The sequence below is a fragment of the Bombus vosnesenskii genome, unplaced genomic scaffold, assembly GCF_011952255.1.
Source record: "Bombus vosnesenskii isolate JDL3184/JDL3185 unplaced genomic scaffold, Bvos_JDL3184-5_v1.1 scf7180000013991, whole genome shotgun sequence".
Classification (NCBI taxonomy): domain Eukaryota; kingdom Metazoa; phylum Arthropoda; class Insecta; order Hymenoptera; family Apidae; genus Bombus; species Bombus vosnesenskii.
The window spans coordinates 1-570,449 of NW_022883317.1; the positions used below are offsets into that span (position 1 = coordinate 1).

Here is a 570,449-nt window from a genome sequence, read left to right on the forward strand (position 1 = left end):
AGAAAAAGCTAAGGAAACCGAAGCTAAGTGAAGCTAAGTCACTGAACTACTCGATACAACGGACCAGATTCGCAGGCTGAAGAGGCACTACCCGCTAGACCTAAACGCTAGATTCATTTAGTTATCCAAATTAAGCATATGCACTTACTTATAATACTTACAAATTATACCTATCTATAATAAGTATTAACTTATTGTAAATAAACAGCCATGGCACTGCGCCACGCCAGAAAAATTACTGAAAATTCTCAACACGAGAATTGATTGTAATTTCAACAAATAAATAAAAAAAAAAGTGAAGCTAAGTAAGAACGTTGAGGTTTTGTAATTATTTTTCAATCGATTCAGATATTCTTCTTATTTCAGTCTCAATTTACCATAATATTTGATGACCTACGGCAAGAAGCAAAAAGTTAACAGTAACCAGACCTTCTACTATTACAATATTGAAAATGTAATATTGGGTTGGTAACTAACTGATTGCGGATTTTATCGATATCACCAAATGACAAAATCCGCAATCACTTAGTTGCCAACTGGATATTTCCATTGAGTTGTACGGGCGTCCTCCTCAGACAGACGAAGATAAAATTCGGCATCTTGTTGAAAAATCACCAAGTGATACCATTAATTCAGACAAATATTGCACTCAGTTAGAAAAATTAAGGGAAGCGCTAGCTAAAAAACGACCAGGTTTAGCGAATAGGAACGACGTTATCTTCCATCATGACAACGCTAGACCGCATGTCGCGAAAAGCGTTAGAAAAAAATTCTCTGAATTTAATTGGGAAATTTTACCACATCCCCCATATTCTCCAGACATTGCACCATCCGATTACCACCTGTTCAGAGCATTACAACACTTTTTAGTAGGTAAAAAATTTGAAAATATCGACATTCTGAAAAATAGCTTAGAAAATTACTTTAAAGAAAAACAAGAGAACTTTTATCGAGACGGAATAATGGCCCTACCAGAAAAATGGCAAGAAGTTGTACAACGAGAGGGGGGTTACATTTTTTCATGAAACTGAAAGGTATGTAAACGATCTTAACATATATAACCGCTCGAAAAACGGCACGAACTTATGGGATGATCTAATACTTGCACCTTTCAATTTCTACCCTTAAACGCTTAAAAATCCACTGTCTAATAATTGCAAATCGAAATACCAAGAGCTGCAAGCTTGGCGTTTTTTTTTTTTTTGTTTCTTTCTTCGAAAACGCTTGCCGTCAGTGTCGATAATGTTTCGCATATGTTGCACAAGCAGTCGTTTACCTTGCGGCTAAATCGCGACACGGTTTCCCCGACTTGTTCGCTCTCGGCAAATTGTATTCGGCCAGGCCGAGTGCTTCGACGAGACAAAAGTCGGCGAACGGAATCGGCTCGGAACGAGGTAGACCGTTTTGGACAGAAGATCGTCCGGATCGTAGGGATTCAGCGCGATCGACACAACTGCAAACGACCGTATATCGGTGTCGAGGTCGGCACAGCCGATTCCTTTTATTCGCGAAAGCTGATTAAGTCGAGAGAGAATTCGAGACGATGGTAACGGAGAAGGAGAACGTTCGGGGAAAGCAACCAGGGCCTCGTTATTCTTTGCTCGCTTGCTATCAAGGGCGTTGCTTATCGTAGTTCGTAGTACGTATCGATAGTGTTCAGAGTAGTTGGCAGGTCCGTGGAGACTGGAGAGTCGTGAGATGATGTGAGAATGATCCTAGATGGACTGTAATTATATCGGTTTATGGAATTTAGCATTTTTATTAACACTGGAACTACCGATAGTTAATACGAAGCTATTTCTACCAAAACCAGTGAAAATGACTGGTCTTTAAAAAATACCTAATAATAGAATATTTTTATATTTATTGATTTATTACTTTCTTACAATAGAAATTCCATGTTATTTAGTACATTTTTGGTATTATTAATCTATCTGGGGCCATGATTCCTAAACAGTTGTTTGACTGGTGTGGTATTTCTAGTGTTAGCATCGATCTGGAATTTTCCTGATAACTGATATCGTCATATCGAATGATATACAGTAAAAATTGTTAAAACGCGTGGCAAGTTGTAGAAAACGAGGGAACTGGTTAATTGGGGTTCGACAAACAGATTGCAGGATCCTTTTACACTTTGACAAGTATCAGTCATTTTGACTGGTATTGGTATAAGTAGTCTTGATACAAAATTATTTTCAGTTTGAATACATAGAGAACAAAATAAAATTCATTATATTATTCTTTTAGTTACCGTTGCGAAAGTCATTACATCATTGCGGAAAAAAATACAACATGAAGTAGAAATTCTAAAATAAAATTATAAAACCAGTCAATTTGACTGGTGTGGTAGTTCTAGCGTTAATACGTAACACGTGTACACGGTGTAAAGAAACGTTTACCCGAAATCCACAAATATGTCTCGATAGCGTCTGAGTATTCATGGGCGGGATCGTGCATGCAAGATGTTCCGAACTTAAACGGTCACACTGCGAGACTTTGATCTACAGAAGCAGAAGGAAGGAAAAGAAGAAAAGGATGTTGGTAATATCTGGAAAATTAAGGCGGTAATATGTATGAGAGAAAGGTGGTCAGAGTGTTGACCTAGGCAACATATTTGAAGCTCGTGAAAATCAGCGACGAGGAAATTAATGTACAGGCAGAAAGAAGAAAAAATGCTATGCGAAGTTCTTGAAATTCAGGAAAATTCTCGTCGTAGCGTAATTAATTCCATTGTTCGTTAATGCGAAGCATGTGTCCGTCCGCAAGGACGATATTCCGAAACGAAGAATTAAAAGTAATCATCTTTTCTTATATTGTTGCATTTCATGATTACTCACGTCACGGTATTACAATGCCGTATAACAGATATTTTTTTCTTTTTATCTGTGGAATAAACACTCGCGGTTTGGCCGTTTAAGTTCGGGACACCCTGTATATATGCAACATAAAATTAACGAAAGTGTAACATTTTTTTCTAAGAGAACGGTCGAGTTGCGACCTGATTTCTTTGAGATCTTCGATCCCCGCGGTGCAACACGAAAATCTCCACCGACACGTGTACAAAGTGTACGATACGTTTGTGACAGCCAAGAGATTTCTTCGTGTCCTTCGTACTGTACGGTGGCTGCGAAATGTATTAGCGCGTAGCCTTATTTTTAAACGAGACGTTTTTCAAACGATTTTCATAACACCTGTCGTACTTTCGTACGAACGTTATTCAATTAATGACGGAACCTTGCAAAAATCGTGCAAAAGCTCGTAGAAACGTTTCAACAAATGCCATTGACAACAGATTATCTTGTACGGCTGCACATCCACATATTACGACTGAACATATTTCTCGACGAGGCGAAGGTCTTTGCATTCGTTGCGAGATATTTCAGTAGATAAAATCACAAAGATTCCCACGAAAATAGAGCTAATACCCAAACAAGTGTCGCCAGCACTTTTTAAGCTATCTCGACGAACTTGTGGCGTGACTCTATAGACGACATCAGAATCTGCGCGATTCGTATCGTTGGTCGGTAACTAAATACATAAACAAACAAATATATGCGGAGTATAACCTCGGAGAACAGAACGCTGCAAAAAATGCTTGAAACGATTCACGCGTGAATGCTACCGCTTAGCACTGATACATTTAACACGTGGCTCGTTTAACGCCGCTCGAGGTTTGCGGCATGAAGTCGTGTCCAGAAGGAAAAAAATCTCAACCTTTTCGCCAAGATCGCAGTTGGCAATATTCAAGCGAAATAACCTTAAACTGTATCTGTAGTAAGTGAAATAACGCGAACAACTATGCAGGCGATCCAGGCGTGTAGTGAAAGCCTGAAAACTGTCCGAGTTGGTCATGTTGAGAGTCACTGAGTAGCTGATCGCTGATACGGCGATGCGTCATAAGTAAATACGCGCCTACCTGTAACTCGTTATCGGTGTTAACTGTGGTCCCCTGTGTCGAATAGAAGTGGCGTCGGTTGGCGATCAGTTGGTCGGACCACGAAACGAAGCGTGTCGGTCGTCGCGAGAGTTCTCCTCGCGTTCGCGGTTACTTCCAATCCATTCTCTTCTGTTCGTCATTCTCGACGAGCCGTTTCTTGCTCTTTCTCTCGCCTTCCACCCCCCACCTTCTCTGTTTCACTTGCTCTACGTGCATTACGCGAACGAGAGTCGCAGTCGGTCGCCAGTGTCGGCACAGAGGCATCGTTGACGCCGTGTCCCTTCTCTCTCTCTCTCTCTCCCTCTCTCTGTCTATTCATCTCTTTCTCTCCTTCTTCTCTTCCTTCTTTTACGTTCTTTCCCTTCCTTTTCGCTCTCTTCTCTCGATTAATTCTTCCCTCTCTCCGTTTCTGTTCTCCTTCTTCCTAGCGATGCGCCGTGCATCTGACGGTACTCGCTCGCTTTCCATCCACATTCGCCGCATCTTACGCCTTTTTTCCATCCTGTTCGTTGGATCGTCGCGTTTCCCGTCACGGGCTATCTTCCCACCGAATTGTAATAAGTCGAACGATCCTGCGTAAGGTGGATTCGGTGATCGGTCGGTCGCACCGTGTTCCAACAGTGAGTGTGATCTTTCTCGTTGGCGAAGATTTGTTCGAATCGTGGTGTCGAGGACTGCGATTATACGCGTAGCAGTGGAAATACCATAGAGCGGTGGGAGTCGATGCTGCGAAAGAGATAAGCGTCGCAGGTTTCAGGAAGGCTGAAAGTTTGGTAATTAACCTTTGACAGATTTATACAGTGCCGCGGATCGTAGAATGGCTTTGCAAACCGATAGATGGCGCTTCAGTGATCTTCGTTTCACGACAGCTTTTTACAATTAACGAACCCAGTCTGTTTCTATAATTATGAGGTCGCAGATTCATAGAAATAATAATCGGGCTTTTCAAATGATACGTTCGTGCAAAAAGTTGTCGAAGGACGAATAAAGTAGCAAGCAACGAGGTCGCGATCGCCGATAGCCTGGCGTTCAACCAACGATATCTGCTTTTGTAGGAAACTTGAAACTACAGAATTGCACAAGATGCACGTAATATGAAAAAAACGCATAAAATTTGGAAAATAATGGCGCTTTCTATAATACGTAACAAGTAAATCAAGTTTCTAACGTTCGTGGTTAGAAATTCTCAGAAATATAAATTTGCATGAAAATCCGTGCGCCGATGAAGAGGACGCGCGTTTATCGCTACGATCACCGATGACTCGCTCCTGGTGCTCTCTCTTTAAAATGAATCTTTTCATGTATCATACTTACACGTGTCTTTCTCCTTGATCTTCGCGCGCAACAACTTCGTAGCAAATGTAAAACATTTATAAAAGATTTTCCCAGTGCGTATTTCGCTAATTATATTCTTGAAAAATATCCAAACAGTCAAAATTGACATTTTTCGAATTTCGCGATAGAACAGCCTGTCGAAGGTTTTTCTAATGGGAATGTTGAAGAAGCGAGGTGTTCCACCGTGCGTGTAACCGTCGTTCAGAAACTTTCAATCTCTTCTCGTCGATGCTAGGCACGGCCGAGAGTACTCGATATTTATCGCGAGTGCTCCTCCTAACTGCCAACCGATAATTCCACGAATGGTTACGTGCGTACCCCGAACGTGAACGCCCAACAGCATTTGCACGTTAATCCCTTCAACGTTCGTATGAACTTGTTTTCTTAATGCCAGCAGTAACGGATTTCCTTTATCCTTTAAGACGCTGTACTAAACCTGATGCGTTTCGGAATATGTATTGGCTTGGCAACAAGTGATTGGGGATTTTATTTTATTATTAGGTGGTAATGACAAAATCCCCAATCACTTAGTTTCCAACCCAATAGAATTTGACAATTTTTCTTCCTACAAGTAATTACGATAATAATAATAAGTTTTGGCTTTGAAACTGTACAATTTTTGAAATAATAGACAAAATAGTATGCGGAATATGTTTTGGTGATACGTGGCTCGGAATATTTCGCGGGTTAGAGAAATATATTTTCGAGAAAAACGTAAGAGAAGCTTCCGCATAATATTTTTCCATAATGAATGTTCCGCGTTTTCGTCGCTGTAGCTTCGTCAGGAGTTTTAAGTTTGATCATCGTTTGAAACGCGATACTCTGCAACACCTGAAATTTTAAGAAAATGAAAAGAAACTGAAATTTGAACAATTTTGAGAAAAAAGCATTTCTTAGTTTTCCATATGTATTATTTGATTTACGCCCAAATTTGTGGAAATAGCCAGCGCAATGTCCCGTAACAATTTATCGATAAGATTGGCGATTTAAAAAAAGAACTGTGTCGCGACTAAAATCGTCTCTCAACGTCGCCTGCAATTCGTTTCGTAACGAGTATGCGCGGAATGTGCTCATCGGCGTTCCTCATTTATGTAAGCGTCGTAAGCGACGATTATTCGGCCAGGATGCGTCTTACAGGGACGTTTTGAAATACAACAAACGTAGATAAATAATCGAATCTTCTGCTCTGTGTAACGAAAACTAGTCCGTTGTTATTCCGTATTTTTCTCGTAATTTCGTAACGAGGCATTTTTGCGCCTACGTTTACGTGACATTTTTCTCTTATTCTGAATATAACGTGTCTTACGTTGATCCCACACTACCAACGGCAGTTGACAAAGCAAACTGGTCGCTTGGATTTATTTTTAAATTTCCTGAGAATTTTAAAAACCTGTTACTCTCGCAACCCCTTACAACCTTATAGTTTTATTCATCTCATGCGGGATATGCTAATGTCCAGTGTCGTACGATCCGCCTATTGATCCTCAAATGTTGGTTTGGCAACTAAGATTTTTTTTTTTTAATTTATTTACATTTTACAATTTGTCCAGTAGGACATTTGGTAAAATATTATAGCTTAGTGGTATAATAATATAACATGTGGATGGCTACCCCCAGTGGGATAACATTTTCGAACGGCAACTAAGTGATTGCGGATTTTATCGTTACCACCTAATGACAAAATCCGCAATCACTTAGTTGCCAACCCAATATAACAGAGTCGTGGAAAGTACACGGCATAAATTTTTGCGTTTCCACGCAATGCCATGTTTCATAAATGGGAATGGTTTCGCGCTAAAGAACAGGAGAAAGATGGCTGATATTCTTTTTTTATTTTTTATAAATAATCTGCTTGATCACTTTCCACTTGTTCGTGTTACAAGTTTGAACGCACGTTCGCGTTACCTGCGTAATTATCTTCTGATTTTCCGGGTTGAATTCCTCGCGAGCGACGTTAGAAACAGCGAGCCGATTTATCAGGATACGTGCGCGCATACTAATGCCATATCTGATCCAGTTGATCTCTTTTCTCTATCCCTTCGCAACTTTGAACATTCCGTGTTTACGGTGTTTAACGCTTAAACAATCGTAGTGTAATATCTTCTTATACTTATTTATGTATTAGGTTGTCCGAAATGTTTCTATCGTTTTATAAGGAAGTAATACACGCGCAATGTTTTTTCTGTTTTATATTAGTTTATTGAATTGTGCAGGTAATAGCGGAGATAGAACGAAAAGGATCATAGCTAGTTCAATAAAATAATATAAAACAGAAATTGTTGTTCGTCTATTGTCATCTTATGAAACGAAAGAAACTTTTCGGACAACCTAATATTTGTCTGCATATCGCGTAACACGTAAATGTAACATATAGCGAGCACCTGATGTCGTTTCATTCTCACAATTATGGTTTTCGATCCTCACAATACCCTTGACAATGTAAATCTTCCGATACTGCACAGGAGGAGCATAATATGTTCTGTAATCTTCGCTGTTAAAATAGCTGAAGGTATAGTTGTACCATCGAGAACCTCAAGAATTCGCATGTTGTTTCATATACAACAACGTGTACGTAACATATGCGTGGTTACTCTGTAATTCCATAAATCGCATTAATCACGTAAATTCTCTTCTAAAAAATTCTTTCGAGTCTCTTCTCTGACAATGTTATCTTATAATTTTTACATTGCCTAAATAAATGAACGTTCTAGTATGATATAATATAATATAATATAATATAATATAATATAATATAATATAATATAATATAATATAATATAATATAATATAATATAATATAATATAATATAATATAATATAATATAATATAATATAATATAATATAATATAATATAATAAATAAAACTTAACTGTGCTATCTTTATCCTTTTCTAGCATATTATAGGGCTGGTGCTAAAAAGTAATGTTAATAAGTGAAGAAATAAATAAACTATCGGCGCTGTTTTGCGGAAGAAAATAGGTGGTTGCTTGTATTAGGTTGGTAACTAAGTGATTGCAGATTTTGTCAATAGTTGGTAATGATCGCTTAGTTACCAACCCAATACGTGGTACGATGCGATAGAAAGATCGAAAATCGCTGCGATATTCCATCAACAATGGAACAGGGTTCCTAGTGAGCGCGCCACGGTCGTTGAAACGCGTGCATCCTGCAAACCGACGGTCGGCAATCGACAAAGAAGCTCGCTTCACCCTTCCGATACTATCTAACGACGATAATGGGATAACGAGAGTCAGGATAATTAACCGAGAACGGTGGTACTCGTTGAACCAATCGAGTCTGTCAATTATTAGCCCGACGACAGACGTTCATTTCAGACTTTCAGTCTATCTCATTCTCTGCCTCTCTTCTCTTTCGATTTTTCCCCAATTCCATGTAACTTTTCTCTGCTTTCGTTTCTCGTGTGCGTTCTACCTTGGATGGAGATTACAGTCGAATTTAGTTACGGTCAGCAAACTGTCCGTGTTAGGAAATTTATGGCCCGTAGAAAATTACTCTGTGTTTCTTCGGCAAGAGTTATGGTTGCTCTGTTAACGTTTCGTGGAACACACCGCTACTTCTCCATCGCGGCTCTTAATTCCTTCCCCTTTTTCCCCCTGGCAACCGAATTAACGTAGTTCTACCGAAACTCTTATCGATATTTAACAGCGCGTAATTTATCTACGAAAATTCTATTTTCGTTGTTTCACGTTCGTTACGAAAGCCTTTGACAAATGTAATTTCGATCACTCCAATTGTTTCGTCAATTAAAAGCTAATAAATCTTAGAAGCTTCGGTTCAACTTTCGATTCAACAAGCGTTTAGAGCTTTTACGGTGTTTGAGTCGAAAGCGACTGGAATATCCGAAATTCGTAAAGAAGTAAATGCTTAAGGAAATGTTGAGGTACGTCGTGTTATAAATATCTTTTACGATATTTCTCGTCGCAAAAGTCCAATACGTTCAATGGCCGATTAATATAATTGCCGATTATATAATAATTATTCTTAATGACATAATGTAAATTTATCCTTGATATTTATCGATGATACATCATACTCGTAAACAATAACACGTATTGGTACAACAGTGTTATGTCAACATAAATTTGTACTGTTGCAACTACAACTTCATCCGGACTTAATTCCATTATTCTTCCACCTATAATGGTTTACACATCAAAATACAAATACTAGAAAACGTATAATAATGTCCCTTTAAGTTTGAAATATTCTTCTCTTACAGTATGATATATTATGTTTAAATTAAAAAATATTTTCAATGTATATATATTAATTTTATATTAACCATTGGTAATAAAATCATGCCTATAACTGAGATTATTATATTTAATACTCTTATATATATGTAAATAGCAGAACTATCATTATCAGAAAAATTGAAACAATAGAAGCTAGTCCAAAGATCATCAACAGTCCTGTTCTCATAGTTAAATCAAACTGTAACATTATCTACGTTATTTGTAATTATTATTTATAATATTTTCTGTTATTTTATATGTCATAAAATTCTATAGCTAAGTACCTTAGAAAATGTTGTAATACTCTTATACATGTAAATAGCAGAACTATCATTATCAGAAAAATTGAAATAATAGAAGCCAGTCCAAAGATCATCAACAGTCCTGTTCTCATAGTTAAATCAAACTGTAACATTATTTACGTTATTTGTAATTATTATTTATAATATTTTTTGCTATTTTATATGTCATAAAATTCTATAGCTAAGTACCTTAGAAAATGTTGTAATACTCTTATACATATAAATAGTAGAACTATCATTATCAGAAAAATTGAAACAATAGAAGCCAGTCCAAAGATCATCAACAGTCCTGTTCTCATAGTTAAATCACACTGTAACATTACTTATATTATTTATAATATTTTCTGTTATTTTATATGTCATACAAATTCTATAGCCAAGTACCTTAGAAAATGTTGTAATACTCTTATACATGTAAATAGCAGAACTATCATTATCAGAAAAATTGAAACAATAGAAGCTAGTCCAAAGATCATCAACAGTCCTGTTCTCATAGTTAAATCACACTGTAACATTACTTATATTATTTATAATATTTTCTGTTATTTTATATGTCATACAAATTCTATAGCCAAGTAGCTTAGAAAATGTTACAATAAGACCTATTCCTAATGTAGTTAAAGTTATCATACTTAATGTCATCAATATCATTTTAACCTCTAAAAAGACTGATACAAAAGCAGCTAAATATGACGTAGAAGGTGTCTGTAAATAATAATTTTTTAGTAGTTAAATTGCATGAAAGACATCCAATTAATAAGGTTTCAGTATGTCTAAGAACCTTACCAATGTAGTTAGCCATATTATAATTGGTGGAGTGCGTCTAGCTCTTTCAGATATAAATATAGCGCAAAAAGAAATGGTGATGAAGCATATGCTAATGAAATTATGGATTATTTACTAGATAATACATGTAAAATAGTTGCTAACCTCAATAGTTGCAATATTTACGTACATAGCCATAATCCACATATACCAATGAAATTGTCATAAATTTTCTGGCCCTAGCAGGCAATTTCAAAAAAGATTATGTAACTTTGTTCGACTCGTAGGGGCATCATAGGACTTGAAAATCCGGTTATTTTCCGATTTTACGTTATAACTGGCTGTAAAATCGACAAACAATTTTACCAAATGATAACCCCAATTGAAAGAAGTAACTTTCGTCCGATAGCGTGTTTCCTATCTCTTACAATTAGTATCGGAAAATAACTGGATTTTCAGGGGCCAATCCTATCCCTTGGTAGCAGTTATATATCCTCCGTATATCCCCAAAGTCTCATAATTCTTCGAATTCGTGCGTCTTCCCTTGACAGCCTTATTTTATATTATTTACCTTCCCATTCGACTTTATTATTTCTCACGATTTCGAAATATTAGGTTGGCAACTAAGTGATTGCAGATATTGCCAACTCAACAACACTTAATGACAAAATCCGCAATCACTTAATTGCCAACCCCATAGTATCTCACTTTGACCATTGATTCCCATCGCTAAATTATGTTCTAATTACTTGGGCAGAAAAAAGACGTTATATTTTTATTGCATTTCACCAGAGACAATAGCATTTCAATGTAACAGCCAAGGGAACAGAAACAGGCGTATTACAGGAACAGAAACAGCAATACAGGCACAAAGATGTTCTTTAGGAATGATAAACCTGTGGAGGAAGAATGAACTCATTGACGACGAGAAAGAGCGGAATTTCGCAGCAGCGTTAGACATAGGGACCTCTCTACCCAAGCGAACACTTTCAAATTTACATCGATGTTCGATGATGGTTTTCTTCGTTTGTTTATTGGAACAGCACGGAACCGACCCGATTACGTCAACCTTCGATACAAAACGTTTATGTAATCGGTGGCGACAGAATGTATTTTTGTAATCGACTGCTGCGTAATGCAACACCGACGTATTAATTTCAATAAAGATCACATATTGCGTTTCCTTGAAGCGTACTGTTCCTCCAGGCTGTCGCCACTATCTTTCTCTTTAATTATCTTTCGTTGTTCCAGTTTCGGCAACGATCGTGGAAAAAGCGGAAGCGAGGTCTAAAACCACCCAATTTCCATCCTCCTGCTCTCAAGAAGTTTCGTCTAACGCGCACGGTATATTCGCGTACAAAAATTTTCTAAGTGTCCGAATATGTACGTACTGTACGTACAGTGGCCGGCATTAATGTTCCAGCACTCTACTCGGCTAAACTTTACTTTACGGATTATCGTTCTTTTCTTCGCGATCTCGTAGTTCTTCACGTGTTTCGACCGAGAGAGACAACGAGTTTGAATTGTCAGAGGTCATCGAATTCGTTTTTTCTTTGGCGGCTACAATACACGGTGACTGTTAAGAAACTGAAGATCAGCTTGATATCTCAGAGAATGCGAGGCATCGAAAAGTCAAAATGTATTCGTTCGATCAAGCTCCTTAGACGCGATGAATTTTACCTGGTAAATGATAAGCTCAGTCGGTTAACGAATTACGTGAGATGGTGATTTTTACCGACTCACCTTGTACATGTACGTAAACATGGCGCATGACCCAGCTGTTCTTAGATTCGTAAAAGCGTTTGCCGGGACTGGAAAGAGAGAAAAAGGGAAAAAGAGAGAGAGAGAGAGAGAGAGAGAGAGAGATGGCGGACGAAAGGAAAGGTAACGGGACCGCGAAAAACGCGCTAAAAAATGACTAAGGAGTCTCGCTTCGGGCTCTTTACGGGTTGCCGAGGGAATCGGTTACGGTCGTTGCTCTTCGCTACTGTACGACGTTGCTTCTTCCGTTGCGGCCGCCAATCCGATCACCGCTCTGTCGCTTGACTCACCAGTTAAAACTGTTTATCGCGATTATCCGAAGAAACGTCGCGGCCCTCGGTTGCACCCGAACAAATCTTCGCTTCTGAGAACTTGGCTCGCTATAGCCCTATAGTTCTCGTATAGTCCGAATCGAGCGAACACGTATACAGCGTAATCGCTGCAAATCTTCAGATAAACGCGTGGCTGGTCTCACACGTATCTAGTTTCACTAAACTACGAAAGTTTCGTAATTTTTGCAACAACCCTGGCCGGCAGGTGGCAGTAACGTCGTCGTTGAGATATTCGCTGGCTATCGCGGCAGTAACCACGTAAGTGGCAGTTGTGTGGGAGAAAAGTAACTGGTAAATGGAAACAATGTTGTTTATCCCGAAGTTATAAAACATATCCGCCGTTATTAATTCCAAGTTTTACCAAGCGAAATTGGCTTGCCTCGTCTGCTGGAAAATCACTTTCTATACGAAGAGTATAGAGGCAATTACAAACGTCGGAAGAGTCGTTCGGAGACCGCAGGGAAAGAACAAGTTCGTTTTTACTTATTTCTTGACTTTTACGAGAAATTATCTGCCAGAGTCAAGAGACTAGTATCACGCTTATTATTGTCAATTGCAGAAAACATTCCAGTAATCTGAGATATCGTAAATTCTAATGAAACTTCGATCATTTTTGTCGTGTGATTAAAGAAATCTGTAATTCGATATATCTATTGGCTTGGCAACTAAGTGATTGCGGATTTTGTCAATAAGTGGTATTGATAACATCAGCGATCATTTAGTTACCAACTCAATACTAACGAATTTTTACGAGGCATCCGTGACGTTGATTTTTCCTTTATTATTGTCATTAACCCTTTGCACTCCTGTGTCGAGCGTGACTCGACATCACTTCTTATCTCAGGGGCTCCTTTGTCGAGCGCCATCTTTTTTTATGAAACATGCGATAGAAGAGCAGCATTGGATCCTGGAAATTGTTTCAAGATATGTTATACACTTAAAATGTGCAAAATACAACAATAGTGTGAATAAAATTGGTATTTAAGTGAATTTCTTTTTTCCTTTGTTTATTTCAACTGTCTTATTTTTTAGTTCAAGTAAACTTCAAATAAAACACCTAAAAGCGTTGGGAGCTTCTGGTATCGAAATTGAGGTAAAATTCCGAGTGCAAAGGGTTAACGATGCAATGTCCAGCGATATTTCTGCATATTATTTATCGCATTTTGCACTCGCTGCATCTACAATAGCATAAACAAGGTTTTCGTAATATTCCTGAAAACGTGAAGACACCAAGGGGCGACAGAATTTATTACGCAAGAAAATAATAATTTACAGATGGAAAAATGCATAGGATCCATGCAACACGGTGAAATATTTACCCTGTTCACGATACTCGTAGAATACTCGTTGTAATATTCGTAGAGCGAAAAAATCCGTATTTTCGTTTCGCCGCAAAATAATTTCGGTATTTCCGTAATCTATTGGCTTGGCAACTAAGTGATTGCGGATTTTGTCAATACCAGTTAATGACAAAATTCGCAATCACTTAGTTGCCAACCCAATAACGTAACGTAAATAAATGGGGCGGCTAATTATCAACAGGTACGCGATCGGCAGAAATTCCGAGTATTCTCGTGGCGGCTGCACATGCTCCTGGAAATAATGAATTTTTCTAAACAAAGAAAAACCAATTGTTTTCGTTTAGTTCGTATTTAATCAAATTACCAACATTATTTTATTTCGATTATTACGAAATTAGGCAGTCGTATATCTGCAAAGTCGGTTGTGCCGACAGTGTGAAGCTGACACTCTCGAGACACGTCGACTACGAATTCCAATTAATTCTACGATGTATGTTGGCCCAAAGAACATAATACGCATGTAATTAGTTAGCGAACGGAGAGATCGAATTTGCCACGAGACGCAATGAAATTCTTTCGTGTCAGAGACGAAGCACGAGTCACGTAATATGGTAGTCGAGATAAATGTATGGCTGAGTTAGATCGGTTTCTCGTAATCAAGGTAACGCGATACCATGTGCCAACCGCGACCGATATTATCCTGGCGCCTGCATAGCGTCTCGCTAAACTCGCCACCAGCCGCTATCCTTTCGCTTCGGCCTCGAAACCGTTTGCTCTACGGTTCGTTAGCGCGAACGCGGAAACTCTGTACAGTACATACCGTTCCCGTTGCCAAAGAAACATTAACACGTTGACTGTCGCGTCACCCATATTCGGGTGACAGCAAAGTTTCTGATAGGGCCGTGTCATCCGTATTCGGGTGACGCTTATTTGACTACTTGCGAGGGATCGTAAGTGCAATACGATTGTCCACGATTTGTCCAATCGAAATCTTTTCGTCGGTCTTCCGGAAAGCGGACAAACGAAAATTATTCGTTGGACAAATCGTGGTCAATCGTATTCCACTTGCGAGTCGATGAAAAATATTCGCGGCTATGTCGATGAAGAATTCTTTTGTTTGATCGTAATTTTATTTTAACACGTTCACTGTCGCGTCACCCATATTCGGGTGACAGCAAAGTTTCTGATAGGGCCGCGTCATCCGTATTCGGGTGACGCTTGTTTGACTACTTGCGAAGGATCGTCGTAGGTATTTGAAAAGATATTCCACAGGAAGCAATAAAACTATTGAATTGTTATAAAAGTAATACGAAAATGGTTTATTAAGAAAATTATTTAGAATGTAAAAATTCGAAGCATTCTATACAAAGTAGAGTTTGGTCGGACAATTTGGACAATAAGTTGTTGTTTTCTTTAAATTCTCCCGTGTCTTTGATCGGTCCGTTCGACGTCTTTTATCCGCATAACATAGTTTGCACGCGCGACTAGTGCTTCTTGCGAAATCATTTTTTCGAACGGCGATATTATGCCGATTTCGCCGAAGACAAGGATTTCTGTATTTCCAGACAACCCTAATATTTTCCAGCTAATAATTCTCTAAATCTTCTAATATTTACATCCTTCCTTGTTGCAATTTTCTGATACAAGTAAATATATTATTTCGTCATCAACGAACAGCTCGAACACGTCATATGGATTAACATCGCCAGGTAATTGCCTAATGAGACCGTCTGTCTCTGGAAAAAAATGATTTCTGCCAACCACTAAATTCATTTCATTCATCAAACTGAATTGTACTTTTCTCGGTATCATCAGTTCTTCTTTCTCCCTCAATCACCAATTCTTGTAAAATCTCGTCAACAATATCTTCGTTACATTCAGTATCATTACGATTACACTTATCAATATCCGAATCAGAATCAGACGATGTAATTCTATTTATATTTCTATTTCTAGGAAATCTGATTTCTTCCTCATCGCTGCTATCCGAATTTCCGTAAGCCTCTTAACAGCTTTCTTTTTCACTGCTGTTTGACTCACTAAGAAATAAGTTTTCCATTTTTCTTTTCGACATTGTAACGAATTAGGCCAGAGATTTTAAGTTATCTTAAATATCGGTGGCAGTCTAGCAGAGTACGCTTGGTACAGCGGCATTCGTGGCATGAAGGAGATTTCGTTGAAAACACGCGCGGCAGTCAACGTGTTAACGCGACGTCGCGTCGTGTCGATGTACGGTACTCTTTTCTTCTTGCGAAATTTTACAATTCGCTAATAAGTAGCATGCACGTGACAACAATTACCCTGTCTCGGATTTCAGCAATTCCACGCTTTTCAGTGTCTCTATCTGTTATAAACATAACGTTAGCTCTGCTTATTGTTGAGGTTGAGGTTGACTGATTGAACAACGAGTAGATGAATTTGTAATAGAAAAGTATATTGAAATAATTAAAGATATAAATATAATGTATAAGTTTATGCTGATTCACATGCTTACTCTCTTAGTGTTACTAGACAATGCAATGATAGGGAACACGTTCATATATTTGTCGGATTAAGGTTGGAATTTTGGGCGTTCGATAAACCTTCACTCAAATTTACCATCGCGGATATAGCTGATATTTATTGGTATAAATGTGGGCACTATAAGTAATAGCGGCGATCGGATGGTCGAGATGTTGATGACGACGAATTCAGGTTCGATAACGAATCTACGGTCCACGGAATGACGAATGCGATGTAATACACGTATAACTCCACGTACAGGTAAAACTTATCTGCATGAACTCCAAAAAGTCTAAGTGGAACTGCCCTTATATATTCGTCTCCCCACCTCTCGGGTCAATCTTTGTTTTTAAGGGGGGCTAAGGTTAATTCGTACAAAAATAAGGCACGTTTTTGTGAATTACTTGTGACGACACAGTTAAAATCTCTTTATTAAAACCAATAGTACATTAAAGTATGACATTCGAAGAATATTGTATAAAATTTTCACGGAGAAATATTAAAAAATACGGCAATGGCAGCAATTATTCGGACGTGTCTCGGAAAAAAGTAGAATTGCTCATAACTTGGTGCTGGATCATCTGAAATGAAAAAATCAAAGTTCATTCGTTAGGTAACAGCTTTTCCCAGGTAACTCTGGGAGGGTTTCTCGAAATTTCAATTTTTCACTTTTTTGGAACACTTTGAAGGGAAAATTAGCCGCAAATTTTCGCAAAATCGGCTAATTTATCCCTTCAAAGCGCTCCAAAAAAGTAAAAAATTGAAATTTCGGGAAACCTTCCCAGCGTTACCTGGGGAAAACTGTTACCTAACGAATGAACTTTGATTTTTTGATTTCAGATGATCCAGCACCAAGTTATGAGGGGCACCGCAATTCTACTTTTTTCCGAAACACGTCCGAATAATTGCTGCCATTGCCGTATTTTTTGATATTTCTCCGTGAAAATTTTATACAATATTCTTCGAATGTCATACTTTAATGTACTATTGGTTTTAATAAAGAGATTTTAACTGTGTCGTCACAAATAATTCACAAAAACATGCTTTATTTTGTACGAATTAACTTTAGCCCCCCCCCCCAGGAAAGCCATATAATCATTCCATACCTCTGTCAGGTACACGTCCCCCCGTGACCGTGGCTACGTTCAGTGACCCACTATGTCACTTCGAGTCCAAGCCCATTGTCATAAAATCGGATTAGAACATTAAAAATATTTCTTATCTTTATTACTTAAGTGTAGCTATAGTAAAAGTCTGGACTATTGGAGTTTTTTCCAACATTCCAAAAGAGAAGTCCCGATGTCCTTTCATCTCCGACATATTTATAGCAACAGGACATTACCAAAAAAGTTACGCTTATAGCTTTGGCTAGAGGCTACAGGGAACATAAATAGAAATCTGTTGAGATAAATAGAAAACATAATGTATACTCAAGGTTACAATAATATGCACCTTCCCCTATTTAGAATATTTCTGCGTGATAGCAGTCTCCGGATCACGGATATACATGAATAAAGATGTAGAGTTTTTCTTGAAGTAGTTACTTCAACACTTATGAAGTAGCAGGACTCGTTAAGCGTGTCGTTGTTCGTTTGTCAGACCGCTACGTTGTCGAAGTATGACGAACAATTTGGTCAGCAAATCAAGTCAAATGCGTACAGTATATAACATCTGCATATATTTTATAATAATATTAATTGTAATTATTATATTGGTAATTTCCATTAAAAAATACTATTAATTTTATTTACTCTATTATTAATTTATTAGTTTATAAATTTTATAAATAATTTTTTAATATAGTTTAAAATATTATATGGTGATGCTTGTGCGACTTATTCCTCTTTGTTCGATAAATATAAACAACTAGTAAGAAACTATGGTGCATTATAACTATTCCTGTTGTAATCTGAACGTTTCAGCGAAATTTAGCTAATGCACAGAAAGATTCGACGAACGCTTGATTTCAATTCTAGGCGGTGGCAAGCTGCGCTTCCTGGGTACAGGAGGATGGAGGCGGCGGAGGAAATCGTCGATGAGAATCCCTGGAACACGGACGCGCGAACCGATCGCGATTCCACGCACCAAACTGACAAGAGCGAAGATCAAGGGGAGCAAGAGAAAGTTCTGTCGATAGATAAAGTTACAGTAGAAAAGATCGTCTTAGAATCTGCTGGTTCTCGCGAGGTTCTTTTAACGAAGAATGAAACTTCGTTGAAAAGGAAACTTTCGATAAAATCCGAGCCTGGTAAGTCAGCGTTTTCGCGATCAAAAACCAACGAATCGGCGGATTCGAGAAAATTTCGTGTTTCTCTTCCCGGAGATATTCTTGCACCTAATAGTACCGATATCTGTAACGATGCTCCGTCAAAAGAAAACACGGAATCAACGACTACAGAAAAGAGAATTAAGCCTGTTAAATTAAGCAAGAGTCCATCTATAGGCAGCATAGCGATTTCACTGAAAAATCTTACCCCGACGAAGATTTCGAGAAAAGATTGGCGGAAAGACGAACTTGTTGCCGACAGATCGGAAAATAAAAGGAAGAACGAGCCTAGCGGGAAAATCAAAGAGAAAGAAGAACGGGATAAAGATACGAAGGAAGATAAGGACAACGAGATAGAAGAGATCGACGCGAAAAATCGATTAGAGAAGAGCCAAACAAACATCGAAGTATTGCAACAGAACCTGAACACGAAAATCGACGCAAACACTGCTCAGAAATATAAAAAGAAACTACTAGAATCGCGAGAAAACCGGGCTCTCAAGTTATCCGACGCGGAGCCTGGCCAGGAGAAGTTGGCCAGTAGAATCACGTTCGACGAGGAATTTCTGCAGAAGCATAATCTCGACAAGAGGTTGAAGATCGAGGAGTACGGTTTGCTGGACGTGAATCGCGAATCTGTTTCCACTGTAGAAGAAGAGTCAGACTCGAGGAAGAGGCCTATCTACAGCGAGAAGGTGCTGGAAGTGGAGAAGAGGTGGTCCGGGGAGTTCCTGAAGAACCAATTGGATCGTCACTCCTCGGAATCGTCCAAGTCCTCTTACGTGGAGGAGTTGGGCAGTGTTTCCTCCAGGGAGAGCGAGGACTACGATCCTCAGACGCCGCTCTTCGACCAGAGAAAACGCAGGCCCGAGTTTGAACGATCGATCGATCTTCCTGGCAACAGAACTTGCGAGGAAATTCTCGCTGACAGCACGCTCAGTACGGTCGACTCGGATTCCTGTCTCGAGGACAGGATCAAGTCTTTGGACGAGGACATCAGAGAAAAGGAGAACGAGAGAATCGAGAATGACTCTGACAATGTGGAGGTTGATCGGCGAAAAGAGATAGAATTGGGAGCTTCTAATCTGTGGAACGAGTCCGTGTATTTATTGTCGAAGGAATTCTGGAATCCTAGGAACGAGACAGCCAAGAGTTTCACAGAACAACCGAGGATCGAAAGCGAGAAAATTTCGAGTTCCACGAACACAGACAGCGTTGATTTTGCGTTAGTTAGAGAGAGTTGTAAAACAGACGGCTACGCGAATCTGATAAGAGAGTTCACCATGGAGGCGGGCACTTCCTCTCGCACGAAGAAAGAGGAGAAACAAAAGAAGAAACTGGGCCTTCGTCGTCTGCTGCCTGGTTTCTTCTCTCCGAAGGATTCTCGAAAAGACTACAAGAAGAAGGAGTCTAAAGAGAGAAAGAGGCCCGACGACAGACACTTTGCTCGTTACCAGCAAAACGGGAACTACACCAGGTCTCCTGACACGATGAATCTGAACGAAGATATAAAGAGGAACGTGAAGTTGGACAACAGCCTGAACGGGTCGATAATCGAAGAGAGGCTGGACGAAATTAAGCGCGAGCTCTTTCCGGATCAAGGACCCATAACGAGCACCCCGGATCACCTAGCCAGAGACGAGGATCACGAAGGTCTGTTACGCGATCGAAGCGGAGCTCCGAGATCTTACACGACTGATTCCAGTCTAAGCTCTATCGCTCCGGACGAAAGGTGGAACGAGCGGAACGCGCAGCTGGGAATCTCGCCCGACATCAGGAAATTCGAGCAGAGGCAGAAGCGCGAGGAATTTAGCCAGAGATGCGGCCAGCGATACGGCCAGCTGGAACGAAAACACAGTCTGCAGGAGCCGAATCACGCGAGTAGACCGCCTTACTTCTTTCAGAGGAATCACGCACCTTCTGGAAGGATCTCTGCTCCACCTAGCGAGAGGTACCTAGTTAGGCCCAGGGCCATTCATCCGATGGATCGACCGTTGCCCGCGATACCTCACTCAAGGACCGAATTGGCCAACTACGAGAACTATTTGGAGGAGCAAGAGGAAAGGCAAGAGCAAATTGCCAGATATGGAAAGAACGCGTACGATAAGCCGCCGGAATACCTGAACGAACCTGGATTGTACGAAAATGACAATCCTCCTGGCCTGATTTTGAAGTCCGTGTCTGCACAGGTGAAGATTACTAGGCAGCCGATAGTAAATCAGAATCACAGAGCCCCTTTGGTAGGTAGATCCCCCAAGTATCTTTCCTCGGGGTCCAGTCAGAAATCTGGAGATTACGGGGATTCTAGTTGCACACCCAATTCTAGCCAGAAAAGCGAATTCTCGCCATCCAGTTCGAAGAGCGGCGAATATTATTTACATTCGCCTCGAAATAGCGGGTCTCCCAATGGACGCGAGTTCGACGAGGAAGATTCTAGGCAAGAAGGGATCTACGAAAATGAGAAATCGCCCTCCAGATCGTCGACTAGATGCATGGATGAGAGGATTTATGACGAGACTCCTGCCTCGCCTTCTCCTTGCCAAGAGAATTTGGCCAATGCTAAGCAACTCGACCGTTCGATCGAAGACTCTTTGGACAAGAGAGTTTCCCCGTCTCAGAGAACTCGTTCGAGAGGAGAAAGACCTGTTTCGCCGAGAGAAAATCTGGCGAATGAAAAACGCGAGGATGAAAGGCAAGCTGGAGAAGCGAATAATCGCGAGGAATCGAATCGTGGTCCGACTTCCCCTAGCGGAAGCCAAGGCAAACCGATTTCTCCCTTTGGATCGCGACAACGTCTACCAGCTTCCAGGAGAGCTCAGCCCAACGAGCAGATTCTGATAGCTTCTCCGAAAAGAGAAACCACCTGCGAGACGAGAATACCACGTCCTTCGAACGACTCCAGACGCTGCGCTATAGAATCACCTGTTCACATGACGAACACACCCCGTAAACTTGTTAACGTTAATTCCGTGGATCAACGTAACCAAGATTCCAGTCCAAATAAGGATGCTACTATGACTAAAGGCACTGCAGCGGCCAATGGAGACTTTAATACAGAAATACCGAGACCAGAGCCCATTTACGGATACAAAAGTCAAAGAAACGCGGTTGTTAGCTCTCCAAGAATTCATTCGCCGGAAAACATAAACCATAGATCGGATAATGTAAATAGGAACGACGGCGATGACAGAGTGGCTTGGGTTCAAGCACACACGTCTTCTCCACAAGCGAGTCCACAGCAGCCAAGCGAAGCTCGTACGAGTCCGCTGAAAGAAGTGCAACCAAACACGCAGAAGTCTGTCCATTTGACCGAGTCAGGGTCCAAAGAAAATCATCATCATCGAGAGCAGACTCATCATTCGCAAAATGCTGTTGCTTCTCGTCAGGTGGAAATTCAATTAGCACGAAACGCTAATAGGGTTGGCGTAGAAGAGCAAAGTGTTTCACAGCAGCAAGAGTCTCGGCCAGAAACGATGTACGTTCAGAAAATCTGCGAACCAATGTATGGACAACGGGGAACATCGAGCATTAATAGCGGACCTTTGTCACCTTCGAAACAAAAGACCAGACAACATTTAGAAGCGTTCTACTGGCAGCAGAAGGCGTTGGAAGCCCATAGGAAGTCACTGGCGTCTCCTGTGAGCGCCAGCTCCAGACAGATGGCTCGAAAAATTGATTTACCCGAGGTCAGGGAAGCGGTGTACTGGCAGCAGCTCAAGAAGCTGGATGAGGAACAACAACGACGTATTTACGAGCAGAATCTGATGGAGGAATCCTCCTATTGCAAGAAGAATCCCGTCAGAACGTCGACACCTAGACAAACTGCGATTCGAAGTCCGACGAGTGTTGCCATGCCTGTTGCTCATGGTAACCCAGCTTCGTGGTCCGCTGGCAATCTTCGATGCTCTAAATCGAATCCTATAGGAAAACCGCCTCTAATGCAGAGTCAGAAGGGCCAGAATCAGCCTGTTTTGATCGTCAGACCTCAACAGGCCATTCGCGATCGTCGCGATTTGGTTCCATCGACACCTCTGGACCCCGCTAGACAAGAAGCTCAAAGAAGCAAAAGTGCCTCTCCACATTTTCACAGAGGAGAGGGGCAAGTGGTTCCGAGGAAACTCGAAGTTTCCTCGATCTACGAGCAGGAGGCGAATGACGTCGATGGAAAGACAGTCGCTCCTCCGCCGATTTTTAAGAGGGGAAGCTTGATCGGCGGAGAGTGTGTGGAGTACGGAACCGCCGGTGGCGCGAAAAGGGTCAGTTTCTCCAACCAGTCGGCCGTTGGTCAGGATTTGGCTAGTGGAAGCTGGCCAACGAAACATGGCACTGCCCCGGAACCACCGACTAGGAGACACAGGAGCGAAGACAGTGTTTCCGATTCCGATTCCGTGTTCTTGCATCAGGAACGTAGGGATGTGAATTGCCTGGATGGTACGGAGTATGACGCTGACAGACCTCTGCCGCCTTTGCCCAAAGACGTTGCAAGTGGCGCGAGAAGCGTATCTATAGCTGGACCAGGACCCGCACGGAGTGTCGCCTATAACGAAGTTCGTTGGAACAATGGGAACGACCCTAGGAGAGCTGTTAGTCCGCAACGAGTACTTCAGCAAAAGGGTGAGTGCCATTTTAGTCGATTTTTTTTTCTCGCTAAATCAATTTCACCAACCAGTGGATTACGGTTACGTTCTTTGTCTTATTAACACTTTACCGACCGACAGCTCAGGCGCAGATTCTCCCTGGCGCCGGCTGTGTTTCGGTTTAGACTCTCCAATACCATTTTTTTCGTTTATCGCGAACGGTAAGTTTTTCAAATTGGTATAAAACTGTGGAAGTTTAGAAAGCAACGCAACTGACGCAACCGAGCAAGGTACCTTAGTACTAAATAACAAAATACTGCTCAAATAATGAAAAAGATTGTCGACGACAAAAAGCCGATTAATAGGCCATCGGTCAGTAAGCGTCGGCGGAAAAAACCGATTAATAGACTATCGGTCGGTAAGCGCTGGCGACAAAAACCGATTAGTCGGCTATCGGTCGGTAAAGTGTTAACATTGGCCAGGAAAAAAGAAAAAGAATTTCGAAAGGCGGATGTGACGGATTATTCTACTGATCGTCAATATCCTAGCGTTCTTTTCTTTTCTCTTTTTTTACGACGTTTTCGTGTCAAAGCAACCGCGTTTCGGCCGCATTGTGCTTTTATCCGGACAAGGTGCAAACCGCGTGGCACGGCGTATGACCGTGCATTTCAATGAGCCTCTTAAGGCAAACCGGGAGAAGCATCGCGTAGAAGCACGTTCTCGTTCGCGGCAGACAAATCTCGCTCTTACGCTTTAAGCCTCTTGCGAGTCCGTGGTGTTACCGTTTCGCGTATACGTATTCTCACCTATATGTATTCACACATCCGTTTCTTCAAATACGATTTCCAGATACATCAAAGGCTTTGTAATTGTTCATAGAGCTGTTCAGCTTTTATTCTCGTCTCTTGCGCCATAATTCCTTCGCTACAGTCAAAGCTCTATAATCTGTGAAATCTTCCTGCTGTTACCTTTACTCCTAATAAAAATGTTTTTTTAAAAAAGTTACATTGATTAATTATATGTCGGGTTATCATTAGGATTCAAGGCGCGTAACGATTCTTCGTTTGAATTAGCCATTGTTTTACGAAACAGAGAATATATTTACGCGAATAAACAAGATTTTACAAAACATTATGAATAATGAGTTTAATAAATGATAAGATTAACAAACGATAAGTTTAACTAATAATTAGATTAAAGAATAGTAAGTTTAACGAACAGTAAGAGGAACGAATAATATGTCTTACGAATAATAAATTTAACGAATAATGAGATTAACGATTGATAGGTTTTACGAATAACGAATTTAATTAACGCTATTAACAATGTTCCGGGGTTCAAACGAATCCACGGACAACGGGATAACTCTTTACTATGCGTAGAATAATTTTAAACACAAAAATACGATTGCTGAGACACTCGGTAAATTGCTCGATGTATCACTTTCCAAGGCGATCACACGAACGAATATCCGATGAAAATCTTTTTCGCTGTACGACTGCATTTTCTTTGTTATATGCTCGCTGGAGGCATCGAGAAGGTTCCAATCGTCGTTGTTAGGCAGTTTCTGTCAAAAGTTTGTTGTATACTCTTTGGAAGCATCGAGAAAGATCCAAACGCCGTTGCTAGGCAGTTTCTGTCTGGAGTTTGATTCCTAATACAACGTGTGTCCCATTATATCGACATCTCCAAAGTACAATTCTATGTGATTTCTAGGGAGAACGATACAACCGATCCACACCTTCGTCAGGCAAAACGTTTATCCCGTGACCGTGGCTACGTTCGGCGACCAGTTGTCACTTTGAACCCACTTTCGCTTTCACAAATATCAAACAATTACAAATGACAATTGCTTAATTACAGTTATGATAAAATCTAGGCTAAAGCATTAGAAGGCTTCCTCAAAATTGCAAAGGGAAGGCTCCGGTTTTCCTTTCATCTCCGTCATATATATACAGTGTGGTTGGTAACTGTCGGTACAAGCGGAAAGGGGGTGATTCTACGCGAAAAAAGAAGTCGAAAATATGGAATAAAAATTTTTCGTTCGGGGCTTTGTTTTCGAGAAAATCGACTTTGAATTTTCGCTCGGTACGCGTGCACTTCATCACGTCTCGTTATAATGGATCTCACTGCAGATCGTTTCTTGATGGAAAAATAAAAAAAAAAATTAAAAAAGAAATTTTTATTCTATATTTTCGACTTCTTTTTTCGCGTGGAATCACCCTCTTTTTGCTTGTACCACCAGTTACCAACCACCCTGTATAATATAATAATTATGAGACATAATATTGAGAGTATGCAGTTACTAACCTACTACCTAACCCCAACCTAACCCCAACCACCCTGCATATAGTATGTACGTAGAGTTTTGATAAAAAATTCCAAGTGTTAGAACGTTGAAATTTGTATAGCTTGAAATATTTGAAACGGGAGGTAGTTCGTAATATTCTGCAAAAATGAATTGGTTTTTCGAAACACGTGCTATTGGCAGGCCATCTGAGTGGTTCGTTTGATTTTTGTACATCCAGTTTTCATACTGCGATACCTCCGAACGTAATGCCCGGGCCTGTTATCGTAGCGGTGTTTTACACTGTCATTTACAATTTTTGCTTTCACGAAACATTTCCATTGCGAAAATATAGCACATCGACCGATACGTTTTTCCTTTTATTCTAGTTTCATTCTATATATATCGTAATCGTTTTACATAAACATTTTACGTACAGTTAGTTTTCTAGGTCTATAGCTTTATTTGAATAGCAAATAGTGACGCAAACAAGCAAACCTGAATACGATAAAAAGAAAACCGAACAAACAGCGAATCGAGCGACACCGTGGCTTTCGTGCGAACGAAACAATTCGTTGTTACGTTTCGTCGTCTCTCGTCTCAAATGAAGTCGCCAGCGGCGCACAACCTGGGATACACAAAATGTATCACAGCGCTGTATATCGTTAGAATCGGCGAATAAACTCTTCTATAAGCAATGTATCGACGATCGGTATCGATCGACCGTGCGAAAGAGATGCAAAAACCGAAAATGTTTCCATTACGCACATTTCCGACAAATATCATAGCTATTGGGTTGGCGACTAAACGATTACGGATTTTGTCAATAGATGGTAATGACAAAATTCGCAACCGCTTAGTTGCCAACTCAATACATTACCCGGATTTTTATACGCGCATAATAAACTTGAAAGCGTAGAATTCAACAATTTTCCAGCAAATTTCTACCCTTTTAATTATATTTCAAAAGATATGAAGTCGTATTATGTATATTACGTTTTCTACGTCTATCGATGTGTGCAGAATACTGGGAGCTTGTAGAGTCGTGTCTGCCGGTTGCTAACTATTCCATAACAGCGGCATCTCCGGAGCTGTTGCAGAGATTTAACGGTACAGAGGCGAAACCGCGACAACTTTGCAGCCGTGCGTTCGCAACTACAACCACATGACCACGCGATTCCAGACTAACAACTTTGTCGCGCGAAGAATGGAAATCTTTTAATTGCCTATACACTCGGTCGTATCGCGAATTCATTACGGAGCTTAAATCGAAGCTTGCAATTAACGACGAGTAATTTAACCGACGCGTCGATTCGTTCGGGAAACGAGGTGTACCGCGTTTGTTCGCGCAATTCCAATGTCTCTCGCCGATTATCTATTGTTTGTACGTCCTCGTCTTTCCCTCCTTTTAGTCTCCTTCTTGCTCGCCAATCTTTCGTCGTAATTCCAATAAGAGGAAATGCGGCGCGTGAAAGCGGACTCGCAGCTTCGAAACGTCCCGGTAAAGTAGAATTTATTCATCAGTTGATCGAAGAATCATGGGTTGTCGTTAACAATGGCATCGCGTTCAAAACGAAACGTTGTTTATTAGATCGAGGCTAAATCAGGCAAACAAAGCCATTATTTAATTTAAACGTGATTCTTCCATTAACTTATGCTTAACACTTTACTGACCGCTAGCGGTTCAACGGCATACGCACGTCCGACCGGCATCTCAGGCGCGGATTCTCCCTGGCGCCGGCTCTGTTTCGGTTTAGTCTCTCCGATACCATTCTTTTCGTTCATCGCGAACGCTAACTTTTTCAAATTGGTATAAAAATGTGGAAGCTTAGAAAGCAACGCAACTGACGCAATCGAGCAAGGTACCTTGGTACTAAATAACAGATTACTGCTCAAATAATGAAAAAGATTGTCGACGACAAAAAGCCGATTAATAGGCTATCGGTCGATAAACGTCGATGACAAAAAGCCGATTAATAGGTTATCGGTCGGTAAGCGTCGGCGACAAAAAGCCGATTAATCGGCTATCGGTTGGTAAATTGTTAACAGGAGCAAAGGAAGTTCCATATTTCGAGATTTTGACGCGTGTTTCTCGTCTCATCGTTTCGACAAAGATTCGCTCGGCCGTCGATCGCAAAACGCTTCGGCCACGACGAGCCCACGTGAAAACAAAGCTTCCGGTTGTGATCTATATTTATAGACGCAGCGCTGGGCCTCTGAACTCTACCGCAATTCGCTTACACGTTTGACCGTTTTAGTGGCAGGGGTTTTCAAGAAACCGTGCAGCGCGATTGCGCTACTCTTTTTTTTCGTTTATGCAGGGGATTTACGGTTATTTGAAAAAACGAGTAATTGCGAGAGGAATCTCCGATACGACTCGCGACGAGCTACATTCGGAACCGAACGCGTTGCGAATTGACGATCGTGACGAAGCATCGCGATACAGTTGACCACAGTCCGAGAACAGCGCGACGGCGCTGCGTGGCGCTAAAACGGTTAACAAAAATGTGGCGCCGTGCACGCACCGGTTTAACGTTGGAAACGAGAGCGGAGTGGGCGCGTTTTCTCGTTGACGAGGGAATAGAACTGATCGAGCGACGCCCGATCTGGTCGATCGCATTCGAGATCAGAGTCTGGAAGGAAAAGTAAGGACAACGAAATTTGTTTGTCGAGTTTTCGATTAGTCGATACGCCGTTCAATATGTATGCAAATTAGGCAGCTCGGATGCAAATTCGAATAGTCGATATCCGGATGTTAGAGTGACGCTGACGCCTTTCTGAATCGTGTCGCGAGTGGAAAATATAGCAGAATCTGGTGATAACAGTCACACGTTCGTTCTCGATCCGTGGATATCTGTTTAACATTAGAACTACCGATAGTTAACGCGAAGATATTTCTATCAAAACCAGCGAAAACGACTGGTCTTTAAAAAATACCTAATAATACAATATTTTTATATTTATTGATTTATTACTCTCTTACGGAAGGAGTTCCATGTTATGTAGTACATTTTTGGCATTATTAATCCATATGGGGCCATAATCCCTAAACGAGGGTTGACACGTTTATAAAATTCTAGAACCAGTCATTTTGACTGGTATGGTGTTTCTAGTGTTAGCGTCTAGCGATTTAGCGATCGATCCGGAATTTTTCTGATAACCGATATCGTCATATCGAGTGATACGCAGTAAAAATTTGAAAAACGCGTGGCAAGTTGTAAAAAACGAGGAAACTGGCTAATTGGGGTTCGATAAACAGATTGCAGCACCCTTTTACACTTCGACAAGTACCAGTCATTTTCACTGGTATTGGTACAAGTAGCCTTGATGCAAAATTATTTTCAGTTTGAATACATAAAAAATAAAATGTTATTATTTCTATACTCAGAGGTGGGATCGCAACAGGTTATGGGCCCAGGTGCAATAATTAGTTATTATTTTTATTGAAAATATTATTAACAGTAATAATATCGAGGAGCGCAGAATATAACCAAAAAACAAAAAAAAAGGGGGTACGTGATCGATGATTCAGTGTTGAATATCATAAGGACGCTTTATCGAGTATACAATAATTGTTTACGTGATAATACAGTTATCAAAAAAAAAAAAAAAAAAATGTCGAGGGGAGGAGTTTAAGTATAGAAATAACAAGACAAAATAAAATTCATTATATTATTCTTTTAGTTATCGTCGCGAAGGTCATTACATCATTGCGGGAAAAAATATAACATGAAGTAGGAATTTGAAAATAAAATTGTAGAACCAGTCAATTTCACTGGTGTGGTATTTCTAGTGTTAAAGCACTCGTTAAGTACTTGGAAGATGACTAGTTAGATAACACAGAGACAAGAAATGTTCCGCGTTCGCTCCTCCTCCTATCCATAGATCAGCTGAATTGGCTATGGGAAGACGAACATGTTCTTGACTATGGCTCAGTAGTAAATTGAACGAATGAAATAATCCGCGTATATTTCATAATAATATTATTCACAATAATTTGGACAATCAATTTTAACGCGGTATTCGCGTAGCGCAGGCTGCCTGTTTATGACACAGTGTCGTATTAAATTGTAACATAATAGTAACTAGCTACAGAAGACATAAAAATTAATCTCGATCACGTTACGTGTCAGTAAATACATGGGACACGCTTTCGCCATTCTCATACTAATTCTAATACGTAAACTGCGTCGTCATATGTCTTCTAAACCTACGCAGTTTACCTACTTTTCCCACCTTCCACCACCTAATTCCACCTCCCTTTTTCCCCCAAAACACACGTTGCCAGCCGTCTGCGATCTGCTCGTCTGCGAGAATCTTCGACAACACCCTAATCGAAGCGAAATGAAACAGCCAGCGTAGCAAAGTGCAAACCGAATGCAAACTCTAGCGAACTCTGTTCGCCTCTGCATCGTCGAAAAGAACGAGAAGAAGGTTAGTCGATTGCATCGGTCGCTGAATCCTGCGATGCGTCGGGAAACCAACAATCGTCCTATCGTCTGGTCCTCGTGAGGTGACGAAGGAAGAGAGCGGCAGGAAGAGAAGGTCGTCAGAGGTCGCGGTATCGGTCGAATGTTTTCCATCCGGTGAGTAGAGCAGCTGCGTTCGGGAGGATGCGGTGTCGAGGTGGGCGTTCGGGATCGATCCCCGACTCCATTCCCGTGACGTCACTGTGCGGCAAGATAGGATGGGGAGAGATGGCAGGAGAGACAAAGCGGGAGGTTTAGGGCGGAGCGGGGCAAACGTGGACACGCGAGCGGTGCCGAGGGGTGTGTAGGTGGTGGGTGCAGTGCCGGGACTCGGGCAGATCCCGGCGACGACGTTGGCCGCGTTTTCGACGGTGGTGCCGCTGCTGCCGGCGTTGACGCACCTTGTGGAACGGCGCGTAGCCCGTCACGATTGTGGTGGTGGTCCTCGTGGTGGTGGTGGTGGTGGTGGTGGTGGGTGTGCGACGTCGCCGGTATCGATGCCGGTGGCTGTGTCTTATTCGCCGGTTTCCGAGCTGCAAATCTCATAGACAGAGGTACGATCGATCGCGACCTTCGAAGACGCGTGTAAAGCGAAGGAGGAGCGCGCAGCGATGCTGGCCGCGATCGTTGGAGGAATCAGCAACCTCGAGGGTGGCGGTGGCGTGCCGGTGACACGACGGTTTAGTCGCTGCTAGTTGACGCGAGGTTCTCCCTTCTGTCGACCGGTGCTATCGTTCTTTCTCTCAATTGCCTCGAAATTCGTTTCGCGACCATCGTTCCTCCGACAATTCCACGATCCTTAGGTTTAGTGACTTCTTCTTCGACATCGTCGAGTTAGTCGTTTCTCGGTAGATGGTCACTGGCGAGTGTGCAACACCGAGCGAATCTCTCGCTTTGGCTGTCTCACGTCCGCGATACGCAGTCACATCGCGTTACTCGATGATAGGAAGCTGCTCGTAGTAGCAGTCGGTGAACGCGTGTGCATATGCTTGTATACATATACATGTATATATAGCTGTTGGTTCTTCCTCGGTCACGACCTTCACCGTGTAATCAAGTTGGTGTCTGAGGTTGCTGGTTGCGCTACATGTGTCAAGGCAATTGTACCACGCGTATCCTGCCAGTTAACTGCCTGGTGTATAGGCGTTGGTAGTTGCGTACGTGTGCAGGGAAGAATCGTAACAACGCGTGGTGACGGTGCATCGACTGTGCTGGTTTCTTCGTTCGCAAGAAACGGTCGATAGCACTGGAAGTGCAGCTCCATATTGCTTAAAATACGAGGTGGACCTATCGATTTGGAAGACCGACGGGATCATGAGCAGGATACACTTGATCATTTTCCTCGTCTTTTTCCTGCTCATCGTCTTCTTCTCGCTGCTTCTCTTCTCCTTCTTCTTTCAAGTAATTCTATAATCTCCGAATGGCTATTTTTCGCTTCAGAATTCGCCACGTCCTCGCTTATCAAGATAATCCGTGAAAAGTGGAATATTCATTGGTTTTGCGATAACGCGCGTGTGATTCGAGTGTTGGCTCACACAGCCTCCATCCAGTGTCGTTTCGCGCTCGAGATAAACGTACCTCGGCTGAGAATTCTCCCTGCGATGTAACACGGACGTAGGCAATTTGCATTCGATCTGTCGCGATTAATTTCATTCATCGAATATCTCGAACGGGACTGGCAGCGTTGGCAGGGCCGGCCGGTTCCTTTGACCCAGTGATCCGGTTCGGTACGTAGCGTGCTCCGAGTACGCCACCCACCCACGGCGAGCGAAATGGAATTCGCGTGCGAAAAATGGCGACGTGAGAGGCGGCCGAATCTTCATCGGCACTGCCAGTTCTCGTAATTCTCCAACGATCTAACCTTCCACGCGAAAGCTCGTTCGCGATTCTTTTTCCCAACCGTTCGCTAAATTCGGGAATGAAGATCGAGCGATAAGAGAAACGCACGCAACCTTTTCGACCGGCGAACGCCTAGAGGCGATCGGTTCGAAGTAAACGAACGACGATAATACGCGTTGGCGTTTGTGATGCACGGGACAAGGAAACGAGAAGATGGCGTGGAAACGCGGAAATCGGCGCAGGATCGCGCCAGTCGATCGACGATAGCGCGATCCAACTGCAGCCGAGTATCGTGAACGCGCGCGCATGCGCGCGCGCGGTATTTTCGAATGACGCGCAACGATCTATCTTCGGGACGCTGAAGCGTTTGCGAAACATGTTGATGCGCTGGAAGAGCAAGGACAAGAGCTCCGGCAAGAGCTCCTCAGCCGGCACCAGTCTTGGAAAAAAGAAGCGTAAATTCGGCAGAGAAGGTAAGAAGCAACTCTTCTTCTCGTCGTCGCTCTTTTACATTACGTTTCTCTCTCTCTCTCTCTCTGGCTTTTAGTTTTTCATGTTCGTGGAACGCCCGGTTTCTTTTCTATTCTTCCTCTCTTTGTCTCTGTATTCTCGAACAATTTCCCTGGTGATTATGTTATTTGTCCACGGAACGCTGGAATTGGCCGCGACAAAGCTCTGCCGCGAGAACAGCATCGATTTTCGATAACCGATTCGGAGGACCTGATGCAACAAGGTCGGAGCATTCTCTCGGTTTACAGTGACGAGATAACGGACGCAAAATGCCTCGTCCCTTGGATGACGATTCTCGTCATTACGCGAAAGCTCGCGAGTATCCGCACACTTCGATCGATCCCAGTAGAAACAGAGTATGTGAACGCTATCGAAGTGTAAGTGAGAACGAATGGCAAACTAACAATTGGAAACGGTGGTTGTTAGGTTTTTCTATCGGGTCCAGTTTTATCTACTATTTGCTATGGGCGAAATCGACGATAAATTAAATTCCTTTTTTTCTGCTTTATACGAAAGTAATTGTTTTGGAAATTATTGCGTTGGCAATTAAGTGATTGCGGATTTTGTCGTTAGGTGGTAATTTTGCAAAAGGTTCAGTAAAATATCTTGGTCGCATGATGGAAGAAAACGGTGTGCGACTAGGAAGAGATAACCTGAGAGCAATACGCGAATTTGAACGCCCAAAGGACAAAAAAATGTAAGACAATTACTGGGGAAAATGAATTTTTATTCTAAATTTATAGAAGATGCTTGCGAACTTCTGGAACCACTTCGTAACTTATTAAGGAAAAATGTGGAATTATGAGAAAGAAGAAGCAAACTTCGGCTTAAAGCAATTTGATGGAACGCAAAAAGCCAGAGATTGGATATCAGAGTATGAAACGGAGTGGGAAAAATTAAAAATCCAAAATGAGCAGAAGAAAATCAAGCGCTTGAAGATGTATTTGAAGTTATAGGCGTATCGTGCTGCAGACCAACCCTTGTTGCTAAAAACTTTTAGAAATGAAGTTTTTCAATTTTCCCAGCTGTACCATTAGACGATAATGAGAAAATCCGCAATCACTTAGTTGTCAACCCAATAACTCACAAAGTTCGTTCAATTTCCACTGAATAAATATCGACTTTCCTTTAAAAGAAAACGCGCGAATTTTTGCAATTTGTACATTCGTTTCGACGTCTTATGATCGCTCGAAACGAGAAAGTTGTCTTCGCCGGGTTCATCTATGTTTTTCATGATCGTGTTTCTACGATACTTTACGTCTAATAGAACGACACCTCGTTAGAATATTAGTTGTCTCGAGCTGCATTTCGACTATTCCCCTTTCTCATAAACGCGTAGATATCCGTGCAATATACTTATTAAGCGTGCAAACTATACTTTTTAAGTTTAGCGTGTTACAGTCCATATTATATTGGCAACTAAGTGATTGCGGATTTTGTCATTACATGGTATTGACAAAATCAGCAAAACCTAACCCAATAGTATGCTTCGAAGCAATTTCATATTACCAAGCCACGATTTCCTTTTTTATATTTGTTTTACGATTACGCGTATGCATATTATCCTATTCTCGTAAATATAGAAGCAGTCGTGTCGTTTGTTTTCTGCAGTTGTTGAAACTTCATCGCTGTGTACAACGTTTAAGTGTATTATACTTTCACGGGTTGCCCTATTTTCAATCATGCCGTATCACTATACTCGATTTTCATCGCTGAGTTGATACCAAAGTCAAAGACCCAACAGAAATGGAATTATTCGATTTTTCCTTTGCATTCTTGTTCTGTCGTTACGTACACGTCCTTCTCGATCATTCGAGAGCAAAAAGATACATTTGAACGACAGGTGGATTAAAATGAAATGTTTCTGTGAACTGGAACACGCCAGTGTTTACCGTAGTCGAATATCGCGGCGTAAAGGTTAATCCTGTGACGGTGAAGGCTGCGTCATCTCGTGACGTATGCACACGTTTCACGTGTATTGTTTTCTAAGCTACGTTTATTGTTGTCGTATCAAAGTGCACGAACGACGTTCATTTTTCGAATTTCCAAGCGAAATTTATTATCACGTAACATCGATGAATTTTTGAAAATTAACGCATTTCAATTCGATTAGAGATATTTCTACATTTTCGAAGAGCGGGCAAATCTACAGAATGCGCGTAATATGTAGAAATATACCAACAGCAAGAATAACAGTGACTTAACAAAAGTGTTTCAATGTTAAGAAAGGAAATAATTTGATAGATTGCCATTAACATTTCTTAAGCAGAGCGAAATTTAAACAAAGATATGGAAAAAATGCGAGATTACTTAAAATTACTAGTCGGAAACCACCAAATATACCGATGGAGGGTTCAAAAGTACGGCCACGTCCTCTTTGGTTCTACGCTTTGTTCCAACGTGAGCATATTCAAATTGTTAACACTTTACCGACCGCTAGCGGTTCACGCACGTCCGACCGGCAGCTCAGGCGCAGATTCTGCCTGGCGCTGGCTCTGTTTCGGTTTAAACTCTCCAATGCCATTCTTTTCGTTCATCGCGAACGGTAAGTTTTTCAAATTGGTATAAAACTGTAGGAGCTTACAAAACAACGCAACTGACGCAACTGAGCAAGGTATCTTGGTACTAAATAACAAATTACTGCTCAAATAATGAGAAAGATTGTCGGCGACAAAATACCGATTAATATGCTATCGATCGGTAAGCGTCGGCGACAAAAAACCGATTAACCGACTATCGGTCGGTAAATGTTGCAAAAGATGAGAAAAATTTAATTCTGCTCCTGAAAACCAAAAACATAAAGATAGCTTTGATGTGCAATTGATTAACAGCGTGGCGAGCTTTAAAATTGGTTTTGTTTAAAAGACGAGAAATATGTCTTTCCGTTTCCGGCGCGTTCTTCTCGAACGAGAGATAGTCGATGACGAGTTAGACGCGACGTTGATCGTTCGAACGAACCTGCAGGTGTCGTCTGATGCTATTTACAAACGCCTGCTGAAATTTCACAACCGGATAAAGCACGCGACGAAGCGTGCTATTTGAAAGATGTGCGATAAATTTTCTCTGCTATACTATACAGAGTGTCTAATTTTAATCGACCCAAGGCAATATTTTCTAAACTATATATCGACCGATGATCTCTGTTTCTTCGAACGGGACTATGTGGCTTTGTTATATTGGATTGGCAACTAAGTGATTGCGGACTTTGTCGTTACGTGGTATTGACAAAACCCGCAATCACTTAGTTGCCAACCCGATATACCGTTCGATGTAGTTTTTATAATAATTCTCAACGAAAAAAGAATCGCGCTGCTTGTATCTGAAAATGCTTAAAACGTTTAAAAGGATGTTGCAATGTTAATTTCATGGAAAATGTACGGTTCCATTTGGAAGAAAAAGGTCGCTTTGGAACCTCGGAAGGAGCACGACGCGCCTCTCAAGAAACCAAGCGAGTTTTATGTTCGAATAATGTTTAGCTCGGAGACGTTTGCGTGGATCGATTAAAATGAGACACTCTGTATATATAGATATACGTGGGTTCTTTCACTCTTGGCTGCACAGTCTGTAGCATTTTTCTTTTACGCGTTCAAGCGCCTGTTCGCGTTATATTTCCGCAGAGACCATTTCGAAGTAAATAATAGGAAGAAAATAGGTCGTATGTCTGTTCGTCGACCAAAGTTCAGCCAACTGACGCGATCTTTCATCCAACGCAAAACAACGTTAGTTAGCCCTTACCTTGATCTTTCGTATCCGTTAGTTCGGACATGACGATATATCTCATGTTTTGTGATATATTACGTAAACAAATTATTTATCGAAAAGTTGATGATAATCTTAATTTGGAACGTTGATTTCTAAGATGCAAACTTGTATTAGGTCGTCCGAAAAGTTTCTTTCGTTTTATAAGAAAATAATGGATGCACTACATTTTCCGTTTTACATTATTTTATATTATTATTATTTTATATTATTTTATATTATTATATATTATTTTATATTATTATTATTTTATATCATTATTCTTTTATATTATTATTATTTTATATCATTATTATTTTATATTATTATTATTTTATGTCATTATTATTTTATATTATTATTATTTTGTGTTATTTTATATTATTATTATTTTATACTATTTTATATTATTATTATTTTATATTTATCGAATTACGTATGATCCATCTTGTTCTATCGAAACAAAGATCACCACGTTCGACACATTAAGTTTCATATAAAGATGCATCGTTGTAAAAGAGGTGTCTGTAAAAGAAAGACACTTTTCGGACAACCTAATACGTTGTCGATCCGATGCAAGTTCCAGTCGAGGAAAAGATCGAACATTTTAAGATCTTCGGCGTACAATTTGAACGTCAGACGTTGCTGCATCTTCTGGCATCTTGAGCCATTTATCTTTAAATATTAATAGAAACTTAATGTTAGTACACATCTATCAATCAGATTGTCAACATCGTCTTTGCCAAAGACGAAGCGTCGATCGCAGAAACTTTGTTCCACATCTTCCGAGGAATCATCTCATCTTTCGTCGAGGAATCGTACGTCGGTTGGTTGCCACTTAGGTAGCAGGTACGCGTTAGCCCTATAGGAGGAAATGCTAAGGGAAATGTTGGGTGGGACGACGATAAGGGACGCGTTATTGAAAGGCCGATTACCGACCAAACGACAAAGTATCTGAGTCTCTCAGCTGTGGCGAACGTGCATCTCAGGCAGGCAGGTTGACAGGCAGAGAGCGGCTACACCCTGTGGCTGTTCCTCCACGCTTGCGCGCAGGTTGCACACCCCCGATCCTCCTTCTTTGCACCTCAATTCCCCGCAACCCGTTCTCCTTTCCTCCAATTTCCTCTCCCTCTTCGTTGCTTCTCTCTCTCTCTCTCTCTCTCGCCTGCTTTCTTTCTCTTTTCCGCTCTTCTCTTCCTCGACAGTATTCTATCGAGTCCTCCTCTCGGTCGTGTCCCGGGTGTGTACACACCCCGCGCGTGCTTCCGCTGTCGGCAGTGGTTACGATACCACCACTGCTACTATCAGTAGCACCTCCGCTAGTAGCAGCAGCAGCAGCAGCAGCGTCGGCGGCGGCAGCCTCCAATCTGTCTGTCCCTCCCTGTGGCAGCGCTGCTCCTGCCGAGAACAGTTACGTCGCATCTTTGCCTCGCGTAAGATCGTTATCGTGCATTGTTCGGCTTCCATCGCTCATCGATCGTCGGTCAAATCGATCGTCAGACCAACGTTGACCGTGGTCAGGCGTCAGTGCCAAGGGGAAACAAATCGAAGAAAACTCGGACGATGCTGGCCAAGCGAGTCAGACATTTGGATATTCGAGGAGTACGTTGCCGCGAGGCGTGTTTCCGCCACGATCTCGCAGAGCCTGTCCCTTGAGATCGAAGAGGAACAAGTGTGACGCGGATCCACCGCTCGATTGGTGCGCTCGAACTGCAGCCCTCGCCGAATCATTCGGCGAATGCTTGATCGTCGGCCGCGAAATCTCACGTTCTCAAGTCGGCATGCGTATTTTCGTCTGGAGGCATTGCGTATCGTTGGACGGTAAGGAAGCGACGATCTAATTCATACGACTAGTTTTGACCCAATAATGGCGATCGACACGGTCTCGGTCGATAACGCGTTCCACGTAGCCGTAGTTGATCGGTAAAAGTATGCCACCTCTGGAGCAATCGCGTTTGAAAAAAAGAGTTCGATCGAGCCATTATTGCGCAAAACTGTTTCATCTCTGCGCCTTTCTCTGTCCACCTGCGCCCTCGGTTCACCAACCAGGCGTTTCCCGCTTCGTTTCGTTAATTTTCCTGACTCGCAGGGAACGCGACAATGCTCGGTTTGTATTAAAATCGTCGCTTGGAAATTTGCTGCGACAGTTTAAGCCGCGTAAACGTTGGAACGCGCGAGGGGAGCGCTTTAAACGAGCGCATTCGAGCGTTTGTTTACGTTCGCCGAATTACCCCATCGCGAACAAGCGAATTCCCTTTTCCATTCCAACTTTCCATTCTCGCTCGATCGCTTATTCGCTTGTTCCGAGAAAATGGAGGTAGAACGCCGAGAGAGTAGGTCTCCTGAACCTCATTTCGCGAGATAATCGTCGGAAAGATGGTCGGTTCGCTTCGCGGCAAACCGCCTACCAACCAGATGATTTGGTTTTTTAATCGCCTCCGCCTACGCATCGGGTGAATCGTTACTTTCGCCACGACCCTTTTCTTTCGTCGTTACTTTATTTTACGTGGGATAGAACGTGCACGCGCCACCCATTCCCTCGTCGAAAATATACAGCGATGGTAGTTACTTTACGACAACGAGCGGAACGAAGGGATGCACTTTGCGTTTACTAGGTAAACGGCCATTCGTAGTATACGTTGCGCCTGCATCCTGCTGACCCACTTAACGCGCGCGAACTTGGACCGTGACGTGGCAGGAGCCAACGATCGAAACGCAACCCTCTTCGACCAACGGGAACCTGCCTTGCATCGTATTTTGGTGCAATTTTTATTTTTGAAAGAAGTAGGAAAAATTTTTTTCCCTAAAAGAGAAATTGTTTGTCCAACAGCATACGCACGTCCGACCGGCAGCTCAGGCGCAGGTTCTGTTTCGGTTTAGACTCTCCAATACCATTCTTTTCATTCATCGCAAACGGTATGTTTTTCAAATTGGTATAAAACCGTGGGAGCTTACAAAGAAACGTAACTGACGCAAATGAGCAAGATACCTTAGTACTAAATAACAAATTACTGCTCAAATAATGAGAAAGATCGTCGGCGACAGAACGCTGATTAATAGGCTATCGGTCGATAAGCGTCGACGACATAGAACCGATTAATCAGCCATCGGTCGGTAAAGTGTTAAGAAGAGTGGAATAAAAATAAGGAATTACCGATTCTTCGATCTATGACTGGTTGAAAATTCAACACGAATTAAGGCTGTACAGGTGTTGGCCGTTACGCGTGTTCCAGTTCCACGTAGTCTATAACGAGACGAAGAGAAAGAAAGGATTTTATCTCTTCCGCTCTTGTTTTTCAGTTTAAGGCTATTCTCTTTCTTTTTCTATTCCGTCTACGCTATTCCTAGAATTAATTCGCTATGTAGATAGCGAGTCCTTGGTATAATCTACTTTACTGCGTGTGCTTCCAATCATTTGCGACTCGATGTCATGCTCTTTCCATGGGCAAGAAAGTTTCTCACAGTCGAGGATGGTTTGTACTGTGTTGGCAACTAAGCGATTGCGGATTTTGTCAATAGGTGGTATTGTAGGAAATTTTCTCAAAATGGCAAAGCTTGTCTATCGATCGAAACTTATTTAGTTACTATAACGATCGTACAAAATAAAATTTCGAATTTTATTCCACAATGGTAGAAAGTTTGCAAGTAAAAACGAGTACGAAATATGATCGACAGACGGATTACGGTTTATGGTAGATCCCTGACGTAATAACATAGAACAATTATTTAGCAACGCGAAGAAACAATATGAGATAATTGGTGATCGGAAAAAAATAATCGAATCGAACGAAACTGCGCTACAGCGCCATATGGGTCACCGGTGACCTCAGTGAGATAAATTCATCAATGATGACTGTATACCGTAAAATATCTCTTGTAGGTAATATTTCAACGTTATATGCATCGCATAATAAAAAGTTGATCGTGGCGCCACGGTCAAATCTCGTGAAACTGGCGTGGCATTCAACGTGTTAAACCACAGAAGAATACGATTGGGTGAGAAACAACCGAGAGCCAGGGTTATAGCGTTAAATACACGCGAAACCTGACACTCACAGTCCATTCCAATTTCTCCAACGACGAACGTATCACTCTCTTCTTTGTTCTTTCACAGCAATTACCATCGCAGGCGTACAAAACGACGAATCAAAGTAGATACGCGACTCCGCCGTGGCCCAGTTTCTCTGCACGCTTTTCGATCAGAATCTCGGGATTGCGGAGGTCGCGAGAGGTTATGTTTTACGATCGTCTGGAATCGGCCGAATGCTGCCGATTTACGTGACCTAATTACCAGGACGAATCCTTTGTCGTTTCCGGCGTGTATGGCGCGTTCGAGGTTCCTCTCGATGCGCTATCGATTAATCGTTTCGACCACCGCCTCCGCGGGACCGCGTTAAAACGACAAATTTCCACGGACGTCGTTTCTTCGACTTTCCTCCTGTTTCTTCGCGTTTTCCACGTTCGAGCAACAGTTTCGCTTAGTCTAAACGAAATACAAAGCTGTCGACGTTGTTTTCGATGGAAATAACGAGACGTCTTAAAATTAACTCGACCTGTGCCGAACGAATCGGTGACCCAATTGCGGCGGCACAAGCGAATTTCGATCTCGCCGCGTAAATTGCGTTTGCCCTGCCCCACGCACGGGCTTCTGCAACCTGCCTGCGAGCGCCTTCCAGTCCAATTATTGATTTTATATCGATTAGCGCGAAAAACACTTTTCGTTGCTCTGCAGTTCACCTCGGCTCTTCGATGCTTCGATGAAATTTAGAAAAGGATTTTTCAACTACAGATTTGCAAGATAATCCGCGATATCGTGAAATATCATTCTCAAAATGTTTCGTTTCGATGGTTTCGCAGCTGCGATTTATAACGCTACGTCGAACGCCTTGCTCGAGTTTTTTTTATTCTACTGCGTAGACGCGGGCAGATCAATCGCCGTAGTTGTGTTTCTATTTTCCAAATGTTCTTTCGATCAACGTATTTCAAGAACGAGTCCGATCCGCGCTGTCGTATTCGACATTTTGCTCGCGTTTCTCTCACTTTGCGTGACAAAGAGTTTAATCGAGAGGACCAAGAGGAACATTGTAATCGTAACGTTCTATTCCCAGCGACGGAGTTGGCGAGAAGAAGCAGAAACTAGAAAAGTAAACGAGCAGGTCGTAGCCCAAAGGAATAAGCGCGTTCGGGGAGGGGCGAGGGGATCGATGCCGCGAAAACGCTTAGATTCGGCTTAGGTTTTTCTTTCCTCCTGTGTTTCCTTCTTTCACCTCGTTTCCTGGCTGTATCCGGGCGTCGAGCTACGTGTTTAGAAGTCTGCAACTTTCGTTTGCTCGGATGCCGAGTGTGTAAGAGAGGATTTCCCTCTCTTAGCCAAGCTTTCTTCTTCCGCTGTCGGCGATAAAGGAGCGGCGGCTGGTTCAAACCCACGTACCTCTGTGGCGTACCATTTATGATCGTCCCTTGCCAAACGGAAGAGAAACAACGTTGAATTTTAATCGAGCGATCGTATCCTTTGCAAACGAATTACGTTCCTTTTTCTTTCTTTTTATACAGTTAACACTTTGATTGCCACGCCGAAATCACGTGTTTCGCATACGACACCACGGGAGTATTTTTATTATTCAAAGCATATAATGGCAAAATAATAATAAATTGATGATGTAAAACAACATTCCTCCCCAACGGACCGTTCATCTTCTTGGTGCTCACGGGTGACTACCGTCGCGCCTTGGTAACAATTGATAGCGACATATTATAACAAAGCTTCGTTTATTTCAACAAACCATTCGCATTCGTTATTTCGTCGTAGGCAAAACGTGCAGAATATATTGTTATTCCTCTGAACTTCTCGATGCATTCGGTTTGAATTCTCAAATGACACTGACTGCCCTCCGATTTTTTCCTTTGTTTTCTCTGGGAGACAACCCCCACCACGCTCGGGTCTCGCAACCGTTCGCGCCTATGATCACGTATGCCATCTTCTTTGTGTAGGTAAAATAACGGACCGAAGGCGAATCGATGTTTTTCGGAACTAGCTGCTTCACACAACTATGCGCTTATCGCTACATTGTGTATATTTCGCCGGCCATGTAAGACGATCTGTCTGCGACACTGTAGTACCAAGAGAGACGGTCAGGAGCACGGCCTATAGTAGGCCTCGGGGCGTAACTGTTATTGTTAAATACATAAATTTCAAACGCGATGATATTTTATAAGCAAGTAACAGAAACAAAAACCAATCAGATTTTAGAATGGTGCTCGCAATGCACCTCACACAGTGCCATTCACCAGAGCCGTCAAATATACTTATTCGACAAAGATTGCGACACGAAATGCAGATGAAAGAAGGGCAAACGTACCTGGCACGAAAATTTTGCAGAGAGTGGTCTAAAAAAAATGTTAAACAGTTAGGGTTAAAAATTGCTATGAATCGGACGAAAAAGGTGATCACCTATTGTCCAGATTTATGTTTAAAGTGTTTTAACACATTGCACCGTTAGATGCAAGATTTCTTCTCATTTTTTTTATTGATGTTCTAGTAAAAATGTTTAATCGTTCAATGGGCCACTTTTAATTTCAAAGTATCTTCTATTTATCGGTTATATTCAAAATTCCCTAACTGTCAATTTTCATACAATTTTTACAATTGTAAGAAGTTGAAGCGCTCCGGTCACCGATGACCACCCTGGCGTCACAGGAGAAACCGTGACCAACGTGGCAGTCAAAGTGTTAAAACGGATTTTTTACACAGTTAAGACACACAGAAATACAGTCACAATTTGCATACACGTTAAAATAAATTGAAACGAGTCTCGCGTTTGTTTCGTAAGGCGATCAGGAGGTGTAAGGCAACAAGAAGAATCGCGCAGTGGTTAAATCCGTTTGCGGACCATACGTCGCGTTAAAGAAGACAATCTCATAGAATACTGTCGCCCATAAGTAGGGGAACATTTTTGTCGATTTTTGTCAGCAACTTTGTTATTTAAACCATACGAATTACTGGCGCACTGGAAGATTTTTTTCTATTTTGTCTATATGCAGACGCGTTGAATACAAAGCACATGTTGAGCAAAAAAGAAAAAAAAGGAAGAAAGAAAGGAAAAGATTGCGCTCGTCAACTTTCAAAAGAAGGAAGTTTCGTCGCGTCGCGAAGCATCTCGTCCACGAGAATCAAAGTTCAGATTATTTGACATTTTTTATGGTTGATTCTAGGAAAATGTACAAAGACACAGAGTTACTTTTCCCTACTCGTTACTCGACATCTTTGTTTCTTTTTCATGGAAACGCTAGTATCTACCCTGCGGTACCATAAAGCTTAGTTATTCGAGCGAAATAGGTCGACCTCCCTGTGAACTTGCGACCCGCTGTTAACTTTGTTCGAAAGTAAATCATTCTCGCTCGCGCTTTTCCGGTCAACCTCTTTCGATTTTTCGGAAAACCTTTCGCGACAGTCGTCGCCGGTCATACACTTTACGTCGTAAGACTCTAATCGCATACTGCCGCTCAAAAATACGTGGACATCTGCACTTATTCTTAACAGACTATAAATTAGACAGTTAGACAGATAGAAAGAGGCAGGACGATTTTTCCAACGTCTATACGATAGTGTATATCGTAGTTGTTGGATCGATACAAATACAAATTTTCGACGTGTTAATACTAGAAACAGTTTATAGAAATTTTATGGACATGTGACGGCACTCGACAACAAATACCGCCACTCGACACTAACTTCCACCGGACGACGGTAGCGCAGTAGTTAGCGCCTTAGGTTACGAACGTTCGAGACACGAGTTCGAATCCCGGCGCCCGTAGTCCGATTTTTCTTCCATGGAACATAAATGAGAAGAAAGCAGCAGTAGTTTATAGCGACGTCTACATCAGCAGCAGCAGCAGCACTATCGCGACGACTACTACTATTACACCTCAGACAGTTTATATTGTGTTGGCATTAGGTAGTAATGACAAAACTCGCAATCACTTAGTTGCCAAGAGAAATAGAAATGGCGAGGCGCGTGATAGGAAGCGCGATCCGTCCGGTCTACGTTACGAACAGAGAAGAATTCTATCGCGCGATTTAAACGTTATTGTTAGGGAGAAATTGTTCACGTGTATTCGAGCTACGACAAATGCTTCGTATTCTGATTCGATAAGCAACAGGATATTTAAATCTGCTTTTCTTATGCAAAGCAAACAATACAGGAATAGCTCAGTGTTCAATAGCGAAGAGTACAGAAGCGAGGGACAAAAGCGAAGAGAAGCGTGTTTATTGTGAGATAAAAAATACAAGCAATGGATAGGTAATAAATGACAGAATGAATAAAGCAAAATGAAGTGTAATAGGGAGCTTATTTATACAGGATGGTGCTTTCTAACTGGTCGTATACGAAGGAACAAATTTTCCATGTGACGCGTTGTATCTGTATCCGATAAAGTGGAGTTTGAAAGTTTTATCAAATATACTTTAGAGGCTGGGCGCAGGCTGGCTATGAATAAACAATCGGCAGGAGGTTCTTATTACGCGAGAATAAAATTGTAAAATAATATTCTCCATGGTTTTCACGCAAATAGACTTCGAATATGTTTAGTTAAGAACCGAACATGGCACACGCGCACGACGCGTTCGAAAATTTATCTTCCCCGGAAGGGAGAAGCAGCTTACGAAACCAATCTCCTTCTACGTTTTTCACTTATTTTTACACGTAGTTTAACCTTCTGTCGATTATTCGTTGCTGTCCAATCGACGATCGATCAAGTTCCAGCGTATTTGTCAAATTTTCAAAGCCGATTTGCTCGGAAACGACAACATTCCTACTCTATATTCTCTCTCGTAGAATCACGCCGACCAATGACGAGCAGAGAAATAACCAAAGAGTCGAGACGTTTTTACGTTACCCTAGTTACTCGCAAGTTTGAATTTCACGTTTTCCTTTTCACAGTTTGCATATTGTTGGGTTGGCAACTAAGTGACTGCGGGTTTTGTCATTACGTGGTATTGGCAAAATCCGCAGTCACTTAGTTGCCAACCTAGAAAGTGCAATTTCTGCACCGTCCACCTGAAACTAACAAACAGATAGATGTGCCGTGTCCAATTGCTAAGGCGACTGTAGGTGTACGAGCGATATGAGCGGTGGGTGCGTGCACGCATTCTTCAGTGGGTTATCGTGTGTCGGTGAAAGGTGGAAGAGAAGAGTTGGGTCGACGACTGTGGTGGGGTGAGGGGGTCAGACCGAGGTCGGGGTCGGAGCTGTGGGGCAGGAGAGATGAGGAAGGACCGCACCCACCCCGGTTTATCGACCGGGTTACACCCTTAGCCAGCGCTCTCACAAATTCTCCACCTTATTACTTACGTTTTCCTCTTTTCTCTTCTCTTCTCTATATTCTTATTTTCTCGCCAGCTTGGCGGGCGCATTTTCCGAGAGGAAAAGCTCGACGAATTATTACGTTCGCGAAGAAGAACTGGGTTACGAGAATCGATCGCGTTTCTCGCGGTCACTGAAGAGAATCCGGCGAAAATATTTCCGGTGGAATGGAAACGTTCGGATGAAAATTACGATCAACGTTCACGGCTAATCTGTTGAGGATTTTTCAAGGTTGTTTTGCGCACCGCGCGTATCGTTTCTTCCTTTTCAACGTTACGATCGACGCGCTAGAAACCAGTTTACGAACGGACGACTATCTTTGTCCGCCTCGTGTTTTCGACTGTCTCGCGGATTACGGAGATAAGCTTGCGTAATAAAAAAGATTTCGCGATAATCCGTTGGGAAATCTGTCGCAAAGACGTTTCACGATTCTCTGCTACAGTCGCCTGAAATTTTGAACTCGCTAGCTATCGAGTCGTAGTTTGGGTGGAAGCCAACGTCTCCGCTCGCGAGGACGTTGCTTTCCAGTCCTTTGACCTCGTTTCCCCAACAGATTCCTCGCAGGATATCATCGCGTAGGTAAACGAAGGGATGAGACAGCGATAAAAGTTAAGAATCTCGTGAATCGTTCGTCAACCGTTTAGTTTCTTTCGCGACCGTTTCGCGTAGCTGAAAGAGCGTCGATCTTCCATGACGCGTCTCTTTATTTTGCTTCTAAGTAGATTGGCCATTAAACATCGGCACACCCGCTGATACAGTGTAGAACCTAATGAACAAAATAAATCCACAAAATAATCTATCGATCGTATCGACTGTTCGTCTGTCTTATGAAATACCAAACAACGTAGAATTTGTTCTGATAAAACTGACTCGTTAGAGAAAGCGTAGCGTAGCCGACGTGATTATGGCGTAAGTTCGTAGCGAGGAGCCGAGAGGAGAAAAACGTGGAACGAGCAGGCAATATGTGAAATAGGAGCGCAGGAAACAAATCCTTGGGGCCGCTTCCGCTCCGTTTCGTATTTCGCGGCGCGGTGGGTCGAAACAATGGGGCGTGAGGATACGTAAATCGACGCGGGAATCGAATAAAAAGACGAGCAACCGATCACCGCCCCTACGAACGACGTAAACCAACTTCCGTTCGAAAGTAGACGACGAAGATGATTCAATTGCGCGGTTAGCGTCGATCGAACAGTTTGCAGCGATAAGCAGCTGCGATGGTGCAATTACGTTTGATATTATTACGTAGCTAAATTCTGTTTGAAACAGTAGGAAACTTTTGATAAATTTTATATAAATTTCTATGTAAATTCTCTATAGAATTCAAACTTCCCGCCAACCGACATATTTTACTTTTACTTTGTTTTACCGGCAGCCATTTTACTGAACGGAGTAAATCACTAGAGATGATCGGTAATTTAACGCTTGGAAAATCGATTTTCCAAGTAAAATTTGTAATAGATTTGCTATTAATTGTTATTGGATAAAATTTAATTTATTCTCAAAATAAACTCGATTTTCCATAATCGATCTTCTTATTTACTCCAAGGATTTACGTTATTTCATGTAGCATACAATGTTAGTGCGTTTAAGGCCATTTGAAAAATTGTTGGAAACTTATGTCTCTATTGCAAGCAAATTTTACACGTACCTCGATTAATGCTATATAATAGTATAATAAATAATATAATATTAATAATAATAGATAAAACTCGGCCAAATCCACTTGGTCCCTTAACAGACAGACGATCGACATCTTTCATTCCACTGGTCTGTGGCAGTTGAAAAAATCTAACGCATAAGGCCACAAACCCTTTTTATTTGAATATCTAACATCTATATATTTTTCTATCATGTACAATATATTAGGTTGTCCGGAAAGTATGTTTCTTTCGCAAACGTGTTTTTTACAACAGTGCACCAAGTCTGTGGAATGTCACGGTGTTTATCTCAACAAAACAAAATGCATTATACGTAATTCAAGAAAGTAATATAAAAGAAAAAACGTTGTGCGTCTATTATTTCCTGATAAAAACGAAAGAAACTTTTCGGACAACCTAATACCTTTACTACCAGCCTTTCCCTTAATTATTTACGCAAAAATTCCTTTCAAATTAAATTTACATGTTCTCAGTGCGTACAAAATTAATGTAGGTTATACAGTTTTTTAACACGCAGATTTAAAATAATAAGTATATAGTTAAATATAATTATAAACAAATGAAGCTTATTTGCTGTCTTGTTAATATTTGTTATGATACTTTTCCACATAATAATGCGAGTCGTCAGCTATTTGTTAGAATATGCACGCATTACCGTTGCTTTGTTTTCGCAAACATAACAATTCTCATCTCTACAAATGAACATGTTGATTCTTATTCATTTTACATAAATAGAAAACTAAAATCTGTTACAGCTCCGAATAAAGATGAAAGATGACATTAATTGTACTGAAAATTCATCAAAACTTATATGTCAGAAATCTTGAAATCCTGAATGTTTGCATGGGTTTAAAATAAGAGTATTTCAAAGGATATTTTGTTTATCGCATAGCAATTTTTATGTGTTAAACATAAAACAAGTAATATGACAAGACACAGTGATGATTTAAAACATTTCGTTCTAAAAACATCGACAGATTTTCTTCGTCTTTTCCGACAACCTAATATGTCCATCCGAAAATGTGAAGTTTCGTCGTTGATAGACTGCGACGACCAAATTGCCGTAACGTTGTATCGTTGGGAAGCCGAGTTCGTTGGTACAGCAGTTGCTCGTACGAATGCTACGCGAGGTCCTCGTGAAGGAAGATCGACGTCAAAGGGAGAGACGACGTGATTGGCAGCGAACCAGCAAGGGCTAATCGATGCGCGAGAAACCGGAAGCTAGAGACGGCAGCGGAAGAAGAGAAGAGGAGAGGAGAAAAAAGAGAAAAGGGAAGCAATGGAACGGAGAACGGAACGAAAGACGTTGAAGATGAAGAGAGAAGATCAGAGGTGAATGACGCAGAAAGACAGATGGAAGGGTGACAGAGTCGGCAAGGAGAGGATGGAGAGCGCGCGGACTGCAAAAGCAACGAAGAACGTCGAGTGCGAGGGAGTTGGAGGAAACGCAGAACGCCATGGAGCAGCGTGAGGAGAGAAGAGGAGCGAAGAGGAGAGGAGAGGAGAGGAAAGGAGAGGAGAGGAGAGGAGAGAAGAGGAGAAGCGAGGAGAAGAGGGTAACGCGGTGCAAGCTTGTAGGGAGCGTCAGTGTCAGTGTGCATGCGGACGGCGAGTCGGCTGGCGGTGTGGGAGTTGGCGTTGCGTCGCATCGGCAGCCAACCTGCAATTGCAACTGTGAACGCCAACTCGTAGAGCGCGAGTTTCGAACCGATCCATCGGCAGATCGAACGTGTCGACTCGAGTTCCGTCCGTTGGAGCCGACAGTGCGCGACGTTGCGGACGATGCGAGACAAGTTCGTTGCTTCGCGATCGCGGAGTGGCTGGTTCATCGAGCGAGATATTTCTGCGTACGATTGCTCCTCCGATCGATCATCCATAGGAAGCTCGTGTATGTTTTGATAGAGACAGAAGTAGAAAGAAGCGTATCGTTAAAAGAGGAAAATGTAGAGATAGGAGAGGGAGAAGAACGGGTTCTGCCATCGCGGCTCCGCCTTTCCTCTTCCGCCGCCGTCTCTGCCAACTTTTATCCGCCCCACGGTATTCTATTAAAACGCTCCTGTATCTCGTCCCATCTTCTTCTCTCGTTTCGTGCGCTCTAAACGCTCCATGTCCTTCGGTGTCGACCAGATTCAGCTAAGTGGCGAGTTTCCTCGATGGAACAGCAAGAATTGGGAATTGGCGCGCTCGACATTTCGCGCCTGTCGATTATTCATCCTCCTCTTGCTCGGCGACCGGATAGCGTAACGGACGCGAGGGTTAAATAGCGGACGAGAGACGATTCATCGCATGTGTCCTTGACCCAACTCGAAGGCGTATCCGACAGCGCTTCGGTGAACGCTCGTTATTCTTCCCTTTCCTAGTTATTTATTTATCGCTCGCGAGAGAGGCCTGCAATGTGTACGAAGAATAGAGAAATTACATGGACGTGACGATAAAATATGTACATTGTACATACGGTTATTCTCAAAAGCATTGAGAGCAGCAGTTAAGTTGTGCTACAGTGGCAATACTCTTGGGAGACAGCGTAGATGGGACGGCTGGAAAAAATAACGCTCACAGAGACGCGTTATATTTTATGAAATTACCGTTCAATCCCCCAGTGGAGCTCGGTTTTCAACCAACTTGCCATTACGTGCAAACGTATCGACTCTGTCAGCCTTCTAAGTATTCACCAGAGTGCATGATCTACAAAATGGATCAACTATATCGGATCCAGATAAATAGAACGATAGCCTATAACACGTGAAAGTGTGCTCGTGTATCTTGTTATAGTGCACGCACCGTTGCCACCCACGTCAGATACGTAGAAGCCAGATCCGTGAACTTTGCATCTGCAAATTTTTCTAAAAGCGTTCGTTCGTCCATCCTTTCAAATAAAATTACCATCGGATCAATGAATTCGTCATCGACGCTCTCGCGAACATTTTTCATCGATTCGTAAGTGCAATACGATTGTCCACGATTTGCCCAATCGAAATCTTTTCGTCGGTCTTCCGGAAAACGGACAAACGAAAATTATTCGTTGGACAAATCGTGGTCAATCGTATTCCACTTGCGAGTCGATGAAAAATATTCGCGGCTATGTCGATGAAGAATTCTTTTGTTTGATCGTAATTTTATTTTAACACGTTCACTGTCGCGTCACCCATATTCGGGTGACAGCAAAGTTTCTGATAGGGCCGCGTCATCCGTATTCGGGTGACGCTTGTTTGACTACTTGCGAAGGATCGTCGTAGGTATTTGAAAAGATATTCCACAGGGAGTAATAAAACTATTGAATTGTTATAAAAGTAATACGAAAATGGTTTATTAAGAAAATTATTCAGAATGTAAAAATTCGAAGCATTCTATACAAAGTAGAGTTTGGTCGGACAATTTGGACAATAAGTTGTTGTTTTCTTTAAATTCTCCCGTGTCTTTGATCGGTCCGTTCGACGTCTTTTATCCGCATAACATAGTTTGCACGCGCGACTAATGCTTCTTGCGAAATCATTTTTTCGAACGATGATATTAAGCTGACTCCGTCGAAGACAAGGATTTTTTGTATTTTCAGACAACCCTAATATTTATCAGCTAATAATTCTCTAAATCTTCTAATATTTACATCCTTCCTTGTTGCAATTTTCTGATACAAGTAAATATATTATTTCGTCATCAACGAACAGCTCGAACACGTCATATGGATTAACATCGCCAGGTAATTGCCTAATGAGACCGTTTGTCTCTGGAAAAAAATGATTTCTGCCAACCACAAAATTCATTTCATTCATCAAATTGAATTGTACTTTCCTCGGTATCATCAGTTCTTCTTTCTTCCTCAATCACCAATTCTTGTAAAATCTCGTCAACAGTATCTTCGTTACATTCAGTATCACTACGATTGCACTTATCAATATCCGAATCAGAATCAGACGATGTAATTCTATTTGTATTTCTATTTCTAGGAAATCTGATTTCTTCCTCATCGCTGCTATCCGAATTTGTGTAAGCCTCTTAACAGCTTTCTTTTTCACTGCTGTTTGACTCACTAAGAAATAAGTTTTCCATTTTTCTTTTCGACATTGTAACGAATTAGGGCATTTTAAGTTATCTAAAATATCGGTGGCAGTCTAGCAAAGTGCGCTTGGTACAACGGCACTCGTGGCCTGAAAGAGATTTCGTTGAAAACACGCGTGGCAGTCAACGTGTTAAAGGGCGAACGAGCGAATGTCGTTTGCTCTTTTACAAAAGTTTGCGCTTTGTCGACGCCAACTTCTCGGACCCGTAAAAAAGTCAATTGTACGCCGTTTAAATCTGTGCGATATTTTTGAACGTCTCCACAAGTATAAATTCCTAATATAATTTCCTAACGTAAATGCATCCGCTGACTACGATAACCCGAAGGTTTTACAACATGAAAATCACACGAGAAAGACACGACATAAGCGCACTCGTGTTAACTTTTTAGCCGTCGATTCGCATACGTCGTGCTGCAGTTTGGATCAAGTTACTTCGTTTAAAAATCTAGTTTTCCTGCCTAGTCGTTGTCTATGTGACGATTAAACGACGGACAAATAAGCTCTCCGACAGGTTTCTCGGCTTCTCGGTTTCCCGGCCGCGACAGACACGAGAAGGCACGTTGTATTATATTTAGACGATCGATCGGCGATCCGGTAGTTTTTACTCTGCAAATTTGCATGGACGTGGTGGTGATTTTAAAAATAAACCATTTCCCTGCTGGCAGTGCTATACGGCACGTTACGATTGTCCTTGACCCGTAGAAAGCCCATTCGGGTGGACGCGAAGTAGACTCGCGCGTTCCTTCACGCTCCAAAAGTTGCGCGTACTCGGTCGATTCGCTTTAAAATGGAACACTGAAAACAAAAAAAAAAAAACAAAAAAGAAAAAAAGAAACGAGGACGAGATCCATGGGAGGATCGTTTCCTCGATCTACGAGAATTTTCTTCCATTTCGAAGATCATCTTTGTAGGAGAACGACGTAGGTGACGTTCGACTTTGACACGCATCGAGTATTGCACGAACAAGCGAGCAACCATAAAAGAGTTGAAAATTGTCGTTCTAACTTTTGCTACGGGCTACTCTATTTCACGTTACGTTCCTCTATGAAAATGTGGTTAAATCAAAAATCCAAAGAAGAGATCATGGTTTGAGTATAATCATCGGTCGTGAATCGAGGAAAATCGTGTGCATCGTATTTGCAGGACGAAAGCTTTCGTTTCCGCTCCCTTTGGCAAGCGTGTCGATTGCGTCGGTAGAGGCGCGACGCCCGGCGTCGTCGTCGCCGCGACTCTTTTTATATCCCAACTCTCTGTTCGTTCTGATGGCGTACACCTTCGAAAAGCGCGTCTCGTCGTTTCTTTTTTTCCTCCTCCCTTTTTCATTTTTTTTCTCTTTTTCTTTGTTCATAGCATGCTCAGGGCGCAATCCTCTTTCCGCCAAATGCCCCGCGGATTCGCCTCGACGATAAAACGACGTCTGGCATCGGCAGAGAAACGCGAGAAACGCGGCGACCGTAATTAACAGCCACTAGCTTTTTTCCAATCGTTCGAAGCTGCGAGACGTTATTTTCCAACGAATGATCGTATTAAGTTTAAAATAAGTGCTCTTTTCGATTTAATCCGGTCGTTCGATTTTACGATCGATAAAAAGAAATTCTAATCGCGAAAACTTCACCAAGAGGCTGCGTTTCGGTCGTTCGTCTCGGCCACGCGAACGCAACGTTAAGATACGTTTTCGATAAACCGGGGAACACGCTTTAAGCGCTAGAAGTTATTTTATTCCTCTGTAGATGTCGCATTGGTCGCGGACGACGATTCATCTAACGATATGTCGCAAGGAAAAGGAATTTCTTGTGAGCGAAGTCGAATCGCAGTTTCCAATTCATCGCGTTTACGCGATGCTCCTGGTTGTTGGTTTTCTCGTCGCGTCCCTCTTTTCGTCTTGTGCATTCAGCGGCGTTAACGATCTCTTCTAAACTACTCGTAGGCCGGTGAAGAGGTACGGCGCGTCGCCAAGACAAAAAGAATCGTAGCGTCGCGAACGAGAAAGAACGGCAGTCAGTAAGCGGAGTGGTCTCGTTTCATTTTGCTCTTACCGCCCCTTTTCTTCTCTTCTTCCTCCTGCTACGTTTCCTTCCTTTTACCCCACCCCTCGTTCGCTAGGTTTTGTTCGTCGAGTCGCGACCAACTCGTCCGAGTCGAAACCTGGTGTCCTCTCTTCGTGCACGTCGTCTTCGCAACGTCATATCGGTTGTCCGCGCATTCAGATTAGCCTCACGAATTGGTCTTTCCAACGTCTTTGATCAAACTACGATCACCATTTGTCGCGTTAATGTTATTTTATGATGTTTCGTGGTGAAGCGCATTCGTGTTCTTGTTACGCGTTTAATTTAGCGTCAAAGCGAGTCGTAAATTTTACGTGTCTCATCTTACATTTACCGGTCTTTTATCACGAAAATTCAATGACGTTGAAAATTGACAATGACGTTCGCGTTACGAATTTACAATTTTTCTAAGAACATGGATGGCTGACAGAACTAGAAGTACTTGCCTATCTCAGTCGGTGTCAGCTTCACGACCAACTAAATGTCATGGCGTTAAATTGCGTGAAATAAGCGAGAAAAAGTGCCACGGCCTCGTGCAATGTTGTCGCAAAGCCGTTACGTTTATCCTGGTTACGCGAAGACGTACGTCACGTTTACCATCGCGTTCTACGGCCAAAATTGTTGAAACTATCACGATTCGGCTACTGATATTTCATTAGTTGCTTGTTATAAGAAGAAACGATTTTAATACGCCGTTTGGTCGATATACTGTTTGAAATACGAACCATTCGTTCTCACTTCAAAACACCTAAACAATTTCTCTTGCTAATAATGCACAACACCATGCGTTTCGTAACTCTGAACTCGATTTGAAAATTACTACGAACAGATTAATTTGGTTTAACGACCGAACATGTTGAGAGTAGCGGACTGGTGCTAGGAAGCAACTAGGGAGGAGTAGAGTTTGTAGTTTCACGGTGAACGAATTAATTTCGCAATCTTCTCGTTACATTGGTGGAAAAGAAGAGACAACTTGTCGTTCGTTGAGACAAGGGAAAAAAGCAAGTGGTAGAAGTGGTGCGACGAGGAGACGCGAGAAGCACAAACGAAGTTAAGCTCGTGGAAAGACTCGTCTCCAATTATCCAGCGTGGCACGAGTGTCGACCGAGTTGCGACAGAAAACGCGACGCTGATTCCCTTCGTCCAATTACTTTCGAAACAGTCCTCTCCGTATCAATTTCGAATCTGCGTTCTACTTTGAAAGATCATTAGAGTTTCGTAGATTCCAGCTTGCCGGTTACGCGCTGATAAAACTCCTTTCGCAAGAATTTGTCGAATATAGCACGTCGTGAAACGCGATACACGCTGTCACTGTCGGGTAAATCTTTCTTCTCCGAAACTCTTTCTCTCGACGTTCTCGACGGTAGCAGGATTGCGCTTTGACTCAGAAACTTCTAACAATCACGATATATCAAAGCTGTGAAAATAAGTTGTCGTTATAAAAATCCGATACCGTTTACGGTCTCCGCGCACCACACGCGCGCTCTACACGGTAACGTGAAACACCCGGTATAACTCGATTTTCTGATGCTTTCGTCCAATATGAAGCATAACGTGCTTTCATTTGGCCGAATATGTCCAGTAGCAGCGGAAATTACCCGAATTTGAATATTGCAAGCATATTTTATGATATTGGGAATGCGTTGCGAACAGCGTTAGTCAGATCGGCTAACTACCAAACTGACGGAATAAAGTTATTTGCGGTTAATTAAGGCCGTTAGTCAACTGAGTCGCCTCTCGTTTGTTTCACTTGCTTTCTTCTCTCATGTGGCTGAATATTTAGCTGCTATACATCCACCTGAACTTTCTCGCTTTGTTTTCACCCTAAGACCAGCGCCAGTACACATGGTCACGATGTTCGATCGGCACGCGCCACTGCCAGAAGCAGAACGTAAAGAAGGAAGGCGCGCCATCACGCTTCTTTAGCTTCCAATGGATCCTGCCGGAAGTCAGAGACGTTTCTAGATTTACGCGTTGCGTCATCTATCGTATTTTAAGGCTTGCACGCATGCACGCACGCACGCATATTAGCACGAACAGATGGCAGCACGCAAGCCGCACCATAGCCACAAGGTGTAAGAACACCACGGATTGATCACATCCTGCCCGATCGGTTTATTCTTCACCGACCAGTAATCGGATATCGCGGCTCTTCTTTCGGCATCTCGCGTAACGCGCACCGTGCAAGAAAACGCGAAGCTTTCAACGATCGTTGGGTTTCTGCCAGCGTCAACCGCAAGAAGAGAAAGTTAAATACTCAAGGGTGCCATAAATTACGTTCTGTTCAAGTTTATAGACCTACTTAAGAAGCAGTCATTTTGTATCGCACAACACATTCTACTTTTCGGTTAATTGTTTACGAGTAGACTTCCATGATTTTTTGATACATTGTAGAAATCAACATTTTGCGCTACCATCTCCTATATTTATTCCACTATATTGCACTATATTTCCTATACGTATAACCGCCGCTCGGTCTTCATTTCCGAGATATTGGGAAAAACAGCAATGGTCGGTATCGTACAGCGAATTCTACCTGCAATTGTGCGCTAGTATTAATCGGCGGGTGCCTTACAGCGGCCGGATAAAATAACAATTTACCTGAACCTAAATTCTTATCTCTTGCTTATATAGATTTTGTATGGATTCATTTATATGGATTTATATGGATAGATTTATATGGATAATTGTACGTTGAATTCACTATAATGGTAGCGACAGATTTCTGCGATTCTCTCGGAAACCAAGAACGAGCGACGGTTAGATGTATAGGAAAAAGGTGTGCAAAATGTTGACTTCTCTAACGTATTTAAAAATCATCGAAGTCGGTACGCTAGATGTATCTCGTGTCAACACCACCTAATGACAAAATCCGTAATCACTTAGTTACCGACCCAATAATATAAAAATGCAAGTAATTACCGACATTTATTTCTTATAGAATTATTATCAATTTTGAAGAACATTATACGAATTACATTTTGAAGCTTTATTTGCGTGATAATCAGATAGTAGAATCAGCAAAGTTTTAGCAATAAAATGTTTCGATAAAAGATTAAGAACAAAAATGTACAATTTATCTTCATAATGTATATATTAAATATTAAAGTTTTTATCAAAAATGAAAGCTACGCTAAGACTTTTGGGCGTGAATGTACATCACCGGTAAATTTTAGTTTAATTCCAAGAAAACCTTTTTCAATTTACTGTGCGTAATTCAAACCACAAATAGTACTTGGGATAATTCCGATTGGTTAATTACGGCCTTTGCAGTTTGCCGAATACACCTGGCCGGGCTTGCAGAACAGCGATCGATTGTTCTCTCTCGTTCCGACGTTTTCGACGGACCCGTTATTAGTCCGTAATTAACGTTATTACGAGGAAACGCGCGTTTATGGTAATCGGCATGAAACCGTACGACACCAACACTACACTCGCGTTGCTTATTCTGGCGAGGAGATTATTCCTGCTCGACTTACACGCGATGTATAATCGGTGGCGGATCGTCGAGAATCTCGGCTAGTTTTTCCAACCACTTCGCCAACCTTTGCTCTATCCCGCGTTTCTCGTTCGGTAAGCCTCTTAACCGAGAGTCGAACGCGGAAAGAAAGTCGCTGACTCGAGAACAGACGTCGCTAGCTTCTCCCTGCGTCTGTTGCAAACTTCAGCTTAATCGCCACTTAAGAGTCACGTGATCGCGCTTCGTTCTGCGATTTCGCAAATTGCCACGAGGAAACGTTCGCTCGTCTCATCGTCCTACCGCGCCCTACATCCTTCACGAGAGATGTTGTCGAAAGTTATCGATTCTCGTCATATCGCTCGCAAACATCGTGCAACATCGTCTTTCCTTGAATAACGAACGGACCAGTGGATTCGGAGAAGATTTCGCTTGCAGTGGAGAACCATAATCGAACTCGAATTAACGGTACATCGAGCCGAGTAGAATATTTTTGAAACGCACAGTATAGAATGCAGTATACAGTTACGCTCTTTTATAATCTCCGCTTGTATCACGAAAGCTAAGTAACGGTTTTTATCTGGCTCTAACGTTCACCGCGATAAAAACTGACTGGCGTGAAAGGCTCAGTTGTTAGTTCAGTGGTGCGCTTGACTGTAGGATCAGCCAATTAACCAAATCGTCGGCTGCATGATAATGACGATTAAAGGGCAACGAATGGTTCGATGGACGATAGGCCGGCACAATGGACACGCCGCTTAACCCAGTTCCAAGACGAATTTCGGCCGGTCGTTTATGGAAATCCAGCGTTGGCGCGCAGTTGCGCGAATTCCAGCCACCGAATTACATCGAATTTGAGGTGGCGGAAGCGCGCGCGTCATCGCCACCCCCTGGCCACCGCCGCCGCCCCAACCCCATTAGTCTCCGGGTGTACGGGCTGGCCCGCAAAATGCCTCTCGCGTAATTGCGAATTGCCATCGTTGCGTTCGACGATCGATTTCCGTGAGAGCGCAACGAGGTGATTCGTCGTTGTTCCTCCACCGAACCGGGTTACTAGTTAATTTCATGTCGTTCGCAGCACAGCGGATCGTATTACGTTTCGTAACAACGTTCAATTTAAGCTCAGCCCGATATCTCTGAATTTCGTTTATCCCGATATACGATTAACCGCGATTCTCCTCTTCCTGCTTTGTTACTTTGATCTCTGCCGCGCCCTTCCACCCCGTGTCCACGTCCAACCGCTCTTTCTATTTCGCTTCAATTATTGCGTTTCCTTCCACCAGAGTAAATTGCCTCGACCCGATGGGAAAATTTCAACGTTTTAACGACGCTGGTAGCGGTCGGAAGACGCGTTTCTCCATACTGAAACTAATCTCTGCAGCCACTTTGCCTTTAGCCCTTTACTACCTGCACGTGTACGATAGATTCCGCGGCACAAATTCACCAGCGCACGGATCACAGATACGTTCAGTCGTATCTCTTTGGTTCACGAGGTTGCCTCGAGAACACGACTATAGAGCGACGTGGGCTTAAACTTGCGACGTAGAGACAATTAATTTTACGCGTCACTGGATTTGAGAGGTACTTGATCGTAATTACGAACGACGTATGTTTCTTTACGGTTCGATCGCTTCGCTTCGAGCGGATCTTCGACTGAGAAACTTTCTCCCTTTGAAACTGCCGAAGTTCTCGCTCGAGATATAAGATTGTATCGCACGGTGCAGGCTACCTTACTTTACGTCTTTTTGGACACCTACTCAGTTTCGACGTTTGAAATAAACTCCTCCTTTCTTACGATTAGACTTAAATCGATAAATGTGAGAAACGACGAAGTATTGAAAAATCTTTTGCCCTACATATTAAAAACTTCGTTAGGTAGCTCTCGATTATCAAGGTAAACGACACACTACTCATCCATAAACTGGACACAGATTGCTGATAAAGAAATATCGATTGACCGTTTAGTTATTAAATATTAATCAGAGGTTAGGAGATTTTTGTATTTTCGTTACTATTCTTCTATGATTCGTTACTTGATAGAATTTGAAATAATATATACGGAGAAATGAACGCGAGAATGAACATCGCTTGATAAATTTGTTCGTCGTCCCATCGTCATTGGCATCTGACGTTCGAAATGCCGCGCAAAATCGCGATTCTCGATTGTAGTTGGTCGAGCGGCCGATAGAGGGCAGGACCGCGAGGGCGAACCAATGCCGGGAGTAAAAAACCGTTTTCCATCAGATTGACCGGGTTTCAAGGGCCGCGTTAGTGTTTGTGGTGGTGATGGTGGTGGTGGTAGTGGTCGAGAAAATCGAGTGGTTACGGCGGTGTCGATCGATCGTCGGAATTCCCGGCTGCTATTCGGACAGGTTGTCTTTCACGGAACGATGAGACCATCCGCCTATCGATAACCGATCGTCTCGATACGCCGCCGCGTGGGTGCATCTAGTGCGAAAAAGTGAACAGGATCCTTGTCCGGGATATACCGCTCGTTCGAGTGTCGAGTCGCAAGACAGAATGTGCAGCAAGTGCAGCGAATGTTGCCAGGGATCTAGGCACAGCGTGGATGCTAGCCCCACGCCAGGATCAGATTCCGAATCTTCAGGTAACCATAGTGGCGCTTCCTAAGAATTTCGCGGTTAACCTCAAATCTATTTATTTTCACCTACTTTTACAACAAGAGGCGTAACCAAATTTTTAACGCAGCTTTCGTGTAAATGCTTTTACGATACTTTTTAAGATACACGAAAAAAGAAATATAACAGGAAGCATTGTGAATGGTTAAAGCTAACGTCAAACAATTTCTTAATATTACAAACGTTGTCCTTGATTGCCTGTGAGATATATTCGTCGAATCAGTTCTCCGATTCCGTAGTAACTTTTGGCACGTAATCAGGATGACTGGCATTCTATTATTCTTCGTCGTCACAAGCAGATAAAAAGAAAACATTCGTGACGATAAAAAATTGTTTAGATTCTGCGAAATATTTCTGTTACGTGTATTTTTTCTCTACCTTAACGCTGGCGACGATAAATAATAATTTACGCGAAATCTGCAGTTATCGGTTCGGTTTTTCTGTTCTCAAAAAGTCGGACGTATTTGAAAATTGCGCGCGTTATGGGATTACAGACGACCGATACGAAAGAAAACGACTCGTTTGTTTCTTCCGCTAGCTTTATCTAACGGAGAGTGAAAAAAAGTGTTCGGCGAGAAGTTTCACGAAACGCAAGAATTTCTCGCGCATCCGCCTAATCTCCGCTCGAGTCTTCTCGTCCCCATGCGGGGGTCTGATCGGTAGAAACACGGACGCGAATATTTCCTGCGAAGAGAACACTACGTATCTAGGGACTTTCTCTAGGATCTCAGTCAAACTTTTAATCTCTCGTTGTTGGAGTCTATGCAATGTACATACAGGGTGTCTCGTAACACGTGGGCAGTATTTCAGACTAGGGATGTTCGATTCCGATTCTCCAGATAATCAAATCTCTACAGTTTCCACCCGAGCCGATTCTTTGTTTTAAAAATTGAGAATTGAATATTTTTAGCGTTACTAAGGAAGGTTCCTCGCCGCAACTACTCGACTGAAGGCTAGCACGGACACGTGCAGTAATTTCGCTTGATAACTTTATCGTGGTTCAAGTGTGTACAGTCATGGTATTTCATGCTTACGTACATTTGCTCGAAAGATACACGAATATCTTTTTGCTTTCCTAATTATACGATTGAATCTATATGTAAGAACGCGGTTTACGCTTATTTACAGTTTAACATTTCCAGAGATTAACCTCTTAGGTACGGCGGAATTACGCGTAAGAGATACAGCACTGCAACGTGCGACGGATAATTTTCTTCTTTACGCAAGCACATTGCAATGATGATTTTAATAACTAAATTATCATTTTTCTTAGCGATATGATGCATAGACTTTAACTTTAATAATTTACTTTAATAATTAAGAATACAATTGTGTGCGATATATTTTAATGCACGGTACGACACATAGACCCACGTCACAATTTTCATACTCATAGTATGATAGTGTTTTTAAAATTGCTCTTCGTTTTCTATTTTGAAGCGACATTTTGAGATTGGAGATTCTACAAAATTATAAGAACACGGATCAGCATGTTAAAAACAGCATCTAACAATGGTATATTTAAATTAACGAAAAGCAACAATTGATACCTAGCACTGGCGTACCAAAAACAAAGTCTATACAGGGTGCTTGGTAACTGGTGGTACAAGTGGAAAGGGGGTGATTCTACGCGAAAAAAGAAGTCGAAAATATGGAATAACAATTTTTCGTTTGGGGCTTTGTTTTCGAGAAAATCGACTTTGAATTTTCGCTCGGTACGCGTGCACTTTATCGCGTCTCGTTATAACGGATCTCACTGTAGATCGTTGTCTTGATGGAAAAATTTAAAAAAAGAAGATTAAAAAAATGTTTATTCTATATTTTCGACTTCTTTTTTCGCGTAGAATCACCCCCTTTCCGCTTGTACCACCAGTTACCAACCACCCTTTATATTCTGTCTGTATATTGCTAACACTGTTATAAAACGTTGCTAGACAAATGACAAATTAAGAATTAAGACAAATGAAAAAGATCATTTAGTTCAGACGGTGAGCGTATCCGCCAGCAGAATGAGCCATTATAGTGGCGCGTAGTGCCTAAGAGGTTAAAAGATACTCATTTAGAAAGCTGTGGTCATCTTCGATTTCGATGATTCGTTAATACGTTGTTGAGAGGACATGATACTGAACAACTTTCTCCTACACGTATAACCGTCTTAGTTATCGAGATATTTGCAAAGAACTGTCGATACCACTAATTCTGTCTAGAATCGTACATCCGTGACACAGTACGCGTTTCTAGCGGCCTCTTCACGGCGGCTGGATAAAGTAACGCCCAACCGTAACCTAACACCTATCTTTTGTTTCTGTTTATATCAATTCCTTGATGTCGATTTTCTGGGACTTTTAAAAGAGTCTGTTCTTACGATTTCATTTGGAATTGATTTTTTAAAGCGAGTCGAACATCCTACAATATTCGAATACTGATTCACCATCCAAGAACGATGGAGGCAGGTTGCGATATAAACTGGTACGAGAAATACGTATTTATCGTACTTTGAAAATACGCAAACATTTTCTTCCAAACGATAAACTCGCGTTTATGCGCTCTTTCATCGTTCATGAATGATGAATCAGCCCTTGAAATATCGCCCACTTGTTACGGTGATTAAGAATAAAAATTGCGAAAATTTCATTCGACCATTCATGTTTCTCGCCGCGTACCAACTTTGATGCTATAAAGTAGGTGGTTTTAGAAACATTGCGCTTTCTGACGCATCAATGTACCTGTTTTCCTACAGGTTATGATACTGACGGTAACGAGACTCTCTTCCGGCGGTCGCGTATGAACGAAAAGAGGATCGCTTAGGCGACACGAAAACGGCGACGCGTCCGTATCGTAAACGAGGTTACGAGGAGCGCGAAACGACGAAAGGGTTGAAAGGAGGAGAGCAGAGAAAAAGCTAACGCGAGCGGCATAGCCTCGAGCCATCCTTTTCCTCCCCTCTTCTCGTCCCATTCCCTCTTTCATTCCGTAAATACACCGACCTTTTGACTTTTAGATTTTGCAGGACTTTCAGAGGGAAAGAGAGTTTATCGGAGGGCGTTTTCGCGCGAGATGTTTGTCATGGAAATCTTGCTATCTGGCAGAGCGCTTTTATTAAAACGTTGTCTCGATTTTATTAAATCCCAGATGCTTGTAAAAGGCCATCGTATCAGCGTCTCGCGTCTTGACCGCGTCGTGAAAAGTGCCTTTCCTATGCCAGCGTTTTCAATATACCGAGAAAAATCGAAATAAATCTTAATCCTATTTGGAACACAGGTCCGCGAGGATGAAAACGTAGCTGACTATTCAGCTGACCGAGAGAATAAAAACGATTAAAACAAACGGGTTTGCTCACCGCAGTGAAACGACCAGCAGCTGTACGCGCCCTCTACCCTAACCTAACTTGATAGTCAGCCGAATAGTGTTTTTTTTTCTTTTTTAATATTTATTAAAATTACAATCAATTCTCGCGTTGAGAATTTTCAGTAATTTTTCTGGCGTGGCGCGGTAACATGGCTAATTATTTATAATAAGTTAATACTTATTATAGATAAGTATAATTTGTACGTAAGTGGTCAGCCGAATAGTGAGCTACGTAACGTGACCTAAACCTGACTGGCTATGCTTTTACTCTGAGAATTTGCGCAGGTCCTGGCCACGGGGACAAGCGGTCCGCTTCGCGGATTAACCCTGCAACTCTGGGAAAATGGGTCGACAGGGTCGATAAATTTAAATTCATATCTCCCGCGTGGCTAAGAATGCGGAAGTAGCGAGAACGCTGGATCCTTATAAATTTACGCGATGCATAGACCGTCGTCCCTCTGCAGAAACGGCGTGTTCTGTTCCTGAAATATGCAGGATGCATATATATGTACCTAGCTCGTGCAACCAGCACACGTACTCGCCCTTACGTTCATGGGTGCAACTAAGCGCCGCGCTCCCCATTTCTATCTCGCTCTGCTCTCCTCCCTTCTCCTTGCTTCTCGAGTTGCGAGGTTTCAGCTGTGCTGGCAGCCGTTGCCGTCGAGCACCGAATAATTTTCAGGCAAACGACTCGCCTTCCAATTATCCCCGCGAGCGAGCTAGTCACGTTGGAAGGAAGCGTACGTAGGATGATCAGAAATTAAGGTTCCTTGACTAATATATGTAATAGAGCCTGCCACGTGTACATGAATTAATAGACGATGAGAATGGCTGAATAATAATGGAACTTTTAGGTAACGTGGTATTGGAAACTGTCAACGATGTACGTAATATACACGTATTATGATATATTGGGTTGGCAACTAAGTGATTGCGGATTTTGTCATTACCAGCGAATGACAAAATCCGCAATCACTTAGTTGCCAGCATGCCTAGCTGTTAATCCTTGCCAATTCTGACCCACGCTTTCAAGAGCGTCGAACATTTACAAACTATCCAGCAAATTGAAGTTGGACAATTATAGTTCCGTTTTTGTACAACTAGCGAATAATGGCGAAACTTGGCGAAACAGTGAACCTTAGTTTCTTATTATCCCTGGTGAATTATCGTTTGATCCTGCGATGGGATTAAGGGAGCTTTCGTCAGAACTCTCGGTTGCCAGATATCGTTGATCAGTCAAGATTCCAGGCTACCTTTCGGTGCTCGAAACTCGACAGCTCGATCGCATCTCGCAAGTTTTCAAAGCTCTCGCAAGAAGGTATATTCATCGACCAATTAGGAGAAGTTTGTCGCGCGCTCGCCAATTAAATTCGAATCCAATTAGCATCGTACACGGCGAGCTAACGAAACGCCGCAAGACCCAACTTTTCGAAACCGTTCTTTTGTCTATCGTTTTTTAGCGCGTTCGTCGACGATCTTCTCGTTTCGTAGCTTCCACGCTAATAGACTCGTATCTCCTTTTATTGTTGCAGAGGAAGAGTGGAATTCGGATGGCAAGGGTCGACAGTCCAACGACATCGGTGAGTCAGTCTTTTTCCTCGTCTTCGAGAATTCGGTCGAGCACTCGTCTCGTTCTTTTGTATAGGAAGCGATGGTTTAGCGAAGTCGTGGAAAAAAACATGTCAAGTAGGGTCATTAACTGATCGCGTAATTACCTTTGTTATCTCTGCGAAATATACCCGCAGTTGCGCTAAACGTTCTTATAGCTTCTACAGTGAGAGTAAAGAACGAGGTTCGTATATATATTTAATTACGTTTTTCATTGATTTACATTCCCACGTATTTCATAGCTTTTCAAACAACTTTCAACTTATGCAACACACGTGTAAGATACTCGCTTTCCACTGTCACTAACACACGCAGATTTGTTTGAAATTTGACCTGTGTAATTACCAGGCTCGAATGGAACTTCGAAATTATACGATAGTCGGCAGGCTAGAAATCTGCTGGAAACAATTTGCGTGTGTTGGACAGATTTTTTATACGGCCAACTTTGTACGAGTTGCAGGCTGTCGAAACTTGAGAAGGGCTAAACGAAATGAAATTAAGAAACACGACGATTCCGTGACCATTTACAATCCAGCTGCATGCGTTACAAAAAAACGTTGCGTGAGAACGTTGTAGATGTTGCTTAGTCTTTTCGCATACATAGATATATCGATGGATAGATGGCAGACTTACGAGTGGTGAACGTGTGGCTTAAATTTCAATCCTCCGATGATAAGATGGCGCGCTACTAAAAGCAGATCCTTCGTTCTTTTTCACAGAGATATAAAGATAGAGAATACGAGCCATATGTTACCCTACAAGTGGATGCTATATGGCAGTAGAAAGAGAACGCTGCACAGAAGCGTCTTTTGTTCTTGTCTGATCAAGAAGAATACGCACCGACGTTGCTCGTTGATCGATCTTACACTCGCGTATTTGCTGTGCGAATGTGCATGCATTGTTAAAGATCTCTATGCAGCATTTTCTTTTTATTCCTTTTTATTCCTGTCGCTTTTTGCGCTCGCGTGCTCTGTCTTTATATCTCTGCAGTATTTTCTCTCCGTTTGTTTAAATCAACTAATTTATTTACGTCCTAAATATTCGATAGCTTTTAACAGCGTTAAAATTTTTGTAATTGAAAAAAATGTTCTTCGAGAGCCACCCTATCCACGAGTGGTCTTTTCTCTCGTTAAGAGGCTTCAACGACTCTCGATGGTACTACGCTCTGTATTTTAATCGAAGAACCTTGTAGGTCGACCGATGGAATCGCTGTGTTCTTTAAACGACGCATGCGACTATATAGTAGAGAAAACTTACGCAAATTTCCCATACGATTTCCTAAAAATCATCAATTTTATGTCCAACTCTATTTACCATTACACAATACCGACTGATATACACTGTACACTGTATACTTGGTGAGATAAAATCTTTTGTACAGTGGTAGCTACGAGCACACCTTCATAGAAGATGATACACATAACACTCCTGTGCATTTTTAGAACTTCCACCCGTGCGTTGAAGCGGTCAATAATTTCCCCTTGATTTAATTTCCTTTTATTTCTTTTTAATTTTCCCGGGCAAAATGATAAAAGTGGCAGTGTCATTTTTACGTACCACCGTACACACAGCGATATATGGTACTTTACTTTTATCTTTTCTGGAAGAAAATTTCGTCGCGTGAATTTTTTTATACCGATCGATTTGAAAACATCGAAGGAAATTTCTGAATAATTGTTTTTCGCCTCGTGTCCGTTTGAACATCGGCGATCGTATGGATATTGGACCTATCGTCGGTTGGACGTATGAAAATTCTCAATTTTCTATTTATCGGCTAGATCGTTCCGTTTTCTTGACAAATTAGCGGTGATTTTGTCCTGCGCAAACTGAGATCTGTCGCACAAGTTTTACCAGCCGGTGTTTAACCAATTAACTGCGGAATTTACTTTTAGAAATTTCTCATGGAGTTAGGTTATGGAGTGCGTAAATAAATAGAAGCAACGACGAGTATATACGTCAAACGTAGCGGAATAGTTTTTGTTTGACGTGTATACTCGTCAAACGCAGTTAACTGGTTAAATAGGTAGGTAGGCGTTAGGAGCTTAACTTAACCCCTGGAATCGACGCGGCGTTTGTCGGGTTTCCTCAGGTTCGAATTTCAGCCCCGGCCACGGCATCGGCCACTTCTCCCTTCCGGCTGCTCTTCGGCGCGCGAAAGGGATACGTCAACCGCCCTTCCTTCCTTCTCGTTAACTTCACCCCGGGCCACGTTTTGCCTTTTTCCTCTTTTTCTTTCTTTTGCAGCTCTGTCTGCGCAACGTCGCCGCCTCTTTTCCAACCGTTTTTTCAGGCTGCAACCCGACGTCTCGACGTCGAAGCGTGCTCGTAATTCGCACCACTCAAACACCGCGTTAACGTAAACGCGATTTTAAACGGACTTTCGACGTATTTAGTGGCAGTGTATTCAGTACAAAGCGCGCTTCCCAGTTTCCAGGAGTTTCTCGGAATTTGGAATTAGACGTAGTCTGGTTCAAAATATAGCGAATCCGTGAACCAAAGCCTTAAGAATTCGGATTGATTGTTTCAAAGTTTCGTAGAACGAAATCAAAGGAAGGCTTTTTATGGTTATACAGGGTGGTTGGTAACTGGTGGTACAAGCGGAAAGGGGGCGATTCTACGCGAAAAAAGAAGTCGAAAATATAGAATAAACATTTTTCGTTTGAGGCTTTGTTTTCGAGAAAATCGACTTTGAATTTCCGCTCGGTACGCGTGCACTTTATCACGTCTCGTTATAACGGATCTCACTGTAGATCGTTGTCTCGATGGAAAAATTTAAAAATGTTAAGGTAAAGAAAGGATTCGGAAATACGAATAGTTTACTTTATTTCACACACAACAGCTATACATATATATTACACTCTGAAGACCTCGATAACCTCCTTGCACGCACGCTTGTTCTCGACCGACTCTTCCAGATTCTTCTAACATCTGGCAACAGTCTTTTGTCTCCACTAAGACCTGGACGCCCTCTAACGCTTACACACACATTCACATGTACAGTGTAAATGTATCATCTACCCAACAAAAAAAAAAAAGAAGTTTATTCTATATTTTCGACTTCTTTTTTCGCGTAGAATCATTTCCTTTCCGCTTGTACCACCAATTACCAACATTTCATTTCTTGTATTTTAATTACTGTTTCGAACAGTTTGAGTATTTTCCTGTGTGTAAGTAACGATTACCCTGTTCACTGTTTGACACGTACACACCAGCGCTGCTGTTTGTGTTTCTCTATTTTTGAAATTTTCTATTCGCTATTATTTAAATTTTCAACTATATGGCAATTTTCTCTAGTTGTTAAACTACATTTTTGATGGTACGCACCGTCTGATGGAAGATTCAAGTGTGAGTCACCGGTGGTGCACGCTGCCTGATGGCACACTCGAGCGTGAGCCACCGGTGGTGCACGCCGTCTGATAGGAAACTCGAGCGTAAGCCACCGGTGGTGCACGCTGTCTGATGGGAAACTCGAGCGTGAGCCACCGGTGGTGCACGCCGGCGTGAACGTGTTAATACGTCATACTTGTAATTTAATCGACTTTGATACGAAGCATCGTTTTTAATCATTAGCCTGTCGTTAATTCTATGTTCTTAGTAGACATCAACTGTTTGTTCATTCGTTAACAGTTACAATGGTCACTTAAAAAGTTATCGTGCAAGAAGTTGACTGTTCTGATTAAAAAAACTTTCATTACGAAGAGCCATTACCAACGATCCAAACTTTTTTCATTACTGGTAATCATTATCGATGACGGAATTTTGTTTTGCTTACGAATAACCATTATCGACGACGGAAATTGAATTTTCGTTGCCGGTAAAATGATCGAAATTTTGTTCCGTTACCGACAACCATTATCGACGAGCCGAATTTTATTGTTGGCGAAAAAAAATGTTAATCGTTCATGATGGTCATTCATAATTAGGAGAGTTGAAGGTCATATCGTTTAATCGTTTTGTATTTTGAGAAATTTCTTACTGAAGAATTCTTTGTAAAAAAAAAATGCTTAAAATAACGGTTATTTTGGATGTCTGATTCTCAGAAATAATTGGACGTTGTTAATAAAAATCGATTAAAATGTCCATATACCTATCCGTGATAGCGTGAGTTTTAAATTGACATCGCGATACGTCAGATGCGTGTTTAATTCGAGGAACACGACTAGCAATCGAATCGGACGTTCTTAACACCGAAAAGCGGATTTCGATGAGAACGAGGCTCGATGTGATCGAACTTAGCCCCGTTCCTCTCACTTTGTTTCTTTCGTACCATCCAGCTTTGAGCGTGCAACCGGAAGTAACACAGCAAAGCCACCAGCAGCGGGTATAACTAGCTACGCAGAGATGTCGCTTCAACCGGGTAAACGAATTAAAACGGGTATTTCCGTTGACGCTTATCTTTCCACGTTCCTTCGTTCCAAGTTCCAACAACTTTTACGAAAGTTCGTTGCACGTTACGAACGTTTTAACGATTTTACTAACTAAGTACGATATTCAAGTGCTGAATTCGAATTTCGTTGCTTTCAAATCGGACGAACGATTCTTCTGTTCTCTACGTAAAGATGGTTATAATTACTCATAATTCATAACGGTATAACGTTAAGGGAATTCACAGCGGAATTCTATCCACGTCTAACATTGGCCAACTTCGTGACCCATTTTCTCTCAAACCACTCCAGCAAATTCAACGAAACTTTGACCGAGTACTCTGCCAATGGCGGATAAATAAATTGAGTGCACGAGCCTTTTTATAAAAATGGACTTTTAAAAAAAACCAATGGCACGATTCTTAGGTTGGATCGGAAAAAATTTAATCAAATGTGTCTATAGATGGCGAGAAAATGGGAGCCGAGGATGGGTGGAAAAAACCAATTTTACAGTACAGTTAATTCCCCGATTCTCCAAGCGGTCATGATTTATTTCTTAATTGGTGTATCGATTAATTTGCATATTACAGTTATTATATTCTCGGACAAAATGAACATTTCCATATACTTCAAGATATATTTCTCATTTATAAAACTTGATTAGTATTGGCTTACTCCTCCGACGGTATTTGACTCTAGAAATAAAAATTTACGCGCTTCTCGCGTCTAATAAAAGCATGACACGGCATTGCCCTGGCTGACCGATACGTTTGTTCGATCGCTTTAACAACTGCCTCGGTACGGCAACTATTTATACGGCGTATCCAATGTTTTCCTGATTTCTGCCTTTTCATTCGTTCTTACATTCACGGGACAAAATCGCTTACCCATTTCAGTTTTCGCTATTTTCCAACGTTTTCTAAATCCTGATCTCTTTCTATTATAGCCAAATAATCTGTTTCCATCCGTTCTTCCATATAAAAAATAGAAAGTCCTTTCAACTTCCTGTTAATCGAAAAAAGCGAGTCAACGCGCCATTCGGATTTCCCTTCCGTCGGAAATAATGATTTCTTTGTTCGCGAATCCCCAATCGTCTCTGTGCATTTACAGCGACTGAAAAAGATCAACCTAACCTAGATTGACTCGCGTTTCTTAATTTTTTATTATGTAGAGGTTGACGACTACAAGTGCAAGTTTCTATAAAAAATAAACCGCATTCGTTCGTCGCTGTAAAAAAAAAAATTTTGCGACCAAAGAAATGATGGGTAGACAAATGTGGATAAACGAATATCGTTTGTAGTTTTATAAACATGCGCACCTGCAGCTGTAAATTTCAGAAACATCTGGAAGCGGTGGTTCGTGAGCCGCCGTGGATTCGCACAGTCTCCGCTGATAAAACTGCATATCCCTCGTCCGGCCGGTGATAAGGGCAAAGCAGCAAACAGTTCTCAACGATACCATGGCAGCTTGGCGCGACGATCGCCAGCGACGAGATGGCGTGATGCATCGCGCCGCGAGGCGAGCGTCGACGGCGTCGCGACGGTCGCGTCGTCTCGTGCGCCCTCGCCGCCGGTGGACGCCGGTCGAAGCGAATCGCGTGCCAATCTTTTAAAACGTTCTCTCGCCACACCCTGCCGCCAGTTTCTCCGCGAAAAACACGCGACACCATCCTTCCGTTTGCTCTCCTCTCTTCAAATCCTGTCAAACCACCTCGACATCCCCTAAATCGCGTGTCTCGTGCAACCAATAGCGTTTCGTTCGACCGAGGACGCCACTCTTCCGCTCTTGATTCGTCTTTTCGCGCGACCATGCACTTGGACGTCGAGTATCCTCGTTCGAAACGACCACGCGATTTCGGCGGATAGTTGACGGTGTCGTGAGTGCGAGACAAGGACAAGGTTGGGATGCAGATCGAAGGAGACTCGAATTCTGGAGGTGCGTCTGATCCCCCTAGCGAAAACTCCTGATAAAAGAAGTAAGTGACGCGGAAATGAAAACGATCTCTCAACGAAAGCTGCTTTGTCGCTTATCTGGCGCATCTTGCGAGCTTTAATTGCGAGGCAACGTGTGCATGCGAGAAATCGCCGGCTTTCCGTCTCTCTCAGCGTCGAACGGCGACACTCAGCGGATTCACCGTCAACTAATATTGATTATAAAAGCGGCGGCGGCACTGGCAGCAACGGCGAAGGTGGCGGCAGCAACGAGGATTCTAGCGATGCTTCCTTTCGACTCGGTTTTCCTTCTGGCGTTCTGGCAGCCGGTTGCCGGCGCTAGCCAGCGTTAGTGCATGCACCTCGGTTACGATATCTAGTAAAGTGTTCCGCGAGTTTTGTTTCCCTTTTCAATCTCTCTAGTTCATCGAACCGTTATCGTCTCTCGCGTGTGTCTCTGATCAACGTCGAAATGTAAGTAAGCGGGAATTTCAGTGGACTACGCCGCTCTCGCTTCTGGACGTGCTTAAGCTCGTTATTAAGCTTGTAATTAATCCATTTGATTTACACACGTTTAGTGAGAAAAACAGAGGGAAAGAGAGTGGTAAGTAACCTGTACTGTGATAAATGGCGATAAATCCTGATAAATAAGGCAGCCGTCTCGACGTTCTTTTCCATCACGCGTTTGGAATTCTCGGTTCAACCGGATCGATGATCTCGAATATACCGGGGTTAGACGAGGTTCCGTTTCGTGAAAAGCCGTCGATTTCGCGTACAAAGAATCGAAGACACGTGGACACGGCGGCGACGCTGCAGACTCGCCGCTAAATAACGCACGTACTTACGCACGTAATCGCGCACGCACGTGCACGTGCCGCGAATGTTTCCTCTCCCCGAAATACATTCTTCGGCGTTGAAAGGCGATATAGATTTTTTTTTCTCGCGGCACGCGCTCGATTCACAGCCAACCACACACGCGCGCACACGCACATACACACGGCTCCGCGAGACACGCAGGCGTACAAGCAGCACGCTGCTTTTCTACTCGCGTTCCCTACGAAACAGGGTGAAATTAAGAGAACGTTGAATGTAGCGCCCTATAACCCAGACCCCTTTTCGGCCCTCTTAACCTCTCCACTTTGGCCCTCGCTGTCCATCTGTCCCCAACTTCAATAACTTTCCTTTCTCTCTAAAAAAACACCGTTTAATTATCGATGATTTTTCATTGCCCGATCTGTCGACGTACAGTCACCGTGCACGATAAACTTTCGTTCTTCTCTCCGATTTGGTGCAAAACGAATATACAGTGAGAAAATATAACAGCTGGTTTTTTGGACCAATTGTTAATAACATTTTCCTAAATATTTTTTCACCTTTCTGCTATATGTATTTCTTCCATTTGCCTTAAAAAATTGTGGCAATTATTAACAACGTAAATTGAATGCTTCTCGATGGACTCGTTGCTTCTCGTTAAGCGTCGTATCGTTAAGCTTTAATCGTCGATTGTGATTAAGACAATGAATTATTCGATGGTGTTTGTTCGAATGGCTTTTGAAACGTTGGCGAAGCACGCGGTTTCGTTCGAAAGACTTTCCAACGGTCCCGTTCTGTAACAACCTCGAACAATTACGGTTAATTAACGCGCGTCGTGGCCAACCAGTCAGTTCGCTGAACTTTCGTCCGAACGAATCTTAACGTACTTCCTACGTACTTCGAGTCGTTCTCCACTCTTATTTTTTTATCGATCGAAGCGGAAACACGATTGAAACGAAAATTTCAAGAATCTGAAGATTCAGAGTCGATTTTGCGATTCTCGTGAATTTTATTTATGTACTTCGTGTGTGTACAGGCAGATACTTTATGGTAGTTCTGTTTGGAAGATTTTTTGCTTGTGGTTCGCTCGGTCTGTGAAATTTGATCGTGCAAACAGGAAAGAAAAGAAATGGCATAGGAGCAGCGCACTTTCGAGCGCGTCTTTCTCACCGAAGATAATCGATAAACGGCCTGTAGAGTTCGCCGAGAAATTATTGTCTGTTTAAATTTGACAGTTAATTCCCGGAATACGTATACAGCACTGTTCATAAGTAAGGGAAGTTGCGACAAGATTGGAACACTATGAAAAAATCTGTTCTAGAATATCGTGTTTATCGATGTTACCTTTACAGAAAATATTACGTACAGTATGGATATCTGCTGTGTTTGAAATACGTTAAAACAGACTTGCAAAACTTAATACAAAAGAAACAAGTTTAAAGACGGTAACAATGTTTTTGCCTCGGAGCATCTGTCTGCACGTGTCCGTTGCTGATAGACCAAATAATAGATCCTCCGTTTCTTTTAAATAAAATATAAATTCTGCCTCCTGTTGCAGCGAAAGCATAGTTTGGCAAGGTCATAAACTAGTCTTCGATAAAAAGCCAGCTTGCCCATCTACAGTGCAGTCGCGGGAATCTTAAAATCTGTAGCTTTCTTTCTTCTTGACTCTTCGGTCCAACTCTGTCGTTTTTTCTTCTGTACGCTCGTTGCATGTAAAGTTCCGTTTGTACAAATATCCCCATTCTGCTCAAATGTTGCATGGAAATTAATCAAACGATAATGTTTTTATTTCCTTACGAATAACGTTCGTGAACACTAAACACATATCACTAAACAATATGATAATATGCAAGACATAATATTGAGAAATACAGGGTGGTTGGTAACTGGTGGTACAAGCGGAAAGGGGGTGATTCTACGCGAAAAAAGAAGTCGAAAATATAGAATAAAAATTTTTCGTTTGAGGTTTTGTTTTCGAGAAAATCGACTTTGAATTTCCACTCGGTACGCGTCCACTTTATCACGTCTCGTTATAACGGATCTCATTGTAGATCGTTGTCTCGATGGAAAAATTAAAAAAAAAATTTTTATTCTATATTTTCGACTTCTTTTTTCGCGTAGAATCACCCCCTTTCCGCTTGTACCACCAGTTACCAACCACCCTGTATAATATAATAATTATGTGACATAACATTGAGAATATGCAGTTACTTATCATCTTGTGATATTGAAAAGAAGATAGAAAACAAGATTATAATCGTTAGGATCAGAAAAATTCTCGCTAAACTCATAAGCTGGCTTTAACTACCGGTGTTGTACAAAATTCAGCTGTTTATTTTCAGTAACATGGAAGCATAGCAATGCAAAATAAACATTAATCTCGTCTTACCCCATATTCCCGTATTAGAGCATCCTGGATATAGTTAAAGCGATTAATTACCGTAGGCAGTGCCACGCGAATTTTATATAAATATATATTTTGCTCTGCCAGCCGCAGTAGATTGCAATGTACTACAGCAACGATTCTTAACGCGATAGTCCCCGGAAAGCCAGCAAATCCTTGCGTTTTTAAGTTATTATCGCGTTATTCGAATAAAAATTATTTGCTACGTGTATTTGTTTATTTGTAACGAATCTCTTCCCTCCAAATTTGAAGGTTGTCGATGAGCTAACTAGTATTTCAAATATACATTTAAATATATTTTATACTTTAATATAAAATATATTATGTTAGATATTTTATATTATAAAATATGTTATATTAGATATTTTATATTACGAAGTATATTACAGTAGATATTTTATATTATAAAATATTATATTTATATTATATTATATAAAATTTATATTATAAAATAATTATATTAAATTATATTATTATAATTATATTATTTATAACTATATTAAAATATTTCGATATATCTTGAACATACATTTAATATATTTGGCTCGTTACGCGTTTAGATCTTGAGTTACGCCATCTTCCATCGAAGGGAATTCGCGACAACGAGAAATTATTTAGAGGTCCGTGGTAAGCGAAAGAAGTTGCTTAAGAACCGCTGTACTAAGGCATATTTCATTTTTGAAAAATATTATATCGTATTTGCGCGATATTTCCGGACGACGTTGTTTAAATCGTTCACATTATTGGAAATTTTTCACTCCATGGAATTTTAATCGTTTTAAAAAATTTAGCAACGTGGGTCACAGATACCCACCGTGGTAGTGAAGGCGCTGAGTATACCGGCTGTAGACTCAGCGCCTCTCTCACATCCCTTTCCTTTGGCCCTCGTCATAAAAATCACCTTTTTCCCTTATAGTCATCGGTTATAAAACATGCTGTATCGGAGCGGTTGTAGGATATAAAAGCCAGTCAAAACTTTTTTGCGCCTAATCAACGGTCATTCTCATCAATCAGATTCATACGTGACGTTTGTTCCCGTATGATCGTGTTTCGTGGTCTCGAGTTCGCCTCTTTCTCTTACTGTCGTTAGGGCTGCAGAGTCTGCAATGAAAATTCGTCACTCCTTTTATTTTTATTTTTTTTTGCTGTTAACATATTAATTATATGTATGTATGTATATAATTAGATTATTAATGTTTTGTAGACAGTATGTTTATATATACTATATACAGTGTTGTAAAAAGCTAAAAATATTATGCTCGCAGTAAAGGCAAACAAAGCAAAGAAACCGTAAGAATAAAGTTTCTATTGCCAGTAAAGAAAAAGACTTTAAATTCAATTGGTAAATTAAATTACAGTTTTTCGAATAAATGCTGTAACAATATAATGTGATATGATGATAATGTAATGATACAGTGCAGTTTGTCTAAAATAGAAGAACAAAAGAAAGTAGTACGAAATGAATATCAAGTAAAAATAAAAGGATTTTTATAAAAATAAGAAATTATATATCTTCAGTCAAATCCTCTTTCATAGATTCTCTTAAATCCGTTTTAATTGTCCCCAGTGTTGAAGATAATCTTTGCAGACTAGCTGCTGTCGGGGTTTCGACACAATTTGCGATCATTTTCTATATATTTTTGATTTTTGTAAAATTTATAAAAAAATTGAAAAAAGTTAGAAACTTCAATGGCAAGTAAAATTTTGTAAAATGTTCTTCCAACTCCGACTCCGGCGATCATAAATTTCTCCCAAATTCCGATTTCGACTGCGCAGCCTTGCCAGAAACACGTGCACATTTTGCTCGATTTTTATTAACAATGTCTTATTATTGATAATATATGTGTCGGAGATGAAAGGAAAACCGGAGCCTTCCCTTTGCAATTTTGAGGAAGCCTTCTAATGCTTTAGCCTAGATTTTATCATAACTGTAATTAAGCAATTGTCATTTGTAATTGTTCGATATTTGTGAAAGCGAAAGTGGGTTCAAGGTGACAACTGGTCGCCGAACGTAGCCACGGTCACGGGATAAACGTTTTGCCTGACGAAGGTGTGGATCGGTTGTATCGTTCTCCCTAGAAATCACATAGAATTGTACTTTCGAGATGTCGATATAATGGGACACACGTTGTATTAGGAATCAATCTCCAGACAGAAACTGCCTAGTAACGGCGTTTCGATCTTTCTCGATGTTTCCAAAGAGTATACAACAAACTTTTGACAGAAATTGCCTAGCAACGACGATTGGAACCTTCTCGATGTCTCCAGCGAGCATATAACAAATGCAGTCGTATAGCGAAAAAGATTTTCATCAGATATTCGTTCGTGTGATCGCCTTGGAAAGTGATACATCGAGCAATTTACCGAGTGTCTCAGCAATCGTATTTTTGTGTTTAAAATTATTTTACGCATAGTAAAGAGTTATCCCGTTGATCGTGGATTCGTTTGAACCCCGGAACATTGTTAATAGCGTTAATTAAGTTCATTATTCGTAAAACCTATCAATCGTTAATCTCATTATTCGTTAAATTTATTATTCGTAAGACATATTATTCGTACCTCTTATTGTTCGTTAAACTTATTATTCTTTAATTTAATTATTAGTTAAACTTATCGTCTGTTAATCTTATCATTCATTAAACTCAATATTCATAATATTTTGCAAAATCTTGTATATTCGCGTAAATATAATCTCTGTCTCGTAAAACGATGGCTAACTCAAACGAAGAATCGTTACGCGCCTTAAATCCTAATGATAATCCGACATATGAATATAAGAATTAGGCGGTAGTGTAGGTTTTGTGATCTGTTCGTGGTGACCACGGCGGAAACGCGCAACAGTTGTATCGGTCGAGGTCAAGAAACTAAAACGGCTCGCATTAGTTCGGGAACCGTGTCCGTGTCGGTAATGAAGTTCGATCGGGCCACGAGCATACGTGTAATGTAATTCTAATCGCGCAGGATCGCGAGATACGCGCGGTGCATGCGATCGCGTGCTATAGATTAAAGTCGATGAATTTCTCGAACGTGTGATCGATTACCTTTTCGTGGGGTATTTTGAAAAATCAAAAGTCGAATAACTAAGCAGACGGCAGATTTTTCCGTGAATTCATACTTCTGGAAATATAATTATAGAATTATAATTTAGAATTATAAAAAGGTGAAACTTGCATAGGAAACTCTTTATTTCATTTAAATCCCATTAATAGTACGATAAGAGAAATGATGCAAAAGTAAGTGAATGATCCAATTATAGATTAATAAATTATAATTATCAAGAGTTTAATAATTAAAACCGATTATGGCTAATACGTAATTATTGCATAATAACCAAGTACTTAAATAGAACTTAATTACCAAGAATTAAAAACAAAGACAATAACACAAACAAGATCTAAAGTTATATAAGAGCTCGTCCATTTGTTTAAATAAACGAGGAAAAGATCAGTGAATACATGTGTGCTATTGACATGTAATATCATACGATCGAAGCAGTTAAAGAAGATAATTATAAAATGTACGATGATGTTCGGGTCGTGATATTTCAGGATGACGTAAGTTTTTCGATGGAACATTAAGTTTCAATTTCTCTGTAGTATTTGGCCAAGCTATTAGACGATGCGATGTTTCACGTACAAATTACACATCAGATACCAACATTTTTATTTTCCTAAATATTACACAGAGTACCATAGCTCGGATATTTTCTATATTTCCGCATTTCTATAATTATGCGTTCTGTACGTTATTACACCTTTCGATTTCTTCGATGCATCGTTGTTCCGCGTTCTTCGTCGCATTTGGAAAGATATCGTGTGTACATATTACATACATTTACAATCTGAATTAATTTTGGTGCGAATAGATTTAATTTGAAATTTAGATTCAATTTACGCTCTCAGTATTTATATAACACGATGAATATTTTCCTCAAAAAAAAATGAGAACCTATGGGACAAATATTCAAAACGACATATAGTACCATTTACTCTTTTTGGAAAAAAAAGAAGAAAAGAAATTGGCAACGGTTGTTTTTCACGCAACATTCTCACCGTCGGCCTTCCCTCCTACCATTCTACGTTCGCTATAATTACTACAGTCACACTATTTTCGCGTGGGTGTAGTCTGTCTAGTCGAAAGGGAACGTTGAACTTGTGATTGCACGAGGGTGTCGGTTATTTTCGTTGCGCTTATCGGAACGAATTTATCCACCGTCCTCGTTACGTGGCGCTGAAAACGGAACGCGCTCCAATTTCCTACCTTCGATACGTTTATCAGAGAAAAAGAAAATCACTTTAAACCATAACCAAATGGATAATTACTCGGAATAATAATAGAAGATAAAGGATGCATGGACCGAGTGTCCGCGTCATCTCTAATCCCAGATGAACGATATTTCACGAAGCAACAGTAATTCCATTCACGACGGACAGATCTTTTGATACGAATTGAGAATAGTACACCACAAAACTCGTACAAGTACTATTTAAAACTCCTATCGATAATCCACGTAGCTCTGAGTCAGACTTGGAAAATTTGTTGAATTAACCATTTCACAGCGAGTCGATGTTAATTGAACAAATATTTGAAAAATTGCCATACTCCAGCTATGGCAACGTCGTATTTCTAATTAATAAAATGCGTCTTCTATACGAGAAGGGAAACGACATATTAAGACGAATTTGCGCTGTTTCGCACTTCGCAGAAACACGGTCGATGAAGGTCAATTTCAACCTTCGTTTCAGCCGCTGTGCTGCTGCACACCGAAACAGTCTAAATTCGGCTTTACGCGAGAAATACATCGTGTTCGATGTGAAGAACGAGTCGATGTTGTTCGTATCGGGTTACAGGTATTCGCAGCCCGACCGTACGGAATCTTATCTACGGTGACGAATTATCGAATACACACATATATCCGAACGTTGAGATTAGATTTCTCGACGGACAGCCGGCGGACAGCAGGCTTTCGTTGATTCGTCGGTTTCGTTTCCTCGCTCGCGTGCATGCTCGCCGGCTATTCTGAAAATAAACGCGTTCGAGAATCTCGCGGTGTCGTGGTAGTTACCAGTGTTGGTCGTATCGTCGGCCGCGGCGCTTCGAGTTTTATCGAACCGGTCAGTGCAGGGGAATATGTATCGCGTACTGTAGGTGTAGGTGGAAACGATATAGCGTCGTTGTAAAGCGAGGAAGTTGAAGTTTGCTTTGGTCGAAGCTTCGCGTGTCTCCGTGTTCTAGCTCGTTATCAAGTTTCTTTTTTTTTCTTTTTTTTTCTTATGTAGCAAGCACTTCTGTGATTTCGAGGGTGCACAAGGTTTAGTTAGAAAAATCAATTGCTGCAAGCTGAAGGTGACAGCCGGATCGACCGTTCGCGCGAGCTTAATTTCGCTCGTAGCGTTCGCTTGCGCGTACTTGCCATCGATAATCACGCGTGTCGATGCTTTTAACCGATTTCAATACGGTTAGAAAATTCTCGTGTTGCCGCTAATGGATTTCATCGAGCACATCTTTCCCCGAAGATAAGTCCACGACGAATGACGTTTTAATTGCGCGAGGCGGTCCTGCTCGTCGGTAGACTACGATCGATAGGCATCCGACGACAGAGAAGAAACTCTTGGGTTCGTATTATCGATCGTTTTAACCCTTTCACAGTATCGTGGAGCCCCGACACCGTCACTGGCTCATCTATCTCGATAGCGTATATTCGTAATGTTTGCCCAGTTCTTGTCATATTTGTTTTGTGCTATCGTAAGAGCGAGTACAGCGACCAGCTTAATTTAATCAATAGTTAGATAGATTTCCTATAAATCATTTTTCAAAGCTGTGAAAGTTGGAGTATGGAGAAAATATACGCAACCGAATCTATAAATATTGCTCGGTGATAATTCACCGTAAATATCCAAAATATTTGTAACATTTGACAACATCACCAACGTATCCACTGTATCTCGCATTTTTACTTTTCTCGCGTTAAAACAATTTCCCCGATCAATTAGCAGGAAATAGACGGGTTAAACTTTTTTTAATAGGGTTAATCATTGTCAATCAGCTTCAAAGATTGTCGATTATATTTTATTTCATCGATAAACGTCCTTCGTGTCGATAGCGTGTGTCCATTCGTCCAGATATGATGGCGAAGATAGAGGCAAACACGTTTGCCCCGGTGTGCCAGAATTCGCGAAGCTCGCCGTTAATTGGACGTCGACGTCGAACAGGCGGACCGACGAGCGAGCAACGGATGAACAACCGTTTGCGACCTACATTTGCCTCGCGAGCTTCCAACGCGCTGGCCCGATTCAACTCACAGACGTTTCGTCGTTCAGCTTCCTCGACAGACTCGCGTGCCATTCGGATTGCGATCGCATAGATTACGCGTTGATCGCTACTTGGCGAATAGTTTCCATTTAGCAGACTATTCCGCTGGAATATGTTGGAAATCTGGCGATCGATGTGGATCGCGCCACGAGCGATAGCCGTTGATCGAACTGCATTTTCTGCAATTACATTCTGACGATCATTTGGTCGGGAGCGGCCAAGTGTACGATCGAATAATGGCCAGAACCGTAAACGCGAAACAGGCATCTCCGATACGAAAGTAGAAGTTAGGAGGCATTCGTAGCGTAGATGGATTTTCGTACAATTCCTTCGAAATTTTCTATATCTACAGGGTGATTGGTAAGTGATGGTACAAGCGGAAAGGGGGTGATTCTACGCGAAAAAAGAAGTCGAAAATGTAGAATAAAAATTTTTCGTTTGAGGCTTTGCTTTCGAAAAAATCGACTTTGAATTTTCGTTCGGTACGCGTGCGGTACGTCATAAAGGATCTCACTAATAGATCGGTGTCTCGATGGAAAAATTAAAAAAAAATTTTTTTTATTCTATATTTTCGACTTCTTTTTTCGCGTAGAATCGCCCCCTTTCCGCTTGTATCACCAGTTACCAACCACCCTGTATATGCGATTCACCAAAATGGAGATATTCGTCTTGAAAGTTGAAAGTTTTAACACGTAGCACCTGTGACTTTTCGATTAATTACGGAGAAACCGTTTCTACTAGCTTGTTGAAAAACTAATACGTTGCGTAAAATGGGTAGAAGAGTGGTTTTTTAAAGAAAAATCCCCCCTCTAATCTCACCGTTTTCGAATAAAAGTATCGTGAAATATATGATATATATATTTAAAATCCCATATATTACAAGGCAAAGTTACAGCGTTCTCTTCATATCTGAATTGTTTGTTAGCGTGCGCGCATAAAGAGTACACACAGGCAAGAAATTTTGTTTACGCGAAGAATATGGCTTTCGAGTCTTGGCGCGTTTCACCGTTGAGGGATATCGTTCACGCTACAAATACCTTAAGCGAATTAAGCAGAAAACTTGTCGTTTTCTGTGTAACGTGGGGCCGACCTATTTGGCAGAAAATCGTAGGTAAACTCGGCCGAGAATAACGCGTTCGCGGAAGTGGCCGGAAATAGTTACGGGAGACACGTGCGAGCAGCAGGCGCCACAAGACACGCGCCACTTTATTCGCTCGTTTGTCGCTCCCTCGGTAGTGCATTCATGCGGGAGACCGAGCAAAATATACAAGGCGTTCTCCATGTTCTTCCGGTTAAACTTTGTTAGGATGTTCTACGGATACAAACAAGAGAAAGATCCAGTCGAATTTGTTAGAAGCTTTGCTATGAATTTAGAAGAAGAATGGGAAATAGGCAACGTGTCTATTTCGAGCGTTATAAGGGCTCTCTCGTATAACGTTGCCGTGTACATATATTTGAAAAGTATATCGCTCATTTGGCGCAACAATGACGCAAAAGATCGCGATTTTAGCGGATACGAGTTTGCGATAGCGACACAGCTGCCCTCGCGTGGTGAATCGTTCAAGTTCGCCTGTAGCACTCTGCCACTAGAATGTATACACGGGGAACGTTGCACGGAAATCTCGTTCCATTTTTACAGCCAAACCGAAGGATGCGTTCGTTTTCCTTTACGCGTTTTCGCCACCTTACTGCCAACTTTGTTATTCCATCGGCACAGAACTACTCGGTCTTCCGAGAGAAACAAACGTTTTCAATTCCTTTTTCCAATCTTCCGAAGAACAAGACAAGCTCTTTTATCGTTAACGTAGTTTTGCGACTAAGCGATAGTCTGTGCCAGGCCGGCGAGAAAACGACTAGCTAATTCCAAAAATGATCGTTTCATATCCTACATCGACGATATCAGATCAAATCGACTAAATTGATATTAAATTAATGGTCATCGTTCAAACTTGAATTTCGTAACGAAAAAAGAAACGAACCCGACAGATGATCGCAAGCAACATGTTGAGAATTGTGGATCTGAGTCGCCGAAATAAATGTACAGCAACACTCACATTACACGTAGAAACGATATTAAAATAGTTTCACATTTATTTAATATGTGATTTACAAGATATTCGTAGATACACATTGCATGCGCCGCAGCACTTTTTTTGCCTCACCATCCTCTTTACCACCATACGTACGAAACAGTTGCATTCTTCTGTTTTACGAGACGCTGCGCACGCACATACTTCCACACACAATCATAGTCATATATGTGTGTGACTTCTTCGCGGCTAATCCAGTGTAGCACACAAAATTACACATATCTCAATACAACATCTGTCCTTTCTGTATCGTGTGTGTGTGTGTGTGTGTGTGTGTATAATAACGTAAATCCTTAGGGTAAATTAGGCGAGGGATCCTGGAAAATCGAGTTTATTTTGGAAATAATTAAATTAAATACAATAACAGTTAAGCGTTTGAGTGTCAGGGGTCTTTGAAAAAACAGGGGTCTTAATCGATTGCGAAGAGAAACAAGCGGCGCAATAGCGCTTGTCATATTTCTTATTTTTATGAAATACGTCTATATTATTATACATGCGTGCTACTAGTTTCTAAATATTTCAAGTTTCGTTCAATAAACATTATTGAGAAGATAACAATGAAATACAAAATATCGTCAGTCTTCCGTAGCATTCAAATGTACTGCGACTTTTCAACACAAAATCTAAACAGTGCGATCGCGCTGCTTGCGATTCAAACGGTTAATGACAATCTACTAGAAATTTTACCTGGAAAATCTATAATTGATTTTCTAGGTCCTAAATTACCGTTTTTCTCTCGCGATCTTTCTATTCAGCAAATGACGACTGTCGGTAAAGCAAGAGAAAAGTAAAAATGTAGGTTGGCGGGTAGTTTGAATTCTATAGAATTTACATATATATATTTATTTTGTTTTGTGTATATATATATGTAAATTTTATAGAATCCAAACTACCCGGCAACCGGCATTTTTACTTTAGTTTTGTATATATATGTAAATTCTATAGAACGTACGGATAAACATTTTCGCTGTATCGCATAAAAGTGAGAATGCATATTGTATAAAGGAGAGCATCGACTAAAGGGTGATTTTGTATCGTGTTTCAGGTGGGTCCGGCAGGGGGGAGGGTGAGGCGGGCTCGAACGAGGTTGCAACTGGTCGGCGAGGCGGCAGTGGCGGCGGCGTGGGTAGTGGAGTCGGAGGGGGCGGGGGCGGAGGTGGAAGTGTGTTGGGGGTTGGAGGTGGCGGAAGCGTCGGCGGAGGCTCGGGGAGCAGAAGCGGTTCAGGGGGTGGTGGCCGATCGAGGGACGAGCCGAGGAGGCACACCCTCGGCGGCGATCACCAACCGTCCCTACATCATCAGCAGTTCAACGCGGCCCAGCAGCTACACCCCCTTCATCCCCATCATCTGCCGCCGCCACACGGCCAATACGGTACGCCGCCGACGCGTCATACCACCATGGATCTCGAGGTGAATCTTTGCTTCCGCAACATGTAAATACATATTGACTTTTATCGTTTGTGCTCTCGTTTACACTTTTTTCGAGTCTTTTCTTCCCCTTTACGTTCCCCTCGAACACACCCACCTTCCCGTGGATGCTTCCCTTTTGGGATCGCTGACGATTCATCCAGAGTCTTCTCCAATTTTTTTTCTATGTTTCTCTGATATTTTTCATCTCTCCGACTCGATCGACGCGCAGGGGCTACGAAGATTGCCGATGTTCCGAGAAATTTTCACGCAACGGAGTAGTTTGAATTTGGCCAAAGAAAGTTTACTTACATCGACGCTTCTTTGTTTTATTTCTACGCCATTTTGTTTATCACGATATTTGCGGGAGTAATTGTTTACACAAAATAGCCAGATTTTTTAGCAGCGAAGGTGTTACACGGGCGTTTGTGTATCTCCGCTTTACGCTTCTTTTCGATGCTCGATAGAAATTAGCGGTTCGCGTGCTACGATTACGTAAGCGACGATCGTGCCAGCAAAGTATCTGGCCAACAACTTTAGCGGATATATTCCGAGGTCAAGAGCCGAGCGTAACGAAGGGAAGAGGTTAATTAAGCTTCGTATCCACCTACGCCGTCCTCGTTTCTCGTCTCGCGTTGCCCCGATCGTGTTCGACGTTCAAACAGCATGTACATATACACACAGGCCGAGTTTCGTTTATTTTCGACCGTGCCCTTTTCGCGCTTTTGTTTGTCCTGGTTCGAGCCGGAGTCGGGCGAGGGAAAACGAGAAGAAAGAGGAAAAAAAAGAAGAAGAAAATAAAACGAGTTCGGGGAAACAGAACAGCCGGCAGTCGTTAGCCCCTTTGAGTCGTCTATGTCCTTAATCGTTTACACACCACCTTGGTCTTGGTGGCGTACACGTGGCACCTAATCGTTTCACGTTGTCGTGCACCGTCATGTCTTCCTGCTCGTATCTTTCCCACGATATTTTCGATTTTTACTCACCTTCGATCCCTTTTTATCCGTCCACTCGAACCGCGTCGCTCACTTCGTCTTTGAAAACGACGTGAAACGATCTGCAACTTTGTGAAACGTCTTCGAACGAAGATGGAAAGAGCGCATGGGAAATGTTGGCGATCGTGAGAGATTTTTACAGGACCAGTTGCGTGCAGCCTGGAAACTCGAGCAACGACCAACGACAGACGATCGATCGATCGCGATCGCGATCGCGATCGCATTGTTTCGCTCTTACCTTTTCACAGTACATTTCCAGCCAACCTCCTTTTCTGCTCCATGCATATATACGTCTAACTGGTTTACTTGTGTGTGTGTGTTTCCGTGTACCTGCCGCCGCCTAACAGATGGGGACCAAGTCTCGCCAGAGAAAGGTAATTCTTCTTTTTCCTCTCTTTTTTCATACACGTTTCTCCCTTTTCTCTTTGTATCGTTTCGAATCGCACGATAGCATGCGTCCGTTTTTACATCGTTTTTTCACTATCGTATCGTCGTTCACACACGACTTTTTCTTTCTTTTGCTTTTTTTTTTCTCTATTGATGCGCGTTGGATTCGAACGATCGTTTCATAAAAAAAAATAAAAAAAAAAAAAAAAAAAAAGAAAATACGCGGACGAAAGACAGGCAAAAGCAGAGAAAGGACAATGCTTTGGTGATCTGACAGATTTCGTTTGGTTGTTTCAGTCGCCTCTTCCGCGCGGGTACCCACCTCCCTCTTCGACGATGTTATTCGATGACGACCCGGGCATCATGTCCGAGGTGGAGACATCGAGCACTGGATTTCGACGGGGTGGTAAGCAAAGAAGCAGCCTCCCCGTCGTACGGACCCCCAGCAAAACTCTGGAGCGACCACTAGGTAACGATCGACCCGCGATAGAATTAGGAGCGTCTTGTTGCTGCCTCGCTGCTCGATGCCCTTGTCGGACATTCCTGACGAAACGATGCGTTTCTGTGGACGATTCCTTAGGTCTAGTGTTCCTGCAGTATAGAAACGAGACGAAGCGGGCGCTCCTACCCAACGAAATCACTAGCATAGACACCGTTAAGGCTCTCTTCGTCAGAAGTTTTCCCAAACAACTCACTATGGAATATCTAGACAGTCCTCACGTCAAGGTTTACATACACGATAGCAACAAGGACATGTTCTACGAACTCGAAGATCTCAGGTACTTGACTGTACATATCGGCCAGAGCGACTACAGAAGGATGGACTAGACGGTGATCGTCTGACGAGAAATTTCACCAGGTCGTTTCGAGTAAATGCAAATTTCGACCAGCAACGAGTCTATGTTTCTCGCGTATGAACACAAACGCTTGATCGTGTGGCTTAGTAATGTCTAGTAGCGTTCAGTTGACGACCACCGAATTCGACTTTTTATATTCTTTAACCGTCTGACGCTTCCTGTCAGTTTCAGACCGCTTTTAGTCGACCAACAAGCTAGTTCGTCAAATTTCCACCTGTACAAAGCGATTTACCAAAATCTACTCGCTAGTCGATCACTTAAACCTGGTCGATCCGTCTGTAGCTGCGCTTATTCGATACTGTCAAAGATATTTCAACAAGAACATTGAAATCTCTTGATTTTCATTTTCGCGATACGCATTTATATCTCTGGCGTAGACACACGAGGACGATTGAATTTGGAAAAGAAAAGATCAAAGGTAATTTTTGTAATGGGATATATATCAGCATTTGTAACGAGATTCAATGTCCAAATTGGTTTCGATGGTGTCAAAGAAGTTATAACAACCCATCAATGTTCTGTTGTTTCATTAGTCTGGGAAACGCAAACAATCTATATATTCTACATTAAACGCAACAAAAATCTTATCAATTACACATGATACGATTATTTTTGCATTACCTTTGCATATCTGATCTTTGCATCGCCGATGAATTTTCACATTTATCATGGAATTTATACTGCATACATTCTATGTACGATTTCACAGACCAAATTCAGATCTTCCACTAGTGTTGTAACCATGACGGAGAACTATAACAGAAGTGTTCACTTTTCTGCACGTCGATCGAGAATTTCCGTACCGGAATACCATAGCCGTATCGAAAGGTTCTCGTCTGGATTTCAGATCGCATCTGAGGGACATCCGAGACCGCAGCGTCTTGCGACTGTTCGAGAGCACTGACGGTGTGACAGGGATGCCAGGACCTTTGGGGATACCGGGAACAGGAACAGGACTACCTCCTCACTGGGAAGACCAGAGCTATTTCAGCGAGCCGGAATTCGACAGCGAATATCAGCATCAGCATATTCACAAAAGCAAGGTAATCAGCTTTCGAACGTCTGCAAAATGTATAGCTTCGCTTCGTCGTTCCTCTTCGGGAACACGCAAAAGCTTCTCGCACTGTCGATTTCCGTAATACGTAACACCGACGCTTAAATTTTATACGTATTCGCATTAGGCAACGATCCATCACGACGTCGATCGAGTTGAAAATTCACTTTTGAATTCCGTATATGGTATTCGATGACGTGATAGAAGAAAAAGCTCTAACGCGGCAAACGGCCAATGACAAACACAGGTTTTACAGTGAACGTTTTATTCATCTTAAACTCTAACAACTTCGCACGTTGATTTTAATTGTATCTCTCTTTAAATACTTCCGAGTATGTGGCCGATCGACGACATTCGGTTCACACCAGAAGTGTTTCTACGATCGACGATTTCCTCGATCAACGACGCGTTAAACGTCAGCCGCAACTTGCAACTCTGACTAACCTAGACACGAGCCCGCGTCAAGAATTAACCCAACGACGGAGCTGCTGTCGGAGATCCAGCGGAGCATAACTTAGGGTAAAAACATAGCGAGCAGATTTGGGTGGCGGTGTAGCCGACTATTCAGCCGACTGTTGAGTCAGACGGAGGATAGACAAAGCCGCTAAGCAACTCAGTCAGCCGAATAGTCTGCTGCGGCACCGCCACTTACACCTGCTCGCTACTTTTTTACGTTTAGCTTAGCATAGTTTTAGCTTCGCGATGGATTCCCTTAATAATAAATACGTCTCCGTATGCGATCGGAGTGACTCTGTGTAATCAATATCCGCCCGCGGCTATCGTTTCTATCCGCAACGCTTGTAATCGCGTAATCGAGCTAACGTGTTCGAGATCCGTTGGCCTCCGGTTCACGGCACGTAGAAGAGATCCTGTGTCAGCGATAGCGGTCGGCTACCGAGACGCGATAACCATAAATCTCTGGTCTAGTCGTGGTCGATGCCGCGAATGGACCCGAGCGGACCCGAGTTCGCCGAGTCTCGTCTCCTGTTTCCGTCGAAAACGCCTTGTTGACACTTTGATGGCGTGAAACGTTGGCGATTGCAACGGCGTACGAATAGCGGGAAAATGATGGCAAAATGAAACGCACGAAACACGCGTTCGCGGAACGCGGAGAAAAGATAGAGACGTGGCAAAATATTGGAAAAACGTATGTTCAAAGGGAATAAGAAACTATCGAACGAAATGCCAACGACGAAACGCTCCATCGTGAAAGTGTTTAAAATGCTTTGCACATTGACGCGGCTGGGATGTGCACCGCGCCGGAGTACAGTTTCTTGGGCACGGACCTCCAACCAAAGACGAGAGCTTTGGCGAAAGGTTCCTCGCTACAACCGTCGCAGACGTCCATGATGGTTCTGACTTCACCTTCTGCTGGTTCCCTTTCGTCGTCCTTGTTTTCGTATTTTGGTAGTTGCAGACCGAAGTTGGTCAGGCCTGCGAAATAATTGTTGTCTAGGCCTTGACTAATGTAACCGTCGTCGACGATCAGACCGTCGCCCAGTTGCACCAGGCCTCGTTTCTTCTTCGTCGAGTCACGTTTTTCCAACTTCCTGTCTTTCGCAGAGTCCGCGTCTTCTCTTGGCACGAACGTTACCTGAAAACAGAATTCAGCGTCATCGATGATCTTCCCAGTGCTTAGTCGACCCTGTATTCCCTTACAGCGTTCAAACTATGAATGTTTCTAATTTACAATCGTTTTCAATACGGAGGATCGAAAGTGGCAAACGTCACAGCCTGAGTTCCATGAAAATCGTAGCTCGTTGCCATGGGGAACACCCTGTACAAACGGCCTTAGTCGCGTCTCCTTGCGCGCGCAACGAAATTGCATAAATTTCGCGCGAATGACACGCACGATACGATAGCAAGTGCTCAGCCATTTTCGCCGACCACTTCATCCAAAATCTAATTATCGTAATAATTGTAATGTGCGTTCCAATGGACTCTTACCTTCCCGTCGGAAGGTTTTCCCTCTGAAACTGCCTCTTCGTCGATCTGCCTCTTCGCCACGCTGGACGCTTGCTCAGCGCTCGAGTCCGACTCGTTGCTCTTGGCTTCAACAGCCGACGAATCCTTCTCTCTCTTGAAGAGATTGTGGTACGAGCTGGCTCCCACGTCGGTTGTTTCGCTCGCCGGAGGCAAACTAACGCTAGAGCGTAGGTTGCCGAAGAACTGGCTGGATTGCAGAGGGAACGCTGCGGAGACGGAATTGGGATTCGCAGGAGGAAAGGGCTGAGGTGCTGGATCGCGGGGAATCACCGCAGGATGCCTCAGGGTGACGCCTCCTTGAACGATTTGCAGCGGCGACCCTGGATTGATTTTTACCTGAAATTCAACGAGGTCAGCGTGTTCTGCGATGCTCTTTGAAGCATAAATTTCCATAGATTGGATTTTAACGGTTTTAACGCGGCAGCAACGATAATTCGTGTGCATCGAGCAAGGAAATTGAACGAATCTAGCGACAGTCGCTTAAATTCAGGCGATGCAGCTGTATCGGAATTTCCCTGGCAAATAAAGCGAGCGCTACTGTATACCGTGACGTGGGTCAAACCTGATGATTGATTTGTCCAGCAGTGAGGTAGGGATGTTGCGGAAGGGGTCGGCCTGTTACGGGAGGACGCGTAGGTCTGGGCGTGTTGTTGGTGGTGTCGTGCTCGTAGTGATGGCCGTGATGGTGTTTGTGATCCTTGTGGGCTTTGCCGGCCGTCAGCGCGACCTCGTACAGCTGCACCATTGTTATTTCACCCACAAGACCGCCGGATCCTGAGCAAATGTGTTTCGTTAGAACAACCTTAGGAATGTAACGCGTATTACCGCCGTGTACGAGGAAAGTCGATGAAACGCTTTGGCACTGATGTTTCAACCTCTTCAAAACATGGTATAATGTACACTGTTGTAAGTGAAAGTATCTCTACGCTCTAAAATTATAGCAAATACGTGAAACACTCTTCTTCGTGAAGCTCTTTGATACAATTTTCGTGCCTGATTTTAGTTGCTAAATGCGATAGATGTTGTGCAGGCTAGCGTAAATGAATAAAAATTCATGGTCTGTACACGGAAAATGACATATCACTACAGCCATAGTTGCCTTGGTTTTACGACGATTTGCGAATTCTCACCTGGAGGAGCGCTATCGCCTTCCAAAAAGCCGCCGCCCAGCTGTCGTTGCTCCTGTCCAGTGATCGCAATTCCACCCCCTTTGATGACGTGGCCGACCAACTAACGAGTCGAGAAGAAAGACAAGCGAGCGAATTAAGGTCACGCTGAATTAGCTGCAGGGTCTGTTTGTTAATCGCGCGTTACGTCGGAGAGCACCGGTTTTAATTTGCATCTGACAAACGAGTCGCGAATTGCCATTATAAACTCTGCGTTTAAGCGCATCACGAGATGGACAGTTTTTTGTCACGTCCACTTTCTTGCTGCACTGAAAATATTTCCATTATTCAGCGCGCTTTAATCTACACTGACACAGTCAAAAGCGAGTACAGATACAGTTTCTATCAACTGCATTTGTACGAACGAAATCTTCCCAGCGTCCGATTAACTGATCTTTAGCTGAGCGCCGATCAACCTACGCGAACTCAGAAGGGACACGCGTCATGTAACGCACATTCTCGCGGTCGATACAGATTTGCAACGTTATCGTGCGTCCAAGAGCGAATATTCCACGTTTCGTGGAATTTTCTTGAACGAACTTGTCAGCTTTTATCGACTGAACAAAAGTCATAGACGAGAAGAATAGAGAAATAGGTGGATTCTTATGATATTGGCTTGACAACTAAGTGATTGCGGATTTTGTCAATAGGTGGTGCTGTACGCAAATTCGTACAGAGGCAGTTGTTTCAGAAGCTTCTACACGTACGTTGGATGAAATCGGTGGGGATGGAATAAATAACGCGAAAAACGTAAATCTGTAAAGCGTCTATTCACTGTATTTGATCGGTAGCGAATGCGCGCGGAAAATACGAAACGCAAAACCTTCTATATCTCGAGGCGAAGTAAAATTCCTTTCACCGCGCATTCTCTACTTCGATTATGCTTATCCGCTTATCGCTTCGAGCGAAGCCGCCGCCCGCTCCTTCCTCGATATTCACCGGAACGAATAACAGAGTTTCCTGCCGAATGGGTTCGGCTATCTGGGTAGACTCGTACGAAGAAAATCGAAGCCGTGTACGGTTATCGTAGAATCTGCAGAAATATATCCGCGTTGTATATTTTAGACGATTTATAATATAAGTAGGTGCACGTGAAAGTGTAGGAAATTTTGAAATATTTTCCGTACATTTCCTGCTAGTCAACCTGACTATCTGGGTACTTTTGAACGATAGCGTGAAACGACTTTCGCGTGAAATAGAATCGCGTTGACAAGACGAAGAGAGGGGAAGATAGCGAGCGCACGGAAACTCGCGGAAATTCGCACTCGTCTGCAAAAATTCTTCCCGCGATTTGCATCGCGTTGAACGAGACCAGCGAAGAGAGAAAAATTACGCAAGAGAATTCGCACGAATGCCAAGGAGAAATGGCAGCGTGGAATCGACCTAGAACCGGACGCGATTTCCTCCGGTGGAAGAGGAGTACCGCTGCCAAAGATCGCTTTCTACTCGAGTTCCGAGTCACGGTATACCGCCTGCATGATCCACTTTCGAGAATTCATGGCGAAAACTATATAAACACACAGCCAGACCCTGGCATTGCTCGTTTATAGAAATCGCGCGCGTGCCTTGCTTTCGTAACGTAAAAGTGCATTATACTATAGAAATTTCATGCACATGCAAGTCCATAAATATCCCGACACTTACGTGTTTGCGAATTCCGTACGAACATCTTGAGAATTTATTACCTTGTTCTACATTGTACCGACGTTATTTTTGGACTACATCGGGCGATATTATGTACAAATAATAAACGATAAAATTGTTGTAAAGATAGGTAAGCTGTGAAACGTGTACGTGTACGTATAGGATACGAAGATGTCGAGATGATAAAAATTTTGTTTCCATAGTACAATCTGTTACGACCGTTCGCGAAAAGTAAATTCTCGCTACGATTCTGATAGTCGACGCCGTGAACCAGCCGTTCCCCTGTTTCAATTAGGATAATAGAGATAGTTCAAATGATTGTAACACTGAATTAACAGGGTTAATATAAGCTACTATTTTAAACAATGTTTAAAATTATAATTAACACGTTGCAAATGATTCAACGATGATACAACTAGTTTATTATTATAATTCGACTCGACTTTATGATATTTCTCGACGTGTTCGTTTGACTAAGCGATCTTGATTTTATTTCTCTGAACCTCTCGATGCATTCGGTTTGAATCCCCATGTGGTACTGACTGCCCTTCGATTTTCTCCTTTGCCTTCTCTTAGAGACGACCCCCACCACGCTCGGGTCTCGTAACCGTTCGAGCCTATGATCACGTATGCCACCTTCTTTGTGTAGGTAAAATAACGGACCGAAGGCGAATCGATGTTTTTTAGAATTCGCTGCTTGACCACAACTATGCGCTTATCGCTACATTGTGTATATTTCGCCTGTCATGTAAGACGATCCGTCTACGATACTGTAGTACCAAGGGACACGGTTAGGAACACGGCCTATAGTAAACCGCGGGGCGTAGCACAATCCATTTATATGTTTCATAAAGGATATAACCTAACAAACACGAAGATGGTACCCCGCTGGGGGTAGCCACCCACGTGATAATCAAACAGCCAAAAAATTCTACCAAATGTCCAAATTGGACAAATTGTGAATGTGAAATATTAAATAAAAAAAAAATAATATGTTGATACGTGTTCACCTATGGAACTTCACAATAATTATATCGATATTATTTGTCTTTGATAACGTCAATATCATGGAACAACACGACAAATTCATGCAAGTATCCGGATATTTGCGTATGTGTCTTTTTCTGTCGTTAGAATCTGGTCTGGTTACGTACAAGCAATAGCACGTGCAAAGCTTCCTTGTAAAGATATCAAAAAATAAGAAATCGAGGAAACGTAGAATAGAATCGTCCCGGCCGAGGTTTCATCTTCGAGAAAATCGATCTTGAAAATTTGCCAAGTAAATATGCTCGAACCTGCCTAATTACCGACTAGATCTGACTGAACGATCAGCTGGAGGTTATTGGACGTGGGAAAATAAGTGACGCGTTTTACTCGCGTGCAACGCGCTTGAATTTTCCACGGCCGTTGGTAACGGTGCACTTTCACGGGCGCGAATTTTTTCGTCGATGGTTCGAGAGTTGGGTGAAAAGCACGGCAAGCTCGCTTACCCTGTTGTTGAAGCCGCGACCTACGCGCTCGTCGTTGACCCAGATCTGCCATTCTCCTGTACGACCGTTCCAGCTTTGGCAGCTGTGATACCACTTGTTCAGACGGAGCGGATAATTCAATCTGTACAAGTTGTGCCCGTCGATGTTCATCATGTAGTAGGAACTCCTGGCGGTGTTAGCGACCCAGGAGAGGATGCCACGCGGTTGATCTCCCACTTGAAAGTCGAGTGGATTCCGTTAGCGTACACTTCCTGCGCATTTCTGCGTCTTCGAAGCAGGTTTGGGAAAAAGTGGCAAACTTCTACATCGTTTCAAATTTTAATGAGAATTCTATACAGAGGCTTAGGGTATAAAATTAGGATTGTTTATGGAAAGTTTGATGGGGAAGTTGCAAGGACAATAATGCGTTTTACTGTTGTTATTGGGCTGGCAACTAAGTGATTGCGGATTTTGTCATTAGGTGGTAATATCAATTTTGCAAAGGTTCAGTAAAATATCTTAGTCGCGTCATGGAAACAGACGGTGTGCGACCAGGAAGAGATAACCTGAGAGCAATACGCGAATTTGAACGCCCAAAGGACAAAAAAAATGTAAGACAATTGCTGGAGGAAATGATTTTTTATTCTAAATTTATAGAAGATGCCTGCAAACTCCTGGAACCACTTCGTAACTTATTAAGGAAAAATGTGGAATTATGAGAAAGAAGAAGCAAACTTCGGCTTAAAACAATTTGATGGAACGCAAAAAGCCAGAGATTGGATACCAGAGTATGAAACGGAGTGGGAAAAATTAAAAATCCAAAATGAACAGAAGAAAATCAAGTGCTTGAAGATGTATTTGAAGTTATAGGCGTATCGTGCTGCAGACCAACCCTTGTTGCTAAAAACTTTTAGAAATGAAGTTTTTCAATTTTCCCAGCTGTACCATTAGATGGCAATGACAAAATCCGCAATCACTTAGTTGCCAACCCAATAACTCACAAAGTTCGTTCAATTTCCACTGAATAAATATCGACTTTCCTTTAGAAGAGAACGCGCGAATTTTTGCAATTTGTACATTCGTTTCGACGTCTTATGATCGTTCGAAACGAGAAAGTTGTCTTCGTCGGGTTCATCTATGTTTTTCATGATCGTGTTTCTACGATACTTTACGTCTAATAGAACGACGCCTCGTTGGAATTTTAGTTGTCTCGAGCTGCATTTCGACTATTCCCCTTTCTCATAAACGCGTAGACATCCGTGCAATCTACTTATTAAACGTGCAAATTATACGTTTCAAGTTTAGCGTGTTCCAGTCCATATTACATTGGTAACTAAGTGGTTGCGGATTTTGCCATTACCGCCTAATGACAAACTCCGCAACCACTTAGTTGCCAACCCAATATTTATATTTACGATTTAGAGAATAAAATTTACAATTTTGTATTTTGTACTCTCTAAGAAAAATTCTTTTAGGGATGGTTAAAGGAACGAAAAATGAATAATAGAACGGATAGTCTGACCTGATTGTTTTAACTGTGGCAAATTAAACTATGCCTCGGGAACGGACGTTCCATACGATCGCGTCGTGCTTATGTCGTATTTACGCGCGATTCGCCAGAACATTCGCCTCGAATCCGCTTGCGAAACACGTTGCGACAGTTTTTCCGGAATTCGAGGTCCAACCGTTGCGCGATTTTTATCGAATATTATTATTATTGTTGTTGTTATTATTATTGTTGTTGTTACTACTATACAAACAAAGATACGCGCGATGCGAGGAAGAATAAATTACGCGCGCGAATATGCAGCGTGTCCTGTTGAACAGGAAGCGTTCAAACGTCTGGAAAGATACGAAAAAATGTTTCAGAGAAAAGCCGTGTGATATCCAGGGGCAGGTGTGATATCCACTTGACCCAGCGATTAAACATTTTCGAACGGATACCTCCACTTCTCATTACATATTTTATTTTATTATATTTTGTTATCATATTTTAAGCGACGTTCTAAAAACAGCGGAAACTCGTGTCCTTTGCACTTTACGTTATCGAGATACGAACTTTCAAGTTTGATGTGACACCGATATTAAGACGTTTTTCACCGTGCTACGACCGGTATGGCGTTGACGAGGCACGAAATCCCAGTTTTCCGACGTTTCCAAAATAATCGGTGAGCCGCGAACAGTCGCTTCCATTTGGTTGGCAACTAAGTGATTGCGGATTTTGTCAATATCGCCAAATGATAAAATCCGCAATCACTTAGTTGCCAACCCAATAAGTCCTTGCGTCGGTCTCGCGCGAAACACGCGAGTCTACAGTGTCTCGAAGACGTCAGCTATAGGAACACGCAACGAGGAATGGAGGTGGCCCAAATTTTGAAATTTCCTCACGTTCTCTCGTATTTTATCGATCGTATTGTTCCAGACGTTCGATCGTTGCCAATTGAACAGGACGTATACCGTACACGAAAGAGAAGAGCAACAAAGAAAAGAGAAAGATACGTAGGATTGAAAGTGTCTTAAGGATGATAAGGATTAATTATTGTTACGCTTAATTAAAACAAAAAATCGACGTTGCGGTGATCAGAGGGTTAAAGTAGGTAGGCAATTGGATGAACGGAGCGAAGATAGCGATAGATGAGACGGTGCAGTAGCGTGTGGAATATTGCTAGCAAAAGGAAAGTGGTGATTCAGTTTCCACGAAAAGTGCGAGGCGGAACTTTCGCCTTTTCGCTCGTCCGGCCTCTTCGAAGCAAAAAAGAAAAAGGAAAAGGTGAAAGGGAAAGGAAACTGACGGCGTGTCTCTCACCTGCGTACGAAAACAAAGGATGGTCGTTGCTGTGATTGTAGAATTTGGTCCACATGCACAACGTGAACTCCTTCATGTCCGGCAGCTGCGTCTTGTAGTGAACGTACTGCGGAAGGAAGAAAGCGATCGTTAATCAATGGAAATCGGATCCGTTCGGAGATCTGTGGCGCGGTCGGAACGTCGTTTACAGATCGGAGAATTACACGACCGAGACGCGTTCTTACGCGATTTGACTTGTTCCGCGATCGTCGAGAAGTAAACTCGATTTGTAAGCAACCGGAGAACCTGTCGGCGCCACCGGTTCTTTTTACCATCGTCACCTTTCCCTCTGCGTTTCCGCGTGCAAACTGCGTTTCGCTTTCTATCGGCAAAATCGGTCGTGCAGATTGGTTGCATATGTTGTAACTGGCGATACGACTAGGAAAAAGGACGGTTGTAAGGTGAAAATTGGACGCGAAGCAACGTGAAATACAATTTTTACACGTTGAACTTTGTTTTTCGGAAAATTGATTTTGTATGTTTGTAAAGGTATATTCGTGGGTTTATGTGAAAATAATCGCGTATTTCGATGCAGTTATAGATATCGAGTAACATCGAAAACAAACGTTGTTGCAGTGTTTGTTAAAATAATAACTCGCGCTGTACATTCTCTGTACGGTATACAACCGTATAGAATATTTGTCAACATTTTTGTTCATACGATTTCTGTCTGTCAGAATAGAAAATATTTTCGAGAACGTGCAGAGTATACGATCAAATTTATCTAACGCTATGAGCATAAACAGAGAGAGACCAGTTGCTGCATTTTTCAGCCAGACGATATGTTCGGGTATGTCGGCGCTATGAAATTGTACACAGACAAACGAAGAGTCTATCTTCAGATAAATCATGTTTGTTTTATTATTTTGCTAGGATTAACACTTTGACTGCCACGTTGGTCATTGGTGACCGGAGCTCCTCAACTTCCTACAATTGTAAAACTTGAATGAAAATTGACAGTTTGGGCATTTCGAATATAACCGATAAATAGAAGATACTTTGAAATACAAAGTGCCCCATTGAACAATTAAACACTTTTATTAGAACATCAATAAAAAAAATGAGAAGAAATCTTGCATCTAACGGTGCACTGTGTTAAAACACTTTAAACATAAATGTGACTCGTCGATACAATCTGGACGATAGGTGATCACCTTTTTGGTCCGATTCATAGCAATTTTTCATCCCAACTGTTTAACATTTTTTTATACCACTCTCTGCAAAATTTTCGTGCCAGGTACGTTTGCCCTTCTTTCTTCTGCATTTCGTGTCGCAATCTTTGTCGAATAAGTATATTTGACGGCTCTGGCGAATGACACTGTGTGAGGTGCATTGCGAGTGCCATTCTAAAATCTGATAACTTGATTTTTAATTTTTGTTGCTTGTTTATAGAGTATCATCGCGTTTGAAATTGATGTATTTAACAATAACTCTAAAGCTAATTTTATATACCACTTGAGGGTTCTTCTGTGGTGTAGAATATGCTACATTCGATCTGATAAATCTACAGCGCATTTTCCTCTCTTGTAATCTACACTACCATTGGTTTATCGCAAACGTAATTTTTCTTGCGGACCTGTACCATTTCAGCCGAATGTTTCGTCGAAATCATAAAAATGATCCTAATACTGTTTACTAATATCTTCTACACGTTTCAACAATATATTTCGCACGTTTTGCCTACGACGAAATAACGGAAGCGAATGGTTTGTTGAAATAAACGAAGCCTTGTTATAATATGTCGCTATCAACTGTTACCAAGGCGTCACGGTGGTCACCCGTGACCACCAGTAAGATAAACGGTCCATCGGGGAAGAATGTTGTCTTACATCATCAATTTATCTTTATTTTGCCATTATATGCTTTGAATGGTATAAATACTCCCGTGACGTCCTGAGCTAAACATGTGATTTCAGCGTGGCAGTCAGTGTTAATATCTTTATTATTATTATTATTATTATTATTATTATCATCATCATCATTTATCGAAGTTCATGGTTTTCAGCTTACGTTATATTTACGTTAGAATTCTCATTAGCTGCGACAGACATTTAAAAGATACAAAGTAGATCGCTGCAGGTTCGTTTGCTGACAACGTGCTGTTAATTTCAATAAGAAAAAGTCTATTACTCGCACTGTGTAGCTAAAAAGAGGCGCGCGATTATCCAAGTAAAATGCGTTGGAAAAGAAACGAACCAGCTTAACCGATTGTATCTTACGCGGAACGATCTTTTGTAACGTAATCGTCGCGTTTCCCGATCGCACGGCTCTCCGCCGGCTTAACCATTTCACGAGAACAAGGTCTCCGCCATAATTTCCTACTTTGTGTTTACGCATTCGCGTTGCGCAACAAAATCGTTCGACACGCTTCGAAATCGATTGCCAAGTGCGGCTCAATTTTCGCTGCATCTGTAGGCAAATGATGCGCGTCGGTGAATTAAGTCGGGAAATGAACTCGAGAGGAATAATAGCGGCGCAAAGCGATCTCGCGACAGTTCGATGCACTTGAACGTGTTGCCGCGTTCCACACGATTTCCCGAACGCGAGATTTACAACGAACAGGATAATCGAATTGTCTTTTAATTTACATCGTCTCACTGTTTCGCTCTTCCCTAATTTGCTAATGAAACCAGCATGAAAGCCGTGTTCTTGCAAAGTGAAAGAGTGTGAATTCGACGTAGCCGATAGCTAGCGATGCGATCTGCGATATTTGGAATTTCTGTGCAACGTGTACGACGATAAAATCCAATCACTTGCAACCTGATTCGTATCTTGAAGCCTCTGCGAGCAGACACTCGAGATAACAGTCATTTTCGGCATTTTTTGGAAACGTGCCACGGAGTAAAAGCTAATTTCTCCAAAGATGAAGAGGAGGAAGATAGTAATTTTTAATTGTTCCCATCGCGAATAACAGTTGTGAACGATTAGCATTTTTTGTTTTTTTTGGGGGGGGGGGGCTATCGACGAACCGAATTTCATTTTGGTTACCGATAACCATAATCGATTGCCCGAAAACAATTCGTTTGCTTATCGTAAAATTTACTCTCGTTACGTTCGGCTATCGTCGATTGTTGTTAACGTTGCTGATAATCGGTATTAATATTCATATTTGTAATTAGTATTCATCGATACGAAACAATTTAATTATGAAGCTTGCGTATACATTTTATTAATCAAAGAAACGATATGAAAATATATGAGATACAGAATATCCTCTGTTTCATATATTTTCATGCCGGATTTTCTGCTTAATAAAATATACAACTTTCGTAACAAATCTTTCTTATATTGTCAAATTTCAATCGTTTGTATCGATCAAAGATATCAATTCTTATAGCTTAACTTTGAAAATTTGTCTTGCGCAATAATTATGATATCCGTTTGAAAATTTTGCTCAGTTCCTGAGCCTTTGAAGTTTCTTGAGTTTTGATAGTCTTGCGGGATATTCGAAATTCTTAGCTCGAGAGTTTCAGGATGGAAACAATGTATCTTATCGAAAAATCAGTAGGAAGCAAACGATCCAAAGAATTTGACACGATCGAAGATTTTTCAAGATTTGTAACACTCGTAAACTAGTCAAAACCTACCAAGATTCAAATTTGAATCTGAAAATGCCCAGTTTAGAAACTATTTCAAAGTTAATACTAGCACTACCGATAGTTAACACGAAGCTATTTCTATCAAAACCAGTGAAAACGACTGGTCTTTAAAAAATACCTAATAATAGAATATTTTTATACTCATTGATTTATTACTCTCTCACGGAAGGAATTCCATGTTATATAGTACATTTTTGATATTATTAATCCATCTGGGACCATGATCCCTAAACGAGGGTTGACACGTTTATAAAATTCTAGAACCAGTCATTTTGACTGGCGTGGTGTTTCTAATGTTAGCATCCAGCGATCTAGCGATCGATCCGGAATTTTCCTGATAACCGATATCGTCATATCGAGTGATACGCAGTAAAAATTTGAAAAACGCGTGGCAAGTTGTAGAAAACGAGGAAACTGGTTAATTGGGGTTCGATAAACAGATTGCAGCACCCTTTTACACTTCGACAAGTACCAGTCATTTTCACTGGTATTGGTACAAGTAGCCTTGATGCAAAATTATTTTCAGTTTGAATACATAAAAAATAAAATGTTATTATTTCTATACTCAGAGGTAGGATCGCAACAGGTTATGGGCCCAGGTGCAATAATTAGTTATTATTTTTATTGAAAATATTATTAACAGTAAAAATATCGAGGAGCGCAGAATATAACCAAAAAACAAAAAAAAAGGGGGTGCGTGATCGATGATTCAGTGTTGAATATCATAAGGACGCTGTATCGAGTATACAATAATTGTTTACGTGATAATACAGTTATCAAAAAAAAAAAAAAATGTCGAGGGGGGGAGTTTAAGTATAGAAATAACAAGACAAAATAAAATTCATCATATTATTCTTTTAGTTATCGTCGCGAAAGTCATTACATCATTGCGGAAAAGAATATAACACGAAGTAGGAATTCGAAAATAAAGTTGTAAAACCAGTCAATTTCACTGGTGTGGTCGTTCTAGTGTTAATAGCATAACGCATAAATGTCATCAAATCGTCGGAACGTTTTATAAACGTGTTATGTACAATCTGAAATTTCACTAGCAGTGTAACGATTATCGCGATTGTAACAGCAAAATATGAAGGCAATCTAAAAATGTATAGAGAAGTACAAGACATTTATTGCAAACATACGTTGTTAATACATACATTGTTAATGAAAAATAAATAAACAGCGTGAATAGCCTTAAACATACGTATACAGTTAGTGCTATACATTGGTATAGATGTTCTCGCATCGTGTATAGGTATTATAGTTTATAAAATAGCATGATCTTTGTTACCCAAAGGTATAGCTTCTGACAAATACCTTGTAACATGTATTAGATTGTCCGAAAAGTTTCTTTCGTTTCATGAGTGAAACAATAGATGCACAACATTTCTTATTTTATACTATTTTATGTATGATCCATTTTGTAGTAATAGAATAAAATAGATCAAACATAATTCAATAAAATAATATAAAAGAAACAATGTTGTGCATCTGCTACTTCCTTATAAGACGAAAGAAACTTCTTATTATATTAATATTAATACTAATATTATTCTTTTAGTTATCGTTGCCAAGGTCATTGCATCATTGTAATTGGAAAAAATATAACACGAAGTAGGAATTTGAAAATAAAGTTGTAAAACCAGTCAATTTCACTGGTGTTGTAGTTTCAGTGCTAATTTTGTCGAATGGAACGTATGAAAGACGCTACCTTCCTCGTCTTTCGTACAATTATTAAAACTAAAATATCCTGTTCAAGTACCTCGATACTCGTTTCGTAGAAATGAAAAAATTGCATCTGACGGTGCATAAAAAAGTGTGCAGTTCTATCGAAGAAAACAGGTGACGTTGAAATCACACGAATACACGTCCAACTGAATAAGATTCCTGACCATCTCAAGGTATCTGCCTCGAAGCAAAGTAACGTTACACGCAATAATTTAGCAAATGTTTGCGTGGGTCGATTAAAGTAGGTCAATCTCTACAGCAAATATTCGTCTAAGAAATTTTTCTCAAAAATAAAATATTCGGTTGGCAGCTAAGCGATTGCGAATTTTGTCGATAGCATCCAATGACAAAATCCGCAATCACTCAGTTGCCAAGCCAACAATAGACTCGCGTTGGCCAAGCGATCGAAATCGAGTTGTTATCGAATGTAAAACTAATCGGAACGTAGCTGTACACCTGGCTCGATCTATCGACGAACTCGGTATGTCCATTTGGTCAGAATTTGTTGCTTTTGCGTGTTTCATCAGCCTTGATCGGTGGCTCGGAAAACGAAACGGCGAGCAACAAAGTCGGTCGATTTCGAGAACTTCTGAAAAGAGTAGAGTCTCACTCGCGTGTCGCGTTTTCTCCTACTTTCGTTGCCACGATTCGTGTCGTTTTGCTCGCATCGAGGCTCTCTCAACCGCGGCCAAGCCTTCCAGTACGCAACCACGATATTTCGTTTTGCAGCAGGAAACGCGTCCCGTGTAAATAAAAAAGAAGACAATCGGCAGTCTATTGAAAGATCGAGTTAAAACAAATTTTCGTAGACAATCGACAGAGCCAACGCACTGGCCAATTGTCAGCCCTTCGTCCGCGTACTGCGTCCCTTTCCATGGCAAATGAAATCTTTAAAGAGAAGCTATCGGATGATATTCGGGAGAAATTTTGAAAGATCGTGCGAGAATTTTTGCCGCATTTCCTAAAGCGCAAAAATCGAAGGAAGATGTATCGACTGTTTGAAACTCGGTATAGTCGTTTAGACTCGGCCAACGCGCAGACGACGCGAGTAAAACTGAGCTTTGGTATCGTAGGTTTCGAGCAGACGCGTTAAATTAAATGATTTCACACCTCGCCCTATATCATCGTTCACGCTCTGCCGATTTTCATTACAATTTCGTTAATTCTCGGAATTTTTTAGCGAAACTTTCACGGGATATTCTAACGAGCCCATAACAGAAAAACGAAGTTTCCACATTAACGAACCAGCTACGTAGCTCACATCTAGAAATTGATTGCTAAGTCTGTTAGGTTTGTTCACTTAGGTGTATCCGAGGCGAGAGTGAGAAACGTGTTATGACTCGATGAAATCGAAAGGATCGCCGGCTCCTCCAGCTGATGATGTATCGCGTACATTCGCCTCTCTAATTCAAAATCGTTTAATCACAGTCTAGTTGTGTTTTAACTGGAGAAACCTTAGAAATCGGATTAACATTTCTATCGGAATTATTCGTCTGTAATTGTTAATAATTATTTGGACAAAGCTGCTGTTAAACACCAATGATAATAGAACGATTATAATATCAAATCACTATCGCTGCATTTCACGTACAATGTTAGAGAATAAAAGCGCAAGAATTAAAATAAACGGAAGTAATTGTCGTGTGAAAAGTACAAGACCCGTGCACAACCGCGTTAACTCGACCGTAGGAAAAGTGCTAAGATGGGAAATTACAAGACAAATATCCAATGTTTTGTTGCGAGATCATATTCCTTTTGCATTACATCATTGCGGAAAAAGATATAACATGAAGTAGGAATTTGAAAATAAAATTGTAGAATCAGTCATTGTGACTACATTTTGTGGTATTTCTAGTGTTAGCATCTAGCGATCCAGCGATCGATCCGGAATTTTCCTGATAACCGATATCGTCATATCGAATAATACGCAGTAAAAATTTGAAAAACGCGTGGCAAGTTGAAGAAAACGAGGAAACTGGTTAATTGGGGTTCGATAAACAGATTGTAGCACTCTTTTACACTTTGACAAGTACTAGTCATTTTCACTGGTATTGGTACGAGTAGCCTTGATACAAAATTATCTTCAGTTTGAATACATAAAAAACAAAATAAAATTCATTATACAGGGTGGTTGATAACTGGTGGTACAAGCGAAAAGGGGGTGATTCTACGCGAAAAAAGAAATCGAAAATATAGGATAAAAATTTTTCGTTTGAGGCTTTGTTTTCGAGAAAATCGACTTTGAATTTTCGCTCGGTACGCGTGCGGTACGTCATAACGGATCTCACTAATAGATCGGTGTCTCGATGGAAAAATTAAAAAAAAAAAAATTTTTTTTATTCTATATTTTCGACTTCTTTTTTCGCGTAGAATCACCCCCTTTCCGCTTGTACCACCAGTTACCAACCACCCTATATAATATTTATCATAATATATAACATAACTGTACTTTACCTTTGATGTAAATTGGCAAATTTTGAGAAAAAGATAATAAAAGAAATGTAAGAATGATATTTACAAAATTCAAAACGGAACATATTATGAAATAAAGGGAGAATAAATTAATGCTAATTGTATTTCAATATTTGTTGAAAATCGCACTAATAATACTTATTCAAAATCGTTAAGAAAAATGGAAAAATCAGTTCGCTTTTATAAACACAGTACTTACAAATAAGAAGAATCATGGTTTGGTCATAGTTTGATATGGAACACGTAGAGTATAAAGCATGAATACTGTATTCTCAATTATACAGGGTGGTTGATATCTGGTGGTACAAGCGGAAAGGGGGTGATTCTACGCAAAAAAAGAAGCCGAAAATATAGAATAAAAATTTTTCGTTTGAGGCTTTGTTTGCGAGAAAATGGACTTTGAATTTTCGCTCGGTACGCGTGCACTTTGTTGTCTCGATAGAAAAATAAAAAAAAGAAAAATTTTCATTCTATATTTTCGACTTCTTTTTTCGCGCACAATCACCCCCTTTCCGCTTGTACCATCAGTTACCAACCACCTTGTATTATTCTTTTAGTTATCGTTGCGAAAGTCATTACATCATTGCGGAAAAGAATATAACACGAAGTAGGAATTTGAAAATAAAATTATAAAACCAGTCAATTTGACTGGTGTGATAGTTCTAGTGTTAATTATCTTTTTGTTTTATATTTATTACATCAGAGCTTGATATTTTATGTTTTCAAGGTTTAGGAGAATGTAAGTAATAAGAGAATGAGGAATGTAAGAGGTGCTTACATTCTAAAATCAAGTTTAATTGCAGATTCGACCGCGTAAAATGTTAAGCTCTGTGATTGGAAGTAGAACGTAAACGTGAACCAAAGAACAAGGCAAACACTGTGATAAATAAATAAATAAATAAATAAATTTCCAGTAGAATTCAGCAGATAATTTCGAAAGGGAAACACGGTACAATGCACAAATATGCGTTACGATCTTCGCAAAGATACCAGTGTACTTAGTTTTGCATAAATTCGTGAATAAATCGGATAAAGGAAATCTGACAGGAAAGCGTGATTTTAAATAAGCGATTATGGTCGAATTTATTATTTGATTAAAATTAAAATTAAATTAAAAGCGTCAACGGAACGATCTACGAGACGCACCGTGTGCGTCAATAAAGGACGAATAGTGAATTTTCCTCACCTCGAAGTAGAGTTGCTGTTTCATAGCGATTTTATACAGTGTACATCTGTCTTCTTCGTGGTGTGCCAGCAACGACGAGCTTGCTGCGTCGTAAAGAGACTGTGCATTTTCGAAGATAGCGACGGTGCCTTGGTGCAGGGCGCTGGCAGTTGGCGTTGGGAACGACGGACTCCAGGAGGTAGAGATTGCCTGGGCCGTGGTTAGAAACCCGTAGAAAAACGCAAGGATCCACATGATTCTCCTCGAGGAATCTGAAAAAAATGTGCTAACGAAAGATTCGCTGACGCAGCAAGTTTGAAAGCGAAACGCATGCGACGTTCAATTTGCATGGAATTTGCATGGGATTTATTTTCTTTTGAAATTAGATTCGTTGAAGATAGTTGGGCGAACTAATTACAGCAAATTATAGATAGCACAGGTACGAGTTGGAATATTTCACGAGCTGCGAATTATTATCGAAAGATAATGATCGATGTAGGAAGTAGCCAGTCGAAGGATGGAACGCGTCTCGTTGAACGTTAGGTTGTTATGCGAGAGGCTTGCTGTTGCAACATTTCATTCACCTAAGCGGAACGATATCGCCTGCAAAACGAATGAAAATCAACGCTTTTATCGAGCGTTTCGTTGTAAAAGCGGCAAACTCTCGCGGATTTCACCCTACGTTGATTTGGCCGAATGCAACGCTCGCTCAAACACCAACGAAATTAGCGACAGCATAGGGCAAGGTTGTACGGTATCCAGCGCTTTAGCTCCCTTTCGCTGTAACTTGTTTCGCAGTTGGTAAAATTCGAATTGGGAAAAGTGCAGGGAAATTGAAACAAATTATAGGAAAGTGGAGACTCGATGAAAGAAGAGAAATTATTTCTTGTAATCTAACAATGAATTTTTACAAGAAGTAATTTAATGTACATAATATAATTAACAAAAAAGTATAGGACAAATGACAAATAAATCTCTGGAGCGCGTATTTAGTCCCTAAATCTGGGGGAAAATATGGTTCAATTAATAGCAGAATTTAGTAGACACTTAGTAGATGGTAGAACTTAATATATACTGAGTTGACAACTAAGTGATTGCGGATTTTGTCATTAGGTGGTATTGACAAAATCCGCGATCATTTAGTTGCCAATGCAACATGTATTATTAAGTTATCCGAAAAGTGTCTTTCTTCTATAGACACGTCTTTTACAACAACGCATCTTTATACAAACATGAAACCTAATCCGTCCAACATTGTGATCTTTATTTTGATAGAACAAAATGGATCATACGTAATTCGATAAAATAATATAAGAAAAAAATATTCCAAAACGAAAGAAACTTTTCTGACGACCTAATACATTCTACCATCTACTAACTATCGATAGTTCGAACAAAAAAATTCTTTTCCCTTAGAAAATAAGACGAGTCGCTAGCGTATGCTTTATCTATTACCACTTCAAGTTGCCTCTAATTTCTCATTAAAATTGTTCTAGCGGCAAACGAGTCTACTGCCGCGTTATGTAGCCCGGTTTTCCGAATATCCATCGTTCAAGATAACGATCTGGTTTAATCGAAGTTTCAAAAGTTATTTCGATATCCTGCCGGTGGTTTCCAGGCAGAATTAAAAGCTGACGCGTATATACAGGGTGTCCCGCGCAACTCTGCCAAATGGACACTATAACACTGAAGCAGCACAAGATGTAAAACGAATCTCATTAAATAACATCAAACGCTATCGAATGACGTTCATTCTCACATACAAATTTAGCCTACTAATTTAAGTATCCTAATTTACGTATACTTGGCGTACCAAACGCTATATACACTTTATACATCTGGCTACGAAATCTTGGAAATATCGTCACTTACAAAACCAACGTATACACCAGATAGCGTTTAATCTCGCTTAATGAAATTCGTTCTATCTTCGTCCCATGCACCGCTTCAAAGCTGCAGCTTGTTTTAGCTACGCTGGACACCTTGTATGTACGTAGCCTGATCCGATGGATATTGGTATCTCGGTGTGTAGCGGAGGGAAAGCCGATAGAAAATTTGGTGGCTGAAATCGGTCAATATAACTCACCGAGAAGCAATCACCGATTTATTCGCGGCGATAACGAGAGGTAGATGTTCGCGGTCTCGAAACGGAAAGGTAACTGTCCGTTCGTTCAGTTCGACGTAGGCCTCGTAAACTCGTAAGAGGTGTGCACACCTCCTACCCACTTTGAATCGCCTTTTTCTCTCTCCTCCAGTCTCGCACATCCTACGATTCACTACGAGCACGGAGAATGCTTGTACAATGTACAATCAACTCTCCTTTTCTCCGTATACTGTCGAGTCGACTGGTGTGTTTTTCTCCTTCGTATTTCTTTCCTACTTAATCTCGTAATACGCGATACAGCCACGTATCCTGACAGCAATTAATTGCATCTAGATCTTTGTTTATCGTAGCATCAGTTCGCTGTGGTATGCAGGCAAATATGTACACGATCGATCAAAGGCGTGTACAGTGGCAGCAAAAAGCACTTGTGCACTGTTGCGTTTATTATTTGCATTATTTATTTATATACGAATTAATTAGGTGTAATTATAGCGGTTTCTTACATTTGTAATTTATAATATTATGATTTTATTTGTACGAACTGTTTGTTACAGTGTTCGCTTGTTTTTATAGTTATCGTACGTTACAGTTAGGTGCGTGAGTCACGGGATACTAATCTACTAATTTTAAACATAACCTTTCATGAATCAGGTCTGCGGTAAAATATTCAACACGGTGTAATCTAGTTTTCTTATAATTAGGGTACGCATGTTTATGCAAATTTTTGTTTCTTTATAAATACAACTAAACAACCTACCCAGAGACTCGTTTCACCTGATAAATATTGTATATCAAATAACCATTGCCTTATTGAAACTTGTTATTTATTAAGAAGCATCGCGAGTGTCTCGATCAAATTATCGTTGCTTTGTACAACTTTGAAGCTATCTATTATCAGGCGAGTGATGAATTCCATCGTGGAAGAATTTCGCGTCATTAGACAGGTTCTAATCGTCGCGACATTGGCAAAGGAGAAGATTCTGTGAAATTGCCGCGCAACAACGCTAGAACAGACGCTGCTTCTGCGACGAAAGACGTGTCATAGTGAGAGTTGGATGGCACGTGCCTGTGCAACACACCTCCTTAGATTCAGCTCGCTTCCGAATGAGATAGAAAAATCACTGGACGATCAAATCTTGGTGAAAGACAGCATTTTTCCCTGTTGAAACTCCTCGCTTGCCTAATGTAAGACGGTTTAATCCTCTGCACTCGTATGTCGAGTGTCACTCGACATCAGTTTCATCTCAGCAGCTCCTTTGTCGAGTCCCACCTTTTTTTGTGAAACGTGCGAAAGAAAAGCAGGATTGCATCCTGGAAATTGTTTCAAGATATATCATACACTTAAAAATTAGAAAATACAACAATAGTGTGAATAAAACTGGTATTCTTTCTCCTTTTATGTTACGACTGTTCGCATCAGCAAGAGGCGTAAATTCTCGCTGCGATTCTGATAGTCGACGCCGTGAACCAGCCGTTCCTTTGTTTCGATTAGGATAACAGAGGTAGTTCAAATGGTTGTAACACTGAATTAACAGGGTTAATATAAGCTTCTATTTTTAACAATATTTAAAATTATAATTAACACGTTGCAAATGATTTAACGATGATACAACTAGTTTATTACTATAATTCGACTCGACTTTATGATATTTCTCGACGTATTCGTTTGACTAAGCGACCTTGATTTTATTTCTCTGAACCTGTCGATGCATTCGGTTTGAATCCTCATGTAATACTGATTGCCCTTCGATTTTTTCCTTTGTCTTCTCTTGGAGACGACCCCCACCTCGCTCGGGTCTCGCAACCGTTCGCGCCTATGATCACGTATGCCATCTTCTTTGTGTAGGTAAAATAACGGACCGAAGGCGAATCGATGTTTTTCGGAACTAGCTGCTTCACACAACTATGCGCTTATCGCTACATTGTGTATATTTCGCCGGCCATGTAAGACGATCTGCCTGCGACACTAGTACCAAGGGAGACGGTTAGGAACACGGCTTATAGTAAGCCTCGGGACGTAACACTTTATTTATTTAAATTGTCTTATTTTTTAGTTCAAGTAAGTTTCAAATAAAACACTTAAAAGCGTTGCGAGCTGCTGGTAACAAAATTGTAATAAAATTCCGAGTGCAAAGGGTTAAAATAGGAGTGGAAAGTGTTTGGGCAAACAGAGAGGACCTTCTTTCGTCTCGTAACAGTTACACGCCTGCATCTCTGCATTTAACGTAAGCTTCTCTGCGACTTGCAGGATCATTTTCTCCGCCTCGGTAGAATTTGTCAAAATAATAAAATACTTTGCAGAAAAGATTAGAAAATTGACCTGTAACATCTAATCAACCTGCCATTGCAAAAGATCGTTTCCCGACGTGCTAGCTTCTTCAGGACAATTAATCGGTGCATATGAAAGGCGTTTGCTCGTGGTCCATCGGCGATGGAAAAGTTTCTTTCGTTTCATAAGATGACAATAGATGAACGACAATTTCTGTTTTATATTATTTTATTGAATTAGGTGTGATCCATTTCTTTTTATTTCTATTATTATGATCGTGCACAATTCAATAAACTAATATAAAAGAAGAACCATTGTGCGTCTATTATTTGCTTATAAAACGAAAGAAACCATTTTCGGACAACCATATAAATTTCCCAACTTTTCGTCGCGATACTCGTTCGTATCGTTGGATATCGCGGGAAAAGCAGTGGCGAGTGACGCCGTAGCGAGCGGCCGGCCTTCGCGAGCGCAACTGGGCTTCAACAGTTAATTAAAGCGCGATCGATGGCCGATCGAGAATGTCGACGAGAAAACTCGTCTAATCGCGTAATCGGTCGATTGAGCAGGCTGCGCGATTAATTATTCGACAGGCAATTCGCGCGTTGCAGCCTCTTACCGACGAGATTATCTCGCGGAATATTTTCCGTCGAATTGGTCCGTGGAGAAAGTCAGCGGACATTTAAGCGGAGGATATTACGAAATTCCAGTATGAAACGTCCTGTTGGAGATCCTGTCTGCTCGTTTCGATGCCCCGAGGTTTTGACCAAATCGCACGAGGTCGGTTTCTCGAGAATTCCCTTTCGGTGCCGAGTCGAACTGGATCGAGTGACCAACGTCGATGTGGCAATCTTCCTTTTGCCCTCCTCCTCTGTGTACACTGTCATTCAAAACTATACGCTCGTTTACTAACTGATTTTTGGCAGGGATGGTGACAGAAATGGATTAATTAGAAAATTAGAACAGATCGGAAGATTCGAGGTGATTTTATTACAATTATCGCAGACTATCATAGTAAATATTTAAATTATTTTTGTAATATATTGTTTTATAATATTAATATAATTGTTTTTTTTAATTAGTATGCGATGAAAAGATTAGCAAAAGCGACAAACGCTATAGGGAACGTAGGAAGTGCATACTATTATATACAGAGTGGTTGGTAAGTGGTGGTACAAGCTGAAAGGGGGTGATTCTACATGAAAAAAGAAATCGAAAATATAGGATAAAAGTTTTTTTATTTTTTTTTTAATTTTTCCATCGAGACAACGATCTACAGTGAGATTCGTTATAACGTACCGCACGCGTACCGAGCGAAAATTCAAAGTCGATTTTCTCGAAAACAAAGCCTCGAACGAAAAATTTTTATTCTATATTTTCGACTTCTTTTTTCACGTAGAATCACCCCCTTTCCGCTTGTACCACTTGTTACCACCCTGTATATATTGTTTTTATATATATTTTTACATATATTGTTCGCATCATCCACGCGAGGACTCCCAATACACTTGTAAACATTTAAATACATTTACACATATTGCACACAACTAAGTAACAACATCTCGCAGATTACGACAAGATTGTATTACTCGAAATATCAGACAATACCATTGCATATGTACGTATATTTTATTGCTTAGTCTTAAAATTTTGTTTAGTAATGTTTACTAGATGAAGAAAATCTGTCGATGTTTTTAGAACGAAATGTTTTAAATCATCACTGTGTCTTGTCATATTATTTATTTTATGTTTATCACATAAAAATTGTTATGCGATAAAAAAAATATCCTTTGAAATACTCTTATTTTAAACCCATGCAAACATTCAGGACTTAAAGATTTCTGACATATAAGTTTTGATGAATTTTCAGTACAATTAATGTCATCTTTCATCTTTATTCGGAGCTATAACAGATTTTAGTTTTCTATTTATGTAAAATGAATAAGAATCAAAATGTTCATTTGTAGAGATAAGAATTGTCATGTTTGCGAAAACAAAGCAACGCGTGCATATTCTAACAGATAGGTGACGACTCGCATTATTATATGGAAAAGTATCATAACAAATATTAACAAGACAGCAAATGAGTTTCATTTGTTTATAATTATATTTAACTATATATTTATTATTTTAAATCTGCATGTTAAAAATCTGTATAACCTACATTAATTTTGCTCGCACTGAGAACATGTAAATTTAATTTGAAAGGAATTTTTGCATAAATAATTAATGGAAAGGCTGGTAGTAAAGGTCTTAGGTTGTCCGAAAAGTTTCTTTCGTTTTATCAGGAAATAATAGACGCATAACGTTTTTTCTTTTACATTACTTTCTTGAATTATGTATGATGCATTTTGTTCTGTTGAGATAAACACCGTGACATTTCACAGACTTGGTTTCACGTTTGTACGAAGGTGCACTGTTGTAAAAAACACGTTTGCGAAAGAAAGATACTTTCCGGACAACCTAATATATTGTACAAGATAGAAAATATGTAGATGTTAGATATTGAAATAAAAAGGGCTTGTGACCTTATGCGTTGGATTTTTCCACCTGCCACAGGCCAGTGGAATGAAAAATGTCGATCGTCTGTCTGTTAACGGACCAAGTGGATTTGGCCGAGTTTTATCTATTATTATTAATATTATTTTATTTATTATACTATTATATAATATTAATCGACGTACGTGTAAAATTTGCTTGCAATAGAGACGAAGTTTCCAACAATTTTTCAAATGGCCTTAAACGCACTGACATTGTATGCTACGTTTCTGTTGAAAAACGATTTGTCTTGCGAAGTGAAAGTGACGCGTTCGTCACAGACGATTGCAAAATCAAAATATCCAAGCTTTTCTCTCTGATAGATTTAATTCTTCATAGGAAAATGAACAAGTACTTTTATCTCATCGATATGCAAATTTAGCATCGCCGTAATAAGCGTATAAAATGAAACTTCTTTGATTTATTATCGATTAACGTTATATTTCTGGATTATCTCGCGTGCGCGTTTTCCATCCGATTTTGCGTACAATTTTCCCCGACAAAATGGGAAAAGTTCATTAGACGCTGCTCTGATAGACCAAAGTGTACAGTTTCCTTTTGGACGACAGTGTACTCGATCTATTGGCCCGTTCGTTCGCAGAATACTAATCGGCGTGGTCATTTGAGAACTTGTAACGAGCAGAAAATTAGAGCGAACGGCTGGCTGGCTGGTGCCGCCTCGAACTTCGACCTATCGATTCGAGGTCGGAACTTTCGCCGATGGGAAAACCGCAAGCTGCAGAGGCGTCGAAATAGATAGCGCGCGTCGTTGTTCTCATACCGGAAGTCTTTGGAAAACAGTGGACAGAAGAAAGTATCGGCGTGCAAATACCAAGATATTCCACGGTTATATCGGCTTGGCAACTAAGTGGTTGCGGATTTTGTCATTAGGTGGCAATGACAAAATCCGCAATCACTTAGTTGCCAGCTCCAATAGTGCGAAAGTATTTGACGTGGAAAACTCTTGCGAATATATTAGGCGTGCTAGAAAAATCGTTCTGAAATTTTTATATTATCGCAATCAGGCAACATTTTCGCACATATTTCCATAGGTAGAATCTACAAGATACACAGTGCACATTGTTTAATTGTGCTAACTGATTAACGTCACCGCCATTCTGCAACGGTGTATCATCTTTCGTTCTGCTTTAGCAATTGTCTGGCGGATTCATGGCAAAACAATCGTGGAGCGTGACATGGCTCAAAAACGAGCCAAAATTGTTGCGCAAGTTACGTTATGATTTCGATAACGTGACCGAGTATTCTTAAATACGCTAATCATATTCTATCTTGACATTCTTTATAAAAGATTATTGACTTGTAAGAAGCATTAACACTTTGACTGTCACGTAGATCACGGTTTCTCCTGTAACGCCAGGAAGGTCATTGATGATCGGAGCGCTTCAATTTCTTACAATTGTAAAAATTGAATGAAAATTGACAGTTTGGGCATTTCGAATATAACCGATAAATAGAAGATACTTTGAAATAAAAAGTGTCCCATTGAACAATCAAACATTTTTATTAGAACATTAATAAAAAAATGAGAAGAAATCTTGCATCTAACGGTGCACTGTGTTAAAACACTTTAAACATAAATGTGGCTCGTCGATACAATCTGGACGATAGGTGATCACCTTTTTGGTCCGATTTATAGCAATTTTTCATCCCAACTGTTTAACATTTTTTTATACCACTCACTGCAAAATTTTCGTGCCAGGTACGCTTGCCCTTCTTTCTTCTGCATTTCGTGTCGCAATCTTTGTCGAATAAGTATGTTTGACTGCTCTGGCGAATGGCACTGTGTGAGGTGCATTGCGAGGGCCATTCTAAAATCTGATAACTTGATTTTTAGTTTTGTTGCTTGTTTATAGAGTATCATCGGGTTTGAAATTGATGTATTTAACAATAAGTCGAAAGCTAATTTTATATACCACTCGAGGGTTCTTCTGTGTGGTGTAGAATATGCTATCATTCGATCTGATAAATCTACAACGCATTTTCCTCTCTTGTAATCTTCCACTACCATTGGTTTATCGCAAACATAATTTTTCTTGCGGACCTGTACCATTTCAGCCGAATGTTTCGCCGAGATCATAAAAATAATCCTAATACTGTTTACTAATATCTTCTACACGTTTCAACAATATATTCCGCACGTTTTGCCTACGACGAAATAACGAAAGCGAATGGTTTGTTGAAATAAACGAAGCCTTGTTATAATATGTCGCTATCAACTGTTACCAAGGTGCCACGGTGGTCACTCGTGGCCACCAATAAGATAAACGGTCCATTGGGGAAGAATGTTGTCTTACATCATCAATTTATCATTATTTTGCCATTATATGCTTTGAATAATGAAAATACTCCGGTGGTGTCCTGAGCGAAGCATGTGATTTCGGCGTGGCAGTCAAAGTGTTAACACCTTGGCATACGATGACGTCTTCAAGACGTCAGCAACTGCCTGCAGCGGACGCGGAAAGTCCTGCATCGATTCTGTTTTATCTAAAATGTTCTTTTATCTGCTTGACATAGCTGTTTATAACGCTTATGTCCTGTATTCTAAGTTGTCTAATTCCGCAAAGCAATCGGTTGTAAATTTTCGATCGAATATCGCAGAACATGTGCTACACAATTTGTCTGTTCTTAATTATCCGACACACGGTAGACGGTCGCAAAGTGAGTGCCCAACTCGGCTACAAGCAAAACATTGACCACATTTTCGACTAATAAAACGGAACATCCTGCAAAAAGATACCATGTGTGCGTAAAAAATAATATAAGAAGCGAAACAACTTGACAGTGTAGGAAATGTCTAGTTCTTGTAGACGTTGCAAAATGTTTTCAAATGTATCATACTTTATGGAATTATTCATTTATTATCTTATAATGTTACTTAATTACTGTCCATTAACAGTATATATCAACCTGATTAAACGTTATATTTATTTTGCAATGTGAATTAAGAAATAAAATGTTCTGTTTCTATGCTTGCATATAACTGTTCAGTTGACTCAGATGAAATATTATTCTTGGGAAACATCAAATTCGATCTTATTTGTACGTTAAGGGATTAATAAAATTAATTTAGCAGATATTTTAACAGTTACACTATGAAACTCGTACGAGGTACAGGAAAATTCGCAACGTACCACTTTTTTATTTTTATTTTTCTTCTTCTCTTTTATACGACAGATTTGAGCAAATCAAGGCTGAGATATCTACTAAACTAGTCACTTTCTCCACGTGTAAAAGCTAATAACGTTTTACAGAGAATGTGAAGATTGTTCGAGCGGTGCATTCTAAACGATATGATTCTATTATTGCGTTGGCAACTAACTGATTGCGGATTTTGTCATTAGGTGGTAATATCAGTTTTGCAAAAAGTTCAGTAAAATATCTTGATCGCATCATGGAAACAGACGATGTGCGACCAGGAAGAGATAACCTGAGAGCAATACGCGAATTTGAACGCCCAAAGGACAAAAAAAATGTAAGACAATTGCTGGAGGAAATGAATTTTTATTCTAAATTTATAGAAGATGCCTGCAAACTCCTGGAACCACTTCGTAACTTATTAAGGAAAAATGTGGAATTATGAGAAAGAAGAAGGAAACTTCAGCTTAAAACAATTTGATGGAACGCAAAAAGCCAGAGATTGGATATCAGAGTATGAGACGGAGTGGGAAAAATTAAAAATCCAAAATGAGCAGAAGAAAATCAAGCGCTTGAAGATGTATTTGAAGTTATAGGCGTATCGTGCTGCAGACCAACCCTTGTTGCTAAAAACTTTTAGAAATGAAGTTTTTCAATTTTCCCAGCTGTACCATTAGATGGCAATGACAATATCCGCAATCACTTAGTTGCCAACCCAATAACTTACAAAGTTCATTCAATTTCCACTGAATAAATATCGACTTTCCTTTAGAAGAGAACGCGCGAATTTTTGCAATTTGTACATTCGTTTCGACGTCTTATGATCGTTCGAAACGAGAAAGTTGTCTTCGTCGGGTTCATCTATGTTTTTCATGATCGTGTTTCTACGATACTTTACGTCTAATAGAACGACGCCTCGTTGGAATTTTAGGTATCTCGAGCTGCATTTCGACTATTCCCCTTTCTCATAAACGCGTAGACATCCGTGCAATCTACTTATTAAACGTGCAAATTATACGTTTCAAGTTTAGCGTGTTACAGTCCATATTACATTGGCAACTAAGTGATTGCGGAATTTGCCATTACCGCCTAACGACAAAATCCGCAATCACTTAGTTGCCAACCCAATGTCTAAGAGAAATATAGTATGTCACGCGTCCATCTACGGGAAAGTTATAACTTCTCCTCTAACCGGTAGTTTACTAGCAATGTCCACTCGTACATTAAGATCGGACACCCTGTATATTTCTTAGAAGAGGAATATCGAAACAATCGTTTCTCTCGAGCCACGAAATTCTTTCGCTTTTCTCCTTTCTCCGTGGCAGAGCGGAAGGAAGGTGCGGAGCACGGCGAAAGGACGACTCACCCTGCAAAATGAAAGTGGATTCCGCGTGCTACAACGACGATGCAGAAACGCGATTGCGTCTCTGTAAAGCGAGCCTGTTTGAAAAAAGCCGCATCGACGATTCGACAGGCGACAAAATAAAAGCCGCGAGCGAGTGTAGACGAATTATAGCGTGCAACGGCGTTAAAAAATCCGTGTAATTGTTCCGCTCCTAAAGCAGAAGCTAAGCGAACGCGGCATACGACCGACTCGATCGTCGACTATTCACGTTCACGACTCGGTAATGACCGTGAATCACACGGTTGCACAGCGGGCTGCTTGTGTGGAAAAACTTGTAAAATTGATTGTGCGTGCAAGTCACGTTAAACCGAGGTGATTTATTATCCTCAAGTGGAATGACCGGCGAATAAAAAGCTGAATCGAGGAAAGTGCAAATGACGCTAATTCCTCCGGTTGATGTTCGTGACTGGGTCCTTCGATTAGAAGGGAATCGAATCGAACAGGACAAATAGAATCCTTCGTTGAAACCAATCGATCGCCAGCAATCAGCCAGAGGACAGGCTCCGTTCATTTCTAACCCAGATACTCCGACCCATGCTGACGTGATCTGCGAGTAATTTTTTTTTTTAATAGTCCAACGTCGCGGTTCTCCATCGATTCTCTCGAGATTTCTGCCGAGCTCGCTTTAACGAGCCCTACGCCTAACTGTTTCGTAAGCTTCTCCCGTGGTTATGTAAATCCAGACACTGGACTTGATACCGGTTATCCATTGGCTCCGATTAGGCGATCTACGTCGCAATAGTCGTCTGATCGACTTTCGACTACGAATCGACACGGCGACAATCAGGTTAGCAGGAAGCAAACGAGGCAGGAGCGAGGCGATGAACAGGAAGCTGGACGTTTAATCGACCGATCGGTTGTCGAGACGAATGCGTGTATTTATTGCAACATAATAGAAACGATAAAAACGACATTCCGTAAGAGAGTTGTGAGAACCACGATCGCACTTTTTCTCGGATTCTGTCCACGTTGTGAAACGTTTCATCCGCAAACTTTTTTTAAAAGCTGACTACGCGATGACGTGACACGTGGTTTCCTGCGTGCAGTGAAACTGTTTTACAAACTTATTCGTTTGTATTTATGCAAATGTCTGTAGCTATTATTTCATGCGATGCAGTTTCGCGGATAAGGTGAATACAAACATCGAATATTTCCGAGTTCATAATGTCGTGCATTATAACGCCAAGTTGTCTGTCTTCCTGTCCATTTCTGAATTGTTGTTTGCGCGGACGCGTGGAAAATACAGACAGCCGGGAAATTTCTTTTCAGAGAGAAAATCTCAATCATGCGCGAGGAATGTGTCTCTCGTGTCCCGGCGTGTTTTACTTTCGCGTTACGAATTCCTTAAACGCATCTGTCCGATCGAGATCTTTGAACGATCGAAATACGTCGTCTCCAGTCACGTGCCAGGGGTTTAAAGGGGTTGCCAGACGGGTAAGGGGGTTTCTATGGATTTTATCAAGTGTCGACTATTTCTTATAGAGGCGAACGTGGAACTCGATCGATGCAGATACGCTCCTTCTTTCGGATTCGATTTATCGGATCATGTGATCCCAGTTTTGGATCATCGGTGACCGGAGCGTATCAACTTCTTGCAATTGTAAAAATTATATGAAAATTGACAGTTAGGGCATTTTATAGAAGATACTCTGAAATCAAAAGTGACCCATTGGACAATTAAACACTTTTATTAGAACATCAATAAAGAAAAATGAGAGCAAATTTTGCATCTAACGGTGCACTGTGTTTGCATTCATATCTTTGAGGGGTAATTTACGAATATTATTATAAACACATCTTAGAAAATAATTGTAAATGCTGCTTTATAATCATATAATTGAAGTTAGAAGTGTGCACATACCTTACTATTATACAGGGTGGTTGGTAATTGGCGGTACAAGCGGAAAGGGGGTGATTCTACGCGAAAAAAGGAGTCGAAAATATAGAATAAATTTTTAGAATAAAATTTTATAGAATATTTTTTTAGAATATTTTTATAGAATAAAATTTGTTTTTTAATTTTTCCATCGAGACAACGATCTATGAATTTATTATTATTTTGCCATTAAATGCTTTATTGCATTTTGTGCAATCAAAGTGTTAACATTAGGAAAGCAGTCGATAAAAACAGGGCCAGCGTGACCTTTTGCGAGGCCTAAATGTACATTCAAATTCGACACTTAAATTTTACAACGGGGGACTATTTATTTACAAATGCTGTTACATATTATATATTTTTATAAGCAGTTTTCTAAGCAAATCCAAATAATATTTTTTCGCATCCATAGTTCGCTTTGAAGTGTGAAGAAATTTAATGAAAGTAGAAAATTTGTAATCATGTATGACTTTTGCAAAAAACTATGGATGTAGTTTAATTTCTCTGAAAAATACATTTCTCTGAATGCGCCCGAATTTTTTTATCTAAAGTAGTTTCCAAGATATGAGGACTTCGTGGAGTTACACTGAACTTTCGTTATCTTTGTCACTCCTTTAAACTGGATCATCGCTACTAAAAAAAATGTCTTGCATCTGTTAATAGTATCGTCATTCTGTTAAAAGTTAATCAGAATCGGTGTTTTTTAATTGGGTAATTTTCGTAGACCGCGCCGGCTCTGGATAAAAATATCAATCTATTCAAATAACTTCACTAACTCCAGGGTAGTGAAAATCCGTTTTGTAAAATTACTTTTAACTTTCATTTATCCGCCATTGCAAATGCATCCTTAACACTTAGCCAACCGAATAGACAGATCTTCCTGTTAAGAACATCGCTGTGTGACCGAACGAAGGATCTGCCTTTTTTACTTCTGCAACGCGTTTTCTTTTTTGTTGTTGTTATTATCAATTATCGTTTACCTGGAATTATTCCAAATTAATTACTGTTCTGATTTTATAAAGTACAGTATACGATAAAATACACCAATTTAGTGGTGTTAAAATTAATTCAAAAGTTATACTATCAGTTGAGACTGAATAAAGTTATAATCGAACGATGCCGCATTGTAAACAAATACTAAAATGCATTATGAATTTTTCATTTCACGTTTAACTCGTGTTATTTATCTTTAGTCACCTACAATGTTTATCTGACAAATGCATAAAAAATCCACTTGTTACTAATACCGAGACACTGGTACGACTGCGAACAGACATTCGTCAAATTTTAACACGTCCATCGTAAGATGACGATCTCTCGACTCATCGATCCATCGAGGCTGTAGCCGTTTCGTGGCCAATACGCGTGAGCCGCAACGTCGAATGGATCACGTGAGCGAGTCTGTTGAAAAGGGTCAAAAGCGGCTCGTGGAACCTGACCACGCATTTTTCGGTGAAAGCGAAAGCAGTTCTGCGAACAGGATCGGAACCGGTGAAACGCCGCTTTACTTGCTGTACCGGTGAGACGCGGTCGATCGCGTGGCGTGGTCGTCACGCAACCCTCGCCAGCTCCGCGCCCTTCGATCGTAAGTGTAAAACACGGGCAAGGTTCCGGCGTTTCACGGTCGAAATAGACGTCGAGCGAACGAAACCAGAAACTAACGAGCAAAACGTCGTTCGATCTCGTAATCTCGCATTGAGAAATATTCTTAAGCGGTGAAAGTTTCGAAGATACGTTTCGGACAATTAATCGGACTCTGCGTCGAGGACGTTGTGTAACTGCTTGTCTGCTACTTGTTAGCGGCTACATGGGGTGTTTTACGTTGTTGGAACAGCAAGTCGTGGATATTTTATTTTTCAGTTAAACGACGCACCTGCGTAAAGGTTTTCTCTGATAAGATATCCACGATAATAATCGAAATTTTTCAACGAGATTCAGAGTTTACTTAGAAAATAGCGCTGCAAATTGTTCGATCGAAATATTCGCCGTTGCGTTCTACAACTTTAATTTTTCTATATAACAATAAAAATGAAAAATTCAAATTCTAAATCAAATTTTGATTAACGTTTCGACTGCCACGTTGGTCACTGGTGACCGGAGCGCTTCAACTTCTTACAATTGCAAAAATTGAATGAAAATTGACAGTTTGGGCATTTCGAATATAACCGATAAATAGAAGATACTTTGAAATACGAAGTACCCCATTGAACAATCAAACATTTTTATTAGAACATTAATAAAAAAATGAGAAGAAATCTTGCATCTAACGGTGCACTGTGTTAAAACACTTTAAACATAAATGTGGCTCGTCGATACAATCTGGACGATAGGTGATCACCTTTTTGGTCCGATTCATAGCAATTTTTCATCCCAATTGTTTAACATTTTTTTATACCACTCTCTGCAAAATTTTCGTGCCAGGTTCTTCTTTCTTCTGCATTTCGTGTCGCAATCTTTGTCGAATAAGTATATTTGACGGCTCTGGCGAATGGCACTGTGTGAGGTGCATTGCGAGTGCCATTCTAAAATCTGATAACTTGATTTTTAGTTTTGTTGCTTGTTTATAGAGTATCATCGCGTTTGAAATTGATGTATTTAACAATAACTCTAAAGCTAATTTTATATACCACTTGAGGGTCCTTCTATGTGGTGTAGAATATGCTGTCATTTGATCCGATAAATCTACAGCACATTTTCCTCTCTTGTAATCTACACTACCATTGGTTTATCGCAAACATAATTTTTCTTGCGGACCTGTACCATTTCAGCCGAATGTTTCGTCGAAATCATAATAATGATCCTAATACTGTTTACTAATATCTTGTACACGTTTCAACAATATATTCCGCACGTTTTGCCTACGACGAAATAACGAAAGCGAATGGTGTGTTGAAATAAACGAAGCCTTGTTATAATATGTCGCTATCAACTGTTACCAAGGTGCCACGGTGGTCACCCGTGACCACCAATAAGATAAACGGTCCATCGGGGAAGAATGTTGTCTTACATCATCAATTTATCATTATTTTGCCATTATATGCTTTGAATAATAAAAATACTCCCGTGGCGTCCTGAGCGAAACACGTGATTTCGGCGTGGCAGTCAAATTGTTAATAATATAAATATCACAGAAATAATAATATTATAAATAATATACTTTATAAGCTAGTTATAATACTTTTTTCCCCTTCGCAATCTTACGATAAAATAATTTTATCACACAGAATTTATCGCTCGCCTGATGGACGATATCTTAAAGTTACACGAAACAACGGCAAACATCTTGATCGAGCAACCTGTGTTTCTTTTCCAATCTTCTCCAATCGGAGATTACTTTCTAGATATGCGTCGTATTTCCATTGCCAACATACGGTTAAACGTATGTCAACAACATATGCAAATACATAGATAAACACGTGAAATAAGAACCGCGTTAAAGATCTATGGATCGGTGGATCCAAAGACCGTGTAACGGGACGTAACTCGTGAGAAAGATTACGAAACTCGTAGACGAATTACCGGGCTGTCTGGTCTGGTCTGGTCTGGTCTCGTTGTTATAACCGTGCGTGCATGACGTTGTACGTATCCGACTGTGGCGAAAGTGCTGGCGGACCGCTATGGAAAGAAAGCCAGGAAATAGGTCGAAAACGCGAACCGTTTTCTGCATATTTCCCATAACGATCGACACACCGGTATTCCTGGCTGAGTTTCAAGTTGCACGTAAATAGCTACTCGTGCGACCTTTTTTACCTCGCCTCGCCTCGATATCGATCTGTCCTCGGTTTTCTAACGTTGCACGCGTTTCTTCTACTCTCGGGTTTTTCCGAGATTGCGGCAGCAAGCTGTTGCACATAGATTTTATCTCGCAGCGAGCGAGATGCGAAACAATGACGCTGCCTCTCATCGCTAAATTGCCGGTGATATACTTGTTTAATCGTTACTTAAGCAGATGCTCCAGTTTGGAGTGGTTTTACGTGAATTTTCTCTTCTTTTATTTACAACTATTAGATTGTTCGGAAAGTTTCTTTCGTTTTATAAGGAAATAATACACGCGCAATGTTTTTGTTTTATATTAGTTTATTGAATTATGCACGAACATAATAATAGAAATAGAACGATATGGTTCATACTTAATTTAGTAAAATAATATGAAACAGAAATTGTTGCTCATCTATTATCAGCTTATGAAACGAAAGAAACTTAATTGTTAGTAGTAGGTAATTGTTAGTCTTCGCTGATAATTAGGAAGATTAGATCATTGCGCAAATATTGCGTTCCTTTTGAAGATCATACGTTAGGTGAAAATTGTATACAACTATTTATTGATAATCGATCGATAATTTGAATATACATAGGAAGAAACACAAACGGAAAATAAATAAGGTAAAAGGAAAGCTCGTGGTGTTCGTAGCTTTCCGTTTTCTATTCGATTTCTACGGGTGTCGCAATCACCCGTATTCTCGCGTTTCTTTCGCGAAATTCGATTGGGACGCGCTATGAAACGAGATTGTGGTTCGCCGATCGCAAACTACCGATAGTTAACACGAAGATATTTCTATCAAAACCAGTGAAAACGACTGATGTTTAAAAAATACCTAATAATACAATATTTTTATAATTATTGATTTATTACTCTCTTACGGAAGGAATTACATGTTATATAGTACATTTTTGGTATTATTAATCCATCTGGGGCCATGATCCCTAAACGAAGGTTGACACGTTTATAAAATTCTAGAACCAGTCATTTTGACTGGCGTGGTGTTTCCAGTGTTAGCATCTAGCGATCCAGCTATCGATCCGGAATTTTCCTGATAACTGATATCGTCATATCGAAAAATTGGAAAAACGTATGGCAAGTTGTAGAAAATGGGGAAACTGGTTAATTGGGGTTCGATAAACAGATTGCAGCACCCTTTTACACTTCGACAAGTACCAGTCATTTTCACTGGTATTGGTACAAGTAGCCTTGATGCAAAATTATTTTCAGTTTGAATACATAAAAAATAAAATGTTATTATTTCTATACTCAGAGGTGGGATCGTAACAGGTTATGGGCCCAGGTGCAATAATTAGTTATTATTTTTATTGAAAATATTATTAACAGTAAAAATATCGAGGAGCGCAGAATATAACCAAAAAACAAAAAAAAAAGGGGGTGCGTGATCGATGATTCAGTGTTGAATATCATAAGGACGCTGTATCGAGTATACAATAATTATTTACGTGATAATACAGTTATCAAAAAAAAAAAAAAAAACAAATGTCGAGGGGGGAGTTTAAGTATAGAAATAATAAGACAAAATAAAATTCATTATATTATTCTTTTATTTATCGTCGCGAAAGTCATTACATCATTGCGGAAAAGAATATAACACGAAGTAGAAATTTGAAAATAAAATTGTAAAACCAGTCAATTTCACTGGTGTGGTCGTTCTAGTGTTAACAGCATAACGCATAAATGTCATCAAATCGTCGGAACGTTTTATAAACGTGTTATGTACAATCTGAAATTTCACTAGCAGTGTAACGATTATCGCGATTGTAACAGCAAAATATGAGGCAATCTAAAAATGTATAGAGAAGTACAAGACATTTATTGCAAACATACGTTGTTAATACATACATTGTTAGTGAAAAATAAATAAACAGCGTGAATACTAGTCTTAAACATACGTATACAGTTAGTGCTATACATTGGTATAGATGTTCTCGCATCGTGTGTACGTATTATAGTTTATAAAATAGCATGATCTTTGTTACCCAAAGGTATAGCTTCTGACAAATACCTTGTAACATGTATTAGATTGTCCGAAAAGTTTCTTTCGTTTCATGAGTGAAACAATAGATGCACAACATTTCTTATTTTATACTATTTTATGTATGATCCATTTTGTAGTAATAGAATAAAATAGATCAAACATAATTCAATAAAATAATATAAAAGAAAAAATGTTGTGCATCTGCTACTTCCTTATAAAACGAAAGAAACTTTTGGCATAACCTGATACGTTCACAGATTCGTTTCAGCGACACGACACTTAAATCGTACACTTTCATACCATTCGATAAATATGGAAATGGCAAAGAAATACAGAAATAGTTGGCAACTAAGTGATTGCGGATTTTGTCATTAGGCGGTATTGACAAAATCCGCAATCACTTAATCGCCAAACCGATATAAATACAGAGACGTTGGAACTTCGATACGACGAGTAACTGTGACATTACATGTAAATACGTTTGCACCAATGTTCTATCTTTCACGCGCATATAATACATATGCGTATGGCCATATTGGCGACGACGACCTTACAACTCCAGTCGGATGCCCCACTCTTTAAATTTAAACGCTTTCTCTACGTTCGAAAACGTGGTTACTGGCTGTGTCTACAGCAATTTCGATTCTATCGTACAATGTGAGAGAGCTGCTGCTGCAAATTCTTAGAAATTGCCACAATCGCTGGCAACGTTCTTCAACAAAGCTCCACCAAAAATACGAACCGCTGTTCTGGTCCACGAGATCAACATCAGCTTACCACCGATGTAAGGGCTTCCTCTACCAATTTCACAGTGTGTGTACGACAATGTTATCAATTGCAGTCCTAGAGGTTGATCTTGCAACCTGGACAGTTCTATGCTCGTAGCATCGCGCCATGGGTCGGTCGTTCCAGAAGAGATGGATTTAGCTGTGCCGGTCAGCAGAGGCAGAGACACGGCGTTCTTGTCGTAGCCACGTCCTCGAAGTTTATTAGAATTAGTCGGCAGGAATGTGTAAGGCGTTCTCGTTCGCGTTCCATAATCGATGGCGCGTTGCATCAGTTTCGTTGGAATCCTCGCAAAAAGCGGAACCGTGGCGTAACTCGAGGTGGACACCCGAGTCGAATCGTAGGAGGCTTCGAGCTGGTAGTCTGTGTGCGGGTTATCGAAAGCCGAAGCTAGAAGAAGGTTGAAGCCCAATACAGAACCCTCGATACCGTCCTCCAGCCCTTTGTCAAAGTCCGTGTACTCCTGGCCCAGCACGATGTCTCCTCCACTAGGGATCCTCTGTCCTATCGTCTAAAATCGATCACGAGTTTCGTACAAATAATTTGCCTTTCAGCAGCGTAGTAAGTCAGATTTCTATGGGAAATTCCGCGTAGCGGAGAATAGTCAGAAAATGGGAAATTTCTATCCCTTCAGGCACATTATGTAAGCCGTAATAAAGTATCGTAAAAACACAATCATTTGTGGGAAATCTGATGGGAAAGTTGTAAGAAGCGTGGATGAAGTTGTCAGTGTCCTGAAAGGCGAGTCGAAAATTTTTCGCCTCCACACGAATACGTGAAATGCAAATATTCGAACGCTATTATATCATAAAGCATATATTATAAAGAAAAATCTATAATTTTGTGATGGGGCAGGTAAGAAGATATTGTTGAAGTTGTTAATTAATTACGACGGAACGCGACGAATTAACACTTTGACTGCCACGTTGGTCACGGTTTCTCCTGTGACGCCACGGTGGTCATTGAACCACTTCAACTTCTTACAATTGTAAAAATTGAATGAAAATTGACTGTTTGGGCATTTCGAATATAACCGATAAATAGAAGATACTTTGAAATTAAAAGTGGTCCATTGGACAATCAAACATTTTTATTAGAACATTAATAAAAAAATGAGAAGAAATCTTGCATCTAACGGTGTACTGTGTTAAAACACTTTAAACATAAATGTAGCTTATCGATACAATCTGGACAGGTGATCATCTTTTTGGTCCGATTCATAGCAATTTTTCATCCTAACTGTAACATTCTTTTTATACCACCCTCTGCAAAATTTTCGTGCCAGGTACGCTTGCCCTTCTTTCTTCTGCATTTCGTGATGCAATCTTTGTCGAATAAGTATATTTGACGGCTCTGGCGAATGGCACTGTGTAAGGTGCATTGCGAGTGCCATTCTAAAATCTGATAACTTGATTTTTAGTTTTGTTGCTTGTTTATAGAGCATCATCGCGTTTGAAATTGATGTATCTAACAATAACTCTAAAGCTAATTTTATATACCATTTGAGGGTCCTTCTATGTGGTGTAGAATATGCTATCATTTGATCCGATAAATCTACAGCACATTTTCCTCTCTTGTAATCTACACTACCATTGGTTTATTGCAAACATAATTTTTCTTGCGGACCTGTACCATTTCAGCCGAATGTTTCGTCGAAATCATAAAAATAATCCTAATACTGTTTACTAATATCTTGTACACGTTTCAACAATATATTCCGCGCGTTTTGCCTACGACGAAATAACGAAAGCGAATGGTTTGTTGAAATAAACGAAGCCTTGTTATAATATGTCGCTATCAACTGTTACCGAGGCGTCACGGTGGTCACCCGTGACCACCAGTAAGATAAACGGTCCATTGAGGAAGAATGTTGTTTTATATCGTCAATTTATCATTATTTTGCCATTATATGCTTTGAATAATAAAAATACTCCCGTGACGTCCTGAGATGAAACACGTGATTTTGGCGTGGCAGTCAAAGTGTTAAGGCAAACTATTACGCATTGGCACCACCAACTTCATTTACATTTTTAGAATTTTCCCATTGGGTCTGCCACGAATGATTGCACTTTTGATAACTTACGACCTACTTGGTATGACCTTGGTATGGTGTTGTTAGAATTTTAGACAACAAGTAGCATACGAAGTGATAGAAATTCCTCACTTTCTCATCGTCCTTCTTTGCAAAGTAGATGAAAATTCGACGAACCTGATCGGAATGACCTTGAGCCCAGAGCCGGCCGTTGATCCAGAGTCCATAGAGCCCGGCCTGGTTCTCCCAACTGAGACAGAAATGGTACCATCGATTCTCTAGAATATCGGTCGGCATCGCGAGCACCTGTTTTCCTCCGATCTCAAGGTGAATGCTCTTGCCATGTGGCGCTATCCACGATCGTACCAGTCGCTCTCGCTCGTCTTCTGTCGGAAGCAATCGCGTAAACAGTTATTAACACTTCATCTTTGCAACATTAAATACCACTTGGTCAAGACGAGCGAACGAAACGCGACTAGCCGGCACGAGCCAGCGACTCTCTGAGCGGTGAAAATGCTTTTCGTGGCTGTTTGCTTGGCTGCGTAAAGGCACGAAAGGGGCCAGAAGATAATCACGAAACGGAGAAACGTTCGCATCGACGTTCTTTGAGTCTACTTACTCGAGTAGGAGAATATGGGATGAGAGTGAGTGAGATCATTCGATTGCATCCACAGGCAGAAGGTGAACTCCGTCAACTCCGGCACTGGCAGCTCCCATCGTAGAAACTGCAAATCCACGTTTCCTCTGTTTATACAGATGCAAAAAATCGGCGAATATATGCACGTGGCAATCGAAGAATTGCGCAATTTTACAGCGAGTTCTTGCGTTTTTTAAGCAGTAGACAAATTTTTAAAAATTTATTTCTTCGACACGATGAAAATGTTCACGAATGATGTGGAAAAGTTACATAACGAGATTAGAAAAAAAAAAGAACAGATCGAATGGAAATAACGTGGTAGAAAAAAAGACAAGAACTTTCTATGACCAGGTTTGTTCGATACTGTAACCAAATCAGGCATTTTACTTTTAACGATCTCGGATTCCGTTAAACGTTTCCAGTGGCATACGTTCGATCAAAGCCTTAAATGTGCGTACAGGATTAGCCAATGAACGACTGTTACGATTACGTGTCTGGAATAAGATGATTATGCGTTTCTACATAATCGGTAACGGGGCAACGAACGTAACAAAATCTTGCATCCTATGGATGAACTTAATGAAATTAAATTGACTATGATTTAATCCATCACTCGCTATAACCCAATCAATCTTAATTTGTTAATTTGTCGTACATCTAATCGTACGCGTAATATCTTTTTGTTAATACTTAGAAAAGAATTTCTTTCCCTTCTGAAAAACAGACACTTCGCAAACTTTTGCAAACATCGTAGATCTCATTGTAAAGAAGAAAATGAAGCGATTTCTAAGCTTTCCAAACTTTCTCACCTGAATGTATCCCTTCTGAGTGAGCTCCACCTTGTGCATAGGAGTCTCGTGTTTCTGTTCTATCGGCATCGTTGACCCCCAACATGGAACTATTGCGTAACCCAATAAAATCAAACGAACGGTTTCAATGGCATAATTTCGACGATTGCCGAAAGTTTGAGAAAGTTTCGACGAGTTCTCCGTTCGTCCGCTCGATCCGTTCATCCCTTTAGCCTCTTCCAAGAAGCGATCGTCTGCTAATGGTCGTTCGATTAATCTCGAAACGAAGGATCGTCCTTCTGAGCGAAATCTGGATAATTGCGAGAGTTGGTCGGTTGCTTGTACGTTCGATCTCGAGCAGGAGAAACGAAGCCCGGTGTGGCGAACAGTCGACGCGAGTAAACAACACTAAGCAAGGCTAGTGGCAAGGTAAGGTGGGCGAGCACAGCCCGCGTGAACAGGTTGAATAGCGAAGAGGAAGGAGCACCTTGTCCATGATACCAGTCGACGAATCGTTTGACCGCTAAATTCGAAGTAATTTCACCGTTTCTTTTCACGTACTCGCGTCGTACAGTTACTTCGTACGATGATACTCGCGTTAACGTTCCGCTTGGTTGTTTGTTGTTTCTTGCTTCGTATAAATCGTGTATCATGGACCGTGTTGCGTATTTTCTGCAATTCTTGTTGCTGATCTTGTCTCAGGTTTAACCTAATCTTCCGTTAGTCTTTTGTTTCTCATGTTCACGAAAGAATGTTTCACAAAATTATATTTAGAGCGATTGGAGAAGAGAAAGTAAATCATTGAATTTTTGGAAAGTTTCTCATCGTTGCAATATTAATCGTCTGATGCTATGACGATCTGATCGATGTTTTTTAAAAGGTTTACAAAATTTGCTTTTAATAATCTTCTGTATTATGGTTTTATTATATCTAATTATTTATTATTAATTATATCAATAAACACATTGTACGTCGTATTTTCGTCCATTTTCGTAAATACATACAGTGGCTCATTAAAGTATTCGAACGCTTGCATATGCACGCTTGAATGACCGAAATAATGTACATTAAAGTAATTTGCTTAGAAAAGCAGATGTCAGTAGGAAGATGGAGGTCTTAAGATTATATCAGTAAAATTTGGAAAAGATTGTAAGTGACTGACAAAAGTATTTGAACGCTACATATATTATTCAATTATTTGATATTAATATTTTGTTGGGCCAACTTTAGCAGCAATAGTGTGCCTCAATCGACGTCCCATACTGTAAACCAATGATTTTGTAAAACTACACTCAACGGAGTTCCATATTTTTATAATTTTATCTTTCAATACTTGCTTTCAGATTATCTGAAATTTATTTCATCTTTTTCCCATTTCAGCCTATAAATTTTCAATAGGATTTATGTCTGGACTTTGCGGTGGAGTAATTAACACGTATGGTGTGTTATATACGATTCATTCTTTCACAATTCTAGCAGTATGCTTAGAATCATTATCTTGTTGGAAGTGGAAATCTTTCAGTAATCCTAATTTACGGGCACTTTCTTTAGGTTATTTTTTAAAATATTTGAATACTTATATTAATCAAGTATTCCATCAATAAATATCAAATTTCCGGTGCCACTGGCAGCCACGCACCCCCACACCATGACCGATCCACCTTCGTGTTTCACTGTTTGATGTAAATGTCGAATTTCCAATTCCGTATTTGGTTTTCTCCACACATAATTTTGACCACCCGAGCCAAAAGTGTTAAATCTTGACTCGTCCGAAAAGATGACCGTTCCAAAAAGAATTATCTTTATTAATATAGGTTTTTGCAGAAGTCAATCTTTTTTTATGATTTACCGCATTAATATATGGTTTCTTTCGCGGTACTCTCCATGAAAATCACTGTTTCGTAAGATTGGTCGACATAATTCCGGGTGAACTTCTTTATAAAACATATCAGCTACCATACTTGCGAGTTGAGGAGCGGATGTAGTAGGATTTTTTTTTAATTCGCCAATGATAACTTTCTCCTCTCTTCCAGTCAATTTCTTTGGTCGACGTATCGAGCTTTGTTTGCAAGTGTCCCCTCGTTCTTTGACTTTTTTATATTGTAATGTATCGTTCACTTACTTCTGTTCACAATTCCGGCAATCTCGTTATATGATTTGCCATCCACATGTAATCGGAATATTATTTCTCTTTCACACTTTTCTTTCAGACTTTTTGATATTCATTTTAAATACTATTGTGCACACTTTTACGTTACTGTTACTGGAACGATATCCTAACATCAAGCGAACGTACCAATATTTTCATTTAGCAATGATGTTTACATTCGGTGCAAAGGAAGATGAAAACCTATCAACAGTGTTACAGCTTTAGAATACTTTTGTGAGACACTTGTCATGAATGTTTCTAATAAACGTATCCTAACTCCTGTCTATATTATTCAATCGTTTTCAAATTTTACTCGTGTAATCTTGAGACTTTCCCATCATTATACATGCCAAATTGTTTGAACAAATTAGTTTAGTGCACCTCATTTTTTATTAATTGAAATTTGTAAGTGTAAGCGTTCGAATACTTTCGTCAGCCACTTTATGTACGTACGTGTACGAATCGTTGGTTGAACGAGAAATTTCGCTTGTCCCCAAACTTCAGTGAAGCAGGTGGTCCGCTTGGCAAACGAATCCGGCAACTACTGTGACAAAGTGACAAGCTACTGAATGAGCGAACTCCATTGAAGAAATGGATGGACGTAGCTGGTTAATAGCGAGTGGTGGGGCAAAGTTGTTTTCTTTACCTACTTGACCACAAAGCCTAAAAATTTCCATCAATTTCGTTAATTAATTACACTACTGGACGGTTGCTAGCAGCTTGCTTATTTGTCACTTGCCATTTATTTCACTGGCCGTCACTGTACGAGCCTCGAACGTACACTCTTCGCCAAAAAGATAGCCCAGGTGTGCTATCTTTAAATTTTCAATGACGCGTGTAAAATTTTTCGTCTGTAACTTATAATATGAAAATATTACGAGCTCAGATAATTAAAAATATTATGAGGTTTAGTGTGCAACAAAAAAGTTGTTTTATTTTAAGAACGAAATGATAACACACTCTGTTCAGTAGTTCATGATTTATCAACGAATAAAGATTACAGTACAATATTACATAAATTTGTAAGTATGGGATGCTAAAAAAAATTAAACGAGTCTGAAAAAAAGCAAATTCTTGAACTAAAACAGCAACAGTTATCAGTAGCAGAAATATCGAAAATAATAAGAAGAAATCGTAAAGTAATACGGAATTTCTTAAAAAATGTTGAAGATTATGGCAAAAAGAAAAGTACTGATCGGCCGTCATCGTTATCCCATCGTGATAAGCGAGCAATGTTGAGTGTAGCTTCCAACTGGCAATTAACGACGAAGCAAATAATGGAAAAATCTAGTGTTAGTGCCAGTGTTTCGAGTGTTCGTCGAGTTCTACTATCCTGCGAAGATATTAAGAGGCTAAAATTGAAAAAGGAATCCTTCGTTAACAACGATACACAAAGTAGAACGTTTAAGCTTTGCAAAAGAAACGGTGCATTGGAGAAAGAAACGGAGAAGGGTGCTATTTTCAGACGAAAAAAGATTCAACTTGGATGGTCCTGATGGATCGCAATATTATTTTCATGACATAAGAAAAGAGACAATGTCGGCAATTCGACGACAAATGGGAGGAGGTAGCGTGATGGTTTGGCCCGGCATCGGTTATTTCGCCAAGACAAGTATCAAGTTCATCAATGGCAGAATAAATAATGTCCTATACATAAATTTAATTAGAGTACAAAGGAGATATGCGAAATGGATATTAGGCTTAGATATGACAACACCAAATTATATACTGATAGAAGAATGCAAGATAATAGAAATAAAAGAAAAAGCATTAAAAAGAGCAGCAAGGTACGAAGAGAAAGCCCTAGAATCAAAAAAGGAATTAGTAGAAAGGAGTGTATAAAGGAAAGAGAGAGAGAGAGAGAATGGGGAAATGGCCAAGAAGGGAAAAGAGCAAGAAAGAGAAAGAAGGGACTGGAAGAGGTGAGAAAGGGAGAGACACAGATGGAAGCAAGAAAGGGTGACAGCAGACCAAATTATAGAAGAAAGAAGAAAGAGAGAAGCAGAAGAGAGGGGGAAAGGATAAGGGAATCCAAGTATAATATACACTACAGAAACATAGTCAAAGAAAAATGACCAAAGTACTTAGAAGGGAGGATGAAATGGAAGGACAGGAGAATATTGGCAAGATTCAAATGCGAAAACGAGACCAAAGCAAGGGAATACTGGAAAGAAGAGAGGAAAACAAGATGCAGACTATGTAGAAGGAAAGAAGAAAACCTGAGACATGTAATAGAAGAATGTGAAATAACGGGAGGACCAAAGGACATAGGAAAAACGCTACGCGAGACTGGAGAAGGTTTAACAGAACTGAAAGCAATAATAGAGAAGAGAAGGGCAAACGACAGGAAGGATGCACAGCAAGGAGGCTAAAGACCAATGTGGCAATAGTTTTTAGTCATTAGTTGCTAATTTATAGTTTCTAGTTTTAGTTTTCAGAGGTAGAATAAGCAAGGTAGTGTAATAGAATAGAGTGGAAAAGAGGGGAGGTAGACACACAGGGTGGTTGGTAACTGGTGGTACAAGCGGAAAGGGGGTGATTCTACGCGAAAAAAGAAGTCGAAAATATAGAATAAAAATTTTTCGTTCGAGGCTTTGCTTTCGAGAAAATCGACTTTGAATTTTCGCTCGGTACGCGTCCACTTTATCACGTCTCGTTATAACGGATCTCACTGTAGATCGTCGTCTCGATGGAAAAATTAAAAAAAAAAAGAAAAAAATTTTTATTCCATATTTTCGACCTCTTTTTTCGCGTAGAATCACCCCCTTTCCGCTTGTACCACCAGTTACCAACCATCCTGTATAAGAAGAGAAATAGACATAAGAGATGTAAAACCAAAAGTTCGTCCACAACCGAGAGGACTAAGCAATAATAATAGAATAATAAAAAAACATAAATTTAATCGAAGAACAAATAAATACTCATGCAGAACGCATTTCTGGACCTGATTACCTAACCTGAGCTCATAATGTTTTCGTATTATACGTTACAGACGCCATTTAGACAAACTTTACACGCGCCATTGAGAAATTAAAGATAGCACGCATGAACTACTTTTTTGGCGAGGAGTGTAGCTGAAGGAGTTCGAAAGAAATCGAAGAAGTCGTTAGGATTTAAAGCCGCGGCATTTACAATTGCTTTGTCGATTGGCCACTCTCCTCTCGCTGCTATTCAAACGATGACGCATAGGACGAAATGGTTTTCGTTCGAAATAACAGGCACGTAGTTAAGCGATAGATCGGTTTGAGGCTCGTATAACGATTGCGCAACTTTGAAAGCAGAGCTAGGATATTAGACAGTGAAAGAAGCCATTTCAAAATATCAGCATCCTATAAAAAACATAGTGTTGCCTGGCTAATATTTAGGCAGCTCCTTCGCCTGGTTAATAAACATAAACTTATGCAACTGTTTCAAGAGAGCAACAATCCGCGTTTTTGTTTATATGTTACTCAGCAAAATAAGAAAAATCAAATTTCTCCTATCCTTTTGATTTTGCGATCGTTCTATTATTATAAACAAATGTTAACTTCGTATTATTTTTACCGTATTGTGTCTTATTAAATGGCTATTGGACACGAGGTATATTTAGATAATTTTCGATCGAATATTTTCAACAGCTGTGTACGAGGAAATAACAAATCAAAGTAAAGGCAAAGAGAAAGCAACTAGACGTCAAATTTAAAATATTGAGTTAGATTGTATTACCTGGGCGTAAATTACCGCTCTCACTAAACGATAAACTTTTCCTATATTACGTCATTTTCGTATCAATTTCGAATATTACATATCGAATTTTATGAAAAACAAGGAAGAACACTGTGCAGAGACCGAACGAGTTTCGCATGGAACCGGCTTTTACTTAAAACACGGACCATGCAATTTCTTTGTAGCTTTAGATGGATGAAAAAAAGGTTCCGTTTAAAAATATCACCTCGAAAGCTCGTGACAAAATGACTTTGAGAAAGGGCTCCTTCCAGCGCTACGCGTGCCCTTGCGTGCAATGGTAGAACTTTGTCAACTGGAAGATCTTTCCATAAGATGGTAAAGAAGACCCAAATAAAAATTTACGTGATCTCGTGTATCTAAGACGTCAGCCTATTTATGTACGTAAATGCAAGTGTCACAAAGCTTTTACGGAATTTGTTCACGTTGCAACGTAGTTATCTGCATGTGTGATCTGTCTCGTTGGTCGAAGTAAACGCGAAAGTTTGCCGAGACTTGACGAATCGTAAAATCAGAGTGAAATCGACGACACGTCGGTTTACCGCGACCTTCGCGTAAAAACGAGACGAGAAGACACAGTCTGCCTTGATTTACACGAATATTATCTTCGTCATCGTTGGACGAAACGACACCGCGACTATGTCCGCGTCTCCTTCTTTTGTTTGTCTTGCGCGCGTTTCCTCTCAAACCGGAACGTTCGCATTTTCACAAAAATGAACACATAAGATTCTTGTCGTCCGAGGATCGAATGCACGCTCGAAATGCTTTGCGTATTACTTTCTACCGGTAGTTGCTTGCATACGTTTTTTCTCCGCCAGTGAACACACGCAAGAGTCGAAACTTGCCACAACTAAAAAATGAAGATATTCTTAATACTTTGCTGACCGATAGCTGATTAATCGACTTCTTGTCGCTGACGCTTACCGACCGATAGCCTATTAATCGGCTGTTTGTCGCCGACGCTTACCGATCGATAGCATATTAATCGGCATTTTGTCGCCGACAATCTTTCTCATTATTTGAGCAGTAATTTGTTATTTAGTACCAAGATACCTTGCTCAGTTGCGTCAGTTGCGTTGTTTTGTAAGCTTCCACAGTTTTATATCAATTTGAAAAACTTACCGTTCGCGATGAACGAAAAGAATGGTATCGAAGAGTCTAAACCGAAACAAAGCCAGCGTCAGGGAGAATCTGCGCCTGAGCTGCCGGTCGGACGTGCGTATGCTGTTGAACCGCTAGCGGTCGGTAAAGTGTTGACAATTTGAATATGCTCACGTTGGAACAAAGCGTAGAACCAAAGAGGACGTGGTCGTACTTTTGAACCCTCCATCGGTATATTTGGTGGTTTTCGACTAGTAATTTTAAGTAAACTCGCATTTTTTCCATATCTTTGTTTAAATTTTGCTCTGCTTAAGAAAAGCTAACACGGTGAAACTATAGGATGATGTTGTAGAAACTGGGCAGAGTATACAAGAATTTTTGGGGATTTTTTGGAACACAAAAGTCTAAGGAAAGCTGCATTAAACGACAGTATGTGCAGACGATAGAGTTAAAATGTTCGATCGGTTCGTTGATCGTTCAGAAATCTTGGAACTGTTTAAATTATATGTTTTTAATTATCTGTTAGAAGGAGGCAATTTCTTCGTATAGCTGCATATCGGAGGATAGCTTAGGTAACTTGGATCGTATCAGGAGATTTTGTTCAACTGCGTACGACGTTACCGAAATCGTTGATTTCTTTTTTGTTAATATAATAGAATTATATATAATAATAATAGAATATAATAGAATATAATAGAATTTCCTCTGAAGTATGCATATTAATTTATATAAAATTGTACAAATCGTGGCTTAAAAATTAGCGCTCGTTCTTTTATATTTCGCGTCATGTACTGGTGTAATTCGTTAAATAAATAAATAAATAAATAAATAACATGCAATACACGTAAACCATGTAACCAAGATTTAGTTCATGGAATCGACAAGTTACAAGTTTATCTTATTAGAAAAACCTTTTTCATTTCTACGAGATTTTTCTCATTCTAACAGGATACTCGAACTTTAGCATTTGAACAAATTTCATCGGTTTTATTATCAAACTTGTTACCATTATACAAGAGAGAATTTATCAATACTAATAATTTGTAGGTGTTATCGACGCTCCATTCACGTTGCATATCGTTGGAATTAAACCATGATCTGCTTGCCAATGTAAGGAATAATACATAAATGGAGATAATCTAATTTTAAGATCAACAGCACATCCAAAAGCAACAGTCGATAGCATGGTATTAATGTAACACAGCACCACTCCATAATATCTCAATATACTGCGAGGTTACCCTTTTTATATTATAATTCTATTTGTCTGTAAAATTATACCTATTCTATCCTTATTATTATGTATAGTATATATGTATATATATATACATTACTTTACACATTTACGCATGCAGATACACATACATACATGCTACATCGAATATACTTAGTACCTTATGCATACATGTATTGGGTTGGCAACTGAGTGATTGCAGATTTTGTCATTACCACCTAATGGCAACTAATGGCAGATTTTGTCATTAGGTGGTAATGACAAAATCCGCAAACACTTAGTTGCCAACCCAATATATCAGCCTCCTTGGTAATGCAAAATAGATTCTGTCTTACCATTGTAGTATATACTATGGCATTTTAGCCATGGGATTCTGACTGAAATGCGAAAATGCAAAGATCTATCATCTTTTGTGTACAGTGGAGTCTGCGGGACATGGGTTATCCGAGTCCCGTTTAACCGATGTTTGAACTTTGCCACAACTGCACTCTCCCTTTTTTTCGAAAATTTAACGTAAAGAGCACAAAACAGTAAATAAACGACTATTGTTAATGCTCAAATGATCAAATAAATAGTAGGATTTATTGAATCAATTAAATAGTTAATTCGTGTTAAATATTGGGTTGGCAACTAAGTGATTGCGGCTTTTGTCATTAGCTGATATTGACAAAATCCGCAATCACTTAGTTTCACCGATGTTCCGTATTATTCGAGATACTTTGAACTTTGTCAAAATTCCACTCTTCCCTTTTTTTTCGAAAATTTAACGTAAAGAGCACAAAAGAGTAAATAGGCGACTATCGTAAATGCGACTGATCAATTAAATAGTTGGATCGATTGAATCAATTAAATAGTTAATCAATGTTAAATATTGGACTTACAACTAAGTGATTGCGGTTTTTGTCATTAGCTGGTATTGACAAAATATTGCCATCCCAATATATCTGTAATATTACACAATCAAAATGTTTCTTATGATCTTATTATCCGAGTTTTCGATTATCCGATAGCCTTGGTACGCTTGATGGGCTCGGTGCACATCAGCTCGGATAATCGAGACTCTACTACTGTCATTGCTATGTACATGTGTATAATGTCCCGTTTAATATGTGTCCCTTTCGCCTCAACTACCACTTGTCGTATCAGTCGATTATGTCAGACGAGTAACGTTTCGACGCGCCATCTGTGTTTTAGACGGCAAAGAACTCGACTTCCGGAAACAGCGGATACTACGTCGGAGGAAGCAGCACCCTGCCACGCGGAGGCCAACTAATGAGAGCGTACAGTCCTGCGGCGTCGTCGGTAGTCGGAGGACCCAATGCAACGCCTACTCAACCGAAACCTCTCGCCACTCCAGGTACACGAAAATCCGCGATACTCGAGACTCAGCCTTAAAAAGCCGATCACGCTAGGTCCACTGTCCACGAAGCGTCCCGCGCCTGTCTAATAAGCGTATTAACACTAGAACTACCGATAATTAACAGGAAGATATTTCTATCAAAACCAGTGAAAACGACTGGTCTTTAAAAAATACCTAATAATAGAATATTTTTATATTTATTGATTCATTACTCTCTTACGGAAGGAATTACATGTTACGTAGTACATTTTTGGTATTATTGGTCTATCTGGGGCCATGATCCCTAAACGAGAGTTGACACGTTTATAAAATTGTAAAACCAGTCATTTTGACTGGTGTGGTATTTCTAATGTTAGCATCTAGCGATCTAACGATCGATCCAGAATTTTCCTGATAACCGATATCGTCATATCGAAAAATTGGAAAAACGTATGGCAAGTTGTAGAAAATAGGGAAACTGGTTAATTGAGGTTCGATAAACAGATTGCAGCACCCTTTTACACTGACAAGTACCAGTTATTTTGACTGGTATTGGTATAAGTGATACAAAATTAGCTTCAGTTTGAATACATAAAAGACAAAATAAAATTCATTATATTGTTCTTTTAGTTATCGTCGCGAAAGTTATTATATCATTGCGGAAAAAATATAACATGAAGTAGGAATTTTAAAATGAAATTGTAAAACCAACATTTTTCTTTGTTATTATCAATTAATGTTTACCTGGAATTATTGCCAATTAGTTGCACCACTTTTTCTGCCTTTATAAACTACAGTATATAATGAAATACACGAATTTAGTGGTATTGAAATTAATTAAAAAGTTACACTGTCAGTTATGGGTAATTAAAGTTATTGGATTGGCAACTAAGTGGTTGCGGATTTTGCCATTATCACCTAACGACAAAATCCGCAATCACTTAGTTGCCAATCCAATATAATCGAACGATAGCAAACTGTAAAAGAATATTGAAATGCATTATGAATTTTTAATTTCACCATCAAGTCCTGTTATTTATCTTTAATCATCGTTAATGTTTTCAATTTTACCTATATTTTTTTACACTTTTAAATACTTTCAATTTCACGTTTTCTATAAACAATACGTGCAATCATTAAAGAAAATCACCACCGCAAAATGTACTTCACCGCTTAAATCATTTTTAGACTCGTTTGTTTCTTAAGTAACGAACATTAGTGCTCGATACTTGGAAAAATTCGACGTGCACAGCGTTATAGATTGGCTTGGCGGTTGGCTAAGTGTTAAGACGATTGTCTGCAGATATCCGTCACAGCCAATCTTTTTGTGCTGCGGATTTTCCAACAAACACGGACTTGGCGTAAACTTACAATTACCTTTACTGTACGTTTTATGAACTAAACAGCAGCGTAGACGTATCGTCGTCTCCAATAGACGACGCTTACGCTTCTATGAAACGACGCTTCGTGATCAGTGGACCGGGCAAGTTCTCGAGGATGAGAATCGCGTGGTTTCGGGAATCGAGTCTCGAGCGTCAATTGGTCGCTTTTCCTCCTGCCTGTGCTTGTCATGTTTGCTCCATGCTTGCACCACGCTCTCCCTTCAGCTTCAGCCGACTTTCCACGAAGAATGCATCCGCCCGACGACATTGCAACGATTCTCGTCGTGTGTTCGGACCTGCAGGTGTCCGGAACGACATAGACGGCTGATTAATTCCTCTGCTCGCTGCATTCTCCGCACGCTGTCACTCGTTTCAATCGGATTTATTTTAACCGTCCGATGCTCCTAACGTTGCTGCATACTCGTTGTTACTCGTCCTTCACCTCGCTTGTTACTAAAAAAACGCTCGATCGTTCCTCTTCTCTGTGGCGGTCGAACGAGTCTCGCGTTGCCTCCGTTGCAACGATTCGGAGGAGGTGACGCGAAATATACAAGTACACAGGGTGTTCCTCGCAACTAGGCCAAACCATATGTAAGTTTCAGACGATGGAATATAGACGAACGTTTCGCTAAACACGTTTACAGCGATTAAAGAGATTATTTTCTCGTAGACATTTCTTTCAAACTGTTCCAATGTTTTGCTTAATGAAATCTTTTCCTATCTTCCACTATTTCTATGTTATGGTTTGATCTAATTACAGCAGTCGCCGTGTACGTTGGCTGAGGAAAGTATTTGAACGCTTTTAAAAAGCTTTTACGTCTATAAAACTCGAGTCTCGTAACAATGCTAAATGAAACTTCGAAATGTCTCGTACGATACACGCAATGTACAGAGCGTTTCAGGACACGTTGGGACTACGATTCTGCAGACTAAAATAAAAAGAAACTTCCGTACAAACATACGTATGCTCGGTACGACCTTGTTTTCCAGTTACAGCTCATTTCGTGTTCTAATAGTTGCTTATATATCGCCAGAGAAACTGCTTCAAGCCACAACTTCCAGTTTCAATACAAACGTGTATACGTCGTTTCATGGATTTTCAACTCGTTTGAACTGACCTGGTCTTGGACGAATTTGTCGGTGATTTTAGTCGACGTGTGACAAAGTGTTGAAACACTGTCAACGTTCACTGTGACGTTTTATTATAAAGTACGGACTTTAAAGCAGCGAATTCAAGCTTGGAGATGAAGCTAGCCAGGATGTGGGGCCAGCACGACCCATCCATTTGTCAGGAAACAGTCGGCCCAAGTAACGTTTTAGGAGCTGCATGGCACAACAACCACATACGTTTTATCATATCCATCACGTGACATTCAATCTCGTCGTATCTGCACGAAAGTCTGTTCCGTGGAAAAATAAAGTTGTGACTCGAAAACAAGGTCATACGGAGCATGTACGTTCGTACGATCTTTATTCCCCTCATTTTAGTTTACTAAATCAGCTCCTGCAGTACTTGTCACGTGCTGTAAAATGCGCCATATTCAGAGACCAGATTGGGCAACTAAGTTATTACGGGTTTTGTCATTAGGTGGTATTGACAAAATCCGCAATTACTTAGTTGCCAAGCCAATATTACCAAGCAAATTTCAAAAGCTTTTTACGAATATCTCGGAAATTAAAGCCGAGCAGCGGTAACATATATAGAAAAAAATTGTTCAGAATGACGAGTTTGACGAGGTATTTCAACGTCGTTGAAATTGGTGAGCAGGCCACGCTCTAAATATTTGTCATATTTATATTTTTATTCAAATGATTTTGATTACGAATGGCCGTTTTCTTTATCAATGGCGGACAATTTTTCAATGGTTATCGGTAACCAAACTAACGATTTAACCAAAAAGAACGTTAATGGTTTATCGATACCAGCATTCAAAAAAAAATTTTAATCTTTTATGATGGTTATTCGTAATCGAAACAGTTGAGGCTTAACCCATTTTCAATCGCTTTCATTAACACTTTGACTATCACGTTCCTACAATTGTAAAAATTGAATGAAAATTGTCAGTTAGGGCATTTTGAATATAACCGATAAATAGAAGATACTTTGAAATAAAAAGTGCCCCACTGAACAATCAAACATTTTTATTAGAACATCAATAAAAAAAAATGAGAAGAAATCTTGCATCTAACGGTGCACTGTGTTAAGGGGGTATTCTGGTCTAGAAATTTGAAAAAATCGAAAATTTTTTTCCATATTTCCAAAGTTTAGACATTCAAGAATATGCCCTTAAAAGGATTTTTCAAAATTTCAATTATTTTATGAGTTACAGCCATTTTTGAGACGCAGCATCTGCTTCGGTCCAACCGGAACAAATGAACAGTAGACGGTAGACATTGTCCGAGTAAACTTGTCTCAAAACTTTAAACGCGTTTTTCTCGAAACTACTTTTTTCGAGTTGGCGTGCATGATATCTCAAGTTCTAATGAACCGATTTATTTTAAATTTGGTCTGAATATTCCTTATATACTCCTCTATCGTCCGGACTACGCTTAGCTCAAAATCTTTAATATTACTATCTTTAAACGTTCGGAATTGTCAAAAAAACGTGCGAATTAAGAAATTTTTTTTCAAACGGCCGTCATTTTGTGAAAAAATGTTGTATTGACTTTTCCAAAATTCAAACGATAGCGGCATCCATACTAATTAAGAATCTGTTCGCTTTTTTTGGTTTCAAATGACCAGAAGGGTTGATATGCATGCCACGACACCCCATTTTTTTGGCAGCACCCACTTTGCCAGCTCATAACTTTTTAAATATTGAGTTCTTTTTTTCAGTGAATTTTTTACGTAATCTCGAAATATCAATAAACAAATGCTAAAAAGGAGGATAGCAAAAATATTTTTTGTTTCGCTCTACAGAGCTTCAAAAATCGCCCGAAATTCATGCCTCTAGACCAGAATACCCACTTAAAACACTTCAAACATAAATGTGACTCATCGATACAATCTGGACAATAGGTGATCACCTTTTTGGTCCGATTCATAGCAATTTTTCATCCCAACTGTTTAACATTTTCGTGCCAGGTACGCTTGCCCTTCTTTCTTCTGCATTTCGTGTCGCAATCTTTGTCGAATAAGTATATTTGACGGCTCTGGCGAATGGCACTGTGTAAGGTGCATTGCGAGTGCCATTCTAAAATCTGATAACTTGATTTTTAGTTTTGTTGCTTGTTTATAGAGTATCATCGCGTTTGAAATTGATGTATCTAACAATAACTCTAAAGCTAATTTTATATACCACTCGAGGGTTCTTCTTTGTGGTGTAGAATATGCTATCATTTGATCCGATAAATCTACAGCACATTTTCCTCTCTTGTAATCTACACTACCATTGGTTTATCGCAAACATAATTTTTCTGCGGACCTGTACCATTTCAGCCGAATGTTTCGTCGAAATCATAAAAATGATCCTAATACTGTTTACTAATATCTTCTACACGTTTCAACAATATATTCCGCGCGTTTTGCCTACGACGAAATAACGAAAGCGAATGGTTTGTTGAAATAAACGAAGCCTTGTTATAATATGTCGCTATCAACTGTTACCGAGGCGTCACCAATAAGATAAACGGTCCATCGGGGAAGAATGTTGTCTTACGTCATCAATTTATCATTATTTTGCCATTATATGCTTTGAATAATAAAAATACTCCCGTGGCGTCCTGAGCGAAACATGTGATTTCTGCGTGGCGGTCAAAGTGTTATTTAGCAACGACTCCCATCCATTTGAATAAAAACTCATTTCTGCTTGATGATTCTGTGGCATACAATTTTCAAAATAACCGTGTCGCTACAGGAAAAGCTCGTCACAAATGTTGGAATACTTTCCTCAGCTTGTATACTCGTTCGCATCGTTTGATGGAAAGTAACGCACCGATCCAACGCTTTTCGTCCCTTGCGGATGCAAGCACCGAATCCTTGTGCAATGTACACGCGCCGTCCGTGAGATCGGCGATCGCGTGAGGTCGTCTCGATTGCGCGAACACGTTCGTCGACTCGAGTCCCGACTGTCGTCTGACAAACTACGATCGACGACCATCCGCTTCGCGCCTTTGCTACGACGCCCTGGAAAAGTGCATAATACACAAGCAATCTTGGAGTAACGACGCTTTAAAGGGAAAAAACTGTTCGTTTGTGACATCTCATTAAGAACAGTGTAAAATAGTGATTTATTCGTTACAATACATAAGATGCATTTTGTCACGCGTATAGACGAAGCATGTGTTACGAAACGCCCCATTTTAAAATCGAAAGTTAAAAACAATTAATATTTCCTGTTGGTTTTTTCATAAATTCGGTTACGTAGTTGTGAAGTAATTAGGTTGATGCACGATATGCGCCTGTTTCTCGTTATGAAATTTGACATAAATCGATGCATTCGATGATTAATAAGGGAGATTTATGATGAAAAATATAAAACTTCTTTATCGCGACGTTAATATATAATCAGAAAGTTCGTACGGTTTCTTTACGTAAACTTCAATTTGGAAAGATGGTTTCTAGAAATTAGCATTTTGGAGCGGTTTAAGACGTTTCCTGCTCCATCTAAGCGATTCTTTAACGCGTAAATCACTTTAATTACTTTAAGGAGAATTATAAATGAACAAATGTCCGACTTGTTTTATTGGAAAATTCATATTTCGCAATAACGAAACGAAATAGTTTTTGAGAAAGTTTTGTCGAACGACGTAGGAATTATTTTGATTAAATATACGACGTTTTAGAAATTCGAGTCTTGTCGTACAGAACGACGTTTCATATTCGCCTATCTAATAATAACAAATTAGTGGTTAGAGTAGAGCCTGCGTTATACGAACATCCGCTGTGTGAACGTTTTATTATATGAAACGTACGAAAGTGACAGCAATAAAGAAGATGATAATGATGTGTCACCTAATTTACAGGCATTTACACGTCTGAAAACTGTGAGCTGTTTTCAAGCCCACGTAATTTATTCAAAAAAGTTTGCCATCTAGCAGTTCGATTTCTTTAATTTCGTTAAAAGAAGGATATTGCCTTTTTGATTTTATATTCTACGTATGCTGTTACCTACAAACAAATTGCATTAATTTTATTTCATTCCATCTCAAGTATTAAATCAGACCGACTGACAACTGCTGATCGTTTTGTCACGCAAAAATTCTCTTTCATCTGCCAATACCTTTGTCCTCCGATCAATTCGTATAACGTACGCTGTACAACGATCGCGTATAATACGAGAGAAAATTATATAGGCAAAACCTGTTTGCCCATGTAAAGGTACAATTTTTTTATAAAATGGGGCTATTTATTTATGCAGGAAACACAGCGTGTTATATAGAACATCGATTTTCTCACGTTCGTCGTCTAATTCGCCAATATTCTCCGATTATTGGCTTGGCAACTAAGTGATTGCGGGTTTTGTCATTACCACCTAATGAGAAAATCCGCAATCACTTAGTTGCCAACCCAATATTTCCGAGTCGCGATACCGTGCACTTTTACCAGTCGCGAATTAGCAAAGGAACGAACGTCGGGCAGAAACGCGACGTACACCGGACCAGCTGGGTACATTGGTTTTTGTTTGGTTTTCCGGATGGTTGGATAGGTGGTGGCGGGGTGCCGCCGGCCAAGCCGCTTCGCAGCTACCAGTGTGGTAAGAGTCCCCTTGGAAGCCTCGGGGGCTCGGCTCGCTTCTCTAGAGACAGCTCGGTCTCCCTCTATAGTATAGCAGGTCAGTAGTAGCCTTAAAACAACCCTCTGGAAACCTCGGACCAGAGTTGGGCAAAATTGATTCGAACGACGAATAACAAATAAAGATGAGGAAATTTGAATTGAATGTTATTCGCGAATTTTATTTTATTTATTATATATATATATATATATTATTTATTATTTGTTAATGTATATTAATATACAGGGTGGTTGGTAACTGGAGATACAAGCGGAAAGGGGGTGATTCTACGCGAAAAAAGAAGTCGAAAATATAGAATGCAAATTTTTTTTTTTAATTTTTTTAAAAATCTACAGCGAGATCCGTTATAACGAGACGTGATAAAGTGGACGCGTACCGAGCGAAAATTCAAAGTCGATTTTCTCGAAAACAAAGCCTCGAACGAAAAATTTGTATTCTATATTTTCGACTCCTTTTTTCGCGTAGAATCACCCCCTTTCCGCTTGTACCAATCAATTACCAACCATCCTGTATATTATTTATTATATATTATATTTTACTTTCTATTTATTTCGACTGGTTGTGCGCGTAGAGATAACCAGGCGAATATAATTACGCAAATTTTTAGTAATTTTGTTACTTACGGTTAGAAAATACGCTGACGAAATATAAATTGGTTAGAAAATTAGAAACTGAATTTTGGAATAATTTGTTTCTCGAGGTTAATGTGCGGTAAAAGGATTGGCATTTGTGAACGACTAGTCTTGATGCAAAATGACACATAACGAGGTATCGATGAATAAATTTCGAATAATTTATTTGTCTAGATAGAAGTCTACTCGAACTATGCCCAGCTCTGCCTCTCGGTCCTTTTCAGTCGATCGCGACCGGCTCTCTGCGTTAAGTTTGCCCGATTTTCGATCCGCGATCTTTCTCGATGCCAAACCCGATATTTCTCTCTCTCCGGTGGCGTGGCTCGTTCGAAGATCGAAACTGTGTGTGGAGAAAAGAAAACGAGGTCGAGGGTTTCCGTATTGGGTCGTTAGACAATACGCGATCTCGTGGTCGCTCGGATTCGTACGCCAGAGTTGACACGGATGGATCCGCTGGCAAGAAGATTCACAGCCGGTAGAAACTCGGCTACGAACCGAGGGGCGAGGAACTCACTGTTTTATCGAGCAAAAGTGAAAAATATATTTCCAGTTTGACGAAGTATATTTTCGAGAATGTTATCCATCTCGATATCCAGCTTGTTAACTGGGCCATATTACGCAGGAATCCTGCAACCCCCAAAGTAAGAACGAATTAGATAAAATTGTGATCTGTAATGTGAATAATTTTGCGATCTCTGGTTTTGCAAAACAACTCTTGCATTATAAAATTATTGAAACTGTCTCATTTTAGGCTCGTCGATTATTTTGCAGAAAACTTGCAAACTACTTGGCTGAGAGTGAAAGACACGCAGCATCGGTTCTTCGTCCTCTTGATACAATAAACGTAAAGAAACTCACTCGAGGCAATTAATTTTAACACTTTACTTTTATTTAACGCTTTAATTTTAACACTTTATTAATCGGCTTTTTGTCGCCGACGCTTACCGACCGATAGCCTATTAATCGGCTTTTTGTCGCCGACGCTTTCCGATCGATAGCATATTAATCGGCTTTTTGTCGCCGACGCTTACCGATCGATAGCATATTAATCGGCTTTTTGTCGCCGACAATCTTTTTCATTATTTGAGCAGTAATTTGTTACATAATACTAAGGTACCTCGCTCAGTTGCGTCAACTGCGTTGCTTTGTAAGCTGCCACAGTTTTATACCAATTTGAAAAACTTACTATTCGCGATGAAGGAAAAGAATGGTATTGGGGAGTCTAAACCGAAACAGAGCCGGCGCCAGGGAGAATCTGCGCCTGAGCTGCCGGTCGGACGTGCGTTTGCTGTTGAACCGCTAACGGTCGATAAAGTGTTAACATTATACTTTTACGCGTCTGCCAAAATGCTGATCATACCGAAACTGAAATTGCCGAGTAATACCAGCCAATAGACAATTTTAAATAATATTAATTATACTACTAGACGAGCCATTAAAAAACACGCAGAAACAACAAAAAGAAATAAAGTATATTAAATAGCTGCAACAGTGATAAAGCTACTTTTCTTTGAAATTAAAAACTTCACACTAAATTCACTCCATTTCAGATCGTTGAAGGTTGATAGGTTTTTGCATAACATTGCCCAATTGACTCTGAAGATTTTGACTATGGAGGCGGTTTGGTCGCAACGGAATGGCTTCGAAAGAGAGTGAAAGAGAAAGAAAGAAAGAGAGAGAGAGAGAGAGGCCCTGAGATTGGCATTTTTGAGATTCGGTCGAACGAGACGCGACCCCTTGGAACACTCTCAAAGTATCTTGCAATGTATACGTAACCTTCCCCATGTGTGGTATACAGTATCTAAAGTAGAGCATCGCCGTCAACCCCATGATATCGTGTCCGATCCTATTATCACCAATAAAAATTCGTAGAACTCTTTGACATCCCATAAGAAGCACGTTCGAAGTCTGCATAGTCTGGATCAAGGTATAGCGAAATCATCAGATTACTTCACGATGCTGCTATACCTTGTACCTGGATAGTCCATTTTCTCTCTTGACCCCATCGATACCGATAATAATCTTCGTTCTCGAATCGCGACACCCATAAATGCAATTTAAAATTTTCTCCACCCGCTAAACTACGAATTTATTAAAATAATTTTCGGTTGCATAGGCGGATCGTTTACCCTCTACGTGGTTGTACTAATCCTTGCGATTCTACAGATCGATTGCACGGGGAAAGCGGTTATATGAGCAGTCCAGAAAGAGGTGGAGGAGTTGGCTCTGGAACTGGCAGATATCCACCTGGTCCTTACAGCGCTGGCAGCAGCTACGAGGACCCGTACTATTCGCAGTATTCGGGAACAGTGACACCGGTCATCGACGAGGAAGCCAGGTAACCGGAGTTCCACGGACCACCGCTTCGGTCGTTTCATGTTGATTTTCTCATACTCTCTCGCTAATTTCTCAATATTTATACAGAATCTTCTCATATGTATACCTATAAAATAGACTGCGGTAGAAAGTATCCATTCGACTTTGCAATAGTATTTTACAAGAGTTACAAAGCTTACGGAGAGCGTAATATTATTTTACCCTTGTGACGAATAATATTAAAATTATCAATTGAAAACGGGAACGAAAAAGAGTAGTTGCAAGCTGAACTGAGCCTTTTCCAAAATTTTGTCAAGCTGCTCTACAGCAGCATACTACTTGAACAAGGTATAAAGGTAGTTACTTTGAACGTGTTCTATAAAAAAGAAAAAAGAAAACCTCTTCTATTTGTCTTCATAATAATTATTAAAAACTCGTTGATAATTCGTGAAAGTAAAAATTGAGAAACTATTAGACATCAGTTATTTTAGACCATCTTATGTTTCAATCGTAATCGTTCGTTTTTGCTACTTTCGTTCGTTTAACTTCCTCCGAAGCCCAGTCTATCCGACAAAAAAAAAAAAAAAAAGAAAAGAAAAAGAAAGAACCACAAAAAGCGCGTGCGACGAGATACATCGTATCAACGACGTAAAGCAAAAGTTGGTCGTGGCGATCTCGAATTCGACTTTCGTGGATGGCTGATAGCGCGGATACGTATATCTCTGTTGTGGGTGGTGCAGCGATACGGAGCTGTTGGAGGAATCGTACAGCCTTTACGGTGTGAAACCGCCAGGCCGTCCGCCATCCGGTCCTCCGCGATCCCCGTTTCCTCCAGGGGCACCGCCACCTTTGCCATCCGGTGGCCAGAGCTACGACGCTACTCGGTACTCAGCTACCTTCTCTAGTTTTCGATAGAACCGCGACCTCAGACCTCGAAATTCTCTGTAAATGGAGATGCTGAGTCTGACCGTGACCGGTTGTCTCTACTTAAGCTATATATCGTCTGGTCAGAATATACGAATGCGCTTGCGAACGCGTCGCACAGTGGCACAAATTTTACCGATACACAAAATAAAGATCGTCGTTTCGAGTCACTTCGACAGAAATTATCAGCTTGGTCCAATTGTATTCTGATAAATCGTAATCGTTATATTGGCTTGGCAACTAAGTGATTGCGGATTTTGTCATTAGGTGGTATTGACAAAGTCCGCAATCACTTAGTTGCCAATCCAATATTATTGTACGTGTCGTCACGTCGTAATAAATTGCAACGAGTAATGAGACGAACTGAACGTAGATCTCATAGATCATTTAGGCGTTGAATATTCACCATGTGTTAGAAAATTTCTGTATTTTCGTCGCTGTATTCGCTTTCTCGTCGTTCTATGTTTCGTTGATCATCCGGTAATTGTCCATCGTTCAATTTGGCCACTGTGCGTCGCTCTTGTCGTGATGGTCAGCCATAGATACGACGACTACCGTTCCCAGGGGAGAGGAAGCAATCGATATGGTAGGTGCCTTGACAAATTTATCACGGCAGAACGGAGGATCGCGAGAGAGTAACGACTAGGGAAAGTGAAAAGCGCGCTGGCTTCCCTCTAGGCTCCCTTAGCCGAGTTATTTATACTCGTTCGTCGTTGCTATTGGCGCCTGGTGGATAATATTCCACGATATATTAGCCGTTTCGAGTTCATCGATCGGTATTCCCGTCGATTCCATTGACCTGAGGAAACCTCGCCTCGAAATCCACGTATAATACCTCCGTTCACGGCTATTGAAAAACTCGCACTCTGCCCAGGAATGGTCGTCGTTCGTTCAATGCATGTGTTAGTATGCGTCGAGGCATGCATGGAGAACGATAAGTTATGTTCCATATAGAAACGCAAAATTCGATACGGTCCTGCGTTTCTCATAATGCTCGAGTTTATCAGGTACACGCATATGGCGGCGCATTTTCGCCCAAGTTTCTGGACTGATGTTATTTACACAAATATTAATATTTATTATTAATATTACTATTTATTATTAATATTAATATTTATTATTATTAGATTATCTGGCAAGTTCCTAGAAGTTAGAAGGAGGCAATAGATGCGAAACATTTTTATATTATATTTTATTGCACGTATTAATATACTGCACGTAATGCAAAATCGATCATACGATGTAAATTGTAGGATAAAAATAGTAATGGATCAAAATAATATAAAACAAAAAACGTTGTGCATCTATTGTTTCCTTATGAAACGAAAGAAACTTTTCGGACGACCTAATAATATTTAGCAAATATTTTCGATTCTAAACTGTTGCTCTTACGAGATGCTGACTTATATATCCTGTTGCTTATTTTACGAGGTTATAAACCGGACAATAGCGTTTAACAGGGTACTTCAAGTGTAAAACGCTAAGCTCTTTTAGGTTAGGCAATTTTTGTATAAAATTTGCTGTAACACTTTTTACAGTCAAACTTTCAGACTGTATTTATACATATTTTGCTAAAATCAACCTGGTTTTTTTGCCGCGAAAAAAAGTCAAAATCGATGGTATTACATGCCCACGTACACATTGCCATCGTGGTCCATAATTCCAGCCGTTTTACTATAGTTTGAACAAAAGAAAAGTCTCGATAATTAGAAAAATGGCTGCACTATGAAGTTCCATCGTTTGATTTTCGGAAGCTTAAGGAAACAGAAGAAAGAAAGGTATTGAATTCGTCCTAGTTCAGGCCACAACGACGCACACATGCATCGAAAGTGCACAGAAAATTTGAAGCCACGTTAAGAAACATAGATCGGAGAAAAACGTGTTTGAAATTTCTTGTTACCAATAACAATCGTTCGTATAAAAGCTTCTCGAACAGTATACGTATAACTTCGTTAGTTGTAGGAGTTCAGACACAGACTTTCCCATACATACATTTCTGAAATTATATTCTTTGAGAAAATGCAAAAAGAAAGCGATCCTTCTTAACTTCAATTAATTGCACATTTACTTACGAAAGGTTTATATTGCTGAATTATAAGTAACACGATATTTAAATCAGCTCCACTTGTAACGTAATAAGAATAATCGTGTCACATACTCGATAAAATTTCGAAAATTTGTCGATAACCGTGCGTCGAATAAGAAAATTATACTTAGCTGGGAAACTTTTCTGTTAGACACAAGTCAGCTATCGGTCCAGCAACTGTTCGAATGCGCCGTGTATTCCGCCGTGTCCGATCGAAAGGACGAGAATTTCGAGAAAATTGGCATCCCTTTCGTCCGGAAAACGGCTCTGCGCTGAAAATACGGATCGGTGGAATGTAGCATGCCGACTAGCGGTCGTAGAGAGAATGTGTATCTGAGCGCTTTTGTGTATAGCCTTCTGGTGACGTAGGCTTTAGAAAGATCGCGAGTTATGCGGAACGAACCTTGCACGCGATTCTCATTATCGTCAGTTGATATTTTATTATATCTAAGCGTACGTGCATCCTGTGGAACGCTTCTTTGGAAGATACTAAGCCCGATTAGATTTAGATTTTGTCTCATCCCATTCTCAGTTTCTGCAACATGCAGAAACCGGAACCACCCCACGGACAGCACACGATGTCTCAAAGACGTATGTACATTTCACGTCCGTTTCAAGCTCCACCATCCTACGACTTGATCGGAACGTTTTGATTTTTACAATGCGGCATTCGACTGTAATCAAACTACGCACAGCCTATGTATCTATGCGTTCTTTAAATTTCCCAATGCGTTACAAAAGACCAGGAATTATTTTATAATAATGTTGCTATTACCACTGAACTGCCCTGAATCTGCAACGCAGAACGTTCAAACTGCATCTTCGCTACACGTCTCCAGGACATTAATCGTACGTCTTTACGACATCCATAAACAGACTGTGTGCTGTCCGGGCCGTGGTAACAAACGCGCCGGTTAACCGAAATTTGCTCGTTCCTTGTCTAGGATAAGAGTAGAACACATGGAGAGACAGCTGGCGAACCTGACAGGTCTAGTGCAGAAGGCTCTGACCCACGCACCTCACACGAGTCCATCGCCTCGTGATTATCTACAAGTTCCAGCTGGACGCGATCCTTACGCGAGAGGACCAGGTACGTTATCTGTCCGCTTTCTCAAATTCTCTATTCACACTAACTGCAACATGTGCGTAATCTTTTGATCGTTAGACGCGCCACACCCGGTTTCTCTGTTGTCTGCGAAAGAAACTTTCGTCCCTTGGTTTCGCGTAGATTTTTCTTTTCATCGGTCCACCTCTTCCCATCATCATCTTCTGGCCAATTTATTTTCACAGTCTCTTGCGTTCACGCCATCCGACTCGCCTCGACGAGAATAATTCGTCTCGTCGAAACGAACGGATTCGCATTTCTTTTCCATTCGATCTTTCGTCGCACTTAGACACATTAGAAGCATTAGCTCGTTACGTTCAACGGATTTATTCTGCGACGCTTTACCGCCTATCCCGTTCTCTCTGCGTGAATGTTCGTCCGCCCCTTAGCTTTCTTCGTTTACGTCGTTCCTACGATCGTTCGCGTTTTCTCTCTCGATTTTCCTTCTTTAGATACCACAGAGTTTAAACGATACCGATTCCATTCGATTCGGAGGCAGCAGAACAGACGCCCGTGACTGTCTGCCAGGCTGCACCTTCATTAGATCTAACAATACGTTTTTGCGCCACGGTTTATGCAGTGACAGCGGTACGACGCGGTTCTTCCAAGTAATTCCACGACTGACTTCTCAGTCCTGTTATTTTTCCAAATTCCACGAATATAATTTCAATCTCATGTACATGCCAGGTGTGTTTTATTAACGTAAAATAATATTTTTCAAATATTCGTTGATGGACGTCCTCTCCTTCTAACGATAAAACCATGTAATTAAAAAATTGTGTTATAATAAAATAAAATTAATTCTAACGCGACGTTACCGCTGCCACGTGTTGTAACGCGGTGTTTAAGTTTCCTGAACCCTGCTGTACAACTGCTTTGTTATTCCGACTGACGCACACACCAGGCGCCGGGGACGAGTTCGACAAACACTCTAGTTCCAGCTCTGCCTCATTGCCAGGTGTGTCTTCTTCATCTTCTTCTATCTTCTATTTTTCCGTCGAATCACTGTAACCGCTGTAATACATAGTTTATATATATATATATGTACTTATTCATACATTATATCATTATTGTTACTCATATATACTTATATTATTATTCTTAACATTATTTTTCTTCTACTACTTCTTACTCTTATTATTATCATTACTATTGTTATTATTATTATCGTTATTATTATTGAAATTACTATTATATACTATATTACTCTATTACTACTTATATACATTTTATAATAGTGCCCTACGTTTAACCAATGTGATTAAAACGGTTCTCCTTTGTAAAATTCAAGTGTCTCAACCTGCCGTTACAGATGACTCGTACTTAAGGACTGACGTAAAACCACCAAAGTTAGGCAAAGGTGCGGTTCACAAAGTATACACGTTTCTCCTGTTTATCCATGCAACAAAAGCATCGTCGCCTTATTCTTTTTTTTGCCAGTAAATCGTAACACATAGCAGCGATTCGTGCACTGCACGCGCTTTCTCCATCTTTCTCTCTTTCTCTCTCTCTCTCTGTCTTTTTCGCGCGCGCGCCTACTTTCACCCTCAGCTTCTTTCTGACGTTTCTTTTGCATCGTTCTAGCATAATACGCGGCGCATCCTCCGAAGGCACTTGGCACCAACCTCCTTACTTTCGTCGTTATCGGTTTCTATAGAATCGACCGCGTCTAGAAAATCCTTAAACCGTTTCGATAAATACGTTTCGACATTTGTCCCGTTCGCTTGCAATCGGTTCTATTGGTTGACAATTAAGTGACTGTGGATTTTATCATTAGCTAGTATTGACAAAATCTGCAATCACTTCGTTGCCGACCCAAGAGCAACTATAAGCAAACTGCGGATTTTTATGCATTTATGGTACACTTATTTTCGATTTTACTCTGCTTTCTCCTTTCTTCGCGTTCTTTACCTTCCTTTCTTTGTATATACACTACCGTGTATTCGTATTTGAACTTTGCACACTTGAGCTACAATACGATCGGAATATTCACAGTTTTATTATATTTTCAATGCTATGGAACATAATGAAGATACGCAATGTAGAAGAATACTTCTATAATTTTTATTGTTTGCTTCTTAACCGTAAGTGGAATCGACAGTTTTATCCAAGTGAAATCGAAACAAGGAATACGCATCTATTAGATTGCGCATTCGCCTGTAATAAATAGTCGGTATTACAGAGACCTATATAACCATTTTTCGTTAAAATCTTGGCGTAGTAATCAAAATGTTTCCACTTGTACGTCTCAGACGATATGTCGTTGCCTGAGATAAGATCAGAGACGAAAATTGAGTAAAATTGTTGAGTAAAATATATTTATGTATACGTTTCCTTCACGTTCTATCTCTTGTACCAAAGGATTTATCTGTTAAATAAATAAATAAATATTTGAAAGTGCAAAGATACATAGAATCCATATAACGTGAAAAATGTACATCTATAAAATATCAAAAGTATAGTAACTGTTACAATGTTTGGTAGGTAATTCTTACTTAAATTCACTTAAATTCCATTTTCTTTTTTAATTTAATTTTAACGTGAAGAAATATTAATTCGCATAAATATCCGCAGTGTGCTATAACAAGTTTTGCCCAGGTAACCATTTTTCTTTTCTTTTTTTTTTAACTCTCCGTATATGTGTCTGGTGATATCTCAGTATATAGCGTCAGATATATTTTTTTCTCTTATTTTCGTCGGTGGGATTTATGTGTTTCACTTTATGCCAGATGAAGGCTACAGACTTTTAAATTACAAGATGTTTTTCAGAATTCTGCTTAGAAATTGGAAACACGCAAGTGCTTTTCACTGAAAATTAACGTTGACTTTGTTTCGGCTTACATCGAGACGTGGGTCGAGATAGACCCAGGCACGGTTGACTGCGTGGGGGTAGCCGCGTATACACAACGTCTCATTTTAATGGATCCGCTCAAATGTCTCCTAAATTGTACGCTATCCGAAAGAAGACGTTTCAAATAAAATTCGTTCTTTCAACAAATTCTGATCTCTAGGAAATCTCAAAGTGACGTTTGCTTCTTCAAACGGAACTATACATTTTTTTCATACACCGTTCGATATCTAGTTTTTAATTCTCCTGGAAAATGAAGGTATTAAAAGTGCTTAGTATAAAAGACATTTCAAAGTTAATTTCATCGAATCGAGTATAGGAAAAGTACGAAAAAAAGCATAAATATAAAAGCACGGTATTATCTTTGCTCGTCTTTCGTAGAAAGTTTCAGTTTTGTAAGATCAAAGCTAAAATATCACAAATACTTTAAATTCCACCTCGATGCTTTTTTCCCTAGAGATTTAAAATTGCATCGTACGTTGTACAAAAAGAATGTATATTTCCATCAAAAAAAAAAAAAAAAAAAAATACAAAGCCGAGCATTGCAAGATCCTCCCGAAAAAGTAGATTCGATTTGGAAAAACACCTTTTCGAACAACGTGTACAGTTTCGAAGAAATGTTCGTGGATCGATTAGAACGAAACGTTCTATGTCCGCGTATGTGAGTTTAAGCTTTACGTTTCCTGTCCCATTGATGCACGAAAACTCGTCGCACTTACTTTCGGTTTACGGCTCGACGTTTAGCACCATTTCCTTTAATTTCGAAAGTTTGTCGCGCGCACGCCCGTCCGCTATAACCAAAAAGCCCACTTTAGCACGAGTATCGCAAGAAACATGCTCTGATCATCCTCTATTCCAGACAAGTCGGTGTCGTTTGAAAAGTCAGTGTCCTTCAGTGACGAGCCACCAGACATGAATTCCCCCAAGCAGCATTCCCCGCAGCACGCAGGTAATGGTTACCGCACATTCTACGAAATTATTATACGATACTTTTTCACTAAGCACGCTCCTCTCGGAGAATCGAGTTATTCTTCAATTCTTCAATCGAAGAGAAAAAGAAAAAAGTGGAGCGGCAGATGGAAGCAGAGTTCCGTTCGAACGATTAAATCGAACGAAAGCCTGTTTCGACAATGCGGAATCATGCGGTATATAGGCATTGCAATTATCATGGGAATTATAGTAAAATCCAACTGGGTCAACGACGTCCTTAGCTTAATCGCCGGCAGATGTCCCTAGTCGGCGAAGAAAATCGCTGACGATCTGTTCTTTCTCGTTACGCGGTCTGCCCGTAATTACAAATCGATCGGTAACGGTTTTGCAAACCGAGCGGATATCGGGCTCGTTCGATCCGAGCAGATTAAGGAACCGCCGATGTCGATTATCTGCAGCTCCGCCGTCTTTCTTTCTCTCAAACACCAAAGGTTAAAGATGTACTCAGAGAGAGAGATAAAAAAATATCCTTGTCGGAGTAGTTCATACTAACGCAATAATCTCTAACGACTTCTCGTGCAATGCCTTCCATCACGACTAGCGGACACAAAACCAACAAAACCGGCGATCAAATCCTCCACGTTGCCGAGGATGTCTTCGCAAGGTAAACCTGTTTCGTGTTTTTTTACGCTTCCACCAACCCTTGTGTCTCGTTACTTCCACTTGTTCTTGTGATTAACCTTATTGATCGTTCTTTCTTCTTTTTACGCCTCTGCCCCCCTCATTCCTTCTCTATTTGTTTCGTTGGGTTTTTGGTCCGCAATTGTGTGTTTAAATATCCAGATACGGTGTATTATCCAATCGTTTCTGTTTTAATCGTTCGTGCACCTAGCCAATCACCGAAGAACACGGTTCTTCCGCTTGCGTGCGAAATTTCCGACAGTGCATTCGAGAACGAGATGGTCGAAAAGCAGCATCGACAGATCCATTTTTTAAAGCAACCAACAAGTTACACGTAGTAGGGTAAATGACGCTTTTCGACGCAACTCACGCCTCGATCGCACACTGTCTATAGATGGGTGATTGTCCTGGAACTCGAGAGGATAATTCAAAGGTAAAACGTCCTATAAGACGCATGATCGTTGATCGTCCACGATACCATCGTCCATACTCGTCCATTCGTTTCTTTCGTTCCTATCCCTTTGCTGCCCTCTGCACAGCTTTCATCGCCTAGTCGCCGATAAAATGGTGACGATAAAAATGACAGCGAAATTGTACAACTGGTCACTCGCCCCTCGTTCATATACTCGTGCACCAGTCCGCCCTTTGATCGTGCGAAAGGCGTCGCATTAACGAGTGACAGATGGCGCCAGCCGCTAAATCCGGCCGGCTGACAGCGCTCCCTACCTCATCCATAAATTGAAACGCGGTGACAGAAAAGAATGTTACAAACATCATTTTTTAAATTTACCGTTAAATCTATCGTCTGTCACAATTATTGCCACACTATCATAGTTATTTTTACGGATCATTCAATCTCATTGATCGATCGCCACTGCCCCATTTTCAATTACGTTTCTTGCTACTGGCAAACTCGATCCGATTTGACTGGATCGCAAGGTAACAAGGATCAAAGGACGATGATCAAGCTGGACGATTTTCGCACGGTTTAACGGGCGGAAATGCCAACGCTTGTGCCCGTACATGTGAGCACGATGTATCGTGCGAAATCGATGAGAAGGACGAGAAACATGATCGTTGACGCTTGACCGAATCATTTTCAGAGAGAGACAGGCACAAGCCGACACCGCCACCGAAACCGGCAGCGTTGGTAGCTGGCCAATATGTTTATCGTGACATGGCGCTGACACCGGAAATGTACAACCAGCTGCGAGGTTTGCAGAAGAAGGCGAAGGACCTCAGGCAAGAAGTTAGAAATCTGAGACGCATGTCTCAGGCCCAGGCGCACACCATACGAGAGACTATATTGGATACGTTCATCACCATCAGGTGCGCAAAATGAAACAAGTATGAGAAGAGCTATGGAACTTTCTTCAAACTTAATCCAAGTGATTTATATATAATTGCAAGAAACATTTTCATTTATTGTATATCAGTCTAGTCGTGCTTTATCTTCATCATAATTACACGTGTTTTTCATTCTCGTCGTGTTCTTTTTCTACACGGAGAGCGATCCTTCCATTGCTTTCTCGTGTGTAACATATATTTATTTATTTATTGCTCGATATCTCAGGCTTACATAGTTCCAAAGCCGACCACACACTGCGTGTGGCTGCGTTCTCGAGCGCTATACACGTGTAAATTCAGTGCACAAGTATGCTTAACGACCATATGGTCGGTTATATAGCCTGCGCACGGCACAAGTATACTTGAAATGAATTCTACTTATGTTTATGTGTTTCTATATAAATATGTACTACGGCCATATCTGATGCAGCCACACGTATTGTGGCATAGTCACCTCACTCCTTCTAAGTTTATATAAACTACACTACAAACGAAAAACTTACTAACCTTCACGTGTACGGTCGATTTCATTTAATTTCTCAAATATTGGTTGGCAACTAAGTGATTGCGGATTTTGTCATTAGGTAGTAATGACAAACCCGCAATCACTTAGTTGCCAACCTAATATTAACACGTTGAATGTCACGTCAGTTTTACAAGGTTTGGCCGTAACGTCACGATGAATTTTTTATTATGCGATACATATAATGTTGAAATATTACCTACAAGAGATATGTTACGGTATATAATCATCATTAATGAATTTATCTCACTGAGGTCACTGGTGACCCACGTGGCGTTGTAGTGCAGTTTCGCTCGATTCACTTATTTTTGCGATTATCAATTATGTCATATTGTTTCTTCACGTTGCTCAAATAATTGCTCCACGTTGTTACGTGCCGGGATCTACCATAAACCATAATCCATCCCTCGGTCATACTTATTCGGACCTGCAATAATTCTAAAGAACCGCCACAAGATTTAGCATTGTCTACTTTACTGTCAAGGCCCTTTTTTTTTATATGTTTTATACTGCATTAATTTCGTCACACCATTGTAGTAACGATGGTAATAATAAAACATTTATAACTATTCACATTTGTTCAAACTATGTATTTCCACTAATCTTGGTACGCCTGTCATCGGTGACCCGCACGGCGCCACGGCAAAGTTGAGTGCGGGTCACTGGTCACCCCATGGCATTCAACGTGTTAAGCTTAAAAATTGCTTACTGATGTTTGCTGACAAGAAACTTGGTTGAGCCCCGGTGGATCTCTGGCTTTAGGTTTCGGTCAAATGTTATTTCATCCGCAACCAATTCTAACGCAAACGCTGCCATAGACGTTCAATTAATAAGTAAAATTTAAAATACAGTAGAGTCTACTCCGTACTTGTGCAATGAATTTGGATCTATATGTTGTTCAAATATATAGTTACGTGCTTTACTTTGAGCAAATCCAAAGACTCATTGACATTCCTATTTCAAACACTCGTACCTCAGACGTATCTCTTCATCTTCTTGAACACGTATAATTATATTGTTAATAATATCGTTTAATATAATCATTGGCTATTTTTATTAATTTGTGTGGACATAGGACAATGTTGCTGTCGTGCGGCGACGCAGCTTGGGATGCGGAGAAGATTCGACTGAGCCGCGAGGAAGACCTCTACAGGCAGGAGATGTTGAGGCTGGTAAAAGATCTAACGTACGTGTTTCATTGTATTCTCTCGTTTCTTCTCGTATCTCTTAGATGTATTCTCGTATCTCTACAACCGCTGACACATGATCTGCCGCTTTCAGCGAGCTGGAGAACACAGTGGAGGAACTACGTGGCAACGTCATAAACAGAAAGACAAGGGTCAATATGTCGGATGTGGAGAACATGGCCTTGATAATGAGCAAATCCAGGTAAAGGGAGAGAGAGAGAAAGGCGAGTTACTAAATTGGTAAAAGCTAAACGGCAGTTGCAAAAGCTTTCAAGAACTAAACCTGTGTACTTTCAAGTTTGACTAATTTTATAACGTCACCATACACATCCATTCTCTTACTTTCAAAAGCAAATCCTATATTCCGATTGAAAACGATGTGACAGACCGCATTTTCTGTTTTAGCAAAACGGTGGCGGACCTGAAGGTGCGATTCCCGAGTCTTCAGGAAGGTATGAAGGGTTTATTGAGCTCTGAAATGGAGATGGTCGTACGAGCGGAGAAATTCCTGAAAGAAGAGCCAGAACGATTAGAGTCGGCGTTGAAGCGTTGCAAAAAGCTCACTAGTACCCTCGTGACGCTCAAACGGTAGGTAACATTGCTACGGTCCCTGAATACGGTCCACATGAATTAGGATCATGTAAGCGCGCAACGAAAGATGCACAAAATTAACTGGGAAACGAGTGAGAATTATAAAGGGATAGAAGAAATTTGATATTGTGTTCGCCAAAACTAACTGGTAATCTGTATATTCCGCAGTTTGGCGTCGGTGCAAGAGCAGCGATTACCAAACGCAGCAGCGAGCGTAGACGCCGAGGAGACGCCACCGATAACACCGACCTCTGCTCAACATTCCAAGGTAACGCTTCATTTGCCCCGCTCGCTCGCTCGCTCGCTGTCTTTTATTTCTTTTTCTCTTTTCTAATGTCTCTGTCTATCTAATCTGGATCCTCGTTCGACTTCTTTCTCAGCTATTTCCGTTCCAATAATACCCGTTGCATGGAATTCCTGAAGAAAAAACCTATCACGATCCTGTGATCCAGTTTGTCGCGCTTTGGAAACCTCTCTGCCCCCTTCCGAGAAGGATGAAAAAAAGAACGAAGCGTTTGATTTGCGAAAATCTCAATGAAAGATCGCGTACCGTTGTTGATAAAAGGCACTCGACATGGAGCACAAACGCAACTTCGCGTTCTACGTTTCTTCGTGGGACGTTCGCGTGGATTGTGCCGAGAAATCTTTGCAAAGTCGATGCACGTGGTTCCCCTTTCTTCGTCGTGTTTGTACGATTTGCTTGACAAAGAGAACTTTACACGCGGCTAGAAGCGACAGAAGCGTCGAAAACTTTCCGCGAGTGATTAAAACAGAGCAAATCCTGTGATGTCGCGAGCGAAAATGTGACGCGGTCTTTTGGCATAGTCTCGTTGTTTAAATGAGAGTAGCGTCAGAAACACCACTCCAGAGCTTTGTAGATCTATCTTTGCCTAATCGAGTAAAACAATGTGGTATCTTGCAGTGACGTACGTTAAGTCTGACCACCGCTTACCCCGTATCCTATTATGCTAAACAGCGCATGCAACGAGTGACATAGAATTTTGTCTACACATATATATTTATATAACTGTATACATAACTATATATGTATATATACATATCGTACTTTTGGTATTGGTACACATACTCTCTCGTATATTTTGTCTGCGTATCGTATGTACACCCTCGTTCATAAGTGTTAGAACACTCGTGAAAAGTTAGATTTGGATTAGGTTAAAAAGAATGTCAATGATCTTCAAATTCTGAAGAGATAACTTTACGTCAGTTTAAGCCAATTAGCTCTGCCCTCGCATCATTCTTTCTATTGATAAAAAAAGCAACGAAGATGTTTTGGGAGTTTGAGATGAACAATCTGCATAGTTCTATAATTTTATAATTCTATCATATCATAATACTTTCAGAAATATACATAGAATTATACAATTATACGATACTATAATAATACTATAATGTTACAACTCTATGATACTTTGCTAGACGCTATATGCTATACCAACGAGATTGTATAACTTTCTCATTCGAAAAATTCTTGCAAACAATTTCTTCGCCAAATTGTATCCATACGTTACTGGATATTGTTTTATACGAATTAAAAATTCTGATCGGTCTAAATCTTTTCCTGCCAATCTATACCAATGTATCGCATTCTGTACAATATACCACTAGGTGTCCTAATACTTAAAAACGGGAGTGTACATACATACGCGAGTCCATGCGTGCATTCGTGATCTTTCACGCAATCGGCACCAAAACACTGCGAAACGCGTGCCACCGAAATACACTTTGCTTGATTCGCCTGTATCCAAGAGTAAACTCGGTCTCGGGATTCGTCTCTGGAAACGATCTCGTGCGTACAGTGCCTTCTCTACGGCTTCAAGTTCGCGAAAGATACGGTCTTCGCGTGTTCGTTACTCCAAGAAGGATCCTCGTTGGATCCATGGATCTCTTCGTCGACCGTTGGATCTCTCGGTCTCTCGATCGAAGTCTAGTCGAAATCTAATGTAAACCTTTCCTCGATACGAAACGAGCCGCTCGTTTCTCGGACGAGCTTTGTCGCGAAAATTCAGCGGCCAGGACCAAGTCTCGTTACTCTATAGAGGTAAAGGATTGGGGCAGTACGCCAAACACGCGTTTCTATCGAACGTCCCAGTGACAAAACGAATCTTCCTTCAACTTGTGTCTCTTTGTGACATGGACCCTGACTTCCACCCTGATCAACCCCCCATCACCAATATTTTCAGTGTTTGCTGTGTCCCGATAGTATAGATATTTTTTATACATTTAGCAGCGTATGATGTGACAAAACGAGTTTCGGTCGTCGAGCCACGATACGAAAAGCTCTTTTTCCCAATTTTCTCTGTCTCCTTGTTTTCTTTGCTTCTGTATCGAATGACCGCGAGTGCCGACGACCGTGTTTTGTCAGATCATTCTCAGTGTTAGTTGTGACTTAAGGGGAAAAAAAAGGAAAAAAGAAAGGAAAAATCTGCGTCGCGACGGGATTAAAGAGCGTTTGTTCCCACTATATTTTATATTATATATATATATAAAAATCTTGTCTTTTTTTTCAATTAAATCTTGTTCGAAAGAGACGAATTTGGAGCGGCGGGCTGGACGCGAGACAACAACGACAAAAATTTGTTCGCCATCGTCGGTTGTTGCTCGCGTTTTGATCGTCCCTTCTCTTTCCGATAATACGAGCGAAACGAGAGGTTCGATCGGCTCTAACGATGATGATGATGATGATGATGCTTTGCCACATGTAACGTCGTCCTGATACGAGTATATGCCTGACAAGCGACGCGGGTTACGCAGACCTTACGCCGCTGTCTCGACACAGCGAGTTTTTAAATTAGACTGTTTATTAATTAAAGAAATAATATCTCTCTATATATTATATATATATTCCTCTCTGTCTCTACTTTTCCTTTTTAATAAGAACTATAAAACGCAGGTTGCAGGCAAGATAGTGAATATTATATTAATTTTTTAGTATGGCTGGAAGTGGAGTACTAACTTCAAGGAGGCCATACAGACCAGTCACGAGTAATTTTTTAATGATTCATATATTTATAAATTATTAATTATTATTATTAATATTTCTACTTTATTATTATTATTATCATTATTATTATTATTATTATTATTACCATTATTATTACCATTATTATTCTGTACTATTTTATATACTATATATATATATATAAATATCCATACATCCAAACGCACATATATATATGCAAACATATGTACACTTATACAATCACCAATTCTAAATATATATTCACACACGAAATATATATATATATACCCCCCATACACACCCCTAAGCGCAAACGCTCACATACATACATACATACATACATACATATATACATACATACATACATACATACATACATACATACATACACACACGCGTGTTTATATATATATTATATATATATATATTCCTTTTGTCGGTATGATGTCTGCCGCACAAATCGTCATATTGTTCATATAACTGTTTATCCTTCACGACGCTCGAAGCATTTTGCCAAATTCCTCCCGTCTTTCTTTTTTTCCGTGTACACGCGCGAAAAGAGACTGTCCTTTTTTTTTAAGCGGTAGCGAGAGAGAAAGTAAAGCCTTGCGTGGAAGTTTGGCGGAATTCTTCGAGGGATTCGCCGAGCGAATTCTTGTCGTCGTTGCTCCGGATCTATACATATATATAACTCGTATATACATATACATATATATCGTTTAGACGCGATAGAGCTCCGTTTTTTACTGTCGTGACGAAAGGTTGGGAATAATCGCGGTCGCGAATCAGTTTCTCTCTCTCTCTCTCTCTCTTTCACTCTCTCTCTCTCTCTTTCTCTCTCTCTCTGTCTCTCTCTTTCTCTCTCTCTCTCTCTATTTCTCTCTTCGCACCGAGGAGTTGTCTGACCCGCACCGGTTCGTACTACTGAATCGCGGACGTTTCATCTAGAGGTCAGGATTTACAATTAGAACGTGCATTAACCTTCAGTCGATGGAAGCTAGATCATCGTTGTCGAATATCTTGTTTTCCAAGACGATTGAAAATGTTTTTACCACTGCGTATTGGTAGTTTTCATTCGAATAAACAAAGATTTGAATTTGGATAAAACGTACTATCACAGATCACTGCCGGAGCAGAAATTTCGTGTACCATACATAGACATCTTTACATATCCTGGTAAAATCAAATAACAGATACCTATAATTCAAACAGAACGATAAATATTAACGTAATTTATTTTTTCAAGCACGCTACGATATTACCGAAGGAATGTTGTATAAGAAAAAGTAAAGCGAGTAGCAAATAAGAGGAAAAATTTTACTCGAATAAAAGTTTAATTCTAAATTTATAAAAAAAAAATAGTCCATAGTAATTTCTAAAGGAATAAACGTGAAATATTTGCAGGAACGAAACGTGACCCAGCTTTCACCGTCCAAGGATTATACGTATATCAGATATGTCGGAAGTTCGATTCGCGAATCTCTTTACCCGTATCCATTTTGTTAGGTCATTTAACAGATGAAAATGGCCGGATTGTTAATAAAACCATTCAAGGCCTCTAGTCGCGTTGCGTTGTTTGCATCTTACCGACACACCTAGAGCTTTGTTATCGTTGTCCCGCTATGTCCCAGCGCTTTTCAGACCCGACACGTACCGGCAAAGAGCATACCCGACACGCACGAAACATTTCCGGGATTAATAAAAGCGTGCAAAAATCCCTCGGCTGTGCTACGCGCTACGCGCCTTACGAGCTCTCACTTGGCCTTCTCGCAATACCTCCTTCTTATTACATTATCGCTGTATACTCTTATATTTAACGATTTATTCTCTTAGATGCATATACCAATTTTTACGACGACCTTTTACTCTTAATTTACGTCGGAGTATCGTCCGAGTAACGCTCGATGAGCCACGCGGCACCATTTCCAAGGAAACAAAGTAGTTGCGATCTCGACTCGTCAGACACACTCGTTCCAATCCATTTCTTATAGTAAGGTGTAACAATCCCCCAACCCCCGTCTCTGTTCTCGACACACAAGGTTTACATTGGATTTCCCGCGATTAAGTTCGCGGCGACGATCACAACAACGACGACAAATACGACGATCACGATGAACATTGGAAATGAAAGAATCCTGTAAATTGCACGTGATCGTCGTCGAATGCGCAACTGCTCGTTCCTCGCTCGGTCCTGCAGCCCCCTTTCTCACTATCCGCACTTTTCGCTAACCTATATTACGAATACATGCATCTACGGGGAGAGAAGAGAAAGAATTTCTCGCCGCTCGAATAGGCGTTTCGTACCCATGATTTCTATCTATCAGTACGTCTTAAGCTGAATCTCACACTGACGGACAATTGTCCGCAGACACGCGTCGCGTCCAATCAGCGTCTGTATTTCATGGGATACAGGCAGTAAAACAGACGCCGATTGACCGCAACACGTGTCCGCGGACAGTTGTGTGTCAATGTAGATTTAACTTTACAGGATGATTTCACAAGAAAAGAAAGAAATAACTCGACAACATGGATCATGCACTTTGTCAATTTGTTGTTTCATCAAACATTCGCCGAATTATTTATACCGCATATTTGCCAATTAGTTCGGTTAATTGCAGCGAACGAACAAACAGCAGTAGAGAAAATTCGAGAAATAACGCGAGATATAAGCGCGTCGATAACAGACATGTATAAAATTGAAAAAATCTCAAGAAACGTGAACGACTCTTATTTATCGATTTAAGAAAATGAACCTGTACAATTGGTAAATCAATTCTCCAGATAACTCGACGATCATAAATCGTATCTATTACGTTTCTCTTGTATTTGCTTTTGCAAACACGTTCGTCGAGTTATTTATTGGAAAATCAACCTGTAGATATTCGAGCGAATAAAAAGTTTCGTTGCTTGTTCCATTTATGATTTTGCAGTCGTTTGGGACGTTCGCTGATGCTTGGTACGCGCAAAACTCGATCATCGTCATCACGCCATTATCATCCTCACTTTTTCTTTGGTCATTCTGCTCTGACTGTCGCGTCTCACATAATTTTTCACCGTTGCTTTCGATTTCTTGCGAGATTGGTTCACAGCTCGCCGGCACCCTTGCTTCACCGTCCAAACTTTCGGTTCTTTCAAAACGGATCGATTCGACGTCGTCACTTTGTTCCATACACATGTTTCTGTACACACGCCCCTTTTCTCTTTTTCTTCCTTCCTCTCTTCTCTCTCTCTCTCTCTCTCTTTTTCTTTCTCTCTCTCTCTTTCTCTCTCTCTCTCTCTCTCTCTTTCTCTCTCTCTTACTATAAGGATTGGACCAAAGGTTTTGATTGTGTGTATCTTTGATCGGCCAACTTTTACATTACTTTATACCGTGTATATACCTGTGTTTCTTTCTTCGAACCAGACCCCACTCGTCTGCAACTTTTTTCAAGCATGTTCCTTCGTGTGTGCGTAAAGGAATGCGCGCGTATCGTACGCGCAGCATGCGACATGCACGTGATCTAAATATGTTGTGTAAACACGTACAGGAGTTGGCGATCTCCGTTTGCTCTGCACGTCGAGTTAGCGTGTAGCCATGCATGCTGTTTCAAGCTTCGTTTTTTGCCGAACAAAAAGGACGCAGTCGTGGCGCGTTTACCGGGTATCGAGTAACACTCTTTTTCTAGAGGCAGCAAACAGCTAACGTACGTTTTCGGGAACGAAATAGAGGATTTTTGGTGGATGCCCGGCGAACGTTACTCGACTAGCACGGCTTTCTTTTTCGTACACGGACTGACAAAGAGAACACGGATGATAAATGCGGGACGAGAAACGTTCTGGAAGCGTCGATCGCCGCGCCTCCGTGAGAACTATTCGCGAGCGAATTAGGACACAGAGCTACGCCGATTACAACGGCCGCAAATCTGATTTTGGATTTTTGATTTTTGGTTTCTCTGTTTTTTTTTTTAAGTTGACTAATACTGGACGACAACAATCGATGCCAAATGTAAAAGAGCCCCAAACGAGTACTGACTTGTAACACGCACAACGCACGCACAAAACGTATAACCCAGACCGCAGGTAACTATTTAACGGAATTAATAATTACGTATGTTTATTCCATTGATTTTGTTATAATATACTTTTTTTCTATTTTCGCTCACCGACTCATTGACTCGCATCGTTCGATCGATCTCGCGCCTTCCGATTTTCTCGGTCATCCTACTTTTTTCGCCTATTTCTCACGGTTTTTTTCTTTCTCTCTCTCTCTCTCTCTCTTTCTCTCTATCTATCTATCTATCTGTCTATCTATCTCACTATCACGCTCTAGCCCTCGATCGCTCACCATTTGTCTCACCCACAGCACCCTTGCATGCGAACATTATATTCGCGCACATTTCACTATTACTGGCATGACGTAGCCGATACACGAATGGTCGATTCGCGAGCCATCGTCGCTCGATAGCGGTGCGTCCTACTACCAATCTCTCTTCCGCTTCACACGGGGATACGTATAGTGGTTCATGAAATTGTTTGAGTCGTTAGAAGCATTTCACGAATGCATTTTATACCGTTAACATATTAGTAAGATTCGAAGATATTTTGAAATTTGATTGTGGCTACGACGCGAGTGGACTTTTATGCAAATTCATATCTTCAACGACATAATTCGTGTGTTACACGTTATATACATACGTTATACGATAAATAGTTGTGCAACTTCCGTGTACGTTTTCGGATTGCTTTCAAATACAATCGAGTCTCAATAGCGAGAAATCCTGCGTCATAGTTATTGCAAATAGTTTCGTAAGTCGCTATATATTCCTCATTTCCTGAAAATACATTCGATCCCGGATCACAATGGCGCACCGCCCTCTGCGACGGTTCTCGGCGTCATCGAAAGTTGATCACTCGAAGCCGCATATAACCATCAAAGATCTTCTTTCTTTCTACTATCTCCCATCTCACACACAACTTTCGACGATCGCTCGAGCCTCCATCCGCAAGTTGCAAGCCGCAAGACCGAGAGAGCTCGATTTATCGAGCTCGATCGGTCTCGCGTCCATGCGTACACCAGCCGTGTACAGTCGCGTTCGTAGAGCCGAAGAGGACAGTCTTTGATAACCGGTCGTCCACGTATCGAACGCAGGCAGCTGCCCCTGTGCCAGCGGAACGCACTGTCGTGGGGTCAGCGAGCGTCATCGGGGGAGGGCCCCACCCTCACGAGCCACCCGCCACCCATCAGCAGCGTCCGGAGAACGCACTCGACGCTCTGTTAGACGAACTACAGACGTTCTCGAGGCCAAGCTCGCAGCTAGGTCACGCGCAAGGCTCCTCGACGATGCTTTCCGAGCTGGGCAGGTCAGGAAGCAGAGGAGAGGCAGTCGGTGCATCCACGGTGGTAACAACGGGTCGGCCGCCGTGCATCTCGGACATAGGACGGAAGGGGAGCGTAGATTCTTCCAGTGGGACGTTGTTACCAAGCGGCGGAACACTTGCGCCAACGGCAGGGCCACCAAACGCCGGAGGAACGCTTCGCAGATTGCACTCTTATCCGTCTAGTTCAGACACAGACACGTCGCCCCCCATAGCGAGACTTCAGGTGTCCCTGCAGGAGCAGCCGAGTCTGCCCACGCTGCCGCAAGGATTCGTTCCCGGACAAAAGCCACCGGTGCCTGAGAGAAACGCGGAGCTACTTCAGCTGGCCAGCGCCAGAAGGGTGCCACCGCCTCCACCGCCGCGCACCAGCTCCAGGTCTCCCTTGGCTAGTCCCACCAGCCCTCAGCTACCACCTAGAAACCATTCTTATAATTTACAGAGCGCCAACGCCACGCTCCGAAGGCCACCGGCACGCGGTACCCTTCCTGTTAAAGAGGGCAAGCCTCCCATGGCTCTACCAACAGAACAGCCTGTGGCTACGCTCGAGAGCACAGCACCCAGTCCAGTGCTTCATAACAACTCAACGAGCTCTCAGTCGTCAGCCGTGCTATCCACCAGCAATTCTAGTTCCTGCGAGAGCGTCAACTCGCAGGAAGGTCTGCAGAGCAAGAAGGGTAGACAGGAGCAGCTGGAGCAACGGCATCAGGAGCTGTTGCGTAAACAGAAGGCTCTGCAGGAGCAATACGCAAGACTGCAACAGTTACAGAGGAACACGGCGGGTCTGACTACAATTCCGCCTGCGCCACCAGATCTTTTGAAGAAGACAGGATCCGAGAGTAATTTGTTGGCTAAGATGGGCTTGGGACTGAGCACTGCCAGCTCTGGATCCTTAACTAGTCTAACTGCTGCTAAACAGCCCTCTGTTACTCAGGAGGTAGTCTCTGTGGATGGCGTTCATGCGCGACAAGAAGAGTCGAACGATCAGCAGAGAATGGCCAACTGCAACGTCGCGTCCAACGTAATCGCAACGACCAGCTCCGGCGAATCTAACGGCAGTCAAACAGCGATCGTTGCTTGTAACACGTCGGCAGCGAGCGTTTCCGCCGTAGCGTCAACGACGTGCAGCACTGCGAGTACGACGGCTACCACTACTACTAGCAAGATCTACGAAACGGATATTCTGTGACCGAGAAGCCGTTCGTTGCTCGAGGCGAGCGTAAACGTGGCTGCCGCCGAAGTCGTGCTCGCGAGTTAACCGCGTTTTAAGCAAGCGAAGGATAAAAACTGGGGAACGAAAGGGCGATTTTTGTGGGAAGATTAGATCGCGACGAGGCGACCTCGCCGGCTGGAAAGTAGAGAAAACAGCGTAGAGAACTTAGCGAGTCACGCGTAATTTATAATATCGATTATCATAATTAATAACGATATATAGTATTACTAATCGTAAACGAAAAGCGCAATCTCTCTCTTTCGGAACGCATAATCCGGACGCATAATAATAGGGAGGCGAAAGAGGCTGGGAGTGATCCCCTCACGATCGTTTAGGAATAAAAAAAAGTTAGGCAATTGGAAGATCCAGTTCCTGGTTTAGGCAGGATACAATGATTGTATCGTCGAGCATACGTCAAGCTGTAGCGACGGTTGTGCCAAAATGGAGAGCGAAAGCCGATAAACAACCGATAAAACGACACGCCCCTTTACTCGCGTTTTCTCCTCGAGCCAAGCTCTGCTAACTTCGAGCGAATAAAACCGACTGTCGCTATGATCGTGGTCTATCGTGCATACCTATGAGTATATCTAACTATATCTACGAAAGAGAAACGATAAATTTATATACACAAAGCACAGGAGTAAGATGATAATTTCTATATAAACGAATATTTAAGCGAATAGAGTTAGATTGATAGAGAAGCAGCAGAACAGCGTCGTAATACACTGTCGTGTCACGTCAGATATCCTTGGCAGAGAACGTTTAATGGGAACGTTTATTCCTGTCTAAGAACCGGCTATGTACGAACTCGCACAAAGTGCTAACGACCGCGCTGAACGAAGCTATATCTCTCCTTATATTTACTTGTAAGTCACGGTGTGTGAAAGATTCTTCGTATGTTTCTAAGTAGCTTTGATCGGAAAAAGAAAAAAAGATGTAACCTCGATGGAAAACGCGAGGGTAGAGTGCGACCTTATCTCGTGTCGCGGTAAACGCGTTTCGGTTAATGCTTTATTTCCATTATATTGGCATAATAATTCCAATATATTGGAATCGATTCTCCAATAATGGAAATTCCGAAGAAGATCGATTTTTCGACGGACAATGGCAAGATCGAAAGGAACATTGCTCAATATTTACCGATCGAAAAATGCAGCGAGTGTTTACACGGCGTTGTCAAACTGCTTGTCGATTCGTTCCAAAGCATGGTTCGTTTCGTGAAAAATTTCTGCGAAATCTCGTGAGATCGGCATGTAAATTATCATTCGATGTATCATGTGATGACCGACTCGTTCGATCGTTTGCTGGCTTCACGAATTTGCCGTATCTTCGACCGATCGAACCTAACCCCAAACCTACATCTAATTAGCGCGTTCTTGGAACGATTCGCCGCGCTATTCCACGCCAAACGTTCATTCCTAATTCGATTAGCTGATTAAATTGATTCGCTTGAATCGCGTCAGAGTTCGTTGATAGAGCATATCGCAGTTGTCACGCGCCAATCCCAAATTTCTGTCAGCCTTTAAGAGGCCGCGTGATCTGTTAGTGAAATTCGCGGTATCCCTATTAAAAAGAACGCAGGAAGCGCGAGAGAAAGAAGAATGAGAATAGAGAACGATGATATGATGTAAGATTCGGTAGTAACGTTGACAGCGAAGAAGAATACCCGCTGCTTTTGTTATCGAGGTCGTAGAGAGATGTCGGACTAGCGATGAGCTAAACGGAATAAGGTAACCGTGCTTCCCAGTGCTCGACAGAAATCAGAGATACACATTTATATAATCGATATGCGCATACTTTGCTTCGAGAGGCCTAATAGCCGATAGGTTTGATTCCGTGCTTCTTCCTTTCCGTTCGTTTTCCTATTCAACTGGAATTATTGCTTGCCGCGGTTTTCCCTTTCTTTCGTCGCGTCGTCATTCTTCGATAGTCGATTAGTAAAGATTTCGTCTATTACGCCGATCGTAATCGTGGCTATTATTTATTTTCTACGTACACCATGAAACGCATCTATATGGAAGTAATAATTAATATACATATAACGATAAGAAGTAATATGAATAAGAATATGGATAATAACGATCGATCACAGTATTCAGTTGCGAGTGTTTATCAAATCATTAAACGATCAAGACGGTACACGATCCCAACGAACAAGCACTTCTCGTTCGATCTTCACAGTCGGACTTGTATATTGTTCCATTCACGACAAGTAGGTACTTACATGCAGCAGCCTCCAGTCGCATAATTTGCATTTGTACAAAGCTGCTTTCTCTCAACGCGCACTTCTTCGTTTTCTGCCGATTCGATCCCTTCCCTGTCCTACCATCCTTCCTTCGTTCCTCCGTTTATCTACTCACGAAAGTATGCGTTTCCTATTTTACGTAACCGAGTCACATCTCATCCTCCAGAACCACCCCATGGCTCATGGTCTATTATCCATGACCCAACCCATCCCCAGGCAATAATTTCTCCCTCGAGAGGTGTGAAATATCGGTGCCACACCTTTCGACCGCGAGACGCAAAAGCGGGACCCGAAATCGATTCAGTTATTTCCAGAATGTTAGCCAATAATCGATATGTAATGTTTTCCGACGATCCTGTACGCCAAATCGAATTGACTTGTTACATTTGTAAATGTTTGTAAGTAACTATCACGTAATAAAATAATCGATTAATAATCATCGAAATTCTGTTATTCTGATTGTATACCGGTTTTATTTAGTCGCAAATGCAAAGTATTTGTATATAAAATAAAAAGCAACAAAGCGGTTGGCTGACCTAACAGCGAACTCCAACGATCGTTCACGTTCTCGGTTACACGCCCTCGTCGTCGATCAGCCCGTGTGCTTTCATTATACCCTTCTCCATCTTCTTTTTCTCCTTTTGCATTTTATTGTACCTCTGTATAGCGTTTGATATCGCGTATCGCTCTGGAGAATCCAATTCGGCGTAAACTTTGATTAATTCCATGTCCTCCTGTATCGTTTCCTGAGCCGACTTAACATCAGGGTGAAGCGCGTGATACAACCGTACCAGCGCGCCTGCCTCTTCTATGTTTTCAGTGTCGATCAGTTCCAACAACAACTTATCGATATTATTCTCCCAGGCAAGTTGAAACACCAACGGACCAAAATGCCTCGTAGATCGCAGAGCATCGAGTTTATTTAATTTATACACATAGGAATACACTTCTTTCGTAACCCTGTGGTATTCTGGATCATCAGGTTCAAACTGCACACACGCCCTATCTAGGATGAATTCGAATTCTTCTCTGTCCAATAGATCCTATAAATATATTACGCATTAAATGAAAATATATATTTATGTACATGAGATACAAAGTAAATTATAAATAATAACAGTGAGACGGCGGCAGAACCAGATCTCAAGCAACGATTATATATGATTTAATGAATATTTAAGTCTCTGATAAAAGAGATCGTTAAAAAGTATTTTTTTTATAAGAGAAAGGAATATTGAAACATTTCTTACACTCAAGTATGGATGGAAGAACATTTGTGGAGTGTGTATCTCTCTACCATTTATAGGAAAGTATATTTGATTCATTCTGTGCCTCTCGTTGCAAGTTGCTTGTCTCAATGTACCGTTTGGCTCTCGTATCACAATTAATCTGCTTCTATTATTTTTTCCAAAAGATATATCTGTAAACACGAGATTATGTTGCTCGTAACCCTGTAATTCAGGTTCTTTGACCAGTACTTCAACCTCGTCTGATTTGGTTTTCACAACAGGTGGCATCTGAATGCGTCTTTTTGCTTTTGCTCCTATTTGAGCTCGTGCCTCTTGTAACTCTTCATCTGTCATAAAACTATACTGTGGAACCTCCAACGGCGTTCCATCTCTGCGTACTGCAAAAACCTTTTCATAATTGACACGAGTCAAGGTCGTCAATAATTCCTGTACGTGTCTATCAAAGAAAAACGGAGCAGGATCCCTTTCATCTGCTGTAAATTATATATTAATAATTTCATTCGATAGCTATAGAGATAAAGCAATAAAGCTAAAAATATAACTTGCACTTGACTTGACAAGAAGATAAATGAAAATTTCGATTTATCTACATACTTGTGTAATTGCCAAGCGTAAACGACAATTTTAGATCGATTGTTCGCAAGAATTTCTTACAGTGAAATTTATTCAACTATACATTATTATCAATATAACCTCTATTCGACTAAAGATTCTGATACAACGAGAAAATGAATAAAAATTCCGTGTTTGTACTTACTTGTTTGTGGAATTGTTGAGCACAAACGACAGTTCCAAGTCGGTCGTTTGTAAAAATGTTTCAAAACAAAGTTTATTCGGCTACACATCATTTTGACCAAATAACCGACTTAACCTCAATCCTAGCAGACAACAGAGTTGTCAGACATATTTACGTACCAAGCATGTACAGGAATGGTTTCAAGATATACCAATCACAATTTAGTCTCCATCGGACTTAAGACTTAAGAGCAATGTAACGTTTAATGAAAAACGGGTGTATATACATATTTCGTTTCCCGCCATTTCACAGAAGAGTTTCGCGATACTTTAAGTGTTTTGTTTCGACGATAAAGTCTGAAAGAGAAGAGAAAAAAATGGAATATACGTTGCAAGATGCTTTCGAAGCTCTAAAAGAAACTCAGGTGGAGCGACAAAAAGAAATAGAAGACACGATGACTGTAATTTCGAACAATTACGAACAAGTCGCTTTGAATAAAACTTGCAATCCAGAAGATGTAAGAAAAAAGCAACACAAATTGTGTAACAGTTTATTTAATAAAATTATTTTAGAAGAACCAAAAGATTATCCCATTCCTAAAACGTCCGATTTGCACGTTGAAGTCTTAACAGAACTCGAAAAGGAAGTTCAAAATGCTCACCAACTTTTTGAAAAAATGAAGACGCAACTTTCGGATATTAAAAACGATATATCTTAGTTCGTAAAATAATAGAGTATCACTTTGTAATTATTTTGGTTTGACATTCTATAAAATCGTATATATTTGTTTCAGCTTGCAAAACAAAAGAATGGGTTTGAAGAAGATGAAAGAAGCCTACTTAGGTGCAAACGAACTGACGGCCAATACAACCTATAATACGGAACATATTATAGCGAAACGTATATTTCGAACTGTAAAAAAAGACTTGGTATGACAAAAAAATATAAATATATAAATTTAGTATTTAACGTTTTATCTATAATGAATCTATTATAATTATATATGTGTAAATGCTTAGCATGCAGTAGTAGAAAAGTTGTTCCCAGAAAATCAGAATTTCAAAGAGTTCTTAGGGGTAAGTACAGAATATTTAAAGTCATACAAAAATTTTTATTATTCAAAAGGTAGAACAAATGGGCATGAATTTTCAGGAGTTGACAACGTCGTACACAAGAGGTGGTAATAATCTGTATGTAGATGTTACACCGGAAACTCTGGATTTTGTAAACTTCCTGCTCGAAGCTGACATTATTATGTATCATAGAAATGATAAAACTAAAGTTAGATTAATGGATATGTTATAGGTATATAATGTGTACTATAAATTCTATATTTTTAAAATAAGGTTTTATTTTTAATTACTTAAATTTAAGTGCTTAAAGATAGGGAGGTGATAATATTATATGGTAGATAATGATATATGTAATACATAATTGAAAAAAGTGGCCAAATCAAAATTTAAGTTTAATATTTTACATTAAAATTTTTTAATTTTAGAAAAATGTTTTATTCAAGCATTTTTACCACATAAATGGTGCTCTTTCTCTCAATACTCTGACACCTGCTCGTTCCCATTCTTGTCGACCAATCCATAATTCTTGAGCAGATTCTAAACAACTTAGAATTGCTGCTCCTTTCCATGCTGTCATACCAGGATCCATTTCCTTTGGTTGTGTTATGATATCCAATTGTTCTTTGCATTATATGCAAAATATAATATATAGTATCTTTTTTATTTAAAGACAAAACGGCATAGATATATATATATATATATATATACATACCAGCCCTATACATGTAGGGAATTTGAAGAGAAATCCGATTGTGTAGCCACATACCTATACCTTGAAATTTCATACCAGAACCAACAACAAGTACACAACTGTACATTTTTCTTTTCAGATCTTCCGTAGCTATCAAAAATGCAACAGTAATTAAAGTTTATTATATATAATATATATATTACACATTTGATGAGTCAACTGAATATACATACGACAGCGATCGATACTTTGAAGTACAGCATGATCTAATCCTAATAGTTGTTGGGGACCTACTACAAAGTCACGTGGAGCATCCAGATCGCGATTCGATAAGGTCGGTGCTGAATCTACAGCATCTACGACCACTTCTTCTTCCCCTGCTACAGTTGGTGCAGTTGCTTCTTCTTGCATTTCAGATGTTTGCTCAAGATTTTCTTTCATACCTCTTCTCTAAACAGTTAGTAACAAAACTAATGTTCATACTAGAAAAATAAGCACACTCACCTCTCTATGTAAATCTACATACACTCGTTTCTCGCAGGTAATTTTCGTCGTGCGGGTCTTCCGGATCTCCCATTGACCTCTTTTGTATATGTACGCTATGTGTTCCAGTAACTTTAAATAATTCAGGTTGAAATAAACTTAAAGGTGCGACCAAACACTCATCGCCTACTTGTAGAGTATATTTCTCGGTTTGTTGCTTCGGTTTTCGAACTACAAACGTCTTTTCCTGAGATCCGCATACATTCAAATCAACGTGACAGAAATCTTTCTTTAATTGACTCAAGAGTAACGCGTCTAGCTTATTAGATGGATCGCATGTTTTGTAAGGGAAAGCGCATTTCTGAAGTAGCCAGTAGAATGTCCGAGTGATATCTCCTCCGCCATAATCCATTCGTACTCTAGTATTTCTATGAGAGATTCCATCTTCTACGCAAGAAACTGATGTTTTTTGATCTCCAACATCAACTACACATGCATATCCCAGTCCTGCACCAAATGTAGCTGCCACATGATCCTTTGAAACATAGTGAAATATTAATTCACCAACAATAGAATACTCTAAGAATAAAAAAAAATATTAGTACCAACTTGTAATAAAAAACATGCTCCAAATCCAATATCACAGAGCATCAGCGTTGTTAATTCTTTTAAATATTGCCTGTTATAAATATCTGGAATTATAAGAACAGCACGATAATGTTTCAAATCTCTTAAAGGAATGTCCATTTTTTCTGTGAGAACATATTCCCAAATCGTTTTTAAATCAGCCATAACAGATCTTAAGCTACCACCAGGACGAGAATGAATGTTAAGTTCACCTCTCCTATAAGGAAAGTGAATATTGAAATTATCATCTGGATTCAACGATAATATATCATCTCCAACTACAATGTCTTTATCTGTTTTTATCCATTCGACACTACATGGAGATGATATTTCTGGATTGGATCTGCGATTAAAAGCAGCTATTTGTTGGGGTGGCGTAGCATATCTTCTTCTTCCATCGGATTGCAGACAAGATTGTAATGTATGAGATACTTGTAGACGAGATTCCTCCATTGCTTGTGTCAGCTCTTTTGTCTACTAAAAACAATAAAAAATGAAACATCTTTATAAAAGTGTTATTTGTAAAAAGAACTTACTCGTGGTACAGCTGGTGGTAGCAAACTGTCTTTATATTCTAACCCTCCAACTAAACGTTTTCTGGCAACAGCATTTAGCATTGTACAAGGATTTAAGTCAGATGCTCGTCCCATCCTAAGATACATGGATCCAGGATGAATTATAATGATCGTTTGAGCTTGAATTTGCTGAAACACATTTAAGATAATTGTACAAAAAGTTTCATATTTGAAATATTTATACTACTATGCTGTAAACACATTGCAAATTACCTCTGCACACGATTCTTGAAAAACCGGCATGATTATAACTTTCGTATCACTTTACGCTATGGTAGGTTATGTGTATGTTTTGCTATTCGAATTCTTAATTTCTGAGTAAGCCAGATATTAAATATAATTTTATTACTTTTAATTCCACTTATTCATCCCATATAACCACCATAGTAAGTTTGCCATGTTCAAAAATATTTATTTTTCCAATAATAAAATTCACTTCTAATTCATCGAAGATATTCTGTAAATGCTTAAAAATATAGCATATACATATACAACATGCATCATATAACTTGCATTCTCTTTCATACATACATATGTATGCGTACCTTACTATATACGTAAATCATACAAGTGTTGAAGGAAGGATAATTAAATATGAACGTCTCTTTTTTACTCTAATTTTTTTATTATTAATAGCGGTTTTCTATGATGAAAAAATAAAATTTCTTTGAATGACTATTTATAATTTTATAATTCACAACTAAACTAGTTAGGAAAATGTATGATAAAGAAGTTATGTGTTTGTTTTTATTAGTACTGATTTTTTTTATAGTATAGTGATATTACGTGCAGGTTAGTCCAGCTAAATGAGATCATGTAAATAATCTGTTTTAGTTATGTTGTATAAAAAGACTTCTCAAAACAAAGTTACATTATTTCAAAGGCCACATGCAACAGTAAAAATAATTCTTCTTCGTAGCCATTTCTTTTTTTTTACGAAATTTCAAGATCATTACCATTTTTTTTAAATAGAATTATACATGTATTTATTTTTCGATATCCTTGTAGAACGTAAAAGCGTGATATATTATATACTCAATTATAGCGTTAATTATATACTCAATTAAGCGTTAATTATATACTCAAACGACAGGTGAATGAAAAAATCCAAATTTTTCGACTACTAATTTTTTAACTTTTAAGGGCTCGAATGAAAGTTTAGGACGTAAGGAATTAATTAAGATTAGTTTTACCTAAATACTTTTCCTGGTTTTTAAGCTATAAGCAAATTTAAAGTCATCCGATTGATGGCCAATAAAGAAATTTCTTGATCTATAAGGCGAATTCTTCAATTATTCAGGAATTAAACTAAAGTTTTAACTCTCCGAAATCATCTCTATAGGATATTATTACAAATAAAATTATTGTAAAATTACACATCTACACAAATTATTACATAGAAAATCATAAACTCATTTTAAAATTATACAATTATTGTAAATTTGCAAATTGAATTGAATAAAACAATCTTGTTTTGCAAAACATGTAAACATTACTCTGAATTAAGGGCTGTTAGTATTAATTATAAGTACAGAATGAAAAATATACAAAAAGGATATTTTGTATGATTGAATTTATCAGTAGACCACTGATTTTTATACATTTATAGGAAATTTGAAAGCATATCACTTTACAGAATGATATATAAAAATATATGGAATACCCAAAATAAAGTACTTGTTATAATATTTAGTAAATTAAACTATTATTATCTACCTATGATCCCTTTTTTAATCCATATTTATAAAAATATGAATTTACATAAATATCTGTAATCTATTTATCAAAGTGTAGGAAATGATTAGAAGAACTGACATTGTCCTAGTGTAAGGATCAAGATACTCCCTATGGTAAGAAATAAACAAAGGTATCTACCCGTAATTGGTACCCTAAAGAGTCGTGCATACATTTCCAAGGATGACGTGTATAGAAGTATAGTATCAAGATCTTCGCCAGGTGTACTTTGATAAACAAATGGTCGAATGCGCACTTCGTGTCCGATACTTTGAATCATAGAACAAGCAGTTGTTAAACGTGCTGCCTGTTGAAAAATAATAGGGTATCAGTTAAAACTTTCTTTTCTATACTTTGAACTTTAAAATATTTGAAATGCATAATTATCAAATATCAAACTATTCATTCTGATTCTATTTCACATAAGAGTACATAGGAAAAATATAATGTGAAAAATAATTTTTATCAATTTTCTTACTTTTAGGCCATTCGATGGTGAGAAGAAGTATATTAATATCTGATAATTAAAAAAAGAGAATCTGACAAATTCAAAGACATAATATATGACAATAAGTCTTTTAAAGATAAGTGACAAATTTATAATGCTGTTTCGTAAGAAACAGTATGGAACTGATTGACAATGTATTGAATTTTAAAAGTACTCTTCTATAAATAACAAAAAAAAGGAACTTATTATCTTTTCTGCCTGTGATCCTTATATAGAAACAAACGTACCTGGATAAAAGGGACTACCGATATTAGAATCCAAAGAACTACGTTTGTTATTTCAACCCATGTGACAGAATTAGTTTGCATGTCGCTGTTATCATATCGGAGTAACCAAATTGTACCTGCGGCTGCCCATGATAAATTTACAATTGTGTAAATGCATACAGCTGGCCCTAAATCGTTATTGAAATATTTCAATAACTTTTTAAATTCGCTAATCTCCTGTAATATAAGAAATAACAAAAATAATACTGGTTTTTCCATCCTATTTCTTTTTTCTCTCTAATTGTTATTTTTTATTTTTTATCTACTAATTGATATGAATTAAAGGAAACAATTGTATAGAAATCAAGTTACAAACCCTCATCCAATCAATAGGAGCTAAAGTATGATGAAGTAGTTTTTCACGAAGAAAATACAGATGCGCCAGTAAAAGTTGCCCTTGCAAACAGTAACTGGTTATAATTGTTCCTTGAACCATATCATGCCATAATGTGCATACGATTAAAAGTACTTTCATTGTTATTTTTAATTGATATGGACTGTGCAAACAATAAACTTGGAAGAAGTACAGAATAAAACAATGCTAACAGTATGAATAGAATACTCAAGGATATATTGAATTAAATATGCTTCAATGGGAAAAAATGTATAACTTTAATCATCATTTAAATGATACTAATATTACATTAGGCAACTTACCTGTGTTCTAGCCATTGAAATATAATGCTTCCTCGAGCCATTAACACATTTACTGTAATTAATGCCATAATTATCCATACAAGACTCAATGCTATGAAAAACCACAATATCCGTACAAGTCTCCTTTGATTTCCACGATTTACAGAATTAGAAGATAGAAGAAATGCTCGTTCCATTAAATTTTGTAACTGTTCGTTTTCTTTAATTCGGAACAGATATACTGTATATATGTATGCAACTAAATGTAAAATACTGGGAACCAGATAACTAAATATAACATTTCCAAAGCAAGTAATTTCTTCTGAATCTTCCTTATTCAAATTGGATGCAAATTGAAATTTCAAAGGCATTGTTTTATAACAAAAACCCCTGTCTCTTCTAGAAAACCAATTACATTTAATAATAGTTATATTAAAAGTATTATATTAGGTGTTATTACCTAAAACATGCCATGTATTGTAGTATATATCCAATGCACATAAATATTGCAACTTGACAAGTATGAAGATTTGCAAAAATACAATAACAAGTGCATCGTTGTGAATCATCATTGCTTATTGGCTTTAAGCCCATTACTCCTAATAATCTCAAATATGGTCTTAATATTTTATGTTTGCAATAATGAAGGACCGCTGATGTATTCAGCATTTCAAAGTCTGGCATTTCTGTGATTTCACCAATCTATCGTAAAATAAAAAGAACATATAACTTACATGTACTAAAAGGGAAAATGCTAAATAGTCTTACTTCTGTACTTTGCATGTGCAAGTTTGACAATCCAGATGGTGTAGATTCCTGAATCGTTCCTGAATGATTTTGCTGTGGAGGATCTTTCCCATTCTTTGATTCGTTATTCGAGTTTACCTATTAACAATGATAATTAGAATGTAATTAAAATACACACTTTTATTATCAATTTATTATTAACAATGACACTTATTAATTCTATAATATAAGATGGAAAGAATCTGTAATTTGTTCTTTTTAACGATAATTACGTTATAGATAAAATGAATTTTGTAATCCATCAAAAATGGAAAGTAAGAAGTAAATGTGAAATATTATATTATAGATCTATAGATAGTGATTTGAATGTAAACATACTAGATCTTCAAAATCAAAATAAACAGTAATTAGCTCTATATAGAAAAATAATTACCTTATGTTTCTATCCAAACAAATATGTTAAGTGTTAATTTCTAAAATTCAAATTCGGCAATAGTCCACGATAAAATCGTGATATTATATATTATATGATAAATATATTTCATAATAAATAGTATATAACTAGTAAAACTAAAAAATTATGGAAAATATAATGTAAAACTTACTAATGTCATTTTTCTCGACAAACGGGCACAGTGCTTTTGAACTTGAAAAGAAAACATTTGTATCGATACTCCGCGTGATTCACCCTAGCGTATAAAATTTATTATATCACTATTTTGAGATGACACTTCACCTCTGTCAAGATATCCATATATACATCGCGTCGAAATAAATTATTTTATTCGTTGTATGGACAACTTCTAGTATGGACTGATAGAGCAAAGGAATCCGAAAAGATAAATGTTTTAGAACAAAATAATAGATTATGTAAAAATATTTTTTATTCTAGAAAAGAATTACCTAACATTTAACAAATTAAATACAATGATAGATATTAATATTTTCTTTTAGATAAATTTCCTGCTGGTCTTAGTAGATGTTTATATTCCTTTTCATGTCTCTTCACCAGTAATTTTCTTCGCTTTGTCTGTTTCTGTAAATAAATATATATATATATATATATGGATATAAGAATATACATGTTATATACATTGTATATGTCAGGTATAACGTTTATAACATATATGTACCTTCTCAATAGAAAAAGTCATTTCCCTGTTACCACGTGAACTAGAAATTTTAAGACCCTCATTTTCATTTCTTCTCAATCTCTCTCCTAAAGTAGCTCTAAAACAATTAATCAAAATGATGGTAACAATAAAAAAGATACCAAAATAAATTCGTGGAAGTAGATTTACGTGTTAATATTTCTCAAGTCTCTATATATATAACAATACGCACTTGCTTTGTTTCTTTGCCACTGGTTTTGCATCTTTAAATTCAACATCCTCTTTGATTTCATAGAATTGAGGTTCATTCTGAATACGTTCGTTATTATCTGTCACACTTTCATCATTCTCTTGCATTTGTCTTTCGTTCTTTTTTATCAACCGGTATTGATTTTTCATTTCTTTAACCCATTGTTTCTCATCTTCTGAACTACTATCATCATGAATAAAGCTTTCATCTGAACTATTATCTGAAAGTATAAGTCTCATTATCAAGTTAATTCAACATATATATATATACACAAATATTTGTACAACCATGATGTTCGTCTCCCATTGGATCAATTTCCGTCTCTTCTTCCATTTCTTTTTCAACCTTGGCTTTTAACTTCTTTGCTTTACTCTTACTAAGTTGTGAGATAACGGGATTTAACAACGTATACTCTGCCGAATTTTTATCCACTTGAAAATCTGGATTAGTAAACAGTTGTTTGAAACGTTCATCTGTTAGAAGATTGGAAGAAATATTTTTCTTTTTCTTTGCATTTGTTTCGTCATCCATTAACTTTAATGCAAGTTCTTTATTTACACTCGGCATTTTTTGAATCTACAAATATATATAAATATAGATGAAAAATGTATGATATTCCGTAGATAACGTTATAAAATAATAAAATATTTAATACCTGTACTCTACTACCGCGAGTTTCTTCCACTTTTTGTTGAATTTTCTTTTTCTTATATTGTTCAAATTCAAATGGTTTCATTACATCTCTTGCTTTCTTATACAATCGAATATCCATAAAGTAGCCATGCATATAAGCTCTAAGAAGATTAGTGCCTTTCAAGTGCGAAAGGCTTAATTCTTCTAACTCTTTTTCAGTTACAAATTTATAATCATCATAAATGATATCGTAATTTAATTCTTCTAGTTCTTCAGTCAGATTATCCAGAAAACTACACCAATGGGGAGCTGGGCCAAGGGAAGGAATGTAAAACGTTTGCATTTTCGTATTTTCATTGGCAATTAAAACCATTCCAGTGTTTGGTATAACACACATATCATTAAAATCGTGCTGGGCTTCTATGGATGTGTACAATTTACCCTGTAAAACAGTTTTCCAAAGTATTCAAAGATGTTTGCAATTATTATTCATCTTTCTCATCCACCGACTCATAAATTTTACTCACATTATTCTTTTCCCATATTTTCACAATAGAACTATCCATAGAATAAACCATATCCATTGTTTGATGGAATTCAATATTTTTAATAGGCAACCCATACATGTGATCTTTGACCAAAAATGGCTTACTGGAACGAATATCATATAATAATATTTGACCAGTCAATGTACCTACTCCAAGTGTTAAACCTCCTTGATATCTTAAACTAGTAACCGCAGGAACTTTTTCTAATCTACATAATAATAAAGTAAATGCCATAAGTGAAAATATCAAGAACTTGCCAGTAGATTGCATTACAGTATACTATCATACTTATTATCTTCTCCAACACAATGTAAAGCACAGTCCAAACTACCAACTTTATTTCTAACTCGAGGGTCCCACACTTCTACTTTTCCCTCTTCTGTTCCAACAGTAAGAAGATGATGAACAGGATTTATTTCACATTTATTTATGGATGGTGCCTCTGTCAAGAAAGACTGCAAAAATTGTCCTCTTTCAAGATTTATTCTGTAAATCTCGCTACTGTAACATAATGCAAGCTAATGAAAGTAAATTTTGACTATTTAAGATCTTAAATAAAGATTACAGTGTTGAGAAGAATGTGCACCAGACCTATCTCCCACGACAAAAAGATCACAAGATGGATAATGATATTTTATATCCCTTCCAAAACGAGGTACTCTAATTACATAATATTTTCCATAAGCAACATGGAACTCTATGCCTCTGTCATAGCGTAGAAATACCAGCTGAAAGGTAAAGAATGATAAATTCAATTACCGGATAATTAATACATGGATAATACATGATTAATATAAATACATTTACATACTTTGCTATAATCATCTGATAATATGTCAAAAGCAGCAACTTCAGAGTCAAAACATCTTTCAAATTTTAAAGATAAATTCTTTACATCAAAGCATTTTACACGTGGCTTATATATACCTGTCGCAAATATATATTGCCCATCATTTGATATTTTGATTGAAGTACTAACACCAGGCATATCAAAATCTTGTATAAGTTCGATTCGACGCCGAATATCTATCAAATATAATTGTGATTTACATATAATATTTATATTTTATCACTATATAACAGGTAATAGGTTTATGTAAAGTTCACTTACCAACATTTTTCTTCAATAAGCTACGTCTTTTACGTTCCGATAACCACTAACGTAAATTAAATTAGTACTATTAAAATGTATAGAACGATATTTGATATAACAAATAAATATTTACCTCTGGAAGAGACTTCCCAGCGCTTAGATTATATATCTTCACATCATTCGGGCAAGATACTTGCATTTTGGAAAGACAGATATATATGATGATATTAAAATATATCAAATTTGTAATTCATATTGTTCATAATTAATTAAAAATTAAAACCTCAGAACACGTGCCGAAACTCTCCTATAAATTCAAGAGATCATAAACTCATGTATGTATAACGTTTACATAAATACTTAGCACGTAAGTTAGTTATATGTATGTATATACTTTAAACAGAGAGGTCGCCACGATATCTTTGTTATGTATAAGTGTGAAAACTATTAAAGCGAATACCAATTAACGAACTTGCAATTAAAAAGCACTTCCATTGCTATTTTGTCGATAAAAAAAAATTATTTAAAAGTATGTAAGATCAGAGTTTGAAAAGTCGATAGGATACAATAATATGTATGAATATAGTATGGTGCATTCGAGTAAAAAACGAAAATTTTTCTTTTAAATGATGAAAGTACCAGAAATGATGAAACAAAAATGTATAATTTAATCCTCAAATGGTATTGTTGGATTATATATTACAATAATTTACGTCACATTACTGAAATTTAGGGTATTTCATGTTATTTTCTATTGGGCATTCTCCGCGACAAAGATTAATAATAAAATGAAATTAAATGAAAAGTTTTAAAATTAAATAACGATGAGCTAATGCACGAGGAAAATTAAAGCGATGAAAGAATATAATTTCGCGAATATCGAGGATTTGAATATATCGATTGGTGAATCTATGGGTTGGCAGAACTGTTCGGTTTCGGTAGTCAATTACCGGCCGGTTATCAAGAGTGGGGAGAACACGATCATCGGACGAGGAGAGTTTGGTGGGGTCGAGAGGGGTCGCTGCTAACCACGAAGAGAGGAGAGGAGGGGCGAGAGAGAAGTGTGGCCGGCGTTGAGCGCATATAGGTAGTCGTGAGAAGAGTCAGTCAGTGACGGGTTGTGTCTTTAGTGGCGTGGTGAACGATTGAGTCGAGCCGCTTGTGTTAAAAAATGAGCTGGCAGGATTACGTTGACAAGCAGCTGCTCGCGTCTAGGTGTGTTACCAAAGCTGCAATCGCGGGACACGATGGCAACCTTTGGGCAAAGTCTGAAGGCTTCGAAGTGAGTATGTCGTTCGACTAACGCCTCGGAAGCTTATTATTAGCTAGCCGACAAGAGGGAAAGTACGCACTGAATATACTTCAAAGAAATTTAAACGTATCATATCAGTAACTTGCACTTCGTATTTTTCATCTTTTCTCCCTTCTCCTTAGTTATCGTTCACCTCAGTTGATCCAGTATCGAATATTTTTCTCAGTTTCTTTATATCGGGCTAGAGTGCTATATATTAGTGATTAGCACGTAATGTATGTATTTACTGTTGATACAGTTTTATGCCTATTGATTAACTACATATTACTAATAAGTTTCTTGTTTAATACGTTCCAGTAGAATCTTAATGAATTTCGCGAAATAACATGATCAGTGTAGAGAGGGTTTTTGTCGTGAAAAAGATATTGCCACGTAATCATCGGCATATTTTGTTTTTCCAAAGCGAGGAAATAGGTATCCTTGGGTGTGTAATAAATGGGAAAAATCGTTGAAGTTCCGCGTGTTGACCCGGCATGGTTATCCCCTCGTGTTACCGACGCCGGTTAGATCGAGTAATATTCGAGATTAAGTTGTCGGATATAGTTGAAACTCGTTACCGTTCAATCAACAATAATTGAGATTTTCGTTTTTGTCGGAAATTTTCCCAAGGTATTTCGTCCACCGCCCAAATATGTCTGCAGCAGAGGACCGGTCGTCGTAGATACATCGCATAAATTCTCGAATCGATGGGAAAAACTAACCATTGTATAAGCAAATGGATTTATCTTCGGCTAGATTTCGAAAGAAAATTTGTTTCGTGCGGCTATAAAGGTGGTCTAACAGGGTAGGGTGTGGCAATTTTCACCAGAGAAAATTTTGTCTGGTCGAACTTGAATGGTTTTCGACTAAGTTTAACATGGCTGCCTGCCGGGCACGTTGCCGCTGCCACCCATGGAAATGGTGGCTCCTATTGTCGGTAGTGGCTTCTATTCCTTATCGAAGCTGTTCCATTTTCAACATTTCTCGTCACTTACGTTGGTATTCGCCCCGAAGCGAACGAAAATTTTAACGTTGATGGCATTCGTTACGAAGATGACTCATTTCTTCGGAAGCTATCCTCTGTTATCGAAAGACGTACGCAGTGACGCCTACGTGCATGTTCGATTTCGATGTATCTATCTCTTTTGTGCTTTTTCTGTCTCTTTCTGTTTTTTCAATACCCGGCCGAAATGACTGAAAAACGCAAAGAGTTTACATGAAATAAAGATTTTGTTTTGTATATGTGAGATTTGGATATTCGAGCAGTTCGAATTTTCGAGAATTGTTACTTGGAGATTTGTTATATTCGAGTAATAGAGTTTTTTTGTTATATACTTTCCTTTCTTTATTTTCACCAATGTACCAAGTAAAATTGTTACAAAAAACGATCGGAGACAGTTCTAGAAAAGTTGAGGTCGATCGACGCGCCATCCGCGTTGTATTTAAAAAGCTCTTGTGAATCGTGTCGGTAAATTCTAAGGTCCTCGAATTAGCGTGTGCGATAGTAAAATGAAACGATGGGGGTTAAAAATGTTAAGAAAGTTGGAACAAAGAGGTTGTCTCGCTTCGACAAGGGAGGAGGCCCCCCTCCCATGTAAATTTTACTAGATATTCCTTGCGTATACATATACAACCATAGAATCTTTTTTCTAAGGATACTAAGGTCTTCCTCTTGTCATTTTCGTCAATCAATTGACAAGACATTTAATTTTTTTTCATAAATTTACTTTTCACTTGCAAGCATAATCTCGAGTTCTAAGAAATATATCGAAGTATTTTTGGGATATGCATGATTTGGAAACAGTAAAATTACGTCTTAGTTTCTGAGAAAGAAAGGTAATGCAAAAGCGTAGCGTGTTTGGTTACAAGGTAAAGCAGTTCTTTCTTGGATTCGAAGAAAGGCTTTACGCGAAGAAAGACGGCGAAACGTATAGATAAAGGTCGCCAGCTGCACCGTGGCCTCGCGCGCGCACACACACTTTCCGGCTACGAATGCCAAAATGGCGATGCCGGCCGGGCAGCAACCTTCCACAGTATCGTACCTGGAGTCTCAAAATGGGCGTTTTGCCGCCTGACCAAAATTTTTCGTAGAATCTTGCTTTTCCATTCTGTCACTACGCTTCATCTTTTCATGCTTCGCAATCTACTTTACCCTCGGAGCACCTACCAGAATTTTGTTAAATTTTTCCACAAGTATATTTCGAGAGATTCGAAGTGGAGTAGATAATAGCTCGAATGCGAAAGTTAAAACAAAATAATTTAAATTATATCTATGTGGTAAAATGAGGTTAGATTACTATGAATAATGACATTTTATACAAATTAACAAATTATCATGGAGTTCTAGATAACAGTGATACTTTGAGTTTAAATCCAAAACTACCGTTTCGAGTTATTTTTAAACACGAAAATGTCACGAGGTCGTCGACGTGCGGCCACAGTTGCGCGCGAATCCTTTCTCGCGGTAATTATACTTTGTGGAAATTACGATAGGTTTTGGCGCAAGGTAGGATTACGAACGTTGCCCAATTTAATGTAAGATAATTTCAGACGACCTTGACGTTCGATAAACGTATCCGATTACGATTGTTAAATGTGTCTCCCCTTATTGTTCTGTTATCCGTTAGTAGTACTTTATTAAATATCCTATAATTATTCACACACAAACATATGCGCATACGTGCGCGCGCATAGCGCTCATGTGTTTGCCATATAAATACCAGAAAAATATTTTTAATTCTAAATCTTAACCGCGTTGAAAAAATGAAAAAATAGTTAAGAATTATGAAGTTAATGGTTTAACATTTGTATGATGATGATCGTGCATCAGAAAAGCGTATCACGCGGTGCAATTTTTCTGTAACAAGGTGAGTCGTTATCAAAAATGATTATAGATAGAGATATGTTTTCTATGTATCTATATCTGATACAAGTGGTATCGCAAGAACACCGATTAATCTATTTTGTCATGTTTGCTAAACTTCACTTTTATATCTGATATACACAAAAGCATTGATATGACTTTAGTGGATAACAGGAACGACAAAACAATGTAAAATCGAATTCTATCAATTTCTATTTATATAAGTCGTATTTACATTGCATTGTACAGGGGATTTATGTTATATTATGTATAGGGGAGACACAAAATAAAGAACTGTACTTATGCACTGTCTATCATTTAAATATGGATTTGAATTGACTTTTGTACGAAGATGAAAATAATTTCTGTGCATAGGTAAGTAAAGAAGAGTTGACAAAATTGGTCCAGGGATTCGACGAGCAGGATATTCTGACGTCGTCGGGTGTTACCTTGGCCGGCAACAGGTACATTTACCTGTCAGGTACGGATCGAGTGATAAGGGCAAAGCTTGGCAAAGTCGGCGTCCACTGCATGAAGACGACGCAAGCGGTAGTTGTTTCTCTTTACGAAGACCCTATACAGCCACAGCAGGCCGCATCGGTCGTTGAAAAACTCGGGGACTACCTTGTGTCCTGCGGCTATTAGGTTGGTATATACGTACGTATGTATCATTCGAGTATATGTATCCTTAGGCTTCGAATATAGTAGGGCAGCGAGGAGCGAGGATAACGGCGAGTAGCGATGGGCTCTGAAACAATTCGAATTGAAATTCAAGTCTGAATCAAAACTTTCAAAAGTTTTAACCTTCGAATCCTGTTTGAACTGGTTCGAATTTGTCGCCACGTATATATGTAATACAGATAGGAACTTTTCCAGATCACATCGCTAATCATCACTATCCTCGCTCCTCGCCACTTCACTATAATCTCATATTTAATACGTTAAACCTTTGTCACGTCTCTGTGCGGTAGTCACCATGATATAGGTTATGTCGAGGTGATAGATTAAAACATCGAGTAGCAGCACCGATTGTTGACACGCAGAATCATAAGCAGCATTTCCACACTTTTTGATAGGGAGAATTGAAACAAAGCCTTTTGTGCAACCCTGATTACTTTATGTTTCGGGACCTTATCTTGTTAGGTATAGGTTAGTTCGCTCGAACGCGTTGACGGTCGATTACTGACCAATTTCGTAATCTCTTTGTATCGTGATGGCTACTGTACGTGTATATTTTCAATGCATGAACCACACGCTACATAGTCTTGAAAAAATTTCCAGCCGAACGAGACGAACGGTGAAATTCAAAGATATTCGTTACGCGCGTACGAAATGACACATGCATAAGTGAGTCACTCTCGCATAATTTCAGTCGACCGCTTTGGCTCGATGTATCAGTTTGCCACGATGACTAATCACGGATTTGCGCGCGTCCCTCGTGCTTGGATCGCACACTGAGAAGCACTGACAAATACGTACTTCTTTTCTACCAGCGAAAGAACAGAGTACGCGTGTTCTTTGTTTGAGAGCTATGAACTAGATAGAGAACATAGAATAGAAATTAATCACATGTAAAACATTACATTTGCTATTGAATTTTTCTTTAAAAAAAGGGAAGGACGCTATACATAATTATATAGAGGATGGGGCATAAAATGTGACAAATAGGTTTTTTTTACAAAACTGACTTCATTTAAAAGAAAAATAGATTGGCATTAATATTTTATCGCTTGAAAAATGTATCTGGCATCGAAAAAACGAAATTAAGTAGATTTTATTTTCCACTTTCCTCCCCCACTCTTTCTCTTTTCCTTCACACTAACTAATTAATTGTGTTCGTACAACAAAATTAACAGCAGGATGTTTTCCACTCTTCTTTTTGTTTCAGTAACCTCTGGGACCCAACATAAATATCTAATATTAATATTAAACGATACGATCGATTATTTTAATGAACAGCGAATGGAATGCGTCATGCCGCACGAGTCGCGCCGGAACTGCCGCAAGCTTGCCGCGCGACATTCGATGAAGAGCAACAACTACATCAGCAACAACACCAGCAACACAGCTATCATATTCCAGTCGTCGTTCTCTCCTCTTCGATTCGGCCGATCGACGTTCGGGGAACAAACGCACGCGCTCACGTGTGCGTAATAACTTCCGAAAAAAGCTCCTAAGCATTTACTTGGAAAATGATCGCGCAAATTGTAATCGATGAAGGGCGGTCTTTTCATTGTTTTCGTTTCATCGTAGCACCCATGTTTCGAATTTTTATGTCCGTTTGTGTATTCACGACCGAGATAATGTCAGTACTATAACGACAGGAATTCCGAAAGCTTCGATGAAGACAAAGGAAAAAAACGCTTTTTTACAATTGAATAATAAAACGAAAAATTATGAACCGCAAGTACCATGCAGTTTTACATTTATACGCACCATAACAACAGATAAGTATTTACCTCAGAAGTGATAATGACATATACAGTGAGTCGGGATGAATTAAACGAGGGCAAAAGGAAGAAATATCTTTTATTTGCGAACGATCGTATTATGTCGATTCGTTGACGGAGAGACAAAAATACACGAGACGCATGCATTAAGTATAAGAAATAATGATAATAAATAATAGTAAACTATTGCGTGTTAGGTTTACAGTCTTTTTTGTAGAGAATGAAAGGATGTTAGAGACGGTGAAAGAGAGAGAGAGAGAAAGAGAGAGAGTGCGAGCGTTAGAGAAAGTTTGATGGAATAAAAGAAGAGGTGATGATGGAGAAATGGGCGTGAAAGAGGAAGCGAATGATCGAGAGGTAACTAACGAATTAGAAAGAGAGGGAGTGAGCGTGTGAGTGAGAATAATAAGGGAAAAGGGGGAGGTAGAATGTGAATGAAAAAATTAATTTCAAGAATTGAAGAATCGCGAAGAGGGAACAAGGGAAGCGGTGTCTGGAAATGTGTAAGAGAGCGCAATAGAGGTATTAACACCGATGATAGATACGGAACAAGATGATAAAAGAGGCAAAAGCGAAGTGAAGCTACAGTCGATGAGACAGTTGACAGCAATGGTGGCGGTGAGAGGACGGTGCGGACGATGCAGGCAAACGCGCAGTAGGGGGTGAAAAGGCGTGGATTGATTGTAATCCTGGTTGGCCTCTCCCTCCCCCATCCAGATCGATACAACCCTTTTAACTATTTACTCTCTTTAATATTGCTATGTGTAAGAAGAATAAAACAAATCGGGGGATGTGTCACTTATCGATAAGAGGAAGAAATACAGAGAAAGAGAGAGAGGGAGAGAGAGAGAGAGAGAGAAAGAGAAAGAAAGAAAGAGAGAGAGAGAGAGAGAGAAAGCGAGGGACGGGGGTGAGAACTGGAACGAGAAAAAGAGTCGCAAGATGTACACCAAGATAATATAAATATATAAATATGACATTTTCAAGCGCGCGTGGCATGCATACAAAACACAAACACGATTGCGAAAGTTGAAAGGTAGAACTATACACGGAACAAGAATACACATATAATTCGATTTTCTATAATTTTTATATCTTCATTTATTCATTTACATCTTAGTTTTAGTTTCTTCTTTTATATAATCAGTGTTCCCTATCTAACGAAACTGATTATAATCGAAGATAGTCTCTTACGTTTGATACGTGGATCTAATAAAAAATCAAATCTATGAAAATAAAAATTTGGACTTATATAAAAACATATTCGGAAGAGCAACGTAGTTCTCCTTGGCCGTGTAAACGTTTTTCATTCGACTAGCGCAGTCTTCTATAAGTTATACCAAGAAGAACACCCCCGCAGTCGTATACAGACGCGCATGTATACACACACACACATACACACACATCTAATACACGATACCGCTATCATTTATTATTACTGTAATATTACTGCTACTATTATTATTATAACTGGTTGCTTGTCGATTCGGCTGGTGTCAAGCAGCAACCCAAACTACTATGTAACGATTTTTATTGATAACAAAATAAGGAATAAACATTGAAGTAATAATTGTAATAAAAAGGTAACTCCCAGGCGTCGTTGAAATATTCGCATCCGCCTCATGCTTTTAGCTTTTACTTTTTTGTTTGGAAAAGGATATATATATATACACATATATATAATATATATTTTGAGATCCTTACGTTTTATGGGAAAAAATCGTTCTCGTTATATCGAGACCAACAATGCGACGATTATATACATACGTACTACATTTTTCGTGTCTTACCGAAACTGGATCGAACTCAACGGCCGATAAAACCACTTTCGACTTTTTGAAAAAATAATATGTACACCGGAAGATGGTCGATGTTTATGGTTCAAGAAAGGCAGAAATAGAAAGCAAAAGCGGGTGGGATAGGGGGATGAGTGAGGGTGTTGCGTGCGCGTCGAGCACGCGCGCGCTGGGACGCCTGTGCGCATGAGAGCGAGAGAGAGAGAGAGAGAGAAAAAGAAAGAGAGGGCTACATTTGGTTGGTTAAAATTAGGTATATAACTTTGTAAAGCCGATATACTTGCTCTTAAGATTTTTTTGCAAATGTCGACAAGAAGAATTTTCAGAATCGTGACACACGAATAATGTTTAAGGAAACAATAAATTTGTATAAAGCGGTGTAATGAAACACCTTTTGTTTTCATTCATTCGAATAACATTCAAAATAGAGAAATTATCGTAGAATTCTATGCCTCACGACTGCATATCTCGCGGTGATAAAATAAACGATAAAAACCGCGTCCTTCCGCAATCATGAATAAGATTAAATCACGCGTATGTAACTTCCGGTTCTCGGTTTCTGGACGCGTTTATTCTCGTTTCAAAATGATATTATTTAACATACATTATTGGGAAATTACACTTACCTGTACGTGGAATAGAGATTTTTCATGTAGTGCGTATATACAGCGTGTTTCATTGTTTCCCAATGTCTTAAAGGAGTTGGGTGAAGAGCTAAAGTGAAAGGGAAGAGGTTCCTGTAAATCAAGCGTGAAAAACAAATCGTTTATTCGAATAAACGGCATCAAAGCCACCAAGCATACAAGGGAGTAAATGTTATTTTTACTTTCGAAATATGGTACTCGATAGTACTAAAATTTTGTTTATTTTTTTTGTTTAATAAAATTAATTTCCTGCAAATACGTAGATCTTCGATCGTATTTTGTTGATTTTATTAAAAAAAAAAAAAAACAAAAGGAAAGGAAGGGCGAAACAAATGGCTGTGTACCGAAGAAGATATCTATTTTGGTGTTCTAACTCGTGAAGCCTTTGATGTTGTTTATCTTACTAAACGTTCTTATTTCAAAAAAATCGGAGAATGGGATAACCTGCATATCATCGTATACGTGTACATGCATATGTGTGTGTGTATATATATATATATAATATCGGTTCATCTTAATTTATAAACCGTTATTTAATTTATTGGTAGATTAGAAGATTAAATAAAACTTTTTACAAAATTATCAAGAAAATTTACATAAAAATCGCTCTCGCTTACTCGCATTGATTTTGTTTCATCTTAAAAAACATTACTTCTAATTACAGCGACCAGGATCGCCACACTTTTATATTTTCTATCAATCAACGCTTTATAGCCTACTATTTTTAGATCGTTCTCGCGAAATTTATTCGATTCGCATCTCAGAGTAAATAATTGGATGATTCTCCAAATCTCTTTCTGTCATAAATAACGACTAGAAAGATCAGAATGAGAGGCGCAAGCCTTTTGCGGTGGAGAGAACAATTATATAGATATATCTATATCTCTATATATATATATATATATATATCAATATATATATCAATATATATATAATATATATAATATATATATATAAGATACAAACGAACGGATGGTCTCGGATAAATGTTACGTATATACGGAATTCGAAGGAAAGACTTGGATCGTAATTCACGAAATGTGGTCGATATTAGTACCGAGGCGTCGAGCGCTTGATTTCGTCGAATGACTTTCCTAATCGTGCATTCGTAATCTTGCGTTCGTGCATTTGCGCTACTCATTTATTGCCATATCGTCTTTTTTATTCTTTTCTTTCTTTTTTAGTACCTTTAATCCTTGTTCTTCCAACGATGAAACGATAAAGCTATCGAATTTGTACTAAAATGTTCTCCTCGTTTGCGTTAGTCCTTTCACAGACTTTTTCCATCTACTCTGTGTAATCTACAAATCGTTAAAACTACGCGAAGCATACACATTTTATTTACCCGAGTTTGTTTCCGCTTTTGACCCGTTTCTTTTCCAACTTGTACACGCTCGTTTTCATTCAGGGAGACAAAGACTAGAAGAAACGATGCGCCCAACGAACCGGTCTTAACATCGTGGCTAGTTAAACAACAGTGGATTTGATAATGGCGTACACGAATATCGTATCGTATCGTATTACATGCCCGGCAACTTCGGTAACTTGGCTTTAGCGTGCACAGTGTGCGTCTCTTATTCTATCGGTGATGTATTGGAATTTCTCGAATACAATCATGTTCAGAACACATGTGAAAAAGGTTAATACGGGTGACAACGTTTCGATACTTAGCTTACGAAATGTCTCACCTGTTACCGGGATTAAAATGTTCAAGATCTGTGTTACACGAGTATCGTGCACATTTTTCCTTCGTATTTAACGCATATTTAACACGAGAAACACGAATGAGTCCCTCGACTCGTCTCGACTCGTTTCGAAACATTCGAAATTTTCTTCCGAAGAAATCCATCTTTCCCCTCGTTCTTCGTTCTATCTGTTCTTGGCTATTTGTCAAGAAAGTTTAGGCATTTCGGTGCTTCTCTCCTTTCCAAATGGGGTCTCCACGGCTAGCGGTGATTATTTCACGATACTACCCGTTCGAGGGAAACAACGGTTGTTTTGTTGAAATCGCAGATAAGAGGGAGAGAAAGGGAGAGAACAGGGGCAGGGGCAGAAGCAAACAAGAAGAAGAAGAAGACGAAAAAGAAGAAAATGATGGAAGATGACGAAGAGAACAGAAGACACCGTTGAAAAAAGTGATTGAACAAGTACACGCGTGTGCGTGAAATGAGATATAGCATACCGCGCAACGCTGGGACGAAGATTGCTTTACAAACGTTCGTTTAAATGGCATTAAGTTTAAGTAGCATTAACCTTTATTAGATTACCTTTTAAGTTATCTTATTAGATAGGTGTGCATGCATGTCAACGAATGTGCGACAAAGCGGCCAGCGTGCCCTCGGGTTTTTGTAACTGTAGTACTTAGTAACAGTAGCAACGGTAACAGCAATAGCAGCAACAGCAGCGGTAGCAACAACTAGCACGCGGCCGATGCGTATCTCGAATGCCCATCGTTCTCACAGTCCTAGCTAGATCTTTTCACGGCGAAAAGATCGCGGAACAGTTGCTCTCTTCTTGCGTTCCTTTGTCACGTATCCTTATGATTCGCGATCGTTATTTACAAGTGCCACTATACATAGAGTGTGTAATAAAACCGCGTTAAAATAAATAAATATATCACGCAGGGAGAAAAAAGCGGTATCATAACCTATGTTGCGGCCGAGCGACGATTGCCACATTTCTTTCTTTCTTTCGTTCTCTTCTGTCTTATTTCTTCTTTCCTCTTCCTTGAAATTCCAGCGTCCTTTTGAGTCACGTGCTCGTGTTATCGCCCTCGTAATCGTTCCAACGACTTCCGCTGTATTCGATATATCGAACAAGCCGCGAACGATACGATTATTTAAAATACGTTTTAAATAACCTACAAAGTGAAATGACGTGCAAACATGTTTCCACGATGAACACGATTCATAGGGAAATTCTGTTTCCGCGTATTTCGAAGGACGACGACGACAACGATCACGACCACGAACACGATGGAGAAATTCACGTTGTTGCGTTTGGTTGGCGCTTGAAACGAGGAAAGGAAAAGGAATTAGGAAATGAAAGAGAAAGGGAAACGATTGTTCGTTCGATCGATCGACTAAAATTTGCACTTAGGGGTTCGTACAAAATTGTATAAAGAATCGAAGTAAAATGAAATTCGAACAAATACCAAGAAATGTGATTTTCTATAGGTTTGTATGCGTTGGCCGAGTTGGCGATATATTGCGAAGGCAATCTTTGGCATTCAAGCAATTTTCCGATTGGAATCGACTTTGTCGATAATTCGAGAGGAGAATGTCGTCTGCTACATCCTATATCGAATTTTCCAATTCTCTACTAGATGTAATTTTCGCGAGAGTTATCGTTATTATCGTGACCATTTTGTTACATTACTGGCTATATAATCTTAATTCGCCTTCTATATATCATACAAATAGAGGATTATCGATAATAGTAATTGAGTAAGTAAGCAAGTAAGTAAGTAATTCAACCGCTAGTTCTAGATAACACTGATTACCGTTTCGTAACGATAACGCATTTATCGTCTCTTGCGTTTCACTTGCGTGTTTCAACGTTCTCTGCATAAGCATTATCATTTTGGTGATAGCGTTTCAGGATTAACAATGGTAATAACAATGATCGTAACAACAACCCTACGATAATAATTCAAATAAATAGCAATAATAATATTAATATTACAATAGTAAGTCCTTTTAGGTTCAGGAACTCGATAGGCCCAGATATGCAATCCCTGCGTGCCGTGAAAGGCGACTAAAAGGGAAAAATTATGATAATAAAGGAGGAAAAGATATAAATAAAACACAGTGGCAACAATTGTGGCGACGAAAGTGGTTATTGGTACTAATTATGTGTATTAAGTTGGAACGTATGAAATGTTTCTTCAAATTCAAATTTGGCGCTCTAATACCATCCATTCAATTTTGATCTATCGTCCATTATCAAACATATTATAAAATTTACCATAAATCATGTAAGTTTAACGTAATTTTTCATGTAAGGAAATTTATAATAAATATACCAAAATTTTATTATTATTTCTAGATAGCCAGAAAGTTTGTGTAATTTTTTATGGGCTTAAATTTTGAAAAAAAGTGGCACGAAAGTTGCTGAAAACCAACATTTAATATTTGATAAAGTTAAACACAACTTTTATCCCATCTTGCAATCTTCCAATGCGTAAATTACCGAAAAAGAAGCTATAACCGAAGAAATTGATCTGAATTTTTCAGCCGATAATTCTTATAAACCTGGAATAATGACGTTAATTAATCATTAAAACAGAGCATTGAATCGTATAAATATATCGATCGAAATCTTATTTGGCGGGACGGCATATTTCATACGTACCAACTTAACAACAGAAATGAGAAATAAATAACGACGAGGATGACAACAATGGTGGTGATGACGATGACGATGATGATGATGATGATACAGGTAATGAATTGCCGTAATAAAAATAGTTATTTATATGGTAACGTTGAAACTAGAGGGAACGTTTCGTTGGTATAATTACAAATTGCTCGAATAACAATAAATACGTATAGTAAATACAATGTGATTGCTTTTTACATGGTCATGATTCCGCACGTATTCGTCCCTCCGTGCGTTTTTCTACGCTCTCTTCTTTCTCTCTATTGCCTCTGCCATAATACGCGAGTAATAAACGCCGTCTAAAGTACACGTACGTAGATAACCGAGTACTCGAATACTTGATAACTTATAGTTTATTTGCTCGCTCTCTATAAACGTGCTGGCGTGTCGGATACACACAAGGAAGATGATGGGACAGAAACGCCTATGGTGTTCTGATGCACGCAATCGGTCGCAACTCGTCGACCGATCGTCGATAAATCGCAATGATCGTCGATTATCGATCGAGTCCGTCAATCAGAAAGCCGACTACCGTGTACTTTTTGGCATTTACTAATCAAGCAGTTGCCCATTCCAATCGACTCTGATCTAACCTTCCACCCCCGATGACATTAATAATAAGTCGTAGGACTTAATCGGTGCTGTTACCTCTGTAAAGTAAAAGTTTCGTTTAATCGAAATCCATCTAACAATTAGGTTAAGCCGTACAAAGCTTGCGATTTACCTCTCGAATGGAAAAACTATCGAACGTTTAACTGCTCGTGACGCGAAACTCAGCGCGTATACAAGTCTTGCGAGCAAATTCGAACCATCTTACCATTGAAAAATCTTGCTATATAGTGGTGTCGTGTCGGTTTTCTTCTTCTATGCGTTTCAGGAAATAGAAATAAATAGAGTAAACGAACGAGTCAACGGATCAACTGCTGCCGCTGTGTCGTTGCTCGAATTCTGTTTTATATCGCGTACTTCATGTTGTTTACACGATTTAAGTTCGATATAGATTCGATTTAGCAAAAGTCGATTTATGACTTGCTCGAATGATTCGAACAACGCCAGCTGGTGACGAAATCGACACGATTCGCGCAGCACTTTGCCTCGTTGCTTCTATTCCGCTTCGCGCTTTCGAGCAACGCGCTCGCACGAGCAAACGAGCTGTGCGAGAGGAACGAAACGATTTAGTATGGTAACGAAAACGTAACGTAGCGTAATCTCATTTGCAGGTTAGGTTGTAATTGATGGTACAACCTCGACCTCGAGACAAGCAAGACCAACAAGCAAGTGACGATTCTATGCGACAAAATAAGTTGAAAACGTAGAACACCGTTCTTTTGTTTTTTCACAAGCTCTATTTATTCGATCTTTGGAGAATTTGAGTTTAATTAATTAAAATATATTTATTACGCATGCGGCCTTAATTCTAACACACATTTTGGCTAATCCTCCATCCAATTAATTTCTTCTTGCTCGATTCTATCAAACTACAGATTGTCTTGGAACAGTTTAAAAGCGTTTCTTTGCTGTAGAAAATTAAAAACAGGCGCATTAAAAATACGAGCAACTCTGCAAGGTTGTCTATGTTTCGACTTGAAGGATCTCGCTGCATACTAATACTCCTACTTGGATTTATATTTATCGCATTGCGTCAAGCAGAATAGACAAACAAGGCTTTAAATCAAAATATATTATTCTACATTTTCGGCTTATTTTTCGTATAGAACCCGCCCTTTGCTGCTCGTGGCATAATTTACGAAACAGCCTAATTACCGCATACGGCCGGATGTAACGAGAAACGGAAGGAATGGAAAGAAAATCTTTTAGCCGAATAGTCGGAGAGTGTTTAAGAAAAAAGAAACAAGGAGGGACAGAGAAACGTAATTAATACGCAAAAAGATTTTACCCACGGGCTGACGTAGCTTGTTGGACTCGGAGACCACCGATCGGGCGGAATAAAAGCTCGATGAAATGGACGAAGGAACGCGAACCTTGTCGCTGCATCTACCACGAAGCAGCACCGAGGTTACTGGACGATGCAACAGCAAGCACTGTGTGTCAAAGCGCTCGTAGCGACGTGGTGCCGATAATGGTGCTGTTGCCGTGGCGCCTGTCTCTGTCGTTGCTGGCCCGTCACCCTACCGCCTAACCTGGGCTATTGGTTCTCCAGCGAATAATGACGCGACCTCTTCCAGAAACCTTTGAAGAATCCTTTCTTCTTCGGCGCGTCCCCGCATTCGGCAGCTGAAGCAAAAATATGACGCGGCTCTTTCCCTCCTAATATATCTGTGGGCTTACTGTCCACCAAGCGTCTCTTCATAGAAGCGTAATCGTAGTCTATTATAAAGCCAAGTCCACACTGACAGACGATTGTCCGAAGACACGCTGTGCGCCTGCGGCAACTGTCTTCCGTTCTTAGACAGAAGATCCGCAGACGATTCACATTTGTCGGCAGATATGCATCTTCTTTTTCCATTGGAACGTTCGCGGGCAATTGTGGGCAGAATGAGCTTTTCACCTCTTTTGGGAGGCAACGATCCCGCTGTGCGATCGTCACACGATACATTTGCTACTTTACGTTGAGCCAAGACTAGAAAAATTTACCGAATGTCCAGCTGGATGAATTGTAAAGTACAAATTAAATAATAAAAAAAAAAAAAAAGAAAAACGTCGGGCCAAGAAAGAAAGTAAAATCGAAATCACTGCAAGTCACGTACCGTCGTATCGTGGATGTGTCGTAACGAACAAAGGTCATCTCCCATTTTTCCAAATCGTGCTATACATTTTTTAATACGCTAACAAATACGTCAATCAATATGTCATGACACTTTCAAAATTTGTTCCTCGCCGTATTAATTAATTATTTATATTTACACGATATCTAATTCTACAAGTGGACATTCTACAAAGTAGGTGTTTATCATTATTATTGACTTATTAATGACTATTAATAGTCAGCATTTAAGAAGATTAAGGTAGTCTTTTCTTTGTATTTTAGGGTCGACGATGGTCACATTTCTCCAAAGATACATTTCAATAACCCGCTTGCTCCATCGCATCTTCGACTCATCGACGCCTGCTGGACAAACGACGTTGCCCTCAAACAGCGTAGAATGTCTAGATACATGTCTCGTCGACTGTCGGCGGACGATGAACGCAGACAATACCTGTCAGTGTAGACGAGTGCAGACGTGATACGTCTACGCCGGCGTTAGTAGTCTGCCAAATGTACAGCGAGATACGTTTTGTCCCGTCGTTAAAATATCGAGCAACGAGAAAAACGCTCTCGTCCTATATCGCTACGCTAGTTTATAACAGCTGGAGAACGCGCGCCTCGATTTCGACGATATTAACGTCAATCGTCATAATGAAAACGCGTAACAACGAAAACGGTTCGCTGCTGTTTCGTGACTAGGTGCGCGTTACTTTGCAACGATCGTTGCATGAAAGCGTATTTACCGCGAGCAATCTATGAAACGACGTTTCGTGGACAGCGAGCCAAACTCTTTCTTTCTTACATGCTACTTCCACACCCATCCAAATCATCCGCATTTCTTTACCGATAAAAATTGCTCGCTTTGTAATTGAATTTTCTGTCGTCACGTGTTATATAGTTATAGTACGTATACTTGTTTATCCGATTGGATTATTAAAATCTGAGTGTACAAGCAAAGCTGGTACTGGAGCGACGCACCAACTGCGTCGTGTATTTCAGCCACGTTTTTACTCTCGCTATATGTTAATAGGGGAAGCGTTGGCAATTGTCTGTCGCCTGCATAATAATCGACGGCCTTTCCGGCCTTTCCTTCGAATCGACGGACGTTAAAAACCAGCTACGACCGTCGCCACGGCGGATACTCTTCCTCCATCTCTCGATGTGCTCCAACTCGCTCGAGAATATATCATATTCGGAAAATACAAACTCCATTGTATCCGTACGAAACGATTCTATCCTTCTGTTATATCTCTCTGTAATGATTAAAGTTCTCCTGGTTACCATCATATCGGTCCAAGTTCTCAACTCTTGTCCCGGTATCCTGGTCTGGTTCACGAATACAGTTAGCCGCGTTAATATCCATACATGCCACTATCTCTGTATTCGTTGTTGATAAGAAATTGTGAGAAGAAGGCCATATCTCTGCGATGCCAGGAGCCGGAGAAAAGGGATAAAGCGAGCGAGAACGAGAGAACGGTGCGTATGGATCAATACCGATAGTGTGCAGCTACGTAGCGCACGTAGTACACGCAAATTGTTGGGTGTGTCTGATCTCTGTTACTTGACTAGCCAAACTATCCGAACTTGACAGCGATGTTGCTTGTTACTGGCGAGAAATCGTGTCGTGGCAATGAACATACTTCTCCGAGGTCTTTGTTTAGAGTGTTAAGATTAGACGAAACGACCATAGAACATAGAGAGAGCAGGAGCAGCACTCGCCTACACTCGTTTAGCGTAAACGTTGGTCGAGCAATTTGTTCGTTGATCGTTTTACAACGATCAGACGAATATTCTTCCGGTGTTTCTAGAGTCCAGCAATCGTCAAAGAATCGATAGAATTTACATGTCTCGTTTACGCTTGAATTTTATTCAGCTCGCTGTAGATCTGCACCTTTACAGGCAAATTGAAGGAAACGTTGTTTGGCTTGTGCATAAAGTTCTTCTCTATCCTTCGTTCTGTTTCTCTTGGTAAGAAGAGCTTTTTCAAAAATAACCAAAGAATATTAATAGAACTGCTGTTGGCTGTTCAGGCTAGAGGCGAACATTGGTAAACTGCTGGTGGAAAGGGAATGGATATTTTGGAATGCCATGTGTGTACCGGTCATGTTACGTGTGCAAAGATGTATGCGTGTGCACACACACACAGCCATGTTCCCCCTCTACCAGCGATAAAATAAAAAACTTACAAACAAGTACTTACAAGGATAAGTATCCGTGTGGCATAGAACATGACCGAATCGTATCGTATGGTACAGGAAGGGCACCAAACTTGGATCAACAATTCGTCTTCTTAATTATACGCAAAGAAAAACTATTGAAATTCGAACAATTACACAGATCGGAAAAGTACGAGTCAAATTATTAATCTCACTATTGCACAATAATATTCCGGCATAACAGCGTTTTTATCACGATGATTTAATAGTGATTTTATTATTTTATCGCCTCGTTTTCAATTAGTTATTCCACTCATTGTTAGTCTCTCCCTCTCTCTCTCTTTTTCTTCGTTTCTTCGTCTCTCCGTTTCATTTTATTATAAATCGTGGATCGACTTTGCTGCACTTTTCCAACTGTATTTACATACATACTTTACATATTTTATGACGATGAACTTTATTCGGTTCATTATCGTATTTTATTGTTGGACCAGCGGCTTGCATATTCTTTAATACGAAACATAATTTACACTGGAACATAATTTACCGCGCTATTCGTGCATCGCCTGTTTAAAAAGTAACGAAACTCTATTTATAAAAGGTTTTTTAGATTACAGCTTTAAGCCTTCCATGCAGATCCCTCGGGAAGCGATACACCGAGAGAAGGGGACTTTTTTTCATTACTTAAGTCAGCGCTACGGACGTTCATCCTAGAGAATTTTCACTGGATTTGGATTAGTCGTAGCTTTCCCAACATTTCCAACTGCACGAGAACTTTGAATTATTTGTTTGATTTTGAGGAACAGAGAAAAGTCACGCAAACCAAATAACGTTCCTTCTAATTCATTCGAATACTCAGAAGGTGCGAAAATAGCTTGTGAAAATGGAATACTCGTGGCAAGAACAACGAATAAATTATTACATGATACGCATGTCCTACTGGACAAATTGTAAAATTTAAATAAATAAATAAATAAAAAAACATGTTACGAGTATAGTACTCGAACCGTATGAAGTGAACTTTCAATTATTGGACTTGAACTCATCATTAAAAAAAAATCTTCGCAACTTGACAATTTTAGCTGTCCGAGCTTCGGATTCCAGTTACCGATATGTATTATTTCAATCGTAAAAGTATGGCAAAGGCAGACGGAGGATATAAAACGCGAACTTACCTGCGTATGGGCCACACGGTGATGCATTGTCCTTTCCACTTTTGCCATCCTTGCTGCCGCTTCCTGAAACAGCCGAAAACCAGTTCTGGTCTAAGAAAATGGAAAACATTGTTTTCTTTCGAATTATACGGCTGAACGCAATGGGAAACCACAGATCACTACGCAAAAGCTAGCGAAAAATAAATGCAGTTAAAAAGTGTAACGTGGAAGAGGAGAAACGCGCGTACGAAGGACACAAGCGAGTACCAGATCACTCGTATAGCAACGTTTGCAGATAATCTTCAAGTACAGCGCGTGTTCCCCTTGAAAATTCACCAAATAAAATCGAGCGGCTGCCGCATGCCAGGTAAGAATACGACACAGCGAGGACACGCTCTGATCCTAACGAGCAACATTTCTAGTTAAAGCCGCTTTCGAGCAGATTACACGTAGAATCTATCGATTCGTAAAGTAACGTGCAAATGGTTACGCAGATTCGCACAACTTCTTCTTAATTCTCTAAGATCGTCTTAGCGTTAAACCAAGCCATACCAGAGTCCTTTGCTCCCTTTCCATCCAGAGTTTATTCGGCCACCAGTAATAACCACCAGTATATACGTTCGCCACTCTATTTCTGGCAGGATAATAATAACCTCTCCATATCTTGTTTCAGCGGCTAGCTTTGGATGACAGGACGCGAGATCTTTGCCAACAGCTTTAACTTTGTAAACGACGCGACGATTGGAAATAAAATTGTTGGAGAGTCTGGCCGATCTGTGTCTTCGGTTTCTAGCGAAGGCGCCGTTTCAATTCAACGCTGCTGTCCTATTTGCTTCGTATCGTGGAATAACGTCACGGAAATTTCATCTTCACCGTGTAACTGTTGTAAATATTATCGTAAATTTTCTAGATATCGTACGAATTCTATTGTACGTTTTAGCTAAAGGAAATCACCTAAACATCTGACTTATAGGCGTATACGTATGAAGAATCTTCTCAAGACAGAGTTCAACCGCTTCGAGGGACGCATATAACGAACGGATTTTTCCTCAAGGTCGTCTCTTCGCGAAATTTCAAGACAGTTTTCAAGTATCTGTGCGTGAAAATGCCTGCTTGAAATTTTTATATTTTAACCCTAATTTTGTAACACTTTCGGGTCGTGTGAAAAACAAAGACGCTCTTACGTTTCCGTTTTCCCTTCTTGTCTCTGTTCTCCTCCTTTCGTACACTATATTTCAATTAAAATCGAATTATTCGAAGATGGTATCTCACTGGGGGTAGCCATCCACGTGTTATTTACCAATTAAGTTAGAAAAATTTACCAAATGTCCAACTGGACAAATTGTAAAGTACAAATTAAATAATAAAAAAAAAATTAAAATCGAAATATCTTTTAAACTCTTCATTTCATAAATACACATAAATATTTTGATACTTTTGCACGGAGAATAGAAAATTACATTCATAGTGCGAAAACGATATATAGAGTTCTATTTAGGAAATACCGATGACCTTGAAATCTCCTTTCTTAAAGAGAAGAAGAGAAAGAGAAGAAAACGGGCAAAAAACGAAGCTGAGAGAAGATTCTTTCCGCCGTTACACGAGTCCCTTCGTATGATTTAACTTCGCCTTGAGAAGCTTTTTCGTACGATCGTAGATAACGCAGGTATTCGTTTAGCTGAGACACCGGGTATATTAGATTATAGATTTTACAAACACGCCTACAAACATGTAATTCGATCTCTCCGTACAATATTTCGACTTTCCCATTTCCACGAATTTCTTTCTCTGATTAATAGTTCGTTATTACGATCATCCCATTAGATGACTTTAAAGAAGGTTGTACCAATAGCTGTTTAGGAATGACAAAGAGTAACAGAGAGACGACGAACAAACGAGCAAAAGGGTAAAAGAGGAAAAGAGCGCGAGAAACGAATGAGTTACCTTCGATCGAGGTCATGGTCGTGTCTAGGGTTCTTATTCAATGCCATGGTTAAGTGTCGTTACTATTATCTAGCACGTGACAATCTAGACGATAACACGCAACTTATGACTTAACCATGAAAATAAAGAAACCTGATCTATCGAAACGAAACAAAGAGCGTGGAGTCGGTCGATCGTGCCGATACGGTATTTTTAGTCGTTCCTCGAAGATGCAGACACTAGTTGCAATTTTATGTTCGTCGCGAGCCAAAGATAGCGAGAGTGAATGGGTTTGGCATTCGTGCTACAAGTGATTTTGTTCGCGATATTCGAATCTATTGATAATTTTCTGAACAACCGAAACGAGCTTCTCTCTCGCTTTTCTTTCTCTATCTTTCGTCTACTGTTACTTTCCTTGTCCAAGAGATCTCACAAAGAACATAACCTAACAAACAAACACTCACCTCACTAAAGAAATAAATCAATCAAATTCGAAGATGGTATCTCACTGGGGGTAGCCATCCGCATGTTACTTACCGATTAAGTTAGAAAAATTTACCAAATGTCCAGCTGGACAAATTGTAAAGTACAAATTAAATAATAAAAAAAAACTGTCCTTGCGATTGCACTGCGGATTTCTCTGTGCTTATGCAAAATTTACAGGATACACTGATGCACGGAATACATGTAACGTACAGAATGCAAAAAATATACAAAATATTGAAGTATGTGAATGTTTGAGAAGTTTAAATGTACAAAAGTATACAGAATACATACAGTACACAAATATATATATATATATTTAAAGTATAAAAGACACGAAATATATAAAATATCAAGGTATACGAATTTATAGGAAGTTTAAACGGAGGAAAATATAGAGAATGCACGTGACAGTACACCTTTTAATATTTAATAGATGAAACACATTTCATAAACATGATTTTGAATAAATATTTGCAGTCTACTCATCGCGTTAACACAGAACATACATAAATAACGTAGCATATAAAAATTTTTTCGGTAGTTTTATAGCTGTGAGACGTAACGTAGGCGTGTATATTTTTCTATTTAGGAATAAAAGGAAAGAAGTTGGTATTTACGTTTAAAAAAAAATGTCTTCAAGTAAATCTCCAGCCCCGGAGATAAGACGAAGGGAAGCAAGATTAAGTTTGTTCAAGGACAAGCGGAATCTCTCTTGGCAACATACTGAAACCAGCTGACATTCTAAATGTCCAAACGTTCACGACTCACAGTCTGGCGCAGTTTGCTCTGACCCATCCTTTTATGCCCCCACGCACACAGACGTACGCACGTGGGTACACTCCCTCTTTCTCTCCACACGTTCTCTCAAGTGATAACGACGAAAATTCTTCATTACCAAAACAGTTTCCTTCGACCTGTGTCAATGTTGAGAGTGAATTTTGAGACGGGTTATCAGCCGCTTCGGAGAATAACGAATGATACGGATAAGTAACGAACGACTTTTCAAATGCTTTTTTCTCAATTTGTCAACAGTGGTTGGAAATATGTACGTTGATTATTGAGAAACGAGAGAGAAGAAAAAAAGAAGAAAAGAAAAACAGCGGATTTATCATGTAACTGATTGTGAGAGGATACAGTGACAGGTATAGAGCTGAGAGCGAGCAAGCGAAATGCTATACCGGTTTTTGGTTGCTATCGTGCGACGCGACGTAGAATTTAATTTTATAGAGTAAGGTGTTTTGAGTTAATTTGAGTTAATTGCCGTATCTACGCAGCAGTTATTAACTGGTTCATTCTTCGCCTAGAAGCTTATATAATTAGGAAACTAAGAATTAATATAGCAAATTATTAATCCCAATTACATTTAGTCCTTGCAAATTTAAATACGAAATAATTTTCTAACGAAATATTTCACAGAAATAAAAGGACACGCAAAGGGGTAAATCATTAAATAAAAATATATAGATAGAATATTTAAATAAATGCATGGCAATGTTGAACCTCAGATATACAAAACATTTTAACTCGTAGCTGGAACGCTCTCTTCTATTTGCATCATTCACCGAGTATAGAAACTTTCGTCAGATGTTTCTGACCGCCCGGTAGATCGATCTCGAGGCATTGGCAAATGCCACATGTATCATCAGTGAGCCCCTGCATGCTGGCAGAGTGCAATGACGTAGGTATAATTAGAAATATCGATGATAACAGTTATAGCATAGTTTCCATGAAAAACGTGCAGTCATCGAGCTGGTGGCCCAGAGAGAGAGAGAGAGAGAGACTCATCGATTAAAGTATTTTTCGTAACTTTGAAATAGCAAAAGATGAAGAACAAAAGGGAGGAATCAAAGAAGGGAGGTAAATGAAGGGAAAATATCGCGTAAAATAAAGGGGGGAGGAAAGAGGAGAGGGTGAAAAAAAGTGATAGTCCGGCAATTTCTATCGGGTGGAAAGTCTCACTGAGAACGCAGCTCGACGACCATGATACAAATTCCCGCTTTGGTAGGGATGGCATTTGGTCGACTACGGAGGGTTGCTAGACAGACCAACAGCAGACGGGAGTAACGATTGCCACCACCCCTGGTTCGAGTCGAGCTAGTCACCCCTTCCGTGTCCTTCCGGCTTCCCACGCGTCCCTGCTCTGAACCCAACCCGTCCAGCGAGCCGGCCGCTTACTAACCAAACTGAAAACATCCCCTCGTTGGTCAATCGCCTTTGCTACCCCATGCTGTTTTTCTCCCAATCATTTTTTTCAACGGTTACACGCTACGTCGTTCTGTTCCAGCGATACTCAGCTTCTATATGGAGCGAAAAGGTCAAGACTGGAAAGACGCCTGACTGAGGGTCTACCGGAAAGTTAAGCGACGCCAAGCTATGCTATGTTTGCTATATTTGTTTCGGTGCATATTATGTACACCGAGCCGTTTTCACCGAAAGCTAAGCTTGTACTACGTTTTAGCTTCTGGTCGACACGCTTCGGTATATGCGTATGCGTATACGTATGGAAGGAAATATTTTGAAACTTACGATTAGCACAGTACAACGTAGCCTAGCTCAATTTCCCGACGGATCCCACGCTTTAAAGAGGGAAAGCTGAATAAAGGATAAGCGTTATCTGGTTCGCATGCGCGGAAGCTCTTTTTCAGAGCATCGATACCGCGACGTTCTATAAATAAATAACCGGCGGTGATAAGACTGGAGGCACAGGGTTGCGCACATCCATGTTATTTTCGCTTTCTCTCGTTGTGTTCAGTGTTGGCTCGATCCGATGTATACGAAAATAGAAGAAACGCTGTATATGTATAAATTCAGATAAATTCTGAATGATGCTGTCGTCAGCAGAATGACGTAGAATACTCTTTGATTCTATTTAGCGTAAAAAAAGACAGATTAAGACACGGGTCGTTGACTCGAGTTGGTAATGTTGGATGCGTTACATTCGAAGAAAGAGAAAATGCAGTTCGGTCGACGCTATCTCCGCATGGATGAGTATTGATCCGTGACGCGCCCGTTTTCTCTATCGGCAAAACCAAATTCATGTTGCTTACAGCGAATTTACTCGTACATAATTTAGACGTATCCATCGTAAGACCGACTATACAGCATCGACTCATACAATTCGTTCGTGTAAAACGTGTATGGTCGCTGATAAAGTGTCTCCTCTATAGAACCTCGTACGAACGTGGAGGCAATGAAATCGGAAACAGCATTGGAAGATGAAACGTCGCGCGCCGCGAGAAACAAGTGAACATTTTCTTCTATATGCGTAGTTGAATCAATAACGTGAACGACTGGTGGAAGGACGTGGGATGTATTGTTCGTACTAGGAGATATTTCGACGTGAAAATCGCGAGCTCCAGCAACGTCGCTAGTTTTCTAGTGAATCTTTAGCATTTACCATTCTTATTATACCGGTTCTTCGACTGCCCTAACCGGCCGGCGCAACGTTGCGCTATTCGAAAAGAGAAGAGCACACACCTTATCCACGTTACAAGACTCGAGAACAGGTCGACGACTGTGTATAGTCTAACCTGGACCGATATGATCGATTCTCGAGTCTCTTTACACTTCGAAACTGCATGACGATATAAGATAATGGGAAAGATTGATAAGTATTGAAATAGAGGGAGTGGAATGACATAAATGTATTTTGATGATAAAATGAAAATTGAGTGGCCTCGTGGAAATGTACAAGCTAGCCTTGCAGCGTGTAACGCGGAGGAGGGAGGCCTTGTTCCTCTATCCTTCTTGTCTTGTACATTCATATTTTCAAGGTCAGTTGATTCGTCCCACCTAGTTGCGGAGCTTTCGCCAGATGGAACCACTGTACAATCACGACGCGACGAAATACACGTGGCTTACCGGAAACTAAGCTCCCCATTGGGAAAGATATGACAGCGATCGAAAAAAGAAAAAAGAAAAAGATAGGGAAAAGATCGTTTTAATAATTGCGAGCAAAATTTGGAATCAATCAGTCAAACTGAACTGGAGAGGTCGTTTTTAATCGTTTAAGAAAAATGCAGTTTCAAGAAAATCCTTTTAAAACTTGTACGCTTTTAAATTCGCGTCCTATATATTGTATAACATCTTCAAATTCCTATAACTTCGTTCATTTTACAATTTTGAAAAAGTCCTGTCATAAACTTATGCTTTCAGAAAACCTATACTCTTTAGAAAATGAGAAAAAGAAATCGATTGTTTACAAGTTCTAGGTTAGAATACCCCCAGGAGAGTTTTATTTATGTGGCAGGAGTACATATATAGCTGTAGCGCTACACAAACCTGTCAAAGCATCTTCCAAGTAATATAGAAAAAATTAGATTAAACTAGTAAAGTGTACTAAAGTAATAATTCGATCATCTGCAGCGTGTTAATGACAGTATAAAAATGCGATAACTACATATAGATATATCAAAGTATTATCGCGAGAAAGAAACTGATTTCTCAAGATAATAAGATTCAAGTTTTCAGTTTCTTTCTTACAATAGGAAACATGAGGATTATTATGAAAAGCAAATTATTTAAACAAACCATGTACAGCAGTAAGATAGCAAGAATTAAATTGGTGACACTCAGTGCCACGAAAGGTCACGCAAGAAGTAAGTCAGAGAAACTATTGGCGTTGCTTTGAAGAGGTTATTACATGGATTCCGATAAATGTGTCAAACCGCTTGAAAACTCGATGCGAATGACTTTTGAAATAACGATGATTTACTTTATATACTCGTATATGTAAATTCGACCAATTTAATTTTGACGCTAGGTTAATTCGATCGACGTTGACTTCGACTTATCGATTATTGTAACGATGTCGTCGTCGTAAACGTTATACCTCTAAGAATAAAAATACAAATGTTTTCGTTTCTAGAAGCGATAACGATTTATCGAATAAGGGGGAAATCGATCGTTACTTCGAAAACCATGTTCGCAGCAATACTCGGTTTGTGAATCTATTTACATCACAAAACGTTATTTTGTGATCTACCTAACCTTAATTCAATCAGAGAATAAAACAAATTTCATTAGAATACAACGTAAATTCTTTGAACTCGATTTAATGCGAAGTTAGAGATCAGAAAACGACGATCTGTGAAGTAAACACGATTCACAGTGAATCGAGATGGCTTGGCGACTGACATCGTATTTTCTAGAGGCCCGGCCGCGGCGACGTTCACTGCTTCCACGATCGCGGGCTCTTGTAATAGCGCAAATTCCAGCGCTTACCTTTCTTGATGAGCAAGCTAGTGACCCTCCGTAGCGCCTCGCGAGTACTGGAGGCGGAGCTGTGCTTACTTTGGCCGAAGTATTTGTTCGGTGTGATGTTTGTCGGCAGAGTCAATGGTTTCCTTTGGTCTCCGGAGCCAGCCAAGCGTGGATCGTACGCGTTGTTTAGTCTTTCGAGATGCTCGATCGAGGCTGGCCGCGGTTGGTTCGCCTTCCTCGTCGGGTACCATCCACGATTCGGGCCACCGGCTAATCGCAACAACTCGGTTCCGATTATCGCCTGTTCCAAACCCGGGTTATTCCTGCGATACCTGTTCACATCGAATATCAATTTTTATACTTTTTATTTTATATATTTTTATCGTACTCTTGTTATCGCTATTGTTTTTGTTTCCTTCGTTGAATCGAGTTATCGATTTTAAGTTGTGTATACAGTATACACGTGCATACGCAATCGGTCAACGATAAACAGTAATTGCTTACGCGGGAATTCGTGGCTATGTTCGCGCAAGCGCGCTCATGGCACGCGTACGAAGCGCCATTTTTCAAGTTTTTAAACTGTTGTACAAGTTAGAAATACATACATTGTTTTTGACAATAACGCAGTTATATTTTAAGCTTTCTATGTTCTCCTTAGTAAATGATTCTGTTCCTTCAGATCAGAAAACAGAGAAACTGTTCTCAAGAAACAGAAAACGCATACATATATATACGTATATATATAGTGATACGTAAAAGTTTTTTATTTTATGTGTCAAAAGTGACATTTTAAGGAATATTAACTACTACTATATCAGTGAAAAAAAATGGTGAAATATTTAGAAGAACAAAAGCGGCGTAATGAGAAACGTGATAATACAGTGGAAGACAAGATGTGTAGTAATATTGAAATTTTGATAAAATCAATAACTTGATCGAAAAAGACGATTCTTACCCGGTGGTAGCCGTGGTTGGAGCGTACCAACCAGGTTGTCGACGCATCTGTGTCGAATTGCTGGCATGCTGGGGAGTTCTGGGAATGTCGCTCCCTCTAGCGAAAACAGGGGTTTCTGGAAGCGAACAAGAGGTTTGCATTCCGCTGGTACCAGTCGCTATGTTACCGGTGGTTCCACTGCTGCTGCTGCAAGCTCCGTTGTTTGCCCCGTTTGCGTTAGTACTGCTACTACAGCCCCCATTTCCAACTGAGGAGCACGGTTCCGCCGATGGCGAATGTCTCTTGGTGAAGGGACGTCGTCGTGAAGGTCCAGGTAGGTCCGTAGGCAAAGTCCTTCGTTCTACGGGTATTTGCTACGAGAAATAAATCACTAGTAATAACGCATGACAACGACAACAGCAACAATTAAAAATTGATAATAATTCTTTGTTACAGCGCGTATACAAAGGTGAACGACGAGAAGAAGCAGAAACAGAGTAACAGATATAGAGTTTTTCACAACTAAGTTAATCAAATTTATGAGTAAGTATTTCGCCATTTGTAAAGTTGTAATTACATAATCCTCAAATACTGTAATTTTTGTACTGAGAAGTCATTCATTAAATTAAAACAAGTAACGGAGACATCTACATATCTTGTTTCTCGTGACTCACCTTCTTATTGTTATTATTAGGTATCTTTTTACCTGAAACACGATAAAACACCTCGCTTAAATTTCGTAAAACGCACCTCTCGTCTGGAATTGGTGGCACTAGGTGTTGTTCTTTTACCCCGAGAAAATCCAGCATCCATGGATCTGGTATTGAGAGACGTTTGTTGATCTTTCGAATCCGAGAGGGAATGATTAGCAACAGGTCCACGATGAGGCGGTACCCTAGGTCTGTACTCCATCGTTCGATTGCTATGATTTTTTGGCTTAGAGACGATTGCGGCAGTCTGACCGATGTCTGAACTTTCTTCGTCCGCTTCCTCGACAGGCGATGGTGGTAACGGAGGAAACTCAAGAACTTCCACGCTCACCTAGAAGCAAACATATCATCAATACGATGTCATTAATTTTCTCTGCTATTAGATTTTTCTTTGCCGATGTGAACAAAATTGCAATTGAGTATTTTAAAAGTTAAAAGTTACATCATTAGTTTTATATATTGTATCTTTACATTTAATTCGAATTCCTTTCCTCTCCAAACGTATCATATTAGAATATTTCCATTTATCCATCAAGCTTATCGATATTATAATCAAATTTATCATATTTCTCCTCCGTGGTCTTTGTTCATGTATATACTTTTGCCATTGTAGTGTGTGAAAATCCTGAATTTTCTCCTTCGTTCAAGTTGTACAACTTTGCACATCAATGAGGAAAAAACTCACCTGAAAATCTGGATTCTTGGAATCTTCAAGAATAGCGTCGATCACATTTTCAATCTGCTTCTGATCATTCTTATGAGTCTCAACAACTCCATTCTGTCTCAATCTTTTTCCCGACGCATAGATATCCGACCCATTAGTTCTTTTCGCCTCTATATCCGTTGTTTCAGGACTGGTTTTAGACGCTGTATCCGAATCAAAATCCGAATCATGATGCTGTTTCCTCGCTCCACTTCGATCCACAACTCCACGATCATTCGATTCGCTATCAAGACTGCTTTTTCTTGCCAATGGTTGCTTCGCTTCTCCACTCCTTGCCCATCGTGTCTTGCTCTCCGAATAAGACTCGCTATTCTTCACATTCTCAATTTCCTTGATCGCATCACTGACCTTCTCCAATTGTCTACGATTTTCCTTCAAAGCTTTTTTCACAATCTGATCTTCAATCAGTAAGTTAACAGGGATCTTGGACGTTAATCGATGTTCGTTACTACAATTTGGAGATTTTCTTGGTTCCTCGTTAAACACATTCCCACTAGACGGTGTTAAGCCAGCGAACCCTTTCGAATAGCTGTTAGAGGCTGATAGCGAAACTCCGTTGCACGTGCTGTTCAACTCGGTAGTAGCGTTTCTCGATTCTTGATTCGACAAATCGACATCGATTCTGTCTTTGTCAGGATTGTCGGTGGACGATAACGAGGACGACAACTGGAGCAGCTCGAACATCTCCCGAGGTTTCTTATCCTTGTCTGAAAGGTCTGAACTTTCTTCCTCTTCGACAGTTACTTCCAATTCTCGCGGCCAATTGCCGGTTTCGTCGTTAATCGCTGGAAGAGAAACGACTCTGACCAGGTCGGGTGGAACCGACGGTGGAAATTCCATCGGTGGATCGTTCATAGGTTCGTCCAGTTTATTTTCTCTCAGGAGACTTCTAATATTATCGAAAGTACTCGAGTATCGTTTCACGTCGGACAACCGATTCTCCTCGTTATTCTCAAACGATAAGCTTTTGGTTTTGGTCGGGACTTTTGGTAAACTTTTTCGTTCTTTCTTTCGACCACGACGTATCACGTAAGTGCCGTTCTTGGTTAGTTCTTGGGGTCGTATCTGATCAAGCTCGTTCGTCGAGGAGTCCGAGTACGGAGAGACTAGATCATCGTCAGTGGTCGATAACCGGGGATCTTGCCAGTCGTCGAAGTCGCGTAGTTTCGATGCTGATCCGACACCTGAAATTAAAAATTTAGTTGACGAATATTTTCATTTCGAGGAGGATCGATTATATTAATATACCGTGAGTGATTATGCATCTTTATATTTTTACGATTAAGGAACGTGATTAAAGAAATGAGATATTGTATCAGATACTTTATTATATATTTTCTTATTTATTAAATATTCTAGGCATTCTATCGATTCTGACAGCCTTAAAATTCCCGAAAATGCATAAACATCCACAAACATCTATCAGATAATGATACTTACAATTGATACTTACTTATATCACTTGCTAAAAATGAGTAAATTTTTCGAAAATCAAATTAATCTAGGATATAGGGTAAAGTTGAGTGGTTTACGTTAAGGTAGAAGAATTTGCTTTGCAACTAGACAAATTCAAATATTTTTCAATGAATCTTAACGATCTGCATAATACAATAAAAGGAAAGAGAATATATCGATTTGCTACGAAGAGAAGCTATTTTAAAAATGTTTGTTTTCGTTACAGACGTAGCTGTAGTTGGTGTGCAGGAGATACGGATGAATTTTGATTGATAGCTGTTTCTCATACATGTTCGCAAATGGCTGAAAAATAGCGTAAAGTTTCGTTAGAATGAAAAATTGCTAGTCACGTTAGAAACGTCGATGTTGCTTTTGCCTTTCAGTGGTTTCCATAAACAAGAAAATATATTGTGTATATTGACAACTCGCCATAACGTTCATACAACTATTTTCACGTGGAGCTGGCTCTGTGCGTGCGAGAAAAATCCGCAGCCTACTAATAGCAAATCATTCTATAGACTCTACCCTATATATCGACTAACATGATATTGGAGTTACAAGAGTCGAATTTCGTCAGCAAGAGAATAACTTACTGGACACGTCGCTGCTTTTACGTCGTCTCCTACCAATCACCTTGGTACTTCCGGGAGCATAAAGTGGATCATCCTCCAGAGGTACTTCCCAAGCAATAGAATGTCTCTTACTGATGGGCGGGGGAGGAGGCAGAAGCTCCTCCAACGAGTCGTCAGAAAATCTCTCCTCCTCAGATTGAGTCCTAAAGTCTGTGGAATTCCTCGTGGAGAAGTCCGAATTCCTCGTGGAGAACATGTCCGAGTAGCGTTCCTCCGAACACCTGTCCGAAGTTGGTGCCGAGAATCTTTCATTGGAGTCTGTTCTGGTCGGCAAAGAGAAGGAAACGAAGTCGAGATTTCGAATGGAGAAAGGATCGGACGTTGGCACGGAGACTCGATCGTTGGAACTGGCACTGGCCACGGCTATCGAAAAATCTGAGTGGAATCTTTCGTTCGAGGTGGAGTTCGCCCTGGAGAAGTCGGATGATCCGCAAGTAGCTCGCATCGAATATCTTTCGACGCTGACCGAGCTCGACCGTGGGATAGAAGATCTCTCTGATTCGGAGTTTCTCGAGAATCTGCCTTCGCTCGAGTCAGAATCGTTTCTTCTTCGGCTGTTCTGCTCGGATTGCTCGTGATTCATCAGCAGACGATCCTCCACGCTGCTCGACTTGGTGATTTCGTTACTCTGACGTTGCTTTCGTAGATGAGGCGTTCGATCCTTGTCGAAGCTCTGTCGATGATTTTTGTTCGCCTCGAGGCCATCTTCTTCCGATGATCGACGTCTAACCTCGCGGTGCTTCTCAATGGTAGTTGGATTGGTTCGTGGCGGGATCCAACCGAAAGACACCTTACCATCGTATGGTAAGCTGGCGAATTTGCTCGGCGGGCTCGGAGGTTGAGCCAATTTCAATGCTTCGCTGTTCCCGTTTTCCCAGCCATACGGTCTCTGATGTCGAGTTTTGGGCTGTGCGAAAATACAATTTACCTACAGTGGAGAGCATTACTGAACCATAATAATCGTCATTTCTTATTGCTGCCATGTGAACTGCAGATAGGCTCGCTAAAATATCTCCCATATGTGATTGTGACTACGAAGAGTAGCTCGATTATATTATAGAAAGATAAAGAAAAAGGGAGGGAATAAGAACGATACCAAAGATTAGTTATAGTTGTTTAAATGTAAATATGCGACGAGTACGTATACCGTATTATACGTATAAAGCGAGTTTATTTCTTGGCCGTGTGTTTCAAATTGAACAAATCTATTGGTTCAGTTGCACGTTACACCGCCGTACGTTTACATTACGAATAAGAGCTGCTCTGCCAACCTTGACGATAAAGATGTAGTAAGAAAGGAACGATAGTCGTGAGAATACTAAAAAGCGAGCATTTTAGATTCGAAGAAGCTCGCAAGGATACTCACGAGAGTCGTTTGAGTGGTAACCGTGCTACCGTTTCCATGTCGTATGCTGTCCTCCATGGCTATCATCCACTGTTGGCGACCGCTTCGACGAGAAGAGGAGTGACCTTGGTTTCTCTTCGAAGAATTTCCAGGCGATACCCTACGATTATATGTAGCGGTTACATACTCTAACTTTTATTATCGTTATTTATTTGTTTAATTAAAATTGCTTTTCCAACGTACAATCGTCTTTGAGTCGATGAATTCAAGTTTTACAGGTTTTTCATCGTTTCGCGAAATTTCAGATTAGAAGGTTATCCGGCAACGAGATAACTATGCGACATAAGCACCAGATATACAATACATTCTTGCATATTTATGCTTCGATGCATAAATATGCAAAGCGTATGGATTATGCAGAAAATGCAAAATAGAGAAGATAACAAATTTCTATCTAAATTTCATTTCTCTACTTGCATTTTATTACATAAAAAATATGCACTCGCACGAACAACCGTCTTGGCTTGAATAGATTATCAATTATTATCGACAGACACCTATCAGCTACCTTTAATTTAATTTAAACAAAATCTACCAACTCAAAGATTTCGAAAAAATGTCGAAGGAAATCATTTTAACGAAATGCTTTTCGAAAATTCTTTACTGCCATAGTATATAGAGTATACATAGTTTTCGTAAATATTCGCAAGAATATGAAAATTTGCAACTCGTTCGAGGCGTGGTCTCATCCTTAATCGATAGTTTGTTAAAACAGAAAAATGATTTCGTTATCGCTTCAAGTATCGCTGCGACTGTACTTGCTCGCGATTCCACGTATTTCCACACTCGCCACAGAAAACTTTTACCTTCGTAGTTATTAGCTCGTCTGGGTGGTACGTATTACACGCGTATAAAACATTTCGAAATTTCATTAACGCTATGTACTTTCAAATACTTTCGTGAGTCAAAGTTTCCAGTTTTTCTCAATTCCCTTCCATTCTTTGCTCTCTTGTTACTCACATTATTATAGTTTGTCGTTAACACTTTACTGACCGCTAGCGGTTCAACAGCATACGCACGTCCGACCGGCAACTCAGACGCAAATTCTCCCTGGCGCCGCCTCTGTTTCGGTTTAGACTCTCCAAGACCATTCTTTTCGTTTATTGAGAACGGTCAGTTTTTCAAATTGGCATAAAACTGTGGGAGCTTACGAAGCAACGCAACTGACGCAACTGGGCAAGGTGTCTTGGTACTAAATAACAAATTACTGTTCAAGTAATAAGAAAGATTGTCGGCGATAAAAAGCCGATTAATCGGCTATCGGTCGGTACGCGTCGGCGACAAAAAGCCGATTAATCGGCTATCGGTCGGTAAAGTGTTAATATCGAACCATATGCGAAAAGTCCGTTTATATACAATAAGATTTAGATAAGGTTTATATACGACAAGACGAAGGGCTAAGCGTGTCGTTGAATCGATTCCTTTCAAGTGGCTCGAACGCGACGAAGCTGAGGTGAACTTACATGGGCAACAAAGTAGAAATGATTCGTTCGGCTTCTTCCGGCGGTGGCGGAAATTCTTGCGTAGATATTCCCGCGAGATCCTGTGGCTCTGGACAATCTGGAACTGGACGCAGCGCTATCAGGGCCATCTTCGCTTTTCGTCCATTCATACTCATGTAACCGTCGTCCTCGGATTGATGCCCTGTCGAAAAGAAACCAGCTATTCTTACCGTTCTTTAACCATATCTTTAACCATATCATTGTCAGAAGTGAAATTTCACATGAACCTTCTATTTTAATCCTTTTAACGTCTCGTCGATTTAATAATATCGTCGCTAGACTGCGCATTTTTAGCCATTTATGGGAGTTGTTGAGAGATTTAAGGTTCCATAAAACGTACATAATATGGGAAAATATAGAAAATATTTTAAACGAAGTATATCTGTTATAACGTTTAGTGGATGAAATAAATATTTATGTAGGTTCCATTCCTTTAGTTATGTCACTAGAGGTACGAAATTGCATAAAAATCCGCAGTCCTAGTCGTAACGATCGTCGCCAGACAATTACATCTTTCGAGACATTTCGCTAGATTATCGTCGTCGAGAGGAATTTTTAAACGAAGGGTTTTTCCTTCCGTTTCGAACGATCAGATATTCTTCCGGACCTACGGAATCCAACTATGGGGAACAGCAAGTAACTCCAACATTGAAATATTTCAACGCTTCCAATCGAAAGCGCTAAGATCCCTAATTGATGCACCTTGGTATGTTACCAACGAAACAATACATCGCGACCTCAAGATACCCACAGTCAAAGAGGAAATAGAAAATATAGCGACGGATATAGCGAAAGAGTCAAGAAACACCGAAACCCCCTAATCACTGGACTACTTGGTACGTCGGACCAGATTCACAGGCTGAAGAGACACTTACCCGCCAGACCTAAACGCTAGATTCAATTAGTTATTTAAATTAAGTAATATTTACTTATTTATAATACTTACTTACAAGTTATACTTATCTATAATAAGTATTAACTTATTATAAATAATTAGCCTTGCCACTGCGCCACGCCAGAAAAATTACTGAAAATTCTCAATGCGAGAATTGATTGTAAATTTTAATAAATATAAAAGATATTCTGCCGTTTTTATTACTCGTTAGAGAGGTAGAGTGACAGCACGAAAGGCATTATCCGTTAATGAATCAATTCGTGGCAAATAATACATAAGATACGAGACATAAACTTTCACAGCTTTAAACCGATTACAGCAATTAGATCGAGCATTAGCCAGTCTCGTTGAAATCCCGTTTATCATACAGCATTTATAGCAGGAAAGTTTTCTAAGCGTTATTAATATCATTTATTTCTGTCTAATTTGAAATCACGTGGTTTCTCCACCAGCAGCACCGACAAAATAACGTTTGGTTATGCAAGCCAACAAAAAAAAAAGAAAGAAAAAAAGGAAGAAAATGACGTGTGCGCTTAGAAAGCGAATCTGATTAATTGCGAAACTCACTGGTATTTTTATAGCAATTTTGGTTCTACGCACGAGTCGCGTATCAATGTTCCATCGAGTCGCGTGACTTCCTTCTCGTGCAGCTCGAAAGTAGAGCTATTTCAACGCAGCTGGCGTGTCGAGACACGAGACAGACACTTTGAACATGTTCTCTAATCACCCATAGCTCGAATACTACGGTACATAGGACGTACATGTATTCGTACGACGCTTTTTACTTATTTTAACGAAAACAAAAAAAGAACAAAAGGGGAAAAAAGAGAAAAACATTGCGACCTACGCTTTTCATTTAAAAATATACCGGAAATCATTTCTAACCGTTGCGATAATTAAAGAACGTAACTGACGAAACCCGTGGCGAACCACCGGAAATAATAAAAAGTGTCTCGAAACGTAATATGATAATATACGGGGCAGGGAAGGGAGCGGGAAAGACAAGAAGCTTTCGAAATTTGCTAAAAACGAAGATAAACGAGCATGTAATCGATACGATCGAGATAACGAAAATCGAAAGAACGAAAGAGGAGAAGGAAGGAGTAAAATAGGAAAGAAATGGGGGCGAAGGGGAGGGCAGGAGGGAGGGAGAAGAGAAAAGAGGATAAAAGATACCTAAGGACGGACTTTCGTCGTCGGGTGTGAGGCCAATACTCGGTTCGGTGCTGCTGCCACAATCCCCAACACCTCCGCCGCTGCCACCTCCACTACCGTCGCCGCCACCGCCACCGCCACCGCCGCCGCCACCGCCACTGCCGACGCCGACGCCTCCACCACCTTCGCCCTCTGCTTCGTGCTCGTCGTACTCTGAGAGCACTTTGTCCAGCAGCTCGATCGATCGTTGTACATCGTCACCTCTGGAACAAACGTATCGTTCGATTCTATAGAGATCACGCATATGATCCGATCGTTTTAGATTCGAAACTTTCACGACGATTAAACGACTATATATTTGTTTTTGGTTCTTGGGTTTTCTACTCGAGTTCGTTTCTTCGGGATAGACGTGGAGCAGTTTCGGTAACCGGAAATATCGACGAGACGTCAGGACACAGGTAAAAACACGATAGAAACCCGAAGAACTAGAAATTTATGTTTACACAGATCTTATTAGGAAACAAGTTTGTACAAAGAAGTTTGTCTGGTTTTAATCTATAAATAGGAATTACTGGTGTAACTGACGTAACTATCTGTTGTGCGAAGAAGATGTTTACACAGCAATTGAATTCGAGTTTCGACATACGTTTTTTTAAACGCAGTCGTAATTTCTGTCGCATTTCTCATATAAAATTATTAATCTACTCACATCGAGCAGCTAGTATTATTGTTAATTTGCTGGATACTTCAACTTTTATTTTTATTAGTCCGATAAAAATGATATAATCTCATTTAAGTAAACGCATGTTACCTTCGTACGACCTCCGTGTTCTGCATCCATCCGCACAAAAACTGATTACCCCAGATTACGTCTCCCTCGAAACCATTAAAGCGCTGCCTGAACATTTTTTTTTTTCATACAGCAATAAGTGTACCAGTAATTGGCATTTGTAAGTTGGAATCGGATAGCCGTTACAAAAAAACATGGAACGTGTCCAGCGATGCAAATATGTCCCCCGTTTCAGTTTTTTATCATATCAGAGTACTCGATCGCAGTTACAGAGAAACTTCTTCTATCATACCGTTGCCAAGTACAAATGTACTTGACAAATTTTCCAAATTTATCTTCTCGTAAGCGAACGAACAAATTCCACTGCATTTATTATTCTTATTTTCTTCTTATCTGTTCACGTAGAATCGGTCTATCCCAGCCGATTGTACCGCGATTGTTGTGGATACACGTTGCACGAAAATATGTAATCTGATACTTAACACTTTACTGACCGTTAGCGATTCAACAGCATACGCACGTCCGACCGGCAGTTCAGGCGCAGATTCTCCCTGGCGCCGACTCTGTTTCGGTTTAGACTCTCCGATACAATTCTTTTCGTTTATTGCGAACGGTAAGTTTTTCAAATTGGCATGAAACTGTGGGGGCTTACGAAGCAACGCAACTGACGCAACTGAGCGAGGTACCTTGGTACTAAATAACAAATTACTGTTCAAATAATAAGAAAGATTGTCGGCGATAAAAAGCCGATTAATAGACTATCGGTCGGTACGCGTCGGCGACAAAAAATCGATTAATAGGCTATCGGTCGGTAAAGTGTTAACACCGTTGCTACTACTGGCTCGGTTGTACGCCACGCTGCTGTCTATCAATTTTCATAACTAAACGTTTAATTAAATTGTGTCGAATTGCGACTCAAAGACACAAAAGAGGACACGAAGGGTTAGCGACGATGACGGAGACGTAGCCGGTAACGGCGACTGGTAATAGTGATAGTAATGGCAGAGAACGTAACGGCGACGTCAATGTCGACGACGAGGTTGAGGTTGAGGAGGTCGGGGCGCTGAGCTTCGAGAAGGGAAGGAAAAGAACGAAGCCGACTAAAAGGGAGCGAGACTTGCCGCCAGTAGTGATGGGATCAAGTTCAATATGTACTTATTCTTTTAAGCTTTTTATCCTACGTATCTATTATGCTATGCATTTTGAAGTGCATTTTCATTATTAACATTATTAGCTTATGCCAGTATTTGAAATATTTGAAATATATTTTTAAAGCGGATTTGGACAATGTATATAGATTTTAAAAACAAACTTTATCACATGGTGATATCGTACCACAGCTCCGTTGAAATCATGCACAATCTTTCTCTTTGTAATTTTCTAACTAATTCATTATTTCTATGAGAAGTAAGCGAATATGCATATATTTTTAAGCGGTAGTGTGTAACTATAACATAAATTCACAGTAACTGCATTGCTATATAGAAGACTTAATTGCAAAGAAGACAGTAATTTTATCTTATTTATATATGTGGCACTTTCAGCCATACGCGCGCTTAGCTTTATGAGTCGGCTTAGATAGCCAGTCTACACGAAATAATCGATCAGACTCGCGTTTCTTAGTCTTCTTTCTAGCGATGCACTGTACTTGAGCCCATCGCTAGTTGCCAGGAGCATGAAGGGCGGTAAGAGCGGCGGTAAGAGCGGCGGTAAGAGCGGCGGCAAGTGGGGTGGGAAGGGAAGAGCGCGTAGAGGTCAGGGGGAGTAAAGAGGAGTGGTAGGTGGTGGGTGGCGAGGGGAATGAGCAAGAGGAATGAGCGAGAGAAATAGCGAGAGTAGCGAGAGTAGCGAGGGATGGTTGGCGAGGAAAGTTACAAGGCGGTACCTTGCGATATACCTCGCCGCGCGTACTGACGCAATGCGGTGGTCTTTGATTGGTCGAGTGGTAATCGCGATTGTTAATTACCGCAGAAACCTGACCATCGACAAACTTTGTCGTCGAAATGAACGACGAAGAAGAAGAAAGACGCGTTTACTATTCCGACTAATCATCGATTCCCTGTTCTCTTTCGTACTCTTTAATGTGCGTACGTGGCAAGTAAGTTGGAAGATCGACCAAGTACATTCGAATGGTCTGCAAGCATTTCGCAAAACAGTCGGTACAATTTGAAAATATTAACACTTTACCGACCACTAGCGGTTCAACAGCATACGCACGTTCGACCGGCAGCTCAGGCGCAAATTCTCCCTGGCGCCGCCTCTGTTTCGGTTTAGGCTCTCCAAGACCATTCTTTTCGTTTATTGAGAACGTTAAGTTTTTCAAATTGGCATAAAACTGTGGGAGCTTACGAAGCAATGCAACTGACGCAACTGAGCAAGGTACCTTAGTACTAAATAACAGATTACTGCTCAAATAATGAGAAAGATTGTCGGCGACAAAAAGCCGATTAATAGGCTATCAGTCGATACGCGTCGGCGACAAAAAGCCGATTAATAGGCTATCGGTCGGTAAACGTCGGCGACAAAAAACCAATTAATCGGTCGGTAAAATGTTAAGTTTAAAAATGACGAAGCTTATTTTTAAACATATCGCGCGTTGTTGGATCAAGATATTTCTCTGTGACGCTGCTTTCTATAACGTTAAGCCATACATCGGGCATGCGATGAATTCCATCAGCGAAAGATATTGGCTGATTGTCCTCAAACAAGATGCAACTGTCAGGGCATTGACAAAGGAGAACGTTCTGCAAAATTACCGCGTGACAACGTTGAGACACATGGTGCTTCTGCGACAAAAGACATCACGAGTCTTGGCTTGGATGTCTCACAGCTTATTCGCTAGACGTTACTCCTTCGGATTGCTACCGGTTTCAGATCGATGCAACATGCCTTATCCGATGCTCACTTGCAATTAGTAAATGAGACAGAAACACGTCCTGACGACTGCATCTTGCCTGATAGATGGCTTAAAGTTATAGAACGCAACGAGAAATGCGGTTAAGCAATACGCTATATACAGGGTGGTTGGTAACTGGTGGTACAAGCGGAAATGGGGCGATTCTACGCGAAAAAAGAAGTCGAAAATATAGAACAAAAATTTTTTTTTTTTTTTTTAATTTTTCCATCGAGACCGATCTACAGTGAGATCCGTTATAACGAGACGTGATAAAGTGCACGCGTACCGAGCGAAAATTCAAAGTCGATTTTCTCGAAAACAAAGCCTCGAACGAAAAATTGTTATTCTATATTTTCGACTTCTTTTTTCGCGTAGAATCACCCCCTTTCCACTTGTACCACCAGTTACCAACCACCTTGCATATATCCTTTTTTTAAAATAAACTTCGAGTTTCACAGAAAATCAATGTCATGTTGATTTAATTTGTAAATTGTTCATTATTCGTCTTATTGATATTTTTGAAATGCTCGATACGACGATAGAAACATATATTTTGATATGGAATTGATATATAGCGTGTCTAACCTAAAAACCGCTGTTCTATAAACAAAAAGAAGGGAAATGTAATACATAGTAATTTATGTTTCTCATTCGTGACGGTCTACGTCCGTAATTTTGCAGAAGAAAGAAAAATTGAACAAAAATGTTTGGTAAAAACAAGTGCTTGGTAATGTGCAACAGTTATCGCAGATAGAAAAACCGTCTCGTAATTGCAACGTAACAACCACGCACGTCCCTCCATACCTTTTCTTCTCTGTCTCTATACTTTCCATTCTCTGTTCGTTCGCTCGTTATAAGCGCGCCAAGATCTATCCAACGATCGAATCGAAAGCCTGTGCCAGGGTTTGCGCGAATAAAGGAAGAGAAATTCCGTAGATACGACAGAAAAATAGCTGAATAAACAAGAGGGTGGGCGAATTCGAGAAAGACCGTTTTTCGAGAGTCTGTCCAAAGCAAAATCTTTTAATGGCGGAACAAAGACCAGAAATCCATTCCTCTTTTCTTTTTTCGTCTCGTTCCCCCTTCGCTCTCCTTTCTCGTTCTCCTTGTTCCGCTTTTCAACGTTACGGCACGGAATACAGCAGCTCGTCGTCGGACTCGTTAACGTTTGATTCATAATTCAAGATCGTAATTGTTCGAGAGCTGCCGGAATAAAAATCGCGAGTTATTCTCTCTCTCTTTTTTCTTTCTTTCCCCCTCCCTTTTCTCTCTTCGCAGGATCGTTTCGACGAACAGCGCCCCGACGTACAACTTTACAGACTCGAATCGTTCCCCCTTTTTTTTTTTGCCAACGAATTACAACTGTAACATGGAATTTCATGTAAGCGTCAGGTGACAATACACCACGGAAATACGATGGAGAAACACGCTCCTCTTTTCTCTCTTTTCCTATAAGCGATGTTCAAGTGTTCGATATACCGTGTGGCTCGTAAATAACGATGTGTTCTAGCTGAATATACAGGATGTCCCGCATAATGTGGTTAGTAGTGAAACGACTAGAGGATGATCATACGTTTAAAAATAAGTGGAAAATGGATGGTTTTTGAAAATGGTGCGAGTCCATTTTCCTTTGTTTCGAATTGGGCTATTTACGTTTCCATTGATTGACAAATTCTGGCAACGTCTACTTGGCTTATTCGCGTCTTTATGTGCTTAAATATACAGGGTGGTTGGTAACTGGTGGTACAAGCGGAAAGGGGGTGATTCTACGCGAAGAAAGAAGTCGAAAATATGGAATAAAAATTTTTTTTTAATTTTTCCATCGAGACAACGATCTATAGTGAGATCCGTTATAACGTACCGCACGCGTACCGAGCGAAAATTCAAAGTCTATTTTCTCGAAAACAAAGCCTCAAACGAAAAATTGTTATTCTATATTTTCGACTTCTTTTTTCGCGTAGAATCACCCCCTTTCCGCTTGTACCACCAGTTACCAACTACCCTGTATGTAAATTCATTATGCAAATTGTCTCTTTTTTTTGGAAATGATCTAGACATTGAAATAAGCGGTTCAAATATAGAACCCTATATCTCTATTTCTATTCTCAAAGCTCTATTTCCGGGAAAGATAAGTTTAAACGCTTATCATACGCTTGATGAAACACGTTGAAATTCTATATTCTCGAAGATCGAACCGTAAACCACTCACTGCCAACTACGAGATATCTCGTAGTTTTCGATGCCGTGACAGGAACTTTATTCAGTAAAGTCAGCTACGTAGTGGATTCTTTTTCATTTTAAAATTAGTGTAAATGCCATTTTAGTACTATATCTACAACTAATAAAATTTGCCTGGCAGTGAATAGGTTAAACGGTAAAGTTTTATTCCACATTTTGGATCTATTTTCGCATGTAGAATAACCTGTCTCTGATTACTTATTCATATTAACCCGATAATTAGCCAAGTTCGAATATTCTTCACACGTTTATCATATTTTCGATTTTTTTTAATTATACTTTTGCACATAGAACAATCCTCTAATCCGTTGACCAAATTATGCTGGACATGCTGCATATGTATTTGCAATCGGTCACGAAAGTCTGTACGTCTCCAATTTTGTGTAGCTGAATTAGCCAAAAAAGAATTCAACGATCTTTGCAACGGATTTGTTACGATTTTCCCGCTTACTTTACTTCGTTCTTTACACTGTGCATTGAAAGCTCGTTTATCCTGTCACTATCAGTTGTTCGACTGCCATCACGATAGGTTTATAGCTTGTGTTTCTGTGTTTTATTACCTTCCGCAACAGTAGATTTTCATCGATCGCTTTTACTTTTGCCGCAGAGAGTTTCGAATATCGTCGTAAAATAATCTCGTCGACTTTCTACGATATCGAAGAACGCCAAGCCGGTTTAGACACACGATATACGCTTCCTTTCTTTCTGCACAGCCATCACAGAACTACACTACCGTGTATAAGTATTTGGACACTCGAAATCATTACAAACATACAGGATATCGCAAATTTTTTCCCGCAGAACTTTACCAGTATATTCTATAAGTAAACATAAGAAAAACCACTTATATACCGCACAGGAATAGAACGTCGGTTCATATTCTAATTCCATTTCAAAATGTGGTCCGTTATTACGAACGTAGGACTAACATCTACGGGCAATAGAATCTATCGCACGACTAATTTGCTGTTCATTTTCCTTAATTGGAACGGGTGCGTCGCGAAACTCCTGACGTATATTAATTTGTGTTTAATAATATACCGATAATATGATAAACTTCTTTCACAAGTAAAAATCCTTTGGCTTAATATCTGGTGATGTCAGTGGCCAAGAAATTAATCCTCGTTGAAGATCGTTTAATCATTGCCTGATTGGTTAACCAAATCAACTGCCTCTTTGGGTAAACCTTAGAATTTATGTAAACATATGGTATAATAGAGCGAAACACCAGTGGTTATTACATCGTTTCGCATTTTTGTTACAATTTTTTAGAAAACCACTTAAGAGCCTGTGTTCATATAACATTTTTCATTAATTTCGCTTATAGCATAATTGGCAAAGTTTCGCAGGGAAAACTGGGACACTCTGTATAAAATATGCTTTGCGTAAAGATCTTCGATATAATTTCCGTCTCTGATCGTATTTCAAGTAACCGCGTATACAGTAAGTAGATAAGTAGATTGGGAAAAACAATGTTAGATATTAACACTTTGACTGCCACGCCTAAATCGCATGTTTCGCTGAGGACGCCACGGGAGTATTTTTATTATTCAAAGCATATAATGGAAAAATAATAATAAATTGATGATGTAAGACAACAATTCTTCCCCGATGGACCGTTCATCTTATTGGTGGTCACGGGTGACCACCGTGGCGCCGTGGTAACAGTTGATAGGGACATATAACAAGGATTTATTTATTTCAACAAACCATTCGCTTTCGTTATTTCGTCGTAGGCAAAACGCGCGGAATATATTGTTGAAACGTGTAGAAGATATTAGTAAACAGTATTATGATTATTCTTATGATTTCGACGAAACGTTCGGCTGAAATGGTACAGGTCTGCAAAGAAAATTATGTTTGCGATAAACCAATGGTAGTGTAAATTACAAGAGAGGAAAATGTGCTGTAGATTTATCAGATCGAATGATAGCATATTCTACACCACATAGAAGAACCCTCGAGTGGTATATAAAATTAGCTTTAGAGTTATTGTTAGATACATCAATTTCAAACGCGATGATACTCTATAAACAAGCAACAAAAACAAAAATCAAGTTATCAGATTTTAGAATGGCACTCGCAATGCACCTTGTACAGTGCCATTCGCCAGAGTCGTCAAATATACTTATTCGACAAAGATTGCGACACGAAATGCTGAAGAAAGATGGGCAAGCGTACCTAGCACGAAAATTTTGCAGAGAGTGGTATGCAAAAAATGTTAAACAGTTAGGATGAAAAATTGCTAAGAATCGAACCAAAAAGGTGACCACTTATTGTCCAGATTGTATCAATGAGCCATATTTATGTTTAAAGTGTTTTAACACAGTGCACCGTTAGATGCAAGATTTCTTCTCATTTTTTTATTAATGTTCTAATAAAAATGTTTGATTGTTCAATGGGACACTTTCTATTTCAAAGTATCTTCTATTTATCGGTTATATTCAAAATGCCCTAACTGTCAATTTTCATTCAATTTTTATACAATTTAAATACAATTTTTACCAAGTTAAACTGTTCAATGTGAAGATATGTTTAATGTTAGGACGACTTTTCTGTTGCTAAAGGAAAAAGAGAGACTAAACTTTGGATCGATGCGATCAAAAGCGACAAATTGTCTTGGAATACACATGTAATTAAAACATGTGTTTGCAGCCATAATATAAAAGTTTATATACAGGGTGGTTGGTAACTGATGGTACAAGCGGAAAGGAGGCGATTCTACGCGGAAAAAAAGTCGAAAATATACAATAAAAAATTTTTTTTTATTTTTTCTTAAATTTTTTTAAAAATCTACAGTGAGATCCGTTATAACGAGACGTGATAAAGTGCACACGTACCGAGCGAAAATTCAAAGTCGATTTTCTCGAAAACAAAGCCTCGAACGAAAAATTTCTATTCTATATTTTCGACTTCTTTTTTCGCGTAGAATCACCCCCTTTCCGCTTGTACCATCAGTTACCAACCACCCTGTAGATTTGATCGAGCGTCAACTATTTATTAGACACAATGATGGAATTTAATCGGTGCAAGTGTATTTTTTGTTTCAATTTAAATTCAACAGAACATTTCATCTCAGTTTGTGACAAAATGTAGAGAATTAGACATAAAAAAGTATCCTTCCATAAATAATATTGAAAATATAATATAAATATTTGATTTGTCATCGGATAACATCGAGCGTCCAAATAATTATCTACGATAATGTATAATACGTCTCTGCTTTACGTTTTACGCTATTCTTTGAAAATACACAGAAACTTTACTTACTTTTCGTAGAACATAAATTAGTTACGTAATTGCAAACAGAAAGGTTTCAGGAAGATTTTAACCTTTGTTAGACTTATCGTATTAGGTTGGCAACTAAGCGATTGCGGATTTTGTCATTAGGTGGTAATGACCATCTTCTAATGTCATTATCATCTAATGATAAAATTATCATTGCCATCTAATGACAAAATCCGCAATCACTTAGTTGCCAACCCAATAGAATATCACGACAGGAGAAAATTTGTTTTTAAAAATTAATATGCGATAAGAAGATTGGCATCTATAAGCGTCGAGTATTACAGAGCCGTTTTTCGTTTCAAGATTTCTTTGTAGCCGATTTGTCTGCGTAACGAGCTGTAGATAACATAGAGAAGGGCACGCTTCGTTGATTTCAATGACCTTCGAACATGTTATAAAGCAGAATATTTTGTTGAACAATATTTCCTCGAAACGTGTTACCGTCGCTCGGCTTTACTTTTCGAGGCATTCGTAAAACTGGTTTTCCTACTTTTTCGCTTCGTTCGGTTTACGTTGGATTTGAAATTATTTCCGTCGATGAAGTGAAACGAATCGAATGGAACAATTACAATTACCGAAGAGAATCTTGAAAATTTTAGATCGTAATATTATCGTGATTTATTTCAACTATAACATTTAAAACCATTTAATACTCGGATAAGTCACGCATTTAATTTTAATATGCCATTGATAAAATTGCAAATAAATAGTTAACATTTCACTGGATATGCAAAACATCTACTAATGCAAAAGAGAATATTACAAGTATCGTTTCTAATCATTTATCCAGTCATCGAGCCATTAATTCATATATTCTTAGTAGTAATCAGAGTGTTATTAATAAAAATCCACTGAAATGCTCATATACACGTACACGTTTGAAATTTGTATTTAACGTAATTCGTTTGAGATAAAAATAACATATAACCGTATGAGTTGATTCCAACTTTTTGCACATCAACTTCATACGTGCTCGTATTAGAGCGTATGTATACCACAGAAAAAGCTACGTCAAACTACCTAAACAACTTTCACGGACAACCGTTGCTCTGGTGGTAATTGCGACTATGATTAACCGCTCCGTAATCTCGTTCGAGATTAATATTTCACTCAAACGTACCTATTATTTGTATGAAAGATAAATTGTCTTCCGTATCACAGCTGTCCACGTTCTTATTAAATGAAAATACTGCGGATCCAGAATTAATACGTGACGTGTTCTAGTAGAAAAATTAAAGTTGCGAAAAAATCGATTTTCACCCTTTCACCTTCATGTTTTATAAACAAAGGTACGCTGTTTGCAACGATAGCAAACCCAATTTTCTACGATACTCGACACTTTACCGACCGATAGCGGTTCAACAGTATACGCGCGTCCGACCGGCAGTTCAGGCGCAGATTCTCCCTGGCGCTGGCTCTGTTTCGGTTTAGACTCTCCGATACCATTCTTTTCGTTCATCGCGAACGGTAAGTTTTTCAAATTGGCATAAAATTGTGGGGGCTTACGAAGCAACGCAACTGACGCAACTGAGCGAGGTACCTTAGTACTAAATAACAAATTACTGTTCAAATAATGAGAAAGATTGTCGGCGATAAAAAGCCGATTAATAGGCTATCGGTCGGTAAGCGTCGGCGACAAAAAGCCGATTAATCGGCTATCGATCGGTAAGCGTCGGCGACAAAAAACCGATTAATCGGCTATCGGTCAGTAAAGTGTTGAAACTTTCATGTACGATAATGAATATTCATAATGAAAATAGGCAACGACGTGTTACGTTAATGCAAATTACGATACACCTTTAATCGGTTGTATGCGCAAGCTTCGTTGCTGAAAAATGGAACATGAACCACACGTGTTGTGTAGATACTCTCATCAAGCTCAAATGAAATACGTAACACAGCTGAAAAGAAAACGGATAAACGCGTTATGGGGCGCGTAACTTTAAACGCGTTTATCTGGAAATGTCGTTTACGCGCGTCAATCTCTTTCCACCGGAGTACGTCGCATACGAAGATCACAGGAGGGAGAGATAACGAGTACATTTTTATTGATTTAAAACTCGCTCTACAATTCGTTCTAATCAACACTCTTTCACAAAAGGTGGAAACCAATTCAACGATTCGATTGGAACTCGTTCGCCAATTAGCAACGGTACTAGACGGTGCTAGAGCAAATTCTCTCTAATCAGCTTTCTAACGATGAAATTGTTTTCGCAAACAGAGAAATTAGCGAAAAGCCGAATGAGATATTCGGTAAACGAGTCGCTTCTCTTTATCCTAGCCCACTGCATCTCTTTCCCGAACGATTGTCAGGAATTTCATGGAAAAAGCAGCTCGATCTACGAATGGAACTCGTTGCTGGATTACCTTCCAATTAGAATTGTTTACGCAGCCAGTTAGGTGGCAATCGTCCCTGTTCCCATCGAAACGACATTCAACTTCGCCGATGTAAATTCAGCCTGGCGCGTGTCCCCGTGTCATTAACCTTTCTCACGAATCAATGTTCCTGCTGCATCGTTTAATCGTGCTTGCCTCCATTCCGTTTATTCGAGTGGATGCAACCGAAGGAAAATTATTTTACCTTTTCCGCTTGTTGCTACGCGTGCGGCTCGAATGGCTTGTGGAAATTGCACGAGGCAACGCGAACCGAGGGACTAAAACGAACAGAAGGAGTACACAGAGAAATCTGACTGTCACCGACCAGAGTTTCTGCTTGCAAAACGTCTTTCATCATCTTCCTCCTCTGCTTATCGCTCCGAGAAACGATAAAGGATATTGCTTTTATCGTGTACGGAGGTTGTTACATAGTATCGCGCACGCAGTTCTTCAGTAAAGTATCGAGACATTTGGAAGAGAATTTTTTTACGAATATATCAGGTGCATTATAAGAGACGCTTCTCTTTTATTTCCGCTCAGTGTAACTTTGTCTTGTGAAGTTGGTTCCCGTTTGAACTTCTGTATTTGCGTATGCGTATTTGGCATAGTTGCCACAACCGCTTAATCTGACCAAAGGACGCTAGTTCGCATGTGTTCGGATGCTTTCGCCAGACACTGTATATTTGCAATAATTTGAAAGCGTTCTAATGCTACGATTATGAACAGAAAGGAATGACGAAGTGGAAGGAGAAGCAAGCGGAGAGGAAACGGAGAGTCGGTTGTTCCGCCGCGTGTTGTTTCATTTAGGTAATTCAGCGAATCGATGAGTATCGAGTGGCGCGCAGCCGTTTTCGAATATGGGTCAGTGGTCGATACGCATGTCCTGTGTCGCGCACCTATCTACGCAGTATGGACGTCCATGGAGTACGTACGTATGTACTATATACATAGGGAACAGGAGCGTTCAAAAGTATTTGGACATTTTGGTTAATTTTTTAGCAACCATATCATAACGACGAATTAACGCGTTAACTTCACGGTTTATGAACATCGAGAAGGCATTTGACAAAATAAACCACGAAAGTCTACCTCAATCAGTCAGAAAACAATTCCCGGAGCAGATATACCATTTAATTAAATCTTATTTAAGCAGCAGAACCTTCGTGGTAAAAATTAAAGACACATACTCTGAAGTTAAAGACATCAAAGCAGGGGTTCCGCAAGAAAGCGTCTTAGGACCAATTCTATACACACTATACACGGCCAACATACCAACAACTACTAATAGCAAGATATTGACATTCGCGGACGACACAGCGGTACTAGTCAGGCACACTGACCCTGCAACAGCAGTCACATTACTACAAGAACATATCACAAATATAGAAAAGTGGCTTCAAGTTAAACAAATTAAGGCAAACCCCGATAAATGCAACCACATTACATTCACACTGCGAAAACAGATACCACCAAACATTGCATTGAACGGCACGCACATAATACAAACAAGGCAAGTCAAATACCTAGGACTCTACTTAGATACGCGATTCACATGGAAACAGCATATTAAATCTATAATAGACAAAATACAGATAGCAAGGAGACAAATGTATTGGTTAACAAGTCGAAGATCCAAACTAAGCATAGAAAACAAACTAAAAATATACAAAACGATCATAAAACCAATTTGGACGTACGGAATACCACTTTGGGGAACAGCAGCAATGAGCCATATAAGCAAAATAGAGACAATCCAAGCTAAAATTCTTAGCTCAATTGTAAACACCCCATGGTACGTTAGAAACGAGGACATACGAAAAGACCTTGGAATACCATCGGTCAAGGAAGAGATTAGCAGAAGGTACAGAGAAAAAATAGCAACGCACCCGAACCGGCTGGCAGCGGAAACGATCAACACAACCATAGAAAGAAGACTAAAAAGGAAACACCCAGCAGATCTCACAAAGGATATATCCTAACAAACACGAAGATGGTACCCCATTGGGGGTAGCCACCCACATGATAATCAAACAGCTAAAAAATTCTACCAAATGTCCAAATTAGACAAATTGTGAATGTGAAATATTAAATAAAAAAAAATTTTAAAAAAAACTTCACGGTTGATCGAAGGAGACGAAATCGCGAGACCCTTCAGTATGACTGGAATTTTCTTCTTTTGCTAACCCAATTTCGGTTTAATCATGCAGTTTAAGCAAAATTCCGTTGCAATAAATTCTACTGTACATTCTATCGCAAATAAGCAAGCGTCCGCGTATTTCTGAATCACACTGTATCTACGCACGTACGTATGTAGATACACGTGTACTTACGATACGGATGATTACTTGATAAGCACGTATCTTGTTACCTAACCGCCTTAACGACACGCGTGACAAAGCTAAACAATATATGTACGGATACATGTAATCAAAACACGTAGAATAAGCCTGATGTATCCCTTTATTCCTGCATCAAAGATTAACCTATATACAGTGGCTCACGAAAGTATTCGAACGCTTGCATATGCACACTTGAATGGCCGAAATAATGTACATTAAAGTAATTTGCTTAGACAAGCAGATGTCAGTAGGAAGATGGAAGTCTTAAGATTATATCAGTAAAATTTGAAAAGGATTGTAAGCGACTGACAAAAGTATTTGAACGCTACATATATTATTCAATTATTTGATATCGATATTTTGTTGGACCAACTTTAGCAGCAATAGTGTGTCTCAATCGACGTACCATACTGTAAACCAATGATTTTGCAAAAACTACACTCAACGGAGTTCCATATTTTTATAATTTTATCTTCAATACTTGCTTTCAGATTATCTGAAATTTATTTCATCTTCTTCCGATTTCAGCCCATAAATTTTCAATAGGATTTACGCCTGGACTTTGCGGTGAAGTAATTAACACGTGTGGTGTGTTATATACGATCCATTCTTTCACATTTCTAGCAGTATGTTTAGGATCATTATCTTGTTGGAAGTGGAAATCTTCCAATAATCCTAATTTACGGGCAATTTCTTCAAGGTTATTTTTTAAAATATTAAAATATTGATATTTATCAAGTGTTCCATCAATAAATATCAAATTTCCAGTGCCACCGGCAGCCATGCACCCCACACCATGACCGATCCACCTTCGTGTTTCACTGTTTGATGTAAATGACGAATTTCCAATTCCGTATTTGGTTTTCTCCACACATAATTTTGACCACCCGAGCCAAAAATGTTAAATTTTGACTCGTCCGAAAAGATGACCGTTCCAAAAAGAATTATCTTTATTAATATAGGTTTTTGCAGAAGTCAATCTTTTTTTATGATTTACCGCATTAACATATGGCTTCTTCCACGGTACTCTCCATGAAAATCATTGTTTCGTAAGATTCGTCGACATAATTCCGGGTGAACTTCTTTATAAAACATATCAGCTACCATACTTGCGAGTTGAGGAGCGGATGTAGTAGGATTTTTTTTTAATTCGCCAATGATAACTTTCTCCTCTCTTCCAGTCAATTTCTTTGATCGATCTATCGAGCTTTGTTTGCAAGTGTTCCCTCGTTCTTTGACTTTTTTATATTGTAATGTATCGTTCACTTACTTCTGTTCACAATTCCGGCAATCTCGTTATATGATTTGCCATCCACATGTAATCGGAATATTATTTCTCTTTCACACTTTTCTTCCAGACTTTTTGATATTCATTTTAAATACTACTGTGCACACTTTTACGTTACTGTTACTGGAACGATATCCTAAGATCAAGCGAACGTACCAATATTTTCATTTAGCAATGATGTTTACATTCGATGCAAAGGAAGATGAAAACCTATCAACAGTGTTACAGCGTTAGAATACTTTTGTGAGACACTTGTCATGAATGTTTCTAATAAACGTATCCTAACTCCTGTCTATATTATTCAATCGTTTTCAAATTTTACTCATGTAATCTCGAGACTTTCCCATCACTATAGATACCAAATTGTTTTAACAAATTAGTTTAGTGCACCTCATTTTATTAATTGAAATTTGTAAGTGCAAGCGTTCGAATACTTTCGTGAGCCACTGTACATGTAGTTAAAACACGTTAGCATCAGCCTGATGTATCCCTTTATTCCTGAATCAAAGATTAGCATATATATTAATATATAATATATAATAATAGGAATATACGTATATTGGCTGACGAAAGCATTTGGATATTTACCATAGAAGATTTTTATATTCCTGTGTATATATTAGGTAAATCGTACGATTTGGAAAATTCATTAGTTCCGTAACGAGACACGACGACCATGATCCTCTTATGTCTGAAACCCATCTGAAGATGTAGAAGAAACATACCAATCGTCAAAATGACAAAATGTTAGTTACACACATTTAATCATGGACCCTATAACAACTAACCCATAAAACAACTCTTACGTTATATAATTACCAAATTAGCAAACCATAATTCTATTTTAGGAGTTTACAATTATTTTGGAGAAACCACTTCCAAATCACTTTGACGTTGGTCGTGTTGGTTATCACTATCGAATAAGCTCGCTAAGTTAAATAAGTTAAAAAAGGAAACATTAGAAAACGAGAGAAATAAGAAACGAAATATACTCGACAGAAACGAAGCTTACTTTTTTAAATTAAAATCCTCGAACTAAAGCAAAGCTCAATTTCAGATAATCGAGGGTTGGTAATTTTCTGCATAACCTGGCCAAGTTATTTCAAGCGTATTATACGTTGTAAGTGTTAAATATGGACTCGCTGAAACTGAATATTCAAGTTTAATAACACAGGATACTATTGTAATCGCTGCGAAATATATACTTGTACTAAATATATTGTAACTTCTATACGTATACATATTCAGATGTGCTTCAAACTTTACCAATATAATCACGATAGTCGAGTGTCATAACAGTGCTCGTGAAATTTCAAAACGTTTCAAATTTCAAAACACAGATAATATAGTTACACAATGCGTCTGCACATACAGCTGTTCCAGTACTTTCGTCAGCCTGTGTACGACTACAAATGTTGCCACTACAGAAACATCGAATCTAGGGGAAACTGAACTTCTCATTTATCAAGGTGAACTCGATACACAGAGTTTTGTCACCAATACCGACGCGAGTTTAATCTACCCGACGGAAAACTAATAGAGTAGAACGATAGTGCGAATCGGGTTCATCGACCTAAATCGCCATATCGATCGATTAAAAGGATGCGCGATGGATGTGCGGTTCTTCGCGAGTATAGAAGCATGGGTGGGGTATGGGTGTGTCGGTCATACTTCGGTTTATTATTAATCGTTAGCCCGTTATGTGCGTCGGTTACTTACTATTACCAACACATTTGATTTACTGTATTGTCTCGGGGACTAGATAGTCATAGCTCGTAATCGCAATTGTATATAACGGGTATCCGAAAAGGATTATAGGGAAATATAGAATAACGTATCTTTTACTTTGAAGCCTTGCGTTCGAGTAAATTCAGTTTAAAGAAATAATTCTTGACTAAACATTCGTTCTATTTTCTTAACGAAAACCGGAAACGAAACCTTCAAGGGGAAATATTTATTTTACATTTTCCACTTATTTTTGCACCTAGGAAACTCCCTGTTTATTGTCTACTAGTATCCAATTTGCACTAGCACACTTGGCAAATTTTCAAACTGAACTTTTTCAGAAACCTGGCTTCGTTTGAAAAAATTGTAATCTGTATTTTCGATTCACTCTCCGCCTCTCTTAAAACGAAATCGCTCCATTGTCGAATTACCATTACTAGAACTAGATTACTAAAATTAGATTACTACAATTTTTCTTCCATACTTTCCATCTACTTTCTCACGTAGAATCAATTTCACAATTGTACCATGATTACTAGGACACCCGATATAAACGCGGTAGAGTGGAACAAAGCACCACATAAATCGTGTTGTACGATAGTTGCCCGTGGTTCGATGGTGAAACGTTTTTTGCGTAGTTTTTGATGAGGAACAAAGTATAATATCGACTCGACCGAAATCCTTGATCGAACCTCGATGCTTTAAGATAATTTTACATCGTAGTTGACCTGCTACATATTGGGTTGGCAACTAAGCGATTGCGGATTTGCCATTACCACTGTTGAAAATTGTGGATCTTTGAAGTCGAAATAATGTTATAGGAACACTAAATTTATACTGAGGATTAATATTAAAATAATGATATATTTATTTCATGAACGATTCCTTATATATTCATCGATACACACTTGCACGCGTCTCAGCACCTTCTTCCATACCCGACTGTTAACCGACTGAACAGTTTACATTCCTTTGTTTTCGAGACGCTGCGGACACATACTTCCACACACTGATATTCACATACAAGTATCTCTACTACACATTTAACCCAGTCCAGCACAGAAAATTATACATATTTCAAGAACCACCTAATGATAAAATCCGCAATCACTTAGTTGCCAACCCAATATATGTATGCAGGATCGAGATCGATATTTCTCGGGCGAAATAACTTTCAATTAATTCGTCGGATGTAATAAGATCGTAAGCAGCCCTTCCGGCAACCAAGCAAACGACGTTAACGCGTTGGCTAATGACTTAATCGCATTCAGACCTAACTGGTGAAACTCTCCATCGGATTATCCTGTGGTTCGTCTCGAAGATTACCTTTTCCTTACGCTTATACCTTTTTTGTCATGCAATATGTTAACCCGCCGAACACTCAATCATATTTCGTGCTATTTGTATAATCGAATAACATTGTATCTTATTCTGCTCTTTAGCCTAACGTCCATGCTTTTCCAAAATAATAAATACGCGATAAAGTTAAATTCTTTCCTAAAGATAAAGCTAAATAATCACGTGAAATCTCATGAAATGACCGAATATTAATTCGGCTTCCTGTATATAAGATTGTAAATTGCAGATTGATTATAGATTATAGAGATGTGACGTTGAAACGTATAGAACCGTTCTTATGTTGATGCTATTAATTTCAAAGACGAAACGTCGCGGGTTCGCTGGTCCTCGGAGAGCCGCCGTCTATGCCTATAATTACCGTATACGGTGGTGAGAAGGATATACGAGTTCCGAGGATGGACGTAACATTAACTGTGAAGCTTTCCAAGATAATGCAATTGCTGGTGTCTGACAGGATTTTCAGTGCTGTCAATTATCGAATAAAGTGACATCGGCTCTACCTAACGTAAGTACATATACACATACACTTGGAAAGGTCGTTGCACGCTCTGTACACGCTGCCTTCTATTTCCTACGGATTCAGTTAATAAAACCTGCGAGATAAGTGGTTTCGATTTAAAAATAACATTCAATACTCAATATAATGTGATGTATTAAGGAATTCGAGATCTTTCATTGATCCGAGATATTATATCTCGCTGTCTGTATTCTTAAACGATTCGATTCGAGAGTGCAATTATCCACCGTTACCTATTATAATATAAGAACAAAGCAAATGATATCAATACCGAAGCATCGTTCTTTTTTCTTCTTTCTTTTCTTTTTTTTTTTTTTTTTTTCTTTACGAGAATACATTCGTTCCAGTCGATAGATAGAATTTCCCCGTTCGGTTTCGAATCAAAGACTACTCTTTTTTTTTTTTTTTAACCTCTGGCATCTTCTTCGCTCGTTTTCTCATTGTATTATCATCTTCTCTTCTGCCTGCGCCCTTCCTTCCTCCTTGTTGTTTGTCTATTTATTCACCGAGCTGGAGAATACCTTTCGCGGATCGATAAATGGCAGAGCCGATTTGCAAGACCGACTTACAACGGTAACTGACCGGCTATGAAAGGAGCCTAACGAGCGGATACGTATCCATCTCGGTCATAGATGCTACGCAATATCAGTACGTAGAACGCGACTAGAAAAGTTATTCACCCCGAATCGATCCGGCCGATTGTCGAGTCGATGAAAGCTGCCCTATAAGTAGTTAATTGGTCTGCTGCCGATACAGCTACTCTCCTTCACTCTGTTCCTCGTACTCGCTTGCTATTCTCCATCCCGTTTCCATTCTCGTTTTCGCTTCTTCTCCGCAACCAGCGCCAGCAGCAATAACTGATAATTAATCCGCGCGGTGGCGCCGTCTATCAATAGAATTGCGAAAAGACAAACACACCCTCCACTCTTCCACCACGTTATTCTCCTTCCTCTCTTCTAGGTTAAAACCTTTTTCCCTCGAAATACGCTGTAATCTAACATTCCGTGAAACTAACGAGATTCTCCTCCCGTTTCTTCTCTCCACTTTCTTTTCTTACGTTAAATTTCTTTTCCCTGAAAAATGCATTACGATGTAATCTGTTCAGAGATTAACAAGCAGTTCTTTCCTACGTATGTATGATTTGCGTGAATGGGATCGCTTGTTACTATTATTTCCTGTTTCGCCTTTTATTCTCCTTATACGTGTCACTGGAAGTGAAATCTTGGCAGTTCCTTTTCTTTTAGTTTATTTCACGCAGAAGCATCGCGTTCCTCCATCATAATTATCGCGATCTCATAGATTCGAAAACGTAGATAAATAGAATCAAAGTAGGGATCTGTTTTGCCCATGGAGAAGTCAATTCTAGTGAATTATTTACTTTGCATATCTTCTGCGATATATTCCTGCATCTTTACATTTCCTGCGTCTGATTGCGTAAACATGCACGGTCTAGCGATAACAGAGGCCAGATAATCGATGCAGTAAGAATAAGCTGGATGAAAAACGAAATTTCGTTATTTTTTGTTTCTTAGAAAATCAATAACGTGACAAGTTGCCAATTAATTGCGAGGCAAAATAACGCTTACGACGTAAATTTCCCTAGGCGGGCTTCTCGATTATTCATAATTAGAATCACGACGGAGCATCCAATCGAGACTGTCTCTGACAAAAGATGCTCGAGCTCGAAGTCTGACAAGGCTGAAACCTTCTGCCTTGTTCATCGAGTCTGAAAGGTAGAGTGGCCGAGAGTACCGAGTATACATATCGATTTCGCAGTCGAAAGAACTCGCCTATTACTGCTCGTGCCGCTTTGCCATCCAGATTTCTTTCCGCGTTTCGAATCGATCGAAGGCCAATGTCGATGTCAAGCCGATACTTTGACTCCTTTCCTCTTTTTCTTCCACTCTTTTTCTTCGACTCGATTGACAACGTGAAACGACAGAGAGCAACTTCAGTAACTGGAATCTCACGGGAAAAGCTAAAATGTGACTGCTTCCTCGAACTTCTCGAGTAAGAAATTTAACGAACAAAAATCACTCAAAAAACTTTGTACGACGACTAATAGTTTGAAATTTGTCCTACACGTGCCTCGTTTAAAATCATTGATTTTTTTAAGGTATCTGCACCGTGACGATGATATCTGGCAAAAGTAAAACACTCTGAGATTCGAAAGTCATATTCCTCGCGCGTATCTGAGATTCTCTCTCCGGAAAGAAATTTCTTGGCTGTCTGTACTTTCTACGGGCGCACGCCAGCGCGCGAACAATTCGAAAATACAAAGAACGACAACTTCGCATTAGGCTGTACTGCATTTTGGACATTACTTTTATTCGAGGCGGAGATTAAATTTTTCTTGAAAAAATAAAACGAAATATTTCTTCGCATCGATTTTCAAACATCAGTGTTTTAACAACTTTGTACATAAGGCGGATATTTGGATGATCTCGTTTAGCTGAGACACCCTGTATACCTTAAAGAAAGAAGAATAAAGGCTGGATAGACGAAGGCTTTCTCAAATTATTATTACAAAGGCTCGAGTTACGGCGATCCGAATATCGCGATTGATTTATCGAATATGAAGGAAAGTAAAAGCCGCACGAAACAAGTTTTCATCTTTATTCCCGGCCATTTGTCTTACAAAGAGTTCTACTTACTCTGGAGCAGGATTTCTCCAGCGTTGCGTTCCAGTCCACGCCATCGGGCATTGATCGCCCCCGACCTGGAACAAACAACAGTTCTGTGAATTTTCGTCGATCTCGTGTAGTTTCGAGCGAAAGAAACGGAAGCCAGATAAGACACGATTGTTCCTAGAAATTACAGTTCCGTATTTTACCGGTTATGTACAGAGACGAGAAAGTGAGATTCTGCATGTTATAAATTAAACATCTGTTTAATCTACTCCATCAATGGCGTACGTTTATTATACACTTTTTCCCTTATCTTCTCTTACAAAATATAAATGACGACGTTAGGCCGGATAAAGCTGGCATACCATGTACGTCGTCAATATTCCAAGGTTCTCGACTAAAGTGATCAACGTGTACTCTCTCCTACAATATCGTCAACATTGAAAATCTTGAAATATCGACGATATTATCGATTACACGAGGGCACCCTTATACGCAAAACAACAAACAGGGGGATGATACGTAGTGTCGCTAATCGGACGTTAATTGGAACGTTAATGGCAGTAACCGTATATTATGATATACAAATATCCTATACAATGGCGAAAAGAACGAAAGGGGAAGCAGAGATTCGGAACGATAGATCGGTTAGTTATGAAAATTTTTTGCAAACGCGGCAGAACGAGTGCAAGAGGGTCTCGCAGTTTCAGCAGTATTACGACCGGTGGTGCTCTTCAAAACGCGCGGAGGGTAGGCACAGCTTTTTCCTCTTCTCTTTTTCGGCCTGTGGTCTCCTTCTCTCTTTCGTCTCCTCTCTCAGGACCCTTTTCTTCCTGCCAGTAGTATCTGTCTCGGCCCACGATTCTACTTCTACTCTCGACGTTGCTATCATCCATCCCCCGGTCTCCCTCCGCCATTCTTCCCACTTCTCCCCACCACCCTTTGAGCGTTTCACTTCGCAACTTCTCTCTTTCTCTCCTTCTCCGCCCTGCACCCTCCACTTCCCTTCTGTTCTGTCTGCTCCCTTCCTCTAGTTCCTCCATCCATCCCTTGCTCGACTACTCCTTCTCCTTCTCTCTTGTTCCTGACCTTTTCTATTCAAGAGACGTGATTGCAGCTTGCATATTTCACGAGACCAACCTCGAAGCAGTATGCTCGTCCCTACCCATCCATCTATCCGTCCATCCAGCCGCGTGTGTATCCGTCTGTTCGTCGACACAACCTAACCTTGCACTTTTCGTCGCATCGCCAACGTTTAACCCCTTCGCGCATTCCCTCTTTCTAATGCTTTGTGTCGTGATTAACCTTTACAGAGATATCGTTATTTGTAGCGGAAATTTACAATGCAAATCATGCGCCCTGCTTTTACACGCTGATTAGCTCGTCCAGGAGGCGTTAAATCAACAAATCGTAGATAAACACGATAGCGAGATCAGCTTGTTCTTTTCGACGTGTTTGTTTTGATCACACGTTAGGAACGTTGGTAGTACAGCCAAGTTCTCCCAGGCACGTTCGCTGAACTAAGCCTCTTGCTAAGCGACGCGTTCAAAATGTTTTGCCAGGGCAAATCACGCAGGGGAAGAATTCAATTGGCTGCTTACATCAATCGCAGCTTTCAATCAATTTTCGATTTCACCGGATGGGATTATTGTCGGATCAGACAAAATTGTCCATGCCAATAAGATGCAAGTGCATAAAGTCGTTCCTCCGCGTACATGTATATTCGACAGCTCATAAACTAAGAGATGAAAGTCATTGAAAATTTCTGTACAAGATAATAAGATGTCTACTATAAATCAAACAATAAATACACACAACTTAATTTAGATGGACACTTTATCTACAGTTATCTTCTTTCTTTTCACATTTTAAAATGTATTATTCGACTTACTGATTGTAGCGATAAATCGCCGAGTGGAGCGAAAAGATTTGTTAACCCTGTGATAATTAAATTTACTTACTAGAAAATACAGTCGTTTACATAATTTTGATAGAGTAATAACAGGTAAATGTAAATTTCTTCGACGCTTTCTACGGCCGTAAACAATGAATTAGATCGTTTTTACTTGAAAGCACAACGCTTGGGTAGTTGTTTCTTGGAGTAACTCATAATAAAGCTTTCACAGCGGTCTCATAAATACCGTAATTAGGGTACGCAGATTTTCACCGAATAATGCGAGTAATATGAATAATGTGAATAATATGACACGACACGCTTAATGGATTGTTCTCTCCCTTCTCGACTGCGATACTATCTTATTTCTGCTTCGCATAAAAACCCTACTGTATGCTTCATCCTAATATCAAAATGGATATTTTCTTTTCCATTCGATCCTAATCAGTTTCTCTGTATCTGAAACACATTACGTAACTATATGGATTTAATGAAATTTTAAAACCGAAAGAAAGACACCAAGAGAAGATGGAAAATTGAAATAAACGAGAATTAGATTAGCGGCGATTAGAACAAAGGAAAAGTGAGAACTTAATCCTCGTGATATGCCTCCATTGTTGTTGCAATGGATGTTTCTCAAATTAGTGTCATTCTCTCTTTATTCGTTATACTGCTCTTAATAAAGTGTACTGCTGTCAATTAGTTTACAAGCAACCATCCATTCCAAATGTTTATCGAGTAGCGTTGTAAAAAACAGAAAACACAACATTAATGTTCCAATTATCCTTTTGGAAGATCGGTAGGTATATCAATATTTAAAAGTAACTGATTATGGAAGCGTGACGAATATGGCAACACGCGATAACCAGTGGATGTAGAAGCGGCAAACGAATAAAATCTCTCGATATCGTCGCCCTATATCCGATGGTAATCCAGTGGAGGCTGTCACGCGAAAACACGTTTTGCATGCTAAATCGGCGGACCGAATAACCGAGAGAAACGGTTCAAATTCTCTGACCAGAGAAGCCGCCGCTGTCGGAAATCGATATCTGCCTGGAACGAGCGCTTCTCGTTCTGCGATGCAACCGATTCCTTCTACCTTTCCTTCCAACGTACACATTGTAGTTACACACAGATTATATAATATCGGCGCCCGTGTACCTGTGTACGTAAATCGATTTTATCAGCGTGGAAGCGGCAACGAGATGGCACCGTTCGCCCTATATGCATAGCCATAGGTATAGCCATAGGGTATAGCTATAGGCATAACTATCTTAGCTGAACTCGCTTCGTACTTCTGAAACATGTATCAGAGGTGTCAAAGATGTTTCGATTCCAATGCCCTGAGATCCGTGTCACGATCGAATTCAGATTCCATTTCTCTGCTGCACCCATGACAACCAGGAATCAGACGATTTCGTACGATAGTAATATCGTTGCGCAGAAACTTTGTTTATTCGAATAATCGATATGGAAATACAATAGACGTAGAGATATTAAAACATTCTACTATAATATTATCATATAAAATTACGAATGGCCATTTTTTTTTATTAATATATAATATTAATAGGATTATATAATGACAAATAAATTTCAATATTATTTCACTTGACTAATACGTTTATCCATTAAATTACTGTTACTAGCGTATTTATCTATTAAACTGAAGCATTGTTGTTTTCTTTTAAATATGCAAATAAAATGGTCTTATTATTTAGAAGAAGAGAATAATGCGACTATATCGACTTTACTATTCTATACTGTATGTGTATATATACTACCTTACAACTATGTTCATACATATGTATAGTGATTTCTATTTTATAATTTCGATAAAAGAATCGGAGATCTATCTGCCTGTATCCAACCACCGTGAATAATTGCTTTTCGTACGAGGAATTTTACGATGCTTCAAGACAGAAGCGAATCTGGTGTAATTACGAGAACCTTACACAATCAACGCATGCAACGTTAAATGTAAACTATAGAAAAGCGAAATGTTTACGCAGGCGTTCACATGTACCATTACCGTGTATGAATATCTAGACGCGTGGTGTAATCAGATCAAAGCTTGATATTTCTATTCAATTTTGAATACACGTAATATGCAAAAATATATGAAATATTCAAAGTATTTATTTATCGATACCTCATTTGCTCATTCGGTCCTTAAGGTGATTTTTGGTTTTTACATTCTTATTCCTCTACGTTTCTCTACTCGTTAGCATAAATGTATCAAACACACATGTAAACTTAAAACCTAGTATGAAATTAGTATTGTTAGAGCTAAAAAGAAATAACCTATATATATATAGTAGTAAATATGCATACACAATTCTGAGAATTAAGATACAAAGCACAACTGAATCTGCCTGTTTCTTGTTACTAAATACATACATATATACAGGGTGGTTGGTAACTGGCGATACAAGCGGAATGGGGGTGATTCTACGCGAAAAAAGAAGTCGAAAATATAGAATAACAATTTTTCGTTCGAGGCTTTGTTTTCGAGAAAATCGACTTTGAATTTTCGCTCGGTACGTGTGCACTTTATCACGTCTCGTTATAACGGATCTCACTGTAGATCGTTGTCTCGATGGAAAAATTAAAAAAAAAATTTTTTTATTCTATATTTTCGACTTCTTTTTTCGCGTAGAATCACCCCCTTTTCGCTTGTACCACCAGTTACCAACCACCCTGTATATCTATTTTTGACACTGTCTCTTGCTCTCGTATCACAGCTGATTTCTTTGCGTAATTCTTTCTTTGTTTTATGTCTGTTCTCCTTTTCACCACGTATTTCCTTACATTTCTATATATTTCATTACATTTGCTATACTATAATAAAACAAATTGCTGCTTAGGTTCCACTTTTTTGTAAGCTATGATGAGAAAAATTTGAATTCGTATAAACGTGCACAGCTTAATGATAAAGCAACGTAGAGTGGGAAAAAATATTCGATTCCATCACTTTCTACAAAGTTCGTTGCAAACGAGATTCTGCTCTCTATTTATGGCTTAGGCTACAGCTAATTCTCTCACCGCACCGGTGAGATAGGTGAAGCGTAACGTTATGTAAGAGGCACCGATAGAGAAAGTACGAAGGCAAACTCTGGCAACGAAAGGAGCAGAGTTAATCCTTCAGGCAAAAAACAGTAGGGATCATCGGACAAATTCAAGTTTATCACGTCATTGTATACATATACAACATGTTTGCTTATTCAAGACCAAACCTCTATAGCATCACATATTTAGTGTGTATTTAAATTCATCGGTAGACACTGTGCATGTTTATGTTTGTGCAAACTCATATCTTCATAGGCACACCTAATGAATTGAAAGTTAAATACCATTCCGTTGAAAACAGAAACTTCGATTCCTTGCAAGAGTTATCCAGAATGAAGTTTCATAACTGTTCTAAGAAATCTGTGTCATAACCGTTCTCCACCATCACTACCTATATATACCTGACAAAAGAGTCGAACAAAAGATCGTGGTTTTGGAAATTCATATGGAAATTTGCAAAATCAGCTGGTCTACGCCCATACCTTGCTTCATCGCATGCAGAGTGGGAATGTACCGCCCAAGCTCGTATTATCTTTTTTATTGCCTAGTTGTAGCTCTTCGATGATTATCCATGCACGCTAAAATCGTCACTGACGTAAGATTCAACGGAGATAGAAAATCTACAACCGAAGAACAATCTATAATACAAATGAACCCGTGGTGATTAACATTTCCAGGAAGGTTCTCATTTCCATAAACTAAAATGTTTGTCGAAAAATGGTAACTTCATTTGAGGATAGAATAAAAGGGTGGGGGACTGTGTGAAATGCAGGACACAGCGTTCCCACATCTTGTATATTCCATTACATCCAAGTTGGTGTATATGTATGTTGTACATCTATATAGAAGAAAGAGGGGGGGGGGGGGCGTTACATCCGCGTTTCACTGTTTTGTCGATCAACGCCACGTTGTACGTTGAATGCTATCGAGATTCTCGAATTTTTATATTTCTATCTTCCCCGCATTTTGGCAAAGACAAAAGATTTACAATGTTTTAAGATACTGCACATAGAACTGAGACGAGAAATCGAGCTTCAATTGCTTGAATTTCGATGCGAAAATTTTCCTCGTCGGAGTAGTCCGCGCAGAGTCGGCCATATTTCAATCCCATTGAAAACCTAGCTCGAAATTTTTAAACGAATACTACTCTGCAAAACTTTTATGGACCTTGGTGAAATCGATTTTCGAATTGCTGAAGAGAATCGAAGAACAAAGTTATCCGAACTGCAGCAACTTGACTAATCTAAACGAGGCTGTTACTGTTTTCTTCTCCGGCCATCTTGTGTCATTATGATCCGTTTCTCCGTCGAACAAATAACGAGAGATACGATCGAAGAAATCGTTGAAGCGGCGCAAGATCGTTGGCAATTTTTGCAATCGTTCGAAGCATTTTAGGACATGAAATGAGATTAACTTTCCCTCAATTCCTAAGTTTTTGTCAACTTAACACGCTAGCCTGCGGAAATACACACTCGGGTTTATTTAAATGTAAGCAGAACTCGATTCCATGTATCCTGGCTTGTTTATCGCTGCGGGTACCGAAGATTCCTGCAGACTGCACGCTCGAACCGTGATTCGATGCGTGTATCTATGACGTTTGTTTGTGGTGCACCAAAACAGACAGCGTTTCCATCCGCACGTATTACTTTGACAGACATATATATATGTATATATTGCACAGATGTTTGTACATTTGATGAATAAACTCTCCGTGTATACGTCTCCGTGTATATTCGATATATATATCGAAAGTATTTGAATACTTGTAAAAACTTTTTATGTATGTAACATGCAAAAGATCTTGAAATTTTATCGTAGGTATCTCGCGAGTATGCATCGTTAAGGAATTGTTGACAAGCTAGCAACGCATTCTGCCAATTCCATTTCGATGATGCTCGAACAGAAGTAACACTAAGGCTAGAGAATTTTTTAAGGATTATTTAACGATCTATGACATATGTATGTTGGGAGTCTCCAACGTCGTGCTTTTCATACATATGTAGGATTAAGATCAAAATGAATTTCTTCGTGGATCAATCACTTGTGAATTTCTACGAAGCAAAACGTTTATTTTTTCCAGGAAACCTTTCAAACGTTTCACTTAAAAACTGAATTTATAGTGTAGTAGACTAATAAATTCCAGAATCTTTTACGATTCTTTTTGATAAGCTAGAATCTAGAACATTAAAAAATGTTGACGTGAGTGAGTACAAGTAAAGTATGTTTGTTTAACCACAAGGGATTTAAATTTCAGTAATACCAAAAAATATGTTTCGCATGTAAGAATTTAAACATACGCAGTAAATTTTTGCAGTGCATATCACACAAGCAGCATCCAACTAGTATCAAGTACTTCAAGTATTTCATCAGTGTCCGTAAGCCCATAGCTGACAATCGCTAATTTGGATAATTATCCTGACAAAAATTCGGTCCATGTTCGTTGTCCGAATTTTAAGTTTACGAATGTCGAATAATAAGCGAAACGTATCGTATTTATAGTTGAGGAATTGAACTAAAATTGAATTCTATATCAGCAGGTTGTATTCGAAATATAAAACGAAATAGAGGAAGTGGAAGCACGAGCAACAAACTTTCAACAAGAGGAAGCTAATTCTAATAATATCTCGTGTTTGAAATTTTCGTCCTGTGATCTGTGACACACAACGCTACCGTTTATAAATATTTGGATACTTTCGTCGATGTATACTATCGGCATTTCGATTAACACAAGGTGTACAAATTAATGATGAATTAATAATCAGAAGCAGCGCTCGTTATAGCCTTTCTATAAATTCAGCCAACTATAAACTTAACCTTAATTCTTTTTTTCTAACCTCACTTTCGTTCGAGTAGGCCAGAAGCAAAACAACTTTCAATGTTTTAAGAAAATTTTCAACGTAAAATTCAAGCTAGACACTATGGATATTAAAGATGATTCTGTCATAATTTTCTTTGATAAGAATAGAAAGACACGATTGGACCGGAAATGATTCAAAGATTAAACGAAAGGATTAAATTACCTACTAAAAGATGTAACAATACTATATATTTTATTCTTTACTATATATGTTACTATATAGATTTATTATTGCACTAGCGTTCTAAGCTTTTCTGTTATTTTAAAAGAATATTCTTGACTTAATCTATAATGCAAAAATTAAATAATCTGAAGCTAGCATTAAATAACATGCTGACTTTTAAAAATTCATTCAATCGCATCGTAATATCCTATTATATATAACTACGACAATTATAAAGAATAAAAACACTGCAGTTCAATTTATCCATAATTTTCTACTTAAAATACATTATGACAAGCATAACGCTCTTAGACAACACTGTATTCAATTGGTTGCGAGGTGATCTAATAACCTAATGATACACCTAGTATACAAAAATGTGCGTGCGAGCAAACGGAAGTTAGCCTGGTCCAGCGGTGACTAGCTCTGCCGCTAACTTTAACTTCTTCCTATGATATCGATTTCGTACCTTAAATGATCCACGCGATTCTCGTTGCACGATCCATCGTTGTCCCGAAAACGTATTGCTCTGGAACGTAAATGAAATACTACGGTTAAACCTTGTTCGAACATGATTTCGTTAAAGAAAAGTGAACGTAGTATTCCGTCAGCGATTAATTTCAATATATGAATCATCTCTTTATACCATTCTTCGTTGCGAGAGATCAATGAATATTCTTCCTAACCTCAATCGACTATGTCGTGAAAAACAAAGGCATTCGTTTAAATTTCAAGGTAAATCAATGACGTAGAATCATTTCTATATACCGTTCTTCGTCATGAATCACGAAACATCAAAGAAATTTTCCCTAACCTCAATCGACTATCTTGTCGAAACAAAAACTAGTTTAATTTTCAAGACAAATCAGCCGGAATTATTTAATCTTACAAGGTGTACTGACATTTTCCCGTTAGTAATTGACTAATTAAGAAGAAACTCGTTTCATGTACGAGTTCTTCGAGTATTCGATGTCGAGACGCAAAGTGTAGATTAAATGTAAGATTAAACGCAAGACTAAACGCGAGTTTTTAATCAACGACGAATTAACAACACTATAATTACCAACGATCTTGTATCAAAAACTGGAAAATGCAGAAACAGCTGATATTATTTTTTATTCTCTGCGATTCGTTTATACGTGCGCGCGCGCACGCACACATATGCATACAGAGTTTCAAACGAATGGCTATACCTAAGAATAGCCTAGGTAAACCAGGTCACGTTCAATGTTTGCGTGTTCTTTTTTTCGCAGGAGAGGCACGCGGTAATGCCACTTTAAACAATCCTCCTTGCTCCTCACTCTTTGATTGTATCATCTCGTCCCTATGCGAGCGTCTATGAAATATTGCGTTGCAGTGAATTTCGTGGCGTATCCGAAATCCTAACATATGTGTATTACACGATGTGTGTTACAACGAGCCATTTCATTCATAGTGCGAATGCAGCGTGAACTTGAAAGGAATAAAGAAAATCGCAAAAATCTCAGACGATACAAAAGATGAATCACCATGAGCAAGCGGCCCAACGTACTAACAGTTGGATTACGTAAGTAAGCTACTACATACGCTGAAAGAATCGCACCCATCGATGACAGCGAACAACGCAATCACAATGATGACAGCTATTAAAAGAAGAACTCCTACCCTATCATTGACTATCTAATCTGGTAACGCTTACCGTTTTTGATCCTATCAAATCTGTCTCAACACATGACAAATCGATGTACGAATTAGCCAAGCCTCAAACCTTAGAAAGGCAAACGAAAGTAAATATCGTTGGCGTCATTTCGTCGAGAAGGAGATTCGCGACGACTATGCGAACCTCGATCGATCGGAGAACCGCGAAAGTGGCTGATCAATTTTTCCTCGACTTCAGACAGAATACGCAAGTATATTAATTAAAGAACATGTCTTCATTCCAGTTGTCCATGCAAGCTCAAAATTATTAGTAAATATGTTCTTGAAGCTGACCACGAATTAACATTCTGTAATTATATTGATAGATGGATTGTTTCTGCTTCGAAACAGATACACACTGTGAATGTGTACACTATATAACACTGTATATGTGTACACATATGTATATATATATACATATTGTATATAAACAGGTGTAGTTTCATTAATAAACATATAACTTATAATTCTAGTTCCCATTTCTTTTCCAATATTTCCTGTATATACATATAGTTGGTCCGCACAAATGAAATGGAAAGGACGCGACGGCCATTTTTCGACCTCGCGATATAAATTTTCTGACATATACACAATAATCGACACCAAGAGAGGTATCACCGTGGAATTATATTAAGTCGAAACAATAACCCAGGTTTATCCTGGGCAACGTTTTTGTTCAATTAGACGCGTCGTGAAAACACGGTCGTTTATATTGACAAGGCTTTACACGAACGACAATGCGCATCGAAAGAGTGAATAAACATACCTTCTTAGCGCGAAACTCGCGCCTATTTAGCTCTTAAAATACGACGTGTTAATCCAATATGGCAGAACACACACATGTCAAAACAAATCGGCGAGTGGCGCGGAATGACGCGACGACGCTACACAACTCTACACAGCTACACGCTACACGTTCGTATTCACTTCACCCGAACGTCGGATCGATATAGTTTTCGGAGCAATTTTAGACATATTTGATGTTGCTACTGGAAACGTAGGCAAAATTTACATGACACATCTGTTAGAATATCATTCTCGGATCAATACGCAGAGTGTGTCGAAGATAATACAAGTTGTGATTGGAAGAAACTGTTCTTTCGATCACAGAACTGTAAACTTGCTGCTTTCGAGAGGCACGTAGACGATCAAGCTCCGTCGGTGACTGGCAACGCGAAGCTACATGCTACGTCGCGACTCGCGGCACTCATTGGCAACTTGGTGCCAGACCAGGGAAAACCGAATACGCCCGAACGCTAAACCGAGTATGTAGCGACCCGAAGAGAGGCGCTGCCTCTCTCGACTCCCGACGTCGTTCATCGAAGTTGCAGTGACGCTCAATTCGAATCGTTCTCTTTTTACTCTTTTATTCTTATTACAGTGTGTTATGAAAGAAGCGTCACCTTTTCGTTTTGTCGTCACCTTCTTTTCTTTGGTATTATGATAATCTTGTGTTATATATATGTGCGTCACATGCAGCACTTTGAAATTTATTTAACACTGTAATGGAACACGGCTGTCATGATTGTATTGATCAAATTTGAAACCGATCTGAAAGCACAATATATTACATAGAAATACATATATCATAATTAATATACACGTTGGTAAATATTGGAACATGTAAGATGTGATAGCTAATTCAAGGAAATGATTGGTCAATCAAAACTTTGCATTCATATAAAGTGAACATACAAGAATTTGCAAACATTATTTGTAGGAGTTACAAAAGGCATTATGAATTAATAATCGTATGTTGGTCATCATAGTCTCCAAATTTCATTGAAAAACGTTGAAGACAGTGAATGCAGCATGCAGAGAAATTCAATCAAAATTTGATTGGGAATTTGGAATCAAATAACACGAAGTATAATAAAAGAATTAATATATACGTGAACACTGGGATTGGCAATTGAACTAGCAATGATAATAGACGTGGAAGATGTAAATGAAAGAAATTTAATCTTATCCCATACAATAACGAGATTTTTATTGTCATCGTGTACATATACGAGAATATTTTATTCAGATAAAATCCGGAGTTTCTGTTTATCTTCATCTAATGTTTCAAACCGAATAGTAATAATCTTCAAGTTTTTAATGATATCCAAATAATTTCTGAGCTTTATCTCAGTTTCCCTAAGTGTCCTAATACTTATGAAGGGAGTATATATGTATCTACAAAGATTAGGAAAGACAGATTATAAAATTATGAATTCACATGAATTTTATCTCCAAAAAAAGCTAGTTGAGGTATAGCTAAGAACGTTTGTACCAAACTTGCATTTACTTGATTATACCAATATCAACGCAAGTACTTACTTTAGATTAAAGGTAAAGTTCAATCGAAAACGTTAACACCGATTGCTAATGAACATTACCGTTGCTTAGAAAGGATAAACTACGCTAACAATAAGAATTTTCACCCACGATATATAAATATACATATATATATATAAATTCACGATATATAAATTTCTGATAGCACATAAATCTGTATTATATGAAAACGACGGATACAGTTGATAGTCGAGCAGTTAATCAAACCTAGACTATCATCCGGTTGGACATAGTCCAACGTTTCCTCCATCTGCCTACGCTTGCACAGCGGTCCAAACGTGTTCCGTATAATCGAGTTTCGGCTGAATATGTTTTTTCTATACAACATATGTTCCACGAAATGTGAAATCGCGCGATTTGCATACATTAAGTACGTAAGTAGTTACTACACCCTGCACCGAAGATGCACGTCTCAATAAGCTCGAAATGATCCATGCAGAGAATTCTAATCGCCATAACTCGACTGTCTGGTTTCGTGCAGGGTTCATCCCCTGTCGCCCTGTCCCTACTGTCCTCCCTTCTTTAGTTCCTCTTCTTCAAGGACTCATACGTGACTCCAACTTTGATACGTCAACAAAATTTTCCCTGTGTATGTTCCCGCATAGTCTAGACCAGGGGCGCGCAACTTAAACATTGCCTTTAACTCGTCTCGGTGCTCGAATCTTCACTCCAATGGAATTAGGAAAGGAAATTTCCCCGAGAAGATTGCACGAATAAGTGACTCGATAAAATGAAACCTGAACATGGGTGAAACACTTCGGAACGATTTTACTGTGCTTGTAGTGTGCGCTTAATCTGGGATAAGAGGACAACGAGAGAGGGATAGAGAAACTAACTATAAAGAAGAGAAACCATGTTTTTAGCGAAGAGAGGCGTGAGAAAACGTCGCAGTGAGAATGAGGTAAAGGAGATGAGCTAAAGGTAAAGGAGAAGGAGCAAAGGTTGAAAGAAAGGGAGAGAGGACAAGGAGGCAAAACGAGACGTAGAAAACAGTTTTATGCGCAAATGTAGAGAGGAGCGGAGCGCGACGGATAAGAGAAAGACGAGTGCAAGAAAAGTCTTGAGTTACAATACAGCCACGTCACGCCGTGCCCGTAGACGTCGTTCGTGCTTCCCCTCCATGGTTTCGCGACTCTTCAACCCCTTTGCACAGCCTCTTGTTACACGGTTACCCTGCCCTTCCCTCTTTAAGGCTTCGTTTAGGATGGGGTTACCGGTCGTTACGGCCAGTTTCGAGGGTACTCTTTCCACGCGTACGACACGAAACACGGACCCGTGTACGCTAAGTAGGAGCATCAAAAGAAGAAAAGCCTCTTTCGCATGGTTCTCTGCTTTCTAACTTGGTCTCTTTCTTTGGTTTCTGCTCTATTCCCTCCTCGTTATCCTCTCTTTTGTAGAGAGATTAAAATCGTCGCTAATAAACTAAGCGAATGCTCGTCGTCGTTGAGACGTAGTCGACGAGTGGAAAAGCATTAGCGAACGAACACCGACGGCGAAACGTTGGCGAGGATCGGTTCGAAAAAGTTGCAAACTTTTTCAAGGCGAGTTCAGATCGTTCGAAACAAAGACGAATCGGTTTATCTTTCTCTCTCGTTCTCTCTCTCTCTCTCTCTCTCTCTCTTCTCTGCATGTTTGAGAACACAGAGGCGCAGAGATCGAATCTTCGCGGACGTAAAATGTCAGGGAAGCATAGGTATGTCGTTAGCAAAATGAGAAACAATGTTCACCGAAGCACGTTGTACCGGTAACTAGTTGAAGCGCACAAAGAGGATCTTTCGTTAACGGACAGACAAAGGAAGAGAGGGATGGGATAGAGACGAACGGACAAACAGACGCGCGACGACGCACACTGATGTACAGCAAGGGATGGACGAGCAAATGGACGAACACGGAACGCGAGAGACGCGATATGTAAAGCGATACGAAGACTAGCAAGCGTCCCATGTATGTTCCACGAGATCGTGAGGCTACGTCCTTACTGAAGCAACAACGAGGAACTTCCTGTTGATATTCCACGTTTCCTGAAAATGTTGTCCTGATTGTTATTTAATGTTCCTTCATTTTTCTTCACATTTCTATGTAGTAACTCTATCCAGCGACAAAAGTTGCAGCTTATTGCCTATTTCCGTTTGGAGCGAACGAAAGCAAAGAGAAATAAAATAAAATAAAATAAAAATCTAATAGAAATGAAAAAATCATAGCAATACATGGCACTTCAATGTGTTTTTATTGCTAGGAATAAATATCAACTTCGGCAATGTCGGTGTGGTCGCAATGTTTCTGCAATGTTGACTTGTTGGGTAGATACGTGTTTGGAACATGCAGCAACGACAGGCAACAAAAAGTTGCTTGTTATTGCTTCAGTGAAGGTGCAGCTTAAGACTTTGTCTTAAGAATAATTATCACGACCGTCGATCTTCCTCACAAAAATCGGAGGAAAAAAAGGATTGACAAAAACGTGGAATCACACAACGACGATGAATGTATAATTAACGAAAAGTAGATGATCGTATAAAATAGTTTACCATTAGCGTGTCGATGTTTGCGCTCGGTCATTATTTGATGGCCGTCTCGCAATGCGAATACACGGTGAATCGAGTGGCGCGGCGCATTGCGACAGTTTGTCGAGAACTAGCTAGCTGATATATGTGTATATGTAAATCGTCCAGGAATAACGTACACAAATTTCTCTTTCCTTTCTGTTGCGTTTACCATCGGTTTATATATTTAATACCTATCCTAACATTGCTGCCAATCTTACATGGGATTGTAGACTATAGAATGATACGACAAAGACTGTAAGTGGCATTTTTTAACAAAAGTGTTCTCAGAAGAAAGATAGGCTTATACGACGGCCAATATCGGCAAATATAGATGGAAGAAATGAAAATTGATCTTTCTACATATAAATAAAAAATTTTACAGTCCTACGCTTCGATGCAATATAAATAGATATGTAAATAAGGAAAATAAAAAAATATTTCCATTTTTCCATTACCCAAATTTACTTAACTTTTTCCAAATGCCCTAACACCTATGATAAAGAATATACATAGCGTTGATATACAGAGAACTGTGCGCACACGTGCGTATCAAGAGTTGACGATTCAGCAGATATGTGGTATTGTAGGAACAAATATGGAAGCCAAGAAGCTCGGAATTCTTGGCCGTCGATAATCATCGATCGTTAAGTGTTATCGATCGTTGGTAGGTGGAATGTTTGCCGCGTTTGGTTAAATTTTCATGCGAGTCGAATTGGTGAAAGATCGAAAGAAGGGATAAAGTATGGAAAGGGTGAGAGACGAGGTGTGCCGTGCTGGTGCCATGCCGATGTCGGCGAAATCGCATCCGGGGTTAAAGGTGTTGGTGGTAGGCGCTGCTCGCGGTAACTCGATGGCAAACGCGCGTCGGTGTACGGAAAAGGATCAATGAGCAGGTTCAATAACCTGAAATCCACTTGACGTCCGACTACCTATTGGTACGAACGACTGCGTCGTTTCAACAACCAAAATAGATATTCATTTTCCAAGAGTGCTATTTTCCCAGCCAGACACAAATCCAATACCGGTGATTTAAGTGGTTAGCTCGGGTCAAAGACCTGGGGAAAATACATGCTCGAATGACTCGCGACTTTTCGCCGAAATCGTATTAAAAATTATCCAAACGATAATTAAAGCCGCTTTGATACGTATAACTGCGGACGAAAGACAGGGAAAGGAAGTAGTAGAAGCGAGGAAATGGGGGGTTCGTTCCGTTCGTTCTACCGTATTATAGCTGGAAACTATACGTATAGCTAGATCATAAAATCATCGGGGAGCTAAAGTTTATACATTTCGAGTGTTGAAATATAAACGGTGGCTCATGAAAGTATTTGAACATCTAATAAAGAATTTTTATGAATATATTGTGTACGTTATATGAAAAGTTTTGAAATGTCATTGGCGCTTTAATAAGAATCGACTAACGTGACTATATTGGTAAAATTTAAAAAGCAATGTGAAAAAATGTATGTATGTATGTATGTACAAATTGCAAGATACATATTTCATATTTATAGAAGGCTTCTATAAACGTTCTACATGAATACTTTCGCGAGCAACTGTAATTAATTGAATACATTTTTGGATAAATAAAATTACCCTTACATAAGTTATTCTTTCAGAGCTGTGCGATGTCAACGAAAAGCTGTTTCTTGCCGCTTCTTTAAAAAATATGCGTTGTAATCTGTAACAATTACAAATTAATTCTTATTAATGCAACAATAAGGAGGTAGTTTCAACATTTAAAAATTGTATTTACTGGAAGATTACTAGGAATTTTATTACTACGAATTATAGTTATTACGAATTTATAGCATGTTTGTTAGTTTAGTTTTGATGGATATTGCGTTTGCCTTTGTCGTAGTGAGTGATGAGGAAAGTTTCAGCGTCCACACGCGATAAGTTAAAATAATAAATAATTTGACACACAGTTACGTACATCATTGAATGTGTCTGCTATACGAGCTTTTAAGGAAAAATTTCAGACGTGACGATTGCACAGTTGGCGGTATATTTTGGAAGGCAAAAGGAAGAAAAGGAAGATGGAACTTGTGTCGCAACTCAGGCGCGAACTCAGGTCGAGGTAAGTGGGACAAAAGGAAAGAGGAGGGAGGCCAAGTGGGACCGACTAACAGAAGCCGAGGAAGATTTTGCAAGAAAAGCTAAGAGAACGCGTCCTTCTTGTCGAACTAAACCGACGAAAAAAGGAAGCGCTGATGCAACTACCATTTTCCGTGAAAACCGATCGAATTTCATTGCGAGTCGACTTTTTGATTGGCAGAGTTTTTCTATACAATAGTTTACTGACTACAAATATTAGTGAATTTACAAATAATATATTAAAGATTTTAAACTATTTTTTATCATTCTACAACAAGAGACCATTTTCCGGTAATTTAGGTAAGCCAATAAAAACCAGCACACAATCGATCAAAATCAAATCACTTTTTTCTAACAAATACAGAGATAGCGCTGTATCCGACTATTAATGTAAGTAAACTGTATTGATACTAATAATAATCTTAGAAAGCACAAATCGACTATGGTTATCGACACTCGATGCAAGCAAGTATCGAAGACAAACAAAACAATCGAAGAAAAGCTTAACCTCGATGTCACAGTGTCACGATTACTATACGTGGAAAGAATAACCAGTTCCTATATTAATCGACTGAATCAGGATTCGATCGATCGAAGCTAGAAAGATTGCGATAACATCAGTAAATTAAAGGACTAAAATTTGAAGAAAATAGAAACGAAAATTGTAAAAAATGGATAACGAGCTACAAGACGAATATGAGGATATCACGTTTTGTCATCGAATAACCATATTTCCTCCTCTGATACGCAACGCAATCGTAACGAAGCCTATTTCACAGTGTTTCGGATACAAATTTATCACCTGGGCAAAATTATTCCATTTAATGACTATCGTGTTTATAATGTGGATGGGTTGGGCGGTTTTATATTTTATATTGGGCGACACGATGTTACCGACAAACGACGGTTTTGGTTTATACATCCTCGCGTTATTCTCAGCCTGGCTCGGCTGGTGCTTGTCATCAATTCCTTACTTAAGGATTCCACCGGTGTTCGGCATGCTAGTCGCCGGTATAATAGTTCGCAATTCTGGACTTTACAATATTCACGAGGAACTCGGTGCAGTGACAACCTCTAAGATCAGAACATTTTGCCTAACCTTTATCATGATACGCGCTGGACTTCAGCTGTCAACTACCAGTCTGGGAAAACATACTATATTCATAATGATGCTGGCCATCGTTCCTTCCTCGATCGAAGTTCTCGTTCTCTCGATATGCTGCAGATACATTCTGTCGTATCACTGGGACTGGTCTTTTATGGCTGGGTGAGTGACCAGTCTAAAACAAGACAATACCTTTTTCTTTTTTGGCAGATACCTGGCAAAGCCATGTTTTACAAAATACGATATATTTATACATCGTTAATTTTCATACCCTATTTCTATTAAACAGAAAATGAACAATTAACGGCGTGTGTTTTATTATGTATATAATAAAGACTCGCACATATAGCATCAATTTTCTGATGCTTATATTCAAAAGCGCAAAAGTTTATTAATACATACAAATATTGATGAACACGATCGATGTCAGTGTCAATGTATAGTGATGTGCGCATAGTAAGAATTGTATATGCATGTCACAACAGAGTAATTAAACAAAATCTTGTCCCAAATTAAATTAGTTCACTATGAATTTATAGCATGCTCGGATGTGCAAAATGATTTTGAGTTAGTTTTTTTATTGGTTTACACAAATTACTGTAAAGTGGAACTGCATTCTCATTGCAGAAAATCTCCCTTAATTGAAATACAATATTACAAAGTATGTTATATTTTACCAAATACGGTTCTGCTAGGAATATGCCCTTTTTTCCTCTTCGCGCTCGTTTACTTTTAGATTACTGACTATTTTTCGTTTTTATTATCAACTTATATTGGTGCAAAGAACAATACTCGGCTGTATGTCGCCAGTGTTAATCATGAACTCTATCCTGGCTTTGGCTGAGCATGGTTATGGCGAAGACCATGGACTCGCTACGATTCTTTCCACTGCTGCCTGTATCGACGTCGTGCATGTTATCTCCCTGTTCACGATTTGCTACTCATTCGTCTTCGCCAACGGTACGATCGTATAATTTAAGAATTATCTTTGTAACATTCGAAGAAACGTTAGACTATAAAGGATCCATATATTCAATTATGTATGATAATAACAATCATTAATTCGATATACGCAATGAAATTCTCTTCTTCTTTACGTACATACATTTTTCGCGTCTTTTGATCACCATCTTCATTAATGGTAACATTCACATCTGTTATTTAGGCGAATTTTCGTCTGCAATAAACGATCGATAATTATAATTGTTTTTCAGACGAGGATAGAAGCAAATGGTGGTATTACATATTATCCATTGGTATTCGCGATTCGATATTGGGCATTATGGCAGGAACTTTTCTGGGTATCTGCTTCGTATTTATCCCTCATCGTAGCCACGTGAGTATCCTTTCTTCCACTTTCCTTGCCCTCTCCCTGTTTCCTCTATCGGCGTTCAACGAATTAGAAAAACGCCAACTGGTATCGAATAATCTGCTTGGTGCTTGGCTCTTTGATGTGCACAACAGCAACTGCTAAAATGACCATCTCTGGTGGAGGATACCTCGCCAGTTTAGTCATGTCGTTCGTCAGCATGGTTGGTTGGAGAATTTTGACCGTTTCTTTTGACGTAAGTGTTCCGTCTTTTTTTCATTACACTCGTCTCCTCATAGATCATAAGTAGAGTAAGATAAGTATTTAGTTTCTTCGATGAAACATGCACGAACCAAAAATTGTAGTTATTCTTGAAATTTTTGTGAGAAATGTCATTAACAAAAAAGTAATTTTCATTTAAACAGAAGACAGTGATCACTAAATCCTCGACCAAACTCTTCAAAAAACTAAATGATTAAGAAAAGATGATTTTTAAACATTCTGGTTACAAATAAACGTGATAAAGGATCAAAATGTTTTTTGTTACCGATAACCATCATCGATGACAGAACTTTTTTCTTGTTACGTCCTGCGATCCAACTACATGTTCTCGTCCATCCTTCGCACAAGATGATCGGCAGCTGTGTAAACAAACTTGCTCGGACTCGCAATAATCCCAAGGAACCGTTAATTGCCATCATACGATTTCGCATTTTTTCCTTCACTGTAGAGACTCTTAACTGCCACAATACGTCCTTCAAGTCGAAACGTTCCGTGGGGCTATTGCTCATTGCGGTAAAACATGGGATAAGCGAGTTTTCTCATGTACGATGTTCGAAGGCCATTTCTACCGCGAGCGACGTTGGTGGGGGCGATCAGCACCCATCACTAATTTTCCTTCTAGACATCACTGTCAAAGAAAATCACTTGCTATTAACTCTTCGATCAGAAGACACATCGCTGAAAACACTTCGACGTCTCTCTCACGCACCATTCGCAGACACTTATATTCTTCAAAAGTTGTTGGAAATAGAAGTTATATTTAAACTGTTAACTCAGTGTTACTATCATTCAAACCAGCCCTATTATCTTAACCAAAATAGGGGATCGACTGATTTGTGACGTCGATTATCGCATCAAGACGACAATTTACGACTCTCTTTAACGCGTTATACTGTGAACGGAGATGCTCCCCGTGAAACGGTCGAACATTTCTGGTTACCAATAACCATTCTTGGTGATGAAATTTTTCTTTGGTTATTTTCAGTCATCGTTAATTTTGATTTTAACATTACTCTAATAATGATCGGTACTATCTAGACTTAGACGAAAGTCACCTCTATTCGTTTGTTATACAAGGGGAGAGACATTTAAATCGGAACATCTAAATATATTTTATTAATAGTCGTGTGGAAAAACTCTAAAGGTCAAGAAAGTTGTACTATTTATATGGTAGATGAAATTTCTTTTAGATATATTTATATAGATTAATAGATCTATTTCGACACTCTCTATAAGAAGGTATTAACCTGTAGTAGTTATTGGTAACAAAAGAAAATGTACTGTCATCAGTAATGGTTAGCAGTAACAAAGAAAAATTCCGTCGTGAAAAATGTTTATCAATAAGCAAAAAAGAATTCTGTCACGAATAATGTTTATCGACGATAACAACAACATTTCTCTCGTACATAATAATTATAGGCAAACAATTCTCTTATCTATAATGAGTTATCGGTAACCAAAGGAAAATTTTTCATCGATAACGGTTATCGATAACTGAAAACATTTTGATGATCTATAACAGTTATTCGTAATTAAAATCAGTTAAACTAATCTACTAATTCTTATACTGTAACTTTTAATCATATTGGTTATAAATAAAAATTAGTAAATATGGACGTAGACTTTGTGACTGATCGCATGAAAACACGTTCGTATGAATTTAGACGACGTCCTTTCGACGAGTGACGCATACACTTTGGCAGCTGGTTCAACCGATTTTGGTCGGAGTCATTGGTGCTGACATTGAATTCGTGAATTGGTCTGTATCCAGATTCGGGCTCTATATATCATGTATTCTAATCGGATTGATGGTAAATTTTTAATTAAATATGTTAAAACTTTATTTTCTTGAAAATGAGACCTTGAATGCAAAAATTTTATTCCACGTTTTTTTACACATCTTTGCGTGTTCATAGAATAATCAATCACCTGTCGATTGTTTATTCATACCTAGTAGTCGATAGCTAGCCAAATTCACATACGCCAAAGGAATTTCCAAAGTCGGTTTTCTCAAAAACAAAACCTCTAATGGAAACAATTCATCTGATATTTTCGATTTGTTGTTTTCATGTAGAATCACTCCCCTTCTCTGTTATATCGTCAATACTGAACAATATCCTGTATATATACATGAAAGTTTTCTACGATAAATGTTGAAATATTTTCGAGAATCACTGTATATGGTATTACCAAAAATTGCAAATTAATCTCAACTCGTTTCTTTCTTTGTTATATACGTCTCCTTCGTTATACACGACGAACGCAGGGAAGAAGTTGCGCCACCTATTTGGCGACCTGGCGTACTCCATTGACGTGGAAAGAACGATTGTTCGTAGTGGTTTGTTGGCTACCGAAGGGTACTATACAGGTATGCCATGAAGAATACATGTAGTAAGAGAAAATTATGCAGCCCTGGCTATGCTAGTTCTTTCGTTATAACTTTAGTTAGAGCCGTTAAAACAGTTTCTGTTTATATGTCTATAATATTTAGTTTATATATTTCGTAATATTATTATTATTATTGGCAGCAGCGATTATAGCGTAGGAAAAAGCTACTTACTCTCTTATTGTTAGAATTGACTTTGGCAACATATTTCAAGGTCATCGAAATCGATGAGGTGTGTCCCTATTTTAAACATTTAAACATATCGGATATTTTTTAGATTAGCCAAATAACATTGAATTCACAAATAATCAGTGAATTAAACTAATAATCGAATTAATAAACCAATGGTCGATTTTCCAAACAATAAGAGACAACGATTCAATAGTTACAAGCAGGTAGCCTTACGAAATAAAAAAGTATTATATATATACATATACATATAGAATCTCCTTGACTTCGCTTATACTTCGAGGTTAGGTGTGTGTAATCTGGATTGCGCGAAAGCGAGATTCATCGATTCCTTGAATTTTAAGGCAGCTTTGGGTCCGATGGCGTACGAACACTTGCGGAACGGAGAGGAATCTGAGGAACTCCAAATGGCTATGGACATCGTGAAAGTATCCGTGGTTACCATTTTATTTCTATCGCCGATCGGAGCCAGTTTGATTAGCTATACGGGGCCAATTCTCCTTGTTCAAACTACCGCCGAGCAACGTCAAAGAGATCGCGAGTTGAGCTATTTGCGAATCCTCTCCTTTCTACCCATGTCAGAACAGATCCATCAACAGAACCCCTGATGCTCTGAAGTCCTCATCTTCTGCATACTAGAACCGATCGATCGCTCTCGCTTAGACGTTCTCAAGCTCGACGACTAACCGATCGACTAACCGAGTGCTCTTGATATCATCTTCGTGGGAAATCATCGGCGCTTACCGCAGACAACGAGTTTACCCAGTTTATTGAGTCTACCACGCGCTACAGTTTTCACAGGCAAACGCATCACCTCCATTTGATGTTATCCTTTTTAATTTACCATCTTCTCCTTTGTACTTGTATAGGAGGATGGTCTGCTGTAAATTTGTTATTCTTTTCATTATTATTCAGTCGATTTTAGTAAAATAAACATTTTACTTTATCAAATTTTATAGTTGTATCGTTATAAATTGGTGGTTATAAATTCTTAATAATTATAAATTCTTTCTTTAAGAAAACTAAAGAGTAGAAAGGCGCTGAGGAATTGGAGTTTACTTTTTTTCGAAATTTTTCTACTCGATTTTTTTATCACTTGAACTCATGTGTTCTTAATTATTTCTGCTATTGTGGTTTGATTTATTTAAGCTTTTTCCAAGTATATTTTATGGAACAATTTACGATAAATAATTCCATTATATAATATACAATCGTTTGTCAAGAGATTGTTGTTACATTTGCAACGGTATTCTGCTGTAATCAATAAAGATATCAATTTATTTTTAGTATTTAATTAAACTTTCAAATAATTTCTGATTTAAAAAAGTAACATATCGCAGATAATTGTATTTAATTGAATGCAAATCGTTAAATAACAACTATGGAACAGCTACTCGATAATCAATTAAAATAAATTGTTAGTATTTAGAATTGAATCAAAATTACCTTCAAACACTATAGAAATACATAATAATGATATCCAATACTTCAACTATAATCGTAAATTGTTAGTTAGTTAATAAATTAAACAATAGTTGGACTACTATCTTATAATGTTATAATATAAAATATGTAATAATAATGATCAATAATACTTTAACAAATTTCAAATTCTTAGCTAACTAATTAATAATACATACAATACTATCATACAACTACCTAAATACTTAAATTATTAAAAGTATAATTGTTAGTAAAATTAATTTAAAACTACTATTTTATTATATTAAAGTACGTAGAAATAATATCAAATACATATTCTGAAAGATCTCAAATAAGAAGTAATAGGTAATTAAGATATAAATTTATTATCTTATAACTATCCGAATAAAAAACATACAACATAGAAGTAATAATTAGTGAGACCAAACATTTTCAATAAATATTTATTGCAAAACATTAAGTACACGAAGCTGCATTAATTAAAATACATTTGAAAATACCTTAATTTTCACAGAGCCATCAAAAATACATCCACTACCAGCGAAGATTCGCGGCAAACTGAGCAAACTAATCTTCCGGTCGCCTGGCACTTCCGTTGCACCATTAAGATTCCCTTCTCAGCCACGAATTATTCTTTTAATATTCCTGGCTCTCAAATGATATATGATTTATAAACATTTGGCGCTCATTTACGATACAGATTTTTCCTAATTCTGCGCATAGTTTGCTCACATGACTACTACAAGTACCATTTAATTTAAGTATACATATATTATAGGTATATGTATAATAAAATTCCGGAACTTCATATTGACTTGTTCTTCGTGTTGAAGTATAGTAAATAAGTAGTATCGTTTTAATTTCAGCCCATAAAGAGATTTCTAGATCAGGAAGTTACTATTCTGATGTTATTCAACACAGAAAACCTAACCTAAACTATGATGTGCAATTCATTCTTCGTGTTAAAACAATAAGTTGATCGCTGATGTTTATGGAAATGCGCATTTTTTTGAGTATAACTAAATAAATGAAACTTAAATAGAAACTAATTTCTTCATTTCAACCACAAAATAGCACGAATACTTTACTGTCAATATTTTGTACATGTTTGCATATTATGTACATTTGTGTACCCTTAACTGATAAAGTCAGTTAAATCATAAATGCATAAGCTAATCACAAATGTATGCTGCTTTCCTAAATGCTTATTTAGTATTTTCGACAGAGAAAGAAAAAGAGAACTTAATCGTGTTTTTTTACTGTTGAAAATCTGGTCAATTGATGAACAATGCATGTACATATGTATGTATATATGTAGGCTTGTGATGAGCATACAAACATTGTACATAATTATTTAGCGGTGAAATAGTGGTAGTAACTAAGTATTATATAGTCGATGAAAAATACTAATTTCTTGATTTTGTAAACATTTATTTTATCTGAAAAGAACTTAAAGTTTGAAATTTCAGAAATGCCTTACCTTCGTCATTTAATCAATAAAAGGAATTTACTGAATAAAATTTCTAAAGAAATACAGTAACAAGATTTTTTATATCAACATGCTTTATTGCACAGATACACTTTTCTGTCCATATCAATTACATATATGTCGGAGATGAAAGAACACCGGAGCCTTTGGAATTTTGGATAATCCCGCAACATTGTAATCTAGAGTCTACTATAGCTGTAATTAAACAATTGTAGTTATTCAATCCGATTGTAATTGTTCGCGAGTTGTGATAATGAGCTTGGGCTCGAGGCGACAGCCAGTCGCCGAACGTAGCCGCGGTCACGGGATGAACGCTTTATCTAACAAAGGTATCGAGTAATTCTATAGCTCTCCTTAAAAGAAATTTTGTGGCGGCACGCGACAGTAAACATTCCAACGGTTTCTGTCCCGTGGCTCGCCACACGCAGACCCTATTCTTCGTGCAAGATGATTGCCAGATGTCGATGCGTCTCCGGAGTACATGTTCAGCTAGCCTGAGGGCCCGTCATAAATCTTAGAATTTAGTTGACTAAAGTCCTTCAAACAAACAGTCTTTGTCCCAGCTAGGGGAAGATAGGAGAGATCTATTTTTCAACGAACGGCGTCTCCCACTAGCAACTTTCCCTCGAGGGCGGCTAGCATCTTTTTCTAACCACCGATATGGAGATTGACCAATTAGCAGCAACGCCCTCTGAATTCCCTCACCTTCTGAACGAAGGGTATCCTCGACGAATCCGATGATCTCGTGTCCTCAGACACACCCCATCATAGTTTTCCTCTGCAGCATCATCGCGACGGAGAATCATTCTCTCGTGAGGTCGTATTAGCGAGTTACTTTGTGTCTGTACGCTCGGTGGATATTCCACGTTTTCGCAAAGAGTCCGATTTAGATTTTTGTGAGCACGTACATCTATCATCCCGTTAACCGCGGATTCGTTATTGAACCTAAGACCAACATCACTAGTATCGCGAGTGTCCAACGGCCGCGGTTGATTTTCGAGTCGGTAGTATCCATACTCGTATTAACAGACCGTACCTTCGTTATAACACGACGATTGCCGATTCCAATGAAGATTCATCGAGCGCCCACAACCTTATTCCTGACCCTTCTCCGACATATAAATACATCTATATACACTTCTCCTTCCATATCAATCACATATAGATATATTTATATTATTCCAACCTAATTAGCAACATTAACTGCATCATAATCACGAGTTAAGCGTATATATGCTTTCTTTTTACCATTTGGCCTAATTAACCCTTTGCCTGCGAAGAGCGCTTATAGGCGTTTAGCCATAGTTACTGCCTCTGAGTGAATAGCGCCTATAGACGCTTAGCCATGGTCGCTGCCTGTGAGCGAACAGCGCCTATAGGTGCTTAGCCAGAGACGTCTTCTCCGAGCGAACAGCGCCTAAAGGCGCTGCGTTCATTTATTATCAACAACTTCCCAATAATGCACATTCAATCGTTTTCTTCCGACACACTGGCAGCATACGTATCTTATTCAGAGTTTTTTTCACAAAAATCAAATATAATATCCATAAATTGTGCCTCCATCATAGACAAATTGATGAATATGGCCTGCGATGATATGGAACTGTCATCAGATTCTGACAATTCTGAGCTTTTTGGAGAAATTGGATACACAGGTAAAAATAAAAATACATATCACAAAAGACGCCTACTGTCAAGTAGCTCGGAATCTAATTCCGAAATTAATCCACGTCAATTTCTTTGGAATGCACAAAATTTGATTCCAAAAGTTTTTAATTTTGATGAAAATCTACCCGGAATTAAAGCAAATATTGATGATAAATCGTCAATATTAGAAATCTTTCAACTTTTCTTTTCCGAAAATATGCTTAAACATATTGTGGAAAAAACTAACAATTATTATACCACGAAAACTTCACACAGTAAGTGCTCACGATTGATTGCATGGAAAAATACAACAGTAAGCGAAATGTATCGATTTTTTGCTCTGTCGATGTTAATCTCAAGAGTAAGGAAATTATCAATAGATGAATATTGGTCAACCGACGAATTGCTACGAACAGAACATTTTCCAAGAATCATGAAAAAAGAAAGATATATATCTCTCTTACAAATGCTGTACTTTCACGATAACAGTAAGACAACAAATCAAGATGCGCTAATAAAGATACGGAGCATCATTGATAGACTGCGAAATTCCTTTTCACGATCATTTTACTCATATCAGCATTTATGCATTGACGAAAGTTTGCTGCTTTTCAAAGGGCGATGTTTTTCCAAGCATTTTATTCCTTTAAAACGAAGAAAATTTGAGATTAAGTCGTTTGTTGTTTATGACTGTCATACCGGATATATTGAAGATTTTATTGTCTATTGTGAAGCACGTAAAAATATAACTAACAATAATCATTTAGCAGAAATTGGCAAATCAGGGAATATTGTCACAACGCTGATGGAACCGTATCTGAATAAAGGTCATGTTTTGATCACCGATAGCTGGTACTCAAGCCCAGCTTTATTTTCCCTACTATACCAAAATAAGACAAATGCATTTGGAACAGTAAGGAAAACCAGACGTGGAATGCCTAATATATCTAATAAATTATGTAAAGGCGAAGTTGCGTTTCAGTCTACGGATAAACTGTTAGCACTAAAATGGATGGACAAAAGAGAAGTACTGATATTATCAAGCTGTCATTCTGCTGAGTATGTAGGAACAAAGAAAAGAGATGTTAAAACGGGAACACCAATACTGAAACCAAGTGTCATAGTAGACTATAATCGCATTATGGGAGCAGTTGATAAAACTGATATGATTCTAAATTCCATTAATATCGTTGAGAAAACTCTGAAATGGTATAAGAAATTCTTTTTCCACATGCTTGACCTTTCGATCTATAATACTTACATACTCTATAAAATTACGTCCAAAAAGAATATAACATTTGCGAAGTTTTATTTATGCCTGATTCAAGAAATTCTACTAAAATATCCAAATGAAAATATATGTAGCAATAAGTCTGGAGGCCAAACTGCATCCAAAGATAACCTCTTACGACTGGTTTCAAGACACTTTCCATCAAAATATACCAATCCAACAGGAACGCGGCAGAACGGTCGGCGGAAATGTGTGGTTTGTAGCAAACACAAAATGCGAGCCGAAACACGATTCCAATGTAAAGACTGTAACGTTGGATTATGCATTGAACCCTGTTTTGAACTATATCATACGAAAAAAGATTATTAAAGATTATTAAAATTATTATTATTATTAATATTATCGTTTGCCTCAAGGAAAAGCCCAGCAAAATCAGCTCCGCGCTTCATGTTAAGAACAACTCGCGCATCATGCCACTAGCGCGGCCTATCTCCCACTGTCACACTGGCTACCCAGAGTGCAATTCGTTTCTGAACGCTCCGCAGCCAAAAGGTTAAAGTATTAACTTCAGCCACATTAACGTAGTACAGTTTCTTAATGGAAGCTTTGATATGATATTTATTCACAGGAGTATGTGCAATAAAAACTTATGTGTTGTTGTCTTCAATCTTTTTTATGGCAGCTGCAGTGGTCAGTGGAAATTTTATGATATTAAATGCATCCAAACTGAAATAAATATAATCATTTTGGATATTTTTTACCTACAATTAATTTTATATGATTAATGTATATTATAGAATATGAAAAATTAAATTTATATAAATAAGTAGATACATAAAAATAACACCAATATTTAATGCTTACTGGTTTCTATTTGGGACAGATTTTCTCGCATATTTGGAGTTTCTTGGTGGCTTAAATGTTTTTGGCCAATAGAAATATACAGATGCCCTTACTTTCCTTGCTCTTGATCCATGAACACCTTTCAATATCTGTAAATAAATGCAGATTCAGATAAATCATATTATATGTGTGAACCAAAATTTTTTTGTTAAAATTATGCATATTGACCGTTTTCTGGACTTTAAATGCCTTCTGAAGTGGCACAGCTGATTTTCCACCTTTCTGTATCTTTTCACAGATTGAACATTTTCTTAGATTTTGCAAGTATAGGTTTCACTGCAGGCAAAGTTCATAGCACTTGTTGATTTAGCAGCTGCTGCTTTCTTTGCAGTGGTGGATGTTTTCACAGCTGGCTTCGTGACTTAGATCTAGATGCTGCATTAATTGACTTCTACCCATTATCAATTTTCTTTTTTATCTTATTCTCAGCCGGTTTACTGGCTGAAAAAAACATAATAAATGATCAAAATATTATACATACTATCTACATTTTATATTAGCAAAATATTTGTAACACCAAGTTCTTAATTATGCATAATTTCTAATTTATACAAAGCATATACAAAGCCTTGATCAAAAATGATCTTGTTAAGTAATCTTTCGAGATGTAGGAAAGTAATATAACCATATTCATATCGATAGTTTTTTTAACAGAGATAAAACGGGCAACAAACCACATGGTTAAGGTTAAAACTGAACGTGTGTTGAATTAAACTTCTTACATCACTAATTTTATAAATTCATATTAGTTATGCTTTACAGGTTTGAAAAACATTTTTTAAATTTTTCAACTAAAATTTTACGTGTTATTAATAATTTTTTAATATACCTAACTTGTCCGTGCGCTTCGGTTTAGGAGCCATTATACTAAATAGAGGGAGAATCTTAACCCAAAACAGACGATGTGAAGGATCAGTGACTTTATGCAAGCGGTTAACTCATTGTAATATTTGGTAATATCTAGTGATATTAAAGAGTTACGTTAATATAATCTTGCTTTTTCAATGAATTAAATTTATTCAGATGTAATTTTACACCTGTTTGGGGGAACTGTAAAAAGATCGAAATTTCTTTACAAAATACGTTAATCAAATATGTACACATACATCTCTAGTGCAAGAAGGTACAGAGAAAGAATAGCAACGCACCCAAACCGGCTGGCAGCGGAAACGGTCAACACATCAAGCACAAAAAGAAGATTAAAAAGGAAACACCCAACAAATCTCACAAAGGTCATAACCTAACAAACACGATGATGGTACCCCGCTGGGGGTAGCCACCCACATGTTATATTAGTATACCGCTATAATATTTTACCAAATGTCCTACTGGACAAATTGTAAAATTTAAATAAATGAATAATAAAAAAAAAAACATACATCTCTATTAATTTTATGATGGCCACATCTTATCGCACATTGTAAATACATACATATTGTTACTAATTACAATCTTTGCTACAGCTGCACGCAACCTAAATATAGGAAATCCTAAATTCTACATTGTTATATGAGTAACTTTTCACAATAAAGCTACATTATTTCAAGGATCATATTATTGCAAATGTTATTGCAAAGGGTTTTTCAAGGTCATCGTCATCTTTTCAAATGAAATCATATAGTTTTTTTTTTATATTCTTTTACATCATGAAAAAATAAATTTAACGATCTTAATGATCATACCGTTCCCCTCGCTTAATTTTGATATATTTGATCTGAAATGTATAAGTATATGTCGGAGATGAAAGGACACCGGAGCCTTCCCTCTGGAACCTCGGAAAACCCCATAAACTTGTAATTAAAGTTTACAGTTATAATTAAACAATTTGTCCTCATTCTACCCAATTGTACCTGTTTGCGAACTGCGATAATAAAACTTGGGCTCAAAGCGACCATCCGTCGCCGAACGTAGCCGCGGTCAACGGGACGGGCGCTTCGCCTAACAAGGTGCGGAGTTATAGTATGACCCTCATTAAAAGAAATACCCATAGAGGTACTTGACAGTAAAACCTGGGTTTTTCTGGTAATTAAGATTTTCCAAACGGACAGGCAACCTTTGTCCTAAATTGACCAATTGACGAATCCGATGACCTCGTGTCCTTAGACACACCCCATGATAGTTTTCCTCTGTGGCATCATTGGAACGAAAATTCATTCTTTCTGGAGATCTCATCGATGAAGGGACTAGCGCCTTACGAGTAGTACACGTTTGAGTTAGAGCAAGTATATCTCTCATCCCGTTGACTGTGGATTCGTTACCGGACCTAAGACCAACGTCATTAGCATTGCAAGTGCTCCACCACAGCCGTTGATTGTCGCGTCGGGAGTGTTCGTTCACGTAATACCAACCGAGTCTTCGCTATAACGCAACGATAGTCCTGACCCTTCTCCGACATATATATATGTAATATTTAATCGTATTCAATCGACAGGTGGCAAAAAGAAATAATTCAAATTCCTCAACTTCTAGGTAGAATCTTTTAACTTTCGAAGGTTCAAATGAAAACGCAAGAAATTAATTAAGATTAGTTTTATAAAGATATTTTTTCCGTTTCTTAATTATAGGCAAGTTTTAAAAATCGTCCAATGCACAGACAACGAAACATTATAGCCACTTAGCGGTGAAACAGTAGAATTAATCTCCTTATGGGAAAATTAAAAAATGAAATTTCTCGGTTTATAAGATCAATTTTGAACTATTTAGGAATTAAATTAAAGCCATAACTCTTAGGAATCATCTCTGTATAATGCTATTCTGATTTTTATCGTAATTAATTAATTATATGCAATTAGTGTAAAGTGTCCTATCTTAAACACGATAGTGCCTTCTATCAGTCAGAAATTTTACTTTTTGGTAGTACCACTGACTTCCCGCTATTCATCTCGGTAAGTTACTGACTGGTACTCATCTCTGATATTACATATATATATTTCACATGCAAATATCTTGAGATTAAATAATGTGACCGATATAGTTATTAAGATCGCTAAATTTCTTTTTTCACGCTCTACAAGTAGATCGAAAAATAAGTAAATGATTCTATTTAAAAAAATATTGAGATCTTGTAAAAGAAAAAAAAGAAGTGGGCACGAAGAAACATGATCTCCACCATTGCAATAATATAGTCCTAGAGATAGTGTAACTTTGTGTTGAGAAATTTTTTTGTACAACATTAGATAAGGCAGATATTTAGGTGATCCGATTTAGCTGGGCCACCTTGTATTTAATGGATTTTTTTGGATTATTTGTATTTAATAAAAAATTCATTAAATGACTTCGCGATTAATGAATTCATTAAATTCGCAACTATCTTATATTTATTCTTTCTTATCAGGCCAATAGATCAGCATATTTCTATGAAATCAATTGTAATTGGTTGAAATATCGTGGATTTGCGATATATCGTTGCGTCGTTGTGCATTTGACAAAGTTACGCACGATAACAAAGGATATACACATCCCGAAATTCTCTTCTCTCGTACGTGCAAGCTTGTCGAGTTTATTGTAAATAAGATCATGGATTTGCTGGGATCTATCTTAAACTCAATGGATAAACCTCCTTCGATCAGTGATAAACAAAAAGCGTTAATGAAAAGTTAGTTAAAAGTTAACCTATGTTATAAGTGTCCAAGCAATTAACTCAATATTTATAAAATAACTTTTACTATGTAGAGCAAAAAGAGGAGTATCAGAAGCGTCAAAAAGCAGAAGCTGAAAGATTAAAGCTTTTTCGTGAGAAGGTATAATTTTCCATCAATATCCTGATTGTTTTATTAAATAAGGTTATTACGCGTGCAGTATCGTTTCTTTTACGTTGGTTCAGGTAGAAGGGAAAATTAATAAATTTCTTCAAGATGACGATGCAAAGGAATACAAATTTCCCCCAATGGATCAAATCTATAGGAGTATAATGTATATAAAAGAAAGATAATTATTCAAATTATTAATAAAATAATATCTTAATACCTTTTATCATATTCTAGACATGACGTTGCTGAAGTGGCAAACATATGGGCATATTCATTTGGTGAAGAAGGTGTTGATCGTCATATTGTTATTTTTAAGAGGGAATACGCACCATCTGAAGATCATTTAAACGCATTACGTAGAGGAGAAGAATGGAATGAAGAAATAGCAAAGAGATTAGCGGAGGAGAGAGAAAGACGAGCCAAAGAAGAGCAAGAAGCTGCTGCTAAACCTAGAAAACGAAAAGACAATTTTGTACCAAATAGTTATTACAAGGATAAGTATCAACATTTAATTGGAAAGGAAGCTGCATTAGAAGCAGCTAGGAAAACAGAAGCTAATAGTAGTTATGGCTGTGGTAGGTAAACATTCATCGTACATCTACTCAAACATGTTTTCTCGTTAATTTGAATGTTTATTTCAGTTCCTAGTGAAAATAAGAAAGATCAAAGAAGTATAGAGCAAACATTAGCAGACATTCGAGCTAAGAAAAGAAAACTGGAAATGACTGTTAAGGAGCCAGAGAATGTAGATAAAAATATAGATAAAAATCCAAATGGAACCGTATAATATATTTAATATTCGTTTAATTTCTGACCTGTAAATATTTTATATTGTGTGATAGGAAATCAACATTTCATCGCAAAACTATTTGCACTTTCCTGATTGTAACTTACATAATTTCACTTATTTTATGTATGAGTATTATTTTATGTACCTGCGATAGAAACAAGGAAAAATATTGAAATTCAATATATGTATTTACCAAAAAATTCAAATTAACTTATATGTACAATATAATACAGAGAGCACATACACTGTCTATTATTTTCTTTGTAAATTATTTCCTACACTTCTATGTATACACTTATATTTTGCTTTATAATTAAATATATTCTGTGGCAGAATATTTAGGTATTGCAGTTTTAGGAATAGATTTTGGTTTAATCGGAGATGATGTATCGAATACGATTTGTTCCTTTAGAGCCAACAATTTCTTAAAAATTTGATTTGTCGTCGATTTGTATAATTCTAGTCCTCGCATGATTACGACATCTCGAATATACGACGCATTATTATGCACCAATTGTTTCTAAAGATACATTGAAAGAACATTCAAATGTTAGATATCGTGACAAACAAACGATATACATATAAATGAAAGAAAGAAGAAGATCGATTACCTCCTGTTTTAATTTAGGGTTCGTAAGCGACACTATTATGTGCTGTACTTCAGTTCGCATCACGGATATTAAAACCGTGTCTATTATAGCCATTAATTCTGGTGTAGCAACACTGAGGCAATCTTCCAATAAACTTACATAAATTCTTGAAAAAGTTAAAGTATTATTAGTCAATTCTATCCAATAGTCATTTTTTAAATAAGATTGTGGAACGGTTATTCCAAGGCCATCAAATTCTGATAGCAATTTTTGAACATTTTTGCAAGTTTCTAAATTAGTCGGCCGCCACATGTCTTCGGCTATATGCTTTTTTACAATCTCAACATACTTCTCGCCAGTATCTTGTATAGCTTTTGCTAATGGGGTTCTGAGCTGACCATCTAATTGATAACGAAAATCCATCCCTAATTGCGTTAACTGTAAATCGTACATATAGCATAAAATTATATTCTGTAATATTATAATAGTATATATAAAGATAGTATCAACGCTGAGGAATGCCATACCTGATCGCAGTGACTTCGAACACAAACTATACATTCTACTAACGTGTTTAAAGACACTTGTGGAATAAAAAGCTGTTTAGTTAAATGTGTTGTTAAGTATTTTACTTCTTGACTACACCAAACAACCAAACCTAAATTACATACACAAAATAGGAGAAATTAGAAGAAATGACAATTTGATGTATATATTATCCACATATAATATTATCCATTCATAATATTTTCAACTTACCAGACGTACAATTTGTCGATTGGGGAAAAATTTTTAAGAATTCTTTCGTAATCTCAACGATATTACTAAAAGCAATTGCGCTAAGCTGCTTTACATAGGGTGCGGTAGCTCCTTCACCTTTAACTCGTTTTAAACGTGCCTTTAGCACAGCACTACATAGCCGCAGATATAGCTGGCAGGCCTGAGCACTTCTGCTTAATTGTATCAATAATTTGACCACGCGCCGCGCACTTCTCAAACCTCCACCCTGTAATGATTTCGCTTCCGCACTTAATTCAAGTTCTTTTGTTAAAACATCGACCAATGACCTCCCTCTATCATTTACTTTTGATTGAATCTCAAACAAAAGTGGTGTCATTTGTGCATCTTTTAAATAGTCTTTCGCTTTCTCCAAAAGACTATAAGCTTCCTCAAAGTGACGTTGCGCTATACAAGAATCCAAATCTTCTGCCACTTCTAGCATCCATTCTGGTGGAGGTTCATGATATTCTGTATCTTCATCATCTACACCTATAAAAGAACAACTGAAAAATTTAATCCAATTTAATCTAGTTTCATCTAATTTAATTATACAAACTTCACCAAATTATTGTACATACCGAGGGTATTAGAATCGAGTGACATAGATCTAGAAGGTACCGTCTTTTCCTCTTTTGATCGTTTATCATTTTCAGATGCTTCATTTGGATTATCTTCAATCAACTTCATTCTCTTTGCTTGTTCGCATTTATCTAACCACTCTTTCTATAAAATAAACGCCAATTCAAAGTTTGCTCTCATGATTTTTATAAATATTTTCTCTCTAATACACTAACTTTACTTGTTGCAGTTGCACACTGGAATACTCTTGTATCAGAAAATGCCAAAAGTTTGAATGCCAATTTGACCGTTCCAAGGTCCCTAACATTAACAATTGCCAAACTTTCAAGATTATAAACAGCTTGCATCTTATATTTTGGTGGTCCTCTTCTACTACCATTTGCTAACCAAGAAGCAATCATTAAAATATCATTAAATAAATATGCATGAACTCTTTTTAGTGGTGTTCCTTCCAATGGATCTAATTCCAGTAGAGAACCTTCATGTAAACATATGCGCCCAGGTGTTTCTGCTAAACTCTATTAAATCAAACCAAGAAATCCTTATTATTATAGGCCTGTAAATTTACAAATGATATTTCCATAACTTACCATAGCACCTTCTACATTTTCAAGTAATTGTACCAATTTTTGTTTATGTTCTTCTTCTTTGGCAGTGGAATCGTTAACATCTTCTAACTGGGATTCAGATAAATCTTCAAAAGTAACGCCAGTAGTACTAGTGGATCCTAATGTACTTAATAACGAACGTTGTTCACTGAGTAGTTGAGACAACTGATACATTTCACTTTCCAAATGTGAAATTTCCTTAGCAGTTTCTATAAACTGCATATAATTCTGATAAACATTACGCTTTAATTGTGCAGAAGTATTATTTGCTAAATCTTGAATTTTAGCTCTTTGTTGTCTTAATTCATCTGCTCCAACACATTGAGCGCTAAGTTCTTTCACAACTGTGAAAAAGACAAATGTTGTGCCATGTTTTACATATATTTTTCAAATCCAAAGTTTGATTGTACATGTTTACCTACATTTTTCGGGATTAAAATCTTCGATGGCGAAGACTTTTGCTAGACTGTTAGCCATAGTAAAAAAATATCCGCCACGTTCTAAACAAATATCTTTCATTTATCTTCAGTTAGAAGAATTAAAAATCAAATTTTCATCACGACCGATCTCTTATTACTTTTGTTCGCATCATCCACACGAGTACTCCCAATACACTTGTAAACATTTAAATACATTTACTCGTGCCTATCTGAAATTGCACACAACTAAGTAGGTACTTTTATAACGTCTCACAGATTAAGACAGAGTGTCTGTCAAGATTGCATTACTCGCAATATCAGGCAATACCATTGCATATGTACGTATATTTTATTTCCTAGTCTTAAAATTTTGTTTAGTAATATTTACTAGATGAAGAAAATCTGTCGATGTTTTTAGAACGGAATGTTTTAAATCATCACTATGTCTTATCATATTATTTATTTTATGTTTATCACATAAAAATTGTTATGTGATAAACAAAATATCCTTTCAAATACTCTTATTTTAAACCCATTCAAACATTCAGGATTTAAAGATTTCTGACATATAAAAATGTTTTAATGAATTTTTGGTACAATTAATGTCATCTTTCATTTTTATTTGGAGCTATAAAAGATTTTAGTTTTCTATTTATGTAAAATGAATAAAAATCAAAATGTTAATTTCTAGAGATAAAAACTGTTATGTTTGCAAAAACAAAGCAACGGTAATGCATGCACATTCTAACAGATAGGTGACGACTCACATTGTTATATGGAAAAGTATTATAACAAATATTAACAAAACAGCAAATGAGTTTCATTTGTTTATAATTATATTTAACTATATATTTATTATTTTAAATCTGCATGTTAAAAAACTGTATAACCTATATCAATTTTATTCACACTGAGACATGTAAATTTAATTTGAAAGGAATTTTTCATAAATAATTAATAGAAAGGCATGTACTTTATAAATACAGTTTTTAATTTTAATGGTGTGATAATAAAATAGTATTTGGAAACAATGAATATACAAAAAATGCTACCAATTGCAACAAAAGATTTAGAAGCTAAGGATGGTGATAGCAGAGGCACAATTAAAGTTATAGACCGTCCAACATTCATATTGAAAACGAGAGAAGGCGAGAACAGAGCTGTGTCACCAAATCAACGCAATGGTGGTAACAAGTATGAATAGTTCCTTGTTTAAAAATGTATGTAAAGCTATGTTTAAATTTTTAATCATTATTAGATATTTTATTAAATTGCAGGAAACAGGGTGATACATCTTCCAACGCTTCATCAAAGATACAGGACCGTATGTTCTTTACTCTCTTCTAAACTTTAAATCTGGATTTGTAATACAATAATAAACTTAATAGATATGTTTTCTTTAGCAATTCGTACTGTACTGTCTACGTGTCCTGAAATGACAAGTTGTGTAAAATTTATGGATGAAAATATGCAACTTTGTGAGAGCCCTCTTGAATTCCTATATGATCAACAAGATTTTTTAGTTGTAGGATGCTTAGGGGCTCAAGGTGTTGGAAAATCAACTATAATGTCCTTTTTAACATCTAATATTGCGTTAGTATAATTTAGAAGCTTTAACTGTACAATTATGAAATTTTATTAAAAACATTTGCTTCTCTTTTTTCCTTTTTTTTGCTGTTATAATGTGCATTTTATTAATATAGGTCTGGCATATTTCCAACTCAAGATACAATGCATCATGAAAGTGGTGCAAATTGCACTATTGGTATTGACTTTTTTGTAACAAAAAATCGAGTAATATATCTGGATACACAACCCATACTCTCAGGATCTACTATAGATTACTCTACATGTTATGATCAAAAAAAATCTACGACAGATTTTATAAATACAGAAACTAATTTAGAGCTGCAATCTTTACAATTTGCAGCATTTCTCTTTTCAGTTTGTCACATTATCATATTTGTACAAGATTGGTTTGTTGATCCAAATTTAGTTAGGTAAGTATAGTAATATTTTTATTGTACCACAAACTATTACAAATTATAATATAATTTATAGGTTTTTACAAACTGCGGAAATGTTAAAACCATCCTCGACTAGCAATATGGATCAAGATTATGTTGAATACTATCCTCATATTGTATTCTTACACAATAAAGCTGAATTACAAGATCTCACGCCTCACAGTATGGAAAATGTGAAAGTAATATACATGTATATACATATATATTGTGTTAAAAGCATAACAAATTACTGATAACTTGGAAATGTTACAATACAGTCTAACTATATATGCACTTCCAGGAATTTTATGGCAAATTATTCTCCAGTTCTAGATTACAAATCCATAGTGGTTTGGATATGAGTAATCATTCTATGGAGGCAGGTTTAAATTTATTTTTTATACCTCGTATTGTAAACGAAGGTACAGTGTTTGACATCACTCAATAATCACAACCATTCTAAAGTTTGTGTTAATTAAATCTTTATTTTTTAATCTTAGAAGAAGTTACAATACGCCAGAACGAGAAAAAGCTAATAGAAAAACTAAAAACAAAGATACATGGTGTCACCAGGAATCCAATGACACCATCTACCTTAACAGAAAAAGATTGGTAAATATAAGAAATAAAAGTAATTTATTCTCATTACATTTTATAATAATCATTTTATAATCATTTTATAAATTACTTAGGTACCACTATGTTTCAAGAGTGATGGAAGCAATTAAAAAAAGTCACCTTTCCTCCGAATATGGGAGATTAATGCCATAATCTTCAAGTACGGTACATATGCAGCGAATGAGTTGTGCATGAAGCAATGTGCGCAGAACTATATAAAAGGGTCATCATTTTTTGTATTTATTTATAACACAATCGCAGAAGCAGGAAAGCAATGATCTCCTAACTTTTCCCAAGTTATATATACATAACAATATGTAAAAGTTGAATAAATCAAAGAAAGATTAGAGCATAATTATTGTAATTATCCCAAATTTGCTACACTGCTTAGAAATCACTTTTTATTCGTTTTCAATCGATCTCGACGAAATACATTGACAAATCGAATAAAGTAAGCTTCGTTTACGAGTAATCTTCTTGTTCACTATCAGACTGTAGTATCGAGGCCATTTTTGCAACTGCTTGTAATTGTTGCCACTGTTGTTGTTCAGCAACCGCTTGTTCTTCTCTTGCTTTTGCAAATAATTCTTGTTGTTGTCTAAGGAGTTCTTCTTCCGGAATTCCCAAATTTTCTAATCTAGTGCTCTGACGTCTTCGTTTAGCAGCGACAGCTTTGCAATCTCGTAGAACCGCCTCAGCTTCTACGCTATAATCTCCAAATCCAAGTTTTTCAAGTGCTTGAAGAATATGTTCAGCGTTAATGGTTTTCTTCTGTTGTTGATTACAAATTTCATTCGCCTCGGAAGAAACTAAATGAATAAATTCTGTGCAACAATTTAATATCAATTCCCGGGATTCGTTTGCTACGCGTACATGTGGTAAAATTTCTTTGATTATCTTGTTGATCGATGCACGCGGTAATGTTAATTCATCGTCTTCCGTCGGTGATGTAGCAGCCGAGGCCATTTCTCCTTGTTTTCTGCAATGTTCAAATAAAAAATTAATCCGTTTTCTAATAAATATCTATAGATCATGGATTTATAATTGTTACTTTTCGTTTATCACTTATCCAACTTTCTTGCCGATTTATTGAATTTGCTATAGATAATAAATATCGTTGCAGTACATACATACATCCGTTGGTTTCTTAAATTATTCTGAACAATTATATACCAGGCAATAAATGAAAAAGAAAATAAAAATAAAGATTATGTACCAATTATCACCGTTGTCTATAATCTTTTATTTTTTGTCTTGATATACTTGATGCACTTTCAGAAATTTCGGTACTATTTTAAAATATATACACTTTAAATCACCCAAACTTTTAATACGCACGTATCACCATATCTTTTTATTTATCACGAGGCGTATCGTTATATCGCATACTTGAAAATTGTATGTACTTCTTGCTACAAGAGAGATTATCAGATAAATTGTTTAATGATAATACTATGTTCATTCTGTAAAAGAAGATAACTTTTATAATATACTGTCCGGTATTTGATTCCACGATTATGTATAGTGCGATAATTTAATTACTCGTGATCAAATTCATTCGAAAATGAAATGTCGGTAGGAATGCAATCGTTGTTAATATATAGTACGCTTGTTTCATTTTATTTATGTAATGGAAGCTATGCGGGAGATACGAGCGAATTTGTTGGTAGTGTGCGAAACTTGAGTGTGACAGTTTTACAAGATCCGAAATATGTAGGAAAGCAAAATGCATATAAATATTTAAGATTGAATATATCTTGGTTACCACCAGACAGCGCTAGGCAGCCTTCCTCTTACAGGTAAACATTTACCAATGAAAATAAAAGATTGACTTTGTTACTGCGTTATTAATTTTTAATATCAATTTTCATACTTTTATATGATAGTGTTATAGTCACAGGCATACCAATAAGGGAGAAAACAAGTATCACAGAATGTCCACAAGGATCACTTTTCTTTATATTGAAAGACAGTACCAAACATAATGTAGTGCTCCCTGAATACAACGATTTATTTGATATTGCAGATCTGTATATACAACTCAATTGTTCTTACAAGGTGCAAGTCCTGGCAAATCCAAGGTCAAAATATATAGTAAATACACCTGAAGTAAGTTATTTACAGATCATACAAGAATATACAATAGATGTAAGTTATTTATGCAAAACTAACAAGAAGGTTACATAAATTTTACAGGTTCTTTATACAGTTCCTGAATGTATAGATCATTTATGCAGTTGTGTTAATGCCAAAAAAACACTGCCGATTCCAAAAGTAAACATTTCTCAAAAAGAAAATGAAATTGTCGTAACTTGGAGCGCAACTTCTAACACATCCAATATTCAGTATTATACAATTAGGTACATATATGACAAAACTTGATGTATAATTAATATGGTTAGATTTGTCTAAATATGTATTTTGTAGCATTGGTGTACCAATCTTTATATCAAAGAAAGGACTGCCTGTTTATAATATGACAAAACTAGTACAAGTACCTGTAGATAAAACTGTATTTTCATGGGATTTAAAAGTCAATAATCAGTATATAGAAATTAAAGATGGTTATAAAATAGCAGTTAATGCTGTTAATCATCATGGATGCTCTGGACTAGAGGGAGATATTATTATACATTTCATATCATCAGCTAATCGCAATATAGTAAGTCACTATTCAAAATTGAACTACTCAAAGTAATATACACAATATTAATATTCTCCTATTAATATTCAAAGAGAATAACTTTTTTAAGACTGGACCAAATGACTTGAGCATTTTTGAAAAGATAAAAGAATTAGTTTACTAGTTGATATATATGTCGGAGAAGAGTCAGGAACAGGGTTGTGGGCGTTTGATAGACCTCCCTTGGAGTTGGCCATTGTTGTGTGATAACGAAGATACGGCCTGATGCTACGAGTATGGACACTACCGATTCGACAATCAACAGCGGTGGTTGGGCACTTGCGATGTTAGTGACGTTGGTCTTAGGTTCGATAACGAATCCACGGTCAACGGGATGAAAGATATACTTGCTCTAACTCAAACTCACTGATCGTCAGGCGCTGCTCCCTTCGTCGGTGGGATCTCAAGAAGGAATGAATCTTCGTCTCAATGATGCCACAGAGGAAAACTATGATGGGGTGTGTCTAAGGACACGAGGTCATCGGATTCGTCGAGTATAGCCCTCGTTCCGGGAGTAAGGGAGATTGACGTCGCTGTCAATTGGTCAATTTGGGAAAATCTTAATTACCAGAAAAATCCACGTTTTACTGTCAAGTACCTCTATGGGTATTTCTTTTAATGAGGGTCATACTATATGATTGGCGAAGCGCCCGTCCCGTTGGCCGCGGCTACGTTCGGCGACTGGCCTTGAGCCCAAGTTTATTATCACAAATCGCAAACAAGTACAATTGGGCAGGATGACGGCAGATTGTTTAATTACGACTGTAAACTTTAATTACAATTTTACGGATTTTCCCGAAGTTCCAGAGCGAAGGCTCTGTTGTCCTTTCATCTCCGACATATAAATATAATTTCGAAAAAATTGCAATTAGTTGGAATCGCGAAGGAAAAGGTAAAAATCACTTTTTATAACTTTTTTGTCTAGGCCCATAATGAAAATTTAAATAACACCTTTTGAAGGTTTGTGTCAATTATATGCATTCTGAAGATTCTATAAAGATCGGATGATGCAGGAACAAGCGACAGGCATCGAAAGATGTAAGGATTTTCAGATTTCAAGCTGAAAGTCTGAAGAAGTACTATTCTTAGCATGTATATAACTGATATAAACCTTTAAAATGTGTTATTTAAATTTTCATTACAGTCCTAGATAAACAAGTTACAAAATGTGACCTTTACCTTTTTCTTCGCAATTTCAACTAATTGCAATTTTTTCAAAAATTTTTTTATATATCAACTAGTAAACTATTCCTTATATTTTGTAAAAAATTCTCAAGTTATTTGGTCCAATTTTAAAAAAGTTACTCTATTTTAACACTAGGTTTACGGGACCCGTCAATTTGACGGATTTCGAACTTCGAAATGAAATATCTCAAAAACCATAGCACCAATTTTAACCATTTTGCATCGTAAATTAATCATTTCATTTAAAGAATTTATACACAAAATTATTTTTTCCTAGGCTTTCTGATTTTTGAAATCTGTATGTAGTACACCTATCTCTACGGGACCCGTCAAATTGACGGGTAAACGAAAATACGCATCTTTCTTTAAAAAAATCGATTTATTTAAATTAAGTTTGAAAGGAACAATATTAGGCTTCGCGTTTAAATAAATTATTAATAAATAAAAAGTCTTCGTTTTAAATTATCACTAAAAAAATAACAATGACATTAACGGTTCAGGGTAATCATATCTATTGAGCACATTTTTTGCAAATATACTGAATGTTGTTTGTGCATTTTCCGCATACGATCTTTTTGCAATATATACAATAATTATTACTTCTATTTTTTTTTTGCAATAGCCCACTTGGCAACTTTTTCGCACTTCTGATGTTGAAGGTGACAGAAATGAAGCGTCTGATCTTTGGCAGATGTTCTCCTTGTTTTCTCTAGCTAATTCCTCGGCTAAACAAAATATGAATTCCTTTCTGGATATTTTCGATCCGATGCACTCTTTATATAATATCCACGCGTTTATCGCTGCAAAATCCAAAATATTGAAAAAACATCGGAAACTCCCTGCTTTCACACTATATTTGCGCGTCATTTGATCAACGACGTCCACACCAAACTTTGTTTTATCGTAAAAAGCAATGGTTTCTGGAACACGTTTATAATTATCTTCTATTCGTACACCTGTATGTTTGGTGCTTAGAAGAAGGACTTTTACTTTAGGTTTACTCTTATACACAGTAAGTGCACAGTTTTCTGATTTATATAAATCTGAGAAAAACAAAGTCATCTTGTCCCTTTTTCCTTCGCTGGTTTTCGCAGTTCTCTTTTATTCGACCGGATGGTCCCAACCAAAGTTGTTTTTTGTGCTAGCAATTTTTTGCTAGCGGGATGCTTGTAAAGAAATCGTCTGTCGTTACATTTCTGTCTCGTTGTAAATATGGTTCGTCTAATTTTAGTGTTACAAACTCGCTCAATGGTATTGAGCATCGAGTTTCATCTTTCCCCATATAAGGGAAACCATTCAAAATATATTTCGTTTGGACGTCAACTGCTAACCAAAACTTAATGCCAAATTTATGGGGCTTATTCGGCATATATTGCGTAAATCTGCACCGGACTTTCGTTGGAAATAATTGCTCATCTATTGAAATATTTTCATATGGCCTATAACAAGCCTGGCTATTACTTATAAACCTGTTCCATATTTCGGAAAATGCAAAATGGTTAAAATTAATGCTGTGGTTTTTGAGATATTTCATTTCGAAGTTCGAAATCTGTCAAATTGGCGGGTCCCGTAAACCCAGTGTTAATGTTATTCTTATTTTTTTTAGTGATAATTAAAAAAAGACTTTTTATTTATTAATAATTTATTTAAACGCGAGGCCTAATATTGTTCCTTTCAGACTTAATTTGAATAAGTCGATTTTTTAAAGAAAAATGTGTATTTTCGTTTACCCGTCAATTTGACGGGTCTCTATCTCGTAGAGATAGGTATATACGAAACGCCTGTAAACCTAGTGTTAAAGAGTGCCCGAACATTAATGGGAGTATAAGAAAACATTAATTTGTGTTTTTCTTTGTTTATATCTTTCAAGTATTATTTTTTAGTGGTTTATACTAATTGGAATACTAACCAGTTGTATTCTATTTGGAATTGTAAGTTTCTTATTGTATCGTAACTATAATTTCTTTATGATACATAACAGCAATAAGTCTGGAATATGCACAATTTCTGAATGTAAATGTAAATGGACAAAAGCAATACTACAGAAGTTCAACATTTTGTATATTAAATACGAATCAGAGGTAGGAAGATAATTTTATGTGCACAACATGCAACTCTTCTATTATTAGCTAAAATAATTTTTGTAGGAAGAATATATGGAAGGGACAGATAATTTGAAAGTGGCATTCAAAAATGTAAAATTAATACGTGAGCTGGGTACTGGACAGTTTGGAAAAGTATATCTTGGTCAGTTAGATGATAAAAACAATACTTCAGTTGCTGTAAAAATGTCTCAACAAATAGATATATCCAATAATTCTGAAACCCAGCAGGAATTTATAAAAGAAATTGAAATAATGAGAATGGCTGGAAATCATCCTCATTTAGTAAGCCTCATAGGTTACTGTATTAAACCTACACAACCAACATGTATCCTGCTTGAATATATGCAAGGTGGAGATCTATTAACTTACTTGCATGATCAAAGAAAGCAACAAAGTGAGAAAAACTTCATTATTAGCTTATTATAACTTCACTTACAATTAATAAGCTTAATATATAATAATTATCTTAATTCTCAGTTTTGTATGATATTATGTATTCTGCTATAGAGAATGAAACAAATAATTACAAACCTGGACAATATACAAATATTACCAATAATTGTAGAGAAGAAATTGATGTTTCAGAAAGTAAGTAGTTTATTGGCTTATTGTAGCTTCGAGAGCTTAAAATGCTTGATATAATCTTAATTTTCAGCTTTGTATTCTATGTGTTCTACGATACGGAACACAATGAATAGTTACAAATCTGGGCAATATATGAATATTATCAACAATTGTAAAGAAGAAACAGAATATAGAAAAGAAAATTGGATTGGTAGAATAAAAGGACGTCAATTTCTAAAATTTGCCACAGAAATTGCTATGGGCATGGAGCACTTGGAAGCTAAAGGAATTACTCATAGAGATCTTGCAGCAAGAAATATTCTTCTTAGCGCAGATTTCACTGCCAAGGTATTTAATCTAAATTTTATAATATTCTTAATTTCCTTGATATGCATACAATTTTAACAACAGTTAATAACAATATCTAGATTTCCGACTTTGGGCTTTCTCGCAATAGTGCATACGTGATGAAAAATACTGAGAAAAAAATACGTCATCTTCCAATTAGATGGATGTCTCCAGAAGCTTTGCATAATTTAGCCTTCTCTTCAAAAAGTGATGTATGGTCTTATGGAGTGGTACTTTGGGAAATTAGTACATTAGGTGCGTTTCCTTATGCAAATGTACAAGATGATCGCCTATTTCGTTATATTGTTCACGAGAACGGTCGTTTAGAGCAACCAGACAATGTTTCTTCGAACATTTACAAATTAATGCATTCTTGTTGGGCTACAGAGTGTGAGAACAGACCAAATTTTACGCAATTGCTCTCCGAACTACGAATTCTAACCTCACATTCCAACAATTCTTTCTGGACAATGTCTAATCCCTGTTACGCATTACCATTCTCAGACAATATTGCATAACATAATTTGTTTTTTAAATATTCAAAAGAACAAATATTCCGAAAAATGAAAAATATTATTTATGTAAAAAGAAGAAATTAATGTTACTTACGTGTTATTCTGTCTATCTTATCTATTCAATGTATTCACGAGCGTCAATACAATCGGAATTTTTAAACAGAACACCAGTAAACATGTTTATGTGTTAACGTAAATCTGTTCACGGTTTTGATATAAATATATTTCATTTTTTGTATTTTTACAGTTTTATATTACACAAGTTTGCATATTTATTCATTCATATCAAAACAAATATGAGTACAGGGAAAATAATAAAAAAGAAATTTGACTCAATGAATCAAAATGAAATTTGGAAGCAGTCTTCTTATCATAAACTCTTGTTTTAAAAAGGCAAGCCTTTTAACTTTAATCTGTAGCCAACAGCCATAGACATACATATACATATATAAATATACAACAGGCCACGGTCTTAATACTCATATACCGAAAACATAAAAAATGTCCGAAAATTGAGTCGTGAAAAAACAATATGGAAGATATGCTACGCATGCGCATGCTACGAATGTCTCAAATAGAGACGGAGACACTCTACTTCTCTCTGTCTGTCTCACAAGAACGAAGACTCTGTTGTTTTCCATGTTGATTTTTCACGACACAATTTTCGAACAGTTTTCCCTAGCGAATGTCGAGATCTGTTTATGTCGTGGACATGAGTGCGAGCTGTATAAAGATAGAATGCGTGAGCGAGAAAATGATATAGAAATAGAAAGAGAACGCTGCATAGAGACTCTTTGTGTCTTTGTCTAATAACTAATAACACTTGACATGATTCATACAATACAAATATATAAGTAGGCGGTAATATATATATATATAGGTGTACAAGAGGAGTCTCTGTGTATCTTCCTATTCTCATATCTACTTAGATACATGGTAACATATGACTATCTTTATTGTATCTCTATGGTGAGCATTTCATTTCCTTTCTGCTTATACACATGTATATACATATAGCTTCGTACGTGTTTCGTGTGGTAGAAGATGTTCTCATTTTAAGACTAAAATTTTCGTACTGGCCGCATAGCGGTGTTATCGGTTTAACAACCACCTGTGAGGGTTAAATCATAGAAAGCTTATTTGTTTTTGTGTAACTTTTACGCACATCTAGTCGGTCTGTCATTCTCAAATTTTCTACTTTAGTCACGTGCCTCACTGCCCCAATCATTCTACTTCGATCCTCGTTCAATCAGCTGCGAATGCAAAAAAAGCTAGAAGCGCAAAAAAGAACCAAGCGTGCGCATTTGCAGTCGCTCATCACTTATCAATCATTAGAGTCATGCAAGAAGTAGGGAGAGAAAAGAGAGACGAATAGAAATAGAGAGAAAAATATGTATACATACGATTGTGATTTGCGATTATGAAAAAAATTATGATAAAAATGTCTCCCGTGTGCGCTGTGCCGGATTGCAAAAGTGGCTCTAACTGCCGCAAAAAGTATTCATTATTTAAAACACCCAAAAATCTGGAATTAAGAAAGAAATGGGAGAAGGCCATTCCTGGAATAACAGAATTAAAACAATGGCAACTGATATGTGAAAAACATTTTATAGATGAATATATAATAAAAAAGTTCGTTCAAAGAGATTATTGTGGAAACATCATTTCTGAGGTAATTGGTATTACTTTGTGTATAGTTTATATTGTTATTGTAATAAATACGAAATGTTGAATGTATATATAGAAATATTTTTATTTAATTACTGAGCGACAGTTAAAATATTATATTGTATAATTGATATTAAAGATAATGCGCCGACCTTATTTACGAAAGGGTGCGGTTCCAACAATTTTCAGTAATTCAAATGCATCTTCAATTATTGAAGAAAAAGAACATAAATTACCTTCAAGTTCAAGTATAAATGCTCTTGAAGAAGAACTATATCCCAAAGGTAAATAATTGTGGGAGTAATTTATATTAATATCTTATACTATGTTATAATATTTTATGTGTATATATTTTTTACAGTTAGTAATGAAACTGTAGTTAGTATTAGCGATACTGATTTAATGGAAATCAGTAGCAAGGATGATTCAGAAATGTTAGGTAATAACAACAATTTGTTAATAATAACTTATTTAAATAATACATTAAATTATGAAACATGATAATGAGCTATGATAACTAATATTTATTGATATTAAGTCCTTATTATTTTTTACAGTTGATGAAAAATATGTGAATGATGAATTTACACACGATAAGGACAGCTTAATCCTAATTATAAATTCTAATGATGGACATTTCATAGAACATAATTATGCATTAAATAATTTTTCAAAAACGGTCGATAATGCTTGCACAGGTAAGATAGAGGTTGGGGTTAAGAGGGATTAAGAGATGTATTTGATACATATTTAGCAAAATTATTTATATTACAAGAACAATGTTAAAATGTAATTTTATATTTTACTTAAACTCTTGTATATTCTTTTACATATCATAAATTGTAACTATAAGATTTAATCATATCAAATAGGCTATGTCGTTTACAGTTACTACAACATAAAAGTAAAACAAGTACATAACAGAACTATATTCTATCATCGTTGTTTTTTATTTCCAGATTCGCTCTTGTTATCTGCCAATTGTCACAATAGATCTTCTATTGCAAACACAAATGCCTTAACTGATTCTTCGAATGTTTCTATAGAATATGCTAGTGAAGTTGGTAAGCTTTTTTGCTTTTTTTCAAATTTAAATTTTAAAAGGTATATTTACAAGTTGAATGCTATATGAATCCTTCTTTTAGCAATCGATAATACTAAAACGAAAGTACCAAAAGGTTGGGGTGTTTCTGAGAAAGTTAAAAGATTTACAAGATATTTATTATTTACACATACGATTACAGAAATAAAAAATAACGTTGACGTCCAAGTGCTAGAAAAATACATAATTCTGAATTGCTCTAATGGAACAGCGCGTTACTTCATACGCGAAAAAGAAATTAATAATGAAAATATACCGCAGTTTAATTTAAAAATTATTAATACAAGAATGTTAGTAGATGCAATGACAAAGTTTGAGAAAATGCATATTTGCGAAGGACTGGGTTCGATAGATTCAAATTTACTTCGACAAAATGATTCGTGTGAGAACATATTGAACCACTGGCGTCATAGTAAATGTGTTTTATTAACAAAATACAAAAAATGTGATTATTGCAAGAAATTAAAAAGAATAATTATGCAAAGACGTATAGATCATTGAAAACAGGTGAAAAAGAATTCATATAAAAAATTATAATTTTTTGAAAATATATATCATCCCGGTATAATAGTTTACAATTTTCATAATTTGCACAATATCTGTTTATTTGATAGGTATTACGTAATCTTCATTGAAATGGTTAAATAATTGGAAGTAAGGCGATATAGATAACAAAATAAAAGATGATGAATTTTTAACTTGGACATTTTTAACTTGCTCACAATTTATGACTTTCCCTTAAGTTTACAATAAATCTGTGCATCTAATTTAGAGGTAAATATCTACTCATTTATATAAATAACTTCCTAGTATAACTATAATTGTAATTAATAAACGTTTCGATTTAGTGGAATGTACGTAAAAGCCTATTGAAGAAGAAATATAAGATTTTATTAAAAAGTTATAGTTCACTCATACCAGTAAAAAATAATATTGAACCTTGTAATTTACAGAAATTTGTCGGTATTATACGCCAAGCTGCCGGTTACGATGATCACCATTGTTGCTCAGCTTTTCTTTCCTTTTATGAAATATTGTCAGTTTATCATATTTTAGAACCTAAGCAACAATTATATGAAGAACGAAGAAGATACACCAAAAATCCTGATAACTACTAAAGTCTTGAAAAGTTTACATGACTTCTTACTCAGCAAAATTATTATTAAAAAAAAAAAGCTCGATGTACACAGTTATCCGTTATATTATATAGATAATGTAATTCTAGCGACTGATCATGCCTATTTTAAAATAGAGATTGTTGATTGTATAATTTATTGTACAACAGGTTTTTTGTCCTACATATCTTTTCTCACAATTGCATAGATAATATTTTATTAAAGGTAAGAAAGATTTATTTTTAAAACAGAAATTTTTCTTATATCTTTAATTAAACAGCCATTGTAATGCGATATTTAATAAAATGTATGATAAATAAGTGGAAAAACGTTGTCATTGCTTAATTTAAGTCAAATTTTATTTTCATGATTTGGTTAAATGATCCTGTATCGTATTAAGCAGCAAGAAAGCTTTTTTATTAACGCAATCTATTTCGGAAATTCAATGCCGATTTTGTGAAATTACTTTAATTTTATTCATTCCTTTAAAAGATTTGATTTTGTACTGTTTATTTTTTACATAATAACTATATTTCATTTATTTCAAAATGTTTCTACTAAGTAATATCTTTGTCTCGATTATCAAGTGCTTGAAGCTTTGGTTTTTTAACTTTGCGCTATGCAGGCAGTATAATTCCCGCAGGGAATTTTAAGCACTACCGCAATTACGGGTAAATGGTCATACCCACATATATATGTATACATCAATTCATAGACAGTATATCATTGACGGCGAATGGTAGGTTTTCATGAAAGTAACTACTGCTAATGCAAGTATAATGAATTTGTCAAAAAGAGAACGAATTATTATCAATTGACCGATATTTTTTTTCTCCATTCAGTTGTGGATGTACGATTATATGGGTGTTTGTCATTTATCGTAAAAATGTGTTTGCACTAAACGAGTAAAGAAAACTCTGCTTCTCGTATAGGAAAATATACGCTGTATGTTATTTCTGGTTGGTTAAGTTTCTCAATATTGTTTAATTGCAAAATTTTGTACATGTATTAAAGCAATTTGCCTCCTTTTAGTGATAAGTGTTGATAACAAGAAGGAAAGTGAGTACAACATGAGTGGGAGTGAAGTATCGGTTACTATAGGTTATGATACAGCCGTAGATGGTAAGTTAGTTTATTTATCTGTTTGATTTTCATGTTTATTTTTTCGTTGTAACTCTCGTCCTTTATGGTTACAAAAATTAAACAGTTGACACATTCAGTCGGACAATCGACTGTTATGTGAGCATTGTTTTTCGTCGCTTTGGTAGATTCGATATTTTTGTGAAATGTTATTTATAACGTTCGTGACTACCGATTACTCGTGTTTAACATTTGTACAAGCGAGTAAACATGAAGTAAACGCCACAATAAAGTGCTCAAATTTTGTGTTAAGTTGCCCAGTCAGGGAACTCGGACAGATTAAAGATGTATGTGCCCCAAGTGGAAAATGCAAATGTTGTAACGAGAAGTGTTATAATACTAGGTCCTATTCCAGCCAGCGCGATATCTCTGGTTTTAATATGACCAGCTGCAGTAGCAATTGCATTTGGCGGTGTACCTACTGGTAAGTGAAACGAGAAAGAGCAACATAGAGAGGCTGGCATCATCAAGTATAGTGGATGTATTCGTAAAGCGACACACTGAAAGAAGCAGTATATAAATACATAGTAAACAGTAAATGCATATTAAACAAAAATGTGAAAATAAATTGGCAAGCGAAAAAAGAAGATATCATTTAGGCATCGTTTAGAATTCCTTACCATTTCTGCCAAAACAGGCAAAATAATGTTTGCAACGGCAACATTAGAAGTCAGTTCTGTCACCATTTCCACAAACATACATACAATAACCAATATTGCAAATGGATGTATCGATTGTAAAGCTATAAGAGCATTTCCTAGAATGGAGGAAAGCTTGGAACTGGTGCTTCCAGCCGAGATAGCGAATCCACCACCCAAAACTAAGATCAAACTCCAATGCATCTTCTGATTTATCATTTTCCAACTAATCATGCTTGGCGATGGTTTGGTCGGACGATTAACCGGATCCGGATCAAACGATCGAAGGAAATCAAGTTTGGATGGTAATATGAAGAAGAGAATGGTAACGCAAGCAGCTGTTGTTGAGTCTTTCACGTTTCTGCAAAGAACTACGTTTGCTGAGTACATTTTGTTAAGACAAGCTTTTATTCGAGCAAGGGAAATATGAGGAGAAAGGGGAAGCGAAAGAGGTAGAAAAGGATCGAAGCAGTAACAATAATTATCAATGAATAAAAAAAAGATACCTACAAATCAGTAAGGTAACTTGGCCAACCCCGTACGAATCCGGGATTTCTGAAGAACCACAGGAGTACAACTGCAAAGAAAAGGATACCAACAGCGGATTCGTGCCACGTAATTGGGCCGAGTTCTTTGTATTTTTTCTCGATCACGGTCGCTGCAACCTTCTCTCCTTGCGAACCGATATCAATATCTTGTGCATCTTTGCTATTTGGTCTGAACATTCCCATGTACATAACTTGAAGCCAAAGCCATGTGAGGAAGCCCATCAGAAGCATCGGTGGAACAGAATAAAGCATCCAAGATGTTAGACTAATACCTGAACTGTTTGGGAATCGTCTGCAACATAAACGAACGATTGTTTCTCTTTCTTTCTCATTACAGTTAATAATTTCACAGTTTAAGAATGGTCGGTTGATAGATGAATAGACAATTTGGTGGATGGTTTGAAAGTGGGTCGTTCATCGAGAGCGCTTACTTTTCGAAGAATCCTTTTAACGTCAAGTTGGTGCCTGTTCCAACCAGCGTGCCAATGCCTCCGAGACTGGAAGCGTATGACGTTATGAGATAGTAAACCATCGTGACATGAGTCGGTTTCTTTGTCCTATAATTAATACAGAGAAAAGTTACAGTAATAAGCGTTGAATATCAATAGCGAAGAAGTTTGTTGTTCTTTTGTCATTCATTCTTTTCCTCCCTATCTTTCTTCTTTTTTTTTGTTTAAATGCATTAACACTTTCACTATTAATGAAATTTAATTTTTTCTCCCTCAGAAGAGATATAATTCTTTTTTTCAGAAATGTCTTTGCATTCATCTTTATTATTAACCACTATTTAGGCAAACAATTGTCAACAATCAATGAGTAACAATAGTATACAGCTATCACTGGAGCACATTATTCTCCACCCGAGTAAGAATATGCAACAAATGTTCGATAAAGTGCAGTTGACATGGTTATTTGATTTAGTCTTATTGATTCTATTAAGGAAACTTATCAATTGATGAGTTTGCGACTACGTACGGTTCCACACCCTCTTCACCTCCATAGTTATTTTCTTCTTGAATAAACATGTTACCCAAACCTTGCTGAAAATTCAAAGAAAAAAGGATAAAGTTCAATGTAGAAGATGCTTGTTGACAGTGGATTAAGTATATTTAATTGCTTACTGCTTCAAGTTCTAATAGAACAGTTTCGATAATGGGTAACATCATGGTCGTGGCAGCGGTATTTGAAATCCACATCGACAGAAACATGGTTACACAGAACAAGCCCAGTGTTAATCTGTAGATTGCATAATATGCATATTTTATGGCATGAACATACGCTCTTGTTCATAGATATGTATTACAACCCTATCTGTTGGTTTCATGTAAAACGTGATAATCGAGTTAATGAGGGGAATTATTATTGATTATTCGGAATTATGTACTTATGCAAGATAGTAGAATTGAGAATTATGTAAAATTATATAATCATGCGAAACAATTTAAAATCGTAAAAATTGTCTGCCATGTATATTGCCATTTCGAGTACTTCGATATAAATTTCACTGAGAGAAATTTAGAAAATTCAGAGTCGTTACATGATATAAAAAATGATGAGTAGATTGATAGAATCAAAGAAGTGGAATGTAAAAAGAAATTCCATCCGCTACCGATAAGGAAGCAGAAGATGATGAGTAAACGAAAGACTATTAAATGCTTTTTGGCATCCTGAATTACCTTCGATGACTGCAGCCGATCATTTTAATGATCAATAGCGCGATGCGCATATGCAGGCCAGAGTTTTCAATAACGATCGCAATCACCATGCTACCGATAAACATCATCGTGGTATCGTTCATATAGCAGGTACAGGTATCGCCGGTATTCATTATACCCATCAGTGGATAGAGAACGACAGGAATTAAACCTGTGATTGGTAAGGGAAGCACCTCGGTCATCCAAAACATTGCCATCAGACCAACCACGTATAGACATCGCATCGCTATTACCTGCGTTCAATTGACACGTAATTCTTTACGTATGAACATAAGAAAACTAGAAAGAAAAAGGTAGAAAATAGGGAATATAAAATAGAAAGAGTAAAGGTGGAAATGGATAAAGTGGATAAAGTAAAGAAAAATTAACACTTTAACGGTCAGATCTTCTTGAGTTGGGGAATGTACAATTGAAATGTATTTGCTCTTTGTCAGTATAGTAACAGCAGGCTTTTTGTATTTTCAGTGATGCATAAAGTACTCTTATTGAAATGGGAAAAGGAAGTGGAAGATGCAACATAATAAAACAATAATAAGAAAAAGTGTAAAAGATAATAATAGAGCAGTAGAAGAAAGTAAAATTCTAAACTATGGGAAAGAAGATAGTATAAAAAAAAGACTACCGAACACTGATTACACAAAAACTAAAGACACGAATTAAGAATTGTGTGCTATTATTTAATTATCAATATAAAAGGGACGGCGTTAACAAGACAACATATTGCAATATGTTTTAACGTTAGATGTTTGTCACAATTTCGATTTCATAATGCATCAGTGGACAAACCGATCATTAACGTTCTGAAAGGACTGTAAAGAGTCACTTTTTGAAAATTGAAAAAAGATGGTGTTATGAATTACGTATGTGCGGAATTCTTATATTATGTATTTCCACGTTTATGATCTAACGATTTTAAAGATATTTATATGCGATATATAGGATATTATGATAGCTTTGAATTATTAAGAATCAGAATGGGGGTAAAAAATAAATGACAAAGAGATACACGAGAATAAGTTATAAGATTAAAGAGGAGAAAACAGTAAGACAAAAACAGGAGAAAGTTACAATAATGATAAAACAATTATATAACTAATGTAAAGGAAAACTATCTTGGGACGAACCTCGGTAGTCTCTACCATAACGATAGGAAACAGAATCAGTGGCCATAGTACGATCACGAACGATCTCCAGTAGATTGAAAGGAATTGTATCAACAATCTTGCAAATCCGTCTGTCTTTCTGAAAGGATAACACAAATGACTGAAGAGATGAATAGTAATGAGAATGGGAAAAGAAGATTGAAAAAGAACATTATTACAGCTGATAACAAGTTTAGCTAAAAGCAATATGGTACTACGGTAATTAAAAGTTATTATTTTCTATATATATAATATAGAATATAAGAAAGATATGAGAAGTGAAGATCTTGATCGAATCTCTTTTTTGTATTTGTATCATATCAAATCGATTTGAGCTTTCCATGTACTTTTTATTTATAATCTACGGCTCAAGAAGTTTGAGCTGGATCTAATAGTTTAAACAACAGTTCCTTAAATAAACAATTTTTGTCGATATGAAAAGAGACTTGAAGAAGTTCCCATAAGAACAGTGTTATTTTGTATTTTTTAAATTTATTATTATTTTTAGTAATGTTCAGAAATCTGTTTTCTTTTACAGATTAAGAATGTGATAAGAAAAATATTATATGTACATGTATAATCCTACTTAAGAAATACAAAGGTACTTTTGAAGCCTTCTCGCATTGATAAATTGTTGTTTAAACCATTGTTTAAACCGTTAAAATCAGTTAAAATATTTAAACCGTGAACGATTCTATATGTCGATATAAAATATACGGAAAAGTTCAATCGGTCTGAATGATGATTTGATACGAAAAAGAAAAGATAACAAAACAAACAAGATCTTCAATTTATTATCCAGATTAGTCAGAATGAAAATAGTGAGTTTTAGTTGCTCTAGTGATATTTAGATACTATCATATTTGGTCGAAGACCTACTGTTAGAAATAATACGATGATTTCATTATTTTACCACGAACATACTTCACCCCTTTTTCTGCTTCTTACGTAATAAACGATAAACTATGATCGATTGTCGATCCGATGCGTACCTTCTGTTGGTGGAATCGATGATTTCCGGATACGCATCATCGGTCTGTGACGCCATCGTTCTTTGTCCAGTCGAAAGCCATGTACCTAGCCAGAGAAGAAATCCAAATACAGTTACGTTTATGAAGCGTTTTTTCTATATAATCGAGGAAAGAAAAGGAGAAGGTGTCAAAAGACTTATCGCGGATCACTCGAAGCGCTCGCTTTATGAATTAATTCACTATATTGAGTTAACATGGGAGATTGCAAAATTCAAGACGAGCGTATTGTAGTGCATCGTTTTCTTATGATTGTTAATACAATGTCGAAACGATACAAGTAGTTCCGCAATTGGTCATTCTTCTGTCACTACCTCAGTGCTTCTCTGTGCTCCCTTCTTTTATACCGCATGCTCGGATTACGGGCTAAGTAATTTCACTAACAAGCGGCACCGAACGAGATTGACCTGAAAGGTCTCGCACGATGGGTTATCCTAACCATGTCGTCCATTTTACGGTGTTCGCCGTTGAAGTTGCTTTTTCTACGCTATTGCGTATTCGCGTCTTCAAATGGATTCAATTCCGTGGTATTATGCTATTTCAACGGAACTACAATCAACATATTGTCCCGTTCCTAGTTCGCATGTAAAAAAATGTATATCAACAAACAAAATACTTGTACTGATCCGTATTCATGCGATCCTGAATTTGACTTTAGAAGTTTAAAGATGTTGAAGAACAAACGTTGTAACAGATGTTCGTGTATGTTCTACTTCTTTAGTTGTGTTTATAAAAATATGCGTTTGCATAAATATTCACGGTCTAGTTATTATGTTGTTTTAGCCAAGTTAAAATATCGTTCGATCGCCATTTGAAAAATTGAAAAATACTGTACTACAGAGTATCGATGCAGCGCACAACTGCACGTTTTGCGCCTTTCCTTTCAATTGTTCGAATCGGTTGTTGGCATCGTTGCATTAAAAAGACAGTCGAGATAAAAATAAAGATTCGTGTTTACAATTGTGCAGCAATTAACCAGTTATATCGAGTCTGTACGGTTTCGAAGCGTTTGCAATTAAACCACGTTCCATTAACCTTTTAACCGAATCATCCGTAGAACAAAAATACCTATACTTTTGAAAGTAAATGTCAATAACGACTAGACTGTGGATATTTATGCATTCATAGAAAATTTAAACACGACGAAGAAGACCGGCATTTATAAATATCAATCAGCCAGTTTTTTCTTATTGAAGGAGTTCATTATACTTGACATCATTATATAGGCGTCGTGTATTTAAAACAGATCGTAAGATGCAAATGATTTATTTAATTTGAATGTACCATTGGCAAGGTTTTAGATAGACAATTTAAGTTTTGTATAATGCACATGATATTCCTAATTCCACAAGAAGATACTAACAATAAGTATTACTTTTGATTAGTCTGTCGTTAATTCGTATATTCTTAGCTGCAATCAAGGTCAATTGACCAAAATATCCACATACTTATGGACAATCGTGTATTTACTATTAAACACTCTGAGGACGGCTGCTCTGACAAGCATATAGCCTGAATTCCCGGGTGTTTTTAAAGCGATCGAACAAAATTCAAAGCGAGCAATATTTACTATTATTATTATAGCATTTAATATTTAATTATAGTATATAATATTATTATTATAGTATTATTCAAGTATGTAATGTAAAAACACTTTCATAATATCTCGTTTATAGCATCCATTGCTTTTCTTACTGTTTTATTTAACAGTATTTAACATTTTTATAGGATACTGCATGAAGTGTGGAATCCGCAGAGTGTTAAAAACATGATCGAAACCCGAAGAACCTTTAAATTGTAGAATTTACTTTCAGCAGAAATAAACAATAGCAAATTATTATGTTTAAGAAGTTTCTAACGAAGAAGAAGAAGTAATTCAATGAGCAGCGATGTTGTTCGTGTGTGTTCACTTGGATCGATTTTTTCTTACTTTTACCAGTGCAGAATGTTTAAGAATGCCTTTTTATCGGTTCTTTTATCTCAAAGTTTGCCTCTTGACTGGTACCGAAACGGCAACAAGCCATGAATTCCAGAAGAGTCAACATACTGAGCTTATACTTTATAATAGCTTATAGCATTGCACCGACATCGCGAAATCGCATGGCCGTGAGAAATCGGGAACCAAAGACAAAATAAGATCCTAAGTCGAGTATCATTGCAAGCAAAATCACTATTACAACGTGAATTTTTATGTATTCGTCGAAGAAGATTTTAAGGGGCAAAAATGCATGGAATGCACACAATAAGCTACGAATGGTTCTTCGTCAAAATATTTGAATATTTACCATCGAAAACTTCCGTGTATATTTTATATCCGTCAGATAAAATATTTTGAAATTTCACTAGCGCTGTGACGAGACACGAACAAGACGATCGTTATTATTATTATACGATTATATCGGTAAAATCTGAAAGTAATCTGGAAATATACTATATATACAGGGTGGTTGGTAATTGGTGGTACAAGCGGAAAGGGGGTGATTCTACGCGAAAAAAGAAGTCGAAAATATAGAATAAAAATTTTTTTTTTCTTTAAATTTTTCCATCGAGACAACGATCTACAGTGAGATCCGTTATAACGTACCGCACGCGTACCGAGCGAAAATTCAAAGTCGATTTTCTCGAAAACAAAGCCTCGAACGAAAAATTGTTATTCTATATTTTCGACTTCTTTTTTCGCGTAGAATCACCCCCTTTCCGCTTGTACCACCCTGTATATTCTAGATTCACATTGTGTGCTAATTTTTTCATAAATATATGTTTGCAGTAGATGCCTCGTAATTTCTATAGTAATATAGATAGTAGTATAATATAGTTGAAGTTACGAGACATTTACTGCAAACATATATTTATGAAAAAAATAGCACACATATATAAAATATATGATATCTTAAAAATATAATGTACTACATATAGTATATTATATATAGATACTATACTATGTACTATATATATATAGTAGTATAGTATAGTGGAAATTACGAGACATTTACTGCAAACATATATTTATGAAAAAATTAGCACACGACGTGAGTTGTATGTTAATAGTAATCTTAAATATATCAAGACTTTTTATTATAGTGGACAATTGATTGTTTAAATGGTTTTGTGATCTTTGGAAAATGCATACTTGTACTGAACATCCTGCAGCTTCTATAATGTAGTACGTATTCAAATCTGTTTCGAACATTACCTTATTCAAAGTAATCATGATAATCACACGCACACGCATATAACAATGATAGTTTTCCATCATATGTTTCTTCTGGAGAGCGAACGTATATTCTATATGTTTTGAGAATGAAAAGTATAAATAGTATCTCAATACTTCCTTATCGCGTTAACATAGAGTATCTACAAAAAGCATTTTCACTTATGCTAATTTTTTAATAGATTTTTCTCTATCATATCTCATATTACATTTCCATCGTACCAAACTTTTGTAATCACGTGAAAATGCTACCGAGTGATGTATAACTTAATATACTTGGTTCTAATTAATTAGTACGTAAATGCTATTATAACTACAATGGTATGCGAGTACTTTTTCATAGCCACTGTATAAAAATATATATCACCCAATATAAAAATTAGAAGCTTCTGACTTGTTCTATGGTTATGGGATGTTGCAGCGTATAATGACGACAGTCGTGTCTCATTATGTAGTATTAATAAAATTTCCAAATATTTCATACAACACATATAATACGCATATTTTAATGACAATGTGAGTCATTTCTGTAGCTCATTGTTGTCTCTCAAAAGCGGAGTGCACAATATCAAAGATAAGGGTTGATAAGCAAAATATTAATTGGGAGAAAGATATTTGATCGACAGAAGCTTTTGAAAAAATCTTAATACAATTTTAAACGTGTCATGCTTGGTTCCTTATCACTAGAATTTCAGATGTTTACACGCAGATTTATATTTTTATCAACACAACTAAGGAAACAGAAAGACGTTGGTTTCACTTATTAAATGTTATAACGAATATTATTATACAAACATTTTTTTACATTAAACGCTTTCTATGCACTTGTGCAACCGTCGATCATCAATTTTCCATAAATAACAAATGCATAAACATACTCATATCGTATAAAAATATGTAACACAAATGACAAAAATGAAAAGTTTTTAGCTGGCTTCATAGTTATGTCTGCATACAACCCTTAAATGTAAAGTATTATAGTACACACGTTGGCTCTACGAATTTTATTGGTACGTTAAGACACGTTTTGTTAAAACGTGACACTATATATATATATATATATATATATATATATATATATATATGTATATTGATTTTTAATATTCATGATAACGAATATGAATAAGTGGGCAAAGATTTGAGACATTGAAGATCGATATATCGTACGTATACGAATTGAAATCGTTCGATTGGATATCGCGTGGCCGGACAATGAACGCGTACATTCGAACATGAACGGGATCTCTAATCACCGTTGATTCTTCAATCACCGTAATACAGCTCGTACGGTATATCGTCGGATGATTATTATTGTATTTGCCGCGTATTCTCGTTCACTTTCCCGCGAACCGATCTCACCAAAACAGAATCGAGTCGTTCGATTCGTTTAAAAATCGACCGTTTCCTTTGATCGTCGTGCACACTCTTCTCTACCACTGCCTCGTTTCGTTTGAAGAATCGAACCCACTGTCGTTTGAACTATCACCCTTCTCTTTTACTTCTCTTTCTCTTATTCAGTTGTTCCTCCCGCCTCTTGCTCCTTCTTTTCTTTCTAACTACCACTCTGCTAATACTCTACCACCACTTTTTCTTCTTCTTCTTCTTCTTCTTCCGCTTCTCCTTCTTCCTACTCGTTTTCTCTTGTTTTTTGTTACTTACCCCTACTTTGTGGTTCGTCCTCTGCCTGCTTAGTTGGTTCTCCAACGACTGGTAAGTGAACTCAACGAAGCAGCGACTCGTGACAAACGTATCATTCCCCGTTTCTCGACCTTGATACGTCGATGTTCTTATTGCAAGTTTACCCGTGAACGTAATCTACCAATCACCCACGTGGAATTCGTATTTCGACGTGATCAATCGCTTTTTGCTACCTTTGTTTTTTGCTTTTGGCGATACTCGGGAAACGCACGAAAAGAGAAAAGAAGAATTCGATCATAGCTCAGAGTTTCAGGGTGTGAGATCGCGAGAATCGCGTAAACGTGTCAAAGAACGAAATTACATTTTCAACAATTTTCAAGTTCTTCTTACTTTTCTCACGTACATAATAAAGTTTGTCTGTCGTTTGCGATAACGAGCTAATGGATATATTCTTGATTGTTATTTATTTAATAAGATTAATTGGAATTTTTTTAAATAAGTATATATTTCAATAAAGGAGAATAAAGTACGCACGGCGGCGTTTAAATCAATTTAATCCCGCTAGTAATTAATCCCGCTCACGCTATCGTTCGTCCTCGTGTTTATTACGTGACGCATCCCATGGTTCAAACAGGCCGCTGAACGTAGTTAGAGAAAATGCAAACTTGGAACGTGTCGAAAAAATTCGCCAAATAAGACCGAGCGAACTGTACAGGCACAGTCAGTCAGGAACTTGTTGTCTCATCTCACTTGCCAAACAAACTAAAAACGTACATTGTCACAAAATCATTTATATTTACGTATTCCTATTTACATACAATTAGTTGCAACAGTCAATTTATTTTGTGCAATTTATTTGCATGTTCTTGTATTTTTCTCTAGCCTTGTGTAATTAGTTTAGTGAACGAAACACGACTCGATTTTAACGCGATTTTTCCACCGTTTGCCACGATGTAGCAGAACATATTTTGAACCTTGGTTCAACGCTGTCGAGCGTACTACGAATGTCTACGAATAAAAAAGTTTCGAAAATACTTTATATTCATAACGAAACCACTGTTACCTCCGGTAAAATAAATGGGGAATGCAGCTTGCTTTTTTCATGACATTGTAAATAGGACTTTACAACAAATTCAAAAAGCATGATATTTTTATTAACTTGATACTAGGTTCGTCATAGTGGAAATAATATTTCATTTAAAATATCCAATTTACATTTCAGAAAGATAGAATTACTAAATACGGTATGTGGAGTTGCACATGTAGCCACTGTAGTAATAAATAGCAGGTTATTCCAACTTCTGCAAAGATGCAAAATTTTGTATTGCAGAAGATAGTATGCAATTTGAACGGGCATTAAACTAAAGTGTACTGAAAACCTGGTATTGAGTTAATAACAGTATCGTGCAATATGCCTTTTGAATTTGTCATAAAGTGTTCTATAATGTCATGGAAGATTTGTGTTTTTCAATGTGACCTTGGTTTTGTTGTGAAAACAAAGTATTTTCGGAATTTTTTTTATCTTCATCCATAGTACGCTCGACACCATTAAACTACGGTGTAAAACATTTTCTGCTACACAACCGCAAATGGCAGATAAATAGCGAGACGCGTTGCACTGAACGTAACACTGTAATTGTATATGCTAGTAAAGTGCAATTTGTTTTAATAAATCCCCATCCATTGTACAACTTTTACATGATGTATTACTTTCTACCATGTCGTTCGATTATTTTCGTTATTTATTAGATACAGTTAGCCAAATACACGTATATTTTGACGAGCTTTAATCTAGACTTTTTCGAAAACAAAGTTTCCTACGTAATTTTATTCCATTCTTCGTTTCTCTTTTATTTCCAGTCACATAATCTCTCTGACTCATGTGTCCAGATTTACGAACATCGTATGGTATATACCGATCTTGTGTCTCCATTTCCCTTCTAGAACTTGATGCATATCATGAGATACACCATCCCCTATTTTTTGTTAGTCTCTAGCCTTTAGCTAATCTAGGTCTCCTATATCTTGACGCGTATCGATAGAAGCTGGCAGAATAAATTATGGCTAAAAATACGAGAGCGTTGTTACCCGATGTTATCAGATTTCCTTCGAGTCTCTTTCAAGTTTAAAAAATATTAATTGTCATTTATTTAATAGTACCGTTGGAACACCGAGGTAGTTTTGGACAGAACTCAATATCATAGAAATAAAGAATTATCTTAAAGCAAACTAATCGAGTAGTTAAATCTATTTGAAAACGTAAGTTATTTGAATATCTGTTGTTTCATTTCATGTATATTTCGTATTTGTTTCTTGACTTAATCAGAAAGCAAATATACAAATGTTTATCTATGGTAGAATTTGGAATCTCTACGAAAAAATCCTGATGTGTGCGTCTATGTATGTATTTCTTACATATTTCTTTTCACACTTTCCAATCTGATAAAACGTTTCAGTAGTTCGAGTTCTTTCTAAAACGAATATTTCACGCGAGGTAAATAGGTAAATATATTTCTTATACGCGAAAGATAATTATTTGTTATCCTTTAGTTTTCACTATCATTTGTAACGATCGAGTATTTAGAAAAGAAATTATTTAGAAATTGTAATATTAATTTATTTCAAATTAGTAAGCCTGGAATTTACGCTATTTACAAACAATTTTATTTTCAAGTAAACACGTTTGCTATTTTATTTGACGTAATTATTTATATTTTTTCATTCGCTATTTTCATTTCCAATAAATTTCGAATAAATATACTGTTCATTATATATATATGTCGGAGGCAGGTTGGCATTTTGGGGCGTTCGATGAACCTCTACTTACTTTATCGTCGCGAATGTAGCCAATCTCTATCAGTACGAATGTGGACGCTACCAGAGGCTACGAGTAATGGTAATAGGATGGCCGAGATGACAGCGAATTCAGGTCCACGGGAGGACTAGTATCAACGCGCTACTCGATTCGGGTAACTCAATCGGCCATTCGTCCAACAACTCACTCACCAACTGACTAACTCTAACTCTCACTCTAACTCTGTCAATCCAAAAGAGGCTGCCCTTATATACTCCTGTCCCCGCTTTTCGGGTTAATCTTTGTTTTAAGGAGAGCCATATAATTATTTCATACCTCTGTCAGGTACATGTCCCTCCCGTGACCGTGGCTACGTCCGGTGACCTGCCATGTCACTTCGAGCCCAAACCCATCCTCATAAAGTCAGATTGGAACATTAAGACTATTTCTTATTTTTATTACTTAAGGGCGGCTATAGTAAAAGTCTGGACTAGTGTATTGGGGTTTTTCCCAACATTCCGGACGGGAAATCCCGCTGTCTTTTCTTCTCCGACATATACGTATGTTCAATTTGTTCCTGTACACGCTGTTATCTCCTTAATTATTGAAACTTAATAATATATTCCGATTTCTTTTTACATTTTTATTTAAAGAGAGGTCAATGTCAATATAGCTTTTTTAAATGGAATTATACATTTTTTTATACACCATTCGATGCATCTTTTAATTCTCTACAAAAAAGAGGTGTGAAGGTACTTGGGTCGAAAAAAGATTAGTTTAAAAGATATTTGAATTTTAATATTGTCAAACTTATGGTACGTGTAACAAGAAGAACATACATAGCAAACAAACGTAAAAGCGACCCAAGTACTTTTATAGCTTTATGTAGGGTATACAAAAATATATTAGCATTAGTATTCATTGCACCATCCGTACACTGTTCAACGTTACACTTAAAAGTGTTGCATTGGCATTGAATCTCTTTAAATAAGAATGTAAAAAAGATTGCAAAATCTTCTCTTTTCTTTTCGCTTAAGACAATGATTCCCTTCTTGGAGTACATGGTTTTGCTTTTTACTTATTACATATATGCAACATTTACAATTCTATTTAATTTATTTCTTTCTTTCCTCTCTCTCTTTCTCCTTTTCTTCCCTTATTTTCCTTCTTCTTTATAATTTATTGTTCTTGTTATTTTGTATTCTTTCCTCTCATATGTTATTATGTCTGTTCTTTTTCTTCACAGATTCTACATATCTTTTTGTTACTTTCTTCCCTATATCTGTTGCCTCTCCATTCGTTGCAGCATGTAAATCTTGCTATAGCGGTTTTAGTATTATGCCCTTTCCTTTGTGTCCAGGGTCTACCCAGGTTGTCTAATATAATTTGCTCTTTCTGCTGTCATTCAATTTTTGTATTCCATTCGTACTCCTTTTGTATTTCTTTGCCGAGGTTGATCCTCGACTTTATTTTGTTCCTCCATCCTCTTACTTTCTTTCCCCTATACTACTTGTTAATCCACTCATCTATTCTGCTCTTTCCCTTGTCTTCTTTTGCTTCCCTTTGCCAGTGGTTTGTTCCACCTCCTTTATGATACGATCTCTTCATTGGCACTGAAACTACCACACCAGTCAAAACGACTGGTTTTACAATTTTATAAATGTGCCAACCCTCATTTATGGATCATGGTCCCAGATGTATTAATTATACTAAAAATGTACTACATAACATGGAATTCCTTTTGTAAGAAAGTAATAAATCAATAAATATAAAGATATTCTATTATTACGAATTCTTTAAAGATCAATCATTTTGACTGGTGTGGTAGAAATAGCTTCGTCTTAACTGTCGGTAGTTTAGTGCTAATTTACCTCAAATCTATTTCCTCCTATTCTCTTCTAATTACCTCCCTTCTGTATTTTTTCAGTATCACGTTCTCTGTTTCTTTTTTTATTCTGTCTTGATACTTTAGTACTCTGCTTCCTGCTTCTATACTTATTTCTTCTATTTCTGTTTCTCCTCACATCACATATCCAGCTGCCTACCCCATCTATACCGTACTAACCTACATAATATAGCGAAATCATAATCATAACTTGCGTCTATTTTAAACACTAAATTACTCAGTTTGTTGTGTACTGGAAGCTACTACTTTTGCCCTTTGCCCCATACATGTATTTGCTGTTCGCTATCTAAATACAACAGTTTGCATTAACAAACAGTTAATGTATAATTTATGAACTGAAAGAATCTACAAAGGAGGCAAAATTTATAACCGTCAGTTCCTTTAATTACATATTAGCTTTCGAAAAATGTGTTCGGACAATAAAATTATAATTACAGTCATTCTCTCCTCTTTTGATATCGATGAAGATAACGAGAGAAAACAAATACATTTTTATTGGCCTTTCTGTTTTGTTTGTCGGTTTATGACTGAAAAGAATATTTTCATATAGAATAATTAAAACAGCCGAAGGTATAATTGTTGAAACAAATAATACTTGATAATACTTGATAAATAAAGGTATAATTGAATATCGTTCGACGTTTTGATATTGTGACAAACAATATTTTTTTAACGATGAGCAGACTGACATAAGATTAAAAACTCAATCGTGAGAAAAACATAAGATTAATTGATAACGCATACTGCTAACACAAAAACTGCTGCTTTCTAAAAAAAAAAAGGAAAGGAAAAAGAAAGACATCTTGGAAGGGCAAATATCTTAAAATCAACACGTGGATACGAACATGTCTGTTAGAAGAAACGACTTTGGACGACTGACAATGGCAAGTGAAAATTACGTGCATAAGACGAAGGACGACTGTATTGCTGATTACAAAATTACAGTTAAATCCTCTATAATCACAATTAAATTACGGCCACATAACTAAATGTGTACGTACCACCAATCGCACTCAACGATCGTATCTCTGTGGGGTGTCTCGCAATCGATAACTCTGTTACAACGTGATATCTCCGCTGTCATCGAATGATGAACACGTTAATTGCTGGACCGAAGAAACATGTATTGGAAATATTTAAGAAATTATTTATGTGAAAATTTATCCAAATACAAAATAGATAATGAAACAAAGGTTATTCATTTCGTTTAATAGAGATCGAATAATGAAATAATCTAGAGAAAAACTATTTCACGTTCAAGTAAACTGAGATAATGTTCAAGATAGTAATGCATTATTGGAATTCTTAAAAGAATTAAGTGATCTACATATTTTTTTCCTTATATCTGTTTTTTTACCTATTACTGCCCACAAATGGCTGAAAAATCATGCGTCGCATTTAAATGGAACACCGTGTACATGCGGTGATGTAATTTGGCGCCAGAATAGCTAGCAGAAACGGCGAACGTTCGATTACCATTGACCGTGCGTACTATGAGTGGGTGGGTCGTCGAGTTCGATGCGTTTCAACGGTCACAACCAAGGGAATGAACTCGTGTATCCTTGGACTCGGTCCAATTTTATTTTCAAGGTTACATTGCAGCCATTTCTTACCTGAGATCATTGATCCAATTGAAGCGAATCGAGCTATACACGCATATGCAACGAACATATACAGACATATGCAACGAACACGCGAATAACAAATATTTAATAAATCGCTTTTTTTGTTTGTAAAAATTAAGTCGATTAGCTAAGATATTTCTCATTTTTTGTCACGTAGATTAAAACTTAATACGTGACTTACTTTTATATATATATTGAATTCAATTACAGAGGCTACAAAATGTATCGGCACATAACCTTAATTTTGTACCGTTCTTTTTATCGGGTTTTACATTTCATGGTATCACATTCTCGTACGACACGAAATTTCGTATACTTTGACTTGATCAATTAGTATTTAGCAATATGCCAATACCTTTTTGTAGTCACTGTAGTAAGGAAATAATAGCCAGAAGCAATACTTATCATTTTCTTATAGAGTCAATGAATAATACATTTTAATTATTCGTTTAAAGATTGATTAACAGTGTATTTTTAAGTTTGAAACGCTTTTCATCGATGTATAGTTCTAAATATACTTAGGTTAAAAATATGTTTGAATTAATTACGGTATAAGTTTAGAAAAATCTTCCTTGTCCGATCAATAAGATAAGTTTTACCTAATCAGTTGCATTCTCGTAGATACCAATATTTCTGCATCGCGTATCTATTATTTACCCAAATGGATATTTTATAATAATAATAATAATAATAATAATATGTAATAATAAAATAATAATATAGATAGCAATAATAAAATGATGATATAGATAGACTGAAGTCATTATTTGTCAATGCATAATTTTTGTATACTAAATTGCATTTTGCCAAAAATAGGCAAATATCCGATTTATGTGTTTTCCGGAAATAATCGTTTACTCAAAATAATATTTTTCAGAGAAGTACAGTGTTTACGCGAGTATCTCCTTTGCTGTGCTATTGTTGGGTGTCGGAGTTCCACTTTGGTGGCACACTACTGCAGTTCCGCGTGTATCGCTTCCTTACGCTGGAATCGAAGCACTCTCCGACCTAGACATCAATATTAAAACGAAAATTGTCGTCGTAGCTCTGTCTCGAGATCGAGCTGAATCCTTGGTGCACCACATAACGGACGCTTTTAAAAATTCCAGTGAGCAAATAAAAATTACATCCTCCTTTTTCTCTACATATTTTTTTCATACACGGTAACATGTAGATATAATACATTTGAAGAACTAATTCAGCATCCAGAAACAATGTACATCGTACAAACGCATGTCCTATTTGGTCTTGTTTACCAGACACAGCGAGCTTTTTACAGCGAAATTTTTATATAATATATTTCTATAACAAACAATTTTAATCCCTCTTCTTTTTCCTCATTGAACTTCAATAAGTTATAGATTAAATATAATATCGATGATAGAAATTTTACACTAAAGTATGAAATATCAGGCGTTAATAAAGTATTATTAAATATCAAGTATAAAATATTTTCGCGATCCTTTTAATTAATCCGTTAGATTTTTATTTGCGAGAATACTCGAAATCATTTGTTGTTGAAATGTTTGCGCAAAATTTCTTGAAAATGTTATATGTGCCTCGGTACAAAATTGAACAAGGACTTGAGCAAATTTGAAGAATGTTAGACATATTTCGTTTATAATTTAATAGAATTTAATGGGAAAGAGATTAAATTTTTTTATTATAAATGCATATATTATATAAACATTTTTTGCTAGGAAAAGCTCATTATATCCAGTGAACAAAGTCAAGTGAACATATGTTGATATAAACCTTTTACATTTTTTGTAGATACCGTATCGAGTGCTGAAATATAGTCCATATGTTATAGGACACCTTACACACACACACATATGTATATAGAAGCTTTATGTGTTACAGGTATCTGTCGGATAGAAGTTATTTACCATGTGATATCCAGTAATCTAGTAACTTCTGCGTTTACGCATCATGAACTAGAGAAAATAGCATCGGCTTTCGACCTGGACGTCGGACAAATTCTACTTTTGGAAACAAACAACTTAAACGATGCAGTTCTCGTCGGCTCGAAAAGAACCATTTACTTTTCTACAGAAACCAGTAAGCAGCAATCTTACGATCAAGATCGACAATCGCTGAAAATTTCACCGTCCTCTTGCAACTGTTCATTTTCGTTTCAGCTGCCTCCACTTTGATTCAAGTATTATCGGAATGGGTGTTGCTTGAAAAATCACTGACTTTAACGAGAAATGCACTCACCGAACCAACTCTTTACAGCCTAGATGAGGAAAACAGGAGAAGGTTCCCGGCTAGCCCGGCTTACGATGTACTCATCACTGTGGTCAATCCAGATCCAGAAAAATTGAAAGTTGCTTGGGATCTCCGCGTGATGGCCGAGGGTGGGTAAGAAAGAAAATCTCATTTTTCTAATAGCTCTGCCTTTACCGTCATATCCACAATGAACAGCATAATTACAGGTTTCATAACTGAATCATTTTTTATTACCATTAACATTGCCATAAGGTTAGTCGATTGCATCGAATGGATCGTATAACGAGTTAGTATACACTAAGTAAAACTCCATTTCTTGAAACGTTGACCCCTGACAAATTCAGATAAATGGAGTTCCACTGTACGTATAAAATGATTATGTTTCAACATTAATGTGATCCTAAGCAGTAAGAAGTATATAAAATTACCACAGAACACGAAAATTTTCCGAGCTAAAATGATTCGCACAGAGTTCCGATCCAGAACCCATTGAGAATCGATGCGAAAATTTTAAAGATGAAAAAGACAAAGAAAAAATTGTAAATCTTCATCTATATCGATTCTTGAATTGCTGAAGAGAATCGCAGAACAATGGAATAGAATTCATCTTGAGTATTGCCAAAATCTTGTACAAACTATGCCAAAACGCATTCAAATCACCCTAAAAGCTAAATAATACCTCATAGAATAAATGCTACTCAACTAGGTTAGAACTGGCAAATTTTATCGTGAAAAATATTGCGCGAAACTGAATGAATCAATTGTTACAAATTGCTTATGTTATTAGCTCTAATTGACCAAAATGTGTTTATTTCATGTATACCTTGACATTAATGATAATAGAAAAGGTTTCATACAAAATCTGTGATATTAGTATAGTTATGTGTATCTTTATTAAATATCTGCATATATTTTTTGCTTATAGAATACGTCGAACCATTTCTCTCTGAGCTTTCGATTCTGAGTAACTTCTCTGTCAAATCACAGTGGTTGTATTTACTGCCATTGGATGTCAGCCCGAAACGAGTGCCTGATAGTGGCCCATTAGGTAGACATTTTGCATTATCAGAGGACGTTTTACCTCAATTAATTACACCATTAGAGAAAAAACTAGGTATGTTATTCGTATTTTCACCCCCTTACGAAGAACGAAATAAAATCTGTAACTCTAACATTATCACTATTTATTTTAGCCTCACAGGTTAGTCTCCATCCAACTATCAATTTCGTTATTTATGCTGTTCCTTGTGACAGCGCTCCGTTACATATTTACACGCGTTCTGGACATCGATCGAAAATTAACGCTAACGTCGAAGCGTTTCTTTCTCCAAGGTAATGCTCCTAATTTCGAGTCATCTCCAGTTAAGATATATTTACGTTGTCTTTTCTATTTCTTGGTATAGATGGGGTGGTGTAGTTTTGATCAATCCACCCGTTGAAGCTTGCATGGCTGCGAAACCCGATCAACCTGTTACCATTGTGCCTGAACAGACTACCATTGTTGGAACCTTTCTTACCCAATTGAAACTTCTTTTAGGCATTCCTGAACCGGTAATCAAATCATTATCTTTCTTATTCGTTTACTCTAGCTCTACGTGTTTCTTTTATTTTCCATTCTACTATCCACTCATTGATATGATGAAAAGTATCTCCATGATGCATCTATTTTTTCCAGAAATTCTTAAATGGTGTTACCGCTGTTTCTTTGCCAGGATTGAAACTGCGTGATTGGGAAATCGATGCATTGCTGCGTGTACGCACGATCGAGCAATTAACATCGGCAAAATTGACTCTGCAATCGATTGCACAACTTCTTCAAGAAATTGGTAACATTGTGATTACAGATATTGTAGGAAACAGAATTAAAACAGCCTTACGTTTGGTGGAAGATTCGGCTCAACGATTAACGCGTGGCGATCTAGCTGTAGGTTTTCTGCTGAGTAAAGAAGCATTTGTTACTGCGGAAGCAGCATTCTCCGATCCAACGCTCTTTGCTTTGTTATATTTTCCCGAAGATCAAAAGTAAGACATATTTGCTATCATTCATCCTTACCTATACCAAGTCTTTTTCATCTTATTGTACTTTCTTTGATTTCAGATACGCTGTATACACACCTCTCTTCTTACCAGCCATGGTACCAGTCTTGCTTTCCTTAAAAAATATTTATCGCTATTATTTCCATCGAAGAGTCAATAATCCATTGAAGGAAACTGCACCAGGCCAAAATAAATGAGAGCAGCAAGTGTTTCACGATAACGTCTTGAACCATTTGCCAAGTTTTTACTTCACATTGTCTTTTCTTTATCATTTTCATTGTATCCTACTGTCGAGTCATTTCTATACATCATGCTGTTTTATCTAGATAAAAAGTCGATGAAACAAACGTCGCAAATAAAAACAATATTTTTTTATTGTACAAAGAAAATGTTCATCAAGTTATAAAAACAGCAGAAAGTGTGGGATGAGTCAGTGAGTGAATGAAAAAGATAGGGAGAGGACTGAGTGAGTGAAAAATTAGGAAAGACAGGCAAAGACGAAAAGTGAAGAGGGACGGGAAGCGGCAGAGAATGCGCTGAACTGTTTAAATTATTTCAACCAATATCGAATGAGTTTAAGATATTTTACATACAGTTAAATTTCACTTTTGTTTGTCCTGCATATTTCTCGTACATAGAAAGAATTTTAGAATTACAACTTCCTCGTAATTTCTGTTACCCACGGACGAAATACGGATCCGCGTTATGCGTCACAGCATACAATATAGTATAAAGTAGCGCTAGATAAAGGTTTCTGTTTGTACACAGGTACGCGTCTTTTGTCCACATTTACGCACACAAATTTAATACTATCAAACGTCTCCCACGCATGCTCATACATCCGTTTTAACAAATTTCAAATTAATTATCATTAGATCGTTAGAAACAGCTAATAATCTATGTACAATACACGTATATCAATCCTCAACCAGTTATCAAATGGTTACAAAATTATTGAGTTGAATCACTATAAAATGTATGTTCAACTACTGCGAGAAAATTTCAAATTCAAGTTAGTTTAATGTAGCTGACTCGATACGAGCAACTTCATGAAAATGAAATCCGTTGCGTGTTCGAAATGTAAATATTTCCCAATTTTAACAAATCGAGATAACGCTATTATTTTTTTCGCTAATATACTGTCAAGATTTATCGTAAATCTCACAGCTACTGTTGATTGGATGGATTCTTTACTTAATCAGGACAAGCTCAAATTTGTTTTTGTTTGTTCGATTAGTAGTTGAACATTATCGCTAATAATAAAAATAAATTAATTGGTGAATTGAAAAGTTTACTTGTATGAAAAAAAAAGAAAAAGAAAAAGATAAAAATATAAACAGGAAAAAGAAGAAGAGTAGGAGCGGGAGAGGGACGAAAGGGGTTGAGGAAAATTAAAAGAAAAAAAGGGAGGAGTAAAAAGGAGGGATGTAAAAAAAAAAGAAGAAAATTAACAGAGATGCTGAACTAGCTGTATCGCATGTTGCAAAGCATCTGCGATATTCTGAAAAACAGGTACACCTTCGCGCGTCGCGTAGTCCGACAGGTACATTCTTCCCCGATTGTAGTCTTTTATGGCTTGTTCAGTTAGCTGAAAGAAAATGTTACCTTCTATATAAATATATGTAAAATTTGGTTCAATGGAAAAACAGGAGATTATAAGATAAGTATAATAGAAAGACGAAGAGATGAGAAAAGGAAAAAAGAAATACAGAAGAAAGAATATAGAAGCTATAGGAACAAAATGAGATGTATATTTATACTTGTGTATAATAATATCTATAGAAGTGTATATTATTTATAGAAGACATACACAAAAACGCTTACCTTTTCACCAGAAACTACGCAGTCTTCGGGAAGCGCTTGAACGCATAGGACTAATTTTGCGCGTAATCCAATCAGGTGAGCTGCCAATGCCATTATAGTGACACCACGCGAATGTTGCGGTACGATCAATAATATTAACCGTGAATTTTTCATCCTCTGCAATTCTTGTGGCAACACCTTTACGTTGTACTCGTTCAGGCTTGATCGATAGAAGGATAATCCAATAGATCTAAAACGAGAAACAATTTACGTGTAAACTTACAACGACATTGTCGTAGTGGAGAGAATCGAAAGAACGTTACATCTCGAATGCTCACTCGATCGAGGGTATGGCGGTCGTTTCTAACCAAAACTGATCTTTACCGATTACTCCAACGTACAAGTCTCTCTTCTCGGATTCTGGCACGAAGAAATTGGTCCAATCTAAAAAGTTGAACGGTCGAACGAATCGTACACTCGACTGCTCAGACGTTTTCGTGAACAATTAATCGAGGCACGAACGTCTCGTAACGACCTGTTTGCTAGTTGATACACGCTAACGATACACACGCTACTACAGGTCGTGGCAAATTTTTGAGAATAAGAAATACCTAGGAAACGGTTAAAAGGTTGCACAATAGCTCTGCGAAGAAATTTCGACGCCTTCCTACATAAAATACTCCAAACTGAAGGTATCTCACTTTCACAAGAGACGCCGTTGCTCTTCGTCCTCCACGCTGATTCGGTAGCTAAGGCACAAAATTGTTCGAAGTTTATCCGTAATTCCGTTGGATCCCTCTTCGCTGGAAATCCATCGTCTATCAACGTCCTATACGCTTCTGAAAGCACATATAAACGCAGACAGTAGAGAAAATATAGTTGAGTTATAATCGAACGCCTACACACTGTTATTACCATATATGGCATTGTCAACGCGTTAGATGTACACGTGCGATTTTCATTATGCAAAAAGTATAATATTTATTACCCGACTTGTTCACGACACTAAGAAGCTCTGACATCGATGGTACGTTGCACTTGACACTCGATTGTAATGCTATCCAAGCCTACAAAATCAAGAGTGCAAAGCAAATGTAACAAGAATATGTTATAATTGTAACAATTGTAACAAGAATATATTATAATTTGTTTTTCACAAGCAATATGTGTTTTTCTACAAACATGTGGCAAATAGACGCTAGTAAAACTTACTTCTTCCAAGTTGACAGCCCCATTATCGTTCATATCCATAGACTTGAAAATCTCCCTGAGCATACTGCAAGAGAGTAGGTTAAAATCGAATATTCGACACAATCACACTTACATAAATATGTATGTACAGTTTCAGCGAAAAATCCTTACACCAGATCCATTCCATTTTGACCGAATGATATTTTAATCGGCCTAATACCATCATCGGCATGCAGATCTTCCACGTTAATTTCCTCACGTAGCATCTATGGAGAAACGTAGATCAGTAGCTTTTTAGTATAAACAATTAAATTTATTTCGCTCAATGTAATTTACAAAATATGTACCACAACAATCATCTATTGTTACGTATTTTATTCACTGATTTATCTATTTATACCTTGGATGTACAATTCAGAGCAACTGATACACTTTCAAATATTGGTATCCTCTGTCTCTCCATCAGATACTGAAGTACTAGCAATCCATTCATCAGGTCACAATATTCTCTAAATAAGAATTAACATTTATGATACAAATACTAAAAATGAGAGTAATCTATATCAACAAAAAATAGAGAAAGTGAAAACAAGGCACTTACTGTAGAGATACAGTTTCGCCAAGTATCGTTTGACCCTGACGATACGGATAAATAACAAGAATTAAAGACTCGCGGCGCGTAGCTGCCAACTGAGCTGCTTCAATGATGCCTGCGCTATTGCGTGTTTGATTATCAATTACGAAGAGTAATACTTTCGCTGTTTGTTTCGCTTCGTATTCTTGAGCTATTAATTCCGGTCCCCACTGCGACACTTGCTGAAATATTTATTTATTTTTACAATTGTACCAACGACTAATCAATAGGTAGATCAGGCTAGAATGAATACAAATGGTCACGTACGGGATTGTAGTAAGTGATCCCGAGTCTCTGTAGAGTCGGTATCGCTATTTCTGACCTCCATGTGGTTGGATTACAGGATCCACCCAGAAATACCTCATATGCCATTCTATCTGTAGAAATAAACGCTATAAACATGCGATGCGTGTCAATACACGCAAAATTCTATATATCTGAAATCTATGTATGATATACTCACTTGAAGCGCTTTTGTTGTTAGTATCTTTTCCATCACAGTGCAACAGACGAATGGTACTCATAGAAGCGGCTGTTCTGGAATAAAATATATACGAATTAACCATAATTTGATGAAACAAACTATTTATAACTTGAAACAGTATTATCACACTCGAATTAGAAAAATGTCAATCTTTATCCGGTTTGCAAGAGGATTCGATATATATACATTCAATATTTTTTTCTTAATTTTATTTTCAACTGATTGTAAAATAGTATAGATAAAAGTTGAATCAATTTCAGTTGGAGTGTGGTAATGCTAGAATCATCTTATTACCAATTAACTTAATGTATGTAAATCTGTAGTAGTAAACATACTTCCAAATATCAAATCCTTTTGCAACAAGGAAAAGCATGCTACGCTGCATCGTTGAAAAACTATTTCTGCTTTGATTAATGACGCAACCAATTGTTCGATACTTTAAGCCTGCAACATACACATTTCCCTTTTGTCGAATTGTTGAAGAAAAGTAGCAATAGTTGAAAGGAGATCAATATTTGCATTACCTTTCTCTGCACAAATGTGCCAATTCAGTGACAAAAATATAATTTTCTTGGAGCATTATATAAGCAGGAGGACCAATAATCAAATAATTTTTAGTAAGTCGCCACTCTTTGTGTATATGCACCCAGTATGCAAGTGACAACATTACGTATGTTTCTTTTCCCTGAAACAAAATCACTCATAGATTGAAGATATTTATTAACTCAAGATGGATAAGGAATGTGTTTGTAATAATCTATATTCTGCAAAAATTGTACTTACATAGACTTTGTCGATATCCGTTGACATAAACTTGAACAGATATATAGGAAGACTTCATTGTTCAAACTGATGTGTTATTAGGCAAGAGATTAATGCCCATTCAATATATTTATCTCTTAATCATCCAACAGAGGAGAATTTTGAATTTTCCTATTTGGGAAGAAAATGATATCATCATTATTATTATTCGCCTTATTTCTTTACTTTGTTCAATACATTCTATGCGTATAATTACAGAAATTACACAGTAAACATGAAGATCATTCGAATTTATTTTAAATTTTCATTTTTTAAGTAGAAATGTAAGAATATAGAAAGAAAATTGTGGTTATCGTGTACGCAAGATATATATTCGGAATGGTTGAGATGTAACGTTACTACTAACAGACATACACATGAAAGTGTACTATTTAATTACCTACTGCAGCTACTCACTGCTACCCATTGAGAACTAGCGTAAGTTCGCAAGGCGATGGAGAGCCTGTCAGGCACACTAACCTTGACGATAGTTCGGTGCTGCATGCCCACGCACGAAAAACATATGTGGTAAACTTCAAAGGGAAACGCATTGATTCCGACTGCATTTCACGTGCATTCGTTGACGAGTCTCAACGACGAATAAAAAAAACACGCGACAATGAAATTCAGATTCTTTGGAAAAATGAACGATGAGAGATCTCTGATTGTGCACTCCCGCTATTGCTCATACTTATTTATACACCGTTATATTTAAAATGTAAGAACGCGTCGTCGTCAAAGAGGCACTGACTGCTTGGATGTATCACAAATAAATTACATGCTCGTGAACATTCTTTTCGATATTATCGGTGACACCGCACGCGATATTATTGCCGCGCGAAAAAGTACTCTACAGTTCGAAAACTCACTAGACTCGATTCATATCGAGCTCCCTCGAAATCAGTAACTGTCGATGAAATCACAAATCAGCGCTACTACTGTTAAACGTCGCGCTTCGTATCCTTCTCCTTTTCTATCTTGCGAGCCTTCTCTCTTTTTTTCTTTCACCCTCTCCTCTCTATCCTTCTTAGTTACCCTCACTCCTCGGTTCGCATTGACACGGTATCCTTTCTCCTTTTCTTACTTATATCCAATTAATTCGCTATTAGTTTCGGTTTAAAGGGAAAACTCGCACTACCGGACGAACAATAATTTCGTTTTGACGAAAAACGACACGTCCAACATGTTTCGCGCAGTCGCGACGGTAATTCGCCTGTTTTTCGCCTCTTTCGTCTCTATCACTTCCCGCCACTAGTCTATACGCGTGTCTACACTACTGTAGATCGCGCGCACCGACTTAAGACCAGTCTCGAGAATGACGTAAACCTCCAACAATGAAGAGTGATGTCACACACATCGAACTTCGTAGAGGTTTGCTCTCACCGTCGCCATCGTCATCGCCATCACCATCCACCCAGGGACTTTCGATTCACCGATTATCTTATTCCGCCTTTAACTCACGATATTTCAATTTTTCCAACCGTCATTACAAATCTGCTCTCTATATAAATCCTTCCTTTTCTCACATTCTATTTCTATGTAACGATCGAATAATAACGAAAAGCAAGCTTTTCTCAATGGTTTGTCATCTGCCGTAAGATTAAGGGAATCATTAGAAAATTACTGACGTCATTGATTTATGCTACACATGTTGAACAAACATTTCATTTTCGTTAGATACGTGTATTTGATCTTCCGTTTTTTCCGACAGAGATGACATCTTTACTGTAAACACGATATAAGTGTGTCTTTATCTTCCTTTTAACTTTAACGCTACTCGACGCTGTTTATAGATAGTTCATCCAGAACACTTATTCATACCACCTTAATATCGAGGACAAGAACTGATATTCTTTGCTACTGTGTACGAAAAGAACATTACAGTTAAAAATGATTTAATGGAAATGAAAAACAGTACTCTCAAATTGTTTCAAACTTAATCATACCTATTTTTACGAAACTAAGATCATTGTCTATTTGAATCTGTAAATTGAACATACATAATACAAAAAAGTAGTTCAATATAATAAATAGTAATTATGAATTGTGCGTAAAATGTAAAATTCTAAATTTTTCAAATATAATTCTTCAATACATAAAATATATATGTGTAAAGAAAAGAAACAAATTGAATACATAAAGTATATAGATTAGAATCACTAACAGGTGGTATTGTTATAGCATAGTTGAATTAGTATTTTGTCTTTGACCTGTGTTTATCTCGAATTATCATATAAAGACATATAATAAAAGACGATGATAGGTAACTCAGCAAAGTAGCAAATTATGGAAATTATATCATACAAAAAGAACATTTTGAATGTTGAATCTTTTTATTTTGGTTTCGAAAGTAAAAGCATGGAGAAAAATTATTCATATTAAGCTTCGTGTATACACATGAGGATACTACCTTAGATATTAGTAACTAGTATTACTTTAGTTTCCACTCTCTATATAGCCACATGAATCGTGATAAACATCATTCAACCGATTGTAAATGTTTGGATGGTGTGACAACCTATTATATATCTATTATATACTTGCCGAACATTTACTGGTGTAGCGTGATAAGTAGAAAGCGATAGAATGATCTAGATTCGACATAAAGATGCTTGGTATAATTGTATCTGGTCGACTCGTAAGTATCAATGCTTTGCTATGCAAGTACCAACATTGTATTTCATTTTCGATGCTAAATTATCAATTAAATGTAAATGTATCGTTTGTCACAAACGTATCAGTGTTTCTACGTAACATACTTCTCTTTTCCTGATTTTCGCTAATGTCCTATGCTTGCGTCGTTTTGTTTCGTATCTTGTTTCTGTTACCTCTCAGTAATGCTCACATTTCACCCCACCCCGTCGCCAACTTGTCACGAGCGTCTTTGCATTTAATCGAATATGTAAATATCATGTCGACGAATCTAGATTTTTTCAAGTTTCAAATAGTAAACCACAATTTCCAAACATATACAAACGATATGTAATTGTAAATGTAACATCTTTTGTAGGTCCAAACGGATTTTCAACAGATAGGAGAGAACCAGTTTTTAATAACAGTACCTGATGCAGATAATATAAACCATATTGTGGTTTTTCTCACTGGTGCTATACCGTTACCTGATGGTACAGGTGGTGCAGGTATGTGCTACAATAACAATTAAACAAATTCACCTGCATATTCTTATTGACCCTTGGTCTTTACAGTGTATTTCAGTTGGCCAGATCCAACTGCTCCGCCTAATTGGCAGTTTCTCGGGTATATTTCAAACGTCAAGCCATCTGCCATATTCAAGATATCCACTCTGAAGAAGAATCATGAATTCGAAAATAGTAATTTAGGAATTTTTGGAGTAGGAAAGATTTCTCATGTAGCACAAATAGGGGTTTCGGTGGAACCCATTGGAGCTATAGAACAACAAGCAGCTACAGTAACACAAGCCACGTCAAACTCCTTTTTAGAATTTGTTCAGAAGATGCTTACAAGTTTTTTGAATTATGTTTCGAGTTTTTCTGTGACACAAGCACAAATGACACCAAACCCAACAGAAAACTTTGTACCGCTATCTGCTATTCAAGGATGGTACGAAACTTTTGAGAGGAGGTTACAACAAAATCCAAACTTCTGGAAAGCATGATGAGAAAGTGACTGACTCTCAATAGTTCGTTTCCATTTTGTATAGTGACGTGTCATTTCTCAGCACTCGTGCTTGTGTTCGCAAAGTATGATATAATACTGAACCACGATGCGTTATACGCATGAATTCAAATTTTTTATATTTTCACTGAAGAACAATATGATGATAATAACAAGAATAATTATGACGCTGCCACGTACCTTATCCGAAAACGCAAAATTTGTTATCTGTAAGTGTTTAGCATAAATTCATTGTGTTTTTATTGTTTTTATTTTTACTATCAAGTATGTGCTCTCTAATTTGGTTATGGAAGAGCAGATTGCTATTGTATTACATTTATTTCGATCGTTCTGCATTTTATAAACATCGTATTAGCAAAACGTAAACATGTAAATACTTTTAATTTCTAATAATATGATAAGAAACAGAAGAAAAGAATCCTCGAATCTAATCTATGATGAAAGCGATATAAGGGAATAACGCATGCGTCAACTTCCATTTTGTTCATAAAGTTTAGGGTTATCCATGAATGATTCTAAAGCTAGAGTATTATGTTACGTGAGAAAAGCAACGAATGATTATCAACAATTTCGCACCATGATGCTTTTTCTACTCTTCATTCATTTAAAATTGAGGGTTATCAATATACATTTAAATAATAAAATTCTTTTGAATATATCAATTATCTGAATAACATTTAAATTATCAACGAGTTTCGAATTTATTCTTTCCTAATATTGATATTACCAATATGTTATTGATCTTGAAAAGTGGAAAATATTTTCTCATGCCGTTTCGACCAATGATGTAACGGCTTTGAAAAAACACAGCTTCGTTGAAAATGGACACTAAGAAGCGTATCGAACAATGGAAAAACGGCTTGATTTGTATATGGACTAATCTGTCAATGTAACTTTCACATTGAGTAGAACGAATATTTTTCAGAAAGGATAATCTAAAATCGAATCCTTCGTAACATTACAAGTTTAATTTAATTAAGAAATAAAAAAAAAAGAAAAAAGAGAAAGAAGAAAAGGAAAAAAGGGAAGAGAAGCAAACAATCCAATTAATGGAGATCGCTCCCTGTGATGCTGGCCATTCCCCTGAATTGCCGTAACGAAAAGTGATCGCGTTTGGATTGAGCTGGCATAAATCTAGCGGAATCGTTTATACCGTAAGCTATCTACGTACCTGCTAAAAACAAATCTGAAATACTTAGATACTTCCAAGTTTGACGTCGAAATCGTTATATTTTTTCCTACACGGGGAAATGTTCTTTTTCTATCTCTTTCTCTTTCTCGCTCTCTCTTAATTGAGTAATGTCCACATTGTACTCCTTGTGTAAACGACTGTTCATGGATTTTGTATGAAGTATCAGAACGGTTGGATATCGTCCATCGCGGAGAAACTTCGCAATTCAAGGTGAGACATCGTTGTTGTTGTAAACTTTTCGTCACCTTTCGTTTATTACGGCTCTCTAGAAAAAACAACACGAACAATTTTCGACCGTTTTAGTTGAAATTGTTTCTCTTATCCTTCAACGTTTTCTTAGCACCTTCTTATAGATACAAATTTATTTAGTTTGGTAATTGTATGCAATTAAATCGGTTGTATAGTGTTATCAACCTTCGACAGTTGACGAATATGCATATGTCGATTTAAACGATTTTACTGTCTCGATAGATTTTTTATATTTATCATATAAATTTCTTGATATCTAGGTAAATACAAATTAACATTTTCATCTCATGAAGATGGAACACTTTTTTTGTAATTTGTATATATTTGTTCCAAGATATTTTTATCAAGATATTTCTGCATATGGTAATGTCCCAAAATTACACAAATCGATAAGCGATAATAAACGAAAATCCTATCGCTTATGTTACGTCGATGTTTCATTTATAGATGCATCGCGTTATTTCAAATAAGTTTAACGAATTTTCTGTTTATCCATAGCTTAAACGATCATATATTTCTCAATCGTTATAATGATACTGCGACTGTTTATAAATTTTCGATAACGTATATTTGTGATTACTTGAACGTATTGAAACAAATAGGCCAAACGCATATTTTAATATATGCTAGTAAATAACTAGAACTAGTATATATCTGTGACAAATTGGAGTAATTCAATTCCACATTATGTCTATAAACTATGTGAGAAAGATATAGCCCGCAATTAGAACTTTTCATGTTCAAGAAGGAGACTGAAGCTTGTATATGATGTGTCACATAGAGAGGAGATGGAGAGTTCTGAAGAGCCAACAAGTTTGCAATCCATCTGTCATTTACATGCTTCGGAATTATTTCCAAAGCATACGCATTTCGAATGCGAGGATCAAACACTTACAGTTCCATTTACACCTTTGAGCGGGGAATCTATTGTAGCACTTGGACGTACGTCGGATGGAGTGTTGGCTCTTTCTAATTATAGACTCTATTTACAATTAAGTCAAGCATGTTACAATATTCCACTGGGTTTAATAGAACAGCTAGAAGTTAAAGAGATTTTTTTCCTGCATATTGGTTGCAAGGATGCTCGTTCACTGAGGTATGAAATTTTTGTACTTTGTTGAAACTTATAGCATTCCTATCATTTTGATATTGAAAACAACTTAATGATTTCAGTTGTGTCTTTGCCACAAACGAACATTGTTTGGAATGGTTTAAACGATTACATAAGGTGACTTACCCACGAAAGAGTATAGAAGATATATTTGCTTTTGCATATTATGCTTGGTCTATCGAGGAAGGCAAAGATAATACCAAATTAGGGAAAGATAACATATCGTATAATGCTACCTTTAATTCAGAAGTAAGTAACTTGTAAGTAAATACATGTAGATAAGACACAATTTAAATATAATTTAATTTCTTTACTTTCTTTTCTTAGGTGGAACGACTAAAATTTAATTTGCATGGTACATGGCGCATAAGTCAAATCAATAAAGATTATCGCATATGCCCATCCTATCCACCATTGCTTCTGGTTCCTTCTTGCATTCCTGATGACAGACTTGAGATTGTGGCAAAATTTAGGAGTTTTCGACGAATCCCTGCCGTTGTTTGGAGGTATAAAAAAAAAGAAATAAGAACGAAAGAAGTATTTATGTTGATATATAAAACGAGAAGCATCCCTATTATGCATCTTATTATAGTATGTCACATTCTCGTCTTTCATAATTTCGAAGGCACGTGAATAATGGCGCAGTAATAGCACGAAGCAGTCAGCCAGAAGTTGGATGGCTCGGATGGCGAAGTCCAGATGACGAACATCTTTTAAAGGCCCTCTCAGATGCATGTTCCTATGATAAAGGTGAATCGACGATGATGGATTCATCTATCATCTATCCCGATACTACCGATGATAACATCACGTCAAATAGAACAAAAGTGAGCATCGAATCAAAAAAGGTCCCAATTATATAAATGTTTGAAACTGGTGATCCTTAACGAATTAGCATATGTTGTTTGCAGAAAGTCTTAATCGTGGATGCTAGATCATATACAACCGCTGTGGCGAATAGAGCTCGTGGTGGTGGATGTGAGTGTCCTGAATATTATCCTAGTTGTGACATACAATTTATGAATTTACCAAATATTCACTCGATACGAAAGAGTTTTCATGCGGTGAGACAACTCTGTGCCTCGGATGCGGATCAACCTAAGTAAATATTCTATTTGTTTTCTTCATTTTTTCATATTGAACCAATATTATTATGCTATTATTACGATTGGAAGATCTAAAACTTTTCTAATCTTTCATAATATACAGTTGGCTCAGTCTTCTGGAAGGGACACGATGGTTACAACATATGTCTGGATTATTACGTGCTGCGGTGACTGTAGCGTCGGCGATAGAAAGAGACGGCCGGCCAGTATTGGTGCATTGTAGCGACGGCTGGGATAGAACACCACAGATAGTCGCTTTAGCGCAGATTCTTCTCGATCCTTATTATCGAACTATGGAGGTATGCCAAAGGTACTTTTCTCGTTTCTTGTTTGTTATTTGCAATTGATAATCGTTTCGTTATTCCACTTGATCGTTGCTAGGGATTCCAAGTTTTATGTGAGAGAGAATGGTTAGACTTTGGACACAAATTCGCGGATCGTTGTGGGCAAACTGTTGGCTGCGAAGATCCGAACGAGCGATGCCCAGTATTTTTGCAATGGCTTGACTGTGTACATCAGTTAATTTTACAATTCAAATGCAGTTTTCAAATGTCTCCTGCGTACCTTGTAAGTAGTTAGAAATTCATACGTATCTATTTTGAAAAAATCAAGTAGATTGAGTTGGCCGATTATCGGAAGGCTAATTTACTAAAGCTGGCACACTTTTGATTGATTTTAGGTGAAACTTGCACAGCATACATATTCACAACTTTTTGGCACATTTCTCTGCAACACGAGGCAAGAAAGGTTTCAGTTAAGAATACGGGAGCGTACATTTTCAGTTTGGCGTTTCCTCAATTCCAGCTCTTTCATAAATCATTTGTATTCTCCGTTAAAAAATCAAGTAAGATATTTTTTATCATATATACCAGCCGTAATAAAGTCGTCACTAGTCCTGTACAGCATATGCTATACGTTGTTCTCGCATAAGTTTTATTATATAATAAGCAACATATTGCTTTTCATTTCAACCATTTAGTATGTTTAGAATAATTTTTGTATATTTTAGGTATTATGGCCAAGTTGTAACGTACGCGACCTTGTTTTATGGTCCGAAGTATATTTAGGTTCTATGGAATCTCCTCTCGGTATCAGAGACGATAAACAAAGAATAACGATGATAGATATCGAAGGTGGTGAGAACGAAGAACCACAGGGACAAATGACTAAAACTCGCTCATATGGTGATCTTATGCACACTCCCGATCATGCGGCCTATCTTCACCGTCGACTCAGCGATCCAAGCGCCTCAGTAGAGAAGTAATTATTTCAATTTAATCTTTGATAAAACAAGTGCAATGTGAAAATAAGTTTAGTACGTCATTTTGTTTGTGTTATTCGTGAATACTTTGTATTCATGAATCGAAAACCAAAAAAATGTTATATCATTTATTGTATATAATGACAGGAAATTTGACTCGTTAACGCTCGACACGGAAACAAGCGAGAAAGGAAAACACAATTGCACGGAGAATTGTATTATTAGTGACACAATAGAGAAAAATATAACAGAGAATCAGGACAAAGCGAAAAGTTACACAACGACGACGCAAACTTTGAACGACTCGCCAGTAAATCCATCGGTAGACAGTTCAACGGACACACTAATACCGAGTAACGATTCTGTACTCGAGGCGATTGATAAAGAAACGTAAGTACCATTACATATTGTCGTACATACTATGGTACAAGGAATTAAATGCAAACGTAATAAGCTAATTAATTAGATAACAGATAAGTTAACTGTTATACATATTTACTTAATCCCGAGTTTGAGTCCGAAATTCAAAATGTAAAAATAGAGTTGATAATTTGAATTCGGATCGAACGAAATAACACAACTTTCTTTTTTTTTTTTTCAAGCAGTAAAGTGGAGAAAAATTCGTCACCGGACATCGTATCTCCATGGATCGAGAGCAGCGCGACCAGTCGAATCGGTTGCTCTTGCAGTCGAAATTACAATCACAACCATAACGAGGGTAGTGACGTTAGTGATACCAGCATACCGCAGATATCGAGAACACCTAGTAGCGTTTGTCCAGCTTCTCCAACTTATCAAGATACGGTACCAGATAACCCTGATAGATTGGATGATGTCGATGGTCTTCCCCTTATACATTGTGACGTTCAGATGCGTGTACAACAGATTATCGTGGAACATAAGGTACTAATTTCGATCAATTGGGCATAATAATAAGGAAGAGATGTTTGGAACTGGAAGATTATGATGTTATTTTCCTTCTTTTTGTTTTCTTTCTTTCTTTTTTTTATTATTTTTCAGTTGAAAGAGGAAGCGTTAAGGAAGGAGTTACATACGACGAGAATGGCTCTGATCAAGCAAGTTTGTAATCATAATGCAGAGATCGATCGTGTTGATGATATTGTGAGTTGATTACAAATTATTCCATACAAAGTAATCAAAATAAAAGAAAGGAGAAAGATAGAAAAAAAAGAAGAAAGAAAATATCAGAAGTATAATTAAAGGAAGTCGATTGAATATGATTTTTTGTTTCAGGGATCGTTACCAGATTCAGTTGGAAGTACCGGCGACCATGGAGAATCATTACCTTCAGACATGTCTTGGGAAGCAGTGGAAGAATTGGGTCCTGCTCCTATTCTCTGGGTACCCGATCACGCGGTAAGTCGATGCATGGGATGCGATACGGAATTTTGGCTGGGACGACGTAAGCATCATTGCAGGTACGCGGCACACAGGGCAGTGGCATTTGTAATGTCGTAATCACTGTTTAGTAATATCTTTGGATAAACTAGTTATATAATACAGTTCAATGTAGAATGAATACAAGAATATAATTTTACAATGAGTTATTTGCTCATCTATCGCAGATGCTGCGGTAAGATCTTCTGTGCGGATTGTTCCGAGAATTCGACACCACTACCCAGCGAACAACTGTATAATCCCGTGAGAGTTTGTAGCGAGTGTTTCTCTCGACTTCATCGGCACACAAGTCCATGTCAGTGTAATGCTCGTCATCAAAACAAAGGAGAAAACGATGCGGAGTTAAATTCTGAGAACTTGATGACTTGTCAAAGATCGAAAGGTTTGAACCTGACGAAAGATAGTTGCTGCGATAATTTGCTGCAGGCTGCGCATCAGAAAGCGCAACCTCCGGTTACAGCAGCCACGGTAAATTGAACACTCTCACGCGAGCGAGAAACCTCGAGGAAGTAACATTCGCAGCAATCCGGTTACTGTTTGGTTTTCAACAATGCAGAAAGTGTATCCATAATACGATAAGTCAGCTGCGATACACGTTCACACGTTTATCATTTATGTCTGTACAATGTGTGTTACAAGCAGACGTATAGGTCGCGCGCGAGGCGATAGCCAACCATCACACAGTTAGATATTTGGAGCGATCCAATATTTATTGCTAGAGTAATTTGTACGAAAAAGAGTGCATAGAGTGCATCGGACAAAGTGAGAGAAAATGAGTCAGTATACGATAGGTTGTATTTGTCTTATACAATCGTATGTATACATAGGCGTATAAGTTGATTCAACGAGGAGATACCTGGCTTCTTCAAACGAGACTATTCAAGTTTCCCGTTTTTAGGCGATCTTATTCCCTTCTCAGAGATACAGCAAGACGAGGCCGAGGAATATTTTGGATAGGCTGTGACTGACGTCTAGTTCTAGACACCGTACGAGGTGCGCTCTTAATTAAACGTCGATCGTTCGATCGATGGAACAACTCGTTATTATTAGTAGTTGGATTATGATACGAGTAACTTGTATTTGTATATTACCGCTGTTTACGAGAATTGGTATATTAAATGTCATTATCGTAATATGCGATTGTCTCTCTATCACTCTTCCTCTCTTGCTCAGTATTGTACCAGGATAACAAGATACGTTGTTATAACTCCCGCGATCTAAATCATATGTGCGTACATGCACACAATCAATATAAATATAATAATATATGTTTTACGTATTGCTTAAATGCATTTGCTTTTCATACGAGTAATCAAGAATTCTTACCGACGTTATTAAGTTTCTGTCCAAGGAAAAGAGTCCGCATGCTGAGAACTCCAAAGGTCGATGCAACAATTGAAGCGAAAATATTTCCAATTCTCGTCGGACGTCTGCTTCAAAACAACAAGAAAGTAACTGACTAACGAGAGTTGCCGTTCTTTTTCCCTGGAACCGAAATAGTTTTAAGCTATCGTTTTTCCCTTCTTCCCTCTCCACTTTGCTTTCTCTCATCTTTTACCTCCGCGACTGTGGAATAGCTAGGTTGAACGATTATCAGCATTCTGCTTATGTGAATGATACACCATCCAGCTTGTACGACTAGAAATATCCATTCGTGTTTTTCATTAGCTTGCACGATCAAGAAATACGGCGTGATGATTAGATGTAATAGACAGGATATAGTGACGGCTAGTAGTACGACACCGAAAGCAGTATTTATGAGGGATACTGTGTCGCAAAGTAAAGAATGAACCATTATCAATTCAGATATACTGTTTACGTAGGTTTTGCTTTCTGTAAATAATCACAATAGGTGAGGTCGAATTAACGTATTCTTCTACCGATCAGTTTTCATTGATTAGTTAGCAAACTTACCATCCATCTTCCGTGACAATCTATAGCTGCCTAATACGAGTTGCCGTTTTGGTGTAATGTTCCATCCTTTCTTGCCTCCAATGTCGTTAGCTGCTTAGGTTAAGCAAATACATATATCGTTCCGGTTGTATTGATGACAAAATGAAAGATTAAAGATTCAGCATAGGTTATTAGGGGAAAGTACATACAGGAAACTTTGTAAATATTCGTTCAAATATTTACATTTTCGAAAACGAAAGGCTCATATGAAAAAATATTATTCTACGTTTCCGACTTATTTTATTTACCTGTTTCGGAAAATTTTCGAAAATAGTCGATCGCATCGTCGTTGTTACTATTATTTGTATTATTTGTATCCAACATACTTTTCAGGCTACTGTTCAAGCGAACTAATCTTTGTCCTATATTATACGTTGCCACGCTATACTGGATTTCTGCCGAAATGATCACGGTGTACATTACGTATAGAGGTGCATAGTTAATAGGACCTTTGTCAGCAAATGTTTGGCTTTTTGCTTTGCGACTCCATGAATAAAAGTCTAAACTCGAATTGAACCAGAGATAGACGAGGCTACATATCGTTAAACAAATCGTGAACCTTCGAGCTTTCTTTGTAGACGATACACCGATTTTTTTATCTACCTGAAATGAGAATGCGAAAACGCTTTACTATCATTTCGACCGTTGATGGAATGGTAAAAAAATTTGTAAAACGACTCTTCACCTCGATTAATTTGTTTATCACAAGTTGCAGGGATTTCCATCGGAAAGGGGAGCCAACGATACAAACGACCGTTAAGCTCATTACTCCAAGCACATCGCTGCATGTCGCGATCACCGCTGTCCGAGATTTCAGTCTGGTACTATGCTCCCAGCCGTCTTTCAGATCTCGCCATAGGCCCCAAATTTCCGCGCCGAGCAGTAGTATCAGTACGCACAAACTACGAAACGCACAACGTGCATTGTTACTTAATTCTATTCAAATATTCCCAGTAGAAACAAACGTTTTCATGCTATCAAAGAATTTCTCAATTTCTACAGAGTACATCAGGAGGGAATCGAATAACTTTATCAGTATATATATTAATGGATTATTCTGAATCAAAAAGGTCCTGTACACTATGATTTTTTGTTATATTCATTTATTTCATTCATCGTTCTTTTTTACCTATAGACGAGGTCTATGATATTTAAACGAGCCTGACATCCTTCAGAAGCGTGCACGTAAAATCTTACTGGAACCACACCACACAATTTACCAAGATAATATATGGGAAACATCGCTCGACGAAGATTGCCATCGTACGAAGCTTTTCGTTTTTTCTCTATCCGCTTTAACTCCATCTTCAAATTTTTCGATCGATTTTCTAATTTAGCTGTATTGTATTTGAAGAAAAGATTCGATCTATTTTTATTCCGTTGTCCTTTCCATGCGTAATCGATCAAATGCAGAAACAAGCTTTTGGTCTTCTTCCTCACATTTCAATATCACACATGTTTCAACATCGATTCACTGAAATTATTTTCTATCAACAAAATGAAATAATAAATATTGCTGTTCTATTATACACATATTTCTGTTTAGCTCCTTGAATATTAGAATTATTAGAAAGGACAAATATCAATCAGAGATAAAAAAAAAGCAGCACAGCACGGCACAGCAGCTACGTTACACTACACCTTTCTCGTGTCAAACAAATGCCAAATGGTTTTAAACATGTTGCGAGTAAAGAAGAAAATAGCACTTTATTACTATTTAATGCGGCACAATCTCTCTATTTCTCAGATTTTTACAATCGTTTAAAGGGGATTATATCAAGTACTAGTCTCGACTGTTCATTCATTCTTGTCAAATTGTTGGCAGGTAGTTATCGTTGATATTTCGATATTGACTTTGCCGAGAAATAACACGTTTCTTCGTTGAGCGCTTAATGGTATTGTTGGGCGCGAGCGTCCGCAACCAACAGATGTTTATAGACATAACATATACATATTTAGTTATTGGACAGTTTGCGCGAGCACACTGAGGAAGAAGGAGAGAGGGAGAAAGAGAGACTTTTTAATTAAAGTTTTAAGTTTGCTATATGTTTTGCGTATATGATCATTTTTATTAAATTTAATCAATCGAAAATTGATAAACATGTATGAACAAACGGGAGGAACAGTCGTTTTTATAGTATGAAGAAGGCATGTGATAAAGGATCATGTAATACGAATAGCCGAAAAGAAAATAAGATCACCTGGAATAAACAAATTCGGTGGAAGTTTCATTTCATCAAAGTACATACATATTCCTTTCTTTACATGAATAAAGGTAGCATGTTGCGCTAAACAAACATTCGTATCATGGTATTGTGACATGATTTAGCATGATATGAAAATCGTGGGAAAGAACATTCGTGCCATAATATTCAATACTCGGTCTTTCGCCGTATCGTATTTGTCAATCTACTTCTCTATCGTTTAATCATGTCATATTTCTTATCCTTTCACAAATGTCTACATTATTTAGACAAACATGAAATGTATCAAAATTAACCATTGTTAAGTTCTGGAGCTTTGAAAGGACGAATTGGAGTTAATTGGTTATTTCAAATAGAAAGTAGTATACTTATTGTCTATTTATAATATCATATATTTTGTATACGTATATATACGACGACTATGTTGATTTGATTTCATTTTTGCAATTACGCATACGAAATTTTGAATTTACACGTTGATCAATAGCGACAACTAGTGACGTTATCGGTAACTAAATTTTGTTATTACGAGTGGTATGGCTACTGATGTTAGCCGAATAGTTTCGTTCGAGGTTAAGTGTTGAATTTTTCTTAACCCGATCCTACATGTTTTACTTCAATTTATATTAATTATTTTATTGAGGTTTTTATATAACTTGGAGGTGATAAAAGATGGAGCGCAACGAAGAAGATTGGTCGATAGAATGTTCAGACGATGAGAAATACGAAATGGATGGAAAAGTGAGTAAAAGATGGAGGAAGGACTAATAGAATGTTGTTTATCCAGTTCGTTCAGCTCTCTCCCTTTTCCTTTTACCTTCGTGCTCATTTAGAACGAATGGACTTTGAAACCTGACGATATATTAACATTGATCGAGGCCCTCGAAGCCAATAACAGAGCTTTGGAACTCGACTGGAAGTGTCCAGGTAGAAGAGGTCCATCACCTGTTCCTTCAAGCAATCGGCAGCAAGATAATGGCTCGCAGGAGTACAAGTATCTACTATCCCACATTTTAACTTTAAATGTTGAGATTGATGCACCGTGTCTCACAAAAGTATTTCAACACTTAAGGAGATAATAAAGTTTAGCCATAATATGAGATACGAGATTGTCTCTTGATTATACTAAAAATAATTGATTATTTCAGATCTTTTCACAGTATACATTCATAATTTATAATTTCTATTACATTCTCAGATTGATTACAAATTTTATCAATATAATTATGATACTTGTTTCTTGTTACAGTGCTAATGAAATGTCAAAATGTTTCATATACTGTGCGTAATATATTTGTAAAAAGTTTCTGTACTCGAATACTTTCACGAGTCACTGTTTGTCATATAATTCTAGTACACAGCTTGTCATATCATAGCTTATTTTCGTTCTATTGTATCAATTCCATTTGTATTTTTGTTTAGGACCGAAGAAAAGTCAGACTTTGATTTCATGGATGAGATGTCGTCGCCGAGATTACCGGTTCGTAGAACTGGGGAAAGCACTCCAAAAGGAAGTGCTAAGAAGAAGACTGCAAGTTTTAACGGTGTACTATCAACTATGTTACGACATCGTAGATTAGAACAGCAAGAAATTAATTCGAGTCCAAAAAAGATTGAATCATCCGTATCAAAGATGCAGCCAACGTAATAATTATCCGTGTTAAAGATGCAGCCAACATAATCGTTACATTGATGCATTGCGGTATAAATGTTATATATATATATTTATAAATTATATTTATAATAAAGTTTATATTAAATTTTGATACATGAATAGTAGTCAAAATCTAATTGGTTTACTAATCGAAATTATATAGATCTGTGATTGTATTTTGGGCGATTATTATTTAATTATATACACATTCACGTATATACTGTGTCATATCTCACACAGAGTCTATTACGTTCAATTATGAATAATATTTTAATTTGGCAATTAGACACAGTTAATCAGTGTACATTTATTTAACAGAGAAATGAACGAAACACGATATATGTTACAAGCATAGGAGAACTGAAAGAAAAGACAGAACAAAAAAAGGAAAGAATGAAATATACGATTTCATGGGTTTCCTTTGGCTGGGTGATTGCTTTTAGCCCAGTCGGGAAATTCTTTGACATCATAAATTATAGTACCCCATATAGCAAAGCAAGCAACATTTACTATGAGAGAGAATATAGAAGGACCGCAACCTCCTATCATTAGCCAGTTGGTTGGAATGTGCCCGACGGCTGCTATGATTGCATTTGGGGGTGTACCAACTGGTAATCGAAAAGAGTAAGAACACGATATAGCTGCTGGTATCATTAAATATATGGGATGTATCTCCATTGCAACACACTGTACAATAAAGTGATTATTAACAAGCTGAGGATAGATTATTGAATAACATTATAATGTCCATGTAATTTTTTACCATTTGTGCAACGACTGGTAAAGTAATGTTTGCAATACCGACATTGGAAGTGAACTCCGTAATAGTGCCAATAAACAAACAAACAAACAGCATGATCAATACAGGGGGAAAGTATCGTAGCGGCACCAACGTCTCACCGACCTTCCTTGCTAAACCGGAAGCAATGCTGCCTCTGGATATTGCGAATCCACCGCCCAAAAGGAACATTAAACTCCAAGGCATCTTTCTTTGGATCACGTCCCATGTGACCAAACCTTCTGAAGATTTGACGGGTCTCTCACCGGCTACGAAAGCAAAAATAATGTGTAGATAAACAGATAAGTTGTATTATACAGAAGAACTATTGCCCATTCATAATTGCCTCTTTTATACTCACGGTCTTTGTTGTAGCTACGAAGAAAATCCAAATCTTTCGGAATGAAAAACATCATGATAGATATGAATATGACAGGCGTTGAATCTCGAACATCTCTGTCAATGAAATTCATAGATGAGTAAAGGTGCACAGTGAATATGTATTTATACGTGCGCGAATTCTTTTTTCATTATGAGAGATGAATGAACCGTATGTAAACAAATATTTAACATTTCTGTTATTGCTTCAGACCATCCTCGTACGAAGCCTGGTTTTCGGAATAACCATAAAAATATACAGGTAATAAAAAGGACGGCAACTGCTGCCTCGTGAAACGTAATGCCACCTAGTTCTTTGTATCTTTCCTGTATCACCTTTAAACAGTTTTTAAACAGATTCAATAAATGAATGAAAGTAAATCGTGTAAGGAATTTACAACTATTCGTATTACTTGATTAGTAACCGTTTCTCCTTCGATTCCAATATTCGCTATCTGTGCATCTTTGCTATGGGGTCTAAATAAACCCATGAACATTAGCTGAAGGTAAATCCACGTTAAAAAGACATTAATAATCATTTGTGGCATTTGTGCTATCATCCACTGCGTGAAACTAATGCCCTCAGATTCAGGAAATGTGCTTTCAAAAATACCCTTGAAAGTGAGATTAGTTCCGGTGCCTACGAGCGTTCCTGTACCTCCAAAAGTTGCACAGTACGCTGCGGCCATTAAATAAGCTTTCGTTACCTTGGTCGGTTTCCGTTCCCTACGATGTGTAATGTTAGAATCAGAAAATTGTTATCTCCTTCTTTGCTTTCTTTCTTTCTTTCTTTCTTTCTTTCTTTCTTTCTCTCTTTCTCTCTTCCTCTCTTTCTCTCTTTCTCTCTTTCTCTCTTTTGTTCTTTCCTTCTTCCCTCCCTTGCTCCCGTCTCTAATGCTTATTCATTCTCTAATTCCCTCCTTACTCATGTTTTGTTTATCTTTCATATTATTTCGTTCCATATCTTACGGTGGGTCCGTTGATCCTGGAGGTACCGGTATCTCCTCGAAGACGTGGCAGAGTCCAGCCTGAAAAGAACATGATAAGTAACACAAGAAGAGAATTAAAAAGAGAGGAGAACAAAATTAGATATCGCACCTGTTCTAATTCATTCAAAACCGCAAATATGATCGGCACCATCATGGCAGTTGCTGCAGTATTTGAAACCCACATGGATATGAAAGTAGTTACAACACAAAGACCGCCAAGTAATTTTCCATGAGTACAGCCAACTGTTCTCATCACCCCAAGGGCGATTCGTAGATGTAGTTTACTGTGTTCAATTGCGACAGCAAGAACCAAACCTCCTATAAACACCATTATAGTGTCGTTCATGTAACAAGCACAAGTATCTGCTGTGCTTAATATTCCAAATATTGGGAATAACACCAGTGGAATCAACGAGGTAACTGCCATGGGGAAACATTCAGTGATCCAATATCCAGCCATCACTAATACAGCGTAGGCGCATCTAGTTTCCTACAAATATGATGAAACGAATATTCTATCATCATATTCTGTTGTAGATACATAAAAATCGCACGCTTGCTTCATATGTGTCACGCAACTCGAAGATCTTAATTTTTCAACAGAAACATTTTTAAGCAATATTTTAACTATTTTGTTTTGAAGCGTTTTAAACATAATGACAATATTTTGTTAAACAAATTTATAGAATAAGTAAACTAATGATCATAAAATAGTTGTATGCTCAAGTGTTTTTTTCTTTTTTTCATTTTTAATTGTACATGTAATATATAATTAATAATTAATTGTCATATTTGAAACGAGTGTCGGCATGCGCGCGCGCGTGTGTGTTTGTGTGTGTGTAAACTATACTACTAATTTAGATATTATCAAGTCTGATACCGGATAATTATGAACGAGCAGAGGTGGGATCAGTATCAAACCCCAGGTTATAGCAAACAATATTTTCCAGTATAGCTTGATAAATTGTCCAGTGAGGATTAACTTTTCTTGTGTTGATAACATTTCTTCTTGCGCAGTTGATCTCGTCGCCATATTTCTCTATCCTTTTTATCGTTTCTTCCAGAGCAAATTTTATATCTTTGGTTAACTAGCAAATTTTTTCTGTCTATACAGAAAAAGTGTCCATTGACTATTTGTTCGTATCTACGAATGTTTACTTTATCTATCTTTCATTTGTTATACTCGTACATTTCATGATTGTCTTTGTCTGACACGTACAGGGTGAGGCATCTGATATTGTGATATTGATTACGTTAAGCTTGATTAATGACTAAAAGAAGTATTTGTATACTATTGTATTTGTTATGACATTTACTTATATAATAATTAGTTAGGTTTAAGTACAATAATAAATTAATAGTATTTAATTTCATGTTAATTACATATTAAAGTTCATGTCATTTATCATTAGTAGTACTTTCATATAACTACAAAGAAACTGTGGAAATGAAATGCAAGACTAGCTAAAAGAACGCTACATCGGAAGATAAGGTTATGTAAGTACAAATATTTTTTATAGTCACTATATTTGTCGGAAATCACAAATTGAAACAATCAACTATCAATTATACATATTAATAAGGATCAACATTGGATCTGTTATGTTTAAGATGTCTATTCATGCGCTGTATATTAATAGTTTACTAAATACATTACTACAAACATATGTTGGATATAAAGTTTTGTAACTTCTCTACTTGCATGTATATACATTCTTGTATTGATTTCAAATTTTATCATATATCTAATCATGATAATCATATCTCATTACAGATTTAACGTAATTTATGTAAAATATATAATATAATATATAAAAGTTTCTTTCATGATGAGTGTCTAAATACTTTCATGGATCACGAAATAAATGTTATTTTTATTTCGTATCTGTAGCGCGATCTTAAACATGGCGCGCCAATCTGTGTGCTGCAATAACGGGCGAGAAAGAGGGCGATCTTGAAACCCTTTGCACCCCTTATGCGCTTTCATTGCATCGCTCTTAACAGTAGTTGTTCGATTCAACGTGCCTCACTCCAACCCTCGTATTCTTAGGCAATATTAATACCGAAAAATATCCTAAACATTTAAGTGAACGTGCGTTCAAAGACGTGTGTTTTAACTAGCACGTTTTCGATAAGGTAAGTAAATTGTATATTATGCACAATGTGCATGTGTATTTGCAAAATTTTGGTATTTTATGTTTGTTTGAAATACGTTGATTGTATAATACTTGAGCTGAATCTGTTAGAGGATAGAATTGTTTCGATTTCGTTTTTTAATATTTTAGTAGTTGACACGATGAGATGAGATCAAATGGTAAAGGACAAAATTCAGTATGAATGTTACTATATTTGTTATCCTTTCTTTATCTAGTATTAATACTAAGGTAGTTCTTGAATAAAATCAATGACAGTTTTTGTGTCGTATCTAAATGTTGTCAGTTTTTACGTCGAATCAAACGAACGAATAAATAAAAAAATGGGTTTGAAAGAAGGAAAAGAATCGAACGCGAAAGCGATCTGCGTAGAAAGCAGAGGGAATTATTCTTTTCTTTTTGTGCTTGTCCAAACTTTATGTAACTTTTTTTCTATTTCGAGTACAAAATCGTACAAAACCGTACAAATTCGACAAATCGAAAGAAAAGGAAGGAAATGTGAGTTATAATTATCAAGCCTATTACAAATTTCCTTGTCGTTGTAGTTCAGTTACTGCAAATCTAAAATCACGAACGTATAAACACATGGTTCCTTCATCGATAACAGATTTCGTAGCCTTCGCCGTGATTGCCTGAAAAATGAAAAAAAACCAACGAAATTTCAAAAAAGTCGGATCCATACACACAGCGTCGAAAACCATTTTTGCAGTGGGACACGTTTGGATTCTAGACGTTGAAACAAACTCAAGAATAGATACTTGTACAAAAATTTGTTTATTCTTTAAGTTATTACATAAGCAATCGAATTTTATACACTATGCCCATACATCGAGTTGATAAGCCGATAAGAATAGCAGAAGGGAGTGAAATGATAATAATTGTGGCAAAGGTGGGACAGAGGGTGCGAAGAGAACACAGTGGTGTTGGCAAGTAGGTGCTGGTAAGAGACAGTGACATGAAAAGGAAGAGGCGAACAACTAGGCCCCAGCAGAGAAAAGGAGAACACAGGCACATGTATTTACCTATACAGTCAGAGAGTAGCGTGTATATATGTACATCGGCTGGAAGGATGGCGAATGCCGTGATATCGATCCCACGCAATATTCCCACGCGTTGTTCCCAGTAGCATTTCCGCGGGCGTAGCGACGTCGAACGTAGCCGCGGTGGTGATAGTGTCTTTTTTGCCGGTGTGACCGTTACTTGTCAACTTTCTGCACATTTATACATATCATTGCTGATATAGGCGAATACAATCATTGGCCTTGACCATTGAACACTCGTATCGGCAATCGGGTCCCGATTAAGGAAACGAATGATCGAGCGATTTTCAAGATCCCGAAGAATATAAGAATAGTTGGCTGAAAGTAATAGTGTGAATACGAAGTAATATTTAATAACGCCATAGACTGTGTTTCATGACTGTAAAATCATTCAAGAATCTTCAATCGATTCGTCATTTCTCTCTTTTTCCCCAAAAACAAGCTGCACGATACTTTTCCCTAGAAAAGGATAGGTTACACGTATTGTCTGGAAAGAACAAAAATGCTAGAGAACTCAGATGGCTCGTGAAAATGTTTGAATGTGTATAAATATTGAATGAACTTGTAGATGCTTTTTGTGGGTATATTGTGGCTAAGTATACGGAATATTTTGCAATTTCATTGGCACTGTAACGGGTTGACTTGCGATATTCGTTCGTATTTTTATCGATAGAATGAAAAAAATGAAAGCTTTATAGAACATTGTTTTACAAATTCAAAATGTCAAACACTGTAACGAACACTCTGTTTTCTGGAAATTTTCTGTATTTTTGGATATCATGCGAATTCTTAAATTAGTTTGAGATTTTTTTTAAACGTTTCAAAATCCGCAGTATAATATAGTAATGAGACTGGATTATATATATATATATATATATATATATGATATTTGTATTGATTGTGTAGGTATTATATTGGTAAAATTTGAAACAAATCTGAAGATATTCTCTACAGAATATTTCAGCCTCAAATTGAAAATTTTAGGGTGGTTTCATAGTTATGAAACGCAGTGTACAGCCGTTAGGTGAAATCAGGCGAAGAAAAGTAATGGAACGTTTTAATTATTGTTAATATTTGTTGTCTTTCAGGTAATATCGTGCGATCGTCGGTGAAAATGTGGGGAAGAGCAAGTATGGCAGCTGTAATGGTCCTGTTTCTAGCGTGTTTGTGCACGTTGAATGTGGCCTATGCCAAAGGTATAGTTTTTCTTTGCAGTTCTAACCCTTTATACTCGTGACTCATCTGTTCACATCGATTTGGATATAAACCCTTTGATAGTGTAATACAGTGACGAGACGAAGAATTCAGAATGATTTATAAAATGACTACAACTTTTTTGTTGTTTCGATCTTTTGCATATTTTTTACATTTTTGGTATATTATTAGAAAAATATGTACTTTCAACTTTTTAATTTATTATAAATATATTTATATAAATAATTAATAATCAATAATAAATTATTCGAAGAAATGAGAAAGGTAATTACGGAAAGAAGTTTCTTTACGAAGAAAGATCTTCTTTTTCTAAACACATTGTAATCTCTACATAATTTTTAAACTATCAAATTAATCATTAGGAACAATACTTACTATCTTCTTGTAAACTCAATAAATTATATATTTGTTGAATTCTATTAAAAAAATGAACGATGATATATAATGTATATTTTCTTTACATTTCATTTACAATTAAATTATGTTTATTCACTGCTTGGAGTAATGTCGATGGCATTTCTGTTAATAAAAGAAGGATCTCCTTCATCCGACTTATATATTACAATCTACGATAGAAACTATTCGAAAATGTGGGAGGTTACTTGTAAGCCTGATTTTAGACGTTAAAACAATGAAAAGAGTCTTTATAAAAGAGTATTTGTTTCAAACTTCACCAATACATTCACGATTATCGGATCATTGCAGTGCCAATGAAATTTCAAAATGTTTCGTACACCACACACAGATAATACTTCTACAAGAAATTATTATATACAGGGTGGTTGATAACTGGTGGTATAAGCGGAAAGGGGGTGATTCTACGCGAAAAAAGAAGTCGAAAATATAGAATAACAATTTTTTTTTTAATTTTTCCATCGAGACAACGATCTACAGTGAGATCCGTTATAACGAGACGTGATAAAGTGCACGCGTACCGAGCGAAAATTCAAAGTCGATTTTCTCGAAAACGAAGCTTCAAACGAAAAATTTTTATTCTGTATTTTCGACTTCTTTTTTCGCGTAGAATCACCCCCTTTCCGCTTGTACCACCAGTTACCAACCACCCTGTATAAGTGTCCAAATACGTTTATGAGTCATTGTACATGATACATAATAAGAATAAAAGAAAGTTAACAGACAATTAATTAAATTTATAGTGGGAAGCATCACAGAGTCCAGTTCAAGCGATACTGATGCGGAAAACATTTTGGAACGAGCAACTACATGGTTATGGAGTCAACGAAATAAAAATGCTGGTTGGGGAAACGACACTCATCGAGTGTTGCTGGTCCTCCGACTAAGCAATCTCTCGCGAGAGGATAATGTTGCACCTGCCGCTCCCCTCGAACTGCAACTTAGCAGCAAACAAATGGAGCTAGAAATAGTTTTGCTATTATGGAGGTAAAAAATACTCGTTTTTTAATAGTTTCACAATCGGTAGTACAGATAAGAACAAGGTTCTATACGTAGTTGGATGACATTCACAATTGAGTGACTTATAACTATAGCAAAAACAATCCTTATTCATGTTCGTCCTTCTCTAGGAAGTCAAAACATCATGACATGTTTGCAGTTCATCGAGTTTCGAACGTATCTTTTAATAGACAGAAAAGTGAAAAGGAACTCCGAAGAGGAACGTCTGAATAAAATAAAGCGCAATGTATTGTTAGATGCAGGATCGAAACCCGAAGAATCACAAATATGTCTGTCAAAAAATATTTGTCATCTAGTAAACACCGTGAAAGTTTAAAATCCAAAATTCTTTAATCACTATTCGGCCATAGATCTTGGTAATTATCGATATCTCGCTCAACTCAGCCGATTTCGATCACTTTTGAATATGTCGTCGGGGGCATGATTCTGAACAACTGTTTTCTATACATGCAATCGTCGTTAGGATTTAGTTTCCAAAATATTCGTAAAAAACTGTCGGTGTGTCGTTACTGTGACTTCTGCTTATAATCGTGCGCCTATGTGTCAGTATTGGTCACCTCACATCGGTCCCCTAAAATGGGGTCGAATCCAAACCTATATGAACGTTAAACAAAGGACAAAAATTGTTTTGTTTTATCCATATACCGCGCCGTTGTGAAACGGTTGGCAACTAATACTGACAATATACGCTGTCACGAACGCACAATTGTAGACAGAATTCAGTATAGTGATAACGACAGTATTTTGCAGGTATTGTAAGTATAATCAAGTATGTTGATTTCTTCATCATATTTAAAAATTATCGAAATGAGGTGGATGAGATATCGATAATTACTTAGATAATTCTTTTTTGCAAATTTATGTTTTCATACAGCCAATTAATGAAGTAGAATTTAAGCAAACATGCGTTTTACCTATTGAAAATTATAGCGAATACTCCATTTTGAATATATTTTAAACAGTTTTGTATTTTGTATGCGTTCCGTATATCTTTGTATCCTTAAGTTCCGCATGAATGCGTAAAAATCCGCAGATTTGTTATTATTCATTGAAAAAATAATGACAGTATTTTTCTATAGACACAGAGAAGTTGGTTTTTCACCGGTTCGACTAGCACGCTACACTCTTGCTTTAAACGCCATGTGCACGGATCCAAGACAGTTTCACGGTCACGACTTGATTGGAACGCTTCAACATCACGAACCACCGACCGATTATGAATTCGCCCTTACAACGCTAGCTGCGTGCAACGCACAAGCTCATGTAAGGAAAAGACAGATACGTCGATTGCTTGACATTGCGAACGCTGCTCAGGATCACAATGTGGGTGAGTGCCTTCAGAGTTTCCCGATATTCTTCTGATTGTGTCGGAGTTGTTAAGAGTTTTTTTATATGGGGATACGCAGGCTCATGAAAGTATTTACAAACGTTTGTGTTCGAACATTGGTTTCTATGAATATACAGATGACGCGTGTTATACAAAGCTTCTTAAAATTTCGTTAGTAACGCAATAAGACACGAGTATCATAATTATATGTATCGCAATATGAAACCAATCGGAAAATTCACAGTATTGTTCGCTTTAGCTTTCACAGTCTGAGGTAAATCTGCGTGCATATCTGGCTTGGTGACTTCTGAAAATTTACCTGATCGCGAGGGAAGGCGAAAGAACGAATGTGAGTGAGATATTGATATCGGGCACGGGAGCACGCGGCCTCCAGTGAGACAATGAGACAGCAACGTAAAGGCTCCTGTACACGTTGAGACATGTTGCGATGCATCGATACTTAGATTTCACGATACATGTTACGATTCATGTAGTTCCATATCAGCGAATCGGTATCAAAAGCAACTTGTATGGATGCAAAAATCAGAATCCGATCTTAAGTGGAGAGCAAAGCCCGATTTGGATGCAAGTTTCAACGCGTAGAGCTAGAGGGTAGCATACCAAGCATACCATTGAAGGTAGCCGAAGATAATTTACAGTAGATTCTTATCGTTGAATTTTGTTTATCAATCCTTTGAATTAAAAAATCTCTTTGTCTCCATTAACCATCGTTATGCCCATTTCTTTCAGACTTTTAATTTTTTAATTTTTGTAATCAACATAATAACACTGGAATATATGGAAAATAAGTAGACATTTCGAAACACTTGTTCAACGTCGGTATCACGCATAATCACAAATGGAGAAGAACTGGTAATGTCGAGGTGAACTGATGCTGATGTAAATTTCATGAAACCTAGGCGTCGACACGTACGTCGCAACATGTTATAACGTGTACAGAGAGGGATCTGCACATCGAGATTCTATTTCCAAGAATTGGCAAATCTGAACACAAAAGCGAACACTACTGTACAGAGAAATTACGAAATATTTATTGCAAACGTATATCTAAGCACATAATAAGTGTTAACTATGATCTCACTGAATATTATTACCGCTTTATTAATATAATGGATAATTGACTGCTTGAAATGAAGTATCACTCAAGAGCAAATGGTCGACATCCTGTTACAGAATTAAATGGATATTGTATCACATGAGTATTTCCCATATTTTAGTCTCGAAAGTATATCTCACACACGTATTATGATATACGTATATACATTGGCTAAAGTATTGGCAAATATCCTTATTTTCCAATGAAGCGTTTCTTCTATCAGGCTCTACACACATTTCATTCTCTCAGTACCAAATTTTTGCAGACATATGAAAGTATATACCTGTATCTAATTAATTAGTAAGCTAGAAATTTGTCAGGATAGGTTTATTCCTTCAAGATTCTGGAGAGATAAGTATCGCGCGGTCCTTCACAGTCACAGTCTGCTTACAAAAAAGGTATCATTGCCTTCCCTACTCATCTGGCCAAATTCTTTAGACTTTAGATTTAGACAAAGTCTTTATTATTTGGCAATACAACCTTGCGTCGCGTCAGTCAACTACTTTACGCATCCTCTTTATAAGCTCTATAAACTCTAAACAGTCGTATCATCGACGCTTCGTTTCATAGTTCAACGCCATGGGATCGCGCCGGCTATCGACTTTTCAAACATGCACTCAAGCGTCTTGCCAAGGTCCTTACCCGAGCCCTCGGCCCAGTCACAAATTACGGTAAGGCTAGATAGCGGCGAGCTATCTGCTACAACGTCGTGAAGAAAACGCATTGCCTCTAACAAGTATGTAAGTGCTATAATAAATACGATAACGTGCGATTACTTTTTATAGCCCCATATGAAAGAGCTCTTATTGTTAGACTATTTCCGAATTGGTTTCTCAAAACAATCACTTTCCTTCATCTCATAATTTCTCTTTCTGATCTTAGATACCGTCGCAATGGTAATCTTAGCCTTAAGGTGCATCGTTCAGGACCACAGACATCGAAATCTCCATCATTTTGTGCGCAAGCCATCGATTGGTTTAGCACAACAGCAAAGACTCGATGGTAGTTTCGGAGACGTTCGTACAACGGCCTTAGTAATGCAAGCCCTCGAGGAAGCAGAAAATGAGCCTGCTGATAATTGGAATAGATCAGCTGCTTTAGCATGGTTAACTAATCAGCAACGAGCCGATGGTTCTTTCGCTGGTGATGTTCGCGCGACCGCTGAAGCACTTCTAGGAGTGACACCACGTGGTTTAGCGAGTATCAGAACACTTGATTGCGGACAAGGACCTAGCGAAACTTCATTACCGAAATTCACTACAAGTGGTAATGGTAAGTACTTTTCCCACTCGTCATTCCTTTTTTCTTCCTCTTCATACACATAAAGGCTCATACAGGCACGTCCAGTAATCGTTCGTCGAGTAATGTAGTAACTTATCGCATATGAACATAGAATAATTTAGTCAAATACAATACATTCAATTATTTGGCCCACGAACACTTACTACGGAACCTTTTTTATGGGTATATTATGTGCATTATGCGAAACTCTTTGAAATTTTGCTAGCGTTATATCGATGTTCGCGATCATAATAGTTGAATTTGAAAGCAATGTGAAAATGTATATGTCTACAACCTACAAGACATTTATTGCAAAATTTATTGAAAAATTAGTATACAACATGAATAATAGTACAATTAGTGGTAAAGACTAATACTTGTACTAATAACTAAAGACTCACTACATATACAGGGTGGTTGGTAACTGGTGGTACAAGTAGAAAAAGAGTGATTCTACGCGAAAAAAGAAGTCGAAAATATAGAATAAAAATTTTTCGTTCGAGGCTTTGTTTTCGAGAAAATCGACTTTGAATTTTCGCTCGGTACGCGTGCACTTTATCACGTCTCGTTATAACGGATCTCACTGTAGATCGTTGTTTCGATGGGAAAATTAAAAAAAAAATTAAAAAAAAATTTGTATTCTATATTTTCGACTTCTTTTTTTCGCGTAGAATCACCTCCTTTCCGCTTGTACCACCAGTTACCAACCACCCTGTATATGTATTATGGCTTATTAATATAACAACTAATTGACTGTTCAAATGCTTTGGTTATCTTCGCGAAGTGTATGCTTTTAATAGACATTCCGTAATTTGTACGTATATTTTCAGATCTGTTTTAAATGTTATCAATATGATCGCGATTATTGTGTCTCTTTACATAGTTAATGAGACTTCAAAGTGTTTTGTATAATACAGAGTGGTAGAAAAAAGAGGTTCGTAATTTTTAAAGCAGATAGTACTCGCCAAACGATGAGAAAAGTTCTAATAAACGTGGGTCGAAAAATCAATGTTATTAAAATTGTGAACAACTTTGTTTCGATTAAACCGACTGACATCCCTTTTTTCCTGGTTACAAAAGATTCTCTCCATGTCCTCCTTCCATTTCTACATGCGCTTGACACCTTCATATCAGAGAATTCCATATTCTTTCTAAAATTCTTAGACGTGGAATTCTAATTGTCTCACTGGCATTTTGTATTGACACATAGACATTGAGACGCGCATATATACGCGTCGTTACCTCCCTTCTATACGTATGTATGTATATGACGGGGCAGCGTATTACATTTTGAATAACTTTTCAAAACCTAACCCTACGAGTAACGAACCTCCCTTTTTTATCATCCTATATATGTATACGCATAAAAAGTTCCGGTAATTATCGATATCTTATCCATCTGATCGATTTGAATGATTTTTGAATGTATTATCGGGATATGATTCTAAACAACTTTTCCTATATGTACATATAAACCGTCGCTCGGCCTTAGTTTCCGAGACATTGGCAAAAAATTATCGGTACCACCACAGTGAATTCCTTCACAGCGAATTTTCAATTGCGCATGCGTGACAGCGTATACATATGTCTGCATTAACTAACCTTAAGTCTCGCCTCGATGCGGTGGTCGCATATATTGTAACGCCTAACCTAATTCATATCTTTTGTTTGTAATTTATACAGGTTTTGGTTAGGCCCATCAATAATCCCATCAATAATAATGCTGACACTGTAAGGGACGCGCAATTATAAGCAGAATTCACAGTAGTAATATTGACAGTTTTTGCAAATATCTCGAATACTAAGATCGAGCGGTGGTTACACGTATAGGAAAAAGGTGCTCAAAATATTGATTTCTATAACATATTGAAAAGTCATCGATATCGGTGAAGCGAATGGTACCGATAATTAACAATATTTTCGTGGGCCGCCTTTTGCTCGTTTTGATGAGTACTACATTACATGCATCTGAAGTGTGATAGCAACTCTCTGAAGCACCCTGTATAAGGCATTGGGATACACACAGTCTATTTCTTGTAGCGTCGATAGTTTTTTTATAGCATTATATTCCAAAGTGAAATTGCTATTTTTCGAGCCCGATCTACGGTATAGTTGCTACCTGTATGCTACAGTTACACAATTTTACAAATATTTCAATGCAATGCCGCAGAGCCAGCGGCGATTCCAGGCAATCGCAACGACAGTGTATCGATATCTGTAATTTCTGGAGGCAGTATCGCGGGTAATGTTACCGTTGGGAATATCGAAACTAATGGAAACAATGGGAATAACGGGAACAATGGCAATAATGCAGTAAACACGCTCAACACGAGCAATACCGATGGTATGATCGTTACCGCTGCAACACCGATTATGGTGAACGTCTCTTACACTCTATGGGTTGGCAGCAACGTAAACGAGACATACAGTTTGATAGTGACCGCATCTAAAAATGAAACATTTTACGAAGTGATGCTTCTAGCCGCAGATATGTCACCGCATTTCCAATTTGTTGCATCCGAATGGCCGAATGGACATTATGTTCACACGATAGCAGGTTACAAAGAGGAACCAATGTCCTATCATTATTGGTTGCTATATCGACTCACTTCTCCGCCAGATCCAGCCTCGCCACCGGGTAATCAACTGGTTGCACCTGGGGGTATGTAAAAGCGGAAAAATACACTGCTCAGTACAATCAAGGGACCACTATATTATCAACTTGTTATTTTTTATTTACTGTCATAGATAATCAAGATAAAAGTAAAATAATATTCATAATACTATTTCTAATGTTTGTATTGTACTATAATGTATATTTATATGGTTACTTATTAATTTTTCAATATTTCAATATGGCACTACATTTGTATGTTTTGGTTTGTACAAAAGGATTCAAATGTCGTGTTGCTTATTCCATTAACATACGAACTATTTATTATTTATTAGTAATTTGAAAATATGTAAAAAATTTCTTCCTTTCGTCAATCACTGTACGAAGACTATAGAGAAAGTACATGATAAGTCACGTTTTCTATTTTTCACTGGAAAGCAGTTATGATGCACCAGAAGGTATCGTCAATCAAGCTGGTATTACGAAAATTGTCTTTGTATTTTATTTTGAGGCTAAATGTACCTTTCATCCTCTCAAACATTTGAAAAATATTGCTCGTCATAATATTAACTTGAATAACATCAAATTCAACCATTTATACAATTCCTCTATCTTTAATTGAGATTTCCAAGGTATCTCAAAAAAATATTCGACATCAATTGTAATGGCTGTTGAGACTTTCTAAATATGAAAAAATATTTTGTACAATATTTTTCACATTACATATGAATTTACAAAGCTTTATCAAACTCGAGGTGTCAGACTTGGGTGATTGGCGTCTCTTGTTAAAATTTCCTTAGATTCGAATATACAGGGTGTCGCGCGTAACTAGGGCAAGTTATACATAGTTCTGAAACGATGAAAGGTAGAAAAGAATTTCGTTAAACGAAATTAAATAGTTTCGAATAATACATTGTTCGGTGTGTATGCATATCCGTATCCATTCTGGAAGTGATAGGATTTTAAAGATTTTAAGATCATCTCTACTTTTTAAATAGATTTATAAATCGTTCTACATATCAATCGCTGTGTCTTGTGTATACACTATACAGAAGTAATAGAATTAAAGGATATTTCAATTTTATATAAAGTTCATTAAATCGAGTTTATGGAAGATATGGAAAACATAAACATACAAGTGCTGCATCGTCTTCTTCGTCTTTTATACGATAACAATAAGATGTTACAAAATTAATGTTAAAATTTTTTTTAAACTAAGCAATTTTCCATCTATGTATTTTATTGTATATGTATATATTTTTTATAGAGAATACAATGATTCAACGATTGGTGTATAAACAAATGGATATATAGATCTATTTGAAAAAATGGAGGTGACCTTAAAATATTCGAAAGGTCATCAACTTCGGAGTAGTCACCTACTCTAGAACATGTATCATTCAAAAGATTTTAATTTTGTCTAATGAAATTTTTTTCTATCTTTTACCTTTTACTACTATAGCTATAATTTGTCCCAGTTACATGGAACACCCTATAAACATATTACATATATCCTTAATACCAAGAGTACTTCATGCGTCACTTCCTCGTCCTAATATCGACATATCGACATATGTATGTACATGCATATAATCATCCCAACACCGTTACTATGCTCTAACTAGAACAATCTTTTAGGTGTGGATGACCTACAGATCAGCGAGGGAGATCACTATCTGTTCTGGTATAAAAAGCTATGAGAATCTGCAACATGTTGATTTTCGGTTGAATCAAACGAGAACCAGAAGGAGACAAAGGAACGGAACTACTTTGAGTGTGTGTGTGTGTGGAGAGAGAGAGAGAGAGAGAATTGAGGAATGAGGAATGAGGAGAATGATGCAAGAGCAAAGAGTAAAAATTCTTATCGTTAGTCACGTGAAAAGGGCTCACTTTATTCACTGCCATCGCTAAAACTCACGTACAACACTGTACGCGACATTTTCCTGGAACATCTTCGCATCGTTCGTATGTCATGTTCTTAGGAGGGTGCCGAAGAAAATAGAGCTGGCAGTGACTGATTTTCTCAAACTCTGCTCTAAACCGGAGCCGATTCAATGAATTGGTGAATTGGCGAATTGGCGACACACGACATCGCTACTTGGACTGACGTGGTACGGGGCAATAACGAAAATACCATGAGTATCGTAATTTAAGCTAACAGCATATTTTCTATGAAACTGCAATGCACAACCACATTGTACCTAAGTACTTATACGATATGGCGATAACGTATGACGTATAGTATCAACGTATCGATTGATATTTCAATAAATCCCATATCTATATTATATTAGTAACCTAACCTATTTCTTGATATCTTGCTGCGCAATTGCTTTATAATCACCGAATTCCTGCGCTACAAGACGAAACGTCTGCTTGCCACGATAAATAACATACACGAAAAAGAAATTTCTCCTCCAGGGGGAAGAATATATTTCGATCGACGGTTTTTGATAATTTGCCTAACGTTGTAATATGTATACAGTATGTTTTGTTTCTTGGAATGAATAAAATGTCAAATTACAAATTGTACATGGCGTTTTATTCCCTCGAAAAACTGCGACATACACATAGGATACCATTGTACATGGAACTGCATATCTTATTTAAAAAATTATATTTAATATATTTTTCATAGACTCGTTTGTATCATAGATTATATTATTACATTATTGTCGTTGTATTTATTATTGAAAGAAACTTTTTGTTTCAAAAGGGTTAAGAAGTTCGTTATACACAGTTCTTGGAATAGGTGACGTACAGAAGGGTTTTTAAAAGTTGATAGAGAAACCATTGTGATTAATTCTATCAATGACATTTAAAATCGACTAACACTTGGACGAATCGTATATTTAATTTCACATACCATTAACAAGGTTTAAAATAAACAATTTAAATTTCTTGTGGTATATGTGTAGGTGCTACAAAAGGTATTTGTACACCATTGTATTTCTTATTGCATCTAGTTTGATTTGACTACAATAAATTTTACATCATTTAATAGTATATACTTTCATATGATCGTAAGAATTTGATACTTTGATGGAAATGATATGCAGAACCTAATAAAAAGGCGCTACATTGGAGAATAAGGGTACGTATAAATACTTTTTGTAGCCCCTTGTATATCTGTTGGTTTCACAAGGGGATAAGAAATATTGTTTTTGATTATTAGTTAACCATTAATTCATATAGTTTAGCAACATACGCATGTCATTGTACATTAGCAACATATACATGTATCGCTAATATAAATTGACGAAAGTAATCACATAGCAGCGATGTAAATGATCACGTTGTTAAACGGCAGCAGAAGGTTAATTATTTTGCATTAATTACTTGCATAAATTGCTTTAGATCCTAGCGTTAGCCGCATATTCAGCTATTTGAAATTGTACCGTAAGTACGTGATTGACTCAATGTTATCAGCATCGTAACTTCGATTTATCAGTAATAAGTTGCAATAATAAACGGAAGTTTGACACAGATCTGTTTCTCATGTAAAATCCTAATAAATCTATACAATATAGATTATTTATCCAATGTCTTATAAATTATAAGATATAAATTTTGACTTTAAAGTTTAAATATGTCCAGTGAATTCCGGTTATTTGGAATACATCGGGATTAGCGTATCATATATATAAATACATACATATATACATATATACCTACTACGTGTGTGTATGTAGGTGCATACGTAAAATGTTATAAAATAAACAAACTAGTTGAAGACAATTCTGAAACAAGGACAAAGTTAGAGCAAGTGGAAACAAACGTGAAATACAACACATAAGCAACGCTCTATGTTGTGTTTACGAAAAAAAATGGCAAGGCAAAGAAACGCGGGTCTGATTGGTTATTTCTAAAGGAGCGTTCAGACGATTAATATTATTATGAATGTTATCATCAATACTCAGGGTCCTCAACATTATCCTACGTAACAGACCTTTAGACTCTATACATACATACATATATTGTTAATACAATGGTGAGAACCACTTTGATCGCTTACGAAAAGGGCATTCGTTTATATTACTTTATATCTTTTTATATGGACCGCGTACAGATGTGTGCGTATTTGAGGACGCAACTGTATGATGACTTTTATTCTCGAGACTTACCAACTGGACTGATCTGTTTTCCTGTTATCGTTGGTCTCATAAAATTGATCAACTACGCGTACTAGCGATAAGACTGTCTCTCAAATAGCATTTCTATATGTATACGTATGACGCCGGAAGAAGAATTTTTTTCCGGGGGTATAACCAATCGAAATGTTGTATTTTTATACACACATATGTGTGTAAGTAGTGGCTTTATTGATAATAACAGTTCATCAAAACTGTCTATATAGATTCGAAAATAAGCGAAAAATTTGATAGGACAAGCTCTTGGATCATCGCACAGTATAGCGTGTAATACTTTCGTTTCAACAATCGTTCGCTGGAGAAAAGTACAAATTATTGCAGTTTTTTCAAAGTACATGGCGAAAACAGCAACAGAACTGTTTTGCTGCATTATGTGAGCGACAGCGACAAAATAGACTGACATTAGTGCGCGGGGGCTCTAATAGACTCAATACGATCATGCAGATAAGCACTCGTTTTGTCCGAAAGCGTTACGTTACAAACAAGACCATATAGCGAAGCGTGATGGAGAGTGAAGGAGAGGAGTAGTCCACTCTTGTCCTTGTGTTGTCCCGTTTGCTATCTTCTCATTCTCGTATAGAGTACTGCAAACTGCAGTCATCTGTCTCAAGTAAGCAGCACACTGTCCCAATTAAAGTGAAGAAAACTAGGACTATTTATTCGATTAGGACTTTTTATTTTTTAAATCGTGTTCCAAATAAACTGTTACCTCGATTAATTGCTGTGGCTCAAATAAATGGAATCCACTATATATCGTAATTTATTATTATTATCTTACAAATATGTAAAAGGCGTTAACAATTCTTTGGCATTTTACCTTTTACTTAACCTCATGAATTGTATTATTGTCGTATAACCCCTTTCCACTACTAATTAATTTTCTTTTTGATCATTCCTCTCGCGTCATGTGTCCTTATGATGCGTTTAGACTACACCAAACGTGTGAACGCACGTTTCTCCATTCTGACAAAATTTCGTAACTAAAAGGCATAAACGAGTATTCGTTCGCCATTCAGCGATTGCTCGCCGAATCGGAGATCGAAAATCCGAATGCTTTAACAGTAAAAGTGCTTTGCGCCTTCACGATGAACGCGAACGAATGGAACGTCCGTAGAAATTGAACCGAGCATCTGAAATGTTTAATAGTTATATTGGGATTCGTGACAGCAATATTTGACGAAGGAACTATAATTGACTTAACAAAAAAAAAAAAAAAAGAAAAAAAATTGGAGAAGAAGAAACAGGAAAGAAACATTTTAAAATCGCGTTAGCACTGTGAAGAGGTACGATTGTCGCGATTATATTGGTAAACTTTGAGACTTTGAAGATCACACAACTATTTGAACTATTTATTATGTTAATAAGCTACTACATGCAGTGAAATCATCTTTGGGATTAATCGTATGTTCAAGGCTGCAATTCATGCTGTGTACTAATTTTTCACTAATAGTAAGCGTATGTTTTCAATAAATGTCACATAACCTCTATATACATTTTCTGTTAAAAATGACAACGTGAGTTCGCGTTCGCCATCCTAATGCAGATGCGCTAGTTACAATAAATAGTAACTAGAAGATAATTCTAGATACAATCGATAGATTTAATCGATAGGTTTAAGATGTTCTTTTGTTTTTATCCCTAGTCCATGTAAGAAAGTGCGATAAAGGTTTTTCGGCTCAGAACGGTGTGATAGATTTATCCAAAGAATAAAATAATAGCTATTGTGATCCTACCTCTGAATACAGAAATAACAACATTTTCAGACTGATTTCAAATTTTACAGTGTTTACAATGTTACAGTCACGAACATCGCTATAGCGTTAACGAAATGTCAAACAGTTTCGTATAATGCACATTTTAGTATATCCATAAAAATGTTTTGTGCTAAGTGATCGAATACTTTCGTGAGCTACTGTATTTCATTGAAACTCGTCTCTTCATTTCTCTTTCTGCTCTCTTTTCTTCTTCTCATTTTTCTATTGTTTATAACCATCGATTACATCGCGGCAATTATGCGGATATGGTGAACGAGGATCAGCAAGAGTGTACAGGCGATCGATGCATACGTTCGAGGGAAAACGAAAACTCAGACAGAGAGTAAAAACCGGCGTGAGGGGGAAAAACATGAAACAGATATCTACGCTGGCGAGATATTAGCCAGGAAATTGTTGACGAGACATTCGCCTGGAAAAATTTGTATGTAATCGGTTCGTGGTAAGTCGATGTTTAAATTTCGGCTTGCTACCGTATAGATAAAAATATTGCAGCATAAAAATGCCACACACACAAGAACCTTCGCAGGCTATGGAAAATACGAACGAAAAGTGTCAATAATATCTACTATTGGGTTGGCAACTAAGTGATTGCGGATTTTGTCAATAGGTGGTATTGACAAAACATGTAGCGCGTTTAGACCAAATGAGCGAACGCTTGTCCTTTATCAGCTTTAAAAAACTTAGAAACAAGAGTGTAAACGAGCCAAGCAGCACAAATAACGAATGCCCGGCGAATTGGAAACCGAACATCCGAATGCTTTGACGATGCTCTAAAGGTGCTCTAAAATTCTCTAAAATCGCCTATTCGATTGTTTTCATTTTCATTGGGGCAAAAGTGAGCCAAGTATAGTACACGTAATATGTACATACGTTCAATGTTGGGTTCTTTTCTAAATATATATATGTAGATGCTAAAAAATGTGCGTGAATATTTTTGATCAGTTTAGAATGTTTTTAAGAAGGGAAAAAGCATCTTTCTCCAATAATTTTGTAAATCGGATACGTTTATGAAAATTATATTTATAACAGCGCAACTGTCATCCTGGGTGCAAATGGTTAAACCGTAAAAAATAGAAATCTTATTTTTGAAGATTCTATTCTTGTATATACTATAAATACGTGGCGATTTATTTATCTATTGATGAGAAATTATTTTCTTATCGTATATTATTAAAAAAAATATAACAACTAATTCATCGTATTAATTGCATATTCCAATTCCAAATTTTCTATTCCTCTTAATCGTTTCTTTTATTTAAACGCGAAAAAAGATTGCGTTACATTCAAATTTCGCATTTGAGTTGCTTCGAACAAAACTCGTTCTATTTCAAAGGAATCACCATCTTTAAGGTATTTTCTGCTTTAAATCGCACGCCGTAAAATGCGCACTGTACGACTTTTAACGGATGGTTACGAAAAAGAAACCACAAAATTATTAATCGGAAGAAAAAAGAATATTTCTCTGAAAGAATGATTTCCAAATAATTGAAATTTTATAGATGTTCTAGAAAACATTTGTCAAACTATTCTTACGTGCAGAAACATTAACTTGATCCAAAATTAACTTTAATTACAAAAACTACAGTGAAATCAAGCTACAATGATTTGATTTTTTATAATTCGTTATCACTGTAGCTACCTGTGTATAATGGTGCGTTATAACCTCATTAAATTAATTTTCAAAAGTCAATATATGTATATATGTACAATAAAAAACTGGCGTTTGTAATTGCCATACCTTAGAGAATCATTTTGTTGCTTTACAATTACATTCTCTTTATCTCCAGACACTTCAATTCTTTAATTGTAAGACAAATTAAGAAGGATATTCTATATTCTATATTGACAGAGAGATTCCCAATATGAATACAACAACATACTGCCATTAAAAAAAATATATATATATATTATATTATTTCATATATATACATATTACTATATACAAGAAATGCTAAAAAAAAGCATTGCTATATTTTATAACAATTACTATACTATGCACATAACAAGTACTATTTATATTCTAGTTCATACTCCATGAGAAGATAGCAAGCGAGGCTTCTGACTATTAATCCTAAATTAATTTATTTCTATTAAAAATTAAATCATCAAACATAAATCGACCAAAGTCTCCGGACACTTATGAGCGGCAGTGCATGCATGTTAAGGTTATGAAGACATCGGTGTTTGATAGCCTGATTGTTAGTAGAAAGCGAACATTAATCGTAAATGAAATTCGTCGCATCCAGCGAAACCAGGAAAAAGAAAAGAAACAAGGAATCACACAATACATAATTAATCATTCAACACGGTATTTCGAGGTTTGAATGCAAAATGGCTACGATCGATCCATCGCACTGCCGACGAAATGATTTTGTAACAAGACTCTCCCGACAGTTCCGTTCCGTCCCGTTCTCTCGATCTCTGCTGTTCTCTCTTCCTCCCCCTCGCCATTTCTCTTTCCGTCTGACGTTTGTTCGTTGGACGTCTGGTTCACGACCTCGTTCTATTCTTGCTGAAATTACGACGCTCTGTCGAGGCTTCTAAAGAGAAACTAGCCGCACTTATACTTGCGAGCGGAAACTGGTTGAACATCGTGCAACACCGAAAGAAATCTGTTAATTACTATGACGATGATCGAACTAACGAGTTACTCGCTTCTCTTTGTCACCTTTTCTTCTGCCTAAACAAAATCAACCGAATAGATCAGAAAATTGCAATTTTTAATTTTTATTCATCTTTATTCATGAATTTCTTTCATTTAACGTCATAGTCTTCGTTTGTACACTTTGATCAAATTTTACATATCGTTACTACGAATCGGCCAAACTGTCCACACATTTACGGCTAATGGTGCACTTGAACCAATCGCTATTTTTAAGATTTTACCGCGGACATTCGCTGCATGGATCCATAGAATTAAAAAAGACAGAAAATAAGGAAAATGAAGGAAAAACTGAAAATAGTGAAAATAGGGCTTAGAACAGAGGATCAAGGTGAATATCGCCGATAATTTCCTATTTTTTGAATTTTTGGTACAGACACGCCGCATAGATTAATAAAATGAAACAAAATGGAAGGAAAGGTAGGATAAAAAGATCGAGCATAAGAAGAAGAAAGAGAAAAAATTGAAGGTGAAAGAAGAAAGTAAGAAAGTCGAAGTAGAGTGGGTAGACGGTTTCGAGGAGTAGGCTCTATATTTATCGCGGCAATAAGGCGGCTCGAGGCCGAGTGTCGTCGTCGTCGTCGCCATCGTCGTCGTCAAGCCAGAGGGCGAAGGGAAAACGGTAATAGTGTGGGAAACGTCAGAGTGTAGACCGGCGTCGTCGGGACAATCGGTGGCCGTCGTTATCGTTAACGACGCACCATCCAATACCGTCGTCACTCTCTCCTATTTCTTTTCTCTTTTCCATTTCCTTTTTCTTCCTGTTTCACCCTCTCTACCTTTTCCTCTCACTTTCCTAGCGCGCGCTTCTGTTTTACTCGAATCGCATGGCCATTCGGCTGCTTAACCACCGAACCATCCAGACCTCGCAATCTTTCCGACCACCCAACTATCCAACCAGCTGACCGGCTACTAAACCGTTCGTCGGAAATTCGTATTAGTCGAAATTTGTGCTTGAATTTTCGTTAGGATATGAAACACAAGATTGGAGAATATCGAAATAAACCCTATTCGAACGGTTATCGAAACAAGTATGAGAAGAGCTTCGAAATGTTGAAGCTTAATTATCTGTAGAAAAGGAAATTTTATTAGCTTGTTGGAAAAGTTTCTTTCGTTTTATAAGAAAATAATACACGCACAATGTTTTTTGTTAGTTTATTGAATTATGCACGAACATAATAATAGAAATAGATCATACCTAATTCAATAAAATAATATAAAACAGAAATTGTTGTTCATTATCACCTTATGAAACGAAAGAAACTTTTCGGACTACCTAATAGTGTACATTTGTGTACATTTTCGTATCGGCTCCACATTGCACCAACACAATTATTAGGATATCCACTTGAGAGTTTTCTATAGGTAAGCGAAATATTTTGAAATATTTTCGCGACTCGCGAGCCAGTGTACTTGTTAACGGTAACAACCGGCGATTCGTAGTTTGAGTTGAAACCGTCAAGGCTGCCGATTTTGTCGTTCGTCTCGTTCTTTTCCAAGGGTTTATATCGTTCTGACACTATTACGGAGCTATCTCTGTTAGCGCCGCGTCGCCGCGTCATCGTGCCGCCAACAGCACGTTGCTATACCACGCTACGATGGCTCTCTAGTTCTCTCTGGTTCTCTCTGTTCTGACCATTCCCTTGTCGATTCACGACACGAGGCCACGCCAGACCACATCTAGCGTGACCTAGGCTGGCGTGGCACGGTATCGTTTATCGCACAGAGCCAAACTCTTGGAAGGGATCTACGCGACGTCTCACGTATCTAGCATCGAATGCGGCAGGAACGAGGCTATTACGCGAGTGCGCATACATATCCACGCCAAACGATCGACGGTGTGCTTGCACGCGAGTCTCACTTACCGTGTATGAGTTTATGCTTGACTTCGTGAGAAGAATAGACAAAGGCCGAGCGAGAAGATTACGAACGAATAGAAATGCTAGAAGAAAACAATGTTCTCTTCATAATGTATATAGATTGCTTAAAATGTTCAACATCGAGTTAATTTTTCAGTGTCCAAGTATCATTCTCGTTGGTTAGCTGAAAACTAGCTTCGCCAAAAGTTGGATATATAAAAAGATATCGTCAAAGGCATTTTCGGATGTAAAAAAGTGTGTTAAAGATAGCCGTTTTAGGGAAGACTGTTGAGATATGTATAATTTTCTGTGCTGGACTGGGTTAAATGCGTAGTAGAGATACTTGTATGTGAATATCAGTGTGTGGAAGTATGTGTGTCCACAGCGTCTCGAAAACAAAGGAATGTAAACTGTTCAGTCGGTTAACAGTCGGGTATGGAAGAAAGTGCTGAGACGTGTGCAAGTGTGTATCGATGAATATATAAGGAATCGTTCATGAAATAAATATATCATTATTTTAATATTAATCCTCAGTATAAATTTAGTGTTCCTATAACATTATTTCGGCTTCAAAAATCCATAATTTTCAACAAAGACAACCGGTCGTCTTTTTATATGTAGCTCCCTTAACGTTAAAGATTATATTAATGTTTCAATGTTGAATTATTCTTTCGAGAATTACATAAGAACTAGCTTCGTTAGAGATTATGTAAAAACGTTTTTGTAAAAGGCATTTTCGAATATCGATAGGAATAAGTGTCGGAAATAATGGTTTTGAAAAATTGTTTCAAATCCAGACTCCTGCTTTGTCGCAAATTTACCTAAATTGTTTAATATCGATGATTACTTACGAAAGAAACTAAGACAGGCTTTGACTATATGCGATAGAATGATTTATTTCAACTTTAAACACACGTATATTTTAGACATGGAAATATTTAACAAACATAATACGTGGGATAAATTTTAAACATTAACTTAACGATGTTCATACGAAGGCCTGTTACGTTTTTCCGATCATTTTCGAACCTATTTCTCCAACGTTAACAAATATTTTTAAGTAATCAGTGATAAATAGTAATAGTTAAGCAAATGTTAGTTATTTAAAGACGATATTTGCCATAATTTATGTCAATAGATGAATGAAGCTAGGTGATAAACATATAAAAAATTCTACAAACAGATATTCCATTTTTTTATATAGCTTCTATTTCTATACGTAAACGGACATGTTTTACTTTCTACAATAGACAGGGTTACAGGTCTAACTATATCAAATAGAAAAGACATTAAAATAGTTTCACATATCTGAAAGATAAAGATCAACTTGTCATTCATTATTGCACGATAACAATTGATATTAAAAGCGACTGTACTGCATTTTTTATCGTATTTCGAAGTAGTTATTCCATTTATTATTATGAAATTTTCTCAATTCGATATAATCATTCATACTCGTTACAACTCAATATCAACAAGTTGGACGATAAAAGGAATGAAATTTTAAAAGAAATTCTTGGAAATTATACAAGGTATTTGTCGTAAAATTATAAGAGAAGAAGTAAGTCTATAACCCACAACTCGCAACTTCTCAGTTTACTCGTATTATGAGTTGATAAATAATATTGTGTTGGTAAATTACTGGCAAATCATTAGCGATTTGAGATCAGTAACAAAATTAAAATAATGGACAATGAGAGAAACTAGCAACACGTAGCTATGGCCTCTACTGGCATGTCTCGCGATATTACGTATCGTAGGCACCTTCACTTTTATCTTTAGCGCGAAGCAATAAGCAATACTGATATCAAGTACCGCAGAATGAGTACTGGAGTTTCAGAAACTCGTGCGGCGCGTTCACCAAAACGGTTTATTTTCATCTATCTTTCGTTATTTCATTCTGTTTCGCTTTTATTCTCACGATAGCTCCGTCGATTAATCAACTGATCGATTATATGTGAAGATCGGTGCAAGAGGAGAAACATGATACCTAGCTTTTTGTAGACTTTTCGATTTCAATGTCACTTTGTAAATGAGCAGGAGAATTTTAACATAACATTACCGAAAGACAATGCTGTCCTTTAAAAATGGCTAATAAGACTTTCGTGGAGGTCCAGGATACAATTATCAAGAGAAAAAATATTTTAATATGTTCGATATCTTAACATGCGCTACGACGACCAATATTTTGAATATTTTGGGAAATTATTTTGAAAGAGTTGGAAAAGAACACATGTTCAACTCTGAAATCAAACAAGAAGATAATTTCTTTTTTCCTCGTAAAGATATAGAAAATGCGTGGAAGGAGAAACAAAATGTTTCAAACTGAACTTACGTATAATCCAAATTTCCACGCGTTTCACGAAAATGCCAAGAGAGTAAGAGAGAAGGCGAAATAATCGAAGGCAAAAGGAGGAAACAGACAGCAAGAGTGGAAGCAAAGCTTAAAAGAAGAAAAAGGTTTCTTCGCCTGCCAGGTCCATAGACATCGGTTTCAACGTTTCAAGTCGAGAGAATAGGGGCTACAGTTATTAATACTGCAGTAAACCCTTAACGGGGGTTAAACTCTGCGTAAACGTCAGTCTCTTTAAAAACCTCGAAAAATACTTTTTTTTCTAATTATATATCCTTGAAAAAGCAAAAACCGAAGAAAATAAAAAGGTGATGAGAAATTATTAAAAACATTCTACGTATGCTGGTAGCTTTTTTAATCATAATCCAATAAGAAGAAAAGAAAGAACTCCTCCGATCGACAGGAACGAAAGAAGAATAGAAAAAATTAGCGTGGCAACGAGACAGTACACATTAGAAACGTCTAACGAGAATCGAGCGGTTCGCGTTACTACAGTCGGCGAACCAGAGAGCTGACCAACTAGATAGGCTTCTACCACATCTAAACGAAGCCGCACATGCACGTTCCGAGTACGCCGGAGCTGGGCGAGAGGCAAGGTATGCGAGAGATACGGACGTGCCTAGAGGCCACTCCGCTGTGAAACTCGCCTCCTCTTACCTCTCCGGTGGCATCGTTACGAGGGCGTCGCGTTTACGGCGTCGACGTTCCTCTCTAGTCGAGCTTACCACGACACGGGAACGCGGCTGTCGCGATCAACACATATGACAGTGGCGCACGAGGCCACGATCGGTGTACCACGGACTTGGCTGAGAAGAACAGGATGCGAAAGAGGCAAAGAGAGACGGAGGAAGAGGGAGAGGAATTCGTAGGGCGTAATGTCGGGTCGATGGCGTAGCATCCGAGAGCTACCGACGCGCGGTGGTAGTGGCACTGTACGGTCAACGCGATAGCATGGCGTGGTAGGATGCGGAGGATAGGGTGGCAGCGGCGTGGTCTGATGTTGTGGCTCGCGGCGAGGCGGCGCGGCGTGTGGCGTGATGCGACACAGCGCGGCGTGGCGCGGTGGGGCTCGGTTCGACTCTGCTCGGCACGGCCTGGCATGGCGTGCCGTGCCGTGCCGTGCCGTGGCGTGGCGTGGTGCGACAAGCGCACCGCTCGACGCACGAGGGTAAACGGGGTACGGAGGTGGTAGGTAATCACCCGGCGGCTCGCGTTATAGCGTCGTTACGCCGCAGCGCCGCTATCGTACTCGTCTCCTTCCCCAACCCCTCCCACCCTCTCACCCTCCCTCCCTCCCACCGCACTGCCAACACCCGCTGCGTTCTCTCCCGATCCCTCGTAACGTTTTCCACCCGTCTATCCCTACCCCCACCTCGACCGTCCTTTGCCGCTCTGCGATCTTCGCTCTATCTTTCTCCGATTTAATGCTCGCCTAGCTAGCCTCCCTCTAGTTTCTCTTTCTTTCGCGCACTACCTCTTTCTCCGTCTTCCGATCGTTTCGGATTCTTCTCATCTACCAAGCTACCACCATCTAAGCAGACGAGGTGGCTGTTTCCTTTCACACTACCATTTCCAAGAGGAATATGGTTATGTCTCCGCGCGCAGTCCTCGCTTTTTTAAGAAGTCTCGATTTTGGTGTTGTTAATTTATAGTTTAATTAAATGGTAATACGTTGTGTACAACAATATGAGTTCGGTTCAGTTTAATCTATCGGCGACGTATTCATTCAATCACATTGGACGTTTCTTTGTTAGATGTATGTTGCTTTTTCTCAAGAAAAATTATCATTCTATAACGTATTCTTCTAATGCAATTCTCTTCTGATGTTACATTATATATATTACAAATATTTGAAAAGAATGGCAATTAAAAAGATTAAATTAATAATTACATTTGATAAGAAATGACCACAACGTTTCAGAAACAGACTACGTAATATACACGTCAATAGGCGTTGCATTGCTTAGGTTAGCGTTGACTGATTTGTCATTAATCTACGAATCTATTCCTTACGATTAGTTGATTTTTTTAAAACATACACTGAACATTTTTTCAAATCGGTATACAATGAATTTTATACGCCTACACAAACATTTGGAGAAATTATTATTTAAATTTCGTATATGTATAGTTCAAAGAAGCAAATAGCAAGTCTTTTTCCAAAAATTTAATGAATTTTGTAAGTCTTAAGTATATTAGAAATGTTTGATCTGTACAAATGTTTGTATGACTACGAGATTTTTTAGAAATAAATAGCGAACACGTTTTTTCAGAAATAGTAGAAATACAGTAAATTTGATATTTATTGTAATACATATACAGACTTATAATTATCATGTAATATCTTTAATCTATGAAGGTTTGATCAATAGATACTTGAAATTTATTATCACATTTTAAAAAGAAGAGGAAATTAATGTTTTTCTAGAGATACAATGAATTCAACCTATTCAGCCTATGTACATATTTGAAATTTTCAATATTTAAATTATCTTTTTTAAAAGCAGAATTGAACGTTTTTCTAGAGATAGAACGTATTTACGTAAGAGATGTATAAAATTTCTCTGAATATTACAAAGAAAATTATCTTCTTCTTATATAAATAATAATCTTGATTGCCAATAATTTAGTTATTTTTCGATTCTACATTTAACGTCAGAAACTCATGAGTTGGTGAACGTGTCGCAGCTGACAATGATATATAGTACGATAATATAGAATCAATAAAGAGAAAAAGAACAAGATCAACAACAAAACCATCGATGACGATGATATGACCAAGGAAACTTGACGTATCTCTCGCGAGAGGTCGAGATGGAAGTAGCTAAATCTTGGAAGAGAAGGACACGCGCGGACCCGAACAAGGCTGTTGATCCGAGTAGGAAAAATGCAGACTAGACGTGAGAAGTGAGAAGTGAGAAGATCGTCGGAGGCGAGAGACGAAGATAGAGAGATTTTACACGTCGCGGTGAAGCGACGGGATACTCTCTTCCAGGTGTTCGTCTATAGATGATACCCTTCGACTCTACGTGCCCTCGTAGATAGTACCACTGGCGGTTTCAGTCACGCGCGCTCGCGAGTGCGCTCACAGTTATAAAAGTCTGTTCGTAGAGAGGCATACATACGAAGCCATAGTCACCCTCCTACATCCCCGTTCTCCGGCTCACAGCGCGGCAACCCTCGCTCGACCGACGTGTTCCCGCCCTCTCCGTGTTTCCGCGGCCCGTTCCAACCACCCCGTTCCGTGTCCCGCAGGGCATGTCCCTATACACCACCGACTTTCTATTGTCCAATCCGCCATTTATGCATGCGATTCCTTCACTCGCTCTTACATGTAAAAAAAAAATTTTCTCTCTGATTTATCATCGATCATAGAAAACAATTCTTACGTAACAAATATCGTTCGTTTGGTATAATGGTTGATTTTTTCAAGATATTTTAAGTTAGATCAATGGGGACAATAATTCTGCAGCTTGTGGAAAATTCTCATCCCCTTTGGTGGCACGCTCCGCGGCACGCCCGACCGTCTCTGTTATACTGCCGGCAGCGACCCAACTCCCCTGCCCCTCGACTCTTCGCTCGCCCATCCCGATGCTGCCTCATCCTACTTTGGTCTCCTGCTACCGCTTCTACCCCTGCCACTGTTCTCGTCCGTGCTCTTCTTCCTCTTTTTCTCTTTTGTCTGTCGTTTTCTCGTTCTTTTCTTTTCCCTCGCTCTCACCACCTATCTATCCATCCATCCATCCATCCATCCATCCATCCATCCATCTATCTGTCTCACCCTCGACCTCCATCAACCTACCTACAGACTTTGGGAGACCTAGCTACTTCTCTCTTCCCCTTGCCTTCTCTTTCTCGCTCTTAACTTTCCTATCTACCTCTTTACCCCGCCACGCCGTCGCGCACTCTACGAGTCGCTCGTTAACCTGCTAGCGCCCCTATAACCATCGTTGCACTGCCGCTACCGGAGCCGCTATATTTACATATCAATATTCCATGACCATATATGTATATGTGTGTATTAGCGAGGCATGTCGCTAAGCAGGATGCACGCTTTTCTGCGTCGCGTCGATGTGCCGTACGTGTTTCTCTCTCTCTCTCTCTCTCTCTGTCTCTCCCTTTGTTTTGTGTATATTCTTACTTCCTTTTTTTCATGATCGGTTTTGACCTAGGTACATATGTACTTGGTATACTTCTTTCGAGCTTTCATATGAGTTTTATATGTGTTTGAGAATTAATAGATGAATGACGAAGCAATCGAAAGAGAGAAGGAGAGAAAGAGAGAGAGAGAGAAATGGAAATGAGCAACTCGATTTTTAAGGAAGTCGTGAGCTGGTACCTCGAATTTTAAAAAATACGTGATTTATTTTTATACATTTGTTTGTTATAATTTAAGCATTGTTGATAGCATAATTTAATTATTCTAGATTTTCATTAAATTCCATTATTCTGATAAACAATTAGTATTCAAGATTCCAAAAAATAAATAATTTATTTCTACGAATGTACCTATTTGTTACAAAATGACGGTATAAATAATCGCATGTTCTAAGATAATTTAAATACTCTAGATTTTCCTTTAATTTCATTGTTCTGGCGAATTATTAGTATTCACCGTTTCAAAAAATAAATGGCTTATTATTTATAAATTTATGTTTCATCTGATGATAATGTAGATAATTGTAAATGGTAAGGTAAATTGTATAAAAAAATGTTGTAATTGTCATTTTTCTGCTTAAAGGTAGGTTAAGATAGATAGAAATATATATTTCTATAATAATTTCTACAGATCGCTTAAAAGTATCTATTTTTGTATCTAACTAATACCAGAAATACAAGAAAAGATATGAAACGATGATACGATTTTTTATAATACATCTAATTCCACTTATTATAAAATATTTGAATTATTATACTAATCTATATATCTATTTAATTATCTAATATACAGTTATTTATTACTTATTTATTTTGCATTTGTTTAATAATTATTTGTTAAATGTTAATATTTTCTTAACTACCTATATCGAATTAGCGAATCGTGCATCTATTTAAATTTCTAAGAATACGATGTAAACGAAAATTTCTAAACCTTCAACTGCTTTTCTTCCTTTTTCTGCTGCGAAACTTCTCAACACGAAAGGCGTAATTTCTTCACCGATCAAAAAATTAGATTTGGTAAATTTAATCAGTTTGATACCTCCGAGTGGACATGCGCGTTTACAATATACTTGTGTATGCTAATTTTAAACGTTTCCTTAATCTGCCTATTTATAGACGTCCGACTCTCGAGACCCTTTAAAACGTCTCACTGGTCCATTTGTCGCTCGAAAGCGCCACGAATAATTTAACGGTTCACTTTGAAATCGGGCCGCGCGCGCTGCACGCTCGCACGACCGCACGCTTGCATGTCCGACTTACACACCGGACTGCGCTGAGAGATCTACGTTGACGGGGATGCCGCTGCAAATTCGTACAAATGTACAAAACCTACAGATTTTTTCTTCGAAAATGGGTGATTTTCGATAAACCGCTACAAACCATAATATATGCAGCGAGGACATCTGTAACATTACCTGTATGTTTAAGATTACTATTAATGCTCTATGTTAATTTCTCGCTAAGCGTATGTTTGCAATACACGTTTTTTTCATTTTTATATACATTTTCCAATTGGTTTCAAATTGTACTGTTGTATTATAACGAAATTTTGAGAGATTTTATACACTGCGTATAATATGTACATGTACCTATAAAAAAAATTCGCCGATAAATGTGCAAATAATTTCGTGAGCCACTATATACAGTATTCAATAACTGGCTATTGTTTCTATACCATTGACACAAACGTCGAGATTGAACGTTTCCTTTTTTTCAAACGAAGAAATCTTAAAGAATGGATAAGGCAAATGACTATAAGTAGGATTGTACCATACTAGGAGAACAGAAAATATAGTTTGAGTTAAACGAGAAAAGTAGCTGGCGTATGTTGCGTATTCGTGTATCTGCAGCCACCACGATACCAGTGGGAAGCCATTAGCTAAATTGCGAGGTGTCTGCTCGTTGCACCGCTCTATTACCTTCGAGCCGCTTTTCACCGCACTTCCTAACCCAGACCTATCCATAGTCTTCCTATCATACGAACCTCTTTATTTCGCGTATCTCTCTTGCTCATTCTTCGATCATGTTTCGAGAAATTTTGTCTTTACTGATTCACACTGTTGGATTTTATAATAGTCACAGTTGGCATGCTCATAAGTAGACTACGATTATTTGAACAAATTCATTATTTTATCGATATAAATTACAAAAATGGAACCTACATGGAGAATCGTTTTATCTGCTAACGAATATTATTATATTTTCGATGTTTTACATATTTTTCTAGGTTGGGGTTAGGTTATCCTATGTATCCTATGTACTTTCGCACGATCAAATTTCACATAAATGCATAAAATTCCACAGTCTATTTAGAAGTATATATTTATGAAGAAAAGTGATTTTTTATGACTCTTAGGTCAGAATTTAAGTAACTTGAAGGTAAAGAGCTTCTTAACCCATTATGTGCGTGTACAACTGTCGTGGTAAGTCGCAAGGACGTATCTGCAACTTTTGCTTAGATCAAGTCATTGCTATCAGATAGCACAAAAATGTTTTACGTGTATGTACATTAAATATCAGGCCGTATCTCCATTGAAACTGAAAATATAACAATCTCTATATTGGACGTATGTGAAATCGATTTCTAGTTGTTAAATATTAAAATTCATTTTTCTCCTTTTGACCACCTTTTTGTCAAATATGACAATTTGAATTAACACGATTTATTACATCATTTATTACGTTTGTCTCAGAGATAAACATCTTTGAACAATATTGTATATTTTTCAATATTTTTCATAGGAAGAAAGCAGATTTTTTCCATTTTCTCTGTAATACGTATTTCAAATAAGTTGAAAATATTTATATCAAATAATTTGGAAAAATTTTAAGAAAATCTCAATTTTTCTGAGTACGCCATACATCCTAAACTTTCGACGTTTCGATTTTACTTTCATTTCAACAAACAACGAGATTTCTAACATAAAAAGATCTGTGTATATGCAGAAAGTTGAAACTTTCGATACGATAATGAACGATAATGAAACGATAAATCAGGCATACGTATCTACAGCAATCGTTTCGTATTTTTCTTAAATTTAAGAAATTAAAAAATCTTACAAATACATTTTAAGACTATATCGTATCTTAAAATGAAACATAAAAATCGCTGCACCAAAAGAAACATCTCTTATGGAAGAATATAACTGTGTCAAAAATGATTCGGTGAACGCGACAGAGTTGAACCGCCAGTAATCGTTTATAACATCAAATTGGTTTACCTTATTTCAAAAATCATGCAAAAGAAACCAACGAGTACAAAACGACAGAATGTGCAAAGTAAAAAGCTATTTGAAAAATCTGACCTAAATACGGGAAGAAAAACTTGCTTTTAGTTAGAGAGCCGCGAATCAAGGAACGAGAATATCGTCCACGTTTGATTCTCTGGAGAATTCTTTCGCTAGTGGTTCGTGCAAGGGACCAAGTTAAAATCCGAAGGATCTCTAGAAGCAAGGGTCGATGTGGCTTGAGAGAAGAACCGGAGGGTGAAGCAAGGGGGTGGATGACGAGATCGCGGACGCCGGATTGCGGATTCCCGAGGGGACTCGACGGAAGAGAAGAACGGTTACTCGTTCGTTCATCTGTGTCCCCTTTCTTACTTGCTTTGTGTCTTTGTCTACGCATACATGCTTACTGTCGCGCACAACGTAAAGAGCGAGTGATAAAGAAACTGAAACGAAAAGGAGGGAAGAGAGAAAGAGAGAGAAAGAATGAGAAAGGAGTAAGTGGCTAAGGAGGGGAAGAGAAGGCAGTCAGTTGGGGGATGTGGCGAATGGCGATTACGACTTGCGACTAGCCTAGGCTAGGTATAGCTATCTTCTACCTTGAGTCTACTCTCTAGAGCGTGGACCTGGCACGTGGCAGCGTTCAAACCCTTATAGACTTCCAGGACAACCGTACCTAACGTTAAGCACTATCGTATGTTTGAAAGACGCGACGACCAAGGATTTTGTGAAACATTCAAAATTTCAGAAGAAAGAAATATTGTTATTTGAGTATTCGTCCGATTTATTATCGGAAAAGCTAATAGTAAGAGAAATATTTTGGAAAGTACTGGACTTTAATATAATATACACTCGCGGCTAAGTGTTATTTGCCGGTACGTATTTGGTATAAACTGAACATTTTTCACTGCTTTTATTTTCTAGTTATTTTACTATAAATCTGTTATTTCACGCGCAACATTTGTGCTCTATAGCGTAGGATACTAAAGAATGTAAATTCTGTTAGAGTTTTCTAATAAATGTAACGAGTAGTTGCTCTTATAACCGATAATTCACATTCACGCAGATACATATACAGCACATATACATCATATACAGGATGTCTTGCTTATAATCTTCGTTAATATTTTAATTACTTTTGCTGATAAAAAGAAGCGTGTCAGAAGAAAATTAATTAGTTCAGAATAATAAATACCGTAATTCATCGTATCTTTGCCTTAAGGCCAGATTTCTTCAATTTTCAAAGTCATCGTCAGTCTTTAAAAAGGGACCGCATATTATTTCGTATTTTGTTAATTGACATGTGTCTTTATTCTTTATAAAAGAACTTACGTATAAGTTTAAATTAAGCTTTGGATAATCAAGGTTACAGAAGAAGCGTACTTAGAACGTTGAACAGTCACGTTGAAAAGTATTTCAACACTTATAGAAATCTCCTATAAATATCTCATGTATATTGTACGAAGCATTTTGGAAATCTACTTTCATCATGATTACATTCGTGAACTTTGAAACCTATCTGAAAATGTGCATAAAAGTTACAATATACTTAATGCAAGTATTACTTGACAAAGATCACAAAAATCTTTAGACAGTGATTTATCCTCATCGTTATATTAACACTTTGACTGCCATGATGAAATCACATGTTTCGCACAGGACGCCACGGGAGTATTTTTATTATTCAAAGCATATAATGGCAAAATAATAATAAATTGATGATGTAAGACAACATTCCCAATGGTCCCAATGGACCGTTTATCTTACTGGTGGTTGATAACGACATATTATAACAAGTAACTTCGTTTGTTTCAACAAACCATTCGCATTCGTTATTTCGTCGTGAGCAAAACGTGCAGAATATATTGTTGAAACGTGTAGGAGACATTAATAAACAGTGTTTGCTCATTCTACATACAGGGTGGTTGGTAACTGGTGGTACAAGCGGAAAGGGGGTGATTCTACGCGAAAAAAGAAGTCGAAAATATGGAATAAAAATTTTTTTTTTTTTAATTTTTCCATCGAGACAACGATCTACAGTGAGATCCGTTATAACGTACCGCACGCGTACCGAGCGAAAATTCAAAGTCGATTTTCTCGAAAACAAAGCCTCAAACGAAAAATTGTTATTCTATATTTTCGACTTCTTTTTTCGCGTAGAATCACCCCCTTTCCGCTTGTACCACCAGTTACCAACCACCCTCTATAATGGTAAGGTATGTTCACACTTCTAACTTCAATTATGATTATAAAGCAACATCTATGATTATTTTCTAAGGTGTGTTTATAATAATATTCGTAGATTACCCCTCAAAGATATGGATGCAAACACAGTGCACCGTTAGATGCAAGATTTGTTCTCATTTTTTTAATTATTATTTTTATTATTATTATTTTTTTTATTGATGTTCTAATAAAAATGTTTAATTGTTCAATGGGACACCTTTTATTTCAAAGTATCTTTTATTTATCGGTTATATTCAAAATGCCCTAACTGTCAATTTTCATTCAATTTTTACAATTGCAAGAAGTTGAAGCGCTCCGAATGACCACCGTTGCAGTCAAAGTGTTAATAAGCCTCGATATTCAATGGGATCATCTTCAACACTTATTATACATTTAAGATAGTTACTCATACTGTATACTAAGTTTTAACTAATTGTAAATATACATTTGCAATAGATGTCTCATAACTCGTATATACATTTTCCGAATAGTTTGAAATTTTACTATTAATATATAGTCACGATAGTCGTGTCTCATCGGACACTTCGTAGTTAACAGTTTACAGCACTACACGTTTTCCGACTTGAGATACAGCGTCTGCTGCAATTTCATTCCCATTGCAGGTACAGTGACTACAAAAAGTATTGGCATACAAAAAGCACATACTCTTATTTTCCAATAAAGTATTTCTTTATCAGGTTCTATATATTTTACTTTCGCCTCACATAAAAGTATAATACTATTAAATGATATGAAATTTAACATACTTGCACCTAATTAAATAGTAATTAATTAGCTATGCAAATATAATAATTTATACAATGGTGTGACCAATGTTTTTATAGCCATTGTATTTATATATGCTTCTTCTCAACATTTTCGTAATCGTTCAGCCATGTACGTCCTACTGGAACGTCTCCTGACGGAAGGCTGATCCCTCGAGCTGCGATGCCCAACTACTAAACTGCGACCTCCGTTCGAGTTCGCCGTTAATCTGTTTATCGCGTTACCGCCACTACCAGTCTAGCAACCCCCGACCGATTCACCTATCACCCTCCACTCCACCGTGCAACGCACACGATATCAACCGATGTCAGAGACGCATATCGACTTTAGATGTTAAAGTAATATCACAAAACTCAACATCACGTGCAGTTACTCAGATCATTTCGATAATTATTAGAAACTATTTGTTTTATTAACATTCTTGGAAACAGCTGCAGCTACAAAATAAATGTATTTTCTATAATTAATATTTTTATACCAATATTTTATTGGTACACCTATAGGATATGGACATGTTACAAAAAGGAAGGAAAGAATACCAGTTTTGATAAAAGGCAATCAGTAACTTATTATAGGCAAAAAGGGTGAAGGTTACCGTAGAATTGCACAATTATTAGTTCTTAATTGTAGCAGATATCCCTGGAAGATACATATTATATAAGAAAAAACACCGCATTGAATTTAAGAAATAAAGAGGACGATCTCTTTCTCTTCTACGATCAAACGTTATCGTTAGAAATTTACATGTTTTCAAGTTACAATAAATGATTGATATAGCCTTAAAATCATGAGCTCCTGTGCAAACCAGTAAATAAAAAGACAGTGCTGTGTCCGAACGTGAACGCGAGTAATCGTATTGTACATCGATGAAACATCGAATATTGCATTTCTTGGTTCGCAGCGTTTCCTCATATTTCGGTCATATCATCGAAGATGAGGAGAGTAGCCGGTAAATACGAGGCGGAGGGATAGCTATGCTGAGAGCTGAACCAAGACGGGTTGACGCGGTATCACGTCGAGCCACGCCACGATCGCTCCTGTTGAGCTGAAACGACGTCGGGTCCCGCTAATGAGGACGTCCTTTCTTGCATACCGGATAACGTTTCGCCGCCGGGCGACGCCGGGCGTCTCGAATTTCTCGTGTACGCCTCTTCTTCGTTTCGCTCGGCTCCTTCTCTTCTTCTGGGAACGATCAATGCTGAAGCCACCGGGCAAACTCGCTCTTTCCCTCTCCTATCTTCGCCTCTCCCTTCTCTTCTCTACCCTGCGACCACCTTATCGCGAAAAGTACGTGGCACGTTGAGTTTGCTGTCGATCGATCGAGTTGTACTCGATGGAGACGACAGTTCCAAAGAGTGATGACGGAAGCTTCGAAAGAATCTTTCAGAAAACTATCGCGCCTCCATGCGACTCTAGCTTCTGATTAGAACGTTGTGTGGTAGGTTATTTGATATCGTTACATGCTTATACGTAGAACCATATATAGAGGCGAAGATATAAATAGGAATAGTAATTTATAGCAAGTTTAATCTAATTCAATTTGTAATTGCTACTCGAAATAAACATTGTCAATGTACTTTTAAATTCTATATTATAAGTATACAAAAAAGGGGAAGAAGTAAAATGCTTATAATAAAATTAATTGAATTTACTGATAATCATTTCTCAATTTATGTGTTCGTACGCGAGGAATCAAAAATTCGAAATAAGAATTTTTGTTTGAAAGCATTAAATTACTAAGAAAACAGTTAAATAACGTTAAAATCAAAATGTTATATTCATACAAAGTTGCAATCTAATCCTACGAATGTTCGAATTCGGTTTCGTTGTATCAATTTTCTAAACCTCCCCTTTTTTGACAAATATTTTTTATATTACCTTAAAAATAAGAATTTTCTGGCTCACATACAGTTTTAATTTCTTCATTTTTAAGTACACCTCCGTCTATAAGCGTACATATCACGTGATAATTAGCTCAAATTCAAAGAAATGATTAATCATTCAAAATCTTTTATTCGTATCAGATAATGATCCGAGAATTTTCAACAAACTTAGCAAGCATTAGCACTAGGGAAAGTAAAAGTAAAAACTAGTAATAAGAGAAAAGGTAAATCGATATTTAGCGAGATATTTAGTTGATAATCCTTCATTGCGATCATTATGGTTTCGCGATTATTTGTTGGCTAGGCGCTCTCTTTTTTCCTTATCTACCCTTTCTCTAGCTATTACATCCCTCCTTGTAAAACAAGAAGACGAGGTAAAACACGTTGACGAGGTGCGTATAAAACGCGTCTTTGTAAGTTTCACCTCGCCTCACCTGGTCGCATTTAAGAACTAAAACGAAAGCAAGCGCTTCAACGGAGAGAAAAAGAAAAGGAGAGCCCTCGATGTAAAGTGTACTGCAACGTTGGCGAGGTATGCCACGATGCATCGCGTTATGTGTGGCTTGAAGTGGTAAAAAGTAAAGAACGATGGGATAACGGCGTGGTAACGGCTTGGCAATGGCGTGGTCATGGTATGGCCGCATCGCAATGCCTCACGCCGCGAAAAAGTTTCGTAAAATTTTTTCCTTATTCGTATGCGCTTCTAGGTTTCTCTTTCTAGGGATTCTCTCATGTGTGTCCGTCGCAACAGAAAAAACCTAGGTAATCTGTCACTTCTCTCACTTTCTCTCGCTCCAATCTTTACTTTACGTTCCTTTCCTTCCCTTTCTTCTCCAGGGTTTCTATGTTTTCCATCTACTCATTTCAATTTCTATAATCTAATATATATTATTTTTATTCTTTAGCCCAGTTTCTAGTTACTAACCTAGTTGTAGTTTTTTCATTTCTTGTTTATTTACTTTACGTTCTTGACCTAACAAGTATTTAAGATATCCATTGGATTTAGAACAAACGTAACAATTGAGCTTCCTAGAAGCTAAACCGATAATCTCCACCCTTTTTCTTTATTTATTTGCATTTTCAGGAATAACTAAGTATTCGTATAACATTAGCCGTAATCTTCGATTTGCGACCGCTGATCAACGTGCCTTCCAATCGGTTCGATTATTCACAGCTAAAACGTGTCTTATCCAGCCAAAAATTGCGCGAAAAAACTGAGCATAGGCTGCATCCCCCGTCTGGCATAATTGTTTCGATCGCGGAGATTAATTTTAAAATACGAAATAGTAGAACCATTTAATTAGCTCTGTCACTGGACGAGCGCGTGCAATCCAACATCAGTTTGTTGCATTCGCTCCAACAGAGAGAGGAGGCATGTATGTACTATACGTAGGCAGAGGAAACGGTACGCTGACACGGCTCGGCGTGGTGGGTCGAGCGACGCGACAGGGCGGCACGCTGGCACGCAGGCAGCTTGACACGCACGCTCTCACGTACGAGCTCGTTCGCACGTACGTTGCTACGTTTGCGTGGGTAGAGAGAGGTTTGCGCCGCGCGTGCCGACGACTATCTCCTCCGACCCCACTGTGCCGACGCCTTACCACGGCGCGGCGTGTGCACACTTCCTCGCTCTCCACACCCACCGCCGTATCTCTCTTCTTCGCCACTGCTGCTTGCTAGTTCACTCGTTTCTCCCCTCAAGCGCCACCGCTTCATCGCGCTCACCAACACACTCGAAATGCTTGTGTGTGTGTATATGTGTGTTGGCTGGCTGTGCAGAGCACGCTTCACGGTCTCCACGGTCCATCCGTTCGACCGGTCGCTCGTCGGGATCGTTCTTTCTCCCTCCCTATAATCCATGAAGCGGCCGCCGCCCGTCTCTACAGCACGCTAGTTGCCGCACGCCGCACACGGCTCACACTTCACCCCGCGTACCGCACACCACGCCATCATGCCGCACGCCACACGCCGCCAGCATACACCTCTCGCCGCATGCCGTCCATCGTCCGCCGCGCGCCGCCTGCCGCTCGTCACCCTTTGCCCACCACCCGCCTCGAGGGCTCATCACCTCGACGAGCCGAACAGCACGGATCGAGCTTGTCCTGTGACGGCACTTGCTCCACTCCCTCGACCATTGCCGCACTACCGCTGCTGCACGCCTCGATTCGGGCCACGCCGCGCGCCCTGTATCGCGCCACGCCGTACTGCGCCGCGCCACGCCACTGCTTCCGAAGACCACGCCGCGTACCGTGCTGGCTCGTGCCATGCCAGCACCGACAACGAGCCATCACCCACCCTCATCCCACTCCACTACCACCACCTTTCTTCGGCAACTCGTCGTAATTTCCTACGCCACGGCGTTATCCTCGTCTATATCCAGTCACACGCACACGACCTGCTGCCGCTGCCGTTACCATCGCCGCCTTTTCGTTCGCAGCGTGCGACAGCGAGTTACCAAGCACGAGCGAAATGGACGAACGAAATATAAAAAAAGGGAAAGTGAAGGGAAACCAAGTAGACGGACGGATAGACGGATAGCAGCAGATTAAAGGTCACAGTGGACAGTAACGATGCTCGCTCGTTGCGTTTAATATCGAGTCTTCTTTCATTTCGTACGATGTATATAGGAACGGCGATATATACGTAGCTTCCAAAATTATATGCTTTTTAAAAAAATTTGGAGTTTTCTTGCTACTGGAAGATATATTTCTAGAAATTTGCATAAAATCGTTTAAAAAATCGTAATTTGCAATTTTGTAAATCGGTATACCAAGGATTTGTCCATTTCCTAAAATATTATACATAGCGCGGTAAATGGAGTGCTCTACACTATTGTGTTTGAATGTTTGAAAATGTATGGTTTTAAAGAAAAAAATATCATGACAATCAAAATTGGTTGCTGTTTTAACGACGCATAACGGTTGTTAGATAGTAAGCGACATGGTGAAAAAGAGAAGAAGGAGATCAAGGTAGGTCGCGTGCAACTAGCAACTCGCTAGAAATGGCAAAAAGAGAGAAAGATTGGGGTGAAAGAGAGAGAGAGGGGTAAAGGTAGCCGCAGGCAAGGGCGCGCGTGAGCGGGCAAGCGAACCTCGTCCTCTCTCTCTGCCCCTTGACAGCAGCGGTTCTGGCAAGCAGCCACCATCCTACCCCCGCCACACGTACGACCAACCGCGGCGCGATCCTCTGTGCGGCTCCCGGCTTCTCGCCCACGACTCACACACGCGCGAATCTTGCTGAAGAGCCGCCCGCCAGCTACCGCTCTTCGATTCGCAGTCTGTCACCGTTAGCCGTCCAGCGAGGATGAATCTGTGTTTCGCAACGTAGACGAGTGCAGAACGCACCAACAGGAAACAACGAAAATGAAATCTTCAATCTCGCTCGTTTTTATTATTCGATAAATCGGATAGCAAATTCTTTCGCGAGTTTAGTTTCTAGACAGTAAATATGACACGCAGGAAATTCGATCTCTTCATGACTGAAAATCGTACGTCTCGTGAGAAAATATCGAATAATATATTATAAGATCATAATTTTTGTTTCTAAAATCGGTTTGTGAGAATTTTCGAAAATTCTTTATGGGAAAAGTTCGAGTCTAATATGAAATGAACAGATTACGATACGATTGAAAATCTGTCGTTTCATGTGCACCGTGTAAGGAGCCACGTGGTGACCTAAAATGTGCTCGCGTCTTCAGTGAAAACTTTGAAACGGCCTAACGACAGTTTAGTGATCGAACTGAGCCGCACCGCATGGAAAACGCGTGGTATCGTGCAGGAGGAATTACACGTTACGGTGAAACTCTTGAAATAGAGTAAGATGCGACGAGGGTGTTGCAGCTGATACGTGTTTATATTGTGACTGGCGGAACCTTTTAAAATGATATGTTAAAAGAACGATATACAGGAGGATGATAATCGAGAATTATATATTAGTGTCAAAAGTGTTGGAATTAAATGAAAGTACACCTGTGTCAGAGTGGTGCCGCGTAACCTTTTAGAACGCGAGATGCTGAGTGTCTCAGCCGCGTCCAGTCGATTACTTTGGACGCTGAAATCCATTCTGTCACTGACACCGTCACCGACACCGACACCGACTCCGACACCGACACCGTCACTGTCGCCGTCGTCGACGTCGACGTCGTCGTCGTCGTCGTCGGTGTCGTCGTCGTCGTCGTCGTCGCCGTCATCGTCGTCGCCGTCATCGTCGTCGCCGTCGCCGTCGCCGTCGCCGTCGTCGCCGTCGTTAACTGTCGTCGCCACGCCGTCGCGTGTCGTCGTCGTCGTCGTCGTCTCGTCTGCCGTCGTCGTCGGCTTCGTCGTCGTCGTCGTCGTCGTCGTCGCGGCGGCCACCGTCGTTGTCACCTCTGTCATTACCGTTACCATCGACGCCCTCGTGGTTCTCGTTATCGCCACCATCATTATCATCATTGTTGCTGTTATTCCCATTGTTATTAGTATCGATACCAATTTTCTCGTTATCACCGTTCCCATTATTGTCGTCACAGCGGAAGGCCCGCGTGGCCTACTAAGATGACCGCTCGTCTTCATTCGTTGAGGCATCAAGAAAAGAAATCGGCCGGCAACACTCATAGACATTACCATCATCATCAATCGCAACATCAACAGAGCGTGCACCAAGGACCGAGTCCGTCGGCCAGTCCTAGCCCTAGTCTCAGCCCGAGCCCTAAACACTCGGACGGTCGTCGAGTGAGTAAATTTTCATTTTCACTTGATGCTTTCTCTTCTTTTTTTTCTATAATTGCTTTAGTATATTTTATTCATGTTTTTATGTATTATGTAAATACTCATTCTTATATTTTAAATATATATATATTGAGTTTTAATTTTTTTGTTACAAGAATTATAGTTATGAATTTTTTATGTAGCCCGATGTAGTTATTTTTATAATTATTAGATACGACGAAGGTTGGTAGGTTGTTTGAATGGAATCATTTGGGTGTTTAAAAAAGCGCGGGAATATCGACGATTTAGAACATATGTTTATCGTGGATGTTAGTATATCTTCCAGTAAGAAGTAGATAACGAATGAAGCTCGGATAAATACATATAATCATTATGTCATCAGTAATTTTGTAAATGTATAATATACAATATACATATAATATAATTATATAATATAAAGATAATTTTTTAATGTTCAATATAATTGTGAAATGATGTTTGTAATTTCTAACAACGATAATACCTAAATCGCTAATTATTAGATTGTAGACATTTATGAAAATTCATAGTTTCGTAAACATGGTTAAAAAGATATACATATAACCTCAGCGCAAATTGATGTCGTACTATTAAATGTCATAGAGACTATTCTATTTTGGATATTTTATACGTTTTTGCGTATTATGCAATTCTAATGTGACACATAAAGTAGAAAATAAAAATTATATAATACGCATACAAATTTTGAATATTTTATACGTTTTTGCGTATTATGCAATTCTAATATGTCACATAAAGTAGAAAATAAAAATTATGTAATACGCATACAAATTTTCGATTTGTTGATTACACTATAGTATGTATTTTTATCGTTTAAAATACACTCATAACAATGTGATTATTCAGTCGATTTATTTAATCATCATTCTGTATCACCTCCATCGATTTTCCTTCGATTTTCATTTTGTCACTTCTTCCAACTCTGACATGTAAAACAAACTCATTTTTCTTTCAGTTCTGTAATGATTAGATCCTTTTATTTGTATCATGATACGTAGATTATGCCTATGTATTGTACGGAGTAAGAAAAGAGGGTAGACAAGAAAGGAGGAAAGGAGGAAGAAGGGAAAGAATAGATATTGGTAGGCGAACATTTTTAGAGACGACGGTCACGCGTATAATTTGATATTGTATTATTCTAGCGACAGGTTTGTTATTTTTCAGGCTAACAAACCACTAATGGAAAAGCGACGGCGAGCTAGAATTAATCAGTCGTTGGCGGCGCTGAAGGCGCTCATTCTTGACAGCGCCCGGCTGGAGAACACGAAGCATAGTAAACTTGAAAAAGCTGACATTTTAGAGTTAACGGTTCGACATTTACAAAGGCAAAGATCCCTTGCTCAACCTGGTTTGTCGAGATATAAGGCTGGTTATCAAGATTGCTCCAGAGAGGTATGTTTCACTCAACTGTGTTGCATTTAGTGCAGAAATAATTGTATTTATCTTTAACTTGATAGTGTGCTACAAATTCGAAGAAAACTGTAGATTAAGTTAGAAGTAGTTAGGAGATTCTCTATTTACTTGAATTAACTTTCCTCAGCTATCGTTCTTAAACAGCCATAAGTACAAACGTAAAAATAAAATTTGTAAAAATACTGTGTATCGTCTATAATTTTAGAAGTTTCCTGAATTTGTTTTAACAATTCAATGAAATGATAATGCATTTCTGATTTTCGTAATTTGATTGCTATTTGTGAGGAGTTCGATTCGTTTAAGTATTGAAATAGTTTGTAAGTAGATTTTCAGAAATCACAGGCACTGCTCATTCCGAGATTCAAAACTATCTTGTGATTATCGAATCCTACAATTCAAATAATATGTAGCGAGCCTTGGACATTGATTCGAATTTATACGGTTACTCGTATTAATATTAAGACACAACACTAGCCTTATATTATTTGTTGCTTTGTATAAGAGATTTAAATATCGTATTGGTTATTCTACGAAAATACAGTATTTTCTCTATAATTTATCATCACTACGTTCCTCGTAATTGATCTGTCGTCATCCCCACTACTGAGGTGAAATCATTCCCCCAAGGGGTCCTAGTGTTGCTTTTGACACACCGCGAAGTTCAACGGCTGAGTAGTGTAACCTGATTCGAATTCGATCGACTATGAAAAGATATTAATTATCTATGAGACAATGATAAAATCTTTTCATTTCTGATTTTTACAAAATTAAACGTTTACTAACGTATTATTAAGATTTTTCTGATTAAAACGAGACCGAATGCGATATAGTTTAAATCGCATTTACATGTATATACAGGGTGGTTGATAACTGGTGGTACAAGCGGAAAGGGGGCGATTCTACGCGAAAAAAGAAGTCGAAAATATAGAATAAAAATTTTTCGTTTGAGGCTTTGTTTTCGAGAAAATCGACTTTGAATTTTCGCTCGGTACGCGTGCACTTTATTACGTCTCGTTATAACGGATCTCACTGTGGATCGTTGTCTCGATGGAAAAATTTAAAAAAAATTAAAAAAAACAATTTTTATTTTATATTTTCCAGTTACCAACCAGTTACCAACCACCCTGTATAATAGGCGAAAGAAAATAAGTTAATGCCATTAAATAAACGAATATTCTCCAAATTATATCGTACTTGGTCTTACTTTGATGAGAAAAACCTCACAATTACACTGGTAAAAGTTTTATTCGATAAAGATTAAAAATAAAAAGGTTCCGTTATCGCATTAACATTATCTAGCCGATATGTTTCTTTTCATCAAGCCGACTCTCGCGCCTCTTTTTCTTTCACTCGCGCTATTTTTTTCTAAGTTCAGCAAAATGGCGAATCGTATCTATTATAATCAATCGAGTTCTGTACACAATGATAATTTATCACAGAGAAGTCCCGATTTCGATCAGTTATGGAGAAAATACCGTATGTATCTCCTATTGTAGCTTGAGAACACGTAAATAATTTTTTCTTAACAATAAAGTTTAATGGTACAATAGATTTTTAACAAAAATTTGTCTTATTTTTACGTCACGCTAATATTCAGACACTTGTTTATACTCTGCAATTTAGCAATTTTTAGAAATAGATCGAACTGCGAAATACATCAATATTTTCTTTTTATTTTAAGTACAAGTTTAATGTTTGGTCAACTGCTCATTGTTATTAATAACAATTTACATTTATTTTGTATAACCGTTTCGTATAATTAATATCGGTATAGAAGAAACAGAGCGACACAGAAGAAATTAACAGCGATACTTTTCTAATACACCAAGAAATTTAACGTGTCAGAAGAAGGAAAGGGTACTAGATATGATGAAATACAATTTGAAATTTATCATTAAAAAAAGGATAAAAGTTATCGTGAGATTGCGCAATTGTTAGTACTAATTGTAAAAAAAAATAACGCATCGAATTTAAGAAACACAGAAGACAATTTTTCTCTTCTTAGAAATCTCTTGTAGAGTTAAACTTATTATTGTCGTTAAATGTTGATTAACTGTAATGTTTGCGTATTTTCAAGATGCAATAAATGGTTCATATTATTGTAAAATAAGCAATACGATATTTAAATCATGATCTCCTATACCAAGCAACAAATATGGAACTATAGTCCCGTGTCCAAATATTAATGTGAGTAAGTGCAAGTACATATTGAATCTGATTCCATTACTATTACTATACTACTGAAACAAACGGTATCATCGCTCATATTTTACTTTCATTTTGACTTTGCGTTGCAGGTAAGTCGGTATCTCGATGCTCCGGATATAATCACCGGGAACACGACACCGATGGACCCTGCAGTGAAACAAAGGCTACTACGGCATTTGGATAGTTGCGTGTCGGAATTAGACTTGGATCTGGGTTCGAGGCCGGATAGCGGATTAGGCAGCAGTCCCGGAAGCGTGACGGATCGAGTGACAGGCTCGGGAAGTCCCGGTCCGTTGGAGCATCATGTGCCATCGACTGCACACTGTAGTACAACTTTGAATCCGGTCGGCTTGATAAAAGCCGAAATACCGGATATCGAACCAGCCCGACCGGATAGTAGTACTACCGCTGGCGATGAAAACAACAATAATAGCAACAGCAGTAGCAACGGCAACAGCCGGCCAACTTCTGCCTTCGGTCAGGTTAATACGACCAACCTTGATTCTCATCATCATCCACCTCCGCCTCCTCCATCTGGCATGCCAGTTATCGACCAGGCGTCTAGTTCACAGCAAAATCCAAACATGCTTTCGGTCGTGCAAGTGATACCATCCAGATTGCCCGATGGTCAAGTAGTTTTCCTTCTTCCTAGTCATTACGTTCAGCTCGCAGCTGCTGCCGCAGCGAACGGTATCAGTATCGGGCCGAATCCACCGACGGCCATATGGGCCGCCACTAACATGTCTTTTCTCAAGGCGACGGACAAACTCGCCGCGAAACGACCTCATGAGGATATACAGGAATGGCAGGACGCGGCCACCGTTGCCGTGAATGCTGCTGCTGCTGCTGTTGCCGCTACCGTCGCCGCTGCCGCTACGTCCGGCAACGCTTCTGTTTCCGCTTCCATTTCCGCTTCCGCCCCCGTTTCTACCTTTGCTACCAATGCCATCTCAGCCATTGGTTCCAAACCAAGTAAGAGTCCGCGACTCGAACAGCCGGAACAACCGCTTGACTTTACAACTACCTCCAAGAAACCAAAATCTAACACGAGAGCTTCGTTACCAGCCGTCGCTAACGTCGAGCACCACCTCCAGCAGCAGCAGCAACAACAGCAACAACAGCTTATAGGTCGTTTAACCACGGAAGGAGCGATCCCGCCGCACTCAGAAGACAGGCCGTCCAGCCACGCGAGTGGCGAGTTCGTCACGGGGATTCGTTCGCCTTCTCCTCTTCAACAACCGCAACAACCTGCAAAAGACGAAGAAGGAATGTGGAGGCCTTGGTAGATTCTTATTCACGCCTCTGTGGTTGCGGATCTACGAAAATGTGCTATCGTGTACATTGTATAGTATCGTTGTTGGACGATGGAACAATGAGAAAAGAGTCACTTTTGAAAAATCATTTTCTACGTGTACGACAAGACACGATGCACGTATTGTATTTTCGGAATTCTGTAAAAGTGGAGCGAATCTGTGTTTGAACCTCGTCGTCGTTTAAGATACTGCGATAAGGTGTGGAATAAAGTTTGAGAAGGATAATAAAAGCGTTAATGACTAGCCCGATTCTTGCGATTAGTGCGCACTATAATCGATAGAGGGACGATTGGCAAGTTAATTGGCGCATAGTAATTATTTACAGTGTCAGTGTCCTAACAAAACTGATGTACACTTGCTATTTAGATGTACGAATTATTACGTAGTGGTTTGTTACGACACGATCGTTATTCGTTCGTTTAGTGCAAGGAGTGCCTAATTGAAGAGAAGCGCTAATCAGGGAAGAAGGAAAAGACATTGTGCAAAATCTGCGTATTGCGAGGATTCGACAAGCATTATCTGTTCGAAACATTCAAAACTAACAGTATATATGTATACATGTATATGAGAAAGATCTAATACGTTATAGAATCCGAGTAACGAAAAAGGGTTTCGCGCATAGTACTTTTATTCCGCCGTCGTGTACATAAACCCCGATTGGAATTATAACTAATGTCAGATATAGATTTATTTTGATGTTAACTAGGTGTATATGCGTACGAGACAACGTAGAGAGAATGAAACGAATGGGAATGAATCTGTGTATCGTGAGTAAATAGTGAAGAGACGTCAGTTCACGTTCTAGATGAATCACAGTTTTCATCTAAATATACTTCTGTAATTGCTATGTTGAGATTCAAAAATCCTTATTCAATGTACTTAGACATCGGTCAATATAAATATGCATACTGACAAGTCATTAACCTTTTCGTGATTATCCTCTGAAATTTAAGTGTGACCTTTAGAAAAGGCTTATGTGAATTCTGCGTTCCAGAATCCCGCAGACGAAAGAAATTGATAATGACTTCAATATAAATCTATAAAGTTACGTGAAAAATTCTGCTAGTCAAACGAGAATATATTTTTAAAAATCACATTTTACCCTCTTATATTTTACAAAATATCATTCGAATCGTCGGAAATAAATCTTTTTTGTATATTTATTCAATTTTCATAAAAAACAATACGAATTTCGGACACTTACTAATCTGGTAATTCTGGAAATTGTAGTTTTAGAAATATAGTAGAATCTCGATTATTATTGATATAAGATGAACTGAGGCATACAACTCAGAATTGAAGAAAAACGTTACACTTTTATTCAAAAGCTTTTATTTCTGATTAATATTAATATTTACAAAAAAATTCAAAATAAATAATTCTCTCTCATGTGAAAACGAAGTTGTTCGATTAAAACGTGAAACAGTATCCGAACAGCGTGTGTTATTAAGTTCCATCGTAATTTTTAAAAAAGTGTAGTGGAAACATTGATATGATGATGATATGCAGTAGCTTATGAAAGTATTCGAATGCATATAGAAACTTTTTATGAATATAGTATGTATTATGTGTATTATAGGAAACTGTTTTGAAATTTCATTAACATTCTATGATGGGCCTGATTCCTATGATTATGTTGGTAAAACTTGAAACAAATCCGAAAATGTCAGAAATGTAATAGAAGCTACAAAATATTTAGTACTAGTATGTATATATTTCGCAGAGATTATAAAAGTACTTAAACAGTTATTTATCCATTATATTAATAAAAGACTCAATATTCAATGAGAACATCTTTAACACTTATTATGTTTAAGAGATTTATGCTATATACTAATTTTTTACTAAATATACGTTTGCAGTAAGTGTAACTTCTATATACATCTTGAAATCAGCTTCAGTTTTTATCAGTATAATCGCCACAGGTTCCACTACAGTATTAATGAATAAATATGGATCCAAATATCAGGTGAGTGCAAAAGTTCTGCCGGTGTCTACGTTATCTATCGATTTCTTCACTGTTAAATAAATTATGATGCATTTAAATGAGAAGTAGTTCCATATAATAACTACAAATTTCCTATTTCAATGTAATATACTGGGTGCAGTCGAATAACATGTAAAAATGGACATGGGGTGGTTTCTTATAAAAAGACAGAAAGAAGATTAATAGAATAGCATTTTTTCATATGTCACTTTGTATTCGAGAATATCAAGTTTGAACCAATGTCGTATACATAGTCTGGAAACCTCCATGGCGATGTGCTTGACAAGTCAACCGCTGGCCATAGCGCTGGGATCGATTTGTTAAACTTTTGCATTTAATCACCAGCGACGACTCGTCAACGAGGTACATAATAGATTTGACGTATAATGCTTTTTTGTGTCCCATATTTCGAGGATCACCTGACAGCTGACCCTTATACCATTTTCATATTGTATACAACGTTACCGATTCAGTATAGTAGTGGTTTGAATTGAAATTAAATTTTCCTATGAAATTACAAGTAAGGTAAGAACAAGACATTTTGCGAATAAAGTGTAGGAATCCTATACTTCTCCAATCTGTAGTTCTTCAATCATATCGTGATACAATTGATTATAATGGTACAGAGTCTCTTACCTACAATATATTTCTAATGCTTCTTAATTTCAATGCATCCCGACTGCTGACACTTCTCGATATTTTTGGAATTATTAATTTAATATCTAAGATTTTCATTCGCTCCCATTCACAAACAATGGTGACTTCTTAAACAATAATTTTTTAAATACAAAAGACTACTTTTATCACCCGAATATCGTAAATCAATTTTTAATTGGCGAAACTGTGCTGAACTGTATTGAAAGCTACTCCTCCTCTGATTTCGATGATTTTTGGATATGTTGTAGAAATCGACATTTTGAACAACTTTTTCCTCTAACTGTCGGCCGGCCACAGTTTCCGAGAATATTCACAATAAACTATCGATATTACTACAGTGTATTGTGCCTATAATTGTAATGTTAATTGCCGACATAGAAATATAAAGACAGAGTATATAGCGAGTTATATTTTTTTTTATTTAAAATTTCACATTCACAATTTGTTCAATTTGGACATTTGGTAGAATTTTTTATCTGTTTGATTATCATGTGGGTCTCCACCCCCAATGGGGCACCATCTTCGTGTTTGCTAAGATATATCCTTTGTGAGGTCTGCTGGGTGTTTCCTTTTTAATTTTCTTTCTATGGTTGTGTTGATCGTTTCGTTGGTATTCTTTCTCTGTACCTTCTTGCGAATCTGCTAATCTCTTCCTTGGTCGTTGGTATTCCAAGGTCTTTCCGTATGTCCTCGTTTCTAACATACCATGGCGCTTTTACTATTGTTCCAAGAATTTTAGCTTGCATTGCCTCTATTTTGGTTATATGGCTCATTGCTGCTGTTCCCCAAAGTGGTATTCCGTACGTCCAAATTGGTTTTATGATCGTTTTGTATATTTTTAGTTTATTTTCTATGCTTAGTTTGGATTTTCGACTTGTTAACCAATACATTTGTTTCCTTGCTAATTGTATTTTCTCTATTATAGATTTAATATGATGTTTCTATGTGAATCGTGTATCTAAGTGGAGTCCTAGGTATTTGACTTGCCTTGTTTGTATTATGTGCGTGCCGTTCAGTATAATGTTTGGAGGTATCTGTTTTCGCAGTGTGAATGTAATGTGGTTGCATTTATCGGGGTTTGCTTTAATTTGTTTAACTCGAAGCCACTTTTCCATTTTTGTGATATGTTCTTGTAGTGATGTGACTGCTGTTGCAGGATCAGTGTGCCTGACTAGTACCGCTGTGTCGTCCGCGAATGTCAGTATCTTGCTATTAGTAGTTGTTGATATGTTGGCCATGTATAGTGTGTGTAGAATTGATCCTAAGACGCTTCCTTGCGGAACCCCTGCCTTGGTGTCTTTAACTTCAGAGTATGTGTCTTTAATTTTTACTACGAAGGTTCTGCTGCTTAAGTAGGATTTAATTAAATGGTATATCTGCTTCGAGAATTGTTTTCTGATTGATTGAAGTAGACTTTCGTGGTTTATTTTGTCAAATGCTTTCTCGATGTCCATAAAGAGTAGAGTGCAGTATTGTTTGTTTTCTAATGCTAGAATTATTTCATTTTAAGTCTGTGCATTTGCTTTATCGTGGAGTGTTTGTTTCAGAATCCAAATGTGATGATCTGGTATTGATTTTTCCTTCTCTATTATTGGTTTTAAACGGGCGTAAATTATCTTTTCTAGTATTTTGGGAAACACGGGAAGTAGTGATATTGGTCTGTATGATGTTGTTTGGTGTGAGTCTTTGCCTGGTTTGGGTAACATTATGATCTGAGCTGGTTTCCATAGTTTAGGATAGTATTGGATTCTTAATATTGCATTGTAAGTCGTATCGCTTTTGGAGGAAGGTTCTTCAAGATTTTACCATTGATTAGGTCGATCCCTGGTGCTTTATTGTTTTTTGTTTTCTCGACTATGATACTAATTTCTTGTGCTGTTGTTTTAGGTATGATATAGTGTTTGTCAGTTGAGGTACTAGTGGTTGACGCAACCTCATCGGTATGACAATTGTGGTTGCTATTATTGATGTTATGTGGTGTAAATATGTTGCTTAGGTGGTTGGAAAATTCTTCAGCTTGTTCTTCGTTGCTTCTTGCCCATGTATCATCTGCTTTTCTGATTGCTGGGACTAGTTTTATTGGCTTCTTCATTTTTTTTGTGGCTTTCCATAGGGAATAGTTGGAGTTCTCGTGCACAGATAGTGACTCTATGAATTTTGTGAACTCATTGTTATTGTGTTCTTTTATTTTGTTTTTAATTTCCTTTGCAAGTTTATTTAGGTGTTTTTTATTTTCTTTTGATCTATGTTTTTGCCATTGTGCTTTCGCTTTTCTTTTTTTCTCTAATTTTTTTCAAGGATGTCTGGCGGGATTATTTTTTGTTCGTCTATAGTTGATTCAGGTATGGTGGTTGCCCATACTGCTTCCTGAATAGATTCTGTAAGTGTTGTTACTGCTTGTTCGATGTCTCCGCAGGGAGGATTCGCTTTTGCGAGTCTATGGGGGCTGGCAAACCCACGGTCCCGCAGCCAGGGAGGACCGTCGGGACAAGCGTCCCGCTTACGTGAGTCCTCTATGTACACCGCAAGGAAGGATGCCGTGGTGTAAGACTGTGTCTTCTCCACGGAACCTATGGGTAGTAGCGCACCCACGATCCTGATGCCAAGGGTGAGACCGTCGGGAGAGCCGCCGAGGTACATTTCCTCAACTCCCGCTTACGTGAGTCTCATCTGGGTCTGACCGCACGGTGTGCAGGTAAACCGTGCGGCAGATACGTGGCGGTACATCCACATGCGTGGTCCCACCGTTGACATATGAACGGTACCACGGGCGGTCGAGTGTAGCCCTGAGGGCGTAGCGAACCCTTGGCTCGACCAACTTGGGCAAGGACTCGTGGTGGCAGTGGTTGTGGCCAAGTGCTGGCAAGAGGGCTGGATTAAGGGGGACAAAGTCCCCTGAGCCGCCTTCGGCGGGTGAGCAGCGTCCCACCTGCTCCGGATACCGTCCCGGAAGACGGAAGGGCTTGGAAAGCGCCCCGTTTGACCTGAGACGAAAGAGCCTCCTGCGGGCGAAAAATTAGGTAACCGGTACTGTGTACCGAGTGCGCTGGTTGGGCATATCCCAACTCCGTAAATGGCTTCTAGGGTTGCCCGGGCGCTGTATAGATATTAAATCTCAGGAAAGCACCCGACACCAGGAACCAAACTACATGCTTGTTCGATGTGTTCAGGTGTTTTCAATGGGATGTTACAATTGATTTTGTTCTCAATTATTTCTTTAAATGTTTGCCAATTGGTGGTATTATTGCATAGTGTCTCTGAATTGTTATAAAGTAATAGCAAGTTATATGTTACCGTGTAAGTGGATGCGATATAGGAATAGAAACAGAATGTCGCATGGGTGGCCCCTTCTGTCCTTGTCTAATCAGACGTGTACACTGATGCCGCTTGTTGTTCGGCGTTACATACTTACATATTTACTGTACGAATGTGCACGCATTATTAAACAAGGACACAAGCTTCTATGCAGCGTTCTCTCTTTATTCCTATATCGTTCTTTTAGCTCGTTCATGCGTCATTATGATTGTCGAGTGCCTTGCGGCATAACCTAACTTCTACCTTTTGTTTATATATAGTACATATGTATAAACGAAGGTTGGACGAGCTTGAATATTCCACGGATCCTTCGAATTACGACACCGTGCACGACTGCATATTAAAAATGATTATCATTAATGGTCTAGGTTAGATTTTTAGATTAGTCTTTTAAATCCGTTATGAGGCCATAGATTTAGTTAATGAATAACAACATAATTGAAATTTATATTAAGCTTTATTTTTTATTGCTCTGAAATTTGAAATATTTTAACTATGATCAAAGAATTTAATTATTCGGTTGTCAAAATCGTGTTATCGTCGGAACAGTTTTTCGAAGACTTTTCTTGTAGCCTCACATGTGCAATTGTGGACGATTATTTAGATTTGTAAAGCATGGCACAAAGATATAGAGATCAATGGCTGTTGGATGTAAACAGATCGTCTAACATTTTTCATCAAATTCATTATTCGCGTCTCAGTTATTTGTATTATTGAGATTTTACACAAGTTACGAATGTTGCTCATTCCTACTTTCGATCATTATTTAGATTAAGGTCCTTCTCTCTCCGATTTTAATGATTTTCGAATCTGTTGTCGGCACTATGATTCTCAACAACTTTTTTCTATACGTATAATCGCCGCCCTGTAGACCATCGACGTCTTTATGAAGATTTCATGAAAAGTATGGGTATGTATACATACATATTATTGACATTTTATACGAGTTACGAATGTTTTACATTCTTACTCCTACTTTCACTCATTAGCTTTTTTTCGATCGTCTGTGTAATCGTGTGAAGTGACAAATGAACGGTGGATTAAAGGAACAACAATGTTGTGGATCTTAAGTTTCCTAATGAAAGCATAGTTGACAAATCTCATCCTAGAACGTGGTTGCCACATTTCGATTATTGTTCTACGCTCGTCAGAATAAAGTCCGATAGAATAGCTATGGCAGTGTTACGGTTTCATAGAGGTAACACTATGCCACCCAGTAACTTTATGTTTTCAACAGTAAGATGGCACGATATTTTTATCTTTTTGCAAGTTAACATACGTTCTGATTTTAAAACTACGGGTCTTATTTTCTACATCTTTTCAATACTTATATCAGTCAATCGAAACTTTTTTATGTAAAATCATCATGTCTCTTTCTACACATGAAATAACTACTCGCTTTTTTACGTTTTTATGCGTATTTTTAACAAACGGCCTTTCGAAGTTCTTTATGCAAGGCATAAATGCCTTTCCTGAATAAATCCCTGATGAGGCATTGGGTGCTTAACATAAATTTATGTTAGTACATAAATGTATGGTATAAAACAATAAATATATATCTATTAATAATAGAAAAAAGTAGTACGAAAATTATTTATTTGCCTGCAATGATATTAATAGTAATAACAGTTAATTTAATGGGCATATTTAAATGACAGTATATGCGCGATTTAAATGGCTGAAGTTGTGCAGGATCTGCTGGATTTCTGCGGCCTTCCTGCCGTCTAATTACGCTGCGCAGAGTTTGTTACATTCTGCTGCCAATCTGCACGCAAATGGTCATCAGTGTAGTTATTAGGCTAGTTAGTGTTTTATTGGAGAATGTAATAACGAATACAAAATACACGATACAGTTTATATTTTACAATTTTATAATTTTATATTCGCTGCTTTGTACCAAAGAAAACGAATAATCAAGAAACAAGATATAAATAGAAAGAAAAAAATAGAAGATGACAGGAGCTAGACTAAGTAAGACGATACTAGAACTATATGGAAGATAAGGAAATAAGACTATTTCGACACGATAGCTTAAGAAGGGAAATACATTGAATCTTTTATACGGGTTAAATTTATTCGAAAATAGAAATAGAATAGTTTATTGGACGGAATGGTCGAACTGAACACTACGTAGTTCATGACCGATATCTTGTCCGCGTTGACTCGGCCATCTGACAAGTGCGTGTTCCATAGTTGCAGAGTTTTACGTGGTCGAAATTGTGTAAGATAGCTGTATCTGGAAGTTTAACGTAAAAGTATGTTGATCGTAGATTAAGGTAAATATATTCTAGTTGTCATATTGGTTATACATTATACTGGTTTGTTTCCTTTGCTAAAAATTGCCAACGAACATAAGTGTTGCAGCTGGAGAAGTGGACTGTGGCGAATAACGACGAATAGCAGGAGGACTAAAGAAGAAGGAAAAAAGCGTTTAATCGCTGATAATGAGGAAATGGCGAGAAGGCGAATTGCGTAGTAGAAATGCGTAAATAAAATAAGGGCATACGAAATCTAGATGTGTGAAAGATTAAGAATGGAACATAGTAGCGATGTTGATTTAGTGTAGGAGTTTGCGGAAACATGGGTTAGTTTTGTGGAAATTGTAAAGTATGTAAAAAGATTGTAGGTTAGATGTGTGAAAGTTGAAAGAAGTAAGAAGGGAATAAAAAGAGAGTATAAAATAATAATAGTTACTACGTAAGATAATATAATTTTGTGGATGGTAGAAGAATGGATTTATTTGGGTTTTAGGAGATTAAAGAATAAATAAAGATACATTTAGAAAATATATGTGAGTTTTTCATTTGACTATTGATCATAAATTGTAAAATCAGGATTGAAATATAGTTGGTATATAGAATATAAATATAACTATGAATATAAGAAATATGTAGTTGTAAAATATGTGGATAATGGAATAGAATGCTATTAGGTAGTAATTATAATCTGAAAATATATTAGTAAAAACTAATACGGTTGGAATTTTGTAATTACAGGGATACTATATGGAAAGTGATTAATGTTAAATAAATTCTATCTAAAGGAACGAAAGGTATTAGTAATAAAATATAAGGATATTATTAAAGATAGTAATTATATAATTATAGGAAATGTGATGGTAAGTATGGTGGGTTGTAAGTGTGGATGAGATTTATGGCTTGGTACCCAGATAGAAAGGAAAGGAAAATGGATTCACTTGGCATCCGCGTGTCTATGACAGTCTCCAGGTCCGGTAATCCACGAATGAACGTATCTATTGCGCTATCTGCTAGCGGTTTAATGCTCTCATTCGTGATCTTCCCGTATTTGTCCTTCAGTACAATTTGAGTTCCGTTGATAAGAATGCGAATACGGTCGTAAAAATTACCGACGGTTTCATTATGGCACATACACCCCCTAGCTATTTCACGTTGATAATACAGATACGTTTTATCGACTGCGAATTGATCTTTGAAATGTTTAATCAGTTCGTTATCGGTGTAAAGTATATCTGTAAATGCTATAGTGGGCATGATTTAGTTTAGATAATACTGCATTTACGAACAAACCTTGCAGTTCTTTAGGAATATGTTACCATTCTTAATGTTTTGCAGAAAATCTTCCAAAGCATACTCGATCCATCGAAATATGGAATGTTAACGATCGTGTGCTGATGTCTGAAGCACTCAGTTATCGATGACCGTGTCGTTATTATTATTAGTAGTATTATCAATCCCTTGCCATACTTTGATGAATCTGAGTCGTATGAGAATTTTGAGCCAAACCTAAATATCACAGTTCGCTGTGGAGTGCCGAAGCGTGCAGACGTGTCTCTAGTGCCCAGCGTAGTCCGAAAACAACACGTGTCGCCCAACCGTCGAAAGAGAACACAGCTAAGTGTCCCTTACCCTTTAGGGAGAAGAAAATCCCACGCACCTAACCCCAACTCGAATACTAGCCTCACAGCCTCACGACTAGTTGTTCATTCCGAATTAACTAGCTCGATGATGGCCCAGCAACCGCGACCAGGCTCTCCGGAGCAGACTCGCAGCTACCCCGCGCTACCCCCACCCCGTGGCAGAAGTGTAGCAGAACTCTCCGCACTAACGACGCAAACACTACAAAGAAAAGAAAAATAGAAACAGCAACGCAAATAAACACACACAACAGGTTCGCCGTATTGGAATCCTCAAACGACGCCATGGAAATCGTAGAACCGCCACCAAACCAACACTCACAGAGAATCCCCCCTCCCCCACCAATATTTGTGGACGACGTCATTGACATACAGACAATGATCAAGTCCCTAGAGAGAGATATCAGCAAGGAGGAATATAACCTGAAGATAAGCAACAATAAAGTTAAAATACTACCGACGAACCCAGAAGCTTACAGAAAACTCACCAAGACACTCAGGACCCTGAACGCCAACTTCCACACCTACCAACTCAAACAGGAAAGGCCTTTCCGGGTGGTCCTACGAAACATACACCACTCAGCAGACATAGACGAACTAAAATACGAACTCTCAAAACTCGGCCACGAAGTCATCAACGTAAGTAATATAAGGCATAGAGTCTCGAAAGACCCGTTATCCTTATTCTTCCTAGACATTAAACAAAAGCCGAACAATAAGGAAATCTACAACATCAGTCGCCTAATGAACGCGATAGTAAAGATCGAACTACCGCTCGTGAAAAAAGAAATAGTGCAATGCAAAAGGTGCCAAAGGTACGGTCATACGCAGAAATACTGCAACCATACTTTTCGCTGCGTTAAATGCGCAGGCACTCACTCCACTGACCAGTGCGCCAAATCACCGGAAACCCCAGCGAAATGCATCCACTGTCAAGGGGACAACCCTGCCAACTACAAAGGTTGCCCAGCATATAAAACACTATACACGAACAGGTACCCTAAGCTCAGAGCAAAAGAGGTATCCAACCAAACACCCAGCCCGCCGAAATTCACGACTACCCCAACCCCCTCAACCAACCAAACACCCAGTCCTACCAAATTCATCTCCACCTCAACCTCCTATGCCCAAGCAGTACAAGGCATCCAAAATAACCCGAACAGCCAAAGGAACCTTCCCCGAAACAGTGACCCCAACCCACCAAACACAGACAACTCCTCAAGGCTTGAAAAGCTAATAGAGAAACAATCGGAGCAAATAAATCACTTGCTATCGCTACTAACACTCATCGTGGAAAAATTAGCACGCACCGACTCAAAATAAAACCAAGGCGCATAGCACTCTGGAACGCCAACGGTCTAGTGCAACACAAACTTGAACTAGAACTCTTCTTAAAACACCAGCAAATCGACGTAATGCTCGTGTCGGAAACCCACTTCACTGACAAGAGCTACCTGAAAATAAATGGTTACAAATTCTACCATACTCAACACCCCAGCGGAAAGGCCCACGGTGGCACCGGAATAATAATCAAAGCAAGTATTAAGCACTACGAACTTCCATCATTCCAGAAAGACTACCTCCAAGTAACAAACGTAGCAATAGAAGACTGTCATGGCTCAATCACCACCTCAGCAGTATACTGCCCTCCCAGACTCCATCGCCAAAGAAGACTTTGATAACTTCCTGGACACCCTGGGCAATAGATTCATAGTTGGAGGAGACTATAACGCCAAGCACATCCAATGGGGCAGCAGACTGGTTACAGCAAGAGGCAAAAAACTCTTAAACAGCATAACAAACAACTACCTCAACTACCTCACCACATACGAACCCACATACTGGCCCACTGACACTAACAAAATACCCGACCTTCTCGACTTCTTCGTAACTAAAAATATCCCATCAAGACACGTCCAGATCAACTCCTCGGCTGATCTCTCCTCTGATCATTCTCCCGTGATAGCAACAGTCAGTTCAACAATCATCGAGAATACACCTAATGGCTCCATTCACAATCAACACACCAACTGACAGCTCTTTAGAGAAGTCTTTACTCACTCAACTTCAGCCTTAACTTCACTAAAAATTAAGGAAGAAATCGAAGCAGCCACGGAATACTTAAACACGAGCATAATAAACGCAATCCGCCGCTCCACACCGACAAAGCCATCTAGCAGCAAACAGGAATATTCCCAATACATACTAAAGAAAATAGCAGAAAAACGTAGACTAAGAAGAGTATGGCAGACTCATAGATCACCGGAGGACAAACGCAAACTTAACAGCGCAACTAGAAAGCTATCCAGAACCCTAAGAAACTATAAAAACGACTGTTTCCATAAATACCTCGCCAGCTTATCCCCCACAGCCGACGCCAACTACTCACTATGGAAGGCCTCCAGGAAACTCACACGCCCCCCACAAATAATCCCACCTATCCGCCGTCCGCAAGGTGGATGGGCGCGAAGCCCTATAGAAAAAGCCGACCTGTTTGCAAAACACTTGTCAAAAGTATTCAAACCCCATTCCCCCCAAACCGCCGCGGACGTTACTGAATACCTGCACACCCCCTTCCAAATGTCCCCTCCTATCGAACCCTTCTCCTCTGCTGAGACTATAGAAACAATCAGTCGCCTAAACCCCAAGAAAGCAGCAGGACACGACCTAATAGGCAATAGAGCAATCAAGGAACTTCCCACAAAAGGGATAGCACTCATCACATCGATTTTTAATGCTATCCTTCGCCTGGAACACTATCCTAAGGCTTGGAAAATCTCATTGATTACCCTCATCCCTAAACCCGGTAAACCGATATACGAAACCTGCTCCTATCGCCCAATCAGTCTTTTATCTACCCTGTCCAAACTATTCGAGAAGATGCTCACGAACCGACTCCTTCCAATCCTAGAGAACTTGAAAACACTCCCAGATCACCAATTCGGCTTCCGAAAACATCATTCTACAGTAGAGCAAATCCACCGCTTAACTCATACGATCAGCCAAACACTCGAAAAGAAAAAATATTGCTCAGCGGTTTTCCTAGACATCCAACAGGCATTCGACAAAGTATGAAGGGCTACTATACAAGCTTAAAAAGATCCTACCTCACCCCTACTACTCCATCCTAAAATCTTACCTAACCAATAGACAATTCATAGTTAAATGCCTAGACGCCACTTCCGCAACATTCCCAATAGAAGCCGGCATACCCCAAGGTAGTTTCCTCGGACCCCTACTGTACTCCATTTACACTGCCGACCTACCTATATCAAACGATATAACAATAGCGACATTTGCAGACGACACAGCGCTATTAGCTACCCACGCAGACCCGGTAATAGCCTCATCCACTCTCCAGCGAAGTCTCGACTCCATGGAAAAATGGTTTCACAAATGGGGCTTCAAAGTCAACGAAAAGAAATCCTCACATGTAACCTTCACGCTCCGAAAACAAACCTGCCCCCAGGTCACCCTCAACAATGAGACAGTTCTTAGCAGGGACACAGTCCGATACCTGGGCATGACCCTGGACAGGAGACTAACGTGGAAGACACACATCTCAGATAAAAGGAAGCAACGAAAGGACAAACTAAAAAAACTCTATTGGCTCACGGGCCGACGCTCCAAACTAAACATACAGAATAAAATTACCCTCTACAAGACCGTAATAAAACCTGTCTGGACCTACGGAATCCAACTATAGGGAACAGCAAGTAACTCCAACATCGAAATACTACAACGATTCCAATCGAAAACGCTAAGAGCCTTAATAGACGCACCTTGGTATGTTACCAACGAAACCATCCATCGCGACCTCAAGATACCTACAGTCAAAGAGGAAATAGCAAAATATAGCAACAGATATAGCAAAAGAATCAACAAACACCGAAACCTCCTAATCACTGGACTACTCGATACGATGGACCAGATTCGCAGGCTGAAGAGGCACTACCCGCTAGACCTAAACGTTAGATTCATTTAATTATCCAAATTAAGCATATGCATTTACTTATAATACTTATAAATTATACCTATCTATAATAAGTATTAACTTATTGTAAATAAACAGCCATGTCACTGCGCCACGCCAGAAAAATTACTGAAAATTCTCAACGCGAGAATTGATTGTAATTTCAACAAATAAATAAAAAAAAAAAAACCTAAATATCACGAGTCAGGTTCGTGGTCTTAATCTCGGGCCAAGTATGAACGTCTCGAATGGGGTCTTTTGTTCCAATGTGCTACTTAGGAGATATTTTCGTGGCGCAGATAACAGCTAAAAGCTAAACAAACATAGGCACTCGGAGAGACCAAGAAAGCTTTAATCGTTCTTCAATTCTTGCCATTCCATTGCATGAGTTGCACACGTTTTTTACTTCTGCTCTACGAAATGTAATATTCTTACGATCTTCTTTTTTTGTCAAACCCTCCATCATGTTTAAGAAAAGGAGCGAAATTACCAAAAAAGCAAGTAATTCATGTGGAAGTAAGAGTAATGGAAGGGCTTTCCATGTTTCAAGATTTCAAATGATGGATATTGAAAGAATTACAAGCAGTGACGAAGATGACAACAACGTGATTATGCCAGTGAGGAATCTCGCGAGAAGATTCATTATAGATGACAGTAGTGAAGAAGAAAATACAAAACCTGATTTGAGTGTTGAATGGGACTGGAAGGAAACTGATAATACACCAATAATTTGGAAATATTTGTGGGACATATTAATTACGCAACAAATCTTTACGCCCATCAAATAATAAACAATGAGAGAAAAAGGAAAGTGGATGATGCTTGGTTTCCAGTTACCCACGACGAAATGATGGCCTATTATGCGCTCTGTATTTTGATGACACAAGTCAAAAAACCAAATATACAAATATATTGGCCTAAACGAGAAGTCATACAGACACCTATATTTGAAAAAGTAACGCCTTTCAAAAGATTTTGCATTTCTCGAATAATGAAACGAATTGCAGCAACGATCGCCTTCAAAAGATAAAACCAATCATTACTTACTGGAACGAAAAATTTAATAACATTTACACGCCGGGTAAAAATATAAGTATCGATGAGTCATTAATGCGATAGTCGAACTCGAAGATGGTATCCCGCTGGGGGTAGCCATCCACATGTTATTTAGCAATTAAGTTAGAAAAATTTACCAAATGTCCAGCTGGGCAAATTGTAAAGTATAAATTAAATAATAATAAAAAAATTTTTTACTTTTGTATAACCGTAAGCTGAAAAACGCTGTTACGCAAAGAGTAGAATTTAGTGAAACAAAAAATTATTCTAAATAAGGAGAGGTCCATGTTATTGTGCCCTTGAATATAAATAATGTTTTGGGTTACAAGGTCCAGAAACAAAGAAGCTATCAATAGATTTCTATTGCTATTTCTTGTAGCCTTTAGCTAGAGCTTTACTTCAATATATATTTCTATTACAAATTTATCCACGCGTTCCTCTATCAGATAACCTCAATAGTCCAGAAGCACTTTTTCGGATGACAATATTATGATAACTACGTTAAACAGAAGATTTCATTACATTATCAGCCAGCCCTAATAATTTCATAACTAATAATTCTCTAAATTTTCTGATATTTGTATTCTTCCTTGTTGTAATCTTGTAGACTATTAAAGCGTTTACAACTGTAATTTCCAGAAGAAGTTGAATGCCAAGTTTGCGGTACCGTTTGAGTCCTTTTATTTTTTTAAATATATTTTTCTATTACAAATGCATCCCCCCGTTCTTCTATCAGTCAACTTCAACAGTATTATTACTTATACAAGATTTGCTGTAATATATATGCTGTAATAATAATATGTCCTAATTAAAATATTTTTTAAAAGTTTCTGGTTCAAATTCATTTGAATTCCACAAGAGCACCATCGTGTGAAGTCAACATTGGCGCGGCTTCTCGCACTCAGTCGAAGATATCATGTTTCCAGTTCCGACACTCTGTCTCCGCCGCTTCAGCTCCTTTCCCAACCATTCGAGCGCATTGCTTGAGCCCAGATTCTTCCGAGTTAAATGTGTTAAAAGTATGGCAAGGAGATTATTAAAGCACCTGTCGCGTTTGCACTTGCGACATTTTGGTAAACCATTTTACCTTATCGTGTCGGGAGATTCAAGTATGTCATAAGACAGTTCATGTACAAATTAATGCTAATTGAGAGAAAGAAAGAGCAAATTTGAAGAGTTGAAAAATTTAGAACGATTCAGATATAGAGTGAATATATATTGTTGAAGTGGGTCTCACTTCAAGGAAAACTCCACATCTTTTCTAATGTTTAGTTTTTCTAGTCCTCAAAGCCAGTGAGTATTATTTAGCAGTAAATCAATTTGATGAGGCCTAACGAACATCCTGCAACCCATCGAAGCAACAACGTAGACAGTGTCCCAGAGTCAGCAGCCAGTAAGAGTATGACTATCTCTGACTCTGGGACTCGGCGACATCCAAAAGAGCCAAACACATAGTATATAAGCCTAACCCCAAAATCAGCTCTCGACACTCTGTTCTAACATTCTTAACCGTGATTCTGCTGAGTTCACATAACAAATTTTGCCAGCATATCTAAAGTCTGAATTTTTCTTACCTTGTTCGTGAAACGTTTAATCCTACGCGAAATCATTCGAACGACGCGAGGAAGTGACTTCTTAATTAAAGTAATTTCTTAATTTCATCACTCTCCGTGTCATCGATGTGACACCAGCGTGCGGATCTGGACTAGCATACACATTGTACTAATACTTAAACTTACTGAAATATATTTTTGTTATACATTCATCCACGCATTGCCTCTCTCTCTCTCTCTCTCTATTACGAGGTAAAAACTTAACATATAAAGATCGGGTTGTCGCATCGTTGCCACCAATTCGGTTGTGACTGGCGGGCGTATATTGTACATGCATGTCACTTATGTAACTACCCATTTGAGCAGATAGAGAGCGTTCTGTACCGAAGCTTCGAGCAGAAGTGAAACTTCGAGAAACGATTAGGGATGGGTCGCAGAATTTCTTTTTGAGCTGGAGGAAGGGAACCACCTTCGACGAGGTACTGCACGTAGGGAAACATTACGCCAAACTTACCTTCTTCGGAAATATCAAATTTACGACACCTTCTGTTTTTGTTACACGAAGTGCATAGAGAATCTAAAAATATTGTTCGAAAATACTGAAGAGCTGCGACCAAGCTAATTGGTCCGACTCAAAAGTAACCTCTTGTATTCGAACATGAATTAGAAAAATACCTATGAATATTTTCACATTTTTGTTTCATCGCATCGGTCGGAACAAAGCTTTCAGAGTAAATTAGAATATTTAGAGTAAGAGGAAAGGCATTGTTTTATTTTAGAATTGAACAGTATGTTTAATTTTGAAATTATTCTTTTGTCCTCCTAGGTTAATTATAAAAGCATTTAATAAATGTAGTCTTGATTCTATTACTGGTTCTTTGAGCTTACAAATTACGGACATGAGATATTAATTGCATTTTCACCGATTTTATGTATGTACACAGAGTCAAATAAATATTATATAAGATATGTCATGTCTTTGACAAATGATACTATACCTTCAGATAATTAGAGATTTGTTAGAAAAGCCTATCGCAAAATTGACTTTGATCTTAAATTTCAAGATCAAAACTACAAAATAACACAAATAATAAGTGTTTCCTGAGTTGGTTTTTGGCATAAGTAATTTAATTCTTTCCTAGATGGAATACTGAGATGCATCGATCAACGTATAAAGAAACGTTATTCTACATATGAATAAGTACTTCACCTTCATATATCCTTCACGTGTTTATCTGGGAAAGAATTAATAATATCAAATCGTGCTTTCTTCGATGCCATTAAACTCTTGCGTGAAAAGTTTCTTCATATAGTAAGCAATCTTGCAACAATGTAAGATCATGAATTTAAGTGCTTTATTCTATTTAAGATGGACTATCTCACGCGCTAAGAAATAATTTGCTGTTTCCTAATTAACATCAAGTTACTTACTTTCTATCTAACTGTGAAACGTAAACATATTGTAAATAATGTCCATGCAATGCATTCATCAGTAAATGAAGCTTTAAAATTATTTTACAATACAGCGATTGATTTGGGATTCATGATTTTTTTAAAACTTCTTTTCCTCATGACGAGGTGCTACACGCTATAATAAAAAAATTTGACTTTAAAATTCACCTTATTTGGATAAACTTCCGAATGTTACCAAACGCCAATCTAAACAAAATTTGATGAGAATCATTATATGAGATAATATATTTCAAATATAAAATATTATGTTCCGAATATATAGAGCCCTATATAATAACAGACTTGTTAGCTGCTATTAGGTAGCGTCGGCGACAGTATTTCCGACCGTGATTTATCTAATGCAATCCAATTCTGATATCTCTCTTTAAAAAGAGTGGGTCGTTTTTTTCTGCCCATTGAACCTTTTTTGAGCTTAAATATTTACGCACATATTTGTCCCTCAGCCATATGTATCATTCATACTCACATAGTTATATTAATTACCGAAAATTCCATTTAACAGCTGTAAATATCTATTATATATTGGATCTTATATCTTCTGGACGTATGATTTCCCCATAAGATAAGATTTTATATTTCAGATCTACTATCTCATCCTATGATATCCACCATATTTCGTCTTGATCGACTATCGGTATTCGGAACTACAGCTCTTTTCCCAATAGTTCTTCGTCGATCCGAAAGTGTAGAATCATGTGTAAAAGCCATAACATATGTTTGTTAAACACCCTGTACCAAGTTTTCCCCGATATTATACAGTGCATCACAGGTTTGTACAGTCGAACTTTTTCTAGATATTTTATGGCTATTATATAGTAGCTAAACAACGAGATGTGATAAGGTTTAGATCATTCTCTTGTTAATCGATCGATTGAAATTTTTTTGTTTGGTATAACATGGTTCAAAGAGAGCTTTAAGATAGTCATTGTAAATTTTTTATTAATTCGTCTTTTTTCGAGTTTTCAAGGCTACCTCTAGTTTCTTATAGATAAACCTATTATCTTTTTACACTTATCATAACAAATATTATGCAATATATTCTTGCATATGCTGTCAAATATAAATATGTATAACATATGCATTGTGCAAAAAATGAAAATAAAAAATATATTTTTAGAATTCTGAAACCATGAAACACATTTCTATCGAGGTCGCATTGTTTTACCTGCTTTCTATAAAAATATGTATATGTATATACATCCGCTATTTTAATAATAATAATTACTAAAGGAAATAATGCCGTGTTTTCAACACACAAAGATATTCAGAGACGTAGCACATAGTGACATGTTTAGAAAAATTAGAAGTGGTTGTTTACAAACGTAACGTTAAAAGCTCATGTTTTCTCACTACTTCTCATTAAAATTTTCGTCAAAATAGAACGCAAGGACAAGAATACGTTATTTGTATACGTCAGGTCATACTTTTCGACCAGTTAAAGATAAGATATTATTCGCAAAATAGTTCCATGTTTGGCATGAGGCAAATTATTATTGCAGATTGTACAGGAAAGAGCTGCTGACTGTGGTACACGCATAGGAGAATTGCCTGGAATACTCAGCGTTAAGCAAGGGCTCGATGACGGAAACTCGATGGAGGATGGATGTTGATGCGAATAAACAAACTGCGCGTTTCAAATATATTGACCACACAACATAACTTAGGCAGCAGCATGAGGACAAAACGAATGTTCCATAAAATCTCTTCCACAATCTAACAGACTAAATCTCCTGAGTACGAAAGTTGTATTTCAGGGAAAGTGAAAGAAAATCCACAATTAAATGTACCAAGACTAGCGGAAATGAAGAACCGTAGAAAACTTAAATCTAAAGGTCTTAGAACTGTTACGAGAAAGACGTAAAAAGTGTCAGTACAAAGAATTCAGAGAATGTTTAAGACTAGCTGGGTACAGTGACTGGTAGAGTAGCCAAGAATGAACTCTTTATTTATAAGGTAAATGGGAGAAAACGAATAAACTTCACAAAGGAGTTAATTTTTATGACTAAATCGAGGTGGAAAGATGTGACGTCTGTGAACGAAGGCAACTTTAATATCCATAATTTTGATACAAGAACTAGAGTTGTGGACTTCTTATTTGAAAAGAAAATAATGAATTAATAGATCAAAAAATTATTCCAGACGAGATAAATAAATATATTCGAATATTGTCGAAAAGCGATAGTTTCCATATAGGCTATACACAGTTAAACTTATTTTACGTATTTTTAGAGTCACGAGTTTGTTTCGTCAGACGTTCATTCCCTTGGTTAGCTAGCGTTTACCGAGTAGTTACTTTTATTTATTATTTACATGTAATAAAATATTTTTAAGTTTAGTTCACATGTGTTGGTTGGTGATCATCAATCAACTCTAGTCAACAGGATGTGAGTCGAGATGATCATGAGAAATAGGAAACTAGATGTAAGACAAGTGCTCGTGATGGAGAATTTTGAGGTTAGGTTGAGTGCAGAAATTCTGTGAATCAAAATAACCATGCAAGTTTATCAGGGATCTAGACATTGAAAAAAAAAAACAACTTTGACACATAGAAGATACAAATAGAAGCGGTGCTCATAAAAAATGACGTGTGGGATTTGGTGAACGGAAGAAAAGTGAAACCGAACCACGATCATGCCAGAGAAACTGGCGATAGTGAAGTGAAATTCAATATAATTTTCTTGGTAAATCCGTTGGAAATAAAACAAGTCAAAGGATGTAGTAGCTCCTGCGAAGCATAGCTAATGTTGGATAGTATATATCAATCTCAGGCAACAGCTCAGAAAGGCATTCTGTTAAAACAACACGTCTTGTAATAGATGCAAAATTATGGCAATGTACGCGAACATGTACGTAAATTCTTTGATACAGTTGATAAGCTAAACGAAATAGTTCTCCGAAAAAGGCGAAACCGGAGAAGAGTAGGTTGCGCAATCAGGAGGATTTCAAATTTAGATGTCATCGATGTAGAGGAAAAGGTCACCTACAAAGCCAATGAATGCAAGAAAAGACGGAAAGAGCTAATCGCTTGCGAACAGCCATAAACTGTATTGAACTGCGCGCGAATGAAGATTTTTCGGATACGAAAACAGCGAATCGAGCGGAAAGTATACGCTGCAATAATGTTTAGTGTTTGGACAGCATAACGAATATCGAATTTAGCTACCAGTGCGTCGTTTGAAATTGTCGAGAGATGAAAGGTATCATTCGCTGTCGATGTTCAAGGAGAGAAGAAAAATATGACCTTGAAAAATACGTTGGAAGACGATAAAGTTGCCGTTTACGAATAGTTCGGTAAGAAAAGACGAGATATTCGACTTGATACACTCGAATCCTTGCGGTTCGATGAAGATTCCATCTGTTGGAAAGGCCAAGTACTTTATCACATTTATCGACGATAAGTCATGATGTGAGGTAAGCTTTTTCAAACATAAAAGTGAGGCTTCTGACGCTTTTAGGATTTTAAGGTTATGGTAGAGAACCAGAAGGAGAGAAGAATAAAATATCACCGATGGTACCGTTTTAATTGAAACCTCCTGCCTAGAATATCCTGGAGATTTCGTTAGTACTATCGGCAATTGTCTATAACATGAGCGTGCCAAGTGCACGATTTCTTTTTGTACTGTGTGCAGTCAAAGCGATATATTTTTCTTGTTGTAATCTCTATTATATTAAAGCGATTTACAATAGTTTTAATCATCAGGTGTAGTATACTTGAACAAGGAATTCGAGCAATCTCCAAAACAATAGGGGATTCCTGCGAAGACTTGCCGTTTTGAGCGAAAGCGATTTCAGCTGCGAATTACATATGCAATTGCTGCCCAAGCAGGTAGTACAAATAACATTCTATTCCTGAATTGGAATTACACCAGACGTGAGACATATAAATATAAACCTATAAGTATAAACATAAATATTGATTATTTGGGAGTTTGGATTTATTCTCGGCCAAAAAACTAGAAAAAGAAAATTTGAGGAACATACCAAACAAGGAATACTTTCGTGCTATTCATGCCCGTGGGATATAGGGTCTGGAACCAGGAAGCGAGAAAGATAATAGCGTCAAGAGACATCTCGTTTTTGGAAACTTTTAAAGATTATGTCCTGAAAGAAGTCAAACGTTGAAGCTGCGCTTGAAAATGACGAGGCTGAAAGTGAAAAGATGTAGTTGTTGAGAAATGTTAGGTTGGTATGATCACTAGTTACTACAAGCTAAGTTGGTACGACTTCTAACGACTTAGAAGTCTTAGAAGTCGACCACGTGTTAATTGGCCAAGTGTATTCTGTGTGTTAAGACGTGTTGTACGAGGCGGAGAAATATATGGAGAAAATCAAATCTGTGTGAATCGATTAATTATCAACCCCAAACCCAGATCAATTAACAGTAGTATGAGTCGAGACTCCGATCTCTTTAACCAGTTGGAGGAAAAGGCCAAAAAATATAATACCAGGAGCCATGTGCTACCACCATATGCGCGGAATTTGAAGTCGCCAACTTTAAGTAGATTATTAGGTTAGCTAGTGTTACCTATTAAGTAGGCTATTGCAGGGGAATTAGGTCGTGCAAAACATGTTCAATCCGGATGGTACTTTGGAGCTCGACTGGTGGCTCGAAGATTTGCCGAATGTCTCGGGGTCCACTTTAACGAGACTTTTCCACCAGTAACTCTTATGACCTCTATGCGCCATGTTTTGGCCATAACGGCTAGAAACGGAATGCACACCGTTTATGGATTACACACTGTTTCTGGATTACACACCGTTGTGTGTCGTATCTCACTTCTCGCACTCGTCTGCATCAAAGTTCACACTCATTCTTCACACCAATCACGCACTAACTGATTCGGCGGGTCGTTCGGAATTTTTCTCTCAGTAATATAGAAAAATCTTTTCACTTTCAATAGCCATGTGTCGTCTGGTAATACTCAAACCTTTCACCAACCCTGCTCAACTGAAATAATTGTTTGCAAATAAATACCAAAATATAGTTTGAGAATATAATTCTGCCATAACTTATTTGTTTGCCAAATATTTGATTATTTCAAATAATAATAAAAGATAAAGGGTAATAAATGATTGTTTTTTCTGTATAAGAAATATACGGTACCTATTCTCATACGTGCGACATGCATCGATCGATTGTTTCAGACGCAATTTAATCGGAAATGCAAAGCGATTCGATTGTGACGGACTAATTAACTTTCATTAAATATTTCTATTTAAAAAATATTCTTTTATTTAACAAAAATTAACACAAACAGCTCTTTTTTCTAAATAAAAGTTAATAGTTTTTGAGGATCAATATTTAAATAATATGTTTCATTTAAGGAGGGATTTTAGGAGTTCCGGCTAGGGATTACACATCCATTTTTTAAAAATTCTTTAAGGAAATGCAAAACTTTTTCAAAGCTTGACTCCAGAATAGCCGTTAATAGAAAGTAATTACAATTCCGTTTTTATGATAGAATTCGATTGCAAAAAATTGCAGAATCTCTATTTTGATGTATATATTGAGTATTGATAATATAATGAGCAATTAAAACAATTACTTTTACATAAAATTTCACATTTCAAAAAATATTTTTATATTAAAGTTGTGAATTTTGATTTCGGCCACGAATATCCACTTTTTAGTCCATTCCAAATGGATTCCAATTCCAAATTGCGCAGCGGTCAGTACGAACAATGTTTTCCTATATATATAAGGAATGAACTGGCTGAGTTGAAGATATTCATGAAAAACTGTTGGCCCAACACAGTGCATCTCTGCCTATAGATGTGCGCTGTGGCAGCGACTGCGACTGTATTCGTTACCGGTCGCCGGCTACTTATCTTACGGTTGGGGGTTGTACACAATTCCAATTTGTGAATGTGCAAGAAATGTCCATCATAACTCAATTAAAAGCGAATATTATCAATGTATCGGTTTTAAATTTAGGTTAGACTTTTCAATTCGGCTGTCGCGAGGTGATCGTCAACGCTTGCGTAAAATAATAATGATTATTTTATTGCATAAAATAATATCAATTATTCATTTGTCTATTGTTTTTATAATTAATTTGTTACATTTTCACGCAAGTGTTGTCGCAAGCTGCCTTGCGGCGACCGAATTGAGAAATTTGACTCAAACCTAAACCCCACATATATAAATACGTTGCTTTACGAGGCCTTTAAGCTCGCTCGATACTCATTTACAAATAGAAGATAAGTGATCGGCATTCAGTAACCAATACTGATGCGTATGCTGTGACAGACGCTTAAGTATAGACAGAATTGACTGTAATGGTATCGGCTCTTTTTCGCGAACATCTCGCAAACTAAGGCCAACCGTCGGTTATATGTATAAAAAAATTCTTCAAAATGTTTATATCTATAATATGTTTAAAAATCATCGAAATCAGGGGGTAGTTAACCTTTCTACAGTTTCCAATTCAGATTTTACCAGGTTAATTTAAAAACATATTTTTTTACAAATTTATAACATTTAGGCACTTCGAAATCCATACATACTCCTCCTGTTTGATTCTGTGATTAGATATAGGGTTATGAAGATAAAATTATGAAATTTTAAGTGAAACTAATTTTGTTTTAATTTCTCATTGTTTTTAAAATAAATAAATTTGCAAACATGTTTTCCTCGCCAGTCATGAGGTGGCTGGTAACCAATTCTAACACACACGTTGAAACGAAAGCACAATTATAGGCAGAATTTACGAATCATGGATACTTGGAAAGTAAAACCTACGGTCGGTTATACGTATAGGAGCAAATTGTCCAAAAGGTAGAGCTTTACAACATATTTAAAAATTGTGGAAATTGGAGAGAAGGTAGCTCTTCAGAAATTTCATCTAGTTCTGTATTTTATTTTTATTTTAATTTTTAAATATTTATTCTTTTTTTATTGCACCAATTGAAAATGACATTTTGTCTACTTTATGATGGTTACAAAATCATCGCTTGAAATATTTACACAGGCGTTTGCCAAATTCTTCATCATGGTAGCCTGATTTTCCTCCAAACCATTGTTTTACTGGTTATCATTCCGTTTCAATATGTTAGGTGTGAGCCTCATCTGGTGCTGTAATAAAAGAATTGCGTATAACACTTTTTCCCTTCACATTAACTTTACCGGCTATCGGCAGGGAATTTAATCTATCCTAACTTAAACCTAATTTGTTTTCTAGTTTTACAATTCACTATGTATGTTCATAGATTCAATCTATGTACAAATTCAATAATGTGATTAAGAGTTTTATGTATATAGCACTCTGTTGCTAACCTACTGCAACTTTTAAAACTATTGGTATGTATCTCTGAATCAATGGTAACATATTCTTTAATAACAGAGATGAGACTTAATAACATTGATGATTAATCCAGCAATCAACTGTATGTGTATCGATGATTCCAAGCAGCCAGTGCCCGCAAATCATGCTTCCTCGATTATACTTTCTTTCGCCAGGTTTAATTTCGTCAATCTAATTAAGAAATGAGGACATAAAATTTTTGAAATGTGTAAAAGATAAGTAATAAAGGTGAAAGAAACTTGAAGTATTAGCGTACATTAATAACGCTAGGAGAACCAGATTCTACTTAGTTGTAGACAACTCACAATTAATAGTTTACAACTCATAACAACTTGACAACTCAACTCTCGATTCCTCACAACTCGACTCTTAGTTAACGACTCCTCACACCTCGACTCTCAACTTACGACTGTTTGTTAATTCGTCCTTCTTAAGCATCCCTTTGTCTTCTCTCATAGCCCCACCACGCACGTGTTCCGTAACCGTCCGCGGTCATAATCACGTAGGGCTTCTCCCGCGTAACTATTCGACTGAAGGACCGACGACACATTGATGAGCTGCTCGGTTCATTGAAGTTTCCAGACCCTTTTGTCCTGTCGATATTTAGGTTTTCTCGCAACATTGTTTATGATTCACCCGATATTTCTTAGGCAATTTGTCCACGTTACTACAATATTAAAGCTGATTATTTATCAAATATCAGAATAACTAGAAGAATAAACTATCTGTTAGTGCAAAACATGTAATAACATCAGTTAATCGTAGATTAGAGACTTTGAACCTTTTAACGAGTAAACGCCTTTCGCACGTGACTAGAGATTTGTACTTTAACTGGCATTATTAATGCAGAGCACTTCGAATCGCGCGTTACGGACATGAATATTCAATTTTGAAAGTGAATGCAGTATTTGAAACTGAGTTTGTGTTACGAAATGAAATCTCGGTGAAGAGTTTCAGCACACGGAAACATGAACTATACAGATCATTCGATTTATGTAAGTGTTATTTGAGAGACATTATAAGAGGAGTTTCAAGAACGAGACAGCACTTGGGCTCTTTCAAAGATATTGCACCTGTTGATAAATTGCAACAAGCATCAACCTCTTCGTGCAGGTTGCAACCTTTCCTTACCTTGGGCAGTACAATTTCAAAGATCAGTTATCAATATCAAATGTGACGATGACGCATGTTTCTTTTGGTCTGTCGTTGCGGGCCTTTGTCCAATTAGCGAACATTCATACCGACAGGTATCGTACCCACCTGCTCTAACATACTCTGTACCGACAGTATTCAACTGCCCATGTCGCTGAATCAAATTAGCAAATTTAAGAAACGCAACGATATATCTATAAACGTTTACAGATAGGAAAATGAAGCGTATGTATCATTTCATCTAACTGCGCAAAAACGGAAGCATGTCAATTTGCTATTTATTGAAGATTATCTTGCTTGCATATAATTTGCTATGTATCAATGCAAATTAGCGCTCACTGATGTAAATAATATGTCATATCATCGCGAGGTACCATAACATTTATTCTCTCTTTTTTCAGTTACCTTCACTGTTTTATCTCGCAAAAAAAATTAGACATCTATATTACCAGTTGCGAGCGAATAACCTTTCTATCCCAGCCACGAGGAGAAATGGCGGAATAAAAAACTGGTTATGCTATGACTGCTATATTATCGACAAACTCGATATGTCATCAACTATCGTTATTTGTCGCAGTGTTTAAAACACGAGATTGAAATTGGAAAATGTACATCGTATTCTTGAGTTTCAACAATCGCGATGATTGCGGGATTACATCGATTTAAGTACCAGGATTCATACGAACGCTGCAAGGGATTTTTCGAAAGATTTGTTTAAATTAATGAATAACGTGATTCTTGATAAAACGATGGGCAATTTGCGTAACCATACGGACGTGAAGTTAGTCACGCGTTGAGACCATGCTGAATGACTGATTGCCAGACCGAATTTCCATAGTCCTTGAGTGTTTGCGGAGTTAAATAAAGCGTTAAATTCAACAAACCTTTGTACGTGAAAATGTGTATCTTGAATATATTCAAAACGTGTCGAATTTGACTTAATGTATCGTGGAAAAATGAATTAATAAAATTAAGGATGTATATAGGTAGATGTGCATCTAACATACATTCAAACGTTTACATTTGCATTAAAACATCTACATTTAAACACGTATATGTACATTTATATAGACATCATCTATATACATCTTTAATTTTAGTAACCTGTGTGTACATTCTTTGCTGTTGTCGATGTACCACAGATGTACAGATACAACATCAATTTTGTGGATATTGCTAAAAAGATAAAGACACGGAGTAGTAATAAGTCCCTAAACTTAAATTAAAGTATATACTTTTTGTTTATCCATGAGTTATGAGAAGTATCAGATCCTAATCATTACATACATTTTGTTTCCTTTCTTGCATAACCTTGTCCAGTAGATGTATGTTAGCGACAATGCACCTCCGTGTCGATATGACTATTGCTATTTAAGATCATTTTATTTCTGTTTTATTAGCTTCTCTGCAGATTCTTTCTTTTTTATTTAATTTGCACTTTACAATTTGTCCAGCTGGACATTCGGTAAATTTTTCTAGCTATTCTCTGCAGATCAGTTCGCTGTGGAGTGCCGAAGCGTGCAGACGTGTCTCTAGTGCCCAGCGTAGTTCGAAAACAACACGTGTCGCCCAACCGTCGAAAGAGAACACAGCTAAGTGCCCCTTACCCCCTAGGGAGAAGAAAATCCCACGCACATAACCCCAACACGAATACTAGCCTCACAGCCTCACGACTAGTTGTTCATTCCGAATTAACTAGCTCGATGATGGCCCAGCAACCGCGACCAGGCTCTCCGGAGCAGACTCGCAGCTACCCCGAGCTACCCCCCCCGTGGCAGAAGTGTAGCAGAACTCTCCGCACTAACGACGCTAACACTACAAAGAAGAGGAAAATAGAACCAGCAACGCAAATAAACACACACAACAGGTTCGCCGTATTGGAATCCTCAAACGACCGCCATTGAAATCGTAGAACCGCCATCAAACCAACACTCACAGAGAATCCCCCCTCCCCCACCAATTTTTGTGGACGACGTCATTGACATACAGACAATGACCAAGTCCCTAGAGAGAGATACCAGCAAGGAGGAATATAACCTTAAGATAAGCAACAACAAGGTGAAAATACTACCGACGAACTCAGAAGCTTATAGAAAACTCACCAAGACACTCAGGACCCTGAACGCCAACTTCCACACCTACCAACTTAAACAGGAAAGGCCTTTCCGGGTGGTCCTACGAAACATACACCACTCAGCAGACATAGACGAACTAAAATACGAACTCTCAAAACTCGGCCACGAAGTCGTCAACGTAAGTAATATAAGGCATAGAGTCTCGAAAGACCCGTTATCCTTATTCTTCCTAGACATTAAACAAAAACCGAACAATAAGGAAATATATAACATCAGTCGCCTAATGAACGCGATAGTAAAGATCGAACCACCGCTCGTGAAAAAAGAAATAGTGCAGTGCAAAAGGTGCCAAAGGTACGGTCATACGCAGAAATACTGCAACCATACTTTCCGCTGCGTTAAATGCGCAGGCTCTCACTCCACTGACCAGTGCGTCAAATCACCGGAAACCCCAGCGAAATGCATCCACTGCCAAGGGGACCACCCTGCCAACTACAAAGGCTGCCCAGCATATAAAACACTATACACGAACAGGTACCCTAAGCTCAGAGCAAAAGAGGTATCCAACCAAACACCCAGCCCGCCGAAATTCACGACTACCCCAACCCCCTCAACCAACCAAACGCACAGTCCTACCAAATTCATCTCCACCTCAACCTCCTATGCCCAAGCAGTACAAGGCATCCAAAATAACCCGAACAGCCAAAGGAACCTTCCTCGAAACAGTGACCCCAACCCACCAAACACAGACAACTCCTCAAGGCTTGAAAAGCTAATAGAGAAACAATCGGAGCAAATAAATCACTTGCTATCGCTACTAACACTCATCGTGGAAAAATTAGCACGCCCCGACTCAAAATAAAACCAAGGCGCATAGCACTCTGGAACGCCAACGGTCTAGCGCAACACAAACTTGAACTAGAACTCTTCTTAAAACACCAGCAAATCGACGTAATGCTCGTGTCGGAAACCCACTTCACCGACAAGAGCTACCTGAAAATAAATGGTTACAAATTCTACCATACCCAACACCCCAGCGGAAAGGCCCACGGTGGCACCGGAATAATAATCAAAGCAAGTATTAAGCACTACGAACTCCCATCATTCCAGAAAGACTACCTCCAAGCAACAAACGTAGCAATAGAAGACTGTCATGGCTCAATCACCACCTCAGCAGTATACTGCCCTCCCAGACACTCCATCGCCAAAGAAGACTTTGATAACTTCCTGGACACCCTGGGCAACAGATTCATAGTTGGAGGAGACTATAACGCCAAGCACATCCAATGGGGCAGCAGACTGGTTACAGCAAGAGGCAAAAACCTCTTAAACAGCATAACAAACAACAACCTCAACTACCTCACCACATACGAACCCACATACTGGCCCACTGACACCAACAAAATACCCGACCTTCTCGACTTCTTCATAACTAAAAATATCCCATCAAGACACGTCCAGATCAACTCCTCGGCTGATCTCTCCTCTGATCATTCTCCCGTGATAGCAACAGTCAGTTCAACAATCATCGAGAATACACCTAATGGCTCCATTCACAACCAACACACCAACTGGCAGGTCTTCAGAGAAGTCTTTACACACTCAACCTCAGCCTTCACCCCACTAAAATCAAAGGAAGTTATCGAAGCAGCCACGGAATACTTAAACACGAGCATAATAAACGCAATCCGCCTCTCCACACCGACAAAGCCATCTAACAGCAAACAAGAATATCCCCATTACATACTAAAAAAATAGCAGAAAAACGAAGACTAAGAAGAGTATGGCAGACCCATAGAACACCGGAGGACAAACGCAAACTTAACAACGCAACTAGAAAGCTATCCAGAACCCTAAGAAACTATAAAAACGACTGTTTCCATAAATACCTCGCCAGCTTATCCCCCACAGCCGACGCCAACTACTCACTATGGAAGGCCTCCAGGAAACTCACACGCCCCCCACAAATAATCCCACCTATCCGCCGTCCGCAAGGTGGATGGGCGCGAAGCCCTATAGAAAAATCCGGCCTGTTTGCAAAACACTTGTCAAAAGTATTCAAACCCCATTCCCCCCAAACCGCCGCGGACGTTACTGAATACCTGCACACCCCCTTCCAAATGTCCCCTCCTATCGAACCCTTCTCCTCTGCTGAGACTATAGAAACAATCAGTCGCCTAAACCCCAAGAAAGCAGCAGGACACGACCGAAATAGGCAATAGAGCAATCAAGGAATTTCCCACAAAAGGGATAGCACTCATCACATCGATTTTTAATGCTATCCTTCGCCTGGAACACTATCCTAAGGCTTGGAAAATCTCATTGATTACCCTCATCCCTAAACCCGGTAAACCGATATACGAAACCTGCTCCTATCGCCCAATCAGTCTTTTACCTACCCTGTCCAAACTATTCGAGAAGATGCTCACGAACCGACTCCTTCCAATCCTAGAGAACTTGAAAACACTCCCAGATCACCAATTCGGCTTCCGAAAACATCATTCTACAGTAGAGCAAATCCACCGCCTAACTCATACGATCAGCCAAACACTCGAAAAGAAAAAATATTGCTCAGCGGTCTTCCTAGACATCCAACAGGCATTCGATAAGGTATGGCATGAAGGGCTACTATACAAACTTAAAAAGATCCTACCCCACCCCTACTACTCCATCCTAAAATCTTACCTAACCAATAGGCAATTCATGGTTAAATACCTAGACGCCACTTCCGCAACATTCCCAATAGAAGCCGGCATACCCCAAGGTAGTGTCCTCGGACCCCTACTGTACTCCATTTACACTGCCGACCTACCTATATCAAACGATATAACAATAGCGACATTTGCAGACGACACAGCGCTATTAGCTTCCCACGCTGACCCGGTAATAGCCTCATCCACTCTCCAGCGAAGTCTCGACTTCATGGAAAAGTGGTTTCACAAATGGGGCTTTAAAGTCAACGAAAAGAAATCCTCACATGTAACCTTCACGCTCCGAAAACAAACCTGCCCCCAGGTCACCATCAACAATGCAACAGTTCCTAGCAGGGACACAGTCCGATACCTGGGCATGACTCTGGACAGGAGACTAACGTGGAAGACACACATCTCAGATAAAAGGAAGCAACTAAAGGACAAACTAAAAAAACTCTATTGGCTCACGGGCCGACGCTCCAAACTAAATGTACAGAATAAAATTACCCTCTACAAGACCGTAATAAAACCTGTCTGGACCTACGGAATCCAACTATGGGGAACAGCAAGTAACTCCAACATTGAAATACTCCAACGCTTTCAATCGAAAACGCTAAGATCCCTAATTGACGCACCTTGGTATGTAACCAATGAAACAATACACCACGACCTCAAGATACCCACCGTCAAAGAGGAAATAGCAAAATATAGCAACAGATACAGCAAAAGAATCAACAAACACCGAAACCCCCTAATCACTGGACTACTCGATACGACGGACCAGATTCGCAGGCTGAAGAGGCACTACCCGCTAGACCTAAACGTCAGATTCATTTAATTATCCAAATTAAGCATATGCATTTACTTATAATACTTATAAATTATACCTATCTATAATAAGTATTAACTTATTGTAAATAAACAGCCATGTCACTGCGCCACGCCAGAAAAATTACTGAAAATTCTCAACGCGAGAATTGATTGTAATTTCAACAAATAAATAAAAAAAAAAAAAAAAATTCTCTGCAGATGGGCACATATAGAAAGTACGAAGGCTAACTGTCATTATTATATTGCGTTGGCAACTAAGTGACTGCTGATTTTGTCACTAGGTGGTAATAACAAAATCCGCAATCACTTAGTTGCCAACCCAATAGAATCACATTCTTTTTTGTCTGCAGTATTAGGACATAACTAAATGTTTCTTTAATGTAGATATTTTAATATGTGTACATACGTGCATCTGTTAATACAATTTTTATTAGTACTATCCCACCGATAATTCCTTTGACATTTGAATATAATTTGTATTATTTAGACTTCAATTTCTTCATACATTTTTGCTCTGCATAAATAAAATCTTTATTATCTTTCAAATTCTGGAACAATATTTATTAATTATTAGACGTAGAAACAAATACCGTGCAATTGCTAGCTAACAGTAAAAAATGTAAATGATGTATATTATTACGCAAAAAACGCCAGTTGATGTAAGATATCTTTTTTTTTAGAATTCTCTGGCGACAATCTGTTCCTAGAAGCAAGAAAAGTAAAAAGTAAATGGAATAACGTTGAATCCAAATGTATTAATTTGCATGATTGTATTGCTTTTTGCAAATTGCGCAAGCTTTTTTATCGTTAACCATCCAAGAGGAGTATGTTTTATTTCGAGTAGGAAGTGAGGCACTGCACACTCTACGACACGTTGCGTGTGATGATAGTTACCCACTAACCATCAGTGATAATCTTCCTTGGTTGATTATTTGTACATGCTATTTGTATAAGAATTCAGCGCAGATTAAAATCGACTTTTGCTGGTTTCGTCTAAGAAATATCTACACTCGAACTCAATAACGGCATCGATCATTGCCTCAAGGGAAAGAAATTGGTATGGACCGAAATTATTATCATCGAACTTTACTTTTTGATTCAGAAATGAACGCTTCATTTTCAAAAGTTTAGTGTATCCTCTAAAATCGAAAACTAAGGTTTTCCATAGCTAAATATGACAATGATGAATAACTTGCTTTAATAATTAATTTGCCAATTAATTAATAAGTTATTGACTTAATTTCTAAATTTGAATTAAATACTAAAATTATATTAATAGATCTATTATTTTGAATACCAATTTGAGAACAAATTTCATGTAAAAAAAACAATTCGTTACATTTAAGTTAGAAATACAGATATTATATAAATATGCACATTTCAACCATTTTCTTAGTTTTCTAAAAAATTTTTTAAGTGAATAGTTCCTTTTGTGGTTTGTGCTATATAACACACGTTATGTAAATAGACAAATCAATGATATACTACATATGAAGTGCACAATTTCAGGTCATATTTCGTATCATATCATTGTTTATGCAGCTGCGAATCGATATTTTGCATTTTATCGAAACCAAAAATATTTCAAACTTCTTATTTTCATCGGCATCATAACTTTTCTAAAGATTTTATATTGTTCAACGGCGAGTATAGTAATCATATGGTTGTGGTTGGAACATAACTTTCTAATTACGTATTTTATGTTAGCACGTCATCATACATTGTTTGCCTAAATTAGGGATATCTCTGTCAATCGCATTGTTTGAAGACCTTTGTCAGATCAAACTATTATTCAACCGTTATTTCATCCATTCATGAAAACGTGAAAATTATAAGTTTTTGTTAAAAAGTTTCCGGCATATTATAGTTTTTAAGAAAGTGAGACCTAACATGGAACACACCTAAGAATCAAATGTGAAAGACAAATGTAACAGAAGCATTGAATTTATGCAACTTTTCTACAATAATGAAACTTATTTATTTTTGGGGAAAATTGAAAATATCATTTCATATGTAGCAACCTCATATGTAAATTTAATGCTTTAGTGTACCGTTGGCAATTAAACATTGTAGTGTTAATAATTTGATAACAATAATTAAAAAATATTTGAAAAATAACGTTTATTCCTTTCTTAACATATATAACTCATGACGTGCCTTCATTTTTTTTAGTACTTAGATTAATACTTACTGCAATAGCTAATACTTACTAATTGCAGCTTAACATTCCTTCAAGGAACTTAAGTAATTTAATCACATCTCCAAAATGTTTAATCACAGTTTGCTTTTTGCTTTGGTTCACTTCAATTGTTATGTTTTTCCAAAAGGAGGAGTTAAATCTATCTCTAAAAAGAAAATAGTGTGAGTTGAAGTTTAATTAAAAGATGTTGAAGATGAGTGGAATGTAATAATAATGTACATGTAAACCTGTATATTTTGAGCATACGCGGTAATCGTATAATAGGGTATTACTTCAATTATTGAACTCATGTTACTAAAAGTAAAAATCTAGGGGGCCTGTGTTAGTTTAGTTCTAAAATTTTCTAAATTTTAACATTTTCAAAGGCTCTATGTGATCACATAAATCTCAGATTCTTGATTTCAGGCAAATATTTTTTCGTTTTCATCTCGCAATCGTTAGAGAATTGCCTTCCTTGCCTTCATTAGAAATTTCTTTATCTAAAAAGTTCGTCAAAGAGAAGTGTTCGCCTAATGGAGGGTGCATCTCAAGATTGCAGTGAATATGTTAGTTTTTTATTTTTAATAATATGAGTTGAATAATTATTATTACATTCAAGTACTTCATCTCGAAGATGGTATCCCGCTGGGAGTAGCCATCCACATGTTATTTAGCAATAAAGTTAGAAAAAATTACCAAATGTTCAGCTGGACAAATTGTACAAATTAAAGTACAAATTAAATAAATAAATATAAAAAAGTATTTGTAAAAAGTAATGATAATACTGTTTAAGAAAATTTTTTTCTTTCTAGTATATTTTTAAACAAAAGCCTTTTCTTTTTAATTGTGTTAATTTTTTGTTGGGATCTCACTTAGAGCAAAGGGAAAACGAGGTGTAATTATATCACCATTTTCATTTAGATTATCATTACTTTCGTTGTTTTCATTTTCATTTTTATCGCCATCCATTGCAGATATTAATAATAATCGAAATACATTTTTCATTTCTTTAGCAGAAGTAAAAACGTACATAAGTTAATTTATATTTGTTTATTTAATATTTGTTTTTCTTTTCTGTCCGATATTGTCCGAAGAATTAAACATACTACTGGAAAATGTTCAGAAAATTCAAATCCTGCTGTAATTAAACATTAACAACGTAACGAATTCTGATAGATGACGAAGCTCATAAAAACAGAACAACATCAACAATACTTTATATTAAATTTTAATTAAATACGATAGACAAAAATAACTAATTTCTTATTTTGTATTGTCTTATTACTTTGTTTTGAATATTTTACATTAGTTTTAATACATCATTTATTAAGTATTTCAATTTTCATAGTTTTAAAAGAAAATGTTAACAGTTCTTCTTCTTACATTTTAGTCAATTGACAACGTGGGCGAAAGACTGCGTATTTTCTTTAATTGCTTTGCGACCAGTGGATGTAAAAAAAATATTTTAGGATGAATAAAGAGGGTTCTCCGCAGATCATTGAACCTACCTTCTCGCATGTCTTCAACTTCGAAAAAAACTACTTTTATCCAGACACTCAAAAATGGATCCAGAATAATTTTCAGTATTGCTACTACTGCTGTATTATTTACGTGATCCTAATTTTTGGCGGCAAGTACTACATGTCGAGCAGACCAAAGTTTGACTTGAAGCGTCCGCTTTCATTATGGAGTGGATTCTTTACAGTGTTCTCCATTATCGGATTTTGTAGAACAGCACCAGAAATGTTCTCTACATTGAGACACCATGGGTTTTACCACAGTATTTGCATACCTAGGTAATGCTACTTTCATATTTTTACCTTGTAATATATTTTCAGGTGAGTGGCGATTTTAAAAAATAATTATTAATGAAACATTATTAATGAAATGAATTGTTATATGAAATAATTCCTTATGTTTGGTATTTAGTGAATATTGATATGTGGAAAGCATTAGTAAAATAGGAAATACATTTTTAATAATTGTTTACGATATTATTCTTATAATAATTCTCTAAAAAGATTTCACGTATAAATTTGTATCTGAAATGAGTTTTATCGATTGATATAATCAGTTCTGTCTACCAATTCGCAACATATCGACCTATACTATACACATTGTATGATTATATTTCCAAATCAAAATAACAAAGTTCTTATCGTTTCATTGTATGGAACATAATACATGGCTTTGATTTAAATGTCATATTCACAAAATGAATCGATATTTTAAATATGTTAATCTATAATATACAATAAGAATGGAATTATTTTCTTTTCAGCAACCTTTTGCAAGATCATGTTTCTGGCTTTTGGACATGGGTATTTGTCCTATCAAAGATCCCAGAATTTGGTGATACGATCTTCATTGTGTTACGAAAGCAACCATTGATATTTCTACATTTTTACCATCATTTAACTGTTGTTCTTTTCTCTTGGTTCACATATGCGGAGACTACAGCACTCTCAAGGTGGTATACCGTAATGAACTACTTTGTTCATTCCTGGATGTATTCTTATTATACCTTAAAAGCAATGCAATATAAATTACCAAAAGGCTTTGCCATGATGATTACTACGATGCAGCTGGTACAAATGGTGATTGGTTGCGTTGCAACTATTGTGGCTTACTATTATCCAGAAATTCGTGGACTTGAATGCTACATTACGCGTAAAAATGTTATTTTTGGTTTCGCCATCTACTTCAGTTATTTAATCCTATTTGGAAAATTCTTCTTCAAGGCTTATCTTTCCGACAAACGAAAAAACAAAGTCGGAGAGAACGTTCACGTCGATGGAAGAAAGGAGTATTATAAACCAAAGGCTAGCTAAAGTATATCAAAGTTTTTGAAATCTTTCTCTATAAACGCTTTCTGATAACGTTTCGTGAAAACACTTATAACGTATTTTGGGAGTCTGCATTAGTTTACAACAATAGATAAGATAGATAAGATATTTATTTATTGTAAACCATTTAGTGTATTTGATGTTAAGGTATGTATGTTGTGTATGTATGTTAAGGTATGGGATACGATGGTTTTCAAAAAAGTTGCTCGTGAAGAAGTTAGAATACATGGAAAATCAAGAGCGAAATTTCGTTAAGCATGTCTTCGAAATATTTTTAGGTAACATTAGTAAGAAAAATGGATTCACAAAAAATAAGATACGTTCAGATATATGATTTTAACTGTATTTTTGTTTGCCGAATAAATTTATTCTTAAATACGCTAAGGAAATGTTTTAATGACAAACAGTTTAGTATTTCATGTAATCGATAATTGATGACTTCTTGGAATTTTTGACTTAACTGACACTCTGATTAAATGTCCAATAATATTAAAGGCTATTACGACGTTTGCTCTAATATCGTCATTATACTCATGGAAAATCTCTGATCGTAAAATAAATACAGAATGAACAACAGTGCATATCAATGCATAAACATTGTGAAAAAAGCTTTGTTAATTAAAGAACAAAATTCAGTGTGTCTATGTATGTAGTGTAATCGTAATCCATGGCTATACAAGGAAAAAGGAAATTAATAAAAGCAGAAAGAAAGTTTATATTTTCGACTCCCTTTTACAAATAGCTACTTTCACCATCCGTACAAACTTTTAGAACGCAAACAGTCTCACAAAACTGATTATCTATTTCGTTTATTTCTAAACTATTGTATTATATCGCATAATTTGTTTCTGAACAATATTTTGTGCAAATTGTTATATACTAATTGGCCCAGTGACCTAGCTGGGTGGCTTACCTAAATGGGATTATCTAAATACCTTCCTTATTTATGGAACAACTTCACAGGGCAAAGTTACACAACTGAAGAGGCACTACAATGGCGAAAAGAATATTTCCTTAAATTAATTTCTTTTTCCTAGAATTTCAAGGACGTCGGTATATTTTTAAACAGAAGCCTATGTTTCTTTACCCATTCATTAATGCATTTCTTTTATTTTCTATATAATAGATGATAAGATACTTTTGTCTAAAAATGCATGGTTTAAAAGACATTTTATTCTGAATTTAGTAAAGCTTGGCGTATGAAGAACGAGGGAAGTGATTGCGGATTTTCTCAATACCACCTAATGGCAAAATCCGCAATCACTCAGTTACTAACCCAATAGTACACTTATATTTATATTTTCTTTGCTTTTCATACAGTAAATTTTTTGAGATTGAGATTATAATGTTTTTTTAAATAAGCTTTTTTCGACTTACGTATCCTAATTCGGCTTTCGTACAGAGAATAAAAAATCACATCATTAGTATATAAAAACATATAGAGTTCTGCAAAAAACACAATTTTGGAATATCGATTACAGCGTACTGTCGTTTAAATATTTAATATTCTTGAAGAAAGCCCGATTAAAAATATACAATGATAATTCTTGATTGTTGTCAATTATAGACGACGAATAATTTTATTCGAGTGGTACAAGATGGAAATTATTGAAGAAGAGAATGTTATAATGTCCAAGACTCTCACCTTGCTTATGTGTATTGTCGATCGCACTAAACTGTCTAAATATAATTGTTTGAAGACTGACTTCTTCAAACTACTGTCTCCTCTAAGTACGCTCATTTATACTAAAAACTATTATGGAATAATTGTCACGCGACGGTTTATTCCACGAATACGCGGACTTTCTGCGCGTAATTATTTCTGTGGGTCCTGCAATCTTCGTTTTTACTGGTGTTCTTCCAACAGTGTTAAGATTTCTTTCCTTCGTTGATGTGGTTCTCGTGAAAATGTTTTTAAAGTGTAGGATCTTTACTACAATTAGTTTATTTACAATAAATGGATTAAACAGATGTTGATTAAACAGGAAACGATGGTTGTTTAACGTGAACAATAACGTATTATAATTAAGACAACTAGATAATTAATTTGCAACTCTCGTCACCACGGATTCAACAGTCTCTCGACAACGTAATTCGCACTTTCTGACTAACACTGATTGTTAATTCGTTTACGTCCCTTAGCAACCCCTTGTCTTTTGTCTTAGCCCCACCACGCACATGTTCCGCAACCGCTTGTTTATAATTATTCGCCCTGTTGAAGTGGTTACCACTTCTAAGAAAACTCTACATCTGGTCTTTTTTAGTTTTCTCAAGCACTGAAGCCATCGAAAGCGCGTAGACAAAAGACTGCGACGAAGTCAGGCCATAAATAGTAGACAGGCGACGTTGGCTTCGGGTTTTTTCAGTTTTTAGGTAACACAGCTAGCGTGCGGATCTGGACCAGCTCAAATTGTATTTTACTTATTACACTTCTATTTAAATATATTTTCTACCTTACAATTTATCCGTGTGTTTTCTCTGTTTACACAACGAATAACCTCAACACGTCCGACACCCCCAGGCCCCTCGTCCACGATACTACACTCAGCCATACTGATAATCACGTCTGCCCTCAGATGTACTCATCATCGCTAGTTTCACTCGCACCACTAACTCCAACAATGTCCCACCATTTCATATGATCAGCCGCTGTGGAGGTCGTTTGCGGCCCCTCGTGTTCGCCTTCTCGTTGCACCAGGTAACGGTCATTTCGCAAAACTTTCACCACGCGGCACGGCCCAAGAAACTTTAGCCCAGGACCGCCCTGCGTCCCCTCGATCGCCACCAGATCTCTCGTCTTGTATGTTGTTGCCTTCTTATGTCTCTTGTTGAACGCCCTTCGCGGACAAGAAGTCGGATTACTAGCTCACCTTCGCATTACCTCAAATTTTCTCGTAGCCACCTCATTCTCGCTCTTTATTCGCTCCTTAGAACCCGCGCTAGGTTTTGTTTGTTCGACTGTACAATTCGCACGATACTCTGTAAATTCTACGAAAATCTCATTGCAATCGTTCGTGTCGTCTCCACCAGACGCTGCTGTCACGTAAAAAAATCGAAGATTTTTTTTTTTTATTTATTTGTTGAAATTACAATCAATTCTCGCGTTGAGAATTTTCAGTAATTTTTCTGGCGTGGCGCAGTGACATGGCTGTTTATTTACAATAAGTTAATACTTATTATAGATAGGTATAATTTATAAGTATTATAAGTAAGTGCATATGCTTAATTTGGTTAATTAAATGAATCTAACGTTTAGGTCTAGCGGGTAGTGCCTCTTCAGCCTGCGAGTCTGGTCCGTCGTATCGAGTAGTCCAGTGATTAGGGGGTTTCGGTGTTTGTTGATTCTTTTGCTGTATCTGACGCTATATTTTGCTATTTCCTCTTTGACGGTGGGTATCTTGAGGTCGCGGTGTATTGTTTCGTTGGTTACATACCAAGGTGCGTCAATTAGGGATCTTAGCGTTTTCGATTGAAAGCGTTGGAGTATTTCAATATTGGAGTTACTTGCTGTTCCCCATAGTTGGATTCCGTAGGTCCAGACAGGTTTTATTACGGTCTTGTAGAGGGTAATTTTATTCTGTATGTTTAGTTTGGAGCGTCGGCCCGTGAGCCAATAGAGTTTTTTTAGTTTGTCCTTTAGTTGCTTCCTTTTATCTGAGATGTGTGTCTTCCACATTAGTCTCCTGTCCAGGGTCATGCCCAGGTATCGGACTGTGTCCCTGCTAGGAACTGTCTCATTGTTGAGGGTGACCTGGGGGCAGGTTTGTTTTCGGAGCGTGAAGGTTACATGTGAGGATTTCTTTTCGTTGACTTTGAAGCCCCATTTGTGAAACCACTTTTCCATGGAGTCGAGACTTCGCTGGAGAGTGGATGAGGCTATTACCGGGTCTGCGTGGGTAGCTAATAGCGCTGTGTCGTCTGCAAATGTCGCTATTGTTATATCGTTTGATATAGGTAGGTCGGCAGTGTAAATGGAGTACAGTAGGGGTCCGAGGAAACTACCTTGGGGTATGCCGGCTTCTATTGGGAATGTTGCGGAAGTGGCGTCTAGGCATTTAACTATGAATTGTCTATTGGTTAGGTAAGATTTTAGGATGGAGTAGTAGGGGTGAGGTAGGATCTTTTTAAGCTTGTATAGTAGCCCTTCATACTTTGTCGAATGCCTGTTGGATGTCTAGGAAAACCGCTAAGCAATATTTTTTCTTTTCGAGTGTTTGGCTGATCGTATGAGTTAAGCGGTGGATTTGCTCTACTGTAGAATGATGTTTTCGGAAGCCGAATTGGTGATCTGGGAGTGTTTTCAAGTTCTCTAGGATTGGAAAGAGTCGGTTCGTGAGCATCTTCTCGAATAGTTTGGACAGGGTAGGTAAAAGACTGATTGGGCGATAGGAGCCGGTTTCGTATATCGGTTTACCGGGTTTAGGGATGAGGGTAATCAATGAGATTTTCCAGGCCTTAGGATAGTGTTCCAGGCGAAGGATAGCATTAAAAATCGATGTGATGAGTGCTATCCCTTTTGTGGGAAGTTCCTTGATTGCTCTATTGCCTATTAGGTCGTGTCCTGCTGCTTTCTTGGGGTTTAGGCGACTGATTGTTTCTATAGTCTCTGCAGAGGAGAAGGGTTCGATAGGAGGGGACATTTGGAAGGGGTTGTGCAGGTATTCAGTAACGTCCGCGGCGGCTTGGGGGGAATGGGGTTTAAATACTTTTGACAAGTGTTTTGCAAACAGGTCGGCTTTTTCTATAGGGCTTCGCGCCCATCCACCTTGCGGACGGCGGATAGGTGGGATTATTTGTGGGGGGCGTGTGAGTTTCCTGGAGGCCTTCCATAGTGAGTAGTTGGCGTCGGCTGTGGGGGATAAGCTGGCGAGGTATTTATGGAAACAGTCGTTTTTATAGTTTCTTAGGGTTCTGGATAGCTTTCTAGTTGCGTTGTTAAGTTTGCGTTTGTCCTCCGGTGTTCTATGGGTCTGCCATACTCTTCTTAGTCTTCGTTTTTCTGCTATTTTTTTTAGTATGTAATGGGGATATTCTTGTTTGCTGTTAGATGGCTTTGTCGGTGTGGAGAGGCGGATTGCGTTTATTATGCTCGTGTTTAAGTATTCCGTGGCTGCTTCGATAACTTCCTTTGATTTTAGTGGGGTGAAGGCTGAGGTTGAGTGTGTAAAGACTTCTCTGAAGACCTGCCAGTGGGTGTGTTGGTTGTGAATGGAGCCATTAGGTGTATTCTCGATGATTGTTGAACTGACTGTTGCTATCACGGGAGAATGATCAGAGGAGAGATCAGCCGAGGAGTTGATCTGGACGTGTCTTGATGGGATATTTTTAGTTATGAAGAAGTCGAGAAGGTCGGGTATTTTGTTGGTGTCAGTGGGCCAGTATGTGGGTTCGTATGTGGTGAGGTAGTTGAGGTTGTTGTTTGTTATGCTGTTTAAGAGGTTTTTGCCTCTTGCTGTAACCAGTCTGCTGCCCCATTGGATGTGCTTGGCGTTATAGTCTCCTCCAACTATGAATCTGTTGCCCAGGGTGTCCAGGAAGTTATCAAAGTCTTCTTTGGCGATGGAGTGTCTGGGAGGGCAGTATACTGCTGAGGTGGTGATTGAGCCATGACAGTCTTCTATTGCTACGTTTGTTGCTTGGAGGTAGTCTTTCTGGAATGATGGGAGTTCGTAGTGCTTAATACTTGCTTTGATTATTATTCCGGTGCCACCGTGGGCCTTTCCGCTGGGGTGTTGGGTATGGTAGAATTTGTAACCATTTATTTTCAGGTAGCTCTTGTCGGTGAAGTGGGTTTCCGACACGAGCATTACGTCGATTTGCTGGTGTTTTAAGAAGAGTTCTAGTTCAAGTTTGTGTTGCGCTAGACCGTTGGCGTTCCAGAGTGCTATGCGCCTTGGTTTTATTTTGAGTCGGGGCGTGCTAATTTTTCCACGATGAGTGTTAGTAGCGATAGCAAGTGATTTATTTGCTCCGATTGTTTCTCTATTAGCTTTTCAAGCCTTGAGGAGTTGTCTGTGTTTGGTGGGTTGGAGTCACTGTTTCGGGGAAGGTTCCTTTGGCTGTTCGGGTTATTTTGGATGCCTTGTACTGCTTGGGCATAGGAGGTTGAGGTGGAGATGAATTTGGTAGGACTGTGCGTTTGGTTGGTTGAGGGGGTTGGGGTAGTCGTGAATTTCGGCGGACTGGGTATTTGGTTGGTTTCCTCTTTTGCTCTGAGTTTAGGGTACTTGTTTGTGTACAGGGTTTTGTAGGCTGAGCAGCCTTTATAGTTAGCAGGATGGTCACCTTGACAGTGGATGCACTTCGCTGGTGTGCATTTAGTGCACTGGTCAGTGGAGTGTGTATCTGCACATTTAACGCAGCGGAAGATATTTCTGCGTGTGACCGTACCTTTGGCACCTTTTGCATTGAACTATCTCTTTTTTAACAAGCGGTGGTTCGAATTTTACTATTGCGTTCATTAGGCGATTGATGTTGTAAATTTCCTTATTGTTAGGTTTTTGCTTTATGTCGATAAAAAATAAGGATAACGGGTCTTTCGAGACTCTATTGGCGATGTTTATGGTCTTGCTTTTTACATACAATATGGACAGACGGTCTAAGGGTAACAAACGTACGGCGTAGGGGGTTTCGGAGCCCCCAGGCCCCGTCGGGAACACGACGTTCCAGGCTCGACCCGACGGTTATCATGTTACTGGAAGAACGGCGGGGGGGGAGGTGGAACTCCTGGCACCGCCTTGTGCGGTAATAGCTACTGGGGAAAAGGAAAAGGAAAAGGAGAAGGGTAAGCTAAAGAAGACGACAGCGGGAGGAGAGAAGCCGAGGATGGCGTCTGACGTGAAGCCGAATGAGAATGTGATAATCTCGGTTATTCCGAGGAAGGATGGGGGGGGGGGAAGTGAGGATTTCTTTTAAACCTGTTAAGGAAATTCGAGGATTTGGGAATACAAATAATTGACTATATTTCCCACACAACAGTTATACATCTATATTACACTCTGAAGAACGTCTTGCACGCACGCTGGTCGCCAACCGACTATCCTAGATTCTGCTAACATCTGGCAACAGTCTTTTGTCTCCACTAAGCCTTGACGTCCTCTGGCCCTTACACACACACTCTCATGTACAGTGTAAATGTATCACTTCCCTAACAAAACCGAGTAAGAGGCTTCAGAGGTGCCCTATGATCAGTGAAAGGACGGAGGTTGGAGTGGTTGAGGAATCCGAGGGTTCCTTTGGGACTAGAGGGAGCGACCACAGTATGCCGGTAGCAGGGAAAGGGCTGGCCTACGCTAGAATGCTGGCCAGGAGGGCGGTCGAGAGGAACGTCAGCGCGAAATTCGCGAGAACGGCTATGGCTAGCGAAGCCGAGGATAGTGCGAGAGACGATACGCAAATTAGCGATGCTGACGACGAGGATCTTCTGGTCTCCAGGGCTGAGTTGCAAGGGCCAATGCCATGGCAGGGATGGTTAAAATGTTCAACATGGTGTTGAAGAGGCTAAAGTTGGATAAAGAGAAGGATGAAGGGATAAGGGAGATAGGCACATTATGAAAGGTATCCTGTCTACCTTGGAGCAGTGTGGGGAACACAAGGATAGAAGAAGAAGGATAAGGAGAGAGCCTGCCGATGTTGTGAAGAGGACAGACAGGGCAGAGTTGCGATCGTTGTTCTGCCGAAAGTGTATATCGATAAAGGCGGCGACAATATTAAGATTAGGACGGGCCTAACAATAGCTATAGTCAGGGCCTTGCCCAATGTGACAAAGTGCTATAGATGTCAGATGTTCGGGCATACTGCAAACAAGTGTAAGGCTGGGAGCCCAGGAAAGGAGGTCTGTAGGAAGTGTGGAGGAAGAGACCACACGATAGCAGCATGCCCAAATTTACCGTGCTGCGCGATATGTAGCAAGGAGACGGATGTTAGGCTTGACCATGTGACGGGGTCCCTGGCGTGCCCCAGTTACAGGAGAATGTTACGACAGGGAAGACAAGGGAGGAGATGAAAATCCTCCAGATTAATTTAAATAGATGTAGGATGGCGCAGGATCTAATGCCAAAGCGCGATCGAGGCCAGACCGGATGTGGTAATAATATCCGAACCGTACAGGCAGCTACCTTACTGGTATAACGATACTAAGGGTGATGCTTCGATTTGAGTCACGCAATTCAGTGGTTGAGCACCGAATGAAACGCTTCTCTACAGGAAGGACGGACTAGTGGGTATTGGTGTAGGTGATATCCTCTGTTTCAGTGGTTATTGCTCCCCCAGTATCAAGATCGAGAAATACACGACGTACATAAATAAGCTTGCATCGGAGATAAGGAAGGGTGTAAGCAGAAACAAGAGAGTGATTGTGGCTGGCGACTTTAACGCTAAGTCCACTTGTTGGGGAGGACAAACCACAGACGAGCGAGGAAGAATTTTAATGGAAACCCTGTGCAATTACGGTGTGTTCCCTATAAGGTTTTTTAGAAACGGAAGGACGAGTTGCCCTGACATAATCAGTGCAACAAACAAAGTTAACGACCTTCACGTAGGGAGCAAGGTTTTAAATGCTTTCACAGCATCGGACCACCTATACATATCTCATACGTTTAAAACGAGGACCGTAAGTGATCGAACTAAATTCTTTAAATATGTGACGAAGGGTCTTACACCCGACATATTTTTAACTAAATTTGACGAGATCACTAACGTGCAGAATTTTAATGCGACGGACGACGAGGACAAGGCGGAACTGTTTCAGAAATGTATGGTGGAAACTTGTGATAAGATGCTGAAGAAGGTGCGCTGTACGACAAACAAGAAGTACAGCAACCATTGGCGGAATGAGACGATCGCAGAATTGAGAACTCAGGCTCACAAAGCATTGAGGAAAATAACTAGAGCAAAGAGGAAGGAGGATAGCGAGATTGAAGCCTTTATTAGTAACTATAAGGGGCTAAGAAGACAGCTGAAAAAAGAAATAGCTGAGAGTAAAAAGAGAGCCTGGGCCGGATTCTGTGAGATACTAGAAAGGGACCCGTGGGGAAAGCAGTACCACACGATTATGAACAGATGTGGCAAGAAAGGGCTTCCGAATGGCATGCCTGTTAACAAGGCGAATAAAATTTTAAAAGGCTTGTTCATCATTGGACACAAACCGGAGCTAAGGGAGGCCGAAGAACATGATAGGGATATCACCTATAACATGAAGGAGGAAGATGTTAAGGAAATCATCGGAAGAATAAATGGAAAGAAGGCGGTGCGAATAGATGGGGTCCCAGGTGATATTGTTAAGCTGCTAGTAAACAACCGAACAGAGCTTATCACTAAGGTGATTAACAGTATCAGGTAGAATCCCGGGGTGCTGGAAAACAGCGAGAGTAATATTGCTCAGTAAACCGGGTAGGGACCCTAAGCTCCCTAATGCATACCGCCCAATAAGTGTACTTCCTGCCTTGAGCAAAGTGTGGGAGAAGTGTCTCAAGTTGATTATCGAAAGATGTATGGGAGTGGACCCATTTCATAGGAGACAATATGGGTTCAGGAGAAGAAGGAGGACGATGGACGCGATTACACAGGTGATTAAATTCGCGGACACCTGCAAGAAGAAAAGGATGGTATGCTTGATAATTGCGTTGGACATCAAGAATGCGTTCAACACCCTTAGTTGGAACAGCATTGTTGACGAACTGACCAGGAGGAGGCTGCCCTGCAAGGTCATTAGACTGGTAAAAAATTACCTGACGGACAGAAGGATAATCGTCAGCAACCTGTTTGGTACGGTGGAGTACCTAGTTGCGGCTGGGGTACCACAAGGATCTGTGCTAGGGCCTTTCCTATGGAACATAGTCTACGATCGGTTATTGGAAAGGCTAGATAACAGGGTAATGTTTAAGGCGGTCGCGTTTGCAGATGACCTGGCAATCGCATGTGCTATGCAGAAAAACGACGGCGTTAGCGGAATTGTAGGGAAGGTCATGAGAACCGTATGCGATTGGTGTGCAAGAGTCGGTTTGACGCTGGCTAAGGATAAGACGGAAATAATCCTCATTACGGGCATGAGTGTGCCCAAAGTTGTCGGCTTGAATCTGGACGGCGTGGCTATCAACACGGTAGAGGTTACGAAATATCTTGGCGTCATGATCGACAGGAATAGGAAATTTGACAAACACATTGCCTCGGTGTGCGATAAAGCGGACATCAAGATAGGAGCATTACGAGGAATTCTAGCGAATATTAAGGGCCCGCCTGGTTTGGCAAGAAGGCTATACTCCAGCGTTTGGGAAACCATAATAACATACGGTGCGGCTGTGTGGGCTGATGCGATGAATTATGAAAAAAACAAGAAGATCATAAAAAGGGCTCAACGAACTGCTCTGTGCATCACATCCACGGTCTACCGCACTGTATCCCACGCGGAGCTTTGTGTATTGACCGGGAATTTTACTACATTAAAATGCGAATGGTGAAGGGGATTTATGAGAAAAAGAAGATCTATAAGACTTTAGCTGTTAGAGAGGAGGTGACCGAGAGGCATGCGGAAATGAAAGAAGATCTGGAAGAAGTAAAGAAGAAGGCCTCAATGGAGTGGCAGGCGGAATGGAGCATCTATAATAAGGATAATTTTACCAGGAGACTAATAAGTAATGTGTCCATATTCGCCAGGAATAGAAGAGACGTCGATCACTTCACGATGCAAATGCTCACGGGACACGGCATCTTCAACAGCTACCGTAAAAGGATCGGTAAGGAGGTCGACACGAAGTGCTGGGACTTTGGAGATCCGAATGACGACGCTGAGTATGTCTTATTCGCGTGCCCTAAATGGATCGACAGAAGAATCGAGTTGGAGAACTTCTTGGGTGTCAGGATAAGCGTGGACAACTTGGTGGACACCGTAGTCACCAACGATGAATACTGGAGGAAGTTCAGAGAGTTTTGTAAAGGTATAATGAATTACAGAAGGGAGATGGAAAAGGCGATGGAGTCAACGAATAGGAGGAACGGCATTAGTACGCAACGTTGATATGCGGCGACACGGTTAAGGACAACCCTGATGAATGCTGATCGGCTCTGCTGGGGTTGTCCCTATCTAACAAATCAGAGGAAAGAGGAGGAGTTTTTAGTGGGTATGGCGATGTCATCTGGCCAAGTCCCACATAACCTGGTGACGCGGGTCACTGGGTATGCGTAAATGCATTTTCCCCTCCTCGCGCAAAAAAAAGATAGGGCAGAGTTGGAGAGGAAAGTGACGATAGCCAAGGGCGGACATTGAAAAAGAAAGGTAATATCGCCGGCTGAAAGTATGAGAGCAGAGGAGTATAAGAGACCCCGTAGAGGAGAGGCACATACGCTGAGGCGTGTGGGAGAGAGAATAGAGTGATAAGGGATGACTACAGCGAGTACTTCGAAGGTTGGGCGAGGGTAGAAGAAAGGAGGAGGGAGAGGAGAGCTCCCTTAGAGCAAGCTACCCCGATGGTGCGCCCGGGAAGCAACCGGCGGGTTGGTACTGAAGAGAGAGGCGTACTAAGAAACAGGAGGAGGAAGGAAGCCATACTAATTAAGGTGGAGGAAGGTTGTGAATGGCTTCAGGTGTATAAGAGGATAATGGCGGTGAGGAGTTCATTGGAGGGAGCCATGGGGGTCCGTAGGATGAGAGCGGGCCATATCCTGATTGAATTCGACAGGACAGTGGTGGTCAGCGAGGCGGCGGCTAAATTGAGAGCCGCTTTGAGTGATAGTATGGAGGTGGCCGCTCTGGTGAACAGGGTGACTCTACAAATAAGGAACATCGACCCGCTCACCAACAGGGAAGAGCTGGTGGAAGAAATTAGGTCGCAGTGAGGAATCGAGGTGAGTGGGGAGGTGGAAATTAAATCTATAAAGGCGGCACTATGGGGCACGCAAGAGGCGGTAGTGTTCCCCCCGGAGAGTGGAGTGCCTAGTGACGAGAGAGAAAGGAGACTGAGAACTGGGCTAACGATAGCCTCCGTTAGGCAGTTAGCTGATGTTAGCATAGTATGAACGATTGTGATAGAGAGCTGAGATGCGCCATGTGTCTGAAACATGGCGGTATAAATGCAAGACACGTAACAGGTTCGTTGGCGTGCCCTATGGTACGCTTAGGTGGTAGGAATAGACGGGGGCCCAATTAGGGTTTTACAAATAAACCTGAACAGGTGCAGGCTTGCGCAAGACCTGATGATGCAGTGCGTATGTGAAAGCAGGGTGGACATATTGGTCATCTCCGAGCCCTATAGGCAGTTGCCTTATTGGTTTAATGACGAGGAAGGTGATGCATCGGTATGGGTCACCCTGTTTAATGGAAAACATGCGGCGAGCGAGACCCTGATAAGAAATGTAGGGATTGTAGGGGTCAAGGGTGGTGATGTGTTTTGCGTCAGTGGATATTGCTCCCCCCAAATAAGAGCAGGGACTAGTTCAACGATTATTTGAAGGAACGGGAAGGGGTCATAAAGGAGGGGAGGAAAAGAGCACCGGTGATTATGGTTGTCGGTGACTTTAATGCGAAATCCTCGGTGTGGGGAGGGGGGGGGGCTCTAAGACGGAATGTAGAGGAACATGCCTACTCGATGTTATAACGAGGAATGAGCTTATACCTATTAGGACGACGGGACTTCCTGAGAAATGGAGTGACTTGCTTCCCGGATATAATTAGCGTTAATAGACGGATGAGGCTGAATTGGAGGGGGAGCAGGGTCCTAGATTGGTACTCAGCCTCTGACCATTTATATATTGAACATACGTTCAAGGATAATATTAAGCGGGTGGCGCTTTCAGATACCTGACGAAAGGAATGGATGTAGAGGGTTTTATAAATAAATTTGACGAAGTATATAACGGAAATGGCTTTAAATTTGACGAGGAGGCATGCGGTGAACGACTGCAGAAGAGTTTGGAGCATAGGTGTGCCTTGGACCTGAAGAGGAGATACCCGGTGGATGCGAAGAGGAGCGCCAAATATTGGTGGAACGATGAGATCGCTAAGTTAAGGAGCGAAATCCTAAGAGCTAGAAGAAGAGCTCAGCGTGCGGTGGCGGTCTTCAAGGATGGTGCCGAGATCCTGGTGGCTGAATTCAAGGATGCTAGGCGGCGTTTGAAAAGGGCGATCGGGCGTAGCAAGGAGAAGAGTTGGAAGGGGTTCTGCGCCACCTTGGATCAGGATCCATGAGGCAGGCCGTATCGTGTAGTAAGGAAGAGAATGATGCGGTCGGCGCCAATGGAGCTCCTTGGAAGAGATAGAGTGACCTCTTTGTCACCAGGCAGGAACTGCGACGCCTACACAGGAAAAGTCACCGATCCTATCAGGCGAAGAAGGAGAATTTGGCATCGAAGAAGCAGACATGATAGCTGTTGGGAAATGCGATCCTAGGAAGGCGGCTGGAGTGGATGGGATTCCTGCCACTGTAGTGAGATTATTGACGGAGCAAAGACCTAGCGTGCTCCTGACAGTGCTCATCGGAATAAATTCACGCCCACTGACTCCCATATCATCCGACCCGAAAGATCCTCCTGTCCTCACTCCCGGCCATTTTCTAATCGGTGATACACTAACAAGTTTACGGGAGCGTGATTTGAGGACAGTTCCATCAGGCCGGTTATCAAGTTGGCAGCGTATCCACCAGATCAAACAGCACTTCTGGAGCAGATGGTATCGAGAGTACCTCAACGAGCTGACCCACCGCAACAAATGGGATAAGGGCAAACATGACATTCGTGAAGGCACCGTAGTAATCCTCAGGGAGGATAACGTGCCATCTATGCAATGACCTTTGGGCCGCTTAATCAAGGTCCATCCAAGAATCGATGGAATCATCTGGACCGCTACCGTGGAGGCGGCAACAAGTATCCTGGACCGTGGTGTCAAAAGACTGGTCCCCTTACCCATTCAACCAGATCCAGACGAGTCCGAAGTTCCATACGGAGAGAAGGAATTCACTAACGACACACCTGACTCCACAACCAGAACTTGATCGGTGCCCTCTCACGGGGAGGATGTTACGTCGCCTAAAACATCTTCACGCCAGCCCTCGCGACCGGACAGCAAACGGCCTGCGTAACGTCATTTCGACCCTCAATAAACCAAAGGACCCACCATAACCTTCACTTCCCTGTATTGTGTCAATATGTGTCTTCAGTCAATCCGTTTATCCTGAAGAATTTCTTAAGCCTAAAAATATTCTCGAAACACATTCGGTGTTTAGAGAGGTCCTTGGGTTTATTAGGCGCACTTAAAAGCACGGAAAAAGCGGGTACGCGCCCGTTAGGAAAAACCGAATAGCTATCTAATAAAACAAGCTGGGTTTTCCCATGAACAAGGTCATCTACCCACCAAGATGGTAGGAGGCTTCCTACTCATCCCTTCAAGCATTAGCGCAGATCATGACCAATCGACACCGCGGATCGTTACTCTCACTTTTCCTAACCAAAAGTGTGAACGACGAATCCGCGTTCTGCAGGCACAGGGGCACACCCACACCGAACTTTCTTCCGCATTCGCATAAGAGCGACAAGTTAGTCTAACTCTAACGCCTAACGTTTAAGTCTAAGCACAACGCCAGAGGAGCGTAATTCACGTAAACTATTGTAGTCGATTCTCGGTATTGTCGAACATATATCTCCTCAACTAAGTATATTATAGTGCTACGTCCACTAATACACTAAATTCGATTATAAGAGCCCTGCTCTAGCGTGCATATCTATCTTATCTTCGTGCGATAAGTTGTTATTTATTTATATCTACTCAACAGTGTAATTTAAGTGTTGGAAATATATAATTTATAATTCTGGGAATCACAGTGTTATACAAACTGAATCACCCCTATTATCTCAACGGAAATCAGGGAATCGACCAATTCGTGGCGTCGATTGCTATAATCGTAACGGGAATTTACGACTTCCGTTGACGTCTCTCCTCGCGATTGCGTCTCCCCGCGATTGGTCGAAACTACAGATACTTTCGCGAAGACAGCGCCCCCAGACGGATGACACGACAAACAACCGCTCCGACATCTTATCGTAACCAGACTTTTCGTCCAGTAAGTAACCGCTTCACGATTACAAGTAACATGAAAAAAAAACTGCACACACAAAACATTCAACTAAGAATGAATAAGCTTGAGAACCGACCATTAAGCGAAAATCCCCAAGAAAAGTAAACAAAGATATCAAAGAAGAAAAATTATTAAACCTCAAACTATTTTTAAAGAAGGAGATTTAGTTCATAACGATCGTAAAGAACACAGGTTAGATACTGAATGGCTAGGGCCATACACCATTGAAAAAGTAAAAACCCCTTATTATGAAATAATAGTAAATGACTCGATTAGGAAAATACATGGTAATCGTATTAAACCTTACTTTCCAGGACGATCTTCACCTTCTTCATAGTTAGCTAAGTTAAACGTTATACCTCTTAATATATATGCCTCTTATATATGCAAAACTAAGCGAAATTAAGAGATTTAGACTAATGTTAACAGAGCATTGTAAAAGTGAATGCCCGTATTTCAATGAAGTGATTACACTTCACGCTCGTAAAAGAAATTTAGACAATTTAGTAATGCATATTAAACTTATGACAAACACTCGTTACCGAAGAGGGTTGTTGAATTTTGTTGGATCCATTTCTAAAAGTCTATTTGAAACTCTGGATAACGATGATTTAGAATTAATAAATAAAAATATAAATACACTTTTTGATGAAAACAATAAGTTAAAAACCATTATCGCAAATCAAACCGCTTTAATCAGAAAAATCGTAGACTCTGGCTTCAAGTGTATAAGAAAATAATGGCGGTTAGGAGCACATTGGAGGAAGCCACGGGAGTCTTCGATTCGAAGAATACCGGCAGTATCGAAGGTGGCTAGGGTAGCCCTCATACCCAAGCCGAATAGAGACCCGACAATGTCATCGGCGTACAGGCCGATCAGCATACTGCCGGCGTTGAGTAAAGTGTGGGAACACACGCTCAAGATGTTCATCGAGAGAGCATTGGGGAAGGCTCCTTCCATAGGGATTAGTATGGTTTCAGGAGAAAGAGAGGAACCCTGGAAGCCCTTGATAGGACGGTCGCAGTTGCGGAGGAATGTAGAAGGAAGGGTCTGGTGTGCGTTCTGGTCGTCCTGGACGTGAAAAATGTCTTCAATACCCTGAGTTGGGAGAAGATCAAGGAGGAAATAAGAAGAAGGCAGCTACCAGGAAGATTGCAGGAGTTGATTGGGGATTATCTGGCCGAGAGGAGGATTGTCGTACACTGTCGGGACGGCGTTGTAAGGAGGAACGTGTACGCGGGGGTTCCGCAGGGGTCGGTCTTGGGACTGCTGCTGTGGAACCTTGTGTATGATGGGCTCCTGAAGATGCTGGACCGCGTTAAGGATATCGAAGCAATGGCGTTCGCCGACAATCTGGCGGTTTTGCTCAAGGTCAGGGGGTTCCTGGATATCGAAAAAAGAATTCGGGCGGTCATTGGTATGGCCATCAATTGGTGTAGCGATGCGGGGCTCCACTTAGCTCGCGAGAAGACGGAGGTACTTCTGTTGACGAGGAAGAGGATTCTTATTAGTTTTACTTTCGACGTGGGGGGGGGGGGGAGATCTCCATTAGCTGTGTGGTGAAATACCTAGGTGTGCTGCTGGACAATGCTAGGGGGTTCTGCCCCCACCTTGAAGCTGTTTGTGACAAAGCGGAACGGTTCTTGGGAGCCATACGGAGTCTACTGCACAATGTGAATGGGCCGACGGATGCTGTTAGAAGATTGTATTACGGCATTTGGGAGTCTGTGGTTTTGTATGGCGCACCGATATGGGTCTCCTCCTTAGGAAGAGAGAAGAACAGGAAGATCGTGAAAGGGGCACAAAGAGCGGCGTTGATCCGCACATCCACTGCCTACTGCACGGTGTCGCACGGAGCTTTGTGCGTGGCCACGGGCAACATGCCGAGTCATGTTAAGGTGGAGTTAAGTATGGCGTGGAAGCAGTATGGCGTGAAGAGGCGGATCAACGAGAATCCTGAAGAAATGGTACATGCTGGGCAAGAAGAAATGAAGGATTTGGAGACGGATGCAGAGGACAGGTGGAGATTGGAGTGGGCGTTCCACTGAATTATAAACCACTGAAAAATTGAATCAAGATCACAATAAATTTAAAAACGAAATGGAACTTCCTAATTTAATGACTCGTTATATTTTTAAAATCGATAATGCACTTTATAAATTACATTTCCAGCTGGACGAAATATTGAGCATCCTCACTTTAGCAAAACAAGAAATTACAAGTTCACAAATTATTGATCCAACATAATTCATGGATAATTATAGACAAGTGTCCAAACGAGATCAACTAATACCGCTATAGAATCAAAAATTGAACATTTCCAATTTATTCTCTACATAAACGACTTGAGTATCTGTAGCGGCACGCGAGCAGGATAGATTCAAATCTTATTGTTGTTTTGTTTTGGAGTATCATGATCGTTAGGTCACAGGTATTGCAAGGAGTAATGAACTCCGAGCAAAACAATGTCGCCGCTACCTTCAACCGTCAAACCCAGTCGAGTTCAAACTTTCCGACTGTCCCCCAACCAGTATAAATAAACAAATGAATTGACGAGCGAGAGAGTTCAGCGATCGCAGCGTAATCATATCAACTATGATAGTGTACACGGAGTTTCTTGACACGTGCGTATTTATTTCGATAGATCATTATACTTGGACTTGCGCTTTGTATCAAAGCATTTCTTTAATGAAGTGCTCACGACTTATAGACGATATTAGTGATATTTGAACGGATCCATCCTCTACATTGGTGACCCCGACGTGATAAGATGTCTAAGACCAATTCATCGCATACGCACACGCAACCAATCCGTGTGCCTCCGATGAAGCCGCAGAAGGTATCGTTCTGGTTCACCGTATTTGAGAAACAGCTTGAGGTGGCGGGAATCGAGCGAGATTCCGACAAAGTCGCCACCCTGTTTGGGTGCCTCGAATCAGAGTATCTGCAGCGACTCGAGGATGTTGACTTGGATTCAAAGGTCGACTAGGATGGCGGCATGCAGGACGGACGCGTGCACGTCGCTCCGTACTCTGTGACCGAAAAATAAAAATATATAAAAGCATAAAAAGTTCAGTGGAGTTTGTTGAAATACAAGCGCGAGGAGCGTTAAAATAACTGGTGTTGCGACAAAGGAGAAAGGCAGCCATCTTAGTGACGCGCGACGGTCGCGCCGCCGTGGCGTCCCTCGGGCGACTTGCGAACTAGTGTGTAGTGCTGGTGGTAGTAGTGGGAACTGCATTATCGACGGCGGGAGAAATTATCGACGGCGGGCACTTATCGGCGGAGGAACTCACCGACGGCTATAGAAAAGGGAAGTAACTCTGTCGACGGGAGTGCAGGGTAAATTCATCCTTATCCGAAAAAAAGAAGGGTCATCAGCATGGCCTTGAGGGGGAAAAGCCCTCCCGCTGTAGCGAGAGTCATTCTCCAGCCGCTCGGAGCCGACTTGAAAAAAAGAAAGAGGGGCGAAAGTGAGGAAAAGGAGGAGGAAGTGAAGCAGCCCAGCCCTATCCCCGACTTAAGAGTACAGGCAGCAGAGATCGCAAAAATATGCTGGCCTTCTGCCTGGACCCAAACAAGAAAGTGAATAAGGAGCAAACTTCAGTTATGCGCTACTTCACAGACATGAGGGGTATTGTAGACGAGCTTCTCCTCCACAACAGCTACCTCAATGGTAAACTGGAACAAAACTTCGACTCGAGGAAGAAGGACACCGAGATACTGACTGCCGTCAACAAGACGCTGCAAACTAGCAAGCGTCTGGAGACCGCAGTAAGGAGAACAACTACGACGGAGACGAGGCAGCCTTCCTACGCGGAGAAGGTGAAAATGAAGAGTAACAAGGTAGGACAAGTCGCGGCCAGACCACCGAAGAATGCGGTGATAATTCGCCCAGACTCCGCGGAAAGCGAGATTAAGTCGAGCGAAGAAGCGCGAGAGGTCGTCTTCACGCTAGTGAACCCACGCAAGAAGGGGATACAAATTACTGCAGTGAAGAAAATAAGTGGGAACGGCTTGGTCGTGGAAACAACGAAGCCGGAAGGCCTAAGAGCGTTCACGGAAAACGCGAAGTTAAAGGAGGCTGGACTAAAAACCAGCACGCCTCAAAGAAGGTTACCCCGGGTAATACTATTCGACGTACCACGAGAAATACCAGAAAAGAAATTACTGGTTTGCATCAGGAAGCAAAACCAGGACAGATTGACAGAAGAGGATGTTGCAGCCATCCGATTCTGCTACAGAACTGGCCGTAAGGACTCTGCGCAAACCAACTGGGTACTGGAAGTGCCCCCCCCCCCCAGGTAAGGGATAAATTATTACCTAATAAAATATTTATCTCCTGGGACGCCTGCAAGGTTCGCGACTATATAGCCGTTGGCCGTTGCTACAAATGCCAAGGATACGGCCACGTAGCAAAGCACTGCAGGCTAAATTACGAAATCTGCGCGCACTGCGCAGAAAGCGGACACAGCACTAAGTAGTGCACAAATAAGGAAAAAAACGCCAACTGTGTCAACTGTAAAAAGGCTGGGAAAAAGGAGATCACGCGGCATCCAATGCGGATTGCCCCATGTATAAGAAGGCTCTGGAAATAACCGTCGCGCGAACCAAATATGAGTGACGCGCCAAACAAAAGCGGAATAGGATATGGGAGAAACAGGAGAATACGGATCCTGCAACATAATATGCAGCGATCCAAAACAGTCCCCTACGAAATCAGAAGGCAAATGAGAGCTGATGGCGATGAAATCTTGCTGATGCAAGAGCCATACAGCATCAACGGGAAATACCTGGGCTCGGTAAGGGAGTTGCGATCGCCTCTCGAGGGTCAAAAGATGACCCGCCAATGGCAGCCGTCGGCGTGAAATCCGAACGCCTAACGGTACTCGAAGTTGCTGGGCTCAGCACAACACACTGCGTATGCGTACAGGTAAGTGATGGAGAAACGGAGCTGTACGCAGTAAGCCAATACTTTCCGCCGACCGAGGACATTGGAATCGCCATAGACCATCTGGAGAAGGTGTTGAGGAGTCTCAGAGGCGGAGAAGAGGAAGAAGAGGAAGATCCCGCAGCGCTGGGCAATATAGGGCCCAGCGATGACGACTACTCCAACGCAAACAATTACAACAATAGCAATCATGAAGCAGACCAAACAATAAGACAACAGACGGAACAATAGCGGTATCGGATACAAGATAGAAGAAATAGAACAAAAGAACAGAAAAATAATCAACACAGAAACACAAGGAAAGGAAAACGACAAGAAAGAACTGGAGAGGAAACCCTGCGATCGTCGGTGCAGGCGGTATTCATGCAATACTGTGACGATGCAGGGAATAATCGGCTGGAAAACCAACCTGCTGAGACCGAGCTATACGCTGGCAGCTCCGCCTCCCCGTGGCCCCCGCTGGTAACGGCGCGGCGAGATGCTCGCATTGAGCCTCGCCGGTTAAGTGAGCTGCCGCCCGAAAGGGCAGGTTCAACTTGTCCAATGACCCGAAAGGAGAGGGCAGAGTTTTTCTAAGTCGCGCGCTGACCACCTATGCGCGCCGTTCCCCGGGCATTGGGTGCCTGAAGGTAGATGGTGATACACGGCGGTAAAGCGATTCAGATACGCTGTCGAAAGGAGAGATTTCGCGATTTATACGGATCATAAACCCCTCATATACGCCGGACAAATGTACGCCACGACAATTCCGACAGCTCGACTTTGTGGGACAGTTCACGACTAAAATCCGACATATTAAGGGAGTCGATAACACCGTAGCCGATACCTTATCTCGAATTGAAGCGATCGGGAAATCCGTCGACCACCAAACGTTAGCAGCAGCGCAAGCGAATGACGCAGAGCTACGTCAAATAATTAAGTCAGGCTCTAGAACGCTGAAATTAAAAAAGATACGATTTGCATGGTCTTTCTCATCCCGGAATACGTGCTATGCAGAAACTGGTGACAACACGTTTCGTCTGGCCGTCCATTAATAAAGATTGTCGAAATGGGACGCGCCAGTGCATACCATGTCAACGCTGCGAGGTCACCAGGCACGTATCCTCGCCGGGCAGAACGTTCAAAACGGTAGCGGGCCGGTTCGAGCAGAGACTTAGACATTATCGTTATGCCATATTCACAGGGGTATCGATATTGTCTAACGTGTATCGATCGTTTCACGCGTTGACCCGAAGCTATTCCTATTGTCGACATGGAAGCGGCAACCGTTGCTTCGGCCCTCCTTAATACTTGGAATCACAACCGACCAGGGACACCAATTTGAATCGCGAGTGTTCAAAGAGTTGTGCCAGTTGCTCGGCGCCAAACATATACGCACGACCGCCTATCATCCCGCGGCTAACGGGATGGTAGAGCGGCTACACAGACAGTTAAAAGCGGCGATGAAGTGCCACGGCACGAGCAACTGGGTCGAGGTTTTGCCGATAGTATTGTTAGGCATCCGAATCACGATAAAGGAGGACTTAAACGCAACGGCCGCCGAAATGATGTGCGACACCGATATACGATTGCCGGCGGAATTTTTCATCGCAACTAAACAGCAAGCCAACACAGTGGATGCGAACCGACTCAAGGAACGGATGGGGAAGGTCAGGCCGCATCCGGCTACGTGTCATGGCGAGTGAAAAATCTTTGTTTTTAAGGAATTGGAAACGTCGCCTTATGTTTTCTTGTGTCATAACGCCATAGGAGGCCCTTTACAGCCTCAGTTCGACGGACCGTACAAGGTCATCAAACGCCTAGAAAAAAATTATATTATTAGAATAAACGATCGCGACGTAACGGTTTCCATAGATCGTTTAAAACCGGCGTTCGGCGTCCCAGATGATGTTGAAGAAAAGACCGCCGAACCTCGGGACATACTTATTCCGGTGAAACAAGAGAATTCGCACGAGGAAAACAGCGCAGACAACGGCAGAACATCGGAAGAAAACACAAGGAATAGGTATGTTACGAGGTATGGACGTAGAGTTCGTTTTCCCGACCGGTTCCAAGCAGGTCTCGATTAGGCGTCTTAATATGTCGGATAGGCGTAAAAATTGTAAAATAGCGACAACAAACTCGACGAAGAGAAACTCCGTATATACTCTAAAAATTTTTTTTAACGTCAACGTTAAAGGGAGGAAGGGGGGTAATGTAGCGGCACGCGAGCAGGACAAATTCAAATCCTATTGTTGTTTTGTTTCGGAGTATCATGACCGTTAGGTCACGGGTATTGCAAGGAGTAATGAACTCCGAGCAAAACAATGTCGCCGCTACTTTCAACCGTCAAACGCAGTCGAGTTCAAATTTTCCGACTGTCCCCCGACCAGTATAAATAAACAAACGAAATGACGAGCGTGAGAGTTCAGCGATCGCAACATAAGCATACAGACGCATCATACATGTATACGGAGTCTCTTGACACGCGCGTATTTATTTCGTAAAACTTATTATACCTGGACTTGTGCTTTGTGTCGAATTAATAATTGTAATAAATTGCTCACAAACATATAGACTGTTATTCGTGATATTCGGTAAGATCAATCCTCTACACTGGTATTGAATGGGACATATTCCAGCTATATACCGAACATCAGAAATCAAGTTTTCTTGGCTCCCTTATTAGAGCCTCAAATCTATCTACTTTTGTGACTTAGTTTTATTAATGTCGATACCGAATACTTAGAGAAAACTTGGAATAACAATATGCAAACATACACAACCCATTCATAACAGAAATGACTGACCCCATGACTACAACTGACTGTCATTCAGAAGTCAAATTTTCACCCTCAAGTAAAACATTGTCAAATTCTTATCTATAAAGTCAAAGGCATTAGCTTTATCTCGTTAAAACTTAGTAATCGCTACATAGCCATACCCGAAAAACCAAATTAATATTATATGTGGAAAGGAACATCAAGCCATAACTATAGAAAACAACTCACTATTATACGCCTCTGAAACTTGCGATTTATTATATGATCACGAGCACATACGAATAGGAGAAGCAAAAACAAATATAACTTACAAAACAAATCTCAAAGCTATAGCTTTACCCTTAAATGACAGTCTAGAAGAAATCCTCACAAAAATTGAAAACGCTCCAAAAATCATTAATAATCAATCAAATTTCCGACGAATTAAACTCTCTTAATTATGAGCATAGAATTAGAAGTCTTAAGAAATGCGAACTAAGTGTCTTACAAATTATTAGTTATATTGCTCTAGCATTACTAGGAATATATATATATATATATATATTTGTCGGAGATGAAAGAACATCGGGATTTCCCGCCTGGAATGTTGGGAAAACCCCAATACCCTAGTCCAGATTTCTACTATAGCTACACTTAAGCAATAAAAATAAGAAATAGTTTTAATGTTCCAATCTGGCTTTATGATGATGGGTTCGGGCTCGAAGTGACATAGCGGGTCACTGGACGGTCACGGTTACGGGAGGGACGTGTACCTGACAGAGGTATGGAATAATTATATGGCTCTCCTTAAAAACAAAGATTGACCCGAGAGGTGGGGAGAGGAATATATAAGGGCAGTTTCATTTGGATTACGGGTTAGTTAGACTGTCGTTGAGAAAATTGCCACTTGAGTTATCGAGAGAGTTATCCGAATCGTGTATTACGTTGGCACTCGTCATCCCGTGGACCGTGGATTCGTTATCGAATCTGAATTCGTTGTCATCATTATCTCGACCATCCTATCGCCGCTATTACTTATAGCCTCTTGTAATGTCCATATTTGTACCAATAAACATTAGCTACATCCGCGATGGTAAAGTGAGTAAAGGTTCATTGCATGCCCCCAAAATTCCGACTTATTTAACAAAATAGGATTATTCGATATTATAAGCAAATGCCTACCTTCCAAATTATGTATTCTCTTATTATGTTGTGAAATAAAGAAAAAGACAGGTATAACCAATATCTCTAGACCAATAGAGACAACTAGCGCACCTTTAAACATATATTCCACACCTGAAATACGACCATTACGAGAATTACCTAAAGACACTGACTCAATCATCTTCGAACCAAGGCATGTAAGATTCCAAAAGGGCATACAAAAGGGAATACTACACCGAAAATAAGAGTCTGGAGGACCAGCCTCACTTCCCCCAACACCGGGGGAATGTAACGTCAACAAATATCTACGACCGAGTCAGGAAACCTGAACCGCTTTGCACACGACACCAACTCCCAAAACAAAGGAATGTGAATTCGGCACGTAGGCATAAGATAAGCGACATCTAGTATCCAATATGGCGGCAAGTGGGACGCACGCGTGCACGTCGCTCCGTACTCTGTGACCGAAATATCGTGGAAAATCGAAGAGTGCAGTTAAAAGAATAGGGAGAAAGTGAAGCGCTAGTGGTGAGGAGTAGGTGTGAGTAAAAAGTTCGGTGGAATTTGATGAATTACAACTGTTATTAGCGTTAAAAGAGTTGGTGTTGCGACAAAGGGAAAGGCAGCTATCTTGGCAGTCATCTGAGTGACGCGCGACGGTAGCGCCGCCGAAGCGTCCCTTGCGAGACTAGTGAACTATAGTGTAGTGCTAGGGTGATAGGTGCGGGAACTACTTTACCGACGGTGAGACAATTTACCGACGGTGAGACAATTTACCGACGGTGGGATTTACTGACGACGGCAAGTTATCGACGGCTCTATAAAGAGAAATTAACTTGTCGACGGTGAGTGCAAAGTACAATTCACCTCTATCGACGGTAGCGAAAGCGCCGACTTTCCGTGAGGGGAAAAAGGGATAAAAGAGGGAAAAAAGAAAAGGATATCAGAATGGCTTCGCGGGGTCAATCTCCACCTGCTACAAAAGCAAGAGTGGTTCTCCAACCGCTAAAAACACAAAAGGTGGAGGGGAAAAGCCTGGAGCAGGAGAAGAAAAAGAAAACAGAGGAGGAGGAAAAAGGGAAAGAAGCGAAGCAGCAGCAATCGCCAGCAGCAGCAATCGCCAGCAGCAGCAGACGAACCCCGCTCTGTGCCTGATTTAAGAGCACAGGCTGGGGAAATAGAAAAGAGCATGTTAACCTTCTGTTTGGATTTCAACAAGAAGATGAACAAGGAGCAAACTGCAATTATCATGCGGTATTTTCAAGATATGAGGGGAATAGTGAAGAAGCTCCTACTCCACAACAGTTACCTCACTCGGAAGTTAGAACAGAGCACCGACTCGGGAAAGAAAGAAACGGCGATACTAAGTGCCGTCAACAAGACGCTACAAACTAGCAAGCGGTTTGAAACGGCAGTCAAAACAAGGACGGAGCCAAGGCAGCCCTCCTATGCGGAGAAAGTAAAAATGAAAAGCAATAAGGTAGGACAAATCGCCGTTAAACCACCAAAGAATGTGATGATAATCCGACCAGAGTCGTCGGAATCCGAAATAAAAACGAGCGAGGAAGCACGGGAAGTAGTCTTTACGCTGGTGAACCCGCGTAAGAAGGGTATCCAGGTTACCGCAGTGAAGAAGACAGCGGGAACGGCTTAGTCGTGGAAACGACGAAGCCCGAAGGCCTAAAAGCGTTCACGGAGAACGCCAAGTTAAAGGAGGCTGGCCTAAAAACCAGCACGCCGCAGAGGAGATTGCCCCGTGTAATACTATATGACATACCACGGGAAATTCCGGAGAAGGAATTACTGGGCTGCATCAGGAAGCAGAACCAGGAGAGACTGACTGAAGAAGACGTCGCAGCCATTAGATTCTGCTTCAGAACTGGCCGCAAGGACTCCCAGGAAACCAACTGGGTATTTTAAGTACCCCCCCCCCCCAGGTAAGAGACAAGTTATTGATTGGCAAGATATTCATCTCGTGGAATGCTTGCCAGGTTCGTGACTACATAGCCGTCAGTCGCTGCTACAAATGCCAAGGTTACGGGCACGTGGCAAAACAGTGCCGCTTAGGCTACGAAATCTGCGCACACTGCGCAGAATATGCAGCGTTCCAAAACCGTCCCCCACGAAATCAGGATGCAGATGGAAGCTGATGGCGATGAAATCTTGCTAATGCAAGAGCCATACAGCATCGACGGGAAAATACCCGGACTCGGAACAGGAACCTCGATCGCCTGTCGAGGATCGAAATGCGATCCACCAATGGCGGCAGTAGGAGTCAGGTCGAACGATTTAACGCCGCTCGAAGTCGCCGGACTATGCACAACGCACTGCGTATGTGTACAGGTAAGCGATGGAGAGACGGAGATATACTTCGTTAGCCAGTACTTTCCGCCGACCGAGAATATCGAGGTCGGTCTCGAGCAACTAGACAAGGTACTGAAGAGGTTTAGAGGGAAGAAGGCCATCATTGGCCTAGACTCCAACGCAAAGTCTCCGCTGTGGTGCAGTAAGGCCATCGATGACAGAGGTGAGGCCCTGGAGGCCATTATTGCACAATATAACCTCCATATCCTCAACCAACCGGGGCAGGCTCACACATTTGAAACGACTCGAGGGCAATCGAACATAGATGTAACTATGGCGAGTCCGGAAGCAATACCGCTCGTGAAGGAATGGAGAGTACACGAGGACGGAACCTCCAGTGACTACAGAATACTGGAGACGCGTCTTGATTTCAACGAAAGGAGTACTCCGCCGCAGTTTCAGGAGAGAAGATATAACACTCGGATTGCCAACTGGGAGGTTTTTCAAAGAGTGGTCATAGAGGAGAAGGAGACACTCCGAGAGACAACCAACCCTCCGGCAGGCGAACGAGGTTGAACGAATGGCCGAGCAGATGCAGGAAGTCCGAGGAAAAAATGGTACCACAGATCTGTGCCGTGGTGGACGCCTGAGCTCACACGAGCAAAGAGGGAAGTCTACCGAGCAAGGAGGAAATACCAGGGGGCTAGGGACCCCGCAACGAGGGAACAGGAGAAGCTGCGGTACAGAGAAATCAGAAAGGAGTATGTGAAAGCAATCACTAAGGCCAAGATACAAAGCTGGAAAGACTTTGTATCGAAGGAGGGCAATAAAGAACCTTGGGGCATTGCCTACCGAACGGTTACGGGTAAGTTAAGAAGGGAAGAAACAGTGTCGATTCTGCGGACGCCACAAGGGGAAACCTCCAACTGGCGAACGACTGCGGCGGCGATGCTGTCCGCCCTACTACCCGACGACGAGGAAGAAACGGACACGCCGGAGCAGACAGCGATCAGACGCGAAAGTACAACCCCTCCGAATGTCGAGGACGCCCCAGAGTTTCGCTTCGAGGAACTCAGCGGCGCCGTAAAGCGACTAACGAAGGGGAAATGTCCTGGACCCGACCTAGTCGAGGCCAAAGTAATTCAACGCGCCTGGGGTGGAATTCACCAGGAACCCCTTAGGCTCATGAACGGCTGCCTCACCTGGGGAGTCGTCCCGAAAATTTGGAAACTGGGGAACGTCATCGCTACCCCGAAGGGACCAGAACGGGATAAAAGTAGCCCGTTGTCCTACAGACCGATTTGCCTACTATCTATGGTGAGTACTGGAAAGGCTGATGGCTACTAGGATGGCAACTATACTCCACGAGCACGCCTTAACTTCGGACAGGCAGTACGGCTTTCGTCCCGGAAGATCTACGGTGGACGCGATCACAAAATTCCGCGAGATAGTCGAGCGAATGAGCGAGAAAAAGTATGTTCTCGCAATCGCACTCGACATATCTGGAGCCTTTGATAACGTGTGGTGGCCCAACGTATTGCACGAGCTGAAGAGAAGAGGCTGCCCCGGAAATCTATATCGATTGACGAGGAGCTACTTTTTGGACAGAGCCGTGCGAATCACTGGGAAAAATGACCTTGTTAGCAAGCCCGTTACGAAGGGATGCCCGCAGGGGTCGGTACTGGGTCCAAGCTTTTGGAACCTAATATTCGACGACCTGCTGGCTGAACTCATGACAAACGCGACAGAGTGTGAACCGGTCGCGTACGCGGACGATATAGTGATCCTGGTCGCAGGAAACGCGAGGACTGAACTACAAGAGAAAGGACAAAATGTAGTCACACGCGTTTCTACTTGGTGTGCCAGGAAGAAACTCTCGTTGTCGGCGGAGAAAACGGAGATGATACTCGTCAAAGGCAAGCTGGACGCGGAGAGACCACCGATCATCAAGATCAATGGCAGAAGTATACAAATGAAACAGGCGATCAAGCGAAAGCACAGTCTGAGAACTGTTCCGCGTGCCTCCACTACAACCCCTGAGGATGGCGCTACCCCCCCCCCCCGAGGTTTGCCGTGTTGGAGGCGCAATTCGAGTCAGCGTGCATTACGAGTGATAAAGCTGTTTATATGTATGAGAACGATGATGTTATATACTTAATCCTATTCGCAGACAACTTATCAATGTATGAGAAAAGCAAAAGAAAAATTGATGAAGTTAAAAATAAATTGTCAAACAAATTTGCGACGAAAGACTTAGGTGAAGTAAAGATTTACTTATGAATAAACATTGAATACGATTATAAGAAATGTGAGATAAAATTAGACCAAAGTAGTTATATAGAGTCATTATCGTGACAAAATCATCTGCAGTTGTCGAGTATGTAGCTTTGTCAGAAACAATAAGCAAAATAAAATTGTAAGGGAATTATTAAAAGATTTCAAAATAATGTACGAGACATCAATAAAAATTTACGATAATTCTGGAGCGATTGCGATATCAAAATTTGGGAACTTAACAAAAATTCTAAGTACATAGAAATTTACTTCCATTTTGCAAATGAATGTTACGAAAATAAAGAGATTGACATTATAAAAGTAGATTCAGAAAGCAATGTAGCTGACATTTTAACCAAGGCTCTAGGGAGAAACAAATTTGAAAATTTTAGATTACTTCTAAAAATGGTTTGATTGATTTATAAAAGGAAATGAATATGTAACACAAAAATTAAGGATGTGTATTGAGATATGTATAATTATGTGTGCTAGATTGGCCGCGTAGTAGTGACACACGTATATGAACATGAGTGTGCGAAAGTATGCATGTGCGCGGCGTCTCGAAAAACAGATGAATGTAACTATCCCGTCGGCAGTCTGGTATAGAAGATGCTGAGACAAAGAAAGTGCTGAGACGCGTGCAAATGTATATCGACTATTTTCTAAATCTAAATCTAAAGCTATAATCTAAAACTATTTTAATATGAATTCTAAGTGTAATTCTCAGTGTTCCTTTACTTTTATTTCTACGATTAAGATCCACAATTCTCAACAAAAGCAAAATTCATGGACCTGGAGCAAGTCGAGGACATAGTGATAAATCCCCCGGCCACGGAACGATATGAGAAATTAAAGAGCGAGCTTATCCGCAGAAGTGGCTGATTCAGACAGTACAAGAGTGCGACAGTTGCTGGAATGTGAAGAAATGGGTGATAGGAAGCCGTCCCAATTTTATCGAGACTTAAAAAAACTCGCCAACCCTTCCACGTCAGACGATTTTATCCTCACGCTTTCGAGGAATCGACTACCAGCTCACGTTCAGCACGTTCTGGTGGTTTCGAAAGACACCAAAGCGGAAAATTTAACGCGGATGGCCAATAGGATACAGGAATCATGTTCAGAGAAAGAGCGAGTTGCCGTCGTCGAAGTAGAAAGGGCGGATGGCGAACACCAAAGCCGCGACTCGGATAAGATGACTCATGTTGTTGTTTTGCTTCGGGACATTGACGCAGCCTTGATATATGAAACGTAATAAAAAATAAATTCCGGACAAAACAATGTCGCCGCTACATGTAACCGTCGAATGAAGACGAATTTGAATTTTCCGACTCTCCTCCGACCAGTATAAATAAACCGGCGCAACCGAAAATAGTACAGTATCTTCGAGTATCACGAATTATCTACTGAGTAATGAGAAGAACATTTTACGAATATTTATCAGCGACTTTATTTTGCTATTTATACTTTATACTGACGACTCAGCGAATATAGGCTATACATTAATTTATTATTTTAAATAAATTCGACGGTACGACAACAAACGACAGCCTCTAATAAATCTTACGATCAAACATCCATATATACCTGTCCTCTACAAAAGTGGTGAACCCGACGTAATTGAAGCGAAAGAGGTAATCGTGAGAGTGCTATCAAGACTTCAAACACGGACCAGACGATGTCGGACAATTTACGACCGATATCCGGCACATAAAAGGGATAGATAATAATGTAGCCGATACTCTATCCCGGATCGAAGCGATCGGGAAATCAGTAGATCATCAAATGTTAGCCTTAGCACAAGAGAACTATAACGAGTTGCGCGAAGTCATTAAATTCGGCTTTAGCGGGCTGCAATTGAAAAAGGTACGATTTCCCGATCAAGATGTCGGAATATACTGCGATCTCTCGACCGAAATCCTGCGACCATACGTAACGGAATCGTTACGACGCATCGAATTTCGGTCGCTGCATGGACTTTCCTATCCGGAGATACGCGCCAAGCAAAAACTGGTAACGACGCGCTTTGTCTGGCCATCCGTAAACAAAGATTGTCGAACGTGGACGCGGCAATACATACCGTGCCAACGCAATAAGTCACCAGGCACGTATCTTCAACAGTTGGAACATTCAAAACGTTAGCAGGTCGCTTCGCACACATACACTCTAACATTATCGTAATGCAATTCTCCTGGGGTTATCGATTTTGTCTAACGTGTATCGATCGTTTTTCGCGTTGGCCCGAAGCCGAAAGGAGGACCTTAACGCAACGGCGGCCGAAATGGTCTAATGCCAGCGGAATTTTTCTTAGCAACCAAGCAGCGGGCCAACTCGGAATACGCGAACCGACTAAAAAAATGGATGGAGCAGGTCAGGTTATACCCGGTTATGCGTCATGGTGAAAAGAAAATTTTCTCCTTTAAAGAACTAGAAACATCGTTGTATGTTTTCTTGCGTCATGGCGTGATAGGGGGCCCTTTACAGCCGCAGTAAGACGGGCCGTTTAAAGTCGTAACAAGAAACGAGAAAAATTACACACATTAGTGACACTAATTAGCGATCGATATCTACGAGTCGTGTTTTCCGCGAGCGAACATACACTATCGTTGCGAATACCGTGAATTTTTGTTCTTTTATACATCTTTTGTACTTTTATTTATTTATTTGTTTAACTTATTCTAAATATATTTGGCGGGTTGCGGCAGCAATCTCTTGCTCTAGTTATTTTAATATTATCGATCCTCAACCAATCCTCTACATCCCGAATGGCGTAGCTATCGCTGTTTTTTCGACGTCCTCGGGCGCGATCGGCATTTGGTAGTACGCTCGGACGAGGTCGATCTTCGAGAAGATTCGCTTACCATGGAGTTGATGCGCGAAATCTTCAAGGGCGGCGGCTAATACCTATCGGGTACGGTGCGGGCGTTCAGCGGCCGGTAGTTGCCGTAGGGTCGTAGGCCTCCGTCTTTCTTCAGAACGACGTGCAGAGTGATGCCCATGGACTCTTCGATGGCCGTATCACTCTTTGCTCCATCACCAGCTCGAATTTTGTCTTCACCTGTTGAGACGATCGGGGGCAAGGCGTCGAAGTCTGCTGCAGGCGGGAGATCCGGGCGTGGTCTTGATGTGGTGTTCCACCCCATGTCAAATTTCTTTTCGTCTGAAAACAGGCGGACGCGTTAAGACCGAAAATTTGGCCAGGAGTTGGTGGTACGTCGTTTCGCGGATTTATTGACGCTGTACCGGTCGTTGCCGAGTATTCCCTTGCAGACAGGTTGGTGGTTGTGTCGATTAAGCGCCTGTTTCGTGTATCTATCAGCAGACCGTAGTAGCTCAAGAAGTCCAGGCCGACGATATACGCATTAATGTCTGCTACTACGAAGAGTCATTTGAAGTCTCGTCGAAAAGAGGTTCAGTGGCACCAGAATCGTACTGTAAGTCACGATGCGCGTCTCGTTGGCGACAGTTCATAGTCATCTTTCGTATAAGCATCGTCCTACAAGCATAGGTCGGTAGAAGAAATCCTCGAACTCGTGTCTTTCAGGTAAATGCGGCGGGATGAGATGCCGCTACCGTACGCCGCGGTCACGGACGTCAGCCCACGTTTCCCTGGTTCCAGTTACAGGGGCAACGGCACATTCTTGTGCGGTCTCCGAAGATCTCGTAGTTGTAGCAGGAACCATTGTGCTGCGTCGTGTCTCGGGAATTCATCAACACTGTCGAGGAGCAACGAGCCAATTTGAGCAACTAATCGAATTATCCGATCGTACCCGTGGATGTGCGGGGTGGTTCGTTTGCGAGCTGGCCGCTGCTATCTGTTCAGTTTCTGGTCTTATTTCGTGGATCCTGTCTCCCACCAAGACCAGAGCATCCGCACTCATTTCCCTTATGGCGGCCAGAACTCGATGGGGCGGCCAGCTTCTTCAGGTCCCTGTAGAACTGTGATAGTGCCCTGTAAACGGAAAGAGATGAACGTGTTCGTACCACATAAAGATATCGTGTCCGTAAATTACCAGTGTTCACAATGGCGAGTCACGATGAGGAAGGGCGTGCAACGAACCCCACAGACCGCGGAGACACAATAAGTCACCTATTCCGCGTAATTCTACTACGGCCTCAAAGAATAGTGGTGTGATTTGCCATGTTGGAAGCACAGTTTGAGACGGCACACATTACGAGTGACAAAACTAAATTCACCGCTGTTGTTGCGAACCTCGGGGATGAATATCTAGATCCATCGGCGACGGGGCGATACGAGAAGCTAAAAATGAACTCACCAAAAGAATGGCCGATTTGGACGGCACAAGAGTGCGGAGGTTGCTTGAAGATCAAGAAATGGGTGACAGGACACCGTCCCAGTTCTACAAAGATTTGAAGAAGCTGGCCGCTACATCAATCTCGCACGACCTCGTTCTGACGTTTTAGAAGAATCGCCTCCCAGTGAATATGCAACGGATCTCGGCCACAATAAGGGAAACAAGTCCGAATGCCCTTTCCACGGTGGTAGAAAGGATCCACGAAATAAGCCCAGGACAGCCCGGACGAGCAACAACGGTCAGCGAGCAATCGGATCGCCCCTCAGCCACGGAGCCCGACTGGGTAAGCTGATGAGTAGCTCAAATTCGCGCGCTGCTCTTGGACAGTCGTCAACAACCACGATCACGATCTCCGAATTTCCGAGACACGATACAGCAAAATGGTCTCTGCTACTACTACGAGACTTTTGGATATCACGCAAGAAAGTGCCATTCCCCCTATAACCAAAAGCAGGAAAACGTAGGCAGCCTCACATCCCGCCTTATTTTTGTGAAAGGCAGGAGTTCGAGGATTTCTCTCCATGTGGACACGAGCGCCGACCTACGCGCATACCCGCGCAATAAAGTATGCGCGTCCGCGAAAAAAGACGACTATTAACTTTTCACGGCTAACGAGACGAGAATCGCGACGTACGGTACAATCGTCCCTGAATCTGCCTTTTCGACGAGAATCGAAATTGCAGTCTGTAGTAGCAGACGTTAACACGCCTACCGTCGGCCTGGACTTCTTCAGCTACTACAGACTCCCGATAGATGCACGAAACAAACACCTAATCGACACGACTACCAACTTGTCCGCAACGGGATACTCGGCCACGACCGATACAGCGTCGATAAAGACAATAATCGCCGAATCGATGTAGCACCACCTCCTCGCCAGATTTCCAGACTTAACGCGTCCGTCTGTTTTCCACATTAATACCACGCCCAGACGTCCCGTCTGCAGCAAACCTTGACGCCTCGCTCCGGATCGTCTCAAACAGGAGAAAGCAGAATCCGAGCTGATGATGGAGCAAGGTGTGATACGGCCATCGAAGAGCCCATGGGCATCATTCCTGCATGCCCTATCCGTCCATTCCGTGTGCTTTTTCTGAGCGTTACTTGGAAATGGTGTACTATGGTATTTTCATGTAGCTTTTTGGTGCGAAATGTGTTTATGAAACAAGTAATATGTCAACATTATTGTTATACAAAAATGTTTTAATTTCGAGGACCAGTTGTTGTAGACCATTGGAGTTCCTATCTTGTTCCTACGGGTTCGCGCTACGACGACTATCCCACCACATCACTATACGACGTATTGGCCAGACCCTACGCCCGTTCCAACAGAACAGGCTGGTTGGCGGCTGCAGCGGCCGCACACAATAAGGAGCAACACGCTGCCAAGAGTAACATCGATAGCGTCATAGGAATGGAATCTAAGGAAGTTGATCAGATGGCCGCCTATAGAATTGCTTTCTGGGACGGGAAGGGTATCCAGATTACTAAGAACCAAACTTCTGAAGACCTGGTCAGACGCGCCATCGAATCGTCGGCCCGTAACTACTTTTCTACCGGTGCCGACAACTATCACAACGTACTTACTAACATCGGTACGCTTTATCAATTCGTTGGTAAGGGAGACAAGGTGAACAACATGATAGACGCTCTTGATATGGAGGGTGCCGAGGTCCAGTAGCGATGCAGACACAGACGGTGGCAGCATAGGCTCTCCACGAGTAACTAGGTTCTCCGCCGTCCACGGCCGCCACGAGGGAGCCGGGCCTAACAACGTCACACTGCGGCCCAGTCAGTCCGACGACCAGGTTACGCGGGAGATTAAGCGTGCTTTGGGCGGTGCAGAAGCCGAAATCGGGTGTGATAAGAGCAGGAGGAAGGCTGAGAGGGCGGCCACAACCCGGAGTGCCATGAGGACCGCATTCAGTAAGATCAAGACGGTTCTTCAGAGTAAGCGCACCCAGGCTCGTAACATAGATGATTCAGACTTAGATGATTCAGTCCCGTTGGTCGTGTCGTCCGCTGGGGTGGAGAAGGGGTCCGCGATGGGGGTTTGTTCCCGCATAGCTCGGAGGCTTAAGTAGGTAGTGGTGTCCCGGGATGCTCGTTACACCAGCGGAGGCCCCGAATTCACTGCTGCCGGGAATGCGCTGGTACAGGCAGCTACCAAGCCCGCACCTTCGGTCCCTGGGGTCATCAGCCCGGGAAAGGCACCACTACTGTACGGTCAGACTGGGTGATGGGCTAAAAGTTCTCCAACCCGTGGACCGTAGTATTCCTCTCCTTGTTCTTGTTCTTAATAAACGACACCCATTTTGTGCATAATAGGAAAAATTTTCATTATTAACGTGTCTCTTTTGTTTGTTGTCCTTGATACGCCTGTTTGTCGGTGCGTCACTGTTTACTGCGACTGTGCGCTAATATTAATTTATTTATATGTACTTTCGTGATATTTCTTTTACTTCGATTTTAACATTATAGTTGTTGAGAATATCCCCAGAATTTCCCTTTTTTGAGTTCTCTCGATAAATATCTCAAATCTGCCACTCTGAAATCTTGTCCATTGATTCGGCTGTCGTAATATTCTTTAAACCTTAATGTTGATTACATTAGATTATCTTTTGCTGTGAGTTGTATCGTGTTTATCTTGTCAAGCAGATCCCTTAAAAGTCTACATAGGTTGTTTCCATATTTGGCCAGATGTCCACAAAATAACTTATGAGCAGAGAACTTCGTTGCTTCATGCACAGAAGTGTTGTAGGAAAACATGGCTCCCAATTCCTTGCACCCTCTATATATAATTTGAGGTACTCGATCACAACGTAGTGCGATAGTGTTCGACAAACGTATCCCACTGCTGATTTTCCCGATGTTCCTTTTCCTTAAGTTTTCTGCTTTTAGTTCCACTCGCCTAGAGTTGTGGCTCGCGCTATTCGCGAGTCATGACAATTTCTGTTGACTTGCGACACGACTGTCTCTGCTGTCCCTGCACATTACGTTATGTTACATTACGTTGACATGGCACAATTTCTTTAGTTGGAGATTGTTTACTTGGCTTAGACTCTGGAAAATTCAGAATTAACGCGAAAAAAAAATCCTTTCCATGAAAAGTCGTAAGACAACAATAGCGTATTTTCGATTTTTGACACAAACAATTATGTATGTGCTTACCTTAATATATCAAGGATTTTTTTGTTACAAGAATGGATGAGGCACATGCACATTTATCTTACATATATCTATCTTGTATACTTTATATACATGCTTATATACATACATATAGATATACATGCCTTATTACGTTACGATAAGCCTAATTGTGTAGCCCAAAGTGTGTAGAGTTCTTTTTTCTTACCCAGACCGCCGGCGCCGGTCGCCTGGTTGCCGCCTGTACTCTTGGGCGATTCGGCGTATCGTTCCTTCGTGGCTCGCCCCATTCTCCCGAAGGACGTGTTTGGTTTCCCGATGGTCTCGAAGCATAGGGTACGATTAATCCGGCATCTACTCGGGCTTTAAATTTGTAACAGTCTTTTACTTGATGCCCTGGTTTTTTGCAATAGTTACATGTGGTGTTTTGTCCCGTGGAATTCAAAAAATTCTGCGATGGAGCTACCGACGCGCGTTGTCGCGTTTGTAATAGTTCGAGGGTGTCGGTCGTTGGGGTCGCGTTCTATCGGTTATTTGTTTCAACTCGTGTGTTGCTTTAACGGCTTGACGATACGCATCTTCTAAAGTATGGTATCCTGATAATTTTACTCGCACATATACCTCGTTCGGAAGTCCTTTAACGAAAGCTTCACTCGTTTCCCAATCTATAGTATCTTGGATATCGGGGGATATAATGCCGTAGTCGCCTCTTTCTCCGTCCATTATTGCCAATCTGAGATTTTTAACGCGATCCATATAATCCAATATGTTTTCCCCGGGTCGTTGAAATATCGTTCCTAATTTCCCTTTTCCCTTTATATTCGTTAAGAGATTTCCTTGGGCCGAATAGATCCTTTAATTTGTTTCCGAAATCACTTAGACTCATCAATTCCGTATCCTCGATGGCGAGGAGCGCGTGTCCACGGAGCTTATTTACTAACAATTTTACCAGTTGAGGTTCTTGATACCTGGGGATCATATTTCGCGCGCCCTCACAAGCTCTTAAAAAGTGGAATACTGATGGTCGATATCCGTCCAACACTGGCACTGATTCGATCGCATCTTTTAGCTTAATTGGCTGGGTATGGGATTGGTTTGGGATCGTATGTAATATTAATTGTTGTCGAATATCTTGACTCTGTGATAAGTAACACACATTTTGAGTGGATCCGTTAACTTTCCCACGATCAATGTGTTAAGTTACGAGACGGGAAATTTTTAATTTATAATAAAATTATATCGTTTATTTTCCAAGCATGTACGCTTTCTCAAAGATCTGTAGCGGCACTAGGCCGCAAAAGACAATTATCTCTCCAACGGTTTCTTCGGTACATACAAAGGCCGAAAGTGTCGGAAAGCTTCAATAGGCCTAATGGCTCATCGATATTCTTTTGATCCTTCCGTCAAATAATCTGAAGAAGGCGTATATAATTACAATAGCAGACGGTTGTGAACACGTGCGTAGTGGGGATATTGAAAGATGACAAAGGGAAGAAAGTTATCACTGGATGTCTAGCTTACATTATCGAGAACACAAAAAGGAAACAAATATATCCTGACCACACAGGATCTATTGACCAAGTGCTTCCTTGGAATTCCTACTGTAGCAGCTCATGGTCATGAAGAAAGTTGCAGGGTTTAAGCGTATGTGTTGGTCACATGGCCTGCGAAATCCGACGTTCGAGACCAGGATGTCGTCAAAGAATAAACCCTGTAACTTACAGTAAAGCGCAAGTGCCTTTGATAAAGAAAACCGTTTCCCTACCCCAGAAGAAAACTTTTTGTTTCGGGGACCTCGGCATCCTATATAAATGGAAACGAGGAAAAGCTAGAGAGACACAGAGAGTTGTAACTGATCAGTGAAGTCGAGCGAACGGTAAGCACGCGAAGAACAATACGAGTATGGCCCCACCAACGCGCGCTAGTAAAACTGTCAGGCCATTCTCGTATAATTAATAAGCTCATTATTAAATCAATCCACGGAGTATTTCTTTACACCTACCCTACACCTCCTACCACCTCACTACAGATGGAATCTCTGCAGCCGAATTGGCAGACAGACAGCCGAGAGCGATTTTAGCAAATCAAGGAACGAATTTTACATCGTTGTTAATGAAGAAGGTAGCAGACAGATTTCGAATAAAATAGTACACTATAACGGTACATCGCCCTCAGAGCAATGGATCAATTGAAAGACCGCACCACGTATTGGTCGGATACCTCAAATTATATGCAGAGAATGCAAGGAATTAGAATGGCTGGTAGAAGTTAGCCATGATCTCTTAGAACACTTCTGTACACGAAAGAACGAAGTCTTCTCCTAATGAACTAATTTCCGAATGTCTGGCCAGGCCAGAGAACCATCCGGTAAAGTAATAATCGAAGAAAATATGCAGACGTCCTATGTAGACTTTTAAGGGATCTACTTGACAAGATCAACACGACACAAGTCGCAGCAAAGAAAAATCTAATTTAGCGGCCTATGGTCATAAAGAACGTACCGAGAAGAGTTATTAAACATCAAGTAGTTATATTTGGACAGTTTAATCAGTACATCACATAGTACAAGTAGCGGCACATAAGTCAAAGTATAGTTCAAATCATAGTATAATTGTTGTTTTGCCTCGCAATTTCAAGATCCTTAGAATCACGTAATGTAGTAATAAACAAACCCTATGGTCATAAAGAACGTACCGAGAAGAGTTATTAAACATCAAGTAGTTATATTTGGACAGTTTAATCAGTACATCACATAGTACAAGTAGCGGCACATAAGTCAAAGTATAGTTCAAATCATAGTATAATTGTTGTTTTGCCTCGCAATTTCAAGATCCTTAGAATCACGTAATGTAGTAATAAACAAACCCCGGGAAAACAATGTCGCCGCTACGTTCAACCGTCGAACAAAGACGAATTTGAATTTTCGCCAGCAGCGACATCTACACCCGCACCCAGTATCTCAACCTCTACACACACCTTCCTACACACAGGCTTCCGCACCTATCACGACCTATACATCTCACGATAATAAAATGAGCCGTGACACTTTTACAATTTATGATTTTACAATCCGCAGGGAAATAACATACTCAATATTCAAATTTGTGACTCAATATAAATAAAAAGACAAATTTATACGTCCTCTGTACTGCATATCTCGTTGAACATGTGGAAAATCGTTAGTAGAATATAGATTATAAAGATACATTTTATTTGTTTACATTAATTTTAGTTTTTCAGCACTGTATCATACTTGGATTTAGGCTTGAAGAACACTTCTTCTTTACTAGTGTTGCTGTTTTTAAGATGTGTTTCTTGCAATAAACCTATAGCATTGTACTATATAGTCAACATTACTTCGTGAATATATTATAAAAATTATATAAGAAAATTTAATTAAAAGACAAATTTGAGGTAATAAACTGATAGAGCATGTTAAGTAAAATATGTTGTAAAACGAATAAACGATTCACTTTTTACAACATTTTATGTTTTATTTCTGTTGTAAAATGTTTCGACGTACTTATTTTTTTATTATGTTCATGCAAAATTATGTCACTCTCCCAGAACTTTATAATTTAATTCTCTCAAGTTAATTTACTGTTTGAAATTGACTTCTTTCTGCGGAAACATTTTTGATTAAATTTACCCGGATATCTTCTGTATCCAATACTCAGATTCGATGAATATGCGGAGCAGTTCAAGGCTTGAATTTCGAAAGAGGTTCCGGTGCACCCCTGTCAGACATCAAGTAGGCCATCGTGGGGTTTTAGTCGGTAAGCCCGACACTACCCCGACACTGTCCATGAGGATTTCCTCACGAAAAAAAGTTCAACGCTTGAATATTTTTAGAAAAATAATAATTTCACTGATCTTAGTATCAATTTTAGTAAAAATAAGAGTAATTTTCAGTAATGCTAACAATTCTATTCGCTGATAAAATTAACATGTTCTTCTGAAAATTGCACTTTGTTTTATCCTCTTCTTACCACATTTTGAAGTACAATTTTTAGATCCAAATTTCAATCTGACAATGAAGGTCATCATCCAGGTTGATACATGTTCCCGGTTCGCATATACATCAAAAGAAGTGTCTCTTTTCTTAATTTGAGATTACAATAAGCATCTTCAGTCTATTCAGTCTATTTTGTCTTAATGGCGGAAACAAGCAATTGAAGAGGTAGTATGCATTAAAATATAATACAATATGCTCAAATATACTACAATATACTGCAAGAGCGATATTGGCAATTGTGACCGAACGTAGAAGACCAGGAACGATAGCGTCATAAGCAGTTTGTTTCTTTTTGTTCCTTATTTGGAGTTTTAGCTTTCCTCCCTTACATTAATCAGCTCTTTGTGTTCTATCTGTTTCCTCTTTCCTATCTTTCTATCTATTTTTTCTATCTTTTTCCACCTACTTAGGGACTCATTTCTTGAAATCCGCGGACACAGTACGTAATTGATCTTCATCGAGGACCTTGTCAATATGCATCGCCATTTGCCACTCGCTCATTTGAAGAGATTTGGGAGGCAACGATTCTGATTTATTTTCCTTTAAACATCATCATCTTGATAGTATTCCTATTACAGCATGTATATATTTCATGATATAGAGTAATATCATATGATGGTAATAAAAACATACATTGAGTTCAGCAGACGTTCATATAGGTCAAATTTTTGATATCCGAATTTACTACAGTGGTACAATGCGACATATGATTAAGTAATTTCACAAAACGACCTGAGTTAAAAATTTGGCAGGAGTCCCATTTCAGGAATAGGTTATCCAGGACAATAAACTCTATACAATCTAGGGTAGATCATATGAGATGGTTGTCACAATAGACTCAAATATCAACAAGAATATCTTACAGGATTTTCAAATCCAAGTCGAAAATGCATTCGTAAGCAGTTGCAATTTTCATACAGCGATGACTGATTTTAGTCTCGTGTTAAATATGTTTTCACTTGAAACCTTTTTGACTTCAGCTGTATTTAGGTTTTTCTTTGCATATTATCTATTGACAGTCTTGAATGCAGTAACGCAGATTTGAAAATTTTGGGTGGGCTCGACACCTGTGCTTTGATGAGAAATGTAATTGTTGACAATACATCTGTTCGGTTAGAATGTACTACTGCACTGATACATTGTATTGATTGTATTGTCACCTACACCATGACTATGGCCACTTTTCAATGATACGAGGAGTATTTTAACTCCTACAAGGATGACTGTAACGGCATAAAAGAGGAAATTACGGAGTGCGTTGCCTGCAGTCAAAGCAGTGAAACTTTGTGCTCCTGTTTTGCCAATGGAGGTCGAATTACACAAATTGCATTTTTCTGTACAAGAAAATGCAAACAAATCTGTAGTAAATGCCGAATATTCATCGAAAAGTAGGTTGTTCATAAGATTTTAGATTTTCAAATATCTTTGAAGTGTTCACTAATTTTCTTCAAGAAGCTTTTGCATCTTACAACCTTTTACATCGATTGCGATCTCACTGCGTGTAGTTTTGCTTCTAAGTATTACATAAGCAAATGTTTCATTTGTTCGTTTATCAAAATTGAAACTTGATATTATTTTATATTATTATTGCTATATTACATTGCACAATCCTTGTATTAAGAAAGACATGTTAAAATTCTGGATATAGTTTTCTAACAGATAAAGCATGATACTACATTTGAAGTATACAAATGTATTCGTTTGTGAAATAATGAAAATCTTGCCTTCGTAATTAGAAAACTGATGCGCTGCATTGCATATCTGACAAAAATAATTGTTGTTAATAATTATTTACTCATCTGCAAATTATTCAAATTCCTCATCACATAAATAGATATCACAAGTTCAAAATGTTGCTGTGTCATCGTCCAATCTGCATAGAGTTTTCGACGATATGATGACCGATATCTATATCTTTAGACTTGTTATAGATATCTCCAACATATGTTGATATACGACAAATTACAATATAGTAGTATAGCTCATCTGAACGGATTGCATTGGAGTCAGATTCATTTTCATCGCTAAATACAATTTTTCTTTAATGTTTTCTACATTGTATACTGTACACGTATATTTGTGAATTCTATATATTTGAGGTAGTATTGTGTTATCCGTAATACTTGTAGATGACGCTGGCTGAAGATGTCGCTGAGAGGGTACAGCTATTTTTCTTTTAATTTAGATGCGTGGAAGAAAAATCGGATTACGGGCGCCAGGATTCGAACCCGGGTCTTGAACGTTCGTAACCTAAGGCGCTAACCACTGCATTACCGTCGTCTGGTAGAAGTTAGTGTCGAGTGGCGGTATTTGTTGTCGAGTGCCGCCACATATTTTTCTTTACTTTGAGATATTAATGATACCTAACGTTGCAGTGTTGCATGTTGCAAATGCTTATATCGCTGTAAAATACATTGTACGGTTTATCGCAAGACCTACTATTTTAGCAAATCATTTTTTGCCAATACGACTGCTCCCTGCTCTTTTTTGTTTTATATTTTGTAGCACTTCAAAGCAATTATGTTGCTATCTTTCCATTTCTACTAACAAATTTTGTAACTTCTATGACGGTGTAATTAATTGTTTACTGTAATAGCAGAATTCTGTCAATTTCATTATTATTTAAAATTTTCCCCTGAAGGGGGACTTACTTCAAAAATTTAGTGAAAAATAAAAGAATGAAATTTTGGGTAGACTTGTACTCTATTAATTTGCTTTCAAAATACCTCAACAGTAATTCATAAAAAGTGTAATAAGATTCCTTCTATAACTTTAGATTTTCTTCTATATCTTTCATAATTTATTACAGCGATTTTTCATATGTTTTGCATGACATGCATAACTTATAGAATATAAAATTTAGAAAATATAAACTTGTAAAACTTATGCAAATATTAAGTATGTTCTGTATCAAATGTAGTGTCAGTTTATAACATAACCAATAAAAGAGTGTCCAAAAAAAAGTAGGGTAGTAGAGTATTATAGTAAGAGGACGAACTCTGCGGAATCCAGGTATTATTCATATGGACCAGTACAAATAAACAAACGGATTCACGAGCGAGAGAGTGCAGCGATCGCAGTGTAAGCATATCGACGCATCATAGTGTACACGGAGTTTCTTGACACGAGCGTATTTATTTCGACAAATTATTATACCAGGACTTGCGCTTTGTATCAAAGCTTATCTGTAATACAGTGCTCACGACTTATTGACTGTAATAGTGATATTTGAACAGATCCATCCTCTACAGGTTTAATCTCGACGATTTTGTATTACGCAAAACTGAGGAAAGAAACCGAACCAAATTAGATCCGAAATTTAGAGGTCCCTTCGTAATAACAAAAATTTTGGAAGGAGACAGGTATATCTTAAAGACACTAGACGGCAAACGGTCGTATAAATACAGTCATGATAGATTGAGGAAAATACCAGATAGTTGTATTCCTGCTGAATCGGACGTCTGTAATTGTTAAGGAAATTCGAGGATTTGGGAATACAAATAATTGACTATATTTCCCACACAACAGTTATACATCTATATTCCACTCTGAAGAACGTCTTGCACGCACGCTGGTCGCCAACCGACTATCCTCGATTCTTCTAACATCTGGCAACAGTCTTTTGTCTCCACTAAGACCTTGACGCCCTCTAACCCTTACACACACACTCTCATGTACAGTATAAATGTATCACTTCCCTAACACGCCTCCTTACATTTATACTGTACACTTAATTTTATTTACATACTTGTCGAATTAACAAAATATTTAACATTTATCGCTTTATTTACATTTCTCTTATTTTACATTCATCCATGACCTAAACCTTTCAAATTTCTCTCTACACAGTGCCTTCGTAAAAATATCCGCAGTGTTTTCTTCTGTACTTACTTTTATTATGTTTATCTTATTTTCCTTTACGTACTCGTGAACGTAGTGGTAATGAACTTCGATGTGTTTAGAATTTTTTGTAAAAGTTCCGTATTTTGCTATACTCATTACTCCAGAGTTATCCTCATAGATTTTTACAGGGTTATCGTCTACATTTACATCGAAGATTTTCATTAGTTCTCTGATAGTCATTACTTCGCTCACCGCTTCCGATAGAGCAACATACTCTGCATACGTCGAGGCTTTTGTCACACACCTTTGTTTCTTAGACTTCCATCCAATTACATTTCCATACAATCTAATTACATACCCAGAAGTCGATTTCCTATCTATATGATCTCCTGCTCAATCAGCGTCCACATAACAATCTATCGTTTCGCACTTTTCATTTCTTTTATAATGTAGCCCTAAATCTCTAGTCCGGTACAAATATTTCAATATTCGCAAGGCATATTTAAAATGTGTCTCGTTACAACAATCTTGAAATCTACTCAGATAATTCACACTATAACTTATATCGGGTCTGGTATTTACACTAATATACAGCAATGCGCCAATTAAATTCTTGTATCCAATGTCCTCTCTATTTATCTCAGCTTTTTCAATTTTTAAGTTGGTCTCCATAGGTGTACAGTACAATTTGCTGTTATGTAATTTATATTTGTTTGCTAATGATTCTATGTATTTCTTTTGGCTTAATCTCATTTCATTTTTTAAATAATCATACTCTATATTTATTCCAAGATATTCTTTTACTTCACCTAAATCTTTCATTTCAAATTTATCAGTTAATAATTTTTTTACACTTTGTATCTTCCCTTTGTTTTTACTACAAATCAACAAATCGTCTACGTATATTAACAAATAAACAACATTTTCTCCCTCTCCATAAGTATATAGGCACAGCTCTATATTGTTCTTCTTAAAACCTAATCTCGTCACATACTTATCAAAACACTCATACCAGTCCCTCGGACTTTCTTTTAACCCATAAAGCGCTTTCGATAATTTACAAACTCTATTCGTTCCGTCCGCATATCCCTTTGGTTGATTTACATATACCTCCGAGCTTACTTCACCATTTAAAAAGGCAGTTTCTACATCCATTTGCTCAATTATTAATCCATTTTGACAACAATATGATAGCAATATCTTAAAGGTCTGATTACTCGCCACTGGAGAATATATGTCATCGGCTACGTTTCTTTGTTGAAATCCCCTTACCACTAATCTAGCCTTATACCTGTCCTCTGATTTTTTCGTGTAAACCCATTTTACATCTAATACTTCTTTGCCTTTTACCCTTTCTACCAATTTCCAAGTTTTATTCTTATAGAGACATTCTATTTCCTTATCCATAGCCTGTTTCCAAACTTCATTATTTTCGCAACAAATCGCCTCCTCAAATGTACGAGGGATATCTACTTTACAATAATTTGCATGCATCTCGCAAATATTTTCCTTTTCTGGATACCTTACTGGAGTTTTCTTAATACGTGTAGATCTCCTAGGAGTGTTTGAGCTTTCAATACTACTATTATTTTCATCTTTCCTACCTTCTAACTCTTCCTTATCCATACCGACCAATGAATAGTTATCTTCGCTATCATTTCTATCTGCCTCTGATGAATTTTCCTCAAAACCGATACATTTAGTGTCTGTCTCTATGACCTCTACATGTCTAGCTATTGTTATTTTCCCACCTAATAAGACTCTGTATCCTACTTCACTATATCCTAATAGAATTCCCATATCTGCCTTCTTGTCCCATTTGGAAACTCTTTTTTGTTCTGGCCTTCTTACAAAAACTTTACTTCCATATAGATGTAGATTTTTAACACTTGGTTTTTTCCCGAAGAATATTTCAAAAGGTGTCTTTCTTTCTATAGTATTCGCTAATATTCGATTTTTCAAGTATGCCGCTGTACAAACTATTTCCGGCCAGTACTTTTTATGTACTTTCGCTTCCGCTAACAAGCAACGTGCCATGTCCATCACTGTTCTATTATACCTTTCCGCTGTCCCGTTTAATTCATGTACGTATGTTGGGCAATTATTTATTCTTATACCTTTATCCCTAGCAAATTTATAAATTCGATTATTTAAATATTCTTTACCATTATCGCATCTTAATATTTTTAACCTCTTGCCCGTTAAATTTTCGGCTTCATTTACGAACTGTACGAAAGAATCAAAGACCTCATCTTTTGATTTTATACAATAGATCCTAGCTATTTTACTATAATCATCGATAAATGAAATGAAATATTTTTCTCCATTGAATCCGGTGGTCTTAAAGGGACCACATACGTCCGTATGAATAATTTCCATTATTTCCCTAGCCTTAGTTCGATTATTTTTGAAAGGTAAGTTATGCATTTTGCTTTCTATACACACCCTACATTTCAAAAGTTCCTTTTCAAATTCATTCGGTATGCCAGTCACTAGCTGCTCTTTACCCAAAATCTCTAAATATTTAAAATTTACGTGTCCTAGCATCCTATGCCATCTTTCCTTTTTACTCATACCACTACGTTCGGCGCTGTTTACTAAGTGCTTCTTCCCTTTCAATATACCTTTTATTCTATATGTCCCATTCTCTTTGAACGCTACAGCTGTAAGTTTATTATCCTCATCTATTACTTTCGCAATATTTCCTTTGGAAATAACCGTATTCTTATTGTCTGTTAGTTTACCTAAACTAATCAAATTTGCGGACATTTCTTTCGCGTAAAATACTTTCCTCATATTTATTTCATTTTGTTTTCCGAATGCTTCAAAATAACTTATAACATTCCCAACTTTTGTCGCTTTTATCGGTCTATTATCGCCTAAATATATATTTACCGGTTCTTTTAGGTCGATAGATTTATCGAAATAATTTATATTATTAATTATGTGATCGGTACAACCGCTATCTAATAACCACACTATTTCGTTCTTACTTATTTCATTCGTCTCACTGCTGTTTGCTGCGTGCGCCGTTGCTGTCCATATGCCTGCTCTTGAGTTTCCATGCTCGCCCGTGCCGGTTGTTGATTGACGATGAAAGTTTCCACGTCCTCTGCTCGTATTGCCTTTGTTCCCTCTTCCTCTGTTTCGACCACGTGTTGGCCCATGCCAATAGCCGTTACTGCTTCCCGCTTGGACGCCATTTTGACACTCTCTCGCAAAGTGTCCTAATCTTCCACATCTGAAGCATCCTTCCTTTTTTGCAGAAAAGGCGTTGGTTTGCCTTTCTCCTCGATTGGATTTATTTTTCTTCTCTGCTATCTCTATTTTATTTTTTACATACGCTACCGTTTGATCCTCTTCTTTCAATGCGTCTATTATGTCCGCTATGTAGCTGTATTCTTCGGGTAACGTATTCAGCATGCAATTCACCTTTTCCCTCTCACTTACTTGTGCGCCCGCACTTTTTAATTCATTGATTAATTTTTCAAAGTCGTTAAAGAATGATGCTGAATCACTGTAGTTCTCCAGTCTTATGTTTTCCAATCTCCTTCTGCATACGATCTGCAGTGCCGTCGACTCTTTCAAGTACATTTCATCGAACCTTTTTATTATATCATACGCCGTTTTTCCTTCCCTAACATACTCCAATTGTCTGTTCGATATTGCACTATAAATTATATTAATCGCCTTCAAATCCTTTTTGTCCCAGTCTTCATCGTCTCTTTCGTTCTTCATTCTAGTTGTAACAACCTCGCATTCCTTATATTTGAGAAACATCGTGATTCTTTGCTTCCACATTCCATAACCCTCACCATCGAATATAGGTATCATGATTTCCGATCTCTCCATTTTAATTGATTCTTCCTTTTTTCTTTTCTTACTCAAGCGTTCCTACGTGCTCGAAGTATATTTTTTTCTCTGAAAGTTTTTTTTTTCTTTACTGAAAACTCACTCGCAAGATCGTAACCACGCACTAAATATCTTGCAAAACTAGTAACCACGCTCTGCTACCATGTTAAGGAAATTCGAGGATTTGGGAATACAAATAATTGACTATATTTCCCACACAACAGTTATACATCTATATTCCACTCTGAAGAACGTCTTGCACGCACGCTGGTCGCCAACCGACTATCCTCGATTCTTCTAACATCTGGCAAGTCTTTTGTCTCCACTAAGACCTTGACGCCCTCTAACCCTTACACACACACTCTCATGTACAGTATAAATGTATCACTTCCCTAACAGTAATGACGACAATAACAGTGACCACGACGACATGAGTACCCCGATCTGGGAAGATCAGTAGCACTATAGCTATAACAGCTAACGGAGCAAGTTCGCTTGCGTCTCGTAGCGATAATGTAAGGAAGCTCAATGTGACCGTGTGATGGATTTCACATGTATTCGGAGCGACAATGTAAGAAAGCTCAGTGAGACGTGTGATGTAGTTCACGATGCTCTCGGGGCGACAATGGACAATGTAATAAAGCTCAATGAGACCGTGGAACGAAGCTCTATGTGCTAGTACGATCTAGAAAAACGAGATTCATTTGGATACGAAATCGAGAATGGTCCATCATGTCGTTACGATCCGACTGATAATTCACAGAATGCAACTAGCGCTTTGAATACTAATTATAACGTTACAAATTTTTGTTCTCTTTTATTTCTTCTGTTGTCAAACCTCCGAATGAAATTTTGTTGTTGCCCTTGGCTTATTTGGACATTTAGTTAAATTGTAAATAATGTCAGTTGCATCGAATCTAATGTAAGAAAACACGATATATTAGATACACCCGAGGACGGATGATTGTCAGGATGGCCGTGTCGGAGATGGAAGGACATCGGGACTTCCCTTTTGGAATGTTGGGAAAACCCCAATATCCTAGTCCAGACTTTTGTTGTAGCTGCACTTAAGTAATAAAAATAATAAATAGATTTTACTGAACGTAGCTACGGTCACGGGAGGGACGTGTACCTGACAGAGGTATGAAATAATTATATGGCTCTCCTTAAAAACAAAGATTAACCCGAGAGGTGGGGAGAGGAATATATAAGGGCAGTTTCACTTGGACTGCGAGAGAGGTCATAAGTTTACTTGTACGTGGAGTAATACGTATATCACATCGCATTAATCATTCCGTTGCCCGTGGACTCGTTATCGAATCTAAGGACACAGTCACCTGTAAACCGTACATTTGTTATATCATAACGATGGCTAATTTCAACGAAGATTGATCGAACACCCACAACTCTATCCACAACGCCACCCCGACAGATAAATAAAAAATTATATCTGTAGGGGCACATGAGTTATAGGACGATTCGAATCGGGGGTGACTCATGTTGTTGTTTTGCCTCGGAGTATTAACACCATTACGAAATGTAATAATAAACGAACTCCGGATAAAACAATATCGCTACTACGTGCAACCGTCAACTGGAGTCAAATTCAAACTTTCCGGTACTCCCTCGATCAGTATAAATAGACGATCATGCTCTCCAGAAAGTGAGTATCGGACGAACGTAAGTATTATCTAGTATACTATTATCAAGCATTCTTATAGCGAGTATATCGAGTGACATTGAGCGAACGACAATTAACTCTGTATTCTATATTTAGAATAATTTTAAATACAGTTGACAATGTCAAATATCAACTTGTCTAGTTATTATATAAAACAACACGTTTAAAGTCCACCACATATCAATCACCTCCAGTCTAATTGAAGAACAGTTGTTTAACCTCTGGAGAAATCGTATTATGTAAAATACATAAAGTCCTAGAAATCAGATAACCAAATTTAATTAACAGCAAAACTGGATGCATAATCACATACGACTGTAATATTATAAAAATAGGAGGATCACACAAAAATATTTCTTACGAAATCAAAATTAAGAACAGTTCATACAGAGAGAAAATAGAGAAAATATTAGAAACGGCTCGAAAGGTGACTCACAACTTTAAACCAATGCAAAGCCAACCTTAATATGTTACAGACACTAGTGAATACTTTTGCAAGTAAACTTTTAGTAAGTAAATACTTTTGCATTGACAAAATTAAAGTTCAGATATTTACGACAAGAGTTAGAAAAATATTAAGAGATAATTGTTTGTAGGGATGTACAGTTTTAGGAAGGGTGTTGAAGTGCTCACCACTTCTAAGAAAACTCTAAATCTGGTCTTTTTAGTTTTCTCAAGCACTGAAGCCATCGACAGCGCATAGAACAAAGGCAGGCCACAAACAGTAGACAGGCGACGTTGGCTTCGGTGTTTTCAGTTATAGGTTAATACTGCTAGCGTACGGATCTGAATTAGCTCAAATTGTATTCCTACTTGTAATTACAATTCTGTATTAAAATATATTTTCTACCTTAGAATTTATCCACGCGTTTCTCTGTTTATACATCTAATAACCTCAAAAGTTTTCATGACTTACCTTTATATGTAGAATAACTTCCTGCCCGGTTACTGCATTACCCTATCTATTATTGAACAAATTTTTAGGTTACAATTATTTACACAAAGCTAACACGTGTACGAATATCTTTTCATTTTATAAACGTTTATGTATAAAATATCTATCACGTTAAATCAATCTTTTTTTATAGAAACTTAATAAATTAATTTTCTAGATAGAAAAATTAAAACTTCCAGTAAATTCTTGTACAACGCGTACTCTACTGCGTCCCGCATACGAATGACGAGTGAACCTTATAGAACTCTACGGCGACCGCTTATATAGTGACGACGACGGATTAGTATTGCTGAGTGATTGGCTACGCTTCGAGCCCATAGGCAGTACCTGTACGCGATCACTGCGTAAAAATCACTTCAAGGCATGCTCCCTTCCCCCATCCTCCTTCACCAGCCGATCACTCAGCCCCACAGGAACTAAAAATAGACCGATCTGTCCTGTTTTGCGATTAAGTTTTCAGGACAGGAAAAAAGAGAAAAGACAATATCGTATAAAAGTACTGCTTTTGAGCAGCTTAAATTAAATTACAAACTGTAATGTTAAAAATGTAACACCAACACAAAATATGGTATGTCTACGTCGTACCGTTACGCAACGGTACTATCAAACAGAAATTCATTGTTTATTGCGAATACACATATGCAATTTATATTTTTCTTGGGCAATAAATATTATATATATGTCGGAGATGAAAGGAAAACCGGAGCCTTCCCTTTGCAATTTTGGGAAAGTCCTCTAATGCTTTAGCCTAGATTTTATCATAGCTGTAATTAAGCAATTACATTCAATCAGCAGCCTGTCATTCAATCTGATTGTAATTGTTCGAGATTTGTGATAGCGAAATTGGGCTCGAGGTGATAATTGGTCGCCGAACGTAGCCACGGTCACGGGATGGACGTTTTGCCTGACGGAGGTGTGGAGTGGTTGTATGGTTCTCCCTAGAAATGTGTTTGTGGCGGCATACGGCCTCAAGAACGGGCCTGGCCACATGGGATTGTATCTCGGAGGTGTCAATATAATGGGACACACGTTGTATTAATAATCAAACTTCAGACAGAAACTGCTTAGCAACGGCAATTAGAACTTTCTCGATGCTTCCAACGAGTATATAACAAACAAATGCAATCGTACAGCGAAGAAAATTTCCATCAATTTATTATTCGTGCGATCGCCTTGGAGAGTGACACATCGAGCAGTTTATACCAAGCGTCTTAGCAATCGTATTTTGTGCCTAAAATTATTCTACGCATAGTAAAGAGTTATCCCGTTGACTGTGGATTCGTTTGAACCCAAGAACATTGTTAATAGCGTTCATTAAACTCATTATTCGTTAAACTTATTATTCGTTAAACTTATTATTCGTCAAACTTATTATTCGTTAAACTCAATATTCATTATACTTTGTAAAAGTCTTGTATATACGTGTAAATATAATCTCTGCTTCGTAAAACGATGGTTAATTCAAACGAAAAATCGTTACGCGACCTAAATTCTAATGTTAACCCGACATATATGTAAATTCTATAGCTAGAACACCAACCGACGGTTTGACTTTCCCTATGTTTACTGGGAGTCGGTCGAACGATATGAATAGAGAAGGACGGAGAGTTAGGATAGAGAATAAAACAAGACTTCGAGAAGCGAAGATTGAACAAAGAAAAAAAGCAAGTTAAGAGCTAGAAGGAGAAAGAAAAGAGGGATTAGAAGCGGAGAGTTTTGAGGAGATACGGAAGAAGACTTAGAAAATCGATTCTTCAGGAATCGAATTTTCAGGAATCGATCGCCTGAAAAATATTGATCACCAAAAATATTACAATATACATATGTATATATATATTTCGTGGCATGCTTGTAAAATGTAGACATAATTCTTTTGTTAGCTTTTCATAATTGTATCACAATTTTAAAATTAATTAAACGAATATTTAATAATGATTTTAATATTGAAAATAACGATTATTATACTACGAATTTTTATACGAATACAGTATGTTAGAATATGTGAAACATAACGTCCGGTCAAACAATATCAACAAACGAAAGACAATTTTATACGAAGAAAAACAAGAAAGATATAAAGAATAACAGGCTTTGTTTTCGAGAAAATTGATCTTGGAAATCTGTTTGAAACATGTAAATTTGGTTAGTTACAGACTAAGCAGACGGAAATTATTCTACGTGCAAAAGAAAAACGAATTTCTTTGTGCTCAGTTGATAACACTGTTCCACACGTATCTAATTTTGCAACCTTCAATGAGTGATTCCTGTAGATTTTTGCGAGCTACATTCGAATATGCAAGCTGTTTTTCCCATAACTCATAGTTTTCGAAAAAATCAATTTTGAAGAGAATTGCAAATTTTCAACTTTGGAAATATTTTGTGTTCTTATAATAGCAACTATTGATTTGCGGCGGAGACGAAAAATTCTGTGGTCTCTCCTGAATAAAATGATATGTATTGTTATTGCATTATGAACATTTAAACATGTCTAAATAATGATTAGAGCGAAAAGGCATTTCAAACGCAACATTTCTTCTTACATTTCTCAGTTTATTGAAAAAACTAAAGGTCTAGGAGAAAATTTAACTACAATACGCGATGCAACAAACATTTCTGCCAAGGCAAGCATCATCTATCGTATTTCATTTGCAATATAGAAGCACAACTCACTTTCGTCCGCCATTCGGCAGAACGGAACCGCTGAACACACGCAGTTTTACTTCCATCGAAAGTATTAACATTATCAAGATTTTTAGATTTCTTATATCGTTGCTCGGCACTGATAGTGGCACAACTAAAAAGAATTTCGAATTTACTTTTATTGAATAGCAAATCTACATTATACTTTTCTTTCTATCATATAAAACGGTAAATTTAAAATTCCGTCAGTTTTGCGTCACAAGACAAAATTATTACGTATCGCCCTGACCTTAGTTTTGTAACAATATTTTCATATCTTCAGTTGTTTGCGACACTATTAGTGGAAGGTCATACTGCTTTCGCGAATAATGTGTTTACTCAGCCTGTTATCGAAATGACTCATTGAAAATCTCTTCGTAAATTTTAAAAAGCCTCTCCTGTAGAATTTACCTTTTTACGAATTGCACCACTATCAATGCTAAGCAGCGATATACGGTTTGAATATCTTTCTGTTGCTACTTTATCTATTAACAAATGTTTACTGAAAAATATTGCGTCAATTTTGGAAGTTTATTTTCAAACTCTTCTTTCTCATTTATTGAAAAATTCCCTTTTTCGAGCTCTGCATTCAAATCTCTCCGACGCTTGGAAATTTCACAAATAATAATTTGTGAATCATACACTTATAAATAATAATTTGTCACGACACTCGTAGTTTTCTGACATTTCTGAAGTAAGTACTGAGGATCATAGTCCCTTTACCAGAAGGTTCATCGTCTTTTCTGCTCCGTGGCTGGTTCTTTTTAGAGCATCTTTAAGCCAGTTTGAGAGATTTTTTTAACATTTGCTCTCGAAAGTGCTCTGAAATTGTGTACCCATTTGAGAGTTTAAGTTGGAAAAATTTACCAACTTAATTTGTCCAGGTGGACAAATTGTAAGGTACAATTTAAATACTAAAAAAAAATTTGAGAACAGCTTGAAAGCTTGCTATCACACAGTACTCTCAGAACCCTCCGTTTGAGATTCGCTCGTACGTTTGTTCGTTCGTTCTGCAGTTTGTTTCGAAATACAAGTGAGGTGAGATAGCGACTCAACGAAAGGCTTAGTGCTCTTATTATTGCGTACAATTGCATACAATTGGGTGTAGAGATAAAGTAAGGATAAAGTAGGATAAACAGAGATTGTCGCCACTGGAGTTGCAGCATGGGACGCCTGAGTGTCTCCTCTCGAGCTCAAAGGTTAAGGGAACAGAGCTATCGCCGATGTCAATAGTTTTTTGTTTATTTTTAGAGTCAGCGTGCGATGGCGGGCTTGTGGCGACGCGCGGTTTTTACGAGATATGTAGGTTTATGTGGAAAAGGAATGTGTGCATGTGCGTGTGTGCGTGCGTGTGTGTGTGCGCGCGCGCGCGCGTGTGTATGTGTATGTGTATGTTTACAGCCAATGCTGCGTGAAGACAAGGGAGCTTAGTCAGCGAGTTTAAGCGGACGTCTCTTTTTTCCTAGCACTTAAATAATATTTCAATCTGCCGTAATACTCATCCGCTCTATAATACCTAGATATATTACGAACGAAATATAAGAATTAGGTTCACGTTAGGGCATTGTATCCGAGGGTAAGGAATGGCTGCAAGTTTACAAAGAGATAATGGTGGCGAAGGACGTCCTAAAGGAAAGCTCTGTGTTTTTTCGATCAATCGCTGGGAGACGTAATCGCAAGGAGAGACGTCAACGGGAGTTGTAAATTCCCGTTACGATTATAATGATCGACACCACGAGCTGATCGATCCCCTGATTTCCGTTAAAATAATAGGGATGATTAAGTTGATATAACACTGCGATTCACAGGATTATAAGGTTTTATTTCCAACACTTATGATATACACTGTTGAGTAGGTATAAATCGTAGATGACAATTTGTCGCACGAAGATAAGATAGATATGCACAATAGAGCAAGGCTCTTATAGTTGAACTTAGTATGTTTTACTTTACCCACTTTCTCCGTGCCTTAAGTGCGCCTAATAAACCCAAGGACCTCTCTAAAAACCAGATGTATGTCGAAAATACTTCTAGGCTTAAGGAATCCTCCAGGACAAACAGATTGACTGAAGACACATATCGATACAATACAATGAAAAGTGAAAAGTTATGGTGAGTCCTTAGATTTATTGAAGTTCGGAATGACGTTACGCAGACCGTTGACTGTTCGGTCGCGAGGGCTGGAGTGCAAATGTTTTAGGCGACATAACATCCTCCCCCCCCGTGGAGAGGGCACCGATCAAATTCTGGCTGTGGAGTCAGGTGCGTCGTTTGTCTATTTCCTTCGCTCCGTGTGGGTGTTCGCACTCGTCTGGATCTGGATGAATGGGTAAGGGGACCAGTCTTTTGACACCACGGTCCAGGATACTCGTTGCCGTCTGCACGGTAGCGGTCCGTATGATTCCATCGACTCCTGGATGGACCTTGATTAGGCGACCCAAAGGCCATTGCATAGATGGGACGTTATCCTCCCTGAGGATTACTACGGTGCCTTCACGAATGTCATGTTTGCCCTTATCCCATTTGTTGCGGTGGGTCAGCTCGTTGAGGTACTCTCGATACCATCTGCTCCAGAAGTGCTGTTTGATCTGGTGGATACGCTGCCAACTTGATAACCGGCCTGATGGAACTGTCCTGAAATCACGCTCCCGTAAACTCGTTAGCGTGTCACCGATTAGAAAATAACCGGGAGCGAGGACAAGGGGATCTTTCGGCTGAATTAAAAATGGCTTCAATTTCAATCACAAGGGTGTTAAGGTGCTCAAGAGCTCCTTGCCGACGACGCGGATGAGATGGCGTTTGAAAGATTTCACCGCGGCTTCCCATAAACCGCCAAAGTGTGATGAGTTCGGAGGATTGAAACGCCATTGTATCTGTCGATCGGCGAGAAAACTCTGTACCCTTTCCTTGTGGTCGTTGGACTGCAATAGGATCCGGAGTTCTTGCAACTCCCGGTTAGCCCCGATGAAATTGGTGCCATTGTCTGTAAGAATTGTTGCGCAGTACCTTCGCCGCGAGATGAATCGGCGTAGAGCGGCTAGGAATGCGTCGGTGGTTAGATCGCTGACTAATTCTATGTGGACCGCCTTTGTTGCCAGACAGATGAATATGGCAGTATATCTTGACTTTATGGCGGTTGTGATCCCTCCTCTACTTGATATAGAATTTGCCGCAGTAGCCGATTCTGATGTTCATGAACGGACGCGATTCGGTAATACGCGTCTCTGGCCAATCACCCACCAAGTATTCTACTGGTGGAGGGTTAGCTCTGCAGCAGCGGACGCACCTTTTGATAGTGCGCCACACTTGGCTACGGCCGTCGATCGGCCAAGACCGCAGTCTCACCGCGTATAGTGTAGCTTGTGTCCCTGTGTGATGGTTGTTCCGGTGTTCTTGATTTATAATGAGCTCGGTTATAGTTGATTTCGGCAAAATAAGTGGATGCTTTTTACTGAAGAGTATAGCTGAAGGGTTAGCCGTCCTCCGACTCGTAGTATCCCATCTTCGTCGAGGAAGGGATTTAGTAGCTATAGTTTTCCTCCAACGTCCCTGCTTCGATCTTTCTGGAGTGTCCGAATTTCAGTCGCGAAATGACTGGATTGTATTACCCTTATTAATTTGTTGTGTGCCGTAGTTAATTCGTCTGTGGTGAGATGGGCAGACACCAAGCGACGACTCTTACTAGTCTTGTCCAGGACTAATATCTGTGGAGGAGTGTATTATCGATGGTACTCGTTTTTAGACAGATCATCTTTCTTTGTTCCGGGATTTCTCCCAGCGGTGTTGGGTCCACATCGGCCAGTTTTCCTCTTGTCGCTTGGGCCATTCGGGTCCGTTTTTCCAGATGGTCGGACGCAGAAATTCCTTGGGAGTCTGCCCTCGGGAGATTAGATCCGCTGGGTTGTCGTCGGTGAACACATGACGCCAGTCGGTGATGTTGGTTTTCGTTTGGATCTCGGCCACGTGGTTCGCCACAAAGGTTTTTAACATGTGTAGCGAGGACTTGATCCACTGGAGCACTATAGTGGAATCCGTCCAATATACGATCCGAGATCCATTTATAGTGAGTGATTTCCTTACCACGGACATTGGCGAGGTGAGGAGCAATGCTCCCATTAATTCGAGTCTTGGGATAGTCAGACACTTTAGCGGCGCGACTTTTGATCGCGCAGTAAGTAATTGGGTTTGGATATGTTCATCAGAGTTGATACTACGCAGATATATACATGCTCCGTATACCTTCTCACTGGTGTCGCAAAAGCCGTGTAAATCTATATGATTAGCTGCCTTGACTATTGTTTTACGAGAGAACCGAATATCATTAAGTAAGGGTAGTAGGATATAATATCGGTTCCATTCCGTATGGACCTCCGCTGGAAGGGATTCATCCCAATCGATTTTTAATGCCCAGACCCGTTGAAGTAATATTTTTGCTCTGACAATCAGTGGCGCGAGCAATCCTAGTGGATCATAAATTTGAGCTATCACCGAACTCATTGCAACGGACCTTGACGTCCCAAGCGTAGGAAGCTTCTCGTTGAATGGCAGAGCGACGATGTATCGCCCTTCCTTGTTGCGTTGGATATGGTTTCGGAAATGTTCCTCACATTGTAATTCCGATTCTGAAAAATGTATGGTGGGTGGTCCCTCGTCGATTTCCCAAAAACGTGCGAGATCCGCTTGTATGTCGGTTGTGGTAGCGTGAAACGAGTGTATACCCGATTGAGCGGGTGGGCTCCCCCCGATAACCCAACCGAATTGAATCTTTTGCAAACACAACTCAGTATCGGTGGATTGGGGTATTTTGATCTGCCCGAGCTTAATAATATTTCGATCGGGCTCGGTCTGTGGAATGCTGGATCGGCTAATCTTAGATTTTTGGGTATCTGGATGGCGGACCGATCGATTGGTTGGTCTGGGACTAATGATGATATTGTTGGAATTATCAAGAATGTTACTGTACGTTCATATTTGACATCTATAGAAACAATGGTTGCCGTTATCTGGCTCTTAGCGATTGTAGTCAAGTCGTCGAGGGCGCCGATTGGGGCCGTACATCTCCTTCGTTTCATACCGAGGGAGTTTGCGAATTTTTCAGTCATGAAATTCATATTAGATCCAGTGTCTAGCAAAGCTCTGGTTCGGATTGGTAATGCCCTTTTGACTAGAACATCGATCTGTACTGTGACCAGCAGATCATGATGCAGTGTGACGTTTGGAGATGTATTTATCAACTCGGTCCCCTCTTTTGTAATCTGTTTGTTTAGTCCCTTTTGCTGCGGTTGGAGTTTGGACGAGGAGTTTTGGGCGGTGCCCTTGGTCTGTGATGAGCGTGACTCAAACGGAGCACGAACTTTCATATCTTTTGGAGCCGAATGTGCAGATTTCTGTGAAGATTCGGTTGTCCGTCTCGAATTGTGGAACGAACATGGCTTCGATGATCCAGGTGGCGATTGTCCATTAGAGGATTGTTTGTGTGATGAACGACTGCCCGACGACCGACTGCTCGATGAACGACTGCTCCGCGACCGACCGCTCGACGACCGTGAAATGGCCTGCATTTGTTCTCTGTGTAGCTAAGTATGATGTCGTTGCCCGCATATATGACACAAACCCGCTGTACACTGTGTCATCTAATGTTCTCTGCCTAGGCAGTTTGTACATAGCGATGTCCTTTTTACGACTTGAAAGCGTTTTGTAGCCGATTTGGCTTTGAAGACCTTACAATATCTGAGTTCGTGGGGTCCTTTGCAAGTCGGACACACCAACGTCCTACTGGTTGTGGTAAAGGTTCGCCCATGCGGTATGTTTTGTCGGATCAGTGGGTATAGGTGTAGGTGATATCCTCTGTTTTAGCGGTTATTGCTCTCTTAACATTAACAAGCAAGAGTACATGATGTTTATTAATATGCTTGAATCGGAAATTAATTACGGTGTATGTAGAAATAAGAACGTGTTAGTGGCTGGCGACTTCAACGCTAAGTCTACTTGCTGCGGAGGAGTAATTACCGATGAGAGAGGAAGAATATTGATAAAAACCCTGTGCGACTATGGAGTGTTCCCACTACGATTATATAATAATATGTGGTGGCACTTGACAGTAAACTTCCCAACAGTTTACGTCGCGTGACGCACGACACAAAGACCCTATACCTGCGGACAAGATGATTGCCAGATGTCGATACATTCGTACCGAATATTTTCAGCTAGCCTAACGACCGCTATAAATCTTAGGATTTGTTTTAGCTAAGGTCCTCCAAAGAGAAAAACAGTCTTTGTTTATCAGTCTCGAAGTCGACCACCTACCACAGGAACACACGAGAAATCTGCTATCTCTCAGGTACGACGCTTCCCGCTAGCAACACCCTCTCAAGGGCAGCTAGCATCCTTTTCCAACCACCAACACGAATTAGCCAATAAACATTAACGTACATTTCCCTCACTTTCCGAACCAAAGCTTTTCTCAACGAATCCGATGCCCTCGCATCCTTAGGCACATCCCAACACAGTCTTCCTTCGCAGCAGCATCGCGACGGAAAGTCAGTCTATCACAGCGAGTCAACATTACACAACGTTACACTTACACGGTTCGAGCCGAATAATTACCTCAGCCCTCGACGTCTTGTGCAATCATCGTCCGCACTCGTAGCGCATCTCGAATCATAGCTATCCGAGCTCTAACTTGTAACCGCGCATTCGCGAACCGAATATAATCGCGAGTCCTGCGTCAAGTGTACTCATCAACATTACAGTGAATAAACATTTATCGTTGAATAAATCTGAGTTTTCCTTCCGACCCTATCACGACATATCACCTCAAATAAATATACTTTTTATAGAAATGGAAGGACGAGTTGCCCTGATATAATCAGCGTAACTAACAAAGTGAACGAACTTCACGTTAGGAGTAAGGCATTCTCAGCATCGGACCACTTGTATATATTACACCCTTTTAAAACGAGGACCGTAAGAGATCGGACGAAATTTTTTAAATACGTGACGAAGGGTCTAGCACCTGATATATTTTTATCGAAATTTGACGAGATCACTAACGCAGAGAATTTTAGTACGATTGACGATGTAGAGGTACTCGACAGTAAACATTCCAACGGTTCCTTTGGGCAAAATGATTACTAGATGTCGATGCACCTACACAGCACAAGTTCAGCTAGCCTGAGGACCCGTTATAAATCTTAGGATTTTGTTAATTAAGGTTCTTCAAACGGACAAGCAGTCTTTGTCCCAAATTGACCAATTAACAGCAGCGTCAATTTCCCTCACTTCCCAAATGAAGACATCTCTCCACGAATCTGAGGATTTCGCGCCCTTAGACACACTCCATCATAGTTTTCCTCGACAGCGTTACCGTGACGTCTCTCTTGCTGGTGTACGAGCTCTTGGACTAGTTAACTAACGTCTTGATATCAATTCCAACTTAGACTTCGACGAAGAAATAAGCCTACTAACCCGTTGACCGCAGATTCGTTGTTGGACCTAGGATCATTGTCATTAGCTCCTTGAGTGTCTGATTACTGCGGTTACTTGTCAAATTCTGTGGTAGTCGTATTTGCACTAGTCAATGTCTTCTCCATTGCATAGCGACAATGTGTAGTTCCAATGAGGATTCGTTTCACGCCCCTAACCCTAATCATAATGAGAACTCGACATATATGACCAATTATGGAAAGGCTGGATAATAGGGTGCTTTTTAAGGCAATCGCGTTTGCAGATGACCTGGCAATCACATGTGCCGTGAAGAAGAATGAAAATGTGAGTGGGAAAGTAGACGAAATTATGAAAACCGTGTGTGACTGGTGCGCGAGTGTGGGTTTGACGCTGGCCAAGGACAAGACTGAGGTAATTCTTATTACTGGTATGCGGGTGCCCAGAGTTATTGGCCTAAATTTGGGCGGCTTGACTACTAATACGGTGGAGGTTATTAAGTATCTTGGTGTCACGATTGACTCGTACAGGAAATTTGACAAACACATTGTCACGTAATAAAACAGACATCAGGGGAATCAGGAAGGGGTATTGTGCCGAACCTAAGGCAAAAGGGTTTTACATCCGAGAATGGGTGTAAAATCAATGTAGAACCATTAAACGCAGCCTTAAATCGTTGTAAAAGTAATAACAGAGATGTATTCACAATAGTGGATATTTCTAAGGCTTTCGACACTATACCCCATTCGGCTTTAAAACCTTGCCTGGTGAGGAAGGGTGTGCCGACCTCTATAATCGATTTAATCAATAACTTATATCATAAATGCAGAACAATTAGAACCAAATATAATGTAGGGGTCAAAATTAAGATCCTTAGAGGAGTGAAGCAGGGCGACCCATTATCGCCGCTGTTATTTAATTTATGTATCGAACCAGTGCTGGAGATTATTGAAAAAGAAACCAACGGCATAAAAGTCAGTAATAATAGAAAAGTGTCCATTCTGACCTTTGCTGATGATATAGTTTCCCTTGGTGAAGACGAGAGGGAAGCACAACGTCAAGTGGATATTCTCCACAAATACTTGAAGGGCCTAGGTATAATCATATCTGGAGATAAGAGCCGAACATTTCAGATTATCACTAAAAGGACACCTGGTTCGTTAAGGAACCGCAGATAAGGGTCGAAAATTCTACTATTCCCACCATCGACCCAGATGAGGCCTTCAGGTATTTAGATGCCAAAATGGGACCTTGGAAGGGTATCCACTATGGCGTAATTGTGCTTGAAATATTGAGCGTGATCAGAAGAGTTAGAGAGCTCTCTCTGAAACCATGCCAGAAGATTGAGTTACTGATTAAATACATTTTCCCTCGATACATTTACCACCTATTGATCAGTCCACCAAGCGATATTATCTTACAATTGTTGGACAGCGAGGTCAGACAAGAAATTAAGGTCATACTCCATCTTGTGTCTTAGACGGCCATTGGTTTTTTTATGCTCCCAATACTTGTGGAGGTTTGGGTTTACCGAAGTTTGAACATATTGTTAAACTCGGAACCCTTAAGAGTGCGATTAATATTAAAAACTCTATCGATCCGGCAGTGGCAAGTTTAATCGATGAAGAAGGAGAAAGGAAATTAAAGAAAATGGCTAACTCTCTAAGGATCAATTGGCCGGCTACTCCTGAGGACTTAGAAAAAGCCAAAAAGAGGCTCAAAAAAGAACATATAAGACAATAGTCCGAACTGAGAAGTCAGGGACAAGGAGTTAACGACTTCTCTAGAAACAGAACTTCTTTTTTTTTGTACGTGGAGAAATCCTCATGGACACTCCGCTGTTGCAATGATCGCGTAACAGCAGAGTAGTGTCGGTCTCCTACCGACTAAAACTCCACAATGAGCATCCTACGCGTATGCCAGGGGTGCTTCAGGAACCTCTTATGAATTAACTTCTGTCGCATCCCCTTCCCGCGTCCTCTTGTTCGAGCCAGTCCTAATACTTTCTTGGCTATTGAATTGCCTCTAGCGCTGTCGCTCCTTAGTGATATTCAAGGGAGGCTTGCCTTGTGTGCTTCGACCATCCAGCGCCCCAGGGGGCCCACTCCAAGGGCGCAAAATGGCTTCGGCGCGTCTTCGTCAACACCTTACGGAGCGGTCACCCATCCTAGACCGCCCCGTGACCGCTGCTGCTTAACTTTCGTGATCAGCCGGGAACGAGTGCTTCCAGCGCTTTTTAATGATGTTTATTTAACCCAAGATACAGTTTTAAATACATTTTGGTATTCACAATAAACTGTGAATTTTAGTAATAAACTGTGAATTTTAGTAAAGTGTTTCCAGCGCGGCTAACGGGCGTTGACTCTAGAAACAAAACTGATGTAACGTCAATTCACATCAGAGACCAGGCCACACACCGCGGACAGGATGGCACCCAGATGTCTGCACCAGGGGTCTCGGCATTTTCATAGTTAAGGTCCTTCGGACCAAGCGAGTATTTTCTGTTTTAGATTTCCCTTTACTTTCATTGTCTACCACGTGTTAGCATAGAAAGTTGTTTTCTTCACATCTGGTATGTTCCGTTAGCAACTTTCTCGCAAGGGCGGCTAAAACCCTTCCTGGTCCACCAACCGTCTTATTATCCAATCGGAGACGGTGTCCACTGCCCTCACTTCCTTAACCAAAATTGTCATCAACAAATCCGATAGTCCCGTGTCCTTAGACACACCCACGCCAAGCTTTCCTCAGACACAGTATCGCCAATAAACTTCACTTATTCTGTATCCTTAGAATAGTCAACATATCTTTACCGGTCTCTACCCTTATAACAGTCGCGTACTTAACGTATCATTGTAACTGTTTTACATAACGTGGTTGGAGTGAATTGTGATTTATGTTAATTCAGTGCGTGTTACATTGTGATTGCTGAATTCATAATAAGGTGTAATTAAAACAAAATTAATAGTTGTGTTACGACTCAGCTATTTTATTTCATTAACCAACCCTTAAGTTTACGTGACACTGGCAACGTTTGGCTTCAAGATCACAAACTGCTCAAGCCATCAAGGTTTATTGATGCTATTCGTTTAAGAACTAATACATTTGGGACACGAACAGTATTGGCAAGAATATGGACGTAAATTGCAGGAGGTGTCACGCAAAACCAGAAACACTGGGTCACATTCTGGGTCTGTGCCAATACACGAAAGGACTAAGGATCAAAAGACATGATGAGGCAAAAGTTCTCCTCGCTGAAAATCTAATGAAGAGGAATGAGGTATTTGTCGAACCTATGTTGAAAGTAGGAGGCAACCTGTTCAAGTCGGACCTCGTAGTTAAAAGCGAGGAAAGGCTTCTCGTAGTCGACGTAACCGTCCGCTACCAGAATAAGGATTACCTCCTAAAGGCAGAAAAGAAAAACTACCTCCCAGTCATCAACCATATGAAAGACAAATATAATATCAGCGAAGCAAAAGTCCTACCGGTGGTCTTGGGCAGTAGAGGAACCATAACGCCTAGCACTGAAGCCAATTTGAAATCTATTAGCATAACTGACAGTATCATCAAAACGATGGTCTTAAATGTATTAAGAAGCTCCATTAATATGAGCAATATATTCATTAATGGATAAAAGTTTTAATACTTATTTATTATTTTATTAAAATGACTGGATTATAATAGATATCGCTATTGCGATATCAATAGTATTTTATTATTATTATAAATAATTATTCTTTTTTATGCAAATTTGCCTCAGTAATTGAATTATCAATTTGAGGCGAATATTTAGTTATAAGTCCTTACGAGGGAGTACCTCGGAAGTATGGGCCCCAACTCGGGGTTCCACAGTTAAGGTCGCACATGCTAACGTCAGTAATGATACCAGTGACACTCAAAATCAACCTAGTTGATTACAATACCAATGAATTGTGGTTGCTCGTGGGGCAGGATCACCTTTTGGAGCGCCTACCCAAGTCTCACCCCAACCTCCTCGTGGTACCGCCGGTTAACATGTGCATCACCTTCCCGGAGGATTCGTCCTGCCGATTGTGGTGTACGCGGCTACACGGGGTGTGGCGGCGCAGGCAGTTGGCGTAATAAATTGTATATAGTCGGTTCTCCGAAGGTTTTATCTCTTAACGACAATGGCTTTTCCTTGGACATGATTTGATTTTACGATACTGACATGTTAGCGGGGCGCCCTATAAAGGGGTCAATCTTCGGAAGTATAGAGGCTCTTTTGGATAGCCCCCACAGGTCTATTCAAATGCCTCGTTATCTAAATAGTGACGCTATTTGAAAAGCAATACGCCACTGGACATAGTCGCGGGCGCTGGAAAGCAATACGCCGCTGGACTTAGCCGCGTATGCTGGGAAGTTGTTCGCTGCTGGGCCTTTTTTTTTGTACGTGGAGAAATCCTCATGGACACTCCGCTGCTGCAATAATCGCGTAACAGCAGAGTAGTGTCGGACTCCTACCGACTAAAACTCCACGATGACCATCTTATGCGCGTGACAGGGGTGCTCCAGGAACCTCTTATGAATTAACTTCAGTTGCACCCCCTTCTCGCGTTCTCTTGTTCGAGCCGGCTATTGAGTAGGCGTTAGGGGGAGGTCGTTGCCCCTAGCGCTGTCACTTCTTCTGGTCGTAGTCCGTTGGGGTGGTGGCGGGGCGGCTCTGGGTCGTCTGACTGCCATCCTTCTCCATCGTCTTATCCTGCAGAGGTGAGAGTTTTTCTTTCTCTCCCTTTCCGCTTGCTCCTTCGCGAGCATAACTCGCTCGCAGAAGAGGGGGACGGCCTTGTATTCCTGTGACCCTCTCAACATCGCTTCTACAATCGCTGAGAGGGTCAACGTTTCTCCTATGGCGTGCCGCAGGGTGTAGCGGGGCAGCTCCCACGCCGGACAGAGCTCCAGGATGTGCTGCGCTGTGTCCCTGCCCTCTCCGCAGTGGTGGCAGATGTCTGTCGTCTCTCGCCTTATTCTCTTCAGGAACTCGCCGAACACGCCGTGTCCGGTGAGCACTTGTGTTATCCTGAATGTGAGTGGGAGGCCGTGACGGCTCCTCCATGCCGCCCAGTTTGGTAGGACCGCTTCCGCGCCTCGGTGTTCGCTTCTCCCGTTGATCAGTTGGGATCGCCACAGGTTCCATGTGTCTTCGTCGGCGGTTCCTGTGTCGTTTGGAGCCGCCTGCTCAGTAGGGTCTTCTCCCGGATGCCATTCTCTCCGGTGGGTGTATCTCTTTTTGAGCGCCAGCGCCCGCAGCTCCCACGGGGGGGACGCGGCTAGGGTGGACGCCGACGCATGAGACACCGTCCGGTATCCCCTAATGATTCTGATGGCGGTCACTCTGTGCAGCCTTCTCAGGAGCAGAATGCTGCGACGGCTTGCCATCAGGTCGTCCGCCCATACTGGGGCCCCGTACATCACTCGTGATCGAACGACGCCCTCGTAAAGTCGGCGCACCGCGTCTCCGGCCCCGCCGATGTTCGGTAGTAGGCCGCACAGGGCATTGGCAGCCGCTGACACCTTCGGGATCAGTGAGTCGAAGTGCGGCTCGAACGTCCACTGGCTGTCGATGGTGAGTCCCAGATACTTCATCTGTGATCCCACCCGGACGGTTTCACCTGCCATGTTTATGCATAGGCCGGGCGGTTGTGTCCCTCGCCTATTCCTGTCAAAGAACCAGGTGGCCTCCGACTTCGCAGGGGAGACTCTCAGGGCCAGTTCGTTCACGGCACGGGTCGCACAGGCCGTTGCGATTTCGCCAATGCGCAGCGTCTCGTGCCAGCCACGACCCTCAACCAGGATTAGGGTGTCGTCCGCATAGCATATCATGGCCGCGCCTGGGGGTAGCGGGCATCGCAGTACCTCGTCGTACGCAACGTTCCATAGTATGGGGCCCATCGCTGCCGGGCCTACGCGTGGGCTTGAAGAGCAATGTGTCGCTGGGTTGGCTGTGTGTTGTGATCTCTTGAGCACGTCGCCGATAAGCGGCGTGCCGCCGGCAATAAAAGTGTCATAGATACTCGGCGGCAGGCGAGACCTTGATCTTGTCTGCCCAAGTCGCACTCCTACCTCCCAGTGGTACCGCCGGTAACATGCACGCCACGTCGGCGTGGGGAATTGTCCCCTGGACGCGGCGTCCATAGCTAAACGGAGAGCGGCGAAGCAGTAGCGGGAGACAACCCATTTAATATCGGCTTGCCGCTTAACGGTTGATTAAACCGTGAACAGAAAAATAAATGCTAAATGTAAATTTATTCAAAAGAGAACTTGTTCCCGGGTTGGACATATGACGACAGGCTTGTTATGGTTACGATTTGGATACGGATGGACAAACTCAGATAGCAAACAAAATTTGCGAATTAAAATTCGATTCGGATAATTGTAATGCTTCTGACACAGCGTCTCTTGGTCCCGGAGGCGCTGTGGCGGATTTATCCACTTTGGAGGGGACCATTGATGACGAACCGGCAACGTCCCTGGACATGAATTGGTATAAAATCTTAGTTCCATTGATGGGGGATAAAGGGACTGTGTAACTATTGGATGTTTCCGTTAAGACTAAGCCAGAAGTACACATTTCATAGAAATGGGAGGACGAGTTGCCCTGATATAATCAGTGTAACGAATAAAGTTAATGAGCTCTACGTCAAGAGTATGGTTTTGAATAGTTACTCGGCTTCAGATCATTTGTACATCGTACATGATTGTAAAATGAGGACAGGAAACTGTAGAAACAAATTTTTTAAATATGTAACGAAGGGCCTAGCGCCTGAAAATTTTTTAGTCAGATTTAACGACACTTTAAATGAGGACGATTTGGACATGATAGACGAAGGATACAAGGGGGATTATCTACAAAAGTGTTTTGAAAGAACGTGTGAGTGTACGCTAAGGAAGGTGGGCTGTACGGCGAAAAGGAAATTCTGCAATTACTGGTGGGATGAGACGATTGCAGAATTAAGAGCACAGGCTCTTAAAGCGCAGAGGAAGGTAACAAGAGAGAGGAAAAGGGAGTCCAGTGGGATTGATGCTTTTAACAGTGCTTATAAAGGGATAAGAAGGCAGCTGAAGAAAGAAATCGCGGAAAGTAAAAGGAGAGCTTATGAATAGATGCAAGAGTAGAGGGCCTGTGAATGACGTGCCGATTAATACAGTAATTTATTTATTATTGGACACAGACCGTCGCAACACGAGGCCTTAGAAGGGGACACGATGGGGGATAGTTTTCACACCGAGAATATTACTCTAGTGGAGTGTAAAGGAAATAGCAGGTAATTTTAATATAACGAAGGCTGTGGGAATAGATGGTGTACCTGGCGATATTGTCAAGTTGGTTGGCGCATATAGGATAGAGCTTGTAACTGATGTGACGAATAATATCACGAATGCAGGGCGGATTTCCAAATGCTGGAAAACAGCCAGAGTGATACTGCTTAGGAAGCCGGTTAAGGACCCCAGGCTTCCTAACGCTTACAGGCCAATAAACATACTCCCGATGCTGAAGGTATGGGAGAAATGCCTGAAAAAGATTATAGAGAGGTGGTACGGGAGTGGACCCGCTTCAAAAGAGGCAGTATGAATTTAGGAAGAAAAGGAGCACAGTGGATGCCATTAATCAGGTGTTAAGTTTGCGCACATGTGTAAGAAGAAAAGGCTGATCTGCATGATGATCGCTTTGGACATTAAGAATGCGTTCAACACCCTTAGTTAGGACAGCATCATTAATGAGATGGCCAGAAGGAAGTTGCCTTGGAAGGTTAAAAGACTGGTGAACGACTATTTGATAGAGAGGAGGATTATCGTTAGTAACCAGTTTGGTACGGTGGAGTACGAGGTTTCGGCTGGTGTACCGCAGGAATCGGTTCTTGGGCCATTCTTGTGGAACTTGGTGTATGACTAGCTTCTGGAAAGACTGGACAATATAGTTGTAAATTGGACCAATCGCGGGGAGACGTAATCGCGAGGAGAAACGTCAACGGGAGTCGTAAATTCCCGTTACGATTATAACAATCGACACCACGAGTTGATCGATCCCCTGATTTCCGTTGAGATAATAGGGGTGATTGAGTTTGTATAACACTGTGATTCACAGAATTATAAATTATATATTTCAAACACTTAGATTACACTGTTGAGCATAGATAAATAGATAATCATTTATCGCACGAAGATAAGATAGATATGTACGTTAGAGCAGGGCTCTTATAATTGGATTTAGTGTATTAGTGGACGTAGCACTATAATATATTTAGTAGAGGAGATGTATGCTCGACAATACCGAGAACCGACTCTCGCGTTATGCTTAGACTGCCACGATAGGCGTTAGCGTTAGACTTAGTAGTTGACTTTTCCAAAGATGTAGAGGAAGTGAAGTTGAGTGACGATGCTGTGTCGGAGGAAAGCTAGTGATGGGTGTGTCTAGCGCACGGGACCATCCGATTTGTTCATGACATTTTTGGTCAGGAAAGTGAGGGCAGTGTATATTGCTTCTGATTGGATAAACGTAGATTGGTGGACTAGGAAGGGTCTTAACCGCCCTCGATAGGAAGTTGCTAGTGGGAAACATCGTACGTGAGAAAAACTAACTTTCCCGTGTCAAGCCGTAGTAGACAATAGTCTTTAGAAGTGGTTGAGAAAATTGATACGGAAGGTATCCATTTTTGCCAACAAAGAGGGACATCGATCATTTTATCATGCAATTACTAACGGGGCACGGAATTTTCAACAAGTTATAGAATAACGATCGGTAAGGAGGTCGACATTAGGTGCTGGGATTGTGGTGACATGTGTAGCGGCACTCGACAGTAAACTTTCCAACGGTTTCTGTTCCGTAGCCCGCTACACAAGGACCCTATCCTTCGGACAAGATGATTGCCAGATGTCGGCACATCCTCACGGAATATTTTCAGCTAGCCCAAGGACCCGCTATAAATCTTACGATTTGTTTAGCTAAGATTCTCCAAAAGAACAAATAGTCCTTGTCCTTCACATACCACGGAAAATACGGGAAGTCTGTTTTCCGCACGTACGATGCTTCCCGCTAGCAACTTTCTCTCAAGGGCGGTCAGCACCCTTCTCCAACCACGAAATAAAAGTTAAAGAATTAACAGTAACACCCACTTCCCCCACTTTCCAAACCAAGGCACTCCTCGACGAATCCGATGATCTGGTATCCTGGGACACACCCCAGGAGAGTTTCCCTCTGCAGCATCATCGTGACGGAGAGTCAGTTAATAATCGGCTAGAGTCCCGCATCGTGAGCAATCATCGTCCGAACCGACACCGCACGCCGACCAGAGTCGAACTATTAGCCGCGAATCACGAACCGATAATTGTAACCACGCGTCGTACGCCAAGTGTACGCGTCGAATATAAGTGTGAATAAATATCTTGGTTCTTAAACATATTCGAGTGTTCCTTCAGTACCTATCACGACTTATCCACCTCACATGAATGACGACGCGGAACACGTCCTTTTTGTGTGTCCAAGATGGATCAACAAAAAGATTGAGCTTGAGAACTACATAGGGGTAAGAGTGAACGTTGATAATTTGGTGGACGTGGTGACAGCTAAAGAGGAATTTTGGAAGAGATTCAAAGGCAATTGTAAAGCAATTATGAGCTATAGAAGCGAAATTGAAAGAGAAAAGGAGTTAGTGAATAAGAGGAGCGTGATAATACGCCAACGTTCGTAAAGCGATACGCCGCTAGAACTTAGTGTCTGCAATCGGAAAACAGTTCGAAGCCGAACTGGAAAATGTCATCACGGGGACAGACACCACCAGCCACGAAGGCGCGAGTGGTCCTGCAATCCCTGAGATCGCAAAAACCGGAGGGCTCAACACCGGAAAAACAGAGCCCAGAAATGAAAAAAAAAAAAAGAAAAGGGCTGAGGAGGAAGAAAAAGAAGCCAAGCAGGAATCTCGACCAGTATCCGAAATACCAAGGCCGATACCAGACATAAAGGAGCAAGCAGGTGCTACCGAAAGAAAGATCCTAGCATTCTGTCTCGGCCCGAGCAAAAGGTAAATAAGGATCAGGCCGCAACAATCATGCGGCATTTCAAGGATATGCGGGGAATCGTGGAGGAGCTCTTGCTCCACAATAGTTACCTGACAGGGAGGCTAGAGCAAAGTACCGGAACAGACCAGAGCAAAAACACAGAGATATTATCAGTGGTAAATAAGTCGCTGCAAGTCAGCAAACGACTCGAAAGAGCGGTCAAGAAAACCGCGAGGGCCGAACCAAAGCAGCCCACGTACGCGGAGAAGGTAAAAATGACCAGCAGCGAAGTCGGGCAGTTAGCAGTCAAGCCACCGAAGAACGTGGTAATTATCTGCCCAGAAGAAGCAGACGGCACAATCAAGACGAGCGAGGAAGCGCGGGACCCGGTGTTAACACTCGTGAACCTCCGAAAGAAGGGAATACAGGTCACCGCCATAAGAAAAATTGGAGTCCACAACGGACTCGTTGTGGAAACGACGAAGCCGGAGGGCTGAAAAGCATTCACCGAGACCGCGAAGCTAAAGGAGGCTGGCCTAAAAACCAGCACACCGCAGAGGAGGCTGCCCCGGATGATACTGTTCGACGTCCCGAGGGAAATTCCTGAAAAGGAAATACCAGCCTGTATCAGGAAACAAAACGAGGGCAGACTCAAGGAAGAGGACGATGCGGCTGTCACATAATTTTTGGGTTGGTCAGTGAAAATAAAATATAGTTGAGTCGTAACACAACTATTTACTTGGTTTTAATCAACCTTTATTATGAATTCAGCAATCACAATGTTACACGCACTGAATTAACATAAATCACAATTCACTCCAACCACGTTATGTAAGACTTAGTTACAACAATACATTAAGTACGCGACTTATAAGAGTAGAGACCGACATAGATATGTTGACTATTCTAAGGATACAGAATAAGTGAAGTTTTACTGACGATACTGTGTCTGAGGAAAGCTAGGGGTGGGTGTGTCTAAGGACACGGGACTATCGGATTTGTTGATGACAATTTGGGTTAAGGAAGTGAGGGCAGTAGACACCATCTCCGATTGGATAATAGGACGGTTGGTGGACCAGGAAGGGTTTTAGCCGCCCTCGCGAGAAAGTTGCCAACGGAACATACCAGATGTGGAGGAAACTAACTTTCTAAGCTAACACGTGGTAGACAATAAACGTAAAGGGAAATTTAAGACAGGAAATACTCGCTTGGTCCGAAGGACCTTAACTATAAAAATGCCAAGGCCCCCTGGTGGGCACTTAAGACTATTGAGGGTGCGTGCCAAGGATATGTAGACATCTGGGTGCCATCCGGTCCGTGGTGTGTGGCCTGGTCTCTGATATGAATTGACGTTACACGGCCATCAAATTCTGTTTCAGGACGGGCCGCAAGGACTCCGAGGAGACCAATTGAATAATAGAAACACCACCCAGGTAAGGAAAAAGCTATTAAATTGGAAGGTGTATATCTCGTGGAATTCATGTAAGGTTCGCGATTTTATTGCCGTCAGCTGTTGCTATAAATGCCAAGGCTATGGGCACGTGAAAAAATATTGCCGCGTCGACTACGAAATCTGCGCGCACTGCGCAGAAAGTGGGCACAGCACGAAAGAGTGCACAGACAAAGATAAAAACGCCAGCTGCGTAAACTGCAGAAAGGCCGGGAAGAAAGGCACCACACGCCTCCGATGGGAACTGCCCAATGCACAAAAAGGCGCTGGAAGCGATAATAGTCAGGACTGACTATGATTAAAAGCATAAACGAGAACAGAAGAGGACATGGGAGAAAAAGGGGAATACGGATCCTGCAGCATAAACATGCAGCATAACATACAGCATAACATGCAGCATAACATGCAGCGATCCAAAATTGTCCCCTACTAGATCAGGACGCAAATGAACGCTGATGGCAATCTTACTGATGCAAGAGTCATACAGCATCAACGTTAAAATACTTGGACTCGGTACAGGAGTCGCGATTGCCTGTCGAGGATCGAAATAACGACCCGCCAATTGCAACAGTAGGTGTGAAATCAGAACACCTAACGCCACTCGAAGTCGCCGGAATCCGCACAATACACTGCGTATGTGTGCAGATAAGCGACGGAGAAGCGGAACTGTATGCGGTAAGTCAATACTTTCCACCGGCCGAATACATCGGAGTCGGCATTGGACAGCAGGAGAAAGAGGGAGGAGTCTCAGAGGCAAGAAGACTACCATCGGCCTAGACTCCAACGCAAAGTCACCGTTGTGGTGCAGCAAGAGTATAGATGACAGAGGAGAAGCCCTAGAGGCCGTTATAGCACAGTTCGGCCTCCACGTCCTTAACCAACCAGGGCAAGCCTATACATTCGAGACAACTCGAGGGCGGTCAAACATAGACATAAGCTTAGCGAGTCCAGAAGCAATACCGCTAGTAGAGAATGGAGAGTTCACGAGGACGGAACCTCCAGCGACCACAGGATCCAAGAGAAACGATACAATACACAAAAAGCCAACTGGGAAGTGTTACAAAGAGCTGTCATACAGGAGAGAGAGACACTCCGAGGGACAACCCTCCAGCAGGCTGAAGGCGTAGAACGAATGGCCGAACAAATGCAGGCGGTTTTCATAAGAGCCTGCGACGTGGCCATTCCTAAGAAGAAATGGCACTATAGGTCGGTACCACGGTGGACGCCCGAGCTCACACGAGCAAAGAGAAACACCTACCGGGCAAGAAGAAGGTACCAGGGGGCTAAGGACCCCGCAACGAGGGAAGAAGAGAAGATGCGGTATAGGGAAACTAGGAAAGAATATACGAGGAAGATCACCAGAACTAAGATTCAGAGCTGGCAAGAATTCGTGACAAAGGAGGGTAGCAGAGAACCCTGGGGTATCGCGTACAGAACGGTCACGGGTAAACTTAGGAGAGAAGAAGCAGTATCGACCCTGCGGACGTCACAAGGGGATACCTCCAACTGGCGAACGACCGCAGCGGCGATGCTGTCCCCCCTCTTACCCGACGACCAAGAAGAAACAGACACGCCGGAGCAGAGAGAGATCAGGCACTGGGAAACGACTGATGAGGGGCAAATGTCCTGGCCCTGACCTAATCGAGACAATACAACGCGCCTGGAGGGGGCGGGGGGTCCATCAAGAACTCTTTAGGCTCATGAATGGCTGCCTCACCTAGTGGGTCTCCCCAAGAAGATGGAAAGAGGGGAATGTTATCACCATCCCGAAAGGACCGGATCGGGATAGAAGTAGTCCGAAGTCCTACAGACGGATCTGCTTACTTTCTATGGTGGGCAAATTGCTGGAAAGGCTGATGGCTACTAGGATGGCGACCATTTTCCACGATCATATGTCCTCGGACCGGCAATATGGCTTTCGCCCCGAAAGATCGACGGTGGACGCGATTATCAAATTCCGCCAGAAAATCAAGAAAATGAATGACAACAAATATGTCCTTGCAAATGTAATCGACATATCATCGACAATACCAAAAGCTACTTTTCGGATAGAATCGTGAAAATTGCAGGGAACAAGGAAGCAGTCAGCAAGCCCGTTATGAAAGGATGCCAGCATGGGTCCAAGATTCTGGAACCTCATATTCGATGACCTGCTGGCTGAGTTAGAGTTGAGACAAGCGCGATAGAATAAGAACCTAGCACGTACGTGGACGACATAGTGATCCTAGTCGCTAGAAACGCGAGGATCGAATTACAGGAAAAAGGACAGGAAGTAGTTACACGCGTTTCCACGTGGTGCACCAGGAAGAAACTATCGCTATCGGCGCAAAAGATGGAAATGCTGCTGGTCAAGGGCAAGATGGACGTGGAGAGACCACCGATCATCAAGATCGATGGCAGAAGCATAAAAATGAAACAGGCGATCAAGTACCTGGGAGTGTACCTAGAAAGCGGCCTGAAAATAAACAGGCATGTACACGAGACTACGGAAAAGTGCCAAAAACTATTCAGCAGCCTCGCAAGAGTGGCCAAGACGAAATGGGGACTAGGACACGCAGCAATGAGTACCCTGTACAAAGGGCTGTTTGAACAGATAACCACATACGTCGTAGCCGGCTGGAGCGACCTATTGAATGGGGAAACGAGGAACATGCTGATAACGTCACAGAGAATGGCACTCCTCCAAGTGACGAAGGCTTCCAGACGGGCGCTGGCTAAGCGAGCTGCTGCCCAAAAGGGCAGGTTCAACTGGTCCAATGATCCGAAAGGAGAGGGCAGGGTTTTTCCAAGTCGCGCGCCGTTCTCCGGGCAATGGCCGTCAGGAAGTGGATGTTAAATATCGAACACCTATATAGCGAAGCCAGTATGAGTTTTATACTCCAGGAATGGCGCAGTTGGCCACAAAGCCGGGCCCTTACACGCGCACACTATTTGCCCTCTTTTTCATGACATTAACTGACCTGGACAGGCACCTCAATGAACATCGTTTAAAAAACCCCCATTAACTGGGTTGTTGGAAATGTGAAAGGTGCTTCTAAAAACTCCATGGGGCGAGTTGTCATCCCTAAATGTAGTGCTCTGGGCTGCCCAAGTCGTACTCCTACCTTCCAGTGGTACCGCCCGCAACATGCCAGCCGCATCAGCGTGGGAATAGACCCCCCGGATACAGCGAGCAAGGCTAAACGGAGTGCGGCGATGAAGGAACGAGAGGCAACCTATTTAAAATTGGCTTTCCGATTAACGGTTGGTTAAAACCGCGAAGAAAATAAATATAAGTATAAATTAACAAGTATCAGAAAAGGGAACTCGTTCCCTGGGTTGGACCTTGACGACAGGCTTGTTATGGTTCATGATTTCGGTACGAATGGGCATGTATAAAGATAGCAAATATTTTGCTAAATAGAGTAGAGTGGCAGTAGAGGTATAGCAATTGGAAGGAGGAGAAAAGAAGCAATCCTGACCAAGATGGTAACATGTCGGGCTTGGATAGAGATCTACAGAAACATAATGACGGCCAGGGAAACGGTCGTAGGGGCGATCGGGATGAGGAAGATCAGGGCTGGTCACATCCTCATTGAATTTGACAGGAAGGTGACTGTGGACGAAGTGGCGGAAAAGCTCAAGGCCGCGTTGAGCGATAAAATGGAAGTCTCGGCATTAGTGAACGGAACAACAACGCAGATAAAAAATATCGATCCCCTTACCACCAAGGAAGAACTGGTGGAGGACCTGAAAAGGGAGTGGGGGATGTCGGTGGGCAGTAGCATCGAGGTTAAGTCAATGAGGATGGCGCCCTGGGGAACGCAAGTGGCGGTGATGTTGTTACCAACGAATGCGATTCCCAGAGAGGAGGGGTTGAGGAGATTTAGGACTGGCCTGACTGGTGCTATAGGTTCCATATGCTAGGACATACGGTGGTGAGATGCACCGTGGTATGTCCTGGTAGGGAGCTATGCAGGAGGTGTGGGAGTGGAGACCACACAATGAAGGAGTGCAAGAAGGAGCCGAGATGTGCGATGTGCTCCAGGAAGGAAGGCAATGTTAGGAAGGAAGGCAATGTGATAATGGAAATGTTAGGCACGTTACGGGCTTGCTGGCCTGCCCGATGGTCAGGGTGGAGACTAGGAGGCGAAGAGGATGAAGGTCCTGCAGATTAACCTGAATAGATGCAGGCTAGCGCAGAATCTTTTGGCACAATATGCGTGTGAAAACAGGGTGGACATAGTGATCGTATTCGAGCCGTATAAACAGTTACCGTATTGGTACGATGATACGGTCCGGGATGCATCGCTATGGGTCACTTTTTTTAATGGACGACAAGCGTCTAGTGAGATGCTGATCAGCAAGAGAGGAGTGGTTGGCATCAGGGTCGAGGACACTATTGGTATCAGTGAATATTGTTCCCCTAATGTGAACAGGCAGGAGTTCGACGGCTACGGAGGCTATTGGCTGCGAAGGATCGCTTGTGGTAGAAATTTTCTGATTTCTGTATGCGAGCGATGAAGGCACGACAGCGTAAGGAGAAGGAGATCGAGACGCGGGGTGGACGGTCCGGAAGAAGGTGAGGAAGAAGAAGAAGAGAAACGAGAGCTGAGGAGATCCGGTAGGGTACGATGAATAGAAGCCAACCCGAAGTAATGTCGAATGATTGTGCCGGGTTGGAACCTCGAGTACCGCGGGAGACTGGAAGGAGGAGGGGATTTTAGTGGGTATGGCGATGTCATCTGGCCGAGTCCCACATAATCCACGTACTTTGGTACGGGGTATGCGTAATAACATTTTCCCCTCCTCAACAAAAAAAAGCACTGTATCCGGTAGCAACCGACGCATATGTTGCATGTTGTAGAATTCATTCAACCGATACAGGCAGTTTTCCGCGAATATCTCGGAAATTAAGCAAGTTCAGTCCTTATATGTATAGGAAAAAATTGTTCAAAATATCGATTTGCACGACATACGCAAAAATCATCAAAATCGAAGTTTAGTAAGTCTTTCTACAGTTTTACCGAGTGTAAATAATGAACATAGACTAATATCTACGTAACATAGTGTAATTAATATCGTAATCTCGTTATACAAACTTGAACGAACGTATAAAGTGCCAATTTCGAACGATCCTTTAGACTTACAATTTCTTTCTTTTTTCGTTAGCCAAAATGAAGACGTCAACCGATGTGGCGCGGCGGAAGCATCGCGATAATCGCTACACATACATTGACACACATACAGCGCGGTTGTGCTCTTAGTGTCCAGAAAGGCATTTTTGTACGACTATTAAGCTTTGGTTACATTTTGAAATTTTTATTTCACTTTCTTCTATTTCTTCGGTAATTAAGATGTGACGATATGATTTTATGATTTACAATTTTGCCCTCCTTTTGAGATAACGGCTACTTTATAATAAGAATAAAAAAAAATACATAGATGTTTCGACGATAAACGATAGCGATATGAGTATTTAGTGGCTTAGAAATTAAATACGGCAGAGAATTTTTTAGATTAGAAACTAAAAGTAGAATGTTAAAGTTTGTGTTTGTAAGATCAAAAAAGTATTACATCTTTCTGAATATTTCTTTTCATTATTTTCTATCATTTTTCATTCGTTATTTTATTTTATATAATAAAATGAATACAAGAAATAATACAAACAAACTTCTAACAAGAAATAATACAAACAAATAAACAAAATTATAAACTTATTTGACCTCACAATACAAAACTTCTAAAGTGTACTTTATTTTTTATTCTAAAAAGCTTTTTAAGACATTCAGATAATCTTCAGATATTAGTTCCTATCAGTATACACACGTCGCTGTTAACAAAATGTTTATGTATTTCCATTATTCTTGTTCTAAAATAGCTATTATTTTGAAAATTGGTAACACAATTTTGTAATCCTTTTGGGAGATGTATGGCTAAACTCAGATTGCAGGTGAAATTAAATTTCCGATTTTCTGTAAACTTTTGCTAGCACTAAAGATAACAAACAGTAATTCATGCCAAATAATTGTGAACGAAATAAATTTAAAATTAATTTCATTCCCAAGCAAAGCACGCGATTCACTATTGATTTGAGAATCTTCTTCTCTTTCACTTAATTTTTCTAGTGCATCTTCATTAATTTCTAAAAAGCTGGCATTTTTCCATTGAAATTTTGAATTTGTATACAGCTTACATATTGCACAAACTTTACAAGTTTGTTCCTGAAGTTCGGCTATGGCAAATATCACTCAGGACCTACTGGATTATTGCATCGGATGAATGACTGGTCTTCAAAACGGCCTGGCAATTATTATTACACTAGAAGTAATTTTTAGCATGCTAAAAAGTAATACATATGCTTGTTACATGTTTCTTATTTAGGATAACATCTCAAATTTGATTTATTTTGTTTATTTTCTTGTTCCGTAGAAAGTGCTTTGTATAAACAAATATTAATAACAATTATATTCATTAAAATATTATATAAAATATTATATTGATTCAAAGGGCACACCCACGTCAAGCTTTTCTTCGGAAAAACGGAAGAGCGAAGAAACAGTCTCGATTAAACATCTGCTCAAGTCAGTCTCGATCAAACATCTGCTCAAGTCGGTCTTCACCAAGGATCCACTCAAGTCAGTCAACAAGTCGAATACAGTCAGGCGACACAACACATCATCATAAGCGACAACACGAACAGAGTCTCAGGTCGTACTCATTCGTAGTAAGCTTATATCAACCATTCACTTGTATTACACCGAAGTTGTTGGATTGTGCAAATATATAATACCTGTTAAGAGCAGCGTTATATTCAAGCTGACTGACCTTATTATCCCACAAGAAATAAGGAATCGAACGATTCGTGGCGTCGATTAGTCAATCGTAACGGGAATTTAGGACTCCCGTTGGCGCGTTTCTTCGAGATCGCGTCTCCCCACGAACGTGCGAAAACAACATTCATACTGCTTTTACAAGCTAACAGTCATCTGGAAAATTGAAACCACTAGCATACAATACATCTAGTTCTTGCATACAATAAAGTGTAGTATAGATTATTCGGATCAAATGGTTTCATATGCACTATAATTAGAAAAGGACTCAAACGGTACGGGAAACTTGGCGTTCTTCTGGGAAATCACAGAAAAACGCTTTAATAGTTTACAAGATTACAACAAAGAAGACTACAAATATGAGAAAATTTAGAGAATTATTAGTTGTGAAATTATTAAGGCTGACTGATTATGTAATTAAATCTTCTGTTTAACGTAGATATCATAATATTGTCGTTCGAAAAAGTGCTTCTGGACTGTTGAGGTTATCTGATAGAGGAACGCGTGGATAAATTTATAATAGAAATATATATTGAAGTAAGTATAAGTATAGTATATACTGATCCAGATTCTCACTCTAGCAGTGTTACATTACAATAGAATATAATAGGGAGCAGGTTGATACATTGACAGCAAAAGACATTACCAAAAAATTAACCTTGGTGTCTAACTCTAGCTGAAAGTTACAAGAAACAGCAATAAAAGTCTACTTATAGCTCTTTTGTTTCTAGACTTTGTGACCCAAAAACAACATTCATATTCAAGGACACAATAATATGGACCTCTCCTTTTCGTTAACTTTTTTGCTTCAATAAGTTCTATTTTTATCGTAACAGCGGTGTCCAGGTCACGAGTATACAAAAGGAAAAGATGTAGAGCTTTTCTAGAAGTAAATACTTCAAGATGGACAAAGCATTACATTGTAAATAATTTTTTTAATAAACCATGTTTCTATATTACTTTTATAACAGTTTAATAGTTTTATTATTGTTGTGAATTGTGGACCTTAGTCGCCGAAATAAACGTATAGCGGCACTCACATTACACGTAAAAATGATATTAAAATAGTTTCATGTTTATTTAGTGTGAGATTTACAAGATATTCGTAAATACACATTGCACATGTCTCACCACTCTTTCTGTCTCACCATCTTTTTCGCCATTCTTCTGTTCTACGAGACACTGCGCATGCACGTATTCCGCGGCTAATCCAGTGTAGCACACAAAATTACACATATCTCAATAATTCTATTCTGTCAAATATCTTTCTAAATAACTTTCCTACTAACTTACCTCTCAAGTACTCAAATAAGCATTGTTCAGGATTTTGATGGTAGAAAACACATCATTCGTATAGGAAGAATTATCCACTAACCTGATAGCAATTGAGGCGAGTTCTGTCCGTATGGCAAAAAATATGACCACTGAAACAGCACTGGTGGAACAGGTGGGATAAAGAATATCTCAACCAAATAATGATCAGGAAAAAATGGCATCAGCATGGCGCAACAAATTCCAAGGAAAGCATCAAGGGACGACAACACAACAATGCCAGTATTCGCCCTAAGTAACCTCCAACCTACGCATAAGAGCAAACGAAATAATTCGTCGTTCGGCTTGCCGATATTTTTGACTTTGCGATTTATTTTCCGACTAGATTTAATACATTGTTACATTTCATTTTATAAATAACGGAAATTCACGATCAAATACGAGATACAATCGGATAATTCTAACAATCAATAATTAATAATAATAATAACAATACGTCATTTTACATATTAATCGTTTCGAAACGCGAAACAAAGTATTGAACCTACCCTAGGAATACGAGAGAAATTTATGATAAATCCATTTTGTACATCGAGCGATTCTTCAGGGAAGATCGAAATCGACGACCAAAACCAATAGAACGACTACGACTCCCTGAGCAGCAACGACTAACAACCAATAATCCTAATCCGATCATTAAAAAACCAACTCCAACACCCAATCCAATGCCAAGAAGCTTCCGACAAACCGAACAAATACCACTTGCCCGAAGGACACAATTAAAATGCTTCAAATGCAACCAGATCGGACATGTCTCCAGTCAATGTAAAAATTTTCGAACACCCAGCCAATTTCCGAAACCACCAGCAGTCCACAATCTCGAGACACACAAGGAAGAAATAGAGAAACCAATAGACCAGTCCTACGAATTAACGCCACAACAGGAAGACCCACAGTACTTTTACGATCCGACGGACAGCGACATAAATTCCTCATTGACAGCGGAGCAGGAATTAATATACTCAAGCGAAGATGCGTATTACGACCAAGAATAACAAAAGAACGGAAATTCTCGATGGGACACTCTAAATTTAAAACCAACGAACACGCTTTGATAAAACTATTTGGCAAAACTCTAGAATTTTTTGTGGTAGAAGACAACTTTCCAATTATAGAAGACGGCATACTCGGTTTGCCAGCCCTATCTAAATTCAAATTTGAACTCTCGAATCAACAATTAAAACTTGACAATAATGTACTTTTATTGCAACAGGAAAACGACGTACCTCCAAAACAAGCAGTGTCAAAAACAGTCTACCTGGAAGGAAAACCGACAACGATATGCTTTATCAATGGTGGTCGACGCTCCTCTTTGCCGGAATAGTATCCGCGCAAATAAATATTACACCATTAGAAGGAAACTCTGTATTCGTAGAAAACATAGGAAAAGGATATTTATACAGCGACACTGCCAATGTAATAGTAGGATTAGACACTAGCGATATATACGAACAGATAAGCGCAATAGAATCATATAAATTAACAATAGACTCACGTGCAATCAGCAAACAATACGTCGAAGAGTTAGGCGGATTACAAAATCACATCAATAACCTAAACCAACTCGCAAAACACTTGAAAGCGTTAACACATACCCGGATCACACGAGGTTTGCTTAACATCATAGGTTCCGTATCGAAAAGTCTGTTCGGGACTCTCGACGATGATGATCTTACGCTCATAAACAAAAATACGGACAAACTATTCGATGATAATAATAAAATCAAGACCATAATAGCTAATCAAACAGCACTTATTAGAAAAATTGTAAACTCAGAAAACCTAAACCACTTAGAGAGATCATATAGTGATATATTAAAATTACAACAGCAGGCAAATATCGATAGAATCGAGCCGGAACCACTATATGCAAACAAACACTACCAATCCATGACAGAAATTCAAGAATCGATTGTCGCAGCGAAATAATAAATTTCAAACCACACATTAAACATTGTCAAATAACTGTACTTAAGATTGAAGACATTAGCATTATACCGCTCAAAACTAGCAACTGTTACATTGCGATACCAGCAAATCCGATAGAAATAGACACAATTTGCCAAACGAAACATACCTTACAAAAACTTGACAAGCCTTCCATCATAAGAGCTAACACTTCTTGCGATATATTGTACAAAGACGAACACATGCGTATAGGCGAAACAAAAAACGAAGTCATATACGAAATCAAAACAAAAACCCTAGCGCTCAAAACAAACGATAGTTTCACTCATCTATTAGATAAACTCGAGCGAGCACCGAAAATAATAGATAATTTACAAGGCTATAAAACAACGATCGATAAAATAGGCGACGAGATAGAAACTCTTAATTTCGAACACAGAATTTAAAATATACAGTATTGGGGACTAACCACGCTCCAGATATCAGGGTACATAGCATTAGGCATACTAGGTATATATGGATTAAACAAAATAGGGGTATTCAAATGCATCAGGAAATGTATACCGAACAAATTATGTATCAATTTATTTTGCTGCCGAAATGAAACTGTAATCAACAGCCACAATGCGACAGCCCCACCAGTACCACTCACCCTGGGCTCAACACCCAACATCTATATTCCGACCAACACATACCACTCCGATGAAGAGGAGGAATCAGCTGTAATTTTCAAGCCACGTCAAGTCCGATTCCACAAAAGTCTTCTGAAGAGAACTTGAGGGATCAAGTTCAATCTAAGAAGGGGGGAATGTCACAGACGAAATTCGAGCAGCTGTATATAACAAACCGAAATTCCGAACGCCTTATCGCGTGTGACCGTCCGGTCAGCATCCGTTCTCAGCCGCCTGAGTGGCATTCGATCACTCCAGCCGTTCTCCGAATTTTACACTAAGTATAAACAAAACCTTCTCCCACTCCAACGAATGGAAGAATATAAATGCTCCCTTCAAAATCATCAGTCTAATAAAAAATTCTTAACTAATCCAAGTATCGAAAGTGTATCATCGCGAACCGAAAAGATTGTATAAATTGAGTAAAAAATAAAAAGAACTTTATCTCCTTTTCGGAAATTAACAAGTTCCTTATTTTTATCTTAATTTTACACGACACATGAGTCGCTCTCGACTCGCGTCATCTTTTGACTTCTGCGCCGTTACAACCTTTTACATCTTAAATTTTATTTCTAAATTCTACATTTCTAAATTGCCCGAATTGCAATCCGAAGCACTGTTAAATCTTCAGACTCTGAAAACTGGAAACTCTTGAACTCCCGGAATACCTATCTTTCTCTTCTTTGTTCTGTAGCGGCATATGAGTCATAGGACGATTCGAATCAACAGTGATTCATGTTTTTTTGCCTCGGGGCATTGACAATGTTTCGATGTACGAAATGCAAAAGTAAACAAACTCCGGACAAAACAATATCGCCACTACGTGCATCCGTCAACCGGAATCGAAATCAACCTGTCAAGTACTGTCGGTATTTTTATGCATAATAATTAATCAAACAACAGGAACATAATTTTGGCAAATTTAGCACAATAAGGCATTACAGATATTAGTGCAAAGCCCAAACATGACTGCTTATCCCAAAAAGCCAATATCAAAATATTAAACAAAAATATTAAATTTTCGAACAATAATAAGTAATCTTTAATGATATTAATAATAAAACAACGAAACATGCTCTGACCTCCTCTGAAAAATTATTATTAAAATCTTCACTTTCGTGAAATATAATTAATAATAAAAATATAAGAAGTAAAAATACAAAAATGAAAATGAATAAATAAACTGAGACAAATAAATTAATAAAACTCTTTAACATATTGAAAAAGGTAAGTTAAATTCATATAAAAATTAATGTTTCAAGGAAGGTCAAATTAAGAAAACTCATTGAAAATTTAGTTTCTATTAAAAGTTCTTAATTCGCATATTTAACTAGAAGTTATATCAGCGTACATCTCTAACTGACCATTATTTATAGTTTTCGCATAATCACTTAATAGACCATCTAAATAAAATTGATAATAATTTAAACAAAATACCGTGGTAATCCCGGTCATAAATGCGTGTAAATAATGTTAAAATAACGTAAAAATGCTAAATAATGTATATTTAATTAAATACTAATGTATTTTAATTTGCATAAGATGTGTTTCGGATTTTCAGATTGCAAAAATTCAGATTTCTAATTAGCATCATTTATTATGGTTTTCACTATCAAATACAAATGAATAATGAGGTAATCACTTCTTTTGCAGCAGAATGACATACATAAGTATATAAGTAAATTTTAATGGAATCATTAACAACACAGTTGAATAAGTAATGGAAGATTTGAAGTTCATTTTTAATTTCAAAGGAAATTTCTTTTAAAACGAAATAAGTTTGGTAATTTTGTAAATATGTGTTTTCTACATGAATTACTTCGTCATATGACGTACGATAATTACGATCAGATAGAAACCTAAAATTTCCAAGTCGTATCTGTAATTTTTCAGTCGTGAATTATCTTACTAGGAAATAAGATACGTAAAAATTTTGAAAGCAAAGTGGTAAAAAAACTGTAATACTCTGATGGGGAGATGGAAGAGTATTGAATGTTAAATGACCATTTGTCTCTAAATTTTAGCAAGAATTTAATTTTTTCACATCATAAATTTCTTTAAAAACTCATACCTAAAGTAATTAAAAATCAGTTTACAAACACCGTTTCCTTCTCTATTATCTTTTATGCTACTTGCAGTAATCGTAATGCGAAATATTTCTAGAAAATAAGCTATATAAAAATAATTGAAATCTTCCAATTGCTACTATTGTACATTGATGAAAAATATTATAGATGTGAAGGACCTTTCGTTGGTCAAAATTATTAGGATATGATTTATTGTTCAATTTATAAGCTTTCCTGGAAATTGAATCTTTTTCGAGATCCGCACATTATCGTACGAAATCGTACGTAATCAGGACGTAAACCATAGAAAATCATTAAATCTAATTTCTAGCTATTAATTCATCTATATAGTAGTCGATGAAAATGAATATTTTATTTAAATTTGTTATATTTAACGAGTTATTTCTTACGTGTACCTTTCGTTGCATGAACGAAATCGGAAGAAAGAGAAATAATTTTATTAGATTCTGAAGGATTAGGAAAACCTATTTTCCCATTGCTTTCCATCGTTTTTGATGATATAGTAACGAGATTCGTTTTTTATATTATTATAAGGTGTAGTGGCCATATTAGACGAAAGATAAAAATAAAAAACTTCTTAATAAATTGTATCGAGCCTATGGTTAGCTATACAACGTAAAGACCATAATAATGGTGCATAAACTGTATCTATTTCTTTATTTCTTATTTGTCTTATTTGATCTATTATTATTTCAACATTTTTGGTGCATGTGAATTCAATTGATTATCAATGCTCATATCGAGTTGAGTGCATTTGTTCTCGTCGAACTATTCGATTGTGTTAACGGGGCGAGGCATAGACAAGGTGACGTGCGCATAGTCCAGTACACCAGCTTTGAAGTTAACTTATCTTGACCTATATTTCACTACGAATCTTCACTTTCGAGCAGTATGCAGTGGGTAAGTGAGTGTTACATGAAACAAAATAGGAGAGGATAATAACAAAAGTGAAAATGAAACACGTGGTTTCGGTAAGCTGGTGAGACACCTTAACAATAAAAAGAGAACCGAGGCTGGAAGCGAAGAAGATGGTATGGAAAATTCGTGACTTTCAAATATTTGCAAAGATAGGTACATGTTATTGTGCGACAATGATGACACTAATACGAGATGAGAAACGGAGACGCGATGACGACCGAAGGGGAAACGAAAAAGCCAAAAAGCTACAAATTAGTGTGTTACAGGATAAGACGCGAATGTGCGATACATAGTACATAAACGGTACATTGTCTAGAAAAAGAAGTATGTCTTCTTCTTGGGTCGGTACAGATACAAACCAAAGGATAGAAGAGGATGGAGAAGGCTGCAATTGGAGGGTTCTGCACCGCAATGATGCTGCCTTTACGACGCTTGCTTTGCAACTAGGCAACAGAACTTTTATTCTGCAAATTTCTACATTAGCATATTACGGGGAACTTTGTTTAAACATGGGAAACATTAATGTGGTTTAATAGTACAACTATCGTAGAATGTTTCAAGTTTTATGATAGAATTTTTTGCAGATTATAAACCAAATATTTTTACGTTATTTCGGTAACAAATTCTACAGTGCCAATTTCATAGCGATTTCTCTTTGGCATATATGAGACTATAAATACAGTTCAGATGCAACTTTTTTGTACCACTTGACTTATTTTAAATTTCGTATTTTTTTACGAAGTAAAGAGGAAAAGAGACATAGTAAGTGCAACTTTAGAACAATGTAGTATGCATTGACGGATCAATTTCCCTATTTATATGCTCGATACTCTATATATATTACTATAAGGTGCATATATGTTTTAGCAAATGACATATTTTCCTTCCTGGTTTCCATCGGCAACTTCTTTCACGGACAAGTATTAATTTTTATGAAATATTTCAAAGCGGTAAATGTTGCCGGATTTATCTGACCTCGATCAATACCGTTTGCCAGTTTAATTTCCTACTTTGATGATTTTAAAAATCAGACCTAACCTAATCCAAAATCAAACGTAGAAACGGAAAGAAATTTGTTGATACGAAACGAGAGATGCGCATGCTGAAAACTCGTATATAGTCATAGTCCTTGCAGAAAATTTTAGGCATTCCGGTAATCATTATCAGGCTCAACATACTTTCCTCTAAACAAAAGACGAAGAGATTCAGTATATATAGTATGTAGCATCAGCATATTTTTATTAATATATCTAGCATATATTGTTTGTTGTATGTACATTCTTGTAAATAATATCGCAAAAATTGAAATATGTCAAAGTAAGAGCCCCGACGTTTAACATTTGAAATAAAAGATGGTAGAGATGCTACACGTTGGTTCTGAAATTACAGTTTCCTCCCGAAAAGTAGATGCTCCGCAAAGTATCAGGAAGAATTGATGCTACTCCTCGATCGCCACGGGTTTGCAACTTTCCGATGCAAAAAGAAAGGAAAACAGCATGAAATTGCCATCACAAAGGGCATCTAATTTGAAAATATAGCGGGGAATAGTCATCGGTGTTAGAAAGGTAAAAAACAGCTTTTTTAACAGTTTTATGAACAACCTCTTCCTCGCGGGAGGCTGATCAATGAATAAATGTCGACTTGAAACATAAGAAATTGCTAATAAAGGAAAAACGCTTAACAATCGCGCCATTTGCGATTGGTACAATTTTTGTCGAAACGTGGTTATGCTTGTTGTCGTTAATTGTTTATTGCCTATATTTTAGTTTCCAGGTGCTTATTAGTTCTCGTCGAATTGTTGTCTAAGTTACCTGCGCGAATCATTGTTCGTCGTACGAGTATATGCAATATATTCGTTTTAAAAGCATACACGCAATTATTTCTGTAAGTATCAAAAACAGGAAAAAAAGTTTTAAGAGAAAATTGTATAGTATCAATGGGGACATAGTCCGATGTAATTAGTTCTCTTCATAAATAGCCGAGTAGAAGTCGTATAAATACGTCTTTTTCTTTTAATGGAATCATATAATTTTAAATACAGTAATCGGTCCGTCTCGGCATTCCCTAAATAAAAACATTAACCTACTTTGGTCGAAAAGTCATTAGTAGATAAAGATGTTTTAACTTTACTTTGTTAAATTTAACGCATGAAAAATAAGGAAAGAAGCGTGGCCGTATTGTTGTGTGTACGTTGTCTGTCTTCTATACGTTAAATTTGACAAATTAAAATTAAAATATCTTCTGGTTCTTCCATCTAAATAGGTTAATAGCTTTTTGTAGGGAACTGATTTACTAGCACATCAAAATTTAAATATTATAAAATCATGCGTAGAATTTATTATTGAAAGCGATTTTATTGACACATTTGTCATAGAATTCAACAGGTATTATTATCTAAACGGCAACGATGACAGTAGAGAAACGAGTAGAAGAAAAAATTAGATCGACATAAATAAAACATAGGTAAAATATTTTCTCGGTCTGATTATTCCAATGGGTCTCGTACAAAAAAAAAAAAATATCTGGGAGAAATGACTATCAATCCACAAAACCTGCACTTCGCACTGTTACTATGATGGACGATAGACATTGCCAGATGTGGGGATAATGACTTCAGCAATAACGAATATTCCGCAGATTGCATAAAATTAAACCTGTCATCACATATTTTCGGGAAAAATTTCTGACAGCATGTAAGCTAGAAAAAGAATTTTCACATGATGAAGAGTATTATATCTTGGAGGGAAAGACACTCATTTCGGACATGTAATCAAGCCAAACTTACAAGGAATAAATATAAGTAAAAAGCTAAACTTACTGATGTGCATGGTGAGTGAAAGCATCACGGGCTTTTGCAATTTTGGTGTACATACTGTGCACAGGAATATAGACTGAACACTACCTATTCGACCGCTTTGCGGGGAGACTCGTTCACAGTATAATAATTATAAGATAAGCCGTACATAAGCGACGGTGTGACCAGAGTGTGGTTCGTACCAATTAAAGGCCTTGACTAAAATAAGTTGAACTTTATAACGGTTTCTTAGAATTATTACGGTGGACGTTACGTGCTGATGTATACAATAACTAGACAAGTTGTGCCGTCAAATAGCTACCATGGCACACATCCCAATTAAAGATATTTGAAATAAAACATTAGTATTTACAGATGTGATCAAACCACTATGAACGTATGGTATCATATTACGAAGCACAAACTGTTAAATTCAAACGAGCAAAACTTAAAGGATTACAAACTCTTATTATGAAGAAGATATTAATTGCTCTTTAGGGGGGGGGGGGGTAAGAACTGATGACATGGATTCTGCACCCTGTCCAGATTCAATTGACTCCGAAATTATCAGACACTGTTAGAAAGAAAAATCAGGGGGAGTTATCCATTGGATAGACAGTACTCGTCTTCGTCTTCGTCATTGTCCTCATCATTGGCCTGAGAGTACATAACATTTAACAATAGCGTTGTTAAATGTGAACCTTGAGCGTTAACTCACTCAAGGTTCGCTATTTAGTTCAGAATTCGCATCAAGTGACGTTCCAAATTTCAACTATTGTATACATGACACTGAACAATACTTCCAAGAAAAGAAGAAAGGGAAAATGCAGTTGACGTTACAGATATCCAAAGTAATAAATGTCCAGTTGGATATTTGTTACATTCTTCTAACTTTATTGCTAATTAACATGTGGATGACTAAGTTGTATTTTTTTTTAGTATTTCCCGATTTGTTCTTTGACCGTTGGTATTTTTAGGCCTTTGCGTATATCCTCGTCTCTGACATGCCATGGGGCGTTGACTATTCTTGCGAGTATTTTCGATTGCAACGACTCTAGTTTATTTATGTGGTTTGTTTACGTTACACTGAACTTTCACCGATTAATGGAAAACAAGAGGGCCACTTCCATTATATTTATTGCATATATTGTATAAGGGGACGTAATCTGCTGTTTCAAGCCAATAGACCATATGGGACAACTAGAAAAAACCGGAGAGGATACAAACATTTATTCACAGTCACTGATGTTTTCACAAAATATATGAGGTGATATCTGTGCAAATTAACTTGGAGAAAGTGATTAACAACATTTACCAATATTTTAGAACGTCTAGCAAACTGATACTCTGAAACCGATAATTTCACCTGCCATATTTGCAGAAAATACGTAAAAGATGAGAAGATAGAACGTGTTCCATTGCGGCAGAAACCGCATACACGAACAGGCAAGTAAAGCGATACGACAGTGTAATTACTATGAGATTGTCTTTACTGAGAATGTTGATAGTGTGGAAAAGTGTACGAAACGTGAGACAGTTCGTTTTTGACTACGAGGTCCTTCTTGTAACGATTACCCCTCACCATTACTGTTGGCTCAACAATCACCTCATTCCGCTCTCTTAATTTATTGGCCAGAAAGTCTTTTCCTTCATCGTGTCTTTTAATGCGTAAGCACTTTGTGAACTAGCATAACCCTAGCACATGTCCCAGGGTTTCCGGTTGGGCATAGCACCTTCTGCACGTTACATCCGTATTTTTGTTGGCCCTTGCTAAGGTGATTCTGGTGTCAAAGGTGTTCGTTCTCATTCGCAAGCCATCGATGAAGCGGGATGGCTTTAGCAAATGGTACTCCCTAAGCCACACGTTGCTCACTTTTTCTTTCGCAAAGTCACCGACACCCTGGCCCTGACCTTTTAATCCTGCCCACTCCTTAATGTGCTCTCCTTTTAACCTTCTCTTTGCCTTCTCTACATCTTTCAAGCTGGCTGGCCAATTTATTCTCAGGGAGTTAGCAATTTTCTTTAATTTTCTCTCCTCGTCGTCTCCATTAGACTGGTCGCTGCTGGATCTATTGAGCTTTGATTTTAAAGGCCCCTTATACCGAGTCGCCACAATATGTTCGAATCTCGATAGCCCTAATCCACCACAGTTCTTTGGAGCGTAGAAAAATCCGGTGGCAGTAGATGGTAACAGGTGCAATATCGTTCTAATTTCCTGTCTGACCTCGCTATCCATAAGCTTTAAAACGCCTTCACTTGGGGGATTTATCAGCAGATTATATATATATCGAGGGAAGATATATTTGGTCAATAATTCTATCTTCTGGCATGGCTTTAAGGAGAGCTTTCTTACTCTCCTAAGAAAAGAGGAAAACCGCACGTGGAATCTGTTGAGTAGTCGGAAACAGTGGTCAAGTGCAAGGAGTAAGGGAAATAAAGCGTATATATCTACATAATGAGAGAATCGTTATTCAAAAGCCAACCTTCGTCCTTACGACTTTTAAATCGCGTGTGAAATGTATTCAGACTAAAAACAGACGGATAATCAATTCTATTTTCGCAAGAAGTTAAAGAAACTACTATACCAACGATTACCGTCACCTTGCACCAACACGCAGCCGGACACTCATTTCCGCTAGAATCGCTACATGCTACATACTGTAAGTAAGTAAATATCATGTGGTGCAGCGAATCACTCTGGCACAGCGATATATTTTGTAATTACATGATTTGTGTAGAAATTAGAAGCTACCTCTGCGCACAATTACTGAGAATGAGATTTACAAAAACTGCAGTCTGCACGTTAGGCATAAAAATGTAATGCAAAATACTACTTCAATTTCGCACTTGGCCAATCTGAAAACTAAAGGGGAGTTGATTCATGGAAATTTGCGCTTTTTGAATTTAATCAGTTAGAAGACGCTTGAGAGACCCTGAAAAGGCAACCGAAGGTATCGTTGATACCTGCAATAGCAATACAGAAACATTTTGAATAATTTGTGCAATAAAATTGTAACACGTGTATCCGCATCGTTTCCTATTAGTAGCCGATCTTCGGGAGCCCGATCATACAGCGTGAAAGCTGTATTATAGATAATTCCTGAAATCTCAGCAGGAAAAGGGAGGCCACACATTAAACACCTTGTTTTTGAGTGACGAGCCATGGTTTCATCTAGGCTGCCCTGGCAACTCGTAAAATATTCGGACGTGGGTTACTTCTAGTCTTCGGGAAATTAATCTTAATCTTAAGGTCGTGTCTTGAGCATTTGCTTCGAAAAGTTCTTGTAAAATAAGAAAATCTCCTATGACTTTTTATCAAAAAGTGCAAATAAAGCAAAAACAAAAGTTTAATTTAATCTTTTCCAATTCTAATTTTACGAAATATGTATTTAATCGTATTGTATGTTTATTCAATTTATATACCGTGCGGTTCAATCTATCTTGAAATTCTATATATCTATATTAACTTCAGGTAAAATGCGTTGGTTAGTCGTGGATCAGAGACGCGAAGATGGAAATGACAATTTGCTGCCCTTGCTCTGCAATTTCGCGAAATTTCCTGAGGGCGATGATCCACACGACAAATACGAAAACATTTCAACCAATTCACTAGACTGATAATTAGAAGAAGGGTTTGCAGTTCGACAAGTTCCCATCGAACGCTTATTTCATCAAATAAGTAAATAAATTATACACAAAAAAGTAGAATGAAATGTAATCTCATCTTTATATACCTTTTATTATCAATAAATTATTGTGGTGGAATATTTGTGCTTTCTCTTTTGCCAGCGAAACTGTGGCCAGAATTCTACGCTGCCCATGGTGTCCGTCTTTGTTGGCATTAGTCATTTTAAATGTATCACGTTCACCTCTTTTCACTTTTGATCACGTCGGTGTCACCAAATTGATATGAATAATTGTTATGCTTTCTGCGATCGGCATAATAGCTGTTACGTCGCGTAATCCTCTACCTAGCCCAGGCCACACCGCGGGCAATATGGCAAACTTATTTGCCTTCTGATACTCACGCAAATTTCCTAGTCTCAAGTATCTTCCATAAATTTGTACTTCAGTAGAGGTCCTCAAACCAAAACAAACGTCTGTTTCCGAAGAATTCTAAAGACTATTGTCTACCACGGCTTTTGGACAAGGGGAAAATTCGTTTTTTCTAATGTATGCTGCAACTTTCTCCACTCAACCACTTTCTCTCGAGGGCGGTTAAGACCCTTCGTTGTAACCGGTAATAACAACGAAGCCTATTCCTCACTCTCCTAACTAAAATCGTCAGTTTCAAAAAAACTGATGGTCCCAAAAGTACAGGACACACCCATCCTTAGCTTTTTTCCGACGCAGCATCGTCACTCAACTCACCTCTTTCACATCAGTTGAAAAGTCAACTACTAAGTTTTACCGCTAATGCCCATCGGGGCAGTCTAAGCATAACGCGAGAGTTTGTCTCATATTTTCGTCGAGCATACATTTCCCAAATATCTTATAGTGCTACGTCCGCTAATACATTAAATTCAATTATAAGAGCCCTTTCTGCCTAACGTACATATATATTCATCTTCGTGCGATAAAAGTGATTATCTATCTATCTATGTCATCAGTGTAATCTAAGCAAGTTGGAAATATATAATTTATAATTCTGTGAATCACAGTGTTATAATAAAACTCAATCACCCCTATTATCTCAACGGAAATCAGGGATCGATCAATTCGTGGTGTTTCCATTTGTTATAATCGTAACGGGAATTTACATGACCCCGCTGACGTCTCCTAGCGACTACGTCTCCCCGCGATTGGTCGAACAAACAATAGCATTGAGTGACGATTATAACTGGCGTACACTATATCTTGTAAATACAAGAATATAAACATAAACATAACACAAAACATAACATAACAATAAATATAAATACAACACAAATATAAATACAAACACAAAGATAAATAAAACACAAAGATAAACAAACACAAAGATAAATACAAACACAAAGATAAATACAAACACAAAGATAACACAAGAAACACAAAGATAAATACAAACACAAAGATAAATACAAACACAAAAAGATAAATACAAAACACAAAGATAAATGAAACAAAGATAATAAACAATAAAGATAAATAACAAACACAAAGATAACATAAAAGATAACATAAACAAAGATAAATAAACACAAAGATAACAAACACAAAGATAAATAAACACAGATAAATAAATAAAGAGGAAGGAAATGGAAGATAATGGAACACAATGTAATAAAACACAAAGATAAATGACAAAACAACAAAAGCTGATAAATACAAACACAAAGATAAATACAAACACAAAGATAAATACAAACACAAAGATAAATACAAACACAAAGATAAATACAAACACAAAGATAAATACAAACACAAAGATAAATACAAACACAAAGATAAATACAAACACAAAGATAAATACAAACACAAAGATAAATACAAACACAAAGATAAATACAAACACAAAGATAAATACAAACACAAAGATAAATACAAACACAAATACAAATACAAACACAAATACAAATACAAGCACAAATACAAATACAAGCACAAACACAAATACAAGCACAAACACAAATACAAATACAAATACAAATACAAATACAAGCACAAACGAATATGGAATGAATGGAATGGAATGGAATGGAATGGAATGGATGGAATGGATGGAATGGAATGGAATGGAATGGAATGGAATGGAATGGAATGGAATGGAATGGAATGGAATGGAATGGAATGGAATGGAATGGAATGGAATGGAATGGAATGGAATGGAATGGAATGGAATGGAATGGAATGGAATGGAATGGAATGGAATGGAATGGAATGGAATGGAATGGAATGGAATGGAATGGAATGGAATGGAATGGAATGGAATGGAATGGAATGGAATGGAATGGAATGGAATGGAATGGAATGGAATGGAATGGAATGGAATGGAATGGAATGGAATGGAATGGAATGGAATGGAATGGAATGGAATGGAATTAACCCGAATAGAATGCAATGGAATGGAGTGGAACGGAACGGAACGGAACGGAATGGAATGGAATGGAATGGAACGGAACGGATCGGAACGGAATGCAATGGAATGGAATGGAATGGAATGGAATGGAATGGAATGGAATGGAATGGAATGGAATGGAATGGAATGGAATGGAATGGAATTGAATGGAATGGAGTGGAATGGAATATAATGGAATGGAATGGAAAGGAATGGAATCAAAAAGAATGGAATGGAACGGAATGGAATGGGATGGGATGGAATGGAATGGAATGGAAGAATGGAATGGAATGGAATGGAATGGAATGGAATGGAATGGAATGGAATGGAATGGAATGGAATGGAATGGAATGGAATGGAATGGAATGGAATGGAATGGAATGGAATTGAATGGAATGGAATGGAATGGAATGGAATGGAATGGAACGGAACGGAATGAATGAATGTGGAATGGAATGAATGGGGAATGAATGGAATGAATGGAATGGAATGGAATGGAATGGAATGGAATGGAATGGAATGGAATGGAATGGAATGGAATGGAATGGAATGGAATGGAATGGAATGGAATGGAATGGAATGAATGGAATGGAATGGAATGGAATGGAATGGAATGGAATAAATGGAATGGACGGAATGGAATGGACATCTTTGACATTGAACTGATGGAATGGAAAGAAATGTGTTTAATGCAATCGACAATTGTAATTCCATCTTTGTATACCTTTTATTATTAATAAACTATTGTGATGGAACATTTGTTCTTTCTCTTTTGCCAGCAAAAGTTCTTTTAGTTCAACTTTCGCTACAGCAGCTCTAATTTGCAATCCGTGAAAATTTTTCAAATGGTCTTCTTTCATCCCGGTAATCTTTTCTGCGTGTTTCTTTTTTATTATTTCTAATTGCTGCTCCCGATATATAGTGTTCTGGAGTCTTCATCATATCTGTACACAGGAAATGCAATAGGGAAACTGTCCGATAATAACGGAATGGGTAAATAGTGTTGCGAGAGATCAACATGGAAGGCATACGCGCGTATTCTACTCTGTCGGTAAGCAAGGAACAATTGGAATATCTTATTATCATTGGTTGTTCTACCAGGATAATCTCAAAACTTCTAGAATGTGAATAAGCATTGTTTCAAGTCCCAGTTTTGCAAAGAAAATGGATATAGGATGATCTCACGTACTTTCCTGTTATTAAAGATGATCTTAAGTAACGATTATGTATTCATGATTTCTTAAGCCAAATAAGATCCAATGTGCAAGGATGTTCTGAAACATTGTTTACCTGAGCGAAGAAAAAAGAAAGGTTCCTCTGTGAAAACTTAAAAAGAGGAACGATACGAAACTATTAAATAAAATAAAAATCGTATTCGTATAAATCGACTCGAATTATTAGAACACATATATTCACAATTTTGCCAATCTTTCTATATAGCTGCCGGCTCGATTTCACTTAATTCTAGATCATACCTTACTAGATTTAAATCACATACAAATCGTCCAACTCGCCCAAACCATCCAAATTATTCTCTGTATTTTTGCCGTCATCCCCGAGTCGTGACCGTCGTGCGGGTAACTTCGGTTGCGGCAGCCGTCGAATGAAGACGAATTTGAATTTTCCGACTCTCCCCCGACCAGTATAAATAAAGCGAAAAAAATACAGTATATACAGTATCTACGAGTATCTACGATCATCTTTCTGTATCAACGAGCGATCTACCGAGTTACGCGACGAGCATTTTACGAGCATTTTTATCCGCAATTTAATTTGCGATTTATACTTAGTACTAACGACTCAACGAATATAGTTTGTACATTAATTTATCATTTTAAATAAATTCGACGGTTACGACAACAAACGATAGCCCCCAATAAATCTCACGATCGAACATCCGATATACCTGTCCTCTACAAACCGTTGAAAGTCGCAATTGTTTGATAAATCAAACCACTGCGCATCCAAATTCGGTACATTTTGTCATATAGTCAGCACTCTAAAGACATTATTGACACGTGCCACGTCATCAGAAGCAAAAATACTCGGTTTCGAGTTTTAATGCTTTCAACTTAAATATTGTATGTGCACGTGCCGTTTCAATCATTGCGCTCGGCGATTAATATTTAGAATCAAGTTAAATTACATACAGCTATTATATGTACGATACGATAGCGCGACGGACACCATGGACAGTGTAAAATCCATAACTCAACTATTCCGCGCCCCGCCATTCTGGCCCCAGAGAATCAAGCCGTGGCTCATCGCATTAGAAGCACAGTTCGGGGCAGCTCGCATCACTGGCGAAAAAATAAAATATACCATGACTGTCACGAATATCGAGTAATAATATCGAGCACGATACTACTAAAAATGATCAAAATCGGGAAAATCACGGGTAAAGCCGCAATGGCCATCCGCAATATACCAATAAACGAATACGAACACCTGTACGATGCCTTACGACGAAACGTAGCCACCCAAGATTCTGTTAGAGAACAACAAGACCAGCTACGCGAAACGAGACACCGTCACGACGAAAGTGTGCAAAGTTATATCATCAGGTTCCGCAGAGCACTCAACAAGCTACAATACAGTATAACGAACGAATACTGTGACGAAATTACTAGACGAGCTATGAACGACAGGATTTTAACAGACTCCGTAATCGATTTTATTCGAGGCCTGAAAAGCGAAATAGGACAATTACTACTCGCCAATCCACCATACCAATATCCTTGAAGCCGAAAAGAAAGCCACCGACATCGAGCGATTCTTCAGGGAAGATCGAAATCGACGACCAGAACCAATGGAACGATTACGACTCCCTGAGCAGCGACGACTAATGACCAATAATTCCAATCCGATCATTAGAAAACCAACTCCAATGCCAAAAAGCTTCCGACAAACCGAACAAATACCACTTGCCCAAAGGACACAATTAAAATGCTTCAAATGCAATCAGATCGGACATGTCTCCAGACAATGTAGAAATTTTCGAACACTCAGCCAATTTCCGAGACCACCAGCAGTCCACAATCTCGAGGCACACAAGGAAGAAATAGAGAAACCAATAGACCAGTCTTACGAATTAACGCCACAACAGGAAGACTACCCACCGTACTTTTACGATCCGACAGACAACGACATAAATTCCTCGTTGACAGCGGAGCAGGAATTAACATACTCAAGCGAAGATGCGTATTACGACCAAGAATAACAAAAGAACGAAAATTCTCGATGGGACACTCTAAATTAAAAACTAACAAACACGCTTTGATAAAACTATTTGGCAAAACTCTAGAATTCTTTGTGGTAGAAGACAACTTTCCAATTATAGAAGACGGCATACTCGGTTTACCAGCGCTATCTAAATTCAAATTTGAACTCTCAAATCAATAATTAAAATTTGACAATAATATTCTTTTATTGCAACAGGAAACGACGTACCTCCAAAACAAGCAGTGTCAAAAACAGTCTACCTGGAAGGAAAACCGACAACGATATGCTTTATCAATGGTGGTGAGTGCCCAGCCGAAATGACCAATTTTATCGAAAATTCAAACACGTACGATCAAGCCTCCACATTTAAAGATTTAGTTAGACTTTCGCATATAGAGAAAACACTCCGTGAACCAATCGAAAAGATATTGCTGTTTTACCTCGACGTATTCAATCTAGAAACCGACTTGTTACCATGCACTAACCTTGCTAAACACACAATAACGTTAAAAGAAAATAAAATCATTAACACAAAATCTTACCGACCGCCTGAATGCCACAAAGAAGAAATCAAACAACAAATGGACGAAATGCTACAAAAGAACATCATAGAACATCATCTGATTCTCCTTACAATTCACCAGTCTGGGCCAAAAAGGCAGACGCCTCAGGAAAACAGAATTGTAATAGACTTCAGAAAAATAAACGAGCTAACTGACCAGGACGCATATCCATTACCTGACATAGACGACATACTATCCCAACTAGGCAACGCAAAATTTTTCTCGGCCCTTGATTTATCCTCCGGATTCCACCAAATCCCAATGGACACAGACTCTAAGAAATAAACAGCATTCTCCACACCACAAGGTCACTACCATTACAATAGCATGCCATTCGATTTAAAGAATGCACCTGCAACATTTCAACGCATAATGGATACCGCGCTAAGAGGACTCATAAATAAACATTGCTTCGTATACTTAGACGACATTATAATATTCGGACGGTCGATTGAAGAGCACAATAGCAACCTCGCGATAGTATTGCAACGCCTACGCGAACTCCGACTCAAAATACAGCCGGGCAAATGCGAATTTCTCAAATCAGAATTAGAATATCTTGGACATATAGTAACCGTCGAAGGTGTAAAACCAAATCCCGTTCTCCGAAATATATGTCGGGTTATCATTAGGATTTAAGGCGCGTAATGATTCTTCGTTTGAATTAGCCATTGTTTTACGAAACAGAGAATATATTTACGCGAATAAAGAATAAGATTTTACAAAATATTATGAATAATGAGTTTAATAAATGATAAGATTAACAAACGATAAGTTTAACTAATAATTAGATTAAAGAATAATAAGTTTAACGAACAATAAGAGAAACGAATAATATGTCTTACGAATAATAAATTTAACGAATAATGAGATTAACGATTGATAGGTTTTACGAATAATGAATTTAATTAACACTATTAACAATGTTTCCGGGGTTCAAACGAATCCACGGTCAACGGGATAACTCTTTACTATGTGTAGAATAATTTTAAACACAAAAATACCATTGCTGAGACACTGGGTTAATTGCTCGATGTATCACTTTCCAAGGCGATCACATGAATGAATATCTGATGAAAATCTTTTTCGCTATACGACTGCATTTGTTTGTTATATGCTCGCTGGATACATCGAGAAGGTTCCAATCGTTGTTGCTAGGCAATTTCTGTCAAAAGTTTGTTGTATACTCTTTGGAAACATCGAGAAAGATCGAAACGCCGTTACTAGGCAGTTTCTGTCTGGAGATTGATTCCTAATACAACGTGTGTCCCATTATATCGACATCTCTAAAGTACAATTCTATGTGATTTCTAGGGAGAACAATACAACCGATCCACACCTTCGTCAGGCAAAACGTTTATCCCGTGACCGTGGCTACGTTCGGCGACCAGTTGTCACCTCGAACCCACTTTCGCTTTCACAAATATCAAACAATTACAAATGACAATTGCTTAATTACAGTTATGATAAAATCTAGGATAAAGCATTAGAAGGCTTCCTCAAAATTGCAAAGGGAAGGCTCCGGTTTTTCTTTCATCTCCGACGTATATGATAAGTACAAGCAAAGCCTTCTCCCACTCCAACGAATAAAAGAATATAAATGCTCCCTTCAAAATCATCCAGTCAGTCTAAAAAATTCTTAACTTACCCAAGTATCGAAAGTGTATCATCGCGAACCGAAAATAATATTGTACAAATTGAGTAAAAATTAAAAGAACTCGATCTCCTGTTCGGAAATTGACAAGTTTCTCATTTTTATCTTAATTTTACGCGACACGTGCGACGGCGACTCAGAATCCCGCCGCATCTTCGTCATAGACAACAGTTGGAGGATCTCCTTTCTTGTGGACACGGGCGCCAACTTATGCGTGTATCCGCGCAATAAACTAAGCGGACCCGCGAGCAAGGGCAAATACGAACTGATCGCGGCCAACGGGACACGCATCGCGACTTGCGGCACTGAGGTGGATGTTAGGGTGTAAGTGCCCAAGAAATAAATTTGATGTTCAATAAAAAAGGTTTATTAAACCATTAATAATCAACAGTCAACGATTAACAATCAATAATTAACAATCACGTATCTCAATGTGTTTGCTTTGCTATTACGCTAGACTTTTCATACTTCGCAGCTCGGAACGGAATGAATCTTTTGTTCAAAACCAAACGGATTCTTTTCTTTATTACCCCTGGATATCCCCGCTACGCACGCGTTTGTTCAATGTCCTCGATGGTTGCCGCGTATGCATTCTTCCGAATATTCGGCGAAAGAACCGTAGGGATATCGATGGTACATTAGGCATGTCGGCCTTACGCTTTGAAGGTATAGCGCTTTGTGTCAATGAGCCGTCGAAAAGTTCCGTCGTCGAGTGCCACTACAGCACCATCTTAGTGTCCCTCGAACTGTCGCTTCGACGCACATTCAAATGGCGTTTCACGGTGGTGGATGTTAACACGCCTATCTTTGGCGTGGACTTCTTAATCCAGCCCAAATTAGTGTTGCCGTTTTTTCTGCTTCGAATGCGGCAATCCGTTTCGTTGCGAAGCAAATTTCATGACATAAGAGTTAAACTTTTGACTTTCGCTCCTTCCGTGGTGGTCAGGACGTGTTGGACGTGTATCGGTAGTCGACTCCTCCAGAAGGTGAGGACGAAGTCGTTTGGTGTTGAGGGCATAATGAGCTTTTTCAGGTATCGGTAAAATTGGGACGGTGTCCCGTCGCCCATTTCTTCGCACTCCAACAACTTGTGCACTCTTGCACCATCTGAATCGGCGAGTCTTGTACTAAGTTCCTTTTTTAAACGTTCGTATCGTTCTGTCGTTGGTAGATCATGCATCATGTTCTCAATCTGATCTTCATATCGTGGCCCGATATTCGCGGCAGTCGTGGTAAATTTTGTTTTGTGTGACGCGAGCTGCACCAAACTGTGCTTCTAATGCGATGAACCACGGCTTGATTCTCTGGCGGGGCGCGGAATAGTTGACTCACGGATTCTACGCTGGCCATGGCGTCCGTCGCGCTATCCTCCTTGTTGGCACTAGTCATTTTAAACGTAACACGTTCACCTCTTTTCACTTTTGATCACGTTGGGGTCACCAAATTGATGTGGATAATTGTTATGCTTTCTGCGATCGGCATAATAGCATTGAGCGACGATTATAACACTATGTCTTGTATCTATACGGATTTTAACGCAATTGACTAATACAAATTCAACTACTTGTTTCTTATCAAACAACCTACACGTTTAATCCATCTGATATGAATAGTGCGGCTACGAAAAATTACAACTGGACCAATTTTTTTTACAAATACCGTAATAGCGGAAGTTTATCAGCGAGTTATTCAGAAATTCATTCCGTTGTTCGTGGCAATGCTACTGAATACAAGTAGGCAAGACACCGGCTCATGCAGCGCGGACAACGGGAAGACGCTGGAGGAAGTTTTTCGAGATAAAACGTTTTAACTGGATTTCAACAAGCATAGCACGCAAGATCATCCGATTTGACATGTGGTGGATAGTGTATGATCGTTCGCGAATAACTCGATAACTCGTATACTTCGTTAATCACTGTTAATAACTCGAACAATAACTCGAATAATAACTGAACTGCTCGCGATCCGCTTATTTATAGTGGCCGGGGGAGAGTCGGAAAATTCGAATTCGTCTTTGATCGACGGTTGCACGTAGCGGCGACGTTATTTAGCCCGGAGTTTATTTATCGTTACGTTTCGTGCGTCAAGGCAGTGTCAATATCTCGAGGCAAAACGACATGAGTCATTCTCGATTCGCATCGTCCTCTGACTCATGTACCGCTACAGACACTTCGCTGACATTTCTTTCTGTGAAGGATGTTAAAGGACGAGAGGAACACAAAACGAAGTCGCGGACTATCACAGAAAAGGAATATCGGACGATGTGCTTCGGAGGTAAATAAAGAAATGCTGTTAAGCGTCTCTAAAAACACGACAAAAAGAATAAAAGAAAGTCATTGTGGTTCAGAAGAGGCCTATTCAACGATATTTATAATTATGTTTCCAACAGATTATTAGTTATAAGTTATCGGTTCTTATCAGAGTCAGCAAGTTCTAAAACGAAAAATTTCTCGAACGAAATACAGGAAAGGTTACAATGTTTGTCAGAACGTCGATGTAATGCTCAATTCTAACAACAGAAAGCGATCTAAAATTAAAAAAAGAAATCGCATTCTGACTACATTCTAGGTAAGCATAAACCCAGATATCGCTTATTAAAAACAAAAAATGGGCCACATGAAGGTGTAGAATCAGGTGCACTTATTTATTTCGAAGCTGCAAGAAGCGTGGAAGAAAATGAAATCATCAGACGAAAACACAGCTCAGTAGCAACAGCTCATAGATTGCGCGTAACGTAACCTATACGCTATACGTTACATGGAACACTATTGTGTCATGTCCAGTGCTCACACGAGTGCGAGTTTCAAGTTAACTGAATAACCCAGTACAAAATTATATGTATAAGAGCGATAGAGCGAACGAACTGCCTGACCTTAAATATACCACCGTCGATAAAAAGAATTATTGTACAAGTTAGATTCGACAACGACGATAAGTCGTCAATGCATGAGTGTCGAGATCTATGTATGTGATCGGATCCGGAGTGTACGTAGACTCCACTTTAGAGTCACATACAACACTATCTGCATTTTATATATTAGTAATGAATTATAATTAAGCCAATTGTTGATATAATTATAATCATGGTCGACATGTATTATATATAAGTCAATGAGATTTAGTTAATGATAGGTTAATGGGGTTAATATGTTGCTTGTCGATCACGAAAATTCTTCTATTTTCACGGTTGTCATTTAGAGAGAAACAATTTAATTATATCATGGGTATATTTAGTAATAAATTATGTTAACACAATATATAGTGATTTATCGTACTTCCGTGTACATAGACGGATATCGAAATAAGTTTCAAGTAAATCCGAATACATGTTTTCACCACTTTAATTTACAATTCTGTTATCTTCGTTCAGTTAACGTGCGTTTTATTTGATAATTTATTATAACATATTATCTTTCCTCCTTTCATTATCTCTTTGGTTATCACATTTGCCAGTAGTCAGTCGTGGTTACTTCAGAAGGAACTAGATCGTCGCTTCACTGCCGAGGAGGACGCGTGGGACCAGTGGCGATCCCAGCTGATCAACGAGGGAGGCAAACATCGAGGCGCGGAGGCGGTCCTCCCAAACTGGGAAACATGGAGAAGCCGCCGCGGCCTCCCGCTCACATACAGGAATACCCAGGTGCTCACTGGACACTGCGTGTTCAGTCAGGATGGCAGTCAGGTGACCGAGAGCTGCTCCATCGCCGTCCCAACGGACCACGACTAGAAGGAGCGGTAGCGCTAGGGGCAATGATCCCCCTAACGCCAAATTCAATAGTCAGGAATTATTAGGACTGGCTCGAACAAGCCAGAGATAACAGGCCAATAACAGAAGTTAATTCATAAGAGGTTCCTGGAGCACTGATGTCATACGCGTAGGATGATCATCGTGGAGTTTTAGTCGGTAGGATTGTTAGAACAGCGGAGTGTCCATGAAGATTTCTCCACGTACAAAAGGAAGGATCATTGCTTCGATATCATTTGAATGTTTTCTTTTGTACAGATTGTTGCTCGAATGCCAAGAAGACTTGGTAACATTAACGATTGATGAAAAATACCAAACACTTCTACATCATCAACGTCTAATGTCAATGTTTCTTTCAAAAATGAAAATATCAGTGATACAAACTATTATTTGAAAAAAATGAAAAAGTTCAAGAGGATGGAATTTATTCGGTTTTTATTACGCATTGGCTAAATACTTTTTCCAGAATTTCCAGAATAGAAAGAAACGGAAATCTCCTGGAATATTGGATACACGAAAAACATACTTATTCCAATTCTTTTATTCTTTCAGAAATTTTGTTATTCATATTTAGTTGGAATAACTGTAAATTTCTATTGAAACAGTTATTGAAGTTTCAATGTTGAAATATACGATAAAAATGTCTAACGTGGCTCAGAAATCACTAGGATCTCAATTCCTGGATTTTTCATTTTTATATTAAGGACCTAATTTTTATAGCAACTAAACTTTAGTAAAATATCAATTTTTTTGTTATTAAAATTCCGCTAGTCCGCCTGCTGTAATACTCGACTACTCTATTTTTACCTTCGACCTTATGCATTAAGATAGCCCCAAATCCTTCTGAACTAGCATCCGTATGTAGTTCTATTGGATAATTGGGGTCAAATATCATTAGCACCGGCTCATTGGTCAGAATAGAAATTACTTTTTGCCTGATTTTTTCGTGTTTATCCGTCCAATTTATGTTCTTGCTACCGGAAGTGAGTGCATACAAAGATTTCATTACCTGTGAGAATTTAGGAACAAATTTTCGAAAGTAAGAAGCTAGACCAATGAATTGCCGGAGCTGTGTGACGGTCGTCGGTGCGGGTAAAGAGCTCAAGGCTTGTACTTTACCTGGGTTTGGACGGACTTCTCCGTTATGAATCACATAACCCAGATAAAGTACTGACGTCTTCAAGAAGGAACATTTAGAGAAATTGAAAGAGAATCCGGTGTTTACGAGGGTATCTAAGACGGTGTTTAATCTTCCTAACGCCTGATCTATCGAGTCGGCAATAATTAGGACGTCATCCAAATAAACAATAACGTATGAATACACAAGGTCGCCTAGGAGTTTGAAAATGGCTCTCTGAAAGACGGATGGTGCATTCTTCGATCCAAATGGCATCGTCATGTATTCGTATTGATCATCGGGAGTAACGAACGCGGTATATTCAGTCGAATTCGGGTGGATAGGGATTTGGTGGAACCCGCTGGCTATGTCCAGGCTAATAAAGTATTTCGCCCTTTTCAGTCTCGCGATCTGGTCAGCTATGAGGGCAAGGGGGTACCGATCCGCGACGGTGTTTTTATTGAACGCTCGAAAGTCTACACATAATCTATCCGAGCCGTCCTTCTTTTTTACAAGTAATATAGGGCTTGCGAATGGTGAACTACTCGGTCTTATGATTTTTGCTCGGATCAGTTCGCCTATCCTTTCTCGGACTATTCTCCGCTCCTCCTCGCTGAGTCTATAAGGACTTCGTTGCACGGTGACGTTGGGATCAATTAAACGAATTTCTAATTGGCCCGTATTTACACGAATCCGCGGGAAACCCGTAATAAATGACTCTTTGAATTTTTCGAGAACAGAAATCAATCGATCTTTATCGTTACCAACTACATCAGTGTCGACCTCGTTAATGTTGACCGCATCTTCCGCGACTCTGCTACAAGCGTTAACCATTTTTGTCTTACAAATATCGATACTATTTCGTGTAACATTCACGTCAAAACCTTGGCTCAAAATTTCACGACCAATCATTTTGTTATTCATTTTTGTTATTCATTTTTTTATTCATTTTGTTATTCATATTTAGTTGGAATAACTGTAAATTTCTATTGAAACAGTTATTGAAGTTTCAATGTTGAAATATACGATAAAAATGTCTAACGTGGCTCAGAAATCACTAGGATCTCAATTCCTGGATTTTTCATTTTTATATTAGGGACCTAATTTTTATAGCAACTAAACTTTAGTAAAATATCAATTTTTTTGTTATTAAAATTCCACGTTTAAATAGCATTATGCTTTTCATGACCTTAAACATTCTAATGCAAAGGTACATTCTTATGAACAAATTATAGTTCACATATTTTGTTACAGATGTACATATATTTTGTATACATTTGTCACAACTGAATCTTAGGGCTATTCTTCAGATTTTACGGTAATTATTATTATTAGTAGAAAAAAGAAGAATCTGACTGAAAATTTGTCAAATGTAAACTCTCCATTCTGACTTGAATACTATCATTAAAATTGTGCGTTTAATAGAAATCAATCTTTTATTATTTCAAGCTTTCAAAATAATTAACACTGTCATTAAGAGCAAATTATGATATTCCATGTTTTGTTCTAGAAGGGATTAAACGATGGCTTTCTCGAGTCACAATATCGATGAATCCGTCCTAATGGTAAATCGTATCGAATTGCGAGTAGTATGCATGTTGGTTCCTTGGAGTCATGCAAGCATGTCATAATCTAATAGATCTGAATCGACATGAATAACTGATGGTATTACGCAGAATTATTGAACAGAATCACTGCTGCTATTTATTACATTCATGCGTGTACGGAGTGTAACTTGAGTGTACACTTTCGATTGGTGCGGTAGTAATTATTATTGGCTTGGATCGCGTACTTACGAGTGTAAACGCGATCGCCGATACGATAAATCTAAAGAAGGTGTGTGTGTATGAATGAACGACGAATCAATAAGCACTAAGAATAAGTCGCACTCTCTTCATTAGTTTTGCCTTTTCTTTGGTACCGTAAATAAAAGTGTACTCCTATCAATAATAGCCGAATCTCTCCTTCTCTCTCTCTCTCTCTCTCTCTTTCTATCACTATCCTCTTTACACACTTTTCAGGTAATCCAGAGTGAACGTAACCTGTACAGAACCGATGAAGTTAGAATCCAAAGTAAAAATGATAAGGATAAAGTCCGGGCGTTTCTTGCTCAGCTGTTTCTCCTGCCTGTACGTTATGTAGAGGCGTGTAGAGGATTGGTAATTAGAATAATGAGAACTTGCTGTTGCAACTCTACTGTCTAATATGTTTAAAATAATTAAATAAACAAATATAAATAATGCCGTTGAGACGCTCGTACAGTGTGTAATATATAGGTGTAAACGACTCCGAGGTCAGGCAAAAAACCCCTGAAAAGGACCAGCCGGAAGGGCACGATGGACAGACGAAACCCCACGGCTTGTAGGGAGAATCAGCAACGTAGAATAGTTCATCATCAGACATCGTACCGTACGGTTGAAAAACTTCACTCTCAACAAGATCTTAGCACCGCCATGCATCACATCACACGTTACGTTTGTACAATAAGTTCAACACAATGCTGGATTACTCTAACACTCGATGTGTTAAACCTCCTCCACCTTGAGCGTTAATTCATTCGAGGTACGCGATATCGACCGATCGGTTTGACCTGATGGGTTGCTCTTTAGTCGATAATTCGCAACATCAGGGGAGAGCGAGTAACCGTCATAGTTACATTCAGAAAAATTTGTACGAATAACGTAATGCTGAAAAACAACGTATGTACATATGATTAGGAATTTTAGAACATACACATATTCATTGTAATTATTTGTAAAATCAAATTATACTAAATATGACAATTATTTATAAAGAAAAAAGTGTAGTTGCATTTTTCTGATGCACCGATGCTCGAAAGTGCATAAAATTAGTTGCATATTATGCACCGCCTGATACCATTTAACTTTCACTTATGACATCTTCTTCAATCCTTAAACATTTAGAAGATACAGCCTAGTTCAGTTGCGTGGAACACTTTGTATATGTGTATATATTTGATTTGGAAACATTATTAAACATTTTTATGGGAAATTGTAATACATATTTATTAATGGCTCATGATTAACATTCATTTAAACAGTATTTATCAGCACCAAATGAAATACTGTACATGTAAGTGCTTTAAATAAGTCGAGATATTATATAATAACTTTGCTGCTTCAATAAAAGAAAGTTAGTAACATTATCACTTCTGCGACATCTATAATCCTATCGATCAAATCTAAAAGAACAAAAAATGGGCTAGATGAGGGAATGGAACCATGAATTCTGTTTTCTGATCTCATGTGTACTGATTTATCGTATTTCAAAATAAAATATCATAAAGGACATAAAATTTAAGAAAGTTCGAATAGATATTTTTTCACCGCAACAATATACCTGTCTTTTAACTTCGTTCAATTAACATACGCCCTTATTCGATAATTTATTACCACCTGTTATAAAACTATCTTTTCTTTATGGTCGGCATATACAAAATCTTATTAGATTATTCCTTTGTTGAAAGTTTTTGTTACAAGTAATTATATATTATTATTATTGCTTAGTCCGTGCCTTTCGGCTTTGGATGAACTTTCGGTTTTACATCTGTCTATTTCTCTTCTTATATGTCTACCTCCCCTCTTTTCCACTCTATTCTATTGCACTACCTTGCTTATTCTACCTCTAAAAACTAAAAATTAGAAATTATAAATTAGCAACTAATGACTAAAAAACTATTGCAAAAGTAATTATTTAATACGAACAATATATATTTCTTAACTTCCGTCGCAAAATTTCCAATTCAGTATTAATTTTACACGAGTCTAACCGAAAAAAACGTATGCGATTGCGATTTCGTATATACACTGTTATCGTCTTACACTATTTTTAATTTCGTACAATGTATCTCAGAAAATAAAAAATACACAGTAATTTCCAAGGGATCACAATGTTTCTCAACTTCTGACAATAAGTGTATTTCAAATTTATTTTTATTGCTCAAATTTGGTCCATATATCAGTCTCTCAAGAGCTTGAATTGTCAAACAGATTTCGGATAGGGGGAAAGATAATACATTCAAGTTCCCCAGATACCAAACAGGGGAGATAAAGTTACAGATTGCGCCGTTGTTATGCCGACGAACTAGAGGAATAATGGGTGCGCAGACCCAACGATTAATTTAAAAGCATGTACAACACGTTAAAAACTGAAAGAGTGAAGTTTTTTACATTCAACCCACAGGCGGAGAACCATATAAATATCATTGTAAAAATTATGTGTGAGAACCACTTTCCGCATAACGTCTTCGAAGAACTAGTTTTAACATCATTCAGGTCAAAGTCGTTAAAATGAACAGATTCGAAACTAAGCATCTTCAACAAAACAATAACAAACTCGACACGTTCAACATGAAACTATCACTTGGAAGTGTGACAATGAGTCTGTTCCAGAGGCACTATATGCTCGGCAAGTTAGTGACACGAGAAATATACAGGAAATCCCAAAGACTACAATACAAGAACTCGAAGAACCGATTTGGAGTGAACTGTAACAATAAAAAAGTAGAATACGGTGCGTAAAGTGTGTTGGGCGATCACACTCCGAATGTGATAAACAGATATACAGTCGTGACCGAGCAAACGAAGAACAGGAAGTTAGGCCCTATACAGAAGATATTCGATTCATTTAGAAATCAAGAAGTGCGCTGAAATGACAGAGAGCGGAAGAAGAGTAAAATAAACTCCACCTGATCAAAGTAATCCCTCGCCTCAATAGAGCGCATAATGAGTATGGACAACATGGTGAACCTGATGCAGAACATAGACGTTTTCAAGGAATTGTTTCATGTTCATTTGACGGAGATGAACGCATTATCGCTAAGATGGATAAACTCTGACAGATTTACCACTAGTGACTTTAGACGTCTAACAAACTTTGCAATTGCGAAATTCAACACCGCTTGCCTCTAATAATCGTAAGTTACTACTGCTGCAGCCCCTGCAAGCTCACTCGTTTGAGGTGGTCCTGCTGGCAAAGACGAAAGTCACGGAGAGGCATAAGGTGCAGTTCAAGGGTCTTCGTTTCGAAAGAGTGTGACCATCTGAACTGGAAGTTCGGGGGCGGAACCGATTTATCATTTAATTTATTCCGATTAGCATATCATTTAACTTTGAAGCGATAATCACTAGCCGAACAGACAAGGGGAAAATGGAGCTTTCAGTTGTTACGATAAACCTAGCAAACAAAACGCGGCTTTTCATATATTCTGTTTATTCTACTTATTTTATTTTATTTTATTTTTATTTCTGTTTATTTTATCTTTTCGAAAAACTACATCCGAGCGATACAATTTTTGCATCTTCCGTGGTGATTATAACGCGAAACATGTTCCCTGGAGCAGCACGTTAAATAATAACAGAGACGAGAACCTGTGACACTGGTTTAACGAGTGACAGCTGGATCTGGTCCTCCAGTTCAGTGACGCTGATTTTGATGGAATTTGATTTGTCGAGGTGCAGTCGTTCTTGGATTTGGTACTCGCGGGAAAGCTGGATATTTTTCTGCACCGAGCCATCAGAATTTGATATCCTTGTCCACGAGGATAAGAACACTGAGATAACAGTCACGAAGAGATCGTCCTCCAGACCATAAATAATAATATCCTTTCGGCCCTCAAAGCCTCCATTCCAGCTCCCACATGGGATTTCAATTGCGTTGAGAGATATCTGGACTTCCGCTTCGGAGGTTTGCTATGAGACAAACACAGAATCTCCCGCATCTTCAATCGGCTGATGAAGCGCTTCGGTACACTATGTTACTCTATCCCATCGTTCATCGAACACGCAAGTGCTATAAAGCCATAAAAAGGCGTATCAGGAAGGCTCCTGATAGATCCCCGAGATCTTTGGATCTAGAGAATTAAAGATTCCTAAAGCATGTTTCCGCAAGTTAGATGAGTGTTAGGCAACAGGGCTAACCTCTTGATTGGCGCCCTCAAATGTTCTTCAGACGATTCTCACCGTCTTCCACAGTTGAACAATTTCCTCGTTTAGTGTGACAAAGCAGAAGATGCATCGTTACTGGTAACAAGCCGACAAATAAGTCGAGATAGTGAGGACTCCGATGCCGCCGGCTCCCCAGAACTTACTATATGACATGCCAAGAATAAACGTGTACGCAACTCGTGTTTCCGTTATTCACGATCGTGTGCCGTGACTTCCTTTCAAGTTATAAACTGTTCTTTGTACAGGTATTTAATTACTATTGTGCTCGCGTGCTATTTCATCACTTTAAACTTGTTAAACTTTTATCACTTGTTACAAAATCACTTGTTACTTGTATGTAGCCGAAACATTCTTTGTCTGGTCTCCTTTCTACCGCGTGGTAAGCTTCGTGAATCCCACAAGACTACTGGGAACAAATTTTGAGAGTGTGCGCCGAAATGTGTGTGATGATATTCTCAGATCCCAAATTTCATAATCTTGAAAATTCAATTTTTCGTTTAACAGGGGCCACTGGAACAAAGTCTGTAGTTTCACCCGAGGAAAAAGGGTTGGTAACCGCTGCGGCTCCGATGTCTCAGAGAATTATTTCACATCGGTAGATTCATTAACGATTCAATTTAAGTTTCTGAATGGGAAAAGATTATAAGGCTTCGATATCTTCAACGCAGTATCGATATAGCTCCTGCAAAGATACACATTCTTCTTCACCTTGGTCTTTAATGAAATCTTGAACGTGCGTATTTTCCCAAGATATGGAAGATGGAGAATGTGATTCCCTTGCTGGGAGAGGGTATGAACAAACCTAATCCAACCAGGTACAGATCAATGAGTTTGCTGTTTGCAGAATATCCATTAGTAAGGTCTTTGAGAGGGCGATACAGAGACTCATACTGTTTCATTGTAGAGAGGCTTCCATTCCTGCCGATCAAGAATTTGGCTTCCGGCTCAAATACAGTAAGGTCCACGCAACAATAATATTCGTGTCAAACGTCCGCTGGTAGCAAAACTCTACTCATAGACCTGGAAACTTTGACATGTTTGGATCGAGCGGCTTGCTGTAAAAGCCGATGAGATACGGTTTCCTTAAACATCTAATTCGGGTGATTTGGTCCAGAATCTCTGAAAGTTGTCTCATTGGATGGCAAGCTTGAATGTCGTCTTCGGAGTGAATGACGGGCTGCAACAGGGAACGTCCAACACCTCCAACCTGGTTAATTTGTATTTTATTCGTAATTTGAGCCTCTTCCGTCTCAATAGCAACTTTAATGGTCTCCTGATTTACGCGACGGAAATGTATTCGTCCAAAATTAATTTCCAAGCTACAGGAAGTTCTCGATCGCCTTATGGTTTACTGTGGTAACTGAAAGTTCCGTATAAATACTAGAAAGTGCGAATCTATCCCTTTCGGACTGTGCATGTCTAGACATTTAAATTTTAACCGTGATGTGACTCGACATTCTCGCTGGTTTCTTATCACCGGCAATAGCCCCTATCCGTTCGGCATAAGAAAATGGTCAAACATCCCGATATATATTTGTATTGCAAATTACAGATTACATAGCACATTAAGATACAAACGTAAAATAAATCAGAAAAGACTTTTATAGGAAATAATGGTTCGTTCTTCTCAAAGCATTTCTGCGCAAAGTGTAGTCTTCTTTTGTACAAATTGCTGGCAATAATCCTATCCTGATTTATGCCTGTCCGATTTGGTTCAATGTCACAACGAGCCAGATGGATCAGCTCAGGCATTTCAAACGGAGATGTCCGAGGCATTGCATGGGGCTGTATCGTTCGAGCTATTTCACATATCAATACAAATATTTTATGTAATTTTATTTACTATATACAAATTACACATAGCTTTTAAATTCCTTGTGTCTGTAGGACGCGGTGAGAATGCCATGAATTGACCTGTTTATGTTAGAAATAGCGAAGAATCATAGAGGCAAAGTACATCTAATCGTCGATCAACTTTGATGGAGATTTATCTGATCGAAATCATTACTTATATCATTCTTTAAAATGAATTCAACGTAAGAGTATGCACCATATATTTTCCTCTTCAGGATTGATATTTCAATAAAACCATGCATAAACCATGATAAATAATTTACGACTGCAACTAGAATGCATTTTTATATGCTACTGAGAACACCTACAATTCGTTATATGCAGTGTGATGGATCCTTGCGAAGGAGATAGCATTTGTTAGTTGTTTGATATTTGTATTAATATAGAAATGTAAGGATACTAGTGGTTTAGCACGGGAATTGCTGGAAATTTTAAGAATAATCACCATTTTGGGCAACTTGTCTGAAAGCTAATTTCTCTACGATTTGGATGATGTTGAAATATGTTGTAAGGCAACGTTGTGGACAATTTTTTCCTATATATATAACTGGCGATCGTTAGCTTACAAACTATGTGCAAACAATGTACAAAACGAAACTACCGATCAGCTTCGTTAATAGGTTATATTAACACGTTTGCTCCTAACGCCGGCTATATCCGGCATGTACGATGTGACGCGATAAAATCTTTTGTTCTTTGTGACTGCAAGACGGGTTACATTCGAGACTTTATCATTTATACGGAGGCTGGTAGTACTATAGCGTCCGAACATAAAGACTGCAGTAAATCAGGAAATATTGTAATGCCCCACCTAGAATCATATTTAGATAAAGGTCACTCCCTTTACGTCGACAATCGGTACATTTACATTCGGATATATTACACAAAAATTTTACAAATGCGTGTGGCACCGTAAAAAAGAGGAGAAAAGGAATACCAGAAATGAATGAAAAATTACAAAAAGGAGAAGCATGCTTTCGCTCGTCTGCAAATATATTAGCCATAAAATGGCACGATAAAAAAGAGATTTTCATAATATCAATAATACATACAGAAGAATTCACATTCATTCAAGAATTCATATACCAAAACACTACAGTGCACAAGAAATGTTACAGGAACCATCTTACATACACGGCTATAATAAATTGATGGGTGCTGTAGACATGTTCATCAGCACTATAAATTCTACTCGCAAAACAACGAAATGGTACAAAAAATGTTTCCATATGATTGATACGTGTTTATGGAATTCATACTGTCTGTACAAATTGAAAATCAACAAAACAATATCAAATGCGAAATTTCAACTGAAATTAATAGATCAAATTTTAAATCAAATAAAAGTGGATCAAATTTATACCCATTAAATAAGTTTATATCTTTTATATAGAAATTATGAGTACATTGTTTTAAAGAAAAGTCCCTTTTCTTCAAAGGTAAACTGTCCACGCGCAATGTGTACACTTTCGGCGCGGGGTCCACTTTAGTGGCGGTGCTACGACTGACCGAATCGCCGTAGCAAACGGGTTAATACCGTTTGGGGAATCCCAGGGCTGGCTGTCTCTGACCAAAGGCTACGGGCACGTGGCAAAACACTGCCGCTTGGGCTACGAAATCTGCGCACACTGCGCAGAAAGCGGACATAGCACCAAAGAGTGCACGAACAAAAACAAGAACGCCGGCTGCGTTAACTGCAAGAGGGCAGGGAAGAAAGGCGATCACGCGGCCTCTAACGTAGACTGCCCTATGTATAAGAAGGCGCTGGAAATAAGCATTTCTCGTACCACGTATGAATAAAGCCCCAAGCAAGAATGGAAGAGGACATGGGGGTAGAAGGGGTATAAGGATCCTGCAGCATAATATGCAGCGTTCCAAAACCGTCCCCCACGAAATCAGGATGCAGATGGAAGCTGATGGCGATGAAATCTTGCTAATGCAAGAGCCATACAGCATCGACGGGAAAATACCCGGACTCGGAACAGGAACCTCGATCGCCTGTCGAGGATCGAAATGCGATCCACCAATGGCGGCAGTAGGAGTCAGGTCGAACGATTTAACGCCGCTCGAAGTCGCCGGACTATGCATAACGCACTGCGTATGTGTACAGGTAAGCGATGGAGAGACGGAGATATACTTCGTTAGCCAGTACTTTCCGCCGACCGAGAATATCGAGGTCGGTCTCGAGCAACTAGACAAGGTACTGAAGAGGTTTAGAGGGAAGAAGGACATCATTGGCCTAGACTCCAACGCAAAGTCTCCGCTGTGGTGCAGTAAGGCCATCGATGACAGAGGTGAGGCCCTGGAGGCCATTATTGCACAATATAACCTCCATATCCTCAACCAACCGGGGCAGGCTCACACATTTGAAACGACTCGAGGGCAATCGAACATAGATGTAACTATGGCGAGTCCGGAAGCAATACCGCTCGTGAAGGAATGGAGAGTACACGAGGACGGAACCTCCAGTGACTACAGAATACTGGAGACGCGTCTTGATTTTAGCGAAGGGAGGTTTAAAAAGAGTGATCATAGAGGAGAAGGAGACACTCCGAGAGACAACCCCCCGGCAGCCGAACGAGGTCGAACGAATGGCCGAGCAGATGCAGGAAGTCCTCATAAGAGCCTGCGACGCTGCCATTCCGAGGAAGAAATGGTACCACAGATCGGTGCCGTGGTGGACGCCTGAGCTCACACGAGCAAAGAGGGAAGTCTACCGGGCAAGGAGGAAATACCAGGGAAATACCAGGGGAGCAGGAGAAGCTGCGGTATAGAGAAATCAGAAAGGAGTACGTAAAGGCAATCACCAAGGCCAAGATACGCAGCTGGAGAGACTTCGTAACAAAGGAGGGTAACGCAGAACCCTGGGGCATTGCGTACCGAACGGCTACGGGCAAGCTAAGAAGGGAAGAAACAGTGTCGACACTGCGGACGCCACAAGGGGAAACCTCCAACTGGCGAACGACTGCGGCGGCGATGCTGTCCGCCCTACTACCCGACGACGAGGAAGAAACGGACACGCCGGAGCAGACAGCGATCAGACGCGAAAGTACAACCCCTCCGAACGTCGAGGGCTCCCCAGAGTTTCGCTTCGAGGAACTCAGCGGCGCCGTAAAGCGACTAACGAAGGGGAAATGTCCTGGACCCGACCTAGTCGAGGCCGAAGTAATTCAACGCGCCTGGGGTGGAATTCACCAGGAACCCCTTAGGCTCATGAACGACTGCCTCACCTGGGGAGTCGTCCCGAAAATTTGGAAACTGGGGAACGTCATCGCTACCACGAAGGGACCAGAACGGGATAAAAGTAGCCCGTTGTCCTACAGACCGATTTGCCTACTATCTATGGTGAGTACTGGAAAGGCTGATGGCTACTAGGATGGCAACTATACTCCACGAGCACGCCTTAACTTCGGACAGGCAGTACGGCTTTCGTCCCGGAAGATCTACAGTGGACGCGATCACAAAATTCCGCAAGATAGTCGAGCGAATGAGCGCGGAAAAGTACGTACTCGCAATCGCACTCGACATATCAGGAGCATTCGATAACGTGTGGTGGCCCAACGTGATGCACGAGCTGAAGAGAAGAGACTGCCCCGCCAATCTATATCGACTGACGAGGAGCTACTTTTCGGACAGAGCCGTGGGAATCGCTGGGAAAAATGACATTGTCAGCAAGCCCGTTACGAAGGGATGCCCGCAGGGGTCGGTACTGGGTCCAAGCTTTTCGAACCTAATATTCGACGACCTGCTAGCCGAACTTACGGCAAGCGCGACAGAGTGTGAACCGGTCGCGTACGCGGATGATATAGTGATCCTGGTCGCAGGAAACGCGAGGACCGAACTGCAAGAGAAGGGACAAAATATAGTCACACGCGTTGCTACTTGGTGCGCCAGGAAGGAACTCACGCTGTCGGCGGAGAAAACTGAGATGATACTCGTCAAGGGCAAGCTGGATGCGGAGAGACCACCGATCATCAAGATCGGTGGCAGAAGCATAAAAATGAAACAGGCGATCAAGTACCTGGGAGTGTATCTAGAAAGCGGCCTGAAAATAAACAGGCATGTACAAGAGACCACGAAAAAGTGCCAGAAATTATTCAACAGCCTCGCGAGAGTGGCCAAGGCAAAGTGGGGACTCGGACACGCGGCCATGCGTACCCTGTACAAAGGGCTGTTCGAACCGATAACCACATACGCCGCAGCTGGCTGGAGCGACCTGCTGAAAGGCAAAGCAAAGAGCAGACTCATAAGATCGCAGAGGATGGCACTCCTCCGAGTGACAAAGGCCTACAGGACAATATCAACAGAGGCCCTCCAGGTCATCGCCGGAGCCATCCCGATCGACCTCCTCATCGAAGCCCGAGCAAGGAAATACCGATGGAAGAAAGGCCAAGACGACGCGAGCAGCGAAAAGGAAATCGCCAGGCAAGCAATAGAGAAGTGGCAGGAACGCTGGCAGACCACGAACAAGGGAAGAACGACCTATGCGTACTTCGACAGCATTAAGGACAGGCTTGAGAATCGCTGGATAAGACCCGACCACTATATGACACAGTTCATCAGCGGACTTTAACAGCAAACTCAAGACGTTCGGCTTGAGCGAAGTGGACGCGTGCGACTGCGGCGATGAGGAAACCCCCCACTACATCCTCGAGGAATGTCCTCTCTTCGAAGAAGACCGGCAAACACTGCGGAACGCGATACGCGATCTAGAGTTAGACTGGCCAGAAGAAAAGTGGGAGTTTATAACGAAGGACGTATACCCCCACTTCCGCCAGTTCACAAGGAGCGTCCTCCGGACAAAGGAGGAGAAGAAAAGGAGAATTCTGAGAGAGACAGAGGGACCCCCGCCACATGGACGACACTCAGGGAGAGGAGCATCACAGCTGGGTGAACCGACAGACGGACCTCCAAGACGGAGTACAAGACTGGCACGGAGACCGCCCCAACAGCGCAGAGGGGAAGAAGAAGAAGAGGAAGAAGAACTCGCAACGCTGAGCGGCACAGAGACCAACGACATCGGACGACAACGGACATAGACAGGAAAACGAACATAAAAGAGCAGGAAACAGACACAGAAAAGAACACGAGAAAGGAAAACGGCAAGGAAGATCTAGAAAGGACACCCTGCGACCGTCGACGCAGGCGGTACTCACGCAAATGAATACTGTGACGGTGCAGGGAATAATCGGCTGGAAAGCCAACTTGCTGGGACCGAGCTACACGCTGGCAGCTCCGCCTCCTCGTGGCCCCCGCTGGTAACGGCGCGGCGAGATACGCGCATCGCGCCGCGCCGGCTAAGCGAGCTGCCGCCCGAAAGGGCAGGTTCAACTTGTCCAATGATCCGAAAGGAGAGGGCAGGGTTTTTCCAAGTCGCGCGCCGTTCTCCGGGCAATGGCCGTCAGGAAGTGGATGTTAAATATCGAACACCTATATAGCGAAGCCAGTATGAGTTTTATACTCCAGGAATGGCGCGGTCGGCCCCAAAGCCGAGCCCTTGTACGCTCAAACTAATTGTCTCTGACCAAATGGTCATTTGACTTAGTACGCAAAAAAGCAAATAAATACGCCGCAGGTCTTAGTGCGCGAGCAACAAAACAATAAGCCGCGGAATTTAGTTTTTGCGCGCGTTAAAAAAGAAAAAAAAAAGCTACACGCCACTGGACGCAGTGTCCGCGTGCGAAAAGCGGTACGCTGCTGAACTGAGTGCCCGTGGTTAAAATACGCCGCGAGTGAAATCTGCGGAAATAATGACATACGATGTCAACACGAGGGCAGTCGCCGCCTGCTACAAAGGCAAAGGCGGGCCTGCAGGCAACAAAAGCGCAGAATTCTGAGAGAGGGGCAGAGGCGACAACCCCTAAAAACGGGAATACTAGCGTTACGTCAGGGAAATTAAACAACTCTGAAATCAAGACGGCGGCTGATGGAGACAAAAAAGACACGATGGAGGAGCTGCGGCCAATACTCGATATAAGGGAACAGGCCGGGTATATAGAAAAGATGGAGCAAACCGTAACAATTACGCGATACTTCAAGGATATGAGAGGCATCGTGGAGGAGCTCCTGCTCCATAACAGATATTTAGACAGAATATTAAGCGTTGTAAGCAAGTCGCTGCAAGTCAGCAAGTGAACAAATATACTCCGCGCAAAACAATGTCGCTGCTGTATGCAACCATCGAATTTGAATTTCCCGGCTCTCCCACGACCTGTATAAATAAACGAATGCGATCGCGAGCGATACAGTACATATAGAGCATCGCAGCGTATCGCAGAGTACATATCAAGTATCTAACAGTAACAGACGGGTTCAAACGACCACGAGGAGACCAACTGGGTAATAGAAGTACCTTATCTGGTAAGGACCAGATAAGGGAAATACTTTTAACTGGAAAAATTGCTGAATCTTGGAATACATGCAGTTGATAAATATTTGTGTTGCTGTCAGTTGCTGTACAAGGTGCAAAAATTGTGGGGAGCATGAGGCGGGCATGGGTTCCCGGGGCATAGGACCATGCCCTGGGAAACCCCGATGGATCTGATGTTCTGTTATAGTAGGGTGGCGGCTGGTCGGTGCCCTTGGCACCCGTCAGTTCGCCGATCAGGTGCGGAGAATTTCGGAGAAGTTGGTGGGCCCATGCCTGTCAAGACCACTCACCTCACCTTCTCGCGGGGCTCCCTGTCACCCTGCACCGGCTTTGACCGGGGCAGGGTGCGAAAGAGTGAGTGGCACCAGGGCGGAGACTTTGTTGACCACCTCGGCGAACTAAGAAAAATAAATATGGACAGAGAGAATACGAATAACGAAGTTTACGGTGCAGGGGAGGGATACCCCAATACCGGCGCAGTCGTGGGTGGTGAAGTGGGCCCCATTGCGTCGTCATCTCGCGACCACGGCCGTTCGAGGGTGGATCGCCAGGCCCCCGGACGTGTTTCTGCGCCTGGCGAGGCGACGGAGGACAACAGGATGGAGACTACGGAGGAATCTCCGAGGAGGGTGACGAGACGTTCGCTGAGAACCGCGGACAGGTCGGAGTGCGTCTTTCTCGCACCGGCCATGTTGGACGATGGCACGTCACCGATGGCGGGGGGATCGAGGGGGGGAGCGAGGTCCGACGACGAGGAGTCGGTCGCCTCGATCGCCTCGCGCTCGTCGCTGGCTTCAGCGGCGTCCAAGGGTAAGAAGAGGAGGATAGCAATCACAACCCCGGGCGTGTCCGAAGAGTTAGCGAAGCAAATAAGGACGAGTTCGGCCGCGGACGTCAGCGCGGGCCTGATGATGCACGTCTCCGAGATCATGCGGGTTGCGACGACGTCGTCCAACCTCAAGGGAACGTACATCAGATCCCTGAAGGACGCTGCGAACTATATCACCGCCGCCTGGAAGACGGAATCCTCGAGGAGGACGAGGCCAGCGCGGGACAGCGACAACGTAGACACGAGGCTGTCCGTGCTGGAGGGGGAAAACGCAGCTCTCCGCCAAGAACTGAGGAGATTGGCTGCTCGCGCTCACGAGTGCCCGCGGTGCACCGGCGCGTTGTCCGAGTACGACCGTCCTCCGCCGGAAGGCGGGAGCGACAGAGCACGACTAGATGCCCTGGAGAGGGTAGTCCGAGAGCTAGGACCCTCTATTCTCAGAACCATAGAGGAGCGTTTCGGGGGTACACGACGGCTACACACCCCCGAAGCACGTCCGAGCAAGGACCGCTCCGCCGATCTCCGCGCCGCTCAAACGACGTCGCTCCCGAGGGAGCAGGAGGGTGGGGAGTGGAAATTGGTGGAGGCGAAGAAGAAGAGGAGGAGGAGGAAGAAGACGAACGGGACGAAGACAGCCGTCGCCGCTGGAGAAGAGGCGGCGAGGAAAGGGGCGACCGCGCCACCACCGATGCTGGCACGCCAGCAGCAGACCCAGCCCGGTAGGACGACAGGCGCGCCGAAAGCGAGCGCCCCTGCAACGCAGAGAGGACCACCGCAGGCACCCAAGCTGGTCACGCCCCCTCGCGCACCGCGGACATCCGCAGTGACCTTGACGCTGAGCGAGGGAGCGAGGATATCGTACGCCGACGTCCTGGAAGCAGCCAGAGCGAAGGTTCCGCTCTCGGAGCTTGGCGTGGAGCGGGTGGAGATGAAGAAGGCGATGACGGGCGCCATTATCATCAAAGTCCCTGGAGACAGGGACAGGGGAAAGGCGACGCTGCTGGCGACGCGTCTGGCCGAGGCGCTGGACCCGACGGCGGTGAGAGTCGCCACGCCGACCAGGATGGCGGAGCTATGCGTGACCGGGATAGACATCTCGGTCAAGAAGGAGGAGCTGCAGAGTGCACTGGCCTCGGCGGCAGGATGCGGCAGCGCGGAGGTGCAGGTGGGCGAGATCGGCGCCACCAGAGGCGGCCTCGGGTCGGCATGGATCAAGTGTCCGGTGGCAGGAGCCCGCAAGCTGGCCCAGGCAGGGAAGATAGCCCTGGGCTGGTCAACCGCGAGGATAAGGGCCATCCCGAAGCGGCCGCTGCAGTGCTTCAGGTGCCAGGAACTGGGGCACGTACGCGCCACCTGCGTATCCAGCGAAGACCGAGGGCACCTGTGCTACAGGTGCGGCGGGAGCGGACACCGCGCCAGAGGCTGTCCCGCCTCCGCTCCCAAGTGCCCCCTGTGCGAGTCGCTCGGGGCGCCCGCGAATCACAGGATGGGCGGGGAGGCATGCGCTCCGCCGAAAGTCAAGAGGAAGAGACCGATCCGCCAACCAGCAGCAGCAGCCGCGGAAGGGACGCCGGGAAGCACCGCCAAACCAGCAGCGGCGGATGGCCGGGAGGAGGCCATGGAGGTTACCGCATAATTCAAGCGCCTCCTGCAATGCAACCTCGGTAGGTCGAGAAGAGCGCAAGATCTGCTCTTCCAGATCATCCGGGAGAACGATGTCGCCCTCGCGGCGGTGGCCGAGCGCATCGCGTTCCCGATTCGCCCAACTGGGTCGGGGACCTGGATGGATCCGCGGCCATAACGTGGACGTCAGCCTCGGGCGTCCTGCTGGACCGTGGCAGCGGCTTCGTCGCGGTCGAGTGGCAGGGAGTAGCGATGGTGGCGGTATACGTCTCCTCCAACATCGACCTGGCCGCGTACGGGGACTTCCTGGATCGGGTCGGCGAGTGCGTCGGAAGATGCCTTCCCCGCCAAGTACTCGTCCTCGGGGACTTCAACGCCCACTCGACGCAATGGGGAAATCCCAGGACCAACTCTCGAGGAAGGATGCTCATCGATTGGGCAGCGGGACTGAGGCTCCTGCAGGCGAACCGCCAGCCAGTCGGCTCTGAACGTTCGGGAGGAGGCGAAGAAGGAGACATGGGTGCGATCTCAGATGATGCAGGACGACGCCGTGCGGCCGCACCGGGCTGTTCGCGCCGTGCTTCCCAACTGTGAAGCCTGGAGGGATCGAGGCGGAGTGCCGCTGACCTTCAGGATGACGCAGGTGCTCACCGGCCACGGAGTATTCGGCGAGTACCTGCTGAGGATTCGGCGAGAGGCGACGTCAATCTGTCACCACTGTGAGGGAGAGGAGGACACGGCGCAACACACGCTGGAGTTTTGTCCGGCGTGGGCGGAACCACGTCGCGTCCTACAGCTCGAAATCGGCGAGAGCTTAGCCCCCGAAGCGGTCGTCGCGGGAATGCTCAGAGAGCGCCAGCAGTTCGTCGTCGTCCGCACCTACAGCGAGCAAGTCATGCTGGCGAAGGAGCGGGTGGAAAGAAACCGGGAACGAGCGCGCGATCCGTCCAGGACGTCGCAGCAACAGAGGAACATAACACGCCACAGGGGCGCGACGCCGCCACCGTCGCCGCTGCGGCCACCTTAGGAGCGTGAAGTACCAGGAAGAGGCGTCAGGGGGCGTGGTGCCCCCTAGCGGCCCAAGAAGAGCAGGACGCCTCCCTTCGAGAAAAGGGGAGATAGACGCCCGGGGGTAACCGGTAGTAATTCGGGAGAGACCCCGGGTGCACCTCGACCCAGGCGTCAGGACAGACCACCGTGGAGTTTTAGTCGGTAAGAGTCCGACACTATCCGCCAGCGGGTGTCCATAAGGATTTCTCCGCGATAAAAAAAAAAAAAAAAAAAGGTGCAAAAATTGTAGAAATCAGGAACAAACAATACACCGTTTCATACGCTAAAGAGCGCTTACCCAATATTAATATTTGGGGATTCAATCTTGCACACTTTTCAATAATGAGAAAAGTTATATTTTCACAGAGCAGCAAGTTGTCATATTCAATTACGCATAAATAATACGCAATTGAAGATACAAACTTTGCAGCGATACACATGTGCCTTCCAAGGGATCAAAATTGCAGAAGTCCCTTCTGTATTAGTAGCTTATGGAGTCATTTCTGAATAGTTCAAAGCTGGAAAATTTATTCGATCAGCACATAATAATACAACTAGTAATTAGAGAATGAATAGAAAGAATAGAACTGAGTTGCTGCCAGTTGCTGTGCAAGGTGAAAAAATCGTAGAAATCAAGAAAAAATAAAACACCGTTTCATGCGCCAAAAAGCGCTTACCCAATATTAATATTTGGGGATTCAATCTTGCACACTTCTCAATCATGAGAAAAGTTATATTTTCACAGAGCTGCAAGTTGTCATATTCAATTACACATAAGTAATACGCAATTGAAGATACAAGCTTTGCAGCGATACACGTGTGCCTTCCAAGGGATCAAAATTGCAGAAGATCCTTCTGTATTAGTAGCTTATGGAGTCATTACTGAATGGTTTAAAATTGGATAATCTATTCGTCCAGCACATAATACTGCAACACCTGAGTAGAGAACAAATAGAACGAATAGGACTGAGTTGCTGCCAGTTGCTGTGCAAGGTGAAAAAACCGTCGAAATCAAGAACAAATAAAACACCGTTTCATGCGCTAAAGAGCGCTTATCCAATATTAATATTTGGGGATTCAATTCTGCACACTTTTCAATAATAGGAAAAGTTATGTTTTTCCCGAGCTACAACTTGTCATATTCAATTACACATAAATAATACGCAATTGAAAATACAAACTTTGCAGCGATACACGTGTGCCTTCCAAGGAATCAAAATTGTCGAAGTTCCTTCTTTACCAGTAGCTTATGGAGTCATTTCTGAATAGTTTGAAATTGGAGAATCTATTCGACCAGCATATAATAGAGCAACTATTGAAGGGGACATAAAAAATGGTGGAAACAGATATTTATGAATGTTCAGTCAACCTCGAGAGAAAAGTGCAGAAAAGTTGAGGGTAGACGCCGTGACTGAAATATTTTTGCTTTCAAAAAAATTATATTGCGTGAAATACGTAAATCATATCGATAACGGTCATACAATGGCATTTAAAACATTAAGCGCGAAGCTGATTTTGATGTGCTGTCCGTTCAGGCATCGTGCAGACGTGGGCACGGGTTGTACGAATTAAAGTATAAGCAGACGATAATACACACATCGCGGTGATTATTCTATTTCATTTTGTACAAATTATAAATGGAAAATAACGAGATGCGTCAGTCAACCCTCGTAATTTCCGTTAAAAACGGTACTGCGCCTTTCTATCTCGGAAAATAATGTGGAAAAGAATTGTTTGTGTTGTTCGATGATTCCGTTGAACGAAATAATGTTAACATCGATATATCTTTTGTGCGTTCATGTCTACAGGTATCTCATTACATAATTATTTACATTATTACATATTAAAGGGAGGATTAAAACAGGCGTATTTCAGGCCACATTATAGTACAATATAAATATACATAACAGTAAGTATAGTTAATAACTATACCAAAACAATATTCATCAACAATATTACATATGTTCACCGCGGAAAGTATGTTGACATCCTACAATATGACCTGTTTAATGAGAGATTCGGAGGCAAACGAAAGGTTCGTCCTTCCGAATCGGTTCTTTCTTGTTATTGTCCTTTTTTTTTAACCTACCAATCAGTCGAAACTCGTGCTTTGTAAACAATAGTGATGTGACCTATATCGTAACGTTTCATATCATATAAAAAGGTATTAACCTATTTATGTCGAAAAACCGTTAGTTTAGATTATATCTTAGGTTTAATGTGTCGAATGAAAGATAAGCATAGGACAGGAAGCGGTATTGTGTTTACGCTGAAACAAACGAAAGGCAAGGACAACATAAACGCAAGAGAACCGTTTCGCATCCTTACCTGGCTTTCATACGACGAATTCAAGTTAAGATATCTAGTGAACTAACAGATCTTTTTAATTTTTTCATAAGGAATACAAAGATAAATCGATGAATTTATTAAAAAAAAGAATGGCTCCATTTGCAAGAATGAAGTTGAAATGGAACCCTACTACTGGATCTACAAAAAAGTAATTTGCACCGTATGTGATGTCTTCATTCGAACTAAACAATTTTTGTTAAACTTTTTCTGATAACATCAATCTCACGTGAGATATTCTACCGCTTATCGTTTCGCCATTCTTTAAATATTGAGGTTAGGTTTCTATGTATAATAAATTTCTATGTATAGTAAATAGTTACATATAAAATACATATAAAAATTGAAAGTTTTTGTCGATTTCGTAGATATCAGACTCGGTATATCATTTAAATCATTTCCATATCTAATTGTAATGACTTGCAACATCTGAGAACTGAGGTTTGCACTTTTTCATTCATAATTTTTGATTAATAAATAGGAAAGATAACGAATAAATATATTGTATCACTTTCTAAAAATGAAACAACGCATTTTGCGATTAAAATGCGGACATTATAACAAATAATACAGTAATAGTAGATAATAAAAAAGAAGTAGGAAAAAAACTTACCATAACAGCATGGAAAAGAATTTATGAGGAATTGTGTTACTGGCAGAAGCTTCTTTGTGTATCACGAAGTGGATCAGGGGAGGATTCTTAAACAAATTTCGTAAAAAATTACTATCTGTCAAATAAATACAATACGAGATTCGAAGAATAATTAATATTAACGAAAACATAATTATTTTATATGAATATTCAATTATAGAAATATTTATACGTTAAGTTCTGTTATTAGTAACCATTATCGATGGCCGACTTTATTTTTGGTTCAGAATAAGCATTATCTTTGACGAAAACATTTTATAGCGAGAGAAAATAAAATAGGAAGAACGATCTAACATTTATATAAAAAATTACAATCAATATGTTTAATTAAAACTAAAATATAACTATGTATAACAACACTCTTGCGTTAATATAAATGTATGAATGCAAGTAGTACATGAGAGACGAAAAATATAATAAAAATAACAAAAAAGAAAAATAAATAAGAAAACTGTATTGGTTTCTACGACTTACTTTCACATGTGGAATAATCTATCTGGTTGCCGTGTGACCCACCCTAGAGACAGAACAAAGTTATTAGATTAAAATAATTCACAGAAAGTTTTTAATTCATAAAATTTACAAGTATAAAGTATTTATCCTGAATAAATCCTTTTTATAGAAAATTGCAAGTCAATTTTCGAATAACCAGGTTTTATATTTTATCTAACAACTAACAACTTCTTAGCAATTGCTCAAAAACTTGCTAAACACGAAAATTGTAACGTTCAAACAGGTAACTATTCCCTAGCATGTTCACACTACCATGTCTTGATTATGAAAGACTGTCGAACAATACCGTTCCTAATAAAGACAGATTCGTACTGCTTGTTCATTGGCTACGCTTCTGGACTATAAGCAAATCCTGTACGCTGCGCAAATGTCTCTGCGCCGGTTATATTTCAATTTCACTACAATGCATTAACGATTTTATATTTTGAAAATTGTCACTATTGCGCTGCTGATTTTTATATAAATATTATATATCAAAGTGCATAAAATATGTAAATGCAAAATATATTCAAACTATGTAATAATTGCACAATATTTTACATTGTAAATACGATCTTAATTGCTGATCATGATCTTTTATTATAGTTTATTTACTGATTGTCAAATTCAATGTAAATAAAAACCTCAATTAATATATATAACGTATAGAATATATGTATATATAATATGTGTATAATATATAGTATAGTATGTATATATATATATTATGTATATAACAGTAACTAAATTATGTATATAATATATAAATATAATAACATATGGAATATATGTAAATATACATATAACGAATAGAAGAATTATTCAATAGAAATTAAAAGTTTTATGTGATAGCATCCAATGTAATAGTCTTTTAAACATGGTTATTTTTATGCTGCCATGAATAACTTGAAAATCTGGAAAAATCCGCAACCAACGAAGATAGTTCGATTCTATGTATATGCTGTTCTGGAATCAGTGTAGAGAAGAAAATATTTAATTTAATGATTGTTCTTCTCTGAGGCATAAGTAATGCTAGAAATATCTGGCAAAAATGGAGGCTATATCTGCAATCGCCACTGAAAATTGTGGAACTGTTATACGTATACGTAAGCATAATACATGGCATAAACCGCTATAATGCTTATAGCTATATCGAACAAGATACTCTATACGTAACAATTCTTTAATCTCGACAGGACCAAAATATGGCCCTGGGAAACAGTGTATACAAAGGCGTATTATACGTGTTCGATATGTATTTACATATTTTGTTCACTATCAATAATATACAAGAAAGGTATTTTTACGTGTTTTCAGAACAATGTTTTAAAAGCAATTTCTTGCTTTCCTATCTAAATAGAGGATAGAGGATCAGATAGAGGAGAGAATACTAGAATTCAACAGGATATTTTGTTGTACGTAACGAATATAGCAGGGTCAGATTTAGCATATTGAACGAAAAAAGAAGTTTATATAAATATACATATACGCGATGTGATCTTATTATCGAGTTATCTATGGTTATTAGAAATCCACATCTAAAGTAATTCAAAATCGGTTTACAAACTTTATTTCTTTCTTTGTTAGCTTTCACAGTACCTGCAATATCCACAATGTGAAACATTTCTAGAAAATCAGCTGTATAAAAATAATTGAAATCTTCCAATTGCTACAATTGTATATTGATGAAAAATATTGTTGACGAGGTTCTTTCCTCGGTCAGAAATATTAGGCCAGAATAATTATAGCTTAATTTATAAACTTTCCTGGCAATTTAATGTTTTTCAAGATCCGCACATAAATCACGAAATCGTACGTAATCCGCACATAAACCGTAGTAAATCTAAATTTGTTATATTTAACCAGTTATTTCTTACGTATACTTTTCGTTACATCAACGAAATCGAAAGAAAGAAAAATAATTTTATTAGATTCTGAAGGATTAGGAAAACTTATTTTCCCATTGCTTTCCATCGTTCTTGATGACATAGTAACAAGATAATGTTTGATTTTTATATTATTATAAGATATAGTGACCATATTAGAAGAAAGATAAAAATAAAAAAGTTCTTAATAAATTGTATCGAGACGATGGTTGGCTATATAACGAAAAGACTATAATAATGGTGCATGAACTGTATCTATTTCTTTATTTTTCATTTGTCTTATTTGATCTAGTACTATTTCAACATTTTAGCAAGAGAATTCAATTGATTATGCAATGATATATACGTTATCCAGTTCTTCTAGAAACTTCTCAAAATGTTCTTTAAGAAGAAGATATATCAGTGTTAGAGTGTGCCTTATATAATATTTAATGTTTAGTTAATAGATCCTAAAGTTGAGACCGCTTTTATTGACAATTTCTTGTTAATAGACGGTACTCACTGCAATTCGTTAAACGATAAAGGATTATCGTCTCCTCTTGAGAAACTTATAATATCGTGTCGTCCTATGTAATAAATACCAAAAAATCAGGATGATTACTACATACAAGCAAGCAAAAAATGAAAGGTCAAGCAGTGTAAGCATGGGGTAGCAGCTAAGTTTTATTTTAGTTCTTTGCTAAACAATGTTCTTTGTCTGAAAGGCCATTTCGTAAAATTTCCGATTTCTGCCTCTCCGTTTAAGTGTAATATGGGGTAAAAGCCCTAAACTTTATCACTCATTTTCTCACTTATTATTTAAGATATTTAGGTAAAAAAAAGAAGAGAAGCGTAAGAAAGATACAGACTCTACTTGAAATATTTCTTTCAGAACTGTAAATCAACTATTAAGTGTAAAAAGGAAATAATTTATTTTTTGGGAATGACTTCTGCGAACAGACTTTTGAGAGACACCCACCGAAAAAATCAGGCACAATGCTCTGTGTTCGAATGGTTATATACGAAAGTTTTGAAAGAGTCGAATTGGTGGAACAAAGTTAAATAATCTAGAGAAAAGTAGAACATTATGAATATGTAGGATTTTTTTTCTAAAGAGAAAGCGTATTTGTCACGACCCTGAATACGTATCATTTAAGTAAAATTGCGAAAGGACGATTACGATTTCTTTGGGGAATCGAAAATATACCAAGTGTAAAATGTAAAGATAAACGAGATATCAAAAACAGGGTAGATGTTATAAAAATTTGAAAATAATATATTGTATTATTAACATTGACTTCTTCGTCCTCAGTCTACTAGTATACTAAAGTCCTTTGTTATTTTCCGAGCAAGACTTTATATTATCTCAACTTCCTTTTATCTTAGTTTAGTTTAGCTCACTTCGGATTTAATCACACGTCACGCAAACCTTTCTGAAATTTAAATCACAGAGATTTTGTAACAAAAACTGCATGCTCTCTCTCTCTTCTTATTTTAAGACCACAAGTATTGTTTTTTCGAGGCAAAACTGATTCACGGATTCGAAGTATATCGCAAAGGCGTGAAATTCTTTTGCGTTATTATTGCACACGAGAACCACCCGACTCGTGCAGTTACTCGATGTGGTCAACCTGTCCATGCGTGATGCTGATCTCTTCGATATCGATGATTTCGAAATATATTGCGAAAGCTCAACATTTTGACCAATTTCTTCCTGCACGATACGATGGGTGATCGAGCTTAGTTTTCGAGTTACACGCAAAAATATTCTGCCGCTCGGCCTCAATTTCCAAGCTGGGTTGCGTTAATAGTAGCATTTGTTTTTAACAATGCTGGCATAATTATGTTAAGAAAAACATTATATGGCATATTTTCGCCCACATTCGTAAATATATATGTCGGAGATGAAAGGACACCGGGGCCTTTCCCTTGGAATTCTTCGGAAAACCCCCAATATTTTAGTCTGCATAATTTAACTCGGCTATAATTGTCCGAGATTTGTGATAGAGAGCTTGGGCTCGAGGCGACAACGAGTCGCTGAACGTAGCCGCGGTCACGGCATGAACGTTTCTACCTAACATAGGGATGGAGTAATTCTATAGTTCTCCTTAAAAGAAATAGTTGTAACGGTACGCGACAGTAAACATTCCAACAGTCTCTGTCTCGTGGCTCGCCACACACAGACCCTATTCTTCGGGTATGATGGTTACCAGATGCTGATGCATCTCCACAGTGCATGTTCAGCTACCCTGAGGGCCGCTATAAATATTAACATTTAGTTATCTAAAGTCCTTCAAACAGACAAACAGTCTTTGTCCCAAATACGGGAAGATAGGAGAACTTTATTTTTTCAACGAACGACGCTTCCCGCTAGCAACTCTCTCTCAAGGACTGTTAGCATCCTTTTTCAACCACCAACATAGAAATTAACCAATTAACAGGAACGTCCATTTCCCTCATTTTCCGAACGAAGGCATCTCTCCACGAATCTGATAATCTCGTCTCCTTAGACACACCTTATCATAGTTTTCCTCTGCAGCATCATCGTTACGGAGTCACTCTCTCATGAGGTCGCATTAGCGAGTTACATTGCGTCTTTGCACTCGGTAGATATTCTACGTTTTAACAAAGAGTTAGTTCAGTAATACTTGTACCATAGACAAGCAGGTTGAGTATAACTTGGACTATGGAAGAAATCACATTTTGTTATCCCGTTGATCGCGGATTCGTTATTGAACCTGGGATTATTGTCATTAGCTTCTCGAGTATCTAATTACCACGGTTACTTATCAAATTCTGCAATAACCGTATTTGCACTAGTCAATGTCTTCTCTATTGCATAACGGCAATGTGTAATCCAAATGTAGATTCGTTTCACGTTCCTAACCCTAATTCTAATGTAAATCCGACATATATATTGAGATTTTAAAGCAAAATGGATAAAAAGCATTCAAAATTCAGTTCTAAACGAGCATGCAGACCGAAGAAGAGAAGATTTTCCGGTAATCAATTTACCATAGAAGAAGAAACCAGTTTTACTAGTGCATCTGCAGCAAAATTGAAAAGTTCGCAGGATGAAGAAGTTTTAATTAATAAGAATTACGGCTATTGTATTTTAGAATGCTCGTCTCCATAAAAGAAGTTCGGAGAATGAACATTTTGAAGTAGAGGAAGGTCTCTTGTATGGAGCAGGAATCGCCAATTAAAAATATGTAAGTATGCTGTACCATTCTATGAGTAAAATTGCCGGAAACTTGTCTCAAAACTCTAAACGCGTTTTTTTCGATACTACTTTTTTCGAGTTGGCGTGCACGATATCTCAAGTTCTAATGAACCGATTTATTTGAAATTTGATGTGAATATTCTCTATACATTTCTCTATCGCCTGAACCACGCTCAGATCAAAATTTTTAATTTTACTATTTTTTAAACATTCGGAATTGTTAAAAAAAACATGCGAAACAAGAAACTTTCCTTCAAACGGCCGCCATTTTGTGAAAAAATATTGTTTTGACATTTCAAGGTTTTTAAGGACTTTTTGTTTCAGATGACCAGAAGAGTTTAAGCAACCCTTTAAGCAACACAGCAGTAAATTACTCGGCCGCTTGGGACATATTGGAATAACGATACAATAAACCGGTTAAAATCGTCGAGAAACATTTGAAGGAAATGATTGACAGAGCCCCCTTATCACGGACATCACATCAAGACTTACAGTCCTATACAACAAAGATAGAGTCCCACTACAAGGCTTTGCAAGCTTTCGGACAACCGACCGCAGAATCCTTGTTGCTGTATTTATTCACATCTAAGTCAGATCGCGAAACCGGGTTAATATGGAAGAACAAAGCATAATCCACACCATTCCCTATGTTCAAGTAACTCCTGAAGTTTTTAAACGATCGCTGTCAGGTCATAGAATCTACAAGAACGACACGTCAAACATGAGGGTATGCATTTATGACGTCGAAATCTTAGTCATTCAGTCCGATTTGCCGTGGACCACATAAAATTTGGAGCTGCAACACCTTCAGGATGAAAACCATCGGAGAACGTCTTGTAGTTGTAGTAAGAAGTATCAGCATGTACCAATTGCTTGATGGCAAGACATACGCTTCCATATTGTGAACAATGATTTAAAAAAATGTCGATCTCCAAACAGGAGATCGAGTTCTTTATTTCCACTCAATTTTTTACACAATAATTAAATGGTCTTTATTCGCGGTTCGCAACAATAGACTTTTTAATATGCACACTGGTTCGGACATATTCAGACTGACTTGAATGATTTTGGGAGGAGTATTTATATTCTTTATTCATTAGAGTGGGAAAAACTTTGGTCGTACTTATCATATATTTCTGAGAACGGGTAGAGTGGCTGGGAACTGGTAAATTGACCGGATACTACTCCGGTGGTCACTCAGGTAGGGCGTTTGGAATTTGCTATCTTATCGCATAGTTGGCCGAATTTCACCTGTGACACGAGCAACGCCATCACACGCTGTTACATGGATCCGACCCTCGAATTAAGGATCGGAACTTTACTGGCGACTAGACACCTCCGGCAACACCTTCATGCATCCGGAAGGCTCCATTAAAACATTCATTTGATATTTGGCGGCACATGAGCTAGAGGACAATTCGAGTCACGCTGTTGTTTTGCCTCGGAGTACTAATATCGTTAGGATATACATAATGTAATAATAAACCAACTCCGGGCAAAACAACGTGCCACCGCCAGGAATTCTAGCATAAACCATCAGGTGCAGAAGCGGCTCGGACAGGAGACAGAACTGCGAGGCGCGATCGTCTTCCGTGGATACTCCAGACAACGGCTCAACCCTATCCAGGATGCCGCTTCCGGTGACTCACCGGTAGATCTAAGGACGTCAAAATACGTTTCGAGCTTATCGCAGGATCGGATTGAAATCGAGTACGAGCGATCGCCTCCGCCTCTTCACTGTTGCGACGCTGGTTTTTCCTCTTCGCATCATCTTCCGTACTACCAGCATCTAGCCGTCGTCGATGTATCTTTCGAAAACGAGCCCGTCGTTTCTTGCCATCTCGCCTGTTGCATGGATGACCACGTAGCAGCGGTCGCTTCGTGCTACCAGGAAACCTTAAAAGGATCTTGCTACTCCGACTCGGACACTAGGCTGTACTGTTCTTCGCCTCGAGAATTTTCCTCGGATATCACCTCGGCTTCCGAGCATTCAGAGGAATTGTCCCCGGCGTTCAAGAGACAGCGCTGTACGATTTTCTGCTGTTATGAAACTCTGCCATCGCCAAAAACCTTTGCCCGGAAGCTGAAGACCCGATCAGGACGAACTCCTGCCATGAAGTACATCCTGAGGAAACGCCGCTCTGTTTGGTCGTCGCCTCTCCGTCGAGGACGGAGCCCGTATCGAGCACCGTGCCAACACCACCGACGTCCACCGCGCCTCCGCCACCGCGTCCAACCTTGAAAAAAGACGCCTTCCTGTTGAAGTCGTATTTGGACAATCCTACGAGCAAACCCATTAAGGAATACGTGATCCAAAGTGGCTTATCGCCAGTCAGGAGCCAGAGTATAATCGCCAACAACAACAATAATTGCCAAGGAATCTGTAATTTGCAGGGGCAAATTACAACAAAGGTAGGGGCCACGACTATGCTCTCGAGCTGAGCCTGAGATTTCCGGCAGAATTCTTCTTACCAGCGAATCAACAGGCCAACTCGGAATATGCGAACCGGTTGAAAGAGCGTAAAGGAAAAATCAGGCCTCAATCGGTTACCGCGACACGGCGCGAAGGAAACCTTCGTTTTCCATGATCTATAAACTTGGCCCTACTTGTTTTGACGCCATGATGCGATCGGAGGCCTTTTACAACCACTCTACAACGGGCCGTACCAGGTAATACAGCGTGGAGAAAAGAACTATACCATCAGAATAAATAATAGAAATGAGGTGATCGTCGGTGAAGGTGTCCACAAGAAATACTCTTGATTTTCAACAATAACGTTTATTAAACACTTAACTATTAACAACAAATAACGATTAACCACGATTAACGATTAACAACGATTAACGATTAACAACGGTTAACGTTTGCCAACGATTAATGACAAGTAACGATTAAAACTGAATCCTCAAGAGTAGACGACTCGTTTCTCTAATTGTGTTTGCTTCGCTAAACCTTTCGCACCGTCAAGGATCTACGCTACCCTAGTGCGGACCCACCATAAATAGTGGGCCTATTGTACAGTCAAGGTACTTTAGGACCCCCCACGGGAAAGACCCATTCGATATGTAATGTCTTTATTTTATGGTACATCTCAGGAAGACCGGAAACGCGGGTTTCCCCAAGTGCAAGCTCACCCGCGCGCGAACCTTCATTAGGGCGGCCAGCACATCCTTAAACATACGTTTTTACCCAATGATCAGTTAGGAACAGACTTGAGACACACCTATCACGAACTTTCCTCTACGACAGCAACACCACCAAGTCCCTTGCACCAGTGTTCTAAGAATCAACATGTAACAATATTCAGTCTGTGTAAATTATATTTAATAGAATAGCCAGTGATCTAAAAGACAGTTGTATTCAGAGTATTGAGTGGAATAAGTAAGGTGAACTAAACTGTTATGTCGCCTAAAACATCTGCACTCCAGCCCTCGCGACTGGACAGCCAACGGTCTGCGTAACGTCACTTCGACCCTCAATAAATCTAAGGACCCACCATAACTTTTCACTCTTCATTGTATCGTATGGGCATGTGTCTTCAGTCAATCCGTTTGTCCTGTACGATTTCTTAAGCCTAGAAGTATTTTCGACGCACATCTGGTTTTTAGAGAGGTCCCTGGGCGCATTAGGCGGACATAAAAACACGGAGAAAGCGGGTACGCACCTATTAGGAAAAACCGAATAGCTATCTAATAAAACCAGCTGGTTTTTCCATGAACAAGGTCACCCACGAACCACGTTGGTAGGAGGCTTCCTACTCATCCCTTCAAGCATCAGCCTGGGTCATAACCAATCGACATCGCGGATCGTTACCCTCATCTTTCCTAACGAAAAGTGTGAGCAACGAATTCGCGTTCTTCGTGCAAAGGGGCACACCCACACCGAACTTTCTTTCGTATTAACATAAGAGCGACAAGTCAGTCAAAATCTAACATTTAACGTCTAAGTCTAAGCACGAAAAGTCAACTTTACTTATTATACAACGCTAGAGGAGTACAACTCACATCAACTATCTAAGTCGGTTCTCGGGATTATCGAACATTCACTTCCCTCTATTAAGTATCCTCTAGTGCTACGTCCACTGACATACTAAATTCAACTATAAGAGCCTTGCTCTGTTGTGCATATTTATCTTGTTTTCTTGCGACAAATTGTCATCTACGATTTATACCTGTTAGAATTTAATCTTGGAATTAGGTTTATGTTAAGGAAATTCGAGGATTTGGGAATACAAATTATTTACTATATTTCCCACACAACAGTTATACAACTATATTACTCTCTGAAGAACGTCTTGCACGCACGCTGGTCGCCAACCGACTATCCTCGATTCTTCTAACATCTGGCAACAGTCTTTTGTCTCCACTAAGACCTTGACGCCCTCTAACCCTTACACACACTCTCATGTACAGTATAAATGTATCACTTCCCTAACACGCCTCCTTACATTTATACTGTACACTCAATTTTATTTACATACTTGTCGAATTAACAAAATATTTAACATTTATCGCTTTATTTACATTTCTCTTATTTTACATTCATCCATGACCTAAACCTTTCAAATTTCTCTCTACACAGTGCCTTCGTAAAAATATCCGCAGTGTTTTCTTCTGTACTTACTTTTATTATGTTTATCTTATTTTCCTTTACGTACTCGTGAACGTAGTGGTAATGAACTTCGATGTGTTTAGAATTTTTTGTAAAAGTTCCGTATTTTGCTATACTCATTACTCCAGAGTTATCCTCATAGATTTTTACAGGGTTATCGTCTACATTTACATCGAAGATTTTCATTAGTTCTCTGATAGTCATTACTTCGCTCACCACTTCCGATAGAGCAACATACTCTGCATACGTCGAGGCTTTTGTCACACACCTTTGTTTCTTAGACTTCCATCCAATTACATTTCCATACAATCTAATTACATACCCAGAAGTCGATTTCCTATCTATATGATCTCCTGCCCAATCAGCGTCCACATAACAATCTATCGTTTCGCACTTTTCATTTCTTTTATAATGTAGCCCTAAATCTCTAGTCCGGTACAAATATTTCAATATTCGCAAGGCATATTTAAAATGTGTTTCGTTACAACAATCTTGAAATCTACTCAGATAATTCACACTATAACTTATATCGGGTCTGGTATTTACACTAATATACAGCAATGCGCCAATTAAATTCTTGTATCCAATGTCCTCTCTATTTATCTCAGCTTTTTCAATTTTAAGTTGGTCTCCATAGGTGTACAGTACAATTTGCTATTGTGTAATTTATATTTGTTTGCTAATGATTCTATGTATTTCTTTTGGCTTAATCTCATTTCATTTTTTAAATAATCATACTCTATATTTATTCCAAGATATTCTTTTACTTCACCTAAATCTTTCATTTCAAATTTATCAGTTAATAATTTTTTTACACTTTGTATCTTCCCTTTGTTTTTACTACAAATCAACAAATCGTCTACGTATATTAACAAATAAACAACATTTTCTCCCTCTCCATAAGTATATAGGCACAGCTCTATATTGTTCTTCTTAAAACCTAATCTCGTCACATACTTATCAAAACACTCATACCAGTCCCTCGGACTTTCTTTTAACCCATAAAGCGCTTTCGATAATTTACAAACTCTATTCGTTCCGTCCGCATATCCCTTTGGTTGATTTACATATACCTCCGAGGTTACTTCACCATTTAAAAAAGGCAGTTTCTACATCCATTTGCTCAATTATTAATCCATTTTGACAACAATATGATAGCAATATCTTAAAGGTCTGATTACTCGCCACTGGAGAATATATGTCATCGGCTACGTTTCTTTGTTGAAATCCCCTTACCACTAATCTAGCCTTATACCTGTCCTCTGATTTTTTCGTGTAAACCCATTTTACATCTAATACTTCTTTGCCTTTTACCCTTTCTACCAATTTCCAAGTTTTATTCTTATAGAGACATTCTATTTCCTTATCCATAGCCTGTTTCCAAACTTCATTATTTTCGCAACAAATCGCCTCCTCAAATGTACGAGGGATATCTACTTTACAATAATTTGCATGCATCTCGCAAATATTTTCCCGAAGAATATTTCAAAAGGTGTCTTTCTTTCTATAGTATTCGCTAATATTCGATTTTTCAAGTATGCCGCTGTACAAACTATTTCCGGCCAGTACCTTTTATGTACTTTCGCTTCCGCTAACAAGCAACGCGCCATGTCCATCACTGTTCTATTATACCTTTCCGCTGTCCCGTTTAATTCATGTACGTATGTTGGGCAATTATTTATTCTTATACCTTTATCCCTAGCAAATTTATAAATTCGATTATTTAAATATTCTTTACCATTATCGCATCTTAATATTTTTAACCTCTTGCCCGTTAAATTTTCGGCTTCATTTACGAACTGTACGAAAGAATCAAAGACCTCATCTTTTGATTTTATACAATAGATCCTAGCTATTTTACTATAATCATCGATAAATGAAATGAAATATTTTTCTCCATTGAATCCGGTGGTCTTAAAGGGACCACATACGTCCGTATGAATAATTTCCATTATTTCCCTAGCCTTAGTTCGATTATTTTTGAAAGGTAAGTTATGCATTTTGCTTTCTATACACACCCTACATTTCAAAAGTTCCTTTTCAAATTCATTCGGTATGCCAGTCACTAGCTGCTCTTTACCCAAAATCTCTAAATATTTAAAATTTACGTGTCCTAGCATCCTATGCCATATTTCCTTTTTACTCATACCACTACGTTCGGCGCTGTTTACTAAGTGCTTCTTCCCTTTCAATATACTTTTTATTCTATATGTCCCATTCTCTTTGAACGCTACAGCTGTAAGTTTATTATCCTCATCTATTACTTTCGGAATATTTCCTTTGGAAATAACCGTATTCTTATTGTCTGTTAGTTTACCTAAACTAATCAAATTTGCGGACATTTCTTTCGCGTAAAATACTTTCCTCATATTTATTTCATTTTGTTTTCCGAATGCTTCAAAATAACTTATAACATTCCCAACTTTTGTCGCTTTTATCGGTCTATTATCGCCTAAATATATATTTACCGGTTCTTTTAGGTCGATAGATTTATCGAAATAATTTATATTATTAATTATGTGATCGGTACAACCGCTATCTAATAACCACACTATTTCGTTCTTACTTATTTCATTCGTCTCACTGCTGTTTGCTGCGTGCGCCGTTGCTGTCCATATGCCTGCTCTTGAGTTTCCATGCTCGCCCGTGCCGGTTGTTGATTGACCATGAAAGTTTCCACGTCCTCTGCTCGTGTTGCCTTTGTTCCCTCTTCCTCTGTTTCGACCACGTGTTGGCCCATGCCAATAGCCGTTACTGCTTCCCGCTTGGATGCCATTTTGACACTCTCTCGCAAAGTGTCCTAATCTTCCACATCTGAAGCATCCTTCCTTTTTTGCAGAAAAGGCGTTGGTTTGCCTTTCTCCTCGATTGGATTTATTTTTCTTCTCTGCTATCTCTATTTTATTTTTTACATACGCCACCGTTTGATCCTCTTCTTTCAATGCGTCTATTATGTCCGCTATGTAGCTGTATTCTTCGGGTAACGTATTCAGCATGTAATTCAGCTTTTCCCTCTCACTTACTTGTGCGCCCGCACTTTTTAATTCATTGATTAATTTTTCAAAGTCGTTAAAGAATGATGCTGAATCACTGTAGTTCTCCAGTCTTATGTTTTCCAATCTCCTTCTGCATACGATCTGCAGTGCCGTCGACTCTTTCAAGTACATTTCATCGAACCTTTTTATTATATCATACGCTGTGTTTCCTTCCCTAACATACTCCAATTGTCTGTTCGATATTGCACTATAAATTATATTAATTGCCTTCAAGTCCTTCTTGTCCCAGTCTTCATCGTCTCTTTCGTTCTTCATTCTAGTTGTAACAACCTCGCATTCCTTATATTTGAGAAACATCGTGATTCTTTGCTTCCACATTCCATAATCCTCACCATCGAATATAGGTATCATGATTTCCGATCTCTCCATTTTAATTGATTCTTCCTTTTTTTCTTTTCTTACTCAAGCGTTCCTACGTGCTCGAAGTATATTTCTTTTTTTTCTCTGAAAGTTTTTTTTCTTTACTGAAAACTCACTCGCAAGATCGTAACCACGCACTAAATATCTTGCAAAACTAGTAACCACGCTCTGCTACCATGTTAAGGAAATTCGAGGATTTGGGAATACAAATTATTTACTATATTTCCCACACAACAGTTATACAACTATATTACTCTCTGAAGAACGTCTTGCACGCACGCTGGTCGCCAACCGACTATCCTCGATTCTTCTAACATCTGGCAACAGTCTTTTGTCTCCACTAAGACCTTGACGCCCTCTAACCCTTACACACACACTCTCATGTACAGTATAAATGTATCACTTCCCTAACAGTTTAATAACTGTGGAAGACACAATGTTTGTGTTGAAATAATACAATGTGATATTTATTAAACAATTATTTCAAGAGTTATAAATGTGCGTTCTGGAATGTAGACAGTTGGCTAGTTATTCACAGACTGGCTTAGTGACCCATGGCCCTTGAAAAGGTTTAGAGCCCCACTCTCTATGCAGTAATGAGTGTGACCTGTGTGGGTGTCTGTGTGGCGTCACATGTGGCACAGAACCTTCTAGTAGCTTCTCGACGTCTAGAATGTTCCATCCATATCCTTACGCTTCTTCCGGCGTTTTTTGAAAAAGCATGCACGTGCTAATTGCCGTGGTGCATCTCACAAACGCACGCTAGTGGGGATGGCGCTGGGCAACGAACGGAAGAATCTGTACGATCAAACGCCTTATCTGCATGCGATTGATATCGTTGTATTCCGACAATACCTACTCAACAGTGTAACTTAAATGTTGGAAATAAAAACCTTATAACTCTGTGAATCACAGTGTTATACTAACTGTATCACCCCTATTATCTTAACGGAAATCAGGGGATCGATCAACTCGTGGTGTCGATTATTATAATCGTAACGGGAATTTACGACTCCCGGTTGCGTCTCCCCGCGATTGGTCGAAAATACATAAACCTTGCTCATTACATTTCTTATAATCCTCTACCTTGGACGCTAATAACGTTCAAGGCTTGCGATACCAACCGATCAGTTGTGCCTGACTGGTCGCTAGTTAGTTGAGTGTCGCAACACTCACTACTCGCGCGTTGATTAGAAGTCCGCGATGGTTGCCGCGTATGCATTCAACCAAATATTCAACGAAAGAACCGTAGGGATATCGCTGGTACATTAGGCCTGTCGGCCTTACGCTTTGTGTCGCGAAGCCGAAGAAAATACGTCACGCGTTTGGGCAGAAGGATCAGATTCCCTGATCGGTTTCAAACGGGTTTCGGTTAAGAAAAACTGTGTAAACTTGTGTAAAACTGCGTAATAAATAAAAAAAAATTTTATCACTGTAAGGGGGCGATGTGGCGGCACGTGAGCTAGAGGACAATTCGAGCCGGGCTGTTGTCTTGCCTCGGAGTACTAATATCGTTAAGATAACGTTAAGATAAGATATCGTTAAGAATGTAATAATAAAGCAACTCCGGGCAAAACAATGTCGCCGCTACGAGTAACCGTCTAACGAAGGAGAATGGAAATTTACCGGTACCCCCTCGACCTGTATAAATAAACGAACACGATCGTAAGGTGACTAGTTTTTTAGTTTCAGTCTCGAGCAATTTTTATTAGCGATCAACACACAGTCTTTAGCGAATCAGTTAGTACCGCGCATCTTAGCGAACATTGTTTTAACGACCCGTAGCGAGCAAAAAGTTGACTCTGTATTTATAATTATTGTAAAATATATTTGACGGTTTCCTTAACGAGTAATCTCGTCATTTAAACTACCGATCAACCATCCTGCACAGATATACAACCAATACAATCATGTCCTAGTCCATCATCGAATCCTCAACGACAGATCAAAGAATGACGGCGACGGACAGACGCTACAAAGGAGACTGACTCACTGACTGGTTCCAGTATGAATTTCATAACCGAGCGGCTTGCAAACTCATTAGGATTCCCTCAGCATAAATGTTCTGTCCCAATCATGTTGTTGTTTTCCCTCAGAGTATCGATATTGTTAGGATACACGTAATGTAATTGTCACGTCGCGTGGGATAGTCCGTGCGCTGTCCTTCATTGTCTGGCCGTCAAGGGTCCACGAACCGTTATTGAAACCCTCAATAAACCTAAGGAACCACCATAAACATTATCTTTTTAACGTCATCTTTATAACTTAATCTTATTAACTTGCAGGAATCTCTAATCCTGCAAGTATTTTCGGTTTATGGATGGTTCTTAGGACAGTTCTTAGGTTTATTGCACGCTCTTATAAATTACGAAGAAAACGGGTAGTTGTCTAACGGGAAAAGCAGGTTTTTCCCATAAGCAATGACACCCACGAGCCACATTGGCAGGAGACTTCCGAGCTTTCCTCCGTAATAACACAAGGGCGGATAGTTAGTCATTATAGTTGCCGAGACTAAAAAGCAGTCAAAATATCAGCTGGACAACAATCAAAACTCAGTCGTCAACTCAAAAGGGAGTCTCAGTCTCAGTCTAAGTCTCAGTCATAGTGTAATTTGTATTCAATCAGTCGTCTAATTCACTTATACCTTACTCAACGGCGTAACTATCTACTGTACAAAGTTGTTGGAAATATACCTATTATAACCTGTTAACCGCAGTGTTATACGAATTCATCTACCCCTATTATCCTAGCAGAAATAAGGGGTCGATCTATTCGTGGCGTCGACTATTCGAATCGTAACGGGAATTTACGACTCCTATTGACGCGCTTCTTCGAGATCGCGTCTCTCCGCGACTAGTCGAAAATACATGGTCCTTCGAGCCGGATTCCGTGTCGATTGAAAAGTGCACGCCAGTGACACCCACTACCACACAGTGCCACATGAATCCAACATAACAATTTCCAAGAACAGTCCGCTACATATTGATAAGCGACAACTTGCAGCCGGAACAACATTGCATCGGAACTCACCGATTGCATAACCAAGCGAGCTATCTTCGGAGACGACACGCCCATATCGAGAAGCCATCGCCAATCCACAAACGATGCAACGATGGCAAGCGAAGACAGATTAACCGCCTTGCGTCGAAGCCGAGCCTACTATATCGGTCGAATCACACTTTTATCGAAACAACTGGACGAATACGAAGAATCCAGCCATCAGGTAGAGTCTCATTTAAGATTCATTGAGAAACGGCTGAACGAAGTTTAGACGAGATTCGAAGCCACCCAACGCGAAATAATAGAATTAGACGAAGAGAAACATACGCGCGGACTCGAGATATGGGAACAGTATGACAATTTAAGAATGCGGGTAAGCCGTCATCATCACAAGCATCGGCGTCGATACCGACAAAATGCGAATCAGGCACCGGTCCCGAACCGATATCAACCAAGTTACCGGAGATTCAGTTGCCTACTTTCGACGGCATCATGGAAGAATGGGATCCTTTTTACAACACATTCATATCTATAATTGATCGAAATGAGAAACTGACATCGATCCAAAAACTCCATTATCTTCGATCATCCGTGACTGGCAAGGCCGCGCGAAGCATCCAGTCCTTAGACGTCACAGAGTCCAACTATTCCATCGCTCTTAACGTTCTGGAAGGAAAATTTCACTGCTACCGTCAAGTCTGTACGCGTCATTGGGACTTGATATACAACTATCTTAAAATAAAGAAGGAAACACCCAAAGCCGTAGATGATTTTCTCGAAACAGTCACGGTAAATCTTAGATCGCTAGAGAAGGTTAGGTGAACCTGTCACACCAAATGTCGTTCTTATCAAGCTGTTCACATCGAAGTTACCTTCGTCCACCATTCGCAAATGGCAATGCACTTTACCTAACAAAAAAATGCCCTCATATACGCACGTGATAGACTTCCTTAAAACACGGGCGAACATCGATAGAACAAGTTCTACATCAACCGTGACAAAAAGGGCGTTCTACCAATGTCCTCGCCGCCGACAATACGTGCCGCGAGGACAAACATTCGCCGCAACAAATATTACGTTGGTGTGTCCGACATGCCAAGGACACCACGAAATCAGGAATTGCGAGGTCTTCAAAGCGAAGTCGGAAAAAAACGCTTTGAACTCGTCGAAAGGGCATCACTCTGCACAAATTGTCTAGGCAAAGGACACTCTCATACTCAATGTTCAGCCGGTTCGTGTCGCATATGCAGACAACGGCACCATACATATTTACATCAGGAACAAATTCACTTCAGTTCGCGACACCGCACTCTTCACATCGTTCCAGCCGCCCAACCGAACATTCGCGGAAATCTCCCCCGTCATCTACAAGTAATCGGAAATATCCTTCTTAACACGAATCTCGGTTATCGCGAACCAAATCGACCGGATCAAATTCAGCATCCAATACTCAATGACTAAGGAAGAAATGATTATATATGACGATGACTTCAAAAGGGACCGAGTCACCAATTACATCTCCATCTGCATCACGATCTGTTTGTCACAGCAAAGATCAACATTTTAAATGACAGGGCACAACCAATCCGAGGTAAAGCTCTGTTAGATACCGGCTCTAGCATGCACTTCATAATCGAAAAGTTTGCAAACTCGCTCGGTATAAAACAAGGGAGATGTTCAGTACCAATCGGAGCACTCGATACCTTAACCACAACTTCCAAGTTGTGCCGCATCACGGCCACAAGTACCTCCATAGATAGCACATATAAACGTACATTGACGTTTCTTATCATACCGACAATATCGACATTGATCCCAGATCAACCAGTAGATCGCTCAATAATCCAAATACCAAGGAATCTTCGACTAGCCGATCCAAAATTCCATAAAACAAGTCCGATGGAAATTTTATTAAGCGCGGACCAATATTAGCATCACTATGCATCGGACACATCAAGATAAATCAATCAAACAATACCTACCTGTGATTGCAAAAGACTCGATTCGGTTAGATCATCAGGGGGAGACCAGCCGCTCAATCCACTCATTTTCCATTCATTTCACGCAACCATAGCGAATCTATAAGCGGATCTCGCCCGCTTTTGGGAAATCGACGAGAGACTGTGCACCACACACCTTTCGGAATCGGAATGACAATGTGAGGAGCACTTCCGAAACCATGTCCGACGTACCAACGAATGGCGATACAACTATTCTCATCTTTGGTTTCGGGTGTTTTCCTGAGCGTAAATTTAGCACTATACAGTACCCGGGTACCTCATAGGGCTATAGGGGTTGGGGTTACGCCCAACCAGCGCACAAGGCACCCAGTGTCTTACTACCTGGATTAGCTAAGCCTGGCAGGGGCTGTCGCTCGTTTCAAGTCGAACGGGGCGCTTTCTAAGCCCTTCCGTCTCTCCAGGACGGTTCCGGAGCAGGTCGAAAGGTCAAGATTTGCGTCGCCATATTCATATGTCTGGCAACGAAAGCTGCTCATATCGGGTTGGTGAGTGACCTCACAACCGACGCATTCCTTGCCGCTCTACGCTGATTCATCTCTCGGCGAAGACATTGCGCGACAATCCGGACAACGGCTCCAACTTCATCGGGGCTAACAAGGAATTGAAAGAACTCCGGATCCTCTTGCAATCCGACGACCACAAAGAAACGGCGCAGGTCTTTCTCGCTGATCGGCAATTACAATGGCGTTTTAATCCTCTTAATTCACCACCTTAATTTGGTGGCTTATGGGAAGCCGCGGTGAAATCATTTAAACGCCATATCACCCGCGTCGTCGGCACGGAGCTCTACTCTCCGCAAGCTCTCTAATGCTTGCACTACGTATGGATGAAACTCTAGCAAGAACACCCATGGGAAATATATCAGAAGCCAGTTCCCTAATAACCATAGATGAAATAACATACACCGCTAAAGACCAATTAGTCCTTCGAGAACCTCGTCCAATACCTCAGATATCACCTCGACAATCCGAGGACAGAACATTCCCTGAACGTTTTGTACAAGCAGAGCTTAAAGTTACAGACGCTCTAAAATGCATCCCAGAACTAAACAGAGACGACGATATAAGCGTAGAAGATTTTATTCATGAAATACAAGAAATGAGAATGATGTGTAGCGAACAAATATTATTATTAAAAATGATCAAAATAGAGAAAATTGTAGGAAAAGCCGTAATGGCAATTCGCAATGTCCGTATTAACGATTTCGAAACTCTATCCGAAGCATTAAGACGGAACGTAGCTACTCAAACATCAGTAAGAGAACACCAAGATCAATTAAGAGAAATAAGGCAAGGATTAACTGAAATTGTGCCAAATTATAACACTAGATTTCGATGCGCTTTTAACAAACTTCAATATAGCGTTACCAATGAGTATAAAGACGAACTAACTCGACAAGTAATGAACGATCGACTAAACATGAACTCTGTGACTGACTATGTAAGAGACCTTCGCCCAGAAGTAGGACAATTGCTATTAGTTAATCCTCCCCCAAACATCATTGACGCAAAACAAGAAGCAATGGACGTGGAAAGATACTTTTGAGAAGATAACGCTCGCAAACGGATGACACGACAAACAACCGCTTCGCCACCTGATCGCAACCAGACGTCTCGCCCAGTACGCTTCACGATTACAAATAACACGTATAACAAAATTCCACCCATACAAAACATTCAACCAAGAACTACGTTTCGACAATCCGAACGCGCACCATTGCCAGAACGAGCTCAACTACGATGCTTCAAATGCAATCGTCTTGGACATACGTCAAATCAGTGTTCAAATTTTCGAATTCCAGGCCTATAACAACGAGCACCTCCAATCAACAACATCGAGATGGAAACAGAAGAATCAGGATTAGCGCAACTACAGGAGAACTCCCAACAGTACTCCTTGGACCAGTTGGACAACCAACACGAAGACTTCTTGTGGACTCAGGAGCAGTAATTAACCTACTCAAGCGGAAATGGACACCAAAAATAGAACCAGTACCCGTGAAGAAATTCGCAATGGGACACTCTATTTTCGAAACCTTAGAACGTATCATTATAAATCTGTTTATCAAAAAATAGACTTCTATGTAGTAGATAACGATTTTTCGCTAATAGAAGATGGAATATTGGATTTACCCGCGCTACAACAATTCAAATTCGAGTTTTCCAACGACAAATTGAAACTGGATGATAATATTATTTTGCTACAACGGGATAGGACCTGGGCAAACCATATCAAAGACAGTGTACCTAGAAGGAAAACCAACTCCCATATGCTTTATCAATGGTGATGGGTCAAACTTAACAATTACTAACACTATTGAAAATTCTAACATCTACGAACAAATCTCAACATTCAAAAAATCAGTCAAACTCTCGCATATAGAAAAAACTCTTAGAGAACCAATCGAAAAGATACTAGTTTATTATTTAGACGTCTTTAATCTTGAAACAGAACTCTTACCATGTACTTCACTTGCAAAACATACAATTACGCTAAAAAAAAAAAATAAAATTACAAATACTAAATCCTACCGACCTCCTGAATGGCATAAGGCAGAAATTAAATGACAAACGGACGAAATGCTTAAGAAAAATATCATAGAACCTTCCGACTCTCGTTACAATTCTTCAGTATGGGTTGGACCAAAAGAAACAACGCGCCTTAGGAAAACAGAAATGGAGAATTGTAATTGACTTTAGAAAGCTTAACGAACTTACAGAACGTACATACTATCAGAGTTACGAAACGCAAAATTCTTTTCTGCTTTAGACCTATCTTCAGAATTCCACTAAATCCCTATGGATCCCGAATCGAAGAAATACACAGCATTTTCCACACCACAAGGATATTATCACTACGACCGAATGCCATTTGGACTCAAAAACGCACAAGTGATGTTTCAAAGAATGATAGATACTGCACTCCGTGGACTTATTAACAAACATTTTTTCGCATATTTAGATGAAGTTGTTATTTTCGGTCAACCAATGGAAGAACGCAACCAAAATTTGCAATATTGTATTGCAAAGACTTAGAGAAATGGGATTAAAGATACAACCGGATAAGTGTGAATTTTTTAAACCGGAACTAGAATATCTTGGACATATCGTAGCAGCTGAAGGAGTAAAGCCAAATCCGAAGAAGATAGAAGGAATTAAAAACTTCAGACAGCCTAAAAATCCAACAGAAGTAAAATCTTTCCTTGAACTAGCAGGTTACTACAGAAAATTTATTCGTAACTTAGCAAAACTAGCGAATCCACTTACTGAACTCACAAAAGAGACATGCCATTCCATTGGTTTGACAAAACTCAAGACGCATTTGATACTTTAAAGGAAAAGTAGTGTGACTCCCCCGTATTAAAATACCGAGACTACGACAAACCATTTGTATTAACCACTGACATAAGTAACGATGGAATAGGAGCCATTCTATCCCAAGATGGATACACATGTAGTTATATATCAAGGACTTTGAATCCACCTGAACGTAATTATTCTACAACCGTGAAAGTACTATTAACAATAGTATGGGCAGCCAGACGCCTCCGACAATATCTATTTGGACGACCATTTACCATTAGAACAGACCACCAAGCTCTTAAATGGCTTCAAAATGGCAAAGACCCTTCGTCAAGACTTATACGCTAGAGATTAAAACTCGAGGAATACGAATACGACATAGAATATGCTAAAAGTAAAGACAACACTGCAGCTGACGCACTTAGTAGAATATATTGTATAACTAACGAACCAGTTACACTTACGAACGAAGAACTAACCGCAGAACTCTGAATACGATATTCTATTTGAGTATGGACTGTGGATCGGATCTAGCGAAAAACCAAAGTATTTAAAAATCTGTCCCAACGACAAAAGCTTCTACCAAATAAAAAAAAACGCAATTTGGAGACTATGAACCACGGCCATGGCTCAACAAAATAAGGAATATCCTTCAAAAAAATGAAAAGATAGGTTTTGGATATTACGACTTCACAGAAACCGAGAAAAATGAAATCAAGAGAATGATTCTATTCTACAATAGTATCGATAAAGACAAAGAATTTACATTAGCATGGGGGCTAATTCAGGAGTTTACTGAAGAACAAATGGAGGAAATTCTACAAGAGAACCACGATTTAGTAGGACATCCCGGCATACAGAAAACATATGATCGAATAAGAGACCTATACTTGTGGATCCGAATCTTGTGGATAAGATTCAAGAACGCATCAAAACTTATGAGACCTGTCAACCCTCAAAGATGACTAGGATTCGATCCAAAGAAGAACCATGTATAACTGCCATATCGTTGGAACCAAACGACAAAATAGCAACGGATATATTAGGACCACTAAACAAAACAAAACAAGGCAATTCCTTCATACTCTCCATTCATGATGAACTTACAAAATACCTCATTCTTGTTCCTATAAAAAGCCAACAGACAGAAACCATTTGGAATTCCCTGTTAAATTATTATATATGTCGGAGATGAAAGATAAGCCGAAGCCTTTCCTTGGAAATTTTGGGAACATCCTCTAGTACTCTAGCCTAGATTTTATCATAGCTGTAATTGTTTAAGATTTGTGATAGCGAGATCGGGCTCGAAGTGACAAATGGTCGCCAATCGTAGCCACGGTCTGGTGGATTCTGAATGCAAAGTAACGAGTAGCCAGCCTTGAAAAGGCATTCGATACAGTATGAATTTTAGACCTTATGTTACGACCGTTCGCGGAGAGACGCGATCGCTAGGAAAACGCGTCAGCGAGAGGCGTAAATTCTGGCTACGATTATGTTAATCGACGCCGCGAAATAGTCGTTCCTCTGTTTCGGTTAAGATAACAGAGGTAGTTTAATAAATGTAACACTATATTAACACATTATATGGCATATTTTCGCCCACATTCGTAAATATATATGTCGGAGATGAAAGGACACCGGGGCCTTTCCCTTGGAATTCTTCGGAAAACCCCCAATATTTTAGTCTGCATAATT

The 570,449-nt window shown here is 39.1% G+C and overlaps 31 protein-coding genes, 5 long non-coding RNA genes and 2 pseudogenes across 105 annotated transcripts; 20 read left to right on the forward strand and 18 right to left on the reverse strand.

The window, feature by feature from the left end:
• Positions 1–4,255: 4,255 nt before the first annotated feature.
• On the forward strand, positions 4,256–172,462 carry LOC117239422. 25 transcript variants are annotated; one of them, XM_033504944.1, is made up of 24 exons: positions 4,256–4,710; positions 18,469–23,372; positions 64,278–64,325; positions 83,316–83,680; positions 85,020–85,046; positions 85,357–85,528; positions 85,640–85,838; positions 86,764–86,959; positions 136,418–136,480; positions 137,799–137,961; positions 144,962–145,099; positions 147,859–148,030; positions 148,737–148,892; positions 151,963–152,108; positions 153,028–153,081; positions 153,415–153,483; positions 155,831–155,920; positions 156,503–156,565; positions 157,686–157,911; positions 159,528–159,638; positions 159,734–159,841; positions 160,045–160,227; positions 160,399–160,498; positions 168,339–172,462. In XM_033504944.1, the coding sequence occupies exons 2-24, from the start codon at positions 18,503–18,505 to the stop codon at positions 169,752–169,754; spliced, it is 9,135 nt and encodes a 3,044-aa protein (XP_033360835.1). In that variant the 5' UTR covers positions 4,256–4,710; positions 18,469–18,502; the 3' UTR covers positions 169,755–172,462. The 25 variants fall into 25 exon arrangements, with proteins under 25 accessions (XP_033360835.1, XP_033360855.1, XP_033360841.1 ...); XM_033504964.1 differs by lacking the exon at positions 136,418–136,480 and adding an exon at positions 163,181–163,233 and having other exon boundaries at positions 148,749–148,892; positions 168,339–168,521; XM_033504950.1 differs by lacking the exon at positions 136,418–136,480.
• LOC117239397 lies at positions 9,308–9,950 on the reverse strand (annotated as a pseudogene).
• LOC117239431 lies at positions 48,279–59,283 on the forward strand. Of its 4 annotated transcripts, none has more exons than XM_033504987.1 (3): positions 48,449–49,086; positions 58,560–58,652; positions 58,928–59,283. In XM_033504987.1, the coding sequence occupies exons 1-3, from the start codon at positions 48,656–48,658 to the stop codon at positions 58,944–58,946; spliced, it is 543 nt and encodes a 180-aa protein (XP_033360878.1). In that variant the 5' UTR covers positions 48,449–48,655; the 3' UTR covers positions 58,947–59,283. The 4 variants fall into 4 exon arrangements, with proteins under 4 accessions (XP_033360876.1, XP_033360878.1, XP_033360879.1 ...); XM_033504988.1 differs by lacking the exon at positions 58,928–59,283 and adding an exon at positions 58,799–58,913; XM_033504986.1 differs by having other exon boundaries at positions 48,451–49,086; positions 59,003–59,283.
• Positions 87,219–108,352, reverse strand: LOC117239426. Of its 3 annotated transcripts, none has more exons than XM_033504977.1 (8): positions 108,228–108,352; positions 105,066–105,316; positions 96,042–96,147; positions 93,257–93,471; positions 90,087–90,186; positions 89,519–89,730; positions 88,918–89,292; positions 87,219–88,564 (listed from the first exon to the last, which is right to left on the reverse strand). In XM_033504977.1, the coding sequence occupies exons 2-8, from the start codon at positions 105,297–105,299 to the stop codon at positions 88,187–88,189; spliced, it is 1,620 nt and encodes a 539-aa protein (XP_033360868.1). In that variant the 5' UTR covers positions 105,300–105,316; positions 108,228–108,352; the 3' UTR covers positions 87,219–88,186. The 3 variants fall into 3 exon arrangements, with proteins under 3 accessions (XP_033360868.1, XP_033360865.1, XP_033360867.1); XM_033504974.1 differs by lacking the exon at positions 108,228–108,352 and adding an exon at positions 107,131–107,911 and having other exon boundaries at positions 105,066–105,330; XM_033504976.1 differs by lacking the exon at positions 108,228–108,352 and adding an exon at positions 107,131–107,910.
• Positions 124,341–128,851, reverse strand: LOC117239428. Its single transcript, XM_033504980.1, has 4 exons — positions 128,419–128,851; positions 127,592–127,697; positions 127,150–127,358; positions 124,341–125,451 (listed from the first exon to the last, which is right to left on the reverse strand). The coding sequence occupies exons 1-4, from the start codon at positions 128,620–128,622 to the stop codon at positions 124,837–124,839; spliced, it is 1,134 nt and encodes a 377-aa protein (XP_033360871.1). The 5' UTR covers positions 128,623–128,851; the 3' UTR covers positions 124,341–124,836.
• A 9-nt stretch (positions 172,463–172,471) lies between the features above and the next one.
• Positions 172,472–174,171, reverse strand: LOC117239429 (28S ribosomal protein S22, mitochondrial). Of its 2 annotated transcripts, none has more exons than XM_033504981.1 (3): positions 174,031–174,171; positions 173,274–173,746; positions 172,472–173,066 (listed from the first exon to the last, which is right to left on the reverse strand). In XM_033504981.1, exons 1-3 carry the CDS (start codon positions 174,119–174,121, stop codon positions 172,596–172,598), a joined length of 1,035 nt encoding a protein of 344 aa, XP_033360872.1. In that variant the 5' UTR covers positions 174,122–174,171; the 3' UTR covers positions 172,472–172,595. The 2 variants fall into 2 exon arrangements, with proteins under 2 accessions (XP_033360872.1, XP_033360873.1); XM_033504982.1 differs by having other exon boundaries at positions 173,274–173,743; positions 174,031–174,170.
• A 93-nt stretch (positions 174,172–174,264) lies between these two features.
• LOC117239430 lies at positions 174,265–175,485 on the forward strand. The gene is made up of 4 exons (XM_033504983.1): positions 174,265–174,726; positions 174,803–174,938; positions 175,029–175,085; positions 175,162–175,485. The coding sequence occupies exons 1-4, from the start codon at positions 174,275–174,277 to the stop codon at positions 175,312–175,314; spliced, it is 798 nt and encodes a 265-aa protein (XP_033360874.1). The 5' UTR covers positions 174,265–174,274; the 3' UTR covers positions 175,315–175,485.
• An 8-nt stretch (positions 175,486–175,493) lies between these two features.
• LOC117239427 (actin-related protein 8) lies at positions 175,494–177,937 on the reverse strand. 2 transcript variants are annotated; one of them, XM_033504978.1, is made up of 7 exons: positions 177,672–177,937; positions 177,420–177,587; positions 176,866–177,357; positions 176,300–176,791; positions 176,007–176,223; positions 175,795–175,923; positions 175,494–175,703 (listed from the first exon to the last, which is right to left on the reverse strand). In XM_033504978.1, exons 1-7 carry the CDS (start codon positions 177,699–177,701, stop codon positions 175,531–175,533), a joined length of 1,701 nt encoding a protein of 566 aa, XP_033360869.1. In that variant the 5' UTR covers positions 177,702–177,937; the 3' UTR covers positions 175,494–175,530. The 2 variants fall into 2 exon arrangements, with proteins under 2 accessions (XP_033360869.1, XP_033360870.1); XM_033504979.1 differs by lacking the exon at positions 177,672–177,937 and having other exon boundaries at positions 176,866–177,360; positions 177,420–177,561.
• A 1,271-nt stretch (positions 177,938–179,208) lies between these two features.
• LOC117239433 (nucleolar protein 10) lies at positions 179,209–185,472 on the reverse strand. The gene is made up of 16 exons (XM_033504992.1): positions 185,119–185,472; positions 185,004–185,049; positions 184,704–184,918; positions 184,484–184,620; positions 184,181–184,393; positions 183,872–184,100; positions 183,367–183,786; positions 182,999–183,287; positions 182,694–182,931; positions 182,483–182,579; positions 181,371–181,487; positions 181,063–181,304; positions 180,624–181,001; positions 180,283–180,463; positions 179,928–180,143; positions 179,209–179,499 (listed from the first exon to the last, which is right to left on the reverse strand). Exons 1-16 carry the CDS (start codon positions 185,182–185,184, stop codon positions 179,260–179,262), a joined length of 3,324 nt encoding a protein of 1,107 aa, XP_033360883.1. The 5' UTR covers positions 185,185–185,472; the 3' UTR covers positions 179,209–179,259.
• Positions 185,473–185,996: 524 nt separating this feature from the next.
• Positions 185,997–193,768, forward strand: LOC117239432 (profilin). Of its 3 annotated transcripts, none has more exons than XM_033504990.1 (3): positions 185,997–186,267; positions 189,515–189,800; positions 191,028–193,768. In XM_033504990.1, the coding sequence occupies exons 1-2, from the start codon at positions 186,157–186,159 to the stop codon at positions 189,782–189,784; spliced, it is 381 nt and encodes a 126-aa protein (XP_033360881.1). In that variant the 5' UTR covers positions 185,997–186,156; the 3' UTR covers positions 189,785–189,800; positions 191,028–193,768. The 3 variants fall into 3 exon arrangements, with proteins under 3 accessions (XP_033360881.1, XP_033360882.1, XP_033360880.1); XM_033504991.1 differs by having other exon boundaries at positions 189,515–189,796; XM_033504989.1 differs by having other exon boundaries at positions 185,998–186,267; positions 189,515–189,784.
• Positions 193,769–198,501: 4,733 nt separating this feature from the next.
• LOC117239425 lies at positions 198,502–253,770 on the reverse strand. Of its 9 annotated transcripts, none has more exons than XM_033504967.1 (14): positions 251,522–251,540; positions 251,345–251,404; positions 242,920–242,984; positions 221,471–221,712; positions 219,361–219,541; positions 217,859–217,997; positions 216,454–217,399; positions 214,367–215,589; positions 213,763–214,012; positions 213,646–213,677; positions 212,993–213,345; positions 212,059–212,369; positions 204,448–204,510; positions 198,502–200,644 (listed from the first exon to the last, which is right to left on the reverse strand). In XM_033504967.1, the coding sequence occupies exons 1-14, from the start codon at positions 251,522–251,524 to the stop codon at positions 200,556–200,558; spliced, it is 3,957 nt and encodes a 1,318-aa protein (XP_033360858.1). In that variant the 5' UTR covers positions 251,525–251,540; the 3' UTR covers positions 198,502–200,555. The 9 variants fall into 9 exon arrangements, 8 of the variants coding, with proteins under 8 accessions (XP_033360858.1, XP_033360861.1, XP_033360860.1 ...); XR_004494442.1 differs by lacking the exons at positions 198,502–200,644; positions 213,646–213,677 and adding exons at positions 203,634–203,779; positions 203,888–204,035 and having other exon boundaries at positions 213,722–214,012; XM_033504970.1 differs by lacking the exons at positions 213,646–213,677; positions 251,522–251,540 and adding an exon at positions 253,319–253,770 and having other exon boundaries at positions 213,722–214,012.
• Positions 204,259–205,194, forward strand: LOC117239435. The gene is made up of 2 exons (XR_004494444.1): positions 204,259–204,793; positions 205,100–205,194. It is a non-coding gene; the product is annotated as an uncharacterized LOC117239435 (long non-coding RNA).
• Positions 240,659–242,797, reverse strand: LOC117239436. The gene is made up of 2 exons (XR_004494445.1): positions 241,852–242,797; positions 240,659–241,757 (listed from the first exon to the last, which is right to left on the reverse strand). It is a non-coding gene; the product is annotated as an uncharacterized LOC117239436 (long non-coding RNA).
• Positions 251,198–253,019, forward strand: LOC117239434. Its single transcript, XR_004494443.1, has 2 exons — positions 251,198–251,610; positions 252,129–253,019. It is a non-coding gene; the product is annotated as an uncharacterized LOC117239434 (long non-coding RNA).
• A 6,253-nt stretch (positions 253,771–260,023) lies between the features above and the next one.
• On the forward strand, positions 260,024–265,755 carry LOC117239419 (sodium/hydrogen exchanger 9B1-like). The gene is made up of 7 exons (XM_033504936.1): positions 260,024–260,799; positions 261,422–261,597; positions 261,852–261,973; positions 262,041–262,202; positions 263,893–264,039; positions 264,495–264,596; positions 265,148–265,755. Exons 1-7 carry the CDS (start codon positions 260,204–260,206, stop codon positions 265,409–265,411), a joined length of 1,569 nt encoding a protein of 522 aa, XP_033360827.1. The 5' UTR covers positions 260,024–260,203; the 3' UTR covers positions 265,412–265,755.
• A 4,856-nt stretch (positions 265,756–270,611) lies between these two features.
• On the reverse strand, positions 270,612–272,388 carry LOC117239442 (annotated as a pseudogene).
• A 2,533-nt stretch (positions 272,389–274,921) lies between these two features.
• On the forward strand, positions 274,922–276,086 carry LOC117239441 (sperm-associated antigen 7 homolog). The gene is made up of 5 exons (XM_033505003.1): positions 274,922–275,111; positions 275,189–275,256; positions 275,340–275,428; positions 275,500–275,840; positions 275,907–276,086. The coding sequence occupies exons 1-5, from the start codon at positions 275,033–275,035 to the stop codon at positions 276,050–276,052; spliced, it is 723 nt and encodes a 240-aa protein (XP_033360894.1). The 5' UTR covers positions 274,922–275,032; the 3' UTR covers positions 276,053–276,086.
• Positions 276,087–276,110: 24 nt separating this feature from the next.
• On the reverse strand, positions 276,111–279,257 carry LOC117239438 (exocyst complex component 8). Its single transcript, XM_033504995.1, has 9 exons — positions 279,035–279,257; positions 278,595–278,956; positions 278,220–278,522; positions 278,004–278,148; positions 277,405–277,914; positions 277,173–277,303; positions 276,667–277,083; positions 276,300–276,575; positions 276,111–276,200 (listed from the first exon to the last, which is right to left on the reverse strand). The coding sequence occupies exons 1-8, from the start codon at positions 279,129–279,131 to the stop codon at positions 276,369–276,371; spliced, it is 2,172 nt and encodes a 723-aa protein (XP_033360886.1). The 5' UTR covers positions 279,132–279,257; the 3' UTR covers positions 276,111–276,200; positions 276,300–276,368.
• LOC117239440 (protein SMG9) lies at positions 279,152–282,005 on the forward strand. 4 transcript variants are annotated; one of them, XM_033505000.1, is made up of 9 exons: positions 279,152–279,281; positions 280,050–280,225; positions 280,309–280,355; positions 280,435–280,624; positions 280,735–281,031; positions 281,093–281,237; positions 281,339–281,459; positions 281,538–281,649; positions 281,730–282,005. In XM_033505000.1, the coding sequence occupies exons 2-9, from the start codon at positions 280,062–280,064 to the stop codon at positions 281,806–281,808; spliced, it is 1,155 nt and encodes a 384-aa protein (XP_033360891.1). In that variant the 5' UTR covers positions 279,152–279,281; positions 280,050–280,061; the 3' UTR covers positions 281,809–282,005. The 4 variants fall into 4 exon arrangements, with proteins under 4 accessions (XP_033360891.1, XP_033360890.1, XP_033360892.1 ...); XM_033504999.1 differs by lacking the exon at positions 279,152–279,281 and adding an exon at positions 279,316–279,369; XM_033505001.1 differs by lacking the exon at positions 279,152–279,281 and adding an exon at positions 279,536–279,814.
• LOC117239443 (protein Dr1) lies at positions 281,657–290,574 on the reverse strand. Of its 2 annotated transcripts, none has more exons than XM_033505005.1 (2): positions 290,459–290,574; positions 281,657–282,633 (listed from the first exon to the last, which is right to left on the reverse strand). In XM_033505005.1, exon 2 carries the CDS (start codon positions 282,619–282,621, stop codon positions 282,118–282,120), a length of 504 nt encoding a protein of 167 aa, XP_033360896.1. In that variant the 5' UTR covers positions 282,622–282,633; positions 290,459–290,574; the 3' UTR covers positions 281,657–282,117. The 2 variants fall into 2 exon arrangements, with proteins under 2 accessions (XP_033360896.1, XP_033360895.1); XM_033505004.1 differs by lacking the exon at positions 290,459–290,574 and adding an exon at positions 289,150–289,312 and having other exon boundaries at positions 282,000–282,633.
• Positions 283,225–289,143, forward strand: LOC117239437 (receptor-type tyrosine-protein kinase FLT3-like). Its single transcript, XM_033504994.1, has 9 exons — positions 283,225–283,454; positions 283,542–283,764; positions 283,852–284,015; positions 284,083–284,317; positions 287,407–287,604; positions 287,671–288,022; positions 288,136–288,216; positions 288,284–288,540; positions 288,621–289,143. Exons 1-9 carry the CDS (start codon positions 283,225–283,227, stop codon positions 289,056–289,058), a joined length of 2,178 nt encoding a protein of 725 aa, XP_033360885.1. The 3' UTR covers positions 289,059–289,143.
• Positions 290,459–292,908, forward strand: LOC117239439. 2 transcript variants are annotated; one of them, XM_033504996.1, is made up of 8 exons: positions 290,459–290,727; positions 290,863–291,007; positions 291,085–291,162; positions 291,281–291,421; positions 291,683–291,787; positions 291,869–292,332; positions 292,440–292,599; positions 292,674–292,908. In XM_033504996.1, the coding sequence occupies exons 1-6, from the start codon at positions 290,476–290,478 to the stop codon at positions 292,324–292,326; spliced, it is 1,179 nt and encodes a 392-aa protein (XP_033360887.1). In that variant the 5' UTR covers positions 290,459–290,475; the 3' UTR covers positions 292,327–292,332; positions 292,440–292,599; positions 292,674–292,908. The 2 variants fall into 2 exon arrangements, with proteins under 2 accessions (XP_033360887.1, XP_033360888.1); XM_033504997.1 differs by having other exon boundaries at positions 292,779–292,908.
• An 802-nt stretch (positions 292,909–293,710) lies between these two features.
• LOC117239409 (GPI transamidase component PIG-S) lies at positions 293,711–314,846 on the forward strand. Of its 2 annotated transcripts, none has more exons than XM_033504913.1 (10): positions 293,711–293,899; positions 293,973–294,062; positions 311,203–311,433; positions 312,189–312,386; positions 312,467–312,685; positions 313,483–313,671; positions 313,751–313,889; positions 313,961–314,108; positions 314,233–314,579; positions 314,656–314,846. In XM_033504913.1, exons 2-10 carry the CDS (start codon positions 294,011–294,013, stop codon positions 314,789–314,791), a joined length of 1,659 nt encoding a protein of 552 aa, XP_033360804.1. In that variant the 5' UTR covers positions 293,711–293,899; positions 293,973–294,010; the 3' UTR covers positions 314,792–314,846. The 2 variants fall into 2 exon arrangements, with proteins under 2 accessions (XP_033360804.1, XP_033360805.1); XM_033504914.1 differs by having other exon boundaries at positions 293,711–293,885.
• Positions 294,057–304,161, reverse strand: LOC117239408 (protein I'm not dead yet). Of its 4 annotated transcripts, none has more exons than XM_033504912.1 (10): positions 303,616–303,891; positions 299,116–299,200; positions 298,106–298,223; positions 296,943–297,214; positions 296,388–296,502; positions 296,242–296,306; positions 295,698–295,823; positions 295,229–295,558; positions 294,701–295,079; positions 294,057–294,580 (listed from the first exon to the last, which is right to left on the reverse strand). In XM_033504912.1, exons 2-10 carry the CDS (start codon positions 299,169–299,171, stop codon positions 294,329–294,331), a joined length of 1,713 nt encoding a protein of 570 aa, XP_033360803.1. In that variant the 5' UTR covers positions 299,172–299,200; positions 303,616–303,891; the 3' UTR covers positions 294,057–294,328. The 4 variants fall into 4 exon arrangements, with proteins under 4 accessions (XP_033360803.1, XP_033360800.1, XP_033360801.1 ...); XM_033504909.1 differs by lacking the exon at positions 303,616–303,891 and adding an exon at positions 304,022–304,161 and having other exon boundaries at positions 294,320–294,580; XM_033504910.1 differs by having other exon boundaries at positions 294,320–294,580; positions 303,722–303,891.
• A 7-nt stretch (positions 314,847–314,853) lies between the features above and the next one.
• Positions 314,854–320,774, reverse strand: LOC117239411. 10 transcript variants are annotated; one of them, XM_033504918.1, is made up of 14 exons: positions 319,908–320,774; positions 319,490–319,639; positions 319,231–319,391; positions 318,686–318,759; positions 318,490–318,599; positions 318,190–318,404; positions 317,989–318,097; positions 317,760–317,854; positions 317,610–317,673; positions 317,386–317,464; positions 317,009–317,236; positions 316,736–316,841; positions 316,419–316,647; positions 314,854–316,182 (listed from the first exon to the last, which is right to left on the reverse strand). In XM_033504918.1, exons 2-14 carry the CDS (start codon positions 319,514–319,516, stop codon positions 316,042–316,044), a joined length of 1,638 nt encoding a protein of 545 aa, XP_033360809.1. In that variant the 5' UTR covers positions 319,517–319,639; positions 319,908–320,774; the 3' UTR covers positions 314,854–316,041. The 10 variants fall into 10 exon arrangements, with proteins under 10 accessions (XP_033360809.1, XP_033360807.1, XP_033360808.1 ...); XM_033504916.1 differs by having other exon boundaries at positions 318,490–318,614; positions 319,988–320,384; XM_033504917.1 differs by having other exon boundaries at positions 318,490–318,614; positions 319,912–320,384.
• Positions 320,769–323,579, forward strand: LOC117239414 (protein OPI10 homolog). 3 transcript variants are annotated; one of them, XM_033504932.1, is made up of 3 exons: positions 320,769–320,878; positions 322,518–322,647; positions 322,714–323,530. In XM_033504932.1, the coding sequence occupies exons 1-3, from the start codon at positions 320,852–320,854 to the stop codon at positions 323,142–323,144; spliced, it is 588 nt and encodes a 195-aa protein (XP_033360823.1). In that variant the 5' UTR covers positions 320,769–320,851; the 3' UTR covers positions 323,145–323,530. The 3 variants fall into 3 exon arrangements, with proteins under 3 accessions (XP_033360823.1, XP_033360822.1, XP_033360821.1); XM_033504931.1 differs by lacking the exon at positions 320,769–320,878 and adding an exon at positions 321,961–322,145 and having other exon boundaries at positions 322,714–323,579; XM_033504930.1 differs by lacking the exon at positions 320,769–320,878 and adding an exon at positions 322,275–322,409 and having other exon boundaries at positions 322,714–323,579.
• Positions 323,580–323,896: 317 nt separating this feature from the next.
• Positions 323,897–330,637, forward strand: LOC117239407 (myotubularin-related protein 3). Its single transcript, XM_033504908.1, has 15 exons — positions 323,897–324,566; positions 325,351–325,701; positions 325,779–325,965; positions 326,044–326,222; positions 326,342–326,543; positions 326,628–326,818; positions 326,926–327,121; positions 327,204–327,389; positions 327,502–327,666; positions 327,832–328,082; positions 328,231–328,473; positions 328,686–328,986; positions 329,104–329,205; positions 329,338–329,522; positions 329,670–330,637. Exons 1-15 carry the CDS (start codon positions 324,511–324,513, stop codon positions 329,977–329,979), a joined length of 3,105 nt encoding a protein of 1,034 aa, XP_033360799.1. The 5' UTR covers positions 323,897–324,510; the 3' UTR covers positions 329,980–330,637.
• On the reverse strand, positions 330,280–332,973 carry LOC117239413 (gustatory receptor for sugar taste 43a-like). Of its 2 annotated transcripts, XM_033504929.1 has the most exons (7): positions 332,585–332,973; positions 332,141–332,357; positions 331,704–332,058; positions 331,417–331,506; positions 331,061–331,335; positions 330,829–330,987; positions 330,280–330,719 (listed from the first exon to the last, which is right to left on the reverse strand). In XM_033504929.1, exons 1-7 carry the CDS (start codon positions 332,758–332,760, stop codon positions 330,672–330,674), a joined length of 1,320 nt encoding a protein of 439 aa, XP_033360820.1. In that variant the 5' UTR covers positions 332,761–332,973; the 3' UTR covers positions 330,280–330,671. The 2 variants fall into 2 exon arrangements, with proteins under 2 accessions (XP_033360820.1, XP_033360819.1); XM_033504928.1 differs by having other exon boundaries at positions 330,280–330,987.
• A 1,056-nt stretch (positions 332,974–334,029) lies between these two features.
• On the forward strand, positions 334,030–335,770 carry LOC117239417 (PAXIP1-associated glutamate-rich protein 1). Its single transcript, XM_033504935.1, has 4 exons — positions 334,030–334,400; positions 334,493–334,653; positions 335,082–335,361; positions 335,632–335,770. The coding sequence occupies exons 1-3, from the start codon at positions 334,332–334,334 to the stop codon at positions 335,305–335,307; spliced, it is 456 nt and encodes a 151-aa protein (XP_033360826.1). The 5' UTR covers positions 334,030–334,331; the 3' UTR covers positions 335,308–335,361; positions 335,632–335,770.
• An 814-nt stretch (positions 335,771–336,584) lies between these two features.
• LOC117239416 (protein I'm not dead yet-like) lies at positions 336,585–337,272 on the reverse strand. The gene is made up of 2 exons (XM_033504934.1): positions 336,883–337,272; positions 336,585–336,805 (listed from the first exon to the last, which is right to left on the reverse strand). The coding sequence occupies exons 1-2, from the start codon at positions 337,156–337,158 to the stop codon at positions 336,596–336,598; spliced, it is 486 nt and encodes a 161-aa protein (XP_033360825.1). The 5' UTR covers positions 337,159–337,272; the 3' UTR covers positions 336,585–336,595.
• A 48-nt stretch (positions 337,273–337,320) lies between these two features.
• Positions 337,321–338,520, reverse strand: LOC117239415 (protein I'm not dead yet-like). Its single transcript, XM_033504933.1, has 3 exons — positions 338,339–338,520; positions 337,568–337,948; positions 337,321–337,497 (listed from the first exon to the last, which is right to left on the reverse strand). The coding sequence occupies exons 1-3, from the start codon at positions 338,489–338,491 to the stop codon at positions 337,435–337,437; spliced, it is 597 nt and encodes a 198-aa protein (XP_033360824.1). The 5' UTR covers positions 338,492–338,520; the 3' UTR covers positions 337,321–337,434.
• Positions 338,521–338,592: 72 nt separating this feature from the next.
• On the forward strand, positions 338,593–366,733 carry LOC117239412 (uncharacterized protein CG3556). Of its 6 annotated transcripts, none has more exons than XR_004494440.1 (8): positions 338,593–338,712; positions 341,740–341,847; positions 343,024–343,267; positions 344,380–344,627; positions 346,627–347,016; positions 349,196–349,687; positions 351,278–351,448; positions 366,711–366,733. XR_004494440.1 is itself a non-coding variant. In XM_033504926.1 (7 exons), the coding sequence occupies exons 2-7, from the start codon at positions 341,766–341,768 to the stop codon at positions 351,337–351,339; spliced, it is 1,518 nt and encodes a 505-aa protein (XP_033360817.1). In that variant the 5' UTR covers positions 340,391–340,994; positions 341,740–341,765; the 3' UTR covers positions 351,340–352,171. The 6 variants fall into 6 exon arrangements, 1 of the variants encoding a protein (XP_033360817.1); XR_004494437.1 differs by lacking the exon at positions 338,593–338,712 and adding an exon at positions 339,396–339,594; XR_004494436.1 differs by lacking the exon at positions 338,593–338,712 and adding an exon at positions 340,391–340,994.
• A 12,286-nt stretch (positions 366,734–379,019) lies between these two features.
• Positions 379,020–386,189, forward strand: LOC117239396 (protein hairy). 3 transcript variants are annotated; one of them, XM_033504897.1, is made up of 4 exons: positions 379,292–379,428; positions 380,420–380,546; positions 380,629–380,856; positions 383,175–386,189. In XM_033504897.1, the coding sequence occupies exons 3-4, from the start codon at positions 380,644–380,646 to the stop codon at positions 384,369–384,371; spliced, it is 1,410 nt and encodes a 469-aa protein (XP_033360788.1). In that variant the 5' UTR covers positions 379,292–379,428; positions 380,420–380,546; positions 380,629–380,643; the 3' UTR covers positions 384,372–386,189. The 3 variants fall into 3 exon arrangements, with proteins under 3 accessions (XP_033360787.1, XP_033360788.1, XP_033360789.1); XM_033504898.1 differs by having other exon boundaries at positions 380,463–380,546; XM_033504896.1 differs by lacking the exon at positions 380,420–380,546 and having other exon boundaries at positions 379,020–379,428.
• A 5,852-nt stretch (positions 386,190–392,041) lies between these two features.
• LOC117239406 lies at positions 392,042–393,145 on the forward strand. The gene is made up of 2 exons (XR_004494435.1): positions 392,042–392,633; positions 392,714–393,145. It is a non-coding gene; the product is annotated as an uncharacterized LOC117239406 (long non-coding RNA).
• A 24,096-nt stretch (positions 393,146–417,241) lies between these two features.
• LOC117239420 (elongation of very long chain fatty acids protein 6-like) lies at positions 417,242–421,488 on the forward strand. Its single transcript, XM_033504937.1, has 3 exons — positions 417,242–417,419; positions 419,932–420,337; positions 420,823–421,488. Exons 2-3 carry the CDS (start codon positions 420,012–420,014, stop codon positions 421,370–421,372), a joined length of 876 nt encoding a protein of 291 aa, XP_033360828.1. The 5' UTR covers positions 417,242–417,419; positions 419,932–420,011; the 3' UTR covers positions 421,373–421,488.
• Positions 421,489–476,622: 55,134 nt separating this feature from the next.
• Positions 476,623–477,346, reverse strand: LOC117239398. Its single transcript, XM_033504900.1, has 2 exons — positions 477,197–477,346; positions 476,623–477,080 (listed from the first exon to the last, which is right to left on the reverse strand). Exons 1-2 carry the CDS (start codon positions 477,344–477,346, stop codon positions 476,625–476,627), a joined length of 606 nt encoding a protein of 201 aa, XP_033360791.1. The 3' UTR covers positions 476,623–476,624.
• A 66,063-nt stretch (positions 477,347–543,409) lies between these two features.
• Positions 543,410–543,802, forward strand: LOC117239400. Its single transcript, XM_033504901.1, has one exon. The coding sequence runs from the start codon at positions 543,410–543,412 to the stop codon at positions 543,800–543,802; it is 393 nt and encodes a 130-aa protein (XP_033360792.1).
• A 1,915-nt stretch (positions 543,803–545,717) lies between these two features.
• Positions 545,718–547,468, reverse strand: LOC117239421. Its single transcript, XR_004494441.1, has 4 exons — positions 547,298–547,468; positions 546,785–546,870; positions 545,998–546,094; positions 545,718–545,933 (listed from the first exon to the last, which is right to left on the reverse strand). It is a non-coding gene; the product is annotated as an uncharacterized LOC117239421 (long non-coding RNA).
• Between the last annotated feature and the right edge of the window lie 22,981 nt (positions 547,469–570,449).

Bases quoted from the DNA above. Each gene is read 5' to 3' on its own strand.
- LOC117239422 (XM_033504939.1), top strand. From the start codon at position 18,503: ATGGAGGCGGCGGAGGAAATCGTCGATGAGAATCCCTGGAACACGGAC. The intron at 86,960-137,798 runs GTAATCAGCTTT...TCTGTGTTTTAG, and splicing joins AGCATATTCACAAAAGCAAG to ACGGCAAAGAACTCGACTTC. The intron at 160,499-168,338 runs GTAACGCTTCAT...TATCGAACGCAG, and splicing joins CCTCTGCTCAACATTCCAAG to GCAGCTGCCCCTGTGCCAGC.
- LOC117239431 (XM_033504985.1), top strand. From the start codon at position 48,656: ATGGAGCAGCGTGAGGAGAGAAGAGGAGCGAAGAGGAGAGGAGAGGAG. The intron at 49,087-58,041 runs GTATGTTTTGAT...TCCTTCCACCAG, and splicing joins ATCATCCATAGGAAGCTCGT to AGTAAATTGCCTCGACCCGA.
- LOC117239426 (XM_033504974.1), bottom strand. From the start codon at position 107,309: ATGTGCGAGACTGGAGGAGAGAGAAAAAGGCGATTCAAAGTGGGTAGG. The intron at 105,331-107,130 runs GTGAGTTATATT...ATCTTTCGTTAG, and splicing joins AAATCGGTGATTGCTTCTCG to CACATTTTTTTCAGATTCCT. The intron at 93,472-96,041 runs GTGAGAGACACG...TCGACTTTCAAG, and splicing joins TCCTTTGTTTTCGTACGCAG to TGGGAGATCAACCGCGTGGC.
- LOC117239428 (XM_033504980.1), bottom strand. From the start codon at position 128,622: ATGAACGGATCGAGCGGACGAACGGAGAACTCGTCGAAACTTTCTCAA. The intron at 127,359-127,591 runs GTAAGTAGACTC...TGCTTCCGACAG, and splicing joins TCCCATATTCTCCTACTCGA to AAGACGAGCGAGAGCGACTG. The intron at 125,452-127,149 runs GTTCGTCGAATT...GATCGATTTTAG, and splicing joins CTCAAGGTCATTCCGATCAG to ACGATAGGACAGAGGATCCC.
- LOC117239429 (XM_033504981.1), bottom strand. From the start codon at position 174,121: ATGATGTGTAGCCGAATAAACTTTGTTTTGAAACATTTTTACAAACGA. The intron at 173,747-174,030 runs GTAAGTACAAAC...TATAATTTACAG, and splicing joins CTCAACAATTCCACAAACAA to CAGATGAAAGGGATCCTGCT. The intron at 173,067-173,273 runs GTAAGAAATGTT...ATATATTTATAG, and splicing joins TCTTCCATCCATACTTGAGT to GATCTATTGGACAGAGAAGA.
- LOC117239430 (XM_033504983.1), top strand. From the start codon at position 174,275: ATGAAAAACGGGTGTATATACATATTTCGTTTCCCGCCATTTCACAGA. The intron at 174,939-175,028 runs GTATGACAAAAA...GTAAATGCTTAG, and splicing joins GAACTGTAAAAAAAGACTTG to CATGCAGTAGTAGAAAAGTT. The intron at 175,086-175,161 runs GTAAGTACAGAA...ATGAATTTTCAG, and splicing joins ATTTCAAAGAGTTCTTAGGG to GAGTTGACAACGTCGTACAC.
- LOC117239427 (XM_033504978.1), bottom strand. From the start codon at position 177,701: ATGCCGGTTTTTCAAGAATCGTGTGCAGAG. The intron at 177,358-177,419 runs GTAAGTTCTTTT...TGTTTTTAGTAG, and splicing joins TACCACCAGCTGTACCACGA to ACAAAAGAGCTGACACAAGC. The intron at 175,924-176,006 runs GTATGTATATTC...CATTTTTGATAG, and splicing joins TCAAAGTATCGATCGCTGTC to CTACGGAAGATCTGAAAAGA.
- LOC117239433 (XM_033504992.1), bottom strand. From the start codon at position 185,184: ATGCAAGTATCTTGCCCGAATGATGTGAAGATATATAATCTAAGCGCT. The intron at 184,394-184,483 runs GTCTGGTGCACA...ATTATGTTACAG, and splicing joins CTTTTTGTCGTGGGAGATAG to TAGCGAGATTTACAGAATAA. The intron at 179,500-179,927 runs GTACGTTTGTTT...ATTTTTCAACAG, and splicing joins CGGTAGTCCCTTTTATCCAG to GCAGCACGTTTAACAACTGC.
- LOC117239432 (XM_033504990.1), top strand. From the start codon at position 186,157: ATGAGCTGGCAGGATTACGTTGACAAGCAGCTGCTCGCGTCTAGGTGT. The intron at 186,268-189,514 runs GTGAGTATGTCG...TTCTGTGCATAG, and splicing joins CAAAGTCTGAAGGCTTCGAA to GTAAGTAAAGAAGAGTTGAC.
- LOC117239425 (XM_033504966.1), bottom strand. The intron at 221,713-242,919 runs GTAAGTAGAACT...CGTTTGTTCCAG, and splicing joins TGGAGAAATCCTGCTCCAGA to AGGTGACGATGTACAACGAT. The intron at 212,370-212,992 runs GTAAGAATCGTC...CGATGTGAACAG, and splicing joins CCAACCACGGCTACCACCGG to GTATCGCAGGAATAACCCGG.
- LOC117239419 (XM_033504936.1), top strand. From the start codon at position 260,204: ATGGATAACGAGCTACAAGACGAATATGAGGATATCACGTTTTGTCAT. The intron at 260,800-261,421 runs GTGAGTGACCAG...ATTGGTGCAAAG, and splicing joins GACTGGTCTTTTATGGCTGG to AACAATACTCGGCTGTATGT. The intron at 262,203-263,892 runs GTAAGTGTTCCG...GTATGAATTTAG, and splicing joins TTTTGACCGTTTCTTTTGAC to ACGACGTCCTTTCGACGAGT.
- LOC117239441 (XM_033505003.1), top strand. From the start codon at position 275,033: ATGGATTTGCTGGGATCTATCTTAAACTCAATGGATAAACCTCCTTCG. The intron at 275,257-275,339 runs GTATAATTTTCC...ACGTTGGTTCAG, and splicing joins TAAAGCTTTTTCGTGAGAAG to GTAGAAGGGAAAATTAATAA. The intron at 275,429-275,499 runs GTATATAAAAGA...ATCATATTCTAG, and splicing joins CAAATCTATAGGAGTATAAT to ACATGACGTTGCTGAAGTGG.
- LOC117239438 (XM_033504995.1), bottom strand. From the start codon at position 279,131: ATGAAAGATATTTGTTTAGAACGTGGCGGATATTTTTTTACTATGGCT. The intron at 278,523-278,594 runs GTAAGTTATGGA...TTGATTTAATAG, and splicing joins AAAATGTAGAAGGTGCTATG to AGTTTAGCAGAAACACCTGG. The intron at 277,304-277,404 runs GTAAGTTGAAAA...TATGTAATTTAG, and splicing joins ATCGACAAATTGTACGTCTG to GTTTGGTTGTTTGGTGTAGT.
- LOC117239440 (XM_033505000.1), top strand. From the start codon at position 280,062: ATGAATATACAAAAAATGCTACCAATTGCAACAAAAGATTTAGAAGCT. The intron at 281,238-281,338 runs GTAATATACATG...ATGCACTTCCAG, and splicing joins ACAGTATGGAAAATGTGAAA to GAATTTTATGGCAAATTATT. The intron at 281,460-281,537 runs GTACAGTGTTTG...TTTTAATCTTAG, and splicing joins ACCTCGTATTGTAAACGAAG to AAGAAGTTACAATACGCCAG.
- LOC117239443 (XM_033505005.1), bottom strand. From the start codon at position 282,621: ATGGCCTCGGCTGCTACATCACCGACGGAAGACGATGAATTAACATTA.
- LOC117239437 (XM_033504994.1), top strand. From the start codon at position 283,225: ATGTCGGTAGGAATGCAATCGTTGTTAATATATAGTACGCTTGTTTCA. The intron at 283,765-283,851 runs GTAAGTTATTTA...TAAATTTTACAG, and splicing joins ATATAGTAAATACACCTGAA to GTTCTTTATACAGTTCCTGA. The intron at 288,217-288,283 runs GTAAGTAGTTTA...CTTAATTTTCAG, and splicing joins AGAAATTGATGTTTCAGAAA to CTTTGTATTCTATGTGTTCT.
- LOC117239439 (XM_033504996.1), top strand. From the start codon at position 290,476: ATGAAAAAAATTATGATAAAAATGTCTCCCGTGTGCGCTGTGCCGGAT. The intron at 290,728-290,862 runs GTAATTGGTATT...TTGATATTAAAG, and splicing joins GTGGAAACATCATTTCTGAG to ATAATGCGCCGACCTTATTT. The intron at 291,008-291,084 runs GTAAATAATTGT...TATTTTTTACAG, and splicing joins AGAAGAACTATATCCCAAAG to TTAGTAATGAAACTGTAGTT.
- LOC117239409 (XM_033504913.1), top strand. From the start codon at position 294,011: ATGAGTGGGAGTGAAGTATCGGTTACTATAGGTTATGATACAGCCGTA. The intron at 311,434-312,188 runs GTGAGCAAATAA...TATGTGTTACAG, and splicing joins GGACGCTTTTAAAAATTCCA to GTATCTGTCGGATAGAAGTT. The intron at 313,672-313,750 runs GTATGTTATTCG...TATTTATTTTAG, and splicing joins ACCATTAGAGAAAAAACTAG to CCTCACAGGTTAGTCTCCAT.
- LOC117239408 (XM_033504912.1), bottom strand. From the start codon at position 299,171: ATGGCGTCACAGACCGATGATGCGTATCCGGAAATCATCGATTCCACC. The intron at 295,824-296,241 runs GTACGTAGTCGC...TATTAATTATAG, and splicing joins GGTGAAGAGGGTGTGGAACC to GACAAAGAAACCGACTCATG. The intron at 294,581-294,700 runs GTAAGGAATTCT...TGCTTCTTTCAG, and splicing joins TGCCTGTTTTGGCAGAAATG to TGTGTCGCTTTACGAATACA.
- LOC117239411 (XM_033504916.1), bottom strand. From the start codon at position 319,516: ATGTCAACGGATATCGACAAAGTCTAT. The intron at 317,237-317,385 runs GTAATAAATATT...ATGTGCTTTCAG, and splicing joins TAGTGTCGTGAACAAGTCGG to AAGCGTATAGGACGTTGATA. The intron at 316,842-317,008 runs GTATTTCTTATT...TCAACTTTTTAG, and splicing joins ACCTTTTAACCGTTTCCTAG to ATTGGACCAATTTCTTCGTG.
- LOC117239414 (XM_033504930.1), top strand. From the start codon at position 322,290: ATGTCCTATGCTTGCGTCGTTTTGTTTCGTATCTTGTTTCTGTTACCT. The intron at 322,410-322,517 runs GTAAATATCATG...CATCTTTTGTAG, and splicing joins CTTTGCATTTAATCGAATAT to GTCCAAACGGATTTTCAACA. The intron at 322,648-322,713 runs GTATGTGCTACA...TGGTCTTTACAG, and splicing joins TGATGGTACAGGTGGTGCAG to TGTATTTCAGTTGGCCAGAT.
- LOC117239407 (XM_033504908.1), top strand. From the start codon at position 324,511: ATGAAGTATCAGAACGGTTGGATATCGTCCATCGCGGAGAAACTTCGC. The intron at 327,667-327,831 runs GTAAGATATTTT...TGTATATTTTAG, and splicing joins ATTCTCCGTTAAAAAATCAA to GTATTATGGCCAAGTTGTAA. The intron at 328,987-329,103 runs GTACTAATTTCG...ATTATTTTTCAG, and splicing joins AGATTATCGTGGAACATAAG to TTGAAAGAGGAAGCGTTAAG.
- LOC117239413 (XM_033504928.1), bottom strand. From the start codon at position 332,760: ATGGAGTTAAAGCGGATAGAGAAAAAACGAAAAGCTTCGTACGATGGC. The intron at 332,059-332,140 runs GTGAAGAGTCGT...TTCTCATTTCAG, and splicing joins TGATAAACAAATTAATCGAG to GTAGATAAAAAAATCGGTGT. The intron at 331,336-331,416 runs GTAAGTTTGCTA...GATTATTTACAG, and splicing joins ATTGTCACGGAAGATGGATG to AAAGCAAAACCTACGTAAAC.
- LOC117239417 (XM_033504935.1), top strand. From the start codon at position 334,332: ATGGAGCGCAACGAAGAAGATTGGTCGATAGAATGTTCAGACGATGAG. The intron at 334,401-334,492 runs GTGAGTAAAAGA...GTGCTCATTTAG, and splicing joins AATACGAAATGGATGGAAAA to AACGAATGGACTTTGAAACC. The intron at 334,654-335,081 runs GTATCTACTATC...ATTTTTGTTTAG, and splicing joins AATGGCTCGCAGGAGTACAA to GACCGAAGAAAAGTCAGACT.
- LOC117239416 (XM_033504934.1), bottom strand. From the start codon at position 337,158: ATGGCCGCAGCGTACTGTGCAACTTTTGGAGGTACAGGAACGCTCGTA. The intron at 336,806-336,882 runs GTAATACGAATA...AACTGTTTAAAG, and splicing joins GAGAAACGGTTACTAATCAA to GTGATACAGGAAAGATACAA.
- LOC117239415 (XM_033504933.1), bottom strand. From the start codon at position 338,491: ATGGCGACGAGATCAACTGCGCAAGAAGAAATGTTATCAACACAAGAA. The intron at 337,949-338,338 runs GTATCAGACTTG...TCATATTTGTAG, and splicing joins TGCTCGTTCATAATTATCCG to GAAACTAGATGCGCCTACGC. The intron at 337,498-337,567 runs GTGCGATATCTA...TGTTCTTTTCAG, and splicing joins TTTTGAATGAATTAGAACAG to GCTGGACTCTGCCACGTCTT.
- LOC117239412 (XM_033504926.1), top strand. From the start codon at position 341,766: ATGTGGGGAAGAGCAAGTATGGCAGCTGTAATGGTCCTGTTTCTAGCG. The intron at 347,017-349,195 runs GTAAGTACTTTT...GCAATGCCGCAG, and splicing joins ATTCACTACAAGTGGTAATG to AGCCAGCGGCGATTCCAGGC. The intron at 349,688-351,277 runs GTATGTAAAAGC...ACAATCTTTTAG, and splicing joins TCAACTGGTTGCACCTGGGG to GTGTGGATGACCTACAGATC.
- LOC117239396 (XM_033504896.1), top strand. From the start codon at position 379,252: ATGACCGCTCGTCTTCATTCGTTGAGGCATCAAGAAAAGAAATCGGCC. The intron at 379,429-380,628 runs GTGAGTAAATTT...GTTATTTTTCAG, and splicing joins AACACTCGGACGGTCGTCGA to GCTAACAAACCACTAATGGA. The intron at 380,857-383,174 runs GTATGTTTCACT...TTTGCGTTGCAG, and splicing joins ATCAAGATTGCTCCAGAGAG to GTAAGTCGGTATCTCGATGC.
- LOC117239420 (XM_033504937.1), top strand. From the start codon at position 420,012: ATGAATAAAGAGGGTTCTCCGCAGATCATTGAACCTACCTTCTCGCAT. The intron at 420,338-420,822 runs GTAATGCTACTT...TTTTCTTTTCAG, and splicing joins CACAGTATTTGCATACCTAG to CAACCTTTTGCAAGATCATG.
- LOC117239398 (XM_033504900.1), bottom strand. From the start codon at position 477,346: ATGGCACCAATTTCATCGGGGCTAACCGGGAGTTGCAAGAACTCCGGA. The intron at 477,081-477,196 runs GTTTATGGGAAG...TTTTTAATTCAG, and splicing joins GAACTCATCACACTTTGGCG to CCGAAAGATCCCCTTGTCCT.
- LOC117239400 (XM_033504901.1), top strand. From the start codon at position 543,410: ATGACGCAGGTGCTCACCGGCCACGGAGTATTCGGCGAGTACCTGCTG.